This window comes from Lutra lutra, chromosome 6 (assembly GCF_902655055.1).
Source record: "Lutra lutra chromosome 6, mLutLut1.2, whole genome shotgun sequence".
Lineage (NCBI taxonomy): Eukaryota > Metazoa > Chordata > Mammalia > Carnivora > Mustelidae > Lutra > Lutra lutra.
The window spans coordinates 111,603,436-112,177,176 of record NC_062283.1 but is presented as its reverse complement, the minus strand read 5'-3'; the positions used below and the strand labels follow the sequence as shown (position 1 = coordinate 112,177,176).

The 573,741-nt window shown below is 38.4% G+C and overlaps 4 protein-coding genes, 1 long non-coding RNA gene and 1 other non-coding gene across 12 annotated transcripts; 3 read left to right on the top strand and 3 right to left on the bottom strand.

Annotated features, from left to right (window-relative positions):
* Nucleotides 1-15,214: 15,214 nt before the first annotated feature.
* PM20D2 (peptidase M20 domain containing 2) lies at nt 15,215-27,616 on the bottom strand. 2 transcript variants are annotated; one of them, XM_047733764.1, is made up of 8 exons: nt 27,012-27,616; nt 24,720-24,868; nt 22,116-22,258; nt 20,697-20,851; nt 18,168-18,303; nt 16,942-17,049; nt 16,317-16,508; nt 15,215-15,970 (listed from the first exon to the last, which is right to left on the bottom strand). In XM_047733764.1, the coding sequence occupies exons 1-7, from the start codon at nt 27,465-27,467 to the stop codon at nt 16,354-16,356; spliced, it is 1,302 nt and encodes a 433-aa protein (XP_047589720.1). In that variant the 5' UTR covers nt 27,468-27,616; the 3' UTR covers nt 15,215-15,970; nt 16,317-16,353. The 2 variants fall into 2 exon arrangements, with proteins under 2 accessions (XP_047589720.1, XP_047589719.1); XM_047733763.1 differs by lacking the exon at nt 15,215-15,970 and having other exon boundaries at nt 15,997-16,508.
* A 9,002-nt stretch (nt 27,617-36,618) lies between these two features.
* Nucleotides 36,619-40,542, bottom strand: LOC125101872 (uncharacterized). The gene is made up of 2 exons (XR_007127962.1): nt 39,012-40,542; nt 36,619-38,002 (listed from the first exon to the last, which is right to left on the bottom strand). It is a non-coding gene; the product is annotated as an uncharacterized LOC125101872 (long non-coding RNA).
* An 11,961-nt stretch (nt 40,543-52,503) lies between these two features.
* On the top strand, nt 52,504-72,039 carry SRSF12 (serine and arginine rich splicing factor 12). Of its 5 annotated transcripts, none has more exons than XM_047732393.1 (5): nt 52,504-52,771; nt 62,014-62,118; nt 63,467-63,570; nt 63,721-63,862; nt 69,381-72,039. In XM_047732393.1, the coding sequence occupies exons 1-5, from the start codon at nt 52,707-52,709 to the stop codon at nt 69,748-69,750; spliced, it is 786 nt and encodes a 261-aa protein (XP_047588349.1). In that variant the 5' UTR covers nt 52,504-52,706; the 3' UTR covers nt 69,751-72,039. The 5 variants fall into 5 exon arrangements, with proteins under 5 accessions (XP_047588349.1, XP_047588351.1, XP_047588353.1 ...); XM_047732395.1 differs by lacking the exon at nt 62,014-62,118 and adding an exon at nt 62,247-62,593 and having other exon boundaries at nt 52,507-52,771; nt 63,447-63,570; XM_047732397.1 differs by lacking the exon at nt 52,504-52,771 and adding an exon at nt 52,938-53,145.
* On the top strand, nt 67,554-67,667 carry LOC125103356 (U5 spliceosomal RNA). Its single transcript, XR_007128362.1, has one exon. It is a non-coding gene; the product is annotated as a U5 spliceosomal RNA (small nuclear RNA).
* Nucleotides 72,040-85,618: 13,579 nt separating the features above from the next.
* Nucleotides 85,619-89,848, bottom strand: PNRC1 (proline rich nuclear receptor coactivator 1). Its single transcript, XM_047732392.1, has 2 exons — nt 89,168-89,848; nt 85,619-86,710 (listed from the first exon to the last, which is right to left on the bottom strand). Exons 1-2 carry the CDS (start codon nt 89,705-89,707, stop codon nt 86,267-86,269), a joined length of 984 nt encoding a protein of 327 aa, XP_047588348.1. The 5' UTR covers nt 89,708-89,848; the 3' UTR covers nt 85,619-86,266.
* A 66,292-nt stretch (nt 89,849-156,140) lies between these two features.
* RNGTT (RNA guanylyltransferase and 5'-phosphatase) lies at nt 156,141-506,964 on the top strand. Of its 2 annotated transcripts, XM_047733713.1 has the most exons (16): nt 156,142-156,413; nt 166,598-166,707; nt 170,161-170,264; nt 170,358-170,446; nt 183,566-183,641; nt 184,929-185,169; nt 195,928-196,037; nt 197,279-197,380; nt 246,805-246,940; nt 266,562-266,633; nt 271,390-271,554; nt 320,467-320,535; nt 353,926-354,026; nt 441,476-441,542; nt 502,633-502,756; nt 504,301-506,964. In XM_047733713.1, exons 1-16 carry the CDS (start codon nt 156,350-156,352, stop codon nt 504,462-504,464), a joined length of 1,794 nt encoding a protein of 597 aa, XP_047589669.1. In that variant the 5' UTR covers nt 156,142-156,349; the 3' UTR covers nt 504,465-506,964. The 2 variants fall into 2 exon arrangements, with proteins under 2 accessions (XP_047589670.1, XP_047589669.1); XM_047733714.1 differs by lacking the exons at nt 502,633-502,756; nt 504,301-506,964 and adding an exon at nt 458,751-459,288 and having other exon boundaries at nt 156,141-156,413.
* The last annotated feature ends 66,777 nt before the right edge of the window (nt 506,965-573,741 follow it).

Below are 573,741 nucleotides of genomic sequence, written 5' to 3'. Positions count from 1 at the left end.
CTGCTCATCTTTTTTTTTTTTTTTTGGTACTTTTTTTTTTAAAAGATTTTATTTATTTATTTGACAAACAGAGATCACAAGTAGGCAGAGAGACAGGCAGCGGGGGGGAGGGGGGGGGAAGCAGGTTCCCTGCTGAGCAGAGAGCCCGATATGGGGCTCGATCCCAGGATGCTGGGATCGTGATCTGAGCAGAAGGCTGTCACTTAAACCCACTGAGCCACCCAGCCACCCCTTTTTGGTACATTTTTATATAGTTGCCATCATATTTTATATACAAATTGATTTTGGTTCTTTCCCGTAACATAGCATGACCATTTTCCTACTAAGAGCTCTTTATATTCTGCAGTCATTAAAATCATTCCCTATTTTAAACATACAAAGCAATCTTCCCCCTTAATATTGGAAAAAAAATAATACTGGGATGAATATTCTTATTAGATACATATTCTTGTCACACTCTATTTCACTACGCTAACAATGAATGTCTGAAATGGATGTTGATTTGAGATCAGTATTTTTTATTATGTTATAGGAGTGTGATTCTAGGCTCCTAGCTTTCTAGGACTTTAAAAATCACAAATGGGATTAAGCTATACCTTAGTAGCATCTGACAATATGGAAAAGCAACCCACTCATACTAGCTTAAGAAAGAAAGAAAAGAATATGGGGGAGTTTCACCTACAAAAAGTAAACAGAAGTCCAGCTGGGCCTGATGAACACTGAAAAGTTTTCAGACAGCTTTTATTTTTAGGCAGTATAGTACTTTCTTATTTTTCTGGGTGGTTGCTGTATTGGCTATTAAGTTTGGGGTGCCTGGGTGGCTCAGTTGGTTAAGAGACCACCTTCGGCTCAGGTCGTGATCCTGGAGGCTCAGGACCAAGACCTGCATCAGGCTCCCTGCTCAGCGCGGAGTCTGCTTCTCCCTCCGGCCCTCCACTTCTCATGCTCTCTCTCTCTCAAATAAATAAATACTTTAAAAAAAAAAATTGTCCTCTGCGCATACATGACATTCAACTCCAGACTTGTCATTAAAATTCTAGGGCTCGTCACCTAAATGACACCCCTACCCTAGTCTCAATTCCCAGGAGAGCTAATCCAAATGCCTCCTCACCGATACCAGAATTCCACATCAGTCTGTATAGGCCTTCCAGAGCACTGAAAGAGGGTAAACTAGCTCTTTAGGAGACAGGAAAGGAGTTAGCAACCAGAATCAGATTCAGATTTTTCCTCCTTAGTCTACCCTGAGCTCGGTGATGGCTGTCTGCAAATGAGCCCAAAGTGAGAGGGATCCTTCAGACTATTAAAAACAAGAAACAAAACAAAAATGCAAAAAAAAAAAAAAAAATTCAGCATCTGGTTCAAAATGGAGGACATGCTTTTGAGTATGCAGAAAGTAGGTTTCCCTGGCAATGGAATGCACGGATCAAGCCATACATTGAAAGATAATAAATATGGTTGTGACAAATCAAGGTGAGGACAAAAAACAAGTCTTGATAGTGAAATTATGTTCTTGTCATCTTAGAGTAAGAAATTTGTGGGCACCTGGGTGCCTCAGTTAAGCATCTGCCTTTGGCTCATGTCATAATCTCAGGGTCCTGGGATCGAGTCCCACATTGGGACTCCCTACTCCATGGGGAGTCCGCTTCTCCCTCTGCCTCCCCCCACCCCATCTCTCATGAATAAATACACGTCTTAAAAAAAAAAAAAAAAGAAATTTGTGCTATGTGAATTCACTTCTAAACTTCTGCTATTTTTTTCCCTTTGATTTCCTAAATTCATTTTTGTCCAGTCTTGGATCTACAGAGTAAAGAAATCGCATTTAGGCCAGGAGAACTTAGTTAAGTGGCAGAAGGCGGAAGGGTGTAGAGAAAAAGATGGAGTCATTCAGGTCAAGGAGGAGCCTGTTTCAGATAGGGACCTGTGTCAAGCAAAGATGAACGCAGTTCAGGGTACTGCAGAGAGAGGCCCCTGGGTGGCTCAGTCGGTTAAGTGTCCGGCTCTTGATCTCAGCTCAGGCCTTGATCTTGAGGTCCCGAGTTCAAGCTCCACATTGAGCTCTATGCTGGGTGTGGAGCCTACTTAAAAAAAAAAGGGGGGGGGCGCCTGGGTGACTCAGTGGGTTAAGCCGCTGCCTTCGGCTCAGGTCATGATCCCAGGTCCTGGGTTCAAGCCCCACATCGGGCTTTCCGCTCGGCGTGGAGCCTGCTTCCTCCTCTCTCTCTGCTTGCCTCTCTGTCTACTTGTGATCTCTCTCTGTCAAATAAATAAATAAAATCTTTAAAAAAAAAAAAAAGGTGTTCTAGCCACGAGATATCGCTGGGACCAGCATCAGCTGATAGCCCAGAACTCGTAACAAGCAGAAGCAGGGGCCCAAGACTGATTAAAACCCCTTTGAAATGGAGAGTTTTGCAGCAAAGTGTCACCCCTCAGGCATGACCCCTCTGTGTCTGGCCACTCAAAAAAGGCAGCAGCCAGACTGATCTCTGAACAGAACTCAGATCCTTTATGGCTGGAGCGTGATAAGCAGCATGTGTCGACCGAAGGAAACCTTATCTCAACCGCACCCACAGATTGCCTTGTCTCCTGTACCCTTCTGCTATTTTGTTTGTTGTGTGGCTTCTCTTATGTTCTGCTCTGTGGGCTGGGTAGGAAGTCAAAGTTAATCATATGGTGAAATGTCATTGAGTTTGGAATCCTGAACATGCTTTTTAGACATGATTAACTTTGCTTTATGATAAGGGAAAGATGACATTGCCACAAGACACAACTCGTGTGTGTACCTTTGTAGCATGCTCACAACAAAGGGGTCATGGCAACATCAGAGGCTGGAACATGGACTGACAATGGACTGGAGAAACCTAGAAACACAAACCCAAGAGAACCATGATGGCAATCTCTTTCTGCCTGGGGTTTTCTTTCACAAGCTCTTCATATATATATATATATATATATATATATATATATATATATACACACACACACACACACACACACACACACACACACATATGTGTCTGTATATATATGTATGTATATGTGTGTATATGTATATATACACATATATGTATATATGTATGTATATGTGTGTGTGTGTGTGTATATATATATATATATATATATACTTTAACATAGGACCTTCTCTTAAAGAACATGCAACCTGCCTAAGTGGGTTCTGTGACATGGGATGTATGGTTCTCTTACCACAACACATGATCTTCCTGTGAGGAATGGCTCAGGTGGGATGACAAGGCACGCATGAGGTGACTGATCACTAATCCTGAATCTGTATCATTTGCAGGCAGTTAACAATGCTTGGATTTAGAAGGTTCGGTATTCCCTGAATCAATGAAGCTCAAACGGTAGAACATGAAATTTCTCAACTGTTTTCCATGCTCCTGAGCTAACAGAATATTGCATCAGATGGTGACACAACAGATCGACAGAAGTTCAAACTCTAACGTAATTTATCGTTCACTCAGTGGGGCAAGGTCTAACTTAGTCTTTGACCTAAACAACATTCTTGTCTATTTAAGACCCTGACCTTGTATTTCTATTTTATATTTCTGAGGTTTATTTTTTAAGGTGATTGGATACTTTGGTCCACTGAACTAACAAAAGCGAATCTCACATTTCCATCACGAGACAGAAGGACTGGACTCTATTTTGAGAGCCAGTCTAAATTTTTCTCATATGAAGACACTTGTAATTTTTTTCATTATGAGGCACTTATTCTTCAACCACTAATAAGATGTAAAAACCTATCCTATTGCAATTTAGTTATCAGATGGACTTCCTTTGTATTAAAGTTGAAAATTCTTTTTAGGGAAAATTCAATACTATAATTATGTATCTCTTACCATGTACAATTTACACTGGCATTTTTAAGCTTCTGAAACTAGTAAAATATTCATTTTTAAACAACACAACTTAAAAAATTCTCCATTATATGAATAATATGACTTTTTTGTTCTTTACTTTTTTTATTTTAAGCAAACTCCACGCCACACATGGGGCTTCAACTCACATGCTCTACTGAGGGAGCCAGCCAAGTGCCCCGACATTTAGAGTTTGAAAGCAAATCATCACCTGTAAAACTGATGAATTAATCAGAGAATAAGGTATCACAATGTATTCGAGGAATTGTACTTTAGCTTCATGTATTTTCTTATCTCTGTGTATGTTGAAAACAACCACAAGACAACTGCTATTAAATGTATTTATTACCATTTTAGATATTTATACACAATTTAATATATATGTATTAAAATATTACAGAAACTACTATCACCTGACAGTGGTAGAAACTGCTTACTTGAAAATATTAACTTCCTACATATCAAAATGCAACATCCTCTAATGAACTGCAAAATGCCTGCAGTACGTTAAAGAGATAAAACAGAGTTTATCATACCTTACAGCCTTATAAAGAGTTGCTAGCCAGCACAAAGATACTGGATTTATTTTACAATGAAAATGTGATGTGCTTTGATAGTTTGAAGGCTTGGACACAATGTAGGGCACTTTCCAGAAGACTCAAGAGATGCTTGGGGTAAAAAGTTAGAAATGTATAAAACACGACAACTATCAAAAAGATTTTTTTAAAAAGAGTATTAGATAGTCATCCTTTAAAAAAACATTTAATATCAATTTCTTCTATCCAAACAAACAGACATGATTCAGGTATTTTCAAATATTTTAGAAACACTTCCTGAAAAATTTCCAAGACAGTAGCTTTCAGATGTTCCCTCAACACCAAGGTGCTCAGATGAAGTAAATCTTAGGAGAACTCACCACCAACCACAAGCATTTTTAAGCATATGCTTACTCTTCTTACTACCTTAAGCTGAGAAGTGTGCAATCTTCCACAAATATTCACTGAGTTCAGTGAACAAATGTTCACAAATGTTCAGCTGAATAACAACAACTAAAATATCAAAGTATCCTTTGGAAGACTGTGGAAAATCAAGTGTCAGTTTATTATACAAGTATTCGTAAACACATGAAAATGTTCTAGTGTATCCTAAATATCTCCACCCTTTTGAGTGCTATACAAAGAAGTAATTAAAAGGATAAATTTCCTGAGTAGTTCCATAAAATATGCATAATATTTAAAAATGAGAAGCAGTCTGAAAAACTAAACATTAACTATACTGTCTTATTAAAGGGCATAGAGGAGGGCGCCTGGGTGGCTCAGTGGGTTAAGCCGCTGCCTTCGGCTCAGGTCATGATCTCAGGGTCCTGGGATCGAGTCCCACATCGGGCTCTCTGCTCAGCAGGGAGACTGCTTCCCTCTCTCTCTCTGCCTGCCTCTCTGTCTACTTGTGATCTCTCTCTGTCAAATAAATAAATAAAATCTTTAAAAAAAAAAAAGGGCATAGAGGAATTTAGTAATTAACAGTACCACATAATTGTTTTATTCAGGTTCTGTTGTCAGGACTGCTTTTTAAAATTAAGTCACTATGGAAAAAATCTTTTCCGTCTGTAATTATATTTAAATCATCAATTTGACTCTACCTTTTAAAGTCTATTAATTTAACAAAGATAGCCAAAAGTTGATATTTGAGGAAAAGACTTTCAGTGCAGGGTATGAACAACGAAAGATCATTAAAAAGACGGTAATGAAAGCATTCTCCATAAAAATAAAGACACCTCAGGCAGGTCCACCTATACTTCTCGTTTAGGGGAAAAATGAGGTCAATCTTTTAAAAAATTATATAATTTTAAACTTTGCACTAAGTCAGGGCCTTTTTTCCCCCCAAGAGTCAGGTTTTAGTGTACTTGAAGTAAATTAAGTATATTGAAAAGGTACTGGCTTCTAACAATATACTAATATTCTAACAATATTGCTGTATGGTATCAATATATTGATATATAATCTAGTAGAAGAGTAACAACAACACTGATCCTAAGTGGTAATTAAGTGTCATCTTTCAAACTATTTCTGGGAGAAAAACTTGGTTGCCCCTTTCCTCAAATGAGGATACAATTTTCCTCGAAAACAAGATACAAAATTAGAAATTCTTTTTTTTTTTTTTTTAATTTTTTTCAGCATAACAGTATTCATTATTTTTGCACCACACCCAGTGCTCCATGCAATCCGTGCCCTCTAAAATACCCACCACCTGGTGCCCCCAACCTCCCACCCCCCCACCCCTTCAAAATTCTCAGATCGTTTTCAGAGTCCATAGTCTCTCATGGTTCACCTCCCCTTCCAATTTCCCTCAACTCCCTTCTCCTCTCCATCTCCCCTTGTCCTCCATGCTATTTGTTATGCTCCACAAATAAGTGAAACCATATGATAATTGACTCTCTCTGCTTGACTTATTTCACTCAGCATAATCTCTTCCAGTCCCGTCCATGTTGCTACAAAACTTGGGTATTCATCCTTTCTTTCTTTTTTTTTTTTTTTTTTTTTTACAGCTTTATAAACATATATTTTTATCCCCTGGGGTACAGGTCTGCGAATCGCCAGGTATACACACTTCACAACACTCACCATAGCACATACCCTCCCCAATATCCATAACGCCACCCCCTCTCCCAACCCCCTCCCCCCATCAACCCTCAGTTTGTTTTGTGAGATTAAGAGTCACTTATGGTTTGTCTCCCTCCCACTCCCATCTTGTTTCATTTACTCTTCTCCTACCCCCTCAACCCCCCATGTTGCATCTCCTCTCCCTCATATCAGGGAGATCATATGATAGTTGTCTTTCTCCGATTGACTTATTTTGCTAAGCATGATACCCTCTAGTTCCATCCACGTCGTCGCAAATGGCAAGATTTCATTTCTTTTGATGGCTGCATAGTATTCCATTGTGTATATATACCACATCTTCTTTATCCATTCGTCTGTAGATGGACATCTAGGTTCTTTCCATAGTTTGGCTATTGTAGAAATTGCTGCTATAAACATTCGGGTGCACGTGCCCCTTCGGATCACTACGTTTGTATCTTTAGGGTAAATACCCAGCAGTGCAATTGCAGGGTCATAGGGTAGTTCTATTTTCAACATTTTGAGGAACCTCCATGCTGTTTTCCAGAGTGGTTGCACCAGCTTGCATTCCCACCAACAGTGTAGGAGGGTTCCCCTTTCTCCGCATCCTCGCCAGCATCTGTCATTTCCTGACTTGTTAATTTTAGCCATTCTGACTGGTGTGAGGTGATATCTCATGGTGGTTTTGATTTGTATTTCCCTGATGCTGAGTGATATGGAGCACTTTTTCATGTGTCTGTTGGCCATCTGGATGTCTTCTTTGCAGAAATGTCTGTTCATGTCCTCTGCCCATTCTTGATTGGATTATTTGTTCTTTGGGTGTTGAGTTTGCTAAGTTCTTTATAGATTTTGGACACTAGCCCTTTATCTGATATGTCATTTGCAAATATCTTCTCCCATTCTGTCAGTTGTCTTTTGTTTTTTTAACTGTTTCCTTTGCTGTGCAAAAGCTTTTGATCTTGATAAAATCCCAAAGTTCATTTTTGCCCTTGCTTCCCTTGCCTTTGGTGATGTTCCTAGGAAGATGTTGCTGCAGCTGAGGCGAAGAGGTTGCTGCCTGTGTTCTCCTCGAGGATTTTGATGGATTCCTTTCTCACATTGAGATCCTTCATCCATTTTGAGTCTATTTTCGTGTGTGGTGTAAGGAAATGATCCAATTTCATTTTTCTGCATGTGGCTGTCCAATTTTCCCAACACCATTTATTGAAGAGGCTGTCTTTGTTCCATTGGACATTCTTTCCTGCTTTGGCGAAGATGAGTTGACCATAGAGTTGAGGGTCCATTTCTGGGCTCTCTAGTCTGTTCCATTGATCTATGTGTCTGTTTTTGTGCCAGTACCATGCTGGCTTGATTATGACAGCTTTGTAATAGAGCTTGAAGTCCGGAATTGTGATGCCACCAACTTTGGCTTTCTTTTCAATATTCCTTGGCTATTCGAGGTCTTTTTCTGGTTCCATATAAATTTTAGGATGATTTGTTCCATTTCTTTGAAAAAAATGGATGGTACTTTGATAGGAATTGCATTAAATGTGTAGATTGCTTTAGGTAGCATAGACATTTTCACAATATTTATTCTTCCAATCCAGGAGCATGGAACATTTTTCCATTTCTTTGTGTCTTCCTCAATTTCTTTCATGAGTACTTTATAGTTTTCTGAGTATAGATTCTTAGTCTCTTTGGTTAGGTTTATTCCTAGGTATCTTATAGTTTTTGGGTGCAATTGTAAATGGGATGGACTCCTTAATTTCTCTTTCTTCTGTCTTGTTGTTGGTGTAGAGAATGCAACTGATTTCTGTGCATTGATTTTATATCCTGACACTTTACTGAATTCCTGTACAAGTTCTAGCAGTTTTGGAGTGGAGTCTTTTGGGTTTTCCACATAGAGTATCATATCATCTGCGAAGAGTGATAGTTTGACTTCTTCTTTGCCGATTTGGATGCCTTTAATTCCTTTTGTGTCTGATTGCTGAGGCTAGGACTTCTAGTACTATGTTGAATAGCAGTGGTGATAACGGACATCCCTGCCGTGTTCCTGACCTTAGCGGAAAAAGCTTTCAGTTTTCTCCATTGAGAATGATATTTGCGGTGGGTTTTTCATAGATGGCTTTGATAATATTGAGGTATGTGCCGTCTATCCCTACACTTTGAAGAGTTGTGATCAGGAAGGGATGCTGTACTTTGTCAAATGCTTTTTCAGCATCCATGGAGAGTATCATATGGTTCTTGTTCTTTCTTTTATAATGTGTTGTATCACATTGATTGATTTGCGGATGTTGAACCAGCCTTGCAGCCCTGGAATAAATCCCACTTGGTCGTGGTGAATAATCCTTTTAACGTACTGTTGAATCTATTGGCTAGTATTTTGGCGAGAATTTTTGCATCTGTGTTCATCAAGGATATTGGTCTGTAGTTCTCTTTTTGTTGGGATCCTTGTCTGGTTTTGGATCAAGGTGATGCTGGCCTCATAAAATGAGTTGGAAGTTTTCCTTCTATTTCTATTTTTTGGAACAGTTTCAGGAGAATAGGAATTAGTTCTTCTTTAAATGTTTGGTAGAATTCCCCCGGGAAGCCGTCTGGCCCTGGGCTTTTGTTTGTTTGGAGATTTTTTGATGACTGTTTCAATCTCCTTACTGTTTATGGGTCTGTTCAGGCTTTCTATTTCTTCCTGGTCAGTTGTGGTAGTTTATATGTCTCTAGGAATGCATCCATTTCTTCCAGATTGTCAAATTTGTTGGCGTAGAGTTGCTCATAGTATGTTCTTATAATTGTCTGTATTTCTTTGGTGTTCGTTGTGATCTCTCCTCTTTCATTCATGATTTTATTTATTTGGGTCCTCTCTCTTTTCTTTTGATAAGTCTGGCCAGGGGTTTATCAATCTTATTAATTCTTTCAAAGAACCAGCTCTAGTTTCGTTGATTTGTTCTATTGTTTTTTTGGTTTCTATTTCATTGATTTCCGCTCTGATCTTTATGATTTCTCTTCTCCTGCTGGGTTTAGGGTTTCTTTCTTGTTCTTTCTCCAGCTCCTTTAGGTGTAGGGTTAGGTTGTGTACCTGAGAACCTTTCTGTTTCTTGAGAAAGGCTTGTACCGCTATATATTTCCTCTCAGGACTGCCTTTGTTGTGTCCCACAGATTCTGAACTGTTGTGTTTTCATTATCATTTGTTTCCATAAATTTTTTCAATTCTTCTTTGATTTCCTGGTTGACCCATTCATTCTTTAGAAGGATGCTGTTTAGTCTCCATGTATTTGGGTTCTTTCCAAATTTCCTCTTGTGATTGAGTTCTAGCTTTAGAGCATTGTGGTCTGAAAATATGCAGGGAATGATCCCAATCTTTTGATACCGGTTGAGACTTGATTTAGGACCAAGAATGTGATCTATTCTGGAGAATGTTCCATGTGCACTAGAGAAGAATGTGTATTCTGTTGCTTTGGGATGAAATGTTCTGAATATATCTGTGATGTCCATCTGGTCCAGTGTGTCATTTAAGGCCTTGATTTCCTTGTTGATCTTTTGCTTGGATGATCTGTCCATTTCAGTGAGGGGAGTGTTAAAATCCCCTACTATTATTGTATTCTTGTCGATGTGTTTCTTTGATTTTGTTATTAATTGGTTTATATAGTTGGCTGCTCCCACGTTAGGGGCATAGATATTTAAAATTGTTAGATCTTCTTGTTGGACAGTTCCTTTGAGTATGATATAGTGTCCCTCCTCATCTCTTATTATAATCTTTGGCTTAAAATCTAATTGATCTGATATAAGGATTGCCACTCCTGCTTTCTTCTGATGTCCATTAGCATGGTAAATTCTTTTCCACCCCCTCACTTTAAACCTGGAGGTGTCTTCGGGTGTAAGATGAGTTTCTTGTAGGCAACATATTGATGGTTTTTGTTTTTTTATCCATTCTGATACCCTGTGTCTTTTGATTGGGGCATTTAGCCCATTAACATTCAGGGTAAGTATTGAGAGATATGAATTTAGTGCCATTGTATTGCCTGTAAGGTGACTGTTATTGTATATTGTCTCTGTTTCTTTCTGATCTACTACTTTGAGGGTCTCTCTTTGCTTAGAGGACCCCTTTCAATATTTCCTGTAGAGCTGGTTTGGTATTTGCAAATTCTTTCAGTTTTTGTTTGTCCTGGAAGCTTTTAATCTCTCTGTCTATTTTCAATGATAGCCTAGCTGGATATAGTATTCTTGGCTGCATGTTTTTTCTCATTTAGTACTCTGAATATATCATGCCAGCTCTTTCTGGCCTGCCAGGTCTCTGTGGATAAGTCTGCTGCCAATCTAATATTTTTACCATTGTACGTACAGACTTCTTTTCCCGGGCTGCTTTCAGGATCTTTTCTTTGTCACTAAGACTTGTCAATTTTACTATTAGGTGACGGGGTGTAGACCTATTCTTATTGATTTTGAGGGGGGTTCTCTGAACCTCCTGGATTTTGATGCTTGTTCCCTTTGCCATATGGGGAAATTCTCTCCAATAATTCTCTCCAATATACCTTCTGCTCCCCTCTCTGTTTCCTCTTCTTCTGGAATCCCAATTATTCTAATGTTGTTTCGTCTTATGGTGTCACTATCTCTCGAATTCTCCCTCTTGGTCCAGTAGCTGTTTGTCCCTCTTTTGCTCAGCTTCTTTATTCTGTGTCATTTGGTCTTCTATATCGGCTAATTCTTTCTTCTGCCTCATTTATCCTAGCAGTGAGAGCCTCCATTTTTGATTGCACCTCATTAATAGCTTTTTTGATTCAACTTGGTTAGATTTTAGTTCTTTTATTTCTCCAGAAAGGGCTTTTATATCTCCCGAGAGGGTTTGCTTTAATATCTTCCATGCCTTGTTTCAAGCCCGGCTAGAACCTTGAGAATCATCATTCTGAACTCTATATCTGACATATTACCAATGTCTATATTGATTAGGTCCCTAGCCTTTGGTATTGCCTCTTGTTCTTTTTTTTGTTGTGAATTTTTCCGCCTTGTCATTTTGTCCAGATAAGAGTTTATGAAGGAGCAAGTAAAATACTAAAAGGGTGGCAACAACCCCAGGAAAATATGCTTTAGCCAAATCAGAAGAGATCCTGATTGTGAGGGGGGAGAAGAAGGGGATAAAAAGGGGTTCAGAAAGAAAGAAAAAAAAAAAACTATTAAAAAAAGAAAGCCGATAAAGAAAAAATATAAAAAGAGGAAAAAATATATATATATTAGATAAACTATTTAAAAAAACCGTTAAAAAAAAGAAAACGTAAAAGTAAAAAAAATTTAGCAGAAGAAGAGAAAAAGAAAAAAAAATTGAAAAAGAAAAAAAAATTAATTAAATTGCAAGGCTAAAAAATCATGGGGAGAAGCCATGAGTTCCGTGCTTTGCTTTCTTCTCCTTGGAATTCCGCCGTTCCCTTGGTCGGTGAACTTGGTCCTGGCTGGGTTTCCGTTGATCTTCTGGGGGAGGGGCCTGTTGTAGTGATTCTCAAGCGTCTTTGCCCAGGCGGAGTTGCACCGCCCTTACCCGGGGCCGCGCTGAGGTCATCCGCTCGGGTTCGCTTTCGGAGCTTTTTGTTCCTGAGCGCTTTCCCGTAAGAGTCCGGAGGGGGACGGGAAATGAAGATGGCGGCCTCCCGGTCTCCGGCCCGGAGGAGCCGAGAGCCCGGGGCCCCACTCCTCAGTGCGCCCTCAGAGAACAGCGCCAAATGACTCCCGTCACCCTGGCCTCCGGCCGCGCTCCGAGCTGACCGAGCCTGCGACCGGTTCAAGGCAACCCTGAGCTGAGAGTCACTCCTCGGCTCTGTCTTCTGCAGCCGGCTTCCCCGTTCTAATACCAGTAAGCTCTGCGACACTGAGACACCCCCCGATCCTTCTGCGACCCTGCGGGACCTGAGGCCGCGCTTAACCGGCCTGGGTCTTCACCCCAGTTAAGCCTCTGGAGCGATGTCCCTTAGCGGAACAGACTTTTAAAAGTCCTGATTTTGCTCCGTTGCTCTGCCGCTCGCCGGGAGCCGGTCCCCTCCCCCCGCGGTCTATCTTCCGTCGCTTGGATTCACTTCTCCGCCAGTCCTACCTTGCAGAAAGTGGTTGATTTTCTGTTTCTGGAATTGCTGTTCTTCTTCTCTTCAATCTCCCGTTGGATTTGTAGGTGTTTGCAATCTTTAGATAAGCTATTTAGCTGATCTCCCGCTACCCGAAGTAGTCTCAGCCTGCTACTTCTCCGCCATCTTCCAAAATTAGAATTCTTAAAGGTTTCTGTTTGTTAACCTCCGAAAAATATGCAATCACCTTTTAAGTATAAAGAGCTAAATACAGGGGCACCTGGGTGACTCGGTTGGTTAAGCATTTGCCTTCAGCTTGGGTCATGATCCCAGGGTCCTGGGTTCCAGCCCTGCATCTGGCTCCCTGCTCTGCAGGGAGTCTGCTTCTCTCTCTCCCACTCCCCCTGCTTGGTCTCTCTGTCAAATAAAAAAATAAAAAGAGCTAAATATAATCGTTTCTTGTCTAAAAGTGACACTGTTCATCAGAAATCTAGTGCTTCCTTTCTCTTCCCAAATCTTTGGAGATTTAATATATCTTGAGAGGACCAACCAACAAGGGAAATTTAAGCCAACTAGAAATGCTTATGGATTCAGCACCGTTACTGAGGAGACATGACTCTAAAAAGAGCTTCATTCCAAAAGGAAAATCTATCATTACAAAGGAAGGAGTCAGTCTCTTACATTCAAATCATGAGGATTAGTGATCATTGGTTCCTCTGGAATGAGACTTTTGACTCCAGCATTTATATATATGTTTATTTATGCTTTATAGTATGGCTATATGTGGCTCAAATAACTCACTGGTATATAAAAAATAAAAAGGGATTAACAAATCCAGATTCTATTAAAGACTAGTAAAGTAATACGAAATGTCAAGTTTCAATCTAGTACTAAAAAAAAAAAGTACCTCTACGTAGACTGTAGAGCATCAGTTCTCAACCTTTTTTCTGACACAATGAATCCACGACATATTCCAACGAATAAACCCGTATTCTGACCAAGTTTTTCAAAAATGGGAAGGAAAATAAAATATTATGGAAACCGAGATGGGACGCAAATCTTCATGGCAGATCAGTGCCAGTCTCGCGCTCCAGGTTATGGCGGAGAGCGCTGGTGCAGATGACCCTGGGCCTCCAGCCTCAGCCCTCACCTCATTCTCTCACGCAAGAGTATTTTCTAGAGCCGGAGTGAGTCAGTAACGATGGAATGCTAACCTGAAATTTTCTCTAATTCATCTTTAAAAAGTAAATCAATCACAAAACACAAATGCTTTGTATGAATAACAATGAACTTGTGACACTTCCCCAAAAAACAGGAGAATATTATTAGTGTGTTGGTTACCTGCTAACAATCCCTGTTCTAGGATGTTATTGAGGCTTTAGAAAATACAACCGTGTTCCTCAGAGTGCGGGACTTACGTTAAGGAATTTAAAACCTGTAGTTGGGAAATTTATTAAGTTGATAATGAGGAAACGAATTCCGTCTACAGAAACCGGCCATCTTGGACATACCCAGTTCTCAGCCGGAAGCCTCTGCGGATCCTTCTCCTGTTTGTAAAATCTATACTGACCAAGGCTCTTTGAGATTACAAATAATCAGAAGGGGTGTGGCACCCAAGACCCGTCTCAAAGCTGATGTGAAGAGCAGAAGATTGGCTTGCAGAGAGGACCCTCTTAAGGCATCAGGGAGGCTGTAGGTCAGAATGAGGTAAATGCTACAAGAAACAAACGTCTGAACTCCAGACCAGGACAAACCGCCAGTGCATTAAACCAGGGCACTGCCATCTAAACCCCTTTCTCTGAGTTTTCAATTGGCTTGAAGTTCTATCCTAGGAGAAGATCTGATTATATGACAGAAGTCAAAGAGAAATCGGTTTTATTTTACTGTTATGTAAGACAGAAACTGGCAATTTTTTTTTTTAACACAAAATCCCAGATAGTAAACATTTTCAGTGTTACTGGTCACGTGATCTGGTCTTGGTCTCTGGTATTTTTTCCCCCTAGGACTCTTTAAAAATGTAAAGATTATTTTTAGCATGCTAGTCATATAAAAGCGGGTGCTTGCCAAATGAGGCCTTAGCTTGTAGTCCCTTGATACAGAAGAAAAGCAAGTCTCAACTACTAACTCTCCTTCTCTTTTTTTCAACTTTAAATAATGTCAGAATAGGAATTACAGGTTCAAAGGACTGTAAGGATGAGTGATGTAACTTTCCAAATGGGGAGCTCAAGGCTCAGGGGTCCTGAGTGACTTGCTTGTAACAGAGTGGTCAAACACTTGTCTCTCTTTTATCTTCCATTTTTGGAATAAACTCAAATTTGAAGACTCCCTTTAAAATAAAGAGTACTAGAGCTTTACTATATTCACAGATTAAAGTATTTGCTGTACCAGATACTTTTTTTTCACATTCTTTTATCATGTTCAAGAAATTTACCCTAAGAACCAAGAAAAACTTGTCATACTTTTAAACTAGTATTGAGGGGCGCCTGGGTGGCTCAGTGGGTTAAGCCGCTGCCTTCGGCTCAGGTCATGATCTCAGGGTCCTGGGATCGAGTCCCGCATCAGGCTCTCTGCTCAGCAGGGAGCGTGCTTCCCTCTCTCTCTCTCTCTCTCTCTCTGCCTGCCTCTCTCTCTACTTGTGATCTCTCTCTGTCAAATAAATAAATAAAATCTTTAAAATAAATAAATAAATAAACTAGTATTGAGATACCATGGGGCTTAAGGAGGCTTAGAATTCTGTCCTCTATACTTAGTAAACTGGACAGGCTGGCTTCTGAGTAGAAGCCTGAATAGGGGTACTGGGTAGAGGTGCCCCCTTATATGACATTAATATTCAAAGCAAATAGACTTTGCTCCTTTCTCGTTAAGCCCCTCTAGAACACACTGAACTACTAAGCAAACACTTCACAGAAAGAGTCTAACCCTATCCATCTACATTTTTTCCTATTACAGAAATATGGAATTAGGAATAGCACTTTAATGTCACTTCTCAGAGTTAATTAAACAAAAATTTTTCATTTTCCTTCAACTGGTAAAACTGAAGCTTATTCTTTGTACCTGAGTTATTAGTTGTTTCCTACAGCATTTCTGATTAAAACCTGCTTTTATATCAACGAAAAGATTCTCTAAACTAAAGCAGATATAGTCAGATATTGAAAATGAACCTTCCCTAAGTTTAGTACTTGAATTTTAAACTATTTCACAACCCTAGACCAAAAGAAAAAAATCTTTCATGGGTCAGTTCTGAATATAGTTTGAAATCCCTTGAATCTTTTAAAATACACTTATACAACAACTGAATTTATAAAATACTATTACTGATAAACCATGTATCATCCAGGTTGTTTAAGAAATGCCATCACAGGGGTGCATGGCTGGCTCGGTCGGTGGAGTATGTGACTCTTGATCTCACAGGGCTATGAGTTCGAGCCCCACGTTGAGTGTAGAGATTACTTAAAATCTTGGAAGAAAGAAATGCCATCACATATCAACTCCTAAAAGATCACAACTGCATCAAACATAGATTTGTGAAAATCTTCATTTTATTTATTTAAATTAATTTCTTAAAAGTAAACTCTACGCCCAGTGTGGGGCTCAAACTCATGACCCTGAGATCAGGAGTCACATGCTCTATTGATTGAGCCAGCCAGGCGCCCCTGAAAACTTTCATTTTAGGTATGAGGTCATGTGATTTCTCTACATCATGTCCTCACGTTTCAGGTAAGAGGAATTTGAATCCCTTAACACTAAAAATTAAGGATGCCCTCCTCCATCATTAAAAAATATTAAAGAAAAAAAATCATTACTTCTCAATTATCCATAAGTGCCTCTTAAATCTTCCTTTTATTCTACTGTATTTGAAAACCCTTCTTCTTGAAGTTTCAACTTGAAGTCCTCTTTGATTCTCTCTAGCAACTCTGGTTTAAAAATAACATCCAATGCAGTCATTGCCAGAGCCTTGGCGGTACGTAAAGTGTAGGACTGAGCTTCTTGTGAACCTAAAAGGTAGAGAAAATAAATGGAAAAACCTCCATATTTATTATAAGTGACTGGTTTTCAGGTTAGCCCTTGATATCAAAACTGCCTCTCCAAATGCCCACCCCAATACAGGATTCTCTGAGATCACATTAGATAATGAAGTAACAATAGGCTAAACCAAACAGGCAACTACTACCACAGAGCATACACCAACACGGTCACTTCTTTTTTTTTTTAAGGTTTTATTTATTTATTTATTTGACAGAGAGAAATCACAAGCAGGTAGAGAGGCAGGCAGAGAGAGAGAGAGGAGGAAGCAGGTTCCCTGCCAAGCAGAGAACCCGATGCAGGACTCGATCCCAGGACCCTGAGATCATGACCTGAGCCAAAGGCAGAAGCCCAACCCACTGAGCCACCCAGGCGCCCAACATGGTCACTTCTAAGAACACTTACCTGCAGCTTCAGTGTATTGTTCTGTATGATTCAAGGCATCAGTTCCAATGTAAAAATATGGATGAATCCCAGGAACCACAAAAGTGACATTTCCAAAATCAGTAGATCCTTGAAAAGGTAAGACAAGCCATGAATTTCTAATTGTTAGTCCAATGAACACCAGACTATACTTACCCAATTTCTACAGCACCTGACATGATTTGCCACTCCTTTCCTGCTAGAAATTCTCTACTCCTTTGGCCTCCACGACTTGACTCTCTCCTGATTGTCTGGCTTTCTGTCTCCTCTAAATTGCTTCCTCTGCCTGTCTCCTAAGTGCTGGTCATCCCTAGGGAGTTATCTTTGCGTTCCTTCTCTGTGTACTTGGGGGACCCCAAAAACTTCCATGTTTTCAATCACCTTTCAGATACAACTTCTCTATCTCCAATCTAGACATCTTTGGGAGGCTCTGGATTCAACAGGCTACTGAACAGCTCCCCTTAGAAGTCCCATAAGCACCTCAAACTTTACATACTAATAATATGTACCAACTTACCATACCCCAACCTGCTTTCTCTTGAACTCATCTCAATAAATGACATCAACCCCCATTTCTATGGCCAAGTCCTTTTAAGTCCACTTCATCAACATCTATTACTGTATTTTAGGAGAACAGCTCTAACATGCAAACATATTAGTAATGATGCTTTTAAAAGGAACAAAATCTAAAATAACCCCCAATACACTTATAACTACTTAAATCCTAATAGTTACTTACTGAACAACTATTAGTAAACAACTGTAATAGTCACACCTCAAAAACTGGAATGCCCCCTTATAACTTGCTAGCCTGCCTACTGATGACTGACAGTGAATCAAAATTCTAGTTCTCCTTTAAGTAGCTTACTGAAAATTAGAACTCAGCAAATTAAACACTAGAAGTATTTAGAATACAAAGGAAAAAGTATGCTGGCTATTTCTAAAAACAAATCTGCTCATTTAACACTTTATATTCACTGAAGAGTTCATTAGTTTCTTTCCCGTAACCATTAACTTTGTGAAAAATATTAAATATTAAAAAATTATATATTAAGTATATTTTTAAAATGTATTTTAAAAATGTTAAATATTAAAAACAAGAGCAATAACCCCCTATCTCCAAAGCTGCAAACAAAACCATTTAGCCAAAAATGGTATTTTCCTTCCTCAAACAGCACAATATAGTATATATGAAGGAACTTAATTACCTGAAGAGCCATTCAGCATTGCGTCTTCTGAAATAAATTCTATTCCCAGTTTTTTTCCATTTTCAATATAAGCTTTCCACAGGCTCTTATTGGGAAGAACATTGTAATAATCGTGGGCTCCACCTTTTATTTCTACCTAAAAAAAAATTATAAAATAAATTTTGAAATAAAAAACTCATTCACTATCTAATTTTCAAACCAGCAGGAGTTCTAAGGGCACACTTCCCCTTCCAGATATAAACTCTCTCAAATATTTTACCTTTAAAAAATATGTATTTTCTTCAATGAGACTTCCCTAGGACCCTATTTCCTTTATGTGATCTATGCACCAAACCACACAATGTCACCTCGCTCTACTGGCCAGTGAGTCTCAACTTCTGTAACTTCAGTAGGGTGCGGGGGGAGCCCAAGAATCTCCATTTTAACCAGCACCTCCTAGTAATTCTGTTGCAGGTGGTCCAAAAACCAGGCACTGAGAAACACTGCTCTAGGCTGTAGCCTCTACAAGAAAAAAATTAAGCTTTACTTATATCCAAAATACAAGCTGACACTGCCACCACTGCCTGAAAGGTTTACAGGTACCCTGAGAGAAGGACAGAAGGTTCACAATGAAGAAGGGCTGACTATGGTCTTCACTTATTATTTATTCATTTTTTAAAGTAATCTCTACACCCAATGTGGAGCTTGAACTCACAATCGCAAGATCAAGAGCTGCATGCTCTTCCGACTGAGCCAGCCAGGCGCCCCCAGGCCTCACTTATTAATTTCAGTATTTCGGTGTATGAAGATTTACAAGCAGTTTATCGGTGGCCAGTTAAGAGGATTTACAGATTTTGTTTTGATTAAATCCAAATGGGTAACAGTTCCTCAAACTAAAGGTAATACCAGTAACACTAGTAAAAGCCAATTATAAAATGGCAGGGTGGACATTTCTTCTATTCTTAGCAATATCTACGTTGGAAATAATGACAACCTGGGGGTGCCTGGGTGGCTCAGTGGGTTAGAGCCTCTGCCTTCAGCTCAGGTCATGATCCCAGGGTCCTGGGATCGAGCCCCGTATCGGGATCTCTGCTCGCTGGGGAGCCTGCTTCCCTTCCTCTCTCTCTGCCTCTCTGCCTACTTGTGATCTCTGTCAAATAAATAAAAATCTTTAAAAACAAACAAACAAAACAGTTCTTAAAAAAAGAAAGAGAAAAAGAAAAAAAGCATGACAACCTGGTCATATATTACAAGTCAGCCAATATATAAAAAATTATTAAGAGACTCTCTAAAATATAGATTAAAATCTAATAACAATGAACCTCATCCTAAAGGAATATTCCTCTTGTGATACTAGCTAATGATAACAGCTCATGCATTTATTCTATAAATATTTTTATTATAATTATAAATAATAAGGGATGAATGATTTTTTTCCTCTCTGGACATTTATGCTGCCTGAGAATCACTGCTTCTGTGAGACACCATTCACTAGCTGAATAAATCACACATCTCCAGTCTAAGGAGAGCAGAACAAATAAATTAGTAAGGATGAGAGTTAGGCCTTAACTCTTAACAAACACCTATTTAATTCTCACAAGAACCTGAAGATAGATTATATTATCTCCATTTTTTAAGAGAAAATGGAGGCCTAAACAGATGAAATAATAAGACAGTAATAATGTTTCCAAAAGTTACAAAATCAGTAGGCTAAGAGGCACCTATTCCAGATCTTGGCTCTGTGACGGGACCCCAAGACCCTCCCAGGGCAAGATGACGTAATTCTCAAGCTTCCCATTCTACTGTATGCCCTGTATGATTAGTACATAAATGTCACTGATTTCATGGTTCAAATGAACAAACTTTCCTCACTAACTTCTGCATCTATTTTAACTTTCCAGGAAGCCATAAGTATTTATATCATTGCTACAAATACCTGTAATTTCGCCAAAAATAGCTTTTGCTGATTTTGCCCCAAAGTTCCCTTTATAGGCCTATTTGAGTAATTCTAAAACATAACTGCCAAAAAGGAAGGCTATAACTTGCAAAAAAACAGGGAGTCGAGTTCAGCCCTATGAAGAGTTATTCCAAGAACAGTGTAATAAGAGGACTGTGGTCCTTCCTATGTGGGCACTGAGTAAAATGAGTAAGAATTAAAGACCTTCACATCAGCTACTCAGTCAACTGATTTTACATACTCAAAACATTGCCAAATGAAAAAGGGGCAAGGTAGATTCTAATATAGCTTTTAAAAAAAAAGATTTATTTATTCATTTTAGAGAGCGACCTCATGTGCATGTATACCTGTGAGGTGGGGGAGGGGCAGAGAGCATATCAAGCAGACACTGAGCTGAGTGCAGAGCCCCACGGGGCTCGATCTCATGACCCTGAGATCATGACCTGAGCTGAAATCAAGAGTCTGATGCGTAACCAACTGAGCCACTCAGGCGCCCCCGGTTCTAATCTAACTTGGTAATATTCTAACTAAACAACCCCAGCCCACATATATACCTCTGATTATAACTTAGATTAACTCTTAAAAGTTCTTACTGTACACCCAGTAGCCAAAGCTGCAGCTCTGAAGCAATCTTCTGCCTTTTTGGTCAAAACTGGAAGTTCTTTCATTGAGGGTGCACGGAAGTAATAGATTAATTCGGAATAAGAGGGAATGATATTGGGTTTTACACCACCATTTTTTATTATGCCTATAAAAAGAACCAAATTACTGAAATTGAGCTTGGAGACCATTTCTTTAGGTTAAAATATACCTATTAAGTTTTCAGCCAGTATGTACATGAAGAAAACAATTTAAATTCACTAGCTTCACAGATTTACCAATCAAAGATTTTGACGTGCTGCACAAAAGTTTCTATACACACAGTGAAGTAAGTAATACTTTCTAGCTAATAGGGAAAAAATTGTCTCTGTGTACTTTATTCTAAGGAATTTATATAATGTTAAGAAATTATGTTGCATGATTATAAAGCTATTAAAAACTTTTATAACTGTCCAGCCTTCTGAAAGAGAACTTTATTTCAGTAGGCTTCTTTACAGTTGTATATTTTGAGAAACTTTTGACCTAAGGGGAAAAAAAAAGTGGTATAAGATTCTGTAATTACCCTTGTACTTCCAGAATCCAGTGAATATTTTAAATGGCATATAAATTATGGGAACATAGTTTTTACACCAGCAAGAAAACAAAGCAGGTCAAAGATCATTAAGCACTATTAACTGTCAAAACAAATGCATTTATTTGGAACTACAACGAGAAGGAAGATTTATCCATTCAAAGTGAAACTAGAATATAAGTACAAAGTCTAAATTTATATGACCCGCTTTCAAAAATATTATTTCTACATATTTCTCTTAAAAAAACTAAGAAAATTGGCAAAAGTGCAATTATAAACTAACTTCAGCCTACAACAAAATCAGGTAAAGAACAGATATTAAAGTATAACAATATCCCAAATCATAAGAAAATAAACTAAAAAATAAACTCGTACCTTCAAAACAGTATTTTACTACTGTTGTTACATTAAGGTAATACACATAATTTTATAAGATGTTACTGAGGATTAACAGCACTTGACAAAATAAAACCAGTACCCCTAACTTTTTTTAAATTGAGGAAATGATCTGTTACCATTAAAAGACAGTGAGGTTAACTGGAAAATCAAGATTCAACTTTCAAATACCCAGAGAAAGCATGTATGTCCTCACATAAAACCAATTATTTCTATCTCAAAATGACCATTCAATTTATGCATAAATACTCTTAACTGTCATCTTACCCAATATACACAAACATCCTAGGATTCTGTCACATGAATTTCTGAAAATGTTTAAGAAGTTTGGAGTATTCATATGAAGTACATAAAATGTTTCCAATTTTTAAAACTCACATACTAATTACACTGCACTGAACTATATTAAGCACTATTTATCACATGCAACATTTGACATCTGTACCATGGACTCTCCAGGTTGGTTTCATCTGCTGTCTCAACACAGACAGATTGTTGTAGGCGAGAACGGCAGCATCCAATGCGTTTAATCCTTCCCAGGGATACGCAGCGGCATGGGAGGCTTTTCCATAGTACTTTACAGTCATGCTAGGAAATAAAATGTCATTTGGAATTACTCTTTTCAAAATTGCTAAAGAAAATCCAGGTACTATAATTAGAATTACCTAACAAGTATTCAGAATTCAATCAGACTGCTGGAATTTTTTTTTTTAAGATTTTATTTATTTATTTGACAGAGAGAAATCACAAGTAGGCAGAGAGGCAGGCAGAGAGAGAGGAGGAAGCAGGCTCCCTGCTGAGCAGAAAGCCCGATGCGGGGCTCGAACCCAGGACCTGGGATCATGACCTGAGCCGAAGGCAGGGGCTTAACCCACTGAGCCACCCAGGTGCCCCAGACTGCTGGAATTTTTATTTGCAAATCATTTGTAGGAACAACATAACAATTTATGCACCTTAGTTATAGCTTACTGTTACGTAACACAGTGACTGACACGAAGATGGCATTCCTCCCAAAAGAGAGAAAAAGACATCTTTGCTCAGTCGACCTCCCGTACAAATTAAATCTGTATACAATTCAAGTCAAACAAACATGCAATTCTGGATTAGATGCTGCAGTTACAAAAAAGGGGGCTGTCTCCTTTTACACTGCATTGTGGTAACTCTGTATCAAAGGTCTGCAAAGCTCAGCTAATTCTGTCTTAAGGGTGGGAGAAGGTAAAAGAAAACAGAAATAGGTGAGAGGCAGAGGCATTGGCAGAGATCTCTAACCTCTAAGGTTCTCCAGACATATCCTCCTATCCACTACCCCTAAAACCAAAGTGGAAAGATTCTCCCTACTGCCACAGCACCAGCTCCTGGGGATAAGAATGAAGATACCAGAACCATTAAAATGTTCATCCTCTGAAAACAAGGCCTGATAAGATGCTGAGATGTGAGATCACTGAGTACAAGCGAGAAACTCCGCTGGAAGGGTTCAGTTATTAATCCCTAGCTACCACAGGGGAGAATATGTGGTTTTCCAGAAACCGCTGAGCAGTGGCTCCTTGAGACTGGCCCACAAAGTGGACGATTAACTACTGTGATTCTAAGTTCTGGTGTACAAAATTCAAACCACTTCAACGATCCATGCTCCCAAGTACCAAAGAAGGGAGCTCTTCCACGTAGAGAGAAATAAATAAAACGTCACACCAGACAAATCAGCAAAATATCTACTGGCAAATTCCACTAAAATCCACAGCTGGTTAGTTTCTATATCCTCTCTCAGAAACATAATTCACCCTCTTTGCAAAGAACTCAAATTACAATCAATAAACTAGAGAAGTGTGCTTTCTTCCCAACTCTAATAAAGCTGCCTCTTACATACCTAGTCAGTTGCAAGGATAACCCCATATTAAAGGATAGATATTTTCCAGAAAACAGATTGCTCAGTTTAAAGTAGAATATGTGTTAGGACGCCTGGGAGGCTCCATCTGTTAAGCATCCAACTCCTGGTTTAGGTTCTGGTCATGATCTCACTCATGGGATCCAGCTCCACTTTGTGCTTCGCCCTGTGCCCCTTCCCACTTGTATGCGCGCGCGCGCTCTCTCTCTCTCTCAAATAAATAAAGCTTAAAAAAAAAAGGATATGTTGGGACGCCTGGGTGGCTCAGTGGGTTAAGCCGCTGCCTTCAGCTCAGGTCATGATCTCAGGATCCTGGGATCGAGTCCCGCATCGGGCTCTCTGCTCAGCAGGGAGCCTGCATCCCCGTCTCTCTCTCTGCCTGCCTCTGTCTGCTGTGATCTCTCTCTGTCAAATAAATAAATTAAAAAAAAAAAATCTAAAAAAAAAAAAAGGATATGTTCAACACATTGTTTGCTATTTCGATACTTTTCAGGTTCTACTTAAATAGTCCCATTATGAATACCATATTCAATCTCAACTAGAAGAGGATTACCAAATGTTATTCAAAGGAAATCAAGTAAGGCATCACATCATCATTTTTCAATTCACTTTTATTTTTTTATTTTTATTTTTATTTTTTTTTAAGATTTTATTTATTTATTTATTTGACAGACAGAGATCACAAGCAGGCAGAGAGGCAGGCAGAGAGAGAGGAGGAAGCAGGCTCCCTGCCAAGCAGAGAGCCCGATGCGGGGCTTGATCCCAGGACCCTGAGATCATGACCTGAGCCGAAGGCAGCGGCTTAACCCACTGAGCCACCCAGGCGCCCCTCAATTCACTTTTTAAATGTATAAATATGAAGGGGGTTTTTTAAAAATTTTTTTAAAGATTTTATTTATCCATTTGTCAGAAAGAGAGAGAGAGAAAGCGCACAAGGGAGAGCACAAGCAGGGGGAGGGCAGAGGGAGAAGCAGGCTCCCAGCCAAGCAAGGAGCCTGACGTGGGACTCGATCCCAGGACCGTGGAATCATGACCTGAGCAGAAGGCAGACGCTTAACCAACGGAGCCACCCAGGTGCCCCTAAATATGGAGTTTTAGTCTCCAGCTAGGACATGCAAACATCTTAACAGTCTGTTTTCCACAAGTTGTTTCAACTTGATCACTCACTCATGTTCTGCCACATCGGGTAGGTAAGCAGCATTCTCTTGGAATGGGTGGGCCATGAAAACAACATCAAGATTTTTAAAAGCCCCTGCTTCAATTAAATCAATTTTGCCACCACCATCTTCTTCTGCAGGGGTTCCCAGGACAATAACCTAGAAGGAAATACCTGTGTCAGAGCAAAAAAACAACAAAAAATCCTCGGAGGAAAATATCAAATTGATTCCCTTGCATATGTATTCACAACCTACACTCCAACTATGTGGAGGGAGGTTTTGTTCTCTGATACTTCAATAATGCAGGGGGCATAAATCTATGATGTTAAATTAACCACAAATTCTAACTTACATTATTATACTAATTACGTGCCAAGTATGCACTAAAGCTACAAAAGGAAACTTTTCCTAATTTTATAACTGAATTTTATACAACTAATGGCAAAGATGAAAAAAAGATAAATACTATATACTGAGCGCCTCCAAATTCTTTAGGACTTGTCTCTTAAAGCTTCTTCTTGACTAAGTCTTTTAGTAATATATGTAATTATTCATATACCTTTTTATTATTATATTTTTATTTTATTTTATTATTATAATTATTCATAAACTGGTAAAGAACTTTCTGATTACTTACTAGGTATCCTCACAACAACCCTGTGAGGTAGGTGAGTGATGTGTGTCATCATTTCAGGGATGATGGTTTTGAGGCAAGGAGTGAAGTGTTTTGCCCCAGAACACAGAACAAGTCTCCAGGCAGAGCAGGGATTAGATGTCCTGATATCAGGCCTGAACTTTGGTTCCTTACTGAGATACCTCATTAAAATGTCTTAACTCATTAAACTTTTATGAAGAGCATTAAATAAACCTTAATGCCATAGTTAGAAACAGCCAACTATTACACAAACTTACTAATTCGATTCCACCAGTTCAACAGGCAGACTTATTGGTCACCAAACACCTAATTAAACAAAAGAGAACTTTACAGAATAAACATTTTACTTTGATATTTAAGCTTAACTTCGTCAAACAATTTTTAAAAACAAAGAAAAATTATCTGTAAACAACTAATATACTTTCAAGGTCATGTACAGGAATACAATGAAATGGGCTGGAAAAAGTCTTGGCTTTTTAAGGGACTCAACATAAACCATTTTCACAGAGGAAAGATAACCTTGCTAAAACTACGCATTACCCTTCAAAAGTGTACTTTTCCCAAAGCTGAACCTTCTTTGTTAGTCTATAAAGCACTCCAACTTTTAAATTAACCTACTTTTTACTCCGAACCCTTGACTCCTTAAATCTGATGACTTCTCAAGTTACATTTGGTGACTTCCCTGAATCTTGCATAAACCTCCTTAAAGTTAAATCTCTTCAGTGTTTCAAGCAATGCCAAAGGACACGCCCACCCACCCCCACCCAACAAAACAAAAACCTAGCCAGCTGCAAAACCAAGCCCCCAGAAGCAGAAAAGAGAAGGCAGCTAAAGAAAATAAGCCACAAAAGATCAAACAGTTAAGATAAAAGAAAAGTTACGGACACTGGAAAAAAATGGGCTACAGAATATGAAAAGAAAACCTCGGTCTTGCCCTTAAGCAGAATGGAGACGACTGTATCTTAGCTCACAGAATGAAGGATATACCATCTGAAAAAACACAGTAACACAAGATTAAACTCGCCCTATAATAGACATAAACAGCATCTCCCCCACTTAAAGGAGAAATATCTTAAAATCATGAAATATTAAAATTTAAGGATGAACTCACCCGGGCAGTAAATGTTCATTCACTTCCCCACTCTTTGTGGGGAGGTTTGGTAGTTCTAATGACTGAAAACTTCCTATCCAAATACCAATGATTCGAATCACAACAGCTCCTATGACTGCCACGAACAAAAGATGTTTTGGAGCCTAAGAAAGAGAGACTATAGGTTTCCCTACAGTAAGTACTTCCTTCAGAGATTGCACAACCTTGTCAGCAAATTGCGGTTACCTCTGTTACCAAAAATAAATCACAGCGACAACCAGGCTCGGTTCTAAGTTCTCTCCTTAGGGGGAGTCTACTCAATCGTTTACAACTACATAAGAGAAAACAAAACAAAACACAAGTCTGAAAAATGTCGCTGGGCCGACAACTTGAGAACGATTGACTTTTATCCAAGGGTTCGTTCTGCCTTTTGGCAAAGGCGAGGCCGGGACACCGAGGGGACGGATGCGCACGGGAAACGCCGGGGCCTGCGATCCCCGGGTCCCGCCCGGCCCGGGCAGAGGCGCTGAAAGTCCCGAGCCAGGGCCCCACCTCACCTTCACCGGCGGAGGCGGTCCGGGGAGGCTCTCCAGGGCCCCCTTCACGCCCAGTGCGGCCGCCGCCCCGACCTCGGCGATCAGGTTGTGGCCGCAGGCGTGCCCGATACCGGGCAGCGCGTCGTACTCGCAGAGGAAGCCCAGCTGCAGCGGCCGCGGCGTCGCGCCGGCCTCCGGCGGCCCCCACTCGGCGCGGAAGGCTGTGGCCAGGTGGTAGTGCGGGTGCACCGTCCACGAGGCGGCCGGAGGCTCGCACTCGAAGAAGCGGGTCAGCACGCCGTGGGCCCGGTGCTCCTCGTAGGCCAGCTCGGGCTCGCTCCAGATCGCGCGGCTCAGGGCCCCCAGGCGCTCTGCCGCCTCGTCAATGCGCTCCGCGGCGCGCAGCTTCAGCAGCTCCAGCTCGGAGACGCCCGCGTGGGCGCCCCCGTCCACGGGCCGCTCCTCTCCGGGTCTCATCTTGCCCACCGCCGGTGACCTGAGAGCACGCCGCTAGACTGTCCGCTCGCTTGCTCCCTCCTAGCTGCCCACCGCTGGCCTGCACGCTCAGGCGTCCGGCAGTATCCGACCTGGGCGCACCAGTCCGCCCAGCAGCTCCCGGGAGCACCGCCCCGGAACCCCGGGGCCCCGCCTCCAGAGCCTCGCCGGGTACAAGATCCGCCCAGTCTGCGCCCCTTCTGCGAGTGCTCCTGCCCGCGGGAGGGGGTGGGGAATGAGGAGTGCTCCCAGCGGAGGGCACTGGAAAGTGGCGGTGTGGAGGGACTCGTCTCCCTTCCGTCTCCTTGACTGTGCTTACAACTGAACTATGCTTTAAGGTCATTATCCCTTTTCTGCTGCTGCTTATTTCTCACAGCAGCAGAATGAGGACGGTTTTATTGGTTAATTGGCGTCAGGCACAGGACCAAGTGGAACATGGTCCTTGAAAAACGCCACTTTCCTTTCTAGAACAGTAATGAAAAATTATACAAGGTTTTTAGTTCATAAAATTAGATGTCAGTATAAAAGTGCTATACGGAGAACACTGGTCTATAGACTCCATGTGCTTAAAGTGTACTGTGCTGCCCTCACTTTCTTCTTCTTGAGGTTGCTGTATTCTCTTAAAAGGTGCAACTAACTACTCGGGGTGCCTGGGTGGCTCAGTGGGTTAAGCCAATGCCTTCAGCTCAGGTCATGCTCCCAGGGTCCTGGGATCGAGCCCTACATGGAGCCCACAGCGGGCTCTCTGCTCAACGGTGAGCCTCCTTCCTCCTCTCTCTCTGCCTGCCTCTGCCTGCTTGTGATCTCTGTCTGTCAAATCAATCAATCAATCAATCAATCTAAAAAAAAAGAAAAAGAAAAAAGCTGCAACTACTCTGTGTACTCTTCTCATAAGAGTGACACTCGTGTCTAGAACAGCACCTGGAGTACAGTAAGGACTGGATATGTATTTGCCACTATAGTCTATTTGAGTAGAGTAGAACTAAGAATTTAAAATGACGGTATTAAAAAATAATAAAATAAAATAAAACAAAATGACGGTATTTTTTTTAAAGCCCATACTGAAGAGTCGTAAATATTCATACCGTTTTGTTGACTTAGGTGTTTGATTTGAACAGTAACAGCTATGAAAGACAACATACGGCCGGTTTCATTTGTAACTGTAACTGATGGCGAACTCAAGTAACAGGATGTGTGCAGCTGCAGCCGCTGTGCACAATGTAACTGGGTTGTAAATTACCCCAACGAAGAAATTCAAGATGCTGTGCTCTTGTTTTTTTTCCAGAATGAAGCACAAAGTCTGAGGGAAAAAAACAAACTGTGTTGATGCTATTCTAAGTTTTTTTGCATATTGAAAGCTTCCATCAAGCTTTTCATACTCCACCATCCTTTCCCTTAATTTGTCACAGTTAGGTTAAATGGGACACAATATATTCAGGTAATTAGAGAAATGCATTTTTTAAAGATTTAATCTATTCTAGAGAAGTGTGGTTTTTGAAAATAAGTCTAATGGAGGCTGGGTACATGAAGACTTTGTGTTACTGTTGTAACTGTTTCATGTGCTAACAATCCCAGAGCAAATGTCATATTTGAACTCAGAAAAATACTGTCATTCTCCTTAACACCCTAACTAAATCTCAGCCTGAAGGTGACAAATGTGGTAGTAAATTCCTGGGCCCCCTTATCTATACTAAGTAAATCATACCCTTGTATATTTCTGATAAAAATTCCACCTTTATTTATAAAATACAATGTTATTGCTTTATGTGAGCAAAACCAATATGGGATGTTTGTAGAGCACTTATCCCATGGCAAGGACTTAACATGTACTGAGTGTTTTCCATGTACTAACTTATTTAATCCTCATAACAACTTAGGAGGTTGCTAATGTCATTTTTTATCTTTACAATGGAGTGTCCAAGATGACACAACTGGTAAATAGTGGACCCAGGATGGAACAGAAGCCAGTCTGGTTCCCTGTAGCTTGATTTCAGCCACCATGCTTTGTTGCTTATGTAGCAGACATCCAAATTCATAAATGCATCGGTAGCTTGTCTATTTCCATCAGAACCCATTAACAATCACTTATTTTGAATAAATACCCTGCAGCAACTCTGCCTGTTGACATAAGTAGAACCCATGTTTGCTGGTTCTTACCAGACAGCTATAAACGGCAACAGAGAAGGCATACATATAAATTTTATATTTAAGCTGTTCATACGGCTTGTCATGAATTAACAAAGCTGTCACTTAAGGTAGAGGAAAGATAGATTCAAGTTGTTCTGTTTGCCTGCACATACATGCTGTTTATCTCGGGTTTCCTGTGTGGGTGTCCTATATTTCTCACGCATGGTGCTTGTACCCTTTTATTTAATAAATGATGATAATTTGTTGAATGTGTATCTTCCCCAGTAGCGCTGGGGGGAAAAGGAATAAAAGGTGCTAAAATGATTTCATCCATAGGGAGAGTGCAGATATTTCACCAAAAACTAAATACAACTTAGAGTAAAAACTTAAAAATTAATTAAAAAAAGAATTATTTGCAAAAGTGCATAGGATTCTTGCTGACTCTCTTTTCATTTTAACAATATTTGGAATCTGAACATTCTTCTCTGGAACCAAACCGTGGCCCTGGCTGATTGGGGCTACTACTGGCAGCGTGCGGAGTAGGCAAACTACAGTGCTGCTCTAAGAATGTTCGTTGCTGGGGCACCTGGGTGGCTCAGTGGGTTAAAGCCTCTGCCTTTGGCTCAGGTCACGATCCCAGAGTCCTGGGATTGAGCCCCACATCGGGCTCTCTGCTCCGCGGAGAGCCTGCTTCCTCCTCTCTCTTCCGCCTGCCTCTTGCCTACTTGTGATCTGTCAAATAAATAAATAAAATCTTAAAAAAAAAAAAAGAATATTCGTTGCTCACAACATCGCCCCAACCACCTCCCTCTGTTCCCTCACTTCAAATAATTATAAGCATCTCCAGAGAACTCTCTAGTTGATATAAACCTACAACTTGAACTAGACTGTGTATTAAGAAATAATTTCTGGGCTAAGATGTTGGAAAAACTGGCTGCCGTTTGGCAGAAAGCGGTGAGATAAGAATTCAGGAGAAAGGTGAATTTTGATTGAAGGTGAAGGAACACGGGGGAACCGTGTACACATTGTTAAAGAAATAAACCTTTATCCAGACACTGGGCAACTACTGGATGTTAGGCAGCAGGGGAGAGGTCAAACTGGATTTTTGCTCTGGAAGAACAATTGAGGAGCACGTGGAAGGTAAATTGGAAACCGACTTCGGTCTGACACAAGCTAACCTGTTCCTGCCACGTCCGGGGATTCCGGAAACATTCCACAGGCAGAAGGCTTATGGATGGTGAAGTCATTAAACAAAATAGGGGTAACATGAGCATGAGGGACAAGCTGATAGGTGTGGGTTAGACGTGTCAAGAGAAGGTGGAAGCGTTCCCCCCCCCCCCCCCCCCCCCCCCCCCCCCCCCCCCACCCCGCCCAGAGACTAGCAACAGCAGTAAGGAAAGTGCATTTCTACGCATAATGGTTATAACCAGAGGAGAATCAGACTATCCAGGGAGTGAATGACTAGGGAGCGAAAAAATGAAGCGGAGGAAGAAATTCTGGAAAACAAAAGCAAAGGGAAGAAGCACAAATGTCTGGCAGAATCTTGCTTCTGTTGGGTAAGGCTCTATTACAACTTATTTTTAAGTTACGTGTACATTTCTTCAAATGGCCCACGAGGTCAAGGCAGCTATTTCAGAACCCAGAACGTCCTGGTACATACAGTTATTTGAGGCTCCCTTTGGCTTCCATCTCTCCTGGCAGTGAGATTAGCTGCTCTGCTGACCATGACTGTTCCTGGAAATGAGGACAGTGAGGTTCCCAGAGGAGGCTTCTCCTTTGCCCCAATTCCCTAGGGCATGTGTATTCACACTGGGAGACGTGGCCTGGCTTGTGCTGGATTATGGTGCAGAAAAATGGAGAGAATTTTTATTGCTCCCCTACCCTCATTGGTAAAACATTTAGTAGAGCTTGGACCCAACCCAGGGCTTGAGGGTCCTTCTCAAAATTCCTCTCTCCAGCCCTGTGTGTAAGCTGGCCATGTGCATACCATGGTTAGTAATTACCTAGTTTAAAGATTCACTTCTCAAACATCTTGGTCATCTTGGTGTTCATTATTTTAAAGTCACTAGCAGGAATGGATGGTGAAAATGGTCATAGAGCACTTAAAATATTCAAGATGTTTTATAAAAGATGTGGTAATGAAGAGTCATTAATAAATAAAAACTGTGTGGTCTAAGTATTAATAAATAATATCTAGCAATTAGAAGCATGCTGGTAGATGAAGCAGGGAGCAAACTAAACATTTCCAATAAAACAGATTAAGAAAAAACAATTACAATGTTCCCAAAGGTATTCTGCATAAAACCCCTTTGCCTTTCTGTTTTGCTACAAGGTATGAGACCAAAATAAGGAAAGAAGAGACCCTGGGGGAAATCTTTGGCTGATCAGAAAAAAATAGGAAAGCCAAGTTAAGTCTTTCTTACTAGTTAGTATTTCAGAGTATTGACTGTTTGTTAACAGGGCACCAAATAAGCCTCTGACAATCGGTCAAGTTAAAACCAGAGCAAAACTAGAAGATTCAATGGCTGGACAGAGGTGGTCAGAGGTACAAAGTTAGGCAAAGGGTAGTTTCAATTATGCAAGATGACTAAATCATAGTTAGATTTAGATTTAGTAGACTAAATCAGGATGACTATACATCATCGTGCCAACAGCTGATAATATTAAAACTTTGCTAAGGGATGCCTGGGTGGCTCAGTTGGTTAAGCAGCTGCCTTGGGCTCAGGTCATGATCCCAGCGTCCTGGGATTGAGTCCCACATCGGGCTCCTTGCTTGGCAGCGAGCCTGCTTCTCCCTCTGCCTCTGCCTGCCACTCTGTCTGCCTGTGCTCACTCTCGCTTCTCTCTCTATGACAAATAAATAAATAAAATCTTAAAAAAAAAAAAAGTTAAAAAAAAAAAACTTTGCTAAGAAAATAGACCTCATGTTAAGTATTCTTATCACACATACACACAAATAAAAGGGCAGGAGGAAACTTTTGGAGGTGATGGATATGTTTATGCAATAGAGTGTGTGGTTTCATGGGTATATACTTATATCCAAAATCATCAAGTTGGGGCGCCTGGATGGCTACGTGGGTTAAAGCCTCTGCTTTTGGCTCAGGTCATGATCCCAGGTTTCTGGGATCACCTGCATGGGGCTTTCCGCCCAGCGGGGAGCCTGCTTCCTCCTCTTTCTCTGCCTGCTTCTCTGCCTACTTGTGATCTCTGTCTGTCAAATAAATAATTAAAATCTTTTAAAAAAATCATCAAGTTATATATATTAAATATGTACAGCATTTTGTCTGTCAACCATACTTTAATAAAATGGTTTATTAAAAAGGAAAAAAAAAAAGGAAGTGCTTGCAAGAATCTGAAAACCTTCAAAAAGTTGCACAGATTTCTCCCATAGTCTGGTGCTTTCCAAGCTAAAAGGTTTTGTGGGACTCTAATCAACTCTAGGAATAGTTCCTAGCTTAGCTTAAGTGATGGACTAATTTAGATATTAGTGGCTATGGCAACAAATTGTGGTTAATTTTACATTTTTAGAACATGCCCCTAAATTGGGTATCTTGTGCTAATGCAGCAATAAGGGACAGGGATCTCGTCCCGGCTCTGACACTCTGTCTCCTAGGGCAGCCCAGGTTCTCACCTATGAAATGAAATTGGACTCAGTTATATGTAAGACCCACTCTAGAATAAAGATAGCTCAAGGATCCCAACTTCTAATCATCCTGCTTATCTGCTTCAATAAAATAATTTATTTTTAAAGCACAGTTTGGTAGTAAGACATGCTTTCCACTTTGCTTTAGTTGATCACAGAGCGAGAGAAGAAAGGATGTAGTACACTCTAGATTCTGGTTGTTTCTTCCCAGCCCCATTTTCCTTTTGCTCTTCTATTTTCTTTTTAACATCCCATTCCTTATCTCTGATTTTTTAAAAAGATTTTGTTTATTTATTTGACAGATAAAACACAAGTAGGCAGGGAGGCAGACAGAGGGAGAAGGAGAAACAGGCTCCCTGCTGAGTAGGGAGCCCAACGCTGGGCTCGATCCCAGGACCCTGGGATCATGACCTGAGCAGAAGGCAGATGCTTAACCGACTGAGCCACCCAGGCGCCCCTTTATTTCTGATTTTTAAATGTAAATACATCATAAAAGTTTACTCATCCATGAAATGGGAACAATGGTACCTCTATAGGTAGACTATGTGCGAATTAAATGAACTCAGTAGTAGATCTGTTTAGTGAGTAGATCTCACAGGTAGGCTGTGTGGGAATTAAATGAACTCAGTGTAATGTAAACACTGGACCAATGGCTGGCATGTGTCCTGTAGGTACTCAAAAACATTGGCAGATATCATTGGGATTATTAGAATTACAGTTTTTACACGTTCACCCTAAAAATCAGAAAAGTCAGCAAGACACAAAAATAATAAAAATTATTTGTAATTTATGACCCCATCACTGTGATTATTACTACGGAGTAGTAACATTTAATACAGCGAAGCACGTGCTTCCAGACTCCTCTCTGGCTCTCTCCCTACAGATGCAGGTATGTTCACATATCATCTGTTTGCGGCTGGGTCCCCTGTGTGGCTCCCATGTGTGTTCTTTTTTCATCTTTAGGCCAGACCAATATATTAAATTCCAGTGCAAATCACTGATGATGATGACAGTTTTTCCTGAACACTTTGAAAGGAGAGAAAGACCGCATTGCATCATACCCTCCAGGGGAACAGTTATTCAGAATGTTTCAGCATTTCTCTTTCCCTCCAAGTCCCTCTCTGGCTGGTGGCACCTCACATCTCCCCTCCTGCACACCACTTCCTCCACAGCCACCCCAGCTGCCTCTGGTGCCCCTGCTCACAATGCTCCCCAAAGCACACAGGGTTCTACTGAGAACCCTCCAATCAGGGAGCTTTTGGACAAATGTCAACTACCTGATGACTGTTTAGGGGTAAGTCAGGTTCTCTGTGTACAATGTACTTTGACACTCACCAGTGGGAGAGGATGACCTTAAGTTTAATCATTATCTTTCAAGTCAGGTGAAGAAAAGAAAAAGAACTTGGCAAATCCAAGCGGTTGGGCATCCATGCACTGATTCTCTGACCCTTTCAAGTGGTCTGCTTGGTCACCAATGGCTCAGCAACGAATACCTAAGAGTTCTGGGATGAAGGTCCGTCCCAGTCCTAAGATGACCTTGATGGCACTTGGGTCCCTTCAACATGTCCTTTAGATCTCTCAGCCCAAGGAAAGCCTTCTTGCCTCTCTCCATTTCTAAAAAGTCTGAGTCTATGGTATGCTTTAAATGAAAATAATAGACATTGCAAGACCCCAGTCTCTTCTGGGATTCTTGAAATGCTGTGAGCATCTGTAATTTTGTGATGAGCTAACCCCCATCAAATTACTTGGGCTGTGTTGTTTCAACTGGAAATATTGCCTCTGTTCCAAAGTGATACTGTGATGCTCTCCAAGGTGAACCTGATGCTCTCACATCAGCCCTTGACAATCTGCTGACCCAGAATTTTATATAATGTGCTGTCTTTTTATACCGATGTTGTGCAGATATCTTACTATTTTAGTCTGATCGGGCTGCCGTAACAAAATACTGGAGACTAGGTAGCTTGAACAATAGAAATTTATTGTCACACAGTTCTGGAGACTAGGAGTCCAAGATCAAATTGCCATCAAGATTGCTATAGTGAGGCCTCTCTTCCTGGCTTGCAGACAGCCATTTTCTCACTGTGTCCTCAAATGGCCTTTCCCCTGCGATTGCACAGGGGTAGAGAGATGGTAGGGGAAGAGAGAGGCACAGGGGTGGAGGGGTGGGGGAGACTTCTGGTGTCTCTTCTTATAAGCACACCAATCCTATTAGATTAAAGCCTCACTCTTATGACCTTATTTAAACTTAATTATTCTCTAAAGGCCCCATCTCCAAATACAGTCACATTGGGGTTTAGGGTTTCAACCTATTAATTTTTTTTGGAGGGGAAGCTCAATTCAGTTCATAACACTACAAAACACCAGCAGTCCAAGATAACAATATAACAGCAAAGCAGAGGATTGGTTTTGAATCAAGATCTCATTATAAGTTATAGTGTTAAATATTTCTAAAGAGAGACATCTAGAGTAAACAAATACACAGAATTAGACAAATTCTTCATATAGGCTTTCCAAGTATTTTCCTTGAAAAATTGAAAATTCTTAATACACTTATGATAACATTAGAATTTAAAGTATTTATTTCCTTTCAAGAGAGCATTCCTTGAAATTTCATGTTTTTTCTTAGTGATTAACGTGAATCAGATTAAAGCGTTCCTCAAAAGCTGCATTGTACTTGCTCTAATAAGTTTTTTATGCCAATTAGCTAAAATTTAATTATTGTTATTATAAGCTGCTTGACTTCATTAAAACGAGCTTCCTTTGTTATAAATGAATTTGGCTTATCAGAAAAGTTCATTCAAACTGAATTATGGGAGAAGAGATATTTAATTAGTATTTTAATTTTTTTCAGGCAAATAGGATAGCTGGCCAATCTTTAAAAATCTAAAATGTCACTTATATTGTCATTTTAGAAAAGCAAACACTTTATCCATTGCTTAATTTATACCAAAGGGCAACAAGTGATGCTTTCATGTTTTTTCTTATCAAATATCAGTTTATAATTTTACTGAAGTGCTGTTGTTACCCAGATGTTAGTTTCTTTCTCTGGTACTACTTGACCGTTCAGAGATCTGCAATTATGAGGACATGTAATCGGGATCCCCATGTTGCTTCGAAAACTTTAAAACCCAGATTTGACTATACTATTCAACATCAGAATTTAGCGCAGAACCGGGGTGCCTGGGTGGCTCAGTTGGTTGAGCGACCCACTCTTGCATTTCAGCTCAGGTCATGATCTCAGGGTCATGGGATCAAGCTTTGTATTAGGCTCCACACTGTGCATTGAGCCTACTGGGCATTCTCTCTTTCTCTCTCTCTCTCCCCTTCTGCCCACCCCCTCTGTAGCATGCACTCTATCTCTCAAAAAAATTAAAAATTAAAAAAAATTAAAAAAAAGAATTTAGCACATAACCAAATTAATTGTATAACAGTGTATACCACTACATTTGAGATGGGAATAAAAGCCTAAAGTTATTATGTCCAGTGATTTACAGTCATCGTTAAAAGAGACAGACCCTATGCCACATAATTTTAGAATACTAGAGAAACTATGAGAAAAAAAAAACAATGAATAATGCAGTGTGTTTGAAGGAAAGAGAGAGAGAGAGAGAAAAGAAGGGCAATAAGCAAACTATACAGCCATAAAATTTTTACATCGTTGTAGTCTTCTTTAGATATTTTAAAAAATTAAGTCTGTGATAAATAAAATATACACAAAAAACCCTGCATTTTTAGTCCATGGATCACACACTGAAGGGGAAGTTAAAGAAAGCAAACTCAGCTAAATAACCAAAGTTGCCAAGTCATGACCTAATCAGTCTATTCGTCTGCTTTCAATTAATGGCTAAATAAGTTTCATGCAAGATCATATTAAACCTGAGTTTCTACACTGCATAACAGGAACACCTGACGTAGCTGCTAATCTAAGGGAATTTGATCTTCAAGTACCCAAGGCTGTGAAATAAACAAACTCTCCACACTTTAACCTAGATTCCAGTTTCAAACTCCAAATTCTATGAAGTGCTTCCGATGTCCCCTTTTGACTTTTGAGTACTAATATTCCCATTAGCTTCACTGTATATTTTTAAATCAATAGAGAAACTCAGCAAGTGCTTGTTAGTCACCTTTGGTCAACTTGGTATCTGAAAGAGTAATAATTAGTAAAGCTTCAGTAGTTCTGAAATTGGTGCACGCAAGGAAATTAAATCACGCGACAGATAATCAGCTTCAGCAGTCCACCATTCTGACCACAGAGCAAGCCTAAGGAAGTGGAAAAGCCTTAAAAGCTGACAGAACCACCTTATGAAAAGTATCAGCTGGTCTGCAAAGTAAAAATATTGTAGCAATGGATCCCACTTTCAGCCTCTGCTGCTCATACCAGAGATATTGGCCACCATCCCCTGCTATACTGCCACATTTTTTTAAACTTATGATGAAATATAGAATTGATCAAAAGAGAAATCTGTTCTGAGGAAGTTTACAAGATTTATAAGTACGTAAGACACCAAGTTTTTCCAAGTATAAATGTATATATAGTATATCTGGTTAGAAATGATACAAATGATTAAAGCATCATGCAGATATATATGTTTGAAAAAATACTTTGTATTAATTTGTCAGAAATAAATTGCGCTGGATTAGCAGAGTTGGGTGAACACGACTCATTTGGTAAGCATGTGTCTTGATCAGCAAGATTCTTGGAAACGCAGGTCTAATAACAAGGATGAGACTTCACCATTTGAAATTCCTGTAACCACAAAAAAGAGGAAGAAAGAGAAGTGAAATTTGGAAGAAATTTATGCAAAAACCAGAGATTACGATCAAGGAGAAGAGTTGGATTTGTGGATAAAAGGATGTTCCTGAATCTCAAGGACATTTGGGACATAGTGGCTGTTGTATTTCCCGGTGCCATGGTGACAACTGCATAAATAAACTGTTCCTGGGTTGAGTGTTATTCTACCTGTCCTACCCACAGGCAGAGATACTGCACAACTTAACCAAGCTTAAGCTTCAAGGTCCAAAACGGGCTTAGAAATGCTTTCACATCGTCATATACTTGAGTAAAATTCAAAGAAGGTATTTTAATCATAGTCAGTTAAGACCACCATCTCTTTCCATTCTGACTTTCCCTCGGTCATGTCACATTGGAATGGCCATAAGCATGTTGGGATCCATTTAATGGAAAGTTGAACTAAGCATACGTTTGGTTTGGGTTTACCAAAATATAATTATGTGTTTTGCAGTCCTTTTGTGTAAAGGAAAGTATTGGTAGCTGTCCAGGTGCAGAAACGGCTTCCAGGAGTATTCCTACTGTCTGCTATGCCCACTCTCCTGGCATCCTGTCACACGAAAGTGAAGGGACAGAGGTCATATTGCAATGTGACCTTATCCACCAATGCACAGTGTGTGGGTAGAGGGGAAGAAACAAGATTTGAAATGAATGGAGTTTATTGGAAGTCAACTTATTGGAAATTCTTCCAAATGCTAGAGAAGCAAAATTATTAAGACGGCAAGAGTCTGTTTTCATCTTCCTTGTCGAAAAGGAAGTTCTATCCTGTCAGTGATATTCTCAACAATATGATGAATACAATTACAAATGTATCATGGTTTCTCCCCACTCTTTTGTGCATAATAGAATTTATCAGAATTACTGTCTGTAGTGTACACACTTAACAGGACTCTACACAATGAGTACATCTGTCTTGAAGTAATACGTTATATATGCATTGCAAAGTACTGATTGTGTCTTAGCATACCTGATGCATCTTGTCTTCACAAAGGCTGATGACATGTCACTCATTGGGAGAAGATTAATTGACTCTTGATTTAATGCAAAATACTGGCATCAATAAGGATAACATAAAACTCACTCTATTCCACTGAGACAGGACGTGGCAGACAAACTGGTTGATGTCTGTGGCCTAATCAAAAAGATTTTTTGTAAAAGATCTTATTTATTTATTTGACAGAGAGAGAGAGACAGTGAGAGAGGGAATACAAGCAGGGGGAGTGGGAGAGGGAGAAGCAGGCTTCCCGCCAAGCGGGGTGCCCGATGCAGGGCTCAATCCCAGGACTCCCGGATCTTTACCTGAGCCGAAGGCAGATGCTCAATGACTGAGCCACCCAGGTACCCCCTACTCAAAAAGATTTAAGGGTTATCACTGCCCAAGAAAACTTGAAATATCTTTAAATCTTACAGTTCGTATGTGACAGAGGCTTTACTATATTTGACAATAATTCTAAAAATATAGATGACATTACTAGTCATGAATTCTGAAGCTCAAAAATCTTTTCCAGGGGTGTCTGGGTGGCTCAGTGGGTTAAGCCTCTGCCTTTGGCTCAGGTTGTGATCCCGGGGTCCTGGGATCGAGCCCCAAATCCGGCTCTCTGCTCAGCGGGGAGCCTGCTTCCTCCTCTCTCTCTGTCTGCCTCTCCTTCTACTTGTGATCTCTCTTTGTCAAATAAATAAATAAAATCTTAAAAAAAAAATCTTTTCCAAATTATCAGTAATAAAAAAACAAGTTTAAACAATCATGCTAAACTAAATCATCCTTATATAATCATCCAATATTGCAAACCACTGTCATATGAGGAAGAGATCAAGGGTGCCTGGCTGGCTTAGTCAGTAGAACATGTGACTCTTGATCTCAGGGTTGTGAGTTCGAGCCCCATGTTGGGCACAGAGATTACTTAAAAAAAAGAGAAAGAGGTGTGTGCCTGGGTGGTTCAGTGGGTTAAGTATCTGACTCATCAGCTTAGGTTTTGATCTTAAGGTTGTAAGTTCAAGCCCCACCTCATGTTGGGCTCCATGCTGGGCATGAAGCCTACTAAAAAAAAGAGAAAGAGAGATCAAAGTCTATGCAGAAAAGCAAAAAAGGAGAAATAGTGTTATAGAGAGATTTTGGGTACCTGTAATACATAAATTTTTTCCTGGATTTTCAGATATTTACAACTTTTATCATTTTTAAAAATTTAAATTTTTCTTTTATTAAATAATCTCTATGCCCAACATGGGGCTCAAACTCACAACCTTGAGATCAACAGTCCCATGCTCTATTGATTGAGCTAGCCAGCACCCCAATTTTTAAAAATCTTATTTTTTAAATTTATTTTTAAAGAAGAGTTTATTCATTTATTTGAGAGGGCAAGAGTGCATGACAGCACAGAGTAGAGTGAGAGAGAAGCAGATTCCACACTGAGCAGGGAGCCCCAATGCGGGAGGACTCGATCCCACGACACTGGGATTATGACCTGAGCTGAAGGCAGATGACTAAGCCATCCAGGCCCCTCCCCAACTTTTTTTTTTTTAAAGATTTTATTTATTTGACAGAGAGAGATCACAAGTAGACAGAGAGGCAGGCAGAGAGAGAGAGAGAGAGGGAAGCAGGCTCCCTGCTGAGCAGAGAGCCCGATGCGGGACTCGATCCCAGGACCCTGAGATCATGACCTGAGCCGAAGGCAGCAGCTTAACCCACTGAGCCACCCAGGCGCCCCTCTCCCCAACTTTTTTAAAGATTTTATTTATTTATTGGAGAGGAAGAGAGAGAGAGAGCACAAGAGCAAGGGGAGGGACTTTAAAAATTTTTAAATGACTATTTCCATTCTTTCCTTTTTTTGTTTTTTTTTTAAAGATTTTATTTATTTTATTTGACAGACGGAGATCACAAGTAGGCAGAGAGGCAGGTAGAGAGAGAGGAAGGGAAGCAGGCTCCCTGCTGAGCAGAGAGCCCGATGCGGGGCTCAATCCCAGGACCCCGGGATCATGACCTGAGCCGAAGGCAGAGGCTTAACCCACTGAGCCACCCAGGCGCCCCTCCATTCTTTCCTTTGTACCTGGGACAAATTCCTGACTTAATTCCCTCCAGCAAGACAGTACACTCATCCCATCTGCTGCAAGTGCTGATTACTAAGGACTCACATCTGCACCCTGCTGCAGCTGACCACCGGTAGCTTCAGAGAGCCACTTCCCTAGAGATGACTGGGATGCTGGACTACCTCCATGACTGACTGATGCTGGGGTCTAAAACCCTTGTCTTATAGCAGGGTAACATACATTCCAGAGCTCCCCAGGAGGTCAGGCCAAGGCTAGATATCTTCTGAAACCACACCTTTGCCTAGCTTCTCTGGCCCTCTCCTGCATCCCTCACTCCCCAACAATTTCCTGAGAGCCCGCCCTTGATAAATTACTTGCTCAGGAATCCCCATCTCAGGCTCTGCTTCTAGGGAACCCCACCTAAATGAGTATCTAATTTTGTCTTCTTTTTCTTAGATGAGTGCCCTAAACTGTAGAAACATCAAGTCCCCCAAATTGTAGATAAATTTCTGGTCCTACTTAGTGGTATCACTGCACAGAGGACACTCTGATTTGGAAGGTGGGGATCTCATTTAGGTGGTTTGAGGAGCAAGGTTGGGTTGCTCACTATTTTAGCAACTTTGATGATTGTTCGTCCTGCCTCTTGCCACCATCAAAGATTTGGTTAAAGGGGTAGGATAAAAGATGAATGAGCTAAGATTAGACGCAGCAGCATTTAACCCTACAACCCAACTTACAGCATTTTATTTCTGGTGTTACTCCAGGGCAAATCTGCAGCTACCAGAAACCAAGGCTCCTGTATCTCTATTTTACTACACAGCTTTCTTCCTCAAGGTTTCCTTGTGAGTTCAAGATAATTCCTGGCATTCCAGCCCTTGTGCCCACATTCCAGGCAGTAAGAAGAAGGGAGAATAGTAAAAGGAGTATCCGTCACTGGGATCAGACCCCTTTAAGGGGGCACTCCGGGGGTCTCTCATAGCATTTCCCTCTATGTGTCTTTGGCCAGAAATTGGTCCTGTTTCCCCAACTAGATGCAAGGGAAGCTGAGAAATGTTCTTTCCGAGAGGTGATTTGCTGCTAGAATACAACATGGAAAATGGCAAGCAGGAGGAGGTATGGAGACTTCACAAAGCAGAGAAAGCTGAAATTTCAGCACTGGCAGTCAGAAAAGTCAAAAGGCAAGACAAAACAACTGTGACATTGGAGGCACCTGTCACTTTGAGGTGACAAGACGAGTTGTAAGCCCATATAAGGAACAGCTAGTGCTCCAGATGCCGGCTCTATGGTGGTGCATACAGGCAGCTAAATCCTTCCCATTCTGACAGAAGAAGACAGGCATTCTCGCTGGAAAAGTTAAAACAGAGCTCCAGCCTCAGGGGTATTTCAGGGAAGTAAGGCAAATGGTAAAATCGGGAGGTTAAGTTAAATTCTGTGTATTGAGTTGTGAGAACCTTTAGTGCCATGTCCTTACTCAGCTCCTAGAATGACAGCAGCCAGGTCTGAACCTTCCGCAGGAGGATAGAAGGGCTCTCTCTCCTGAAAAATAGAACAACAACAACAAAACAAACTTAAAAAACTAGCCCAGGAGAAAAAAAGCCAAAGATGCTAATATCGGGGTATCTACAAAGTAAGACCTAAGGATAAGTACAGTACAGTGAAGCCACAAGTTAGCACACTCAGCCAAGCTTCCAATCGTTTTTCTTTTTTGATGTTTTTTTCTCTTAAATAAAAACAGAGAGCCAAGAATCAGTAGACTTTTGAAGAATGTCTCTGCCACATCCACCCTATTCCCAGTCTAAAGCCCTGTGAGCATGATTCCTTGAGATACCAGTACCGGACACCTGTTCTAATCCCAAAGCTCTCAGTTCAAGGGCATATCTTGGCCTCAGAGGCTGCAGGTGACTTAAAAAAAAAAAAAAAAAAGACTGCTCGTATTCAGTGTCCTGTGTTGGAACAATGTTCTACCTTGTTGTTTATCATACACCCCAAGATTGATGGGGCACACCTAGTTCTCATGAGATGGTCTCTGACACATACCAGGATTGGCTGAAGTGCAGAATTACTCCAGTCTCTCAGCTCCTAAAATTATCCAATGCACCCACTTACCACTATCCTACTGAAAACGAATTACTAGCTTGGTGCCAAACACTGGTTGACACCCACCACTATGGGGGGACAACTATAACCAAGGATTGCAGTACTTTTCTGGGTGATACAGAGAAACAATGGAGTAAGCAAGGCACAACTCAGTCAATCTCATTGAATTTAACATGACTGATACACTCAGGAACATGTGAGAAGGCACAGACCACACAGAAGGGCTCTAGAGAATTCATGGGCCAGAGGCACCCGCCATCTGGGGATGACATTGTCCCCATGGCACACTTTCTCTGTGACAAGAACTGAGGTTCAGAGAGACGTGACTAAGCTTCATTTACTGATGGCAATGTCCACATTAACTACAACCCTAGAAGTAGAAGGCAAGAGGGTCTAGTTTTACCTGGTATGGTTGGATGTACATTCAATGCCTTTGTTTCGTTTCCCCTGGAAGCAGCGGCAGGGACTCATAAGGGCAGGTGACTTCTTTGGAAGATAATGCCAGAAAACAGGGGAGTGACACGGGCAAAAAGAGAAAGCCAATAAAATGTGTATTACTGAATTACTAGACACAGCTAGGGGTCAGTCCTGCCTGGGACCCTCTGAAGAACTCTGTAGAATCCACTTGGAATTGTACACCATTGATAAACTGCACATGTAATCAAATAAAGCACAGTATCTATACAATATTTAAAGAAAAATAAAAACTTTATAAGATTATATAAAATAATAAAATTATTTTAAAATGTATAATTATAAAAATATAAAATTATAAAAATATATAAATATGTCCAATAATGTATATATTATTATAGTCATATTCTGAAGGAGCACCTAAGTGGCTCAGTCAGTTAGGCATCTGACTCTTGATCTTGGCTCAGATCATGATCTCAAGGTCCTGGGTTTAAGCCCCACTTGGGCTCTGCACTCAGCGGGGAGTCTGCTTGAGGTTCTCCCTCCCTTTTCTCCCTCTCCCTCTGCCCCTCCCCTCTCCAAATAAGTGAATAAATCTTAAAAACAAAAAACAAAAAACAAAAACTATTATTCTGAGAACTTAAGTTCTATTGGATGTTACTTTGATCAAAAGGAATGGTCCTTTAAATAACATTTAAAATGCCGATGAATGAGATTAAAATTCCTTTTGAAGAGACATCATTTTAAAAGTCTGGAGTTTCTTTTTTTTTTTTTTTAAAGATTTTATCTATTTACTTGACAGAGAGATCACAAGCAGGCAGAGAGGCAGGCAGAGAGAGAGGAGGAAGCAGGCTCCCCGCTGAGCAGAGAGCCCGATGCGGGGCTCAATCCCAGGACTCCGAGATCATGACCCGAGCCGAAGGCAGCGGCTTAACCCACTGAGCCACCCAGGCGCCCCAGGTCTGGAGTTTCTGATGTTGGCTCCAATAGGTGGTTCATTTGAAAATTGGATTAACCTCAAAAGAGCACCCATTTTTTAGGATTTTGGAGGTGGAGGAGAGATTCCAGCCCAAAAAGAAGGGAGGGAACTGCTTCCCAGGAAATGAGAAGGAAAAGGAGGTCTCCACAGACTATTTCCTTGGATCAGGGTAGTAATGAACCTCATATTGGAGCGTAGGTAGGTGGCTGCCTCCTGGCAGCACAGGAGGCCTGAATAGAAGGAAAAAGCAGCTCTGCTTTTAGACCACGCCCACCCTTGGGAGGGATAATGAGGGAGCTGTTGGCTGGAAATGCTTATTGAGATGTGGTGACTCTTAGCTCAGTGACCAGGTCATTCTTAGAACTTCAGCCATCATCTCTTCTTGCCTTGTGTGTCTGGATCTTTCTTCCTTAAGTTATTAGGGAAATGATTTCCTCCATCATGTTCAGGTGTATTCTCTTCTGCTTCCCGTAGGTGTCCACCAGGCTCTGAATTGTTGATGACTCTTTCTTGTATCCTCCAAAGGATACAAAGAGGATAGTATCCAAAGGATATTTTGGACACTAGTATCCTCCAAAGATGACTCAATCCCTGCATTCCCCTTTTGAACAAAGCCAGGCTTGTCAAGGAGTTGATACTATCTTGAATTACTGCAGCTGGTATTTTTGACATGTTGAGCCAGTGTTTGTGAAAGCAGCATTCTCCATTTCATGTAAAGCCAGCTTCTAGCCAACTGGACAAGTCTAAACAAATATGAGACCCACCAAAGGCAGATGACAGATGCACACACCACTGACGCCAGCTGGAGACCACGGAGGACAGGGTCCAGATTCCCATCATCCAGCCAGTTTGTGGCTGTACCACCACCACTTGTGGTTTCCCAAGGACACCTGAAGCCAAGCTCTACAGTGGTCTGATGCCCTTCATTAGCACCGAAAGCCTAGAACAGAATTCTGCTGAGTTGTCATGCCTCCACCAGCCCTCACGCCAGCTCCATAACAAACTCCCCCTAGTAATACCTGGAAATATTTCATCCTGCCAACCTGAGCAGCCTACCAGGGGAGCTAATCCAGGGTAAGGAGAGAGTCAATTAAAAAAAGGCCTCCTGTTGGGGCACCTACATGGCTCACTCGGTTAAGGGATCTTGATTTCTGCTCAGGTCATGATCTTAAGGTTGGGAGATCAAGCCCAGCGTTTGGCTCTGTGCTGGGCATGGAGCCTGTTTAAGGTTCTATCTCTCCCTCTGCCTGTGCTCCTTCCACACACCCCTCCCCACTTCCTCTCTAAATAAAAACCAAAAGGTGATCAATTAGGCTTGTTTTTTAGTATAATTATGAACTTATATACTTAAAAATATTTGATATGTTTTAATTCATTGCAGTTACTATTCTGATTGATATTTAAATTGTCCCCTCTTTAGCCAGTGTTGTCTTTCGAATCCTTTTCCCATGACCCCAGAAGACTTTGACGACTTCTTTCTCTCTGATATGACAAGATACCCAAGGCTTATCTTGTTCATTTCCTGCCCTAGACCTGGCATTAGATACGCTTCCAAAGTCATGGTTCCTTTAAGGAAAAATAATAGAGATTAGAGTGTGGGCTCTAGGGATGCTGAATGCCACTGAGCTGGTCATTGTCTCTAAGTCTTTTCCATGGACAAAGCTAAGATATATCTTTTTAAAAAATTGAGATATAATTGACATACAACACTGTGTTAGATTTAGGTATATAACATAATGATTTGATATGTGTATATATGAAAAAATGATCACCACAATAAGTATAGTTAATATCCATCACCACACAGTTACAAATTTTTGTTCTCTTGTGATGAGAACTTTTAAGGTCTTCTCTATTGGGAACTTTCAACATACAATAGAGTATAGTTAACTATAGCCACCATGCTGTACAGTACATCCCCAGGACTTACTTTCTTATAACTGAAAGTTTGTACCTTTTGACCTTCTGCACCCATTTTGCCCAATCACCATTCCCTGTCTCTGGAAGCCACCAGTGTGTTCTCCATATCTATAAGATACAGTTTTTTTTTAAGATTCCATATATAAGTGAGATCACAAAGTATTTGTCTTTCTCTGATTTAAGAAAATTTTTTTTAATTTAAGAAATATTTTTTAAGGAGAAAATATATTTCAGGGACGCATGGGTGGTCCAGTTGGTTAAGCATATGCCTGCAGCTCAGGTCATGATCTCAGGGTCCTGGAATCAAGCCCATTATCAGGCTCCCTGCTGAGTGGGGAGTCTGCTTCTCCCTCTCCCCCCCTCATACACACTTTTGTGCATGCTAGCTCTCTCTCAAATAAATAAAATCTTTATAATATATAAATATATATATGTATATGTATACATATATACATATACATATATACATATATACATATATATGTATACATATATACATATATACATGTATACATGTATACATATATGTATACATGTATACATATATACATATACATATATATACATATGTATACATGTATACATATATACATATACATATATATACATATGTATACATGTATACATATACATATATATTTATACATATGTATATATATATGTATACATACATATACATATATATACATTTACATGTAAATGCAAGAGACTTTTAACTGATCTGCTTGTCCCAGGCTCTACTTCACTACTCTCTGTAATTCATCCTGTGCATCTGTCAGAACCATCCTTATAAAATGTAGATATGATTTTATTAATCCCCTGTGTAAAAACTTTTGATGGAACCCCATTACTGAAGGAATTAAGACAAAGCTCCTTGGTGCACACACACACACACACACACACACACACACACACACACATCCTCTTGACATTTAGCTCCTAATCTCCATTCCAATCTCTTTAGCATTCCTTCTTCCTTCCCCTCTTACTAGTTCAGGACAGCACACTATTCCTACCACACTGTGCCTTCGCTCAGCTAGGTTCACTTTCTCTGAAGTGCCCTGTTTTTACTATTCCTCAGTGAATTTATACTCATCCTTCAATAAATGGCTCAAACATCGAGTTACAATAACTTGCAGCCTCCCTTCCCCCCAAAGAGCTAATCTGTTTCCGTCATTTTCTACAAAGTACTCTGAAATCTTTATGTACCATTAATGAAACTGTACTGTAATGATGTGTTTACACGTGCATCTCTCCCTAGTTAGAATGTCTCCCAAAATGCAGGACACTCACTGTTGGTGGTACTACAGATGGTTTTATGCAGCATTAAGTATCATTAAATGTTGAATTGCATAGGGTGAGAGCTGGCCCCCTTTTAATAATCTACATTTGGAAAAACATTTTAGTTTGGTGCTAGGGTGGCTTTAGCATCTCTCTATCGTGTGATTAATTTCCCTTTTTAAGAGATAGCAGGCCTCAGTCTTGGAAGCCTTGTAGATAAAGGTAATAGGCTAGAATTTACATTTTTTTAAAATAAAATGATATTTTGTAATGATTATCCTCTGTGAAACTTCTAAAATTAATATTGGTGATAGAATGTTCTTTTAAAATAAAAGTAAGCTAGGGGCGCCTCGGTGGCTCTGGCTCAGTGGCTTAAAGCCTCTGCCTTGAGCTCTCTGGGTCCTGGGATTGAGCCCTGCATTGGGCTCTCTGCTTAGCAGGGAGCCTGCTTCCCTTCCTCTCTCTCTGCCTGCCTCTCTGCCTACTTGTGATCTCTGTCTGTCAAATAAATAAATAATCTTATTTTTTAAAAGTAAGCTAATTTAAAGAAAAATAATAAGCCTATTCCAGTTAAAAAGTACATCATGGCAAAAATCTCGTAGGATATATGAAAATATTTGATTTACGTCTGGGAAACACTGGGCTGGGTCTCTCAGAATTACAAAGCATTACTTCTATTTTTGTCCCGAGTTCCTAGCACTATGGTTAACATAGAGTAGATCACCACTAAACAATTGCCAAATTAATTAGGTGAGGAAGAAGCACACACCTCTAACATTTTCAAGACCGAGTGTCATTTTGAGGGAATATGCAGGTAAGTGGCAGGCCTTCTGTAAGCCAATGTTTCTGAAAGAGTTAAACACCATCCATTGTTATCATATAAATGACCTTTTAAATTATTTCCTTCAGCTACTGTGGAAGAAATCAACTTCCTAAGAGGATACAATCATAGATGTTTCAACTGGATTGTTGGAATAATGTTTTATAAGCTGAAGTTTGGGGCAACAGAAGAAAGTTTACAATACATTCTAACCAAATCACCACATCACCCTTCACCTTCAAGGTCATGCATGGTACATTTTAAGAAAGGGTAGACCAGAGCAGCTCTAACTAGAGGAGAGCTAGCACCATGTGTTGGGGAGTGAGCTCCCAGCATTAAGAGAGATTTCATGGTCAGGTGACTTCATTAATTCTGAATTTGTTTCTTCAAAGTATTTTCATTGCATAGATTTTAAGATACTCACACATACCCAAGTACAATTTAATTTTCAATCAGTTATTTCTTTTTTGTGGTGAGGATAGACTGTAATTTTAAAAAATGTATTAAATGGAAAGGAAACAGTTTCTGCAAAGGACAATGTATTAAACTCTGCTGTAAATTATTGTCAGATTTTGCCAGTGGTAAAACTCCTTGGGAGTTTCCTGGTGATTCTGAAAGAACATTAACTTTCCCAAGCCTGTAAGATACCATTTGGTGTCTCAAAGCAATGACTGATTTACTAAATGTCACCTCGCTAAATTCTAGGACCTAGGATAAATGTGTATATATTTGTGAGTCTGGTGACAGGCAGGGTATTCAGTCTTGACCTAAGCCTCTTCCCTACTTCTTTAAAGTACTTCAAAACGTCAAGGAAAGGAAAAAATATGGTTTCATTAGTTACTCATCTCAGCTGGTTTGAGGACCTACACTGGCATTGTATAACCTTCTTTCATTGTCCATGCCTGACCATGTTCCTCCTCAGGCCTTCCAACTAGAAAGCAGCTCACTTACCCTTCTTTACACTTCATATTCAGAAACAAGAAGAGCATATACTTTTCTGTAATGTAAATAATTACGGCTCTACAACTAAACTCTTAAATAAAAAATACACACATTTAAGGTGTATGATGATTTGATAAACATACACATATATACGCAGTAAAATGACCACTATAGTCAAAATAATTAACATGTCCATCTCCTCACAGTCACCATTTCCACAACTTACTTTAAATCAATTCTAGCGGGGCGCCTGGGTGGCTCAGTGGGTTAAGCCGCTGCCTTCGGCTCGGGTCATGATCTCAGGGTCCTGGGATCGAGTCCCACATCGGGCTCTCTGCTCAGCGGGAGGCCTGCTTCCCTCTCTCTCTCTCTCTGCCTTCCTCTCCGTCTACTTGTGATCTCTCTCTGTCAAATAAATAAATAAAATCTTTAAAAAAATTTATTTTTCTGACAGAAAGAGAGAGAGAGAGCAAGCACACAAGCAGGGGGAGCAACAGGCAGAGGGACAGGGAGAAGCAGGCTCCCACTGAACACGGAGCCCTGTGTTATCCTAGGGCCCTGGGATCATTACCTGAGCTGAAGGCAGATGCTTAACCAACTGAGCCACCCAGGTGCCCCAAATTCATAGTTTACATGGAGTTCTTACCCTACTTAATAGGTCAAGGAATAGGTTTATTAATAACTAATTTCCCACCAAGTCAAGTCTTTTCTCCACAACGTCAGTATAGTGGGTTCAATGGTGGCCCCAGAAAAGTTATGTCCAACCCCTAACCCCCAAATATGACCTCATTTGGAAAAAGGGTCATTGCAGCTACAATTAAGACTCTTTTTTTGTTTTGTTTTGTAATATTTTATTTCTTTATTTGAGAGAGAGAGAGAGAGAGAACCATAGCAAGGGAAGCAACAGGCAGAAGGAGAGGGAGCAGCAGGCTCCCCACTAAGCAGAGAACCGACATGGGGCTCCATCCCAGGACCCTGGGATCAAGACCTTAACCCAGGTAGCTGTTTAACCAACTGAGCTACCCAGGCACCCCTACTTACAATTAAGAACCTTGACATGAGATCAGCCTAGACTATCTGGATGGGCCCTAAATCCAATGACAAGTAATCTTATAAGACAGAAGAGGAGAGGGTCCTATGAAGATGGAAGCAGAGACAGGAGATACGCACCCTGAAGCCAAGGAATGTCTGGAGGCAGCAGGGACTAAAAGAAGCAAGGAAGGATTCTCCCCTAGAACCTTCAGAGACAGTGTGGTCCTACCAACACCTGATTTCAGACTTCTGACCTCCAGAACTGTGAGAGAATAATTTTCTTTTTTTTAAGATTTAAAGTAATCTCTATACCCAATGTGGGGCTCAAACTCAAAATGATCAAGAGTCTCATGCTCCACTGATCCAGCCAGCCAGGCACCCCGTAAGTTTCTCTTGTTTTAAACCACTGAATTAGAGGTAATTTGTTATGCCAGCCCTAGCAAACCAGTACACTCAGCATTCCAAATTTCCCTACTCGAAACCCAGCCTGCTCTCCAGCCTCATTTCCCTGTTCTTCAGCTTTTTTTACTCCTGCTTGCCTCCTTTCAGTCCCTCTTGCCTCAGAGTCTTTGCACATGCTGTTCCAGGGCATGGATTGCTCTTCTTCATTCTTCAAACACCTTCCCAAGACTTCAGGGAGACGTTCAGTGACCCTCTAGCCCTGCTTGCCAACCACTGTAAGGTTCCCTTTCAGCAGCATACCATAGTTTATGCATTTATTAGTGTTATTATTAGATTCTGCCCCACTACCAAACTGTAAGCTCCATGAGATTAGGGACCCTGCTCACTCCCTACCGTTATATATTCCCTGTCTAGCCCTGTGCCTGCTGTGCCAAAGCAATTCCTTTTTGAACAAATGGCCACTGTTCTAGAAGTGTTTCTAGAACTTGGGAAACTCTCACACCTTAAAGATAACTGTGAGCGGTGTAGGATGACCCTCCAACTTATCCACTCATATCAACCACTTCTGAGACTAAAAAGGGGGTGCTATCAATAATTACAAGTTACCTGGTTACATTTCTGGGTAAGAGGCTGTGCCAACTCTAAGAGCAAACCTGAAGAAGAAGGGTAACCAGAAAGGGCTGGGCTACATTTTGGAACAAGGAAAAGAGGCTACTTTAAATTTGCTCAATTGCTGCTGCATTTTCATTGCTTTCTTTTACATCATATAATCAATCGCTCATTCGTTTATTGTTGGACCCTCTCTCTACAGTGTAAGCTCATTGCCGTATCCCACACCTAGCCCAGTTCCCGGTGCAGAGTAGGCACTCAATAAACATCTAAATGAATGTACCCACGGCTGAATACTACGCCTTAAGGGAATAACGGATGAAGAATCAAAGCACAAACAAAACCCGAATCCTCACAATTCGAAAACCTAGGCTCAAATCTAAAGGGACAGGAGTAGGAACAATTGCCAAGGCCTTGGGCTGAGGGTGCAGGAATGAAGGCCCCGGTGGCTGTGCAGCAGTTGAACTGTCTTCATCCCCACCCACTCCGAAGACTCTCAACACCCTCTCTCCGGATCCTCTAACTCCCAGCTCAGCTTCAGCTCCTAGGACCCCTCTATCCTTCACGATGCTGCACACTCGGACCCCAGCCGCCCCCTCCCTCGATCCCTCAGACTCTAGCCTCCAAGTCCGCCGCCTCCCCGGATCCCCGCGCACCCGGCACCGCCCCATCCCTAGACCTCCTCGGAACACTGGACCCTCCGCACCGCCCGTCCCCGATCCTCTTTTGCGCCGCCCCCTTCTTCTCAGATCCCCTTGGTCTGCGGGACGCCGCTCCTTCCTCTCCCCGGATCTCTTCGGACCCCGGGACTCCCGCACAGCCCCCTTCCCTTATCCCTGCGGGCCCCCGCACCGCCCCCTCCCCGGATCCCCTTGATCTTCCGGACCCCGCGCCGCCCCCTCCCCGGATCCCCTCTGCTGGGGCCCCGCCCCCACGCGGTCCGCACGGACGGGCTCGCGCCGCGCAGCGCCCCTCCACCCCCGCCCCCGCCCCCGCTCCCGCCTCTGCGGCTGCGCGCTCGCGGGGCCGAGGCCGAGGGGAGGGGGTCGCGCCGGGGGCCGGCTGAACTGCTGTGGCGGCAGCGAGAAACGGAGCGAGCCCGGCGGCCGCGGGCAGGCCCGGAGGCAACGGAGGAAGCCGTCATGTCGCGCTACACGAGGCCCCCCAACACCTCCCTGTTCGTCAGGAACGTCGCGGACGCCACCAGGTGAGCGGCGGCGGCCGCCGCAGGTTGGCACGCGGGGGAGGGGCGGGGGTAACGGCAGCGTCCCGGAGCCGGGTCGCGGCCCGGCGCCTCCCCGCCGCCCCGGCCGGTGCCTTCAGCGGAGGCGCCCTTCCCGGGGGCGGTGTGAGCCCTCGGGCTACTCGGAGCGGGGGCGGGACTGGCTCCTCCGCCCTCCGGGCCCGCGTTCCGCACGGGCGCAGCGCACTCCCGCGGCAGGGCCCGGCGCCTGGGGGATCGGTGCCCATCCCCTGCTCGAGCACCGGCGGCGCGCAGGCTGCTGCTCTCCCGGTAGCCAAGGTCCCTCCCTGCCCCTGGCCGATAGTGTTTTCGCTTGGTCCCTTTGTCGTCGTGCCCCGATAAAGCTGCGCGTCCTGCGTCCTAGATGAAGAATTGGGGATGGTCGGAAGGTATAAAATAATGCGTACCTTGGGCCTTACAATTTCGGTTTCCTCAGTCTGGTCTAATTACAGGGGATGCCAGTGAAATTTTGTTACACAATACAAAGGATGGCTTCAGTGAATGAGATTTAAATGTTTTCCTGTAAAGTTCAGAGTGCAGTATAAACATCCATGATACCGGGTTGGATAGACTTCCCTGGTCCAGTGTGATGCTCTCAGTCCACACATTCTCCTCCCCGCCTTGAGAATTTTTATCTACATAGTGCTTAAACAAATATTAAGGAATGACTGCTTTATAAAGCACTTTCTCCCTTAATAGACGCCAGAGGGAATGACGGAGAGTGGGATAGGGGCATTAAGAGACGTTTCCATTTCACTGGGTTTACTTAATTTACTCCCCGCTCAACCTTTTTAGGTGTGCAGTATTATCTTTATTGTACATAAGGAAAAGCTGAAGCTCAGACTTTTAATGATTTACCTGGGGCTTCATGGCTCCAAATATATTGGAGCCCTTGACTCCAGAGCTGTATGGAGTAATCATAATTTACCTGAGAGGAGTAAATGTTAAATATTTTTTTTATTTGATCCCTACTATTATGTACATCACAGCTATGGATTAGGAGTTAATATACCTTAATTAACATCTAAAAGATGCCTGTGTTTATATTTCTCTTCTCAACCTGTTCATCAATATATTACATAGAAAACAAGCGAAATTTTTAATTTGGGCAGGGTAAAAAAAAATTCCCACAGTTGAACAGACCACTTGAATGCTAAATAAGCATCATGCCTCTCCAGTGTGTCTACCAAAAAAAAAAAAAAAAAAAAAAAAAGAGGTTTCCAATTCTAATGGCCAGCCAGCCAGGGTAATATGAATGAGTGAAGTTGTCAGCTTATAAGGTAAAATAGAATGGTGTGGACCGTAGCAAATAGAAACAGGTGCCATCTAAAGGGGACAGCAGCTGGTACTACTAGCTCCAGCTAATAACTACTCTGTAGAGTAGTTGGACTTATTGCCATATCATCCTAATTTTCTGGAGAAGTCAGAAAACTGTGTGTGTAAACTCTGTTTCAAAATGGTGGCATTAAGTTGAATCATGAAATTCCCATTTTTGTAGATTTAAAATCTGTAAAATATTAGAGTTTTGTGTTTCATCAGCACACCTTAAAATTTTTTTAAAGGTTGTGCTGGCCAAATAAAACACATCAGCAGGTGACACATGATCTCTGATCTAGATAATCCACCATGAGTAATCAAGACTGAAAACTGAAATCTGTTGATTTCCTTTTACAATTTTTTCACCACTTTTTAGCACTGCCACTGGGGGCAATCATCTAGGAGGTTTGTATTAATGGAATAGTAATTGCTAACATTTGTTGAGTATTCACCATGTGCTAAGGACTGTACTAAACACTTTGCATATATTATCTTATTAAATTTTCACAATAACCCTATAATGTATATTCTTTATTAATCCCATTTAACAGATTAGAAACAGGCTTAGAGAAATTTTTTTTTTAAGATTTTATTCTTTTTTTTTTTTTTTTTTTTTTTTTTGAGAGATAGCAACAGAGATAGAGCATGAGCTGGGAGGTAAGGGAGAAGCACTCTCTGTGCTGAGCAGGGGGCCCAATTCAGGACTCCATCTCACGTCCCTGGGATCATGACCTGAACTGAAGGCAGCCGCTTAACTGAATTGAGCCACCCAGGTGCCCCTAGAAATTAAGTATCTTACCTAAAATTGCACAGCTACTGAGTACTTTTGTGAAGGTAGAATCATTACATGTAACCTATATTAAAAGCTTTTGAGGGGGCACCTGGGTGGCTTAGTTGGTTAAATGTCTGCCTTCGGCTCAGGTCATGATCTGGGTTCCTGGGATCAAGTCCCAAAGTTGGGCTCCCTGCTCAGCGGGGAGCCTCTTTGTCCCTCTGCTTTCAGCTACCCCTGCTTGTGCTCTCTTCTGCCTACACATGCGTGTGCTCTCTTTGTCAAATAAATAAATAAAATCTTTAAAAATAAAAGCTTTTTTGTGTGAGGTGGCATGCAGTATAAGTTAACTAGCAATATGGCAACTAGACACATTTTAAAATAGCTTTAATATTTAGTATGCTTATAAAGAAACCATTGGGGTAAATGTTAAAACAAATGGCATAAAATTACCTATATGATGTGATTTCAATTATATTAATAAATGAAAAAAGGAAAAAGTATAGAAAATGAGCCTGGAAAGAAATCCATTTGAGTGGTTTTCTTTTTCCTCTTTTCAAATTCTATTAGTTTTATAACAAAGCCAAATTTTATTTAAAATGTGTCTTTGTAGTAGGCATCATAATATATGCCATAAAGCACAAGACATTAAAAGTTACTATGGCTTTAGCATAAAATTTGTTAGGAATGAAATTGAGTGCAAGAACCAAAGAAGGATTTAAAATTTTGGGGGGCGCCTGGGTGGCTCAGTGGGTTAAGCCGCTGCCTTCAGCTCAGGTCATGATCCCAGGTCCTGGGTTCGATCCCCACATCGGGCTTTCTGCTCAGCAGGGAGCCTGCTTCCTCCTCTCTCTCTGCCTGCCTCTCTGCCTATTTGTGATTTCTCTCTGTCAAATAAATAAATAAAATCTTAAAAAAAAAAAAATTTTTTAAAGGGACACCTGACTGGTTCAGTCAGTGGAGTGTGCAACTCTTGATCTCGGGTTGTAGGTTTGAGCCCAATGTTGGTTGTAGAGATTACGTTAAAAAATAAATACAATCTTTAAAAAAATGTATTTTTATGATGTTATAATTTGTATTATTTTTCTTCTCACTGGTGAAGCAAGATCTGGATCAGGAAGAAAACTTAATATCTTTGTTCTTTTACCATGTAGAAGAGCAATTCTTAAAAATTTTTGGATATAGTTTTCGAATGGAACAAAGTAATGTCCAAATCCCAAATAAAACATTCCCATTTTGATGCATAATATCATGTCAGGTTGGGGAGCCACTATCAGGTATCCTCTTTTGGACATAGTAGCATTTTTTGCTTACAGTGTATATAAGGCTATATTGATTTTGATGGTGGTATAGAAAAAGCTTTAAACAGAATTCAGCAAGATTCATGAGAAGAAGTGTTAGCAAATTACAAATAGAAGGGAACTTCCCCTGCCCAATAAATGACATGTATGAAAAGCCTGTAGTTAACAAGATACTTAATGGTATGAACGGAATGCTTTCTCCCTAAGATCAGAACAAGACAGGGGTGCCTAGGTGGCTTAGTCGGTTAAGCGTCCAACTCTTAACATCCAACTCTTGATATCAGCTCAATCATGAGATTGAGCCCCAGGTTGGGCTCTGAGCTCCATGTGGAGTTGATTGAGATTCTCTCCCTCTGCCGCCACCCCCATTCACTCTCTTTTTCTCTCTAAAATAAATCTTAAAATGAGCCAGGGTGCCTGGGTGGCTCAGTGGGTTAAGCCTCTGCCTTCAGCTCAGGTCATGATCTCAGGGTCCTGGGATCGAGCCCCACATTGGGCTCTCTGCTCGGCGGGGAGCCTGCTTCCCCCACTTTCTCTGCCTGCCTCTCTGCCTGTTTGTGATCTCTCTCTCTGTCAAGCAAATAAATTTAAAAAAATAGTAATAAGCCAATGACGCCCACTCATACAACCTCAATTCATCATTTTGTTGCAGGTCCTAACCAGTGTAACAAGGCAAGAAAAACAAATAAAAGACATAAAAGTTATAAAGCTAGAAACAAAATTTGCCCTATCCTTAGGCAACGTGTTTTCATAAAACTATAGTAAATAATGAGTTTTAGTAAGTTTAAGATACAAGATGAACTTACGAAAAATCTATTCTATATATTAGCAGCAAACAATTGAAAATAAAAATTTTAAAACAGTTTAATTTGCCTTAGTATCAAAAAAAACAGACTTGGGACTGAGTTTAAGAACAACAACAAAAAATACATAATAAAAACCTTTGCGTTAAAAACCACAATACAGGGGCGCCTGGGTGGCTTAGTGGATTAAGCCGCTGCCTTCGGCTCAGGTCATGATCTCAGGGTCCTGGGATCGAGCTCCGCATCTGCCTCAGCATCCCTGCTGAGCAGAGAGCCTGCTTCCCTCTCTCTCTCTGCCTAACTCTCTGCCTACTTGTGATCTCTCTCTCTGTCAAATACATAGATAAAATCTTTTTTTTTTTTTTTAAGATTTCATTTATTTGACAGAAAGAGATCACAAGTAGGCAGAGAGGCAGGCGGGGGCGGGGGGGGGGGGGGGAGCAGGCTACCCGCTGAGCAGAGAGCCCGATGTGGAACTCGATCCCAGGACCCTGAGATCATGACCTGAGCTGAAGGCAGAGGCTTAACCCACTGAGCCACCCTGGTGCCCCCTAAATAAATAAAATCTTAAAAAAACAAAAACAAAAACACAATGCAGTGCCAAGAGAAATTAAAGAAAATATAAATTGATAGATATACCATGTTTGTAGAATGGAAGACAAAATAGTAAGTTACCAGTTTCCTCCCAAATTGATTATATTGTAGATTCAAGGCATTCCTGATTAAAGGCTGTTTAAGAAATAGAAACTGGGGTTGCCTGGCTGGCTCAGAAGAGTGTGCAACTCTTGATCTTGGGGCCCCAAGTTCGAGTCACACATTGGGTATATAGATTACTATAAAAAAAAATAAACTTTGAAAGAACAAAACAAATAAAAAAATAGAAATTGACAAGTTAATTCTAAAATATATTAATATACAGAGGAATCTAGAAAAAGATCACTTCTCTCTTTCTCTCTGCTGCTCCCCTTTCTTATGCTCCCTGCCCCATGAAATAAATAAATAAAATCTTTAAAAAAAAAAATGGGCAAAAAACTCCCAACAGACACTTCACAAGGAAAAGTAGCACATGAAAAAGTGCTCAACATCATTTGTACTTTGGGAAGTGCAAATTAAAACCACAGTGAGATTCCACTTAATACCCACCTGAATGGCTAAAATTAAAAAAAAAAACAAAAAACAAAAAACAAACCTGACAAACCAAGTGCTTACAAAGATTGGTACAACTGAAACCCATATATTGTTGGTGGGAGTATAAAGTGGTACAACCACTTTGCAGAACTGTTTGGCAGTTTCAAAAAATTACATATATACACTTTAACCCAGAAATTCTGCTGGTAGGTATTAACAGGAAATTATTGTTCCATACGCATGAAAAGATGTTATATCTAACTGGTTGTTAGGTAAATTAAAATTAAAACATCAACAGTCCATTAGGATGACAAGAATTTAAAATGTTAATGAAGTGGAGCAGTAGAAATTCTTAGGCAAGTGTTGAGTATAAATTGATCTGGTCACTTTGGAGAATGTGTAGTGAAGCTGAAGATAGCGTATTCTCCAACTCACCAACCGCAGAGTGATACATCCCAGGGATCTCATAGAGCTCCCCGGAACTCATGTATGATAATGTATGCTGCAACACAGTTTGCAATTTTTAAAAAAGGCAGCATCTTCAATGTTTATCCACAGAAAGACAGATTAGTAAATTGTGATTTATTGATAATACCAATACAAAGTTAAGTGAAGCAGAACTACATAGAGAAATCTCAAGGGAGGAGAAGGTAAGGAGCAAAATTATTCAAATTGTCTGGTACTATTTATATAAAATTTGATATATATAAGAACACTTAATTATGCATATATTCATTTGCAGTAATAACAGTTACGGAGGGGTGCCTGGCTTGTTCAGTCAGTAGAGCCTGTGACTCTTGATCTTAGCGTTGTGAGTTCAAGCTCCATGTTGTGTATAGACATTACTTAAAAAGTAAAATCTTAAAAAAAATACAAAGTTATGCAGAGGAATGATGAATACTGATGATTGTTTCTCAGGTAGAAGAATGTAATGTAAACATCTCATTTCCAAAAAAACAATTCCTGAAAATGATGACAAGTGTTGAGATATAGTAAATGCTGTTGGTGGATACATAGGTGTTTGTTTTATGCTCTATTTTCTGAATGTCAAAATTGATGACACCGAAAATATAAAAATTAGAACAAAACAATAGCTAACAGGTGTAGAAGTGGGGACAGTGAATGGGAGCTAGCTCTTCTGAGAAGTTTGACTTCTTCAGACTCCTATCACCCTTGGCTTCTGGGATTCCAAGCCTCCACGACACACATTACTCCAATCTCCTTTTATACTATCTAGGATCCTTTTCCTATCAGCCACTCACATTTGGTTGATGGGATTGATTGTCTCAGAAAATACTCATTTGTATTCTAGCTTTGCTGTTGGCTCTGTGTATCAATGTGCAAAGTAATTTCTTTCATTCTCAGTCTCCTTGACTACTAAATAGGTAGCAGTAATATCAAATGGTGACTCAGTATTTTGAGTGCCTACTTTGTGCCAAACAACTAGTACGCTGGTGAAGACACCCATTTTTTTTTTCTTTTTTAAAGATTTTATTTATTTATTTGACAGAGAGAGGAAGAGATCACAAGTAGGCAGAGGGGAAGGGGGAAGCAGGCTCCCCGCCAAGCAGAGAGCCCGATGCGGGGCTCGATCCCAGGACCCTGAGACCATGACCCGAGCTGAAGGCAGAGGCTTAACCCACTGAGTCACCCAGGTGCCTCGAAGACACCCATTTTAAAAGTGATCCTAAACACCGATTCTCAGAATTGCCTATGAAACCCTTAAAAAAATTAAACCTAACCGGGGCCCACTTTGGAAAGCACTGATTGGGTCCGGGGTTGTTAATGCATCAGGCTGGAATACCTGTTTCTGTAACATTTCCTTTACAGATGATTCCAATATTCAGGAATGGTTGAGAATCATTACTCTCTAGTCCATGTTCACGGGTAGCAGGAATCGTTTTCCTTGTTTTCCATCACATCCCTAGAGTTTGCCCATTGTAGGTGCTCAAAAAGTACTTGTTGGATGATTAAATGAAAGAAAAAGACATTGTCACTACCCTTGAAAGACAATAGTTTCAGAGAATGCAGACAATTAAATGTTTTATAGTAAGTATTAAATGAATAAAAATACTAAATAATAAAAATAAAGTATGTTTTGTCAATTGCACTGCCGGTATATAGTGGACATTTAATCATAGTTGAATTCACATCTCTAGCTTTATTTTTTTAAAAGATTATTTGTCAGAGAGTATACAAGCAGGGGGGCAGCAGGCAGATGAGGAAAAAGGCTCCCTGCCGAGCAAGAAGCCTGATGTGGGACTTGATCCCAGGACCCTGTGATCATGACCTGAGCTGAAGGCAAATGCTTAACCGATTGAGCCATCCAGGCATCTCTCTCACATCTCTAGCTTTAATCACTGACTTCTAGTCTGGAGAAGAAAATAAAATTAATTTGTATAATCATAATTTTTGGTTGTTTCCAGGACACTTTTTTTTTTTAAGATTTTATTTTATTTTATTATTTAAGTAATCTCTATACCCAACATAGGGTTTGAACTTTGAACCCAAAGATGGAGTCACATGCTCTGCCTGCCAAGCCAGCCAGGTGCCCCGTCTATAGAACTGTTATGAATGTTCTACCATCACCTCAAATCCAGCAGTTCTTTTGCCTCCCTCCTCCCTCTTCAACTCTCTTTACCAGTTGTCTAATTTTTGTCACTGACACCATCTTTCTTCCATTTGTCCAGGTTAGCAGTTTTGCAGTCATCTTTGAGTCTTCTTTCTGTACAATATGTTTTGAAGTACTCTTACTTTTCTAAGCCATGTTTTGTGCTCATAACTTGGTGTTGAACCTCTAAGATCTTCATGAGGCAGTAGGTAGTGGTTAACACAGACTAGTGTCAGGTTGTGGAAGTTTGATTCTAGTTCTGTCATTTGCTGGCTTGGTAACCTGAGGTGAATTCATCTGTCTGTGCCCTCATCTGTAAACAACCATAGGGTGGTTGTAAAAATTAACAAGTCTTGAGGTGAACAGTGGCTCCATTATAAATGCACTACCATTCTCAGCTATAGTAGCTAAGTATTTTGTCTCTTGAGTTAGATTGTTGCTCCATGAAGACAAATATGCTAAATAATCCTTTGGTGTCCCCTCTTTACTACCTATGATATATAGCAGGTTTAAAAACATTTGTCAAATTTAAGAATACTGGGGCACCTGGGTGGCTCAGTGGGTTAAAGCTTCTGCCTTCAGCTCGGGTCGTGATCCCAGGGTCCTGGGATCGAGCCCCGCATCGGGCTCTCTGCTCAGCGGGGAGCCTGCTTCCTCCTCTCTCTCTCTGCCTGCCTCTCTGCCTACTTGTGATCTCTGTCTGTCAAATAAACAAAATTAAAAAAAAAAAATTTAAGAATATCGTAGTTATTTTGCTTTATGTTTAAAAGTAAAACATCCATTTTTCTTTAAAGCCTGAAAAATAATTTTAGAACTTCTTTAGAATCTAATTCTTGTGATCTGAAAACAAAATTAACATAAACATAGAATTATAGTGAGGTAAATGAATGTGTCCTTAATGAAATAGGGTCAATAGACCTCTTTGTATTGACAATTGAAGTATGTTATAATAGAAGTAATTTTCAAAGATGGATAATAACTTTCCTGGGTCATTGTTTCCCCAATCTGATTAAACATAACAGCCACCTGGAGTGCTTATAAAAATACAGATTTCCAGCCCCTAACCTAGATCTTTTAAATCAGAACCTCCAAAAATGAGGCCTGAGGATTTATTTTCTTTTTTCTTCCTTTCTAACCCTGGGTGATTCCTATGACAATTTTAAAAAATACTAGTTTAGATAATATACTTTTGAAGGTTTCAACTGGATTTCCATAGGCACAATATTTTAATCCAGATATTCATATTTCTTTGCCTTATTTCTAAAACACTTCAGGCCTGAGGACTTGCGCCGTGAGTTTGGTCGATATGGCCCTATAGTAGACGTTTACATTCCACTTGACTTCTACACCCGCCGCCCAAGAGGATTTGCTTATGTTCAATATCCTTTGTTTTACTGTATGCATGTGAATATACTGTATACATGTGCAGATGCGCATGTGTATTCAGGAGCATATGTTGTATGAGATTAATATTGCCTAATTAAATGTGTTTATTTCTTTATCTCAGAAAATCTAAAGCAGTCCACAGTAGCTGGCAAGCGCCCCCCAGTTTGAACCAACCTGTTAGCTAGAATCCAAGCATAAACCGAGCAGGCGAGAAAAAAGGCACCTAAAGTCCAAGCATCAAGGAGTAAAGAGGGAGGGTGGACACAGATATAAAGACCTGGAAGAGGGGAAGTCTTTATCAAGCAAAAGACAAAGCCAACACCAGGTTGAGACTTCGGCTTTCCTACATTTATTCAGAGTTCCAGAGTCAAAGCCAAGTCTGATTTTGTTGGTTCTTCGTCTCTTAAAAAGTCCATCTTGCAAGCCTTAAAGAGTAAAGGTCAAGGTTCAAGATCAAGTGACATTGAGGTAATTGCCAAAGTCTCATTTTGTATTGCATTTCTTGAGCTTTTTCTGTTTTCTATTTAAAAAAAAAAAACAGTGAACAACCTCCTGAAAGACAGCTATTTAGTCATTTTATACAGTTTATTTCCATTTTAGTTAGGTTTAATATATAATTTATGTAGATAAGGAAGTTTAGTGGGATATTACAAACCAGTATATGTAATTCCGGATGTTCACAGATTGCTTTTGTGTTTCTTTTATAATTATATCCCAAGTAATAAGAACATAAAAGTATTTTAAAGTAGTAGGTTCAAAAGTAAATATCATTTTTAAAGGTATAATGTTTTAGGGTACATGTGTTTGTGTAGTTTTGTTTGTAATAAGTAATTTCTCCTAAGCATCATAATTAAAATACCTTTTAGTGAAAAAGTAATTGTAATTTCAGGATAAAGGCTTTTGTGTGCTGACTTTTTCAGTGAAAAACCTGAAAGAAGGGAGTGAGTCCTATACAGTTTATTTTTTAATACTAGCCAGGGTTGGACTTACTTTTTTTTATAACCTGTTTGACATTATACACGCATACTACATTATAAAGTGTACATTAAAAGTATAGTTAAGTGTTTGTTTCTGTTCTTACTTTTAGATAGGTTCTTCTAAATCATAAGGGGGCATTTGTTTTCATAATAAAGGTGAAATTCTTTCTGCCTATATATATATATATATATACATATATATATATATACATACACATATATATACATATATATATTGGAGATGTAAGTTTAATAACTTGGAGTTGTTTTTCCTATTAATTTCATGTCACATGTAAATTATTCTTTAAAAATAACATTTTTTACTTGATATCTGATGTTCAAAGTATCCTTAACAGCTAGTCATATTTGAAGATGTTCGCGATGCTGAAGATGCTCTTTATAACCTCAATAGAAAATGGGTATGTGGCCGTCAAATTGAAATACAGTTTGCACAAGGTGATCGAAAAAGTAAGTTCAACTAAACATTAGATCTTATTTATTCAGCAGAATGAGTTTTAGTTATGACAGATTTTTCCTATTTCAAATTCTTTCGGAAAATAATACTGTTAAAGTAGCTGTTACTGAGGTTTTCAGGTAATAAATTATTTCATATTCTAGCACCAGGCCAGATGAAATCAAAAGAACGTCACCCTTGTTCTCCAAGTGATCATAGGAGATCAAGAAGCCCCAGCCAAAGGAGAACTCGAAGTAGAAGTTCTTCATGGGGAAGAAATAGGAGACGGTCTGATAGCCTTAAAGAGTAAGTACAAATATAAGAGGATTGAAAAACTTAATTTTCTACTTTCCCTGGAAAACATTTTTTTTTTAAAGATTTTATTTATTTATTTGACAGAGAGAGATCACAAGTAGATGGAGAGGCAGGCAGAGAGAGAGAGAGAGGGAAGCAGGCACCCTGCTGAGCAGAGAGCCCGATGCGGGACTCGATCCCAGGACCCTGAGATCATGACCTGAGCTGAAGGCAGCGGCTTAATCCACTGAGCTACCCAGGCGCCCCCTTAGAAAACATTTTAAAGAGTTTTCAGAAACAGGCCACAAGAATAATTTTATTTAATATACATAAAAATCAACTTTTTTTAGAAAAATATGCTCTTAGGGTGCCTCGGGTGACTTGGTTAAGTGTCTGTCTTTTGATTTTGGCTCAGGTCATGATCTCAGGGTTGTGAGATCGAGCCCTGCATCCAGCTCCATGCATCCAGCTCCATGCTTAGTGTGGAGCTCAAGATTCTCTCTCTCCCTCTTCCTGCCCCGTCCTCCCTCCCTCTCTCTCTCTCTCTCTCTCTCTCTTTAGGAAAAAAAAAAAAGATGTGCTATTCTCTATTTAGAATGTATTGTTACTTAACTTGGGTTTATTGGATAACTTCCAGTGTTTTTATTTCATGGAATATTTAACTTAGACCTTTTTAATAGAAAAATAATATGTACTGAAGAAGAAAACCAAATCTTAAAATGTGTACTTGACAAATAAAATGAGGAATTTTATTTTAATTTGAAAGATTTTATTTATTTATTTGACACAGATAGTGAGAGAGAGGGCACAAGCGGGGGGAGCAGCAGACCAAAGGAGAGGGAGAAGCAGGCTCCCTCCTGAGCAAGGAGTCCCACTCAGGTCTTGATCCCAGGACCCTATGATCAATTTCAGTTATTGTTTAAATAATAACTGAGCTGAAGGCATATGTTTAATGGACTGAGCCACCCAGGTGCCCCAAGGAATTTTAAATAAATAAAATTTTCCTAACTGAACTCAGTAATTAAAAATCTTAAGTTCTGGTGAATAAAAACTCATAAGAAATAGAACGAATCACTTGTGAAAGGTTGAAACTAAAATTAATGTAAATCAATATACTTGTAAGAGATAAGTTATTTTCAAAAATAAATTCAAAATATGGTATTATTATAAGAAGACATGAAAATAATAGGTTTTTTGAAAAAGATATTTGCATGTTGTCTATTTTGTTAGCCAAGAGTTTGTTTCTGTTAGAATAATAGTAAATCACAATGGAAATTAATTTGGTAAAGCTATTTAAATAACTGAAATTGTATTAGCATGCCTAAAGCCTTAAATAAGTTAGTATTTATCTGGAGTTTTAATGTAGAATTTTAAGGTAAATTCTGTCCTTGTGGCACCTGGGTGGCTCAGTTGGTTAAGTGTCTGCCTTCAGCTCAGGTCATGATACCAGGGTCCTGGGATTGAGCCCTGCATCGGGCTCCCTGCTCAGTGGGGAGTCTGCTTCTTTCCTCCTCCTCCTTGTGCTCTCTCTTACTCTCTCTCTAATAAATAAATAAAATCTTTTTTTTTTTTTAGATTTTATTTGACAGAGATCACAAATAGGCAGAGAGGCAGGCAGAGAGAGAGAGAGAGGAAAGTAGGCTCCCTGCTGAGCAGAAAGCCCGATGCGGGACTCGATCCCAGGACACTGAGATCATGACCTGACCCGAAGGCAGAGGCTTAACCTGCTGAGCCACCCAGGCGCCCCAATAAATAATATCTTAAAAAAAAAAAAAGTAAATTCTATTCCTAAAGGTTAGCACTGGGGTTCCTGGCTGGCTCAGTTGGTGGAACCTGCCATTCTTGATCTTGGGGTCATGAGTTCTAGCCCCATGTCAGATGTAGAGTTTACTTTAAAAAAAAAAAAAAAAAAAAAAAAAAAAAGAATGATCAGCATTTACACTAATATTCTCTTTCTGTGAGTAGTATGCTTACCTGGGGAAAAAGAAAAAATGTCTATTGTCCCAAGTCTTCATGGAACATCAGGAATAGAATGAAACCCCATCTTGTAAGACAATACTCTTTTGCTTTAGACTCATTATAACATCATTGCTTAACCTCCCTGACCTGTTTTTTCATTTTTAAAATTGTATCATAAAGAATGCAGATCTTGGGGCGCCTGGGTGGTTCAGTGGGTTGGGCCGCTGCCTTCGGCTCAGGTCGTGGTCTCGGAGTCCTGGGATCGAGCCCCGCATCGGGCTCTCTGCTCAGCGGGGAGCCTGCTTCCTCCTTTCTCTCTGCCTGCCTCTCTCCTGCTTGTGATCTCTCTGTCAAATAAATAAATAAAATCTTTAAAAAAAAAAAAAAAAAAAAAAGAATGCAGATCTTACCTGGCTCTCCTTATATTCGTAAGGATCAGATTTTGTGTCTGCATGTGTGTGTGTGTGTGTATATGTAAATGAAGCAGAATTCGTATAAGCCTAACAAAATGATAAGCAAATACAGTATATGTGGTATTATCTTAGACTAAAAAGAGGCCTCTTATTTTGTTTTTAGTGGATATGGATTAAAAAAACAAACTAGGGCGCCTGGGTGGCTCAGTGGGTTAAAGCCTCTGCCTTCGGCTCAGGTCATGATCCCAGGGACCTGGGATCGAGCCCCGCATCGGGCTCTCTGCTTGGCGGGGAGCCTGCTTCCTCCTCTCTCTCTGCCTGCCTCTCTGCCTACTTGTGATCTCTGTCTGTCAAATAAAATCTTTAAAAAAAAAAAAACAAACTAGTTTGTTGCTGTCCACTGGATTATGATGAACTCTTTGAGGGCAAGGAGTTTTGTTTTATTCATGCTTATATCCTCAGCACTTAGCAGTAGTCCCTCGCTCATGTTAGCCATTCCATACATTTTGTTGAATTCATACTTCAGTGCATATATATATATTCCTGAAAAATTACCCCTCAGCCTTCTTTAGTAACATCCCCCTTTTTTTTCCCCCTATGTTGGATTTTTTTCTGAAAGACAATTTTCCCATTTGGCTTTCTATGACAGGAATGAAATTTAATAATTTCTTTCTTTTTTTCATTAAGAGAGGGAGAGAAAAGGTTGGGGAGAAGCAAAGGGAGAGACAGAACCTTAAACAGGCACCACACTCATTGTGGTGCCTGACATGGGGCTTGATCTTACCACCCTGAGATCATGATCTGAGCTGAAATCAAGAGTCAGATGCTTAAACGACTGATCCACCCAGTTGCCCCGAAATTTAATAATTTCTAAAAGCTTCTGCTTTTATTCCAGAGTATATTCTCGATCAGTATATTTATACTGTCCGGTGCTCTTTATTCCTTCATATAATTCCATGCTTCTATCTGAGATTATTTTCTTTCATCCTAAAGAAGTTTTAGTATTTCTTACAGTATAAGTCTGCTGGCAGTGAATTCTTTCAGCTTTTGTTTATCTGAAAAATCTTCACTTTATATTCACTTTTGAAGGATTTTTTTTGCTGGAGATAGAATTCTGAGTTGGCAGGGACTTTCTATGTATGTATGTAAATAATCTCTACACCCAGTATGGGGCCTGAACTCAGGATACTGAGATCAAGAGTCGCATGCTCTACTAACTGAGCAAAGCAGGCACCCCTTTCCCCTGCTTTTAAAAATATTATTCTATTGTTTCTTGATATTTATAGTCAGCTGTCAGTCTTAATGTTGCTCCTTTGAAGGTATTGTGTCTTAAATTCTGGTTTCTCTTCAAATCATATAAATCTTTCACCTTTTGCTAAAAAATTTCCATGGAGAGGAAAACTGGCTCTTAAACCACTTTTTCGAGGCCTTGTTTTAACAGGACTATAAAAAAGTAAATAGTTAATTAAATAAAGGTAATGTGTCTTATTCTCCAGGGTTTACTGAGCATCTTGAAATTGTGAGTTGATACCTTTCACTAATTTGGGAAAATTCTAGGTCATTATCTCTTTAAATATTGCTTCTGCCTCATTCAGTTTTTCTTTTTGACTGTGTGACTATGTTCTGTATTCTCTCTTACACTCTGTTATGGATTTCTTAAAATTCCTTTTCTTGTGTTTCAGTATTTATGTTGTTTTACAGTTCAGTTCATTTTTTCTTCTGCTGTATCTAGATTGCTGTTATATTGATCTAATGACTTAAATTTCAGAAATATATTTTCAGTTCTAAAATGTCCATTTGTTTCTTTCTATAGATTCCAGTATTCTCTCTTTTTAAATCTGTTTGCCTGTCTTTTCTTCTTACTTCCTTGAGTATCTAGTCATAGTAATTTTTTTAAATTCCTGTCTGAATAATGCCAGTATCTATATTACTTTGCATCTGGGTTTTGGGTTTTATTTTGGTCTTTCATTTCCTTAGCTTTTAGTAATTTTTATCTATTTTTCACATACCTCATAATGTCTTTATTGAATGTTGGACATTGTTGATGAAAACTTAAAACACTTTGGGTGATACCCTCCAAAGAAAGTTGTTTTCTTCTAGCAGGTGGAGTATTGGCAGATCACCTTGATCCTCTCGAGGCTTGGTTTGAGGCATTGTTAAGGCTGATTTATTTTAGCTTTATACTTACTCTCAGGGTGTGGTCATTACCTGTAGGATATGGTCCTCATGGGTTCTTAACTGAAAGCCTGAATTGTTACTCTCAGTTCCTTGACCTTTGGTGGCTTAAACTCCAGTCTCTCCCCCCAGCACTGTGTGTCTGATAGAATTTCAGCTTAATTCCTGAATCTTCCAACTGCTATTTTTGCTGACTTCTTGGAGTCTGATCCTGTACTTGCACAGCTTAAAAGATGGCCAATGACTTGAAGAGAATTTATAGGAAAATTTTAGGAGGTTTTTCTGTCTGCCGTTCCCTCCTTGAGATTTTGCCTCTTTAGTCCCAACCATTTTGGTAAATCTGAATCCTAACTTGTCTCTCCAGCTTAGTCAGATAGCCATTTTCTGGTTGGGTTCAGTTTCCCCATCAGCACTTGGAAAATGGTCTTAGATAAAAGAGCCATGGCTTGTAACCCCTAAGGTTCTCCTAGGGTTGGTTATTCTCCAGTGCCTTTAAATATAATGTTATTTAGCTTCTTTATATAGTTGTTTTCCACGGAAAGTTTAGACTCATACGCATTGTTCTATCATGGCAGGATTCAGAAGTCCTGCATCTAGATTTTGTGTTTGTCTTTATAAGCATTATTTGACAAACTTTAATTACTTTCTCTTTTTTTCTTTCCTTCAGATTTTCATACCTCTTGGGAGTTGTAGAACCCAGATTAAACATGCAGGGCATTTTTCAGAACTGACCCATATCATAAGATAAATCTAGCAAGGCAGATTTGGTCACAGATTCTAGTATAACAGATATTACAAACTTGTTACTTATGTTTGAACTAAAAGCATGCAAAATAAAATTAGAATTGTTTCTTTTAGTTTATCCAGGAAAAACATAACTAACATTATGTAAAGTGTATAAATTCCTGAAATTGCTGTTTCCTAACTTTTCATTAAATGTTTTTGTGTGAAATATATACTCTTAACATTCATAATGTTTGCAGGTCTCGACACAGGCGATTTTCTTATAGCCAATCTAAATCTCGCTCCAAATCACTACCAAGGCGGTCTACCTCAGCAAGGCAGTCAAGAACTCCAAGAAGGAATTCTGGTTCTAGAGGACGGTCACGGTCCAAGTCCTTACCAAAAAGGTCCAAGTCAATTGGAAAATCACAATCAAGTTCACCTCAAAAGCAGACTAGCTCAGGAACAAAATCAAGATCACATGGAAGACATTCTGACTCCATAGCAAGATCCCCTTGTAAATCTCCCAAGGGGTATACCAATTCTGAAGTTAAAGCACAAACAGCAAAACACTCTCATTTTCGATCACATTCCAGATCTCGGAGTTATCGTCATAAAAACAGCTGGTGAACAGCCGCAGAAGAGCGCTACATAGTCTTGAATGTGTTATCAAACCTCTCATTATGTTAAATAAAAATTCTTCAAGGCTTATAGAAAATGTGAGTTACTTTGGGCATGTGCAACAAATAAAATCTCTAGTTTTGGGGTAATAAAGACTTGGTCTCAATTGAAAGGGCCCATACCACAAATTATGATGTGTCTGATATGTCACCATTTTATGGACCCTTTTTTTGTTTACATTGTGGCAGAAGGATACTTTTCAAGGGAAATGGGTAAAATGGAACTAATGTGGAAAATCCTACTTGGATATGAAGTATTAGTAATATTAATGATACCATTTACAAAAATATTTTTTCCTTTAAAGCACTTTTACTTTCATGTAAAAAGTAATTATAACTGTATAATTACATAGGGCAGACTTAAACTACTTGATACCTTGATGACTCTCTTGTATCTTCTGTTTAAACTTGGGCCAGTTCCTAGTGGATATTAGTTCATATTACAAAATTCTGACATTCCTAAAAGTAGAATTTATCTAGAGATCAAGTGTTCAAAAAATACATTCTCTCCTGAGCTTAAAAAAGCTTTTATTTTTACTGTGTGGAACAGTATAGATAAATTGACATTAAGTTGCATCCTGTACCGTGTTCATTCACTTTCAGAAATAGGAAAATGTTTTAAAAAATACTGAGTTTTGAATGGTTGGAGACTACTTCTCTAAAAATTCTGTGCAGGACTCATTATCCAAAAATACTCATATTAAGCCTTATACATTTGAAGAGTGGTACATTTTGTATAAAAATAGTTTTTTTAACATTATTTCTACATATCTACTTTTCATCCACTATTTAATTTTTTCTTTTTGGAGTTCCAGCTCAAGACTTTAAATTGCATAGAATAAGTCCTGTTATTTTTGCAAGTGTTTAGTATCTTGTATTAAAGAATTCAAGACTGCATCCTCAATAAGCTTTGTGGTATTCAGATTTACTTTACATGCTCTTCATTTTTATAAACCAAATAACTTTATTGATATTGCTTTTGTAGTTGTTAAAACTGAGAATTTCTTTAAAAATGTGTTGTAGTTTACGTTTTTCAAAGGGTTTTGGTAGTATTTGTGGTAAAATGGTTTTGCATATGATTACTATAGGGGATATATTTATAGAGTTCTACTTGTGTACTTTGTTGAAGTATATTGAAAATTAAAAGGTCTCAGCCCATATAGTTAATATTTGTGACTAGAGTGCTTAAGAAAAAAAAATCTGTCTTATATTTTTGGCATATAGGAGCCAGTGTTGCTTCTATTTTTTTTTTTTTAATACTAATTCCACTTTTCATTGCATTTTAGACCCTATGTAAGAACAACTTTACAAAATAATTTATATGCTGGTAATATTTGGACAAGTACCATAAATTCATGTAACTGTACAGTACCTTCTGAATACACTTTCTTTAATCATTAATAGAATTAACTTCAAAACTACAACTCTTGAAGTGTTCAGCTGTAATAAAATTTAGTCATAAAATTATGTGGCACTGTTGAAAATCTAAAGGATAGTCCAAAGAAAGAACAGACAAATAGTAATGTTTTATATTTTCTAAATAAATGTTTGGGTTTATCCACACAGTTACCTGAAATACTGTTCTTTGAAATACTAAGTAGGAATTGATTATAGTGTCTATACTTTGCATTTGATTATATCTTAGTAAAAATTTAATACAGCAGTATTTCTGAAGATTCTTACCCTTTAATTTACCTCTGATTTGGTTTTCCATTGTAATCTTCAGGCTGCTTAGGAGGATACTATTTGATTTGATGGAAAAACTGGAATAATAGTTGAGACTCTTTTGAACATTTACTTGGCACTGCTCTGTAAGTTTTACATTATTTACTCATCATCACAACAGCTGTATGAGATAAATACCACTGCAGATAAGGAAAGGGGATGCAGAGAGGCTCAGTGATACCCACTAGGTCACATACCACATACTATTAGACTTGGGAGTGGGCAGTGGCTGGGCTCCCGACTTGCCCCTCCCTGACTGTGATGCTTTGACAGATATATGCTAAACTGAGATAATGTTTAGAGGGAAAGGAGAGAATAGAATTAGAAAAATGATTATAAGCTTTCAGTGTAAATGGGTTCTGTGACTAAGTGGAAATTGACAGTTGTGCTGGTTCCTTGAGAAACTGTCTTCTGGTATATCTCTTCTAGGATTCACTTTGTTATAGAATTGTTTCTTGGACCATTTAGGAGAGGATACTTAGGATAAGACTGTTAATAAATAAAGCAAATGTTTCACACATCTGTGATCATTTCCTTTAAAGATAATATATTACTCAGGTACTTCCCAAGTTTAGTATAGGAGAACTAGCTGTCTACATTTGTTCAGGGTCAGAGGATAAGTTAATATAAAAAAAAAATTAAAATGGCCACTACAACTGTTTGTTTCTTCTTCTCCCCATAAATAATACACAAATAATTTCTGGGGGCACCTGGGTGGCTTAGTCAGTTAAGTGTCTGCCTTCAGCTCAGGTCATGATCCAGGAGTCTTGGGATTGTACCCCATGTCAGGATCCCTCCTCAGTGAGGAATCTGCTTCTCCCTCTCACTCTACCCACCCACCCCCCTGCTTGTGTTCTCTCTTGTTCATTCTTTCTCAAATAAATATATTCTCAAATAAATATAATCTTTAAAATAATTTCCATATAACAGCTGATACTTGGAGCTGCAAACAGTGGAATACACCAATTTTTTTATTTGAAGCCTAGGATTTCATCTTGCGCTGGGCTAACTTATTTTTAAATGAACAGAACTAATTTCGGGACACCTGGGTGGCTCAGTCAGTTAAACATCTGACTTCAGCTGAGGTCCTGATCTCAGGGTCCTGGGACCGAGCCCCAGTTTGGGCTTCCTGCTCAGTAGGGAGTCTGTTTCTCCCTCTCCCACTAATCCTCCTCCCCACTTGTGCTTGTGAGTTTTCTCTCTCTTGGTCTCAAGTAAATCTTAAAACTAGTTTCGGGACTTTATATATTATTTGTAGTGTTTACTTGAAATGCAACTGTTGTATTACACATAAGAATGTCTGCCTTTATTCTCATCCCATTGCAAGAGGCAAAATTAGTAAAAATCTGAAGTATTTAGAAATATTTCTACACTTCCTCTAAACTCTATTAAAATTTTAATTTCTTAGAATTAAATATTAATATTTGTTTTCCATACAGGTGGTAGAGTATTTGGAGTATTTGTATGTAGATAAATATATGCTACTTAGGAGCACTTGACTAGCTCAGTTGGTAGAGGATGACTCTTGATCTTGGTGTGGTGAGTTTGAGTCCCACACAAAGGGTAGAGGACACAGTTTACTTAGGGAAAAGAAAAAAAATGCGCGCGCGCGCACACACACGATATTTAGTATGGTGTGGTGCAGAGATGTTAATTTGGCATCATGGAACCAAAACTTGAGGTCTAGGGCCTGTAGATTTTCAGACAAGTCCATGACTTGCAATAGTTTAAGGACCAGTGGTTTAGTGAGACCTGGCTTTTGGAGTCAGAACTGAACCTATATGTGGCTAGAAAACATTTTCAAGGATTAAATGATGATTATGCACCTTAGCATCTAAATCCCTCCCTTGATGAATAGGACATTTAGGATCATATCATGAACTCTGGCATTGGTTTATAAGGTCAATTTAGGCCTTCTGGAAAATTTGTATACGTTCAAAAAGATGTTTATAAAATTAAGAAATTAAATATGAAGATAATTCAGTCAAGAAACTTTTTTGGAAATACACTCTCTGATAGAGTCAGACATAACAGGTTGATTCAACTTCTCTCAATATAATGACATACCATTTTTTTACTTAAATCGTGAAAAATTGAAATAAAAAATACAGACTATTAGGGCGCCTGGGTGGCTCAGTCGTTAAGTGTCTGTCTTTGGCTCAGGTCGCGATCCCGGGGTCCTGGGATCAAGGCCCACATGGGGCTCCCTGCTCAGTGGGAAGCCTGCTTCTCCTCCTCCCCCTGCTTGTGTTCCTTCTCTCGGTCTCTGTCAAATAAATAAATAAAATATTTAAAAAATATATAAACTATTATAATCCATCATTAGTATTTTCTCCCCCAAACTGTAATGTTTTTATTCTGTTTGGGGGAAATGGCTATATGAATCTTATATTCTAGGAATATACTGCAACTCTGAACCTCTGGAAATAAATAGTATCAACCTGTGGAGGTAGGTGGGTGCAAAGTAGATGGACGGTTACGGTCTTTTAAAAGTAAGTGATTATGGGATGCCTGGGTGGCTCAGTCAGTTAAATGTATGCCTTTGGCTCAGGTCATGATCCCAGCATCCTGGGATGGAGTCCTGCATAAGGATCCTTGATCAGTGGGGAGCCTGCTTCTCCCTCTGCCTGCTGCACCCCTGCTTGTGCATGCCCTCTCCTTCTCTGACAAAATCTTAAAAATAAAGGTGATTTTGGTGACTTGGGGGTACCTGGGTGGCTCAGTGAGTTAAGCATCTGCCTTTGGCTCAGGTGATAATCCCAGGATCCTGGGATGGAGCCCCAGTTCATCTGAGGATCCCTCCTCAGTGGAGAGCCTACTTCTCCCTTGCCCCTGGCCCCTACTACTCCCCTGCCATGCTCTTTATCTCAAACAAAATCAATTTTTTTAAGGTGATTTTAAGTATATGGTTCATAAATTCAAAAACCATATTCAACTTCCACGTTTATAGTAAAAAGATTACAAATTAAAATCAAGAATATCTTACTATATTGTCAGGTTTCAGGTTCTTTCAGAACACTGGCCAAAAACTTAAAGGGTCAAGGTTGATTGCATGTTCATTACTGTTTGATCTTATGTGTACAATGAGTAGTTTCTCAGAAAAAGTGTAATTGAAACACGGAGCAAAATAACTATTCTAGTTTGTAATTGTATGAACTAAAGGGCTTCATAAAGGTAGATTGAGGAAAACCGGGAATTCTCTGCTAAGACCACCTGTTTTCTAAAGAAACAACTACATTCTAGTTTTCTTAGCTTATGCTGATGATACAGACTTAAAAGGCTGTTAAGTTGACTCTAGTTTCAAGAAAAATCTCAGTATAAAACAGTCTTCCAAGGGCGCCTGGGTGGCTCAGTTGGTTAAGTGTCCAAATCTTGATTTCAGTTCAGGTCATGATATATCAGGGGCCTGGGTCAAGCCTGGCTTGGCCTGCCTCTCTCCCTCTGCCTGCGTCTCCACCCACCCCCGATCCTGGTGGGGGCTCACATGGGCTCTCCCTCAATTAATCAATCAATCAATTCTTTAAAAAAAGTAGTCTTCCAAGAACCAAGTGATAGCCTATTTCTTTTAATAGTGGATTAAGTAAATAAATTGTAATAGCTTTTTGGGAGCAGGATTAGAGTCATTCCTGTTACATTGGTGAGGCACTATCTACTTTGTGAAAATAGTATTTCACAACTTGAGAAAAGTATTCTGTTGAAGACGTTTTCAAAATTGACATAAGCTATGCAACTGGTCAGACTCTCCTGAGAGATCTTCTATTTTAAAAATGAGAAGACATATTATTTAAGTTTAACACATTGCGAAATACTTATACGATTTCATAAGAACCTTACAGAAAAACGTTGATATTCAGCATTGTCAGTAAACCTTCAAATTTTGGCCTTAAAATATTACATGTAGCTGAATTAAAAATACCAATGTTCTAGTTTTGTTAAGATATTCCTTAAAATTTTTAATGGATATCTAAAGTCGAACCATTTTTGGTATTGTAATTCCCTTCTCTTACCATATAATCGACTAAATGAGGGTTTTTTTTTTAATACCACTTAAAAACATGATGGATGAAAATTTTTATTCTAAAATATCTCATATAAAAGCACTTTATACAAACGTCTGACCTGCCTGTTAGTAGTCAAATATAACTCATTAAGAGGTTTTGTCAACCATACTTTTTCCACCCTCTATTTTGACTAAAAGGTTATGGCTTTTATATGAATATTTTCCATCACAGAAAGTGGAACTACATCTTTTAAGGAGTAATTTTAAACACTTTTAGCTCTCCACTAGCACCACTGGTATTAATTCAGCATTAAAGGCTTTAAAGTATAGGAAACAACCAAGAGTTAAAAGAGTTTTACACCTTTGTGCCCGCCTACTCCCTAAGCACTTCAATGCTAACCACCCCTTCAGCCATCCCCTTTCTTCTCTTACATACACATTTCTTTTCACTGCTTGAAGTTCAAGTTGTTCCACTTTAGACAATTTCTTTAACTTTTCTCTCAAACCATGGGCAGTTATTATAAATCACTTTCAGAATATGTTTCCATCCACCTCTTTATCCTCCCTAATTAAAGCATCTTCAAGCGTTAACATTTTGTCAACATTAACATTAAATGTTGACTGTCACATTTCCCAAATAAGCCAATGCTTAAATACATCAAATACATTTTCCTCTTTCAGTTCTTATTTACAGTGGCTTTGGTTTTTCAGTCATTAATTAGAGTTGTTCTATTAGAAATGTGATTACCAACTAACCAGACTACCTGAAAATGCAAAGGAAAACATTCAGGAGATTTACAGTTTACAACCTCAGAAGATAATTTGTGTTGTATGCTACATGTAAGCTTTTAGAATTATTGGCATGGTCTCAACTGACATGTAATGTTGGAGTGAACTAGTAAAGCATCTTTAATCTTCCCAAATTCTATTAACATTTTGTTACAAAACTCTAGTAAAAAATAATTTTTTTTAAAGATTTTATTTATTTATTTGTCAGAGAGAGAGAGGGAGAGAGAGCGAGCACAGGCAGACAGAATGGCAGGCAGAGGCAGAGGGAGAAGCAGGCTCCCTGATGAGCAAGGAGCCCGATGTGGGACTCGATCCCAGGACGCTGGGATCATGACCTGAGCCGAAGGCAGCTGCTTAACCAACTGAGCCACCCAGGCGTCCCAAGTAAAAAATAATTTTACAGTGAACTCCCATATACCCACTACCTAAATTCTACAATTAACAGTAAATTATACCTGCTTTTTCACGTATATATCCCTGTATTTTCCAATTATTTTAAATTTAATAGTAAAATTCTGAAAACTGGAGTGCTCATAAGTAGGGCATTCCAATTAGCTAAAGAGTGATCCAGAAAACCTTAGTTGAATAACTCTCATGAAACTAATTTTTTCTTTTGAAATTTAGGTTCTGGTCTCAAGCATCAGATTAAAGGAATTTAACAGACACAGATGGTTAAGGAGTATACAGTGAGTAGGACCATTGGAAAAGCTAATGGAGAAGGGCAATCTCATCTTTGACATCAACACTTTCATTCTAAAATTTGAGAACAATAAATGCCTGATCACTTAAAGAGTAAGGGTAATTTTAACCATCGACAGCCTTTATTTCACAGCAGGATGATCCCCAAAATTGTAGATCTCCAAGGGTTTGTTTTTTTTTTTCTTTTTTTTTTTTTTCTTTTTTAAGACTTTATTTGTCAGAGAGAAAAGAGAGCGCGCGAGCACAAGCAGGGGGAGGGGCAGGCAGAGTGAGAAGCAGGCACCTTGCTGAGCAAGGAGCCTGACTGGGGACTCAATTCCATGACTTGAGTTGAAGGCAGACACTTAACTGAGACACCCAGTTCGAGGCATCCCTCGAAGGTTTTGAGAGGAAGAACCAAAGCTCTCTATGATACGATGTTGCTAAGTACAGTACAATAATAATCTTTCTATTTAAAGTTCTTCCTGTTAAAAGGCAATTTTGAGTTCAATTTAAATCAAACACTGGCATGTTGGAAATAATCAAAAGTCGTCAAACTGCCTTCTACCTGCCATCCCCTCCTCAAAATTCTAGACTGCCAGGAACACATTTGTAATTTGATTTTGACAACTAATAAGGTTACTCTCTAATTTTAGAAAAAAAGGAATTATCTGTAGTAATTTAGGAATAGCTATGTATATATGACCAGCTTTGGAGGAATTTGATAAGTATCTATTATCTTTACAACCAGATACAAAATACCACAAATTTTCTGCCACTTTATGTATTAGGTTAGGAAAAATTACTTCCCTGAATCCTTTCTTATACACAAAAGTTTTAACTATGTGAATTACTAGAGAAATGAAGTATTTTCATCATTATTATTTATCAGTATCTTTTAAGCTATTACATGTTCACAACACATGATCTAATTAAATGGAGCTTAAGTAGAACACGTAGTCTTCTTTGACAAATATGCACATGCTTTTCTATGTAGGTTACTTCTGCCAGTTCTCCCATTTTTTCTTTCTACCATTACTTAATTCACAGACTGTAATTAATGCCATATAATCTATGATAAACTACTCTAACAAAGAACTTTAATTTGTGTCACCAATTCTACACTAAGGGAACATTACTATAAACTCTGCTTTAGAAAATGAATTCTAAGATTTCAACAATGAGCCTCATAAATGCAGCACCTTTTATAAATCTTTTTTTTTTTAAACTACCTTTCTCTTAGCATACCTCAATTAGGATTTTGTGTTTTTCTTAAAGATTTTTTTTTTTTTTTTTTATTTGACAGAGAGAGATCACAAGCAGACGGAGAGGCAGGCAGAGAGAGAGAGAGAGGGAAGCAGGCTTCTTGCTGAGCAGAGAGCCCGATGTGGGACTCGATCCCAGGACCCTGAGATCATGACCTGAGCCGAAGGCAGCGGCTTAACCCACTGAGCCACCCAGGCGCCCTATAAATCTTAAATTGTAATTCTGTTTGGGGTTATAACACAAGTTTAAGTTTGACAAATACAATTCCTGGGTGTTAGGAACATTACTTATATGTTTCAGCATATTTAATTTAGAATTCCAAGATAATTGCAAAGGAAATGAAAAGTAACTTAATCTGAAAACTTCAGATTTTAATCTGAAAACTTCAGAGATTAATTCAAGACAATCTAATCCAAGAAATTTAAAAAGGGGTTTAGTTGAAGCACAAAATAGATGATCTCTAACCCTAAAAAAAAAAACAAAAAACCAAAAACCTCTATCTACCCCGTACCTTCAGAGAATCCTATCTAAAACTTTCAAGAGGGCGCCTGGGTGGCTCAGTGGGTTAAGCCGCTGCCTTCGGCTCAGGTCATGATCTCAGGGTCCTGGGATCGAGTCCCACATCGGGTTCTCTGCTCAGCGGAGATCCTGCTTCCCTCTCTCTCTCTCTGCCTGCCTCTCCATCTACTTGTGATCTCTCTCTGTCAAATAAATAAAATCTTTAAAAAAAATAAATAAAACTTTCAAGAAAGTTTCTTTCAAAGGTTAAATTTTTATGTGTTGATAAATAGCATTCTATAAAATGTACTCTCAAATTTCCTTTCTAATTTAAAAACAAGTAGTTTCTGAATTACACATGACTTGTGTTTATACACTTCTGCCATCTCATCTCACAACAGAGACGTCCTCTTTTCACTTGAAAACTGTTATATTTTGGGTTTTTGAAAAATTTATGGATCTAGAGAAAAGGAAGTACAAAAAAACAACTTTGAGGAGTTAACTCAGAGATCAGATGCTCAGCAAGGCAGGCCTGTGATTTTATTTTTTTTTTTTTTTAAAGATTTTATTTACTTATTTGACAGAAATCATGAGTAGGCAGAGAGACAGAGGTGGGGGTGGGGGTGGGAAGCAGACTCCCTGCTGAGCAGAGACCCTGATGCAGGACTCGATCCCAGGACCCTGGGATCAGGACCTAAGCTGAAGGCAGAGGCTTAACCCACTGAGCCACCCAGGTGCCCCAGGCCTGTGATTTTAAAATGCATTTAGTTCAGCAATGTCTTTCAAAAACTTAAAATATATGGGAGGAGGATGAGACCATTAGCCTTTCCACACACAAGTGTAAGTAAATATGTTTGATTCCCTTTGATACCTGAAGCGGGTATCAGTTGCATAAAGGGCATGGGAACTGGGGAGACTTCCAACCTCTAAATAAAGGATAATGTGTATTCAGCAACATAATGGAGGGTCATTAGGAGATGGGAGATGCACTAAAACAGAAGTATAAATGGTTGGGGGCACCTACCTGGCTCGGTCAGTAGTGCAGCATGCAAATCCTGATCTTGAGGTCATGAGTTTGAGTCCCACAATGTGTGTGGAGATTACTTTTAAAAAAAAGTTATAAAAGGTCAGTTTTACCTAGTCTGAAATCTTGGACTAACAAAGAGTAAATAAGCTTTATTACTTCCTTCACCACATGGGCCCCCCTGCTATCAGAATTCAGAACTTGAATTGAAACTCTCTCCTAACATAGGCTTTTATAGGTAGGTAGAGAACCAAGTACCGTTTACCAGTTTCAGAGGAAATACATTTTTTTTTTAAGATTTATTTATTTATTTGAGAGAGCATGCACGAGAGGAAGGAAGGGGCAGAGGGAGAGGGAGAGAATCTCAAGCCGGCTCCAAACTGAGCACTGAGCCCAGACGTGGGCTGGAGGTGGAGCGAGATCTTAACGACCCTGAGACCACGACCTAAGCCGAAACCAAGAGTCAACGCTTAACTGACTCTGCCACCCAGGAGCCTCCAGAGGAAATACTTTTGAACTCAACAACTAATTTACTGTCATAGGTGAAATTCAGAGTCCACAGGAAGCAGAAGGGATGAGGTCAAGAGTACTGGTAAAGGTTTTAATTAAGCCTTTTGAGAGAAGAGAGGCTACCTAAAGACAAACTACTTTGGTTCCATTTTCATGCTGTAATTACTGCTTCTGTGCACTATTACTAAAACCGTACTTCTAGGTCTGACCTGTCTTCTACTTGCTGTGTATTTCCATGTGGATAGCTCACACACCCCTCAACGTTCAACATGCAAATCAAAAGTGCCTTCCTCTATAATTTGGATCCCCCTCCAGAGTTCCCTAATTGCCAGTTTTATCTTCCTAATTGCCCAATTTAAAAACTCTTTTCTTACCCTCCATGCAATTGCTCAATGCTTAATTCTACCTTCAAAACATCTCCCAAGTAAGTCCACGCCTGGGTGTTCCCTCCAATAATGTCCTTAGGCTCATTTCTCTAATTTTAAACTACCACCAAATCCTTTTTCCTCAAGCTTTCCCTTCCCAAACTGTTCTCTGTATTTTCACCAGTTTTCTTTTTGAAGCAGGAATCTCTTTCCCTTGCTCATAAACCTTTGACAGCTCTGCCATTCTTGCAGAATAAAGTTGCATCTCTTACTACATTCACGACCCTCAGGTTGTTACCACAGTACACCTTTCTTTGCGCTTGTCTTGAGCTACTGGATACTCCCCGTCAATTTTACACCACTGTCTATACAGACTTTTACCTCTGACCATTAGTTTCCTTTTCTTTACACGTCAGATACTATATCAAATATCTTAAGGCCCAACTCAATGCTACTTCTGAGGCGTCAGATTCCCAACTAGACAATCCCTACTCACCAGAACTCCTCACTACCTTCTGGAAGAAAACAATGACTTCACTTTTGTTTTCACCTCTTCAGGCATTTGTTGTTGCAGGGAAGGGGAATGCGGTCTGGGTTTTGGTTAGTTGTCATTTCTTCCCCAGCCACCCATACACTTTCAGCGCTGCCATTTATCCTTGTTTTTCCTGAACATACCTCACATGTTAGGCCCCCCCCCCACATTAAACTGTAGGCATGCTGCTCAGAAATGTCACAAAGGAGCTGGGAAATGTCAAACAAGGGTGGGGAGGGGTGGCTGAGACAATTTTATTTTCCATAAGACAGGGACTCTGTATTAGTTTGTTAGGAATTTTTATAATCTTATAAAGAAATTTGTTATCAAGGGGCACCTGGGTGGCTCAGTGGGTTAAGCCGCTGCCTTCGGCTCAGGTCATGATCTCAGGGTCCTGGGATCGACCCCTGCGTCGGGTTCTCTGCTCAGCAGGGAGCCTGCTTCCCTCTCTCTCTCTCTTCTCTGCCTGCCTCTCTACTTGTGATCTCTCTCTGTCAAATAAATAAATAAAATCTTTAAAAAAAAAAAAAGAAAAAAGAAATTTGTTATCAAACCTGTGCAAGAATGAACCATTTTCTGGAATCAGACTGGGAGAGAGGTCAGATCTAAAGCAACCCATTAGTTTTAATATTTACACATTACTAGAAAAAATTAAAATTGGTGACCAGTATTGAGGGAATTTTCAAACTATGGTCTGAACTTCTAAAATGAGTTTTCCTAATTATTTTTGAAGAAGGTATTTGCATGTATGTGAGCAGGAATGGAGCCACATACAGAATGTGAACATCAAATAGAAGTTCCTTTGCATCTCTAAACCTTTTCCCTTCTTTTCTAGAACTGATGTCCCCACTCAAAAAACTTGCCTTTATACAACCTCTTGAAGCCCTCAAATTTCAAAAGCAGTCCCCCTTTTTTGTAACCTCAAGCCACTTAGTATCTTTTTTCCCTCCAACATTTCTGGAAGAACCAGTAATAAGGCAGAAGAAGGTAGCTTTGAGTGAGGACAACCCAAACCCTCCCCCAGACATCTAAATGCTTTTGGTAACATGCAGGGGGTTAAGGGACAGGGCATCCAGAGTCTAGCCTACCACAGCCACAGCTCCTCACAATCTTAATTTCACCGTTTTGGGTGGGTTGCCAGCTGTCCCGGGTCCATTCTGGGACCTGATGCTGAGAGGCAGAAGCACTGGGATAAAGTCTAGGTTTTGTTCCTTCTCAAAACCGAAGTTGAGTTAGGGCTTTTAACGAGGGCAGGTAAAGACAAAGTAAGTAATGTGGGGTTTTTTTACACAGTCTGGAATCATATGTAAGAGAAATACAAATGGTTTTCCCCGAGTGTAGCACGACTGGATCCCATGGTTGTATAGCACTAGCTTTATACTAAATATTGTGAAAGTTAAGGGGTGATTATAGTCCAGTTGACCCTCAAGTAACAGGGGGGCTTAGGGGTACCAACTCCTGTGCATTCAAAAAATCCCCATGTAACTTTTGATTCCCCCAAATCTTAACTATTAATAGTCTGTTGACCAGAAGCCTGGTAAGTTGCCGTATTTTCTATCATATCCTGTATTCTTACAATGAAGTGAGCTAGAGAAAAAAAAAAAATCATGGTATTTACAGTATTGTGCTGTCTATATAAAAATCCATGTCTAAGTGGACCAACAAGTTTGAACCCATGTTATTCAAAGGTCAACTATATGCCTAACAACCTGAATGCCAAGGCACCAGGTGGCTCAGTTGGTTAACTGCCTGCCTTCAGCTTAGGTCATGATCCCACCGTCTGGGATCAACTCTTTGTTCAGACGGAAGCCAGCTTCTCCCTTTCCCTCTGCCACTCCCCCTGCTTGTGTTCTCTCCAATAAAATCTTTAAAAAAGCAAACAAAAAAAGTACCCTAAAACCTGAATGCTGGTCCTGATAAAATGTATACTATTTGCTTAAGACTTTCTAGTGTTAATTTATAAACCACATAAACCACCTTAAAATTTATATTTTAACTTGCAAACCCCCTTTAAGTCTGGAAAGAATTGTTCCTGTCAATCTTTTAATAGTGCAATTTGATGTTTTATTGCCTTTTTTCCTTTATCTGCCCACAAGGACACTAAAATACTTAGCACTAAGATTAATGCAAATAAAAGCTCTACGGTGTTACCGTATCAGCAGTGTCACTTTACCAGTGTTAGTTGAGGTATCAGACTATACACTTGTCTAAAAGCAACTGCAGTATAAATACTCTACATACGGATATATGCAATGGCACTTCGCTATGGAACAAATTTCCACATATAAATCTTTCACCCCCTTACAATTTTAAGTCCTCTTTAGTTACTAGACTACTAGTTAAAATTTATACCTGAAGTTGGTGAATGCAAAGTGTTTCCTTTATAATCCCATAAAACCAGTTATAGGAACACTAGAGGAAAAATGTTTTAAGACTTCAGTAGAACAGCAGAGGTGGTTAAATAGATTGGCCTGCACTTCAGTGTGAATTAGGAAACCTAACCCACAATTAATGGTATTACAAAGTGAAGACCTTGGGAAGGGAGTAGGTTAGAAGGGTAGAACCCTCCAGAATGGATTAATAGCCTTACAAAAAGGGCCCAAGAAAGCTTTCTCAACCTTCCTGCCATGTGACTTAATGGAAACTTCCTATCTATGAACCATGAACTGGATTCTCAGACACCAGATCTGGTGGTTATCATGATCTTGGACTTCCTGGGCAACAAGACAGTGAGAAATTTTAAGCTACCCAGTCTTTGGTACGGTTACAGCAGTCTCAAGGGACTAGGACCACTAGCAGACTAGTATCTTACTAGAATACTGAAAAGTATTCAACTTCTGAGTTTGCTAATACCTTTCACTGTATCATCCATAGTGTAATTCAGCCAATTTTGTTTACTCTTCAAACCATAAAATTATTTTATCATCTATTTCCTTTACTTAGAAAATCTTACAAAATTTTGCAAGGCCAAAAGCTTCCTGTATTTCGTTAAAGTTTCTCTAAATGCATTTTTTAAAAGCCAGCCGTATGTAACTTTTGTCATAAGCACAGCTTTCTCGGGGCGTCTGGGTGGCTCAGTAGGTTAAAGCCTCTGCCTTCAGCTCAAGGTCATGATCCCAGGATCCTAGGATCAAGCCCCACATCAGGTGCTCTGCTCAGCAGGGAGGCTGCTTCCGTCCTCTGTGCCTGCCTCTCTGCCTGTGATGTGTCTGGTCAAATAAATAAGTAAAATCTTAAAAAAAAAAAAAAAAAATTATAGCTTTCTCTATATACATAGAAGAATTAAGCATTTTCTAGCCAGAGCCAAAGAATGGTTGGCTGGTATGTGCCATGTAAACAAGACTGCAGGCACTTACATTGACGAGTTTAGATTTTGCGGTGGCTATATTGTTTTCATACCTTCCCGGCACAGCTAGCTCATCAATACCAATTCTAAGGTTGTGCCCACACCACCTACCTTTGCACATCCAGGAAGTCTCTCCTACTGTATGAATCGAATGAGTATTTGAGTCTAGGACCTTAAGACTATTCCGTTTATCTTTTTTTGGAAGGATGGTAATACCTTTCTCAACTATTCCACCTTAAGAGAATTATATGTACCCTTTTATTACCCTTTTTGTATGTCTGAGAATCATATATAACCTCTTAATACCCTTTTCATATGTTAAGTATTGCCTGACTACTCAAAAAAACTTTCCTTTTGTTTCAAGATAAACCTTAGCTGGGCGCCTGGGTGGCTCAGTGGGTTAATCTTCTGCCTTTGGTTCAGAGGTCATGATCTCAGGGTCCTGGGATCGAGTCCCCCATTGGGCTCTCTGCTCAGCAGGGAGCCTGCTTCCCTCTCTCTCTCTCTGGCTGCCTCTCTACTTGTGATCTCTGTCAAATAAATAAATAAAATCTTAAAAAAAAAAAGATAAAACCTTAGCTTTGTAGAACTAAAAAACATACAGGGAAAACTAGTGCTTCAGAACAAAATTTGAATTTTAAAGTAAAAATACATAATCTACCATACTTATCTTTTAGCAAACATCAAGAGGTTCAAAATTGCCACCTCTACTTTAACATAAATTATGCTTGCTTTGGTTCAAGAACCACCATTCAGAATCATCGTAAATTTAGTGAACCAAGTGTCATTTTCTTTCACTGATATTATAGGGGAAGTTAAACAGTGCTTATGAACAGTTCATATATAAAAATATATTGTAAATTATAAACGAATCAGTTGTACTTATTACCACAACCATTCCAACTACAAAATGGGGAATTCCTCCCCTGGGAGGTAGTAGCATTAAATTATTGGACTCTAAATTTCAGAGGGAGGAAGGACAATTAGTGCAATACTAAGACAATTAGTAAAATCGGAAAGTTAAAACCCATCTCCTAGTCACACGCTCAAACATGAAAGTCACACACAAAGAGTCAAGACTAGTGTAAAAGGGGGGGCCAAATTATTATTATATTTAAAAATTTGATCATAACCAATTTTGTTGGCATTAAAATTAGAGGTATTTTCAATTTGAGTGGATAAACCAAAAACCAGAAATTAAGTTTGGTAAAAATGGGAACAGGAGTTTTCCAGTTAATTACAGATTAGAAGGCAGAAATCAATTTAGAGAAACACAGACAAACCCCATGTTTACAATGATTGTTCCACGGATTTAAACTTCAGTAGTGCATTAGTAAACTGTTCACATTTAGATCTTCACCTTGAGATTAGATAGCTGTTTCTTTAAAAAAAAATCTCATTACCTTGTGCAAATAACTCGGTCTTCCATGTGCCTTAGCACACTTAAAATTTCTCCATTGTATATATACAAAACACCTACCAACTGGTAGGGCAAAATACATACTTTCATAACAAAACTATAATGTACCTCTCAAGTATGAACAATATACACATAATACATGGTATACAGTATTTACAAAATATAAAATATAATACAAGTTGTTTGTAATTTTTTAAACTCATCTTTTGCACTTGTATGTTACAAGGCAAATTTCCATTTCTGTACCAATTTTCTTTTCAAGAGTCCAGGGATTTTGAAAAAACTGTTTTACAGACATACTGCAATCTGAGATCTAAGTTTGAACTTTTAGGAGCGTTTTTAAGTGTACTGCCATCAACTCCCTATTTTGGTTGGAATTTGCAATAGTGCTTCCCATCCAGTGACTAGGAGGCTTTGGAAGAACACTAGGAGAAGGTGGATCACTAAACTTTGCCCCAGCATAATTTTCCTTTTGGTTCACTTCAGTTAGAAATGCTGATTTCTTCAAATGCATATTTTTAATGTTCTCAGTATTTTTAAAAGGCTTTTTTCCTTGCTTCTGGAGTAAATCAGATGAAACAGAATCCTGCCAAAAGTTATTTTCATTTCTTTTTGCAGAGGTGATCTTGGTTAGTGGTAAGTTATATTTGCTTTTCTGTCTGTTTATCTTTGGTTGTTCACACAAGTGTATACCATGAACAAGCTGGCCGTGGGGAATGGCAATTTTCTCCGATTTTCCCATCTTTGATTTTAAAACCTACAAAGACAAGGAACATAAAAGTGAATACAGTCTCATGACAGACATTAGTCACAAACCTCACACCATGTATTTAATGTTTTCTTCTCCTGGACTTTAGTTATGGTCTTGATTAAACATGTATGTGCTCGCTGCACTTATCAAATAAGCAAACTCCAAGTTTACTACTAAAAATCATTACTATTACCAAGTGTCAAAGGGAAAATCCCAAAGTAACCCAAGTTCATCATTCTGTATCAACTGTAAGGAAGAGTAATGAGCAACCTTCCAAAAATACACAAGCTAATAAATGTGTCAGGGGTTTTACACTAGGATGTGTCTAAGAGAAATTTTTGCACGTTTTCATTGATTGGCTGAATCTGGTTAAAAATAAAATCTATGTTCATAGATTACTATTTGTCTTTTAGTCAAAACTTTTTAATATTATTCCAGATAAAAACTTAATTAGCAGGAACTAGATTTTAAGTGACCAAGTGTTTGGTAATGGTTACTAACTACACAGAAAAATTATCTCCCAGTTTCTGAAAACAAAATTTCAGAAATTCAAATATTAAAAATTTAAATACTAATCACTTTATGTCTTTCCCTATTATAGCTACTTACAGCAAATACATGACCAGAAAATTGTTTCCACCTGCCCCTACTTCCTGGTTTAACAACTGCTTCAAAAACTTTGCTACACCAATTCTAATCACTTTTCCTAACTCAAAGTGATCTTTATAGGAAGCCACGACCGGATGGGAAAGTATACAGTACTTAATTAGATCATTGCCCTTCCAATACTTGGTAGTATGGTAGGGAAGCGGGACCCAAAAGACAAACGCTGGGGCACAAGGTAACATTCCATGTAACTGCCAGAGTTCCCTGTTTGAACTGTTCTAGACAATAATAATTACTTGTTAACTAGGAAACAAGTAGTACGAAAGTAGACTATTAACTTATATCACAGAGCCGTGGAATTTTAAAATTTGAATCTAATATAAGTAATCACGGAGGTCAAATCTCCTTCCCCCTCCCCCAAGGGCACAGCGAGAGAGAACCTGCAAATCTCTCCAATATTCTTCCAGCAAGAAATGGTTGTAACTTATTTTCATTTTAAAAATATCTAATGTTTTATTTAATTTTTTACATTTTATTTATTTACTTTTCTGAGAGTGAGCAAGCAAACAAGGCGGGGGGTGGGGGGTTAGCAGAGGGAGAAGCAGACTCCTCTAGGAGCAGGGAGCCCGATGCGGGGACTGGACCCCAGGATTCCGGGATCATGACAAACCGAGGGCCTACACTCAACCAACTTGAGCCACCCAGGCGCGCGCTTTTCTTTTCCAAGATTTTGTCAGACACAGAAGGAGCACAAGCAGGGGGAGCAGCGGACTCCCCGCTGAGCCGCGAGCCATACGCAGGGACTCGATCCCAGGACTCCAGGATTATAACTTGAGCCGGAGGCAGACGCTGAAACCACTGGCCACCAAAGCGTCCCAACTTATTTTCATTTCTTGTTAGGACAGTGTAAGTCTTTGAAACCGGAAAATTTTATTTTGCTATAGAGATCAATTTCAAATCATTTTAGCGATTTAATCTCGTTTGAGTTTTCATTTTATCCTAACCCAACAGCATGGCAATTGGGTGGCTTAACGTCAACTCAACTTTTCTAAAAAGTTCACTCGTTCTGGACACAATAAAACCACCTTCCACTAATAAGGCCTACTACAGCACGGACTGTAAATAAACCATCCCATTCATCTATAGACTAACACGCAAAACATCGTTTCAAAGAGGCAAGAACTGCCGCCGCTCCTGCCAACTTCTCAAGTTAGAAGTAGAGCTAAGCAGGCTGGCCGGCGAGGGGCAGAGCCCCAATCGGGCCAGCGCCGCACACGCAGCACCTCTCATCTCAGCAAAAAGCCAAAGGGAATGGAGCCGCTCCTAGCATACTCCAAATCCCACAACAGGGCGGTGAGAAAAGTGCACGCGCGCCGCCGACTAGTCTTGCAGCTACCAACGGTCAGGTAGCTGACGACGGTCGCCCACCCCTTCCCCTACCACGGCCACACGGCCTAACCTTCATGAGCGCCGGAGCGCTGCGCACGTAGCGCGCGCTGACGTCAGCCTCCCGCGGGCCCCTTCCATCCCCCACCCCACCGCGCGCCCGAACACCGAAACCCCCTGGAACGGCGCCAGCCTTCTAAATTGGGGCTGTTGCTGGGGCGCAGCCGCTCCTCTCATTGGCTGGCTCCCGGGAGCCAATCAGCAGCGCCAGCGCATGCCTCCCCCTCCCCCTTCTTTCCCCAGCTAGAACGGAGCGGGCGTCACGGAAACTTCCCTCCCGAGTAAACAGCCGCCCCTCACCCCGGCCCCCCCTTCCCGACCCCTCAGAGCAGGGCCCCAAATTCCAGGGCCGGCCGTGCCCGTCTAAGGGCCAGAACTCAACAGCCTCCATGTCCCCCTCGCGGTCCTTACCTCTCTTCTGAACAAGGGCTGGCCGGGCGCCGCGGGCGGCAGCTGGCCGGGGAAAGGGCTCGCTTCCTCAGTTTGGGTTGCGGCCGCAGAACCTGGGGCCAAACTGGCCGCCTGGTCCGGGACTTCCTGCGCCCCGCTCGGGCCCGTCGCGGGGCTCCGCCCGCCCTCGAGGCTCGGCCGGTGCTGCTGGTACTGATGGAAGCGGCTGGGCAGCTGCCCCGCCGGGCTGGCCCGCACCCTCTTCTTTCGCCGCTTCTTTGGCGCTGCCCGAGGGGTGCCTCCCGCCGTAGCTAGACTACAGTTGGACAGAGGTGCAGGGGCGCGAGGCTGTGGGGTCAGACAGGGACCGTCTCCCCCGAGGAAGTGAGGGAGAAAAAGGGTGGGGGGCAGTGCCCGGGGGTCCGGGATCCGGGGTAAAGGCGGCGGGGCCGTGGTCACCATCGGGAGGGCCCCGAAGTAACCACGGGTGGAAAAGCCCAGAGACGCAAAGCGGCCGCCCAGGACAAGTGGCTCCCGCTGGGGGACGGAGACGACGGTCATAGCTCTAGGAGGAAAGTGGCTCAGCAAGAAGAAAAGGAGGAAGTGAAGCCAGCGATCACAGGGCGGCGGCGGCGGCTGCTGCTGCTAAGAGAGCCCGAGTGGAGCTCGGACCATGGTTCGGGCGGTGGCGGCGCAGCAACAAACAGCTTCAGCCTCAGCGCGGAGTGTTGTTATCAGAAGCTCCGCCCTGTGCCCGCCCACCTCCCTCCAGGAGCCCAATCAGAATGCGACAGAACTGGCCACGCCCCTTCTGCTCTCCCTCCACCGCCTCCGAGAGACGCACACAAACAACCAGCTTGCTGCAGCCCCGCACAAAGAGCGCGCACTGCGCAGGCGCTGCCAACGGGCTCTTTCGGGAAGAGCCGGTCCCGCGAACAATGAAGTTCCGTTTCAGCCCCACCTCCCCCACCCTTCTCCTTACTCGCCCCCGCACCTTGCCCCGAAGGCAGTGGTGGAAGTGCGGTATCTAGGCTGAATTTGGAAAAGGGGATGGGGGCGGGAGAAAGAAACATCAAGGCCCGTGATGCTTCCTCAGCTACTGACCTTGGGGATGTATCTGTTTTATTTCAAGCCTAATGTAACAGTATTAATTATTTTTTTAAGATTTCAAAGTACGTTATAGGGGTTTCATTCTTAGCAATTGTAAGGAAATTAGTCCACATTTAAATTATATTTGGCGAAGTGCGACTTACGTTTTTGTTTTTTGTTTTCATTTACTCGGGTCACCAACGCTGTTCGTTAGCCACGGTAAAGAGTGAGAAGGGAGTAACTTGAAATTGGCCCCTTAGTATATAAAGAGTTCCCCATAAATCCGTAACTGAGCAGTGGAAATGTTATTGTCCTTATACTTGAAGAACTGTGAGACTTTGAGATCACGAAACGGTGCCTGATAGAGGAGAAAGCAAAGGAAGAGGCTTGCGTCTCAGGGAGAAAGTGAAACGGCTCTGCAACATACAGTCTTGTTTTGCTAGCTGTGTGTTATGGAAATCTCACGCGCATCATCCCTCCGCACTGCGCTCACACACACAAAATATCGTGGCTATTTTATCAAGTACTTTTGTGGTAGAAACTGTTCTTTACATAAACTGTCATTTGAACCTCACAACATCCCTAAGAAACTGGTACTATATTTTAGCCCTATTTCATTGGGGGGGGGGGGGGCGGGGGAGGACAGCTTTAGAAAGGCAAAAAATCTTTGTCAAACATCGTGCGGTAAATTAATAGGATTTGGACTCCGGTCTAGGAATTGCAAGATCAAAGTGCGATAGGTCTTTAGACCACCATAATAATCTTACACTTCTCTATATCCTTGGAGCTTCTAGCGAATATTTTTCAGCTTTGTGGTGCTTGATAAATGTTTTATGATTGGTAACAAAGTTGGACAGAGGGAATATCTAGATTAATGCTTCCAAAACTTTATGCAAATGGTATAAACCCCTTGTAAATTGAGGAAGATCTGTATAAACTTTTCAAATGATAGTCCATCATTAATGGTTGCTGGGTTTTATCATTTTTGCTAGATTTTACTCATTCTTGGGTTTCCAACAGGTTACATAGTAAGCGCTCCTATTCACTGGATGAATGGGAATCCTATACTTCCAGAGCTGTGACAGATCTTAGAGGGCCTTTAATTCAGATCCTCTGGTCTGCAGATTGAAGTTGGGTTCAAGAATGGCCTGGCAAGAGTTGGTGGAGAAGAACAGGCAAAGATTATGGAGACTCTGGAATGATGTGGTTCTTTCTTTTTTTTTGTAAGAATTTTTAAAAATAAATAAAAATATTTAAAAAATTGTTTTAGTAAGAGTTTATACTTTCTCAAGGCACTTTTTTATCTAACTCATTTTATTCGTACCCTAATCCTTTAAAGTAGATAGAGATAAATTCTATTTTACCTTTAATGTAAATAAAGCCTCTAAAGATAAATAACATACCAAAGAGTCACAGAATGAGTCAAGGACTAAATCCCTTGAACTCCTAATGCCTAGTCCTCTTTTCAATTTGCCGCAAGGCTTAAAGTTTGGTTTTTATCTGGGGCGATATCGCACTGTCCTGGAGAATAATTTACCCTCCAGGGAGCTGCTCACTGGTAGTTCCAAGGGGCCCTTGATGGAAGACACTTATTATTGTCTGTGTGTATCTCTTGGGTGAACCTTAGAGTTATTACGTGGTATGTAGTTTATATTTTTGAGGCCAAAAGGATAGGCCTCATGTAAGACTCTGGATTCTGTGCATTAAGGAAGGTAGCCTTGCAGCTGTGGCTGGACAATGAGTGCTAAGCTGGCGCCTCCCACAAAGAGGGAGCTGGTGACAGAAGAGAATAATCCAGGTTTTTAAAAACCACATTAGTGGATTTCATGTTATTCTTTATATATATAGTTTGTACAGATCCTTTAGCTTTAGGAAAGCCTAATTTTAATACTCAAACCTGGTTTCATCTGTGCTAGATGATATAAAGGAAGAGGTCAGATGCTCTTTCTGGGCCCAAACTGTGAATCGTGGATGTACCAAGACATTCCAAGGGTAAAATAAGTTTTGGGAGGACTCTCAGGGGTCTTGAAGACTTTTGTTCCAGTGCATGTCTTGGTTTTATTTTGAAGGCAGCAGTTTCTTTAGAGAAGGTGGTTTTTTTTTTTTAAATAAACAATTGAAAAGTAAACCAGGTAGTAAAGAGCAGGTAAAAGAGGTACAAAACCACGTATGAAATAAGCAGCTTATGAGCCTTAACATTTCAGAGCCTTCTGAATTCCTCTGCTCTCTCTCCAGCTGACCTTTGTCTCTTATTTTACTTCTGTCCTTCTCTCGCTTTCTCTGCCTTGAATACCATCTTTCTGTTCTCCTTTTTTTTTTTTGTTCTCCTTCTCTTAATATTTTTCTTTTCCCCTCATTGTGGCTTTAATTCTATTTCCTCTACCTATTACTGCTTAAATCGTAAATGTCTAAGCTCTAAGGGACGTGTGAAAAGAGGAACACTCCTAGTTTACACTTTCCTTACTGCTCAAATTATTCATCTTTCATATCTATTAAATAAAATTCCTCTAAACACTGAACACAACCAGGAAATCAAAATGTTTAAACTTAACAACCGAAAATTTCCCTGACGTTTAAGCATTGACCACAAGCCTTATTTTATCAGCATAGTCTGAAAAATTTAATTGAAATTATTAGGTTTATATTTAGAAGCAAACAATATGCACAAAATTTCACAATAATGACAAAATTGGTACTTAAATTGCTACTAAAGTATCACTCGCAGGTTGAAATTAATGTCTTTGTTGTCCCTATACTTATACCTTTCTGGAGTGGCAGTAATTTCATCACATTTATTTCTTAAACTTTCCTAAGAGGGGCAAGTGGACCTGTGCAGGTTGTACTTTGCACAAGGGTGCCTGGCCAAAGGTGGAAGGGAGGCCTGAAATACAGCTCTCTCTGCCATCTTTCTAGGCTGTACCTGGAAGAAATCTTTTTCTTATTGGTACGAAGGTGTCAAAGGACCAGTGGCAGCCCTGGGGTACAGTAATACTATAGAGATTTGATTCTCCTTCATCCTAGAAATAAAACCAAAAGAAAGAGCATGTTATTTTGACCAGATGGGGTTTCAACCAATTTAATCTTAGTTGGGTCATAGGCTTGGTTGTGTCTACTTTCATACATTGATAAAAACTTTTTATTTTTAATTTTTTTATTTTTTTATGTTAGTCACCATACAGTACATCATTAGTTTTTGCTTTACTGTTCCATGATTGATCGTTTGCATGTAACACCCAGTGCTCCATGCAGTACATGCCCTCCTTAATATCTATCGCTGGGCTAACCTGTCCCCCACCCTGATAAAACTTTTTAAATCCTTGCCATTCATAGGATGCAGTGCTTCCCTTGAAATGATGTATTTTTTAAGTTTCATTTGGCCATTTTACAGAATCCAAGTTCTTTTTTTTTTTTTAAGATTTTATTTATTTATTTGAAAGAGATAGCACAGGTAGGCAGAGCAGCAGGCAGAGGGAGAGGGAGAAGCAGGCTCTCCCCTGAGCAGGTATTCAATGTGGGGCTTGATCCCAGGACCCTGGGATCATGACCTGAGCTGAAGACAGAGGCTTCAACGACTGAGCCACCCAGGTGCCCCAGAATCCAGGTTCTTATCATTACATAATGAGCTAGATTGTTCATTTTTTGCAAACTGATTCTGTCTCATTAATTCCTTAAAATTAATAGGATCATTGAAAGTTTTCACCTTTCATGAGTCAGGGAGGGAGCCTACGCAATTAGCTATCTTCAGGAATTTGGCAAATTATCATCGTGAAAACCACTATGGAATTCACCTTTTACTTGGTCATTTTGCTACCCAGTTCTGATTAAATGTTGGGTCGCCTTTCTACCTAGTTGTTACAAGTGACAAATGATGTGGAGCAGTTCTTTCTGTTCTTGATATAGTTTATATTTTTTTTCCAGGACTGCTTGGCTGATCTCCAGTTTCTTCTATTCATTCTTCCCTATTGTTGCAATTAGAAAGAAGGTATGCCTATGCTTTATAAACTAATATATGCTTTAGATTTTTTAAAAAACCCATACAGGGGTGCCTGGATGGCTCAGTGGGTTGGAGCCTCTGCCTTCGGCTCAGGTCATGATCCCAGGGTCCTGGGATAGAGCCCCGCATCACATCAGGCTCTCTGCTTGGCAGGGAGCCTGCTTCCCTTCCTCTCTGTCTGCCTGCCTCTCTGCCTACTTGTGATCTCTGTCTGTCAAATAAATAAATAAAATCTTAAAAAAAAAAACCTTTCTAGGCTGTACCTGGAAGAAATCTTTATATATAACTCTGTATTTATTCAACTTCTAAAAAAATAACATATCTATATTATCACAGGTACTATCTATTTTTTTAAGGTTTTTTTTTTTGTTTTTTTTGTTTTTTTTTTTTTTTTAGAAATCTCTGCATCCAGTCTGGGGCTCAAACTCACAACCTTGAGATCAAGACTCACACCCTCCACCAACTGAGCCAGTCAGATTACACTATCTTTTATAGCCAAACTACCTATGACTAAATTTTAAAACTGTTTCCTTTGGAGAAGCATTATGGACTTCCACAGATTAACACAGTCTCAATCATCTATAATCATTTTCCTTTTTAAATTAAATCTTTAAATCTTGGTCAGTAAAAGTTCTTTAAAGATGGTTCTATTGTCTCTTCAGGACTTCTCCAAAACATTTTTAAAAACATCCTTGCTTTATATACACAAAATGTTCAGATTATCTTCCTCTTTCTCTAACCCTTTTATAAAGAACCCTAGTTCCCTTGGAACACTACATCAAAAATTAGTGATGTATTGTATGGTGACTAACATCACACAATTAAAAAAAAAACTAAAAACATACAAAAAACCCCAAAAACTTGAAATTCCTTTCAGTGAAGAAAAATATTAGTGGAAAATTCTGGGCATCTGGGATGAATATGAGATTGTTTTTGTGTGAGTATAGATTGGGATTAGAATAATATGCTTCCTAGGCCATTTTATGGACAAAATTGGAAGACATTTCAAAGTCATGAGTCTACACTGATTTTTTTTAAAACTCTAATTCTAACACTATGAAATCACTGAAAACATCTATTCCATTGTAAAATATATATATATATATATATATATATATAGTTTTTTCCCCAACATAATCTTAAAATTTTAACCCCTCAGCCAAACTGCAGTTGTGCCCTTGTGTATAATCCTTATGTGTTCTCAGGTATCAATTGTATAATCACTTCATTAACCTTGATATCTTACATCCTACTACTTTGTCTCTTATGTCTTTCTTCCCTTTTTATCTTTTAATTTTTTTCCTACTGTTCTCATTATCACTCTGATTTTATCTCCCCTGCCTTAAATATTCAAAGAATGGAACTGAAGCATAATTCCTGCTCCAGAGTGTTTTGTAACTCTGGAGAGTTATTGTCTTTCTCACCATTTAAGCTCCTTGCAAAACTTGGGCCATCCAGACTCATCCCTACTTGCAACTACTCTTGATCAAGTCATCAAAAACTTAATGCCAGTTTTGTGTGTGTGACAGAATGCATTCTGTGGAGTATTGGCACATTTTTATTGACTTATTGATGTATTTTTAGTTAAGTAGTGTTCTTATAAGTATTCCAGAATGATTTCTACATCACAAAAATTGGAGAAGGGCAGAGGACCACAGAAAAGAAACAATTAGGACAAGCATTTTATAATTTACCAAGGTTTGAGTAAAGTAACCCCCCCCCTTAAAGAAAGCGTTATATACATTGTTAGGTTTTTTTCATTACAAGAATTCACTCAGATTCCTAAAGTAATGGCGTATTTGTTTTAAGGGTGTGCACACATAGACAGACATAAGGAAATCAAGACACATACCAGGCCTCATAGGATCCAGTGGAAACCTTCATACCCAGAACTCATGGGAGACAGAGAAATAACAGTATAGTGCCTAACTGACTTGGAATAAAGTCTGGAAACTCAAAATTTATTCAGGATCCTTTGCAACCTTAGTTACTAGGTTATTTTGTCAGTCCTTAGCAGATGTCAATCCTTATTCTAAATGTTCTGGCATTCCCATGACTCAACTAGTCTTTCTGTTTGCGCTTTTTGTGTATTTCCACTTCCACTATCACTACCAATTAACTGACTTTTCATCTAGAGTTCAAATTCCAAAGAGAGAGAAACCGATTGGTCCAGTTTGGATGATTCATTACCATCATCTGGGTTCAACAGAACTTTCTTAACTCTCTTACTAGACCTTCTCTTGGTGGCTGTTGGCTAGGATGATGAAGCAGGATGATGAGGCATCTATGAATAAGGAACCACTTAGGGCCACGTGAGGGACTGTTGACATGACAGGCATTGAGTAGTTTAGCCAGCCCAGTACATTTCATAATCTACCTTCCAGGTCCAAAATACCTCTCTTCTTGGACCTCCAATTCCCAGGAATCCAAGAGAAGTGAGAGAACCTATGGAAACTCTGGGGATCTCTGACTGTTCTTAGAAAACTGGATTTCTAGGAATACTGTCCCATCATCCCCAGGGAAGCAACAATTAACTGGAGCTGAATGAAAGCTGTCCTTTCAAATAAGGCCTGTGCTCAGTCAGCTCATTTCACTCCTTTACTTCTCTGACTCTTTAGGCAAATACGCTGAAAACTCCTCTAAAAATAGATGGGAGGCAGTGAGACAAATGGCAATGACAGCTGTGAGGCACCTGAGGCCTCTGGCTAACATAGTCTGAGGAAATGGAAAGGTGGACATGGAGAGAAAGGCCTGAGACTTGGTAACTGACAATTTGGGTCCAGCAGAGAGACCAGGCTGTGTGTGGGCTGCTTCCAACTTCAAACCTGACTGATTTGAAGAGAAATCATAACCTTGACAGGAACATGAAAATCCGGAGGGAGCAATTTCGGGAGAAATTACAATTGCTGTGACTTAATAAGGTGTTCTTTTTTCTTTTCTTTCCTTTTTTTTTTTTTTTTTTTTTTAGTAAGGTTTTATTTTTTATGTTCTTCACTTTAAAGCCAAGGGAATTAAAATTTTGTTTTGTCTCTCAAAAACAAAAGAACCCCAAAGTAATTAAGTTGTTTTTTATTTGCCTATGAAGCCCTGATAGGAAAAGTGTTCTTACTCTGGTTCTGTGCAAAAACATGAAAATCCATTTGTTTAATCAGTGTGGTTATCTTTGACTATTTCATTTGATATTTCCAGAAGATAGGAAAACTACTTCCAAGAAATTTAAGATAAATAGAAGAGAATGAATTAAATCATATTCTATTAAATCTTTATTTTTTCAGGTCCCAGAGTGATCCATTCAATCTAGTCCTTCTAAGCAGCTAAAAGTCCATGAGGAAAATAGCATATTTCATTTTTACAAAATGCTCCAGTGCCTCAATTTTTATAATACTTGAACTTAGGGTGATGTGATAGAGTAGAATTTCAGACGCTAGGGCTCTTTCAACTATGTGATGTTAAAGGTTACAAAATGAGTATTTGTTTTAGAGAAATGTTTGTGATTTTCAAGCCTAAGGGAGACTATAAAGGGTTTTGTTTTGTTTTGTTTTTTTTCTTTCTGTAGTTTGTAACCTCTGAACATAAAAAGAAAAATGAGCTTTGGCCAATGATGTCCTGTTAATTCTTCCTGAGAAAGAACATTTCCATATCCTTATAACATCCAGAAGGATTTAAGATTTGTACAAAACAGGGGCACCCGGGTGGCTCAGTTGGTTAAGCGGCTGCCTTTGGCTCGGGTCATGATTCCTGGGTCCTGGGATCGAGCCCCGCATTGGGCTCCCTGCTCAGCAGACAGCCTGCTTCTCTCTTTCCCCCTCTCCCTGCCGCTCTGCTTACTTGTGCTCTCTCTCAAGCTCTCTGTCAAATAAACAAATAAAATATAAAAAAAAAAAGATTTGTACAAAACAATACAATCAACATTGCCTAAATTATCTTAACCGTGTCTTTATTTTATCCTTGAAAATTTAAAATTTGTACACTAAGATAAAACTAACATTCCTTGAGTCATAGCATTTTTTGAAATTCCTGGATGTACAGAGAGAGACCAAAACAATGTTTGGATTGCAGAGCTGAAGACCAAGTACAACCAACTTCACCGAGCTGCTCAGAATGAGGCTGTGATACTGATATTTTGCCAAGTTTTCTCCGAGATATTATGACTTACAGCCAGAAAATGACTCATTCCTATCAATGCTATATCTAAAATGATGTCACCAGCTTTTTGAGTTTCAGAGTAGAGGGTCATTTTGTGACCTAATTAGTAAGTTAGCAAATTTGAGTTATTCTGCCTATGTGTAACAAATGTGTATACATGTGATTAGGTTAAATGCTAACATCAGAGGATCTTTTCTTTTCTTTTTTTTTTAAGATTTTATTTATTTATTTGACAGACAGAGATTACAAATAGGCAGAGAGGCAGGCAGAGAGAGAGAGGGGGAAGCAGGCTCCCGGCTGAGCAGGGAGCCCAGGATCATGACCTCTGAGCCAAAGGCAGACGCTTAAAACCAACTGACCTACCCAGGCGCCCCATCAGAGGATCTTTAAGATCTAGCCCAGCCAGATCATGCCATAGGGATGGCCAATTGCCAATAATGTATGCCATAAACACAGAGCTTACAATCAACCTCTTATCACAATACCCTAAAATGTAAGCAGTCAGGCAAGGATCACCAGATTTTTAAGGACCCAAAGAAAACAAACAAATAGGAATAAAAGGAAAACAAACAGGACTAAAAAGCTCCCCTAACTAGTAGCACCAGAGTGTTAGGAGTATAGTACATCTACGAAACACAAACAAGATAGTATAAAAAGGAGACAGTTGAAGAAAAAGAGCTCTTTTTTTTTTTTTAAAGATTTTTTATTTACTTATTTGACAGAGAGAGATCACAAGCAGGCAGAGAGGCAGGCAGAGAGAGAGGAGGAAGCAGGCTCCCTGCTGAGCAGAAAGCCCGATGCGGGGCTCGATCCCAGGACTCTGAGATCATGACCCGAGCCGAAGGCAGCGGCCCAACCCACTGAGCCACCCAGGCGCCCCAAAAGAGCTCTTGAAAATGAAAAATATCATGGCAGAAATACAAATTCCAGTTGAAAAAAATAAAAGGAAACTTTAAGTCAATCTCTCAAAAAGTAAAATTTAAAGATGAAGAGTTTGAAAAATAGGAAAGAAAAGAGAATTAGAGGATCTGTCCAGGAGATGCACATTCTCAAGAATTTGAGAAAGGAAAACAGAGTGTGGAGGGGAGGAAGTTTAAAAAGAAAGAAACCATACAAGTTTCCTAGAACTGAAGAACAGGAGTCTGCAGATTGAAACGGCCCACTGAGCGCTCAACAGAATGGATGCAAATTGGCCTACGCCAAGAAAGGTAATAAGGTAATAATAATAATTTTTTTAAAGGCTTGATTATTAAAATCTTTTTATGGGAGAAATAGGTCATATACAAAGCATCAGAATTGGAATAGTATCTGAAATACCAGCCTGAAGTTAGAAGAGAATAGAACAATAACTTTCAAAATCAAGGATAAATGAATGCCAACTTAGAATCTGCCTTCTCCTGTTACGCACGGAATGTGTATGTCCCTCCAAAATGCATGTGTTGAACCCCAGCCTCCTAAGGAGACAGTATCAGGAGATGGGGGCTTTGGGAGGCAGTTAGGCCATGAGAATAGAGCCCTCATAAATGGGATAAGTGCCCTTTGAATAGTTAATGAGAGAGTTTGCATCCTCTCTCCGCTCTTTGCCATGTGAAGATACAATGAGAAGTCTGAAATCTGCAGCTCCGAAGAGAGTTCTCGTCAGAACCCAAGCAGGCTGGCACCCTGGTGTTGGAGTTCACCCTCCAGGAAGAAATAAATAGTAACAAATAACTGTTAGAAATAGATTTCTGTTGTTAATAAGCCATCCAGTCTGTGGTGCTTCGTTCTAGCAGCCTGAACTATCAATCAAATATAAGGGTAGAATAAATATCTTTCAAATATGGTAATGGGTCAAGAAATTTACTGCATGCGCAGTTTTCCCAGGAAGCTACTAGAAGAGTCATTTCATTAAAGAGAGTAAATCAAGAAAGGATAAGACATGGGATCCAGGAAACTCCTGCGCAAGAGAGGAGCTAAGGGAATTTCCAGGATTAGGGCGAGAAGTGAGCTCAGGGTGGCAACTGCACAGGTAGCCTAAGGAGAAGGCAGCCCAGACTGCTGTAGGACAGAGGACTCTGGGGAGGAGGGGAGGATTTTCAAGAAAGAAAACAAAAATCTAGGGGCTCCTGGGTGGCTCAGTGGGTTAAAGCCTCTGCCTTCGGCTCAGGTCATGATCTCAGGGTCCTGGGATCGAGCCCTGCATCGGACTCTCTGCTCCGCAGGGAGCCTGCTTCCTCCTCTCTCTCTGCTTGCCTCTGCCTACTTGTGATCTCTGTCTGTCAAATAAATAAATAAAATCTTAAAAAAAAAAGAAAACAAAAATCTAGAATCATCAATATGTTTGAAAGAATTGAGACGAGAGGTGCTTCTGGCAGAGAGCTCGGGGATGAATAAATGCTGGGTAAATGGAAAATGAAGCAAAGAAAATGAAGTCAAGGAAAGAGCAAGGCAATTATTAATGCCAATGAAGAACAAAAGTACAAGAAAGAATATATTCATAGTAACAACTGCTCACATGCAAACCACCAAATATCAACAGAATCTAAACTTATAACTAATTTAGGAGGATGGGGAAGGAGAGTATATGTATATAATATATAATATAATATAATATATGTATGTGTATATATAGGTGGGATCTGGGTAATAAACAGCTGAAATCTCATCTTCATAGTAGAAAGTCATCGGTTTATATCTTTCTTTTCTTTTTTTTTTTTTTTAGAGATTTTATTTATTCGACAGAGAGAGAGAGATCACAAGTAGAGAGAGAGAGAGGAAGCCTAGCAGAGAGCCCGATGCGGGACTTGATCCCAGGACCCTGAGATCATGACCTGAGCCAAAGGCAGAGGCTTTAACCCACTGAGCCACCCAGGCAGCCCCATCGGTTTATATCTTAAGCCAAAAACTAAATATAACACTATTAGCATTTTATTTTATATGAAGGTTAATACTAAATACCAGGTAAGAGGGTTGAAAGAGGTTTCCTGGGGACAGAGGGAACTGGTAAGATTTTAAAGTTAAAGCGAAGGCATAAAGGCATGTGTGTGCAAGGAAGGCGTGGGTAGGAAACAGAAAATAATCCAGAGAAGTAATAAAATTAGACTGAGGTCATACTAAGAGGGGCACTAGGACCCTGCTGAACAACTTAGAATTCCCAATCTGTACTGTGGGAACCCCAGATGCTCAGTGAGTAGGGACAGCACCTATAGGTGAGTGTACTTTGGAGTACTTTGGAGTAGATAGAAACAGAGGGGCGAGACACTGAAAGCTGAAAGGCTGGGACGCCTGAGTGGCTCAGTTGGTTAAGCCTCTGCCTTCAGCTCAGGTCATGTTTTCAGGGTCCTGGGATTGAGCCCCACATCCAGTATGAGACACACGCAGAAGAGGAGGCAGCAATATGACCACAGAGGCAGAGATTATGAGCCAGCCACAAGACAAGGAAGACCTGGAAACACCAGAAGTTGGAAGAGACAGAAACTGATATTCTGAGAGCTTTCCAAGGGAGTCATGACCCTGCTGTTTGAACTTCTGGCCCCCCAGAACTGTGAGAAAATAAATTTTTGTTGTAGTAAGCCACTAAATTCATGGTAATTTGTTATAGCAGCAATAGGACCCTAATACCATTGGTAATATTACATTGCCTAAATGTCCTAAAACACCTAAAAACCTAAATATTTTATGTATGGGGATTAGGTGTTTGGTTTCAAAGAATAGAAACCATACAAAGTAACTCAAGCAAAATGGATTTATCTATCTACCTATCCATCCATCTATTTATTTATTTTTTAAAAAGGGACTTATTGTAAGAATGCCGAGCTCAAGGAATCCATGGGAAACTAACCAAGCATGAGTGGAGACATGAGCTGTGGGACACCAACACAAACTAGGAACACTTAAGGTGCAGCTTCTCTCCTGTCCCATGACCAAGTCAACTATGGGAGTCTCTCTTCTAAATTCCCAAGAAAAGGCTCTGAGTGACCCGGCTTGTATTTGGTATCCACTCTTGCCCCAGTCAGTTGTGAGGGGAGCTTCAAGCAATTTGTAACTTGCTTGTTTGTGCTTTCGATTAAATAGCTCTCTGCTATGGATTTTCTGTTAAGTTTCAAGAAATTAGTTTGCATTGAAAAAGTTTGCATTGGAAGTTTGTACTATTTATTATTTTTATTTATGTATTCCCTTACTTGCCCCTAAATTATATTTTCAAAGTGTGGTAAAATATACACAACATAAAACTGGCCATGTTAACCAAGTTGAAGCACACAATTCGGTAACAGTAATTTCACAATCTTGTGCAACCATTATCATTACCTAGTTCCAGAACATTTTTATTATTCTGAAAGAAAAGCCCCTTATCCATTAAGTAGTTGCTCTCCATCTCCCCCTTCCATAACTCCTGGTAACCACTGAACTGCTTTCTGTCTCTATGAACTCTCCTTTTCCGGACATTGTATTTAAAGGTAAGTGTATGATATGTGGCGTTTAGTGGCTGGTTTCTTTTACTGAGCATGTTTTTAAAGTTCAATCATGTCATAGTGTGTATCAGTACTTCATTCCTTTTTATGGACAAATACTATTCCATTGTATGGATATACCACTCTTGTTGGTCCATCCATTAATCAGTGGGCATTTGGATCATTTCCACCTTTTGGTTATTGTGAATTGTGCTGCTATGGACATTTGTGCACAAGTTTCTGTTCTTCTGGGTATATACCTTGGAGTGGGATTGCTGAGTCATAGGGTGATCAGACGTTTGCTGGAAAACCACCAAACTTTTTCAGAGTGAGTGCATTATTCTACATTCCCACCAGTAATGGTGAGTCTTCCAATTTCTCTTCAACCTCAACAACACATCATCCTCACCAACACTTGCTTTCTGGTTGTTTTTTGTTTGTTTGTTTTTGTGATTATAGCCATCCTAGTGGGTATGAAGTGGTATCTCATGGTTTGTTTTTAGGATTATTTACTTATTTTTAGTAATCTCTGCACCCAACGTGGGGGCAAACGCATGACCCTGAGATCAAGAGTCACATGTTCTACGGACTGAGCCAGCCAGGCACCCCAATATCTCATGGTTTTGATTTACATTTCCCCAATGACTGTCAATGTTGAGTGTCTTTACATATGCTTACTAGTCACATGTATATCTTCTTTGGATAAATGTCTGTTTAAGGCCTTTGTCCAGTTTTTGGTTAGGCTGTTTATCTTTGTTGTTGAGTTGTAAGTGTTCTTTATATATTTATATATATGCTAGGACCATATTAGACATATGTTATTATTTTTTGGCGTTTTTGTTTTGTTTTGTTTAGTGAGCTCTATGCCAGTGTGGGGCTCGAGTTCACAACCCAAAGATCAATAGTTGTGTGCTCTACCCACCGAGCCAGTCAGACACCCTATCATTAGTGGTTTTTTTTTTTTTTTTTTTGCAAATCTTTTATTCTCTAGCCACTGTTCAAAAGTAATTTTGGTTAGTTCTCTATTTCTCACATGGCATGCTTATATTATTTATTTAAAATACAGTTTGGATCACCTATTTCTGTATTAATTTTATAGTTTTCCTCATATTTGTTGATTTAATTTTATTTTTTGAATATATGGAACAATAACATCCTTTCAAAAGAATCCAAAAAGATATACCTAGGTATCCTCAGTCCCTCATCTATCCCTTTCTTTTTTTTTTTTTTTTCTTTTCTTTTTTTTTTACAGCTTTATAAACATATATTTTTATCACCAGGGATACAGGTCTGCGAATCGCCAGGTTTACACACTTCACAGCACTCACCACAGCACATACCCTCCCCAATATCCATAACCCCACTCCCCTCTCCCAACCCCCTCCCCCCAGTGGTTTTTAAATATGGCTACAGAAGCTAAATCTCCTCCCATTTTTTGGTCGAGGTATTCTCAAACAGAAAAACACAAGGTTATAGTTTGTGCACATTCACTACAGACTAGAACTCATATTTTATTTTATTTTTTAAAAGATCCTTTTTTTTTTAAAGATTTTTATTTACTTATTTGACAGAGAGAGACAGAGCACAAGCTGAGGGAGCAGCAGGCAGAGGGAGAGGGAGAAGCAGGATCCCCACGAGCAGGGAGCTAGACCAGGACTCGATCCCAGGAACCTGGGATCATGACCTGAGCTAAAGGCAGCCGCTTAATCGACTGAGCCACTAAGGCGTCCCTAGAGCCCATATTTTAAATAAGCAGCTAAGACTATCCTGTGCTCCTTCCCAATGGTTTAGTGGTTATAGCTGTAGAGTGCTATTTGCTATCTTCTGTCCTCTCAAATTCATCTTGGGGTGCCCCAGAGACAATCAATGACATGTCTGTTTCAACTTTCCGTGATTTCAGGTTATTCTCTTTTTCCCTTATTATTTTGCTTTTTTTTTTAAAGTGTTTTGAGATTATATATATATTTTTAAAGATTTTTTATTTATTTATTTGACAGAGAGAGATCACAAGTAGATGGAGAGGCAGGCAGAGAGAGAGAGAGAGAGAGGGAAGCAGGCTCCCTGCTGAGCAAAGAGCCCGATGTGGGACTCGATCCCAGGACCCTGAGATCATGACCTGAGCCGAAGGCAGCGGCTTAACCCACTGAGCCACCCAGGCGCCCTTGAGATTATATTTTAAAGTACCTGTTTTTGGACACCTATCCATGTTTGGTGTGGGAAGTGTAGTTTTTCAGAATTATTACACTCTAAACAGGTAAATAAAAAAATGACTAACCAAGAAAATAAAGAATCTTTGATATTTTATATTTTTAGGAAACTGACTATGGTGGGAAGTAGCACTAAACATAGCCTAGTAGGGATGCCTGGGTGGCTCAGTCTGCCTTTGGCTCAAGTCATGATCCCCGGGTCCCTGGGTAGAGTCCTATATTGGGCTCCTTGCTCAGTGGGGAACCTACTTCTCCCTCTGCCTGCTGCTCCCCCTGCTTGTTCTCTCTCTCTCTCTCTCTCTCTGACAAGTAAATAAATAAAAACAACCTAGTAAATGAAATATAAATAAAAGTAAAGAAAATAAAATAATGGCAGCAGGAAAATGAGCTGATTTGTGTGAGTTAATGATCTTTAAGTGATCAAAAGTTAAAAGCCAAAAAATAAGCTTGTTTTTCCAAAAAGATAGCTCTGAAAGCATGCTGTGAAGTCACATGCTCTGCTCATTGCTTGCAATGGTCAGGCATAATTTATCTAAAGTCCACTCACCCTGATTACTTTGACACAACTGTAATACTGTTGCCACCAGGTTCCCAAAAGTGTCAAAATTTCCATTTACTCAGGAATACGGTTTTTTCTTTCTTCCGGACTTTTAAGATTCTGCTTGCCCCAAAGTTTTGAATAATGCTGGCATTTCAGAAGAATCCCTTGGTGTCTTATACTTCTGGGGCACCAGCTCCTGCTCCCAGTGAAATGCATCTTAATTCAAAAGTGAATCCTGGGATGCCTGGATGGCTCAGTGGGTTAAGCCTCTGCCTTCAGCTCAGGTCATGATCTCAGGGTCCTGTGATAGAGCCCCGCTCTATCTGCTCAGCAGGGAGACTGCTTCCCACCCACTCTCTGCCTGCCTCTGCCTACTGGTGATGTGTCTCTCTCTGTCAAATAAATAAATAAAATCTTAAAAAAAAAAAAAAAGTGAATCTTTTGGAGCACCTGAGTGGCTCAGTCAGTTGGGCTTCTGCTTTGTGCTCAGGTCATGATCCCAGTGTCCTGGGATTGAGCCCCATATCTGGCTCTCTGCTCAGCGGGGAGCCTGCTTCTCCCTCTCCCTCTGCCTGCCACTCTGCCTACTTGTGCTTTCTTTCTCTATCAAATGAATAAATAAAAATTTTAGAAATTAAAAAAAAAAGTGAGTCTTTTGAATCCACTTACTTTCCAAACGAGGAAAGTGAAGTAATTTGCTCAAAGTTTAGAGTTAAGGATGAAACCTAATGCACAGAATGGGAGAAATTATTTGCTAATCATATACCTGATAAGATACTTGTATCCAGAATATATGAAGAACTATTACAACTCAATAATAAATAACAAATAACCCAACTTAAAAATGGGCAAATTATCCTAATGGACATTTCTCCAAAGAAGATATATAACTGGCCACGTGTTCATGAAAAGATGCTCCACATCATTAATTATTAGTAAAATGCAAATAAAAAACCGCAATGAGAACCACTTTACATCCACTAGGCTTGCTACAATAAAAAAAAAAAAATGACAGATGTTGGTGTGGATATGGAGAAATTAGAGTTCTCATATATTGTTGGTAGGAATGTCAAATGGTGCAGCCGCTTTGGAAAACAAGCTTGTCAATTCCTCAAAATGTTAACATGGTTATTTATAAACCAGCAATTTCACTCTTAAGTATATAGCCAAGAGAATTGAAACAAAATATTATTTGCACACACACACACACACACACACCACAAACTTGTACCTCAAATAGCAGCATTATTTATAATAGCCCCAAAGTGAAAACAATCCAAATGTCTGTAAATTAAGAATGGACTACCAGGGTCGCCTGGGTGGCTCAGTTGGTTAAGCAGCTGCCTTCGGCTCAGGTCATGATCCCAGCGTCCTGGGATCGAGTCCCACCTCAGGCTCCTTGCTCATCAGGGAACCTGCTTCTCCCTCTGCCTCTGCCTGCCATTCTGTCTGCCTGTGCTCGCTCTCTCTCCCTCTCTCTCTCTGACAAATAAATAAATAAAATCTTTAAAAAAAAAAAAAAGAATGGACTACCAAGTAGTGATATATCCATACAATGGAATAGTATTCAGCCATAAAAAGGAATGAAGTACTGTGGCGCCTGGGGAGCTCAGATTGTAGCATCTGTCTTTGGCTCCGGTCATGATCCCAGGGTCCTGGGATGGAGCCCTGCATCAGGCTCCCTGCTTGGTGGTGAGTCCCCTTTGCTTCTACTGCTCTCCCTGTTGGTGCTCTCTCACTCTCTCGCTCTCTCTGCCAAATAGATAAATAAAATCTTAAAGAAAAAAAAAGAATGAAGCACTGATACATACTACAACATGGACAGACTTTGAAAACATGCTCAGTGAAAGAAGCCAGCCACAAAAGACCACATAGTATAATATTCCTTTTATATGAAATGTCCAGAAACGGCAAATCCAGAGACAGTAGATTAGTAGCGGCTCAGGGCTGAGGAAGAAGGAACAGGGAGGGACTGCTAATGGCTAGGGGGGTTCTTTTGGAAACAAAACAAAATGCTTCTTTTAATTAAATATTATTTTATTTTATTTATTTTTTAAAAAAGATTTTATTTATTTCAGAGAGAGCACATGAGTGAGCGCAAGCATGAGTGGGGTGAGGGGCAGAGGGAGAAGCAGGCTCCCCACTGAGCAGGGAGCTCGAGGTGGGACTCCATTCCAGGACCCTGGGATCATGACTCAAACTGAAGGCAGCCACTTAACCTGAGAAGGGAAGTCTGTGTTCTAAGGCAGTTGACCAATCCAGCTGGGAAATCCCAGTCCCCGCCCCAGGGCCATTTTGGTTTTCCCCTCCTGCCCCGCCCCCAGAGGCCGCAAGCTTGGCACAAATAGGGAAGTAAAAGAGTATAAACTATCCTCTTTGTTTGTGCTCAGGGCTCAGACTTTCGGAGATTCCTCTGAGCCTGCAGTCAGTAAATAAACCTCCAATCTTCCAACGTCTCCGAGTGCCACTTGGTTCTTTAGCTAGGATCCAGTCCAGGTTCCATAACAAACCAACTGCGCCACACAGGTGCCCTAAAAATATTAGTTTGAAATTAGGGTGTCTGGGGTGCCTGGGTTGCTCAGTGGGTTAAGCCACTGCCTTCTGCTCAGGTCATGATCTCAGGGTCCTGGGATCGAGTCCTGTATCGGGCTCTCTGCTCAGCAGGGAGCCTGTTTCCCTCTCTCTCTCTGCCTGCCTCTCTGTCTACTTGTGATCTCTCTCTGTCAAATAATAAATAAATAAAATCTTAAAATAAAATAAAATAAAATAAAGATTTGAAATTAGAGTGTCTGGGTGGCTCAGTTGGTTAAGTGGCCACCTCTTGGTTTAGGCCTAGGTCATGATCTTAGAGTCCTGGGATGGAGACCTATGTTGGGCTCTGCACTCAGCAAGGAACCTGCTTGAGGTTCTCTCTCTTCCTCTCCATCTGTCCCTCCTCCTGCTCATGCTCTCTCTCTTTCTAAAGTGAATACATAAATCTTTAAAAAAATGTTTTATAAAATTAGATAGTGGTGATGGTTGCACAATTTTATAAATATGCTAAAATCCACTGAATTGTAAACTTTGAAAATGTGAATTTTATGGTATAGGAATTTTTCTTAACAAAACTGTTACATTAAAAAACAACACAAGAACAAAACCCCCAATCTTTGTTTATACTTATTCACTGAGCTAACAGGTAAAGTGAATTTCTAGAGAGACATAGAAATCTTCCCTTTCTGTTTGGGAAAATTCTCTTGTCTGGCTCTATTAATTTACTCGTCCTGTTATTCTGATGTCTGTCAAGTTTTCCACTGAAATGCTGTATATTCCTTCTCAGGCATTGCCGTCCTGATATAGGTTAAAAAAAAAAAAAATCTGTGGAAGCTTTTCCACTTTAAACAGATAAAAGCAAAGCTGCTTTGGTTGGAAATGTGGGAGACCTGGTATGTTAAACATACACTTTTACGTATAGTCTGATTTCTGTTACACAATGGGTAGTAAAGCAAGCCCTTTAGCTGGGACTTTTTCCTAAATAAGGAGAAATCTTATTAGACCATAAACTAGTAACTTTCTCTATCTAAAACCATTAGTGGACTTAAAAGAAAATAAATAAGCAGGTCCTGCTCTGTAGCAAAATGATAAATAAATATAAATATAATATAAATAAATATAAATAAAGAAAACATCTTTTTAAAAAAGATTTTTATTTATTTGACAGAGAGAGACACAGTGAGATAGAGAACACAGGTAGGAGTAGGAGGAAGGGAGCTTCCCGCTGAGCAGGGAGCCCAATAAGGGGCTTGATCCCAGGACCTTGGGATCATGACCTGAGCTGAAGGCAGCTGCTTAACGACTGAGCTACCCAGTAGTCCCTAAAGAAAACATTTTTTTAGAATGATCTGGGGAGCACTCCCGTAAGATAGGTAGATATAGGTTGCTGTGGAGAACGTCTAAAAAACTCAAATATACATTTCCTGTTTTCAAAGAGCTTATACCTTCTTGGGAAGAGCTTATACCTTCTTGGGAAGAGCTTATACATTTCTTCTGTAAAGCAGATAAGCCAGATACACAGGGAAGGTCGCAGTGGTATTAGCCGATGAGGAAGGGTTTAGAAACAGAACGTGTGAACTGAAGCCTTCCCACCATGGGAGCAAGGCCACACTACAGGGTTGAGGTCTTTTAGTGCTGCACGTGGTAGTCTGCGATCTTTCCCTCAGATGCTCAGCTGAGACAGACAAAGCCGGGCCTCCAGCAAGGCCCCAGAAGATACAGAGGTGGAATGTAATTACGTACACCAGCTCTTTCCACACAAGCCCAGCAGGCTGAACTTCATTGTTTCCTTTCTTCAGCCCAGGCGCTGCTCACAAATGCGCCTGAACTTTATAACCTCTTTTCTCTCCTGACTGAAAAAGGCATGAGTTCTTTCCTTCATCCCCTTCCTGAGGTGCCTATTACACTCCCTTCTACCCAAGACCAGCATACTCCCCGAAGAATTTACATCTTACCTAACTTTCCTGCTCCAGGCTGTGAGCTGTTTTATACGTTGTTAAAGAATTGTGCAATCCTAAGCAAAGAGGTGGGAGGCAGGGAGGGTGAGAAACAGGGATTCTGTTCTCTTCTCAGGGTCTGGCCTCCCTGGAGGGCTGGGGGCTCTGTAACAGAGCAGATCATCAGTATTGCTGCAGCAACTTTCACTTTAGGACAACAGTTTCCAGAATGTGGTCAGAGAACCCCCTGGGGGCCCCAAGATCTTCCCTTTTCCCCACTATATGTCTGTATGAGACCGAATTTCAACTAAAACATATCACGACAGATTGAATGCAGAGACAGGAGAATCCAGCTGCCTCCTATTAAGCCAGACAGGCAATTTGCCAAAAAAGTAGATGCCCTTCCTCTCAGTGATTTTTGTTTTGGTAAAGATAGCTGTTTTTTTAATTTAAAAAAATTTTTTTAAAGATTTTATTTATTTATTTGAAAGAGAGAGATCACAAGTAGGCAGGCACAGAGAGAGGGGGAAGCAGGCTCCCTACTGAGCAGAGAGCCCGACGTGGGGACTGAGCCGAAGGCAGAGGCTTAACCCATTGAGCCACCCAGGTGCCTCTATTTTAATTTTTAAAAATTTTTTATTATTTATTTTAAAAGATTTTATTTATTTTATTTGAGAGAGAGCATGTGGGGGGGGCTGACGGGGGAGGAGAGAGAGACTCTCAAGCAGACTCCCTGCTTAGCACAGAGCCCAACACAGAGCTTAGTCCTGTATCCCTGAAATCCTGACTTGAGCTGAAATCAAGAGTCAGTGGCTCAACTGAGCCACTGAGGTGCCCCCCACCCCGCCCTTTCTTTTCATTTTTAAGTAATCTCTACATCCAAGATCGGGCTTGAACTTACAACCTGGAGATCAAGAGTTGCATGCCCCACTGACTGGGCCAGCCAGAGGCCCCAAAGATAGCTATGTTTTTTTTTTTTTTTAAAATATTTAATTAATTAAAATTTGACGCAGAGAGGGAGAGGGGGAGCACATGCATAAGCAGGGGAGTGTCAGGCAGAGGGAGAGGGAGAGGCATCTTTACCCTGAACAAGAGGCCCCACATGGGGCTCCATCCAAGGACCCGGAGATCATGACCAGAGCCAAAGGTAGATGCCTAACTGACTGAGCCATCTGGGTGCCCCGATAGCTATGTTTTATTTTTATTTTTATTTTTTTATTATTTACTTGACAGAGAGAGCGAGAGAGAGAGCACAAGTAGTCAGAGTGGCAGGCAGAGGGAGAGGGAGAAGTAGGTTCTCCATTGAGCCGAGAGCCTGATGTGGGGCTTGATCCCAGGACCTTGAGATCATGACCTGAGCCAAAGACAGATGCTCAACCGATTGAGACACCCAGGTGCCCTGATAGCTATGTTTTAAATGAAAATGCTATTTATGCTAACATGTAATGTATTTTTGTGGTTAATGGTTTTTTTTTTTTTTAAGATTTTATTTATTTATTCGATAGAGAGAGCAAGAGACAGAAGCAGGCAGAGCAGCAGAGGGAGAGGAAGAAGCAGACTCCCCCCTGAGCAGGGAGCCTGATGCGGGGCTCCATCCCAGGACCCTGGGATCATAACCCAAGCTGAAGGCAGTCGCTTAGCCAACTGAGCCACCCAGGCGCCCCTTTGTGGTTTATGTTAAACAAATTAATATTTTAAAAGTTTTATTTCAATTTTCATATAATGAATATTGATAAAACCCACGTAAAGAGAGCTTCTGGGAGACCTTAACAATTTTTTAAATTGTAAAGGGGTTGAGATTTAAAAGTTTGAGAACTGCTTCTTTAGGGCTACTCTTGGCCCCCATTTCTTCTCAGTCTTGTTCTTCCTGAGAGACCTCCCCCAGCCCCACTGCTTCATCTACCACCTCTGAGCTGATACGTGTTCTGGGCACCATGTGAGCTCCTATGGGCAAGGGTGCCAGGGAAGCAAGGTCGCCTTCGACAGCTGACACAACAGATGTGATCAATCCTTTACTCATTCCACAAATACTTATTGAAGTATTTCGATAAATATTTATCAAATATATATTATATATATATATATATAATATATATATATATTATATATATATATGGCATGTGCCACATAGTATTTAGACGATGGGGTTACAACAGTAAGCAAAGCAGAAAATTCCCGAACATTTTACTGGGTTATATAAGGAGAGTGTAAAAGAGTATAATGAGAAAGAAAACCGTATGTAGAAGTAACACTAGAAATTACCTGTAAGAGCTTGACTTTATAAAGTATTTGGGGTAATCCCAAATTTCAGGTTCTTTTCCCACAGGGTTACCAAAGGCGATATTCAGACAACAGACCATGATAAAGGGAAATAATGTGATAAAGGGTGTGAGTGTGGGTGTATGTGTGTGTTTTCCTCTATCCTGTAAATTATGTTTCCAAGTAGCCATTCTGCCAATAGGCCTCTGGGAAGTAGGTGTTGACACATTCCATCTTGGTAAGAAGGTAGATATGATGCAAGAAAAGTTCGTGCCCACTGTGGGAGTTGGGGAAGGAGAAGAACCGGGAAAGCAGACCTTATGATTGGCAGCTCAGATACAAGACAAAACTAGCAACCTTGCAGTACAAGCTGGTGATAATCCAGAGAAGAACATGGGCTCTGAGAAATCATGAGGTCATCTAAGTACCGCCTTCCACACACCTTCTGGAGGAAGAAAAGAAAAAGGAGAGAAACAGCTCTAATAGGGATCCCATTACCTGGGATGGGACCATGTTAAGTTAGAAGAATGAAAGACTTTGTTTTATTTATTGAGTATGAAACCCTGAGGCAGGGAACTCTGATAAGAACGACTCATTCAGACCCTTCCTTCTCCTTAACCCTAAACCAGGTATTACTACAAATTGGTCACATGGAAGACAGTAAGTTGAAGAGAAGAGATACCAGGGGGAAAAGAGAACAGGATAGACAGGTCTCTTCTCCAGAACGAATTGGTTCCCACCTTCTTTGCCACATAGGTCATCCAGAAGGGAAAAGCACAGAGATCTCTTCTTACACACTTACGACATTAATACAAGAAAGGGAGGGCTGAGGTGCCTGGCAGGCTCAGTCAGTGGAGCTTGGGCATCTTGATTTTGGGTTGGGAGTTCAGACCCCGCATTGGGTGAACAGATTACTTAAAATTAAAAAATCTTTTAAAAGAGAAAAGAGAGGGGTGCCTGGGTGGCTTAGTCATTGTGCCTTCAACTCAGGTCATGATCTCAGGGCCCGGGATGGAGCCCAGTGTGTTGGGCTCCCTGCTCAGTGGGGAATCTGCTTCTTTCTCTCCCCTGCCTCTCCACCTCACTCGTGCTATTTCTCTCAAATAAATAAGGTCTTAGAAAAAAGAGACAGAGAGAGAGAGAGAGAGATCTAGAGAGGAAAACAATGGTGAGGGGAGCAGGGGCAGTTTCTTCCATCCTGGAAAAGTTCCAGCATTCTGACAAGATAAGGAAGAAAAAGAGCCCCAATCTCATGTGGCCCAATGCCAGTCCGGAAATGACCCATCAGTATATTGCAAACCAGTTTCTAATGAACCATGTTGTTCCTCTTGTAGCCAGAACACAGGCGTGCAGGATCACCTGGTTCTGGGGGTTCCGCACAGACCAGGTTCTGCCACTTGTTGCTGACAAAATCCAAAGACAGAGAAATGAGTGGTAATGAAACAAAAAAGGAATTAATTTCAGCGAGGCTGACAGTGGAAAGAGAGCCACGTGGTGTCTGAGACCATCTCCGAAGTGCTGAAAACACTTCCAGGTTTACATGAGGAAAATGGGGACAAAGGTGGGTGGGTGCACGAGGGGAAGCTGGGAAGGTGAGTGCAACCATTGCCAAGGGCACGATCTTGCGGCCTCAGGGCAGTTCTTATTGCTTGAGGGGATAGTTTCAGTTCCCATCAGAGCCTGCTTTGCCCCCGAGGTCTTTCACCTGAGTTAAGAGAGGAGCTGGAAAGAACTTAATCTCTTAGAAAGTACAGAGGTCAAAATGGAGGCATAGTTGAAGTCCTTTTTCACTCTGCTAAACTCCCCTACCTTTCCTAGTCGGATTTGGTTAACGTAGGTAATCGTTCTTACATCCTGCAGTTCTGTGTCCTTTCCTGCCCGGAGATTTTACGTGAAATTACTTGTCCCGAAGGATTATGCATATAGAAATGATTCATTCATCCAGCTAATATTTATTGAGCTTAAGGGTTTTGCTCAGTTATGAGTCCTGAAATCGCTTCTGTGATCCAGTCTCCTGAGATGTGATATGCAATGAAATGGATCCAGCTAAGGAGGAGGGCTGATTGAAAAGTCAGGAGGTAGATGATGAACAGGAGAAATAAGACCAACGTTCCAAAGTCCTAAATAAGCTAAAGTTCCTGGTTGACAGAAAGGGACCGTCTTGTGCACACAAAATAGGTTTAGTGTTGACCATTTCCTTCTCTGGATGTGATTTCTCCTTGACTTTGCGGTGCTGATGCAATCTTGTTCCACGGGTAGTTTATGCCTTTTTAAAAAATGTATTCTAAAAAAATTGATTGACAGTTCCAATGTTCCCATACTCTTTCTAGCAATTTGAATCACCTTCCTTCAACTTACTTTGAGGTGCCTACACAAAATGACCCAAATGTCAGGGCTGTTAAAAGACAAACTGAGGCATATGAAAAAATTTTAAGAGTTTATTCGAGCAAAAATCAGTGGGAATCAGGCAGTGCCAAAGCAGAAGTGTTTATCCTAACCGCTTGGCCAGCAGAAGCTAGGGGAAAGACTAAAAAAAAAAAAAATAAAATAAAGAGAGAGAGAGAGAGAGAGAGAGAGAAAAGAAAAGGCAGACACAAAGCAAAGAAATGATGAGATTGGCTGTAGCTTAAGCCTTTGCCTCATTCAGAAAAATCTTATTGGCTGTTTGTGATTGGCTGTCCTCAGGCCTGATTTCTCAGCATTCAGGAATTCACAGCGTTTGGTTTGCTTGAGCTCTAAGACATCAGAACCACCCAGGTCTACAGGCCTCCTTGTTTAACTTAACACAGCACAGAACAATGGCTGGCTGTTCAGTTGACTCTAGCACAGAGTTAGCTTATCCATGGCAAAATTTAAATCACAGATCTACCATAGATTCAATGCACTTTCCTCCAGCGTTTTGTTAATGTGTTTTCGGGGAATATTAACCTAAATGAAATGTAATTAGTATGAAAAACCTGTTCTCTGAAAACATACCAGGTTATGCCTAATTTTTAGATCATTTACGAGACAGGTGATAAATGGTAAAGGCCCTGATATTAGACCATCTAGGTGAAGTCCCAGCAACTGAATTTACTAGCTCTGTGACTTTAAAAGGGTTATTTGATGCCTGTCTGCTTCATTTTTCTTATATGTAAAATGGAAGTTATAATAAATAGCTTCTTATCCAGAGTTTGAGAGAGTAAATGAGCCAGTTACTGTCCAGTAGATGATAAATGATGTGCAATAAATATCAGTTTCATCATTATTAGTTTTAAAGTTTCTTTCCTGTTCTCTTCCATTTGTATAGTTAAGGCCATTTTCTTCTTCTTCTTCTTCTTTTTTTCTTTTTAAAAGGCACCCCTTCTGGGGCACCTGGGTGGCTCAGTGGGTTAAGTCTCTGCCTTCAGCTCAGGTCATGATCCCAGGATCCTGGGATCGAGCCCCGCATCAGGCTCCCTGCTCAGCGGGGAGCCTGCTTCCCCCCCCCCCCCCCCCCCCCCCCCCCCCCCCCCCGCCTACCTCTCTGCCTACTTGTGATCTCTCTGTTAAATAAATAAATAAAATCTTAAAAAAAAAAAAGGTACCCCTTCTGATTACAGAACTAATATGTATTAGTAAAAGATTCAGAGAACACATAAAAAGATAAAAAGAAAATAGAAATTACCCATTAATCCCAGGCCCAAGAGATGTAATAACTTTGAAAATGACTCTCAAGAAATCTATTTACTAGCATTTCTAAGAAGTGTCTGAAATTCCCATTACAGATCTTCCTCAACTTACAATGGTTTGTGTCCCAATAAACCCCTCAAAAATTGGCAATATCATAAGTGGGAAAAGCACTGAATACACCTAACCTACGGAACATCATAGCTTCATCCAGCCTTCCTTAAATTTGCCCAGAACACTCACTAGCCTACAATTGGGCAAAATCATCTAACACAAAGCGTGTTTTATCAAAAATGTTGAAGACCTGTGTAATTCATTGAATCCTGTATGAATGTATAGTGGAATGGTTGTGGGATGGCTGAGTGACTCAGTCATTTAAGCGTCTGCCTTCAGCTCAGTTCATGATTTCAGGGTCCTGGGATCGAGTCCCACATCCAGCTCCTTGCTCAGCGGGGAGCCTGCTTCTCCCTCTGCCCCTCCCTCTGCTTGTTGCTTTCTCTGTCTCTCTCTCTCTCTGACAAATAAATAAATGAAATCTTAAAAAACAAAAACAAATACAAAAACCAAAAAACAAAACCCTGGAATGGTTGGATGGATACAGAAGGGTTTAAGCATGTGGGTTGTTCACTCTGTGATCCCGTGGCTGGTTGGGAGCTGTAGTTGCCCCTGTTCACCATCTCAACAGAGGCTTGTACTACATTCACATCGCTGGTCCGGGAGAAGATCCAAATTCAAAATTCAAAATACAGTTTCTACTAAATATGTATCACTTTTGTACCATCGTGAAGTTCAAAAATTTAAGTCGAACTATCACAAATCTGGAATCATAAGTATTCAGTGTTATGAGAAGAAAAACTTCATTTGTACCAAGGTGCTGTTTGTCTACCCTATGCTGCTTCCGTATGAATTTGAACATGAGGAGACACATTTTTAGTCACCATGTGTTACTTTCTTTGCCAAGAGAAATCAAACAATGAATTAATCCTCAGTGTTCACTCTTTTCTCCTGAAACCTCAGAAGAATCTATCACGATACTCTCCCCATCTCCATGCCTTAGTGTCCTCATTTGGGGAGCAGGGGTAGCCAGAACCTGACACAGTCCTGGTCCATGTTCTCCACAGACGGGGCCGCGAAAGCCCGGACAAACATGTGACTTGCTGCAGGTCCCCCAGTGGGGCTGGAACAAGAACCTGGATCACTTGGTGTCCAGGCCAGTGCACTTCCCTGCACTTGGCACTGCCGTGCAAGGCTGTTCTCCGTCTGCCCTCAGCTTGCTGATTCCCCATCACTAAATCCGCCCTATCTGGGAAGGTGGCTCCAAGGAGGGCCAGGACACGTGGTGAAAGGATTTTGGACAAGGAAGACAGAGGTTCTGAAGCAGCAGGAGGAAGAGGTTTAGTATTTTTGCTCATAAGTATACATTCTGGAACAAAAGTATGCACTTGTACTCAAAAGTACGCAGAATTAAAACAATGTTTTTTAGGGGTGCCTGGCTGGCTCAGTCTGCAGAGCCTGCGACTCTTGATCTCTGGGTTGTAAATTCAAGGGCCACGTTGGGTATAGAGCTTACCTAAAAACCTTAAAAATAAAATCTTTAAGCAGTGCTGTTTCGCTCTCTCTTTTTGATGAAAACCCTCTTCCCAATTTGGAACAGTTTCCCTCCTGGCTCTGTGTAGGAAAAGCCTTTTTTTTTTTTTTTTTTTAAGATTTTATTTATTTATTTGAGAGAGAGAGAGAGAACGAACAAGCAGGGGAGTGGCAGAGGGAGACGGAGAAGCAGCCTCCCCAGAAGCCCAAAGCGGGGCTGGATCCCAAGACCCCGGATCATGACCTGGGCTGAAGGCAGAAGCTTCACTGACTGAGCCACCTAGTACGTGGCTGGTCTTTAAAAATAAAGCATAGTTTCTAAACCCTGAGAAAGGAAAGGGGTGATTTTAGAAGGTAGAGGTTGGGGCTGATGGGCTACTCCTTCTCAGAAAAGGCAGGGGAAAGAGCCCAGAAGCTGAGGAAGGAGCCAACACTCAAGGACTTTTACTAGAAAACACATGGTTACAAAGTAACAGGGCAAAATGCGAGAGAACCACAGAAACGGGTATACAAGTTGTCCAGATTTAATACCAGGGTGGTGTGTGTACTTAGCTGGCTTCTTTTAGATGTCTTAAAAGAAGCCCTACCTTGTTTGGTTTTGTTTTGAGGGAAAAACTTCTACAAGGTCATCTTATCGGAAAATGTTACGAAATGTGTGTTTAGTTTCTCTAAAATGAATATCAAAAACCTAGATTGCAGACGTATGCCATTTTAGAAAGGTTTTAGGCATTTCAATAATAATAATGATAAAAGTGAAATGTTCTGGATCACATAAAGAAAAATGAGGGGTGCCTGGTTGGCTCAGATGGGTGAGCATTGCTTTCCGCTGGGGTAGTGGTCTCCGGGTCCTGGGATCCAGCCCAGTGTTGGATTCCCAGTTCGGTGGGGTGGAGGAGGGGCTGGTGGTGTCTGCTTCTCCCTCTTCCCCTGCTTGTGCTTTCTCTTTCTCTCTCAAATGAATAAATAAAATCTTAAGGGAAAAAAAAAAAGAAAATTAAATGAGACATTTACTTTGTTACTTCTATTTGGTTTATTATTTATTTATTATCATTATTTCTGGGGCAAAAAGCTGTTTTTATTAAAGCCTGGGGACAGGATGGGACCCATGGGTAGGAATATCTGCACTATTTGGTCTTTTTATATTGAGGCCTATTTTTTTTTTAAGGTTTTATTTATTTATTTGAGAGAGTGAGAATGAGAAGGGGGAGGGTCAGAGGGAGAAGCAGAATACCACTGAGCAGGGAGTCCAACATGGAACCCATCCTGCCACTCCAGGATCATGACCTGAGCTGAAGGTAGCCGCTTAACCAGCTGAGCCACCTGGTGCCCGAGGCCTATCTTTTTATTTTTTTATTTTATTTTACCTTTTCAAAAAAAATATTTTATTTATTTATTTGACAGACAGAGATCACAAATAGGCAGAGAGGCAGGCAGAGAGGGAGAGGAGGAAGCAGGCTCCTCACTAAGCAGAGAGCCTGATGCAGGGCTTGATCTCAGGACCCGGACTTGATCCCAGGACCCTGGGATCATGACCTGAGCCGAAGGCAGAGGCCCCAACCCACTGAGCCACCCAGGCGCCCTGAAGCCTATCTTTCTAAAGAAAAGGTGACAATACTTTAGCATGCTTGTATTTGGGTTAATCAAAATCAAGTAAATGTCGGGGTACCTGGGTGGTTCAGTCAGTTAAGCATCTGTCTTCAGCTCAGGTCGAACATGCAGAGTTCAGGGTGCCTGGCTACCTGTGGATCTTGGTTTTGGGGTCATGAGTTCAAGCCCTACCTTGGGCCCGGAGCTTACTTAAAAAAAAAAAAAATAGGGACGCCTGGGTGGCTCAGTTGGTTGAGCGGCTGCCTTCAGCTCAGGTCATGATCCCAGCGTCCTGGGATCGAGTCCCACATCGGGCTCCTTGCTCGGCGGGGAGCCTGCTTCTCCCTCTGCCTCTGCCTGCCACTCTGTCTGCCTGTGCTCATGCTCTCTCTCTCTCTCTCTAACAAATAAATAAATAAAATCTTAAAAAAAATAAATAAATAAATTAAAAACCAAAACAAAACAATAACCCTGCAAAGTGCTTGTCTTATAGTAGGGCTTTAATACATATTTGTTTCTTTCCCACTTTAAAAAACATGTATCATTAAACATGATAACATATTAAAACATTTAAGTTGATTTTGTATGTAGTTCTGAATTATTAATCTATACCACATTTTATGAGGAAGGAGTTAATGATTCTCTTTAGGCAGATGAGAAAGCTGACAGGCAAGAGAGGCTAACTGTTTGCCCAAGGCCTCTCATTAGTGGATTCTGAGTCTGTCAGATCCATTTTGACCCACCATCATCAGGCTTTCTGCCCACCCACCACTACTTCTTTAATGACCTCCCCATTGCCAAGACCAATGATCAGCTTTCAGTCCTCAGCCACATTTGACACGATTGGTCAGTTCCTCTTACTTTTTTTTTTCTTTAAAGATTTTATTTTGGGGACACCTGAGTAGTTCAGTCAGTTAAGCAACTGCCTTTGGCTCAGGTCACGATCCCAGGATCCTGGGATAGAGCCCCATGTTGGGCTCCCTGCTCAGCTGGCCTGCTTCTCCCTCTCCCTCAGTCTTTCCTCCCACCCATGCTCTTTTTTTTTTCTCTCTCTCTCTCAAGTAAATAAAAATCTTTAAAAAAAATGTTAAAAAAATTTTTTTTAAATGTTTTATTTTTAAGTAATTTCTACACCTAATGTGGGGCTCAAACTCACAAGCCCAAGATCAAGAGCCACATGCTCTATGGACTGAGTCTGCCAGGTTCCCTTCACTTCCTCTCACTAGAAACACTCCTTCCCTCCCTCATTTGGTTCGAGCACCCCACTCTGTCCTACTGCTCTTGCATCCCTCTCTGTCTCTTTTGTCTAACTCTCCTCATTTTCCTTAGCATGTCAGGGTCCAGTCATTGGGTTTCTCTGTCTATATCCCATTCCCTGGCTGGTCTTGATTTAAACACCATCTTCCCCAAAACTGTTCCTCCAAATGTCCCCCATCTTGGTCAATGACATGGTCCAGGACCTCAGGGCCAAACCTTGGATAATCATTTGATCTTTTCCCCTCTTATTTTGCATCTATTTCATCAGCAACTCCGATCTATGTTACATATATATTCAAATCTAATTGTTTTTTCCACCTTCATTGCTAGCCTCCCAAGTGGTCTCCTTTTGCCGGGGTCTCACCCTTCCTCAGTCCATTCTCCACACAGCACTGAAGTGGTCCTTCACAATGTGAATCAGAGGACCTTGGCTGGCTCAGTCCGTATAGCCTGTGACTCTTTATCTCAGGGTTGTGAATTTGAGCCCCACGTCGGCTGTAGAGATGATCTAAAAATAAAATCTTTAAAAAAAAATGTGAATCTGATCCTGTTACTGCCCTCCAATGGCTTCCCATTATGTCACAGAAACATCCAGAGTCGTTACTGTGGCCTCTGGCTGCCTGTCTCACCACTTGTACCGTCTTCTGTTCTCTCCCCGCACATGGGCTCTGCTTTTCCTTGGTCATGCCAAGCTGGCCTGGCCTCAGGAGCTCTGTACTTGCTGGATTCTCTGCCTGAAATTCTTTCCCGCAGACCTCTGCAGGCCTTTCTCTTGACGTTATTCAAGGCTTTTGTCAAGTGCTGCTCAGTAATAATTTTCCTCACGTGGCATCTAAACTGACACTCTTGATGAAGTTCTAGAACATAGGTGAGATTTGGTCGGGTGGAGTCAGGCGCCCACGACCAAGAAAGAATTCTTGAGACATCTTTGGGTGCGCAATGGTGGTTTCTTAAAGCACCGGGACACGACCCGTGGGCAGAAAGAGCTGCTGCCCTGGAGATTGTGAGGAGTGGCAGGTTATGTACCACGGGGTTGGTGAGGTTAGGAAAAGGGAGGTTTCACTAGAACTTTCATAGGCTAAGGAGGACCTACAAGAAACTGGATGCCTTGAGGCCCTGCCATTGTCAGGGTCATTTTTCCCTCTAGCAAGATATTAACATTAAGATAGGTGGAAGATTCCTAAAGAATGTCACATATGTCCCACCCAGGAGTGGGGGTGGGGGAAGGTTGCAGGGGGTCAGCTTTTGTCCTCAGCCAGCCTTCTGTTCCCTCATCACTCTCACTACTCTGTATTCCTTTAACTGATGTATTTCCTTTTTATTTTTTTATTTTTCTTTTTTTAAAAGAAATTTTATTTATTTATTTGACAGAAAGAGAGTGAGAACAAGAGTACAAGCAGGGAAGCTGCAGGCAGAGGGGAAGCCCCATGTGGGACTCGATCCCAGGACCCTGGGATCATGACCTGAGCTGAAGGCAGCAGCTTAACCGTCTGAGCCACCCAGGCACCCTAAGTGATGTATTTTCTTCCCCACCCTTATCACTACTGACCATTATATATTATATTCATTTGTATGTTGTTTTTCTCGGACACTAAAATGCCCGCTGCATGAGGGCAGGGAATATGTCATTTTTTTGTTCACTGTTAGGTCATCAGTGTCTAAAATAGGAACAGAGTAGCTGTTCAATAAATACTTACTCAGTTCAATAATTCATTCAATAAATATTGCTCTGATGGGACTTATGTTTCAGTGAAGAAAGAGGTACCATGAAAAATAAGCAAATAAATAAGTGTGCCAGATGGAGATCCATGGAGATGAGGAGTAGAAAGTACAAAGGGGCAGAGTTTTGGGGTTTGGCTTTTGCTCCTTTGAATAGGGTGGTCAAAAAAAAAGCCTTACTGAAAGGCAACATTTGAGTTGAGAACTCAAGGAAGCAAGGGAGCAACTCATTTGGATATCTGGGAGAAGAAAGGTCCAAATGAAAGAAACAGAAAATGCAAAGGCCTTGAAACAGTGGTGACTACAGTTTCTTTGAAAAACAGCAAGGAAGCCCGAGCAGCTTGAATAAAGTGTAAGGAGGAGAGCAGTAGAAGATAAGGTCAGAGAGATAAGGGGGATGAGATTGTACAGTCTTGAAGTTCGTGTCAAGACTTTGAGATAGGAAACCAGTGCAGGGTTGGAATGTTTTAAGCTGAAGAGGGATATTATACGACTTACATTTAAAGACGACTTACATTTAAAAAGAATCTCTCAGCCGCTCTGTTAAGACAAGACTATAGAGAGGCTTGGGTGCTAGCCAGATCAGTTCGGAGGCGGTGGCCGGTGGCTGGAGTGCTAACAAGAGGTGATGGGATTCTGTCTTACGGTGATAATGATAATGGTGGTGAGAAGTGGTGGACCTCTGGTGTATTTTGAGGGCAAAGCTAGCAGAATTGGGGGCACCTGGGTGGCCCAGTCAGTTGAGTGTCGGACTCTTGATTTTTGGCTCAGGTCGTGATCTCAGGGTTGTGAGATCAAGCCCCACGTTGGGCTCTGCACTAGGCATGAAACCTCCTTAAGATTCTCTCCCTCCCTCTCTGTCCCTTCCCCTGCTCCCTCCTTTCTCTCTCCTTCTCTCTCTCTCTAAAAAAAAAAAAAAATAGCAGAATGTCAATAACTTAAATATAGAAGCTGAGCGATAGAGGAGAATCAAGGTGAGACCAAAGGCTTTGGCTGAGCAGCTGATAAACCATTTGCTGAGATGGTGAAGACTGTAGGAGGCATAGCTTAAGGGGATGGAGAATTAGGTACATGAATTCTCTTTTGTGCATACACACTTAATATGCTTAAGAATATACATTGGAGATTCAAACAGGCAATTGAGTATATAAATCTGGCATTCAAGGGAGGGATCTTACAGAGATGTACGTTTAGGAATCATTGGCTTAGTGATAGTATTTAAAGGCACAGGCTGCCTAAGATCGTCAGGGTCGGGGGAACATACAGAAGAGAAAATATGCTAAGAACTAGGCCTTGAGGCACTCTCCTCCATGGAGGTCAAGCAGATAAGGAGGAACTAGCCAAGGGGACAGAGAAGGAGCAGAGCCAGTGAGACAGAAGTCAGAGAGTACTCTCTTGGAAGCCAAGGGAAGAAAGGGTTCCAAGGAGGAGGGAAAAATCAGCTGTGCAAATGCTGCTCAGGGGTCAGGTAAAATGAGGACTCAGAATGACCATTGGATTTAACAACATCGACCTTGCAGGTGACCTTGACAAAAGTAGTGGTAGCGGTGAAAACATGATTGGAATAGATTCAAAAGAGAAAGGGAGAGAGGTATTGAAGACAGTATACATAGACGTTTTTAAGTTTTGTTTTCTTTTTAAGATTTTATTTAATTGTCAGAGAGAGAGAGAGAGTGTGAGAGCACAAGCAGGGGGCGTGGCAGGCAGAGGGAGAGGCAAGATCCCTGCTGAGCAAGGAGCCTGATGGGGGGCTCCATCCCCGGACTCTGGGATCATGACCTGAGCTGAAGGCAGATGCTTAACCCACTGAGCCACCCAGGCACCCCCTGAGTTTTATTTAAAGGGAAGCAGAGAGATAGGGGAGCAGCCAGGAGGGAGATGTGGAGTTGAGAGGTAACTGCTGTCATGTGTTAAGATGAGGATCTTTTAGGGGCACCAGGGTGGCTCAGTGGGTTAAGCCGCTGCCTTCGGCTCAGGTCATGATCCCAGGGTGCTGGGATGGAGTCCCGCATCAGGCTCTCTGTTCTGTGGGGGACCTGCTTCCTCCTCTCTCTCTGCCTGCCTCTCTGCCTACTTGTGATCTCTGTCAAATAAAGAAATAGAATCTTTAAAAAAAAAAAGATGAGGATCTCTTAGAATATATTGATGGGCTTATGGGAACGATCTAGTTGAGAGGAAAATTTGACTATTCAGGAGAGAGGGATGATTTCTGCAGCAACGTCTTGGATTGGATGAGAGCATACTGGATCTAGTATCTAAGAAGATGATGACCTTGGACAGGGGCTTGGACAGCTTATCTTACAACACATGGGAAGGCAGAGGATACGGTAGATATGGTTGGTGATCAGAGCATATGGAAGACTTTCTTTCTGGTTGCTTCCCTTGGGAGAATGGGAGATAAGGTAATCAGCTGTGTGAGGTTTGAGCAGAGAAGGGAAGGTGTGAAACAGATGTCTTGGTGAGTGGAAAAGTAAACTATTTAGGGAAATGTGATAGGATTGTTAGGCAACACTAAAGTCACCCTCCAGGCTAGCAGTCATAACTGGATGCGAGCCACTCCACATGGGAGGTTGTTTTCCTTTATCCATGTTCAAGCACACACATGAGTTGCAAGGGCTAAAATCAAGGTCTTGACAGTGCGGGTTCTTTTTGGTGCAATGGTGGACAATTATTTTTGCCATGGGTTTAGGTTTTACCAGACAAGTGTGACGAAGGGCCAGGTGTAGGTAGTAATGAATTATGGATAGAAGCTGGTTGAGGACAGACATGAGGATGTTCTGGACAGTGAAATGGTTCTAGGGTCAATGGATTGTAGAGGGAGAATTATTGAAGTCAGAGCTCAGAAGGCAGGAGGTGATGGTTGGAGTAGAAAGCTTAAGATGGAGATTTTGAATGCAGCTCCTGAAAGAGCTCACTAATTACAGAACCACAGAGTTCAGAAACTCCTCACACCAAGTTTTAAATTTCTGAATATGAGCAAAAGTTTTGGTATATGCTGTCAGAATAGATTGTGAAGAAAGGGGAAGAGGCAGCAACGAAGATGACTTTTGACAGAGAAAGTGGGTAAATGATCATTTCAAGCATGAAGGGAAAGCAAACCAAATACAGCCAAAATCAAGGTCATAGAGATCCATGTGGAAAAGGGAAAAACCGGAAAGAGATTTGTTCTCCACCTCAAGGTCACAGTAACAGGTGGGGGGAGTGAGGGGAATTAGAATCAGGGTTGAAAACAAAATAGAAATACCTGACATTATTGACCCACGAAGGGACTTCCCATGAGTACTATGAAGAATCATTAAAAGTAGCTGATTTTCTGGGTCCCCAAGTACTAATTAGTAACTTTGGGAGTCCCTTGGTCACTGGCTACCAATGTGATGGTGTCCAGTGTAAGGAGAGGGCATAGTCCCCTTTCAGGGACATCAGGTCGTAGTCAGACCATAGGATGAGGGATGCCTGGGTGGCTCAGTCAGTTAAGTCTCTGCCTTAGGCTCAGATCATGATCCCAGGGTCCTGGGATTGAGTCCCACATTGGGCTCCCTGCTCAGCAGGGAGCCTGCTTCTCCCTCTCCCTGCCGCTCCCCCTGCTTGTGCTCTTTCTGAGAAATAAATAAATAAGATCTTTAAAAACAACAACAACAACAACAACAACAACAACAACAACAACAAAACCCTAAAGGATAAGCCAGAACAATAAAACACATTATCTGGATATACTGTTTCTTCAAACAGGTTTCTTTCTTTCTTTTTTTAAAGATTTTATTTATTTATTTGACAGAGAGAGAGAGATCACAAGTAGGCAGAGAGGCAGGCAGAGAGAGAGGGGGAAGCAGGCTCCCCGCAGAGCAGAGAGCCCGAAGCGGGACTCGATCCCAGCAACCTGGGATCATCACCTGAGCCGAAGGCAGAGGCTTTAACCCACTCAGCCACCCAGGCGCCTCCAAACAGGTTTCTGAAAGAGCAGTGTGGGAGATCTCTGGCCATTCAAGTAAAACTGGATAAAAGTTTAGTTAATAACTTAGAATACAGACTTTTTTGTGACATATCATTTACTCGTAAAAATTATCTTTTTTTTTAAAGTTATCTGTACACTCAGCATAGGGATTGAACTCACAACCCTGAGATCAAACTGCACACTTTATCTACTGAGCCACCTAGTTGCCCCTATTACACACTCTTGAAAATTATCTATTGAAAAGTTTGGTAAAAAAAAAAAAAAAAAAAAAAAAGCTCAAAAATGAATTCTTACTGTGGTGATGTTTGCACAACTCTGTCAATATACTAAAAGTTATTAAATCATACACTTAAAATGGGTGAATTTCATAGACTATAAGATTACACCTCAAATTTAAAAAGGAATTCATATTTATTAAATATTGTAATGACACACTTGAAGATTCAAGTCAGGGTTGAGCTCAGAAGAGTAATCAATGTTGATTTTTTTTTTTAAAGATTTTATTTATTTGACAGAGAGAAATCACAAGTAGGCAGAGAGGCAGGCAGAGAGAGAGGAGGAAGCAGGCTCCCTGCTGAGCAGAAAGCCCGATGTGGGGCTTGAACCCAGGACCTGGGATCATGACCTGAGCCGAAGGCAGCGGCTTAACCCACTGAGCCACCCAGGCGCCCCTCAATGTTGATTTTTTAAAATTAGTAAGTTAAGTAGCCTGCCAGGGTACAGCTCTGATAAAAGGAAAACCCACAGGAAAAGAATTAGGTCATTCCTTATATGTTTCTAGTACTAGTTAATATAAACCAGAAGTGAAATTGCAACATTGCCCAGGATAATAACTGGGGTTTGCATCAGGCTCTAGAAAATTCCTTCCTTGCAACACTTCTTGGCCGGTATGTGCTCTTCTTCTTCCTGTCCAAGTCCAGCCCATACTGTCTGTATACTTCTCCTTAACAGTTCTTTGCTTGTCACTTGGCTGGATGTACTTTATTGCTGGGAGTGTAACAATTGTTAATACTCAAGTAAGAAGAGAGAAGATAGTAGTAAATTTTGCTGACAGGAAAAAGGCGAAGTAGGAACTGGCATATAAATCAGCCTCCTGGGCTCCTGGGTGGCTCAGTGGGTTGGGCCGCTGCCTTCGGCTCGGGTCATGATCTCTGGGTGCTGGGATCGAGTCCCGCGTCGGGCTCTCTGCTCAGCAGGGAGCCTGCTTCCCTCTCTCTCTCTGCCTGCCTCTCTGTGTACTTGTGATCTCTGTCTGTCAAATAAATAAATAAAATCTTTAAAAAAAAAATAAATCAGCCTCCTAGTCAGTCATCATTCTCATCAATAAAACACATACCTGGAGTGTGATGGGAGTGGCGACCTGAACACTTAGCTGGCCTGGTTTCCAAGAACTCTGGAAAGCCCTCAGGTGGGACCCAAGTGTTCTGAGGTGGGGCCGGCTGCCTCAGTATCAGATCAGCTGTTGTTTTGTCACAATCATCCAAGGCAGTGAGCAGTCACTGAGTATTCCAGGATTACGCCTCTGTAACTAAACTTTTCATGTTTACTGCCAAACTGAAATGCTTAAAACATGCAGCAGTTGTGGGCGAACTGAAAGTCTCCAATCAGAATGTCTCCTCTGTGAAATAATGAACAACCTGTGCCAAGTCCTGCCCGCCTGCTTTTCCTCACGTGACTCTCCCTGGTCTCTGCCTCACCCATGGGCCTGTCCAAACCAGACCCCATGGGCCTGACAGCCTTAGCTTCTGCAGTGCCTTGTGGGAATGCCTGCTCTGAGATAGTCTCTCTTGAGTTCACGCCCTGGCTCTGCTCCATCAGCAACTGAGGAGCTTCCTTTACCTTCTCTGGAAAATGGGACAATACTTCTTAGGGTGGTGGTTTGGCAGTAGATGCTCAATAAAAAATTAATATCTTTCCCAGCTATTCTAGGAGAGTAAAAATCACATCACTCTCCTCTGAATAGAATGTACTTCATAATTTGGCACTTAATTATAAACTCTCTTGTACTTCTGTTCATGATTTCATGTAGTGTTTGTCTTCTATCTTCAGTTAGCCCAAATCTACCCTGGGGAGAGAGAATAAAAGGTTTATTTTTTTCTGAAGTCCTCTTAGAATGTGTGCTCAGGGACGAGTGAGATTATGCAGGTTTTAAATACGTTGTGGTTGGCGGGCTGTTTGGTTTGTTGACACCACCATTTTCGGTTCCATTAGGATCAGACCAGGTGGCTAGGATGTAGGGATACTGTGATTGGGCTATCGGACCCGAGTACCTTCCATCGTTAATGTTCAGTTTCTCAGACAGTGGAAAGCCCTCAATTATTTCATTCATCTAAGCAGAGGGTTTTCTCTTCAGTCTTAATATGTGCAAGTTCTATTACTCACCCCAATTATTGACACCCAGTTTCTCATGACAGAAATGAGACATCCTTACCTCTGCCCTCTTTACCTCCCTCACAATCATACTGATCCAGTCAGCAAGACCCAGCAGATTCTGCTGCTTCTGTGACTCTTCAGGCTGGCCCTGCTTTCCAATCCCACTCCCCAGGCTCTAGCTCTGGCTTCCACCATCTCTTCTCTGGATCTTTATAAAAACCTTACAGCAGGTGTCCTTGTTGCAAGATCCACACCTCCATAATTTACTTCCAAAATGTGGCCATGGGGCGCCTGGGTGGCTCAGTGGGTTAAGGCCTCTGACTTCAGCTCGGGTCATGATCCCGGGGTCTTGGAATCGAGCCCCGCATCGGGATCTCTGCTTGGCGGGGAGCCTGCTTCCCTCTCTCTCTCTGCCTGCCTCTCTGCCTACTTGTGATCTCTGTCTGTCAAATAAATAAATAAAATCTTAAAAAAAAAAAAAAACAACCAAAATGTGGCCACAGTTCCCTTTCTCTATCAACCATCTGATCAGGGTATTCTCCTTTCAAAAATCCCCTAGAGGGGTTTGGGGGAAAAAAAATCCTTCAATGGTTGACAGTGACAGGGCCCTGCTCCCCACGATGGAGTCCGTAATCCTCAAACCCCTGTTCCCTTTCCATCTTTCTTCCAACATTCCCCCCTTTATGTCCTCATTCCCATTATAATGTGGAGGTTCTGGGCTCTCCCAAGCTTCTGAACCTTTTAATATACTGTTTTCTTGTCCTGGAATGCCCTTCTCCTTCATTTCTCTTTTTATCAGTGCTTTGGAGCAAGGTTGTAGGTCAGACCCCTACACTTGAGTGCTGACTGCTCTGCTTGCTAGTGGGGATGCTGGGCAAGTTACTTAATCTCTCAAGCTTCACTTCCCTATCTGTAAAATGGGGGAAAAAAACAGGCACTGCCTCCAAGGGCTGGTGTGAGGACTGAAGAGAAAGTACATGTATAGTTCTTAGGAAAGTTCTGGCACAGAGCAAAGGCCAAATAAAAGTGAGCTATTACTACCACTCAATATTGTGTCATTGTAGGTCATTGCTCTCTTGCCTTAAGCGGTCGGTTGAACAGTGGGTCCCCAAAGATGTCCGCATCCCAATCTCTGGAACCTGTGAGTATGTGATTTCACATGGTAAAGGACTTCTCAGATGTGATGACATGACATGAGATGGGAGAGTATCCTGGATTAGCCAGGTGAGTCCAGGGCAATCACAAGATTCCTTATACAGGGAAGGTAGGGCAGTCAGAGAAAGGAAGAACGGGTAATGTGGTAATGGAAGCAGAAATTGGGGCAATGCAGCCATGAGCCAAAGAATGCTGGCAGCCTCTAAAAGCTAGAAGAATTAAGGAATTTACCTCCAGAGTCTCCTGGAAGAACCAGCCTGTTGACTCCTTGGTTTTATTATTTTTCAGTTTTTTATTTAAATTCTAGTTAGTTAACATAGAGTGTAATATTGATTTCAGGACTAGAATTTAGTGATTCATCACTCACATACAATACCCAGTGATCATCACACCAAGTGCCCTCCTTGATACCCATCACCCATCTAGCCCATCCCCCACCCACCTTCATCTATCGATCAACCCTCAGTCTGTTCTCTATCCTTAAGAGTCTTTTATGGTTTGTTTCTCTCTCTCTCTCTTTTTTTTCCTCTCCCTTCTTCCCATATGTTCCTCTGTTTTGTTTCTTAAATAACACCTTGATTTTTACTCTAAGGACTCATTTCTAACTTCTGACCTTGAGAAATGTAAGAGAATACATTCGTGTTGAATTAAGCCACTAAATGTGTGGTAATTTGTTTCAGCAATAATAGGAAAGGACCACAACTTCCTAGAGGTGGCTTGAACCCCATATCATTTACATATAGACATGTAATTAAAAAAAAAAAAACAAACCTCTAGGTCCAACGTAGGGCCTGAGCTGGGTGACCCCGAGATCAGGAGTCACATGGTCTACCAACTGAGCCAGCCAGGTGCTCCTAGATATATAATTTTTTAAAAAACATTTTATTTATTTATTTGACAGAGAGAGACACAGAGAGAGAAGGAACACAAGCATAGTGAGTGGGAAAGGAAGAAGCAGGCCTCCCCCTGAGCAGGGAGCCCCATGAGGTGCTCAATCCCAGGACTCTGGGATCATGACCTGAGCCAAAGGCAGAGGCTTGTTGACTGTGTCACCCAGGCCTCCTGAAATATATAATTTTTAATTCAGATGCCTCCTCTAGTAGACTGCATGTTTCTTAAGGGCTGCTGCTTCTTACTAGTATTTGAAACCACCTCCTATCACATTTCTACATACTTAGCACAATACCTGGCACATTCTCGATCTCCAATAAATATTTGATGAAGGAAAGTTTATGGTCTCAAGGGTGGTTTTTGTTTTGGTTGCATTTAGTTCATGTCGCAATGGAGGGACCAGGCATGGATTCTCGAGGAAGGTTCAGTCTCTGGCAAGCACAGGTCTGGGAGATGTGTCAGGGGAAATGATTGAAAATAGGTCTGGGGATTGTTGCAGAGAAGAGAGGTGACTGTAATTGAAGGTGCGCCGGGCCCTGGAAGACTTTATATGATGAATATTTCATGGGGTTCTGGTCTCTGCTTTTCAAAAATATAATAGCGCTAGAAAAGATCCAGCAGAGGACATTAAAAATGATCAAGGGCAGAGAGAATTATGTATGGCGCTAAAAAGGAAAAAAGATCCCATTTTCTTAAAAAAAAAAAAAAAGTGAAAGTCTGAAACTCACGAGGAATGATCATGGATTATTTTCTCAAATCCTGAAAAAAATAGAACTAGGTAACATTCCTGAAGCCTACCAGTCTTCCAAACAAAAATAAAAGAAAATAGCTCTTTATATAGCACGCATTAAGATACAGAATACATTACTTCAAGAGGCTGTGCCAACCGAGAATGTAAATCCTGCCGCCAGAGCCGGATTAGGGGTCAAGCCCGCCAGGCAGCTGCCGGAGGGGCCTCGAAGAGGCACAAATTATTGCTGACTACTTTAAAACGTGGTGTCTGTTAACTCAGGTTTTCTACATAAAGCTCCTTACAATTTTACATTTGCAAAATGTTCCTGGCCTTATTAAAACACACAGTGCCCTTGAGTGGAATTTAAAGAGAAGAAAACCAAAAACCTCCTTACGATTCAGATTAACTAACCTCCTTTGGAACGCTTATGAATTGTACTTACAAGCGGCCTTATCAACCAAACTCCTGGACTGGGAGAGGTGGATGGCCTCAGTGCTGCTTACTGGAAGCAAGTGATTTATTTTCTTATCTGCATTTTAATCTCTTTAATATATCTTAGTAGAGTTACTGGTTCTAAAAGAAAAATCACAAAAAGAAACTACAGAGGAAATAAGAAACAAAGAAGAGTAGAAATTACTGTGCAGATATATTTTTCCAGGACATTTAAGTTTACCTTGGCCAGTGGAACTATAAGAGCAGATTAGTCTTCAGTAAATAGTTTTTATTGATAAAATATAGTTCAAGACATTTTACACTTGGAAATTTCCAACAATTATTTAAGGAATATTATTGTGAGGGGCCCCCATTCTGGGGAGCTGACTTTCTCAGTTACATCTTAACTGTAGGTTCGGGAAAGAGTTGTAAAAACTTCTAAGTTATAAATGGCAATTTAGAAATGTGTCGAGATATTTTGGGATAATTACAGTCCTTGGGCAAGCCAGCCCACGAGGTTGGGAACACATGAGCTAGAGTGTGTGGAAGTTCTTTGGAACTTGTCACTGCTGTGCTCTGTACTATCAGCCTCCGCCTGCTGCAGCCCTCCTACCCCCGGTGGGCTAATTATGATATCGCCATATTGTCCAGGTCCCAGGAAAACTGTGGCCTGGTCTGTTAAAGTCGCCCTCCCCACCAGGGAGTCAGGAAGTGGTTTCTAGTGCTAGCATGCCTGGTATCTGAGAGCCACCCAGCTCCCATCATGCCTGACTCGCCATAAGGACACATCTCCTATGCCCAGTACTTGTATCTCAGAATGCAGGGTTTACAGCCTACCCTTGACCCCGGGCTGAGAGCCTGTCAAAACTGCTCCACCAACGCTTGCACCTGGTTCGAATCCTCAGCAGGCCCTTTCCCCTGAAAATGGAGCCAACTGGTAATAATCTTCCTTATACTTCAGGCTCTCTTGATTTAATACCCTGTAGAGTGCCAAACAAATCAGAGAAACAGGATTCTTGGCTCCAACTCTTCTCCTCCCTTCTGCAGGCAGAGAGCCTTGCAGACTTGTGTTAGGTTTCATTATCTGGAGTTACCCCCTGGCCCTTTCAGACTGTTCTAGCCAATGACTCTGCGAGGTTCTAGCTGTTACTCTCTCTTCCCACCCTTAGCCCAGGGAGCTTCCCAGCCTGATACTCAACTGAGATTTTGCTATTCATTCATTCATTCATTCATTCACTCATTCATTCATTTTTGCTCTTTGCGCGCGCGCACACACACACACACACACACTTTTGTTGAGGTAGTTTAAATAAAGGGAAACAACCATTGCCTCTCATAACTTACCCTACAGTACAATTTTCAAAAGACGAATCACGTGGTAGAAATGTAAAATGATGTAGTTGTTTTGAAAAACAGTATGTCGGTTTCTCACAATGTTAAACACAGGGTTATCATATACCCAGCAATTTCATTCCTAGGTATATACCCAAGGGAAACAAAAACATATACTCACCTAAAGACTTGTACACAAATGCTCACAGCAGCCAAAAGGTAGAAATAATCTAAAGGTCTATTAACTGATGAATGAATAAAAAAATGTGGTATATCCGTATGATAAAACATTATATAAAAAGGAACGTTACCATATATATGTATGTTCTATATATGTGATAATGTACATGTATGTTCTATATATGTGATAACATACATGAACCTTAAAAACATTCTGCTAAGTGAATGAAGCCAGTCACACACACTAAAAAATAAATTGTTTGGCACTACTTGTAGGAAATATCCAGGAAAAGGAAATCTATAGAGATAGAAAGCAGACATGTGATTGCTTAGTGTTGGGGTGATACATATTTCTTTTGGGGTGATGAAAATGTTCTAAAATTACCTAGTGGTGATGGTTGCACATGGTTGCACACTTCCATGAATATATTTAAAAAACTGAATTGCACAGTTTATTTATTTATTTTTATTATTCTTTTAAGTAAGCTCAATGCCCAACATGGAGCTTGAACTCATGACCCTGAAATCAAGTGTCCCATGCTCTACCAACTGAGCTAGTCAGGCACCCCAAGATATACACATTTTAATTTTAAAAGTACTGTCAAATTGTTGCTGAGATGGCCATAACAGTTTTTACTCCGTCTGACAGTGAATGAGACTATCCATTTTCCTATGCCATGACATATATATGTGTGTGTATATTTGATAGGACACTTGATAAAACAAATATTTAAGTTTGCCAAGTGAATCGTGTAAAGTGGATTCTTATTTCCATAATTATTAATGAAACTGAACATCTTGTCTTAGGATTGCCTTTTCATATTCTTCCCTGCTTTTTTTCTATTGGACTGTTTGCCTTTTTATTTATTTGTTTAATTTTCATTTCAGTAGGTTCCATATCCAGTGCGGGGCTTGAACTCATGGTCCTGACCGACTGAGCCAATCAGGCTCCCTAGCTTTTCAATTTTTGATCTTTAGCAGTTCTTTATATGTAGGTATTTAACATATCTGTATGATAAATGCCTGTATAAGTATCTATATACATATCTATCTATATATGCAAGTATTTCCTACCTAGTCATTACTTCATGGTTTTTGCTTTTTATATTTTACTTGAAGGCTTTCTATCCTGCCAAGATGGTAACTACATGGCCTTGGTATGAGATAAGGAACTAATTTTATTCTATTTTCCAAATGACTAGACAATTGTTCCGATGCTATTTATTGCACACTCTATCTTTTCTTGTTTTGAAACACCACTTTTTTCATACATGAAATTCCCATTTCAATAGCAGTTCTTATGCTTGTATGTAGAAGTGAATCTGAAACCAGTGGACCGTGGAAGTCCATATGAGGAGAACGAGACCGGCTTTCAGAACTGTCTGGCAGTGGGAGTTTCCAGCAAGGAAGGCATGGGGACTTTCCAAAGCTAGCTCTGGACTTTTTTAGCATTGGGCAAATAAATTGGAAGCTGAATACTCTACATTCTAATAATATTAATTAACAATTGATTACGTCATTTTGGCTCTTTCTTTCCAGAATCTATAAAACCATGTCAACCACTTTTGTGCAGAAAGTGGTTGGGATGTTTAACTTCCAGCTCCTTCCCTATAATATCCTTCAGACTGTTTATGTTCCTTCACGAAAGGTTACTGCTCCTCTCTCCTTCTGGATTCTGGTAATCTCTTTCCACTTGTCCTTTGGACCTCTGCTGCTATTAGCCCCGGGTCCTTGCAGGGTCTTTATACATCTCCTACACCTTTGTAAATAGTTCAGTGGTGTGCTGGCAAATGGCTGGGGGACGAGGGAAAGAGCCTTAATTTGTAGCTTTGCCAATTGCTTAATGTAAATAGTCCCATCATGGCCAATTTTATTTTTTTTTTAAATTTTTAAAGATTTAGTTATTTGTTTGAGAGCAAGTGAGAGAGCCAGAGTACACAAGTGGGAGAGACAGAGGGGAGGGAGAGAGATCTCAAGTGGACTCTATGCTCGGCCCAGAGCTCCAGGCAGGGCTCGATCTCATGACCCTGAGATCATGACCTGAGTCTTGGCCCATTTTAAGCTATTGATATGAACACGGAGTTGGGACGATGCTAAGAATCACCTTTTGCAAATAAAACATGTAAATAAATAATAATTATTATTATTATTTAAAAAATATCGTATTTATTTATTTTGAGAGAAAGAGTACGAGCATAAGCAGGGGTGGGGTGAGGGAGAGGGGGAGAAGCAGACTCCCTGCTGAGCAGGGAGCCCCATGTGGGGCTCAATCCCAGGATTCTAGGACCCTAGGACCCTGGGATCATGACCTGAGCAGAAGGTAGACGCTTAACTGACTGAGCCACCCAGGCACCCCAATAAGTTATTTTTTGAATTATCCTAATTTGATTCCTACTAGGCCCCAGACTGATGCTGACACCTTCCTGGAACACTGGCTGTCTCTTCACTCAGAGAGAGAAAGGAACTCTCTTTTCTCTTTTCTCTAAGACTTGAATCTGGGAAGATGTAAGCCTAGAGCTCCAGAAGCTGTCTGAAAGCAAAGCCAAGCAAGAGGAAGGCAGAGTTAAGACATGGAGGTGGGGGCGCCTGGGTGGCTCAGTTGGTTGGGCGACTGCTTTCGGCTCAGGTCATGATCCTGGAGTCCCGGGATCGAGTCCCGCATCGGGCTCCCAGCTCCATGGGGAGTCTGCTTCTCTCTCTGACCTTCTCCTTGCTCATACTCTCTCTCACTGTCTCTCTCTCAAATAAATAAATAAAATATTAAAAAAAAAAACTTAAAAAAAAAAAAAAAAGACATGGAGGTGGATGAATTCCTGGTGGTATCATTTGAAGCTCTGGGTACGGCCATATTTAAAGTCAACTGTGCCCTGGCCTTTTCAGGATCGTGAACTAATACATTCTCTTTCCCTTTCTTTTTTTGTTCCTTCGTTTTTGCACAGAAGTTTAGCACAGGAAAGCCTCACATTCTTCCCAATTTATGATTGTGTTCTCAGGCATTAGGCATCATTAATAGGAAAAGCAGATTTGAAAAGATTCATGGTTTACAGGTTTCCAGTGTTCAGATTTACACAGCAGGTTCTTTCAAATTACACTTAGGGGAATAAATCAGTGACAATTTGGCAATCTTGCAAAGTACAGAGCCTTCCAATTCTAAAGGATTTTGCTGGTGAGTCATTAAGTTAAAAAAAGAAATCCATATCAGTAATAAATCTTTGTAGAAGTACTCTATGTTCTTTTCAAAATTGATTGTTTCTTGGTGGCTGCTTCAACTAACATTATCAAAAGAATAGATTTCTGTTGTAATATAAAATGATGCTTTCTGAGAAATTGTTCCCAGTCTTATTAAAAAAAAAAAATTGACATAGGAGATTTATTGCAGAGGGTATGTCCAGAAAACCAGAACTTTTAATAAATGTATTCTATGTTATTTTCATTGCTTAATATTATAGAACACAAACTTTGCCAGGTTCGGAATTTCTGGTTGGGGAGCTTTGGGGAGAGGGCATGTGGAGACCTAAATGTTACGTAGCTCAGGACTTTTACTGACATCCCAAAGCTGTGGTGACTGAGGACAAATGAGGAGTCCCCAAATCCATCCTCTCTCTTAAGAGCTCCTCATACACCCTCCACGTATCTCGTGGCAAGACCAGAATTCTTCCTCTCCAACCCTTCACCTTCTCCCTTTTTCCATTTTTCATTGCTCTAATTCAGGCCTTTGGACTTTGGCAGCGAACTCCTAAGAGGTTTTCCTGTGAAGCTTCAGTTTGACCCCACCTTGCTCTGACGCTGTTGCCTGCTTCCTTAGGGCAGAAGCTGTGGGTTCATGGCTAATACCCAATCACAGCTCTCTTACCTCATTTAGGGCACTGAGGGGGGCGCACTGCTCCTATTATGTGACACAAAAAAGCAAGCCAGCGTTATTTCTAAACCCAAACAGGTTTTTAGTCAGGGAGTTTTACATGTTAAACTAAACGCATACTCCTCCTTCTTTCTGAGAAGGGGAGTGCCTTACTTAGGGACAATTTACAAATGCCCCTCACTGGCTGTTAATGACATCTGCTTTCTTTGAGAAGGAAATTCCACGGTCCAGTGCTGGGTTCTGAGCAGTTCAGGCCCTGTGAGGTGCTTTCCATGGTTCCTCCAGCATAGGAACCTGACCTACTTTGGGAGATGAGGGACTGTTTCACTGAGGAAATGTTATTTCTGTTGAAACCTAAATGATGAGTATGACTTTTGAGGGGGAAAAAAAAAAAGGAGAGAGTGTCAGAAGGCAGTATGCCAGGCAAGGAAACACTTCCTGGGGAGGCCTTGGAGGTCTTACACAAGCACAACAAGCCCAGGGCATTAAGGGAACTGAAAGTCTCATATGTTTGGTGTGCAGAGAGCAAGGGTAAGAAGGCTGCTCCCTGAGACTAGAAATGCGTTCAAGCGTGAGATCTTAGGCAGCCTTGCAGATGGTGTTGTGAATTTAGGATTCAGGCCAGTTCTGGAGTTCAGAACGTCAAGGAGTTACTGAGTTCAAGCTTTAAGGTCAATCACCATGGCAAAATTTATGTGCATAATTTTTTTTCTGTCCTTAGGGTTTCATTATACAATTAATTGACACTACAGAATAAATTAAATTTTAATTTTCATGTCAAATTAGAAGAGTGGTTTTCTTACCCAACATTTTATTAGGAACGTTTTCAAAGAAAGAGAAAAATTGAAAGAATCACCTATATTCTACAGTTAATGTTTTATTACATTTGCTTTGTCACATATTTATTCATCTGGCCATTCTTCTTGGCATTCATCAACTCATTTTTTTTAAAGATTTCATTTATTTATTTGTCAGAGAGAGAAAGAGAGAGAGCATAAGGAGAGGGAGGGGCAGATGGAGAAGCAGGCTCTACACCGAGCAAAGAGCCCGATGTGGGACTCAGTGCCAGGACCCCAGGATCATGACCTGAGCTGAAGGCAGATGCTTAACCGACTGAGCCACCCAGGTGCCCTTGTCAATTCATCTTATCTTTTGATTTGTATCATAGTAAGTTGCGAATATCAGTAAACTTTATCCCTGAAGACATCATTATGCATATCATTAACAGGAGCTTAAGGTTTAAGTTTTCTTTTTTGCGTGGGTAGTAAAAGTCACATACAGTGAAATGCAAACATCCTAAGTATTCTAACTGATGTTTTATATATATATATATATATGTATAAAATTTGGTTTATCTTCTTATATATATAAATTTGATTTATTATATAAAAATTGATTTATTAATTTATATATATAAATTTGAAGTTTCAAAAAAGATGTAACTTTTATTAAAAATTACCATCATGCACTTTGTAAGGCTCTTACATTATACATGAAATGGTATAGTATCAACTCAAGGTAGACTGTGATGAATTAAGGATACATTTTGTAATCTTTAGCAAGCCCTTAAAAATATTAGAAAAAAGCCAGTAGAGGAGATAGGCTGGAATACAAAAATTATTCTATCCAAAAGAAGACCAAAAAGGAGGAACAAAGAAGAGAGGGGACAAATAAAAAACAAATAGCAGGGGGTAGACTTAAACCCACCTATCACACAATTATACCAAATACAAGCAGAATGAACAGTCCAATTAAAAGACAACAGTTGCCAGGATGGATAAGAAGCAAGACCCAACTCTATACTGTAACAAGAGATGCATTTAAATATAAAAACACAGTTTGAAAATTAAAGAGTAAAAAATCTATACCAAACTTAAGGATCAGAAAGCTAGTATTTCCACATATCAGAGAAAGCAGATTTGAGGAAAAAGAGTGTTTCCAGGGATAAAGAATGATATTGTGATGATTAAAAAAAGGGCAATTGATCAAGAAGATACAAAATTCCTAAGTGTGGGTATACCTAGTAACAGAACTTTAAAGTACATAAAAACTAAAGTTGGCAAGAAAGAAATAGGTCAACAACCATATTTGGAGATTTTAGTACTCCTTTATCACTATGTGATAAAATAAATGACAAAATATCAATAAGGATATAGAAGATTTAAGTGACCTTCTCACTAACTTGACCTGACATATTTAGATGATCCAATAACTGTGGAGTATGCATTCTTTATTAGTGCACATTGAACATTCACCAAGATACGTCTTATGTTACTGGGCCATACATAAAACTAAGAAATAATGCCATTTACAGGAAAATAAAAATGTAAAATACTAAGGAACAAATAAATCTAACAAAAAATGTGCAACACCTGTACAATGAAAAACTACAAAATATTATGGAAGAAATTAAATAAATAAATGGAGTGGTAAATTGATCGTGGTTGGGAAACCTCCATATTATTTTTATGTCTACCCTCTAGAAATTGATCTCTAGAGTTACAGTCATCCGGTCAAAATTCTAGGAGGATTATCTTAATAGAATTTATAAGCTGGTTGTAAACTTTATGTGAAATTGCAAAGGACGTAGAATAGCCAAAATGATCTTGAAAAAGGACAATGTTGGAGGACTTCAGTGCTTGATTTCAAGAATTACTAAGAAGCTCCACAGTCATCAAGACAGTGTAATATTGGTGTAAATAGATCAAGGGAACACAATAGAATCCAGAAATAGACTCACACATATACAATTAGTTGATTTTCAACGAAGGTGCCAGGGAAATTCAACAGGGAAAATGACATTCATGTCAACAAATGTGACTTGAACGACGAGGTGTCTATATGAAAAAATTGTCACTGTATGTTATATTTGCAGTATATATTCATGACAAATTACAATTTCGAGTTTATGTTATCCATGTCCTGGGAAATAAATTATGCATGCAACTGCTCTATGAGCACTCTCAAACCTCAGGAGTCATATTTATTAAGTAAAGCTTATTAAAGGGCTGCAATTGCTTTGAGGACATGAGGGCATCATTTAGAAAATAGTTTGAATCATTAAATAATACTTTATTTTCTGGAGGATATAAGAATGACCTTCTATTTTTAGAGTGGCTTTACACCCTCCTTCTACGTCCATAGCAGGAGAAATTTCTAATTTTATTTATTTATATTTTACTTTTATTTACAAAAAATTTTTAAAGATTTTATTTATTTATTTGACTGAGAGAGAGAGAGAGCACAAGCAGGGGGAAAGGGAGAAGGAGAAGCAGACTCCCCACTGAGCAGGGAGCTCCATGTGGGGCTCAATCCCTGGATCCTGTGATCAGGACCTGAGCAGAAGGTGGAGGCTTAGCTGACTGAGCCACCCAGGCGCCCTCTATTTTCATTTACGACCCGTGAGAATGTATTGGTGAGACTCCCAGCTGGTGATGGAGGGGCAGGTGCTACAACCTTGCAAAAGTGAAATCCTGTGACCAGAAATCTATACAGCTTGAAAGAGTTGATAGATCTATTATTGATTTGTTTCTAAGGCTTCTTTCATTTTTACTTACTTATTTTTTTAGAGAGAGGAGGGGAAGAGGGAGCAGGAGAGAGATAATCTTAAACAGAGAGAATCTTAAACATTAGCCTCCATGCCCAGCGCCAAGCAGGACACAGCCTCGATCTCATGACCCAGAGATCATGACCCAAGCAGAGCTCAAGAGTGGGACGCTTCACTGCTTAATCGACTGAACCACCTAGGCACCCCTCTAAGGCATCTTTAAGATACTGGAAGAATCAAGTTCACTGTGTGTCCTTCCTGCAGATGGAGACTAGCAGAGGTTAATCAAAAAGAGAAGTTCCTGCCCTGACAAACTAAAATGTAAATGTAATTAGATTTTGAAAAATTTTTCCTACTACATGCTGGGTTTTGAGAGGGGTTTCTCTTGGACTAAAGATCAGGCTGCTACTTTCTGTGTAATTCTAACTCCCAGATCCAAGAGGCTTTGTAATTGGGTAAGGCTTGATACTCTCCAAGGAGTTCCTATATCCAAAAGGCCTATTGATTCTAGAAGGTCAAGCTGCAGCTGGAGTAGTAGTACAGTTTCTTTCTTACCATATAATCAATAATCCAGGAAAGTCTCCCAAAATCTGGAGCAAAAATGCTCCCGCTACAGAAGAGAGCTTCTCTCTTCCATACAGGGCTGGAGACACACCCTTAACTCTCTCTACTTCTTTTTTTATTAAATTTAATTTATTTTTCTGTCTATCTCCATAGTGTTTTCTTTTTTTTTAACTGACTGTGCAGGTGATGACACTTCCATTACTATAATGTTACTTGAAATGTTCAAGTTATAGGAGGGTTGATTAGATTACATTCCTATTGAGTTAAATAACAGGCCTGGGGATACACTTTTGAACACTGTCACTGCAGGTCACTTTCTAAGCCCCTGCTAATGTTACAAATCATCTCTTAGGAAGGATTCCTTTTGCAAGTGGGTCATCTCAGTCATTTTGTGTTTATTCTTAGTTGGCTTTTTAGGGAGCTCATAGTGAGGGCCCGGCTCAGTGCGTTACTTATACTATCTAATGTGATCTTCATGACATCCTCTCAAACAGAGCCCTCTATTACCCCATTTTTACAATTAACTGACTTTAGGACAGAGAGTTAGACAGTGATAGAGACGGACCTCAGAGACCTGAGCCCACAGTAGCAACCTCTTACAGCAACTCCACATTGCCTTACTGACCTCAGAGGATGACATACTCCTGATCTCACTCCAGATTCTAGGCACCTTGCTGAAACTCCCCGTGTGTTTACTATCAACGGATTGCCTGGTCTAGGCAGAAAAACTGTCTAGGCAGGACAGGAAGAGATCATGCAAAATGAAAGAAGTTGCCGTGCCTCTGCCAATTCCTAAGATATAGTTAGGCAGCTGTCGTCAGCTTAAGATGTACAGGTGGGGCCAAGGGCAGGCTGCCCCAAGATGGGCTGTTATGGTGTGAAGATTAATTTTGAGATAAAAAGCAATAAAAATCCAACAGAGTTGGGAAAAGCTCTTTACCTCCCCCCTTAACTACCTAAAAAGCATTTAGATAGAGGAACTGCTCCAAGAAGCAAGCTGTCACTGAACTAGGTGTGGTGGGCAGGAGGAACCAAGTCCTCTGCCTCCCATTGTCTTTGAGGGGCCCAGCAAATATTTGTTTACCGAACATTTACTCCTTTTCATTTTCCTGTGAATGGCATTTTTTTCCTTTTGAAGTCCTAGACCTCTACTCCCTTCTCCTTAATTCAGAATGACGTACATAACCTCATTTTTGCCTGTCTTTGGAATTTCCATGTCTGAGTGGATTTCCCCCTATGGATGCTACTAAATTCGATTTTCTCCGGTTAGTCTGTCTCATGTCAATTTGGTTCTTAGTCCAGCTAGAAAGACCTTGAAGGGGACAGGATGTTCTTGCTCCCTGACACGCACTAGAATAATCTGTGGAACTATAATAAACACTGATGATAGAAATTGTGATTTAATCGGTCCAGGCTGAGGCCTGGGCATCAGGATGTTTTTTTCAAACTCCTCAGGGCATTTGAATGTGCAGCCAAGGTTGAAAACCTCCTAGTTTGAATGGGGGGGGATATATATATATATATGACATCAAAGCCACTACAATGTACAAAATGATATATTCTGAAATGTATTTATTCCTTACCTCTTTCCACAAAGGATGTGACATGGCTAAAAAATTATTCGATACAGAATGAATTCCACTGAGGGGCATGGAGCTCCGAGCACTTGTCAGACAGGCCACCGATGGGCTGGGACATATGAGGTCAGTGTAGAAATAATTCAGGTATGTTTTCTTTCTCTGGTTTTGGTTTGTAAGGCGGCAGTGGCAGATTTTAGGAGAAACAGTTCTTAGAAGACAGCGATTGGTGCAGGTACTGTTTCTAGGTGGGTGATTGGGCCAAAGACTGTTTCCAGGCAGCCTATTGGTCTGGAAGCTGTTTCCAGGCTGTCTAGCCAGTAGATTGCCTTGTCTTCAAGGGTTATTCAATCTGCAAAGTGATAACAGGTCTCAGAAGCTTGTGTGGAATGATAATTTTTTTCCTCATTACGGAAGCTTATTGAAGAAAATACCAGTATTTTAAGGATGACTCATAGGCATGTAGTACATTTTTTTTGATCCAACTTTGCTAAGGGTTATGAATTGCTCATAAGGCAGAAGCTTCCTTGAAGGATTTCTTTTTTGCAAGTTGAGGAGTTGCTGGAGCCATTCCATGAGAAATTTCCAGCTGTTAAAAGGACAGCATTAAACTACTCAGTGCAGTTCAACTGTTGGACTATTTCCTGTCTTTTCTTTGTCTTTCTCAAGAGCAGATGAAGCTGTTCTCAGTTTACAATCAGTAGGAAAAACAGAGGGTAAGAAATGGTGGAGCCATAAAAGTGAGAGAAATCTGAAGAAAGGGGTAAAATCACTATAATGCCACAATCCTAATAGTTAACTATTTTCATTTTTGTATATTTTAATTCTAACCTGAAGTCAATATTATTTGGCTGATAGTGATATATATATATATATGTAAATATACATATATATATATATATATATAAAACTTAAGGTTTAATTGTCTAACCATATATTTTGTAAGTTTTTATTTAAATTCCAGTTAAGTAACATACAGTGTTACCTAATATTAGTTTCAGGTGTACAATATAGTGATTCAACACTTCTGCACAAACACGATGCTCATCGCAACAGTGCACTCCTTTTTTTTAAAAAAAGATTATATTTATTTGATAGAGAGAGACACAGCAAGAGAGGGAACACAAGTAAGGGGAGAGGGAGAAGCAGGCCTCCTGCCAAGCAGGGAGCCCGATGCATGGCAGGATCCCAGGACCCTGAGATCATGATCTGAGCCTAAGGCAGCCGCTTACCTGACTGAGCCACCCAGGTGCCCACCCCCCCATCACCTATTTAACCCATTCCTCTGCCCACCTCCCCTCTGGTCACCATCAGTTTGTTCTCTACAGTTATGTCTCACCATATTTTAATACAGTGCTCTCAGTTCCTTATTTTATACTGGTTTACTATGTTCCTTTGAAAGTATGATGACGTAACATGATTTATGAGCAAGTGTTACATTTTTAGCTTCAGAATCAATGAATATTTTTTTAATAGATTTTATTTATTTATTTGACAGAGAGAGAGATCATAAGTAGGCAGAGAGTCAGGCAGAGAGTGGGGGGAGAAGCAGGCTCCCTGCTGAGCAGAGAGCCCGATGCGGGGCTTGATCCCAGACCCGGAGATCATGACCTGAGCCGGAGGCAGCGGCTTAATCCACTGAGCCACCCAGGTGCCCTCAAGAATAATTTTAAGTGGCACACACACACTATATTCGTTTCATATACTTAACTCACTTCAAAAATAACAACAATAATCAGCACTTACGGAGAGGCCACGTTGTGGTGAGCTCTGTTCTAGGACTTGAGATATGTTTGGGAAGAAAACAGAAAACATCCTCTTTTTCTCGTAGGCAAAGATATGTGATAACAAGGCTGGATGACACAGAATGCTTCTGGGCTCTATGTGTTTCATGCGTATTAACTCGGTTCACTCTCTTAACAATCCTGTGAAGCAGATACCGTCGTCATCTCTGTTTCCTAGGAGAGGAGAGCAGTGAACCAAGAGGCTCAATGACTTGCTGAAGGTCATCACTTGGTGACCTTAGGGCCAGGATTTGTGACTCCGTGGGCTGCATGCTTCACGGTGATGCTATTCTGCCTCAGCTCCATAATTAGCTCATTTCTACTTATTCTGCTGATGCAAGTAATCAAAAGTCTCTCTTTCTTTCTTTCTTTCTTTTTTTTTTTAAGATTTTACTTTTTCATTTGAGAGAAAGAGAGGGAAAGAGATAAGCAGATAAGCTCCCCGCTGAGCAGAGAGCCCGATGCAGGGCTCGATCCCAGGACCCTGAGATCGTGACCTGAGTCGAAGGCAGAGGCTTAACTAACTGAGCCACCCAGGCCCCCCGTCAAAAGCCTTTCTTTTCTCAAATATTTAAAATTTTTTACCTCAAATATTTAATATTTCTCTACAAGGTATTGGATAAGTATTGTTGCCAATGCTTTCCAATTACAAAATGCTCACTGTGTGCCCGGTACTTCAGTTAGCTGAGGAAAATAAGATGGAATCTTTGGTTTGGTGTACTTGCAAAGATTTTGCTTCAGAATAAAAGGGCAATTAGATAATATTTATAACTTCAAATTAGAAAGGGATACAGTGAAGTAGTTCCCAATCCCCTTTGCACTTTAGAATCACCTAGAGGGGTTTTAAGATATGACACCTGGCTCCCTCTTCCAAGGATTCTGACTCAGTTGGTCTGGAGTGGGTCAAGGTATAAGTATTTAGCTAGTATGATCATCTGGCAAAGTTATAGAATATTTAAAATCCAGACACTTTAAATCATAGTCATTGTTAAAAGCATAGTTTGAATCAGATCGACCTGGATTAAATCCCATGCCTGCCACTCTCTAGCTATCTGGTTAAGGGTTATGGTTTAAGTTTATGTGTGGGAGGAAAAATTCTCCTTTGGTCTCTTAGGATCTGCAGTTGCGTCTGACAACTAAACTGACATGGGACTGGCTCACAGGAGAAGAGCAGACAGATTTTATTAAATTTTTGCAAGTGCATGAGAGCCTTCACAGAAAAACGCAGATGTAAGATGTGACCAGAACAGGAAGCTTTTAGACTTCTTGGACAAAGATACCATAAATTTATGAAAAATAACTTGACAAGGGGGTTTGGTGAGGGGCAGGAAGTTGTGGGGAAGTGGTTAGGAGATAAGAGCAAGGAAACCAGGGGAATATAAGGGTATTTAGTAAGTTTGTTTGTACAGACCTGTTTCTGTGCTGACTCCCAGTCTTCTGGTGATAAGGATGTTCTTCTCTTCCTGGTACAGGGAGGGTACTTTTCTCATGGGAAATTTTGTGGTTTTGTTTTTAGGTAGAATAGGGTAGATCAGAAAGTCCTTCCTGTATCTGCTGTTTCTCAAATGCTTTCAGCTCAAAATAATCAATAGCCCCAAGCAGCATAATTTGGATGGTATGTCCTGAACGCCTTCATTTCTAAATCTGAGCTTCTCTTTTCTCATCCGTAAAATGGAAATAATTATTTACCTCTTAGAATTGTTTTTGTAAGAATTGAAGAGAATATGCGTGAAAATAATTTTCACAGTCCTGGCATCAAGTGTGCCTAATTAATGGTTACTTTTTTTTCTTTAAGATATTATTAATTTATTTGAGAAGGAGTGACAGAGATAGCGACAGAGATAGCTAGAGAGAGTACGAGCGAGGAGAATAGGGATCCTGATGTGGGGCTCAATTCCAGGACCCTGGGATCATGACCTGAGCCAAGGGCAGATGCTTAACGGACTGAGCCGCCCAGGCACCCCTAGTGGTTACTTTTATCCATTCATGAATTAATTCACTCAGCAAATACTTGGTGAGCAAGTACCGTGTTCTAGGCATTATTCTAGATGCTGAGGATACAGCATTGAGTAGAACTGATAAGGGTCTTGCCCTCAAAGCGCTATTTGGATCTTTTATTTTAGCATGAAAAAAATGTGTTCAATCTCATGGTACTTCTATTCTACCTTATAATAGGTCATCTGAACTTGGGATGCCATCCTTCCCTGTCCTCAGAGGTCACACTCCATTGGTTGTCCTCTCCACAGGCTCTTTGTCATATTCATGGGAACGTGATCATTTTCTTTTTCATATTAAAAAAAAATCCTTGAATCAAACCCTTTGGCTTCAAGTTATCCAATTATTACTGCCTTAGCACCATGCTCCTTTTGCTTTACAAGCAAGTACAGGTATTTCTGGCCCTCACTGTCTCCACTCTGTCCACTTGATCCCTTCTAATTCCTACTGCACATTGGGCTTCTGTCTCCATTAAAGTTACACTGTTGCATTTAGGCCTTTGCACATATGGTCTGCACTTCCCCACCATTGCCCCCAATTTGGCTCAGCTTAAATGTGCCTTCTTCTTGGAAGCTTTCCCCCTGACTTTTCAAGACTGGGATAGATACCCTTCTCTGTGATTCTGTAGAAGGGTGGGCATCCGCCTCCCCCGCAATGTGGTGCTTACACTGATTTTTTCTGAATCCTATACTGGGCAAGTAAAGTCATTGAGGTCAGGACCTTGTCACATTCATTGCCACCGTTCTCCTCCTTGGATGGTATTTGATACATAGCAAGGTGCTAAATCATATTTTTAAATGAATGGGGGGGGGGCCTGGGTGGCGGAGTTAGTTAAGTATCCAACTCTTGATCTCAGCTCAGGTCTTATCTCAGGGTTTTAAGTTCAAGCCTTGCACTGGGCTCCATGGTTGGTGTGGGGCCTACTTAAAAAAAAAAGAATCAATACATGAGTAATTGAAATAATACTAAATATTATAATAATATCCCTATTAAATAATAACCTTTTTAGGGTTCAACAATGTGTCTTCATCTTTATAATTGGCATTTCCTCACATAGTCAGCATTTAGTAGAAATTTGAATAGAATGGAGTAGACTCAAAGTATACTTTTTCTGAATGTAAAACTAGGGCCCAATTTAAGATAAGAATTCTAGAAGTGAGTCAATGACCTTTGAAGTTAACATTCTCTAGAATCCAAACCTGGAATTTTAAAATATGTCACCGAGAACTTCAGATGTTTCCTAGCCATCAACCTGACTCAATGTACTACTCTTCTGCTCATCTCTCCTAATAAAGCTTATTATCCCAAGCTTATCCCACCACCTTCTTTCCTCTTCCTTTATCTTTTTTTTTTTTAATTTTTTAGATTATTTATTTATTTATTTGACAGAGAGAGAGAGAGAGAGAAATCACAAGTAGGCAGAGGGGGGGGGGGAAGGCTCCCTGCTGAGCAGAGAGCCCGATGCGGGGCTCGATCCCAGGACCCTGAGATCATGACCTGAGCCGAAGGCAGAGGCTTAACCCACTGAGCCACCCAGGCGCCCCTCCTCTTCCTTTATCTTTAGCATAGATGTGCTTTTTGCTTACAGATCCATAAGCACGTTAAACCACGAGGTAGGGTAAAAAAGCAAGCAGTGTGATGTTGTGAAAAGTGCTTGCCAGTTAGAGTTAGGAGACACTGGCTGTGTTCCTGTCCGTTATAACCTTACTGGAGACTTTGTCTCTTTAGCTGTGATGGGGAAAAAACTTCCCTATCTAATTCACCAAGGTTTTTTTTTTTTTAATTTTTATTTTTTATTTATTTATTTGACAGAGAGAGATCACAAGCAGGCAGAGAGGCATGCAGAGAGAGAGGAGGAAGCAGGCTCCCTGCCGAGCAGAGAGCCCGATGCGGGGCTGGATCCCAGGACCTTGAGATCATGACCTGAGCCGAAGGCAGCGGCTTAACCCACTGAGCCACCCAGGCGCCCCGCTAATTCACCAAGTTTTTGTAGGATCAAATGAGTAAACATAGGTGAAAAGGCTTTTGTGACTTGTATGCACTGCACAGAGTAAAAGTAAAATCTCTCAATGGATCTTAAATACATGCAATAGTTTGATAGCTCCCTAGCAAGTGGAATCTGCGAAGAGATAAGAGAGTGCTCCAGTATAGAGAAGTACAGAAATCTAAGGGTTATTTATTTGGGAAATGGGATGCTGGACCTGTTTCCCAGCATGGAATTAGATAAAGGTTTTGGTTTTACATTGCATCAGCTTCACATCAGACTTGTTATGCTGAAAGTCTGGGGTGATTCCATTCTAAAAGCCCGGTGTGCTATCAATCAAGAATAAAAAAACGAGGAGCGCCTGGGTGGCTCAGTGGGTTAAGCCTCTGCCTTCGGCTCAGGTCATGATATCAGGGTCCTGGGATAGAGCCCCAAATCAGGCTCTCTGCTCAGCAGGGAGCCTGCTTGCCCCCATCCCCCCACCGCCTGCCTTTCTGACTACTTGTGATCTCTGTCAAATAAATAAATAAAATCTTAAAAAAAAAAGAATAAAAAAACAATTGATCTAAGAAGGAAATGACACGATATATTAGTGTCTGATAACTGGAAATAACAAAGTTTTATTCCTCCATGAAATCTGATTGGCTCCAATTAATCTAGAAGCATAAGATATAGATGAATACCAAGCAACTGAGTTCCTTTCAAATAGACAGCTACCAGTGAATGCCTCAAACTGCAGGCACCGTGGCAGATCTATGGTTTGCCCACTTCTTAGTTTGGGGATGTATTTTCCCTTGCAGATGTTAGTTATTTGCTTTCCACAATAGAAAGGCTCTACAGTGTCATCCTCCAATTGGCAGCTTGAGCATCACGGGGAGCAAGGGGAATGGTAGAAATGCAGACTCTCAGCCCCACCCCAGACCTATTGAACCAGAGTCTGCATTTTAACAAGATCCCCGGGATTGAGTGCATTTAAGTTTAAAGCACCCCGCTTTAAGGGCCACTTAATCATTTTTCAAATGGAAAAAAAAACAACAACAACAATCTGTTCTTTAAGGGTGATTCCCTCTCCTGGAGGCAGTGCTCAGATGAGAAACAAAGGCTTCTGGACAGCTGGCAGGTTCCCGTATCACTCTCCACCTCACAGCCTGATTTCTTGGGCTTTTTGGCTGTGAGGCTTTGGGCAAGTTACTGAACTTCTCTGAGTCTGTTCCCTTATCTGTAAAATGGAGATGATAGCAATGTCTACCTCGAACCGTGAGGATTAATTCAAATCGGAAAATCTCTGAGCGCTCCGTGCAAGGTAAAGCACAATTCACAGGTAAAATTTTATTATTCGTAAGTTGGAAGGCAGGCAGGGTTCTGCATAATTTAAAGTAGCAGTAAGTTTTTTATGGCACAAAGAAGCAGATTGCTATTTGTATCTCTGAAAACCATCAAGACTTGACAGTAATGTTTAGAAAGCAATTTCTTATTTTTCCTTCTAATCTTTCATATTTTCCACTGAAAGAAATTATATAAATTGCACAGCAGAGGCACTCCTCTAGTCACTGCTATTTAATCATCTTGTAGGTTAGACTGACCTGTTATTATGAATTTGGTGAACCAGGGCCAACTTCAACCTTTGGAACAGGCACACAAATATGTAACTCAAGAACCTGACTCACTGACCTACTTTCTCCATCAACAAAACAGTAGAATACCCGATTACTTAGTTTTTTGCTCCATCTAGTGGCCATACACGGTTCAATTTTGGGTTGCAGAGAAAATATTGGGAATTCTAGTTCCATATTTTAACTCAAATACATTCAACTTCTCATCAATCAAAAGAGATGATCCAATGCACACATTTTTCATGCTCTTTGTTATATTTGAAACAATAGGCTCAGGAGTCTTGGACCTGGTCAGAAAGTTGGAGACCTTCCTAATCAGAACAGGAAGATTAGAGTCATCTTTGATGCTTCCCTCATGAGATACATCCATTCTGTCATCAAACCCTAAAGATTTATTTAATTCCTGGGGCACCTGGGTGGCTCAGTGGGTTAAGGCCTCTGCCTTCGGCTCAGGTCATGATTCCAGGGTCCTGGGATCGAGCCCCACATCGGGCTCTCTGCTCGGCGGGGAGCCTGCTTCCTCCTCTCTCTCTCTCTCTGCCTGCCTCTCTGCCTACTTGTGATCTCTGTCTGTCAAATAAATAAATAAAATATTTAAAAAAAAAGATTTATTTAATTCCTTCCAACATAATTCAGCAACACGTACTTTTTAAAACCTTCTCTGTGGGACAGTTTGCTTTAGTGGAGGACGGTACTGGACATTCCTCCAGACTCTAGATTTTGGGTACCGGGGCCCTGCTCCCTTGTTGTGCCTGGGAGAGGATTGGCTAGAGGTGCCCCCAGAGAGAAGAGGCCTGAGCAATAGGGTTTCCATCCTCACAAAAGGGATGTCTTCTCCCACAGTGCGACCAATGATCAGTAGAGAGCTGAAGGAGCCGTGTCAAGGAACAGTAAATCCCTAGAGTGAGGACTACAGAGATGCTGGCATATACTTTGTCTCAGTTTCTGACACTCTAAAATTGTTAATTTTGGAATTAATTAATCCTTGCCCCCTGAAGAAATACCTAAAGCTGCCTTTGAAGATCTCAGTGCTCTTAAACAGTGATTTCGTACCAATGACTGCATGTCTGAGTTCTTTAGAACAGACTTTTAGGGGGTGCCTGGGTGGCTCAGTGGGTTAAGCCTCTGCCTTTGGCTCAGGTCGTGATCTCAGGGTCCTGGGATCGGGCCGCATCAGGCTCCCTGCTGAGCAGGGAGCCTGCTTCCCTTCCTCTCTCTCCCTCTGCCTGCCTCTCTGCCTACTTGTGATCTCTGTCAAATAAATAAATAAAATCTTTAAAAAAAAAAAAAAAAGAACAGACTTTTAGGCACTAAAGCCTGAAGAGTGTACCAGGTAAATTTCCCTTTAAAGGGCTTTGGGAACTGTATTGCGCTAAGCAAAATAAGTCAGTCAGAGAAAGACAAGTCCCATATCATCTCACTCATAAGTGGAATATAAGAAACAAACAGATGAACACATGGGAAAGGGGCGGGGAGAAGGAAAAAAACCATAAGAGAATCTTAACCATAGAGAATGAACTGAGGGTTGAGAGAGAGGTGGGTGGGGGATGGACTAGATGAGTGACGGGTATTAAGGAGGGCACTTGTTATGATGAGCACTGAGTAAGTGAGTGATGAAACACTGAATTCTACTCCTGAAACCAGTATTATACTGTACGTTAACTAACTATAATTTGAATAAAAATTTGAAAAAAAAAAACAGAAGGGCTTGGGAAAAGTTGTCTGCATTTTTACTAAGGTGAGGGACTTTGGTTCAGAGGACACTGGCTCCAAGAGCTTTAGATCCAGAAAGTATGGGTTGGAACAAGGGGAGATCCAGGTTTTGGGGGGTCTTTATGTTAGTTTCCTAGGGCTGTTATAAAAAAGTATCTCAAACCGAGTGGCTTAAAACAACAAATGTACTGTCTTACAATTGGAGGCTAGAAGTCCAAAATCAAGTTGTAGGCAGGGTCATGCCCTCTCTGACAGCCCCAGAGGAGAATTTTCCTTGCTTCTTCTAGCTTCTGGTATCTGCTGGCAATCCTTGGTATTCCTTTGCTTATAGACACGTCCCTCTAGTCACGTGCCTGTCTTCACCCTGTGTCTCCACATCCACTTCCTTCTGTGTAAACCTGTCTCTATGTCCAAATTTCCCCTTATCACAAGACACCAGTCCTACTGAATTAGGGCCCACCCTAATGACCGAATTTTAACTTGATTACCTTTATAAAGATCCTATTTCCAATTAAGGTCGAATTCTGAAGTACTAAGTGTTTGGACTTCAACATTTCTCTTTGTTTGCCCACAATTAAACTAATAACAAGCCTGAATTTATACAACTTAAATGGTCCTCTTAACTATTAAAAATATAGGGGCACCTGCCTGGCTCAGTTGGAAGAGCAGACAACTCTTGATCTTGGGGTTGTGAGTTCAAGCCCACGTTAGGTGTGGAGATTACTTAAAAATAAAAGTCTTTAAAAAAAAAAGATTAAAAATACAGAACGACAAATACCTAATTAGGCCTTGGAAGGAGCTTGTATGAATAAGAAGTTTCACGGTACAACCTCTTCCGGTTTACAACATTAGAGTAGCTGTTGGTGGGTATGAATTTGACTGCAAACAAGTTACATTGTACCCACATTTAACTCATAGGAACTTACCTGTACCTGTGTAGGCCCACAGGAAAGAGAGGGAGAGGCTACTCATTGTTCTTCTTCCTGAACCTATGCCCTGGAGGAAGATGTGAAGCTCAGAGAGGAGGCTCTGGCTGTGAAAAGTGTAAGTCTATTGTTCGAAGATTGCTGTCGTGTACAGGACCCTGAACGCCAGTCAGTGACTTCATTTGGTGCTCAAATGAAGAAAGAGCAGTGGAGGATAGTCCGGAGTTTGGCTTCTTTTGCCTCATATACTGATTTTAGAACCCAAACCTCTATTTGAGATGTGGCCCATGTTCCTCTTTGGCTCAAGCTTAACTCAACATGGTCTCTTTCTGAATTTCTCCTATGTACTATAGCTGGTAAAGTACAAGCAGGAGGTGGAGGCGGTGGGTCACCAGAATGAAAAAGGGAGCCAGGCCCAGGGCATCAACTTAGTCCCTTCCAGCTAGAGAAGATGGGAATTGATCAAAAAAGGGAGTATTGCTCACTGACATTTTGCTAGCTTCTGGATAGGAGCATCCTGATGTGCCGGCTGTCGGAATGAACGGAACTGGCCCTTTATCAGCCATTGATAGAGATGGGTGCAGCAGGAGACTGGACTCTGATGCAAGGCTTGAGGGGGCACTGCTCTGACTCAGAGGAGTGTTTCTGTAATAGTCTTTAATAGTCCAGTGAGGCATATACACTTGTTGGGGAAAAAATGAGGAATAAAATCTGCCAACCCAGAAAATCCTCTCTGCAAGTGTAGAAAAGACAGAACACAGTTTTATCATTGGATACACATTAAACCAGACTGCAATTAGGACACAGGCATTCCTTTAATGAGACTGCAAAAAGAGAAAAAAATCTCACTCTTTTCTATAGACAAACACATATACTACGTAGATTACATATTCCCAAGATAAATGGTAACCAGTGGTTATGTAAGGAGGACTTGGCAGTACCATTTGTTATACATTCTTTCTTAGTTCTTTCTAAATTCATTTGGTAATGGGTATGGCCAACTTGTGTCAGTTATTTGCCATTGTTTGAAAGAAAAACAAACTTTTTAAAAAAAGATTTAATGTATTCGTTAGAGAGAGAGACAGAGCATGTGCACGCACAAGCAGGGGGAGCCGGAAGCAAAAGGAGAGGGAGAAGCAGGCTCCCCGCTGAGTAGGGAGCCCCAGGGAAGGTGCTCAATCCCAGGGACCTGGAGATCATGATCACGATGGACCCTGGGATCATGACCAGAGCAGAAGGCAGATGCTTAACCAATTGAACCACCTGGGATGACTGAGCCACCTAGGCATCCCCTAAACAAACCTTTCTTTAACTCTTTGACTTGCAGGTAGTTACAGCTTAGAACAGATCACCTTAGGCTAAATTCCCCTGGTGACAGGAAGATAAGAGTGCTATCTTCCTTTTTGCTTACTGAGATGGCTCCTAGGCCCTAAGAAAAACATTCCTGCTTGGTTAGACAGTCAAGAGGCCCATTTAGCTGTTAAAAAGATTTATACACCCATCAAAGTGATGAGGGAGAATTTACAAATGGAAGCTTTCCCAAGAGAATGCTCTAGGAAAAGGCAAGGGGGAAAAGTTCTCTGCTTTTTGTCAACAGGGAAAATTCAATCTTATTTTTAGTTACTGTTACACATTTCCTTATGGGGAAAATGGATGTTTGAGGGAAGAATTCACCCATGAAGAAGCGGTAAAGAGGAGGCCAAGACCTATTCATGAGGGTAGGTTGGGAGTTCTAGAAAACCAGGGAGGTGTCATGTTGGTCCTTCTGTGGGCATCTATTTTTCCTCTTGTGGAAAAGCAGAGATGTGGAATTAGGAGTGATATAGACAGAAATACAAGAGAAAAACATCAAGAGAAAGATTCCTGTTAGTGAGAAACTGCCCAGTCACTTGGATGCCACTTTCCTACTCTACTGTCTTTTGTGGGCAGAAGGGAGCCATGAGGTCCTTTTGCTCTATGGGCACTAAGGATCGAGAGGGCATAAACGATAATGACGTAAAACTTAAGCACACACTGATGGCTTACAACCAATTACAGCTGCTCATGGGTGGCATGAAGCCTCTGGGAAGCTCTCCCTGTGCCTAGGACTGAGCTCCCTGGGTAGACACAGTGTGTGTGAGGAGGACACTTTCCAAGGGGAGTCATCCCCAGAAAGGGAAAATGAGATATTATCACAGGATTAGGCTCACCTTTTCCATCCCTAGAGATTTGGGGGATCGAACACTTCACCCCTCTGGGCATGGTATGCATTTTACTTTGTCAGCAGGGAAGAGAATTACTTAGATATACTGTGGGTCACTAAGGAAAATCTTATCTTGTTCTTTCAGGAGAGGTGTGACACATTTACAAAAAGGTCTCAGTGGTTTTAACAGCAGGGCAGACCAGGAGTGAGACCTAACTCAGGACCTCTCTGTTTATGGGAGAATTCTGAGTCTTACTGAGAGGGTCCAGGCATTCAGGGGCTGAGCTGTTCCTTAAGTTTCCCACCTACCCACTTTAAATTATACGCCACCCACCCACTAAACTCACAATCGTACAATTCAAATATAGTATTGGTCTTTAAAACCAAATTGTTACATTACAATTACATTTTTCCATTTTCCAGTTTTATGTTTAAAACTTTAGTCTGGTAATTACAGAAAGTCTTATTACAGGACGGAGTTTATAAAATGCTCCAATCACTCCTGTTTAACTCGAAGGGTAAGACCATTTGTTTGGTAAGGCAAAGAACACCGTCAGGTAGTGGTACTCCAGAGGCAATTCCCGCCTTTGCCAATTATACACGTTAGTAACTTTGAGACATGGAGCCCCTGATACTTCCCAGTACTCGGAAACTTTGCTCCAGAAATGTACAAACAAAACTCTTGAAAACCGTTTTGGGATTAATTTCAGATACTTCATGGATCCTTACAAGTATCCCCCCGCCCCCAAAGAGAAAGTCATTTCTGGCATTCCAACCTCTCGCCCTTAGAATATCTCTAAAGCTTGTTTCCCTGATCCATGTCAGGGAGAACTTCCCAAATTTCAGATCAAACTCAGATCCTGCCGGGACGCCAAGCTGGGCAGAAAAAAGGGCGATCAGGATCCTGACCTTTAACAGTGGTGGAAAGGACACTTTCATCAGTAAAACAGATGCTTTTGTGGAAGCTGCGGATCAGTCTACTCCTGGAAAGAGGGCTGGATTCTCTACATTTTCAGGGGTGTCTATCTGCTGACTAGGTAAGAATACAAAATACCTGTCATTTGCGGGAACCCGTACGAGGCCACCCGCGCATGCGCGAAGCAGTCCTAAGGCCGAGCGGGAGTTCTCGGTGGGGCGGGGCAATGGAAGACGCGCCCCTCCGGTTCGCCGTGGCTTTAACTCCTTCCCATCCCTCTTAACGAGCTTCTCCGTCTTTCCCTTTGACCTCGGAAAGAAGGGGGCGGGGCCCTTAGGGGCGGAAGTAGCGGTGCATTGTGGGCTCTCTTAGAGTGGTGGAGTTGATCCTGAATGAAAGTGGCGCGCCGCCTCTGACGTTTCCCGGGTAGGAGCTGCTGGGATTCCGACCCCTGCCGGGATTCGGGTGCCTCGGACCCTCAATACCGAGCCGACCGCGAGGAGGCGGCGGCGTTGGCGCGGCGAGCGTTGGTGGAGGGGGCGCCTCTGCGCGGCCCCGAGACATGGCTCATAACAAGATCCCACCACGGTGGCTGAACTGTCCGCGGCGCGGCCAGCCGGTGGCAGGTAACCCGGACGGGGGTGGTGTTCGAGTCCCTGCATATCCGCGGGCCCGTGGGTGGGCCGTGTGAGGGGCGTAGCTTTCGGGGGTTCCGTGCTTGTTAGTGGTATGTCAGGACCGAGATGTGCTCGGTCGGACGAAGCTTCGTGGTTGAGTGTTTGGGAAAGTGATTGGAGGGGATGGGCCGGTGGGTGGGGGCACGTGTCACTCTCCAGGACGACTAAGTATTGCGAACGCGAAAGTAGACAGGAGGTTTAGGTGACAGGAGCTGGGGACCCAAGAACACAGCGGGCATTACTTTGAAGCTTAGAAGTTTATGAACCTTCCATGGTTCTCGGATGGGGAAGGGACAAGTGTCAGTCTTGAGATGGAGGGTTCAAGAGGAGAGGGAAGTTTCCCATGGAGTGTTCAAGAGGAGAGGGAAGTTTCCCAGTGCTGAAATGGATCGACGCTAACTGGAGTTTGGTTTTTAAAAACGATTTTGTTGTGAATTTTTGCGTCATTGAGTTTGACACACAACAAACTTTAAAGTGCTGTTTGATAAATACCGCATACACAGACACACTTCCAGTGAAACACCCATGAAACCATCACTACAATCAAAACAGTGAACATAACCATCACCTCTCAAAGTTTCGACTGCCCCTTGTAATCCCTTCCTTCTCAGGCAATCTCTTACATGCTTTCTGTCATAGATTAGTTTACATTTTCTATACTTTAAAAAAAATAAATGGAATCATATAGTGCATACACTTGTTTGGGGGGGGGAGGTCTCTGTATTCTTTTGCTCAGCATTGTTATTTTGAGATTTATCCAAGTTCTTGTATGTTTGTATGTGCATCCCTTTTTATTGCCGAATAGTAGTCCATTGTTAATGGATGCAGCACATTTGTTTATCCATACACTCGTTGATAGTCATTTGGGTTGTTTGAAGTTTTTGGCTATTACAAATTACACCTGCTATGAACATTCCCGTACAGTAATTTGTATGGACATATGCTTTCATTTCTCTTGTGTCAGTTTCTAGGAGAGGAAAGGATCATATGGTAGGTGTATGTTTAGCCTTTAAAAAAAAATGCCACTCTTTTAAAAAGCCATAGCATTTTACATTCCCACCATTAATGTCTGAGAGTTCTGTTTAGTTCATATCCTCTCCAAGGCTTGGTATGGTCAGTCTTTTTAATTTTACCCACCATAATAGGTATTTAGTCATATTGTGGTTTGTGGTGTATGTGAGCTTCTTGGGCAATTCACATATCTTCTGTGAGATGTCCAGATCTTGTACTGATTTTTTAATTGGGTTTTTATCTTATTGTTGAATTGTTAGACTTCTTTATATATTGTAAATACAAATCCTATGTTGGATATATGCTTAAATTTTTTTTTTCCTCCCATCTGTGGTTTGCTTTTTCATTTTCTTAACACTGTGTTTTTGAGGAGTGAATGATTTAAATTTGAACTATGACTTGCTGCTTATTCTAGAAGGTATTTTGCAACAAAAATTAAAGGATTTTGTAGTGAACTGTGATTACATGTTATGTATATATCTATAGTATGTCTTACTAGTTATTTGAAATTGTTGAAAGAGTGCTTTTTAATTTTTTTTAAAGATTTTTTTTTTAATTTTTAAAAAAATTTTATTTTTAAAATTTTTTATAAACATATAATGTATTATTAGCCCCAGGGGTACAGGTCTGTGAATTGCCAGGTTTACACACTTCACAGCACTCACCATAGCACATACTGTCCTGAATGTCCATAACCCCACCACTCTCTCCTTACTCCCCTCCCCCCGGCCACCCTCAGTTTGTTTTGTGACATTAAGAGTCTCTTATGGTTTGTCAAGATTTTTTTTTTTTTTTAAAGATTTTATTTATTTATTTGACAGAGAGAAATCACAAGTAAGCAGAGAGGCAGGCAGAGAGAGAGGAGGAAGCAGGCTCCCCGCTGAGCAGAAAGCCCGATGTGGGGCTCGAACCCAGGATCTGGGATCATGACCTGAGCTGAAGGCAGCGGCTTAACCCACTGAGCCACCCAGGTGCCCCAAGATTTTTTTTTTTTTTTTATTCATTTAAGAGAGAGGGAGAGACAGAGACAGAGCACAAGCAGGGGGAGAGGCAGAAGCAGACTCCCTGATGAGCTGGGAGCCGGATGTGGGACTTGATCCCAGAACCTGGAGATCATGACCTGAGTTGAAGGCAGACGCTTAACTGAGCCACCCAGGTGCCCCAGGAGCCCTTTTTAAATTCAGGTTTCCTGGGGTGCCCGGGTGGCTCAGTTGGTTAAGCAACTGCCTTCGGCTCAGGTCATGATCCTGGAGTCCCAGGATCGAGTTCCCACATCAGGCTCCCTGCTCAGCAGGGAGTCTGCTTCTCCCACTAACCTCTCTCCTCTCATGCTCTCTCTCTCATTCTCTCTCTCTCTCAAATAAATAAATAAAATCTTAAAAAAAAATAAATTCAGGTTTCCTGATTCTCCTACTTTGTCAGGTTTTTTTTTTTTTCCACATTTTGAATAAAATCCTTAGTAAGTAGAGCCGTATCAATGATGGCTAAAAATAATACTGAAAGATAACCTAAGCAAGTCTTAGGGTGAGGAAATGTCTTTAATGAAAAATGAAAAAAATTTCTTCACGCTCTAACCATTTTTTAAAAAAGATTTATTAGAGAGAGAGAGAGAGCATACAAGCAAGGGGAGGGGCAGAGAATCTCAAGCAGCCTCTGACTCCCTCCTGAATGCAGAGCTTGGTGCAGGATTCAATCTCACCATCCTGAGGTCATGACCTGAGCTGAAATCAAGAGGTGGTTGCTTAAGTGACTCTGCCATCTAGACACTCCCTTTTTTTTTTTTTTTTTTAAAGAGTTTATTTATTTGACAGAGAGAGAGAAATCACAACTAGGCAGAGAGGCAGGCAGAGAGAGGGGGAAACAGGCTCTCTGCTGAGCAGGGAGCCTGATGCGGCACTGGATCCCAGGACCCTGAGATCATGACCTGAGCCAAAGGCAGAGGCTTAACCCTAAGAGCCACCCAGGTGCCCCAGCTCTGACCGTTTTTATATGCATTTTCACTTGTAATAAAAGCAGTTTTTCTTGGTAATCATTGTACTTATTCAAATTAATTGATCACAGACAGTTCTTTACATTTTTCTTTGTAGGCCGTTTTGACTTTCCCCCTTACCATCTCTAACTTTGTAGTGAATCCTTTATTACATGTGGGTTTTTTTTTTTTTTTTTACTAGCTATCTTTTCCTTTTAATATATTTTTCTACCCAATTACTTTCATGTACATCAGTTTGGCCAAAACAATACATGTCCAATCCTGGCTATAAAGCAATCTGAGAAATCTAGCTCTCTCTTTTTTTTTTTTTTTTTAATTTTATTTTTTATACATGTGGTTTTTTTCTATGGAGTTATGGAAAAGCCTCTAGATTTAGATCAGTGGCTTCTTCTTTTTTTTTTAAAGATTGTATTTATTATTTATTTGTCAGAGAGAGCGAGTGAGCGAGAGCGAGCGTGCCGGCTCACAAGCAGGGAGAGCAGCAGGCTTCCGGCTGGACAAGAAGTCCGATGTGGGACTCAGTCCCAGGACACTGGGATGATGACCTGAGCTGAAGGCAGACGCTAAACCCAACTGAGCTACTCAGGCATCCCAGATATATGGTTTCTTTTCTAGCTTGGAGCATGTTTCCTGGATTCCTTCATTAGAATTATCTGCTATGCTGATTTGTGAGAAAAACAAGATCATAAAGTTCTTGCCAAAGTGATTATTTTTTTATTTGGAGTTAGAAAAATTGTTTAAATATCAGAGTTCTCATGTAATGTGCAGGCTGGCAGTGACAAAGATCAGAACAGTGACTTACTGTTAAATAGAACAAGTGTGGCGCTGACTTGGGGTAGATAGCAGCAGGTAAGGTGCTGACTTCCAGGCAGCTTTATGCCTCTCTCAGAAATAGAGTTGTGTGCCATTTTTTCTCCCTCTGCTGGGAATTAAGGGCCAGGAATTAAGCTTTTCCTTATTATTGTATTGGAATATTTTGGCTTCCCAAAATTAGACTCTTTTCTTTTTCTTTTTCTTTTTTTATTTTTTTATTTTTAAATATTTTATTTATTTATTTGAGAGAGAGACAGTGAGAGAGAGCATGAGCTAGGAGAAGGTCAGAGAGAGAAGCAGACTCCCCGTGGAGCTGGGAGCCCGATGTGGAACTCGATCCCGGGACTCCAGGATCATCACCTGAGCCGAAGGCAGTCGTCCAACCAACTGAGCCACCCAGGCGTCCCTCTTTTTATTTTTTTTTAATTTTAATTTTTATTTATTTGACACAGAGAGAGAAATCACAAGTAGGCAGAGAGACAGGCAGAGAGAGAGGGGGAAGCAGGCTCCCCGCTGAGCAGAAAGCCCCATGTGGGGCTCGATCCCAGGACCCTGAGATCATGACCCGAGTTGAAGGCAGAGGCTTAACCCACTGAGCCACCCAGGCGCCCCCCCCCAAATTAGACTCTTTAATTATTGTGGTTCAGTGAGATACTAAGCTCATCTGTCAGATTAACTGTGATCCCTGGACAGAACCCTAGGCCTCCTGACAGTTGAGCTGGATTTTTACTAGTAATCAATATTGCTTTCGTTGTGATGCTTATTAGAAAGTATAGTGAACACAATGTATGATTCCTTTTTTTTTTTTAAAGATTTTATTTATTTGACAGACAGAGATTACAAGTAGGCGGAGAGGCGGGCAGAGTAAGAGAGGAGGAAGCAGGCTCCCTACTGAGTAGAGACGCCGATGTGGGGCTCAATCCCAGGACCTTGCTATCACGACCTGAGCTGAAGGCAGAGGCTTTAAAACCCACTGAGCCACCCAGGCGCCCCACAATGTATGACTCTTGATATGTTTCTGTAAATTTCCCTTAAAGTTCTGTCTCTGCCTCTCCTAGGAGTGTTCATGCCACATTGTGTATTTTGGAAATGCATGTTAGCAATGTTTTACAGTAGGTGGAGCAAAAAATACTGGTTATATTCTTGCAAGCTTTAGTGAAAAATAAGGAATAATTCACATTCCACTTTCTACCTCTTATTTTCTTTCTTTTTTTTTTTTTTAAGATTTTTGAAATTTATTTGACAGAGAGAGATCACAAGTAGGCAGAGAGGCAGGCAGAGAGAGAGGGGGAAGCAGGCTCCCTGCTGGGCAGAGAACCCGATGTGGGGATCAATCCCAGGACCCTGAGATCATGACCTGAGCTGAAGGCAGAGGCTTAAACTCACTAAAGTAATCCATGCTTATTGTATAATTTCCTTAGTATTTGGCATATTTAGGAAAATGTGTTATGGCTGTTTACATTTTCTCAATGTGAACCTTAGGATACATCTCAGTAGTATTAGATGTTCATAATTTTCTTGAATCAGAAAGAAGATGGTACTAATGAGATATATAATCTGTTGCACTATGAAGTTACTTCCTCTGATTAAATCAGACTTCCAATGAGGGAGAGCTCTTGGAGATAGGGCCAAGCTTTATTTTTGAAAAAAATTTTTTCACCTTATGAGTGATAGATTTTAGGGGAACACTTTGAAAAAACCAAAATTCTCATTCCTTAAAGGGAGATTATTCAACATAAAATTATCTTGTGCTTACTATGTGTGAAGAACTTACTTGAAACTAACGGTAGGAATGTAATATGAAATACTATTGTGAAAGGGATAGTGACTTTGGAGTCATTTACCTAGCAAATACTTGAGAGTCTACTTTGTGTTAGTCCTTAGGGTTAGGGAGATGATTTAGACATAGTTTATGGTGTCAGCCATCTGCTATGTGGTGAAAATTTTCTTTGGGAGCTCTGAGCTGTATAGGTTTAGGCCCAAAGAAGTCAGGTGGTTGAGTTTATTGAGGTCTGGTTTTTTCTAGGTTAAGTGTGGCTGAGTGATATGGAGGATCAGGGAGGTTAAGGGTATTTAGTGGGACTGACCGTGGTGATCAGCTGTGGACTCTAACATTGGATAAGGAAAGTGAAGCCTGGAGGAGCTGATGGAAACAGGATTGGGCCTCTGAGACAACAGTGAGAAGGAGAGAGGGTCTAGTGGGAGAATCTTCTAACATGTATTACTTACTTAATTATTATGTTTCTTGTTTATGGTTTATCTTTCCCCAATAGAGTGTAAGCTCTTTGAGGGCAGGGATTTTTTAAAAAGATTTTATTTATTTTTATTTGAGAGAGAGAGAGCGAGAGATAGCACATAAGCAGAGAGGGAGAGGGAGAAGCAGGCTCCCTGCTAAGCAGAGAGCCTGATGCAGGGCTCAATCCCAGGATCCTGGGATCATGACCAGAGCCGAAGGCAGGCCCTTAACTGACTGAGCCATCCAGGTGCCCCTGAGGGCAGGGATTTTTATCTGTTTTTTTTTTTTTTTTTCCTTTTCACTAATGCATTCCATGTACCTAGAACAGTGCTTAGTACATAATAAGTACTCTTTAAATATTTATTAAATAAGCCAAATCTAGTATAATAATTAATGTGAGTTGATGGTAGAGGTGGTGAGAAGTGGTTAGATTCTAGATATGTTTTGAAGATAGATCTGAGAGGATTTGCTGATTGAAAATGGGGTGTGAGATGCAGAAGAATGAAACTGAACCATTTCCTTACACCACACACAAAAATAGACTCAAAATGGATGAAAGACCTTCATGTGAGATAGGAATCCATCAAAATCCTTGAGGAGAACACAGGCAGCAACCTCTTCGACCTCAGCCGAAGCAACTTCTTCCTAGAAACATCGCCAAAGGCAAGGGAAGCAGGGGGAAAAATGGACTATTGGGACTTCATCAAGATCAAAAGCTTTTGCACAGCAAAGGAAACAGTCAACAAAACCAAAAGACAACTGACAGAATGGGAGAAGATATTCGCAAATGACATATCAGTTAAAGGGCTAGTATCCAAAATATATAAAGAACTTATCAAACTCAACAGGCAAAGAATAATCCAATCAAGAAATGGGCAGAGAATGTGAATAGACATTTCTGATGGCCAGCAGACACATGAAAAAATGCTCAACATCACTTAGCATCAGGGAAATATGAATCAAAACCACAATGAAATACTGCCTCACACCAGTCAGAGTGGCTAAAATTAACAAGTCAGGAAAAGACAGATGTTGGAGAGGATGCAGAGAAAGGGGAACCCTCCTACACTGTTGGTGGGAATGCAAGCTGGTGCAGCCACTCTGAAAAACAGCATGGAGCTTCCTCAAAAAGCTGAAAATAGAGCTATCTTAAGACCCAGCAATCGCACTACTGGGTATTTACCCTAAAGATACAAATGTAGTGATCCAAAGGGAAACACACACCCAAATGTTTATAGCAGCAATGTCCACAATAGCCAAACTATGGAAAGAACCTAGATGTCCATCAACAAATGAATGGATAAAGAAGAAGTGGTATAAATATACAATGGAATACTATGCAGCCATCAAAAGAAATGAAATCTTGCCATTTGCAATGATGTGGATGGAACTAGAGGGTATTATGCTGAGCGAAATAAGTCAATCAGAGAAAGACAGTTATCATATGATCTCCCTAATATGAGGAATTTGAGAGGCAGAGTGGAGGGTTTGGGGGGTGGGGAAGGAAAAAATGAAACCAGATGGAATTGGGAGGGAGACAAACCATAAGAGACTCTTAATCTCACAAAACAGAGGGTTGCTGGGGGGAGGGGAGGTGTGGAGAGGGTGGTTGGGATGTGGACATTGGGGAGGGTATGTGCTATGGTGAGTGCTGTGAAATGTGTAAGCCTGATGATTCACAGACCTGTACCCCTGGGGCAAATAATACATTATATTTAATAAAAGTAATAAAAAAAAGAATTTCAGAAGTAAAAAAAAAAAAGAAAATGGGGTATGAGAAAAAGACAGGGGTCAAGGATAATGCCAAAGGGCTTGGCCTGAGCTCCTGAAAAAATAGTGTTATAATTTGCTGAGATGAGGAAGACCATGAGAGGAGCACCTTTTAAGTGCTTGAATGTTGAGAGTTCAGGTTCGGAGATCAGGTCTGAGACATCGGTTAGACATCAACTACAGACTAAGTCATGTAGGCAGCTTGATATCTGAGCTTAGAGTTCAGGGAGAGGTTTGGACTGGAAATGCACATTATGAGTCAGCAGCACATTCATGGCTTTTAAAGCTCTGTGATGAGATGAGACACCAGGCGAGTGAGTGAATGTTGATAGGAGGTCCAAGGACAGAGCCCTGGGACAAAACATTGAAGGGTCAGGGAGGTAAGGAGGAGCCCATAAAGGAGGTTGAGAGGTAGAGGTCAGAGAAATGGGGTGAAAACCAAGGGGTTGTAGTAGCCAAAAAGCCAAGTAAAAAAGTGATTTAAGAATTAAAAATTAAATTGAATTAAAAAGTAAACTTGAACTAAAAAGTGGGCAGTTCTTTGAGAACTGAGATTGTCTATCAGATTTAGCAATGTGGGGGTTATTGGTGATCTTGGGTGGTTTGGTACATAAAATGTAAAACTTTATTTTTTAAATGATTTTATTTATCTGAGAGAGAGAGAGGGATGGAGAGGGAGAGGGGGAGAGAGAGAAAGATCATGAGCAGGGGGAGCAATAGAGGGAGAAGCAGACTCCCTGCTGAGTAGGGAGCCCAATGTGGGACTCGATCCCAAGTCCCTGGGATCATGACCTGAGCTGAAGGGAGATGCTTAACCGACTGAGCCAAAACATAAAACTTAAAAAAATTATTTTTTATGAAATTTAGGTTAAAGTCTCTGGACAGATGTTAAGGTTTCACTCATGTTGTTTTAGGTAACTATTTATTCCTACTGATAATTATTGTGTTTTAAGATATAAGTCAGTTAAAATAGTTGATTTTAAAATTGATTATGTAAGGTAACTCCTCCTTAGATATGATTCAGGAAAAAAAAGGGTCAAAAGGGTCAGTTAGTCTTGTTGAAATTATGATCACCGGTAGTGGTTTTAAGAGTGATTTTGATTAGCATGCTTCTCAGCATTGTCCCTATCCTGGAGTGCAGGATAAAGTGCATAAGTTGGAGAAGGTTCCAACCTCATAGTAGGGTAGTATAATTAGGAATTTTAAGGACTGATTTAATGCACTCCATTATCAGTTTTCTAGTATTATATCTTTAAAAGCTTTAAGGCAATAACTTTTTAAAGTAGTAGTTTAAAACCTTAGTCCTTTTTTAAACAGCAAATTTTTAAAAATTTTAAAATTACTTTTACTTAAAATTTTTTTTTTTAAAGATTTAATTTATTTATTTGACAGAGAGAGAGAGAGAGATCACAAGCAGGCAGAGAGGCAGGCAGAGAGAGGGCGGGGGAAGCAGGCTCCCTGCCAAGCAGAGAGCCCGATGTGGGGCTCCATCCCAAGACTCTGGGATCATGACCTGAGCCGAAGGCAGAGGCCCAACCCACTGAGCCACCCAGGCGCCCCTAAAATTTTTTATTAAGGAAGTATAGTTGATATACAATGTTTTCGTAGTTTCAGGTATACAGTGTAGTGATTTGACTGTTTTGTAAATTAGTGCTCACTAGAGTAAATGTAGTTACCATCTGTCACCATACAATGTTATTACAATATTATTGACTCTATCCTATGCTGTACTTTTCATCTCTGTGACATACTTATTTCGTAACTGGAAGTTTGTACCTCTTAATCCACTTTACCTATTTTGTTCATACCTGCTCCCCAACTTAAGGAGGTTTTTTTGGAAGTTCCATTCACTGGTAGTTTTTCTTTTGCTATTCTTTTTTTTTTCTTTAATACTTATTTTTCTATTTTAGAGAGAGGGAGAGAGAGTGCACGCGTGCTCTGGGGAGGAGCAGAAGGGGAGAGAGAAGGAGGGGGAAAGAATCTCAAGCAGACTCCCTGCTGAGCTTGGAGCCCCATGTGGGTTTCGATTCTTTGACTCCTGAGCTGAAACCAAGAGTTGGATGCTCACCTGACTGAGCCACCCAGGAGCTCCTTTCTTTTGCTATTCTATTTGATTGTCAATTTCTGGAATTTATGTTGTCCTTAAAAAATTCTAAGGTGGTACCTTTGAAAAGTGTAGTTTAGATTAAGAATACTTCATGAACAGTTCCATTTAAAATGTTTTAAGAAAGTGATTTTGAGAATAGCTAGTTATAGTTTCAACATGGAACATTTTCTTTAATGAAAATTGTTACCCATCTTAATGTTGTTTAGGAAGATTCTTACCTCTGAAGACAATGTTAGGACCAAGATATGATAGTCAAGTTGCTGAAGAAAATCGGTTCCATCCCAGTATGCTCTCAAATTATCTAAAGAGTCTGAAGGTAAGAAACAAAACATTTTTTATATTGTTTTAGTATGTTTTATCCCTCTCTTGTTCTTCAGGTGGCTTTAAAAAAAACTTCTTATTTTGAAATAATTTATTGACCAAAAGGAAGTTGCAGAAATTTTGCATAGAATTCTGTGAACCTGCCTCCCAGCTTTTCCTAATGGTGTTCCCAATGGTGACATCATATATAATTGTAGTACAATATCAAAGCAGGAAATTGACATTTGTACAGTACTTTTGAATTGATTACAGACCTTGTTTAGTTTTTACCAGTTTTTATATTCATTTGTGTGTATGTGTGTATAGTTCTCTGCAGTTTGATCCAATGTATAGATTTGTGGTATTAGTTACAGAACTTTTTCATCTCCACAAAGGAACTCTCTCTCATGCTACCCCCTTATAGTCAGATTCTACCCACCCCCCATTCCTGTACACTGGCACCTACTAATCTCTTTTCCATCTCTGTAGCTTTGTCATTTTGAGAATGTTATATAAATGGATTAAAACAGTATGTGGCCTTTTGGGATTGGCTTTTTTCACTAAGCATAATGCCCTTGAGGTCCATCCAAGTTGTATGTTTCAACAAAAAGTTTGTTCTTTTTATTTGTCGAATATTATTCACTTGTTTAGATGTATCAGAGTTTATTAAACTCTTCTCCCACTGAATGCTTAAATAACCATTTTAACCAGTTTGAGTTATTTGCAGTTGTGGGGTATTGCGCACATAGTTATGTGAACATTTCATGTATAGTTTCCAGTTTCTGGGATAAATATTTAGAGTATGATGGCTGTGTGCATACCTAATTTTACAAGAAAGGGCCAAACTATTTTCCTAAATGAAACTTCATTATTTTTTATATTATTCTGACATAATACTGATTAAATTAGCTTCCTAGGGCTCTTGTAACAAATTACCACAAACTGGGTGACTTAAAACAGACATTTATTCTCTCACAGTTCTGGACACTGGAAGTTCTAAATCAAGGTGCAGGAAAGTTTGATTCCTTTTGGAGGCTTGGAGGGAGAATCTTTTCCATTTACTCTTTTCTGCTAGCTTCTGGTTAATGCCAGTGATCCTTGGCATTCCTTGGCTTGTAGCTCTGTGGGTCATCGCTCTTGTTGACATCTCCCTGTGTGTGTCTGTCCAAATTTCTGTTTTTTAAGGGCTCCCTAATCCAGTGTGATCTCATCTTAACTTGATTATATTTATAAAGACCCTATAGCCCTATTTCCCAATAATATCACTTTCACAGGTACTAGGAGTTAGGACTAGAACATATTTTTTTAGGGGACATAATTCAACTTGTTACTGTTTGTACTCTTCTGTTTTAGTACATTCATCCAATATTGCTACTCATTACGTGCAAGGGTTTCTATTGTGGGATAGAAAAATTGTCACTTAGATTTTGAAAACCATATTTTGATATTTGAGATTTACTTTACCTTGAAAACCATATTTTGATATATGAGATTTGAAATATGAGATATTTGAGATTTACTCATCCCTTTTCTTGGTATAGTTTTTTGAGTCTTTGTTTATATTTTTTGTAAACTTTTAACTTTTATTTTCATTATCAATAATGACTTTGAAAGTCTTAGTTAACATTTATAGAGCATTAAATATTTCCTGGTTGGTATGGTAAGAGTTTGGGCTTAGAAGCCACATCCTGGTTTTGATTTCGTTTGCCACTTACAGCTCTGTGGGCAAGTTACATAATCTCTTCCTGATTCAGTTTCCTCATCTGTAAATAAAATTAGTGCATATAAAGCTTATAGTATAGTGCTTGGCACAGAGCAGTGCCTTTATTGAATCGCACAATAACTCCATGAAGTAGATACTCTTATTATCCTTACTTCATGGGTTGGACTATTATGAAAAATAAATATGTATATGTAGTATATGTATGTGTATATGTGTATGCAGATACATACACACACAAACACATTATCCATACAGGCACACAACACACAAGCACATACATACATACTTATATATAGGGCTCCAGGCAGTTAAGTCATACAGTACAGTTTCTCCATTTCCTTGGCTAAAGTGTTTCTATGTATTTAGAAAACTCGTATTTTCTTGTCCATCTCCACTTTTGATCCATATCTTATTTTGGATCCAGATAAAACAAACAACATGGGTTCTAATTCTAACTCTCTGAGAAGCTGTATTAATGAGATCTAACTCTGTGTTTGACAATACATGTCCTCTGAAGGAATTAAGATCACTGCAGAAGCTGTGTGGGAAGAGAAGTAGGCCCAGGGGTGGCAGATTGTAGAAAATGCATTAAGAAATACATTTCCTGTAAGAGCTCACGTGATGCGTAGACCTAGCTCTCATCCGCACTTAAACTAAGGAATCTGGAGAAATTAGTGGAACACATGTGGTAGCTAGTTAATATTTTGGAAGCAAACAATTTTGTTAGTTTTGTCAGTTTTGTTGTGCGTGAAATATAAATATCTTTGCCATTTCCCCCCCACCAACAGTGGAGTCAAATCATTATATAACCCAGTCTCCTTCAGTTACATCCAACACTAGGTACTCAGTAAAAGTGATAATAAAAGAGAGACAAATAACAATTTTAAAAGTGCTGATTGTTTCCCTTGTCATTCTTCCCAGAGAATATGTGCTTCAGACTGGGGCAGAGGATGTGTGAGTTAACTGTTCTTTTACGTGGCTCAGTTCCAGTGTGCGTATCTTAGTGAGACTCTCTTATTAGTCTGAATGTGATTCTAGTTGTTAAGGATTTTTTAAGCCACTCAGTCCCTGATCACAAGCCAACTACATTAGTTAATGCTCAACAGAAGAAATAATGATTTTTGTTCCAATGCAGGAAGAAAAACTGGCTGGCAGATGGGATTAAATCTTCAATGAGATGCACAGTTATGGCCTTGTGTACTGTTTTTTACTGATGATTTAAGGGATTTATAAGAAAATTTGACTGTACATACTTTTTGCCTTATATAATACACGTTAGAATTTTACTGCCTAGCATGTGGTATAGTGATAGTTGCTTGGAATGCTGGGTTGATGTGTGCTTGGGGGTTGGGGTGTATTTCACATACATGCTATCCTTGCTGTATCCTCTTGTCTAATGAATTATAGGTTGGGGGGGAAGACTTAGAAAACTGCATCCATGTCTGCATTTTTAAGTAGACTTCTGTGATGTTGAAGTGGACTGCATTTTGCTTATGTTCTAGTTCTCTAACCGGTTTGAGGTTTAATTTATTGCATTTAGTGCCTTCTAAGTTCTAGTACCTTGAATAAGACTTGAGTAAGTGATGATTTTGTTATCAGTAGTTCATTAGTAGAGTGAACATAAAATCTCCCTCAATGTAGATGGATGAACTGGAGTATTGCCATTTAATCAGTTTGTTTTGGAACAAATTCAGTTACTAGTAAATCTGCTTTTTTCTCTTTTTCTTCTCTCTCTTTTTTTTTAAGGTTAAAATGGGCTTGTTAGTGGATTTGACAAATACTTCGAGGTTCTATGACAGAAATGACATAGAAAAAGAAGGAATCAAATATATAAAACTTCAATGTAAAGGGTAAGTCATGTATTAAGATTCTTTAATATTGAAACCTTTTGCTGAAATTTGCAATTTCTTCTTAAAAAAAAAAAAATGTTTCCATATTACTAGACACGGCGAGTGCCCTACAACTGAGAATACTGAGACATTCATTCGTCTCTGTGAGCGGTTTAATGAAAGAAACCCACCTGAACTTATAGGTATGTCTGGCTTTACTTTACCACTGTTTAAATATTTCATTTTGTGTTTGGGTTTCCATTTTCTTTTTAGCAAGTGAGGTGATACGAAGTTTGTTTTTTTTTTTTTCCTTTTTAAAGTAATCACTAAGAAAAGTGATTAAAGTAATTAGAGTAATAGACATAACTTTTGTGAACAATGAAATGTATTTTTGTAATTTTTATATTTTTCAAGATAAAGCCCTAATTGCCCCTCTTCACGTATACCACTGGGAAGCTTTATCTTAAACACTTCATATATATATATTTTTTTATAATTTTGCATTTTATATCATACGTATTGTAAAACTATTTTCACTCAGTATTATATTTCTGAGAGTGACCCATGATGATGTATGTAACTGTGGTTCATTTTTTGCTATATATAAATATATATATATTTTTGCTATTCCATCACGAATACCCTCTAGTTTATCCATTCTCCTGTTGATGGACAACTGTTTCAGGAGATATTTATTAATTGCTACTCCTTGCAAGGTGCAGGCTCTTGGAACACATCGTGGAGAAAACAGAAAAAAAATCTCTACTCTCCTGGAGCTTATATTTTAGTGTGGACTAGAAGTAGGGGGAAGGGGATGTGGGAGGAAGGCAGGCAATAAACAATAAATTATACTAAATAGGTAAAATAAAAAAACCTGACAGTTACTTAAGATGACATTTCGCTTGTTTTCCATTTGTTTTTTCTATTATAAACAGTGCTACTAGGACTGGTCTAGAATTTTTAAGGTTTGAATTTTAGCTTTGATTCTTTGTTCTTTCTGATATTTATATTGCCATATGGTTTGAATTGAGGACCTAATTCAAATGTTTTCTGTATAACCAACCATTTGTTTTAGCATAGCTTATTGAATAGTTTTTTCTTTTGTGATTTCTTCTTTAAGTTTTAATCAGTTAATATTTTCCATATTCAGAGAATTAACTGGAAAACTATAAGGTATAGTAAGAAAATTCAGGGGATATATTTGAACAAAGATAAAAAAGAAAACATCAGCACCTTTCTTGTAAATAAACAGTAAATAGGAAGTAAGAGGATGGTCTTATTAATCTATTTTTTTAAAGATTTTTTATTTATTTATTTGACAGACAGAGATCACAAGTAGGCAGAAAGGCAGGCAGAGAGAGAGGAGGGGAAGCAGGCTCCCTGCTGAGGAGAGAGCCCAACGTGGGGCTCGATCCCAGGACCCCGAGATCATGACCTGAGCCGAAGGCAGGGGCTTAACCCACTGAGCCACCCAGGCGCCCTGGTCTTATTAATCTTAATGATGATACTGGTTAACATTTATGGAGCATTTCCTCTGTACTAGTCACTCTGTAAACCATTTTACATTCATTATCTCATTTCTTTCTTTTTTTTAAAAATTTTTTTATCTCATTTCATTCTTAAAACAATCCTCTTACGTAGACTTTATTGCTGCCCCCGTTTTATGATGAGAAACTGAAGCTTGGAAAGATTAAGTGACTTGCTCAACGTCATTCACACAGCTTGTAATGGTTAGAGTTTAGATCCTATCCTAAGCAATCTTATTTGTAAGTTCACACTCTAAGCCACTTTTCTTTTCTGTAACAGAAGTACAAGATACCAAGGAATAAAGTTTATTAAGAAGTATAGGAGGTCTTTTTGAAGAAAATGTATTTGGATATTGAAAGATTTGAAGAAAGGGGAGATATTTATTCCCAAATTAATTTCAATTTTTAGTGTAATTCTAAGCAAAATCCCAGTGAGACTTTGGAAGAGTTATTATGAAGTTAATTTATTTTATTTGTAAAATTTACTGCCTCCACATACTTCAACATATATTGAACACAGAAAAAAATTGGCAAATGAAACAGGTGATATTATCAGTAAGAAAGTTTTGAAAACCAGAAATAATGAGGGGATTGTCCTTACCAGTTATTAAAGCATAGAGTATAGTAATGGAAACAACAGTAGTTTTCTGGTGATAGAGGAGATTTTTTCCAAATCATAGCAGAAAGGTCTGATTATTTAATAAACATTAGCCCCCTCTTTAATAACATGTATTTTAGATGGATTAAATATTTTTAAAAGGACCCATAAGCATATAGGAGAAAATATAGGTATTTATTTAATTCTGTATTTATTTATTTATTCAGTATTTATTTAATTCTGGAGTGAGCTAGGATATTTCAGTTACATTACCAAAGGCGGAATCCATAAATATTTCTTTAAGAGTATCCTGGACTGCTTGCATCAGAATGACCTGAGGATGCTTATTAGAAATGTTTGTTTTAGGGCCTCATCCTGGACCTATATAATCAAAAACTCTGGGGTTGAAGCCTAGAAATCCAGTATTTTTTTTTTCTTTTTTAAACAAGGATCTTAGTTGACTTTTTACGCACACTTAAATTTGAGAGCTGCTATCAAAAATTAAAATGTGTTCTCTATCAGTGATAATTGTTCCTGCTGCTATTAATGAGTGCTTTTTCTTTGCCTGGGAGACATGATGGGAAACGATGAATGAAGAAATGAATGAATATAATCCTCATAACAACTGTATAGTATGGGGTGTTATCCCCCTTCTACAGATAAGAAAACTAAGTCTCAGAGAAATTAGTTTGCCCATGGTCACACATCTAATAACTATTTAAGCTAGGTTTTCAATCCAGTTTCTGACTTCAAAGTTCAGATCTCTAAGTTGTTGCTTCCTTGGTGTCTAGATTAACTCATGAAAATGTAAAAGAATTTCTGTACTATAAAACATAACAAACAGAGCAAAAGGATTATTTGATATTTGGACAAATATTTGAAGCATATGACAGATTAAATATATATACAAAGAGGGGCACCTGGGTGGCTCAGTTGGTTAGCGTCTCTTAATTTCGGCTCAGGTCATAATCTTGGGGCTGTGAGATCGAGCCCTGCGTCTGGTTCAGCACTCAGCAAGGAGTCTACTTGTCTCTCTCCCTCCCCCTGCTTGCTCCCTTTTTCTCTCTCTTAAATCTATCAATAAATAAAATCATAAAAAATATATGTACAAAGAGATTTTATAATCCAACTGGCAAAATATGAAATACAATGAAAATGCGACTTTTAAAAAATATATAAGAAATGTATAAAAAGTAAAATATAAATAACCAAGAAACGTGAAAACAATTTTTCATTTGTTAATTAGAGATGCAGTTAAAATATAGTTGTTATTTCCCCCTTCAAATTGGAAAGATTTAAAGAATTATAATTTCAAGGATTGGATACATTGGGTGCACTCATACATTGTTAATTAGAGTGTTAATTGGTACTACTTCTCTGGAGGGACAATATGGTGATATTTTTCAAGGTCTTCATAAGTGTTTATATACTTTGACTTATGAAGACTACATCTAAGAATTCATTTTAAGGAAGTAGAGATGGACATAAAGATTTATGTGGAAGGAATTTCAGCACAGCTTCACTTGTAATAAAAACCGGGAACAGTTTACATATCTGATAAAGCAGGTCATTTATAGAGTATGCAACTATATTTAACAGAAGAACAATAACAAAGGAATATATGCCATACAGTATTGTGATGTGTCTGTGTGTATGTATTTATACATTCACAACAATATATGTAACAATATATGTAACAAGTACACGCATATATGCATATATTTAGGTGTGCAGCCAAAATATATGCAGCCTAAACTAGCATTGTGGCCTTTATTTGAGTGACAGCTGTTTTCTCATTTGAGAGAAATCATTGTAGGGGTAGATGCTAAATGTATTTGAAGAATTCAGAGGAGGGCAATAAGTCTTAACATTCAGGAACAGATGTCATGATTTTAGAAAGATTAACATTGTGCTCGCTTCGGCAGCACATATACTAGAAAGATTAACATTCCCAGGTTTAGGAAAAGAAGTTGACCCTTGTTATAAATTGTCCAGTTGTATTGTTGGAGTTATTTTTATATAGTTGATGTATTTAAGTCAGTTGCAGTCAACATTTATTCTTAATATCCAAATTGCTCCAATTTGGAGCAGTGGGAGCAATGGGAGTCCCTTCAAGTTGGTTTGATATCTCCCATTAGTCTTTGATGGTTTCCTTGTTTTCTGGCAGATGATGTTTTCCAGACCTGGGAATCAGTTATTTCTCTAAGGACATTGGTTCCTTTTAGTGGTTTCTATTTAGAAAATAATATTTAGAGATAACCTAGGTGTTAGAGACCATTCCATAATTAAACACATTAGCATTTCTGCAGTTAAAAATATGAATATTCATTTATACTAAGTGGGAAAAATAGACTATAAATAAATGCCACATTAGTTCAGGTCAGGTTTTGTCCTCAAATTATTTACCAAGAACCTTAATCTTTTTAGAGCATTAAAAAATTATAATTACAAGTAAGAGATTATGGAACTATCGTGCATTTGTTTTCATGTGCCAAAGTAACTGTCTTGAGAATAAGTATTTTGTGGGGGCGGCTGGGTGGCTGAGTGGGTTAACACTCTGCCTTCGGCTCAGGTCATGGTCTCAGGGTCCTGGGATCAAGCCCCGCATTGGGCTCTCTGCTCAGCGGGGAGCCTGCTTCCCCCTCTCTCTCTGCCTACTTGTGATTTCTGTCAAATAAATAAATAAAATAAAAGTAAATAAATAAACAAATAAACATAATAATAATAAATAAATAAATATAAAATAATAAATATAAATATAAATAAATGTAAAAATAATAAAAATAAATAAATAAAATCTTTAAAAACAGAATTTTCTGGACTGGAGAAGTTAAAAAAAAATCTATGTTAAAAGAGAAACAGCTGATTTCTTGGTAAATGATAGACTATATAATAGATATATAACTGATGCCTCTAGTTAATTTGTGTGTTTCCAATTATAAATATTGTAACTGATTTGTGACTATGTATTTTCATGAGTAGCATATGTTATTTTGGTAAAATTTTTTTTGGTTTAATAAAAATATTTAAGATAACTTGGCATATAATAAGTTCTTAATAATAGTTAGTTTCCTTTTTCTGTTCTTATTTTTGTTCCTTTAGTCCAGGGTGTTTCAACCTCAGTACTATTGACTTGCTTCAACTAAGCTTTTATAAATCACCTCTTCCTAGTTTCTATTTATATATCCAGGATGTATGTTTCTATTGTTATAGCTCATCTTTCTCTCCTTTGCTGGGAGATTGTTTCTTCTCTTTCTCTTTTTTTTTTTTTGGAAAGATTTTATTTTTAAGTAGTCTCTACAGCCAATATGGGGCTTGAACTTACAACCCCAAGATCAAGAGTTGCCTGCCCTACATACTAAGCCAACCAGGTGCCCACCCCTGTTGCTTCATTTGATTTGATTTTTAAAGAACTGTGGTTTTCCTTTAATATATATATATATATTGGTGTTAATATGTATATTAGTGTTAATACTTTTTGACATGTTGAGGGCAGCTGAGTGGCTTAGTTGTTGAGTGTCTGCCTTTGGCTCAGGTCATGATCTCAGGGTCCTGGGATTGAGCCCCGCATGGGCCTCCCTGCTTAGTGGGGAGCTGGCTTTTCCCTCTCTCACCCCCATTTCTTGTGTTCCCTCTCTCGCTGTCTCTCTCTCTCTCTCTCTCTCTCAAATAAATAAATAAAATCTTTAAAAAATATTTTTTGACATGCTATATAAATTTATTGTATTAGCTTACCTAGAAAATGAATTTTTCTAGATAAATTTTCAAATTTGAATAAGAAGTTGACTTAAAATAGTTAATAGTGAGAAAAAAAATAGTTAATAGTGAGCTAATCTTTAGATATAAACTCTGCTTTACTTGCCACTAGGTGGACCCATTCTCATAATGAACTGAGGAAAACTGAAAAATGTTCTTTTTTTTTTTTTTTTAAAATATTGAAGACCTGTTATACTAAACTTGTAGTTCATGGATTTTTTTTTTAACAACAAATACATGATCTTCCAAATTTTTCTGCAGAGATTTGCTATATCTTACTTTAAAACTCTAGTCATCTATTAGTGGTTTAAAGTATAATAAGACTAAAACTTTATGTATTTGTATAACAAGGAATATTAAAAGAGCTGTGGTACTTTCTTAATTTATATTTCATCACATGACTTCATCACTTAATTAGCAATTATTCTTACATTTTTCTATTCATAAAAATATCTTGCTAGAGTAAAAGTTAGAATGAAAAACAGTAGTGGTTTAGGTGAGAAACATTTTTACCTTAGAATATTTGTTGCTTAAATTGGTCTGAAATATAAAGCAGAAGGAAAATTTACATGTTTGGTTTAGATTCATGTTGTGAAAAAATGCCTGTTTGTAGGTAACTTTGTAATTTTTGAGGCCCCTTTCCTTAAGAAGCAATGGGGATAATGGAATTTATAGTTTCATGATGACAGTCGTTTATTTCTAAGGGGTATTTTTCCTGTTCAAGGTTGAGCTGTTTTTATCTCTTTAGAAACTTATTTCAGTTGTATCCTTGTTATCAATTATTGTCAACCTCTGTGACTTAACCAGCTTCTTCTCAGACTGTAAACATAGGAAACATATCTAAGCCTCTTATATTAAATGATAACCCCCCCCAAATCCCACACCTTTCTTCTTGTTTTATATTTCCCCTTCCGCTTCCCAGCTGATTTTTTGAAAGATGGATACTTGAATTCACTTATTCCCATTCACTACATTGCAATCTGGCGTCCTCCCTGTGCACTCTTATACAAATAGTGACTTTCACTTCAATTGTGACATTTAAACAGTTGAACAGTCATGTCTTGAAACTTTTTTTTTGTTGTTGTTGTATGTGACTCCATGTTCTCTTTGTTTTCTTGACCCCATGGCTTTTATTCTTAGTCTTTTTTATAAATAAGTTTTTCTCCCTTACTTACTCTTGAAAGGTTGGTTTTCTTCAGATTTCATTATTAATTTTCACATACCCATTCTTAGTGATCTTATCTGTACCACAGCCCTCTTTCCTAGTTCAGTATATGTTGATTATTCTTTAATTTGCAGCTCTAGCCAGCTCTCCACCTCTCTGTGAAGCTCTTTGCTATTTTTCCCCCAAATACTTTGAAGTCCCAGAAGAACCTTAAACTCATCATCACCAACTGTACTCATTACCACGCCTATAAGACTGATGTAACTCCTGTACTTCCTGAGCTAGTAAATGTTGCCACTGCCCACTTAACCACATCAGAAACCAGAGACTTCTTGTACGTCTTTTCTCTCTATGTTGCTGGTCATTCACCCCTCATTTTGGAGATTCTGCCTTAAATGTCTCTTTAGTCTGCCTCCCCTCATTATCGCTAACATTATGACCCTTGACACTCAGACCCTTATCTCACATCTAAATTACTGGAATGGCTTCCTTACTGTTTTTCTTGCCTTCGTTGTTGCTTCTTCTCTGTCTTCAGTTGAACAGCCATTGGAGTGGGTTATTTATTTATTTATTCTTTAAACATTTGTTTAGTATGTATGTATGTATGTAAGTAATCTCTACACCCAGCGTGGGGCTCGAACCCACAACCTTGAGATCAAGAGTTGCATGCTCTTTTGACTGAGCCAGCCACGTGCCCCTGGAATGTTTTTTAAAAAAACATAATTTTATTGCCATGCTTAAAAAATTTTAATATCTCTCCATTGCCCGTATACTGTCTTTAGTATGGTACACAGTTTTCTTCAGGATATTGTCCTTCTCACTGCCTCCCAACTGCATTTGGTATTACTTTTTTATTATACTCCATGTTATAGCCATTCTGATTCATTTATAGTTTTGCCATATGTGGTGTTTTGATTCATGCATATTTTTGTTTGCACAGATTGCTCCTGTCTGTAGTTCCTTTATGTCCTTGTTAATTGGGTGTTGTTCATTGACTAAGGTTTTTATTCTAAATATTAATGATTATTTAGTATGAATGTAGAAAATAGGTGATTTGGTGTAGTTGATGATAACTCTATGATACTGGTTTTCAAATTTTTTTTTTTAAGTAGCAAAAACCTTTTTTGGAAAGAAATCTTACCGTGTTACAGAAATGACATGAAAATGATACTTTTATTTGTATACCTTTAAAAATGTATCAAAAAATAAAAATGTATCAAAGTTACATCTTTGATAAAGTCAGTTGTTAAAAACAAGTGTTTTGGAATATGTTTTTAATGCCTATTGCAGACTTACATCAGCATCTCACTTTAACTTCTAGGTTTTTTTTTTTTTTTTAAGAATTTATTTTATTTATTTATATGAGAGAGAGCATGAGCAGGGAGAGAGGCAAAGGGAGAGGTAGAAGCAGACTTCCCACTGAGCAGAGAGCCTGACATGGGGCTCCATCCCAGGACCCCAAGTTTATGACCTGAGCCGAAGGCAGATGCTTAACTGACTGAACCACCCAGGTGCCCCTCACTTTATTAACTGGATTTAAAAACAGTCATCATTATTGAGCTGCATTCATTTATAATGTACAATTTAATGATGTAGATACCCATGAAACTACAACCAAGGTTCAGAGCATTTGCATCTTATGCCCCTTTGTGTTCAGCCTCTCTTCAACCCTTAGTTACAGATTAGGCAATCACTTCCTACCTTCTGTCACTATAGATTAATTTGGATTTTTTAGAAATTGTTTTAATTGAAATATATTTGACATATGACATTGTGGAAATTTAAGGTATACAACATGTTAATTTGATATATTTATACATTGTAATACGGTTGCCATTGTAGCAATAATTAGCACCTCTATCATGTTACATAATTTTTTTTTTAGTGGTGGGAATAATTAAGATGTTTCTTCTCAGGTTTGATGAGCATAATTCAATATTGTTGTTTATATTCACTATGCTGTGCATTAAATCTCTAGCTCTTACTACTCATTGCAAATTTGTTTTAGTTAATTAATTTAAATTTGTTTACATTTAAATAACTCTGTCCTATACCTCCTTCCCGCCCCCATTTCCTGGTAACTGCTGTTTTACTCTTCTGACTTTATGAGTCTGGCTTTTTTTATTTTCACATATAAGTAATATCATACTGTACTTGTCTTTCGCTGTCTGACTTATCTCCCTTATTTAGCATAATATGTCAAGGTTCATCTGTGTTGTTGTAAATGGCAGAATGTTCTTTCTCCTGACTAACGTTCTATTACATGCACCCCCCCCCCTTACATATTCCTTCATCCATTGATGGGTGCTTAGGTTGTTTCCATATCTTGGCTATTGTCAGCAATGCTGCAATAAACATGGAAATGCATATATCTCAATATTCTATTTTCATTTCCTTTGGGTGCATATAGTGGAATTTCTAGATCATATGGTAGATGTATTTTTAATTTTTTGAGGAATTTTTTGTTTTCCATAGTGGTTGAACCAATTTACATTCCCACCAGCAGTGTAGGAGAGTTCCCCTTTCATCACATCCATGCCAGTACTTACCTCTTGTTGCCTTGGTGATAACCATTTTAACAGGTGTGATGTGATATCTCATTGTGGTTTGGATTTATATTTCCCTGATGATTAGTGATGTTAAGTATCTTTTAATATACCCATTGGCCATTTTGATGTCTTTAGAAAAATGTCTTTTGAGATCCTATGGCCATTTTTAAATTGGCTTTTTTTTTTTGTTAACATTGAGTTGTATGAGTTCCTTATATACTTTGGATATTAGTCTCTGATATAATGTACGGTTTGCACAATTTCTTTCCCATTCTGTAGATTGCCATTTCATTTCATTTTATTTATTTATTTATTTGGGCAGAAGCTTTTTTTTTTTTTTTTTAAAGATTTTATTTATTTATTTGACAGAGAGAGATCACAAGTAGACGGAGAGGCAGGCAGAGAGAGAGAGGGAAGCAGGCTCCCTGCTGAGCAGAGAGCCCGATGCGGGACTCGATCCCAGGACCCTGAGATCATGACCTGAGCCGAAGGCAGTGGCTTAACCCACTGAGCCACCCAGGCGCCCTGGGCAGAAGCTTTTAAGTTTGATGTAGTTTCATTTGTTGATGTTTGCTTTGGTTGTTTGTTCTTTTGGTGTCATATCCAAAAAATCATTGGCAAGATCAGTGTTGAGTAGTTTTTCCCCTATATTTTTTTCTGGAGTTTTATGGCATTGGGTCTTATGTTTAAGTCTTTGATTTGTTTTGAGTTAATTTTTGTGAATAGTGTAAGATGGGGTCCAGGTTTATTGTTCTGCATGAACATCATTTGTTGAAGAGACTGACCTTCCCCATTCAGTGTTCTGGGTTCCCTTATTGAATATTAGTTGACTGTATATGCAGGAGTTTAATTCTAGGTTACTTGTTCTATTCCATCAGTCTTTATACCAGTACCATACTGTTTTTAATCACTACAGTTTTGTGGTATAATTTGAAGTCAGGAAGAATGATGCCTCCAGTTCTGTTATTTTTCCTAAGACTGCTTTGGCTATTCAGGGTCTTTCATGTTTCCATACACATTTTTGCGTATTATAGACATTATGTAAAAGAAATTTGTATATATGGACTTTCTGTTTTTTTGTTTTCTGCTTTCACACAGGTTTTGAAATCATCCTCATTGTATTTATTAGTAATTCATTCATTTTTAATGGCTGAATAGTAGTTATGGAATGGATATACTACATATTTATCTCTTCACCTGATGGTTGACATTTGGGGTATCTGCACTTTTTGGCCATTATAAATAAAGTTGCTGTGGACATTAATCTTTATGTATGTCTTTGCACATATATTTTTATTTTTCTTCAGTAAATAACTAGGATTAGAATGTCTGGGTCATTTGATGTAGATGTATGTTTAACTTTTTAAGAAATTGCCAAAGTGTTTTCTAAAGTGATTGTATTTTTTATATTTCTATCAGCAGTGCATGAGGGTTTCAATTCCTCTATATCCTCACTTACATATGACATTGTTAGTCTTTTTGATTTTATCTATTTTAATTGGTGTGTAGGGGATTGCATTGTGATTTTCATTTTCATCTTAATGATAATGATATTGACTGTCTTTTCATGTACTTCTTGATCATTTACACACATTCTTTTTTTTTTTTTTTAAAGATTTTATTTATTTATTTGACAGACAGAGATCACAAGTAGGCAGAGAGGCAGGCAGAGAGAGAGAGGTGGAGGCAGGCTCCCTGTGGAGCAGAGAGCCCGATGCGGGGCTCGATCCCAGGACACTGGGATCATGACCTGAGCCGAAGGCAGAGGCTTAACCCACTGAGCCACCCAGGCGCCCCAACACACATTCTTTTGTAAAGTGTCTTGAAATCTTTTGCCCAGTTTTAAAAAAATATTAGGTGTTTGTTTTATTACTGAGTTGTAAGATTTACTTATATATTCTGGATAGAAGTTCTGTATTAGATATATGTAATGAAAATATATTTTGTGGCAATTTTTTTTCTTCCTTTTTTTTTTCTTTTTAGAGGAAGAGAGAGCTAGGGGAGGAGAAGAGGGAGAGAGAGACTCTTAACCAGGCTCCACACCTAGCATGCAATCCGATGTGGGGCTCGATTTCAGGACCCTGAGATCATGCTCTGAGCCAAAATTAAGAGTCAGGACACTTAGCGACTGAGCCACCCAGGTGTCCCCTGGTGTTTTTATTTTCTCAATGACATCTTTCAAAGAGTAGACATTTACCTATTTGAAGTAGCATTATTTATCAATATTTCCTTTTATTTCATGTTTTATCTGAGAAGTCTTTTCCTACACTAAAGTTGCAAAGATTTTCTTCCATATTGTCTTCTAGAAGTTTTGTAATTCTTTTAGTTTATTTATATATTTGATTTTTGGTTGCCCTTTATTAGGATGCTTTATATACAAAGAGTAGAGTAGTTTGTTAAGATATGGTCTTAAATGTCGAGATATCTTTTCATTAAACAGAGATAATAGGAAAAGCTTCATTTTCGATGTTTGTAGGAGAGTGACTTAAGTAATGTCATGTTAATAATGTCAACCAAACTATTTTAATTACTTCTTCAAAGTAGTTAAAATGATTTAAAAATGCAGTCATTTTTGGAATTTATGAAGCTCATTTGCAGCTTTTCAGAATATAGAGGTAGGACAGCATTTGAATATGTACTGAAAAAAGGTTTAAGAAAAAATTATTTTTCTCAGGTTTTTCTTCTGCAAGTTTATTTTACCTTTTTAAAGAGTTATTTAAGGGAGAGAGAGTGGCAAGGAGGGGCTGAGGGAGAGGGAAAGAAAGTCTTAGGCAACCTCCACACATAGCACAAGGCTGGATGTGGAGCTTGATCTCAGGACCATGAGATCATGACCTGAGCCGAAACCAACAGTCCAACTGACTGAGCCATCCAGCTGCTCCCTGAAGGTTTGTTTTAAATATTATAAAATAACGTAAAGACATTGTCCGTTTCTAAGAGAACGTCAAAGTAGTTTTATTTTTATGGTGCTATATATCCATCAATTATTTTAGACCCAGTCAAGTGTTGTGTGTATGTGTGTTTGATAAAAACACTTTTTTAAAAAAATATTTTATTTATTTATTTGACAGACAGATATCACAAATAGGCAGAGAGGCAGGCAGAGAGAGAAGAAGGGAAGCAGGCTCCCTGGTGAGCAGAGAGCCCGATGCGGGGCTCGATCCCAGGACCCCGGGATCACAACCTGAGCCGAAGGCAGAGGCTTTAACCCACTGAGCCACCCAGGCGCCCCAAAACACTTTCTTATTTAAAGTGCTTGGATTCTTTTTTTTTTTCTTTGAAGATTTATTTTTCATTTGAGAGAGAGAGAGCGAGAGAGTGGGCACAAAGGGAGAGGGAGAAGCAGATTCCCCGCAAGCAGGGAGCCCGATATGGGGCTCTATCCCAGGACCTTGGGATCATAGCCTGAGCTGAGGGCAAACGCTTAACTGACTCAGCCATCCAGGCGTCCTTAAAGTGCTTGGAATCCTTTAGTTTTTAAAAGAAATCTTTAGACTTTAGAGGTGATTTGTAACCAGTATATACTAAACTTCTTGCTAATGAGATAAATTAGATTCTAAGAACTTGAACTGATGAGTTACTAAGCTGTAAGAGAGGGCCAAGTTTTTAAAAATGTAGTTATTTTATAAAGTCATTAAAATGTTTTGCTTACAGGTTGGAATTTTAAAGTCAAATGTGGCTTTTGAAGTGATATTTTAGTTTTAAACCAAAGCTACTTTATTTTCTAGGTGTTCATTGTACCCATGGTTTCAATCGCACTGGTTTCCTCATATGTGCCTTTTTGGTGGAGAAAATGGATTGGAGGTATTGTTTCTTGTTATAATGGAAGATTAGTAATTGATAAAGAATTTTACCGATTTTTTTTTTAGTTTTAGCATTTTATATTGTCAAATTTTTGGTGAAGTCCTGATTAATAATATTTAAAGTGGTTTTCATTTTAGACTTGATTAGTCTTAGAATATCATTTATTACCTGGTATTTTGTCCTAAGTAGCATTTTAGTTGAATGTTTGTGGATATTTATATACTATATATTTTCTTTTCCAGATTTTTTCCACATCTTCCAGAATTATCAGAAACAAGTTTACTCAAAATCTTTTTTTTTTATATTCACCTTTGGAAGTTACTATTGTTATTATTATTCTTTTTTCTTTTCTTTTTTAAAGAACCTAGCTCATGCCCAACGTGGGGCTTAAATTTACGACCCTGAGGTCAAGTTGCATGCTCTAATTACTAAATCGGCCAGATGCCCCTTGTTCTTTTCATTTTTAATAATACTTTTATTTTTTATAGCTGCTGAATATTAGGAAAAACCTGTAATGTTATATGGAGAAGGTGTTTTGGGGACAGTTACTCTGTATGAACCAATCAAGTAAACATGGCTTTATTGAAGTACCTTTTTAGATCCTGAGAGATTAGAACCTTTGTTACCTCAAATTCCTTGGGCAAATGGGATATTACTACCTGAATTTTCTTGTTTACTGATTGAGGGTCATTATTTTTGTTTATAAAGCCTCAACACAGTAGGTCCTTCTCTGAATGTAATCAGTTGAAGTACACATATTGTATATTTCCCTGTTCACACATCCTCTGGTTCTCTACTGCGTGCTCTTCTAGCTCTGCCTTTCTGGCCTTTGAGGTGCTTTTGACAATAACCCCAGACTCCTTGTCAGTGTGTGCTTTAGCCTCTCTCTGATGACCTTTGTTCTTTTATCAGGTCTGTTGAAAGTTCTTAAAAGCTAGCATGCTTTTACTTTATTCATATTGGCGTTCACATTTCTTTGATTTCCCTTAGAGTTCGATCTCAACCTTCAAGCCTTTATATACATTTTTCACAGACTTTACCAAGCTCTCTTCCGTACAGTCATTGTAGCTTACCTCTCCAAGGTTTAGGGATTATCCATGTACCTTGTATTAAAGCTGTTTCAGATTTGTCCTTTAGTAGATTGAATGCCTTGGGCCTGGGGAATATGATTTGTCCATTTTGTAAACCTGTACCGTACTTCCTTTGGTGACTGAAATAGAATGAGTTTTGATAAATCTGCATAAATGAAGAAAAGTGAGGAAATTCCATGGTGTTTATTTTCCATAGTATTGAAGCAGCAGTTGCTACTTTTGCTCAAGCCAGACCACCAGGAATTTATAAAGGTGATTATTTGAAAGAACTTTTTCGTCGCTATGGTGATATAGAGGAAGCACCACCCCCACCTCTATTGCCAGATTGGTGTTTTGAGGATGATGAAGATGAAGATGAGGATGAGGATGGAAAAAAGGAATCAGAACCTGGGTCAAGTGCCTCCTTCGGCAAAAGGAGAAAAGAGCGGTTAAAACTGGTAATGTTTAAAAATATTATAGTCTTTATTTCTTCTGAAAGCTTATTGAGATTTATGTATTTGTTTAGCTAGATTTTAAAGTTATTTCATTCTGGCTGTTTCTAAAGATTCTTGATAGCCATGAGTCTGCCTTTTCTATGGGAAAAGCTTGTTAAGAAGTTCACTTAGTTTTTGATTCTTAGGTAAACCAAAGAACTCTTACATATTAGATTGAGAACTTACTATTTTTTGCAAAGTATTGGAAGATTCCAGCTACATAGTGAAATTTTTTTTACTGATGCTTTACAAAATTGTCACATAGTTAAAATAACTTTCCATATAAATTCTGTTCTTCCCATGGTTGGTATTTTCATATTTTCTCTAACATTGAACTGAGAAGACTCTTCTATGGACAACTCCCATTAAAAGGGCTAACAAAAACCATTAGGAATTGTTTTCTTGGGAGGATAGGAGAGATACTGAGAAGAAAAGTACTGATTGTACTTGTACACACACAAGTATATGGTACAGGCTGAAGGGAAAAGTTAGGGAAAGTGTGGAGATAAGTAAATGTTAATGAAGTAATAAATTAGGAGTGTGGGATATTATAGTTGAGCAGTAAAGACTATACAACTCATTTATTAGTAGGCAGTGATTCACAGGCAAGGAAGAAAATGCCTTATTTTTATGTAAATCGAATGATGTAGTTATTTGGGCTTTTTTTTTTTTTAAGATTTTATTTATTTATTTGACAGAGAGAGAGAGAGAGAGCACCACTGAGCAGAGAGCCCGATGTGGGGCTCTATCCCAGGACCCTGAGATCATGACCTGAGCCGAAGGCAGAGGCTTAATCCACTAAGCCACCCAGGCGCCCCTATTTGGGCTTTTTAAAAAAAGTTCCTCGCTTGAAAAACATTATTTTAATATATATTTACACATTTTAAACTTCAAGACTTTGAGGCCACTGAAAAGTGTTAATTGCTTTGAAACATAGAAATAATTTAAAAAGTAATGTATTTTCTTAGTCTAACTCATTGATTATTGAATCACATATCTAGAAAAATAAGAATCACATTCTAAGGAAACGCTAATAGCATAACATAACATAGCATAGATGATTACCTTCTTATAGTATCATTTTTGTAAGGAAATTCATCTTTATTTTTTAAAAATAGTGTTAACCATGAGCATATGCTACTGTGTTTTTGCATTACAATATAATATTTGAATGTGTGAAAGAGCTTAAAGCAAAGAGTTACTGTTTCACAGAATGTACTAAAGTTTGCAGGGTTTTTCCCCCCCCAGCAGAAGGGGTCTTAAAAATGACATTTATTTTATAATATCAAGTACCATTAAATCTCTGTAGTGGCAGAAGAGCTTCAGCAGCATTAAGAGAAACATAGCCAAGATGGGCATGTTTCTTTAGGGAATATAAAGGATATTTAAAATAAAATCCCTGGGTGCCTGGGTGGCTCAGTCGTTAAGTGTCTGCCTTCTGCTCAAGTCATGATCCCAGGACTCATGATCCCAGAGTCCTGGGATCGAGCCCTGCATTGGGCTCCCTGCTCGGCGGGAAGCCCATTTCTCCCTCTCCCACTCCCCCTGCTTGTGTTCCCTCTCTCGCTGTGTCTCTCTGTCAAATAAATAAATAAAATCTTAAAAAAAAATATCCCCATTCTAGTTTTTCCTGTTTTGTTTTGTCAGTTACTAAGAGCAGTGTTTAAAAATTTCCCACTACGGGGAAGCCTGGGAGACACAGTTGGTTAAATGTTCATCTCTTGATTTTGGCTCAGGTCATGATTTCCAGGTTATGAGATAGAGCCCCTTGTTGGGCTCCATGCTGGGCATGGGGCCTACTTGGAATTCTTTCTTTCCTGCTCCTCCTGCCCTCTTCCCCCGCAAACACCCCACTATGATTGTGGATTTATCTCTTTCTCCTAGTTCTGTCAAGTTTTGCTTTATTATTTTGAGGTGATATTATTTAGTTTATACAAATGTGTGTAAAGGATTATTAACTCTTAACTGTGTCTTCACTTTTAGCATTAAAAATATCTAATGTTAGTATGATTGACTGCCCAAGCATCCTTTTGGATAATGTTAATATGTATTATCTTTTTTCTATTCTTTTGCTTTCAGACTTTATCTTTTATTTAAGGTATGTCTGCATTACATTGTTGGGTTTTGTTTATCCAGTGAATAGTTTTTGCTTTATTGGAGTATTTGGTCCATGCGCATTTATTTTAACTGATATAGTTAGATTTAAAACTTACAGTTTTAACTCCCCCACCATGGTATGCTCCTTTTTATCTTCTTTCTTACCTTCTTTATGCTTAATTGTTTTTATATCACCCCAAGCCATTGCTTGTTAGTTATACATTCTTTTACTGTTCTTTTACTGGTTAGTCAAGATTTCAGTATGTATCTTTGACTTGTTAAAGTCTGGTATATTTTAGTACTTTTGCCACTTTTTAAAAAATGCAAGAATCCTAGAACCTTTGGTTGCATTTACCTCTTCCTGCCTTTTTATTATTGTGTATCTTAATTCTACAAGTGTTTTAAACCTCATAAGGTGACATCATCATCATTATCATCATCATTTATACAGCAAATATTCATTAGATAAACCCACAAACTTATCCTTTCTGGTGCTCGTCTTTCATCTATTTTTGTGGTTCCAATGGGATAGTTTTTCTTCTAAACGAAGAGTTCCCTTTAGTATTTTCTTTCTTGTGAGTCTGCTGCAACACATTCTCTCAGTATCTGTGTAAAAATGTCTATTTCTTGACATCATTTGAAGAATGTTTGTTTTGGGCATAGAATTTTGGCTTGGCACTTTGAAGATATCATTCTATAATCCATTTCTATTAAGAAGTTGCTTCTCTGAAGCTAATTTTTGTTTTTGGTTCTCAACAATTTTACTATTATATGTCTACCCAGAGTTTTTTTGTGTTTATTCTGCTTTCTATTTATAGTGATTCTTGAATCTATGGTTGGATTTGTTGTTTTAGACAATTCTCAGCCATTATCTCTTCGAATATTGGTTCACATCCATTCTTTTTCTCTTCTGGGACTCACCCAGAAGATGTGTTTCCCGCCCCCCCTCCCCGAATGTCTCTTATGTTCTTTCTATATTTTCTATTCATTTTTTCCCCCCATTTTTCAATTTGGATATTTTCTTCTGACCTCTTTCTTCCAGTTTACTAATCCCAGTTTAGCTTTGTCTGAGTTGATGTTCAATTTATCCATTAAGTACGTAATTTCAGTTATTTCACTTTTGGAATTTTCATTTGAGTTTTAAAATAGTTTTAGTTCTTTGCTGGAATTCTTCATCTTGTCATTTAGGTTTTTGAATTTATTAATCCCAGTCATTTTAAAGCCTGTGTCAGATACCTAATTGATGTGGATCTCTTCTGGATCTTTAGTTTTTCTTCTTTTGATTTCTAGTCGATTGTTTATTTTTTGTCATGCCTGTATATTTCTGCTTCTTAGTCATTATGTATGAAAAATTGTGGGAAAAATTTGAGACTTTTGCATCATGTTTTCTTCCTTCAGAGAACATTTACTTTTGTTTCTACACAGGGTTAAGAGTAGGACATCTTAACTCAGTCAAGGATGGAATTTTCAGAAACTAGTCTTCAATTTTGGGGAACTGGTCTCTTTTTGGTTCAGCTTAATTCCCAGAGTGTAGCCATTTGGGGATCCTAACCGAAAGCCTAAATAGGATGCTTCCTCCTTAGTGGCCTGAAACTCCAGTTTTTGTTTCCCTGTTCCTGTGATATTGCTGAAAGCATGTTCAGCCTTTTAGCCTCTTACCTACCATTTTGGAAACATTGCCCATAGAGGAAGACCAGTACCAGATGTGTAGCTCCCCTCTCTGGATTCCTTTCCTTCTGAGTTCTTGGCTTTTCAAGCCTTTACTGCCTTTCTACTTCTCCAGTGTCTTCAAACAAGCGCTTTTAACATTTTGTCTAGCTTTTTCTCGTGGCTGCAGAATTGATTTCAGTAACTAGGCGCCATTGCCAAAAGCAGAAATCCTTCTTTCTCCTGTTTTGGAGAAAGCAGGTAGGTTTGATTTCAAAGTGGTTAAGTAGTTTTTCCCTCTTTTCAAGTCATAACTGATAAATTATAAAATTACTAAATATATTTTTTACTTATAAAAGTGGTATACTTACATTAAAGAAAATTTGAAAACAAAAGAAACAACTTACAATTCTTTTACTTTTGTCTTACTACTGGCATTTTGTCATCTTAGAAGAATTTCTTCCCATTTACTTATCTAATTTAAGAGTGTACATAAATGACATAAAGATCAGGTTTCTTTATAAAAGTACAAACATCTAGAAGTATATAGAGTAAAAAGTGAAGGTCTTTTTGTTCCCTCCCCAACTGCTCTCTTCTTTTTGGTAATTTTTCTAGATATTTACTTGTCTATGCATTTACATACATATGTTCAGTTTTGACCTTACCTTCTCCATTCATTCTTAATGTAAATGTATTTTTCTGCAACTTTTTTTTTTTCTAACTTGGGTATCTTCTTTTAGTACATTTTTAACTACTTCATTCTTTTTAGGTAATACCAGAGGAAACAGTTTATATAAAGCAAACAGTATTTCTTTACAAGATGAGAGAAGATATCAGTCCATACAATAATTACAGACTATATTATGAAAAAGAACCAATTAGAGATCTTGGAAATTATAATTAAAAAATCCAACAACTCAGTTAGATGGGTTGGATAACAGGTTGAAGGTAGCTGTAGAGGAAATTACCAAGCTGGAGGATTTAGCCAGGAAATTCTTCCTGGATGCAGCATAAAAAGACAAAGAAATGTGAAAAAGTTTAGAGTTCGTTAGTGATTTATATGAATGACTTAACACTATGAAATGTCACAGAGGGGACACATCTGAGGATTATTTTCTGTAATGCAGTAGGGCCAGGTCAGATTAGTGATTTTTAAGAAGCTAATGGGAGGTGAGAAGATGGGGACAGAATTGGGGGTCCTCACTAGGACTCAGCATATGGTTGTACTCACAGCCAAGTTTATTACAGCAATGTACTAAAGATATACAGTTGGGTGATAAGGGAAGAAGATAAGTACAGTCTGGTGGATTCTGTATGCAGGCTTTCTTGTGCTCTCTTCTTCCCATGAGGGGTTGTGTAGAGCTCACTGTCTGAGCAGCGATGAAGATGTAGCAACACGTGTGATGTTACTGCCTAGGAAAGCTCATTTGAGTCTTAGTGGCCAAGGTTTTACTGAAGCCTGGTCACATAGGCAGCCTCTGCATAGTGTGTACTGAAATTTCCAGAATCCCAGAAGGAATGCATTTGTTCAGTGTAAGTGGTATTGTTTGTACGAATAGTCTAGGCATGGTGAATCACCTTTATCAGTTGACTAAGGGCACTCAGAATCTTGTTCCCAGATGCCAGTCAGGGGCCAAGCTTGTAAGTATTCCTGCTGTGTTAACTTTTTTCTGCATGCTTGTACTGACTAGTCATTCAAGTAGTTTAGTTATGATCAAAAAGGGAGAGTAAGGGTGATTGCTTGATGCAGCTATAGTCAGAAAAGGCTTTTTAGTATGGAATGAACTCTAAAATATTTATTACTTGTGGATAAGTGGCTGGTAGAATCAGTGATCTTGAAAATAAAGGTTGGGGAATAAATGATAGAGTGACGTCTGAGGAAGTGAAAGGGAATGGAGTTCAAAAGCAGATGGAGAAGTGTGTCTTCAATAAGTGGAGGGAAAATCTCATCCATAGCACTGAGATTGAGGTTTTTTCCTCAGTGAATTTCAGCTGCTATGTGTGGGAGTACAGAAGACTAATGGTAGGTTGATATAAGGTTGGGTATACTTGGTGTGGGTCTGATGGAAGGATGAACGATTGAGGAGTACTGGGGATATTAGGCAAAAATAATTGAAGTAATCAGCTGTAGAGTCTTTGAATAGGAAGTAAGGTCAGGATGGGGGCTGTTAGCCTGTGAAAAGAGAGAAGTGATAGGATTGTTAGTCTTGGTAAAATTGATAAGTGAGCATAGTTAGGGTAAAAGTTAAGCTGTTTAATGAAAGAAGTCAGAGAGTGATGTGTTGGGAGTTAGAGTGTACTCAGTCAGTGTGAGTTGAATTGATGAATCAAAAGGTGGAGCAGCATGGAATAATGATGACAGCCATGGAGCAGGTTGTTGAAGTTAAGCAAAGGTGATGGTCATTGAAAATAAAATTACTGAACTATGAAGCCTAAATTGTTTGATGTGTCCAATTACCTCTTGGATGTTGATGTTACCAGTGTAACAATAGAAGTTAGCACAGTGAGAAATAATATTTTTAATCAACGTGGGGAAATGAGCGGAGGTGAGTACATAAAGAATAGTGTTTTACTACTTTAGATTCTCTACTTGCAAGTAACAGAAATTAGCTCAAACCAGCTTAACTAATAAGAGGAAATTGTTGTGAGCATATGAGTAGGACTCAAACCCAGTAATATAGCCAGCTATCAGGAAGGGACTGGAGCCTGGACCTGGAAAACTATTTAGAACCTAGTTTCTGCTCTTTGTTCTTATTTTTTCATCTTTGCTTTACTCTCCTATTTCTGTGTCATTTATCTCACTGGCTTTGTCTTTTAAGAATGGCTCTTTGTTATTCCTTGTTTATCTGGGAGCTTATAATTATCCTATATCTTTTGAACTTACATGTTGTAATTTTAGCCACATGCAGAGACTCTCTGAATCCTAATTCCAGGTTACCAGAAGAGAGAATCCGGTTGGTTCAGATTGAGTTAGTGGTTTGCTTATGCTCCCATCAACTTTGGCTGGAGTGGGATGCTATCTTGTAATGTTTTATAACATCGCTGTTAGGGTCCTGTTTTCATAGCTCTTCAAGAGAGCTGTTGTGCCACCAGCCGCAGTGGATGTCTCCTGTACCACAGTCGAGTGGTATAGCTGAATGGAGTTAGTGTAAATGGAAATGAAAGAAGAACTTTTGAGAGTCCAGGAGAGCAAGTGAAGATACAGGAGAATGGTTTATACTGCCCCCCCATGGGACTTGGGCAGTGGGCCAATGAGTAGCTTTTCCTTATGAGAGAAGTGGTCTCCTTGGTGAAGAGTTAGTTCTTAGTTAAGACATAAGGGGATAGGTATTCATGAAAAAGGTTGAGGTAATAGGGTAGGTTATTTATGAAAAAGAGATCCCAGGGTTTATATTGAAACTGTTTGGGAAGGTGATTGGTGATAAGATGAACCAGAGAGAGAGGGCTCCACAGCAGTGAGGATAGGACCATCAAAGAGGAAAGATGAGGGGCACCTGGATGGCTCAGTGGGTTAAAGCCTCTGCCTTCAGCTCAGGTCATGATCCCAGGGTCCTGGTATCGAGCCCCACATCGGGCTCTCTGCTCAGCAGGGAGCCTGCTTCCCCCTCCCTCTCTCTCTACCTGCCTCTCTGCCTACTTGTGATCTGTCAAAAAAAAAAAAAAAAGGAAAGATGACTGGAGACTTGATTTTGGATGATGTCAGCAGTATAGTTGACAGGCATGAGAAGTATAGATAAAAGTAATTGGCAAATTAATGGTTGGAAAACTTTCATTTTCCTGTTATTTCCATCTGAGTTGAAGGTAGTTAATAGAGACAGTCCAAGCGTGACTAATTTTTGTAGCTCCATCTCAAAGCAGTGAACTTATTTTGGCTTGAGACTTTATTTTTGTTAGCATTCCCCTTTCTTGACTATGGTTTGAAGTGATGGAGTCTTGTAGTGAATTCTGATAGTTCCATTTGGGTTTTTAACAGTTGCACTGTACTTGGCCCTCACTTTCCTGACACCTTTGTTCATCTTTTGAGCACATGCTATTATTGATTTGGAGGAGTATGACTAACAGTTATGTTGCTTGCTCCTTTGAATCAATGTCTGGGATCATGTCTTGGAAAAAACCTATTAGTGCATTTTCTTCATTACTAAAATATCCTTGTTACACATAACATACATACTTGCTTACTCATTCTCTACCACACACACCTTTTATGTGTAATTTGCACACCCGCCCCATCTTCTCTAATGGTTTTTTCAGTTTTCCTCTAACTGATCACTGATTCCTTTTGTCCTTTTTTGTGGTAGCCGTATGAATTTCCATTTTAAGCCTGGCAGACTCTGTTAATGAAATATACCTGTTTCATCTTAAGCATATGTTATCTTCTTTTCACTTTTGAAATTTCTTTATTCCCACAAACTGAAATGGTAGTTTGTTAAAAAGTGAAAGTAAATGTCAAAGACTTTGAGTCTCAGTTATAGTACGTTTGAAAATAGTTCCAGACTTAAGACATTGCTGTTTAGATTTAGTGATACTTTTAGAAATTACTGTGTAATTTTGAATAATATAAAATGCTTTTGTCAGAAGAAACTTGTAATGACAGTGAACAGCAAATTAAGTTGAAAAATTACTAAGCAGATGGGATCCCTGGGTGGCTCAGTGGGTTAAGCATCTGCCTTCGGCTCAGGTCATGATCCCAGGGTCCTGGAATCGAATCCCACATCGGGCTCTCTGCTCAGTGGGGAACCTGCTTCTCCCTCTGCTTGCTGCTCCCCCTGTGTGTGCATGTGCTCTTTCTCTCTCTGAGATAGATGAATAAAATCTTAAAAAAAAAAAGTTACTAAATAGTATTTGTGTAAAAAGTGCATAATTCTTAGTGTTTTTTTTTTTTTTTAAAGATTTTATTTATTGATTTGACAGAGAGAGATCACAAGTAGACAGAGAGGCAGGCAGAGAGAGAGAGAGGGAAGCAGGCTCCCTGCCGAGCAGAGAGCCCGATGCGGGACTCGATCCCAGGACCCTGAGATCATGACCTGAGCCGAAGGCAGCGGCTTAACCCACTGAGCCACCCAGGCGCCCATAATTCTTAGTGTTTTTTAAGGACTTATTCCTACCGTTTTTTGCTTAGTAATAATTATTGCAGAAGAAAGTAGGGGAAGATGAAGTAAACAAGAAATGGATGCACTATAGGAAAGATCAAGGAAGAAGAAATATAAATGGATGAGAGGCATTTGCTAAATGATTAGGGTTTGAACACGCTTAATAGCTAAATATGTACTTAGGCTGATATTTATTCTGTTAAATTAAAAAAAATTTGTTTGTTCAGTTGCATAGAATTATTAAAATATTTCTAGTAATACTGTGGAAGAGTGCTTGGTGAATGTTGATCATATTCCAGTGTTTTAGTCCTTTTCATTACTTGTTACAAAAAGAAGTAGTGTTTATGTTTTAGGAATAATTTATGCTAGTTGCCCTTGCTTTTCAGAAATTATCATTGATTTCTTAACCTCCCTCAGGAATTACATGCTCATGAGTAAACCTTCTTCCTGTAAAACTTAAAAAATCTTATGCTATTAGTACCTTCAGAATAAAGATGTTGAAAATTGAACTCTCTGAATGCTTTTTCTTTTTAATTAGAATATACAGGATATAACTTTTTAAGGATATTGCCGTTATCTGAGTACCTCAGGTACTAAATATACAAAAATATTTTGTGAACCCGGTTCTTTTTCTCTTTCTGTAGTTATTATATTTAATGGTTGCATGGTTCTAAAGCAGAAATTTTAGTGGTTGGTAAAAAGAGGTGATGGTGTAATGCAAATGGTACTCCTTAATCTTTTGGCTCATAAAGTCTTTAAAGTATGCTTATTTAAGGAGAGTTGATGACATATAATTATAAAAAGTGATTCAGAATTAGGGGCAAAAAGTAGAACTAGTGTCTGGTGGATTGACTCAGGACTCTTCTAGATGTGACAGGGATGCATGTGGACGAAATACCATGTTCTTTTTTTTCATTCCTAAGTGGCTCGAGTTGCCAAATCTGTGCCAGAAGGTTGATCATTGCAGCTTGTAGACCATATTTTTTATTCCTTAATTACGTTAACAGCTAGAGTTGTTTTATGGATTTTTGAGTCTGATGCCAGGCCTTTTATGGGTCTGAAAGTAATTGTAGCATGAATCTAGACTGTATTTTTAGTCTTTAAAATTTCCAGGAGTGTTCTGTATTTATTTGATATATAAATTCTCCATCTGCTTCACTTCTCTGTGATATTTTAAAAATATGCTTGCTATGAAATACAATAAAACACTTTATGTAGTTCTGAGTTAAAAAATTTAGATTAAAAATTCAGTGATGAGTAATAGTGTTTGTTACATCCAATGACTGTAGTTTAGCCATTTTGTCTACTGTTACACTCTTATTCTAGTTTACACAGGTATGTATTGTGGGTGTTTATCCCTTTAAAATCCATACTCCATCCGTGGTACAGCTTCTCTCTCTGTCCCCAGTTAGAATCATTAGTGAATGGTATACTGTAGACCTGGGTTCAGATTCTATTTTTACCTCCTGAATAAATTGCATATAGTCTCATTTACTTATTTGTAAAATACATAAAATCTGCTTTTCAGAGCTGTTATAAGGATTTGAGAAAATGTTTGTAGAATGTAGAATGTCAGAGCCTCTGCCTAGCTCTGAGTAAATGGTAGGTAAGTTATTATTGCTGTTATTAATAAGTAGTAACCATGGAGTGCTTTGGCAATATGATATAGACATTAGGCTGTATATGTACATTGTAAAACCTGTGATGGATTAAGGAAAGCAAATGTGCAGTCAATCCCAGAGGGATTTTATAAAACTTTCTGGAGCAGACCATTTCTGTTTCATATATTTGCAGACTTGTGAAAATAAGCAAATCTATTTCTCAGTCTGGTCTTTGTGAATAGATTCTGAACACTAACAGAATATTTTTCTCTTCCTTTTATCTTAAGGGTGCTATTTTCCTGGAAGGTGTAACTGTTAAAGGTGTGACTCAAGTAACAACTCAACCAAAGTTAGGAGAGGTACAGCAGAAGTGTCATCAATTCTGTGGCTGGGAAGGGTAATAAACATTTTCAAGTTTTAAATAAAACTTGTATTGTGCAACATTTAACATTAATGCAGATGTTGACTTAGCTTCTTTGTTCTTTGAAGTTTGAATATTTACCTAGAGTGCTTAAAAAGATATCAAGCAAGAGTTTATCAGATTTTTCTCATGATCAACAATTGAATTAAAATTAGACTACTAGAAAAAACAAAAACAAAAAACAAAAAAAATTAGATAACTAGACAGTTGAGTCGAGATTAAATGACTCAAACATGTCTTCCTAACTGAACACAAAATTATTTTTGTCACTATCTAGTATTTGTTTTGTGTGTTTAATTCTGTTGCTGATTAATGATTGGGTTGCCCATATCATTTTACTAAGGGAGAAGAAGTGAGTCTTGAAGACTTGAATGTACCTCATTTTCTAGTTTTTCTGTGATCCAGTTTTCTGAGACCTAGGGGAATCAGCTTTAATTATGTTTTACCCCCTACCATGACTTGAAAATATTTATCAGACATTTCATGGGAGGGGATTCTGGAGAGTTCACGGCTCCGCTCTCAAGTCTTGGTCTTTGGTCGTTTCTGTTGGTCATAGCCATCTGTGGCAGAAAATTGTAGCACAGCTAGAACATGATAAAACAGGATTGATAATTCTTAAAAATTCCTAATATAAAGAACTTTTTCACTGGTATATACAGATCAGTTAGCTAGAAATAATTTTAACTAAAAGATTAAAATGATGATGAAGTAATATTGATTTTAATGTTGTGCTAAGCCCTTGCCAGTGTACTTTAATCTTGACCTATATTTCTCCTGTTTTGTCACTTCTGGGCATCTTTTAAGCAGAATTTTGCCAACCTTTTGGAGTTTTGCCAAGTTGGTGGAGTCATGATAGAGGAATATGGGGTCTAGAATAATGTAAGATAATTAAGGCAAGCAAGATTTAAACTTCTTCTTGCAGTAGAAGATTTGTAAACATACCTACTTTACTATTAGATCATTAATTTAATATTTAAAAAGCCCACTGGTTATGGTATTTAGTGGCTATTAGAATCTTGTTAACTTGAGTCTGAAATGTCTAGAAGATAATAGATAATATTTTGTTAGCATTCTTGGGAATGTTGATGTTCCAGTTGACATTAATCTCATGATAGGGAGAATGTTGTGATAAATGTATGACTCATGTGAGATTGGTTTGAGATGTATTGCTTTGTATGGATGCCAGCTGTAATCGTAATAAAATGTTCTTCTTTAAGGTCTGGATTCCCTGGAGCACAGCCTGTTTCCATGGACAAGCAAAATATTAAACTTTTGGAGCAGAAGCCATATAAAGTAAGCTGGAAAGCAGATGGCACTCGGTAAGTTAGACTTCTAAATAAAGTTATACAAATAACTCTAATGCTTGAAGAATACCGCTTTGTTGTTAGACAAGGTTTGTACTCTTGGGAGTGTGAATTTCTGACTTGAACAGCAAAATAATCATGTTTCAAATATCATCATTTTTATTTTACAAGTATTCTTAGTTATGTAATTCAGTTTCTCTCATTCTGCTAAATTTCTGGTTTCAGAGTTTTTTTTTCTCTTTTGTTTTTTAGAAGATTTTATTTTTCAATAATCTCTGCAGCCAGTGTGGGCTCCAGCTTACAATCTGAGATCGAAAGTTGCATGCTCCACCCACTGAGCAGCCGGGCGCCCACCAGAGTTCTGTTAGTTTGACTTAGTCTATACCAAATTGAAGTTTGAAAGTGTTTTCTCTTGATAATATTGTGCTTTTTGGTATGTCTGGTGCCCATCACCTTATGTTTAGTGGTTGTTGAGCACTTCTGAAACTAACAGATGTGTTGTCAGTTTATAATCTAAAAATTGCCAAGTCTCCTTGATATCTTATTCCTTAGAATATTTTGTTTTGTATTTTGCTCCTTTAAATAGTTTTTCTCTTAATCTTTGCTAATACTTTTTGTAATTTTATGACCTCTTAAGGGTGTTTTATTCTTACAACAAAGCTTAGCTTCAGGTTTCATATTCCTATACTTTTAAATTTTATTAGTATAAATTTTATGCTTCCTCAACATTTAACTTTTCTTTCTCTTTTGTAAACATATTTTTATAGTTTTGCCATATGTATTTTTTTATTTGGCAAATGTTCTAATAGTTGAAGTAATTATTTTAACAGATGTTAATATTAGCTTTTTCCTATTAATTTTTTCATAATGAAAATGTTTCAGAGAATTAAGATAGCATTTATATAGTTAGCTTTTTCCCCAGCTTTATTGAGATACAATTATAAAATTATGAGATTCCATCATAACATTATTGAGAATTTATTGAAGATAAATTTATTGAGATTTCATTATAACATTATGGAAGTTTAAGGTGTATAATGTGTTGATTTGAACACTTAAACATATTGTAAGATGATTACTGTTAGCTAACACCACCATCACTTCACATAATGACCATTTCTTTTTTGTGGTGAGAATATTTAAGGTATGTTATCTTAGCAACTTTCAGGTATACAGTACAGTATTATTTATTATAATCACTATGATGTACACTAGGTCCCTGGAACTTATTGTCTTGTAATTGGAAGTTTATATCCTTTGACCAGTTTCTCCCCATTTCTTCTACCTTCTCCGCCCCTGGTGATTATCAGTCTAGTCTCTGTTTCTATCAGTTTTTTTTATTTTTTTAAGATTCCATATGTAAGTGATACATAGTATTTGTTTTCCTCTGACTGACTTATTTCTCTTAGCATAATGTCCTCAAGGTCCATCTGTGTTGTAAATGGCAGAATTCCTTCTTTCTCATGCTAGAGTACGATTCCATTGTTTATTTATATAGTACATCTTCTTTCTTCATCTGTTGATGATCATTTAGGTTGTTTCTGTATCTTGGCTATTATGAATAATGCTGCAATAAAAATGAGGATGCAGATATTTTTTGAGATGCAGTTTTCACATTTGGTTTTTAAATGTTATTTTGAAGATAATATAGGTTGCACTTAATTTTTGTGAGGAGTTTTTGATGTCAAAATGGCAATTACACCTTTCATATCATGTTATCTTCTGCATTTTGCTTGGGGTGACCTTAAAAGATACATATGAAGATATGGAGTGGGGCAGATAGAACTTGATTTTAATATTAGGTGAATATAATGATACTATTTCAACATGATACGCTTTTTAGTAGTTACATTTTTTTTAAAATAGGGAATATATCGAAATATTTTCTTTCATTTGTCAGTCTTTGTTGGAAATCATCTTTCCTTTTTTTTTTTTTTTTTAAGATTTTATTTATTTATTTGACAGACAGAGATCACAAGTAGGCAGAGAAGCAGGCAGAGAGAGAGAGAGGGAAGCAGGCTTCCTGCTGAGCAGAGAGCCCGATGCGGGACTCGATCCCAGGACCCTGAGATCATGACCCGAGCCAAAGGCAGCGGCCTAACCCACTGAGCCACCCAGGTGCCCCTCATCTTTCCTTTCAACTCAGCATTTTCTAGCTTTTTTGGGGGGGGATTTGTAGATAACACAGGTTCGTGAAACAAAGTTCAGAAAATAACATAAACAAAAAGAAGAAAATAAAATTAAAGAGTGATTTTATCACCTAGAAGTAACCATTACCATCATTGTGGTCTTGATTTTATTCTTTTGGTTAGAAAGCAGTTTTATTGGGGTGCCTGAGCTCCAACATATTGGCTCAATCAGTAGAGAGCATCTGAGTCTTGATTTCAGCTCAGTCTTGACCTTAGGGTCGTGAGTTCAAGTCCTGCATTGTGTTCCACAGTAGGTGTGGAACCTACTTTAAAAAAAAAAAGCAGGGGTGCCTGGGTGGCTCAGTGGGTTAGGCCGCTGCCTTCGGCTCAGGTCATGATCTCAGGGTCCTGGGATCGAGTCCCGCATCGGGCTCTCTGCTCAGCAGGGAGCCTGCTTCCCTCTCTCTCTCTCTCTGCCTGCCTCTCCGTCTACTTGTGTTCTCTCTCTGTCAAATAAAAAAAAAAAAAAAAAAAATAAAATAAAAAAGCAGTTATATTAATGCTTCATATAGCGAATGCAAATAAACGATAAGTATGTTTTATATATGCTTATTTTTTCATACTATTTTGAATTTAAAAATGAACTGATCTAAAAAAATTAATATTAATACTTGATAAAATTTTAAGCCGTATAGAGACATAAAATAATAAAGTTTGCCTTGTGTGTTCTAGGAATATTCATTATACAAGGATGAATCTCTAAGGATGAATACAGTTAAAGATTCAGATAGAGAGAGTTTGGATAATGTGTCCCTTCTGTGCCCTCCTCCCTATGAATGTATATTTTTGAAGGATAAATAAAAATTAACTTGTTGCTTATTTTCAGAATGTTAAAATTATATTTAATTTTTTAGATTAGAATAAGTTTATAATCTATTAAATTGGTAGTAAGGATTAGCAGAAGTTAAGTTGTTGATGTGTGTGTGTGTTTATGTGTTTGTGTATTTTTTTTTTTTTTTTTTAAGTAGGCTTCGTGCCCAGTGTGGAGTCCAGTGCAGGGCTTAAACTCATGACCCTAAGATCAAGACCTGAACTGAGGTTGAGATTCGAATACTTAACTGACTGAGCCACCTAGGCACCTTGATATATAGTAGCTGTGTAACAATGTCTTAAGGTTTATTAATAGATATTTAATATTGTAACAGTGTCTAAGGTTTATTACCTACCTCTGAGTGGAGAAGCAGTGAAAAAGGTGAGGAGCAAAGATGCCCATCTCCAGACTTGATACTATAAATGGCCTGGGGATTTGGGAGTGAGACATAGTTTTAATCTGATGAATTTCATATTCTGGATATTTTTTAACTTCTACCTCGTTTTCTCCATGATATTCAGCCTGTGATCATGGCAAACCTTGGGCAAAATAACAGTCTATAAAATTTGTCATTTGTAGTCCCCCATCCTATCTTTGTTTATTTTCCCTTTTCTGAGCATTTGTATACCCCTTGCCCCATGTCTTCTCAATACTCTCAGACCTCTAAATGATTAGCTACAGTGATTTGAGCTAAAATCTTTCGACTAATAATTGAAATACCTCTTTTCTCATGGAACTGTGCTCCACCAAAACAAAAGGAGACCCTTTTAGTATTTATTTGATACCTACTCTGTCTTAGGATACTTTATTCTGTGAGGAAAAACATTTATGTGAAATATTTTTCTGGACCAGTGCCAGATCTTTCTTTTGCACAGTAGGATTGAAGGCCAATAGCACGGGAGAGGGACTAACTGTGATCTATAGGGTGAAAAGAGCCCCAGGGAGCTGTAGAATGATCTAGGAGCGCATGGAGTTAAGAGTAACAGATTAAAAGCCATGAACACTTGATGCTAATTTATTGATTTATTGATTTATTTATGTTTTATTTTTTAAAAAATTGTTTTATTTTTAATTAACATATAATGGATTACTGGTTTCAGAGGTACAGTCTGTGATTCATCAGTCTTATATAATATCCAGTGCTCATTATGTCACATGCCTTCCTTAATCTATTTAATTTATTTTTAAAAGATTATATTTATCTATTAGAGTGAGAACATGTGCCGGGGATGAGAGTGGTGGAGAGAAGGGACAGAGGGAGAAGCATACTCCCTACTGAGCCGTTACCTTGGTGGGGCTTGATCCCAGGATGCTGGGATCATGACCTGAGATGAAGGCAGACCCTTAACCTACTGAGCCACCCAGGCACCCCTATTATTTTTATCTTTTTAGTAGTCTGCACACCCAGCTTGGGGCTTGAACTCAGGACCATGAGATTAAGAGTCATATGCCCAGGGCGCTTAGGTGGTACAGTTGGTTGTGTCCTACTCTTGGTTTTGGCTGAGGTTGTTATCTCAGTGTCCTGAGATCAAGCCCCTCTTCTGGCTCTACGCTTGGGATTCTCTCTCTCTCTCCATTTACTCCTCCTACTCATGCTCTCTGTCTCTCTCTGAAATTAATAAATATGTCTTAAAAAAGAAAAAGTCTAATGCTTACCAACTGAGCCCCCCAGGTGCCCTACTTCTTATTTAAAGCCATGTTGTGATGGATGTGGGACTCTTTTTATTATCCTTATTCCATAGTTTATTGGCCCTTTATTTACTGTATTTAGGAACAGTATTTAGATAAAAGGATTTCTGAAATTGAATGTAATATGAGACCTGGATAGAGTTAGCAATAAAAGATATTGCCTAGGAATTTTGATTAGCCTGGCCAAGGCCTGGGGGCAACAGTGACAGTTTTGCAGATTCTAAAACGCTGTAGAAGCGGGTCTATTTCCTAGTTGTAAAGCCAAATTATATAGATAGAAATACAGAGTTTCTTAGAAATAAAACAGTAAGAGATTTATATTAGTTATATAGGTGAATTGATTAAACACTAAGCCACTATAGTCTCAGATACAGGTGAAATCATTTTGTTTAATTGAAGATTTAATAGTTGTATATCTTACATTTCAGTAAAATTAGCTTTTAGAAATGAGATATCTCTTATCACAGCACACTATTTCTATCATACCACTTTCCATTATCAGAAGTAACTTTTTCCTTTCTAATTATTTTGCTTTTGTATCTCCTGCTATATTGTAAGCTTCACAAGATCAGGGAGCAAGTCTGTCTTTTGTACCTTTATTATCAGTGGTAATCAGCAAGTCCTTATACTGGTAGATATTGAATGATTTGAGTGAATGAATAGTATTGACAGTGTTTTATGCTCTTGAGAGATCTGTAGCTTCGGTTGATTGAAATTTTCATTTTTTTGTACTTTTTCTCTAAAAATATTTCATGATTTTTTGGTTCATTGAATGGATTGAGAAGGGAAGAAAGTTGTATTAGAAAAACTGTACTGAGAAGTAGAAAGAGCACAGAGATAGACGTTGAAGACTTAGTTTTATCCTTCACTGGCTTGAATAAGGTGCAAGTTGGTAGTAATATATGCCACCTTTTTTTTTTGAAGAGATTTTTTTTTTTTTAAAGATTATTTATTTATTCATTTGACGGAGATAGAGAGAGTGCACAGCTAGGCAGAGCATCAGGCAGAGGGAGAGGGAGAAGAAGCAGGCTCCCCGCTGAGCAGGAAGCTCCATGCGGGCTTGGTCCCAGGACCCTGAGATCATGACCTGAGCCGAAGGTAGAGGCTTAACCGACTGAGCCACTCAGGCGCCCCTTTTTTTTACTTACTGAGGGAGAAAGAGAGAGAGAGACAATGTGCGAGCAGGGGGAAGAGAGAATCTCAAGCATGCTCCCTGCTGATCATGGACCCTGATGTGGGGCTCAGTCCCAGGACCATGAGATCATGACCCGAGCCAAAACTGAGTCGGATTCTTAGCTGAGCCACCTAGGTGCCCCATGCCATCTTTTATTAAGTAACTCTATATGTTTTCTACTTCAAAGGGTTTATTTGAAGCCTGGAATGAGAAAATATGTATAGAAATGGTTTTTAAATTGTGGAATACTCTAAATGAAATGTACTGTTAGTTATCTAATATTGAACATCTTAGTGGCCCATGTAGGTAGAGGAGCAAATAAATATATGGGTTCCCCTTCCTTCCTTCCTTCCTTCCTTCCTTCCTTCCTTCCTTCCTTCCTTTCTTCCTTTCTCTTTTTTTTACGATTTTATTTATCTATTTGTCAGGGAGAGAGAGAGAAAGTAAGCACAAGCAGGGGGAATGGCAGACAGAAGGAGAAGAAGGCTCCCCGCCAAGCGAGGAGCCCGATGAGGACTCCCAGGAGTCCAGGATCATGACCTGAGCTGAAGGCAGATGCTTAACTGACTGCCTGGGTTCCTCTTATTTCATGTTTACAAACAATATGTATGATAGTCTTTTCTAGCATGGGGTACTTGCTTGTGTGTCTCTTTAATTTCAAAATCTATTTATAGTGTATATTAGGTATTTTTCCTGTTTTCATTGTATTTTGTATTTTGTTTATAATCCTTAAAAAGACTAAGTTTAATTCTGGATTATTTGCACAAATAATATCACATGAAATATATGCGTGTGCGCACGCAGAAAAATATATGCCTTAGCACACGCGAGTTATCTACTTTCTTTCTTGTTAGGTAGTTCTGTTAGATTTGTCTAGAGCAGGGGCTGGATTCTCCTTGTAGTCCAGATCTGGCCCATGGCTTGTTTTTGTAGGAGTCATGAGCTAAGAATGGCATTTATATATGTAAAATTTTTTACTGTGGTCTAATGTATATAATGTAAAATTCACCTATTCTTTTTTTGTCTTCCAGTGGAAATGCCTTTGGATTTTTATTATCTATTTATTTATTAAATTATAATTGACATACAATATTATATTTCAGGTTTATAACAGGGTATTTGATATTTTAAAAAGTCAGTATTTTAACATTTTTAAATGTATAGTTAAGTAGCATTTAAGTATGATCACTTTGCTGTGTAATCTGTTTTTATACTTTTAAGGAATGGTTAAAAAAGAACATATGACAGATTGTATGTGGTTTGTAAAGCTTAAAATATTTATTATCAGGCTCTTTACTGAAGAAGTTTGCTGACTCTTGGTCTAGGCCTCTGCTTTCCATTATGCATGTGGCTACTGAGCAGCAGAGACATGGCTCGTCCGAACGGAGATGTTCTGTGAGTGTAAAATACATACCAGAATTCACAGAATTCACAAATAGTAGAATGTATAATATATCAATAATTTCTAATATTGATTCCATGTTAATGTTTTGAAGTAAATAGCACATCTTAAAAATTAATTTTACCTATTTCTTTTTTACTGTGGCTACTCAAAAATTTGCAACTACCCACAGGATTCATGTTATGGTTCTGTTCTGCTGGATAGTGGACTAGCCAGAGAAGGACATTATTTTCTTGTCAAGTTTAGATGAGATTAGACCAAGGAGGGGCAAGAGGCATGCTAGCTTGATCTGTCATGTCATATAAAAGCCAACTCTGGATGGGGAAATGGGCACTAGAATAGTAGAGGAAATTTTAACTGATGAATCTGTAAATGAAGGGAGCATCTCAAGCCTCTTGTAAGTCAGACAAAGGCATACTTAAGTTTTTTATGTGCTGCTTTGGGTTGCTACAAATCTACATGGTATTCTGAAGAGCTTTGAAAATCATAGGCCTCTGCCCCATGTAGTCTAAAATATACATTTATTTTTAAAACTAAAATTTATAATTACAATGAAATTGTAAGAAAGAGATTTAACTGAAAAGAAAAAAAAAGACTTTTTTTTGGTGAAAGAGCAAAGAAAGGTACTTTTTATTATTAAAGAGGTAGTAGGGTACCTGCGTGGCTCAGTGGGTTAATGTCTGCCTTCGGCTCAGGTCATGATCTCAGAGCTCCGCATTGGGCTCTCTGCTCAGCAGGGAGTCTACTTTTCCCTCTCCCTCTGCCCCTTCCCTGCTTGTGCTCTTTCTGTCATTCTCTCTGTCTCTCAAATAAATAAATAAAATCTTAAAAAAAAAAAGAAGTAGTGATTTTTTTTTTTTTAAAGATTTTATTTATTTATTTGAGGGAGAATGAATGAGAGAGAGCATGAGAGAGGAGAAGGTCAGAGGGAGAAGCAGACTCCCCAAGGAATTGGGAGCCCGATGCGGGACTCGATCCTGGAAGTCCGGGATCATGACCTGAGCCAAAGGCAGTTGCTCAACCAACTGAGCCACCCAGGCGTACAGAAGTAGTGATTTTAATGTTCAATTTAGGGATTTCTTTGAGGCAGCTTGGGATCAGAAAGATCACAAAAATGTGTTCACTTTGCCCTTATCGTTTCCTTGGTTTGAAATGTTGGACAGAATTTCTTAACCTTTTTAAATATTTTTATTTTTGTTTTTTTTTCTAACCCTTTTTGAAATCTTGTTTCCCCACCTAAATGATGAAATTAATAATAATTATCCCATAGGCTTATTTTGAGTATTAAGTGAAATAATGTATGTAAAGTATCTACTGTGGTGCTGGCATATGGTGTTTAGTAATAGTTAATTCATTTTTAGTTGACTAAACAAACCTCTCATTTTCAAACCTGCGTGCATTTGCAAAGGGTCTATATGGCATTAGCAAAATCACAGGGCAAGTTTAACTGGCTATAAAATTGCTCATGGTGTGTTTGCTTTATAGTTGATGCAAGAAAAAAATCAGGGTCTTGCTTATGTACGTGTGTAAATAATTAAGAGAAAGAGAGAGGGAATGTGTTAGGTTGGAATCCAGGAGTTATAATGACAATAAGTAACCTTGTTCTAGAATTAGGATTTTTTTGTTTTGTTTTAATATTACTAAGCCTCGGTCTCCTTACCCGTAACATGCGAATAATGACCTAAAATTTAGGGAACCATTTAAAAACCTATGCTTTGCCATCCTATTAGTAACTTAGAAAAATCAAACTCTAAAAAGTAGAGTTGTTGATGTGTAAGGACACTGAATTGTTTTTTTTCAAGGTGAACATACCAGATATTGTCGACCGGGTGTGCTTAAGTCTTAATGCATTGAAGTTTATAGTAAATAGTGAATTTCAAGGCAAAAAGCAGCAGCAATATTTCAGTGTTTAAATTTTTTTTAAAAGATTTTATTTATTTATTTGACACAGAGAGAGAGACAGCCAGAGAGGGAACATAAGCAGGGGGAGTGGGACGCTTAATGACAGCCACCCAGGTGCCTTTCACTGTTTCAATTTTTAGATTCCTTTTCTCCATTTGTTTCTTTTTCTTGTGGTAAATAATAAAGGAAATAATTTCTTGCTGCATCTTGTTTGAGAGGAGTGCATTATTTTTCCCTGAGGAGGTATGACTAAACTTCCTTTAGTTTCTTATGCTACCTTCTTCCCTTCAGCCTCCTTCATATATATTCTCTGTGGTTTGGAAGAAAGTGGAGACCTGTGCCAGGAGCACACTGCTGAGATACTGCCTTTCTGCTCTTCTAAAATGTTTCTCTTATTTTAACCTTGATCCTTTTATTCTAGTAGTTTTGTCAGAATTACAAATAGGGTCTTTTTTTATTGAATGAGTTAAATGCATTAGGATTTAAAGTTTATGCTTCCAATACGTTGTGTGGATTTTTTTTTTTTTTAAGATTTATTTATTTATTTGAGAGGGAGAACTTGCACACCTACAAGTCTGGGGGAGGGGCCGAGGGAGAGGGAGAAGCAGGTTCCCCGCTGAGCAGGGAGCACATCCTTGGGCTCAGTCCCAGGATCCTGAGATCATGACCTGAGCTGAAGTCAGACACTTAATTAACTGAGGCAACCCAGGCACCCACGTTGTGTGAGTTTTAAGAGAAGTGGGAATACAAAGGCAGTTAGACACCTGTCAGACCTTCCTAAGAATCATTTTGAGGAAAATACTGAAATTTCATGATGGACATGTGATTAGTGGAAATAAGAACATGAGTAATTTGTGATTAATAGAAAACCATGACATTAAAATTGATAGAATATGATAGATATATGACTAGTAAAATATGAATGTACATGTATTTTGGAGCTATTTAAGGTTTAATGATATGTGTGTTCTTCTGATTTTAAAAATTTATTTATTTACATTCAGTGAACATACAGTGATTCATCAGTTGCATATAACACCCAGGGCTCATTATATCACACACCCTCCATAATGCCCATCATCCAGTTATCCCATTCCCTCACCCATCTCTCCTCCAGCAACTGTCAGTTTGTTTCTTATAATTAAGAGGCTTTTGTGGTTTGTCTCCCTCTCTGATTTTGTCTTCTTTTATCTTTCCCTCCCTTCTCCTATGATCTTCTGTTTTGTTTCTTAAATTCCACATATGATTGAAATCATATGATAATTGTCTTTTCTCTGGTTGACTTCTTTAGCTTAGGATAATACCCTCTAGTTCCATCCAAGTCATTGCAAATGGTAAAATTTCATTTTTTGAGTCTGAGTAATATACTATTGTGTATTTATGCCACATCTTCTTTATCTATTCATTTGTCTATGGATAACTGATATTTTTTGATGAATGTATTATATAAATTTAAATAATAATACAGAATAGCAGCTCTGAGTCTTCTATATCTAAAAAGTAATATTTAAGTCTTAGAGGTTCAGTGACATATTTGGAAATTAGAACCAACATTAATACTTAAAGTTAGGTGAAAAATGAGGCAAAATGAGAGTTTTGGAAGTTATGGTGAAACTGAGCTTAGCTCTAAATAACAAGATACAACATCATGTGGTTAAGAGTATATTGCTTTTGAGGAAGACAGGTGATATTTATAGTTTGGTCCTCAAAATTTGTAACTCCATGCCTTCCGTAAATTAAGCAAATGTTGAGCCTTAGTTTTCTCATGTTAAATGAAAATAATATTCTTGTGGTTTTAAGTATGTAGTGAAATGTTGATATACAGTGCCTTATAGAATAACCCTGATGTACAGTAGATGCTAATATGTATTTTAAAGTAATTATTAATATGTCATTTTGTTCATTGTTTTGTGGTTGTTTTGTAGTTCTCTTTTTTCCTTTTTTTCCCTCATATTCTCCTTATGATTGATGACTTTCTATCTTTTTATTTTTTGTTATCTATTAAAGGTTTTGGGTTTGTGGTTACCGTGCAATTCATATATGGCATCCTAAGTATATAGCAGTCCATATTAAGTTCATGGTCACTTAAATTTGAACACATTCTAAGAGAACTTCTTTTTCTTGTAAGGTCTGTTTAGTGGTGGATGATTTAATTCTTGTTTGTCTGGGAAAGTCTCTCTCCTCCATTCTGAAGGATAACCTTGCTGTGTAGAGTATTCTTGGTTGTAGGTTTTTTTCCTTTAGGTCTTTAAATCATGCCACTGTTCTGACCTGGAAAGTGTCTGCTGAAAACTCAGCTGATAGCATTATGGTGTTTCCCTTGTACATAACTTTTTGCTTCCCTATTGCTGCTTTTAAAATGATTTCTTTAACCTTTGACATTTTAATTATTGTATGTCCTCATGTGGACCTCCTTGGGTTCATCTTGTTTGGAACTCTTTGTGCTTCCTCAACCTAGATGCATGTTTCCTTCCCCAGGTTAGGGAAGTTTTTACCCATTATTTATTCAAATAAGTTTTCTGCCCCTTTTTCTCTCTCTCCTACTTCTGCACCCCTATAATGTGAGCTAATATATTTTTTTAATGACACCTGTGTTAACAAGTAATTCTTTTTTTTTTTTTTTAAAGATTTTATCTATTTATTTGACAGAGATCACAAGTAGGCAGAGAGAGGAAGGGAAGCAAGCTCCCTTCTGAGCAGAGAGCCCAATGGTGGGCTTGATCCCAGGGTCCTGGGATCGTGATCTGAGCCGAACTCAGAGGCTTTAACCCATTGCACCACCCAGGCTCCCCAAGTAATTCTTGATATACTTGGGCATAACCTACTTTTTTGGGGAGGGGTGTGTGTGTGTGCATGCACATGTATGTTGTCAAGAAATCATAACATTGGAAGGAAAGAAAGCTTTTACTTTGTAAAAGGCCGTATTCTATAGTAGCTGAGATAAAAGAGTGTGGAGCCACACTGCCCAGGTTCAAATTCTGGCCCATCATGTTACTACCTTTGTGACCTCAGTTTTCATATTTATAAAATGGTGGTAATACTAGAAGCATTTCCTGGGCTTTGTGATAATTAATTGAGTTAATTAATACATGCAAGGTAGTTCCTTTTTTTTTTTTTTTAAGATCTTATTTATTTATTTGACAGAGATCACAAGTAGGCAGAGAGGCAGGCAGAGAGAGACGGGGGAAGCAGGCTCCCCGCTGAGCAGAGAGCCCGATGCGGGGCTCAATCCCAGGACCCAGAGATCATGACCTGAGCCGAAGGCAGAGGCTTAACCCACCGAGCCACCCAGGTGCCCCTATGCAAGGTAGTTTCTAATTGCGCCTGGCATTTGCCTTTTTTTTTTTTTCTTATTATTTTTTTTTCTTATAGAAAGGAAGCTATTTAGCCCAAAGTTTTAAATATGTAGAAGTTTTCTACTATGTTTCTGAGCTATGTCTATAACCTAGTATGGTGTTCGTATCTTTCTTGGAGGTTTGTGTTGAGATTCTTTCATTTATTTTCCACTTTAAAAAAAAAATATTTTATTTATTTATTTGAGACAGAAATACAGAGAGAGTGAGAGCAGGCGCATGAGAGAGACATGGATAGGAGTACAGGTAGTATGGGTGGGCAGAGGGAGAGGGAGAAGCAGATTCCCCACTGAGCAGGGAGCTTGATACCAGACTTGATTCCAGGACCCTGAGACTGTGACCTGAACCAAAGGCAGATGTTTAACCCACTGAGCCACCCAGGCTTCCTTCTAAATTTTTTTTTTTTTTTTAAAGATTTTGTTTATTTGACAGATGGAGATCACAAATAGGCAGAGAAGCAGGCAGAGAGAGAGGAGGAAGCAGGTTCCCTGCCGAGCAGAGAGCCCGATGCGGGGCTCAATCTCAGGACCCTGGGATCATGACCTGAGCCGAAGGCAGAGGCTTTTTAACCCACTGAGCCATCCAGGCACCCCTCCAAATTGTTTTTTAAACTTCGATATGTAACATTCAAATGAAAGCTTATTAAAACATTTAGCTTTTTTCAAATTTATGTAGGATCTTTAATACTTTAATACTTGTTAAGTATTAGTGTCCAACTAATACTTAAATTGTAAAAACACTTTAGATATTTAAAATTGAAAGTTTTTTTTTTTTTAAAGATTTTATTTAATTATTTGACAGAGAGAGAGAGATCACAAGTAGGCAGACACAGGCAGAGAGAGAGGGAGAAGCAGGCTCTCTGCCGAGCAGAGAGCCCGATGTGGGGCTCGATCCCCGGACCCTGAGATCATGACCTGAGCCAAAGGCAGAGGCTTTAACCCACTGAACCACTCAGGTGCCCCGCAGGATTTTTTCTTAATTTTTTTTTTTTCTAGAAGTTTTATACATTGGGTTGTGATACATTTTGAGTTAATTTTTGTGTATGTGTTAGGTAGGGGTCATGTTAATTTTTTTCCCAATGAAAATCAATTGTTCCAGTATCATTTATTAGAAACGGCTATCATTTATCATTTTTCCATTTAATTGTCTTGACACATGTGTTGGAAATCAATTAACCAGATATCTGTTGTATTTCTTGTTTTATTGACATGTGTGTCTATCCTTACCATTAATGTCTTGACTTCTTTAGGACATAAGCTTGGAAATCAGGTAGTATAAGCCTTCCAGCTTTGTTGTTTTTTTAAAGTTGTTTTGGCTGTTCTAGATTGTCTGTATGTCTCTAAATGTGAGAATCCACTTTTTAGTTTCTCTGAAAAAGTCTGCTAGCATTTTGATTTGATTCCCATCTAATCTACATGTAATAGTACTGAGTATTCCAGCCCATTAATCTGGTATATCCCTTCATTTATTTAAGTTCTCTTTAATTTCTCTCAGCAGTGTTGTGTAGTTTTCACTGTAGAGATCTGGCATGTCTTTTTAAAAATTTTAAAAAAGAACCTATGTTTTGGTATTGTAGTTAACTGCTTATTTGCATGTGGCCCTGAAAGGAGGCCATGTAATAAACTTGGAAATTGTTGCTTTGAAATTAAAATGGAAACACCGAATACCTACCGAAGTCAAAAGGAGGTTCCTTGCTTTGAATTCAGATGTACCATCTCCTGGCAAATAGCTTCACGCACTGTTGTGAGGACACTAATCATTTGTGTATGTTGATACTGTACTAGCAATCTTGATGAACCCTCTTGTTAACTAACTCACTACATTTTCTAATAGCGTGACTATAGATTTCTTGAATTTACTGTGTAAGTAATATTTGAAAATATTTTTCTATTTCCATTCAGTCTTATAATTAGTACTTTGCGTGTGTGTGTGTGTGTGTGTGTGTGTTATGGTATTAGACTTATAGACAGTGTAGAATTATATGGTATTGGGTAAATCTTGTCATGTTTCTATGAAGTTATGAACTGTGGGGACAGTTCTCAGATTTAGTGTTAAGTATGATGTTTGCCGTAGGTTTTACCATATAGCTTTATTTAGTTAAGAAAATCACTAGGCCTGGTTTGCTAAGAATTTTTATCATCAAATTTTATTGTATGCATTTTTAGGGTTTATTGAGATAAGTCATATGAGTTTTTACCTTTAACCTGTTAATTTACTTAGTATAATTGGATTCAATTTGACGGTTTTTTGCATATATGTTTGTGAGATTGGTCTGTATTTTTTTGGACTTGCTCTGTGTGGTTTTGATAGGAAGATCGTACTAATCTTTTAAGATGAATTGGAGATCTTTTTGTTATAGATCTAAAAATCTATGTAAATCAGGGAAAATGTGTTATAAAGTTGTAAAAGGATTAAATGAGGTAATTAATTTTAAGCAATTAGTAGTATACTGTTTAGCATAAGTGATTAGATGAAAGAAAACAGTACTTAATGAGATAGCATAAACAAAGTGTAATATATCCAGGGAATTTAGAACTTGACCCATGGGAGAATTCCAGAGGTGGAATCTAGAAAAATAATCTTATAGTAGAGTTGCAGAAGAGGGGCAAGTTGAGTGTAAATTCATTATTTGCAGAAGTGTTGTCAGGGTATTACAGATGCAGTTGGAATTGAACTGTTGTGAAATTGTGAAACATTGCCTTTTCATAGATTCTGAAGAATATTCTGGGAAAAGATAATTAGAACTTTAATAATAGAATTTCTCTATGTATTTAATTAGCAGAATTTGTAACACAGTAAAAAGAAATGATCTGTCTTCAAAATTCATTCATTCAAAACTAATTCCAACATCCATTTGAAAATGAAGATTTAGAACTATGTAAAAATTGTAGAATTGATCTCAGATTGTCTTTTATTCCCCCCCCCACAATTTTACTTTAATTCCTTCTTTTTAATCTGGAGATTAAATAGTGTAAATTTAATTTCAGCTGTTTCTAAATCATTATCAAGGTAAAACCAAATTATCTTTTGTAACTACTATTGTCAAGAAGGTAGCAAAGTAAAAGATAGTAACTTAGGCTGCATTGACAATAGGAAAAATGTAAGGTTATGAGAATAATTTGTAACAGAAAAGCAAAAGCCTTTATTATTATTTTTTTTCTTTATTTTTTATATTATTTTTTATAAACCCTTGTGTTGAGGGCTGACTTTCAATAGATCGCAGTAAAGTTGCTGCTCTGGGGCTACCTATGAAACCCTGACCCAGAAGCAGGTCCTTTATGAATGGTTTAGCACCAGATTCCCCAGGAAGGTGCTTTGTGTGACTAGTGAAGGGGCCACCCCCTTTCAGGCCTTGCCCGGTTTCCTGGGACAAGGGGCTCTCCACACACAACTCCAGGTATGCATGTTGGGGCACACCACACCATGCAGGACACTTGGGGCCCCCCGGCTGGGACGGTGGGGGACCGGGTATCCAAGGCCAACCACGGCTTCAAGGTGCTGCCATTTAGCTCCGCCTTGGTGAGATTCTGATTTAGAGATGTTCAGTCATAATCCCACAGATGGTAGCTTCACCCCATAAAAGCAAAAGCCTTATTCTGAATTGATAATCATGATGAAAGCAAGCTCCATGAGGGCTGGGGTTTTGTCTTTTTTTAAAAAAATACGAATGACTTATTTTCTCTGTCATTTAAAGAGATTCCATTCCTTTCCTTTTCCTTCCTTCCTTCCTTCCTTCCTTCCTTCCTTCCTTCCTTCCTTCCTCCGCCCCTTCCTCCCTTCCCCGAATGTGGAACTTGAACTCATGACCCTGAGATCAAAGGTCACATGCCCTCCTGACTGACTGAGCCAACCAGGCGCCCCAGGATTTTTGTCTTTTGAACCATTGTGTCTGCAGTGCCTAGAATAGTGTGTAAGCACGTGATAGGCACTCAGTAAATATTTATTGAATGAAGTGGTCAATGAAAAGCTGCTGATGTCTTCATATGAAAGATACAGGGACACGGTGGTTATGAAATTTTTAACATTTAAAAAATGCAACTACATGTCACATTCAATTTCCAAACAAAAATACAAACCATTTAGCAAAAGAAAAAAGTGTTTTTCGAGGAAAATGATACACTAGGACAGAATTTAAAGCTAGATAGATTTAAGAAAGAAATAACTACTTTTGTTTGGTTTTATGTAATATAGGGATGATTTGTCCCCATAGAGTTGTTATAGAAGGATTAAATGAAGTGATTTAAAGCACTTTGCATTCAATAGACAGTGGGTAGAGAAAAGATAGCAATATATGTGTATACTTACCTCCTGACTTACATGTGGTACACATACAAATATACAAGCATACCCTGCTTTAAGAAAAATTGAATTTATAAGGTAAATATGGGACTTGGATTTCAAGGGGAGTTATTACAGGAATTAAAAAAAAGCCACTTAGGCATTTATGGAAATGTAATTTATAGTCAGTTTTTTATAACACATCTATTTAAGTAAGCGAGATGCATTTACATAATGCTTCTTGGAGGAAATTGCAGACAGATTCATTCTTTCTGAACCCTGGTCTGGGAATCCCCGTTTTTCATCCATCCAGAAATTACACTGAAAACTTGTACCTCCAGGGCTCTGTCAAGTGCCAAATGGATCAGGAGAGCTTAAGATAGAATTACCAGCTTTAGGTTTAATCTAATCCAAGGTTCAGCAAATGTTTTTTAAGGGCCAGATAGTAAATATTTTTAGTTTCGTGGACCATGTTGTCTCTGTCTCAACTGTTTCTGCTTTGCCATTATAGCACAAAAGCACTATATTCTGGTGTTCTTACATAAGCAAATGAATATAGCTGTGTTCCAATAAAACATTATTTACAAAAGCAGGTAGCAGGCCATGGTGGGCCTTTGGATCAAAGTTTCACAATCCACGATCGAATACATTCTCCTTAAAAGACTATCTTACATCTTAAGTGTGCCTTCCTTTCTTCTTAATAAAGTATAAAGGTGAGGAAAACACAAGTTTAATATAAAACTATTTTTGTTTTAAAATTTGCTTCAGTAAATTATAAGAGTTGAAATAAGTTTTTCTTCTGTTTATAGTAAGTCATTGGTAAGCCCCTGGTACTTTGGCAAGATGTTTTATGTAAGTAATTAATGAAATATATAAATTTGAAAGGAAAATTAAGCCTTTTTTTCCCCCATAAAAATCACATCCCATGCCTTTGTTATAATAGAGAACTCCATGTATGGTCATGCTACATATGTCCTGATAATGTACTTAGTGACTTATAGAAATGGCTTTTGTATGGATAAACTAATTATAATGATATGTTCAGGTAGCTTCTGTATTTGCTGCTATAATGATTCTTATTCAGAACAGTGTAATTACCCCAGGTAGTTGGTAGCTTGCTTGGATCCCTTGATATGTATCTCATTAATGATGTTTGTAGCAGATGTTTATTCTAATGACTGGGGCTGAATGTTCAGACAGGAACAGGAGGATAAGGTAATGAGACTCTAGACCAGAAAAGTCGTACATGCTGAGAAGAATATTAAAGAGGTTTCAGATGTCTCTGGAATAATTTTCAGTGAACTACAAACAAAACCAAAATACGTTTTATGCTATTTAGGAACAGAATGAGTAAGTCAAATTATGATCAATTAAGTTATGTGTATACTACTTTAATTTGGATTTGTTCACTTAGCTGTTTTTCAGTTCCACTTGAGGGAAGAGATTAGAGCAAATATAAATTTCTCTTTTTAGTTCTGTTTTTCTTTTGACTGCCAAGCAAATTGTTCTTTATATAGCATAAGAACTTTGAATATTGGAATTAATAAGAATTTATCATTTATTTACTAATAAGTATTAATTGTAGCCATACATCATATTTAATATTTAGAGACTTACTAATATATAAAGTTATACCTGGAAAGGATTTAAAATTTTAGAACTGTTTGAGAGAAACTTAGAGTTTTATGTAAGTGTCTAAGGGGCCAGAATCCAGAAAAATAAGGTATTTGCTTCAATTGTACAAGTAGATAGTGGCAAAATCAGCAATACAACTCTGGTCTTCTGTTCTGTAGCTTTTCTCTTTATTCTATGTTCTAGTATTTGGGCTTTTAAAATTTGGTTTATGGTTGCCTTTTCTTATTATACAGATGACTAATCTTGGGGCTTGCTAAATGTTTAGCATCATACTTCTGGTGGTAAGCAGAAACCCTTAGGATGTACAGCAGATTACATCACTTAGAGACTCCAGCCCTGTTTTTTACAGTAGTTTCATTGGAACCTACTGGGAGGAAGCCAGGCCAGTTTTTTTGTAGCTTGGGGGTGCTGGGGAGCGGACACAATAATGCTGACTCCTGTGTTTCTCTCTGATCATGGAGAAGGGAAACTAACGAAGAGTGATTGAGGTCAGTCAGAAACACTGTTTAATGATCTGAAGCTATAGTTTATATCTGATGGTAAATTGGTTAAAAAGAAAGTGGAGCTCATTTTACTCCTTCTTTAAGCCCAACTCTTTCTTGGAGCCCCACTATATAAAATAAGTCAAAGTGGTACCACTTTTGTTGTTGCACATTTCTGGAGAGGTGTGGGGTTGCACGTGGTGGTCTCTCATGTCATGGTGGGACTTCTTAGGGCAACAAGCCCCAAACACCACTAGGTGTTTGGTTCACATTACCATCACGATTATATTACCATATAGGTTACTTTTATTAAAAAGAATTCAGAGGTACAAATTCAGTAGGCCTTGCTTGGCTTGGTGAATGTGAATCTGCTTTGAAAAGCATCTGAGTTGGTTCTGATTTCTCGCCAGGTTTGGAAGCTACTGCTCTTAGTACCCTGTGGAATACAGTATAGAAATCAGTGCTCTGAATCAGAGTAATGTTTAGCCAGCCATTGAGTTGAGGATACGGCTGATAATTTGATCATTAATTGATGAAAGGGCATACATATAAAATGCTTAGTACGGTATTCAGTGGACATTAGTTATTGTTGTCATAGCTAAAGACTTCTTGGAAAACTATTTTTACATGGGAAGCAACATTTTGTTTCCTAGAGTCCATTCACAATTCTCTTAGGGTCTGGTATAGTTACTGTACAAGAAGAAAAGTAGGTATTGGTCAATAAAACTAGTATCTCAAAACCCAACTTTTGAAATAGATACCAGCTAGTCATATCCTTAGGATTTACTAATGGATAAAAAAATCCTTTAAGTATTAGCTTCTTTGATTAAATGCTAAATATACGAGTTATTCCTAATTAATAGAGATATTGTGTCTGAAGTGGTACTTAAAAATAAAAATCAAGCAAATTCAATACCTGTTACCAAATCTGGCTAGAGAACTCTTACAGCTTAACAGATGCAGGTAAAACCTGTTGCAAATATAGGTGCAGCCCCAAGGTAGAATTTGCAGTTGTCCATATTCTAGGGGTAGCAAACATCTGGAACTTTGAAATATTAAAAAAAATCATTTTTTTGGTTAACATTTCTAAGTATATATATTTTAAAATAGAGCTAGGCTATAGGGCCCAAATACATGAAAGGAAATAATATAGGATAAAGAGACGACTTTGTTTCTTAGTTTATTCGTATGGTCAATAGGTATTTGTTGAACATTTACTATATGCCAAAATTAGAACTAAGCTGTATGATTATTTTTATATAATTTTTATCTTAACATGAACATTTTCCATTTTTAAAGTATACTTTTAAAATTATTGCTCAATTGCTGTCAAGATAAAATTATTTGCTTTCTATTGAGACATTTAGACCTTTTTTTTGTGTGTGTTAGAAACAACTGTAATGATCTTCTTATATCCATCTTTGTGCCGGTTATGATAAATATAGTACTTCGATACTTAAAGTACTTAGATAAAGAGTATGGAAACTTCTGAAGTCCTCGATATATTTTGTAAAGGCTGTGTGGTACTCCCCAAATATCATCATTGCCTAAAAGAGCCCATTTCACTGCATCCTTGGCAATTTTGGGTAGTTTCTTTCTTTTTTTGGGGGGGGGGACTTTCATAAAAGTCAAGTTGACAATCAAATTGTTATTGTTTTATTTTTTTTATTTTTTTTTTTTTAAAGATTTTATTTATTTATTTGTCAGAGAGAGAGAGAGAGCGAGCACAGGCAGACAGAGTGGCAGGCAGAGGCAGAGGGAGAAGCAGGCTCCCCATAGAACAAGGAGCCCGATGTGGGACTTGATCCCAGGACGCTGGGATCATGACCTGAGCCGAAGGCAGCGGCTTAACCAACTGAGCCACCCAGGCATCCCAAATTGTTATTGTTTTAATTAGTGCTTTTTTTCTTTCTTATGTTAATGTGGTTTCTGGAGTTTATTGTGTATTTTGGCCTATAGTAACATTTTTTTAGCAATAGTTTTTTTTTAACAGGTAACACTTGTTGAGCACTTACATATACTAGACATTGTTCTGAGCACTTTTCATAGAGTATCTATCTCATTTAATGCACATACTCTATGCAGTGTAGATACTGTTAGTATCCTGGTTTTATGAATTAGGAAAATGAAGCACATGAAGGTAAGTAAGTACTCCAAACCCATAAGGTTATTTAAGTAACAGGACTGGCAGTTTAATGCACACCTAGGATATTTACCACTGTACTGTATTTCTATATTGCCAGGTGATGTCTTCATTACTCTTTTTTTTTCAATATCTCTTTGGTTATTTTTACTGTTTTATTCTTATAGATGCATTTTTGCCTTAGTTTATACTTACTCTGATGTTGTCTGCCTTATAAAACATTATATAGGGAGATTAAAAGTTCTTCTTATGAGAACTTTTATCCTACTCCTTGGGATAATTAGTGTTAAGAGTTGGATGTTTGGTTCCTATGGACATTGTCTGCGTTCATCTACCTATCTGCTACCTTCTTCCCTCTCTGCCTGATCCTTCATAAATGGGATATGATACGTACTATTCTATTACAAGCAACCTATAGAAAAACTTTATCATTTTTCCTCATATTGCTTTGTGATGGTAATTGGAATGGCATTGCTGCGTTCACTTAATGGGAGAATAAATATGTTTGCAGAAATAATATTTTTTTGCTTTATTGGTAACTATTAAGTGAGTATAGGCCCTAGAAGGTGTTAGAGACAATACAATACACTGTAGGAAAACAAAATAGAATTCCTACCCTGAAGCAGCTTTAAGATACAAGAGTTATCATAAAACTGTGAACAGTACAAAACAGAATAAATTCAAGAGAGGTACCAAAGAGCTACTAAGGAGCATTACTTGGTATTCCATATGAAATATGAGTGCTCATTGTGATTTTAGGAGTGTAATGTCCTAGATGGTTTTGAAATTTTTTTTTCAAAGATTTTATTTGTTCATTTGACAGAGAGAGATCACAAGTTGGCAGAGAGGCAGGCAGAGAGAGAGAGGGAAGCAGGCTCCCTGCTGAGCAGAGAGCCTGATGTGGGGCTCGATCCCAGGACCCTGAGATCATGACCTGAGCCGAAGGCAGAGGCTTAACCCACTGAGCCACCCAGGCAACCTGGTTTTGAAATTTTGAAAGTGGTTTAAACAAGAGATCCTAACACATTTATTATTTAGTATTGAAGAGTGCTACTGACCAGACTGAAGAACATTTGCCCTCTACCCCTATTTTAGCTCTAGAGCTGTCTGTTAGGTGAACTGTTAAATGGATTTCATACTTGTTTTTTCACAATTCCATCATATTTTTCAGGACTGGTTATTTGCTCAAGTGCTCTAGTCTATTATGTATGATTATAGAAATGGCAAATACTAGCTTGGATATAAAAGGGAAAAAAATCTGTTCCTCTTTGTGAAGCTGTGAAAAATTGTTGAAGGAATTATAATCTATTTTTAAAGAATGCACATTATACACAAATGAAAATTGGAAGTAATCAGCCATGTCAGGAATAAATGCAAAATAAAACAAACCTTTGGAATATGTCTTTTGATCTTCTCTTTTTATGAAGACTCATTGCTTTATAAAAATCAAAATGATTTGTGTCTTTTTGTGTGTTTGTGTCTTTTTGATACATGGTATTGCCCAAACCATTGTAAGTGGCTTTTAAATTTTATCCCAGATCAAAGCAAATCTGAGCAAGTGGATGTGGTATTACTCTCTGATGGAGGACTGCTTAAAAGGATATAGTATTTTACATATTTAATTTGTGTGGCTATGAAGTTCTAAAAAGCATAACCTGTTACGTTCATGATAATTAGTGCAAATGAATATATCATTTGATTTTATGCTTTGAAGTCTGGTAAAGATACATTCTATATTCTCACTATGAACAGAGCTACTTAATCTGAGAGTAACTAATTAAAATAACCAAGAGAGGCTTCTTATCTATAGAACTGGTAGATTCATGAGATTTGTTTACAAGGATTGGAACTAATTACCTGATTTGTGCAATGAATAACAATTTTTCAGTATTCCATTATGCTGAAAGCTTTCAAATCCTCTTAATTAGGTCAAGATCAATGAATATGTCTCTACCTTACGAAACCTTTTCCATAATTAGTAGTTGTGACTTTTTCTAATTTGGACTTAATATTTCAGTAAAAATATCTTTTTGTCTTGTGATTCTGATTTTGTAATAACGAAAACACAGTAGTGTTTTTAATATATGTGCTGCCGAAGCGAGCACCAGTAGGGTTTTTAAAAGTGTTTTTCCCCACTATAAAAGTAATTTGTATTAATTATAGAAAATTTAGAAAATGAAGATAAGGAAAAGGACAAAAATGAAAAGCATCTGTAATCTTCACCAGTTAAGAGATGGTTGCTGCTTTGATTTTGGTGTGTATGCTTTTAGACCTTCCTCTCTTACATATATTATTTTGTTTAGTTAAATGAAAATATTCCCCAGTATTTTTCAGTGTGTTTATGTGCCAAGTACCATTCTAGGTTCTGGAAATTTATTACAGTGATTCCTGCTATAATGGAGCTTTTATTAGGTGAACTATGTTTTCAACATAAACTGTTTAGTATCTGTGATTTATAGGTTAGTAATCTGCTGTTTTTACTTAATCCATCCAAAATATTTTTCCATTTCATTAAACATTTTTCTTGTAGGTGACTAAAAATGAAACTATTTCTTTATTAAGGTCATACTTGCTCATGGTTAAAAAAAATAGTACTGGAAAACTTATAATGTAGAGGACTAGAACCTTTCCCCATTCCTTCCTTCTCTCTGTCAGTCCTACTCACTAAAGGCAAGCACTTTTAACCCTTTCTATTTTTTACTTATTCTGTGCTTATCCCTAGATCTCTGAATAATATGATTATATCTCTGTTTATTAATCAACTTTAGGTGAGTTCTTAGAGTGGTCATGGAAGATGTAGCTCAACCAAAATCTTTGTGCTTACCTTTCCTTCTGGTTTCTCATCCTGGTTATACTATTCTTGTTAGTTCTTTAGTGATCAAGCCTTTGTTTTTATTTTTTTAAAATTTTTATTTATTTACAAAAAAAGGATTTTATTTATTTATTTTGACAGAGAGAGAGATCACAAGTAGGCAGAGAGGCAGGCAGAGAGAGAAGGGGAAGCAGGCTCCCCGCTGAGCAGAGAGCCCGATGCAGGGCCTATCCCAGGACCCTGAGACCGTGATCTGAGATGAAGGCAGAGGCTCTAACCCACTGAGCCACCCAGGAGCCCCAAGCCTTTTTTTTTTTTTTTTTTTAAGATTTTTTTATTCATTTATTTGACAGAGAGAGATGACAAGCAGGCAGAGAGGCAGGCAGAGAGAGAGGAGGAAGCAGGCTTCACGCTGAGCAGAGAGCCCGATGCGGGGCTCGATCCCAGGACCCTGAGATCATGACCCGAGCAGAAGGCAGCGGCTTAACCCACTGAGCCACCCAGGCGCCCCCAAGCCTTTGTTTTTAATCCTACCTTCACTCTTCTGATAACCCCTGTATAGTGTTTGTTGACTTTTCATATTGTAAGGTGAGGACTTTAGAGTTCCCTTGTCTTCACCTACCTATTATGTCAACTCTAACTTTAATATTGTCAACTTCATTTACATTTATATGCTGTTTGATAAACATAGTTAAAAATTTTTTTGGGAAGATTTTATTTACTTGACACAGAGTGCATGTGTGAGAGAGAGAGAGCACAAGCAGGGGGAGTGGGAGAGGGAGAAGTAGGCTGAGCTGAGCAGGGAGCAGGACTTGGGGCTGGATCCCAGGACCCTGGGATCATGACCTGAGCCGAAGACAGACGCTTAATTTTTTTTTTTTTTTTCTGTTTTAGACGCTTAATTTTGATTGACTGAGCCATCCAGGTGTCCCTTTAAAAATTTTTTTCTTAAGTCTGTGGTTGAATTGAAATAGTGAAAACACTTAAAATGTTTTCACTGGAACTATTTAGACTATTGGGAAGGATTAACCTCTGTGCAGTGGTTCTTGGGACTTCTCAGTCTATTGCTTCACTTGATCTTAGCCGAAAGGCCAAGAAGTGATTCTCTCAATCTATTTCTTGTTGACCAGAAATTTATTGAAATAGTTCATCTACTGATTCTCTTCCCTTCTTCCCTTATCTTCATTGTCGTGTGTTACATTAGTTATCTATTGCTACCTAACAAATTACCTCAAAGTTACTCTCAAAATTAGCAGTTTAAAACAAGAAACACTTTTTATCTCATAGATTTTGGAAGCAGTTTAGTTGGGTGGTTCTAGCTCTTATGAGGTTGCCTTCAAACTTTTACAACCTGCTGTTACCTCAAAGCTCCACTTCTGAGCTCACTCCTGTGGTTGATGGCAGGTCTCAGTTCTTCACTGGCTCTTGGCCTAAAGCCTCCATTCCTTGCCCTTTGGGTCTGTCTATAGGCTGTGGAGGGGGGGGACCTTTTTTTTTCTATCCTCTGGAGTCATTGTTTGGGGGCCTGTGAATTAAACTGACAAAAGACCTGAAAGAAAAACAGAATTTATTCATATGCATATGCGAGTTCATGAAAGAAGTAGCTTGCTAAGAGATTAAAATTGGGGGTTTATATACCTAACTTAATAGAGGAAAGGAGTGGGAAAGGAAAGAGTGCTACAGGAAGAACAAAAGGGTTTCTTTGAGAAAGGCAAATGGGTTTTTAGGGGAAAAATGGGGAATAAGAAAGTTTATAATAATGTTTATTTATGCTGGCATGAGTGGTCTTTTTTGTCTTCCTCATGGCTGTAAATCTGCCCCCTATTCCCATCCAGAGGATTTAAGACCGGTTCACTTATTCTCCTTGGGAATGAAGCTTCTCTGAAGAGGGAGTTTATGGCAGCTTCACTCCCAGAAGTTTCTGCTTTTAGTCGGATAAGGGAAGCTCAGAGGAGGCTTCATTCTGCATCTGTTGAATCTCAAATGTCTTCAGCTTAAAAATAATCATACTAACTCTGGGATTCCAAGTGGGTCCCTATAGCTGCCTATCTTCACCACATGGCAGCCAGCTTCGCCACAGAGCAAGTGATCAGAGAGAGAGTAGTTACTCCCAAGATATCCAAGATGGAAGCAGTAGTTTTTTTATAATCTAATCTCAAAAATGACATACAATCACATTTGCCATATTCTGTTTGTTGGAAGTGAGATACAAATCTAGCCTTCACTGAAGGGGGGAGGGAAATTAAGTTCCACTTCTTTTTTTTTTTTTTTAAAGATTTTTTATTTATTTGACACAGAGAGAGAGATCACAAGTAGGCAGAGAGGCAGGCAGAGAGAGAGAGGGAAGCAGGCTCCCCGTTGAGCAGAGAGCCTGATGTGGGGCTTGATCCCAGGACCCTGAGATCATGACCTGAGCCGAAGGCAGAGGCTTTAACCCATTGAGCCACCCAGGTGCCCCTAAGTTCCACTTCTTGAAGGGGGTGGGGGAGAGTGTCAGAGAATTTGTGGACTTGTCATATTTTTAAAATCACCAGATGGCTATGTATGTATGTAAAAAAAAAATTTTTTTTTTTTTTTTGGTTATTTTGATAGTGTCTTGGGAGGAAAAGGACTCATATTGGATCTCTATATTTCATTGTATAAGTGTACCATAATTTATTTGACAAATTCTGTGTGGTTAGAAATTTAGATTATTCTGAAAATTTTGCCTTTATAACAGTACTGTGATAGTGTTATTCTAGATAACTTTTTCATATGTGTAATTATTCATCTGATAGTTCATTATAATTATTGTTATATTCTGTATGCTGTAGACTATGTTTATGGGACTATACATAAATCTTTTTTAAAGTAAAAAACTTTCAGTGTATTACATGTTTTTGTAGCACTTTTTGCAGAGATATTTTAAGGATTGTGTTCTGAGCTAAGTATATTTTAATGATTTATTGAACAGATTCATACCTGAAAGTATTTTTTCCTGTCCCATTTGGTTTAGTTTTGGTATTTTTATGACTTCACTAGATGGCAGCAGAGGACCATTTAATTCAGCTTGCTTTTGTAAAGCAGTAGAAGAACTTAAAATATTAGTTTGGGATTACTAAGAATTTAGTAAGGATTAGGGGGTTCACGTATACAAGGATATTGAGAACATAGTAGTTTCGATAATGTTGACATATTCTTTTCTGCACTGCATCTAAATTATATTTGTAGTTGACTATAGAGTGTCATTTTGGAAGTATTTTTGTAAATAAGATTAAAATCCCTGAAACTATTTTGTCTGCTTCAGAAGACTACAATGTTTGTATTTAGGAATCCCAGAGTGATGTGAAGATTTTCTTTTATTCCATGTGGGCTTTTTGCTCTTAGTTGTTTGTGTTGGGAGCAAAGGAGTCTAATAGAAAAACTTAGGCTGGAAGATAGCTCCTTTATTTATTTTAGATGGTGAAATTTATGGTCCGAGGATAGAAAAGTCATTTGACTTGTATGTGGTATGTGAAGAATAGTGATTTTGACATATGTGCTCTAATTATATTTTAGGAAGAAATTTCTATGATCATATTTTTTTTTCCTTTAAAAATTGTATATAGTATTTTTACTTTCTTGGGGAACTATATTCAGTTTTTGCATGTTTCTGGTAATTTGGTTTCCAAAAGTTTGCATTAGTATCTGTGAACTAGTTAAAGAAATTGAAAGTAAGTAATTCTGACAGCTCTTTTTAAAATTGTGAAGTCTGATTTGAAGATTTTATAGGCAACCCATCCTAGTACACAGCGTCTCTGGCTCTTAGCCCAGCTCTAATGTTATTGGTATTGCTAATATTTTTGCTGGCAGGTGAGCTTTCTTGGACAAATTTTATTTCAGTAACACTTTGGAATTTAGAAAATTTAATTTTTCAAATACTTCTGCATGGGCAGAGAACCAAATTTTATCTCCATGAATTATTTGGAATGGCATTTAAGCCCTTTATGTCTTGTATTAGCCTGATGATATAACTTGTGGCTGGAGGTACAGAATACAGTATGTAACTATAACAAATAAAATTGCTACTCAAATTATAACTTCAGGCAACTGCATAGTGAATCTCCTCTGTGATCTGGCCTTGGTAGTTGCCTTAATATTATGGGTCTATATTATATTTATTTTTGTTGCCTCAGTAGTATTTAGCTTCTTATATTTAGTATTTAGCTGTTCAGATTGGTGCATCTAGAATATCTCCTGATACTTTTATGTGAACATGAACAGAGACTAGTGGAAACCAGTTAATTTCTAATAGTGTGATCCATTAAGCATTATTTACTAATAAATGGAGAAATTAAAAATAATTTAGAACTGGTGCACTTAGATATAATTTTACTTACTACATTTTCTCTATGTGCATGTCTTTCCTAAAAATACTTAGTTGTGCTGTTAGCCCATTTGTAAATTTAAAATTAATACTTGAGGATCTTTATGGTAAAGTATAATATGTGTGTTAAAAATAAATCATTATAGATTAGGTCTTTCTGTTTTGCTAAAATAAATAACAAATATTCATTGTTCTAGTAGAAATAATATGAAAATAAAAAGAAGATGTTGCTTGCTTTAAAGACAATTTCTAATTTTTGACATATTTTAAATGATAGCTGTTCCGACTATATACTTGAAACTACCAAATAAAATATTTAAATGTGTGGCCACTTTCAGTCGCAAAGTTTTGAGAGGAAAATTAGTTTGTACATATTTAAAAAAAAGAAAATTTAAGACCTGGTCATGGGGTGCCTGGCTGGCTCAGTCAGTAGAGCTTGTGACTCTTGAGCTTGGGCTTGTGAGTTTGAGCCTCATGTTGGTTGCAGAGATGACTTAAAAATAACATCTTAAAAAAAACCCCCCAAAACCTGGTTCATGTCCTTAAATGGGTCAAACTCTAATTGCTCTGTTAACATGGGAATACATGGGAATACATTGCACAATATGAAATGCAATTGCATGTAAATGGCATGGCATGGGAACATAGGGTTCTTAGAAGGAGGATGACTACTGAAGGTTGAGTAATATGGGCAAGAGAAGGGAAACAGCCTGAGCTGGTCAGTGCTGACTAATAATTGGTGATAAATCCAGAATTTATTTAACTTCTGGTCACTGGGGAGGTAGGTGCTTAGACCAAAGGAAGAGAATTGTTAGTCGTGGTGCCTGGGTTAAATCTTTCGTTTATATTTTTAAATATGTCAGAGTTTTAATGTTTGCTAAGCCTTGAATCTCTGATTTAAATTTTGCATTAATGTCAACTCCTACTTCTTGAATTATTCTTAGGAATTTGTAAGGTAGGGGATCCTTTATCTCCTTTATCTCAGTCTTCTTGAAGTTTAAGGCCATTTGAAATTGCTGAGTCAGTTGGTTAGCCCGGTGGCTTTTGAGGGACTTAAAAGAGCTGTGTTTGAAATACAGTGGTAAGAGTATTTTCTTTCCCTCTCTCTCTCTCTCTTTTTTTTTTTAAGAGAATATTTTCCAAGGTGATTTAGAAGGCAGGGAAATGAACATTTGCTGTGGAAGGGGAAGCAGACTAAACTTTGGTGAGTGAAAGAGTATAAGAAAATGAGTGGTGTCACAGCTGACATCACCAAGATATCCCCAAGGGGTTACCCTGCAGAGGGTCCTGGAAGACCCTATAGTAATTAGCCCCTCCTCAGTCATTCCCTCAACATTTTATTTCCTATTTTTAGTTATCATTCAAGGGCTATTAGGTAAACCTTTTTCGGGACTCAGTGAAAGCTTTTACTAAAAGTAGATTATATTAGCGTTAATTCAGTTAGTCTAGATAATATAGTGAGTTTCAAAAGTTGCATAATATAAAATGTGAAAACTAGAAAACTAGAGTGTTTGGGATTAACTTGTCATTTGCATAGTCTTTTTCTTTTTCTTTCATAGTCCTCTTTGTTCCTTTTACTTGAGTTAGTATTAAGAATATTTCTATAACTGGGACGCCTGGGTGGCTCAGTGGGTTAAGCCGCTGCCTTTGGCTCAGGTCATGATCCCAGGGTCCTGGGATCGAGTTCCGAATCGGGCTCCTTGCTCTGCAGGGAACCTGCTTCTGCCTCTGCCTGCCTCTCTGCCTGCTTGTGTGTACTCGCTTGCGCTCTCTCTCTCTCTCTGGCAAATAAATAAAATCTTTAAAAAAAAAAAAAGAATATTTCTATAACTAATAAGAGAGGAAAAAATCTACTCGAATGTAACTTTTGGACAAGCAGTTTTGTGAAAGTTCCTTTTTTCCATGTTTTAAAAAATTTTCAATTTTTTTGTTTGATTTTATCTGCTTGGCTCTTTTTTTAAATTCAGTTAGTCAACATATAGTACATTGTTAGTTTTTGATATAACGTTCAGTGATTCATTAGATTCATAGTTAGTGCTTATTACATCATGTGCCTGCCTTAATGTCCATCACCCAGTTATCCCATCCCTGACCCACTTCCCTTTCCTCAATCCTCAGGTTTTTTTCCTGGAGTCTCTCATGGTTTGTCTCCCTCTCTGGTTTCTTCCCATTCAGTTTTCCTTCCCTGTTCCTATGATCCTTTGTACTATTCCTTATATTCCACATATGAGTGAAACCATATGATAATTGTCTTTCTCTACTTGACTTATTTCACTTAGCATAATACCCTTTAGTTCCATCTATGGCAATGCAAATGGTAGGTATTCATCCTTTCTGATGGCTGAGTAATATTCCATTATATACATGAACCACATCTTCTTTATTCATTCATGTGTTGAAGGACATTTTGGCTCCTTCTACAGTTTGGTTGTTTTGTACACTGCTGCTATGAACATTGGGTACATGTGCCCCTTCTTTTCACTACATCTGTATCTTTGGGGTAAACATCCATATAGTGCGATTGCTGGGTCATTGGGTAGCTCTATTTTTAACTTCTTGAGGAACCTCCATACTGTTTTCCAGAGTGTCTATACCAGCTTGCATTCCCATCAACAGTGTAAGAGGGTTCCCTGTTCTCCACATCTTTGCCAACATTTGCTGTTTCCGCTCTTATTAATTTTAGCCATTCTAACTGTTGTAAGGTGGTATCTCATTATGGGTTTTTTTGGTTTTGTTTTGTTTAGTTTTTTTTTTTGATTGACAAGAACTTTAATTATAGGACATAGGATACAGGGTGTTGGAAGGGACAGGAACTGGAGGGGAGGACTGGCTCCCCCACCTCAGTTCTGTGGCCAAACCTCTGTATGACTGTGCCTCGGTTTCAGACACCTCTGCCATGTCAGTTTTCTTAAAGGCCACCCCTCCTGCCCACCTAGGGCCAGCCCAGGCAGCACTGAGGGCCAGGGGGCTCACAGATGTCTGGTGTGTCCTCCATCTGCTGGGCCTTCACCTTGCAGGGCTGGCTCTCTGGCCCAGAAATTCCAGGGGCACTAAGAATGGGTTCAGGGGCCGACCCCAGCTGCTTGCCAAGCAGACCTTGGTTCACTGGGATGGGCATTCTCCGGAGCATGGTGTGGCCTGGCTGGCCTCTTCTTGCCCCTGGGAGCTTGTCCTGGCATCCTCAGCTCCGGGTGCCAGGACCTCTGTGGCTGCTGGGTCTGGCTGAGGGACTGTCAGGTGCTTGTACATATCTGACATGTGTTTAACCGGGGCATCACAGGGCAGGCAGAGCAGCTCCTCGGGAAGTGCCATGAGCAGCTCAAGAACCTCAACTGTAGTCTTGTGGTTTTGATTTGAGGTTCCCTGATGGCAAGTGATGTGGAAGATTATTACATGTGTCTGTTAGCCATTTGTATGTCTTCTTTGGAAAAGTGTCTGTTCATGTCTTCTACCCATTTCACAACAAAGGAAAGAACCAGAGACAGTGTTCTCTGCTGTAGAGCTAATTGATACGGATATAAGTAAGATATCAGAGATGGAAATTCAGGATAACAATTATAAAGTTAATAGCTAGACTTGAAAAAAGCATAAATGACAATATAGAATCTCTAAGGGGGGAAGTGAGATCTAGTAAGGCCAAACTTAAAAATGCTATGAGTGAGATGCAGTCTAAATTGGATGCCCTAATAGCAAGGGTCAGTGAGGTAGAAGAGAGAATAAGTCATCTAGAGGACAGGCTGATGGCAAGAAAGGAAGTTGAGGAAAAGAGAGAAGGATAACTAATAGCCCATGAAGAAAGGCTTTGAGAATTTAATTACTCCTTGAAGTGAACAATGTCAGATTTATCAGGATCCTAGAGAGGGTGGGGAGAGAGAGAGGGCTAGAAGGTATATTTGAGCAAATCGTGGCTGAGAATTCCTTAATTTTGTGAAGGAAGCAAGCATTCATGTCCAGGAGGCAGAGAAATCCCAAAAATCAACAAAAAGTCTCCCCAAATCAATAAAGATGGCTAGGGAGGGGAGGTTTCTTACATATGGAGGGAGGAACATCAGAATAACATCAGAACTATCCACAGAGACCTGGCAAGCCAAAAAGGGCTGGCAAGACATTTTCAGGGTACTAAATGAGAAGAACATGCAGCCAAGAATACTTTATCCAGGAAGGCTACCACTCAGAATGGAAGGAGAGATAAAGAGCTTCCAGGACAGACAGAAACTGAAAGAATATGTGACTGCCAACCCAGCCCTGCAAGATCTATTAAGGGGATTCTGTAAGTGAAGAGAGACCCTAAGACCCTAAGAGCGAAATAGACCAGAAAGTAACAGAGACAATCTACAGAGGTGCAGGGACTTTACAGGCAATATAGTGGCACTAAATTCATATCTTTCAATAGTTACTCTGAATGTAATTGGGCTGAATGCTCCAACCAAAAGACAGGGTATTAGATTGGATAAAAAAGCAAGAACCATCCATATGCTCCACACTGAAAGTGAGGGGGTGGAGACCCATTTACCACACTCAAGGAACTCAAAAGAGAGCTAGGGTAGCAATTATTATAATTAGACAAATTAGATTTTAAAACAAGGACTATAGTAAGAGATGTAGAGGGACACTGTATCATACTTAAAGGGTCTATCCAACAAGAAGATCTAACAATTGTAAATATCTATGTCCCCAGCGTGGGAGCGGGCAATAATATAAACCAATTAATAAACAATAGTAGGGGACTTTAACACCCCACTCACAGCAGTGAACTGGTCATCCAAGGAGAAGATCAACAAAGAAACAAGGGCTTTGAATGACACACTGTTTGGCTTTTCTATTTTTGTTTGCAATTTGAGTGTTAAGGGTGGTTAGAAGTTGTTTAACCCAGCTTTTTACATCATTTATTGTGCACATGAATCACCTGGGGATCTTGTTAAAATGTAAATTCTGATTAGGTAAGTCTGGGGTGAGGCCCAAGATTCTGCCTCTCGAAGAAGTTCCCAGGCAATGCCTGTGCTACTAGTCTAAGGACATGTTAAGTAGCAGGACTCTAATCCTTTTTTTCAGGATGTTCAACAACCTATACCTAATTATCAGTTGGTGAGCTTTTATTTTTTAATATGACAAAAAAAATCATATTTGTTAGTGTAGGAAATATTTTAAAAACTTCTAATTAAATGGCAGCTCATTTTTAATAAGTAGCTAACTTTCTTCATATTAAATCTTTAAGATGTGTCATAAGATTTTGTCTTCTAACTGTATTGCTTTTGAGGATTTGAAGAAATTGATTTTTTTCAGCTGTGTTTGTGTCCACTTATTGTTTTGGAGTGCTTACATTTTGTACTTTAGGTGACCATTGAGAAACAAAATTAAGTGAACTTAGTAAGTATTAAAAATACCTATATTAAATTCTAATCTAGTTTTTGAGGTAGAAGCTTCTTGCTATAGAAGTGTAAATCACGTTACTGTTTATGTAAAGTGACTGTTATTGTGTACTTTATTTTTAGACATATATGAACTGGAGGAGGTAATACAAGATAAGATGGATGTGTCTGTATAAATACTTTTTGTTTTTACTTGCATTTACTTGCATTTGAATCCAACCTGGTTTTTCTTATGCCTTAAGTGCTATAAGGATTGTTGCAGGGCTGGAGGTGGGGTAAATGTGTATGTGTGCTATCATATGTGCACCTGCTACTTGGGGGAAGTGGGATGATGTAAGAACCCTTCCACCCTTTTAAGATTCCATAATTTTCTACTTCTTTATAGTTTGGTGGAAAGGAGGAGGGAACATACTTTAGTCCACTGAAGTGGCAGTTAGCAAGATGCATATTGCTGGTCCTGATTTGATAGTTTTTTCACTAGTTGAAAGTTATGCTTTGATATTCTACCTGTTGGATTTACCTAAACTCTGTTAATTAGTTGATTTTGTAAACTTGTACATAGCAGGGGACTTTGTCAGTCAGCTCTTATTTTATAATAATTATGTTTTTTGGTGAGGGGCATTGGTAAGGGACATATGAACCTCAGTAGGTTTAATTATAATTTAATTTATGCTGTTACTAACTTTTGTTTTAATGAGCTAGATTATAGAATCAAACATGATTTTTCTATTTTATACAATAGCTTTTGGAGTTATTGTATATTTATATGTACCATTATTGTCAGTAAATCTTATGAGACTGTTAAAATACAGTGGGGTATTTTAGGCTCTGGTTTGTTTTTATCATTCTAGTGTTTTTGAAAACAAGTTCCTAGACAGATTGAGAGATCCACCTGATTCAGGATTTTAATTTGAGTTCTTGCTCACTCAAGTAGTATACCTTCTGATTTTTTAAAACTGGGTGACACCTATTCATGAAAAAATGAATTAAGTAACTATTGTAGTTGCTGTCAGCCTTTTGTAAATATGCTGATAAGCTTGAGTTTGTGGGCTGTGGGTAACCTATATTTATTTATTTTACATTTCAGAGTTTGTGCATTTATTCATTTCTCACTTCTTTCCTTAGAAGGGTTGTCTTTCTTCCTGTCTACAAAGTTTTTAAACTAATCTTTTCTGTCCTATCCAAGGTTTGTTTTGTCAATAACCTCAGTTCTTTTTTGAATTCTATAAAATACTAGTTGTAGCATTAATAATAATGATACCCAGCTTTAGGTACTATATTTCCTTAGATGTAATAACAATAGCTGACATTTAAAAAAAGATTTTATTTATTTATTTTAGAGAGAGAGCATGCAAGCTGGGAAAGGGACAGAGGGAAATGGAAAGAATCTTAAGCAGACTTCACACTGAGGGCAGAGCCCAACGTGGGACTGATTTCACAACCCTGAAATTATGACCTGAGCTGAAACCAAGAGTTGGACGCTTAACTGACTGGGTCATCTAGGTGCCCCAGTAGCTGACATTTTATTACCATGTGCCAAGCACTATTCTTAACCCTTTATGTGGTAACTTGCTTAATTCTCTTCCTCTTTCTTTCTTTCTTTCTTCTTCTTTTTTTTTTTTTTAAAGGATTTTATTTATTTATTTGAGAGAAAAAGAAAGAGTGTATGCATGAGTGGGATGGGGAGGGGCAGAGTGAGAGGGACAAGAAGACTCCTTGTTGAGCAGACTCTGATGTGGGGCTCAGTCCCAGGACCCAGGGATCATGACCTGAGCTAAAGGCAGATGCTTAATCAACTAAGCCACCCAGGCACCCTAGTTCTTTCTTTTTTTTTTTTTTAATGATTTTTATTGGGGCGCCTGGGTGGCTCAGTGGGTTAAAGCCTCTGCCTTCGGCTCAGGTCATGATCTCAGAGTCCTGGGATCGAGCCCCGCATCAGGCTCTCTGCTCAGCGGGGAGCCTGCTTCCCTCTCTCTCTCTCTGCCTGCCTCTCTGCCTACTTGTGATCTCTCTCTGTTAAAAAAAAAAAAAAAGTAAAATGATTTTTATTGTGGCAAAATATATATAACATAAAATTTACCATCTTAACCATTTTCAAAATCAGTGGTATTAAATACATTCATAATGTGCAAACATCACTACCTTTCCTCTCTAGAACTCTTTCCATTATGCAAAACTAAAATTCTATGATAGTTTTCCACTCCCCTCTTCCCCCAGCTCCTAGCAACCACCATTCTACTTTCTGTTTCTCTGACTTTTGTCCCTCTAGGTGGATTCCACTCTAAGTGGAGTCATGCATTATTTTGTCTCTTTGTGATTGACATATATCCTTAGCATAATGTCCTTGAAGTTTATTTATATCGTACCATATATCAGAATTTCCTTTATAAAGGCTAAATAATATTCCAGTGTATACCACATTTTCGTATCCATTCATCTGTAAATGGACACTTGGGTTGCTTACACAATTAAGCATTTGTGAATAATCCTGCCATGAAATGAACATAGGTGTACTACCTCATTTAATTCTTTCAAGTACCTTGAGAGGTAGACACTTTTTTTTTTTTTAAGATTTTTATTTATTTATTTGACAGAGATCACAAGTAGGCAGAGAGGTTGGCAGAGAGAGGAGGAAGCAGGCTCCCAAGGAGCAGAGAGCCCTATGCGGGGCTTGATCCCAGGACTCTGGGATCATGACCTAAGCTGAAGGCAGAGGCTTTAACCCACTGAGCCACCCAGGTGCCCTGAGAGGTAGACACTTTTGATGAGGAAATTGAGAGTCTTAGAGCAGTCAAGTGATTTATGCAAAATCACAGAGCTAAGAAGTCTGTCTTGGATGAATGTTCTTTTTTTTTTTTTTTTTTAAAGATTTTATTTATTTATTTGACAGACAGAGATCACAAGTAGACAGAGAGGCAGGCAGAGAGAGAGAGGGAAGCAGGCTCCCTGCTGAGCAGAGAGCCTGATGTGGGACTCGATCCCAGGACCCTGAGATCATGACCCGAGCCGAAGGCAGCAGCTTAACCCACTGAGCCACCCAGGCGCCCTGGATGAATGTTCTTAACTACCATAGTAAACTTCCATGTATTTTAGGATAAGGTGGTGTAGTAGTTCAATACATAGGCTTAGAAACAGGCATGCGCAAATTTCTGAGCAGTACAAGATGGCAAAACCAGAAACGGATAAAGAAGTTGCAAATCTGAAGTTTAAGCATATGCTTAGGAGTTGGACAGTTAGAATCATTACTTGACGAGATTTTTGTTTCTAATCTGCCTATTCTTTTTTCTTTTTTTTTCGCCTTTATTTTTTTTAAATTTTTTATTTATTTTCAGCGTAACAGTATTCATTGTTTTTGCACCACACCCAGTGCTCCATGCAATCCGTGCCCTCTCTAATACCCACCACCTGGTTCCCCCAACCTCCCATCCCCTGCCCCTTCAAAATTGCCCCTCAGATTGTTTTTCTATTTTTTTTAGGGATCTAGATAGCAAAGCACTGTTCAGTCTGGTAAAACAGGCTTCCCAAAGCCCATGATGATAGCATTTGTACCATTGACATATTAAACAAAGTAAGCAGTTTAAATTATATTTTTAATTGTTGGGTGCAATAAATTTGCTCTATATCTTATTATACACTTGGTTATTTGTATTACATATCATTAATCCTGTGGAATGGGAGGGAGGAATTTAGAAACTGACACTGGGCCTTAGATCTTGCCCAGCTTTTATAGTGTTGATTTTTAAGCTTTACATAATACTCTGAATCTTTCTGGTTGAAGGGGGTGTCTTGAAACAGAAATATCTGTATTTGAAAATTATTAATATCTGTTAATAGAAATAAACACACATATTTTAATGAGAAATTTTGGAGAATCTGTGATTTTTTTTTTTTAATGGTAGGTACTATCAGGTCTTCACGATTTATTTGAGATGAATTACCTTAATTAAAAAAAAGTTAGGGACGCCTGGGTGGCTCAGTTGGTTGGACGGCTGCCTTCGGCTCAGGTCATGATCCCAGAGTCCAGAGTCCTGGGATCGAGTCCCGCATCGGGCTCCTTGCTCAGCGGGAAGCCTGCTTCTCCCTCTGCCTCTGCCTGCCACTCTATCTGCCTGTGCTCACTCTCTCTCTCTCTCTCTCTCTGACAAATTAATAATAAAAAAAAAAAAATCTTAAAAAAAAAAGTTAGAGTCATTTGAGGATTTTTCCATAGACTAAGTTTTACCAAGTACCATGCTTAAACAAAAGAAGATAGTAGAAAATTTGCTGTATAAGCAACGTATAAAACAAAGATGGCTATGGTTAGGTAGAAGACATTTAAATGTTGGGAAGTTGCCTAAATGTTCAGTGGCATGCTTCTGGCTTGCCATTTAATGTACAATTAACATTCTAAGGTCAAATTCTGGTTAGGCAATTTGACAATTAAATTGGTGGGGAAGTGAATGGGCTTTGCAATTTAAAATTAAATAATACATGTCTGTTTAATTACTGTTGTGTGTATGTAAGTGATCACTTAATAGAATGAAGCTGTAGACTTAAAGTGAATTTTTTTTTTTTTAAGATTTTATTTATTTATTTGACAGAGAGAGATCACAAGCAGGCAGAGAGGCAGGCAGAGAGAGAGGAAGGGAAGCAGGCTCCCCCCAGGACCCTGAGATCATGACCCGAGCCGAAGGCAGCGGCTTAACCCACTGAGCCACCCAGGCGCCCCTTAAAGTGAATTTAAGACCACAAAACCTTAATCATATCTGTTTCGTGACCTTAAATTGATGTGATAGGATTTTAAAAAGAACTAATTCTTTTAAAGAAGACTGCTGTGCTTGTCACATCAATAAATCAAAATAAAATTACTTGTTGGGTTAGAATCTTTTATAATGCTAAATGAAAATTTTGATAGGTTCTGGGGTGCCTGGATGGCTCAGTCGTTTAGCATCTTTCTTCAGCTCCAGTCATGATCCTGGGGTCCTGGGATTGAGCATTGCATTGGTTCCCTGCTCAGCAGGAAGTCTGCTTCTACCTCACCCTCTGCCCCTGTTCGTGTTCCCTCTCTCTCTGTGTCTCTCTCCATCAAATAAACAAATAAAATCTTAAAAAATTTTTTTGATAGTTTTTGATGAAGAGAATATGTTAGCACTGTATCTTCATTTCAGTGACTGTTAACAGTAATCAGGAATTTTAAAAAGTTAGGTGGTGGTGGTGGTATTACTGTATGTATGTGTGTTATCTTTAATTTGTTAGTGTGAAAATAAGAATGATCTTAATGTGAATTTTTTGAATTTCTGGAAGATGAAATAAAGGAAAGCTGTACTTGTCTTTCAAATAGTTTTTCTTTTCAAGGGTTGAAATGTTATTTTGTCGCATAAACAGGTAAATAGCCATTAGTTTGAATGTAAAGTTCCTGTGTAGGATTACATTGTTTTATGATCACATATTGTTCCTTTTGTGAAGGTGATGCAAGCAGTGATTCTGAAACTCATCAGAAGTCTTTCTCTGAGATTCCTGAACTAACTTTGGCAGACTTTAGGCTGTGTTTCTGTAGAATTCTAGTCTAAATGGTGGTTGGGTTGCCAAACAAGGCTATAAAGTTTGCTTAATTCCTAAGGTACCTTCATTACTGTATTTCAGCTGTGAAAAATGATAAAAGGTACTGTTCCAACACTGGTAACTAACCAGACTATAATTGGAACAAATGCAAGAAGCTTGTAAAAAACACTATTTTGACTAGTTTAAAAGTTCTGTTGGGGAAAACTGATTTGCTTTCTACAGGATGAGGAGTACAGTGAGAGTATAATGGAGATTGTGAAGGGGACTCTGTGACACTGATTATTTTGTGTAGGTGGATTAAAACCTTAACAACTTTTAAATTTTGCCTGATACAGATGTGTCACTAGCCTTGATCAGAGTTTTCTTAGGTTCATTAATGGAACCATAAGTACATGAGGTGAGAAAGAGGAAAATGTCTTTTAAAATTTTTTTGTAAAATAGATGTAATATAATTTTTTTAGGAGTTGAAAGAAAGAAAAAATTGGGCTAAAGGAGACATGGATATACTTTGCAAAAGAGATTACCATAGATAAAATTTACTGAGTGGTGAGCTAGTGATCGAAAAAGGCAAAATGTGCATTAGCCCCCATGAGGGAAGGAAGAAAGCTTGTGTTTGGCAAGTCAGGTGTTCTTGTGTTGTTTTTAGAATAAGGTGTGACAGGTGTTGGTTGGTCGGGGGCAGAGGCTGACCACCGGCTGTCATGTCAGGCAGGTTTATAATTGTATCTGGGGAAGTGGCTCTACACTGAATTTTCTATGTAAGAAATTTTAGTATAACTGAATTTTTCCTGTATAGTTTTATAACCTTGAGAGTTAGGTTTTAGGTACTTGTGTGGCAAATCTTTTCGTAATAGAGATGAGAAGGAATATAGTTGGTATAGAGGTTTGGCCATGAGTTCTTTTTTTTTTTTTTTAATTTTTTTTTTTAACATTTTATTTATTTATTTGAGAGAGAGAGAGAGAGACAGTGAGAGAGAGCATGAGCGAGGAGAAGGTCAGAGGGAGAAGCAGACTCCCCGTGGAGCTGGGAGCCTGATGCGGGACTCGATCCTGGGACTCCAGGATCATGACCTGAGCCGAAGGCAGTTGCTTAACCAACTGAGCCACCCAGGCGCCCTGGCCATGAGTTTTTATGAGAGAAAAGATACAAAGAGAAAGTAAACTCTGGACTTAATGTTATATACTTATCTCTGTTAAAGGACAGGAAATAGACAGCATATCCCTTGGCATGAAATTATTATATAAAGAGCTAGCTAGTATCATGTAAACCTTGATATTAAGAGTATGTTGGGGAACATAATAATGAGGTTACATCATAGACACGTTTAAATTGCTTGAAGTTATGTGTTATATAGTGGGCAAAAAGGAAAAAAAAAGCACCAGCATATCTATTAGCATTACATTGACTCTAGGCAGTAGAAATGGACTTTGGCTAATTTAAGGAAAGAATACTTAGAAGCAGGGGTGCCTGGATGGCTCAGTGGGTTAAGCCTCTGCCTTTGGCTCAGGTCATGATCTCAGGGTCCTGGGATTGAGCCCTACATCGGGCTCTCTGCTCAGCAGGGAGCCTGCTCCCCCCGCCCCCTGCCTGTTGCTCTGCCTACTTGTGATCTCTTTCTCTCTGTCAAATAAACAAATAAAATCTTAAAAAAAAAAAAAAAAGAATACTTAGAACCAGTCTGGGAAAATGGATAGGAATCAGGGCAGCCAGGTATGAAGGACCAGAGCCAAGACCAGGCACAGGAACACTTTGAGTAGGAAGCCACTGCTGACACTTGCTGACAGTGCTGTTGCTCTGAATAATTTTTCAGCTATTCCAGGAGAGACCTTCTGACTTTCAATATGGAAATAAAAATTTCCGTATCCATATTTAAAATGATATCTGTCTTTTTGGCCAATCCAAATCGTTACTCCTTCCTCCTTAAATACTTCATGGCTCAGTAAATAAGATACACCCAGTTACTTATGCCAGATGGGAAGTCATCCTTGACTTCTAGTCTTTCAGCCCCATATCTAATCAATAGCATATTGTTCTCTCAATCTGCCTCTTTTTTTTTTGTATTACTTATTTTTTTTGAATGTATTGTTTGCTTCAGGGGACAGGTCTGTGAATCATCAGTCTTACACAATTCACAGCACTCACCGTAGCACATACCCTCCCCAGTGTCCATAACCCAGCCACCCTATCTCTGGTACCCCCCAACAACCCTCAGTTTGTTTCCTGGGATTAAGAGTCTTTTATGGTTTATCTCCCTCCCTGGTCCCATCTTTCATTTTTTCCCCTCCCTTACCCCCCCAGCCCCCCACCCTGCCTCTCAAATTCCTCCTATCAGAGATACCATATGATAATTGTCTTTTTCTGATTGGCTTATTTTGCTTAGCATAATACCCTCTAGTTCTATCCACATTGCCGCAAATGGCAAGATTTCATTTTTTGATGGCTGTGTAGTATTCCATCTGTGTATAGATACTGCATCTTCTTATTCATTCATCTGTTGGTGGACATCTGTTGGAGGTTTTTTCCATAGTTTGGCTATTGTGGACATTACTGCTATAAACATTGGGTTGCAGGTGCCCCTTTGGATTACTACATTTGTATCTTTGGGTTAAATACCTAGTAGTGCAGTTGCTGGGTCAGGGTAGATTTATTTTCAACTTTTTGAGGGACCTCCATTCTGTTTTCCAGAATGGCTGCACCAGCTTGCATTCCCACCAACAATCTAAGAGGGTTCCCCTTTCTCCACATCCTCGCCCACACTTGTCACTTCCTGACTTGTTAATTTTAGACATTCTGACTGATGTGAGGTGGTATCTCACTGTGGTTTTGATTTGTATTTCCCTGCTGGCGAGTTGTCAATCTTGCCTCTTAAATACCTTGAGTTTATCCAGTTATTTCTAAGTCATCTTTGCAGCTTGCAGTCCCATTGGTATAGGACAGAAGCTTCATAATATCTCTGGTCTACACATTGGTTCCTGCCCTGTAGGACTCTACATTATGTGGCAGTGAACTTTAAAGAATATGGGTCAGATTATGCTTCAGTGGTCTGCCTTTTATTTACCTGTCATTTCTCAGCTCTGGTTGACCGTTTTAAACCATGATGGCAGACTGGGGCTCTGCAAACTGCATTTCTCTGTTGCCAGCTTGCTTCCTATTGGGTTTTACCACTGCGACCCTTGGGGGGCATTTGGGAGGTAAGAGAAAGGACTTCTGTTTCTAGTTTCTTCATACCTCCAGCAGCCAACGATAACCATCGCTTCATTCTCCAGCTTCTTTTGGCACTCCCAGCGCCAGCCTTGCTGCTTTCTCTCCCAGGTACCAGTTTCTGGGCCCTGCATTCTAGGTAGATGGAGTGCCACTGCATTTCTTCCTCACCTACCCCCACTGGGCTGTGTCCGCTTAGCAGTTCGAGCACCCTCTTGCCTGTGCCTCGTCCATAGGGATTCAGACTTGAGTTGCAGGGCTCCTCTCCTTAGAGGCCAAGGTGTCAACCATGTGGTTCCAACTCCTTAGAGGTTTGAACACCAAACTCCATGGACTTCCTCCTCTCTTCCAGGCATAGCCCCATAATACCCTTCCTTCAGGCATCTAGTTTCTCATAACACACCTCTTCCATTTTGTTCCCCCAGCCCTTTGGTGGTGGTAGTAATTCCTGCAGTTATTAATCTCTTGATTCCCTTAGCCTTCCCTTTTTACCTTTTCAGCTTTTCAGTATCTGTGTAACCAGGTTCCTGTATTAAATCAGTCTTTGAATTACCCATATGGTTTCTGTTTGTCTCATTCAAGAGGTTTTCCATTTTCTAGTAATAAAGTTGAAAAAAAGATTTTCATTAATTCCTAAGTTTGGAACTACTTCTCTAGTCTCAAGCCAAGCCACGCCACCCCCCACCCGCCCCGTTCTTAGGGGTGGGTAGGGGCAGAGGAAAGAGAGAGAATCTTTTTTTTTTTTTTTAAAGATTTTATTTATTTATTTGAGGGAGAATGAGTGAGAGAGAGCATGAGAGAGGAGAAGGTCAGAGGGAGAAGCACACTCCCTAAGGAACTGGGAGCCTGATGCTGGACTTGATCCTGGAAGTCCAGGATCATGACCTGAGCCGAAGGCAGCTGCTCAACCAACTGATCCACCCACGTGCCCAAGAGAGAGAATCTTAAGCAGGCTCTACACCCAGCGTGGAGCCCCACAACCTGATCTGAAATCAGGAGTTCGTTGCTTAACCAACTGAGCCACCCAGGCACCCTCCCTCTTTTTCTCTTTATGCTTCAGTATTCTGAAATTTTTTTTTTAGTTGTCAGAACACGCACATTCAGTTTTGTCTCAAAAGATAGTGCACCTGGTAGACTGTACCACGCTCTGATTATCAGCAGCCCCACCTACCTTTCCTTCACCCTCCCACCGCATAGCAGTTGGTTGGTTAACTCTCACATATGGCAGGCCGGAGGCAGTACGCTGTAGAGGTTGTAGAGATATGCTGTTGCCTAGATTTTAATATCAACTCTGTTATTTTGCTGGCTTTATGATCTTAGGCAAGTTACTTAATACATGTTTCAGTTTCCTCACCTGGAAAATGGGAATGATTTACCTACATGATTGGGTTACTGTAAGGCTTAAATATGTTACTGTAAAGTACTCTGAACACTGCTCTCCGTATAGTCATTGCTCAGTAAGTGATAATAACCTGCTGTTATTATCAGCTGCATGAGAATCCTTCTGGGATACTTTTCTCGATCTCCACACTCTGACAGGTTCCACCTTTTGTATGCTCCTGTAGTGTCATGTCCTTCACCTTTTCCATATTTAACTATGCAACTATGCTTGAGGTTACTTGTTTAGTGTCTTGCCAGCATATAATGGTATATGGGATATATACCATTTTTTTTTTTTTAAAGCATCTTGTTGCTTTCAGAGACTTTGGAATGATGTGGAATATTTTTACCTTCCTTATCTTCTCTCCCTAACACAAAAAACTCCTTATTTTTCATAAGTATCATATAATAAAAGAACACATGATTTGGAATAACTGGAGTTGAAACCAAAAAAATCATATCCCACAAACTTTTGTTCCAAAACCTGAAAATTTAAATGTGCAGAAGAACCCCTGAATACCAACTGCTAAATAATTTTTCTAGTATCTCTGCAGATGGAAGCTGTGTTTCCCACGAGCAGTCTTTTATATTGAATTCTATCTTCTAAAGCCTTTTTTTCCCTTGATTTTTTAAAATCTTTTTACAGTAGGGGCACCTGGGTTGCTCAGTTGGTTAAGAGTCTGTCTTTGGCTCAGGTCATGATACCGGGGTCCTAGAATCCAGCCCAATATCATGCTTCCTGCTCAGTGGGGGTCTGCTTCTCTCATTCCCTCTACCCTCCCTGCTGTTTGTGCTCACACTCTGTCTCTCAAATAAATAAAACCTTAAAAAAATGTTCACAGTAAGTGTACATAGTATTTTCTTTAATATTCTACTTGAAGTAAAAAGCAAGGTTTGATAGTAAGATATATATATGTGTGTGTGTATATATATATGTGTGTGTGTATATATATGTGTATGTGTATATGTGTGTGTGTATATATATTTATGTGTGTGTATATATATATATACACATATATATATCATACTATCAAACCTTGCTTTTTACTTACATACTTTCTTTTTACATATATATATGAATGATATATGTCCTATATATAATGTGTTAAAGTATGAATATGAAATAAACAGTTATGGTAGGAAAAACAACTATGCCACACCTTGGGATTGAATATTTATTCAGTTTCAGCATTATATTTAATTCTGAGCTTCTGAGCAGCCAGTGAAAAGGGAAATATAATTTTTGTTATCATATGAGCAGAAGAGCATTTCTTTTTTTGAATTTTAAAATGTATTAGCCTAATTCAGCTGTCCTAAAACTGTGAATGTGGAGCACTAATTCTGCTGAATACTAACAGGTATCAGGATTAAGTTTGAAGATAATGGGCTAAATAAGATAAACAGACTTCTCTTTTTCTTTTTTCTTTTGTTAAAAGTTTTTTTATTTCAATTCCAGTGTAGTTAACATACAGTGTTATATTAGTCTCAGGTGTACAGTATAGTGATTCAACAATTCTATACATTACTCAGTGTTCATCATGATTAAGTGTACTCTTTATTTATTTTTTAAAAAGATTTTATTTATTTATTTGAGAGAGAGAGAGATCACAAGTAGGCAGAGAGGCAGAAAGCGAGAGAGAGAGAGAGAGAGAGAGAGACAGACAGACAGACAGCGGGAAGCAGGCTCCCTGCCGAGCAGAGAGCCCGATGCAGGGCATGACCCCAGGACCCTGGGGTCATGACCTGAGCCGAAAGCAGAGGCTTTAACTCACTAAGCCACCCAGGCGCCCCAAGTGTATTCTTTTATCCCCATCCCCTATTTCACCCATCCCTTCATCCACTTTCCCTCTGGCAACCATCCTTTTGTTCTCTATAGTTAAGAGTCTGTTTTTTTTTTTTTTTTTAAAGATTTTATTTATTTATTTGACAGACAGAGATCACAAGTAGGCAGAGAGGCAGGCAGAGAGAGAGGAGGAAGCAGGCTCCCTGCTGAGCAGAGAGCCTGATGCAGGGCTTGATCCCAAGACCCTGATGCAGGGCTTGATCCCAAGACCCTGAGATCATGACCTGAGCCGAAGGTAGAGGCTTAACCCTCTGAGCCACCCAGGCGCCCCAAGAGTCTGTTTTTTTGATTTATCTCTCTCTCACCCCCCTTTTTTTGTTTTGCTTTTTAAATTCCACATATGAATGAAATCATGATATATATCTTTCTCTGACAGACTTATTTCACTTAGCATTATATACTGTCTTGCTCCATCCAAGATGTTGCAAATGGCAAGATTTCATTCTTTTTTTATGGCTGCATATTTTTCCCGTGTGTATATATATATACACACACCACATCTTCTTTATCCATTCATGTTTCAGTGGACTCTTGGTCTGCTTCCATAATTTGGCTATTGTAAGTAATGCTTCAGTAAACATTGGGGTGCATGCATCCTTTAGGCTTAGGGTTTTGTATTCTTTGGGTAAATACCCAGTAGTGCCATTACTGGATTATAGAGTAGTTTTTATTTTTTATTATTTTTATATTTATTTTTTTATTATTTATTTTTATTTTATATTTATTTATATATATTTTTATTTTTATATTATAGAGTATTTTTTAATTTTTTTGTGAAACATCCATACTATTTTCTGGAGCAGTTGCACAGTTTGCATTCCCATCACCAGTGCAAGAGGATTCTTCTTTCTCCATATCCTTACCAATGTTGTTTCTTGTGTTGTTTTAGCCACTCTGATTAAGTGTGAGGTGATATTTTATTGTAGTTTTGATTTGCATTTCCCTCATGATGAGTGATCTTGAGCACCTTTTTGTATGTCTATTAGCCATTGTATATCTTGTTTGAAGAAATGTCTGTTCAAGTCTTCTGCCCATTTTTAAGTTGGATTATTTATTTTTTGGGTGTTGAATTGTGTAAGTTCTTTATATATCTTGGATATTAACCCTTTATCAGTTATGTCATTTGCAAATATCTTCTCCCATTCAGTAGGTTGTCTTTTAGTTTTGTTGGTTGTTTCCTTCACTGTGAAGAAGCTTTTTATTTTGATGCAAATAGTTTATTTTTGCTTTTTTCCCTTTGCCTCAGGAGGCTTATCTAGAAAAATGTTGCTATGGCCAATGTCAGAGAAATTGCTGCCTATGCTCTCTTTTAAGGTTTTGATGATTTCCTGTCTCACATTTAGGTCTCTTATTGATTTCGAATTTATTTTTGTGTATGGTGTAAGGAAGTGGTCCAGTTTCATTCTTTTGCATGTAGCTGTCCAGTTTTCCCAACACCTTTGTTGAAGAGACTGTCTATCACTCGTTGCATATTCTTGTCTCTTTTGTTATAAATTAATTGACCATATAATTGTGGGTTTGTTTCTGGGTTTTCTGTTCTGTTCCATTGATCTATGTGTCTGTTTTTGTGCCAGTACCATACTGTTTTGATTAGTACAGCTTTGTACTATGACTGGAGGTCTGGAATTGTGATACCTCAAGGTTTGTTTTTCTTTTTCAAGATTGTTTTGGCTATTTGGGGTCCCCATACAAGTTTTAGGATTATTTGTTGTAGTTCTGTGAAAAATGACATTGGTATTTTGCTATAGGTGTAGTATTAAATCTGTAGCTTGCTTCTTTCATCAGTGTTTTAGAGTATACTTACCAGTTCCAGTAGTTTTTTGGTGGAGTCTCTTGGGTTTTCTACAGAGTATCATGCCATCTGCAGATAATGAACGTTTTACTTCTTTACTAATTTGGATGTCTTTTTGTTGTCATAAAGAAACTTCTTACATGTTTTCTCATAACCTTAAGTATTCTTAACATGTATCTTGACTTTCTAAGAGAAAGATAGTTTCCTTAATTCATTTTGCCATTAAATGCTTTTAAAGTAAATATTAAGCTTTGCAAAGTGCTGGCTTAAGTCTGTGAACAACTTGATGGATTATGTCTTCAGTAACATTTTTGCAGAAGATATCACAATTGCTTTTTATTTGACCTTTCCTTATGTTGATTTAACTTTTCTTTGAAACACAATCCAGGGGAAGGCTAACTTCTTCCAAGAAATCTAGATTCTCCCTATCCATCTGGAGTTGCTGCTTTTGAAAAGCACATGCAGGAATGCTTTAGGGGCTAAGTATTTCTGTTGTCTGCCTGCCTGCTGACCTGGCAGTAGGTCGAGGAGTCTCTCAGAGGCACAGTCATTCTAGACAGGCTGATTATATTTTTCCTAGTGTAACCTGACTCTCCAGGACCCACACCTACTAAGGCTACCACTGTTTGAATATGTAGCAAGGGCCTGAGCCCTCCACCTTCTCCCCAGGTACCTGCTGGGACTAATTATTTTGAAAACACTAGTAACAGCATGCTTCCAATTTAAACCCCAGATGTAAGCTCTTTTGGTCTTCTTTGCTGCTCTTCAGACTGTTTGTCACATACTTCTTATACCTTAATCAGCTCTCCCATTTCTCCTCTCCTGTTCTAAACATGTCTATTTGCTCTTTAGAACACTTGTTTATGCCAAATAAATTATCCTCTGTTACATTAGCCCCTGCTTGTTAACTTCCATCTCTTCATTTAATGTTTCATTTAATATTTCTTCTACCCCCTGGCCTTAACTTGTCTGAGGTACATCTTTCAGTTGTTACTTCTTTTTTTCTGAAATACCTTGTGGGCCCAAGGTTGGGCAAGACTGGTCAGCCTTCTCTATTTTCAGTGGTATATCCAGACTTTTATTCCTCCATTCTTTCAATTATCAGCAAGTAAGAACAACTTAAAATAAAATTCCATTCTTTTGGGTCTCACGCCTTTTAACTTTCTTACTCATTCCTGTCAATTTTCTCTCATTTGAAAATTTTGGTACCTGGTATCATCTTTTCACCCCCATTCTTGCCATTATTCATTTGGTAGCATAGCCTATTCATCTGTAATTTCCTCAGCTTGAATCATTTGGACTTTATTTTTATATGTACTCCGTGAAGTACAGCTCCATTCTTGGTGATCCACTGATGGGGAAGCAGTGACAGTAACTTGACCATTTGAGGGAATGATGCATTTTAAAGTATATAACCCTCCCCATAAATTGATGGGGTCTAAGAAGATAAGGGCTGATAAAAATTCTCAGGAATGTTTAAAATGTTTTGTGTTTAATATGTTTTAAAAATTTTAACTTTATAGGAATGAATGAGAGTTGTACTTGAAATGGTGCTATCTGGCTATATTATAATCTTGATTCAAAGAGAGGGGTTAGCTCTTTTGCTAACTGTAGTGTGGTAGAAAGAGCATTGGATAATTTGAAGTCCAGCCATTTGCCAGCTGGTTACTTTCTCTTTTTTCCTACTGCAAAGTGGAGAATAATAACTAATTCATGAAGTTGTTGGGCTAATAAAATGCAGTAATTCCATATAAGTGTATGTGTGTTTTGTAAACATTGATGTTTAAGATCTAATAAAAATTAGAGAACTATTCTCTCCTAAGGTAGGTCATAAGATTGGACTTCAACATCACATTGTCTGCATAAAAAACTGTATCGATACCCTGTATGTTTTTATAGGAAAATAAATTCTTTTAAAAAAGTATTTGTTATTTGTGGTACTTTAATCTGAATGATAATTGTTGGGGTTAGGGAGACTAACTCCAGTGAACATTATTCTGTGTAGTTATTGTAAGTCTAAGGAAAAGTAATTTATTTCTTAGGATCCTTCACTTGAATTATACTATTAATATTATCTTTTTAATGTTTAATCTACAGGTATATGATGTTGATTGATGGCACAAATGAAGTTTTTATGATTGATAGAGATAATTCAGTGTTTCATGTTTCAAATCTGGAATTTCCATTTCGTAAAGATCTCCGTATACATTTATCAAATACTCTCTTGGATGGGGTAAGTCATATATATATATATACATATGTATATTTTAAGTTAGACACTGCTATTTTTCTTTTTCCTGAAAGTAAAAGAAATTTTTTTTTTTTTCAGAGTAGGGAGGGTCAGAGGGGAAGGGAGACAAAGAATCTTAAGCAGGATCCAGTCAAGCGTGGGCTCGAAGTGGGGCCCAATTGCAAGCCTGAGATCATGACCTGAGCCGAAATCAGGAGTTGGACACTAAACCGACTAAAGGCTCCCCTAAATGTATATTTAAATAAAAAACGTATTTTTATTAAGTCAATGGGAAACTTATAATCTAGTTTTTTAAAGAATTTTCTGAGGTATAATTGATATATAAAGAAAATAATCCAGTTTCTTATTAGGATGTTAAATTTTATTTATCTCTTACCTTCACTTACTCTCACTTGATTATTGTCTTGGCTATGGGAATAAGTGAACAAAATTAAATCTTAATATTTTTTTCTCCTTGTGGTTGAAAAAAATAGTTCTTGTTGAAAAAGACTACTTTTATTTTATTCTTTTACTTGTCAATTGAATTTTAATTATATGATACAACATATCACATTTTCCCTTGGCTTTTCAGCTATATGAACTAATATAGTTCTTGTTTAAAGAGAATTATGTCTTTGACATCAACCACTATACTTTTACATTTGAATTTTAAAAGCTGGTAAGAATTTTCCATTTTTTTTTCTTTAAAGATTTTATTTATTTATTTGACATAGAGAGAGATAGCCAGAGAGGGAACATAAGTAGGGGGAATGGGAGAGGGAGAAGCAGGCTTCCTGCTGAGCAGGGAGCCCAATATAGGGCTTGATCCCAGGACTCTGGGATCATGACCTGAGTTGAAGGCAGATGCTTAATGACTTAGCCACCAGCCATCCCTGGATTTTCCCATTTCAGAAAATATATTTAATAATCATAAAATTACTTGATTAAAAACATTTTAACTTTCTCCCATATAAGCAGCTTTCTTCTTCCCAATTCTGAGAATATCTGTTCATTGTAAATAAAAATTAAAATAATATAGAATATTAGGAAAAAGCTGGTGAAAATCACCAGAACTACTATTGGAGTAACTTATATTATCATTTTGATGAACATTATTCCAGACTTTTCTGGACACAGAAATACTGTGACACAGTATTCAATCTTACGTCTATTCCTGTGGAAAGTAATATTCATATTAATAATAGAAACTTAGAACGTAGATTCTTTAGTGTAGTTGGGATCCTTTATAATCCAATAAGATTCTAAATAATCGTGGAACCTCTGCCTCTTTGAAAGCGAGTCCTCTGGTGAAATATGTATACACGTGTGTAGTTAAATATTTTGTATGAAAAGAACCAAATGGTACATGTGTTTTGTAACTTGTCTTTTTCTCCTCATGTAGCAATTTGATTTGGATGTCTTTCTCACATAAATGTCTGAATGGTATAACATTGCATATGTAAACACCATAATTACTGGGGTATCCAAACTATCTTGACTGCGAAAATTGTGGCAGATGCTCTTTAAAAATATGACCCATCTCAATAACCCAACCTCAACCTAGTGAATGAGACTCTCCCAGGGACCAGAGTCATCTGTACTTTTAATAAGTGCCCAAATAATCAGCCAAGTTTAAGAAATAGTTCTGTAATTTATTTAAACAGTCCTCTTTTGGTGAACATTTTTTTTTAGGTTTTTATTTTTATTTTTTATAATTGGAAGACACTTAAATGCATATCCTTATACATTTTTCCTTTTACAATTGGCAGGTTTTTTTAAACATTAAAAATTTTTTTAAAAATTTAGTTAATGTATAATGTATCATTGGTTTCAGAGGTACAGGTCTGTGATTCATCAGTCTTATATGATACCCAGTGGTCATTACATCACATGCCCTCCTTAGTGTCCATCACCCAGTTACTGCATCCCTCCTCTGCTCCCCCTTACAGGGATCCACAGTTTGTTTCCTGTTGCTAAGAGTCTCTTATGGTTTGCCTCCCTGTCTGGTTTTGTCTTGTTTTTTTGCACTCTTCCCCTATGATCCTCTGTTTTGTTTCTTAAATTCCACCTATCAGTGAGATGATATAATAATTGTCTTTCTCTGATTGACTTATTTTGCTTAGCGTAATACCCTCTAGTTCCACCCACATCATTGCAAATGGCAAGATTTCATTTTTTTTGATAGCTGAGTAGTATTCCATTGTATATATATATACCACATCTTCTTTATCCATTCATCTATTGATGGACATTTAGGCCCTTTCCATAGTTTGGCTATTGTGGACATTGCTGCTGTAAACACTGGGGTGCATGGTGTCCCTTCGGGTCACTACATTTTTATCTTCGGGGTAAATACCCCCAGTAGTGCAGTTGCTAGGATGTATGGTGGATCTATTTTCAATTTTTGGAGGAACCTCCATACCGTTTTCCAGAGCGGCTGCACCAGCTTGCATTCCCACCATCAGTGTAAGAGGGTTCCCCGTGCTTTGTGTCCTCACCAACATCTGTCATTTTCTGACTTGTTAATTTTAGCCATTCTGGCTGGTGTGAGGTGTTTTCTCATTGTGCTTTTGATTTGTATTTCCCTGGTGCTGAGGGATGTTTAGCACCTTTTCGTGTGTCTGTTGGCCGTTTGGATGTTTGCTTTGAAGAAGTGTCTGTTCATGCCTTATGCCCATTTCTTGATTGGATTATTTGTTCTTTGGGTGTTGAGTTTGATAAGTTATTTATAGGTATTGGGTACTAACCCTTTATCTGATATATCATTTGCAAATATCTTCTCCCTTTCTGTTGGTTGTCTTTTGATTTTATCGACTGTTTCCTTTTATTTTGGGGCACCTGGGTGGTCCAGTGGGTTAAGCCTCTGCCTTCGGCTCAGGTCATGATCTCAGGGGCCTGAGATCGAGCCCCGCGTTGGGCTCTCTGCTCAGCAGGGAGCCTGCTTCCTCCCCTTCTCTCTGCCTGCCTCTCTGCCTACTGGTGATCTCTGTCTATCAAATAAATAAATAAAATCTTTAAAAAAAAAGCTTTTTATTTTGATGAAGTCCCAATAGTTCATTTTTGCCTTTGTTTCCCTTGTCTTTGGAGATGTGTCTAACAAGAAGTTGCTGTGGCCGAGGTTACAGAGGTTGCTGCCTATGTTCTTCTCTAGGATTTTGATGGATTCCTGTCTCACATTTAGGTCTTTTATCCATTGTGAATCTATTTTTGTGTATGGTGTAGGGAAATAGTACAGTTTCATTCTTTTGCTTGTGGCTGCCCAATTTTCCCAGCACCAGTTATTGAAGAGACTGTCTTTTCCATTGGCTATTCTTTCCTGCTTTGTTGAAGATTAGTTGCCCACAGAGTTGAGGGTCCATTTCTGGGTTCTCTGTTCTGTTCTATTGATCTATGTGTCTTTTTTTGGTGCCAGTACCATGATGTCTTGATGATTGCAGCTTTGTAATAGAGCTTGAAGTCAGGCATTGTGATGCCCCCAGTTTTGGTTTTCTTTTTTAACATTCCTCTGGCTATTCAAGGTCTTTTCTGGTTCCATACAAATTTTAGGATTATTTGTTCCAGTTCTGTGAAAAATAATGACAATATTTTGATATGGATTGCATTGAATGTATAGATTGCTCTAGGTAGCATAGCCATTTTAACAATATTTGTTCTTCCAATGCATGAGCATGGAATGTTTTTCCATTTCTTTGTGTCTTCCTCCATATCTTTCATGAGTGTTCTATAGTTCTCTGAGTACATGTCCTTTGCTTCTTGGGTTAGGTTTATTCCTAGGTATCTTATGGTTTTGGATGCAATTGTAAGTGGGATTGATTCCTTAATTCCTCGTTCTTGTGTCTCATTGTTAGTGTATAGAAACGCAAGTGATTTCTATGCATTGATTTTATATTCTGTCACTTTGCTGAGTTCCTATATGAGTTATAGCCATTTTGGTTGTGGAGGCTTTGGGTTTTCCACATAGAGTATCATGTCATCTGCAAAGAGTGAGAATTTGACTTCTTCTTTGCTGATTTGGATGCCTTTTATTTTTTATTTTTTTGTCTGATTGGTGAGACTAGGACTTCTAGTACTATGTTGAACAGCAGTGGTGATAGTAGACATCCCTGCTGTGTTCTTGACTTTAGGGGAAAAGCTCTCCATTTTTTTGCATTGAGAATGATATTCACTGTGGGATTTTCATAGATGGCTTTTATGATATTGAGGTATGTTACCTCTATCCCTACACTCAGAAGAGTTTTAATCAAGAAAGGATGCTGTACTTTGTCAAATGCTTTTTCTGCATCTATTGAGTGGATCATATGGTTCTTGTCCTTTCTTTTATTTATGTGGTGTATCACATTGATTGATTTACGGATGTTGAACCTTTGTAGCCCAGGAATAAATCCCACTTGGTCACAGTGAATAATCCTTTTAATGCACCATTGATCCTATTGTGTAGTATGTTGGTGAGAATTTTTCCATCCATGTTCATCAGGGGTATTGGTCTGTAATTCTTTTTGGTGAGGTCGTTATCTGGTTTTGGAATCAAGGTAATACTGGCCTTACAGAAAGAATTTGGGAGTCTTCTTTCCATTTTGATTTTTTGACACTGCTTCAGAAGAGTTTTTAATTCTTCTTTAAATGTTTGGTAGAATTCCCCTGGGAAGCTCTCTGTCCCTGGGTTCTTGTTTGTTGGGAGATTTTTGATGACTGCTTCAATTTCCTTGCTGATTATGGGTCTGTTCAGGTTTTCTATTTCTTTCTTTTTCAGTTTTGGTAGTTTATACATCTCTAGGAATGCATCCATTTCTTCCAGATTGCCTAATTTGTCGACGTATTGTTGCTGATAATATGGTCTTATTATTGTTTGTATTTCTTTGGTGTTAGTTGTGATCTCTCTTTCATTCATGATTTTATTTGGGTCTTTTCTCTTTTCTTTTTGATAAGTCTGGCCAGGGGTTAATCAGTCTTACTAATTCTTTCAAAGAACTAGATCCCAGTTTCATTGGTCTTTTCTACTGGTCTTTTTGTTTGTATTTCATTGATTTCTGTTCTAATCTATTATTTTTCTTCTCCTGCTGGGTCTAGGCTTTATTTGCTGTTCTTTCTCTAGGTCCTTCAGGTGGAAGGTTAGGTTGTGTAGTTGAGATCTTTCTTGTTTCTTGAGAAAGACTTGTAGTGCTATATATTTCCCTCTTAGGGCCGCCGTTGATGCATCCCAAAGATTTTGAACAGTTGTGTTTCATTTTCATTTGTTTCCATGAATTTTTAAAATTCTTGTTTAATTTCCTGGTTGACGCATTCATTCTTTAGTAGGATTCTCTTTATCCTCCGTGTATTTGAGTTCTTTCCAAGTTTCCTGTTGAGTTCCAGTTTCAAAGCATTGTGGTCTGAAAATATACAGGAAATGATCCCAATTTTGGTACCGGTTGAGACCTGATTTGTGACCCAGGATGTGATGTATTCTGGAGAATGTTCCATTTGTGCTCAAGAAGAATGTGTATTCTGTTCCTTTGGGGTGGAATGTTCTGAATATATCTGTAACATCCATGTGGTCCTTAGTGTGCCCTCAGAGAAAAGCAGTTCAGTGATCTCTTTTGTAGTGAGTGAGTGTTACAGTCCCCTACTATTATTGTATTATTATTGATGTGTCTCTGGTTTTGTTATTAATTAGTTTATATAATTGGCAGCTTCCATGTTAGGGACATCAGTATTTACAATTGTTAGATCTTCTTGTTCGATAGACCCTTTAAGTATGATATAGTGTCCTTCCTCATCTCTTAGTCCAGTCTTTGGTTTTTAAAATCATATTTGTGTGATATAAGGATTGCCACCTGAGCTTTCTTTTGATGTTCATTAGCATGATAAATGGTTTTTCACCCCCTGACTTTCAATCTGGAGGTGTCTTTGGGTCTAAAGGGAGCCTTTTGCAGATAGCATATTGATGGGTCATTTTTTTTTTTTTTTTTTAAATCCAGTCTGATGCCCTGTGTCTTTTGATTGGGGCATTTAACCCATTCTGTGTAACTATTGAAAGATATGAATTTAGTGCCATTGTATTGCCTGTGAGGTGACTGTTACTGTATATTGTTTCTGTTCCTTTTTGGTCTATGTTACTTTTGGGCTCTCTGTTTAGAGGACCCCTTTCAATATTTCTTGAATGGCTGGTTTAGTGATCACAAATTCTTTTAGTTTCTGTTTGTCCTGGAAGCTTTTTATCACTCTTTCTATTTTGAATGATATCCTAGCTGGATTAAGTATTCCTGGCTGCATATTTTTCTCATTTAGCATCCTGAATGTATCGTACCAGTCGTTTCTGGCCTGCCAGGTCTCTGCGGAAACGATTGGTCTGCTGCCAATCTAATGTTTCTACCCTTGTAGGTTACAGACCTTTTGTCCCGAGCTGCTTTCAGGATTTTCTCTTTGTCTCTGAGATTTGTAAGTTTCACTATTATATGTTGAGGTGTTAACCCATTTTTATTGATTTTGGGGGGGTTGGATCTCTGTGCCTCCTGGATTTTGATGCCTGTTTCCTTTCCCAGATTAGGGAAGTTCTCTGTTATGATTTGATCCAATATGTTTTCCTCTCCTTTCTCTCTTTTCCCTTTTTCCTGGGATCTCAGTTATTTCAATATTGTTTCAGTTTATGGTATCACCTATCTCTCGAATTCTCTCATGATCCAGTAGTTGTACATCTCTCTTTTTCTCAGCTTCTTTATTCTCCAGTTGTTTGGTCTTCTATATCACTAATTCTGTCTTTTGCCTCATTTATCCTAGCAATTAGAACTTCCTTTTATAATTGCATCTCATTAATAGCCCTTTTGATGAGACTTGGTTAGATTTTAGGTGTTTTATTTCTCTAGAAAGGGATTCTCTAGTGTCTTCTCTGCCTTTTTAATCCCAGCTTGTATCTTTATAATTGTTATTTTGAACTCCTGTTCTGACATCTTATTAATGTCATACTGATTAGATCCTTGGCAGTTGGTACTGTGTCTTGTTCTCTTTTTTGAGGTGAGTTTTTCCATCTTAGCATTCTGTCTTTTGAAGAATACCCGAACAAGAGAATAAAATACCAAAATGGCAACAATGACCCCAGAGAAATATACACTAAAGAAAGCAGAAGAAATGTGGAACTTGGAGAAAAAAAAAAAAAAAAGGAAAAATAAAAGAGAATATAATCAGGTGAGCAGAATAGAGCAATACACTGAATTCCATGTGTATCTTGGTTTGTTTTTTTAAAAACTGGATCCCAAAATTGTAAAGAAAGAAAAACTGATGTATTTATGAAAATAACATTAAATACAATGAAAGGATGGAAAGTAATTATCAACATGGAAATTTAAAGATAGGAAAAAACAAAAGAGGAGCAAAAAATGTAACCACAACAGAATGGAAGGGATAGAAACAGACAAATGAAGAGAACAAAGCAACACACTATTTCCTGTGTGTATTTTGGTTAGTTAGAAGAAACAACAATTCAAAATTATGAAGAAAGAAAAACATGCATACAAAAATAAAATTAAATACATTGAATGAATAGCATGTAATTGTAGAGATGAAGATAAAAAAAGACTTTAAGTAAACAAGAGAAAAACAAAAAAAAGGAAGAAGAAAATAAAAAACAACAAAATGGAGAATATGATCAGGCAGGTGAACAAAACAGAGCCATACACTAGATTTTGGGTGTATTTTGTTCTGTTAGAATCCCAAAATTGTAGAGAAAGAAAAACAAACATATGTGTACAAAAATAAGATTAAGTACAATGAAGGGATAGAATGTAAATACTAAAATAAAAATTAAAAAAGGTTTAAAAAAGAATTGATATAATAAGAGATTGGTTAAAAAGAAATAAGAAAAATTTATAGTTGAGAGACTAAAGAATCATAGGAGAAAAACCATGAGTTCTATGTGCTGTATTCCCCTAGCACTGGAGTTTTGCAGTTCTCATTGATCGGTAAAGTAGGTCTTGGCTGGATGTTCTTGCTGATCTTCTTGGGGAGGGGCTTGTTGCTTTGATTCTCAAGTGCGTTTACCCTAGGCGAAATTGTATCACTCTTGCCAAGGGGCCTGGCTAAGCAGTGTTCAGGTTTGCTGTCTTTGGCTTTTGTTCCCTGAAGGCTTTCCATCCGGCTTTAGAGGATGAGAATGGAAATAGCATCCTCCCAATCTCTGCCCTCGAGTGGAAAGCCCAGGGCCCCAGTCCTTAGTGTGCTCTCAGAGAAAAGCAGTCAATCGACTTCTGTCTCCCTGGTCTCCTTCTGCACTCCGTGCTCACCTGGCCTATGACCCAGTGTTTCTGTCTCAGGCACATGACCCTGTTTTCTGGTCTCCAAATCCTGTAGACAACTGCAGTGTGCTCCCATGCCACTCTGCCCAGTGGTGGTGGGGTCTTGCTGGTTTTCCCTCCTGGTGAGCCCCCGCTAGGAGAGTAGTCACCTGACTCTGCCACAGTTTGTGGCTTATGGCAACCCAGAGCTGAGAGTCCACTCCTGGGCTCAGTCTTTGCAGCCGGCTTCACCGCTCTGATGCGTGGGAGCTCAGCCACACTCAGGCACCCCCTGGACTTCCTGTGACCCGGTGGGATCTTGAGGCCACATTGTCCCAGCTAGAGTTCTGCCTCTGCTTAGCCACCTGAGTGACGTCTCTCACTGGAACAGACTTCTAGAAGTTCCAGTTTTGTGCTCTGCTGCTTTATCACTTGCTGGTAGCCAGCTGATGGAGGCTCCCTCCCCCCGCAGTCTTTCTTACATTTTGCCTCAGATTCACTTCTCTGCTTGTCCTACCTTGAAAAAAGTGGTTGCTTTTCTCTTTATAGAGTTGCAGCTATTCTTTTCTTCCATCTCTGGTTGAGTTTTCAGCTGTTCAGAATGATTTGATATCTATCTAGCTGAATTCATGGGACCAGTCGAAATTAAGTTCTCCTAGTCCTCTGGTATCTCAGACTCCTCCACAGTTGTGCAATTTTTATAATTAAGAAGATTCTTAGAGGTGAGATTATAATATGTATTAAGAATCCTTTGATTGCAAGTAACTGAAATCCAACTTAATGTAACTGAGGAAAAACTTGATTGGAACAAATAATTGTTTCAGCTTGGCCTGATTCAGGCTGGATCTGGGGCCTCAAAGGATACTGGCCAGGCTCTGTCATTCTCTTTCTTTGCTTTATTTGTCTGTTTGGTCTCATTCTTCATGAAGTCTCTTTCACATGAGAGGCAAGTTGCGTTGTATTGCAAGCAGAAAGAGAGCTTTTTCTTCCAACATCCATATGTCAATCCCAGGGAAGACTCCAAAGGGCCTTGCGAGAGTTACATATCAATGGAAGAATGACATGGAAGGCCAGGCGTTCATTGGTAGTACTACAGTTTGGAGTGCAAGAGGAGTAGTGCTACTAAGGAGGGGGTGATAATAGGCTCTACCTTGTTAAGTATGCTACGTTTGAGGGTGTGCTCATTGTAAATATTGACAGGTATAATTGGTATCCTTTTTTGCAGAAAGTTTGAACCTATGCACAAGTCTACCAATCATATTTAAAGGATTTGTATACTGTCTTAAATGCTGTGTTTTGAAAATTGAATATTTTCTAATTTGATGAAGGAAGAAATTCCTTTCTATTTTATGGGACAGTGTAGCATAGTAGTTAAGAGCTCTGACTGTAACTGTTGGTGCCTTTCTGGCTTCATCAGTTAGTATGTGAGGGATTTAAAAATTTATTCAGTTTTTCATCTGTAGTGAAGGGAGGCTATGGACAGTACTTAGATTTTGGTGCTGTTGTGAAGGTAAAGTTGGATAGTTTAATAAGTGCTGGTAATAGTGTCTGACACATAGTAAAGAAATGTTTATTCTTTTTGCATTTAGGTGAATTGTTAATGAGATTTAACATTTTATCACTTCTGTATGAGTTACTGTATTCTGTGAATTGCTGGTTCATATACTTTATATGTTTTTCTATATTTGGTGTTCATTTTTTTTTTACTGATTTATAAGAAATTTTTGTCTATTAGGGTATTACTTCATGACACATATATTGAAAAAATGTATTTTTTTGTGGCACAAGTTTAAATTTATATAGATAAATTTATGTAGGTTAGATTATGAGCATAGATTTTAATATCTGGCTTTAGTGCCATTTTAAGAAATTTTTATTTTTGTTCCTATTGTTTATATTTTTATTTTAGAATTATTATAGTACTCACCTATATTTCCTTCTAGTACTTCTACAGTTTTATTTGTATATTTAAGTATTTGATCTATCTGAAATACATTTTGATTTTTTTTCAAAGATTTTATTTATTTATTTGACAGACCGAGATCACAAATAGGCAGAGAGACAGGCAGAGAGGGAGAAGGAAGCAGGCTACCTGTCGAGCAGAGAGCCTGATATGGGGCCTGATCCCAGGACCCTGGGATCATGACCCGAGCCAAAGGCAGAGACTTTAACCCACTGAGCCACCCAGGTACCCCAGAAATACATTTTGATAAAAGGAGTAGATAAGGGTATGAGTTTATTTATTTTCAACTGTCTAAAGTGTTTTCTCACACCATTTAGCTAATCTAGTTTTCTTTTTTAAAAGATTTTATTTATTTATTTGACAGAGATCACAAGTAGACAGAGAGGCAGGCAGAGAGAGAGAGAGAGAGGGAAGCAGGCTCCCTGCTGAGCAGAGAGCCCGATGTGGGACTCGATTCCAGGACCCTGAGATCATGACCTGAGCTGAAGGCAGAGGCTTAACCCACTGAGCCACCCAGGTGCCCCTCTAGTTTTCTTTTTTAATTGGATATATAATTTATATTATACAGTGGATTCCCTTATCTTTTTTTTTTCTTGATTTGTTTTCTCATTCCATTAGTATTTTGGTCTTTCAGTGGTAGTTTTAGATTGATTTTAATACTTTGACTTAAGCATACAGTTTAATGTTTGGCAGTCCAAGTATACCCAATTTCCTGGCTATTCTGAGGTTTGCCACTTAGATTTTTCTCTCTTTAGCTTTTGGGTGAATAGGCTGTTTGATTAAGAAGTTAGGCTCCACTTCATGTGCAGATCTATACAATAATAAGCTTATACATTTCTCTGCAGAGTAATCTCTGGTAGCCTTGCCTTCAGACCATTCATCCTTCTCTTTGCTGTTTTTGGTTGTATGGTTTATCTCTTTGCCACACATTCCCTGCTTTTCTTTGGAGGAAAAAGGGACTCTACATCTTTGTTATAACTTCTCACAAATGCAGGTTTCCTTTCTACAGAGATACTAATTACATTTTTAAAATTTCTAACTTTTTAAAAAATTTCTAAACTTCCAACGTTAAATCTTTTTTTTTTTTTTTAAGATTTTATTTATTTATTTATTTGTCAGAAAGAGAGAGAGAGAAAGCACACAAGCAGGCAGAGGTGGAGAGAGAGGCAGGCTCTCTGCTGAGCAAGGAGCCCGATGTGGGACTCAATCCCAGGACCCTGGGATCATGACCTGAGCCAAAGGCAGCAGCTCAACCCACTGAGCCACCCAGGCATCCCAACGTTAAATCTTTTTCATGAGCCAGATTGAATTACAAGTGGCTAATAATTCTCTGGAATTTTTATGAGAATGCTTTCTTGCCTTAAGATGAAATTTGCTCATCTATTTCTGGTTTTTATCCACTGTTGGATAGGAAATGAGTTGTGAATATTTACTTAAATTCTCAATGATAGGATGATCCTAATGAAAATCGCATGCATAAAATATATCTTTTTTTAACAGAGGGAATATCACTTTCCAGGTGAATTTTTTTTTTCCAAGTGAATGCTTATGGTCCCATCCCATGACCTTTGTTTTTTATTTATCAGCTAGATTTTGGAGTATGCAAACCAGAAAATGGAAAACTGATGGGAGAATAGGATGTTTGAACTAGTCATTTCTGAGGTATAGTTTGTGGTGATGAGAAAGTTCAGGATGTGATCTAGGGAGGGTGGGAGGTTGAAGTCATGTGCAGAAGGGCAGTGGAAGGAAGATCAAATATTAGGTGGTTCCTAGTGATTGATGGTAGGCATCCAGATTGAAAGGATGATTATGAACCAGGTAGTAAAGATTAGAAAGGAACAAAGAAAGTAGTGTAGTTGGATATAGTGGCAGAGACTGAGCAGAGTAAATGTAGTCACAAAACAGAGTGCTGTGTGTTCTGGGGCTGTAGTAAAATGTAATTTTGTAATGAAATGATATGTACATATACATAAACATTTGGAACATATATTGTATGTATGTGTGTGTGTGTGTGTGTGTGTGTTTGTGCAGCACACACCCCCTTGTGGTTGACAGAGTTCACTGTGTAAGGTTAGAAGCGTTTTGCATTGCACATCTCCAGGGTGCGCCATTCTCATAGTTGGTGTGACTGTCACCCCTGGAGTTGCACTGTTTATAAACTGTGCAGCCTGTGTGGCAGCTGTGGCACTGAGTTCACAGGATCAGCAAGAACATTTTTGTTGTTGTTACCCTCATTTAAGATAGAGTTTTTTAGTTTATAATCAGTAAAATAAAAGGAAGAAAAAGACTCCTAAGTTAAAGCATTTGCCACAGCTTAGCATAGTTTATCCTTGAACTAATAAGTTTTGAATGCCTTTCATGTTCAAGTTGCTGTGCCAGGAGTGCAGAGTGTTGAAAAAAGGCCTCACCCTTGAGACTTTTTACTTAATTTGGTGGTGGTGGAGAAAAATTGATAGTGATGGAGCAGACCTTGAAATAAAACAATAACTTGGCGATTGGTATTTTAAAAGTCCAGTGGTGGCTTAGAGGAGAAATACATTAAATCTATTTAGTTTGGAATGAAAGATGTTTTATAGAGGAATTGGCATTAGATATGGAAAGATTTCTTTAGAAAGAGATTTTTGTTGGGCACGGCCTGAGGGCATTCCAGGTAGGAAATAATGCTTAAAAATTAGATGTTTAACCATCTGCAGATTTAACTGAGCAATACTATTTATTTTCACCCCGAACTTGGACAAATGAAAGCTGCATAATAGACTCTTGTGAAGTTTTAAAATAGCAATATGATTCATGATGTCAGTTTACTTGGACCAGAATTATAGTTGCCATATCTCTTTTTCCAGTTAGTTAATTAAAACAGTCCTCTGTAGTTTCCTGTTTCTTCTGCATTTTCATTTGCAAATTGTTTTTGTAAAATTCCAAATCCAAGAATAACTCAAACTACCTAATTGTCTGGCTGTCACATGTGAGCATTGAAGCTTTTGTTTTGCTCTCTAAATTATGTTCTTTGACCCACAAAATGTGGAAAATAGGAGTTGAGAAATATGGCATTAATTTATTTGAAACAATCAGTGAAATTCAATTGATTTTATATTGAGGCCAAGAGGAGAATATAGCAGTTAATCACCAAAGGTAATAACAAGAATCTTGGAAAAATGGCATGCCTTTTCAATGTTAATGTTTTTTTGTAAAGGAATATGCATACTCGTTAAAATTTTAGAAAGTCTGTATGTCATAAAGTAGAAAAATTCAACTGTCAAGAAGAGGTTACATTTTAACATTTTGTTGTATTTTCTTTCAGTCATTCTGTTGTGCCTATGGGTATAGAATGTGTATAATCAATATGTATATTGCTGACATTTTATATATGCTGTGTATCTAGGTTCCATCATTTCCCTTCATTCTGAAGAACTGATTTTAGGATTAAAAAAAAATTAATTTAATTTTTAAAAATTGAAATATAATTTAGGTACTCTAAAATTCATCATTTTAAGCTGTATAATTTGGTAGTCTTTAGTATATTCACAAGATTGTACAACTATTACCACTCTAATTCTAGAACATTTCATCACCTGCGTGAACTATAATTAGAATCAAGCGGGCCTTAGTTGAAAGGATTTCAAGGAATGGGTTACCTTTGAGATGAGCTTTGAAGGTCTACAGGTTTCCAGAGAAGAGTTAATTACTTCCTCTCATTAAAACCCTTCAGTGGTTCCCCATTGCCCATAGCATGAAACCCAAAGAACTAAACATGGTATTCTTTATATCTGGGCCATGCCCATGTTTTTAGCATTGTCTTTCATTGTGACCCTTGAACTATAAGCTCCATCTATAATGAGCTTTGGACAGTTTACTCAAAACCACCATTTTTTATGCCTTTGTAATACTATTTGACTCATTTATAATCCTGCTAGGAAATATCCACTTGTATCTTTCAGGATCTGACTAAGGGGTCACAACACCTTATTATCAAACCTTTCTCTTATTCTTCAGTTAGAAATAACTACTCTTTGTTAAGCTTATATCATATGTTCTTATTTGGCTGAAATAGTGTAGGTTTATATCTGTTGTTTTGGTGTATTTATTAATAGGAATCTGTTTCATTCTCAGAAGTATTCTTATATAGACCGTAAGCTGCATGGTTACTCTATCTATATAGCCATCTATCGTTAAAACTAGAACTCTTCTTTGGACCCAGCTACTTATGTATTTTCTTCTTCCTGGGACTCTCCTTTGAAGGTAGGGACTGTATGCCTAAATTTCTCCAGCAGTTAGAGCTATATCTAATACATAGTTTGGGCTCAGGAAATATTGGATGGATAGGTAGAAAGGTAGGTACCTGGGTACTTTGAAAAAAAAAAAAAAAAGAAAATGGAATATAAAAGTACAGAGGATGCAAGCTGGTTCAGCTACTCTGGAAAACAGTATAGAGGTTCCTCCAAAAGTTGAAAATAGAGCTACCCTATGACCCAGCAATAGCGCTACTGTGTATTATTAACCCTAAAGATACAAATGTAGTGATCCGAAGGGGCATGTGCACCCAAATGTTTATAGCAGCAATGTCAACAATAGCCAAGCTATGGAAAGAACCTAGATGTCCATCAACAGATGAATGTATAAAGAAGAAGTGGTATAAATATACAATGGAATACTATGCAGCCATCAAAAGAAATGAACTCTTGGCATTTGCGATGATATGGGTAGAACTAGAGGGTATTATGCTGACTGAACTAAGTCAATCAGAGAAAGACAATTATCATATGATCTCTCTGCTATGAGGAATTTGAGAGGCAGGGCAGGGGGTTGTGGGGGGTAGGAAAGGAAAAAGTGAAACGAGATGGGATTGGGAGGGACACAGACCATAAGAGACTCTTAATTCCAGGAAACAAACTGAAGGTTGCCGGGGAGTGGGGGGCGGGTAGGGATAGGGTGGCTGGAGTTATGGACATTGAGGAGGTTATGTGCTATGGTGAGTGCTGTGAATTGTGTAAGACTGATGATTCACAGACCTCTACCCCTGGGACAAATAATACATTATATGTTAATTAAAAAAAAAAAAGTACAGAGGATAGGAAGGTCAAACATGCAGGATTCTGTGTGTGTGTGTGTGTGTGTGTGTGTGTACCCACCAAGGAAGGATTTAAGCTGCAGTCGACAATGCAGCAATTTCTAACAAATTCTTGAACAATATAAAATTGATGTATCTTGTAGTTTTCTTCAGGTTTTTTTTTTTATGTTTAGGGTTTGTTGAGCATCTTTTATCTGTGGGTTTACAAATTTACTTAAAAGTAGATTTTTTTTTTTTTGCCGTTATTTCCATCTTTTACATGTTTGAAGATTTGATTATTAATGCTCTTTTTAAAAAAAGGTGCCTCAGTGGCTCAGTCAGTTAAGCATCTGCCTTCTGCTCAGGTCATGATCCCAGGGTCCTGGGATTGAGCCCCACATTGGGCTCCCTACTCTGTGGGGGTTGGGAGGCTGCTTCTCCCTCTCCTTCTGCCTGCTGCTCCCCCTGCTTGTGCTCATTCTCTGTCAAATAAATAAAATCTTAAACAAAGAAGTAAACCCAACTCTTTTTCTGTTTGATTTTTGGATAGTTTCTGTTGCTATGTCTGCAATTTCACTGATCTTTTCTTTTGCAGTGTCTAAATTGCTATTCATCCCATCCATACTATTTTTCACTTCAGGCACTGTAGTTTTCACCTCTGAAAATTCATTTTGAATCCTCTTAATGTCTTCTATATCTCTACTTAGCTTTTTGGAATATATGGAATACTTATAATCATCTGCTTTAATTTTCTTGCCTGCTAATAATTCTAACATCTTTCTCAGTTTTGAGCCTATTTTAGATTAATTTTTCTCCTCTTTATGGGTTGTATTTTTTTTTTTTTCTTTGCATCTCTGCATACTTGTTAATTTTTGACTAGATGCCAGACATTTTGAAGTTTACCTTGTTAGGGGCTTGTTATTTTTGTGTTCCTATTTCTTTGAGGTTTGTTCTAGGAGCAGGTAATTTACTTGGAACTGCTTTATACCTTTTGAGTTCTGCTTTTAAGATTTTTTAGGTGGTCTAGAGCAGGGTTTAGTCTAGGCATAATTATTCTCTGCTGAGACAAGATCCTTCTGAGTACTCAGTGTCCTGAGTCTGACTTGTAGGAACAGGCGTTACTCCCAACCTTGTGTCAGTGCCCGCTGCGTTGTCCTCTAAGACTTTTGAATGGTTTTTTTCACGTGCATACTCTGCTGAACATTCATGGAAGTCTGACTGAGGATATTTGTAGTTCTTTATCTGGGCATCTCTCTGTTTCTCTCTCTCACTCTGCCCCGAGAATTCTAGTCCTGTTGTTCTCCCCAGACAACCTGTTCTTTTTTTTTTTTTTTTTTTTGTAAACTGAGGGAGACTGCTGAGCTTTACCTGGGATTCTCCTGCTTGCTGGGACCCCTGCTGAAGCCTGGAAACCCTTTGGGCTATAAGTTGGGAAAATTCTAGGACTCATATATTTTACTTACTATTTCTAGAGATTACTGTCCTTTGTTGTTGGATGTCTAGTGCCTTGAAAATTATTGCTTCCTCTGTTTTGTCCACATCTTTTGTTGTTTCAGGCTAGATGGTAAATCTAATTCTTCACTTTTCCGTTTGGTTAGAAGAGGAAATCTGTTTTTCCTTCTTTAACTGGGTTTTATTAAAATTTTTTTTTTATTTATAGTTGTGGTAAGACCACATTACGTAAAATTTACTGTCTTAACTATTTTTAAGGATACAGTCCAGTAGTGTTAACCATATATACATTTTTGTGCAACAGTTCCCTGTAACATTGTCTTGTAAAACTGCAACTCTGTACCCACTAAATAGCTCCTCATTACCTGTACACCTGTGCGAACCATCATTCTATTTCTGTGATTTTAACTACTTTAGATACCTCATATAAGTGAAGTCATATGGGATTTGTCTTTTTGTGACTGGCTTATTTTACTTAGCCTAGTGTCTTCAAGATTTATTCATGTTGTAGCATGTGATAGATTTCCTTTTGTTTCAAGGCTGAATAATATTCTGCTACAACTGTATATCAAATTTATTTATTCATTTGTCTGTTGATAGATATTTGCACTGCTCCCACCTGTTAGCTGTTGGAATAATGATGTTATAAGCATGGATGTGCTTTCAGTTCTTTGGGATATATACCCAGATATGAGATTGCTGGATCATATAGCACTGGTATATGAGGGAACCTCTTCATAGTGGTTGTACCATTTTACAGTCCCAGCAACAGTACCCAAGGGTTCCAATTTTCTTAACTAAGTTTTAAGCTTAGATATTTTATGTTTATCTACTTTTCTGTAGCCTAGGGTAATGATGGAAGCTATGCATATGGGGTCATTGTGGTGGGGATGTTGTTTGGGAAGAACTCAGCCTTCAGCCTACTTACTGGGGGTCTTTTGTTAGAATCCCTGGGTTCTGTTCCTTTTAAAAAGCTTTTAGTGAATGTTTTCTTCAGCTAATTGAGAGCCATATATTATTCCAGTGATGCTTAGGTTATTTCTTCAATTCATTTTGGAGTCTAGGAGTCTTTCTTCAGGCACAAAGATTATTGTGCTATTTTTATTATTCCAGTCAGAAGAGAGGAAAAAAAGAAGACAAGAATAACTACTGAGTTTGTTTCTATCTATATTTGAGTGTAATAATGACAGTTATCAAGAATTTGTCATTTGACAAGTAGGGCTTCTGGAGGTTTAGTGGGCTTGGAGCTGAACCATGCTGTGCCTTTTTGTTTTACCATAGTCTTGGTAGTTTTCAGTTTTTAATGGTTACTTGTAAATTTCTTTTTACTTGTTTTAGTTGTTTACTTGTAATAAATTTTCCTTTTGACTATTTTTAATGTTCAAAGGAATATATGTTTTTGTTCATATCATCAGGTAATTTAGGAGAGAAATTCTGTGATGTCTGTTATCTGAACCTGGAAGTTCATGTAATTTCCATCCACACATTTTTGACAATAACAATGAATTGAAACCTGTTTTGGGTGCCACATTGATGGTTCATAAAATTACCAGATACAAGTAGTTACGTAAAAATATTTAGTAAATAGTTTAAGATAATGAAATGACTTAATTTGTGCCATGTGTTAGGTTCAAGATGATAACCATAAATAAATGTCTGCAGGTTAACAAATACGTATTTGGGAAAGTAATTAATTAATAATAGTTTCTTAACAAAGTATATCTGTCCTAAATCAATATGTTCTTAGTCATTTTAGGTGGTTGTTTGTGGATTTTCTGTCATGAAATTAGATAACAAAAACCCTGCTTAGTTTCCTAGAAAGAATATGAGGAAAGAAAAATAGTTTTAGGTCAAAATATATTAAGAATTAAAATTTTGTGAAATACTACATTATGTACCTATAATCTTTTTTTTTTTTAAAGATTTTATTTATTTATTTGACAGACAGAGATCACAAGCAGGCAGAGAGGCAGGCAGAGAGAGAGGAAGGGAAGCAGGCTCCCCGCTGAGCAGAGAGCCCGATGCAGGACTCGATCCCAGGACCCTGAGATCATGACCTGAGCCGAAGGCAGCGGCTTAACCCACTGAGCCACCCAGGCGCCCTGTACCTATAATCTTTTTGAAAAAATATTTGTTTTAGAGGGTGGGAGAGAGAGAGAGAAGTGGAGAGAGGGACAAAGGGAGAAAATCTCCAAGCAGACTCTCCACTGAGCATGGAACTGTATGTGGGGCTTGAGCCCACGACCCATGAGATCATGTCCTGGGCCAAAACCAAGAGTCAGGCACTCAATTGACTGAGCTATCCAGGCATGCCTATCTTTCAATGTCCTTTATCTCTTTTCTGTCAAGGTGCAGGATTTAAGTTTTTTTTTCACTTACTGGCTATGATATGTAATACATTCTCTTGTCCTGTTCCCTTTGATCATAGTAGAGGGACGTGGAACCAAGAAAGACTGGATGGATTGCATGGGGAATATATGTTATAAAAAGGGCACCATTTATACCTGCAGATTTTTTGATATAGTTAGCCTGTAACAAAATTGAAAGCAATAATGATTTAACAAAATTATTTTAAAAATATTCCTTGTATTTGGAATTTAAAATTTGTAGTTTCTTTATTTTAATAGTTGCTTAGTAACTCAAACATAAAAAAAATGTAGCATAGTAATTCAAATAGAAAAAGCATAATGAGATATTTTCATATCATTTTACTTCAGTAGAGTAAATTCATGACAGGGAGTTTTGGGATGTTGACAGTCTATTGATTTGATCCGGGTATAAGTGTGTTCATATTAGTGTTCCATCAGGTTGTATATATAAGGTTTATGTGCTTTCTGTGTCTATGTTTTATTTTAATCAAATTAAAGAACTTGCTATTAAAGTATGAAGAAACTTAACCTTCTTTTCTCTTTCAAGGAAATGATTATTGACAGAGTAAACGGACAGGCCGTTCCTAGATATTTGATATATGACATAATTAAATTCAATGTAAGTACCTTTAATATAATTTATAAAATAAAAATTGTCCCTGAGATAACAGATATGTTTTTACAAATAAAAAGTGTTACTGTCTTAGAGATGGTAGGAAAGAAAAATTGTGACTCTAGTTACCCATTTGATACCTTATTAATAATTTTGCACATTGCTTTGTCTTTAGATTTTATAAGATACTTGAAATGAGTAAATAAAAATAGTTGAATTGATAAAATAAGACAGAATTTTTTAAGGTGGAAACTCTTAGTTTTAGTTATTCTGTACACGATTAAAAATAAAAAAGTCCACAGATTTTGTTGCTGTCACTTAAAAATAAAAAGAGAAGCTGATTATGGGTATTGAATGTATAACTTAGGGGCACAAATATGTTATTCATGAGTACAGGCAGGAAACTAAAAACAAAATATAAAATTCTGTTATAAATAGATATAAAAAATAGGAGTTATATTTTCTACCCATTTCCTATAGTTTTAGGCAAGCCAAGAATCTGCCTGTTCATGTTTAATTATAGTATCAGTATTTAATTATTTAGTCAGTATAACATCACTTCTGTAAATGTGAGAAACTGTTTCAATAGTGTACATCTATGAAAAGGTATAATCATTCCTCTAGACATATATTATTCAAATTGCATAGTCATTTAGTATTCAGACAAGACTGAAAGCAATTAAGAATTCTGGAATTAAGAGTGTTTAAGTTTTAGAATTTTGAAGATTTATAACAAAATTTTTTAAAAGTTCCTTTTGGGGATATATATTTTAAATGACAGTATTGAGATTCAGGATTGCATTAATCCACTTTAAAGGCATCTTTTTCCTAGAAATTTTCAATGTACATATTTCATTTTCTGTTGAATTTATAGATTTCAAACAGTTTCCTAGGTCAGAAACCATCAAGTTTTAATTTTGTCTGTTTGTGATTACTATATGCCTCAGTAATGCTTCCTAGAATTGGCTTACTCTTATCATAGATTTTGGAATAATATTCATTGGCCCATAATGAGACATGAAGGGTGGGAGTGGCATTGTTTTGTTGTGAAGAGGGGAGTTTTGTCTCCTCTGCCTTTTGACATTGAGCTCTGCTTTAATATGTATTCCGTGCAGGTTCACTTCTTAGCCTGGGAGCTTTGTCTTTGACAATAGCCTTCTAATTCTTTAAAAAAAATATGAAAATTTTCAGTGTATACAAAAGTATAGAGCATAATATGAGGTATACACATGTACTAACCACCAGATTTGTTAAAGCTTAATATTTTGTCATTTTTACTCCACTTTCTTTTTAATAAGAAATAAGTCACTACAGATCCAGTAGAAGTTTCTCATGCACACCTTACTATTCTCTTTTTGACCCTCTTACCCGAAAGTGACTTCCACCCTGTATTTGATGTTTATTATTTCCATGAATGTTTTTAATAACCTTACTACCCATGTGTGTGTCCATAAAATATATGTGGTATTGTTGTGCAAGGTTTCTAGTGTTATATATATATTATACTGTACTATGGTACTGAGCATTTACTCCACGTTATTTTGAGGTTTATCTTTATTAATACACATAGGTTTAGTTCATTCAGTTTAATTACTCTTGAGTATTGTTTTGTATAAATATACAGAATTTGTCTGTTTTCCTTTTGATGAACATTTGAGTTGCCGTATTTTGCTGTTACACTGCTATTAAACAGTTTATATATTCTTGTGTGCATACATCAGAGTTTCTCTAGGACAATTCTTATTCTTGGGATGTAAGCACCAGCGGTGTTTTTTAAAAAGTACAGTTCCTCTCACCCCTACCTACATCATAGAGATTCTGACTGAATTGGCAACTTCAGGTGTATGTGCTGCGTTGCTGAATTCCTCTCAGAAGTAGGTCTAACAGCTTACTGCAGTTGGTATTATCAGAGTTTAAAATTTTTGCTAATTGGATGTGTGTGAAATGGCATCTGATCTTATTTTACTTTGCTCTTTCATTATTACTAATGAAGTTAAGCCTGATTCGTTTGTTCATTTTTACTTGTTTGGATTTTTCTTTTGAGATTTAATTTAAATTCGAATAATTTTCTAATTTTTCTGTTTGGTTGTCAGTCTTCTTAATGTGTAGGAATTAATGATCTTTCCTGCATTCTAATCCCTTTTTGGTTATGTATGTGATAATATTTTTTGCAAATTAGTATCTATTGATGCACAGGAATTTTTCGTTTTCATGAAATCAGACTTAACTAGATCTTCTCAAAGTTTGTGCTTTTTTTTGGTCTTGTTTAGGAAATACATCCATATTTTGCTGTAAAAATGATTAAGTTATGCTTTTAGTAGGTCTGATTATTTACTCAGTATGTATTGAGTGCCTATTGCCATATTTCATTGATTTTAAAGTCACATTTTCTCTCAAGTTTCTGATATTAAGATGTATTTATAATTGGAAGCATCATATATTTAATTCTTTAATTTACTGTGGAGCCTTGATGATTAACCAGCTTATTTTGAGTCATAAAATCAAGGTCACTGTTAGAAAAAAATGAAGTTTTTGAAAAAACATAGTTAAAATCTTTTAAGTTCCCTTAGTTTATTTTGTCCACCAAGAATTTCATTGATCATCTTTTATATGTCAAGTGTTGTTCTAGGGATTGGATATACACAGATGAATAAGACATAATTTCTTGCCTTCAGGGAATTTGTAGTTCAGTGCACTGGCTTCCAAAGAAGGCCATTTCAATGGTGGGATTTGGGAAGAAAGTGGAACTTATTTTTTATCTGTTTATTCAGTTTTTGTCTGTTTTATAACATATACGGTTGTACATATATGCAACTTATTAAAATTTAACATGCATATATTGTAAACATTTGTTAGGATATGTATTTAGATTGGGTGCAAAATCAAAAGAAATTTGTAAACCATCGATTTTATGGATGAGAAATAAATGTAAAGAAATAATTATAATAGTATAACAACAATAAAGGTATGTTAGAGATACTGGAATATATAAAAAATACTAGAGAGGTGAAACTGTTTCAGTTTAACCAGAGTTAACATGGATTAATGTTGAAGGATAGAATCATGGAGGTCAGGAGTATTAGACATAGGGACATAGCAAGAAATGAAAATAGATTGTTGAATAGGGGGCCAGGTGACCTGAATAAGGCAGTTTAGCTTAGTCCTGGCTGTAATAGGGCACTCACTATTGAAGGGTGTTAGTTAGGGTAATGATAGGATCACACGTTCATTGTTTTGAAAGACAACTCCAGTGACCGCATGGGTAGTATTTTGAAGTGAGAAAGAATTCAAAACTAGGAAGCCAGTTAGTGAGTAGTTATTGAGTTCTTTCTGTTGTCTGTTTTCAATGATTTAACACCTACCTAACACTTCCCTTCCTATATAGGCAGCATAGATTTGAAGGTGAACTCGCTTTCAGTTTTTTTCTTATTGTTTTGGTTTTTGTGTATAGTGAAAAATATTTAGGAGAAAATTTAGAATACCTAAGTATTTTTAGACAGTGGTTAGATTATTATTATTTTTTAAAAAATGGACGACTTACTTCTTCTACATTAACTTTTTAGGGGTCTGAATTCATTTAATAGGTCTAATAAATAAGCCTAACATTTTAGGTTTTTCAACCTTGATGTAGGTGACGTGGAAAAAATTATACATGGACTTTGTGATTGTTTACTGATCTTTCCTCAGTACTACCTTTTACAAACAGTTGTATGCCTTTGTGTAAAGGGAATGTATATTTCTTCATACCTAGGGCTTACTCTCTTTGTCTTGTTCCTTATTCTTTGCTAAGTATCAAAATTGTCATCCTTCCAATAGAAAAAGTCATCCTTAAGACATATTTAATGTCCGCAGCTTAAGCAAATATTGTCACCTATTTGTAAGCATTAGGTTGTTTAAATGTAGGTTGAGTAATATAGATTAGAGAAGAGGAAGAAAATGAAGAGGTGAGAAGAATTCATGGAAGACTGTCCAGTTGCAAAGTAGAGAAGAGCGGTACTTGATATGAGGTGACGATACTAATCTGGACAGTTATTGTCACCCAGATGAAATGTTAGAAGCTGTATTATTTTATATCATTAAGATAGGGTAAGCCCCTACCTTCAATTTACAGAAAAATTCTATTCACTTTTTACTTTATGATTCAAATCATGTATACCACATATATATACACCATATTGTATATATACTGTATATGGAGAACTTTCTTTATATAACTGAGTATATTATGGAGACTTTGTTTGATATTATTAGTTTTTAGAGTTGAGGATATATTTGTCTAATAATTATCTTTTACTTATTGATGATGGCTGTAAAGCATTAGTGGGTTAAGCAACAAAGACATTATAAGTGACTGTGTTTCTTATTTTGATATATTATTTGCTTATATTTTCCTGAATTATGTGGATTGTAGTTTTATACAGATTCTACTAATTGATATAATTTTACTAATTCAAATAAAATGATTAGTGAGTATATTAATACTTTAATTCAGATGTGATAACTTCAGTATATATTAGAGAAGATTTATACCACCTTCCCATATTATGTTATGCATTTATAATTTTAAAATAACCGTGTATGTGTTTAGGTGTCTTTAATTAATGAAATCAGGACTGGCATGTGTGGTTGTGCAGGCTATGCATTGGACAACTCCAAAGGATGCTGTTTACATAGACGCTATGTATACTGTGACAGCCTTAATAATTATACTGATAAGATAGTTTCAGTGTTGAAATTTAAATAATTGTCTCATTTAATTCAGGCACAGCCAGTTGGAGATTGTGATTTTAATATTCGTCTGCAGTGTATAGAAAGAGAAATAATAAGTCCTCGACATGAAAAAATGAAGACTGGGCTCATTGACAAAACACAGGAACCATTTAGTGTCAGAAATAAGCCATTTTTTGACATCTATACTTCAAGAAAGGTAAAATTTTCTAATTAGTACTTACAGTGTGTCATAATTCAGCTTGTGAGAGGACTATGAATGACATTTTACTGCCCAGTTGTCTTGATTTTTTTCAGAAATTATTTTATTGAATATATCACTATTCTGGACAAACATGTGAAATTCCCAAATCTTGTCCAGAGTAAGATTCTCAGTGGTAGAAACTTAAACTGGGTTACTTTCTTGTTTTTCATAATAGTTTTTGATTCATGGTCAGTGTTATGTTTTTTAAAAAGCTGTAAACAATGATCTCAGAAAAAAAAAAGCTATAAACAGTGAAGAATGGTATAGTGTGAAAATCACCTGTTATGTCTTCTGAAGATCACCAGTGGTTGGTACATACTCTTATTTAAAAAATTCATTTGCATACACACATATATTGAGAGTTTTATTTCTGTTGTTTTGATGCTTAAAATGCATCATACTGAAATTCTTGGATTGTTGTTTTTTCATTTAACAGTGTGGCTTGGAAATATTTTAGGGCCAGGGCTTAGATATTAATTTTTAACTGCTACATAGTATTTGACAGTAAAGATGAACCATTCTTGGAGAAGAATGGCTGTGATAGAATAATATAGGAAGTATAACAACATACGTAATTGCGTGTTTTAAACTCCTTTGTCGTATAATCCCACTTGCCTGATGATATAAATTTTTGTTGTATCTTACCTGCTTCTGCTCATATCCACTTAATTTGATGTTAACCCTTGGATATAATAGTAGCAGTAGTCCCAGCACTGCCCAGTGCCCATCTTTTTAACTGTCAAGATATACAAAGCTATCATTCTATTTTTATTGATATGTTGCATAACACCTGCTTGTCATGGTTGACATAATTGATCTCTGCTGCTATGATCTTCCCACAGTTCACTGCTTACCTTTTGTGTCTGTTGTGGTAGCAGGGATGTTATTGGGGTATTTACTTTGGGGCCCTGCTCAATCTGTAGGGTAAGAACAAAGTTGACTGACAATTAACGTGGGCCATGGCAGTGGTGAAAATTGGCTAACTGGAGCAATGTACTCTTGCAGAAATACTTTTGAAATTATAAATCAGTGTAAAAGTTGGGTAGAAGCCACATGGTTTCAGTTTGCATTCAGTTTAAAAAAAAAAAAACTAACTTGACAGCTTGTGCTGTTGTAATTCAAGTTCAGTATTTAAGAAAATGTGTCTTAGATCATAGATCTCTTGAGTCAGAATCAGTGCTGCTTCGAAATATTTGCGGTGGATAACTATTAGAACTGTTCTTTAAGGATATGCAGCAGTTGGGTTGAACAATTTTTCATGAGTTTTTCACTAGAAAAACTTCTTTTTTTCTTTATTCTTAGCTTATATAACCCCTTTAAAAAAATCCTAGGATATTCTCATTTTAAAGGAATACTAGTTGGAATTTTAACTGTAACTCTCTCCCCCCATTTTCCAGTTATTATTCTTTTGTTCCCAGTTATACAAAAGGAAAGTGCATTTTGTAGCAGACTTGTTCTAAAGGGTAAAACTGTAGTAACACCAGGTACAGGATAGTAGCTACAGTTAACAGATTATTGCTGTAGAGATTCTTATTATTTTTATCACTGCTAATGGGAATGGGTGAACTAGTGATATTATGAATGATAAAGTGTTTGTGAGAGATGTATATATCATTTTTATGAAGAATACTAGTTTTTATTTGGTTTTAAACAAAGTTTACAACTCCGAAGAGTGCATATGTTTTTGCAGAAAATAATAGAATTTCATTTCTGTATATCTATAAAATTGTGGTGATAACTTTGATTTTAGGACTTTATGTAGCTATATTAAGAATTTACTCAACTTGTCATTTGAGCCCAGTGAAGAGATAGTGAGTTGTTCAGTTTTTTTTAATATACATAGTTAGAATATAATATCCAGTATGGTAAAAATAAGTAGCAACTTCTCAAATTATAACTTATTTGTATTTACAGCTAGAAAGCCAGTTAAAAAAGAATTATAAATTTTCAAAGTCATGTAGGAAAGTTTCTCTGAAAGCTTCCTATTCATTTATCACCTCAGAAGAACAACCATTGCCATTAGCACTAACTATATCCGTCAGAATTTTCCTCTGCATATATAAGCAAATACATTTATTAATATTCTTACCAACCTAATCCAAGAGGTGATTATTAACACACTGTTCTGTGCTTTGAACTTTTTTTACTTAACAATACATTTTGAGTCCCCTTGCCCTATTGGTATGTAGAGATCATCCGCTTTTTTTTTTTTTTTAAACAAATGTGCAGATTTCCATCTTATCAGTGTACCATAATTTAACTTTTAGCTTAGACATTTGAGTTGTTTTTTGTTGTTTGGTAGATTTTTGTTTATTTGTTTTGCATATGAATATCCAATTGTTTCTGCACCAGTTCTTGAAGAGACTCCTTTTCTCATTGATGTGATTTTACATCTTTATGAAAACTGAGTTGTCATGTATGTTTGGGTCTTTTTCTAGTCTCTCTGTTCTATTCCCTTGATTGTGTTTGTCTTTTTACACTAGTACCATACCATCTTGATTACTTTTCAGATTAAATCTTCAATGGGATAGGATTATTTTCCAACTCTGTACTACTTTCTTGAAGTTGTTTTGGCTATTCTTGGCCTCTGCATTTTCATATGAATTTTAGAATAAGCTTGTCAGTGTCTACAGAATCCATGCTGGAATTTGGATTGGAATTGGATTGACTATATTTAGGGGGAAGAATTGGTACCCTAACAATGATGAATTTTCGAATTCATCAACCTGGTATTTTTCTCCTTTTAATTTAAAGGTCTTTAATTTCTCTCAGACATTTTTGTAGTTTTAAGGATCAGGTTTTACTCATCTGACTCTTTTCAGTTTATTTCATACTGTTTGATATAAATACTATTTAAAAATTTTCCATTTCTAATTGTTGATAATGTATAGCAATACATTGATTTTTGTATATTGATTTTTTTCTTGTAGTCTTGCTAAACTCACTTATTCTTCTACTAGCTTTTTGTAGATTTCATCAGCTCTTTTTACATAGACAAGCATGTAATCTATAAAAAAGGGGTACTTTTACTTTTCCTTTGCAATCTGGATACCTTTTATTTTTTTCTGTTGCCTTTTGCACTGGCTAGAGCCTCTTATTTAATGTTGAATGGAAGTAGTGAGAGTGAACAGCCTTATTTGTTCCTTTTCTTTGAAGCAGGAAAAGTTTGTTTTTAACTATTTTTTTTTAAAGATTTTATTTATTTATTTGAGAGAGAATGAGTGAGAGAGAGCATGAGAGAGGAGAAGGTCAGAGGGAGAAGCAGACTCCCCAAAGAGCTGGGAGCCTGATGCGGGACTCGATCCTGGAAGTCCGGGATCATGACCTGAGCCGAAGGCAAGTCGCCCAACCAACTGAGACACCCAGGCGCCCCTGTTTTTAACTATTAAGGGTGGTGTTACCTTTAGGACTTTAGCAGATGCCTTTTATACAAGATATGTTTTTAAATTTGAAAGCTTTTGATTTTAGTATGCTAATTTTATATAGTTCTCACTGTATTTTGATACTCTTTGTAATAACAATTGATTCTCTTGGGTTTTCTAGGTATTAATCTTATTAAGTACAAATAGACATAGTTTTCCTCTTTAGATTTTTCATACATTAATTTTTCTCTTATCTGATTCAATTATGCATGAGTATAATTTTAAATTGTAGTGATAGTTATAGGGATCCTTGTCTTGTTCTTGATTTGAGTGGGAATGCTTCTGGTGATTCTTAAAAGTATATTGCCTTTGAGTCTGGAATCTCTTTTATCAGGTTAAACAAGTGTCTGGTTCTATTTTTACTAAGTTGTTTTGCTTTTAATAAAGAATAGGTATTCGGTGTTGTCAAATGGCTTTTTATCTTCTATCGGTATAATTGTTTTCTTTTTCTGTTAGATTTGTTTATCTTATGAATTATATGGAAATATGTCCTGATGTGAAAAGCCCTACTTAATCTTAATGTATTGTTGTTATTGTTTTTAAAGACTTTATTATAATTTCTTTAGAGCAGTTTTAGGTTCACAACTTTTTTTTTTTTTTTTTTTTAGTTTCAGGTTTTTGTTTAAATCCCAGTTAGTTAACATACAGTACAGTGTAATTTTAGTTTCAGATATAGAATTTAGTGATTCATCATACATATGACACCTGTGCTCATCACATGAAGTGTCCTCCTTAGTACCCATCACCTATTTAACCCATCCCTCTGCCCACCTCCCCTCCAGTAAGCCTCATTTTGTTCTCCATAGTTAAGAGGCTGTTTTCTAGTTTACCTCCCCTCCCCCATTCATTTGTTTTCTTTCTCAAATTCCATATACGAGTGAAATCATATGGTATTGTTTTTCTCTGAATTTTGCTTAGCATGATACTCACTAGCTCCATCCATGTCGTTGTGAATGGCAAGATTTCATTCTTTTTTTTTTTTAAGATTTTATTTATTTATTTGACAGACAGAGATCATAAGTAGGCAGAGAAGCAGAGAGAGAGAGAGGAGGAAGCAGGCACCCTGCGGAGCAGAGAGCCCGATGTGGGGCTTGATCCCAGGACCCTGGGATCATGACCTGAGCCGAAGGCAGAGGCTTTAACCCACGGAGCCACCCAGGCACCCCAAGATTTCATTCTTTTTAATGGCTGAATAATACTCCATTGCGTGTGTGTTTGTGTGTATGTGTGTGTATCCATTCATCAGTTGTTGGACAGCTGGACTATTTCCATAATTTGGTTATTATTGATATTGCTGCTATAAACATCGGTGTTCATGTATCCTTTTTAAATTTTTTAATTTATTTATTTTTAAAAGGATTTTATTTATTTGTTTGACAGAGATCGCAGGCAGGCAGAGAGAGAGGGGGAAGCAGGCTTCCTGCTGAGTAGAGAGCCCGATACAGGGCTTGATCCCAGGACCCTGAGATCATGACCTGAGCTGAAGGCAGAGGCTTAACCCACTGAGCCACCCAGGTGCCCCAACATCCTTTTAAACCAGTATTTTGTATCCTTTGTGTAAATACCTAGTATGTAATAGTTGGATCCTAGTGTAGTTCTATTTTTAACTTTTAGGAACCCCCACACTATTTTCTAGAGTGGCTGTACCGGTTTCCATTCCCACCAACAGTGCAAGAGGGTTTCCCCTTTATCCGCATCCTTGCCAACATTTGTTGTTTTCTGTGTTGTTAATTTTAGCCATTCTGACATGTGTGAGGTGGTCTCATTGTAGTTTTGATTTGTATTTCCGTGATGATGAGTTATGTTGAACATCTTTTCATGTGTCTGTTAGCCATCTGTGTGTCTTTGGAAAAATGTCTGATCATGTCTTCTGCCCATTTATTTTTTTATTTATTTTTATTTTTTATTTTTTAAAAAGATTTTATCCATCTATTTGACAGACAGAGATCACAAGTAGGCAGAGAAGCAGGCAGAGAGAGAGAGGAGGAAGCAGGCTCCTTGCTGAGCAGAGAGCCCGATGCGGGGCTCGATCCCAGGACACTGAGATCAGGACCCGAGCTGAAGGCAAAGGCTTTAACGCACTGGGCCACCCAGGCACCCCATTCTGCCCATTTTTTTAAACTGGATTATTTGTTTTTGAGTTTGATTTGAGTCTGTTAACTTCTTTATGTATTTTGGATACTAACCTTTTATCAGATATGTCATTTAAAAATATCTTCTTCCATTCTGAAGGCTGCCTTTAGTTTTGTTGATTGTTTCCTTCACTGTACACAAGCTTTTTATCTTGATGAAGTCCTAATAATTCATTTTTGCTTTTGTTTCCCTTGCCTCCAGAGATGTATCTAGTAAGAAGTTGGTATAGCCAATGTCAAAGAGGTTACTGCCTGTGTTTTCCTCCAGGATTTTGATGGTTTACTGTTTCACATTTATGTCTTTTATCCATTTTGAATTTATTTTAGTATATGATTTAAGAAAGTGGTCCAGTTTCATTCTTCTTCATGTTGCCATCCAAGTTCCCAACACCATTTGTTGAAGTGACTGTCTTTTTTCCATTGGATATTCTTTACTGCATTGTCAAAGATTAGTTGACCGTGCAGTTATGGGTCCATTTCGGGGTTTTCTGTTCAGTTCCATTGGTCTTTGTGTCTGTTTTTGTGCCATTACCATACTGTCTTTATCACTACAACTTTGTAATATAACTTGAAGTCCAGAGTTGTGATGCCTCCAGTTTTGCTTTTCTTTTTCAAGATTCCTTTGGCTTTGGGGTCTTTTGTGGTTCCATACAAATTTTAGGATTGTTTGTTCTAGCTCTGTGGAAAACGCTGGTGGTATTTTGTTAGGCCTTGCATTAAATGTGTGGATTGCATTGGGTAGTATAGACATTTTAACAATATTTGTTCTTCCAATCCATGAGCATGAAATGCTTTCCCATTTCTTTGTGTCATCTTCAGTTTCTTTCATAAGTGTTCTTCTCAGTTTTCAGAGTACAGGTCTTTAACCTTTTTGGTTAAGTTTATTCCTACATATCTTATGGTTTTTGGTGCAGTAGTAAATGGGGTAGATTCCTTGAGTTCTCTTTCTACTGCTTCATTACTGGTATATAGAAATGCAGTAGATTTCTGTATGTTGATTTGTGTCATGCAACTTTACTGAATTTGTTTATCAGTTCTAACAGTTTTTTGGTATAGTTGTTTGGGTTTTCTACATAGACTACTGTGTCATCTGCAAATAGTGAAAGTTTGACTTCTTCCTTGCTGATGTGGATGCCTTTGATTTCTTTTTGTTGTCTGATTGCTGAAGCTAGGATGTCCAGTACTGTGTTAAATAACATTGGGGAGAGTGGACATCCCTGTCTTGTTCCTGACTTTAGAGGGTTTTTCCTCATTGAGGCTGATTATTAGCTTTGGGCCTTTTATATCTGGCCTTTATGATGTTGAGGTATGTTCCCTCTTTCCCTACCTTGTTGAGGTTTTCATCAAAAAAGCTTCCCAGACAAAAACTAAAAGAGTTTGTGAAGAAATACTAAAGGGCACTCTTTGAGTAGGAAAGAAAGACCAAAAGCAACATAGAAAGAAACAGAGAAATCTCCAGAAACAATGACAAAACAAGTAATGAAATGGCATTAAATTCAGATCAGTAATTACTGTGAATGTAAATGGACTAAATGCTTCAATCAGAAGACATAGGGTGTCAGAATGGATAAAATAGACCCATTTATATGTTGCCTCTAAGAGACTCATTTTAGACCTAAAGACACCTGTAGATTGAAAATGAAGGGATGGAGAAATATTTACCATGCAAATGGATATTAAAGGAAAGCCCAAGTAGCAATACTTATATCAGACAAACCACATTTTAAACCAAACACTATAACAAGAGATGAAGAAGGGTACTACATCATAATAAAGGGGTCTATCCAACAAGAAAATCTAACAATTGTAAATATTTTGCCCCCAATTTAGGAGCACCTAAATAATAACAAACATAAAGGAACTCATTGATAAAAATGCAATAATAGTAGGGGACTTGAATACCCCACTTATAGGAATGGACAGATCTAAGCGGAAAATCAACAAGGAAACAATGGCTTTGAAGGACACATTGGACCATATGGACTTACAGATTCAGAACATTTCATCCTGAAGCAGCAGAATACACATTCAGAATACACATTCAACAGCAGAACACACATTTGAGTGCACATGGGATACTCTCCAAAGAGATCACATACTACACTGGGTCACAAATCAGGCCTCAACAAGCACAAAAAGATTGAGATCATACCATGCATATTTTCCAACAACAATGCTATGAAACTTGAAGTCAACCACAAAAAAATTTGAAAGACCACAAATTCATGCAGGCTAAAGAACATCTTACTAAAGAGAAAGTATCCCAGTAAATGAAACCACGAATGAGAAAGGAGAGATCACAATCAATACCACAGAGATACAACTGATTATAAGAGAATATTATGAACAGTTACATGTCAACAAACTGAACAATCTGGAAGAAATGGTTAAATTCCTAGAACCTTATAAACTACAAAAACTGAAGCAGGAAGAAATAGAAAACTTGAACAGACAAAGAAATTGAATCCATAATAAAAAATCTCCCAAAAACAAAAGTCCAGGGCCAGATGGCTTCCCAGGGGAATTCTACCAAACATTTAAAGAAAGGTTAATACCTATTTTTCCTCAAACCGTTCCAAACAATAGAAATGGAAAGAAAAGTTCCAAACTCTTTCTTTGAGACCAGCATTTTCTGGATTCCATAACCAGACAAAGACCCCACTGAAAAGGAGAATTACAAGCCAATGTCTCTGATGAACATGGATGCAAAAATTCTCATCAAGACACTCACCAAGAATGGATCCAACAGTTCATTAAAAAGATTATTCACCACGACCAAGTAGGATTGATTCCTGGGCTACAGGAGTGGTTCAGCATCTGCAAATCAATCAGTGTGATATACCACATTAATAAAAGAAAGGATAAGAACCATATGATTCTCTCACTAGATGCAGAAAAAGCATTTGACAAAGTATAGCATCCATTCTTTTTTTTTTTTTCTTTTTTTAAAGATTTTATTTATTTACTTGAGAGAGAGGGAGAACACACGGGGGAGTGGAAGAGGGAGAAGCAGGCTCTCCGGTGAGCAGAGAGCCCAATGTGGAGCTCCATCCCAGGACCCTGAGATCATGCCCTGAGCTGAAGGCAGAAGCTTAACCGACTGAGCCACCCAGGCACCTCTGTCTGGGAAACTCTGTCTCTCTTTCTATTCTGAATGACAGCCTTGCTGGATAGGGTATTCTTGGCTGCATATTTTTCCTATTCAGCTTGTTGAATATATCCTGTTACACTCTGTGGCTTGCCAAGTTTCTCTGGAGAGATCTGTGGTTAAGCAGATCTTCCCTTATTTGTTTTTCCCTGTAAGTTAGGGACTTTGTCTTTCTGCTTTTAGGACCTTTTTTCTTTATATATGCATTTTGCAGTTTATCTACAATGTATCTTGGTGTTGGCCTGCTTTTGTTGATTTTGATGGGAGTTCCCTATACCTCCTGTTTCCTTCTCTAGATTAGGGAAGTTTTCACCTATAATTTCCTCGAGTAAATCTTTTGCCCCCTTTTCCCTCCCTTCTTCTTATAATATGAATGTTACTATGTTCTATGGAGTCACTGAGTTTCCTGTCTACATTGATCCAATATTTTTCTTTCCCCCTTTTCAGCTTCATTATTTTCCATAATTTTATACACTGTATCACTTATTTGTTCCTCTGATTCTTCCATCTTTTGGTCATTACATCCAGTGGATTTCAGATCTTGTTTTATTGCATTTTTCATTCTGGCCTAACTTTTAGGTCTTTTATTTCTGTGGTGAAGGACCCTGGTATCTTTTATGCTTTTCTCAAGCCCAGCTAGTACCCTTATGATTGTTCCTTCAAATTCTGGATCAGGCATATTACTTACACCTGTTTCAATTAGATCCCAGGCTCTGACCTTTTCTTGTTCTTTCTTTTGAGATGAATTCCTCAGTCTTAGCATCTTGTCTAGGTCTGTGTCTTCTTCATTGTGTTAGGAAAGCCTATTATGCTACCTGCCCCTGAGAGTAATGGGTTTGTGAAGAAGAGGTCATATACTTTCCAGGGCCTCCTGCCTCAGGAAGGGTCTGTGGTGTGTGCTGTATCCACTCTGCTGCTGTGTTTTTTGGTGCTCTTTCTCAGGCCAGTCCTGGCAGAGTTCTCCTTGCTTGCATTGTGAAGTGTTTGGACCCCAGCCAGAATGTGGCAGGGTACTAGGTAAACCCTCGTCTATTCGTTAAAAGGGACCTGATGCTGTTTCCACTAGAGCTGAAGCTTTGCAGAACTCTATGGTCAGAAAACGTGGTGCCTGCTGGGGTTTGTGCTGGTCTTCTGGGGGAGGGGCCTGCTGCCCTGGTTTTCAGGCACACTTGCCTAAGAAAAGCAACATCCAGCTGACTGCAGGAGGGCAGGGCTTGGTATAAGCCAATTAGGCCACCAGTGTTGGCTCTATGCTGCTCACTGAAGTTAGTTTATGCTGAGGGATCTGGGGAGGTTATGTTGATGCTCACTACATCCTTCTCAGCATTTGGTGTTGTCAGTATTTTAGATTTTGGCCATTCTAATAGGTGTATGGTGGTATCTTATTGTTTTTTTTTTTTTTTTAATTTGCAATTCCCTGACATATGATGTAGAGTATCTTTTCATATGCTTATTTTTCATCTCTATATCTTCTTTGATGAAATGTCTGTAAGGTCTGTGACCTATTTTTTAATTGAGTTGTTCATTTTATTATTAAGAGTCTTTGGATATTTTGGATAAGAGTCCTCATTTGATTGTGTTTTTTCAAATATTTTTTTCCAGTATGTGGTTTATCTTCTCATTCTCTTGATATTGTCTTTTGCAGAGCAGAAGTTTATAATTTTAACAGAGTCCTGTTTATCAGTTATTTCTTTCATAGATCATGTCTTTGGTATTATATCTAAAAAGGCATCACCATACTGAAGATTATTTAGGTTTTTCCCTAAGTTATTTTCTAGGAGTTTAATAGTTTTGCTTTTTACATTTAGGTCTATGATTTATTTTGAGTTAATTTTGTGTAGGATGTAAGCTCTGTGTCTAGATTGATTTTTTGGTGTATGATAATCAGTTGTTCTAGTGCTACCAGCTGTCTTTGCTCCATTGTATTGCCTTTGCTTCTTTGTCATATATCAGTTCACTGTATTTATGGGGGTCTGTTTCTAGGCTCTGTATTTTGTTCTACTGATCTGTTTGTCCATTCATTTGCTAATACTACACTATCTTGATTACTGTAGCTTTGTAGTAAATCTTAGGTAGTATCTGGTCTCTGACTTTGTTTCATTCTTTTTAATATTATGTTGGTTATTCTGGATCTTTTGCCTCTCTATATAAACTTTAGAGTCAGTTTGCCAGTATCCACAAAATAATTTGCTGGCATTTTGATTGGGATTGCCTTAAATCTATAGGTCAAGTTGGGAAGAACTGACAATTTTGGCATTATTGTGTCTTCCTCTCCACGAATATGGATTATCTCTCCACAATATATTATTTTTAAAAGAGGTACTGCACAGTTTTTTCCCAACATTTTATTTAGGATTTTTGTGTTGATGTTCATAAATGATCCTGTTCTGTAAATCTTTGGTAACTTTTACTTCAATGTTATACTTGCTTCATAAAAAGAATGTAGGGCTTGCTTTCTTGCCTTTTTTTTTCCTTGCTATGTTCTGGAGTAGTTTTAATACCATTGGAATTGCTTAGTTTTGATGGGTTTTATGGGATTCTCCTATGAAATTATTTGGGTCCTAGTGTTTTGGGGTTGTTAACAGATATATTGGACTTCCTCTGCTTCTCCTATGAAAATTGGTTTGTTTAGATTTTCTTTCTCTTCTGGAGTCTGTTTGGTGAATTATCATTCTTTGTAAAATACCAATTTAATTAATATTTTAGAATGATTTGTACAGAGTTGAGGAAAGTAATTAATTATAAGACTTTACATTTCTTTTGCTTTTGTGGTTATTTCCTCTCAGGATTTATTACTTGAATATTTGTTTCTTTGCTTTTTTCCTTAATAATGGTAGATATTTAAGTTTTTGCCCCTTACAATAAATCAGCTTTCACTTACTGATTTCTGCTTTTTTCCTAAGAAAAATCTACTTTTATTTTATTATCTTGGTTTGTACCTCTCTCTATTTTACTGTACTTAACCGTTTTTTGTTTTTTTTTTTTTTAAGATTTATTTACTCATTTTAGAGAGAGAGAGTGTATGTGTGTGGGAGTGGGAGAAGGGGCAGAAGGAGAGGGAGAATCTTAAGCAGAGAGAGAATCTTAAGCAGGTTCCACACCCAGCACAGAGCCCGACATTGTGCTCGATCTCATGACTCATGAAACCGGAGCTGAACCCAAAAGTTAGTTGCTTAACTGATTGAGCCATCCAGGTACCCCGTACTTTATTAACTTTTTGAGTTGGGCCCTGAATTCATTGAATCTCATTCTTTTCTTCAGATACTAGTGCTTAAAATTTCCTCTGGGCCTGCCATAGTCTGATAACTAGAGTATGAATTCGGGTAACTTTTGTCACATTTTTTTTTTTTAAAGATTTTATTTATTTATTTGACAGAGAGAAATCACAAGTAGGCAGAGAGGCAGGCAGAGAGAGAGGAGGAAGCAGGCTCCCTGCTGAGCAGAAAGCCCGATGTGGGGCTCGAACCCAGGACCTGGGATCATGACCTGAGCCGAAGGCAGCGGCTTAACCCACTGAGCCACCCAGGCGCCCCTTTTTGTCACATTTTTAAGAATTCTGAAAATTTTTTTATTTTTTATTTTTTCATGCTTGTTAAAGAGTTTTGAAATTTGAAGGTGAAACTCTTTTTGTTTTCTGAATTTGTTATTTTAAATTTTGTTGTGTTAAGATAAAAGAATATTATCTGTATTTTCTGCCTTTTGGAACTTATAAGGTGTTATTAATTCTTTGGACTGTTTCTTAGACCCTTCAAAAGATGTTATTTTTATAATTTCAGGGTAAAGATTTTGATATGTGTCAATCAGATTTACCTTACTAATTATGTTTTTTATTTTAGTCTTTATATTCATATTTGTTTTTGGTTCAGTTGATCTTTATGGACTAATCTCTGTTATAAGGTGAATGAAAGCCTCCTACTACTAGTGTCTGTTTGTTTAAGTATAATGTCTTCTAAAGTTTCTTCATGCATATTCATATATGAATACAGTGCTTTTTGGTGATGATAAATTCACAGATAATTATTTACTCATTTGGATTTATCTTCCTTAGACTTAACAAACTTTTTTTTACTTGTTTAATGTTTTATTTTTGGTCTTGACTTTTAGGATTGTGACTAATATGTGAGCCTTATTTCTTTTCTTGTATTTGCCTTTGTCCATCTTACCATTTAAAAGGGTTTTCAGTTATACTATTTTAGGTATGTGCTTTGTATACAGTGAAGTTTTTTTGTCCTTTGTGATCTACACTGTAGCACTTCTATTACTTAGAATTTTAAGTAGCTTTATCGACATGTAATTTCATATCATATAATTTACTCATTCAAAATGTACAACTTCAATGAATTCAATTTATTGCACAGTTCAGAGTTGTGTGATCACCACCACAATGAACTTGAGAACATTTTCCATCACCTCCAGAAGAAACTCTGTAGTTGTTAGCGCCCATTCCCTAATTCTTCCAAACTTGTAGCCTTTGGCTGGCATGCTCTACTTTCTGTCTCCAAAGATTTGCCTATTTTGGACGTTTCATAGAAACAGAATCATTCAATATGTGGTGTTTTGTGACTGGCATCTTTTACATAGCCTCATATTTTTAAGGTTCATCCATGTTGTAGCATGAATCAGTATTCCATTCCTTATTATGGCTGAATAATATTTCATTATATGGTAATATTAACATTTTGTTTATTTATTCTTCAGTTGATGGATATTTTTAGTTGTTTTTCCTTTTTGGTTATTGTAAAGAATGCGGCAATAAACATTTCTGCCCAAGTTCTTATGTGGACTTGTATTTAACTCTTTTATTTTTTTAAAGTGATGATTTATTCCATTTACATTTATCCATGTGATAGATATGTTAGGTAGCATTATTTGTTATGTTTTCTATTTTCATAGTTTACCACAACTCTTTCATTCTGCTGTTAAAATGTGTGTGGGTGGATGTATTTCTACTTTCTGGTATTTGGATGGTCTGTATTTTGTTCTAGTGGTTAATTTCATAATTATATCTTTCAATGCTATCTTCAGTTTTGTATTTATTTAAATATCTGTTAAACCCTGTCTATGCATAAAATGTTTTTGCTTTTACTCCCATTTTTCTAGTATTAGTTTTTAATGAATAATAATATTTTCCTACTGTAAAATATACTTTTGTGACTTGATTTGTTAACATTAAATTGCAGACTTGGAGTCCCAACCCATCATTCCTCCCTTTTTTCCTGTCAACTTTTATTTATATTATTTTCATATTATTGAGGTAGTTGATATTTATCTCTTCTTTCCTTCTAATCCCACATTTATTTTATTTTACAGTTAATTATGTTGTACTGCTTTGGTAACAGTACTCCTTCTCCCATTCTTTTTTTTTTTTTTTTTAAGATTCTATTTATTTATTTGACAGACAGAGATCACAAGTAGGCAGAGAGGCAGGTAGAGAGAGAGAGAGAGGAGGAAGCAGGCTCCCCACTGAGCAGAGAGCCCGATGTGGGGCTCAATCCCAGGACCCTGGGACCATGACCCGAGCTGAAAGCAGAGGCTTTAACCCACTGAGCCACGCAAGTGCCCTTCCTTCTCCCATTCTTGCTTGGGTGAAATTTATCTCTTAGTGGTTTTCTCAAGAATATTTCACGAGAACAGTGGTCCTTAGTCCTTGCATGTTTGTTTAGAAGGGTTTGCTTGTTGTAACCTTTATTTTTGAAGGGTCGTTTGGAGGAATATAAAATCCTGGCTTACACTTAACCTTTGAGTGTTCCACTGTCTTGTAATATTTAATGTTGTTGTGAAGCAATAAGATGCCATCTGATTTTTTGTGGGTTTTCCCCTCCACTTTAATTAGCTTAATCTTTTTGTTCCTTTGCTTAAAAGATTATTTCTTCATCTTTAAAGTTCACTAATTTCCTAGATATGTCTTGGAGTTGACTGTCCTAGATCCGTTTTCTCTGGCAGTTATGCCTTTCTTAATACGGAGATACAAGTTTTAAGTTTTCTCCAAGTTTAAGTTTTCTTAACTCTTATCTTTAAATATTTGTGATGTTGTATTGATTGGTTTTCCTTAGTGGACGGAAATTTTGGCTGTGTTCATATTGTGTCTCCTTTTCCGTCTTACAAGACAGCAGTTCTCAGACCTTTAGTGAGCATCTGAATTATCTGGAGGGCTAGTTAAACAAGCTGTTGTGTTCCATTCCCAGATTTTCTGAGTCTGGTAAGTCTCCAGTGGCATGAGAATTTGCACTGTCTCCCAAATTCTCAAGTGAAGCTGCAGCTGCAGCTCCTTGTCTAGGGACCCTACTTTGAGAACCATTGCTCTAAATCTAAAATTGATGTCCTGACCCTTTTAAATTCTTTTCCCTTTGTTCAGTTTCATTTTATTGTGTCCTTTAAATCTATATTCTCTTGCTCCTGGTTCTGTATTATTAGATATTCTCTCTATTCCTTCATTTCTGTATGTTTTTTTTCCCTTGACCTATTTTGAACTATTTGAACTATTTCCTGTGTTTTGTCATTTTATACTCCCTTTTCAGTTGTTTTGCCATCTTTTTCCTTGAATCTTTATATTTCTGCTTTGTTGGTTTTCTTTATAGCAATGAGAGTTTTATTAATTTTTAAGAAATTATGATAAAGTGGTAAAATTTGTCACCTGTGTATGACAGTTTTTTTTTTTTTTTTTGGTCAAGTTTGCACTGTTAGTATTACATTTCTGCCTCTTTCATTCAGTACTTTTGTACTGATGCGGTGTCAGTTCCCTTAATATTACCCATCTTTAAGGAAATTAGATATGCCTTGATCAGTTATTTGCAGAAGGTTGCGTGGGATGAGAGTACAGATTATATTACCCAAAGTTTTACTTTGGCCATACTTGTTCACAGAGTCAAGCTTGTTCTAGGCGGTATGCCTTTTCTGTGTGATTCTTTTAAGTAGACCCACCAAATCTGTTGTTCTGAACTCTTCTGGGACACTTTTTATACTGGTTTCTATTATTTCAAACATTGAAATACGCTTTTGCACTTAAGGGCAAACTGTGTACTTTCAAGGAGTGTATTTTGTGTACAGTTTCTGGAATCTGCTGCTAGTTCTTCTAGCCACACTCTGAACTTTCCTTTATACCCCCTTTCTCTTGGATTCTAGCTACTTTTTGTAATCTACATTTGTATTTTAGAGTCTTTGGATTAATATTTGCCTCTGAGTTTTGCCAAAACTTGAGTTCTTTAAAAAAAGTTTCTTGATAAAATCACACGTAAAAATCTTGTTACTGAGATGATTTACAGGAGGAGAAGGAGAGAACTGCATCAGTGTTCATGCTGCAACCTCAGGGCGATAATTTGAAAGCCTTTCATTTGATTAAAGCACTGGGCAGATTTATGGGTTTTGTTAGTGATGACATTAAGTTCTCTTACAAGATTTATTTTTGGCTAAAGAAATGTGAACAGAATCACAGTTCAGGTTTCTTTGTGGAGATATGCCTATGTATCATTGGAATTTGCTACTGTTAAATGAAGGGAATTATAAGCACAAGCCAGTTTTTTAAAAAGTTGAAATATCCTGAACTGTTCATTAGAACATAGTTATTTGTATTCTGAAATACAAATGGCAGAATCTACAAATACAGTAGCTAAGTGATGCGTGATCCTCGTTCTTGTTTGATGGCCTAGCAGTTTTCAGAGTTCCCCTCAGCTGTCACTTTATTGATGATGAGCTCTTCTATCTCCTTCAGTGAAGTTCCCACCATGGTTTTGGGTGTGTTCTAGTTTATATGTCAACAGGCTTCTGTCCTCTTTATATTTCAAAAATTTTTTGAAATCTTCCTCATCATCTAATAGTTATCCTCCACTTGCTTTTTATTGTTCTGAGTTAATTCCATTTTTGTCAATTTTATTGGTGTCTCTGACTGGAGGGGGTGAAGTACAGTTAACTGTTAACTGCATTGCTCACTAAAGTACCTTTTCAAGAAAGACCTGTGAATATTCAACACATCATTTCCTTGCATCAGTTTCCTTGCATCACTTCTAAGTGTTCTGCTTCCTTTGGACATACTTAACATTGTCACTTTGGGTATGGATTATCTTTACATAATATATCGATTCCATTCCTCTGCCCCCCCATTTCCCTCTCCTGCATTCTGGAAAATGTTGAGATTGGTCTCAAATGAAAATTTAATTTTCCCTATGTTGGTTTATTTTTCTTAATATGGACTTTTCTTTTACCTTTTTGCAATATTTACTTTTTGCTTTACCTGTCTTCCTTTTAATCTCATCCTGTTATTTTTTTCTCCTCATCTCCTTCTTTTCTCGTATTTTTATTTCTGTTTTCTTTTTCTTGAGAGATTTTGTCCTCTAGGATCCTATTGAGGATACAAAATTTTTCTAAAAATTTACTTCTTTTAATGGAATTATTCAATTGAATTTATGTTTAAAGCTTTAGTTTTCCTGTGATTTTTTATGACGATATTTCTTTCTTTAAATGATGAAAGATTCATTTAGTCCTTGTGTTTGTTAGATGACAAAGGTTGTAGATTGTTCTTGTGTGCACTCTTTAAATTTCAGTTGGCATGCTAATTTACATTTGTGTCACTTGTCTAGCTGGGACTATGCTAGAGTAAAATGGAATATTCCTTTGTCTTCTATTGCATGATCCTCTGAACAGATGGAGTATATAATATTAGTCTCCAATATGCTCTGCTCTCTGGGAGGCTCCTGTCTTTTTTTTCAACTACCGCACTTTTCTTAATGAGTGAACATGAAACCAATATACATATTCTTCCTTCCCAATTATTTTCTTGGACTTAGTGTTTGTATCAGCAAAGGAAGTGAAGTTCTTTAAGACATTTAGATTGTTTAGAGTAGCAGTTTTCAGACTTTTTGTCCAGGACTCCTTTATACTCATTTTAATTATTGAGGACTTTGGGGACTTTTTAAAAATTATGTGAATTATATCTAGTGATATTTATCATATTAGAAATTACAACTGAAGATACTTTTTAAAATAAACAGTAAACCTACTATATTAATAGAAATAACATTTTTGTGAAAAATTACTACTTATTCTAAAGCAAAAAAAACAATATATTATGAAGAGTGGCATTGTTTTGCCTTTTTGCAAATTAATGTCTGGTTTCTTTGAAGACAGTTGGATTCAGTTTGTTTTAATGTCATCTGTCATACAGTCTGAAAAACTACAGGGTGTACTCTTAAAGAGTGATAGGGAAAAGGGTAAATTATTACTTAACTTTATTATGAAAATAGTTTTGACCTCATGGAACATCTGAAAGAGTCCAAGGGACCCCCTATAGACAGCCTTTGAAACCATCTAGAAAAGTTCGGGAAGAAAGAGTTATAGGAGCAGTTTGCTCTATGATGCTGTAGACACACATGGAAGAGCAGCTATAGTTGCCTGGTTTCTGTTTGGTTGGTATAAACCTTGTGTTTATGATCTATAGTAGAATTTATCATCTATTTATCTATTTATCATCTATTTTATCTAATTTATCATCTATTATCAATTTGTAGTAGAATTTGAGTGGATCATTTTTGTCGGTCAGGCTTGCTGTCTGCAAGATGTACAAGGTCCATTGATCAACCTTTTCTTTTCTTTTTTTTTTTAAAGTTTTATTTATTTATTTGACAGAGAGAGAGAGAGATCCACAAGTAGGCAAAGAGGCAGGCAGAGAGAGAGGAAAACAGGCTCTCTGCTCGGCAGGGAGCTAGATGTGGGGCTTGATCCCAGGACCCTGAGACCATGACCTGAGCTGAGGCAGAGGCCTAACCCTATGAGCCACCCAGGCGCCCCTTGATCAACCTTTCAATAGAGATCTGTTAGCCTTGAAATTCTGGTGGCATATGAGCTTTTTTCGTCCTGATATGAGGTTTAAATTTTTTCATCCTGCATTTTTTCTTAGGTGTTCAGTAGAGGTTTGGAAAGTTTGTATCAGAGTTGCTGGACAGACAATATGTTAAACTTCAAAGCTCTTTTGGTATTTGCTTAGTCTGAGAAGCTGCTTCGTTTACATTTTATTATTATTTTCCTCTTAATTTCAGGGCATAGTGGTTATCTATTACGTAAACAGGTAGAAAGATCACTCTAAATTTTTAGGCATTTATGAAAAGCAGTAAGATTGACTAATGAATTTTTTTGCCTAATTGCTTATTTATTTTTTTACTAATTGGCAAAAATAATTCATTTTCTTTCTTGTAAACTCCCCATTTTTATTTTAATATGATCAGGCCTGATCTTGGATTATTTCACACCTGTGATGTCTTTTCCTCCTGAAATAGTAAGTTGTCTTTCTTCATTTCCTGCTTGTTTGCCTCTTCTAACTCCCTATTGTTGTCTTTAGTGGTAGTTATATTCCCTGTGGGGTTGTATGTGGTTAAAACGCAGGCAAAGAACATGCAAGAAACTGATCTTGAATGATTTTTGGAAATTGTACTTGATTAAAAACTCAAGCAAGATGCCATCTTTCTCTCTCATCTTATACATTCAAATAAAAAAGAAAAAGACCTAATAATCTCTTGAAAGTTCCTAGCAAAAAATTTATTGCTTTTCTCTGTTTTGAAGTCATTTTACTTTCTCATGTCCAGTTGACTGTGTTACTAAGATTCTGTGGAAACATTTTCACAATGATTGTTTACTGCTGTTTTGAAAGTAAAATACATGCTGTGTAGGGTGAAAAAGTAATAAATGTGAAGATTTTTCTGATGACACTTGCAAGGATTCAACAGAGATTTATAATTAAAAGTTACTCTTCTACTACATTTAACTTCTCAAGGGATGTACTCATCTAGTTTAATTAGAATTTATCATTTATTATTTTTTGTACACTTTGCTAGATAGGAAATTGAGATTTTTATTTATACTTGTGTATTTCATTTGACATTCAGATTTACTTTTTAGGTATGACCTGCTTTTATTTTCTTATTCTTTTTTTTTTTTTTAAAGATTTTATTTATTTATTTGACAGAGAGAGATCACAAGTAGACAGAGAGGCAGGCAGAGAGAGAGAGAGAGAGAGAGGGAAGCAGGCTCTCTGCTGAGCAGAGAGCCCGACGCGGGACTCGATCCCAGGACCCTGAGATCATGACCTGAGCCGAAGGCAGCGGCTTAACCCACTGAGCCACCCAGGCGCCTGTATTTTCTTATTCTATCTTTAAATATAAAGTTCTTAATTGTTTGTCTAAGACTAGTAGTTCATAAAGAAAATCTAGCCATATGGTATGTTATTTATATATACAAATGTCTGTGACTTTATTTGTGTTGTATTGTTTGTATTATAGTAAAAGAAAAGAATCTTTGAGAGTTTGTTATTGCAACTGTGGTTGATGAAAGAGTCTTTGCTTTAAAACGTGAAGGTCTGTTATTCACACATTGAGGTTTTTTCACTGACTGTCCTTAGTTTTTTATGTAGTTATAGATAAAACAGTGAAACCTTTTTGGCTTAAAGGCAGATGCAAGATAAAATGAGGATAACTTTATGTATTCTCATGATTCTGGTGTTTAGTTTGCATTATTTGGCCTATTAATATGTTGTTTATTATTGAAATTAATATGGCCTGATGGATCCCTTCAGTTTCATTCATTTACTATTATAGAGGAGGATTTAAGAAATCGCAGTAAGATATAATAAAGAGAATTGCTTTTGTATGGTGAGCTTTGATATTCATTGTCCCAGGAAACATTTTTTGGGGTAGTAAATCTGAAACATGGATGGTTAATTCTCTAAAACATGAAAAATCATTATTTCTGGTGCCAAATATATTTTAAACATTTTTATGAAAGTTCACCATTCTAAGATGGGGAAATTCCTTTGTATTTCCTCAGTGTAATAGCTTAAAATTTGTCTTACAGTTAACATTCAGGAGATATGTATTAGTAGATTCAGAAGGAAAAAATAATTATTGGCCTCGAAAATGATTAGGGGGCAGTTCTTTCCTGAAAATTCTTAGGGATTAATTGTCCCAACCCACTGTGGCTGTGAATCTGCCACAGATTAACAAAAGCATAGGATTGACATATGCACAAATGTCTTCAAATTCAACTGAACACTTTTTTTTTTTAAAGAGTGTAACACTCATCAGTGTGAGCCATAACTTGATATTAATGTCTGACCTAGGAGATTTATTAGAATTTAAAATGAGAGACTGAATTTCAATAATAGCTTTGTCCTTTCCTGAGTTGCATAGAAAACTAAGTGAACGTTCTATTAGTCATTGTTGAAATGATAGAGGGTCCTTGGTTCTAGCACATGAGTCTGAAAGAAACTTTTATAGTCCATCTTAATGTTTTTAATTAAAAAAGCTCACTACTTGTCACATTGGTGGAAGAGTGGATATTTAATAACTTGGGACTTTCTTGAAATCTACAGTATGTATTTCAGTTCTCCCCCAAGAACTGAAAAGATAATGTATATAAATGGGAATGGACTTTGAGACATGATTGAGAAAATGTAAACTTTCAGAGTGGATAAGGAAAATCAGGGACATATATTTTTTAGTCGGATTGCATTTCTTGGTCATTGAGCACATACCTGTCTAGTCATTTTTATGCTCCAGACAGAGCCAAAGTAAAATATAGAAAACTGATGAATTACCATTGAATGATTGGAATAAAATTTTAAAAGAATTTCAAAATTTCTAGGAAAATTGATTTGTGGGTTTTTATTTTATGTGCTTTTGCAGTATTATTTCGATGTATAGTTTTACTTGGTGAATATGATCTGTGATGATGACTTCACAGAGTTCAGGTGAAGCACTGAAGAACTTGGTTTAATTGTGGAGTCACAGATTAACCACTAATATGTGGTAAAATTCTGTTGTCTAACTAATTGGTTGTAGTTTTGTATTTATTCATAAAAATGCTTTTGGCAGTTGCTTCAGAGAAGCATTAAATTATTGGCTTACGTAGTCTCGCTAATGCTTACGATTCTGAAGGACAAATGCATGAGAAAAATTTTGTAAATCACAGGTATGTTCTCTAGTACATATTTGGTTTTGCAGGTTTTAAGTTGTTCAACCAAAACTATTTTTCTTGTACCTTGTTTTACCGACAGAAGCGGATTCTAGTTATATGACCCATGTCCTTATTTTAGGTACCCTGGATAAGAGAGACCTCTGCCAATTAAACTATGATATGTCATCAATTGATTGTAAGCTATGTCCTGTTGTTCAGAGGCTGTGAAACACATGGGCGCTGAAATAGGGACGAATGTATTTTCCTGATAGAGACAGGGCTCTATATTTTCTCCATTCCAGCTTATAAATTTGGATCAAATAAAATAGTATTTAAATAGATTAGGCTGAGATCAGAGCATCTGTGGTTTTTTTTTTGTTTTGCTTTGTCTTGTTTTTTTTTTTTTTTTTTTTTTCATTTTGTTTTCCACCAGTGTACTCTTAGTCTTGCTTCAGTTGAACATGTCTGCTGGGTTCTGAGTGGAATTGAGGTTAGGGGGAAACTTAAAGTTTAAATGAACACATGGAATATGGCAACCATAAGTTTGATATGCAGAGAAAATGTTTAAAAACAGTGCTCATAATCAGAGGCAATGTCGTCCACCCATTGTTTTCTGGAAGCAGCAGTGAACTATTACAGGAGGAGACCAGTAGAGAATACTGGGCTTCACCATAGAAGAAACCAATACCACTGCATGACAAACTGTGGTTTCAGCCACCAAACAAGGGTAAGATTTGCATGTATTCAAATAAAGAACATGAAAAAAGCCCCACTAAAATATGTCAAACATATGTATACATACATACATACATAACACACATACACGCGCGCACACACACACACACACACAAATACACTGCATTTAAAAAAAAACTTTATTTTTTTCAGTGTTCCAAGATTCATTATTTATGTATCACACCCAGTGCTCCATGCAATATATCCCCTCCTTAATACCTATGACCAGCCTCACCCAACCCCCCATTCCCCTCCAACACCCTCAGTTTGCTTCTCAGATCCCACAGTCTCTCATGGTTCATCTCCCCCTCTGATTTTCCCCAACTCCCTTCTCCTCTCCTTCTCCCAGTGTTCTCCCTGTTATTCCTTATGCTCCACAAGTAAGTGAAGCCATATGGTAATTGACTTGACTTATTTCTCTCTCTGCTTGACTTATTTCCACTCAGCATAATCTCTTCAGTCCTGTCCACGTTGATACAAAAGTTGGGTATTTATCCTTTCTGATGGAGGCATAATACTCCATTGTATATATGGACCATGTCTTCTTTATCCATTCATCTGCTGAAGGGCATATTGGTTCTTTCCACAGTTTGGTGACTGTGGCCATTGCTACTATGAACATTGGGGTACAGAAGGCCCTTCTTTTCACTACATCTGTGTCTTTGGGATAATACCAATAGTGCAATTGCAGGTCATAGGGAAGCTGTATTTTTAATTTCTTCAGGAATCTCCACACTGTTTTCCAAAGTGGCTGCACCAACTTGCATTCCTGCCAACAGTGTAAGAGGGTTCCCCTTTCTCCATATCCTCTTCAGCACATGTTGTTTACCTGTCTTGTTAATTTTGGCCATTCTGACTGGTGGTAAGGTGGTATCTCAGTATGGTTTGATTTGAATCTCCCTGATGGCTAGTGATGAACATTTTTCATGTGTCTGTTAGCCATTTGTATGTCTTCCTTGGAGAAGTGTCTGTTCTTCTGCCCATTTTTTGACGTGATTATCTGTTTTGTGTGTTTTGAGTTTGAGGAGTTCTTTATAGATCTTGGATATCAGTCCTTTGTCTGTAGTGTCATTTGCGAATATCTTCTCCCATTCTGTGGGTTGCCTCTTTGTTTTGTTGACTATTCCCTTTGCTGTGCAGACTTGATGAAGTCCCAAAAGTCATTTTCATTTTTGTTTCCTTTGCCTTTGGAGACATATCTTGAAAGAACATATCTTGGAACATTCTTCAACTTCGTAAATCTGTCTATGAAAAACCCACAGCAATATCATCCTCAATGGGGAAAAGCTGACAGCCTTCCCTTTGAAATCAGGAACACGACAAGGATGCCCACTCTTGCACTCTTGTTCAACATACTGTTAGAAGTCCTAGTAACAGCAATCAGACAACAAAGAGAAATAAAAGTATTCAAATTGGCAATAAAGAAGTCAAACTCTCTCTCTTTGCAGATGAACATGGTACTTTATATGGGAAAACCCAAAAGACCTCCACCTCCAAACTACTAGAACTCATATAGTAATTCAGTAATGTGGCAGGATACAAAATCAGTGTACAGAAATCATTTGCTTTCTTATACACTAACAATGAAAATACAGAAAGGGAATTAGAGAAACGATTCCATTTATTATAGCACCAAGAACCTAAGATACCTGGGAATAAACCTAACCAAGAGGTAAGGATCTGTACTTAAGGAACTATAGAACACTCATGACAGAAATTGAAGAAGACATAAAAAGATGGAATATCATTCCATGCTCATGGATCGGAAGAATAAACATTCTTTTTTTTTTTTTTAAAGATTTATTTATTTATTTATTTGACAGACAGATCACAAGTAGGCAGAGAGGCAGGCAGAGAGAGAGAGGAGGAAGCAGGCTCCCGGCTGAGCAGAAAGCCCGATGCGGGGCTCGATCCCAGGACCCTGGGATCATGACCTGAGCCGAAGACAGAGGCTTTAACCCACTGAGCCACTGAGGCGCCCCAAGAATAAACATTCTTAAAATGTGTATACTACCTAGAGCAATCTATACTTTCAATGCTATTCCACTGGCATTTTTCAAAGAGCTGGAGTGAACAATCCTAAAAATTTTTTGGAACCAGAAGAGACCCTGAATTGCTAAGGAAATGTTGAAAAAGAAAAAACTGGGGGCATCACCTTTCCTGATTTCAAGCTGTATTACAAAGCTGGGAACACCAAGACAGCATGATACTGGCACAAAAACAGACACAGAGAGCAGTGGAACAGAGTAGAGAGCCCAGATATGGACCCACAACTCTATGGTCAAATAATCTCCGACAAAGCAGGAAAAAAATATACAGTGGAAAAAAGTCTTTTCAATAAATGGTGTTGGGGAAAATTGGACAGCTATGTATAGAAGAATGAAACTTGGACCATTCTCTTACACCATATACACAGATAAACTTGAAATGGATAAAGACCTCAATGTGAGGCAGGAATCTATCAGAATCCTAGAGGAGAACATAGGCAGTGACCTCTTTGATATCGGCCACAGCAGCTTCTTTAAAGACATGTCTCTAAAGGCAGAGGAAACAAAATCCGAAAATGAACTTTTGGGACTTCATCAGGATCAAAAGCTTCTGCACAGCAAAGGGAACAGTCAGCAATACAAAGAGGCAACCCATGGAATGGGAGAAGATATTCACAAGTGACACTACAGACAAATACGCTGCATTTAAAAAAAAATAATGTTTTTGTTTTGGATGTCAAGACATTTTATTGTATACACGTCTCATCAGTCAGTTGCTATTCTCTTCAAACACATAGAAGAGAAAGAGATCACAAAACATACCTATTCATTTTTATCCTTTTGTAAGCTTTAGAGTTAATTCATTTTTTTAAAAATTATTTTAATTCAATTAACACATATGTATTATTGGTTTCAGAGGTGAAGGTCAGTGATTCATCAGTATCACACAACACACAGTGCTTACCACAACCCAACCCTCCCCATGTCCATCATCTATCTAGCCCCCTATCCTCTCAGTCCCCTCCCCTCCAGCAACCCTTAGTTTATTTCCTAAGATTAAAAGTCTCTTATGGTGTGTCTCCCTCTCTGATTGAGTCTTGTTTAATTTTTTTCCCATTCTTCCCCTATGATCCTCTGCCTTGTTTCTTAAATTCCACGGATCAGTGAGATTGTGTAATAATTGTCTTTATCTGACTGAATTATTTGTCTTAGCATAATACCCTCTAGTTCTATCCAAGTTGTTGTAAATGGTAAGATTCCTTTCTTTTTCTTTTCTATATATATACCACATCTTATTTATCCATTCATCCACTGATGGACATCTGGACTCTTTTCCATAGTTTGTCTATTGTGGACATTGCTGCTATAAGCATTGGATGCATGTGCCCCTTTGGATCATATCCCTGTGTTATTCCTGAATTTAGGGGATAAGCTCTCCATTTTTCCCCACTGAGAAACATATTCACTGTGGGCTTTTCATAGATGGCTTTTATGATATTGAATTATGTTCCCTCTATCCCTACACTCTGAAGAGTTTTAATCAAAAAGGATGTACTTTGTCAAATGCTTTTTCTGCATCAATTGAGAGTGTCTTGTCCTTTCTTTTATTTATGTAGTGTATCAGATTGATTGATTTACAGATATTGAACCACCTTCGCAGCCCAGGATTTGATGTATTCTGGAGAATGTTCCATGTGCGCTCAAGAAGAATGTGTATTCTGTTCCTTTGGGATGGAATGTTCTGAATATATCTGTAACATCAGTCTGGTCCAGTGTGTCATTCAAATCCTTATTTCTTTGTTGAATTTATGGTCCGATGATCTGTGTATTGTGAGCAGAGTGTTAAAGTCCCTTACTATTATTGTATTATTATTGATATGTTTCTTTGGTTTTGTTATTAATTGGTTTATATAATTGGCTGCTCCCACATTAGGGACATCAGTATTTATAATTGTTCGATCTTCTTGTTGGATAGACCCTTTAAGTTTTATATAGTGTCCTTCCTCATCTCTTACTCCAGTCTTTGGTTTTTAAAATCATGTTTGTGTGATATAAGGATTGCCACCTGAGCTTTCTTTTGATGTTCATTAGCAGATAAATGGTTTTCCACCCCCTGACTTTCAATCTGGAGGTGTCTTTGGGTCTAAAGGGAGCCTTTTGCAGACAGCATATTGATGGGTCATTTTTTTTTTTTTTTTTAAATCCAGTCTGATGCCCTGTGTCTTTTGATTGGGGCATTTAACACATTCTGTGTAACTGTTGAAAGATATGAATTTAGTGCCATTGTATTGCCTGTGAGGTGACTGTAACTATATTGTCTGTCCTTTTTGGTCTATGTTACTTTTGGGCTCTCTCTTTGTTTAGAGGACCCCTTTCAATATTTCTTGTATGGCTGGTTTAGTGATCACAAATTCTTTTAGTTTCTGTTTGTCCTGGAAGCTTTTTATCACTCCTTCTATTTTGAATGATATCCTAGCTGGATTAAGTATTCCTGGCTGCATATTTTTCTCATTTAGCATCCTGAATGTATCGTGCCAGTCGTTTCTGGCCTGCCAGGTCTCTGTGGAAACGATTGGTCTGCTGCCAATCTAATGTTTCTACCCTTGTAGGTTACAGACCTTTTGTCCCAAGCTGCTTTCAGGATTTTCTCTTTGTCTCTGAGATTTGTAAGTTTCACTATTATATGTTGGGTGTTGACCTATTTTATTGATTGGGGGGGGTTGGATCTCCATGCCTCCTGGATTTTGATGCCTGTTTCCTTTCCCAGATTAGGGAAGTTCTCTGTTATGATTGGATCCAATATGTTTTTCCTCTCCTTTCTCTCTTTTCCCTTTTTCCTGGGATTTCAGTTATTCCAATATTGTTTATGGTATCACCTGTCTTTCAAATTCTCCTCTTGTGATCCAGTGTTGTATATCTCTCTTTTTCTTAGCTTCTTTATTCTCCATCGTTTGGTCTTCTCTATCACTAATTCTGTCTTCTGCCTCATTTATGCTAGCAATTAGAACCTCCTTTTTGATTGCATCTCATTAATAGCCTTTTTGATTTGACTTGGTCAGATTTTAGGTGTTTTATTTCTCTAGAAAGGGATTCTCTAGTGTCTTCTCTGCCTTTTTAATCCCAGCTTGTATCTTTATAATTGTTATTTTGAACTCCTGTTCTGACATCTTACTAATGTCCGTACTGATTAGGTCCCTGGCAGTTGGTACTGAGTCTTGTTCTCTTTTTTGAGGTGAGTTTTTCCATCTTGTCATTTTGTCCAGAGAAGAATAGATGACTGAAAGAACAAAATAATAAAGTGGCAACAAGAATCCCAGAGAAATAAACACTAATGAAATCAGAAGAGACCTGAAATGGGGGGGGGGGGGCAAAGAGAGATAATATAATTAAGATAGGTGAGCAGAATAGAGTAATACACTCAATTCTGTATGTATTTTGGTCTGTTTTTTTTTTTTGAAAACTGGATCCCAGAATTGTAAAGAAAGAAAAACTGATGTATTTACAAAAGTAAAATTAAATACAGTGGAAGGATAGAATGTAACTCTTAAAATGTAAATTAAAAGGAAAAAACAGAATAGGAAAAATAACAACAATAACAAAAGGAAGGTATATAAACTGAGAAGTGAAGAGAAAAGAGGAGTACATTATGTCTTGAGGGCATTTTGGTCATTGTCTTAGAGGAAACTACTTCTCAAAAATGTAAAGGAGGAAAAACATATATGTATATATATGCATATATACATATATATAATTAAATACATTGAAAGGATAGAATATCCTTATATTATAAAGATGATAATTAAAAAATACTTTAACAAAAGAACACCCCCTGCAAAAAAAAAAAAAAAAACAAAAAAAAAAACAAGAAAAAGTAAGGCAGAAAGAAAAAAAGGAATATGGTCAGACCGGGGGGATAGAACAGAGCCCATACAGTCAATTTTAGGTGTATTTTGTTGTCCTTAGAAGAAACTGCAAAATGTAGAGAAGGAAAGACTTATATATACACAAAATAAGATTAAATACAATGAAGGGATAAATGGCTGTAAAAAAGAAAATTAAAAATGGCTTGAAAAAGGAGTTTTTCAGGAGAAAACAGTTAATCATTTCTGTCTCCCTGGTCTCCAACTGCACTCTCTGCTTACCCAGCCTGTGGCTGAGCATTTCTTTGTCAGGCACACGACCCTTTTTTGAGGCTCCAAACCCAGCAGAGTCCTGCGGTGCTCTCCTGTACTGCTCTTCCCAGCAGAGGAAGGTGGGTCTCACTGATTCTGCCACTTGTTGGGTCTCTGCTTGAAGAGCAGTGGCCCAACTGTGTCCCGGATCACAGTTTATGACAACCCCAAGCTGAGAGCCCACTCTTGGGCTCACTCTTTGCAACTGGCTTGTCTGCTCCAATACATGGGAGCTCTGCCACACTCAGGTTCCCCTGGTCTTCCTGTGACCCTGGGGATCCTGATATCACACTGTCCCAGTGAGGGTTCACTCTCCCAGTTAGCATTCTGAGTGATATCCCTCACAGAGTCAGACTTCTAAAAGTTCCAACTTTGTGCTCTGCTGCTCTCTCCCATATATCATCTTGGATTCACTTCTCTGCACTTGTACCTTGCAGACCGTGGTCGCTTTTCTATTCATAGAGTTGCAGCTATTCTTTTCTTCAGTCTCTGGTCGAGTTTGCAGGTGTTCAGAATGTTTTGATAGCTATCTCGCTGAATTCCTGGGACCAGACGAAGTTAAGGTCTCTTACTCCTCCACCATCTTGGACCCCACAGCTCTCATTGTGGTTTTGATTTGTATTTCCCTAATGACAAGTGATGTTGAGCATTTTTTCATGTGTTTGTTGGCCATTTGGATGTCTTCTTTGGAAAAATATCTGTTCATGTTTTCTACTCATTTCTTGGTTGGATTATTCTATGGGTGTTGGGTTTGATAAGTTCTTTATAGATTTTGGGTGCATGCCCTTTAAAAAGATGAAGCTTGAATAGTTTGAATCCTCACATATCTGGGTCTCCTTTTCTAAAAATGTTGGTGTATTATAAATTGTGGTTATATGAGGATATAATTAGATTTTATTATTGATTCTGGGAGGATTCTAAAGATATATTTTAAAAAATTTTTTTAAAATTTAATTTTTTCAGTGTTCCAAGATTCATTGTTTATGGACCACACCCAGTGCGCCATGTAATATATGCCCTCTTAATACCCACCACCATGCTCCCCAAAGATTTTTTTAAATGTTATTTTCAAGTAGAATCTTAAATGACTCAGTTTTATATACTTAAGAACAAAAGAGTAATAAATCCAGAATGGGGTTGTTACTAGTTTAAGTGCATTGCTTTCTAGTACCTAAAATATACTTTGCTTAGTCTTATCTCTGAAACCTATTATTTTGTGTCAAAAACCCCAGAGCTGTGGTTTTTTTCCTACTAGTTCCATCCATTCCTTTTCCTCATTCACAAGGATTTTCATTTATTTCCCTATTTTTATCCTTTGTCTTTCTTTTTGCACATCCTTAGAATTTCTAGTTTTAGTCTAGGGACTATGAATGCACATATGTGTCCACCTATACTGTTTATAGAAGTGTTTACCCCATGAGAAGTAGAGAACGTCTCACCAGGCTGAAGTAGGTTGAGGCCTTTCTGTGAAAGAATCTGTAAGTGGATGCATGAAAGAAAACTAGTTAGAATTTTAACGTGGACATAGGAGGCTAATGACAACACAATTAATGAGAGCAGGTATCCTTTAAAGGTGTTATGTACAGGAACGACTGGGTGGCTCAGTCGTTTAAGTGTCTGTCTTCGACTCATTTCATGATCCCAGGGTCCTGGGATCAAGTCCTACATGGCTCCTTGCTCTACGGGGAACCTACTTCTCTCTCTGCCTGCCACTCCCCCTGCTTGTGGGCTCTCTCTCTGACAAATAAATAAATAAAAATTTTAAAATAAAAGTGTTAAGTAAAATTTTAAATGAACCGTGTAATTGTTCTGGTCATTAAATTGTTGATAAATGCCTAAATTTAAATATAGGAAGAAACTGTAACAGAGATATAATATATTTTGCTATTTTGTTTGGGAAGTATTTTATACAGTAGTTTAGCTATAAGTCTTGGTCCTATTTTTATATGATTTCTATTATTATTTCTGTGCTAGCTTAAAACTGATAAAAAGAACAAGGGAAATGTTATATGTGTTTTTATATTGTGGAAAACAAAGTTTATTTCTTAAGGTCTCACTACCATTTTCCTTACTTTATTAGGCTGTAGAAAATGTTTAGTTTATAGATAAATGCCATTTGGTATCCCAGTATGGTTTACCCTCATCCAGAGATAATCAGTGTCTCTCCCTCTCTCTCTCTCTGTCTTTTTTTTCCCCCCAAAGATTTTATTTATTTGTGAGAGAAAGAGAGAGGGAGAACATGCACACAAGTAGGGGGAGTGGCAGGCGGAGGGAGAAGCAGACTCCCCGCTGAGCAAGGATCCAGATGAGGGACTTGATCCCAGGACCCTAGGATCACAACCCGAGCTGAAGGCAGATGCTCAACCGACCCAGGCATCCCTAGTCAGTGTCTCATAAAGGTTTTATGTGTGGTAGCTAACTGGGTTACTTTACCCATTAACCAGGAGAGGAACTATGGCATCATTCTGTAGTCTGCAACTTCTTGAACAGCCTCTTGGCAGTAATGCCCAACAAGGGAAGTCATGTTTTCTTGCTAACCAGTATGACTTTGAGGACAGTCCAAATTGTATCATCTAGAGAAATTCAGTTACAAAAACTTAACTGCAGTGAGCTCAGGCCAACTGTATAGTCCCTATAAGACTGCCCTCAGTTCAGATAGCAGCTACAAGTTTTGGGCCCCTTTGCCTCAGACCTGCTGGCGACAAATTCTGGGGTTCCCAGGGATTCCCTCAGGTTTGGTAATTCAGTAGAATGACTCAGAGACTCAGAAAAGCACTGTACTTATCATTTCAGTTTTATAATAACAAGAACCACATGGGACAAAATTTGGGAGGGGCCAAATTTGAAGCTTCTGGTGGTCCCTTCCTGGGGAGACATGGACGGCATTACCTACTTCTGGCTAAGATGCATTGATAGTACCCAAAGAGTATTGCCAACCATGGAGCCTTTGGTGTCCAAATTTTATGTTGTAATTCAGTCACATATTGCCTGCATGGCTGACCTTTAGTCTTCAGCCCTTCTGAGATGTTTGGACTAATATACGTAGTCTGCAGTTCTTTTGGAGGACAGAACTGATACGCTATGTTCCAGAGTCTCTATTGTAAATCACATTGTTTGAGTCTCTGGTGGCCAAACACCGTAGGCAAACAAAGATATGCTTGTCAGGCAGAACATTCCAGGGGCTTAGAGGTCAGCTCCTGGTAATGGAGGGCAAACGCCAGACCACTCTTTTGGTAAAGTTAATTCTTCAGTACACACCTGTTCAAAGGTTGTGTTTTTGAATGAGATGTAGTATTTTTTTAAAGTTTACCATGTAGCTCTTTGTTTGCAAGTCTTAAATTTTATTTTAAAAATAAATAAATATGATTCCCCCTTATGCTCAAATTAGAAATATTTAACTTCTTTGTTTCTTTAATTTTTGTCCCTTTTCTTGTGACATTCAGACCAGCCACTTATGTAGTTTAATTTTATTTTTATTGCATTACATACGTGTTTATGGTTAAGTGCCCCTTCTGTTCTTGTATTCTTTCCTGAAGTGCTTATTTTTCTTCCAAACTAGTAGGTTATGCTCTTTTACCCACAAAGGAAATATTTACCTATACTTTTTACCAGCTGCAATCTGTGTAAACATTCTGGAAGACATTTAGGAGAGAAAAGTTACTTTAATAACCATGCTAATGAAGCTTGGACTACATAGGCAGTTAGGAGCACTCAAAGCTTTTTAGTTGTGATCATGATGCCTAACAGATTGTTTTAGAAATTCTAGTGGAGGGGTGTCTGGGTGGCTCAGTGGGTTAAGCCTCTGCCTTTGGCTCAGGTCATGAACTCAGGGTCCTGGGATCAAACCCCACGTCGGACTCTCTGCTTTGCAGGGAGTTTGTTCCCCCCACCCCCGACCCCGCCTGCCTCTCTGTCTACATGTGCTCTCTCTCTCTGTTATTTGACAGAATAAATAAATAAATAAATAAATAAAGTAAATAAAATCTTTCAAAAAAAAAAAAAAAAAAAGAAAGTTCTAGTGGAGGTGAGTAGAAATAGTTTGGAAAGAGGAAGTTAATGTGTAAGCGAGAAGACCAGTTAGGACCCTATTAGTGTTATCCCTGCTGAAAATAATGAAAGTAATAAGGAATGATATATGAGAAAGTTACTAACTATGATAGATGATTTTATTTTTAAAAAAAATCTTAACCCCTTGGGGCGCCTGGGTGCCTCAGTGGGTTAAAGCTTCTGTCTCCAGCTCGGGTCGTGATCTCAGGGTCCTGGGATCGAGCCCCGCATGGGGCTCTCTGCTTAGCAGGGAGCCTACTTCCTCCTCTCTCTCTGCCTGCCTCTCTGCCTACTTGTGATCTCTCTCTGTGTCAAATAAGTAAATAAAATCTTTAAAAAAAAAAAATCTTGGGACGCCTGGGTGGCTCAGTTGGTTGGACGACTGCCTTCAGCTCGGGTCATGGTCCCGGAGTCCCGGGATCGAGTCCCACGTCGGGCTCCCAGCTCCATGGGGAGTCTGCTTCTCCCTCTGACCTTCTCCTAGCTCATGCTCTCTCTCACTGTCTCTCTCTCAAATAAATAAATAAAATCTTTAAAAAAAAAAATCTTACCCCTTAAATAATCTGTACATAAATTAATAGCTTTTAAACTTCTCTTAATAATTTTATGTTTTCATTTTACACAGTTTCTTGGGATAATGCCATGTGTTTTCTATCTAACTATATCTATTGGCTTGTTTTTATTTATTTATTTATTTTATTTTTATCAAAAAAATTTTTTTGAGAGAGTGAGCATGCTTGTGATTCTCTCTCCCTCTCCCTTTGCCCCTCCCCTGCTTGTGTGTGTGCCCCTGAGTGTGGGCACGTGTGCTCTCTCTCTAGCTCTAAATAAATAAATAAATAAGTAAAATCTTTAAAAAAAATATAAAATGGGGATAATAAGGTCCCTATTTGTAATATTGAAGGCTAAAATGAGTTAATATATGTAAAGTGCTTAGAGGAGTGCTGGCATATAGTGTTTAGATGTTTTACCTCTTCTCATCTGTTTTGTTTTGTTTTCATGAATACATGATTAGTACTCAGTAAACATTTGGATACAACTGGATGAGAGACGAAATTATAATTACTTTTCTATTTTCTCAGAAGTCTTTAAACAGCTCTACTAAATGTACTTTACTGTAAAATGATTCTTTTATGTATATTTAGATCCATATTAACCACAAGTCATAAACTGGTAGGCTCCAGAAATTTTAAGTTCCTGTAATACTTACAAAACATTGAGTTTGCTTGTAGATGAAGATGTGCTCTCCAGTTCATCATAGTTCTTACTACTACTGTCTTATACCCAGACCTGTTCAGGTTCATGACCTAGCATCTGCAGGTGTTTGAGTTTGGGACCTCCACAGTAGACCCTGACGCTAGCTCTTCCAGGATAAAAACTGATAGATCTCTTTTAAATCTCAAACGTTTGATAGAATGACTGAGCTATGGCAGCACATGAATGTTCGTTGAAAAAGTGAATGGTCCTTCAGTTATGAGATGAAAAAGAAGTCTGTAACAAAGAACTATGCTTGTTCTATGAGGGTGACTTGACTTATTTTGTAGAATTATGAGGGAATTTTGGGTAAAAGTAGACTAACAGCTACCAAAAATAATAAAGAACCTAAATTTCCTAGAGAAATTTTGTTCTTTGATTTCTGACTTGTCATGTGGGATTCACCAGAATTCTTGTTGGTTTTTTTTTTTTTTAAAGATTTTATTTATTTATTTGAAAGACAGAGATCACAAGTAGGCAGAGAGTCAGGCAGAGAGAGAGGGGGAAGCAGGCTCCCCTCTGAGCAGAGAGCCCGATGCGGGGCTCGATCCCAGGACCCTGAGATCATGACCTGAGCCGAAGGCAGAGGCTTTAACCCACTGAGCCACCCAGGCACCCCAAGATTCACCAGAATTCTTAAGGTTAACTTTAATTGTAGTAATATGGGTGGAAAGAGCAGTGAAGCTACTTATATTTTGATAGCTAACTTTATTATTTTTTTAAGATTTTATTTATTTATTTGATAGCAATCACAAGTATACAGAGAGGCAAGCGGAGAGAGAGAGAGGAAGGGAAGCAGGCTCCCCACTGAGCAGAGAGCCTGATTCGGGGCTGGATCCCAGGACCCTGGGATCATGACCTGAGCTGAAGGCAGAGGCTTTAACCCACTGAGCCACCCAGGCGCCCCTTGGTTAGCTAACTTTAATGATATAGTTGTTGAATCATCATTGGTAAATAATGAAAATCAAATCATTGTTTTTTTTCATATGCATAAAGTATTTTATATTTATCTTTTTAATTTTTTTTAAAATTTAATTTTTTTTTCAGTGTTCCAAAGTCAAAAAGCAGATAATGGGCTTGGCTTTTTGGTGAGCAAAAAGGATGAGTTTTGTAGACTGATTTTATACTGATTAGAAGAATATTTAGGGTACAGAAGCATTGAATAATCTTAGCTTAAATCAGAAGTTAAGACTTTTGGAATGAAAAAGTATGAAGAGTAATATCCAGTTGAGTGGAAATTTCCATTTTGGGGTGATTGGTGAAATAAAGCCATGAATTTTAGGGGAGTTACGAAAGTACAATAAGCAGATACAGGCTACTATATTGAGTATTCTCAGGCAGTAGTTGGGGCTATGTGGGGATATCTGCCCAAAAAATGAGAATAATCCAGAACAGAAAGATGGAGATAGTTTATTCATTTCTTGTTTAAATATTCCCATAGTGTATTTTTTCTTACTTTAATGAATTGATGTTGCAAATTTGGTTTCCCAATTACACTGTGGATTCATTTCTTCTTTGTGGTGGTCTTAAGCTATCATTTTGCTTATGTCTAAAAGGCTCCTTTCTATGCTTTGTAACTTTGCATGTTCTGTTTTGGTTCTTATGTTTCTAATTTCAAGCCCTTTTGCATTATCTTTCCTTTGCTTATGCATTTGTAATGATTTGGTTTCCAATTACTTTCTGATTCATGGACACATAAAATACCAATTCAGAGTCTATCACCTGGTATATAACCTTTTTGTCATTCCACCCAAGTTTTTGGTCAATAGAAAGTTATGTGCCTTTGTCTAGGATGTTTTCAGATGGTATTCCAGTGATGGGATTATGTTCATAGGTAAGCAGGTTAAATTTTTATAAGTAAAACTTTATAACACACTATCATGCTTCATTAATAATTATTTGGTTATTATGTCGCTATTTTCCTTTATCTAATTTTCTTCTAACTTAATCTGGGGAAGATAAGATTATAAATCTACAAAGGAATGTATCTAAATTAGGTAATTCCCCACAAATTCCACTTTAAAGCTTCTCAACGGTTTGCAGTTATAGTTTTTTTTTTTTTTAAATTTTTTTATTTTTTCAGCATAACAGTATTCATTATTTTTGCACCACACCCAGTGCTCCATGCAATCTGTGCCCTCTACAATACCCACCACCTGGTGCCCCCAACCTCCCACCCCCACCCCTTCAAAATTCTCAGATCGTTTTTCAGAGTCCATAGTCTCTCATGGTTCACCTCCCCTTCCAATTTCCCTCAACTCCCTTCTCCTCTCCATCTCCCCTTGTCCTCCATGCTATTTGTTATGCTCCACAAATAAGTGAAACCATATGATAATTGACTCTCTCTGCTTGACTTATTTCACTCAGCATAATCTCTTCCAGTCCCGTCCATGTTGCTACAAAACTTGGGTATTTATCCTTTCTTTCTTTCTTTTTTTTTTAGTTTTTTATTTTAAAAGTAAGATAGGTTCTAAGAAATTTGTTAGAAGTGTTTTAAAAACAACTTGGGTAATTTAAGTCTTTTTGTAGAAAGGTTGACAGGAAATGGCTAATTATATCATTACATTTAATGTTTTTACTAATGAATCAAAATTAAGGTATTATTTAGGCATATTGGCCTAGGTTTATATTATCATTGGGTCCCCAATATCCTTAGTTCTAACTGGATTTCTAGCATTAGTAGGCAGTCAGGAAATATCTATCTAATGAACACTGGTTGAAATTTTATTTTTTTGGAGGTGTTATCATCCAGTAAATTATCTAAGAAAAACTTAGGTTAGCACTTCTTATGTAAGAATACCAGTGCAACTTATAAATAAGTTTTATTTAAAGTATAGAAGAGGAAAAAACCACAGTAGCTAAAAAGTATAGGATATTCTATTTTGGAATGTAATGTCAGAGACAAAAAGAATACCAAAATAAATTTTTAAATTACCTGCTATTTAAGTCATTAAAATAAAAGCTGACTTTTCAAGCCATGCTATTTTAACTGTAGATAGTGAAACTTTTCTTGGCTCCTTGGTTAACGGTTCTTTCTTTGGAGACTGTGTCTGACTTCTCTCAGACTGCCCATCACCCTTGTTGAATACAACTTCCATATGTTTGGTTTGATCTGATACCCAGGCTTTTCCATTTCTTCACAATTTATATCTCAGTGATTTTCTTCTGATTTAGTCACTTTGACTTGGGCAACTTATTTCTGGCTACTATTCCTACTTTAAAGTTTTAAATGCAGACACATTGCTTTCTAACCATGACTGCCATCTCTTAAGAACTTGTAAGACATTTCATCCACTTCTCTGCCATCCAGTGAACTGAGACTCTGCTGTTTTCAACCATATCTGGGTCTTAATAGTTCTAGGGGCATGTGGTTCTCTTCACTGGGCTTATGATTTCAGCCTAGGGGGCTCTTTTTTTTTTCCTGAACTTTCTAAGTTCTCTAGTTCTTAGTTTCTTTTTTTTATATTTATATTTTTATTTTTTAAAAGATTTTATTTATTTATTTGACAGACAGAGATCACAAGTAGGCAGAGAGGCAGGCAGATCGAGAGGGGAGGGGGAAGCAGGCTCCCCGCCGAGCAGAGAGCCCAATGCAGGGCTCGATCCCAGGACCTTGGGATCATGACCTGAGCCGAAGGCAGAAGCTTTAACCCACTGAGCCACCCTGGCGCCCCTAGAGTTCTTAGTTTCTTAAGGTAAAAGTTGATATCATTGATTTGTGACTTCTTTTCTGATTAGTAATCTAGTACAATAAATTTTTCTTAAGTGCACTTTAGCCACATCCCTCAAATCTTAGTTATTGTGTTTTCATCTTCATTCTGTTTGAAATACTTAAGTTTTCCCTTTTGATTTTTTGTTATTCATGGGTTATTTACTACTATGTTACTAAGTTTCCAAATATTGGAGGATTTTCCCAGATATCTTTTCCTTAATATTTAATTTAATTCATTGTGATCAGAGAATATACTTTGTATGACTTTGATTTATAAATGTGCTGTATGCACTCGGGAAAAAGTGTTTTTTCCTGTTTGGGGTAGAGTGTTATATAAATGTCAGCTAGGTCAGGTTGTTTAGTGTTGCTGTAGTGTTCCATATTCTTACTGATTTTCTGTCTGCTGGTGTTCTTTTTTTTTTTTTTTTTTTGTCTGCTGGTGTTCTGTAAGTGTTGCTGGTTGAACTGGGGAGACCCTGGACCCTGGGGCCTCAACCCAGCCAGACAAAGGAGTTACTGAAGGTTCTTGGCCTTGTAATAAGAATGAATTCAAGGATAGACATGCAGCACAGTGGATGAACAACACAAGCAGGAAAGTTTACTAGGTGAAAAATAGAGATGAGAGCCCCTGAGTTCGAATGAGAGAGCAGGAGAGAGAGTCCGAGAGAGGCAGAGACAGAGTTGCATGTCCAGGGGTTTGGGTTTCTATCTTGTATTGATAGCTGTTGACTAGGGGGTAGAATACTTATTACTTGGAGTGGGGATTTCTTGGGAGCAGGATTTCATGCTTTTTCTTCCTTATTTGGTCAGGGATTTTTGGCCTCCTTTGTCAGCCACCTTGGGCTCTCTGGTTTGCTATAACTTCATGTGGCTTTGTTTTGGATTGCTGCCAGCACAGGCCTCTGACTTGCACAGTAGCTGGCCATGACTTCTTCTTTGCCCACCTCCAGATATCCTGTTAGAACCTAACTAACTGCCTACTCTGGCATTAGTGTTTTCAAGATATCTTTACCTCTACTGAATGTTTTTTTCTACTTGTTGAATTATTTACTCAGAGCAGAGTCCTAAATTTTCCATGTATAATTGCAGATTTTTGCCTTATTTTTATTATCTACTCTTGTCAGTTTTTAAAAATGCACTTTGGACTCTTTTTTTTTTGAGGTGCATATACATTTAAGATTGTTATAGATTCTTTTTAATCTCTAGTAATATTTCTTGTTGTTAAGTCTTCTTTGTCTCATATTAATATAGGCTAGCCACTTCAGCTTTCTTTTCAGTAGCATTAGGATTTTTTTTAAAAGATTTTATTTATTTATTTGACAGACAGAGATCACAAGTAGGCAGAGAGGCAGGCAGAGAGAGAGGGAGAAGCAGGCTCCCTGCCCAGCAGAGATTCCCAATGTGGAGCCCGATCCCAGGACCCTGAGATCATGACTTGAGCCAAAGACAGAGGCTTAACCCACTGAGCCATCCAGGCGCCCCTGTTAGGATTTTTTTTTTTTAAAGATTTTTTTATTTGACGAGAGAAAGGAACAGAGGGAGAGGGATCACAAGGAGTGGGAATGGGAGAGGAAGAAGCAGACTTTCCCTGAGCATGGAGCCCAATGTGGGGCTCTATCCTAGCACCCCGAGATCATAACCTGAGCCAAAGGCAGACACTTAACAACTGAGCCACACAGGCACCCCTAGGATTTTTTTTTTAATATTTTGTTTATTTATTTGACAGAGAGTACAAGCAGGGGGAGTGGCAGGCAGAGAGAGAGGGAAACTGGGAGCCCGATGTGGGACTCAATCCCAGCATTTTGGCATCATAATCTGAGCCAAAGGCAAATGCTTAACCGACTGAGCCACCCAGGTGCCCCAGGGTTAGGATTTAATACCTTTTCTGTCCTTGTACATTTAACTTCCTATCTTCCATCCAGCTTTATTGAGGTATAATTAACCTATAACATTGTGTAAATTTAATTTGTCCTACTTTTAATTTAATCTTTATGTACAAAGTGGATTTATTTTGGGCAGGATAGAGTTAGTTGGTTCTTGAATTTTTTTTTTTTTCCAGTCTGACAATTACTGCCTGTTAAGTGGGGTGCTTACACCATTTGAATTTAATGTAATTATTACTATGGTTTGATATGGATTTACCATCTTACTACTTTTTTTCTATTTGCCTATGTGTTCTCATTTCCTCTTTTTCGTCTGTCATTTGGATTACTTGAGAATATTTGGATTTCATTATAGCTCCACTTCAGGCTTATTAGGTATACATCTTTGTTTTATATTTTAGGATTTAGCCTAAATCCTAAATCTAACCTTTCACTGTTTACCTTTAGATAATATATCACTTTTTAGTTGGGGTAAGAACCATACAACAATATCACTCCATTTTCTATCATTTATTTGCTTCTAAACATGTTAAAACCACACAGTTCATTTTGATATTTTTACTTTTAATTATCTTTTAAAGAAATGAAGAACATATATTTTATGTTCTAGTTTTCATCCGTTTCTTTCTTTCTTTCTTTCTTTTTTTTTTTTTTTTACCAATCATCTTTTATTAGATGTTAATTCTCAACTAGGATATGAAAGGATTCAGGGTGCTAGGCAAAAGTGATGTCAAGAATGCAGAATGTGCCTCCACACTGGGCCCTCTTCAGTGGTTCACCATATTCTGATGACGCCCTCTTTTTTTCACATTGATATCCTATTCTAGGACCAGTAGTAACCTCTTTGAAACACTCCAGCAGTGCCATTAGGAGTGGAATTCTGCATCAGTATCTAACATGGCAGCTCTCCTCGTTTGATATCCATAAGCTTCTTCTCCTTTATTGGTACAGATGATGCCATCTGAAATCCTGGGTGTCTATTACATCTTGTTTTCAGACAAATCTGATGTTCTTTATATTTTTTGTTTAGATAAAGGTTTTTGTTGTTTGTATCATATTTCTTCTACTAGAAAACTTTCTTTTAAAATCTTTGTTACAGCCTGGTGGAAATTCATTTTATCAGATTTGTCTGTTGGAAAAATTTTTTTATTGTGTCCCCGTTTTTAAAAAAGATATTTTCATTTGCTTAAGATTTTTGGGTTTATAGTTTTTCTATTAGTACTTTGAAGCTGGTATTCTATTATCTCCTGGCTTACATAATTCATGACAAAGAATCTGCTGTCATTCTTATTTTTGTACCTCTGCATTTAAGTTTTTTTCCTTCTTACTGTGGTTTGACTGTACTTTTTTCCCTTAAATCCTTCTTGTTATCTAGGCTACTATTGGGATGTGTGCTTGTGCAAATGTGTGTTTAATTTTGTAGTAATCTGAGATATTGTTCCTTCCAGTTGTTTGTTTCCTTATCACTTTCTTTTTTAAAATCATTTCAGTTGTACAGATGTTATATCTTTTTAATCTCTCAGCTCTCTGATTCTCAGTTTCTTCTCCCCCACCTTTCTTTTTTGTATTTCAGTAGGAAGAAGTGATACACTTTTCTTCTTCAAGATTCTTTCTTCTTCAGTGATTCTTTCCTTTGTTGTGTTCAGTCTGACGATAATCTCATTGATTATTATTCCCTTTGATTAGCATTCTTTTTCTCTGATACTGTTTTTTTATATCTTACATTTCTACTTGTCTCATGTTTATAGCTTTCATCTCTTTGTGCTGAAATTCCAGGTTTGTTCATATATGTTTTTTACCTTTTCCTTTAAAATGTTAAGGTTATTTTAAAGTCTTTGATAATTGTAAAACACGAGCTGTTTCTGAATCTTGTTCTTTTGACTGTCTTATCTGCGGAATGTAGTTTCTTTTCTTGCTTTGTATATATGTGGTAATTTTTTATTGTGTGCTAGATATTTTTTTTTCCTGTTTGAACAACAGAGGCTGAGGTAAATATATATGTGCTTAGTAATGGGTATACCTCTTTCAGTTTGTTAATAGGTCTCATTTGAATCAATGGGTTAGTGTTGGGTTTGTGTTGCTATATAGTTATCTTTGGTGCTCTAAGGACTTCACATTCCTTCAGCACAGACTGCTGTTAATGGACTTATTGAGAGTGTGGAGCAAAGAACGGTTTCTACTAAAAGGTGAATCAATACAAAAGATGAATTCTCCCAAAGGTGGATAAGTTTATATGCCTCCTCTTCCTTTGGAAGGGTTTGGGATTCAGTCCATCCTGTTTCCTAGAAACCTCAGCTCTCTCATAGCCTTGATGAAAGTCACACTTTTATAGATTAGTGGCTTTTTAATAATTTTCAGATTAGAAGCAACATTCTCTTACCACTTTTTATGTAAGTGAAACTGGAACTTTCCCTTAAACCAGATATACATACATGCATTTATTTATTTATTTATTTATTCATTTCTTTTTTTTTTTTTTTTTTTTTTTTTTTTTTTTGTCAGAGACAGAGGGAGAGAGAGCAAGCACAGGCAGACAGAATGGCAGGCAGAGGCAGAGGGAGAAGCAGGCTCCCCGCCAAGCAAGGAGCCTGATGTGGGACTCGATCCCAGGACGCTGGGATCATGACCTGAGCCGAAGGCAGCTGCTTAACCAACTGAGCCACCCAGGCGTCCCTATTTATTCATTTCAAACCAGACTTTTAAAGATAACTTTAAAAGAGGGGCGTGTGTGTGGCTTAGTCTGTTAAACATCTGCCTTTGGCTCAGGTCATTATCCCAGGGTTTTGGGGTCAAACCCCATATCGGGCTCCCTCGTCAAAGGGGAGTGTCCCCCCACTCCCCACCCTCTTCCACCTTCTTGTGCTCTCTCTCTGTCTCAAATAAATAAATAAATAAAATCTTTTTTTTTCTCTTTTGTTGTCGCTGTTTTATTTTTTATTTATTTTTTAATTTCTTTTCAGCGTAACAGTATTCATTGTTTTTGCACCACACCCAGTGCTCCATGCAATCCGTGCCTTCTCTAATACCCACCATCTGGTTCCCCCAACCTCCCACCCCCCGCACCTTCAAAACCCTCAGATTGTTTTTCACAGTCCATAGTCTCTCATGGTTCACCTCCCCTTCCAATTTCCCTCAACTCCCTTCTCCTCTCCATCTCCTCTTGTCCTCCATGCTATTTGTTATGCTCCACAAATAAGTGAAACCATATGATAATTAACTCTCTCTGCTTGACTTATTTCACTCAGCATAATCTCTTCCAGTCCCGTCCATGTTGCTACAAAAGTTGGAGGCATCCTTTCTGATGGAGGCATAATACTCCATAGTGTATATGGACCACATCTTCCTTATCTATTTGTCCATTGAAGGGCATCTTGGTTCTTTCCACAGTTTGGCGACCGTGGCCATTGCTGCTATAAACATTGGAGTACAGATGGCCCTTCTTTTCACTCCATCTGTATCTTTGGGGTAAATACCCAGTAGTGCAATTGCAGGGTCATAGGGAAGCTCTATTTTTAATTTCTTGAGGAATCTCCACACTGTTTTCCAAAGTGGCTGCACCAACTTGTATTCCCACCAACAGTGTAAGAGGGTTCCCCTTTCTCCACATCCTCTCCAACACATGTTGTTTCCTGTCTTGCTAATTTTGGCCATTCTAACTGGTGTAAGGTGGTATCTCAATGTGGTTTTAATTTGAATCTCCCTGATGGCTAGTGATGATGAACCTTTTTTCATGTGTCTGATAGCCATTTGTATGTCTTCATTGGAGAAGGGTCTGTTCATATCTTCTGCCCATTTTTAAATATGATTGTCTGTTTTGTGTGTGTTGATAAGAGAGAAGAACCACATGGTCCTCTCAATTGATGCAGAAAAGGCATTTGACAAAATCCAGCATCCGTTCCTGATTAAAATGCTTCAAAGTATAGGGATAGAGGGAACATTCCTGAACTTCATAAAATCTATCTATGAAAGACCCACAGCAAATATCATCCTCAATGGGAAAGAGCTTACAGCCTTTCGGTTGAGATCAGGAACATGACAAGGATGCCCACTCTCACTACTCTTGTTCAACATAGTATTAGAAGTCCTAGGAACAGCAATCAGACAACAAAGAGAAATAAAAGGTATCCAAATTGGCAATGAAGAAGTCAAACCTGTCTCTCTTTGCAGATGACATGATTCTTTATATGGAAAACCCAAAGACTCCACCCCCAAACTACTAGAACTCATACAACAATTCAGCAACGTGGCAGGATACAAAGTCAATGTACAGAAATCAGTGGCTTTCTTATACACTAACAATGAAAATACAGAAAGGGAAATTAGAGAATCGATTCCATTTACTATAGCACCAAGAACCATAAGATACATGGGAATAAACTTAACCAAAGAAGTAAAGGAACTGTACTCGAGGAACTACAGAACACTCATGAAAGAAATTGAAGAAGACACAAAAAGATGGAAGACCATTCCATGCTCTTGGATTGGAAGAATAAACATTGTTAAAATGTCTATACTGCCTAGAGCAATCTATACTTTTAATGCCATTCCGATCAAAATTCCACCAGTATTTTTCAACGAGCTGGAGCAAATAATCCAAAAATTTGTATGGAATCAGAAGAGACCCCAAATCGCAAAGGAAATGTTGAAAAACAAAAATAAAACTGGGGGCATCATGTTACCTGATTTCCAGCTTTACTACAAAGCTGTGATCACCAAGACAGCATGGTAGTGGCGTAAAAACAGACGCATAGACCAGTGGAACAGAGTAGAGAGCTCAGATATGGACCCTCAACTCTATGGTCAAATAATCTTCGACAAAACAGGAAAAAATATACAGTAGAAAAAAGATAGTCTCTTCAATAAATGGTGCTGGGAAAACTGGACACCTATATGCAGAAGAATGAAACTCCACCATTCTCTTACACCGTACACAAAGATAAACTCAAAATGGATAAAAGACCTCAACGTGAGACAGGAATCCATCAGAATCCTAGAGGAGAACATAGGCAGTAACCTCTTCGATATCAGCCACAGCAACTTCTTTCAAGATATGTCTCCAAAGGCAAAGGAAACAAAAGCAAAGATGAACTTTTGGAACTTCATCAAGATCAAAAGCTTCTGCACAGCAAAGGAAACCATCAAGAAAACAAAGAAGCAACCCACAGAATGGGAGAAGATATTTGCAAATGACAGTACAGACAAAAGGTTGATATCCAGGATCTATAAATAAAATCTTTTAAAAAAAGATAACTTTAAAGGAGCTAAACACTTTCAAGATTATGGACATAGACATAGAGAGTGAATGAAGGGGAAAGAACTTTTCTAATGTTATTCAATTTCTGCTTTTAACTTGGCATAACATCTATTGTGAAAGTTGCATGTGCAATTTGAAGTATGTTGTAACTCAGGAGACAAGAGTGAAAATAATGGAAATAAGTTAAATGACTTAAATTTTGGCTCTAACTATGAAGATACTGATATATAGAAGATGCCCATAACAAGTTTGGATAAATTTTCTCTCAAGAGTTGTGAATGGGAAAAAGTAGTATTTTTAACTTAATGTACTTTACATATATGAATTGAAATATGAAGAAGTAAGTCCATTAATGATAAATTATATAATATTAATACAATATTTAGATTTTATCTCTATTCCTAAACGATTTTTTCCCCTTCAGATATTTTACCTACCTTCATATGACACTTTTTCGAACAGTACATGGTACAGTACATTTAAAGTCTGTAAATGTTGGGGTGCCTGGGTGATTCAGTTGTTCAAGTGCCTTACTCTTGGTTTTGGCTCTGATCATGATCTCAGGGTGTGAGAGCAAGCCCTGCATTGGGCTCTGTGCTCAGTGCAGAGTCTGCTTGTCCATCTCCTTCCCTTTCTGTCCCTCCTCTCTGCTCATGCCTTTGCACATGTGTATGCTGTCTCAAAAAAATAAAATCTTTAATTAAAAAAAGAAAATCTATAAACCTTAAATGATGATTAGAGGACTGATATACATAAGATGTTGCAAAAATCTTCGGGCATTTATTTCAGAGTGGAAGCAGACTTTCTTTGGTTATTTTCTTATTTTTAATTGAAATCAGTTCTTTTTTTTTAAGATTTTATTTACTTTGACAGAGAGCACAGCAGGGGGAGTGGCAGGCAGAGGGAGAGGTAGAAGCAGGCTCCCCACAGAGCATGGGGAGCCCAATATGGGATTCAGTTCCAGGATCCCAGGATCATAACCTGAGCCAAAGACAGTCGCTTAACCACTAAGCTACCCAGGTGCCTGATATCTGTTCTGTTTTTTAGCTATCCGACTTAAAGCTAATTACCTAATCTCTCATAGCTTCTGTTTCCTTTTCTGACAAGTTAAATAATAATGCAAAACTCAAAAATACGTATCTTGTGAGGAATTACGTATTTTGAATGGTATATGTTAAGAACCAAATACAACAGCACTTTATTATAGGTCCTTAGTACGATAGGTGCCACTCTAAGTAAGTCAAGAAAGACTTTTTTGCTATCTCTGTCTCTCTCTCTGTAAATAAAATCTTAAGAAAAGGAGGGGGTGCTTATTGGGTTAAGCATCTGCCTTCAACTCAGGTTATGATCTCAGGGTCATGGGGTTGAGCCCCACATTGGGCTTCCTGCTCAGCAGGGAGTCTGCTTGTCCCTCTCCTCTCTACTTGTGCTCTCTCCTGCTGTCTCCCTTGATATCTCTCAAATAAATAAATAAATAAAAATTTAAAAAAATATATTGTCTGGAGTAATCAACAAAGAGTAAAACAAGCGTAAAAGCAAGGACTCTATCATTTTGACCCAAGAGGTTTCTGATTCATAAACAGTTACAATAAAATAAAAAATGAAGTTGTTTTCATTTCTGCAATGGGTAACATCATATTATTTAGAGTCTTGCCAACTCTGTACTGTTACTGTGTATGTATTTTGTATACAGGAATTATCTATTATATAAATTTGAGACTTTTAATCTAAGAATGGATAAGCTCTGTTTATTTGCCATAGATGGTGTACCTTCAATTAAGAAGGACAAATTCTTTTAACCTTTGAAAAGTTTTTTAGGGGCACCTGACTGCCTCAGCTGGTAGAACATGCAACTCTTGATCTTGGGATCATGAGTTCAAACCTTAGGTTGGGTGTGAAGCCTCCTTAAAAACAATTTTTTTTTTTTTTAAAGACGATGTGGCATTTGGTTTTCATGGCATTATTTCTTAGCAGATTTTGTGCTATGAATTTAGCAGGTTACCTTTTCTTGCAAGAAAGGGTATAAGAAGTATTAAGGTTATACTTTCTATCTTGCTTGAACCTTTACCCTTCATTAGTTCATGGATAGCTGAAAAAAGTTGAAATAGAACACGAAGGTCTTAATATATATGCTTCTCAATATGAATACAAGTTTCAAATGTTTTTTCTGTAGGATAGATATATCACATACATGAAACAAAGGCTTTAATCTAACATTGCCTTCCACATTTCCAGCAAGAATGTAAGCTGATATTTTGACTCTTTCATGCTTAGGGTTTATTTACCCTCTCTTAAAAGGAATTTATAATAAATCAGTGTTTTTAATTCATATAGAATTTTTTATTCTGGCAGATTGCCTTCTCAGTTGGTTAGGTCATTTAAACCTCTGAGCGCATTGGAGACAAATCTATGAATCTCAGTACTGTCCTGAAATTTCTGCCCATTTGGCCAGACTCTGGATAATATGGTTGTAAGATTCCCAATTTGCTGGTTCCCCACTTCCCCACTTAATTCCCCACTCAAGAATTCTTAGTGTTTTAGTAAAAGGAAAAAAAAACAGAACAAAAAAGAAAAGTTTATGAGCACTATAGTTCTTTAAAAAAATTGTTAAAATATACATGAAATTTACCTTTTTAGTTGTTGTTAAGCATACAGTTCAGTGGCATTAAGGATGTTCAAATTGTTGTGTAACCATCACCATTATCCATGTCCAGATTTTTTCCATCTTTCCAGATGAAACTCTGTACCTGTTAAACACTAACTCCTTATTCTCCCCTTGCCCCACCTGCTCCCTAATTTCTGTCCCTATGAATTTGACTAAGGAGACTTATAGTTTTGAGGTAATTTAGATATTCAAACCCACAGTGGTTTTAAAGTTGTTAGAAAGTAGAATTTGCTCTTGTTTTCCTTTGCTGAACTGTCCCCAGTTTAGAGAAATTACGGATTTTGAAGAACGAAGTAGCAGAGAAGATGAAGCCATAGTTTGGGAGGAGACTCACAGATTTTGTTGCATGTGAAATAAACTTAAAATTTTGGTTGTTGCTTTTGGAATACAAATCTCCCTGTAGATGTAGTGGTTTAAGAGGATGTGATAGTGATAAAAAGAGATGTATTACACACAGCATATCCAAAATTTTGGATACAACGTATTTGAATCCCAGACCTATCCTGACTGTGCTATAAGTTGGTCAGACTCTGGCTCTCCAAAATTTAGAAATGAATGTTTAGAGGTTCCATCAGTATATGCATGTTCAGTACTTCAAAACAATAAAAATCTGAAAGAAGCATTTAAAACTACTTGCCCAGAGCTAATGAGAGAGCTTCGGGGCTATACCTGCTCTTTAGTAGATAATGACATTGAAAAAAAACTGGATTTATATTTTATACTGTGTATCCCTTATAATACATTTCTGTGCTTGAAAAAAATATAAGAAAGACAACAAAACGAAAAGTAGGACCAAAATTTTTTTTTTTTAAATCCTCTACTGGTGGGTTTGGGAAAGACACAGATAATATATTTTTGGTCTGTGATCCCGTGTCTAAGCTTGCTTAAGGTTACAGATTCTCAGGGGAGACATCCTGCCCCCACCCTCCATCTATCCCTTGCAAGTTTCTCTGTGGTTTCTTTTTTTGTGTATGTTTTATATTTTATTCCCTATATTTATTGCTTCTCAGATCTTGTATTTTCACTTTGCTTTTGGCCTCTGTCTTCCTTTTATGCTGGCTCAGAATGCATTTAAAAATGGTTTTTCAGGGGCATCTAGGCTCGTCTCAGGTCATGATCTCAGGGTACTGGGATTGAGCCCCACATGGGGCTCCCTGCTGGCAGGGAGCCTGCTTCCTCCCTTTCTCTCTGCCTGCCTCTCTGCCTACTTTGATCTTTGTCAAATAAATGAAAAATCTTTAAAAAAATATGTTTTTCATATTTCATCCATCATTTTGGTTGTTTTTAGTTATGACTGTTGTTCTAGATATCTAGCCTGCTGTGGGGTGACAGTCTTTATACATTAAAAAAAAAAAATCTTGCAATATATTAACCTAGATCTCTCTGTATACCTACCTTCCCCATTTTGTATCTCAGTTCTTAACGCTTCTATATTAAGAAATTTTTATAAAATTTGCAAAAAATTAAAATGCTCTTTAAGTGATTATTATATTTCTAAAATATGTGTATTATTTTATAGTTACTTGAAGGAAATTTTGCCAAAGAAGTCAGCCATGAAATGGATGGACTTATTTTTCAGCCTATTGGAGTAAGTTGTGTGCCACGTGCGTGTTTTTGAGTGTGTTGTATATATATAAATTTGTGTCTACACATATTTACAAAGTATAAAAATATATATATATAAAGTACGTTTCTTGAGATATATTTACTTAGGATTGATTACTGCTACAATCACTGCCTATCCTTAAATAAATTGTTTATTATAAGATATTTCATTTATACTAAATACACATAATGGTACAATGAACAGTTGTTTGCTTTTCACTTAGCTTAAGAAATAAACATTGGTCATTATTTTTCAAGGAAGTCGGTCTTTTGGTATAATTAGTTTTTTAATAATTCTTACAAAACAAATGTTAATTTAATTTCTTACTAGAAATCTATCAGTAACATTACATAAATGCTTATTTCTGTAGCCCATTATACCTTTAAATATTAATATTTCTAAAATTTGTTATTGATGCGTGAAATTAAAAGAATTTTTAATATTTGAAGAAATATAATTATTTGACTATTACAGATCAAAGTTCTGAAACTCACTGAAGAACTTGCACTAACTGACTGGTTAAGTCATATACTTGGAGTAAGTTACATTTTACTCTGATAGATGGTTTCTCAACATTAGCACCAGTTACGTTTTTTGCCAGATAATTCTTTGTTATGAGCAGCTTTCCTGTGTATTATAGGGTGTTTAGCAGCATCCTTGGTCTGGACTTACTAGGTACCAATATTACCTCTTCCCCCGATCCCATCTCTCCAGGTTGTGACAACCAAAAATATATACATTTACTGCCTGCTTTCTGGTGGAGAGCAAAATTGCCCTCATTTGACAACCTGTGCTGTATTGCATTGTTTCTCAAAATACGGCCTGTGGACAAGGAACTTTACCACCACCCAGAAAGTTATTAGAAAAGCAGCTCCTCTGGGGCAGCTGGGTGGCTCAGTTGGTTAAGTGCTTGCGTTCAGCTTAGGTCATGATACCCAGTGTCTTGGGATTGAGCCCTGCCTCTGGCTCTCTGCTCAATGCGGAGTCTTTCTCCCTCTGCCCCTCTCCCTGCTTGTGCTTTCTCTCTCTCGTTGTGTGCTCTCTCTCAAACAAATAAATAAAATCTTTTTTTTTTTTTTTTTAAAAAGCAGCTCTCCCTAGACTTACTGTCAGAAACCCTAGGAATGGAGTCCAGCCACTTTGAACTTTAACAGCCTCTCCACTGTGATTCAAATGCATGTTCATGTATAAAAACTACTCTGTAGGAAAGAGTTGTATTTCATGTACTACACCTCATCATGTGCTGTAGTTTGCCTCATATGCTGCATTTTTCCTTCAGTAACTATCCTTAGAAATTAGGGTATGGTCTAGCTATGAAGTTGTAAAGAGAGACATCAAACTGGGTACCTGGAGAAAAGGGAGGGAAACTAGTATTTTTGAAGACTGTGTATAGTAGAACTTTACTATGCAAGTTTAGGTATAATGTGTTATGTGATTGGCTTCTGCTCTCTTCCAGACCCCTTACCAAACAGGTAGAAGCTCTTCTGTAGTCAGGCAAGAGGTGATGGAGGAGAGTTAAGAGGCTGGGGACAGAAAATTGTAGAAAAATATCTTCGGAAGGTAGAAGTTAGATCTTTGGTTCCAGTACTTTCTAAGCTGACCTTCCTAAAACGAAATCAAGTCTAAAAATACAGTAATCACATAAATTTTACTTTGTTAAACTCATCGTTCATATCCATGTGTATATGAGGTTTGGTATTTGTAAAGAGAAATGGCCTGACACAGGAGTCCAGGGAAGTCAGCTGGTGTGCTAGTCTGTTCTGATTCGAATGACCACACTTGTTTATTACACTGGGTTGAACTGATAACTAATACGGCAGGTCTCTCTGTCTTTTCTAAATATGTGTGGATTTTTTGGTCCAACATAGAAATTTCAGAAATAGTTAGGCTGCTGAAAAATTCTTGTTACAAGTTCATAGAATTGCTTGAATTTAATTTGAAGAAAATTCATGTTTTAACAGTATTAAATCATCTCAGTGAATAGGTTTGCTCTTTCAGGTCTTTTTCTGTTCCTAATGGACTGTAAGTTTTATTGTTATTGTCTAATTTCTAGATATTAGTATTTTCCATTTTTACAGTAAGTGGTGTCTTTATTTGGTACTTCTAATGTACTGCCACATTGTGATTGATTTGTTTGTTGATTCAAGAATCTAATAATTGCCTAACTTTACATATTGGCCAACACCTCTAGCACTGGTTTAAATATTGACTTTATTGGGTAGAGGAGAGGGAGACATTCTTACTTTATTCTCAACTTCAAAGGGAATGTGGCTAATTTTTCTCCATTAAGTATGTTTTTGGTGTATTTCTCTTAGAGAGCTTTTATCATGCTAAGAAAGTTTTGTTTCTATTCATACAAAGGTGGTTTTTTTTTTTTAAATTTTGTTTTTTATTTATTTGACAGACAGAGATCACAAGTAGGCAGAGAGGCAGGCAGAGAGAGAGGAGGAAGCAGGCCCCCGCTGAGCAGGGAGCCCAATGCGGGGCTCGATCCCAGGACCCTGGGATCATGACCTGAGCCGAAGGCAGAGGCTTTAATCCACTGAGCCACCCAGGTGCCCCCAAAGGTGGTTTTTTTCATAAAAACATCCTTACATTCTGACATAAATGCTACTTAATCATGATATATGTAGTTTTTAATATCCCTTTGGATCTATGCTACCTTATTTCTTATGTTTTTTTTTTTTCCTTTTTATATATATTCAAAATAAAGAAAGTAATATTATGGAAAAAATATTAAGTTCTAAGTAATATGTAATAATACATGCCCATGGTTTTAAAAGTCAAACTATCATGACTTCTGTTGAAAAATAGAACAATCTCTTTTTCTACTTTTCCCCATACTTGGAGTACCACTCCTAGGAGGTAATTATATTCTGTTGTTTTAGCTGTGTGTTTTTTTTTCTTTTCCCTCCCTACAAAATCTGTTTATGGTGCTCTTCCTTGGTTTTCTGTTTTATACATGATCTGCCTACTCTCTGCTGTTGAAGAACAGGATTGAGCTCTTTCACTCCTCCAACATCATCCCTTCTCCTTCTGTCATCCCATTATAATTATATCCCATTTTTGGTCAAATGAATATTCAGTATTTGTATTTCTGTGTTAACATAAATATTGTTCACATCAGAGTCAAGTTGTATAATATTTTATTTTCATAGAAAACTTTTTTCCCCTGAAGTTAGGAATTGCCTTTTATGTTTTGATTTGTTATGATAATCACTACTTCTTCCCTTAAACTTTTTAAAAGAACTGTTAAATTTTTTTTTCAATACAGTAAAATTTATCAAGTAACATATCCAGTTTGATTTCTATTTGAAGGCCTTCCCTCTAAAGCCTTTCATTGTGTAGTCCCGCTGCATAGTTTTCTCTCCTTGGGATTTTTCTTCAGTGTCCTTATCCTGGAAATTTTCAGCTTGTGGAACAAAATAAGGATTATATTTCTTTGTTATTTAAATGAGATAGCTTGGCCCCTTCTCACCTCTGAAGAAACTAATCACAGTGCAATGTAATACTGCAAGGATGACTTTTTCCTTCCTAGGTTTTTCCTTTTTATAATTGTGCCCTGAGATTTTAAACTTATCCCATATTTGGCATCCTGATTCTAGCCATCAGATTCTAGAAAGGTGAAATTCTGATGAGTTCTTAGACTGACCATATTCTTTTATGCATTTGCTGCCATCATTTCTACATTGATGTTGTTGAAGATGGGATTTTCTAAGTTACTCTGTTAGTCTGATGGTAGTCTTTGAGAGTATAGAGGAGAGGGAAAAGTAGTTTCTGGATTTTGTCTTTGTCACCTTAGGCATGAGCACTTAATCTCTTTTAGTTCTTTGGGCCACACACACATATACATGCGCATCACAAAACTGTTCCTCTGTCATTACTGTTAAATTGGCTTGGTCAAAGTGACTTCTAGCCTTATATACAACTTTGTCTACAAGCAAATCTTTTTCATGACAGTCTAGGTCCTGGTCATGAATCTGTACGTTCGCCTTCCCTGACATGAAGTTTCTCAGATTCTTCGAGGCCAACTGATCTCATTCTGAGGCCACCAGACCAAGAGAGATGTAATGTGACTGAAAAGAAGCAGCAGTTAGGGCCTTGATGAGATTTGGGTTCCTGTCCATTCTCCGTCTTTCCCCTGCTCTCCATTTCATAGGCATTATGGGGGGTGTTTTGCTTTTTTGTGAAGCCAAAAGAAATTTTTCCCTCTTTTCTCTTGAATACTTCTTACTTGATCGCTAAATATTTTTATAACTAAAACAGATCATTTAAGTGATTATTCTCAAAGCAAAAAATATCTCCCAAGATAACCTTGCTGTTCTTATACTAGATAGTAGCTACCACCTCAAAAGGTAAATATTGATTATGATTTTGTCTCATAAATACTGTGAGTTTCTCCAAAGTTATTAGTACTTTCCTTTCTTATTTATCTTTATATGTCCAGTGTCTAGGATAGTGTTTGGCCCAATATGTCTTACAAAATGTTCATCAAAGAAATGAAAATATTTCATTAGATTTTACCTCTAGCCTTTCAGATTTGACTGGTTTTATATTTTACCAATATAGGCAAACGTTTTTTTTTCTTCAAGTTTTTATTTAAATTGTAGCTAATTAGCATACAGTATAAAATTAGTTTCAGATATAGAATTTAGTACCTACAACAGGCAGTGCTCATCACATCTTAATCCCCATCAGCTATTTATACTGTTCCCTGCCCACCTCCCTTCCAGTAACCCTCAGTTTGTTCTCTATAGTTTAGAGTCTGTTTTCTGGTTTCCCTTTCTCTCTCCCATTCTCTCCCCCCCCACATTCATTCATTTTGTTTCTTAAATTCCACATATGAGTGGAATCATACAGTATTTGTCTTTCTCTGACTTACTTTGCTTAGCATAATACTTTCTAGCTCCATCCAGGTCATTGCAAATGGCAAGATTTCATTCTTTTTTTTTTTTTTTTTTATGACTGAGCAATATTCCATAGTATATATGTACCACATCTTCTTTATCCATTCATCAGTCATGGACGCTGGACTGTTTCCATAATTTGGCTACTGTGGATAATGCTGCTATAAATATCGGGGTGCATGTATCCCTTCAAATCAGTATTTTTGTATCCTTTGGGTAGATAACTAGTAGTGCAATTGCTGGATCATAGAGTAATTTTCAACTTTTTGAGGGACCTCCATACTGTTTTCCAGAATGGCTGCACCAGTTTATATTCTCACCAATAGTGTAGGAGGGTTCCCGTTTCTCTGCATCCTCACCAACACCTGTTGTTTCCTGTGTTTTTAATTTTAGCCATTCTGACAGGTGTGAGGTGACACCTCACTGTAGTTTTGATTGTATTTCCCTAATGAGTAGTGATGCTGAGCATCTTTCCTTGTGTCGGTTAGCCATCTTTTTTTTTTTTTAATCTTTTTTTTTTTTTCAGCATAACAGTATTCATTGTTTTTGTACCACTCCATGCAATCCGTGCCCTCTCTAATACCCACCACCTCGTTCCCCCAACCTCCCACCCCCCCACCTTTTCAAACCCTTCAGATTGTTTTCAGAGTCCATAGTCTCTCATTGTTCCATCTTTGGAAAAATGTGTAGTCATGTTTTCTGTCCAGTTTTTAACTGGACTGTTTATTTTTTGGGTATTGAGTTTGATAAATTCTTTATAGATTTTGTATAATAACCATTTATCAGATATGTCATTTGCAAATATCTTCTTCCATTCTGAAGGTTGCCTTTAGTTTTGTTGATTGTTTCCTTTGTTGTGCAGGAGATTTTATCTTGTTGAAATCTCAGTAGTTCATTTTTGCTTTTGTTTCCCTTGCCTCAGGAGACATATCTAGTAAGAAGTTGCTATGGCCAATGTCAAAGATGTTACTGCCTGTGTTCTCCTCTAGGATTTTGATAGTTTCCTGTCCCACATGTCTTTAATCCATTCTTTAAAAAGGTACATATATTTGAGATCTCACACCCTAAGATCATGACCTGAGCTGAAATCAGGAGTTGTATGCCCAACTGACTGAGCTACCCAGGCACCCCGTCTTTAATCTATTTGAATTTATTTTTGCATAGTTTAAGAAGTGATCCAGTTTTCATTCTTCTGCATATTGTCCCAGTTTCCTAACACCATTTGTTGAAGTGACTGTCTTTTTTCCATTGGATATTCTTTTCTGCTTTGTCAAAGATTAGTTGAACATGTAGTTGTGGGTCCATTTCTGGGTTTTCTGTTCAGTTTCCATTGGTTTATGTATCTGTTTTTTGTGCCATTACCATACTTTCTTGATCACTACAACTTTGTAATATAACTTGATGCCTCCAGCTTTGCTTTTCTTTTTCAAGATTCCTTTGGTTCTTTAGGGTCTTTTGTGGTTCCATACAAATTTTAGAATTGTTTGTTCTAGCTCTGTGGAAGATGCTGGTGGTATTTTGGTAGGGCTTGCATTAAGTGTATAGATTGCTTTGGGAAATATAGATATTTTAACAATATTTTTTCTTCTAATCCATGAGCATGGAGCTTTCCCATTTCTTTGTGTCATCTTCAGTTACTTTCATAAGTGTTCTTCTCTAGTTTTCTGAGTATAGGTCTTTAACCTCTTTGGTTAGGTTTATTCCTATGTACCTTATGGTTTTTGGTGCAGTTGTAAATGAGTTGCTGTGAAACACCACATTACTGAGAAAAAGGATAAGAATCATATGATCCTCTCAATAGATGAAATGCATTTGACAGAATACAACATCTATGCACCATATAAACCCTCAACAAAGTAGGAATGGGGGAACATACCTCAACATAACAAAGACCATATATGAAAAACCCATGGTTCTATATCCTCGATGAGGAAAAACAGAGCTTTTCCTTTAAGGTCAGGAGCAAGACAAGGATGTCCACTCTCACCAATGTTACTTAACATAGTACTTAGAAGTCTTAGCCTCAGGAATCAGACAACAGAAAGAAATATAGGCAGACTTTTTAAACATCTATAGCTATTTTATTTTTCTTGTTGTACATGCATATGTATAATCTATGCTCAATCTTTTTTTTTTTTAAGAAAAATTTCATTGACTTTCTTTAAATTCTCACTTGTTTCCTTGCAGAATCCCAAATGCAAACACTTACTCTTCATGAAACGAAAATATGAGCTTTGCTACTTGCATATTCTTCTCAGAGACTTTCTAGTGGGTTAGAATTGGTCTCTTTGGTTCTCCAGTTCTTCATCTATAAAATATACAAGCTGTAATAGTTTAGTTCTAAAGTTCTATAATGATCATATGAGGATCAATGTATGTGAATATAAATTAACACTTAAGAATTCCTTCTTCCTGCCAGTATTAGGGAAAATGTATTGGGTAAATAATTCTTAATAAGAGAGAATAAACTCTTATATTACTTTCCTGAAAACAACATATCTCTTAAAAGGAAATTTATACTGTTGCATTAAATAAAATAGAATTGTTATGAAGTTTATTACTAACATTATATGACTGTATTTCTATTATTTCCTCTTGCCATGATATTTCAATAGAATTTTCACTTTTGCATGCTAAATTATTAAGATTACATAGTATTTGGAATGGCTTTGAAGGGGTCACATTTTGTTCATCAGTGGAAATTGTCAGTTTCTTATTAGCCTTTCTGATCTTTAGGTTAGCATATATCTACAAAGACTCATTTTGTTATTAAAAAGTATTTCACAGGGGTTCCTGGGTGGCTCAGTGGGTTAAGCCTCTGCCTTCGGCTCAGGTCATGATCCCATGGTACTGGGATCGAGGCCCGCATCGGGCTATCTGCTCAGCAGGGAGCCTGCTTCCCCCTCTCCCTCTGCCTTCCTTTCTGCCTACTTGTGATCTCTGTCTGTCTGTCAAATTTAAAAAAAAATATTTAAAAAAATAAAAAAATTTCACTACTTATTTTTATAAAAGTTTAATTGATGACACAGCACTATACTGTACTTGTTATTAATCTTTGGTTAATTCTTTTCATTTTCCATGAAATTTTAATGATTATAGTGTTTCATTTCTAATTGTAATTTCTTATGAACATTTTCTATCTAGTTTTTTATTTCTTAAAAGTACACTTAGTCAACTCTGTCTTAATTTTTACCACAGATGCATACCTTTCACAGTGTTTGTAGTGTACCCTTTAGTGGGACTTCACTATTAATAGATAGATTGGCATCTGACTGTAAGAAGGTTGTGGTACTTAGTCACATGTCTACCCATTCTGTTTAATTCTTTGGTGGGTTTTTTTGTTTGTTTTTGGTATTTCTATTGTGTTTGTGTTAAATCTTCTGAAGGGTATTCTGAATGTAAAATATATTAACTCTGCCATCCAGAATGGGCTCCATTTAGCATGAATCCATTCAGGAGAGCACTTTCCTTGCTCACATGCAAAATTTCATTATAGGCAACTTTGTAGTATTTTTTTTTTTTACAATTTTTAATTTGCAATTTCAGTCTGATTTTTCTATTCTTATTTACTGTGTCCTGAGTTTGGGCTACCACCACAGCAAGGGTCCTTTGTATTTCATTTTCAAATTTTTGATTTACCAAAGCCACAAGTGAGACTATGCTTGGTTTCTACACAGAGATTTGTGGCTTTTCTACCTCTTTTAAAAAATGAAAATATAAGTTTCTGTTAGGTAGGTGAACTTGAATGACATCATCAATCATTGTATTCATGATATTTCTGCTAAAGAAAGCAGAGTTTAACATCTATTTTTCTAATAATTCATAACTCTTATGATTTCTCTTTATTGCTTTCAAAGAAGGAATACTTAAGTTTTTTCTTTCACCTATTTCTTTGGGATTGAAACCACTGTGCTCACCTATTTTCATCAAGTTCCTTTTCTTCAACAAATAAAATGGCCTTTTTCTGATTGCTGTCGCATATCCAAAGGAAAGACGTTAATTTTCCTTTGCAGCAGCTCTTAAGTTTTCAGTATAAAGAGGTAAGATCAGAGTTGATTACAGACAGGTGTAGCTTCTAGTGGTGGGACATGTGATTTTAGATGGTCCAGAGACAGAGCATTAAATGACATTGCATCACACAATAAGAAATTTAGTTCCATTCCAGTTTTTATTTATTCTCTCAGTTTATAAAGAGAAAGTCTGTTTATTACAACCAACTAAGTGTGGGCCGGTTTTACACTATTTAAAGGCAGTATATTTACTCTAATTTAGTATCCCTGATTCATTTTCATCGTATCTAATTTTAGGGCTACTTATTAGGGCAAGCAATACCATTTTCTATTCATGGTATTAATGCTATACTATTTGGATGAATTTTCCTGATTATCTTTGGGGGCCATTTTGCAATCTGCCACAGGTACCTAGCTTGGTGTGGTATTTCCGACTCATAGCTGTAGAGCCTAATACCCAATGTAATTTCTGATTCTGTCCTTGCGTGATTTGTGAATTACCTTCCTTTGTTAGGCTTTCTATTGAAAGCAAGTTCTGAATGAGAATTTAGGAACCTTAATCAGACCAAGAACCAATTTTTGATGTAAAATTTGCCAACATTTCTAAATTTTTCTTTTGGGGAAATCTAAAGCCTTTCATGAACTCAGCTTTAATAATTAAGTGCAGGCAGGGTAAGTGATGGACACTTACGGCAAATTTATGTACTGTAGTATAGTAACCTTATATACCTTATGGTATTTTTTTTATCATGTTAAAATATGTGTAAATTTTTCACCCTTTATTTTTAAATTGGGAGTTATCCAAATGTTAGAATTAGTTCTTTTCTCTGGAATTCTTAGCCTCTTCAAAGACCAAGGCTCCAGGCTCTTCCTTGGTTGCATTTGCTTGGGCTATTAGCATTCTTGGATTAGAAAAGATAATGGGGTGAGGGTCCACTATTCAGTAAGTAAGCTTTACTGAACTTTCCAGTTGTTTCCCTCTTCTATTACACTTGAATCTTCTGGACTAGAGCTTTGGTCCTTCGGTTTTTCCACAGTGTAAGGCTATCTCCTGCCTTTTGCCTGGGGTGGAGAGGGAACCTAGAGGTTTTAAAATGTTCCTTATAAAGATTTTCAACCATTCTCCTTGTTTTCAGTACCATGCCTCAGCTTTCCCCCACTTGGCAACCTTCTCCATTATCTGTTCCCTACATTATCTGATCTGGTCCATTCTGGAGAACTGTGGCTGCAGCATCAATTGTTTTCATTGATATCCTCCTCTGCAAACACTGGGTATTCAGTGCTCTGTGCTCTACTAACTTCTCCATCTCCTTTCTGTCTTTCAGAAATGTATTGACATGTTGTTTTCGGCTGTTGTCTTCTCTCCCGTTTCCTTTTCTGTTGATACCTCTTTTCTGTAACTCCTGCTTTAGTGAGCTTTCATATCAAAGTGGATATAAATGCACCTGTTTAATTCACCGTGTTTATCAGAAAATCTCCCAAACTTCTCACAATGTGGTATTGCATCCCTTGGCTCCCTTGATGGGAAAATTCAAATAAGTGAAGAAAGGAACTGATCTAGTGACCGTTCTAGCAATCTGAGTGACTGTTCTAGCAATCTGAGGAGTCTGCGTCAAGTAGAGAGGCAGTCCTGGTTGGGGTAGACAAAGTTTGGTTTTTAACCTCTAATCCATTCTCTGATACCACAGAGATAGTCCAAAGGTAAATAAACGGTGAAGGATGAAGAGGATTCCTGGTGCATCTACTTGTGAGAAAACCCTTTGGCCTATATTTGTTTGGTGCTAATTACTTAAAACTTAGCAAGAAGTTAATTCTGCTCCATTACATTAATTATAGTGGGTGAATTGGAGTTGAATAAAAGGTAGAACATATTACTCCTGCTAAAAAAGAAGAAAAAAGAGAAAATACTTGAATCTTGGCAAAAAACTGAATAGTGATAAAGATACTATATAAAGGTGGTGATTCTAATGAGGACAAAACCAAACACTGGCTTAGAAGAAAGTTTGCTTACCATCTTATTTAATGTCCTGTGTTTCATTATCTATAAGAAAAGGAAAGCAAAGTTAATTAATAGTATGTTCAGGAAAATAAATTTAGAGCTTTTTTTTTGTGATTAAAAGGAATGCAACAGTATCTGAATTACTAAAGCACAGAGCAATCATTATCATGAAAGCCTCAATTTAAACAAAGTAAGTTGCATTTACAGAAATTATAGAAAATCAGAGCAGAAAAGATACTTCCCAGATTAGCCCAGTGGTTTCAAAACACTAATTTCCAAAGTTCTGGGTTTCTGTGAACTACCTCAGGATCACCTGGGAGGGATAGGTTACGAGGTAAGCATTGTGTTTACATCATGACAGCTCTGATTTCTTTCTTTTTCATATTATTGTAGTTTTAGATAAGATTGTATTTTTAAAAGGGCTTTATCTAAGTAAATATTGTTTGAATCAGTTGCTTTTTTTGAAAAGTCGCCAATGATCTTTCTTCACTGCAAAATCAAGATCATTTTTCAGACTATTTTTTTACTCAGTCATTTATTGTAGTCTGTACTTCTGTCCACTGTTTTTTTTTTTTTTTTAAAAGATTATTTATTTATTTATTTGACAGACAGAGATCACAAGCAGGCAGAGAGGCAGGCAGAGAGAGAGGAAGGGAAGCAGGCTCCCCGCTGAGCAGAGAGCCCGATGTGGGCCTCGATCCCAGTACCATGGGATCATGACCTGAGCTGAAGGCAGAGGCTTTAACCCACTGAGCCACCCAGGCACCCTGTCCACTGTTTTTTAAAATACTCTCTTTCTTGGTGTCTGACACCACATGCTCCTAATTTCTTCTAGTCTTATACCATTTCTTCTCCATCTCATTCAAGCTCTTTGTCTTCTACTACTCATGAAGTTTGGACTTTCTCAAGGCTTAAAGTTCTGGACCTCCATTCTTTCTCATGCTCTACTCTCTCCCTAGAAATCTCATCCACATCCATGACTTTAGTTATGTCTTATAAGTCAGACTTTTGATTTCTGTTTAAGCTCCATATTTGTTTATCTAATCTCCTACCTTGATATACTGCTTTTTAAAATTTCTCAGAAACACTAAAGACTCAATACATTTTAAAGCCAAACTCCATTTCTACCCCCCAGACAAACAAGCAAACACACAAACTGTAAAAACCTTTCCTTTCCCAGCATTTCCTACTCCACTTATTTAAATTAGAAATCCAGATGTCATTTTTGATCCATGTCCAAGTCTTGCTCTATCTTCCTGCTTTATCACTGAAATATCTCTTGAGTTACTCCCTTTTCTCTCAGTGACCTCTACCATAGCTCTAAAATGACTTAACCATTCATTTCCCTTTGCATAATCTGCTGCAGTGGCATCCTAAGTGGTCCTGCAACGTTCACTTTGTCTCCCTTCAATCTTTCCTTCATGCTGCTTCCAAAATACTCTTCTTCCTTTACCTCTAGTGATTTGCCCTTACTTCCAAGTTGAAGACCAAAATTAGATTTGAAGGCAGTTTACTCTCTTCTTTATCATGTGCTGCCTTTTGGTTTGCCCACATGCTCTGCTGTTGATGCAAAAATAACTAATTTTTATTTAAAGATGACATATTACTTTGTTCACAGTGTTTTTAAAATTTTCAAATGAAAGCTCTATTTGACAAAATATTTAAATATTTTGAGAAAAATGGGTATTTTCTTCAAAGAAAAAATTAGCTGTTTATTTTAATGTAAGCCTATGTATATTTAAGGTTCAAGGTTCAAACTTAGATCATCTGGTTGTTAGTCTATACGATAAGCCAGTTAGATTTTATTAGATTAGATTAGATTAGATTTTATTATTTATTGGTTTTATGGTTTTACTGATAGTTTGAATTGCTAATCTTTTGTGTTTTGTCATCTAAAAGTGAATATTTTAAAATGACCATTGGCATTTGAATATAGGTAGTAGATCTTTTACTTGACAGCTATTAGATCTTTTAATTTACAAAGTTGATAATACTTGTTTACTAGCTTTTATAAGAGGATTTTAATGATGTATATAGCATAGTAAAATTTTATTTGTGGTAATAACTGATTAATTTCTAACCTTTTAAAGAATCATGTTCAATTTTACTTTTGTCTTCTGGAGACCCGTATTTCTAAGTAAGAATTTTTGTGCCATTAATAATCCATCACTGAAATAAAACAGAATTATATATGATGAATTACAATGTAGAAGTAATAATAAAAATCTTGAAATTATATTCTTTGTTTTATTTTTTAAAAAGGCTTTTCTTGCTTTGTCTACCAGCTATCCTGTGAATATCATTCAATTGTTTCTATATTGAGTTGAGAGTATTTACACTTAAACAGTTGTGATGTCATTGTTTTTTGTGTCTTTATCACTATCTTGATTTCTGTAGGTGGGTCTGCTTGATTTTATATCCCTGGCATTAATCAGTTTGCATTTAAATTGAGTCAGCTTTGATTTTAATATTGCTTTCTTGTGAAATATTAATGTTTTTATTAAATCTTTACTACTGCCAGGTATATTGAATGTTATGGATAGATTGTAAAATGAAAATTGGAATTAGTCTAATGCCTTGTCTTGAAGTACATGATGAATTAGAGTGGTTTTCCTCTGAAGCTGGGATGATGTTACCATGGTGAGAGCTTCTGTTGCCATGACATTTGCTTGCATATTTTGATAGGTCTTCATTTGAAGAAGGGCTCTGTTTCCTGGCAGACTGGAAAAGTGTCATTCTATCTTTTCCCCAAATGTGTTATTTTTTTACTGAAAAATATAATAATTTCCAAAGAATTGCAATAGTGAAGTGCCAAGAAAGAAAATACACCTTATTTTAAATTTTTTTTCCTTGTTCAACTTTTGGAACATAGCTAAATAGTCTTAGCTTGCTTTGTATGAGGAGGAAGAACATCATTTTTTAGTTTTCTTAATAAAATACTGTATTTCCATTGGATTGTGTTGACTAAATAAGCAGCTAAAGATGAATAATTTGTAATCAGTCTCAGTCGGATATAGATATATAATGTTATTGTACAACCAAAGACATGGCTAATGATGATATATTGGTAGCAGAGCAAGGGGAAATAAATATAAATAAGGATTTCACAAAAAATGAATGAATCAGTGAATTCCAGTAGGGTAAATATATAAAGTGTAAAATCAGTTTTTATATAAATGATAAATATTAAACACAATGAATTAAGGATAGTTCTTTCTTACTGATAACGTATGTTTAGTGTTGAAACATTAATGGTAATTTTTAAAAAAAATTGTATTTGGCAGTGGTATGTTTTTAGTTTTTGACCAGATAATACAGAAATTCCAATATGTAATAAAAACACACAGAAGAAGCTCTTGCTCTCACATATCATCTCTCCCTCAGTTACTGACTATTGCTAGTTTTTAACTTTTTGTAGTTTCTTTATGCATTTATGAACAATTACAGATATGTTAATACATTCTTATTCCCACTCTACTTTTCAAGAAAGGTAGCATATTATTTTGCACTTTGCTTTTCAGAATTTGTCTATCCATGTTTTTAAATGTGTATTTTGTTAGTGCTCTAATTTTAGCATCTGGGGACATGTTGGGATCAGCACAAAGATAGAGGTTATTTTAGACATCTCCCATCCCTTGTGCTTGAGACAATTCAGAGTTTTAGAAGGAAATATTTAAAAGTACACATTCTGTCAATTAAGAATGAAAAAAATTGATTTTCATTTTGTTGTTGAAGTTTAGTGTTGACTTCAGTGGCTTTTTCTACTGGTAGACCAATTCGTTTTGTAAAAGCTATAAATTGAAATACTCTATAATGAGTACATATTTATACAAGCTATTTTTTTCTGCTTCAAATTGTTTTCTTCTTTCCGCTATTACTCCCATTCATCCTTTGAATGTCAAATTAGGTGTTGCTTGGGGAAGTCAGGTCTGGCTAGGTGAGTGTGACTCTGCCCTGCTACTCTTGTTGGCTCCAAATCATTTAACACCATATTGTGATTTTTTAGTTATTTTAAGAATTCGTATTTCCGGGCGCCTGGGTGGCTCAGTGGGTTAAGCCGCTGCCTTCGGCTCAGGTCATGATCTCAGGGTCCTAGGATCGAGTCCCACATCGGGCTCTCTGCTCAGCAGGGAGCCTGCTTCCCTCTCTCTCTCTGCCTGCCTCTCTGTCTACTTGTGATCTCTGTCAAATAAATAAATAAAATCTTTAAAAAAAAAAAGAATTCGTATTTCCCTAATTAGACTATAAATACCATGAAAGCAGAGACCATGTTTGTCTCATTCACAGTGATATTTTTAGTACCTATAACATAGTAGGTTCTCAGAGGATGACTATTAGGTGCTGTGTTTTGTTATGTATACATTCTAAATGTCTCAGTTCCTGAGATTCACTGGACTTTCTCTTATTTCTGTTTATATTCATTCTTCTTCCCTATAACTCTCTGTTTAAATTTTACTTCCTTTGAGAAGCTTCTCTTGATCTTTTTGATTATATGCTGTATTCTATATTACATGCCATCATAGTTCTGAACTGCACATTTGGTATAGTTCACAATCTATTGTAATTGCTTATTTGTCTGTAATCCTCCCATTACCTTCATCTCTCTGGCCTCTAGTGTAGAGGTTGACACAGACCTACTAGTTGATCGGTAGATATTTGTTGGAGAAAAAAAGAATGAATGCATACTCTAGACAGTGGTTCTCAACTGGGGCCATTTTATTTGCCAGATGACATTCGACAATGTCCGGAGACATTTTTGATCATCACAGCTGGGAGGGGGTAAATGTTGGTGCTGGTGTCAGTGAGCACTGGCTAGGGTGCTGCTAAATCTTCTACAATGCACAGGACAGACCTCCCCCAGCCCTGTTCCGTTCCCCAAGCAAACACTTATCTGGACAACACATGAAGATTTGGAAGTAGTTTTTATCTTAGGTGTATTTGGAGCTCTAGAGGAGTGGGTCATATGCAGTGAGTAACAGTGAAAAAAGGCAGAGAATGGATACTTGAAGAATGTATATTCAAAATTGATTCCAATGTTGAAATTTACCCCAAATGACACAATTTTTAAAATCTCTGATAAATATTTAATGTCAATGTTTCTCTGATGGTTTTTAATGAAGCAGAATAAGCCTGTAGTATTATATATTGACTTTTTTTCACACTCCCCGTCTGCCATGCTCTGTTGTGTGATACTTGTATGTGTTTTCTTTCTGTTCCTTGCTTTCTGTCATTCAAGGGTTCTGTGTGTGTGTGTGTGTGTGTGTGTGTGTGTGTGTGTTTCATGTTGAGTAATGTAACATGAAATTATAAAATTATTTTTGTTTTGAAGTTTTTGAGAACTTTGCTTCCTGAGATAATTAGAACTCTTGGAGTTATTTTAAAGCCGGATTTATTAAATAACTGATTTACAAAGAAATTGAGTTGTTTTCTTAAACAGAAATATTGACAAGAGGGCAAAATTTCTTCCATTGCCTTCTTCAACTAAATTATCTGCCTTCCAACTGAGAGCACTATCTATCTATTCTTCTTACCGATGTTAAGAGCACAGAAGATTGTTCTAGTGGTATATATAGTACAAAATAGTAAGAAGGAGGTTAACGTGGTTAATGTATAGAGTAATTAGGTTGCAGGTGTTATTTGTATCTAGAGTTTGATCAACTGTCAGTAGACTGCTTTGATTTAGACTTGTGTCTACCAGAGAAGAGGAGAAACTCTGTGAGAGTCTATTAGCTCTAAAAGTTAATGGATTTTTTTAATCATATGACAGTAATCTTAGATATTAAGTGGGAATTAATCTGGAGTTGTGGAATGTATTAGCTCATTCCTTCATCTAATAAGTTGGGTGCTTACTATATGTCATATACATTGCTGAGTTTTGGAAATAATAAAAATGGATAAAGTCGTGGTGTCTGCCCACAAAGCACTTGCATTCTGTGGAGAAACTTGACATAGCAGCCTGTTACATTACAGTGTATAAGGTGAAAGAGTGCAGACTGATGGAGTAGGGGAGGTTCTCTGGTGGGCCCAGGGAGTAGAGTCAGGGTACATTGGGAGATTAGGCCTATGTTAAAGTTAGGTCTAGATAGTTGGCTTAGTAGGCTTTCACCATTAGTAGAGATGAACTAAGTGGTTTGGCTTCTAAAGAAGTTTAGGTGCTGAGCTCTTTTCCTGCTATCCAGGCCACTTGCCAGTTGCTTTCTCCTCCCACTCATCCCTCCCCACAAAACTAGAGTAATTAGAAAACCACTGACTTAAAATTGGTTTCCTTTGGACCAGTTTTATAATCTTATCTCATCTCTTGACATCATTTATTCCAACCTTTCCAACCTTTAATCATTTGCTTTTGGACAAATGATACATTTTATTATGTTAATGGCATGAAGATTTTTGTACTACTGTGATTTGGGAATTTTTTTGGACAAGTTGTAACCATTCTGGTTATCAATTTGTTTATCTGTAAAAAGGGGAGTTTATTGCCTGTTGTCAGGGCCTCTCATTTTTCTAGTATTCTTATACAGGTCTATTAACTGGTCTTGATACTGAGTATTTTTATTTAACCTTTTTTTTTTAAAGATTTTATTTATTTATTAGAGAGATGAGAGAGAGCACACAAACAGGGGGAGCAGCAGAGGGAATGGGAGAAGTAGGTTCTCTGTTGAGCAGGGAGCCTAATGTGGGGCTTGATCCCAGGACCCTGGGATCATGACCGGAGCCGAAGGCAAATGATTAACCAACTGAACCACCCAGGCACCCCTAACCTGTCATTATCCCAGTTTCCTTATTGACTAAATTTTAAAATCACTGTAGTTCTGTGGAACTGCCTAGATACAGAAACTAAAGCTGAAGTTTCAGAAGTCTTTGTATAATTATAGTTTTTTCAGAAGTTGTTTCATTAGGAATGTAAGCCATAGGTTATTTTATATTAAAACAACAGCAAGAAGAAATTAATTAGACTTGTGAATAAGATGGTAGAAATAGTAATCTGAATGTTTTTGAGTAACCTGAATAAACCAAGAAACTAAATCAGTTCTCTTATAATTTTACTCTCAAATTACAACTTCAGTTTCCAGAAGTAGCAGTAAAACTTTGTAAGTAAAGGAGAAATGTCAGCAAGCTTTTGGGAACTGGGAAGTCTCCATTTTCTTCCTCTGAGTCTTTCTATGATACCTCCCCTTACTGTCTCTACCGAGTTTGTCACCTTTCAGAAATGGAATACCAAATGATTGCCTTGACATAGTTTTATTGGGAGAATGGTTCTTCCCCCCGTTTTACATCAACAAGAACAGCATAGAATAGTGAGCCAATTTAGTCTCAGAAAACTTGAACTAACTTCCCCTCAATTCAGATTATGTTCTTGATCCCATTACTTAGAATCTTGTAACCTGATCGTTTTTAAAAATTCATTTTATGCATTTTTCTTATTCAGGAAAACTTCCTTTCCCCCATCCCTCTGATTTTGATGTCTTTGTTGTACTTCCATAGCAACTCTTCTTTAGTTTTTTTTTTTTTTTTTTTTTTAAACACCTTTATTATCTCTTGCAGATTAGATTAAAAGCCTCACTGTGGTTGAGGTCACTGTCTTGGTACTTTGTGTCTTCTCCTGCTAGTGTGGTACTAGACACATACTAGGTACTTAGTATTGAATGAATGACTTATCTTCCATACAGGGTATTTATATTTGTCGATTTTGCACCAGAGATACTTGCTATTTGCTTTTCCATGAAATATGGACAAAGGATCTAACGAAGCCACTAAGTCTGGAGTTGTTTTACTCTTCTGTCCTGTAGCATTATACTAATTATACCAATTAGGATTTCTTCTGTTTTCCTTAAAACTAAATGCTAGGGCAATAAAAATAAAACTAATATTATGGTAAGACCAGGGATCTTTCTTAGCTTCAAGGTGTGATCCTTGTAAAGAAGGCATTCTGTCTCAGGTTTCAGTGTAGGGCCTAGATGGAATATGATAACATAATTGCTGACATTTTACTAGTGGGAATCATAGAGGAGCATAGGGTTACAAAGTATGAGATAGCTCTGCTTTAGATATCATGTTTAAGCAAAATACTATTAACTGCATTTTTACAAGGGAAATAGGTAAGGCTCCACTTTGAACTTGCTTAAAATCATGTAGTTGAGGCAAAAAGAACTAAATATCTTGCCGCTTTTGCTATTGTTACTATAGCTTCCTTTACATCAGAGTTTCTCAGCTTTGGTACCATCGACATTTTGGGCTGGATAATTCTTTTCTGTGAGCAGCTGCCATGTAGGTTTTAAGTTTAGCAACACCTCTGGTCTCTACCCACTAGATGGCAGCATTACTCCCTCCCCCTCCCTAGTTGACAACCAAAAATGTTGGCATGGCCAAATACAGGGGGTCGGGGTGGGGGTTGGGGAGTGGGTAAAATCGCCCCTATTGAGAACCACAACTTTTTCAAATATATCACTTATGCCTCCATTTCATTTCCTCTCTAAGTTTTAGAGACTTCCTTATGGCATATGGCCATCTTTTATCTCTAAGCCAAATTCTGTTCCCATTTGGTAAATACTTTCTCAAATACCTTACTCTGTTGTCTGAATTTGCATTAATTACATTTTTTCCTTAAGAGGATCGTGGATAACTCAGGTTATATTGGTAATTGCTTTCAGACATAACCTATCCCCAGTGTTTACTTAGAACAGTTTACCTGGTAAAGCCCGATTTATTTCTGTAGCACTAAGTATTATATGTATTAAATATAGCTTTGATAATTATTTTTATCTAGATACATGCTAGTGAATTTAATGAAATTAAAATGTATTTCTCCTTAATTAACCCTGATAATTGTAGCTTGAAAGGATGTTTTTGTTTCCATGTTTATAGTTCAGCAAGATTCTGTATTTTAAGTTTGATAACTCATAAATATTTGATTTTATAAATTTTTTCAAACAATTTTATTTTTGTAAAGTGGGAGAGAGAGAGTGAGAGGACGAGTAAGGGGGAAGGGCAGAGGGAGAAGTAGACTCCCTGCTGAGCAGGGATCCCAATGGGGGACTTGATCCCAGGACCCTGAGATTATGACCTGAGTTGAAGGCAGAGGCTTAACTGACTGAGTCACCCAGGCACCCATAAATACCTAATTTTAAAAGCTAAGTCCCTGTATTATATAATATCTTTGCCTTTATTATTTTGGGGATCATGAAAAAAGGATTTTTTTGGGTAGTGATTGATATGTGTAGTCTTTCATAAATATTGCTTATTTAAATCATTTCATAATCTAAATTATTCTATTTAAAAAATATATTCAAACGTACCAGAGATTAATACTCCATAATACATTTAAAAATTTTTCACTTCATTATTTTTGTTTATCAAGTATTTATTGAGGATTTTACTAGGTGTTTTGTAGGCACATAATTAGACATGTTTTTTGCAGGAATAGAATTTACATTCTAATAAGTATTTTAATACATTTTACTCATAGAATCTATGTCATGTAGAATTTACATTCAGTAATTGAGAACTATGGTATTTTAAAGTATAATTTTCTAAAATCTATTATGAATTTCTTTAATTTTCATAAAGGTGCTTTGAAATTCCCAATAATATCAAGTCTAGTATTTCAAATTAATAAATGGTTTGGTGTGCACTGAAATGAGGAATGACTTAAATTTCTGAATTATTGCTGTGAAAAAATAAGTACATGTGAAAGAATAAGTACATGCTGTTTTCTCATTAGATTGAAGATTGAAGGGCGCCTGGGTGGCTCAGTGGGTTAAAGCCTCTGCCTTCAGCTCAGGTCATGATCCCGGGGTCCTGGGATCGAGCCCCGCATCGGGCTCTCTGTTCAGTGGAGAGCCTGCTTCCCTTCCTCTCTCTCTGCCTGCCTCTCTGCCTACTTGTGATCTCTGTCTGTCAAATAAATAAATAAAATCTTTAAAAAAAAAAAAGATTGAAATTGAGTCTTAATTTCCAGAGAGAAGAATTGAAGGATAATTAATGTTTATTATACAAATAATATTATAGATTTAAAATTCTTTACAGAATTTGTCATTAGCTACCTGTTATGAAATATTTTCAAACTGAACACCATTAAACTTTCCTATATTTAATAACTTAGATGGTATTGGTTTTTAAGGTCCCATACTCATAGTTGTAAATAAACAGGGAGTGGAAGCAAATTGATGGTTTGTCTCTAAGGATGACATTCCCCTGGAAGAGGTTGTAAATGGTGTTAAGGTGGGGTGCTGACTTTACTTTCTTCCCTTACTTTTTTTTACCCCTCAATAGCAATACTGAACCACTCTCGCCAAAAGGTCTATGATATTTCTGTCAGGTGTGCTTTATTAGAAAAAAGATTAAATTTTATCAGATTGTTTTCATTAGTGGGTTGACAACTGGAAAATTTTACAGTTTTAGCATTTAAAAAACTTTTTATATTCAGTAAGTTTAAAGGGATTTATGTGTTATTATCCCGAAGGAAATATGGTACCTAAATGAATCTTTCAGGGCAAAGAAATGGATGAAATTTCCACTGAAATACTATATATTTGATTTTATATTCATTCATGTTTAAACATAAGACTTGGAGGAAATAGCATGTATTCTTAAATTTGCTACAGATAAAATATCTTTCCTTTCAAGGCCAGTGGTTTGTCTTTGTAGTAAAACAAGTCATACTAAATTTGTCATTATGTGGATTTCTGTTTGAAATAAGTAATCCTGTGACTAGGGTTTTTGTGGTTTTGCTCAGATTTATAAAAATGTATTAGAATGCAATATGACTTTTATATTTAAGAAAAATAATAATAGTAGAGAATTCTTAGTAATTTTTCCTTCCTGATGAGTATCTTTCTCATAATACGGCTCCATTCTTAATGCCCTTGCTGAATATATATACTTGCCTCTTCTTCAGTAGATCCTATATTTTTCTACTCCTATGTTTTACCATGTTTACTTAATGCTCAGGTCTACATAAGTGAATATTATCCATCTGTCAAGGCTTACAATGATCATTCCTCTATAATCAGTTACTAATTCACTCAAGTAAAGTATTTCCTCTTTTTACTATGTTCCCAGAATACATTTAAAACATTTTTTTTCCCTATAGTTTCTTTAATTGCATGGATAGCAATAACTTACATCCCCCCCCCCCCCCCCCAGCTCCTCATACCTCTTATCACTATGAATTTGCCTATTCTGGATATTTCATGTAGGTGTAGTCATACAGTTTTTGTGTTTCTGTGTCCTGCTTATTCCACTTAGCATAGTGTTTTTGAGATTCATTCCTTTTGTAACATGTATTAGAACTTCATTTCTTTTTATGGCTGAATATTCCGTTGTATGTACATAGCATATTTTGTTTATCCATTCATATGGTGATGGAACTTAGGTTTCCACCTTTTGACTATGGTGAATAATTCTGCGCCAAACATTTGCGTATATAAGTATCTATATGAGTCCCTGTTTTCAATTTTTGGGGCTGTGTACCTAAGTTAGGGTTGCTGAATCATAGGATAATTCCGTGTTTAATTTTTTGAGGAACTATCAAACTGTTATCTGTAGTGGCTGCATCATTTTTTATTCTGTATAGTAATATATGTGGCTTCTAATTTCTCTGTATTCTGTCTAACACTTGTCCCCCTCTTTTAAGACAAATGAAAACCACCCTAGTAGGTATGAAGTGGTATCCCATTGTGATTTTGATTTACATTATTTTCATGGCTTAGCTTTATGTGCTTATTGGACTTTTTATATCTTCTATGTGGAAATGTCTATTTGATTCAAATGTGGGGCTTATACTCAGGATCCTGATAGCAAGACCTGAGCTGAGTTAAAGAGTTGGATGCTCAACCGACTGAGCACCCCAGGCACCCCTGACAATTTTTAAATTGTATTGTTTGTCTTTTGTTACTGAGTTGTAGGAGTTCTTTATATGTTTTGGGTATTAAATCCTTATTAGATATATGATTTGCATTTTCTCTCCCATTCTGTAGATTGTCTTTTCATTTTCTTGATAATGTCTTATGATGTACAACTTTTTAATTTATTTTTTTAATCTTTATTTTTTTCCATTTTATTTATCTTATTTTATTTCTTTTCAGTGTTCCAGAATTCATTGTTTATGCACCACACCCAGTGCTCCATGCAGTACATGCCCTCCCTAATACCCACTACCAGGCTCACCCAACCCCCCACCTTCCTCCCCTCCAGAAACCTCAGTTTGTTTCTCAGAGTCCATAGTCTCTTATGGTTTGTCTCCCCCTCTGATTTCCCCCATCTCACTTCTCTTCTCCATCTCCCAATGTCCTCCATGTTATTCGTATGCTCCGCAAGTAAGTGAAACCATGTAACTTGACTCTCTCTGCTTGACTTATTTCACTCAGCATAATCTCTTCCAGTCCCATCCATGTTGATACAAAAGTTGGGTATTCATCCTTTCTGATGGAGGCATAATACTCCATTGTATATATGGACCATATCTTCTTTTTTAAAATAATTTTTAAATTTTTAAAATAAACATATAATGTATTATTAGCCCCAAGTGTACAGGTCTGTGAATCACCAGGTTTACACACTTCACAGCACTCACCATAGCACATACCCTCCCCAGTGTCCATAACCCCACCACCCACTCCCTAACCCCCCCCCCCCCCCCCACCCGGCAACCCTCAGTTTGTTTTGTGAGATTAAGAGTCTCTTATGGTTTTGGACCATGTCTTCTTTATCCATTCATCTGTTGAAGGGCATCTTAGTTCTTTCCACAGTTTGGCGACTGTGGCCATTGCAGCTATGAACATTGGGGTACATATGGCCCTTCTTTTCACTACATCTGTATCTTTGGTGTAAATACCCAGCAGTGCAATTGCAGGGTCATAGGGTAGCTCTATTTTTAATTTTTTGAGGAATCTCCACACTCTTTTCCAAAGTGGCTGTACCAACTTGCATTCCCACCAACAGTGTAAGAGGGTTCCCCTTTCTCTGCATCCTCTCTAACACTTCTTATTTACTGACTTGTTAATTTTGGCCGTTCTCTCTGGTGTAAGGTGGTATCTCAGTGTGGTTTTGATTTGAATCTCCCTGATGGCTAGTGATGATGAACATTTTTTCATGTGTCTGTTAGCCATTTGTATGTCTTCTTTGGAGAAGTGTATGTTCATGTCTTCTGCCCATTTTTTGACGCGATTATCTGTTTTGTGTGTGTTGAGTTTGAGGAATTCTTTATAGATCTTGGATATCAGACCTTTGTCTGTAGTGTCATTTGCAAATATCTTCTCCCATTCCGTGGGTTGCCTCTTTGTTTTGTTGACTGTTTCCTTTGCTGCACAATAGTTTTTTAATTTGATGTTCAGTTTACCTTTATTTTTTTATTTCTTGTGCTTTTGTCTCATATCTGAGAATCCAAGATTATAAAAATGTACCCATGTTCTCTTCTAAGAGTTGTATGGTTTTAGTTGTTATATTTAGGTCATTGGTCCATTTAAAAATATATATTTATTTATTTTAGAGAAAGAAAATGTATTATAATTAATTATAAAATTATTTTATTATAATTATAAAATTATTTATTTTATAAATAATTAATTTATTTTAGAGAAAGCAGGGGGAGGGGCAGATGGAAAGGGAGAGACTTCAAGCAGACTCCCCACTGGGCATGGAGCTTAATGGAGGACTTGATCCCACAACTCCAAGATCGTGACCCAGAACAAAATCAAGAGTCAGATGCTCAATTGACTGAGCCACCCAAGCCCCCAACATTGGTCCATTTTTAATTAGTTTTTTATATAGTGGGAGATAGCAGTCCAACTTCATTATATTTTGCATGTGGAAATCTAGCTATCCCAGCATCATTTGTTGAAGAGAATATTCTCTCCCCATTGAATGGACTTTGCATCCTTGTTAAAAAAAAAAAAAAATTCCATTGGCTATTGACATATAAGTTTATTTCTGTACTCTCAGTTCTTTTCCATTGGTCTGTGTCTACCTTTATGCCATTATCTCTGTTTTGACTGATGATAGCCTTGTACTAAGGTTTGAAATTAGGCTGTCTGAATCCTCCAACTTTGTCATTCCCTTTTCAATATTGTTTTGGTTTTCTTGGGTCTCTTGTAATTCTATACGAATATGGGGATCAGCTTTTTTATATCTACGCAAAAGGCTATTGGAATTTTGATAGGGATTATGTTGAATCTACAATACTATTTGGATAGTATTGACATCCTAGCAATATTCAGTCGTCCTAAATTAATACCTAAATTGCGACCATTTCCACTGTGTGATGTGTGTGGGGATTCCCCACATCAACAAGTAATTCTGTGACACCAGCTGGGTGTCCTATAATTCAACTCAATTATGACACTTTGAGGTAGTATCAGATTCCACAGGTTGAAGACTCAGTCCTCCAAGATTTCTGCCTTCCCCCTTCCCTTTGGATGCCAGTGGCAAGCCCAGTTGTTACCTGTACTTCTGACCAACTGACTATAAATCTGAGGTTTCCATGACCCTCTCCTCAGGTTTGATTAATTTGCTAGATGGAATCTGTCCATAGACAAAGGAATGGGGAAGGGGCACAGAGTTTTCATGCCCTTTCTAGCCTTGCCACCTTTCCCAAATCTTCACATGGTCACCAACCTAGAAGCTCTTGGAACCCTCTCCTTTTGTTGTTGTTGTTGTTGTTGTTGTGTGTGTGTGTGTGTGTATGTGTGTGTGTGTGTGTGTGTTTTCCCATGGAGTCTTCATTACATAGGCATGATTGATTAGATCAGTGGCCGTTGGTGATTGATCTAATGTCCAGCCCTTCTCTCTTCCCTAGAAGTAAGAGGGGGAGGGACTGAAAATTCCTACCCTCTAATCACATGGTTGGCTGCTCTGGCCACTAGTCCTCAACATTAATTAAGTGCTTTCCAAAATCCACCTCACTTGACAGAACAAAAGACCTTTATTGTACTCATCACTTAGAGAATTCCAAGGGTTTTAGGAGCTCTATACCAGAAGCAGGATGAAGACCAAATATATATTTCTTACTATAAATCACAATATCATACTATGTATGAACACTGGATGTTTTCCAACTTTAGGTCTTTAACTTTTTCAGTAAGGTTTGGCAGTTTTCAGTATATAGCTCATTTACTTCCTTGGTTGAATTTATTCCTAGGAATTTTGTTCTTTTAGATGTTATTATAAATGGAATTGCTTTCCTTTTTGGATTGTTTTCATTGCTGTTGTATAGAAACACAATTGATTTTTATATTGATAATTCGACCACAATATTAAATTGTGAGGAATGAATTTAAGAAAAGTTGTCTTAAGATTTGTATATTGAAAACCAGACAAAGTTGCTGAGAAAATTTTGGAAGACCTAAATAAATATATTTGCTGTGTTCATGAATTGGAAGATTCAGTGTTAAGATGCCATGTCTCCCCAAATCGACCTTTTGATTCAGTGCAATCTTAAATAAAATTCCAGTAGATTTATTTTTTATAGAAATTGATCAGCCAATTTTAAAATTTGTGTGGAAATATAAATGCAACCTTAGCTAAGAGGGTTTGGGAAAAGAACAAAGTTTAAGGACTGACACAATGAGATTTCAAAACTTACGATAAAGCCACAGTAATTGAGACTTCCCATGTTTACTGCAGCATTATTCATAGTAGCCAAGATATGGAAACCACCCAAGTGTCTATCAACAGATGAATAGATAAAATATAGTGTGTGTGTGAGTGTGTGTGTATAACACACACATACACACACATATATATATAGAATATTATTCAGTCTTAAGGAAAGAAGGAAATCCTGCCATTTGTGACAACATGGATGAAGGTGAAGTGCTTTATGCTAAATGAAATAAGCTAGACAAATATCACATGATCTCACATATAAATGGAATCTTTTAACAGAAAAAAAGAAAAGTTGAACACATCATAATAGAGAGAGGACATGGTTACTAGAGACTGGGGATAGGTGAGAAGAGAAGATACTGATCAAAGGGTAAAAACTTTCTATCACAAGCTGAATAAATTCTAGAGACCTAATATGAACATGGTGACTATGGCTAATAATATGTATACTTGAAATTTCCTAAGAGAGTAGATCTTAAATGCTCTTGCAACATGCCCACAAAAATGAAATTATGTGAGTTGATGGATATATTAGCTTGATTGTGTTAATCATTTCACAGTTTATACATATATCAAAACATCATGTTATACAGAACTTAAGTTTTTTCTCAGTCATAGCTCAGTAAAGCTGGAAAAATTGATTTTGGGCTTCATTAAAATAAGAAGAATTACTCATCAAAAGAAATTAAGAAAATGAAAAGGCAAAACAAAGACTGGTAGACAATATTTGCAGTATATACATTCCACCAAGGTTATTTATTCAGAATATATAAACAACTCTTATAAGCCAGTAAAAGGAGATAACCCTTTAAGAACAAGGGTAAAGTTTTGAATAGACACTTTACCAAAGAAGATACACAGATAGCAAATAAGCACATTAAAAGATCTTTATGATCTTCTGTCATAGACCAGAAAGAAACAGAGACAATCTACAGAAACAGAGACTTTACAGGCAATACAGTGGCACTAAGTTCATATGTTTTAATAGTTACTCTGAATGTAAATGGGCAAAATGTTCCAACCAAAAGACTCTGGGTATCAGACTGGATAAGAAATCAAGAACCATCCATATGCTGTCTACAAGAGACTCGTTTTAGACCTAAAGACACCTCCGGACTGAAAGTGAGGAGGTGGAGAACCGTTTACCACACTATGGACCACAGAAGAGAGCTGGGGCAGCAATCCTCATATCAGATGAACTAGATTTTAAACCAAAGACTGTAATAAGAGTGGTAGAGGGATACCGTATCAAAATTAAAGGGTCTATCCGTCAAGAATATCTAGCATTTGTAAATATCTATGCCCCCAGTGTGGGAGCAGCCAGTTATATAAACCAATTAATAACCAAAGTAAAGAAACACATTGATAATACATTAATAGTCAGGGACTTTAACACCCCACTCATAGCAATGGACAGATATCTAAGCAGAAGATCAACACAGAAACAAGGGCTTTGAATGACACCCCTGGACCAGATGGACTTCAGAGTTACATACAGAACAGTTCATCCCAAAGCAAAAGAATACCCATTCTTCTCAAGTACACATGGAAGTTTTTCCAGAATAGGTCACATCCAGGGTCACAAATCAGGTCTCAACTGATGCCAAAAGATTGAGATTATTTCTTGCATATTTTCAGACCACAGTGCTCTGAAACAAACTCAGTCACAAGAAGAAGTTTGGAAGGAACTCGAACACTTGGAGGTTAAAGAGCATCCTACTAAAGAATGAATGGGTCAACTAGAAAGTTAAAGAAGAATTTAAAAAATTCACAGAAACTAATGAGAATGAAAGCACTTTGGTTCAAAACCTTTGGGATATAGCAAAGGTGGCCCTAAGAGGGAAGTACATAGCAATACAAGCCTCTCTCAAAAAATTAGGAAACTCCCAAATATACAAGCTATTGTACACTTGGAGAAAGAAAAGCAAATAAAGCCTAAACCAAGCAAGAGAAATAATAAAGATTAGAGCAGAAATCAGTGAAATAGAAACCAAAAGACCAGTAGAACAGATCATGAAGTAGGAGCTGGTTCTTTGAAAGAATTAATAAGATTGATAAACCTCTGACCAACTTATCCAAAAGAAAAGAGAAAGGACCCAAATTGATAAAATCACAAATGAAAGGAGAGATCACAACCAACACTGAAGAAATACAATTATAAGAACATATTATAAGAAACTATATACTAACAAATTCAGCAATCTGAAGAAATGGATGCTTTCTTGGAAACTTAGAAACTACAAAGACTGAAACAGGAAGAGGTAGAAAATCTGAACAGACCCATGACCAGCAAGGAAATTAAAGCAGTATTCAAAAACCTCCCCAAAAAACAAGAGCCAGGGCCAGGGGGATTCTACCAAACATTTAAAGTCAGGGGAATTCTACCAAACATTTATTTATTTATTTATTTATTTATTTAAAGATTTTTATTTATTTATTTGACAGAGAGAGATCACAAGTAGACAGAGAGGCAGGCAGAGAGAGAGAGAGGGAAGCAGGCTCCCCGCTGAGCAGAGAGCCCGATGCGGGACTCGATCCCAGGACCCTGAGATCATGACCTGAGCCGAAGGCAGCGGCTTAACCCACTGAGCCACCCAGGCGCCCTCTACCAAACATTTAAAGAAGAAATAATACCTATTCTCCTGAAGCTGTTTCAAAATATCGAAATGGAGGGAAAACTTCCAAACTCCTTCTGTGCGGCCAGCATTACCTTGATCCCCAAACTAGACAAAGACCCCATCTAAAAGGAAAATTAAAGACCCATATCCCTGATGAACATGGATGCAAAAATTCTCACCAAGATACTAGCCAGGAGGATCCAACAGTACATTAAAAGGATTATTCACCATGATCAAGTAGGATTTATTCCTGGGCTGCAAGGATTCAGCATCTGTAAACCAATCAATGTGATACACTACATAAATAAAAGAAAGAACAAAAACCATATGATCCTCTCAATAGATGAAGAAAAGTATTTGACAAATTATAGCTTCCTTTCTTGATTAAAATGCTTCACAGTGTAGGGACAGAGGGAACATACCTCAATATCATAAAAGCCATCTATGAAAAGCCCACAGTGAATATCATTCTCAGTGGGAAAAAATGGAGAGCTTTTCCCCTAAGGTCAGAGATGTCCACTATCACCACTGCTATTCAACATTGTATTAGAAGTCCTAGACTCAGCAGTCAGACAACAAAAAGTAAAAGGCATCCGAATCAGCAAAGAAGAAATCAAACCCTCACTCTTTGTCGATGACACAATACTCTGTGGAAAACCCAAAGGACTCCACCCCAACACGGATAGAACTCATATAGGAATTCAGCAACGTGGCAGGACATAAAATCAATGCACTGAAATCACTTGCATTTCTATACACTAACAATGAGGCACAAGAAAGAGGAATTAAGGAATCGATCCTATTTATAAGTGCATGGAAAACCATAAGATACCCAGGAATAAACCTAACCAAAGAGGCAAAGAATCTGGACTCAGAAAACTATAGAACACTTATGAAAGATATCGAGGAAGACACAAAGAAATGGAAAAATGTTCCATGATTATGGATTGGAAGAACAAATATTATTAAAATGGCTATGCTACCTAGAGCAGTCTATTCAATGCAGTCCCTACCAAAATACCATTGACATTTTTCACAGAGCTGGGCTAACAATCCTAAAATTTGTATGGATCCAGAAAAGGCTCCAAATAGCCAGGGGAATGTTGAAAAAGAAAACCAAAGCTGAGGGCATCAGAATGCCTGACTTCAAGCTCTAGGGCAAAGCTGTGATCATCAAAACAGCACAATACTGGCACAAACAGACATTTAGATCAGTGGAACAGAATAGAGAACCCAGAAATGGACCCTCAACTCTATGGTCAACTAATCTTCAACAAAGCAGGAAAGAATATCCAATGGAAAAAAGTCAGTCTCATCAATAAATGGTACTGGGAAAATTGGACAGCCACCTGCAGAGGAATGAAATGGGACCATTCTCTTATACTGTACACAAAGAAACTCAAAATGGATGAAAGACCTAAATGTGAGACAGGACTCTATCAAAATCCTAGAGGAGACCACAGGTACTAACCTCGTTGACCTTGGCCACAGCAACCTCTTCCAAGATACATCTCTAAGGCAAGGAAAACAAAAACAAAAATGAACTATTGGGACTTCCATCAGGATAAAAAGTTTTGCACAGCAAAGGAAGCAGTCAGCAGAACTAAAAGGCAACCTATGGAATGGGAAAAGATATTTGCAAATGAGATCAGATAAAGGGCTGGTATCCAAGATCTATAAAGAACTTAACAAACTCAGCACCCAGAGAACACATAATCCAGCCAAGAAATGGGCATAAGACATGGAAAGACACTTCTCCAAAGAAGACTTACAGATGTTCAGCAGACACATGAAAAAATGCTCCACATCATTTGCCATCAGAGAAATACAAATCAAAACCACAGTGAGATATCACCTTACGCCAGTTAGAATGGCTAAAATTAACAGTGCAGGGAACAACAAATATTGGCAAGGATGTGGAGAAAGGGGAACCCTCTTATAGTTTTGATGGGAATGCAAGCTGGTACAGCCATTTGGAAAACAGTATGGAGGTTCCTCAAGGAGTTAAAAATAGAGCTACCCTATAACACAGCAATTGCACTACTGGTATTTACCCCAAGGATACAATTGTAGTGGAAAGAAGGGCACATGCACCCCAATGTTCATAGCAACAATGTGCACTATAGCCAAACTGTGGAACAAGCTGAGATGTCCTTCAATAAGTGAATGGATAAAGAAGATGTGGTTCATATATACAATAGAATATTATTCAGCCATCAGAAAGGATGAATACCTACCATTTACATCAATGTGGTTGGAACTGGAGGGAATTATGCTAAGTGAAATAAGTCAAGCGGAGAAAGACAATTACCACATGGTTTCACTCACGTGTGAAATGTAAGGAATAACGCAGAAGATCATAGGGACGGGGAGGGAAAACTGAATGGAAAGAAATCAGGGGGAAACAAATCATGAGAGACTCTTGACTCTGGGAAACAAACTGAGGGTTGGGGAATGGGAGGTGGGTAGGAGGATGGGGTAAATAGGTATTGGGCATTAAGGATGGCACATGATGTGATGAGCAGTGGGTCTTATATGCATCTAATGACTCATTGAACATCATATCAGAAAATAATGTATTATATGTTAGGTAATTGAATTTAAGTAAAAAATGAAAAAAAATGAAGAAAAGATCTCTCATTGGAGAAACACAAATTAGAATTATGAGATACACTTCTGAATTAAAATGACCAACAGTACCTAGTCCTGGAGTTGATACAGAGCAAATTGACCTCTCATATATTACTGGTGGGAATGGGAAATGTTACGGCCACTTTTTAAAACAATTTGACGGTTTCTTATATTGTTAAATATATATTTACCATGTGACCCAGCCATTCTGCTCCTAGATATTTACCCAAGTTAGGAAAACATGTCGACAGAAATGTTCACAGCAACATCATTCATAATTTCCTAAACCTGGAAACAACCCAAATAGGCATTAGTCTGTAAATGCGTAAGCAGTTTGTGGTATATACATAAAATGGAATCCCATTTAGTAGTAAAAGGGAACAAACTGCTTATATATGCACCAGCACTGATAGATCGCAAAACCTTAGGTTAAGAATTTCTAATGAATTCTAGAACAGGCACAGGTATAGTGTAAGAAGAAGGTCTCTGTTGCCAGAGAGTTGGAAGGAATTGAATGCAGAATTGAGTGTCAGGAGGGAACTTTGGGGTGATTGAGTGCTATATATCATTATTTTGATAGTGGTTATAGACTTGTATCCATGTGTTAAAAGTCACTTGTTAGGGGTATCTGGGTGGCTCAATCTGGTAAGAGTCTACCTTTGGCTCAGGTCAAATGGATGGAGCCCCATGTTGGGCTCCCTGCCCAGCCAGGAATCTGCTTCTCCCTCTTCCTCTGCCCCTCTCCATGTCCTTTCTCTCTCTCAAATAAATAAAAATCTTTTTTTAAAAATTTTATTTATTTGACCGAGAGAGATCACAAGTAGGCAGAGAGGCAAGCAGAGAGAGAGAGAGAGGGGAGGAAGCAGGCTCCCTGCAGACGGGAAAGCCCGATGCGGGACTCGATCCCAGGACCCTGAGATCATGACCTGAGCCAAAGGCAGAGGCTCAACCACTGAGCCACCCAGGTGCCCCTCAAATAAATAAAAATCTTAAAAAAAAAAATCACTCATTAATTTTATTCTTTGTGAATTATCTCACAAGAAAGCTGAATAAGAAAAAGCAACTTTTAAATAAATGATCAAACTCCCTTTAAGTCATAGAATGATTGGAGAGAATAACAGGTTTCATTTTTTTTCTGGACTTTCACAAATAAGGGTCTGCATGCTTTGGCAGAAAACGGAGAAAGGCTATCACCAAGCAGGTAGGTATCTAGCTTTGCTCATCAGTTGGAGATAAAACTTAAATTCAGAAAAGAAGTAGTAATTTTGCTTAAAATAAAATAAAAATAAAATTTCACTTAAGAGTCTCAAATTTCCAGTTATAAAATAAGTAAGTCACAATGAGGAAAAAAGTACAGCCTAGGGACTATAGTCAGTAATACTGTAATAACTGTGTGGTGACAGATGGTAACTGCACTTTTTGTGGTGAGCAGTGTGTTTGTAGAATATGTAAAACTGTCAAACTGCTATGTTGCATACCTGAAATGTACATAACATTGTATATCAACTATACTTCAGTTTAAAAAAGTACAAAGCATACTATAAAAACTAGTTGATATATTTAACTTTTTAGCTTCTTATTAACCATTGTCATTTTAATTCATTTAGAAATATAAACCTGGTCGATGTGATGATATTTTGAAATGGAAGCCTCCCAGTCTAAATTCCGTGGATTTCCGCCTAAAGATAACAAGAATGGGAGGAGAAGGGTAAGTATGCACTTTTGCCACCATTTTTACATGAAATAATGCTGTTTGTATAAGGCTTCACTGTTTACTGGATACTTGACATATACTTTACCCCCTCAAAAGTAAAATATTTTTACCATATACATACATACCTGTACATCTGATTTTCAGCTGTTAGAACTAACATTTTGTATCCTAACATCTGATTTTTAGCTGTAAGAGCTACTAACATTTTGGTCTTCAAAAGTACAGGTATTTCTAATACAAAAAAATGAACTTTGTTAAATTGTAAAAGTGAAGATAGATTTTGCTTGACAATTCCTGCCAACTGAATTACAAATTAAGATATGATCATGGTTGTTACATCTAAGTGTTTTGAAGTAGGTCTTTTTTACTTCAAAAGAAACTACTTCAGGGGCACCTGGGTGGCTCAGTGGGTTAAAGCCTCTGCCTTCGGCTCAGGTCATGGTCTCAGGGTCCTGGGATCGAGCCCCGCATCGGGTTCTCTCTGCTCAGCAGGGAGCCTGCTTCCCCCTCTCTCTCTGCCTGCCTCTCTACTTGTGATCTCTCTCTGTCAAATAAATAACTAAAATCTTAAAAAAAAAAAAAAAAAAAAAGAAACTACTTCAGGCTGGCATTTGGATAGGAAAAACATTTCTTCATGGTTTAATTGTTGACTTTCATTAAGATTTTTCATAATTAGGGGCACCTGGGTAGCTCAGATGGTTAAGCATCTGCTTTTGCCTCAGGCCCTGATCTCAAGGTCCTGGGATCAGGCCCCACAACGGGGGCACATAGAATGTATTACTAGTTTTAGAGGTAGGCTTCAGTGATTTATCAGTCTTAGGTAATATCCAGTACTCATTACATCACATGCCCCACTTAATGTCCATCACTGCATCCTCCCACCTCCTTCCCCTCCAGCAACCCTCAGTTTGTTTCCTATGATTAAGAGTCTTTTATGATTTGTCTTCCTCTCTGATTTCATCTTTTTATTTTTTCCTCCCTTTCTCTATACTCTTCTGTTCTGTTTCTCAAATTCCATTTACAGTGAGATTGTATGATAATTGTCTTTCTCTGATTGACGATTTCACTCAGCATAGTACCCTCTGGTTCCATCCAGGTCATTGCAGATTGCAAGATTTCATTTTTTTTTTTTGACGGCTACATAGTATTCCACGGTATATATACATACCACATCTTCTTTAGCCATTCATCTGTTGATGGACATCTGGGCTCTTTCCATAGTTTGGCTATTGTGAACATTGCTGCTATAAATATTGGGGTGCAGGTGCCCCTTTGGATCACTATATTTGTATCTTGGAGGTAAATACCTAGTAGTGCCGTTGCTGGGTTGTAGGGCCTTGTGTGTGTGTTATTGATGTTTTGTTGAGTATTGAAAAATTATTTTGTTTTGCTTTTTACAGATTATAATTCTTAGCATTGAAAAGCTACATGAGGCTGTATATAGAATGTGCATTTTCTAGGTAGCAAAAATGTTAATACTAATTTTTTTCTTGCAGTTACCCACTGCAGTTAAATACAGCAAAATGTTTAGTAGTTTGTCATCCCAGTTTTGCTTTGTTCTTAGTATATTTTAAACTATATTTTGTTCTTTTAAAATTTCACCTATTTTTAAATGACTTCTTACAAAAAAAGAGGAATTACTTTTAATTCTGGTACATCTTTAAAACACACCACAATATCAATACTTAAGGTGATTTTATGATAGGAATGTGTAAGTTATATTTGTGTAGGTACATAATTTATTTATGTAACATGGGTGTCAGTTTTCAAAAATAGGGCATTTAATATGAAATACAGTGTAATAACTATTACATAAAGCATGTATTATTCAGTTAGCCAGAGTAGTATGCTTTTTTAATATAAAGAATGTTATGTATTATAGCAGTTTTCACTAAATAAATGAGCTTACATCTAATGCCTATGTTAGATGCTGTATGTTAGAGGGCATTTTCAGAAATACGCCTTTAATAGTTGGAAAGGAGAGTAGCCATTTATCTAAATTGTAAGAATCTGAGCATGTGACCAGTGTAAGTGGTTTAAGATATTAAAATACCACAAGACAAGCTCATTTCTTTTCTTGATTGCACTTCTAAATATTTCTAAATCTAAAAGCTAATCTAATCTAAAGCTTAGAACGGAGTGGAGTGTCTTAAAAAGTTCAATATAGGGCGCCTGGGTGGCTCAGTGGGTTAAGCTGCTGCCTTCGGCTCAGGTCATGATCTCAGGGTCCTGGGATCGAGTCCCGCATCGGGCTCTCTGCTCAGCAGGGAACCTGCTTCCTTCTCTCTCTCTCTCTCTCTCTCTGCCTGCCTCTCTGCCTACTTGTGATCTCTGTCTGTCAAATAAATAAATAAAATCTTTAAAAAAAAAAAAAGTTCAATATAAGTACCAATCCTTGAAAATGTCTCTGGTTGCTTTTTTTTTTTTTTAAATGAAGTCTTAGATTTTCAAAGTATGTTTTTAAGTTTTATCTAGCTGCATTACAGCAATAAAGTGGGTATAGTAGAGGTTCTTGTTAGTTTAAAATTTAATACAAATAGAAAAATGTATTGTTAAATGCCTTGTCAATGGCAATTAAAATCTAAACTTTACCTTTTTTTTTTAAACTCCTTTTAGTATCATTTCTAAAGTATATTAACTTTGATTTATCATGGCCTAAAATAACTCTTATATATCTTAGCTATTCACATTGTATTGAACTTTATAGACATACAATAGAGATTTTTATTTGAGAGCTGTATGGTGTTTTAAAAAATATTACGGGTTTATATTAACTTCTCTATAACCAGAAACTGTGATCGTTGTTTCAAAAGCTAGAATTACAAAGGTCTGTTCTGAAAAGTGCAAACTCTTGAGTACAATGTCAGTGGCTTATAGTGAGTAGTATACCTTTATCATTTTTGCAGCCTAGTAGTTTAGAGCAAGATTCTAGAGTCAGACTGCCTGGGTTTAAATATCCTTATTAGCTGTGTGACTTTGAGCACATTCCTTTTTTCTGTGCCTTATATTCCTCGTTCATAAAATAGAAGTTGACCTCATAAGACTTAAGAAATAAAAGGATTAAATAAGCTAATATATGTATAACAGATGGCACATGGTGAGCATTTAAATGTTTGCTGTCGTTTTTAATTAAAATAGAAATTTAAGTCCATATTTCCTTTTTGTTGCTCCTGCAATTCTTTTGTTTGCTGAACTGTGTAAGTTCAATTTTCTATGTGAATTATTTCCCATTTGATTGCAATCCTTATTAATTTTTCCCTTTTAAAATGAATATATCTTCATCTTATTTGTGTAATTAATCATAAATTGTTAAACACCTGGAGAGCGAGAACATAAAGTCACAAAACTTATTTGTAGATTTTTTTGGTAACAAACATCTTAAAATAACCTTGGCAATATGTGTAGTGGTTAAGAACACAGGTCTAATGGTTAAGAATGTGGGTTCATGGCCCAGCCTGCACAGAATCAAATCCTAGCTCCAGTCCTTTCTTGCTGCTGTTACTTTCTTACTAATCTTTCTAAGCTTCCTCATCTGTAAAGTGCCCACAGTAATAGTTTTTATCTCTTGTTGTGAAGATTTGCTTATATTCTATAAAATTTGCAGGAGTTAACAAAGTAAATATGGGTTCTGCCGTTATAGACTTGGTATTTACGAGCTATTGAGTTAAAATGCAAAAATACTGCTTTTTGAGATTTGGTAGGGATTAAATAAAATGATACATGTGAAGAATACACAATAGAATCTAATGTTTATTTTTGTCATTTTTGATGGTTATAGTTATTAATTGAACCTCAGCAGACTGTGTAGTTATATCATGGATTAAAAGTATGCCCTGCATAATCATGTAGCGGGGGGGAGTGCTCTGAAGGAAGAAGCTGCACTTTTCTGTGAAAAGACAAAGATGTTTGCTTTTTCTAATAGAAAATTCTAAAATCACAGTGAAGTTTAAGTTTTCATCCATCACGTTGGCAAATATTAACAATGTTTCTTTTGATTGGGTTGACTGGGGTGTGAGCAAACAGACACTCTGCTATTCTGTCTGATAGGAATGCAGATTGGTACAACTCTTCTAGTGGGCGATAAGGTAGCATATGTCCTGAGGAAGTATGCTTCAAGTTTTGTGAAAGGAGAATCCTTATTTGTCTTCTGCATGTTTGTATTTCTAGTACCTGGTGTGGTAACTTGTACATAATAGATACTCAAGAAATATTAAAAGGTGAAATATATATGTGTGTGTGTGTGTGTGTGTGTGTGTATACACACACACATTTTATTATATATATGTACGTAAACAAAACTACCAAAAGGTGTGTGTATAAGAATTCCATTGAAGTATCACTTATAATAGGGAAATTGGAAATATTCAGTGTCCTTTTTTATTACTGTATAAATCTTTTGAGATATCTATATATTCATGTGTGTTTCTAGGAAAGTTGCTAAGAATGTTATAAATAGTGTCTTTTACAAATAGGTCCAGTCTGTTGAGATATAAGATTTTCTTAGAGGTTTGAAACGGAACTCAGACCTACTGTCCAGCTTTGTTGTTTGATTTTATATTCACACATAGTTATGTGATATTAATAGATACATCATTTTGGTCATAGGAAAAAAACAAAAACCACAACAATTACTTTAACAGAATTAATTTAATATGAAGAACTATAATCAGTTACTGAAGAACTGAAAAGGCAAAGAAGTGTTGAAGAGATAGTAACTTCAGGAAGGACCTACCATGCAAGGAACAAAGGAATGAAGGTGAATTACTAAAATATAAAAGTTTGGAGGGGGCCCTATAGAGCTCATTAGAAGTTTACTGCCAGCTGGTGGTGGTGTTGCCTCAAGATCTTGGAGGATTATGTCTCTGAATTTTGACATCTGAGGAAGGGTACAGTACTGGCTAGGAGGTGCTGATTTTTCAGAGGGGGCCAAGTGAAGCTGGTTCTAGGACTGTGGGAAAAACTAGTGGAGCCAACTGGTACTACTGGAATCAGTTGTCACTCCAGGGTAGAAAACTTGTGCAAACAGGAGAGAGTACATTCTTTCTTTCTTCTTTAGTCTTTTAGTACCCTTGCTCACCCACCAGGAGTTCTAGAATAACAAATTGGAGCATAGAGAGTGAGTTTGAAGCCAGGTGACAATAGCTTAATATTAGCACAGTGCATTTCTTTAGTTACTTATCCATTCAATTCTACACATACTTGAATTTCCATAGAACAGCAAAAAAATTCTTTCACTTGAGAGGCATATATTCTCTTGCTATTCAAAGTGTACAGACAGGGGTCTCAATTAACCATTTACCCATTTCTGGGAGATAGTCGTGATATCTGTCTCTGGGCAATGTTAACCACTCCTCAAATTCAGTCACAGTTTTGTACAGACGGGATTGGGAGCATTCAGGATGTTATGGCCGTAGACAGTCACAGTTCTATACAAATACCTATTACTTAATGACTTTGAATCGTTAAGTTAGTCAACATCAGCAGTCCTGACAGTGGTCATGAGACCATGGCTGAAGCTCTCTTTCTGTCCATTTCATTTTTCCTTTGTTCTGAGATGATCCAGGCTTTTTACTTGGTGGGGTGACTCAAAACCTTTTTTCTGGTTAGATTTGATCCGCAGTGGTTTTACAGTTTTTTTGTTTATATAGTTTTCCATTAACTTTTACTGTTGGACATGGAAATACTAAGAGACAGAGGTACCTCAGAGAATACTCTAGGTTCCAGAAGTATTCCTTCCTAATGCTTTCTGTAGCAGCAATCTAACTCTTCTTTGGGAACAGAATTGGTCACTTTAGACAGTAATCAGTCAGTCAATTAATCAATCTCTATCTCTTTCGCTTGTTGGTTCAGTTACTTGAGAAGCACAATTTCGTCCACTAGCAGTTTCGGTTTCCAATTCAGTAGGACATTCTTGTGTTCCTTGATACAGAAGCATTCTTACCTGCAAACCAAAATTTCTACTCCAGAGTTTCTGGGATCGGAAACAATTCTGTGAGTGGATAGTTAGAAATCATATTGAGATGAGGATGGTTCTTTGACTCATGTATTTTGGCTAAGGGAGAAATTACACCATATATTTGGATACAGATTTAAAACCATGTCCCACATCCGATGAGAACACAGCCTTTTAAAGTGTGGTCTTCTAACTGGTGTTGCAACTGAATTTTCAGTTGACCATCCTACTGTTCTGTTAAGTCAGCTGCTTCTAGGTGGGAGGTAAGACCAGTGAATTTCAAGGCTATGAGCCTGTTTCCTCACTTATTTTTGCTGTGAAGGAAGTTTTATGGCAACCTTTGTTAATGGATAAGATATCCCATAAGTCTGTGGGAGGTGATGTTAGTAGAACTGTTAAAGAGAAGAAAAAAATTTTTTGAAATCTAGGATGCTTATGTGATCTAGTAAGGATAAATTGCTTATCCTCTCTATTGTAGAAGAAGTCACAATGACCTAAAATACGCTATCAGCCTAGCATAGTGATCCTTACTCTATGGGTCAGTGTCTTGTCTAATTCTCCTGGGGAACGATGCTGTGTCAAGGGCCTCATTGTAGTTGAGACTGAGTAGTTGAGTTGAGTCGGCAAATTGAGCACTTAGTGGTAGCTGTTGCCCGATGAGCTGTGGTGAGGAAAGAGCCCCTGCATAGCCTCTATCCCTTCCACTTTTGCCATTTTTCATAAGGGCTCATTGAATAAACCCTGGGCTGGCTGGAAGAAATGAAAGAATGGACATTTAGAATGGGTCATTTTGGCCACCTGATTATTGAGAGCCTCCTTTGAGCTGGATCCCATTTCATCATAATCTGTGCCTCTTTTTTTTTTTTTTTAAAGATTTTATTTATTTATTTGACAGAGATCACAAGAAGGCAGAGAGGCAGGCAGAGAGAGAGGGGGAAGCAGGCTCCCTGCTGAGCAGAGAGCCCGATGTGGGGCTCGATCCCAGGACCCTGAGATCATGACCTGAGCCGAAGGCAGAGGCTTTAACCCACTGAGCCACCCAGGCGCCCCATAATCTGTGCCTCTTCTGAGAGGTCTTGACATATCTTCCCTACACTGCCACTAATCTTCTAATCCTGTTCTTTCCATATCGTTGACCAGTTTTCTAAACTATCTGCAGTGAATGTAAATTTGTGCTTCTGGCCACATCTCAGTCCAGACTGTACTTTTCAAAGCTTGGCCCAGAGACTTGTGTGAATGTGAACCAAGGCATCACTGCCACTCCCCACAGTAAAGTGTCTGCACTTCACTCAGTGCCACCCAAGCCCTCTCTTCCTCCCTCTATCCATCCTGGGCAGGAGGATACAGAGCCACAGTTCCTGGGTGTTTATAGAGAGAATAGGTTGATTTTATTTTACATGCTTTTGAATTAATGTTGGAAAACTAATTGCAAGCAGTTTTTAAACCCAAAATGTCATGTTGTAAAAGGACAATAAACATTGGGTCAAAATGAAGCAACAACAAAAAGAGCTCAGCCCATTGGTAGAACTTGCCATTGCTCATGTCTTTGGGCTGTTATCATGCAGCAGTATGTTTCTTTTTTTTTTTTTTTTTCCCTAGGCCATCTTGGAACTTTAAATTTTAAACTGTATCTCAGGTTTTGTTTTGTTTTGTTTTTCCTCCTTCATCTGGTATTAAGAAATTCCCCCTTGATGTTAGGTATGGATTGAAGAAAAGAAGGCAGTGCCTCAGTAAAGAAAGCCATAGCTCTATCTGTATTTCTATACCTGCTCAAGCTCAATATCTTATGTAGCATTGTCCTCCCTTCCTTCCTCTCTTTTTAGAGAGGGAGAGAGGGAGAATCTTAAGCATGCTTCATGCCTAGCACGGAACCTGATGTGGGGCTCCATCCCACAACCCTGTGATCATGACCTGAGCCAAAAACAAGAGTCAGAGGCTTAACTGAACCACCCAGGTGCTCCTCTTATGTAGCATTTCTCTTATCTGTCTGTCTATCTATCTATCTATCTATCTGTCTATGAGAGAGAACAAGCAGGGAGGAGAGGCAGAGGAGGGTAAGGAGAGAGAGAGAGAGAGAGAGAGAGAAGCAGGAGAGAGAGAGAGAGAGGAGAGAGAGAGAAAGAAGTCTCAGCAGAGACTTCCCCGCTGAGCAGGGAGCCCAACGTGGGACTTGATCCTAGGACCCAGAGATTGTGACCTGAGCCAAAGGCAGATGCTTAACCAACTGAGCCATCTAGGCACTCTTCTTACGTAGCATTTGTACTTACTGGATAGTTTGTTCCAACTGTCCCTGTACTTCATGGTTTAATGGGTTAAATAGTACCCCTTTCATCATGGGCAATTTAAGTCATCATATGGTTATTGTTTCCCATGATTAGACCTTCAGTCTTTCAAGGTCCAATAGCAAGCTAAGATCTGTTTCTCAAAAGAATAATGATCTTTAGGAAATGGCGTGGTTTTACTCTAAAACCCTGAGGACTTGTATGATTCTCTTGTTGGGGCTTGCCCAAAGCTCTGGATAGTGGATGGGGCTCCTGGGTGGCTCAGTGGGTTAAAGCCTCTGCTTTCGGCTCAGGTCATGATCCCAGGGTTCTGGGATCGAGCCCTGCATCCGGCTCTCTGCTCAGCGGGGAGCCTGCTTCCTCCTGTCTCTCTCTGCCTGTGTCTCTGCCTACTTGTGATCTCTGTCAAATAAATAAATAAATAAATGAATGAATGAATGAATGAATGAATAACATCTTTAAAAACATCTTTAAAAAAAATAAGGTTCAAGTAATAGAAGAGCTTATACTATAGCCTGGATTTGTTACAGAGCTTTCTTTTGCTCTGATCCCGACTTAAAAATGCTTGTCAAGCATTGTGCCTCCCCACTCTCCCCTTTCTTAGTAGTAAATGGTATACATGTAGTAACTTCTCTTTCACCTTGGAGACAAGTCTTAGGCATTGGATTCCTGGAAATGTTACTTTAGTAATGGTTTTTTTGGTGTATTGCCTCTCATATATATTTTTTAAATTTACTTGAGAGGGAGAGAGAGAATGAGAAAACGAGTGGTGGGGAGGGGCAGAGGGAGAGGAAGAAGCAGACTCCCCACTGAATAGGAAGCCCCATGTGGGACTTGATCCCGGATCATGACCTGAGCTAAAGGCAGACGCTCAACTGACAGAACCGTCTTACTAAGGCATCTAAAGAACTTTGTAATTCCTCCTTCCCATTGTTAATAAGCATAAGTCCAAAGTCATCAGTGTTGTGGATCAGTGTTTTGTTCTGTGTAATGTCAGAATAATCACTGTCTCTGGAAAAAAAAAAAAAGATCAAAATTGGTGGTGTTAAGGATACAGAGAAATTGGAGCCTTCAGACAATGAGATTGTAAATTGGTGCAGCCACTCTCGCAGTTCCTCAGAATGTTAAAGATAGACTTACCACATGATTGAGCAGTTCTACTCCCAGGTATATATCCGAGAGAAATAAAAGCCGGTATCCACATAAAAATCTGCACATGAATCGTCTTAGCAATATTATTCATAATATCCCAAAAGTACAAATAATCCAAATATTAGTCAACTAAAAAAGGGATAAATGTACAAACAAAAAAGCTCTTTTATTCAACAGATTTAGTATAGTGGATCCTCTTAAGCAAAGGGGCTCTGGATTTTACCACTTAGGTTTCAGTTTCGGCTCTGCCACTCTTAGGTTGTTTAATCTTTGTGTTGCTTGCATTTCTACAGCTGTATAATGTAGATAATAGAAGTGCCTATCTCTTGTGGAAATTTAATGAGAAAATACATATAAACATTTAGTCCACTGCATGTCACATAATAAATACTAAATTATTAAGAAAACACAACCACTGTCTCTGCGAATTATGCAATGGCAAGAGCAGGGGAGTTAATGGCTGTGAATTATGTTGTTGGTCATGCCTGAAAAAAGGCAAATATCTTCTGATAGTAAATCAGTTAATATAGAGACAAAATATTTGCTGTCTTGTAGTTCTGTGTAAGATTTCAGATTGTGTTGATTTGCTTCATTAAAGATAGCACATCGGGAACAGCCACAGCATTTGGTGTCACAGCCTGATTGAATTTATGGTAATTTGTAATCACTCTTCACAATCACCCACCTTCTGTATAGGCTAAGCAGGTGAATTCAATGGATATATGATTGATATTTATTACTCTAACATCTTTTTATGTCTTGGATGGTGACACTAACCTCTGTACCTATCTTGGGGATATGGATGCATTATTGCTTTTGCTTTACATCTGTGGCAGGAAGAACAAATTCTAGGGACTTTCATTTGTTTTTTCCTAGTATACTGATGCTTACGCCTTGGGTCAGAGAGCCAAGATGGAAATTCTTCCAGTTGCCAAATATTTCTCTTCCAATTATACTTGCAGGAACTGGAAAATAACCACAGGTTACATCTGTGGACATACTGTTCCATTTAGATTTAAACTTGAGCTGGAAACCCATTTATCACCAGATTACCCTAAGCTCTCTAACTAACAGACCATGATGGCATTTTATGTCCCTGGTAATTAATGTCTGTTTAAAGTAGGTGTCTGAGTCCCTGACTGGTCTAGGGATTTCTTTTTTCCAGTGCATAATCACCCTAGCAAGCACTGCCAGTGTTTTGAAGAATAATTCAATGAAGATTTACAGCAAGGGTCAGCACATTTCTTTTTAATAAAAGGCCAGATAGTAAATACGTTTGGGTTTGCCGACCATACAGTCTTTGTCTCAAACTTTGCCATTGTAGTGCAAAAGCAGCCAGACAATATGTAAATGAATGAGTACGGCTGTTTCCAATAAAACTTTATTTACAAAACAGTTGCTAGGATGGATTTGGTCTGCGAGTTGTTGTTTGCCAATGGTAGCTTTATGCTATAAATACTGGAGGTAGTATTGCTAAGTCTTTATTCAAGGGGACTTAGTCTCTCCCTTCTATTAAGGAACTCAGGTCTTAAACCTGTTTAGGTTTGTGCATTTGAAGTTGAGAAATGCCAGCTTAATAGCAAGCACAATGAAATCCGTAGAATTGACTATATGATTTCACTTTACCTCCTATTGAAAATATATGAAAATGTCCTCTACTCTGCCGACTGGAGTGGGTTTTTTTTTTTTTCCCTTTGCTCAGGTTTATTTAAAAAATAGAATGATTAATTCTCTTTTTCATGCTTATTTGAACTAGTGTTGAAGGAAATAAGAGTGGTAAGATATTCAAAGTGTTGAAAAAAATGTTCTTGTGTAAGAAAGGATGAAGTCAGCAAGAATATAGGTAATAAACTATATGGGGAGAAAGTTGTTTCTTTGCTGAGCAGAGTCTTTTTTGTTTTTTTCTTTTCTGCCTCTGTTTTGGAATGAAATGCTTAACTTTTATTTTCATGTTATTAAAATTACTTTACATAAGTGAAATTAAAGATAAAAACACTAACATAGCCAATATTATTACATACTTAATGACTAAGCAATTTGGCATATAGTTGGTCATATTTTTTCGTAGGTAATAATGACTTCATCATCTAACAAATGGCCCATAGTAACTGCTTTAGTTACCTTATTTGAAATATTCTCATCACCTGAACTCTTTTTCTTTTCTTTCTTTTTTTTTTTTTAAAGACAAATGCTTCCTTGGATTTTAGTCCTTTAGGGGGTTTCTGTATTAAATTCTTGGTTGTGTTTTATTTTTAGTGTGGGCTGGGAGAGGAAAGGAGGAGCCACAGCTGACTTTTCAGTTCCTCTGCTTGGCTTGCTATAGTAGGTATTACTAATTCCTGTTAAATCTTTCATTTCATCTTCCCTACTTTACAGAAAATCTTTCCCAGTCCATCTACCCTAAATAAATATCCTAGTCAAAGTGCCTGTGAGTAACTAGTAGTAGAAAGGGAGCATGTGGTTTTAAAACATCTGCATATGACTTTTCTGGAGACAATTTACTTCCTTTCACTTACTAATTTAAAAGAGAAATTGTTATCATCTTTGTTTCATCATTTAGTTCTTTGGAGTTTAACTCTTATATTTATTCATTTTAATTATTCTCTACAATGAGAACCTTTTGCTTGTGTCTTTAATGTATGTTTTCCTTAATTGCAGTTTTTCTCTAACTTAGCTTTTATATTATGAGAAGCTTGTCACTTGGTAGATACCTCTGGGGAATATTGTATAGATTAAATACTAGTTAAATTCCTACTTTGAATCAGTCGCATTCAAGGTGTGGGGGAGAATTTAGGTAACTTAATGAACATACTATTCGACTGTAGACCTTCTGGAGGTTGAGATGGAGAGGACTGTAAACAAAATTTGAACTCCTTTTTTTTAGTAGTTTTTTTTTTTTTTTTCCCACAGTGTAATGGATGTAGAAATGCTGTTTTGGAAGTGTTAGGGATTGAACAAATGAGTACTCATCTTAGAAGCCATAGTTCTCATTGAGGAAAGACGAAGACAAAAATATGAAATAGAAGAAGACAGTGAAGAATCCTGTGGAATGGATTAGAATGTTTAAAATAATCAAATATGTATATATGTGCACACACATATACAAATATATAAGCATATATAATCACATATATGTGTGTATATATGTATGTATATGGGTGGTGCACACAAGTAAAAACTTTCCTAGCTCTGTCTGCTGACAGAACCTAGAAGCAGGTGCCTCTTATAATGAATTTATCTAGCATCAAGATGCTGCTTTCTTATACTATTTCCCACTAAAGAGAACAAGCTGTCCTCTAAGAAATGGCTTATTCTAGGGCTAGGCAGAGAAGTTGAAGGATGGCCCTAGAACATCTTCTTATGCCAATAAGAAAGATGAAAAGAAATGGAAGGTTGGGGGCATGTTGAAAGGATACAGGAGCTAACTAAAAGTGACTCCCACTGGCCAAATCTAGGACAGTGTGAGTACCAAAACCATGAAGGATGGTAATGAATTATACACCTTGATAAAATAGGAATCCATGAGCCCATACTGATAATAAATGCGGAGAAAAGGTAGTCAGTCTTGCTTAGGGTAGAATGTTCTTTGGCAAATGTGGAAGGAATCTTGGAGGTGGAAAACATTTTGCTATCATCATAGTGAAGATTGACTCAGGCAAGTATAGTCAGTGGATGCTAAGTCCAGAAGAGAAATTTTTATGAGAAGCAGAATATATTTATGGTTGTGAAATGTCTTTCTATGGATTGCTTCTAATTTACAAGGGGAAGAATAGTAATTATTCAATTGAGAAATTGGATAACCCCATGACTGACTTATCAAAATTAACGTTAACAGTGAGGGGAAAATGGGCATCATAGTGTTTCATTTACCTGGTATTCTGACTGTGGATATATAACTTGAATCTAACCATGAGGAAACATGAAACAGATTCCAAATGTAGAACATTCTATGTTTTTAAAAAAGGGTTTGTATTATTTAAATATGTCAGTGTTATAAAGGTAAAGTCTGAGGAATATATGAATAAAGTGTTGCTTACGATTTCAGGAGTCAAGTACTGCCTGGAGCAGTATACACCTTGCAACAAAGTCTAGTATCTTTGCGAAGCTTGCCTCCTGTGTATCTTTGCTAACCCTTTCTTTGTGGAACATTCATTCATTTGTTCTTTCCTACTTGCCAGGCACTGGAGTATATTCATTGAGTCTTTTCTAAATTGAATTTCTGAATTGGAGTTATCACAGCACTGTTATAAAATTAATTTTGGTAATTTTCTATCAAACAGGCTTTTCCTTACTATGGAACAGTTCACAAACACTTCCACCAAGCATGAATCACTTAAGAGCTTTTTATTTTCCTCTTCCTTATGAGGAGGGAACATCTTCACTTTTTTTAAAAGCTGCCATATAGTGGAGAAACTATCAAGTGAGGAAGAATATTCTGGGATAACTGAATTTGAAGTATAATAAGGAAAAATAGATTCAAAATCCATTTAAAAATAGTTGTGTGTGGTTTTTTTTTTTAAGATTTTATTTGTTTATTTGATGGAGAGATAGAGGAGCAGAAGTAGACAGAGCAGCAGGCAGAGGGAGAAGGGGAAGCAGGCTCTCTGCTGAGCAGAGAGCCTGATGCAGGGCTCCATCCCAAGACCCTGGGATCATGACCTGAGCCGAAGGCAGCCACTTAACCAACTGAGCAACCTAGGATCCCCTAAAAAATAGTTTTAAAATCTTTTAAATCATGTAAATAATCATGTCTGATGTATGGCATACTGGAACTTAACAAAACACAAATATGACAGATGGAGGTGCCTAGGGTTGTTGCTTAAACTGGTAAAGATAAGTAAAAGTTGCTCTTTGGAGCCTGAGATTGGAAAATTTCAGACTTTAGGATTAATTTGTGAAAGGTGTAACTTTGTGATTGGCTTGTCAAAGTTTAAGTGTTGTCAAAATCCCATGGTATAATTTCAAAAAGAAAAAAACTTTAATCTTTTTAACTAGGCACGTTTTATTGTCTTGTTTTTATTCTGTTTTCTGAATTTTTAATTCGGAAATCTAGCTTATAAAATCTTGACGTAAAGAATTTTTATTCCTGGCTTTTAGTATCATGTGTTGATTTTTCTAGATATTCCTTGGATATACTGACAACGATATTTCATTATTTGAGGAATATAACATTTTCTGTTTATTAAATTGAGTTTTAAAAAGCTGTTTATCAGTGAATTCCTTTACTCCTTTTACTAGTTCTGCCCTGTATAAGAGATGTTTTGAAGCCTTACATTATAACCAAGTTCTCTTTGCATATCTGTTACCTTTATGTTAGATCCCATGCCATTTGAAACGTGCAGATTTTAAAATTGATATTTCTGCTTCCCAAATCATGTCTTCTGTCATTATATTATGTACCTCTTTATCCTTTTTATTGCCTTTAACCCTAAATTCCTTCTAGTCTGATACTAATATTACTTCTTACGCTTTCTTTTTTCTTGAACTTGTTGGTTTTTTTTTTTTAAAGATTTTATCTATTTATTTGACAGACAGAGATCACAAATAGGCAGAGAAGCAGGCAGAGAGAGAGGAGGAAGCAGGTTCCCTGCTGAGCAGAGAGTCCGATGCGGGGCTCGATCCCAGGACTCTGGGATCATGACCTGAGCTGAGGGCAGAGGCTTTAACCCACTGAGCCAGCCAGGCACCCGAACTTGTTGGGTGTTTTTGATTTCACTGTGGTAGTTCACGACTGCAACTATCATGCTGAGATCTTCTGGCTTTGGGACATAGGAAATACATGATCACACGTATGTAGGGACCAGTCATTGTTACACATTGACAGTGCAGCTGTGCATATTTGATGACTAGTCCTTTTATGAAATCATTGGATAATGTAGCAGTGTGGTGTGGTAGATGTCAGGTATTGAACTAACATCTAGTTAAAGACCTTTTTTTTTTACAATCAAATTAGGAAACTTTTCTAGAGTTTCAGTCTGAGGATACAAGAATTCTAGAAAGCTAGTGACCCCCCTCCCTTACTTTTCCATCTCACATTTTCCACAACTTTCACTCTGGACAATTTCCCTCATATCGCTAGCACTTAGCTCCGAATGAGCAAACTAGAAGAAACTTCCAAAGCCACATACTCCGAGTTTTGCTACCATCTTTCTGAATTTTGTAGATATATTTTAAGAATGTAGTGATAAAGCGTGATTTATATATGGTCAATATATTCATTCTTTTAAAACGTCAAACCAAATTCTTTGTTGAGGAAATTCTGTTACTCTGCTTTAAGTTTGTTCTTGAAAATATATTTGGTTTTATTTAACTTACTCTTTAGCCTTAAGCCACCTTTAACAAGAGAATTTAGTTCATTCAAAATTAGTGTGCTAAGGTATTTGGTTTTATTCTTTCTACCCTAATTTATGTTTATTATTTATTTTACCTACCTTATTTTTCCCTTAAAAAAAAAAACTTTCTATTTGATCACTTTAGTATTCATCGCATTTTCCTTTTTGTTAACTAAGGAATTACATGGTACTTTTTCGTTACATTAGTGGTTACCTTTCCTTTCCCTACGTTCATAATTAGGTATGTATTTCTCTGTTGTTTGAAAACAAGGTACCAACTGTTTCCCCTACCAAGATGGTCCCTTCAGTCTCCCCTCATTACGTCAGAAACTTGGAATACTTTCTAATGCTTTACCTTTTTTCTGTTTCTCCAGATGAAATCCTTGCAGTGTTTTTATTCTCACTACTCCCCCCCACCGCCTCCGCTAAGTTTTATTGGATATTTACCAGAAATTCTCCCCAACCCAACCCTATTGGTATTAACTAACATCTTAATAGTAACAGCTTCAAGGCTGCCCTGTTTTTTTTTTTTTAAGAATTTGTCTTTTTTTAAAAAAATATTTTTATTTATTTATTTGAGAGAGAGAGAGACAGTGAGAGAGAGCATGAGCGAGGAGAAGGTCAGAGGGAGAAGCAGACTCCCCGTGGAGCTGGGAGCCTGATGCGGGACTCGATCCCGGGACTCCAGGATCATGACCTGAGCTGAAGGCAGTTGCTTAACCAACTGAGCCACCCAGGCGCTCAAGAATTTGTCTTAAAACCATGCATATTCCTTTTATTTCAAGAATATATTTTTTGGCTCTTGCATATCCAGTTTGTTATTATCTAATTTAAATTTAATAACATATATTGCAAGATTCATCGCCTAACAATTTTCTCTTTCCTTCATTTTCTGTTTCTTTTTCAGATTAAAATGTGTTCTCTGGATAATCATTTCTTGAGTATTTTTCTCTCAAGAGTATTTTTCTTGAGTATGTTCCTCAATAATAGCATAGGTTATATATTACTCTTACTTTGTGCATATCTGCACATACCTTTCTTTTTCCTGACAGGTTAGTTGTGTTTTGAGTATAGAATTCCCGAGGTGCAGCTGTTTTCTCTCTCTTTTTTTTAAAAATTTTTTAAAAGACTTTATTTATTTGACAGATAGAGATCACAGTAGGCAGAGAGGCAGGCAGAGAGAAGAGAGGAGGAAGCAGGCTCCCTGCCGAGCAGAGAGCCCGATGCGATGCGGGGCTCAATCCCAGAATCCTGAGATCATGACCTAGAGCCGAAGGCAGAGGCTTTAACCCACTGAGCCACCCAGGTGCCCCTGTTTTCTCTTTTTTTTATTGTCCTTTGGCTCCATTGTTAAAGATGTGAAGTCTAAAGTCACTTGGATTCTTTTTCCTTCCTTTGTGGGCTATCTTGTTTTTATTTTTTCTTTATTTGCTCATTGGGACTCAGGTCTAGGTGCTGTAAATGGTGGCAGCCCACACAAGAAGGAAAAATAGGTGTTCTTTATCCCACCGCATCAAACTATATAGAGGTTTCTATTCTTAACACTAAACAGGGAAAGCCTCCCGGCTTCCTTATTCTGCACATTCTCCCAGCGTAGGCCTCCACATTTTCAGCCTTAGCTTCTAATGGACCAGGAAGGCCAGGCACATCATCTGGGGCCAATGTTTCCTTTGTCTCTAGGATTTTCACAGATTTCTGTGGTGTGTACTTTTCCCATGATTTGGTAATTTTCAGTCTTCATCTTGTGGCTCTTTTTGCCCATGCAGGAGAAAGCCATAAATCCCTTCCCTTACCAGGGAGCCCTCAAATTCCATACTCAAAAGGTAGTTGGCTTAAAAAGTTGATAATTTGGACAAAAGTTGGACATGAGGAGTCAGACATTTTAAAAATTATCATCCTGTATGATCCTTAATCTTTTATTTTTAATAAGTAGTCTTTCTGCTTTTTTGACTTTAAAAAATATATTTATGTATTATTATTTTATTCCTTGTTTCATAAATTATATTCACAAAAATATTCCTCCATAACCCTCTTCTCTACTCCCCCCACCCAGAAATCAGCCCAAAGTGCTGTAACAATATGCCATAGACTGAATGGCTTAAACAACAGACATTTATTTCTCATGGTCTGGAGGCTGGAAGTCTGAGATCAGGCTGGCAGTATAGCTTGGTTCTGGTAAAGGGCCCTCTTCCAGGCTGCAGATACATTGTATCTTCACGTGGTGGAAAAAGAGGGAGCTAGCTCTCTGGCATCTTCTCCTCCTCTTCTTTTCTTTCCTTTTTTTTTTTTTTTTTAAAGAAGGCTCCATGCTTAGTGTGGGGTCAAACTTGTAACCCCAAGGTCAAGACCTGAGCTGATTTTTTTTTCTTAAGTAGGCTCCACGCTCAACATGGGCTCAAACTTAAAACCCTAACATCAAGACCTGAGCTGAGATCAAGAGTTAGATGCCTAACTGATTAAGCTACCCAGGTGTCCCTGCCTTCTTCTTGTAACAGCATTAAACCTGTTCATAAGGGCTCTAACCTCAGGACCTCCCAAAGGCCCCACTTCCAGATATCATCACATTGGGGATTACATTTCAACAAAAGAAATCTGAGAGAATATGAACATTCAGTCCGTCACAGAAGGAATAGAGATTTTCATTACTAATATTGTGTATTCTATTTTAACTTCTATTTATAGTCACTCTTAAGTTTGTCAAAGGCCTTTTAAACTCTAAATATCTCACTCTAGAGTGAAACTGTCTCTTGAGACTCCGTGTGTAAGACAAGAAGCTTGATAGGCTGTTTAGCTACTCCCTTGCTTCTCTTGCTCTTTGTCAGTACAGTCTACCCTTTTAGATATAAATCGCCTGCATTTGTTTTTATTTATTTTTTGTTTATGTATCTTTCAAAAAGTTTGTTGGGATTTATATTTTAATTTCGTTACCAGATTTTTAACAATTATTTAAACTCATTCCTATTTCACCTGGCTCTGGTGCTTATTAGTGGTGATTTCATACCTTGACTTTACCCTTTTTTCAGAGTCTTTCTCTAAGTTCAAGTATATTTGCACATAATATTTTTAAGAAGAGCGCTTATTTAGTATTTTCTCATAACCATAAATCTTTCTATTATGCTTTAATTTGCAAAAAAATAAATGATCACCTTAATGGTGGGGGAAATAAAAGGTTACATTATAACAGCTCTCATTGATTTTTATATTTTATATTTACTAAAATCCTAAAAGTTAATTTGAAGTACTAATTTTATTTTTTCTGTTTATTATTTCTAAGAAACTTTTTTTTCCATACCATATACAAAGACTTTTTCTTTTCTTCTTTTAAATCTTTGTAATATCTTTAGGTCATCAGAAATTTTTAGACTGTCCTTGAAAAGTAGAGACTTTTATCTACTCCTAAAAATAGACTTTTCTGTTTATATTTTGTATATATAAAGGGGAGTTATTTTCCATGGCATTTCATTAGTCTACTGCAGAACCAGTTGTGTTTATAGTAAAAATATCACTAAGCCCAGTGGGTCATATTTGATATAATTATGGATGGAATTTTTAAAATTAGCTGTTGATTATATTTTTTGTATTAGGATTTGGCCTGAAGTATTTGTAAGGTTACAAAATATTGCTAAATACCTCAAATTCAAATTCTTGTAGCTTTTTAGCCACATTTCTCAGTTAAAGTCAATTATGGAATAAAAAAGCTCTGATTATTAAATAATTGTAAAATAATTAGTAATAGAATTATATTCTTTTAACTTTCACAGTCTGTGTTGAGCCAAGCCATTTAATTTGGTTTAAAGAGTTAATTATGACAAGAGGATATTTAATATCCTCTAGCATATGACAGCATCAAAATATAAATATGGTAATTTATTATAAAAAGAAGAAAGCTAGGGCACATCATTGTTAATGCAGTCCTTTTATCTCTGGAAAATGGAACTCATATTAAGCTTTGAATCTCAGGGGACAGAATATGGGGGGAGGGTATGGAAGAAGCTCATTTTGTTCTTTGTGTACATCAGAAAACTATCTTAGGAAACTGGACTTCCAAGTACTGAATAATGGAATAGTAGGAACAATTATGGTCCAGGATTTTTGCAAATCTACGTGTGGTGGTTGTGCTAATGGTTATTTTTAATATATTAATTTTATTATATTGGCACCTGTTATTTACGACTTTTGTTTAAAAATTATACTTAATTGTAGGAAATGCATTTCACTGTGTGCAGTTGAAGCTTTAGATTTTCTGAATGTCCATAAAGTATACCAGCATTGTCCAATGTAACACTACAAATGTAATTGTATTTATACTAAATTACTACCTTATATTCTTTTAGTTAGAAAACCCTATCAACTGGAAGTTTTGTATATCTACAGCTTAAAGATCCTTTATGTTCATATTGATAAACAGAAGCCATTGCAGGTTTCAGACACATTTTCAGCAATCAAAGGAAGTCTAGCTTTTGTAGCTTTTCAAAAAGTATGTTTTATTTTCGTTTAATTCTTTGGAAATTGACTATCTAAGTTACATATAAGTTAACATGTTAGTATCAAAGATATTTTTACTGACCATTATACAATTACATGAATTCTTTAAATATCATCAAATTTATCTCTTTTGGGTAATGTTTTAATTTTTATAAGTAGAGCTGCCATATGTATTATATAGATTTAAAAATTACTTGGGCATTTAAATATAGGTTTATTATAGAAAGTATAGACCATATTACATGGTCTCAAGGGAGTTTAGAATAAATTAGCTATAAATTGCATGAATTCATTACTAAGAAACAAAGACCTTTTATTCATCTTTTTCAGAATCTAATTTATAAAAAAGAAAAAAATTCACAATCCTACTTTTCAGACTTTCATCATAGTAAGTAGCAGTGCTAGTTATAACTGATTAATTGCTGTTCAGTAAGCATTTATTGAAAACTATGTGCAAACCACATTGTTAGGTGCTGGGAATAAAAAGGATGGATGAGCCCTGCTCTGAAGTTGTGAGTAGCTTGACTGGAGGGGCAGCTATAGATAAATATCAGTGTGACAAATATGGTCCAGTCAGTGTGAATAAAGTACTACAGGGGCACAGACAATCTTACATTACTTACAAAATTATTCTAATTGTCAGTCATAGCAGAAAGAAGGTCGCAAAGAAGACAGTTCCTTTGAGTAGACTTAGTGAATACATAGGCATGGCATTAGAGATAAAGTATAGTCTGAAAGAAGTCATGAAATCACATGGACTATTTATTGAATAACTTCTATAAACTGGAGTTTATAGAAGTGGAGATCAGAATAAAGTAGGCCAGGCCCAGATTGTGATAGACAAAGCCAGACTAAAGACTTAGGACTGACCTTGGAGAGTTAGTGAAGACCATAAAAATAATATTATATATGTTTTAGAAAGTTACTCTGGCTAGAAGACAGAGATCGGTAACATATTTCAACCAGTTTCACAAGCCAGAAACCTATAAGTCATCTTCATCTGATTATTATATGAAGTACTATTGCTTAAATATGTTGACTTGCCTCTGTGCTATAGACATGATCTTAATTCAGACTAGCATTCTGTATCACTGGGACTACTGCAATAGCCCCTCACTGGTCTTACTGCTTGTTCTCATGTTGTACGTTATCTGACATTAGTAGATATTACTGGAACTCTGCCAGCTTTTCTTCTTCTTCTCTTCCTCTCCCCATCCTCCTCCCTCTCTTTTTGGTTTCTGTTTGCCTGGTGTAAGAGGTATGTTGAATACACTGATACCTGTGAGTGTGACCCTGTTTGGAAAGAAGGTCTTTTTAGGTATAATTAAGGTATAAATTAAGATGAGGTTATATTAGAGTAGGGTGGGCCCTTAATCCAATGTGACTGGTGTCTTCAGAGGAGATAGACCAAAAGAAGAGATACAGAGATAGGAGAGAATGCCCTAGGATGATGGAGGCAAAGATTGAAGTGCTGCTGCTATAAACCATGCCAAGAAATGCCAAGGGTGGTCAGCAAGCCACCAGGAGCTAGGAATAGATAAGAAAAGATTCTCTCTTACAGGTTCTGAGGCAGCATGGCCCTGCCAATGTCTTGATTTCAGATTTCTTTTTTTTATTTTTTAATTTTTTTATTTTTTCAGCATAACAGTATTCATTATTTTTGCACCACACCCAGTGCTCCATGCAGTCTGTGCCCTCTACAATACCCACCACCTGGTGCCCCGAACCTCCCACCCCCCACCCCTTCAAAATTCTCAGATCGTTTTTCAGAGTCCATAGTCTCTCATGGTTCACCTCCCCTTCCAATTTCCCTCAACTCCCTTCTCCGCTCCATCTCCCCTTGTCCTCCATGCTATTTGTTATGCTCCACAAATAAGTGAAACCATATGATAATTGACTCTCTCTGCTTGACTTATTTCACTCAGCATAATCTCTTCCAGTCCCGTCCATGTTGCTACAAAACTTGGGTATTCATCCTTTTTTTTTTTTTTTTTTTTTTTTTTACAGCTTTATAAACATATATATTTTTATCCCCAGGGGTACAGGTCTGCGAATCGCCAGGTTTACACACTTCACAGCACTCACCATAGCACATACCCTCCCCAATTTCCATAACCCCACCCCCCTCTCCCAACCCCCTCCCCCCATCAACCCTCAGTTTGTTTTGTGAGATTAAGAGTCACTTATGGTTTGTCTCCCTCCCAATCCCATCTTGTTTCATTTACTCTTCTCCTACCCCCTCAACCCCCCATGTTGCATCTCCTCTCCCTCATATCAGGGAGATCATATGATAGTTGTCTTTCTCCGATTGACTTATTTCGCTAAGCATGATACCCTCTAGTTCCATCCACGTCGTCGCAAATGGCAAGATTTCATTTCTTTTGATGGCTGCATAGTATTCCATTGTGTATATATACCACATCTTCTTTATCCATTCGTCTGTAGATGGACATCTAGGTTCTTTCCATAGTTTGGCTATTGTAGACATTGCTGCTATAAACATTCGGGTGCACGTGCCCCTTCGGATCACTACGTTTGTATCTTTAGGGTAAATACCCAGCAGTGCAATTGCAGGGTCATAGGGTAGTTCTATTTTCAACATTTTGAGGAACCTCCATGCTGTTTTCCAGAGTGGTTGCACCAGCTTGCATTCCCACCAACAGTGGAGGAGGGTTCCCCTTTCTCCGCATCCTCGCCAGCATCTGTCATTTCCTGACTTGTTAATTTTAGCCATTCTGACTGGTGTGAGGTGATATCTCATGGTGGTTTTGATTTGTATTTCCCTGATGCCGAGTGATATGGAGCACTTTTTCATGTGTCTGTTGGCCATCTGGATGTCTTCTTTGCAGAAATGTCTGTTCATGTCCTCTGCCCATTTCTTGATTAGATTATTTGTTCTTTGGGTGTTGAGTTTGCTAAGTTCTTTATAGATTTTGGACACTAGCCCTTTATCTGATATGTCATTTGCAAATATCTTCTCCTATTCTGTCAGTTGTCTTTTGGTTTTGTTAAGTGTTTCCTTTGCAGTGCAAAAGCTTTTGATCTTGATAAAATCCCAGAAGTTCATTTTTGCCCTTGCTTCCCTTGCCTTTGGTGATGTTCCTAGGAAGATGTTGCTGCGGCTGAGGTCGAAGAGGTTGCTGCCTGGTTGTCCTCGAGGATTTTGATGGATTCCTTTCTCACATTGAGGTCCTTCATCCATTTTGAGTCTATTTTCGTGTGTGGTGTAAGGAAATGATCCAATTTCATTTTTCTGCATGTGGCTGTCCAATTTTCCAACACCATTTATTGAAGAGGCTGTCTTTTTTGCATTGGACATTCTTTCCTGCTTTGTCGAAGATTAGTTGACCATAGAGTTGAGGGTCCATTTCTGGGCTCTCTATTCTGTTCCATTGATCTATGTGTCTGTTTTTGTGCCAGTACCATGCTGTCTTGATGATGACAGCTTTGTAATAGAGCTTGAAGTCCGGAATTGTGATGCCACCAACTTTGGCTTTCTTTTTTAATATTCCTTTAGCTATTCGAGGTCTTTTCTGGTTCCATATAAATTTTAGGATTATTTGTTCCATTTCTTTGAAAAAAAATGGATGGTACTTTGATAGGAATTGCATTAAATGTGTAGATTGCTCTAGGTAGCATAGACATTTTCACAATATTTATTCTTCCAATCCAGGAGCATGGAATATTTTTCCATTTCTTTGTGTCTTCCTCAATTTCTTTCATGAGTACTTTATAGTTTTCTGAGTATAGATTCTTAGTCTCTTTGGTTAGGTTTATTCCTAGGTATCTTATAGTTTTGGGTGCAATTGTAAATGGGATGGACTCCTTAATTTCTCTTTCTTCTGTCTTGTTGTTGGTGTAGAGAAATGCAACTGATTTCTGTGCATTGATTTTATATCCTGACACTTTACTGAATTCCTGTACAAGTTCTAGCAGTTTTGGAGTGGAGTCTTTTGGGTTTTCCACATAGAGTATCATATCATCTGCAAAGAGTGATAGTTTGACTTCTTCTTTGCCGATTTGGATACCTTTAATTTCCTTTTGTTGTCTGATTGCTGAGGCTAGGACTTCTAGTACTATGTTGAATAGCAGTGGTGATAACGGACATCCCTGCCGTGTTCCTGACCTTAGCGGAAAAGCTTTCAGTTTTTCTCCATTGAGAATGATATTTGCGGTGGGTTTTTCATATATGGCTTTGATAATATTGAGGTATGTGCCGTCTATCCCTACACTTTGAAGAGTTTTGATCAGGAAGGGATGCTGTACTTTGTCAAATGCTTTTTCAGCATCTATTGAGAGTATCATATGGTTCTTGTTCTTTCTTTTATTAATGTGTTGTATCACATTGATTGATTTGCGGATGTTGAACCAGCCTTGCAGCCCTGGAATAAATCCCACTTGGTCGTGGTGAATAATCCTTTTAATGTACTGTTGAATCCTATTGGCTAGTATTTTGGTGAGAATTTTTGCATCTGTGTTCATCAAGGATATTGGTCTGTAGTTCTCTTTTTTGTTGGGATCATTGTCTGGTTTTGGGATCAAGGTGATGCTGGCCTCATAAAATGAGTTTGGAAGTTTTCCTTCCATTTCTATTTTTTGGAACAGTTTCAGGAGAATAGGAATTAGTTCTTCTTTAAATGATTGGTAGAATTCCCCCGGGAAGCCGTCTGGCCCTGGGCTTTTGTTTGTTTGGAGATTTTTGATGACTGTTTCAATCTCCTTACTGGTTATGGGTCTGTTCAGGCTTTCCATTTCGTCCTGGTTCAGTTGTGGTAGTTTATATATCTCTAGGAATGCATCCATTTCTTCCAGATTGTCAAATTTGTTGGCGTAGAGTTGCTCATAGTATGTTCTTATAATTGTCTGTATTTCTTTGGTGTTAGTTGTGATCTCTCCTCTTTCGTTCATGATTTTATGTATTTGGGTCCTTTCTCTTTTCTTTTTGATAAGTCTGGCCAGGGGTTTGTCAATGTTATTAATTCTTTCAAAGAACCAGCTCCTAGTTTCGTTGATTTGTTCTATTGTTTTTTTGGTTTCTATTTCATTAATTTCTGCTCTAATCTTTATGATTTCTCTTCTCCTGCTAGGTTTAGGGTTTCTTTCTTGTTCTTTCTCCAGCTCCTTTAGGTGTAGGGCTAGGTTGTGTACCTGAGACCTTTCTAGTTTCTTGAGAAAGGCTTGTACCGCTATATATTTTCCTCTCAGGACTGCCTTTGTTGTGTCCCACAGATTCTGAACCGTTGTGTTTTCATTATCATTTGTTTCCATAAATTTTTTCAATTCTTCTTTAATTTCCTGGTTGACCCATTCATTCTTTAGAAGGATGCTGTTTAGTCTCCATGTATTTGGGTTCTTTCCAAATTTCCTCTTGTGATTGAGTTCTAGCTTTAGAGCATTGTGGTCTGAAAATATGCAGGGAATGATCCCAATCTTTTGATACCGGTGAGACTTGATTTAGGACCAAGAATGTGATCTATTCTGGAGAATGTTCCATGTGCACTAGAGAAGAATGTGTATTCTGTTGCTTTGGGATGAAATGTTCTGAATATATCTGTGATGTCCATCTGGTCCAGTGTGTCATTTAAGGCCTTGATTTCCTTGTTGATCTTTTGCTTGGATGATCTGTCCATTTCAGTGAGGGGAGTGTTAAAATCTACTATTATTATTGTATTCTTGTCGATGTGTTTCTTTGATTTTGTTATTAATTGGTTTATATAGTTGGCTGCTCCCACATTAGGGGCATAGATATTTAAAATTGTTAGATCTTCTTGTTGGACAGTTCCTTTGAGTATGATATAGTGTCCTTCCCCATCTCTTATTATAGTCTTTGGCTTAAAATCTAATTGATCTGATATAAGGATTGCCACTCCTGCTTTCTTCTGGTGTCCATTAGCATGGTAAATTCTTTTCCACCCCCTCACTTTAAACCTGGAGGTGTCTTCGGGTTTAAGATGAGTTTCTTGTAGGCAACATATAGATGGGTTTTGTTTTTTTATCCATTCTGATACCCTGTGTCTTTTGATTGGGGCATTTAGCCCATTAACATTCAGGGTAAGTATTGAGAGATATGAATTTAGTGCCATTGTATTTCCTGTAAGGTGACTGTTATTGTATATTTTCTCTGTTTCTTTCTGATCTACTACTTTTAGGGTCTCTCTTTGCTTAGAGGACCCCTTTCAATATTTCCTGTAGAGCTGGTTTGGCATTTGCAAATTCTTTCAGTTTTTGTTTGTCCTGGAAGCTTTTAATCTCTCCTTCTATTTTCAATGATAGCCTAGCTGGATATAGTATTCTTGGCTGCATGTTTTTCTCATTTAGTACTCTGAATATATCATGCCAGCTCTTTCTGGCCTGCCAGGTCTCTGTGGATAAGTCGGCTGCCAATCTAATATTTTTACCATTGTATGTTACAGACTTCTTTTCCCAGGCTGCTTTCAGGATCTTTTCTTTGTCACTAAGACTTGTAAATTTTACTATTAGGTGACGGGGTGTGGACCTATTCTTACTGATTTTGAGGGGGGTTCTCTGAACCTTTTGAATTTTGATGCTTGTTCCCTTTGCCATATTGGGGAAATTCTCTCCAATAATTCTCTCCAATATACCTTCTGCTCCCCTCTCTGTTTCCTCTTCTTCTGGAATCCCAATTATTCTAATGTTGTTTCGTCTTATGGTGTCACTTATCTCTCGAATTCTCCCCTCGTGGTCCAGTAGCTGTTTGTCCCTCTTTTGCTCAGCTTCTTTATTCTCTGTCATTTGGTCTTCTATATCGCTAATTCTTTCTTCTGCCTCATTTATCCTAGCAGTGAGAGCCTCCATTTTTGATTGCACCTCATTAATAGCTTTTTTGATTTCAACTTGGTTAGATTTTAGTTCTTTTATTTCTCCAGAAAGGGCTTTTATATCTCCCGAGAGGGTTGCTTTAATATCTTCCATGCCTTTTTCAAGCCCGGCTAGAACCTTGAGAATCGTCATTTTGAACTCTATATCTGACATATTACCAATGTCTGTATTGATTAGGTCCCTAGCCTTTGGTACTGCTTCTTGTTCTTTTTTTTGTTGTGAATTTTTCCGCCTTGTCATTTTGTCCAGGTAAGAGTTTATGAAGGAGCAAGTAAAATACTAAAAGGGTGGCAACAACCCCAGGAAAATATGCTTTAGCCAAATCAGAAGAGATCCCGAATTGTGAGGGTGGAGAAAGGGGATAAAAAGGGGTTCAAAAAGAAAAAAAAAAAAAGGAAACTATTTAAAAAAAGAAAGCCGATAAAGAAAAAATATAAAAAGAGGAAAAAATATATATATATTAGATAAACTATTTAAAAAACGTTAAAAAAGAAAACGGTAAAAGTTAAAAAAATTTAACAGAAGAAGAGAAAAAGAAAAAAAAATTGAAAAAGAAAAAAAAATTAAATTAACTGCAAGGCTAAAAAATCATGGGGAGAAAGCCATGAGTTCCGTGCTTTGCTTTCTTCTCCTCTGGAATTCCGCCGCTCTCCTTGGTATTGAAACTGCACTCCTCGGTAGGTGCACTTGGTCCTGGCTAGGTTTCCCGTTGATCTTCTGGGGGAGGGCCCTGTTGTAGTGATTCTCAAGCGTCTTTGCCCCAGGCGGAGTTGCACCGCCCTTACCCGGGGCCGCGCTGAGTAATCCGCTCGGGTTTGCTTTTGGGAGCTTTTGTTCCCTGAGCGCTTTCTGTAGAGTTCCGGAGGACGGGAATGAAGATGGCGGCCTCCCGGTCTCTGGCCCGGAGGAGCCGAGAGCCCGGGGCCCCACTCCTCAGTGCGCCCTCAGAGAACAGCGCCCAATGACTCCCGTCACCCTGGCCCCCGGCCGCGCTCCGAGCTGACCGAGCCTGCGACCGGTTCAAGGCAACCTCGAGCTGAGAGTCACTCCTCGGCTCTGTCTCTGTAGCCGGCTTCCCCGTTCTAATACCGGTAAGCTCTGCGACACTCAGACACCCCCGATCCTTCTGCGACCCTGCGGGACCTGAGGCCGCGCTGACCCCGCCTGGGCTTCACCCCAGTTAAGCCTCTGGAGCGATGTCCTTCAGCGGAACAGACTTTTAAAAGTCTTGATTTTGCTCCGTTGCTCCGCCGCTCACCGGGAGCTGGCCCCCCCCCACCCCGCGGTCTATCTTCCCGTCGCTTTGGATTCACTTCTCTGCCAGTCCTACCTTTCAGATAGTGGTTGATTTTCTGTTTCTAGAATTGCTGTTCTTCTTCTCTTCAATCTCCCGTTGGATTTGTAGGTGTTTGCAATCTTTAGATAAGCTATTTAGCTGATCTCCCGCTACCCGAAGTAGTCTCAGCCTGCTACTTCTCTGCCATCTTGACTCCTCTTGATTTCAGATTTCTAGCCTCCAGAACTATGAGACAATAAATCTCTGTTGTTTTAAGCCATCAACTTTGGAATACTTTGTTACAGAAGCCCTAGGAAATAAATTTATTTATTTATAATACAATATATATACCTGGTATATATTATTTATCTTTTAAGTGTAATCTTCCTTTATCTTTATATCTTTAGAGTTATTTCTTATAAATAGCATTTAGCTGATTTTATTTTACTTTTTTGGGTTATACTTTAACATTCTTTATCTTTTAAATGAAGCATTTTGCTTATTTACTTAAATTTATCTGAATTAGTCATATATGTGAAAAATTTTGGCATCTTGTGTTATGTGTTTTACCTTTTCTGTATTTCTTTTCCTATTCTTTTTTACCTTCTTTTATTTTGATAGATTTTTTTTCCTGTTCAATTTGAAATGTTATTATTATGATAGTTACTCTAGAAATTTTAGCTTGCATATTTAACTCAGTAGTCTAAAGTTGACATCTTTACCTTTCCAAGTAGTGTATTTTGATCACCCTTTTCCAATTTGTGTTTTTGACTTTTTTTTATCTTTTTTAATAGTAAAGTCGGAAGACATTATTATTTTTATTATGTACGATCATATTTGCTTGCTTTTCCTATTTATAATTTCTTTGTTATGCATTGCTTTTTATACTTTCTGCTCTGTGGAATTACTAAACTTCTGCCGATAGATCCTCTAACATTTCTTTTAGGCTCTTCTAGTAGCCAATTCAGTTGTTTTTATGACAGTCTTTATTTTATCCTTATTCATTTGACATTGAATTTGAAGTAAACGAATTTTTTCTTTAGCATATAGCTGATTTTCTTCCAGTGTCTTCTGACTTTCATTTTTACTGTTGAGGAATCAGCTGTTAGTGTAATTATCTCCTTGGAAGATGACCTTTATTTCCTTTCTGTTTAAGAAACAATCTTTGTCCTTATGAGTGTAGGGGTGATTTTTTTTTTTCCTAACTGGAATATATTGGCTTCTGGAAAATATTATATGTATTCTTTATCTGTTCTGAACATTTCCTGCCATTATTTATTCAAAGATTTTTTTTTATTTATTCAAATATTACAGCTACCTCATTTCTTTTCTCCTCTTAGAACTCCAATTGATTCATTTGTAAATCAAATAAATATTGAGTACCCTCTTACTTGTTACTGTTACTGTTTTAATACTTTCTTACTATTCCCCCACTCCCTCAAAATATAGATACAGGTTGCCAGAAAGATGCAGAGTTTTTAATCTGATACTGACTACAACAAGTTATAAGGGGAACTAAGAAAGTCCTGTATTTCCCTGTTGGATTAGAGCGACAGCAGTCTGTTTCTAGTATGTAAAGAAAGGTGAAGGGGAGTGGTAGCAGTGAAGTGTAGCATGGCCATGATAATTTACTAAGGTTTTAGTTTGCTGCAAAGAGTCAGTTAAGCTATCCTGATATTCTTTGTTCTCTGTGAAGTGCCATATGTTTTTGGTTGGGAGACCTTCATTAATTAGATTCTGACCTTGCCTATATCATGCAGCACCACATACTTTTCTCATCTGAAAAATGAAAACATTGGAAAGAGAAAGTTACCTCTAAAGTAACTTTCTGCTCTCAGTATTTATGATAGTATACAGTTGATCCTTACTCTTTGCAGATTCTGCAGTTGCGAATTTGCCTACTTGCTGAAATTTATTTGTAACCTCAAAATTAATACTTGCAGAGCCTTTGTAGTCATTCATGGACGTGCACAGGGTGACAAAAAGTTGGACACGTTCCCAGCTGAGGTTGAACAAAGTAATGCGTGGTTTCTTATTTCAACTCTCATATTGTAAACAAGTGTCCTTTTTGTGGTGCCATGTTTTTCACAATTTTATGCTTTTTATTGGTGATTTCGCTGTTTAAGTGACTTCCAGGTATAATGCTAAAGTGCTCTCTAGTGTTTCTCAGTGTAAGAAGGCAGTGACATGCATTTTGAAGACACTATGTGTGTTAGATAAGTTTCATTCATGCATGAGTTGCAGTGTTAGTGGCTGTGAGGTCAGTGTCAATCAGCAATATATATTAAATAATGTATCTTTAAACATAAACATACAGGTAACAAAGTTATGTATTATTTGGTTGACAAAAATATCATCAGAGGGTTGTAGGAACCTGATACTGTATTTCCCCTAAGAGCAGTAGTTCAGTATTCACTAATTTAGTGTTCATGGTGACTTTATAGAACATAACTACTGTGAATAACAAGAATGAACTGAATGTTTTTTCTTTTATCCTATCCTTATGCTCCTTGGAATAATAAGCTCTTCTTTTCTCCCCAGGATACACAGTTCTGCACATTGGCTACATTTAATAAATACCCGTTCAATGAATAAATGAATCTTCCTATCTCTCACATAATAGATGACCAGTACATTTTTGTTGGACAAATTAACATTGAATAATTTATATTTGAGTACAAAAGATATTACACTTGAATATTACTAATTTTCATCCTAGAATTTTTCTTTGTCATATTTGAGAAATGAGATTAGATTAGACTTCTTTAGTGTTTTGGAGATGTATACAGATGCAAATGTTACTGATGAAAGGCTTTTTTTCTCTAACGCCCCGGAACATTGTCATGATTCAGTGAAACTAAAAGTATTATTTTGAAGGGACCTTAGATTTGGAATTCTTATGCTTACAAAAAGTCCTGGAAGTATTTTTGAAAAATTGCATTAGACATGTTCTGGCAAAATTTCCTGTAATTATGTCTGCCAAAATTTCACTGGGCTAATTTGTACTTACATAAGTTGCTCTTCAGAACTTTTTCAAAGTATGTAATTTTTTTAAGAAAGTTTATTTTTTATGTATATCCTATGTCATACATAACAGAAGGTGTTTGTACATTATTTATTTCTGCTCATTGGAAGCTCTGACAATGAAATTTTACAAACCTCACTGTCCAGTGCAGCATAGGCATAGATATTAACCCTATTAGCAACTAACGGTGTTTCAGTTAGGTAAGTCAGTGGCTTGTTTGCCATTCTGAAAATAGAAATCTGAGAGTTCTTTATAAACAGTGACATTCTATAATTTTTGTTTATAGCTCAGTCTCCTTTCATTTAATGTATACATTTTGGTATGGAAATTACTTGGGCAGCACGAATTAACTTTCAACTAATAAGATTTCCTGTATTAGTATTTCTTATACATGAACATGGACTCTCTTTTATTCTACTTGTTGAATAAACTCATGTTAGTATTATTTTATATTTTATTGTTGTATAAGGAGAAATTGAACTTGGGAGTAACTGAGAGGATCCATTAGTTTACTCAGTGATTTAGATAAGATTTGACCTAGTATTCTCCAGGTCTTTGGTTTATTTATTTGGGTTTTTTTTTTTGTGAGGGGGGGGCATTATTAGGTCTTTAAGTATTTTTTTTTTTTTAAAACATGAGAGCCAGAGGGTCTCTCTTCTCCCTTTTTTAAGATGTTATTTATTTTAAAGAGAGAGAAAGTGTGCACAGGGGTGGGGGTTGGGGGGTTGGGGAAGCAGAGGGAGAAGGACAAGCAGACTCCATGCTGAGCATGGAGCTTGATGTGGTGCTCTATCTCATGACCCTGAGATCATGACTTGAGCTGAAATCAAGAGTCAGACGTTTAACCAACAACCAGCTAGGTGCCCCTCTTTAGGTATTTTTGTTGTTGTTGTTGTAATTTAGGTGTCAGCAAGGACTTCTTGACTTTTGAGTTTTAGATGAAATTGGTTTGACTCTCACCTCCTGCCACTCTTCCCCACCCTAAGTCCCCCACTCAATTATGTGCCTTGTTGAAGTGCAGAGTCCAGATAACAGCAGATCTTAGGACAGTTCACCTTCTCATGGTGATCTGTTTCTGGGCTTTTGCTTTCTAGTATGACGTCTTTACTCTATGTTGACCCAGATGATAAAGTCAACCCTTTCCTCACATAGGGTAGTAAGCAAGCAGTTTGCATTTATTATTTCAGTTCATCACAATAAACCTAGGTATTGCTGTCTTCATTGGAAGTAAGTAAACTAAAGTGGTTCGGTAACTTGCCTAAAATTGCGTGGCTTTAAATTAAGGAGTCAGCATTCAAGTTCTTGTCCTACTGCAAAAGTTACACTCTGTATTATAGTTGAGATTTCCAAACTGTTCCACAAATGTTTTGTTTGAATAGGATTCTACACTGTCCTCTTGTGCACTTTTTACATAAAAGATGATTAATGTAAACTACTTATGTTACTATTTCAGATTAAAACTATTGGCACATCTTTGTGAGTTAGCATTTATTTATGTATTTGGAAATGGAAGGGTTAGCCTATAATGCCTGATTATTTCCTTTTAGCCAATGCTTCTGTGATCTATGTATTTTTCTCCAAATGAAGGTAATGCTTCTGCATTTACCTCGAATGTTAATGGAAGACTAGGGATAACAATCCATTTTTCGCTAGAGCTGTAACTCTAGAAAATTAATCTCTCATCGCTATTCAATACGCACTCTTTAAAAAGTTTGAAAAATTGACGCATAAATTTTAAGTGTATGCTACGAAACTTCAGTTGTTCGCTGTTGGCAGTCTTATCTTGGGGTTCTTGGAGAAGTTTTGATGGTAAATTTTCTCTTAGTCTTGTTAATCGATCTGGGCCACTTAACTACAGTTAAGGTTTAAAAAAAATTTTTTTTTTTGAGTATACTTGACACACAATGTGACATTAGTTGCAGGTGTACGAGACTGTGATTCAGTTTCTCTCTATGTTATGCCATGCGCACCACAAGTGTTGATACCATCTGTCACCACACAGTGCTATCGCAGTGTCATTGTTTGGACTGTGTGTGCTGTGCTTTTTATTCCTGTGACTTAGTATTTCCCAGTCATCTTCACCTATTTTGCCCGTTCGCCTAATCGCATTTTCCTCTGGCAACCACCAGTTTGTTCTCTGTATTTATAGGCCTGATTCTGCATTTGTTTATTAGCTCATTTGTTTTGTTTTTAGAATTTCACGTGTGGGGGTGCCTGGGTGGCTCAGTGGGTTAAAGCCTCTGCTTTTGGCTCAGGTCATGATCTCAGGGTCCTGGGATCGAGCCCCGGATCGGGCTCTCTGCTCAGTGAGGACCCTGCTTCCTCCTCTCTCTGTGCCTGCCTCTCTGCCTACTTGTGATCTCTGTCTGTCAATTAAATTAAAAAAAAAAAAAAAAAGAATTTCACATGTGAGTGGAATCATATGGTATTTTTCTTTCTCAGTCTGACTTATTTCACTTAGCATTATACCCTATATGTTCATCCATGTTGTTGCAAATGGCAAGAACACTTTTTTTCCTGTGTGTGTATACATACATGTATGTATATGTACATGCACGTACATCTTCTTATGTTTTTGTCTACTGACAGATACTTAGATTGTCTGTTGACAGATACTTAGATTGCTTCCAATATTCCAATATTGCTTCCATACTTTCCATACCTTCCATACGCTATTGTCAGTAACGCTGCAGTAAACATAGGGTTGCATAAATCTTTTCGAATTCATGTTTTCATTCTCTTTGGGTAACTATCTAGTAATGGAATTATTGGATCATATGGTGTTTCTATTTTCAATATTTTGAGGAACCCCTATACTGTTTTCCATAATGACTATACCAATTGACATTCCCACCAACCGTGCACAAGGGTTTCTTTTTCTTAAAGATTTTATTTATTTATTTGAGAGAGAGAGACAGTGAGAGAGAGCATGAGCGAGGAGAAGGTCAGAGAGAGAAGCAGACTCCCCGTGGAGCTGGAAGCCCGATGCGGGACTTGATCTCGGGACTCCAGGATCATGACCTGAGCCGAAGGCAGTCGTCCAACCAACTGAGCCACCCAGGCGTCCCAAGGGTTTCTTTTTCTATATACCCTTGCCAATACTCATTATTTCTTTTGTTTTTGATTTTAGCCATTCTGACAGGTATGAAGTGGTATCTCATTATAGTTTTGATTTGTATTTTCCTTATGATGAGTGGTGTTGAGCATCTTTCATGTATCTATTGGCCATTTGTATGACTTTTGGAAAAATATCTATTCAGGTTCTCTGCTCATTTTTAAATTAGTTTTGTTTGTTTGTTTGTTTTGGTGTTGAGTTGTAGAAGTTCTCTATATGTTTTGCATATTAGCCTCTTGTTGGATATATCATTTGTAAATATCTTCTCTTATTCAGTAGGCTGCCTTTTTGTTTTGCTGATAGTGTTCTTTACTGTGAAAACACTTTTATTTTGATACAGTCCAAATAGTTATTTTTGCTTTTGTTTCCTTTGCCTTAGGAGACATATCTAGAAAAATATTACTACAGTCAGTGTCAGAGAAATTACTGCCCATGTTATCTTCTAGTATTTTTATGGCTTCAGGTTTCACCTTTACGTCTTTAATCCAAATTGAGTTTATTTTTGAGTATGGTGTTAGAATGTGGTCCACTTTCATTCTTTGGCATGTAGCTGTACAGTTTTCCTAGAACCATGTATTGAAGGGACTGTCTTTCCTCCATTGTATATTCTTACCTCCTTTTCATAGATAAGTTAACCATATAAGTGTGGATTTGTTTTTGGGCTTTCTTTTCTTTTCCATTGATCTCTATCTTTATGATACTACCATACTGTTTTGATTACTACAACTTTGTACTGTATCTTGAAATCTGGGATTGTGTTACCTCCAGCTTTGTTCCTTCTTTGTTAAGATTTCTTTGGCTATTCGGAGTCTTGTAGTTACACACAATTTCAGTATTATTTGTTAAAGTTCTAGTTCTATGAAAAGTGCTCTTGGTATTTCAGTAGGGTACAGATTCATTGCATTGACTCTGTAGGTTGCTTTGGGTAGTAAGGAGATTTTTAACAGCATTCTTCTAATCCATGAGCATGGAATATTTTTCCAATGTTTTTCGTTTGTTTGTGTCATCTTCAGTTTCTCTCATGAGGGTTTTGTAGTTTTCAGAGTATACGCTTTCATTTCCTTAGTTAAGTTTATTCCTAGGTATTTCATTTTTATTTGGTACAACTATAAATGGGAATTAAAAATTTTTTTCCTGCTACTTTGTTACTAGTGTATAGAAATGCTGTTGAGTTTTGAGTATGAATTTTGTATTCTACAACTTTATGGAATTCACCTATTTTAAGTTTTTTAATGAAGTCTTTAGGATTTTCTCTTTATAGTTATGTAATCTCTAGATAGTGGCAGTTTAACTTCTTTATCAATATGGATATCATTTTTTTTTCTTGTTTGATTGGTGTGTCTAGGACTTCCAGTCCTATGTTGAATAGAAGTGGTGAGAGTAGACATCCTTGTTTAATTATAATATTTTTTAATACAATCAGAGAATCCTGTGCCCTCCCTCATGTCCCTACTAATAACTTGGATATATGCTACTGAAGTGAGCACTCTACTAATAACTTGTGATGTCTTTCTTTCCCCATTGTATTTAAAACATTTCCCTCCAGATCACAAATAGGAAAGATGAAGGAAGCATATATTTTTGATGGTGATGAATGCTGTAGGAAGGTATTCTGATAGGTTAACTAATCTTGTACCTATATTTAATATTAAAACTTCAACTAATTTTTTAAAACAGATATGATATAAAAGCCAGCAATTTTAGGTCTTTTTAAAGCATTCTTAAAAGAAATGTTTTTCCATTGCAAATTTAAAATATGTTTGAACGGAGTTGATGAATTTTTAAACAGGCAGTTATTTCCACTCAGTTGTATGTGATTTCTGAGTTGACTCTTCCTCTCTTTTGAAAAGTAAACTCCCAACTTTCTGCCTTAACCTAATACATGTTGTTAAAAGCACTGTTTCATTTTGGCTTTGGCTTTGTATCCATCTTACTTGTCTTGAGTCAGCATTTTCTGTTTAAACTATATTTTCATAGAATGAAGGGCCTCTTGTTTTTATGTTGCATTGTTGTTGTGCCATAAATGAAAGGGCAATTAGTAAATGCTTTTTATCATTTGTTGATGAAGTAGATATGATTTTTGTAGCTCCTTTCTTGTAGTATTTTAGATTGTAAGATTATTTTTATGATCTACATTCCTATAAAGAGAAGACATGATTTTGCTTGTAAGTTGGAAGGCTAAGATGTTATATGTTAATTGATAATTATTTGGGTTTATTTTCAATTATAAAGCTAATAGATGCTTGTGAGGGGGAAAAATAAAACTTTGGAGCCATGAAAAGTAAAAGTTCTTCCTCTCCATTATTCACATACAACCACTATTAATAGTTTCTTGTATGTAATTACTCTTCACTAGATTTTAAGAAAATATGCTTTTGACCATATAACTGCAGAGGACCCATATAATGTTTGTTGGACCATGATATCTCATCTTTTGGCTTCAGTATGTGGAAGGCGGGAGGGGGGGCTGACAAGGTAAAGCAGTATTCTGTTTCTTTGATTGCCCTTGATTGTGCTCTTCTATTTCTGAGCAATAGAAATTTTGAATTTTTTTAAATTCTTTTGAATTCTAGAATGACTCTCTTGATTTTCTCTTAAGCATCTTTTCCTACTTGTTGTCAGAATTCCTTTATTTCTTTTGTGGTATCTTTCTGATTCTGGAAAAGGAACATTGGGACTTCAGCATAAATTTGATTTTCTGGAAGGAGACTAGGATGATATCTGGCTACTGGCAGATTGGGAGGGTAATTGACAAATTCATTTTGATTCCTTTAAGATGGTGTTAATGTGTTAATGTATGTTCTAAATCTCATTTAATGGTTTTGTTCATAAAAACTAAATATGATCAACTTAAAAGATTGAGAGAAGTGATTTACTTGGATATGGGAGGTTCTTGAATGTTTTTCTTATATTTTGTTGATATTCTTTTAAAAATAAATTTCTTCTATTTCACGTTCTAGCTGAAGAGTACATTTTAATAGGCACTTTATATAGCAATTCAAATTTTGTACTTACTTGGGGTTTATAATAAAATTAAGCAATGTTAGCTTAGATACATGGAACATGTGTTAGGTAGGACATCATTTAAAAAAATTTTTTTTACACAGCAGTTGCAGGGGGGGAAATATATCCTAATTCTAAAGTGTGAAATTTGAACTGGTAGAATTGTAAACATTTTTAACATTTTAAAGTCTTTTCAATCTGTTCTATATGAAATGCAATTTTTTAAAAATATCTATCATTACATGATAGAAAATAGTTTTTAAAAGCAAAAATTCTCTTTTATTTGATTACTTTCTATTTTTACACACAAACACAAACCTTGTCCTTAGATTTTCAAATTGTCATTAAGGACCATTGATTTATTGTTTTCAAATCAATGAGACTTCTTATTTTTGAATACATGAAACTCATACTTTCCCTTTTCCTGTGACTCTTACTCTTTCATGTTTCACTGCTCATGGATTTCAGCTTCATCCTTGGCCCTTAATAGATTTGCACTGTCATTTTTGCCAGCTACTTTATTGATCCTACATCTGTACTTTATTTATTCCATAATTTAATGAGCAAATGTTATATCTTATGGATAGGAAAATGTTAAAATATCTATCCAACAAAGACAGGGATATCAACCTATGAAGCTGTAATCAGAGTTTCATATTTTCTGACTATTTTTGAAGTTCATACAGATAGATAATAGAAGGTTATTATGGTTTAGAATTTATAAAAATATCTTTTTTTCTATTTTATTGTTCAAAGGTGTTTTTCTCTGTTTAAATATTTATTAATGATATTATTGAATGTCTTTTTTGTTATGGAAGCTGCTGTTTCTTGGTTTTGCTTCCTCATTTTTCTCTATTTTTCATCTTGCTCACCTCAAATCTAGTTAGAAGTATTTCAGTTGTGAATTGGTATTTATTGATTCAATATGAGGAATCCGCTACCTTTAAAAAGCTCTTTACAAAAGCTCTCAGTTCCATAATTTTGCTTTACTTTTTGTCTTATCTGCTTGTTACTAATAATGGTACCATTTATTGACTGAATGTGTTTAATGTGCTCAATTTCCCTTGTATGTCATGCATATACCTACATTATCCCATTTGATCAAGTATGGTATAATTTCTGTTGGCAACAGTGAAAATCAGGTAGTTTTTTAATTGGCTTTTGATATTTATGTCATAATGCTTTTGTGTGTGTTTTATTTATAGACTTTAGGTTTTATTTTATTTTTTTTAAGATTTTTTTCCACAATAAATTATTTTATTTATTATAAACATATATTTTTATCCCCAGAGGTACAGGTCTGTGAATCACCAGGTTTACACACTTAACAGCACTCACCATCGCACATACCCTCCCCAATGTCCACAACCCCACCCCCCTTCTCCCAGCCCCCCTCCCCCCAGCAACCCTCACTTTGTTCTGTGTGATTAAGAGTCACTTATGGTTTGTCTCCCTCCCAATCCTATCTTGTTTCATTTATTTTTCTCCTACTCCCCTAACCCTCCATGTTGCATCTCCACTTCTTCATATCAGGGAGATCATATGATAGTTGTCTTTCTCCGATTGACTTATTTCGCTAAGCATGATACCCTCTAGTTCCATCCACGTTGTCGCAAATGGCAAGATTTCATTTCTTTTGATGGCTGCATAGTATTCCATTGTGTATATATACCACATCTTCTTTATCCATTCATCTGTTGATGGACATCTAGGTTCTTTCCATAGTTTGGCTACTGTAGACATTGTTGCTATAAACATTCGGGTGCCGTGCCTCTTCGGACCACTACATTTGTATCTTTAGGGTAAATACCCAGTAGTGCAAATCCTGGGTCGTAGGGTAGTTCTATTTTCAACATTTTGAGGAACCTCCATGCTGTTTTCCAGAGTGGTTGCACCAGCTTGCATTCCCACCAACAGTGTAGGAGGGTTCCCCTTTCTCCACATCCTCGCCAGCATCTGTCATTTCCTGACTTGTTAATTTTAGCCATTCTGACTGGTGTGAGGTGATATCTCATGGTGGTTTTGATTTGTATTTCCCTGATGCCGAGTGATATGGAGCACTTTTTCATGTGTCTGTTGGCCATCTGGATGTCTTCTTTGCAGAAATGTCTGTTCATGTCCTCTGCCCATTTCTTGATTGGATTATTTGTTCTTTGGGTGTTGAGTTTGCTAAGTTCTTTATAGATTTTGGACACTAGCCCTTTATCTGATATGTCGTTTGCAAATATCTTCTCCCATTCTGTCAGTGGTCTTTTGGTTTTGTTAAGTGTTTCCTTTGCTGTGCAAAAGCTTTTGATCTTGATGAAATCCCAATAGTTCATTTTTGCCCTTGCTTCCCTTGCCTTTGGCGATGTTCCTAGGAAGACGTTGCTGCGGCTGAGGTCGAAGAGGTTGCTGCCTGTGTTCTCCTCGAGGATTTTGATGGATTCCTTTCTCACATTGAGGTCCTTCATCCATTTAGAGTCTATTTTCGTGTGTGGTGTAAGGAAATGGTCCAATTTCATTTTTCTGCATGTGGCTGTCCAATTATCCCAACACCATTTATTGAAGAGGCTGTCTTTTTTGCATTGGACATTCTTTCCTGCTTTGTCGAAGATTAGTTGACCATAGAGTTGAGGGTCTATTTCTGGGCTCTGTATTCTGTTCCATTGATCGATGTGTCTGCTTTTGTGCCAGTACCAAGCTGTCTTGATGATGACAGCTTTGTAATAGAGCTTGAAGTCTGGAATTGTGATGCCACCAACTTTGGCTTTCTTTTTCAATATTGCTTTGCTATTCGAGGTCTTTTCTGGTTCCATATAAATTTTAGGATTATTTGTTCCATTTCTTTGAAAAAAATGGGTGATACTTTGATAGGAATTGCATTAAATGTGTAGATTGCTTTAGGTAGCATAGACATTTTCACAATATTTGTTCTTCCAGTCCAGGAGCATGGAACATTTTCCCATTTCTTTGTATCTTCCTCAGTTTCTTTCATGAGTTCTTTATAGTTTTCTGTGTATAGACTCTTAGCCTCTTTGGTTAGGTTTATTCCTAGGTATCTTATGGTTTTGGGTGCAACTGTAAATGGGATGGACTCCTTAATTTCTCTTTCTTCTGTCTTGTTGTTGGTGTAGAGAAATGCCACTGGTTTCTGTGCGTTGATTTTATATCCTGACACTTTACTGAATTCCTGTACAAGTTCTAGCAGTTTTGGAGTGGAGTCTTTTGGGTTTTCCACATAGAGTATCATATCATCTGCGAAGAATGATAGTTTGACTTCTTCTTTGCCGATTTGGATGCCTTTAATTTCCTTTTGTTGTCTGATTGCGGAGGCTAGGACTTCTAGTACTGTGTTGAATAGCAGTGGTGATAATGGACATCCCTGCCGTGTTCCTGACCTTAGCGGAAACGCTTTCAGTTTTTCTCCATTGAGAATGATATTTGTGGTGGGTTTTTCATATATGGCTTTGATAATATTGAGGTATGTGCCCTCTATCCCTGCACTTTGAAGTGTTTTGATCAGGAAGGGATGCTGTACTTTGTCAAATGCTTTTTCAGCATCTATTGAGAGTATCATATGGTTCTTGTTCTTTCTTTTATTGATGTGTTGTATCACATTGATTGATTTGCGGATGTTGAACCAACCTTGCAGCCCTGGAATAAATCCCACTTGGTCGTGGTGAATAATCCTTTTAATGTACTGTTGAATCCTATTGGCTAGTATTTTGGTGAGAATTTTTGCATCTGTGTTCATCAAGGATGTTGGTCTGTAGTTCTCTGTTTTGATGGGATCCTTGTCTGGTTTTGGGATCAAGGTGATGCTGGCCTCATAAAATGAGTTTGGAAGTTTTCCTTCCATTTCTATTTTTTGGAACAGTTTCAGGAGAATAGGAATTAGTTCTTCTTTAAATGATTGGTAGAATTCCCCCGGGAAGCCGTCTGGCCCTGGGCTTTTGTTTGTTTGGAGATTTTTGATGACTGTTTCAATCTCCTTACTGGTTATGGGTCTGTTCAGGCTTTCCATTTCGTCCTGGTTCAGTTGTGGTAGTTTATATATCTCTAGGAATGCATCCATTTCTTCCAGATTGTCAAATTTGTTGGCGTAGAGTTGCTCATAGTATGTTCTTATAATTGTCTGTATTTCTTTGGTGTTAGTTGTGATCTCTCCTCTTTCGTTCATGATTTTATGTATTTGGGTCCTTTCTCTTTTCTTTTTGATAAGTCTGGCCAGGGGTTTGTCAATGTTATTAATTCTTTCAAAGAACCAGCTCCTAGTTTCGTTGATTTGTTCTGTTGGTTTTTTGGTTTAATTCATTAAATTTGGTTTAATTCATTGATTTCTGCTCTGATCCTTATGATTTCTCCTCTCCTGCTGGGTTTAGGGTTTCTTTCTTGTTCTTTCTCCAGCTCCTTTAGGTGTAGGGCTAGGTTGTGTACCTGAGACCTTTCTAGTTTCTTGAGAAAGGCTTGTACCGCTATATATTTTCCTCTCAGGACTGCCTTTGTTGTGTCCCACAGATTTTGAACCATTGTGTTTTCATTATCATTTGTTTCCATGAATTTTTTCAATACTTCTTTAATTTCCTGGTTGACCCATTCATTCTTCAGAAGGATGCTGTTTAGTCTCCATGTATTTGTGTTCTTTCCAAATTTCCTCTTGTGATTGAGTTCTAGCTTCAGAGCATTGTGGTCTGAAAATATGCAGGGAATGATCCCAATCTTTTGATACCGGTTGAGACCTGATTTAGGACCGAGGATGTGATCTATTCTGGAGAATGTTCCATGTGCACTAGAGAAGAATGTGTATTCTGTTGCTTTGGGATGAAATGTTCTGAATGTATCTGTGATGTCCATCTGGTCCAGTGTGTCATTTAAGGCCTTTATTTCCTTGTTGATCTTTTGCTTGGATGATCTGTCCATTTCAGTGAGGGGAGTGTTAAAGTCCCTACTATTACTGTATTATTGTCGATGTGTTTCTTTGATTTTGCTATTAATTGGTTTATATAGTTGGCTGCCTCCACGTTAGGGGCATAGATATTTAAAATTGTTAGATCTTCTTGTTGGACAGACCCTTTGAGTATGATGTAGTGTCCTTCCCCATCTCTTATTATAGTCTTTGGCTTAAAATCTAATTGATCTGTTATAGGATTGCCACCCCAGCTTTCTTCTTATGTCCATTAGCATGGTAAATTATTTTCCACCCCCTCACTTTAAATCTGGAGATTTCTTCGGGTCTAAAGTGAGTTTCTTGTAGGCAACATATGGATGGGTTTTGTTTTTTTATCCATTCTGATACCCTGTGTCTTTTGATTGGGGCATTTAGCCCATTATCATTCAGGGTAACTATTGAGAGATATGAATTTAGTGCCATTGTATTGCCTGTAAGGTGACTGTTCCTGTATATTGTCTCTTTTCCTTTCTGATCTACTACTTTTGGCTCTCTCTTTGCTTAGAGGACCCCTTTCAATATTTCCTATAGAGCTGGTTTGGTGTTTGCAAATTCTTTCAGTTTTTGTTTGTCCTGGAAGCTTTTTATCTCTCCTTCTATTTTCAATGATAGCTTAGCTGGATATAGTATTTTTGGCTGCATGTTTTTTTTTCTCATTTAGTGCTCTGAATATATCGTGCCAGTTCTTTCTGGCCTGCCAGGTCTCTGTGGAAAAGTCCGCTGCCAATATGATATATTTACCATTGTATGTTACAGACTTCTTTTCCCGGGCTGCTTTCAGGATTTTCTCTTTGTCTCTAAGACTTGTAAATTTTACTATTAGATGACGGGGTGTGGACCTATTCTTGTTGATTTTGAGGGGCGTTCTCTGCACCTCCTGGATTTTGATGCTTGTTCCCTTTGCCATATTGGGGAAATTCTCTCCAATAATTTTGTCCAATGTACCTTCTGCTCCCCTCTCTCTTTCTTCTTCTTCTGGAATCCCAATTATTCTATTGTTGTTTCGTCTTATGGTGTCACTTATCTCTTGAATTCTCCCCTCGTGGTCCAGTAGCTGTCTCTCCTTTGCTCAGCTTCTTTCTTCTCTGTCATTTGGTCTTCTATATCACTAATTCTTTCTTCTGCCTCATTTATCCTCGCAATGAGAGCCTCCATTTTTTATTGCACCTCATTAATAGCTTTTTTGATTTCAACTTGGTTAGATTTTAGTTCTTTTATTTCTCCAGAAATTGCTTTTATCTCTCCAGAGAGTGTTTCTCTAATATCTTCCATGCCTTTTTCGAGCCCGGTTAGAACCTTGAGAATCGTCATTCTGAACTCTAGATCTGACATATTACTAATGTCTGTATTGATTAGGTCTCTATCATTCCATACTGCCTCTTGTTCTTTTTTTTGTGGGGAATTTTTCCGCCTTGTCATTTTGTCCAGATAAGAGTATATGAAGGAGCCAATAAAATACTAAAGGGTGTCAAAGACCCCAGGGAAATATGCTGTAACCAAATCAGAAGAGATCCCCAATTGTGAGGGGGGAGAAACGGGATAAAAAGAGGTTCAGAAAGAAAGAAAGAAAATAAAAAAACAATTAAAAAGAGAAAACGAATAAAGAAAAAATTTAAAAAGAAAAAAAAATATATATATATTAGATAAACTAGTTAAAAAACATTAAAAAAAAAGAAAAGGGTAAAAGTTAAAAAAAATTTAGCAGAAGAAGAGAGAAAAAAAAATTGAAAAAGAAAATTAAATTAAATTAACTGCAAGAGTAAAGAATCATGGGGAGAAAGCCATGAGTTCCGTGCTTTGCTTTCTCCTCCTCTGGAATTCTGCTGCTCTCATTGGTATTGAAACGGCACTCCTTGGTAGGTGAATTTGGTCCTGGCTGGATTTGTTGTTGATCTTCTGGGGGAGGGGCCTGTTTTAGTGATTCTCAAGTGTCTTTGCCCCAGGCGGAATTGCACCACCCTTACCAGGGGCCGGGCTGAGTAATCCGCTCGGGTTTGCTTTTGGGAGCTTTTGTTCCCTTCGCGCTTTCCGTAGAGTTCCGGAGGACGGGAATGTAAATGGCGGCCTCCCGGTCTCCGGCCTGGAGGAGCCGAGAGCTCGGGGCCCACTCCTCAGTGTGCTCTCAGAGAACAGAGCCCACCTACCTCCATCTCCCTGGCCTCTGGCCGAGCTCCGAACTCACCGAGCCTGAGACCGGTTCAAGGTAACCCCAAGCTGTGAACTCACTCCTTGTCTCTGTCTCTCTAGGTTGCTTCCTCGTTCTAATAATACCTGCAAGCTCTCCGACCTCAGACACCCCCGATCCTTCTGTGACCCTGCAGGACATGAGGCCACGCTGACCCCGCGTGGGCTTCACCCCGGTTTAGCCTCTGGAGCGATGTCCCTCAGTGGAAGAGACTTTTAAAAGTCCTGCTTTTGTGCTCTGTTGCTCCGCTGCTTGCCGGGAGCCGGCCCCTCCCCCTGCCGTCTGTCTTCCCGTTGCTTTGGATTCACTTCTCCACCGGTCCTACCTTTCAGAAAAGTTGTTGATTTTCTGTTTCTAGAATTGCTGTTCTTCTTCTCTTCGATCTCCCGTTGGATTTGTAGGTGTTTGCAATCTTTAGATAAGCTATCTAGCTGATCTGCTGCTACCTGAAGTAGTCTCAGCCTGCTACTTCTCCACCATCTTGACCAACCCTTCTTTTTTTAAGATTTTATTTATTTATTTGACAGACACAGATCACAAGTAGGCAGAGAGGCAGGCACAGAGAGAGGAGGAAGCAGGCTCCCCGCTGAGCAGAGAGCCGGATGCGGGGCTCAATCCCAGGACCCTGGGATCATGACGTGAGCCGAAGGCTGAGGCTTTAACCCACTGAACCACCCAGGCGCCCCAGTATAGACTTTGGTTTTTAAAACTGTTTTAAGTTTACAGAAAAATTGAGCAAATAGTACAAAATATTCCCCTGTACATCCCACAGCCCCCCTCCAGAGTATTCCCAGTTCCTTTCTTCCATCCGTTACAGCACTACTGTTATTCATTTTATTTACTTAATTTTTTTTAAATTTCTTAAATTTATTTTCAGTGTAACAGTATTCATTGTTTTTGCACTACACCCAGTGCTCCTTGAAATCTGTGCCCTCTCCAATACCCATCACCTGTTTCCCCCAACCTCCCATCCCCCGCCCCTTCAAAACCCTCAGATTGTTTTTCAGAGTCCATAGTCTCTCATGTTTCACCTCCCCTTCCAATTTCCCTCAACTCCCTTCTCCTAACTCCCCTTGTCCTCCATGCTATTTGTTATGCTCCACAAATAAGTGAATCCATTTATTTGATTTCTATAATCACTCAGTACATTTCTACTGTTACTACTTTGAACTAGCAGTTAATTAGTTCAATTAATAAAAAAACTTTTATTTTACCTTTATTTATTCCTTCTCTGACAATCTTCCTTTTTTAATGTAGAGTTGAGTTTCTGACCTATGTAATTTTTTTCTCTCTCAAGAACTTCTTTTTAACCCTTCTTGCAGGGCAGGTCTTCTGGCAACAAATTCCTTCAGTTTTTGTCTGAGAAAATCTTTGTCTTTGGCTTTTGAAGGATAATTTTGCTGGATAAAGAATTCTAGGTTGGTGGATTTTTTTTTTTCTTTTCACACTTTATAGTTCACTCCACTTTCATCTTGCTTGCATGATTTCTGAGAAGAAGTCTGTTGTAATTCTCCTTGTTTCTTTATAGGTAAGGTGAGTGTCCATCCCCGCCCCCCACCCCCGGCTTCCTTCAAGATTATCTCTTTGTCTTTGGTTTTCTTTTGTTTAAATATAATGTACCTAGGTATAAATTTCTTGTATTTATGCTGTTTTATGTTCTCATAGCTTCCTGGATCTGTGGTTTTGTGTCTGTCATTAATTTTAGAAAATTCTTTCAGTTAAAAATCATTAAAATATGATTAAAGGTTATTTATAAATTAAGTAAAATAAGAGTATATAATTTCTTGAGATTTTCTTGATTCTTACTATAACCATTTTTTTACTGAAACCTGGACATGTTGGACATTAGGTTGTCAGACTCTGGGTCTTGTCTTATTTAAGCTTCTTGTTTTAGCAGGCTTCCCCTGACAAGTCTCTAGCAGGGTTAAAGGAAGTGCTGCTTTGTTAGTGCCAGATTGGATTAGAACTCCAGGTGCCCACTTTGGGGCGCCTGGGTGGCTCAGTGGGTTAAGCCGCTGCCTTCGGCTCAGGTCATGATCCCAGGTCCTGGGTTCGAGCCCCACATCGGGCTTTCTGCTCAGCGGGGAGCCTGCTTCCTCCTCTCTCTCTGCCTGCCTCTCTGCCTACTTGTGATTTCTCTCTGTCAAATAAATAAATAAAAATCTAAAAAAAAAAAAAAAAAAGAACTCCAGGTGCCCACTTTGGGTCTGTAGATGAGGGATTGGAGGGAGAATAGAGGTTGCCCCTTGTTTCCATTGAACAGGAATATAAACTTAAGAGTACCCGTTTGGTCTCCACTGATACTGTCTTGGAGGAGAGAGAGCCTTTTTATCACTGGGAGGTGGTGAAATCTTGATTCTGCTAGACTACCCCAGTGAGAGACAGAGGTGTGCCTCATTAGAGCTGGGTGGGCATGGAAGTCTAGGTTCTCCCCTTGGTCTTCACTGACCTTAGGGGAGAGGGTATCTCATCCTCCTTGGCTCTCCACTCAGCTTTCTCTGGCCAATACTGTCAGAGGGTCAGGGTTCCTTGGTATAGTTTTGTGAGGCTGGAAGTCTAGACTCCTACTTGGCATTTGTTTTTAGGGCTGGGAATGGGCAGTTTTTCCTGTAGTGTTTTGCTGAAGTGAAGTGATAATTATCTAAAAGCTTTCTGTCTTGCTGGGTTTTCTCTTTCCTGGGTAAAGAGCAGGCTTTTCTTGATGGTTTTTGTGTGTGTGTGTGTGTGTGTGTGTGTGTGTGTGTGTGTGTCTTCTCTGATTGATGTTTTTGGCTTTCTGGCTTCTCTGGTGGTCATTTTTTAACATGAAACAAAAAGAAAACCCATGATATTCATTATCTTTTTGTTCTTTGGATCCCGATTTTCTTAGTTGGACCTCCATCTTCTCTCTACCTTTTAGAATCTTATTCCTTTTGTGTTAGATATCAAGTCCCTAGGTTTTAGTTCTATTTAGTGAGAGAAATAGGGAAAGGTTTGTCTTTTCCACCATACCTATGGTTTGTAAGCTGAAGTCCTAGAAATATATCATTTAATTTACAGAAATATAATTATGCATAATCTTTTAAGAACAGTTGATACTGTTGTTACTCACTATTTATTGTATTGAGTCAAAAGTTCTGGAAATTTCTTCAGGAAAGTTGTTTGTCTCCATCTAAGATGTTTGTGATTTGAGAAGAGGAAAATATAGCTAAAACAAACACATGCAGCATTTATACTAAGTTCATTTTCAAATGTATCAATTTGTATACTTTTTAGTAAACAATTTATGATTTAGGGGAGGAAAGATAGGAACTATTGTGTTGAACAGTAACTTCAGTCTTCTCCTCTCATTTCCATTGTTAACTGGAAACTGGTTCTATTATGTGAAATTCATTTTGGATGATCATTTGTCTTTTAATTTTGTGCTGCAGATTGTAAATGAGCCCCATCTTTTATTATAATACCACAGATAACCTCTGGAGCTGGTGAGCCATTCTAAGCATCTATTCTTAATTATAAGTTCTCATTTATTTTGAGGCTACTTCACACCATTCGAAAGATAAAGGTTCATATGAGTTGGGTGTTTGAGTGTTCAGTTCAGATTTTAAAAAGCATTTTTTTTTACAATTTCAGTTTGAATAATGACTTGTAGGATAGTTATCTCCATTTTACAGATGAGGAAATTGAAAAAATGTGATTTAGTTTATGACTTATCCAAGAGCATTCAGTGAATTGAGATTAGAACTGGAACAATAGGCCAAGATTGGAACTCTAATTTTTTTTTAAACACTGTCTGTGCTCAGTCCAATAGACCATGCCAGTAACCAAATTAAATTTATACATCTTTGAAAATGAGAGCAAGGGGGAAAAAAAGAGTTATCCAATTAGAACCGTATCTTCAGACATGGTCCATAAATATCTAATTTTTCAGTCTGATGCATCAAGAATGTTTCATCATTATCATATCCCTTCTTTCCTATGCAGTATAATAAAAAATCTATACACACAAGACAATAGTGTAAAAAAATATTTTCTCCTTAATAAGAAATATGATAGTTATTTGAATTTTTACAACTTAAAGAAAAACTGAAAAAAAATGGTATGTATAACAAATAATACAAAAAGCACATATACTTGCTGTTAATTAGATTATGGCTATACCATATATATTGCACATATGTGATATAAAATGTATTGAAAATTTATGATAGGTTTATAACCTATCAATACTATCATGTTAAAGAATACTGTTATATCAAGTAAGTTGGAATTTGGGAACTGGTGTATTTTACTTACTTGTATTCCATATCTGTCTTCTCATCTTGAAATATTTATATAAAATATATATATGCTTTCTTTTTAGAGTAGTTTGTTATAATATGTGTGAAGAATTTATCACTAAAAATTAAGGGTCTTTGTTTTACATTTAGTTCTTATTTTGCTAAATATATTAACCATAGAGGCATATTTGCAGTATATTGGCTGGAAAGTAGAATCCTGATGTAGCAGTTAATTAATGTTGTAGCACCACAGAAATTTCTTCTCTCCTATTTTTTTTTAACTTTTTCTCCTATTCCTAAGTTTCTCCTTTTGCACTCCGTTGTTAAAATTCTGTCCATTGTGAGGTAAAGCTAGGTAATAATATATTGCTTTTCCATTTACTGCTTCTGCTTCTCATAGTGGGTATTTGCTTTAAAATGACTCAGTTTGAGATGATGTTACAAAAAGTTTAAAGCCCATATCTCAGTTGCCCAAGATTAGGAATGTGTATAGTGAAACTAAGTTATTATAAATTTTATTCCCTAAGTCCAAACTATTTTTTCCTATTTTTGAAGTTTCAGTTTTTTTGTTATTAATATTTATTGTATTTTGCCTTGTATTATTGTGAACCATTAACTTGACCCTCATAGTACCTGTGAAAGTGTATGCACTTTGTCTATTTCCAAGTACATGTTCTAAATTGAATTTAGTTCCCTGAAGATAAGGTAAGCAAGTGATCCCTTCAAAATATCTGATTTTTTTTTTAATATGGATATGGTGATTTTGTTTGTTTCAGCTTGCTTTTCATTGGGCTGTCAAGTTATGTATTCATTTTTAATTTTATTATCTATTCATGGTTTTCTTCACATGGTTAGATTATTCACATGGTTAGATTATGGTTAGATTATTAAAATTTTGTTTCCCTAGTACTCTTTTAATTTGCATGGTGAAAAATCAGATTTGTATTTCCCTGATGATCAGTGACATTGAGCATCTTTTCTTGTGTCTGTTGGCCATCTGTATATCTTTCTTGGAAAAACGTCCTATTCATGTCTTCTGCCCATTTTTAATTGGATTATCCATTTTTTGGATGTTGAGTTTTAGAAGTCATTTATGAAACTTTGGATACTAACCTTTTATCAGATATATCGTTTGCAATACTCATATACTTATAAATATCTTTTCCCATTCCATTGATTGTCTTTTAGTTTTGTTGATTGTTTTCTTAACTGTGTAGAAGCTTTTTATTTTGTCATAGCCCCAATAGTTTATTTTTGCTTTTGTTTACCTTGCTTCAGGAGACAATATCTAAAAAAGAAATTGAAACAGATAATGTCAAAGAGGTTCCTGCCTGTGTTTTCCTCTAGGATTTTTATGTTTCAGGTCTCCCATTTAGGTTTTTCATCCATTTTGAATTTATTTTCGTTTTTGTTTATGGTATAGAAAGTGGTCCAGTTTCATTCTTTTGCATATTGCTGTCCACTTTTCCCTACACCATTTATTGAAGAAACTGTCTTTTTCCCATCAGATATTCTTTTCTGCTTTGTTGGAGATTAACTGACCATATTGTTGTAGGTTCATTTCTGGGTTTTCTATTCTGTTTCATTGATCTAGATGTCTATTTTTGTGCTAGTCAGAATGGCTAAAATCAATAGCACAAGAAACAGCAGATGTTGGCAAGGATGTGGATGGAGGAGAATCTTCTTGCACTGTTGGTGGGAATGCATACTGGTGCAGCCACTGTGGAAAACAGTATGGAGGGTCCTCAAAAAGTTAAAAATAGAACTACTCTATGACCCAGCAATTGCACTACGAGGTATTTACCCAAAGAATACAAAAGTACTAATTCAAAGTGATACATGTACCTTGATGTTTACAGCATTATCTATAATATGAAAAATTATGAAATTATGAAAGCAGCCCTTGTCCATTGACTGATGAAAGGATAAAGAAGAGGTGGTATACACACACACACACTAAAATATTACTCAGCCATAAGAAAGAGTGAAATCTTGCCATTTGCAATGACATGGATAGAACTAAAGAGTATATGATAAGTAAAATAAGTCAGAGAAAGACAAATACCATATGATTTTACTCAGATGTGGTATTTAAGAAACAAAACAAATGAGCAAATGAGGAAAAAAAAAGAGGCAAACCAAGAAACAGACTCTTCACTGTAGAGAACAAAATGATGGTTATCAGAGGGGAGGTGAGTGAGGGGATGGGTTAAATAAGTGATGGGGATTAAGGAGTACACTTGCTGTGATGAGTACCAGGTATTATATGGAAGTGTTGAACTGCTATATTGTACTCCTAAAACTAATATTATACTGTATATTAACTAACTTGAATTTAAATAAAAACTTTTAATGAAAAGAAAAATTAGGGGATCATTGCTCAAGTATTTTATTTTATTTTATTTTATAGAGAAAGAAATCATGAATCAGAGTGGGGCAGAGGAAGAAAGAGAGAGACTCTTAATAGGCTCCGTGCCCTTTACAGAGTCCACTACAGGGCTCCATTACACAGCCCTGAGATCCGAATCTGAGCTGAAATCAAGAGTCAGGTGCTTAACTGACTGAGCCACCCAGAACTCCTGCTCAATTATTTTAAAATATAAATTGTATTCTCATAAGTGCCATTTAGATGCCAGTAAAGAACAGAACAGTGTCTGTCACTAAGTAGGTACTCAAAAAATTGAATAAATGGATGAATGAGAGAACTAACAAACGATTCTTATACCCCATCTGTTTAATAATTTGTCTACTTAGGTATTTATAGGGGAGGTTGCTATAATCAAGCATTTGAAAATTACTAATTTAAATTTAAACTTCTTAGTGCTGAAGGCTGATTCTCTGTATGAACATGCTACGTTAAACCTGTTAACTGAATTAAGATGTATCAAGTTAATAGTTATCCAAACTAAGTTGATAGGTTAGGGCCCATTAAGCAGAATTCCATAAAATTGTTACATACATTAAATGAGACTTAATGAGTGGGAAGGGAGTCTGTAGACTGTAAGCTACTTTACAAAGATTAGTCTGTTCCTTAAATAAAGTTGTTTATTATTAAAATGAAACCAGTAATACATGTTCAACAATAGTTTTATATGGTAACTACATTGTATGTAGTGTTGGGTATATGCAATGTGTGTTTGGGTATTATGCTGGATTTATAGATTATCAAGATATAGACTAAAGCTTATTCTTGGTAAGGAATCTTTAAGTGTTCCTAAATACTTAGAAAGATGCAATTATAAGAAAAATTACAAAGAATTAGTAACTAAATGTATAGAATATAATTTTGATAGATCATTATTAGAAAGCAAATTTCTATTTTATTTTATTATTTTATTAGTTTAGTTTAGTTTTTCAGTGTTCCAAGATTCATTGTTTATGTACCACACCCATTGCTCCATGCAATACGTGCCCTCCTTAATACTCACCCATCCCCCTACTCCCTCCATTCCAAAACCCTCAGTTTGTTTCTCAGAGTCCATAGTCTCTCATGCTTCGTTTCCCCTTCTGATTTACCTTAATTCACCTTTCCTTTCCTTCTCCTAATGTCCTCCATGTTTTTTCTATGCTCCACAAGTAAGTGAAACTGTGTGATAATTGACTTTGTCTGCTTGACTTATTTCACTCAGCATAATCTCCTCCAGGCCCGTCCATGTTGATGCAAAAGTTGGGTATTCATTCTTTCTGATAGAGAACTAATATTCCATTGCATATTTGGACCATATCTTCTTTATCCATTCGTCTGTTGAAGGGCATCTTGGCTCTTTCCACAGTTTGGCGATTGTGGCCATAGAAAACAAATTTCTAAATGTCAATGCTGTAATTCAGATGTGACACTTTGGGAGGAATCCTTTTGGATAAAATACTAGTAATTTGGATTTATTTGTAAGAAATATTGAAAGGCTGAAGTTTGAAAGATTAAAGCTTGTCTTTGGAGATTATTCAAGAACAGGGTAGATTTTCTGTTTATTTAAAGTTAGAAATGAGAAGGAAACAAGTAAAATGGTTCATTCGTAAATGAAATGTCTTGGAAAAAGATTCCCATTTTCACATAAGAAAGCATTTGAGTACATTAGTAATATTTGGCTTTTTCAATTTTCAGCCAAAAACAATTTACTAAGAAAAACCCAACTTTAAAAAAATCACTATGAAATATGTTTCATATTTCTGGAATCTCTGGAAACCTACATACTTTTTTTTTTCAACTCCTACAAAGAGAGAGAATATGCTTTTTTCTATAAAATTTTCCTTTTTTACTGATGTCATTTTATTGTCCTGTAAATTTGTATATGGTAGGATAATACGAAGTGCTGTGGACTTAGTATTTAATGGAAATATGTCTCTTCAGAGATCATTTGCTGTCCATACCTCTATATACCAGTCATGAACAGATTATACTTCACTGTTAAGGTTACTGTGGTTGTAAGGCAGCATTTTAAGAAGGAAGAGTTTTAAATATTATGCTTGGAGATGGTATGAAGGACAATTAAAATCTGCTATATAATGACATTTTTAATCAAAATACCATTTGTAATATTTTGTTCCTTTTTTTTAAATCAATAAATCTATTGCTCATTTATTTTTTTTAAGAACCTACTTAGAGGGGCGCCTGGGTGGCTCAGTGGGTTAAGCCGCTGCCTTCAGCTCAGGTCATGATCATAGGGTCCTGGGATCGAGTCCCACATCAGGCTGCCTGCTCAGTAGGGAGCCTGCTTCTCCTCCTTCTCCTGCCTGTTGCTCTGCCTGCTCATTCTCTCTCTCAAATAAATAAATAAAATCTTTTAAAAAAGAGAGAGAGAGAGAACCTACTTAGAATTTTTGATAGGTAAAGGCAGGAATCTTAACCTTTAGACAAAATGTTGTGCATTTAAATGCATACATAAAATAACACCTTGTTATTTTAGATTAGACTCTTTTGAGAGCCTGGACATAGTTTGCACACTGATTGAGCAGAAGTGTACTTTTGCTTAATAAATTCATGCTCTACATTTTTGGAAGTATATTTAGTCTTACTGAGGATGTTTTAGTTAAGGTTGCTATAACAAATACAGACTGGATGGTTTAAACAACATTTATTTCTCACAGTTCTTGAGGCTGAAAGTCGGAGATCAGACTCTATGAGCATTGTTGGGTTCTCAGTAAGGGCCCTTTTCCTGGTTATGTCTTCATATGGCCTTCCTTGGTATGTGCAAGCAGAGAGAAAGAGAGACCTCAAGTCTCTTCTTTTTATAAGGGCATTAAATCCCATGATGAGGGACCTACCCTCATGACCTAATTTAACCCTAATCATCTCCCATGGGTCCCACACTCAAATACCTTCATACTGAGGATTAGGGTTTCCATATAGGAATTTGTAGGGGGCACAACTATTCAGTTCATAGCAGAAAGAGAAGCAAAACCTTTCAAAGAATCACTAAGCAATTTTAATTGCATTCATTTGTATACAAACAACATGCTATTACATTGTCTAACGTAATTACTGCTTTGCATTTTTTTAACAGTACAAGGGCTGAAAGAGAGAAACATATAATGGGGGAGTATCAAGCTAGCTTGAAAAATAATTAGAACTCTTGATTTTAAAGAGTAAGCTAATCTAGGGGCCCTTGGGTGGTTCAGCTGTTAAGCGTCTGCCTTTTGCTCAGGTCATGATCCCACAGTCCTGGGATTGAGCCTCATGTAAGTTGGGCTCCCTGCTCAGCAGGGGAGTCTGCTTCTCCCTCTGCCTTTCCTCCTCCACCTGCTTGTGTTCTCCCTCATGCTCATTCTCTCAAATAAATAAATACAATCTTTTAAAAAACAAAGTAAGCTAATTTTAAGTATGATGTATATGTGTTATATATATTCATGTATCTTACTGAATATAAAAATTTAAGATTCCTAAATGACAAGATTACCTGTTTGATTTAAACCAAATAGATGAGATTTGGATAGAATCTTTTTCTTTTTCTTTTTTTTTTTCTAAAAATTTATTTATTTGTCAGAGAGAGAGCACAAACAGGCAGAGTAGCAGGCAGAGGCAGAGAGAGAAGCAGGCTTCCTGCTGGACAAGGAACCCGATGTGGGACTCTATCCCAGGACTCTGGGATCATGACCTGAGCCACAGGCAGTGGCTTAACCAACTGAGCCACCCAAGTGTCCCTAGAATCTTTTTCTACAAAAAGATTATGACCTCTTGATTCAAGATGATTACTTTCTGCCTATTATCTCCATTTTCTTCTAGCATTCCAGAATATTTTCTGAGAACAGGTTCTAGGGGCATGGCCCAGGCCTACCCCAATTTGTTAGATAGTCTTCACAGAGGGAGGAAATAGACGGCTATAGTGGGTACAATAGATTCCACCTTGAGATGGAATTCCACCTTGTTGAGTAGAGTTCCTTGCGAGTTTTTGTTCAGGACATGCCTGAATGAACGGATAGTTTGCTTACTCTTTATTTGCACTCTCCAGTATGGTAGCCACTGGCCACATGTGGCTATTGAGCACTTGAAATGTGGCTGGTCTGAGATGAGTGTGTAAGTATAAAGTATACACCAGGTTTTGAAGACTTGGTACAAAAAAAGAGAGTAGAATAGCTCACTAATAACCTTGGAATTTATTACCATGTTGAAATGATAGTATTTTGTAAGTATCATTAAAATTAATCTCATCTTGTCGATGTTTTTATCATTTTTAATGTGCCTGTAAGAAAATTTAAAATCACATATGTGGCTTGCATTTGTGGGCAGCAACTGAGCCATGTGATCATAAATAGTACAGTACATATAGGTGTTAAGTGACCACAGCAGTGTCCCAAAATTTGTGTTCCAAAAGCAGTTCAGTTATGGAGTCCCTCTTGACCGTATTTTCTTTCTATATATTTTTCTCCCATTCAGCCTCAATCTAGTTTGAAAGAGTTAGTGTCCCAGCATAGGATCTTTTCTTTTTTTTTTTAATTTAAAAAAAATTTTTTTATAAACGTATAAAGTATTTTTTTAAAGATTTTATTTATTTATTTGACAGGCAGAGTGACAAGTAGGCAGAGAGGCAGAGAGAGAAGAGGAAGCAGGCTCCCCGCTGAGCAGAGAGCCCGATGCGGGGCTCGATCTCAGAACCCTGGGATCATGACCCAAGCCGAAGGCAGAGGCTTAACCCACTGAGCCACCCAGGCGCCCGCATATAATGTATTTTTATCCCCAGGGGTACAGGTCTGTGAATTGCCAGGTTTACACACTTCACAGCACTCACCATAGCACATACCCTCCCCAATGTCCACAACCCCACCCCCCCCACCCCCCTCCCCTCAGCAACCCACAAAACCCTGTTTTGTGAGATTAAGAGTCACTTATGGTTTGTCTCCCTCCCGATCCCATCTCCTATCATTTATTCTTCTCCTACTCCCCTAACCCTCCATGTTGCATCTCCACTTCCTCATATCAGGGAGATCATATGATAGTTGTCTTTCTCCGATTGACTTATTTCGCTAAGCATGATACCCTCTAGTTCCATCCACGTTGTCGCAAATGGCAAGATTTCATTTCTTTTGATGGCTGCATAGTATTCCATTGTGTATATATACCACATCTTCTTTATCCATTCATCTGTTGATGGACATCTAGGTTCTTTCCATAGTTTGGCTACTGTAGACATTGCTGCTATAAACATTCAGGTGCACGTGCCTCTTCGGACTACTACATTTGTATCTTTAGGGTAAATACCCAGTAGTGCAAATCCTGGGTCGTAGGGTAGTTCTATTTTCAACATTTTGAGGAACCTCCATGCTGTTTTCCAGAGTGGTTGCACCAGCTTGCATTCCCACCAACAGTGTAGGAGGGTTCCCCTTTCTCCACATCCTCGCCAGCATCTGTCATTTCCTGACTTGTTAATTTTAGCCATTCTGACTGGTGTGAGGTGATATCTCATGGTGGTTTTGATTTGTATTTCCCTGATGCCGAGTGATATGGAGCACTTTTTCATGTGTCTGTTGGCCATCTGGATGTCTTCTTTGCAGAAATGTCTGTTCATGTCCTCTGCCCATTTCTTGATTGGATTATTTGTTCTTTGGGTGTTGAGTTTGCTAAGTTCTTTATAGATTTTGGACACTAGCCCTTTATCTGATATGTCGTTTGCAAATATCTTCTCCCATTCTGTCAGTGGTCTTTTGGTTTTGTTAAGTGTTTCCTTTGCTGTGCAAAAGCTTTTGATCTTGATGAAATCCCAATAGTTCATTTTTGCCCTTGCTTCCCTTGCCTTTGGCGATGTTCCTAGGAAGACGTTGCTGCGGCTGAGGTCGAAGAGGTTGCTGCCTGTGTTCTCCTCGAGGATTTTGATGGATTCCTTTCTCACATTGAGGTCCTTCATCCATTTAGAGTCTATTTTCGTGTGTGGTGTAAGGAAATGGTCCAATTTCATTTTTCTGCATGTGGCTGTCCAATTATCCCAACACCATTTATTGAAGAGGCTGTCTTTTTTGCATTGGACATTCTTTCCTGCTTTGTCGAAGATTAGTTGACCATAGAGTTGAGGGTCTATTTCTGGGCTCTGTATTCTGTTCCATTGATCGATGTGTCTGCTTTTGTGCCAGTACCAAGCTGTCTTGATGATGACAGCTTTGTAATAGAGCTTGAAGTCTGGAATTGTGATGCCACCAACTTTGGCTTTCTTTTTCAATATTGCTTTGCTATTCGAGGTCTTTTCTGGTTCCATATAAATTTTAGGATTATTTGTTCCATTTCTTTGAAAAAAATGGGTGATACTTTGATAGGAATTGCATTAAATGTGTAGATTGCTTTAGGTAGCATAGACATTTTCACAATATTTGTTCTTCCAGTCCAGGAGCATGGAACATTTTCCCATTTCTTTGTATCTTCCTCAGTTTCTTTCATGAGTTCTTTATAGTTTTCTGTGTATAGACTCTTAGCCTCTTTGGTTAGGTTTATTCCTAGGTATCTTATGGTTTTGGGTGCAACTGTAAATGGGATGGACTCCTTAATTTCTCTTTCTTCTGTCTTGTTGTTGGTGTAGAGAAATGCCACTGGTTTCTGTGCGTTGATTTTATATCCTGACACTTTACTGAATTCCTGTACAAGTTCTAGCAGTTTTGGAGTGGAGTCTTTTGGGTTTTCCACATAGAGTATCATATCATCTGCGAAGAATGATAGTTTGACTTCTTCTTTGCCGATTTGGATGCCTTTAATTTCCTTTTGTTGTCTGATTGCGGAGGCTAGGACTTCTAGTACTGTGTTGAATAGCAGTGGTGATAATGGACATCCCTGCCGTGTTCCTGACCTTAGCGGAAACGCTTTCAGTTTTTCTCCATTGAGAATGATATTTGTGGTGGGTTTTTCATATATGGCTTTGATAATATTGAGGTATGTGCCCTCTATCCCTGCACTTTGAAGTGTTTTGATCAGGAAGGGATGCTGTACTTTGTCAAATGCTTTTTCAGCATCTATTGAGAGTATCATATGGTTCTTGTTCTTTCTTTTATTGATGTGTTGTATCACATTGATTGATTTGCGGATGTTGAACCAACCTTGCAGCCCTGGAATAAATCCCACTTGGTCGTGGTGAATAATCCTTTTAATGTACTGTTGAATCCTATTGGCTAGTATTTTGGTGAGAATTTTTGCATCTGTGTTCATCAAGGATGTTGGTCTGTAGTTCTCTGTTTTGATGGGATCCTTGTCTGGTTTGGGATCAAGGTGATGCTGGCCTCATAAAATGAGTTTGGAAGTTTTCCTTCCATTTCTATTTTTTGGAACAGTTTCAGGAGAATAGGAATTAGTTCTTCTTTAAATGATTGGTAGAATTCCCCCGGGAAGCCGTCTGGCCCTGGGCTTTTGTTTGTTTGGAGATTTTTGATGACTGTTTCAATCTCCTTACTGGTTATGGGTCTGTTCAGGCTTTCCATTTCGTCCTGGTTCAGTTGTGGTAGTTTATATATCTCTAGGAATGCATCCATTTCTTCCAGATTGTCAAATTTGTTGGCGTAGAGTTGCTCATAGTATGTTCTTATAATTGTCTGTATTTCTTTGGTGTTAGTTGTGATCTCTCCTCTTTCGTTCATGATTTTATGTATTTGGGTCCTTTCTCTTTTCTTTTGATAAGTCTGGCCAGGGGTTTGTCAATGTTATTAATTCTTTCAAAGAACCAGCTCCTAGTTTCGTTGATTTGTTCTGTTGGTTTTTTGGTTTAATTCATTAATTTGGTTTAATTCATTGATTTCTGCTCTGATCCTTATGATTTCTCCTCTCCTGCTGGGTTTAGGGTTTCTTTCTTGTTCTTTCTCCAGCTCCTTTAGGTGTAGGGCTAGGTTGTGTACCTGAGACCTTTCTAGTTTCTTGAGAAAGGCTTGTACCGCTATATATTTTCCTCTCAGGACTGCCTTTGTTGTGTCCCACAGATTTTGAACCATTGTGTTTTCATTATCATTTGTTTCCATGAATTTTTTCAATACTTCTTTAATTTCCTGGTTGACCCATTCATTCTTCAGAAGGATGCTGTTTAGTCTCCATGTATTTGTGTTCTTTCCAAATTTCCTCTTGTGATTGAGTTCTAGCTTCAGAGCATTGTGGTCTGAAAATATGCAGGGAATGATCCCAATCTTTTGATACCGGTTGAGACCTGATTTAGGACCGAGGATGTGATCTATTCTGGAGAATGTTCCATGTGCACTAGAGAAGAATGTGTATTCTGTTGCTTTGGGATGAAATGTTCTGAATGTATCTGTGATGTCCATCTGGTCCAGTGTGTCATTTAAGGCCTTTATTTCCTTGTTGATCTTTTGCTTGGATGATCTGTCCATTTCAGTGAGGGGAGTGTTAAAGTCCCTACTATTACTGTATTATTGTCGATGTGTTTCTTTGATTTTGCTATTAATTGGTTTATATAGTTGGCTGCCTCCACGTTAGGGGCATAGATATTTAAAATTGTTAGATCTTCTTGTTGGACAGACCCTTTGAGTATGATGTAGTGTCCTTCCCCATCTCTTATTATAGTCTTTGGCTTAAAATCTAATTGATCTGTTATAGGATTGCCACCCCAGCTTTCTTCTTATGTCCATTAGCATGGTAAATTATTTTCCACCCCCTCACTTTAAATCTGGAGATTTCTTCGGGTCTAAAGTGAGTTTCTTGTAGGCAACATATGGATGGGTTTTGTTTTTTTATCCATTCTGATACCCTGTGTCTTTTGATTGGGGCATTTAGCCCATTATCATTCAGGGTAACTATTGAGAGATATGAATTTAGTGCCATTGTATTGCCTGTAAGGTGACTGTTCCTGTATATTGTCTCTTTTCCTTTCTGATCTACTACTTTTGGCTCTCTCTTTGCTTAGAGGACCCCTTTCAATATTTCCTATAGAGCTGGTTTGGTGTTTGCAAATTCTTTCAGTTTTTGTTTGTCCTGGAAGCTTTTTATCTCTCCTTCTATTTTCAATGATAGCTTAGCTGGATATAGTATTTTTGGCTGCATGTTTTTTTTTCTCATTTAGTGCTCTGAATATATCGTGCCAGTTCTTTCTGGCCTGCCAGGTCTCTGTGGAAAAGTCCGCTGCCAATATGATATATTTACCATTGTATGTTACAGACTTCTTTTCCCGGGCTGCTTTCAGGATTTTCTCTTTGTCTCTAAGACTTGTAAATTTTACTATTAGATGACGGGGTGTGGACCTATTCTTGTTGATTTTGAGGGGCGTTCTCTGCACCTCCTGGATTTTGATGCTTGTTCCCTTTGCCATATTGGGGAAATTCTCTCCAATAATTTTGTCCAATGTACCTTCTGCTCCCCTCTCTCTTTCTTCTTCTTCTGGAATCCCAATTATTCTATTGTTGTTTCGTCTTATGGTGTCACTTATCTCTTGAATTCTCCCCTCGTGGTCCAGTAGCTGTCTCTCCTTTGCTCAGCTTCTTTCTTCTCTGTCATTTGGTCTTCTATATCACTAATTCTTTCTTCTGCCTCATTTATCCTCGCAATGAGAGCCTCCATTTTTTATTGCACCTCATTAATAGCTTTTTTGATTTCAACTTGGTTAGATTTTAGTTCTTTTATTTCTCCAGAAATTGCTTTTATCTCTCCAGAGAGTGTTTCTCTAATATCTTCCATGCCTTTTTCGAGCCCGGTTAGAACCTTGAGAATCGTCATTCTGAACTCTAGATCTGACATATTACTAATGTCTGTATTGATTAGGTCTCTATCCTTCCATACTGCCTCTTGTTCTTTTTTTTGTGGGGAATTTTTCTGCCTTGTCATTTTGTCCAGATAAGAGTATATTAAGGAGCCAATAAAATACTAAAATGGTGGCAAAGACCCCAAGAAAATGCACTGCAACCAAATCAGAAGAGACCCCAATTCGGGGGGGGGGGGCGAGAAAGGGGATAAAAAGAAGTTCAGAAAAAAAAAACGAAAACAAAGAAAAAATATAAAAAAGATATATATATATATATATGTATATATATATATATGTATATTAGATAAACTACTTAAAAAACATTAAAAAAGGAAAGGGTAAAAGTTTAAGAAAAATTAGCAGAAAAAAAAAATCAAATTAAAAAAAATTAAATTAACCGCAAGCCTATAGAATCATTGGGAGAAAGCCATGAGTTCCGTGTTTTGCTTTCTCCTCTTCTGGAATTCTGCTGCTCTCCTTTTTAGGTGAACTTGCTCTTGGCTGGATTTTTTGTTTATCTTCTGGTAGTGGGGCCTGTTGTAGTGATTCTCAAGTGTCTTTGCTCCAGGTGGAATTGCACCGCCCTTACCAGGGGCCGGGCTAAGTAATCCGCTCAGGTTCGCTTTGGGAGCTTTTGTCCCCTGAATGCTTTCCATAGAGTTCCAGAGGACAGGAATGAAAATGGCTGCCTCCTAGTCTCTGGCCCAGAGGATCCGAGAGCTCTGGGCCTCCCTCTTCAGTGCACCCTCAAAGAAAAACGAGCTCAATCACTCCCGTCTCCCTGGCCTCTGGCTGCGCTCCGAGCTCACCGAGCCTCTGACCGGTTCAAGGTAACCCCGAGCTGAGAGCTCACTCCTCGGCTCTGTCTCTGTAGCCAGCTTCCCTGGTCTAATACCTGCGAGCTCTGCGACACTCAGATACCCCCCATCCTTCTGTGACCCTGTGGGACCTGGGGCCATGCTGACCCTGTGTGTCCTTCACCCCGGTTTAGCCTCTGGAGCGATGTCCCTCAGTGGAGCAGACTCTTAAAAGTCCTGATTTTGTGCTCCGTTGCTCTGCTGCTTGCCGGGAGCCGGCCCCTTCCCCCACAGTCTGTCTTTCCGTTGCTTTGGATTCACTTCTCCACCGGTCCTACTTTTCAGAAAAGTTGTTGATTTTCTGTTTCTAGAATTGCTGTTCTTCTTCTCTTCGATCTCCCGTTGGATTTGTAGGTGTTTGCAATGGTTTGATAAGCTATCTAGCTGATCTCCTTCTGCCTGATGTAGTCTCAGCCTGCTACTTCTCCACCATCTTTCTCTTCTCCTCCCATAGGATCTTTTCTTTCCCTAATCTTCATATTATTTTAAGATAAATATTTATAAATTAAGATTTCATCGTTCTTCCTCCAGAAGTCACAGACATTGGCAATTCATTCACTAAGTGAATATGAATAATTTAATACTCTGTGTTTTGAAGAAGTGAAATCTATGGCCTTGGCCACTTTTCAGGTCCCTCTTTTCTCAGAGGAAGGCTTATGCCTACTTGGTATTATTGCCAGAATCTGAAGCTTATAGTTTAGCATAAAATACCATCCCTTTTCTTCCTGGAAAACACATACAACAACCGGGAAAATAAATGAAACTGCATAAATTCCATTTTTACTCAAATAAGAAGATAGATTCTTCTGTCTTCAGAAATCTTCAAAATCTGTCTTGGGAAATCTTCAAATTCTCAAATGTTGCCAGAAGTGGCTGCAATCCAGTAGAGCCATGGATGGAGCAGCACTCAGGGGTCGTGAAGCTGCTGTAGAACAGCGAAAGGGCCAGAATGGTAATACTTCAGTTAGTGCCAGCATCAGGGAACTACGTAAAGTTCAGCCCCCAGCCCTACAGTCTAGAAGCGTGAGCTGGAGCCTCTATGCCCAAAGCTGAGATCTGATATTGGGCATTAGCTGCCAGCACAAGGAGGAGCGAGGAAAATGTCTAACAGCAGCGGATGTCAGCATGCAAACAAATCACACATTCTTAACTTCAGGGGTTGTCACCTTAGAAAGCAGAGCTGTTGTTATCCTTGGGACAGTGGTCAGTGAGGTAGCCAGGTATAACTAGGAGCACCTGTGCTAGTGGCAGAAGTCCTCCAGGACCCAGCGAGGCAAAAAAGGAATTTGAAAGAAATAGTTTGTCACTGTGGCCTGAAAGAGAGAGTCCTTGGACTCCAAGTATTAAAGGCTGGGTTTTCCCCCAACACTGCATTCACTGGAACCTCCTACCTGGTCTGGGAAAACCTGAGCTCTTCAACCTAAATTACAAAATGTACTGATATGGCATCAAATAAAATAACTTCTGGGAAAAGAAAAGAAAAGAAAAAACATGAAAACCAGAAACAAAAACACATTGGAAGATAAAATCTTACCTGGTGCTCCCCTTTGCACTGAGTCCATTGGTCCTTCTGTGTACTTAGCTTATTACATTGATGGATGGAGTATGATTTTTCTGTGTCTTTCACTAGAAAATGTTCTTGAGGGTAGAGTCTATTGTTCTACCATAAAACATAGTACCTGTGGCTTTGAAGACCTTTTGTACTTTGAAGAGGGTAAAAGCTGTAGGTAATAGCGTTTGTCATGATTTGGAAAACCATTGCCATCATGGTCTCTCTAAATTATAAAAAAGTGCTATCAGCTAGGAATTGACCTAGTTTGTATTCCTATATTTCAGAGAACTGTATTCTGAGAAATAGTTCTTACCAGAAGAATAAAAACCCTAAGACTTCTGCTCTAAGAAGTCATAAAGAGCTCACTGCAATGATTTTCTTAATTCTTTGATGGAATCACTCTATATAGATCTAGCTCTGCTTAAACCAAATAGCCAAATGATAGTTGTTCCCTGAAATGTGATTTATTCTTTTCTAGCAAAGCCAATCAACACCTTAGTGAAGTACAAAGATAGCAGATACAAGATGGATCTGTTGTAACTTATATATCCTGTATGTCAGGTGTAATTCCTTTTTCTTTTACCCCATAACTATGGCTACTTGGTGTTTTAAAAATATTTTCATTGGTCATAAATTTGACAGAATGAGAAAAAGATACAATTCAAACTTTTAGTTTGAATCTAGTTAATATCTAGTTAATATGACCCCCGGCTTTTCCTTTTCTTTTTTTTTCTTTTTTTGAGATTTTATTTATTCATTTGACACAGTGATATCACAAGTAGGCAGACAGCAGGCAGAGAGATAGGGGGAAGCAGGCTCCCTGCTGGGCAGAGAGCCCCATGCAGGGCTCAATCCCAGGACTCTGCGATCATGACCTGAGCTGAAGGCAGAGGCTTTAACCCACTGAGCCACCTAGGCACCCCGGTTCTTCTTTTTCTAAATGGATTTCTTCCCAGCAAATTTTGTGAGGAAGAGGAATAGCAGAGATAATACCTATACTGTTTGTGGAGAACATTCTCTTTCTTTCTCTTGCTGATTATAATTGTATCATTTGTGAGAGCAAACATAAGAAAGAAAGTCTCATGTGGACTTTGGCTGGTGTATTAGTAGCAAGATGGTTTGGAAACAGTTGTCATCTGATTCCTCATATAGTATTTATCTCTTCAAGTCAGGAGTTAAGAAGTCTTTAAGGATTGCGTTCTTATCCTGGTATTTTTTCTCTTTGGCGAAGGCCTACTGTGCTACTGGAACTTTTTATATATTCAGTTTTCACAGATTTTAATGGAGCATCAGTTTCTAGATATATTAAAAAATTTGTGGAAAGTTTATTTCCATGGAATAATAGCCACTAAAAAACTAAATCCCTCTGCTTATTCGTTAAGATAAATTGTAAATGAAGAAATGAAAAATTGAGTCTTAGAGAGTAGAAGATTTGTTCTCTTGGGTCCAACAGTTTGCAAATGCAAAACAAAGTTTTATGAGGAAAAAAGTGTTTGTTGTAAAATGTGTTTCTTGATCACATGAGATGCTGGGAAATCAACTATAACTTCTCAGTCCCCTATGATTTTTTCCATTCTCAAAACAACCATTATGAAATGATTCGTAAAAATACAACCTTGATGTATGGGATCAACCATAGTCTTTCTGCCTTGTTTGAGGATCTTTAGACAACATTTCCATCCTAATTACTTTTGAGGCAGATTTTTTTTTTTAGTTCATTTAATCATAATTTGGAATTGTTTCCTGTGTAACATCCCATTTCTTGATACAGCAAGTGTTTTATTATAGGGTAATTCATCCACATATGAACTTAAATCTGTTAGTTTTAGAGGATTCAGGGAGAGAAAAATAAATTTAGAATCACATTTCCTTAAAAATGATCCCTTAAATACCTAAGCTAGTATACATGACTACTTTATTTTACAGATGCATTGTATGTGTATGTATATAATTTATATTTATTATATGTCACGTTATATGCACCACAACTTTATTTCCGTTATTGAAGTAATTATGCACCATCTCCTCAAAGGAATCTTGAAATTATCACACTTGACCGTTTATCCCCCTTTATCCTGGTAATTGAACCAGGAATTGTCCCATTTAACTAAAATTTAGCTGAATTTCTTAATTTTGGAATCTTTGTTTGATAATATTAAGATCAAGTTCTGAATTTTGCTGGCGGGCTATGAGCTTAACTGCAAGGAACAGTTAGTACTTTTTCAATAAAGCCATTGTCATTTTCTTCTTCACTAATGAGTATTTTACCCTAATAAAATGAAGACAAGAATGATGGATTCCCTATCATTTACTTACATTCTTTTAATGTGAGGGAAGCTCTTATAAAGCATATTTATTTTAATATGAAATTAACTTGTTCAAAGTTACTTTGTGCCTCATGTGTGGCACTTCCTATGAGTTCCAGGTAGAGATAGAGGCACCAACTTTAAGGACCCCAAGCAATTTGGCTGAGTTTGAAGCATTGAGTAGTTAGCCTTTCCATTTTCCTACCCTTCTACCTCTGTTCATAGATTGAAAGCACAAGTATAATAGTTTTCATTATCTTTATGGAGAACATATTACTTTGAGATGAAAGCTCAGAATGATGATCCTGGTTGCTACCAAACTAAGCTTTCATTTTCTCATAAGTAAAATGAAGTTAATACTAATTATAAGCTACCTCATAGAGTTACTGTGAAGATTAAATTAATGCAAGTTAATTAACACTGTGTCTGATATATATACTAAACCTTGGGTATTAGTATAATAATTAGTATGATTGATTTTACGAATGTCTATTGAATAACTTACTGGATACCTAGAACTGTGGTAAACCCTGTGAGGGCTATAGAAGAAATATTACATACCATTTTCCCATAGGGAATTACAACATAGTTGTGATAAAACAGACATGTGAGGATGTAAGAGCAGTCCGGTTGTGACATCTGTGACCCTAGTGTTGGCTGGGGTTGATTAAGCTATGTGACTGGCTAGGCAGGTAGTTCCCTTTATCCCTCACTGCTCCGTGAGCATTTTTCCCTAAGCTGCATGCTTGGTCAGGCTTGGTCAGAGAGAACCTTTCTTCGGTCAGTGGTCTATGAGTTCCCTCAAGTCCATTTGTAGGAGAAGATAGTGTAGTCAGGCTTCCAAGACTCCTGACACATCCAAATGAGGCGCTGCATGCTTCAGTCTGCCTTTCTTGAAAAACAAGAAAAACAAAATGAAAAAACACAAAACAATGGTGAACTATGTATGACAAGATATAAATAAAGATCAGCCTGTGTAGCCCAGGTTGTTGATGCTGCACAAGAATTGAGAACAGTAGAAAATCAGTGAGGTTGGGACAATGAAAGCAAGCCTCACAGAGGAGATGGCACTGGAGCTCTGTCTGGGAAGATGGCTACTGCTAGAGAAAAAGAATATTCCAGGTCAATATGACAAGGGCCCATTCACAAGACAGTGAAGAAGCAGAATTGATGAAAACAGAGACCTAGATCTTTAGTAAGATCTAAATTCTTGTCTTAGATTTTAAGTATCTTAAGAGCAGTTTTATATTGAAACTTTCAGCGCTTCCCTTTTACACATCTAACTCTATAGACCTGTTCCTACCACGTTCTCATATGAATGCTGACATGTCACTTTCTCTGAGGCAAGACATTATAAGTTTCAAGTTGTTTCTGCACTTTTATTACTGCAAGAGGACTTCTTGTCAGTGTAATTCATTGTGTTTTCCTGATGATGCAGTCAACATTGATTTTCTTTCTTTATTCCTACCTCTGTTGTTTTTTGTTGTTGTTGTTATTGTTGTTATGATGGCTCAGTTTCCACAATTTATTTCTGCTGAGCACCCTTTTGGGGAATAGCAGTGGAAGAAGAGCTATGAAATATTAACAAAATGGGAAGAAAAGCTAAGCTAAAATGTTAAATATTCCTCTAAAGAAATTATAAATTAGTATAGTAAGTCTTACAAATTGTCCCTGTATAAAGGGATTCTTTCCTTTCCTTGTGTTCTTAATACCTGTCAACTCTGCCCTCCCTTCCCTGAAAGATATATGAAGAATCAGTAGCTTAAACTGAGCCATCATATTTGTGTTCAGTTATTTGTAGCAACGTACACTAATCCATGAAATTTCTATCTCATTTCAAACTGTTATTACACATAGGAAATTGTTTCTGTCATCGTGTTTTTCATAGCCCATAATGGTTATAATTGGAAATACTGTGCTCTTCGTATTTTATAAGTAGCTACCTACTTTGAGTTTCACTTCCATGTCAGACTTCTTTTAAGGTTTAAAACTTTCAGTATATACAAATTTGGTAAGTACTTTATAAGCAACATTGGTAGGTAGTTTATAAACAACATTATGTGTACTGTAAGAAAAAAATGAAGCAAAATATTTTGGATTATTTTAGTTAGGGCAATAGCAGATAAATAGAATCTAATCTGCCATATCTCTTCAGGATGTCTTCACTACTGTGCTCATAATCTTTTGAGTACCTCTCTAATGAATGACAGACTGTTGAAATTTAACTTAAGTGCTTCTGAAGTAGTTAAATTCCCTCAGTGTGCATATTTAGATTTTAATTTTGTTGTGCTTTGTATACACATGGAATTGTTTTGCCTTATTTTATTTGCCATACAAAATTATATTTTACCTTTTAAAATAGTTGAAATGTGCTTGCCATTTTCAAGTATGAGAGTAGAATTCCATTTAAAAACAGTACTAGTTGAGGGGCGCTTGGGTGGCTCAGTGGGTTAAGCCTCTGCCTTTGGCTCAGGTCATGGTCTCAGGGTCCTGGGATCAAGCCCCACATCGGGCTCTCTGCTCAGTAGGGAGCCTGCTTCTCCCTCTCTCTCTGCCTGCCTCTCTGCCTACTTGTGATCTCTCTCTCTCTCTGTCAGATAAATAAATAAAATCTTAAAAAAAAAAAAACAACACCAGTACTAGTCAAAAGCTTCCAACTTGCTGCTTGGAACCAATTAAATTATAGAACCATTTAAATTACAGAGCCCTTTTTCTTATATGATATTTGACAGGAAATCTGTCAATGCTGCTTCTCATTTATTGTAACAAATTTCTTTGTATCCATCTCTAGATTATTTATATATAATAAATCTACAGTGTCTTTTTGTTTTTATTAGCTATGTGTTTTATTTGATGGTAAAGATTGTTATTGTTATAAGCATTATACTTGGTAAAATACAATGTAGAGATAGCTCCACTTCCTTGTAAAATTAATCTGATCTCAGAAGCAAAACATTGCTTTACTTCATTTATCCATCCAGAACAGGTTTACTCCCAAAAAGGGCATTTCAGTACATTGATGACACACTCAGTGTTCATATTGATTCTAATGCCTCTTGGCTGCTGCTGCTGCCTTGCTCCTCTTAATTTTTTCTTTTCTTGGGGCGCCTGGGTGGCTCAGTGGGTTAAGCCGCTGCCTTTGGCTCAGGTCATGATCTCGGGGTCCTGGGATCGAGTCCCACATCGGGCTCTCTGCTCGGCAAGAAGCCTGCTTCCCTCTCTCTCTCTCTCTGCCTGCCTCTCCGTCTACTTGTGATCTCTCTCTGTCAAATAAATAAAATCTTTAAAAAAAAAAAATTTTTTTTTTTCTTTTCTTTTCTTTTCTTTTTTTTTGGAGTCAAGGAATATTAATAGATTAAAAAACTTCTTGGCTGGTATTCTTTTATTTTTGGTGTCCCTTAGGTTTTACTGACTTCATTTTCCTTCTCTACTCTCGTTCTTCCCATTCCCATCCCAGTATTTCACATATAATCAGTTCAGACTCCTGAAACAGTTCTAGTCTTAGAAAGAAGCTTTTTTAATACCTGTTTTTGGGTATCACCTGCCAGAAAGTGAAAGGAGGCTCAGAACTTGCGAGTTTATAATAATAACCAAACTTTAGGAAATGAAGTATATAATATTTAATTTTGACCTTAGAAATAAATTAACTTGGGTCCCACTAGCCATTATCAGAACATTTACAAAATAATTTATGCTGAATATTATGCCACAGATAGTTCCAGATGTTTTAGTTCCAGCTAAGGCTGTAATACAGCAAGCAACATTTTTAAATTTTGCATGAATACCTCAGGTTTATTTTTCTAAAATTAAATTGAAGATTTTTAGGAAACTGTTAAGCTTCTTCATTATTTCTATTATGCTTTATCTGTCATCTCATTTGTAGGAATCCTACTTTAAAATTCCCTAAGTCTAGATAGTCTTTATCTTGTTTAGATCATTTTAGAACTTCAGCTGTCGGTTTTGGTTTTGCATATCAAAATATTTTATAGCAAAGTGATATATATAAATTAGCTTTATATCCATCCATTTACAAATCTGCGTTACATTTTTCAAGTATTTTTTAGAGTACCTTACTATTAATGATTAGTTCTTCCCCAAGGAGATGTGTGTTGTTTTCTGTTTGTTTTGTTTTTTTCTTCCCCTTTTTTACTTTTGATTTTTACTTACTGAGCAACTCTTGATCACGTCTACCTTGTGTCAGGCACTGTACTAGAAGCTTGAGATTGTAATATAAAATTGTATATGATGACATTTCATGGTGTTTGGTAGGAGAGTCTTAAAATATGAAAATTCCCTATTAGTGGTTCCACTGTTGAGTCATAGTGCATCCAAAAGAAATTCCCTAAAAACCAGCATATGGGTTTCCACTTAACATTCAAGCTTCTACTTTCAGCGTTTAAATCTTTAGTATTCAGATTACCACAATATCTACCTCATATGGGTCTGTAGTAGGATTTACCAATTTATCTTCGTTTCTTATAGTTTAATTTCTTCAAACCTGCTGCCTCTTTAGGCTATGAGCTCCTGGGGGTAGGGATTATCTTTATATCTTTGGTACCTGGCCCAAAGTCTGGCATATATAATAAATGAGTCAGTTTTCATAAAGAGGGAGAAAGAAGATGGGGGAGAGCCAAGATGAATATAAGTTTGATTTAATCTTCCTCCCTTGTTGTTACCTTTCCTCCCCCACTTCTTTTTTTAAGTAGGTCATGTTGATTTGAAGAGATGCTGTGCACATCTGAGGAGGTGGGATAGAGTTTTGTGAGGCCCACATTGATTCTGTTACGTGGAATTGATCAAGTTGTGGGGAATTCATTATCTTTAACCAAACTTCTTAATTATTAAAACAATGCCCATACAGCATGAAAATTAAGAACAAAGAACCAGAGAAGGAGAATTTTGATTCCTAGATTCCTAGTTTTTTCTCTTACAAGCTGTGTGCCCTTAAGCAAATTAGTCATTTCTCTTAGCTTCCATATCTATTAAGTGGGGATAATAATGGTACCTAACCCTTGAGGTTCTTTAACAAGATTAAATGAGAATCCTAAATTAAAATTAATACTAGGGTGAAGACCAGTGTAATGTAAAATTAAGCTTAGTCCATGACCTTGCATTTTGACGTTATTAGTGAATAACTATTATGACCATTGCTTTTTTAATTATTAGTACCAGTTTATAATGATAAATCATTACATGTGTATGTGTGTAAACACACGTGCAAATATACACATATGCAGTTGACCTTCGAACGTCGCAGTTTGGGGCACCAATTCCTCATGCAGTTAGAATTCTGGTATGACTTTTGACCCCCCACCAAAACTGCTAGTTAGCTTACTGTTGCCTGGAAGCCTTACTGATAACATAAACAGCTGACTGATACATATTTCGTATGTACTGGGTTATTACAATAAAGTAAGCCAGAGAAAAGAAAATGTTACTCATAAAATCGTAAGAAAGAGAAAATTCATTACTGTATTTATCAGAAGAAATTGGCATGTCGGTGGATCCATGCAGTTCACACCCATGTTGTTCAGGGGTCAGCTGTGCATACATACTTAGGCCTGCCATTTATGGCATCTCATTTCCGATCTAACTACTTGGGAAATTTAATTAGTCATCAGAAGATCGCTTTGTGACTATGTGATCAAAGAAAGAGGGTTAGGTGATCCTAAACTATATCATTCAGGCTGTAATAGAGCTTGGAAAGTCAGGTTTTCTGTGTTAGTATATACTTTTCTAGCATCCACATAACTCATTTTTGGTAATTATGGCAGTCTCTTTCTTCCCTTCTGACCATCTGCCTCTCTTTTTGTCCCTCTTTCATACATGCAGACATGCGTGTAGCATATAAATTTTGGCAGATTTCTATTTTCAACTCTCTTACTTGTCATTAACCACCAAGTTCCATATTTCACATAAGGCAATTAGTTTTTTCTTCTTTTTAACCTGTCATGTGTTTTGAGACTATATCTTGGTCATTTAATGTATTCAACTGATTTTGATTTAATAAATATTGAGAACGTATGTTATTTAATCCTCAAAAGATCTCTGTGAAGTGAGCTAAACCCATTTGTCCAACAAAATCCTAAAGCTGAAGAGGAGTTAAATGAGTTGCCTAAAGTAATGTAGTTAATACCCACTACAATCACAAGTAGGCAGAGAGGCAGGCAGGGGGGGCAGGAGAGGCAGGCTCCCCGCTGAACAGGGAGCCCAATGCGGGGCTCAATCCCAGGACCCTGGGATCATGACCTGAGCCGAAGGCAGAGGCTTTAGCCCACTGAGCCACCCAGGTGCCCCTTCATTTCTTTTTGAAGGCCAGATAATAATTCCATGGTATGTATGCACCACATTTTGTTTATCAATTTTTGATGGGCATATGGATTCTTCCTACCTTTTTTGGCTATTGTGAATAATGCTGCCATGAACATCGATGTACAAAGAAATGGGTTTTTAAAAAATGCATCTACCATACCATTTAAGTCATTCTGAAAGCCTGGTTAGTTTGAGAAGAAGATAACATGATATGACTGTCTATCATGTTTTTGCTGAGCATATTCTAAAGTTGTAATGACCATAACCTGCTTCCAAGAATTCACAGCAATCACTTAATAGAATGGGAAAAATGAATGGAAAAATATTGTGATTATTAGATAACTGCCATCTCATTTTTCAGGAATAGTCAAATTAGCCTAGCCATAAGGATATGAAGGTCTATAAGTCATTTACAAAATGTGGTCCTAGTCAGGTAGGTAGCATTTAATTTATATTAATGTGTTTTTTTTCTTATTTGTTTTTTAAGTAGGCTCCACCCCCAGCATGGAGCCCAATGTGGGGCTTGAATTCATGACCCTGAGATCAAGACGTGAGCTGAGATCAAGAGTCAGACGTTTAACTGACTGAGCCACTCAGGTGGCCCTATATTAATGTTTTACGAAATGTTAGAATTACCATGCTTTATAACATTGATGGCAGTACCCAGTGAAAATGTCTTTCTTAGGGACATTTCATGATTTTCTGTTATCGGCGCATGAGATTCTGGAACTTTGTCTTGAATACTTGATTATAGTTGTTACATTATTGAGGTTGAACTATCTCACACATTATGTTAGCTTTCAATTGTTAGTTGATCAAAGATATTTCCAAAAAAAAAACCAAAAAAAAAACAACAAAAAAAAGATATTTCAAGAATAAATATTGTCACTTGTAAGCAAAATAATTGACATAATTAATTGACATAATAATTGACATGCAATTCAGGAAGTAATTTTTGAAGACTTTTAGTATTATATCATTATATCTGTTTGGAACAGATATCAAAATAAAAGATAAAATGAACTGTGATTGTTCAGATTCTTTTACATGAGCTATTCAACTGTTAATAAATTCCTTCAAGGGGTCTACAAACTACTACCAGTCAGTAGTTACTCTGTATGAACCAAAAACATACTGATGAATTAAGGAGGAACTATCTATTGAGCTAACTTAAAATAGGCTGATTCATTTTTATAGTCATGAAAAAGATAAAATTAATTACTTTAATAATAATAATAATAAAGATTGCTAATACATGGCTAGCAATGAAAAAATAATTGTGTACCTATTATAATCCATGTTTTAATATATAAAATATATCATATTTACTAGGGGAATATTCAGATTAAACTTAATAGCAGAGAGAAGACCAATTTAATATGTATTCTATCAATGAAATACTTAATCTGTTCTCTGTATTTTTCGTTATAGTTCATGTGTCAGTCAGCATTTTGTAACGAGCTCAATGAAGCTGAAATTCGGATTTGCAGTAATTCTTTTCAATGTGGAATATAAAAATCTCAGTCATTTTGGGGTCTGTGATTTAAAAAAACAACAACAACATTTTTCTCTTTGATTGATCATAGCTATTATTGAAATAGCTGTTAACATGTGACATGATGCTATAATTTAGACTGAAAAAATTGAATTGTGAATTATATCCACTCAGCTTAAATTTCTCTGTTTCTACTCTCCAGAGCATCTTTTGTACTTCTTTTCCTGCAGAAATGTCTTCTTAACATAATGTTCCTACATTTTCCCAGGGGAAAATGAGGACTTCACGGTCAAATTCTTGTCCAAAGTGTACAGGGGAAGCTAATACAACAAAAACAGAAGGAAAAAATATATAATTTAGAATTTGCCAGTACAGGAAATGAAGATTTTATTCCATTTAACCTTTTAAAAAATATGCTTTACACATAATATCCGTCATAGTGTCATTATCAAGGAGATGAACATATATGGATACAATGACAATTCAGATGATTTCAGATGTTTAATTTGAGGTTAATTCCTGCATACATCATTCTCCCATCTCTTATTTTGTAGGTAGAAGTAAGCCACAGAATAATGTTTAGGATCATTAGATAACAAATTAGGCAGGAAGCTATATGTTTGTAATGATTTCCCTGTTAAAATCCACTTTCAAACTATTCTGCTTCATGTTCACACAAGCAGTTCTTCAGGTAACAAATCTATTCATTTAGAATGATCAGGTGGATCAATTAGGTATTATTTGTAGGCTCAGTTTGATATATGGACTGCAAACTGTTGTAGACTTTTATTTTTTAAATATATTTAACAAAATTTGGAAGGTGAAGTTTGTACATTTTTTATAGCTTTATCAAGAAGTAATTGATACAATAAACTGCACACAGTTAAAGTGTGCAATTTGATTGGTTTTATGTGTGAAATCATCACTCCCAGGATAAGATGATGAACATTTCCAACACCCTCCAGAATTCCCTCCTATACTTTCTAATCCCTCCTTCCTCTCAAACCCTTCTTTGGCAACCATTGATCTGCTTGCTGTTGAGAATTTATATTCTAGAATATTATAAAACATGTGCTCTCCACACTTCTTTCAATATTAAAGAATTCATCTGTGTTGTTAATATATATCAATAGACCATTTCTTTTTATTGCTGGTAGTGTTTTAGTGATAGATACATCACAATTTATCCATCTATGATGGGCATTTGAAACGATTCTAGTTTTTGGCTATTAGGAACAAAGCGGCTATGAAAGTTGAATACAAGTCTTTCTGTGGACATGTCCTTTCATTTTCTTTAGGAGTTGACAGGTTTTTTGTCTAAAGGACCACATAGTAAATACTTGGGTTTTATAGGCCTGGATTTTCCCTTTTTTGCCCTGCAGTAATGAAAACTCCAGGTAGTAAGCTGGGGCAGAGGTGGGAAAGATTTGGTTTGTTTTCCTTCTTTCAGGTACCACTGACCTGTGCTGTTTCTTGTCCAACTTCTGAAAAACGTTGTGTAACATTGTGTATTTAGTTGTTTAGCGGGAGTAGCACCTAGTCCAGTTCTCCTGACTCTGTCTTGGCTGGGAGTGGAAAATTTGTCTAAATATTTTTTATCAGTTGTATTTCTTTTCTTCAGTTTTAAAATACCATTATGCCCAGGTATGTAAGTTCTCTTTTCAAATTATATTTATGCCATAGAATATATAGCTCCAGTTCGAAGGAAGAGATGAGTGACTTTTGGATTCTCTAGGAGCTCATCTCTCTCTCTCTCTTTTTAAAAAGATTATTTATTTATTTGACAGACAAAGATCTCAAGTAGGCAGACAGGCAGGCAGAGAGAGAGAGAGGAAGAAGCAGGCTCCCCGCGGAGCAGAAAGCCTGAAGTGGGGCTCGATCCCAGGACCCTGGGATCATGACTTGAGCCGAAGGCAGAGGCTTTAACCCACTGAGCCACCCAGGCGCCCCTAGGAGCTCATCTCTTAAAATACTCATCTATTTATACAGGAATATTAAAATATGTTAATTTGTGAATTAATACTGTACCCCTCATTTAGGAGTCACTCTCTTACTGATTGTTTTTTTTTTCTTTTGCTTTTTCTATTAAGACCTTATATTATACAGAAAAGTACATAAAACAAGTAAATGTACAGTTTTATGAAATTTTATGTAACCAATACATGCTAACCACTACCCAGGACAAGAAAGAAAATATTTTCTGGCAAACTAGATGCCTCCAGCATGCTCTTTCTAATTTACAAACTTTTCCCTCCCACCAAAGATAACCACTTTCCCAATTTACTCCCTTGCTCTTCTGTATACTTTTACTACTTAAGTATGAATCTCTAACCACACGGCTTGGTTTTGCCTGTTTTGAGCCTTACATAAATGCAACCTTATGTTCTTTAGGTTTGGCTTCTTTTGCTCAGTGTCATGATTTTGAAATTTATCTGTGATGTGGGCAAATTCATTCTTTTTCATTGCTCTCTCTCCCTATAAAACATCATATTATATAAAGGCATTTGCATAGATGGCAGTTTGGGGTCATTACCTATAATAGTCAAACATACTTGTATGTGTATTTAGGTACACATGCACATATACATGTCTGATGTGTATATACTTAAATTGGAATTGCTGTGTCCTAGAGTGTTTGTTCAACTTACGATATGGATGTTAGAAATTTCTTCTTTTCAGTGGCTTCTTTCAGTCTCTTAATAATGTCTCTTTTTTTTAAAAGTTAGCATTTCTCCTCTTCCTAGTTTTGAGATATTCTTGACATATAACATTGTATTAGTTTAAGGTGTACAGCATAATGATTTGATATGTGTATATTTTGTGAGGTGATCACTACAGTTAAATTCAGTTAACAGCCATCACCTCACATAGTTACAAAATTTTCTTTCTTGTGATAAGGACTTGTAGATCTACTATTTTAGCAAATTTCAAATATACATAATACAGTATTATTAACTATAGTCCCCATGCTGTACATCACATCTGCAGAACTTATTTATCTTATAACTAGAAGTTTGTAACTTTAGCTGCCCTCATCCATTTCCCCCAACTCCCATCTCTGGTAGTGACTCTGTCAGTTCTCCGTTTCTGTGAGTTTGGGTTTTTTTTGTAGATTCTACATATAAGTGAGATCATATAGTATTTGTCTTCTCTGGATGACTTACTTCGTTTAGCATAATGTCCTTGAGGTTTGTGTTGTTGCATTGATGGGATTTCCTTCTTTTTTTTTTTTTTTAAGATTTTTATTTATTTATTTATTTGACAGAGAGAGATCACAAGTAGACAGAGAGGCAGGCAGAGAGAGAGAGAGAGGGAAGCAGGCTCCCTGCTGAGCAGAGAGCCCGATGCGGGACTCGATCCCAGGACCCTGAGATCATGACCTGAGCCGAAGGCAGTGGCCCAACCCACTGAGCCACCCAGGCTCCCAGATGGGATTTCCTTCTTTTTGTAATGGTTGACTAATACTCCATTTTGTATGTATGACACATTTTCTTTATCCATTCATCCACTGATGGGCACTTAGATTGTTGTCTTGACTATTGTAAATAAAGAGATTTCATTTCTTTCAGATATATACCCAGAAGTAGAATTGCTGGATCTTATGGTAGTTCTATTTTTAATATTTGAGGAACCGCCCATGCTGTTTTCCATAATGGCTGTACTAATTACATTCCCACCAATAGTAAACAAGGGTTCTCTTTTCTTTGCATTCTCCACATCATTTGTTATCTCTTGTTTTAGGGTTTGGTTTTTGTTTTTGTTCTTAATAATAGCCATTCTAACAGATGTAAGGTAATATCTCATTGTGGTTTGATTTTCATTTTCCTGATGGTGATGTTGAGTACCTTTCCTTGTACCTGTTGGCTGTCCGTATGTCTTTTAGTTCCTCTGCTCCTATTTTAATTGGATTTGTGTGGCTGTTGAATTGTTATGAGTTCTTTATTTATATTTTGGTTATTAACCACTTATCAGACATTTAATTGCAAATTATTTTCTCCTGTCTGTAGGTCTCTTTTCATTTTGTTTATGTTCCCTTTGCTGTGCAAAAGCTTTTCAATTTGATGTAGTTCCACTTATTTATTTTTGCTTTTGTTGTCTTTGCTTTTGGTGTCAAAAAATCATTGCTAAGACTGATGCCAAGGGGCCTTTTATATTTTCTTCTGGGAGTTTAATTGTTCCAGGTCTACATTCAGTTCTTCAGTCTATTTTGAGTTAACTTTTGGGGGTGGTGTGGGGGGCAGTCTCACTCTTTCTTTCTTTCTTCTTTCCTTCAACTATAGTGGACAATGTTATCTTAATTTCGGGTATACAACATACTGATTCAACAATTCTACATATACTCAGTGCTCACCACAGTAAGTATAATCACCATACAACATTATTACAGTATTAATGACTATATTCCCTATGCTGTACTTTTCATCTCTATGACTTATTTGTAACTGGAAGTTTGTACCTCTAAATCTCCTTCATTTATTTTGTCCCATTCCCCTACCTGACTCCCCTGTGGCAATGATCAGTTTGCTTTCTGTATTTAAGAATCTGTTTGTTTTTAAATTTTATTTTAATTAAATTTGTGTTTCAAGTTTTTATTTAAATTCCAGTTAGTTGGGGTACCTGGGGGCTCAGTGGGTTAAAGCCTCTTCCTTCGGCTCAGGTCATGATCTCAGCGTCCTGGGATCGAGCCCTGCATCTGGCTCTCTGCTCAGCAGGGAGCCTGTTTCCCTGCCTCTCTGTCTACTTGTATCTCTGTCAAATAAATAAATAAAATCTTTAAAAAAGAAAATTCCAGTTAGTTAACATATTGTAGTATCAGCTTCAGAAGTAGAGGTTAGAGGACTCATCCTTTACATATAACACTGGTGCTCACTAGAATAACAAGTACCCTCCTTAATACCCCATCACCCATTTAGATTCCACATATAAGTGAAATCATATGAATCAAATCATTCTCTCTCTAACTCATTTAGTGTAGTACCCTCCAGGTCCATCCATGTTGTCTCATGGCATGTTTTTAAAATTTTTTTATTTTAAAATGATTTTAGACATATAGGAAAGTTCCAAAATAGTGCAGGAGTATTCCTGTATATCTCTCACATTGTTTTCCCCTATTGTCAACATCAGGAAATAAATGTTAGTACAACACAATGAACTTAACTACATTCCTTAATATAATTTTGTCAGTTTCCTCACTAATATTCTTTTTCTCATCCAGGATTCCACATTGCATTTAGTTTTCATGTCTAATCAAATCTGTGACAATATCTCATTTTTGTTTTTCATGATCTTGACACTTTTTGGAAATATTGGTCAAGTGTTGTCCCTTAGTTTGATCTTTTTCTGTACTTTTGGCAGGAACACCATGAAAGTGATATTTTGTCTTTCTCAGTGTGTTTTATGGTGTTGGGGAAGGGGAGGGCATGTTGATAAATCTTACTACTGTGATGTCAGATTTGATTACTTGGTTGGGTTTCACTAAAGTTGCTATATTTTCTTTGTAATTAATAAGTGTTTTCTGGAGAGGAAGCTTTGAGACTATTCAAATATCAGGTTTCTCATCAAATTTTCATCTTCTAGTTCTAACATCTTTCATTGACTTTTGCCTACAACAATCCTCACTGTGGTGTTTTTCAGTTTGATTTGGTGAATATTCCAAATAATGGTGAATTTCAATTTCCCTCATTCTTTTTTAGTCTTTCAGTGGGAATTTTACTCTAAAGAACTGTCCCCCCTTCCTCATATGTTTGTTTATATCAGTAAGGATTTAAGAGTATTTTACTCTATGGATTATAATCCAGGACTCATTTTATGTCGCTGTTTTGGCTTTGGTCATTAAGAACTTCTTCAGTTTAGCTTCTGTGTCCTTTTGACAGTGTCTCATTATTTTTCAGCATTTCTTTACTTTCTAGTTCCATAGCTGTTCCAGGTTCTTCTTATATTTTCCCTCCTGCAGTCCAGGAATCAGCCATTTCTCCAAGGACCCCACTGTGTGTGTAGTGTGTAGTGTGTGTGTGTGTGTGTGTGTGTGTGTGTGTGTGTGTGTGGTGAATGGTAGAAAAAACCTAGATCCTCAGTCTAATTGCTGCTTAGTATCATTATAGGCCCTCTCAGTTGTCAGAACTAGGAATGTATCATATACTAACATGCACCTACACACACATTTATATTTATTTCTTTATCCATCTGTGAATATATTAAAAGCTATGAATTCCTGCTAATACTTCTGACTCTAATCCAGCATCATAATGTCAATTCTAGCTTTCTCCCTTTGCTTATGTATAACTCTTTGTACAGTGAGAAACCTGTATCTCCTTATCCATGATGTATTTACTTGTTTGTTAAATCCTAGTATACATATAACATATTTAGAATTACTAACCCATATCCCTATGAGAAACAAGTTTACTAGCTCAAGGGCTATATTTGTGTCAGTGGAATATAGTCAAAATACTGTTTCTAAACTTACTTTAAGATCTTTTTCATTCCCATCCCCCTTAACATGGGATGTTATTTATTTGTAATACAGTTATTTTTTTTTCTATTTTGGTTTCCCTCAACATTCTGGTTGATTTTGATTGTTTACGTATTTGTTTACTTATTTGGTATATGAAACATTATCATGGTTATAATAGTCATGACTTGGGGCACCTGGGTGGCTCAGTCTGTTAAGCATCTGCCTTCAGCTCGGGTCATGATCCCAGAATCCTGGAATTGAGCCTGTGCATCGGGCTCCCTGCTCAGCAGGAAGTCTGTTTCTCCCTCTACCCTTCCCCTGCTCATGCTCTCTCCCTCTCTCTCTCTCTCAAATAAATAAATAAATCTTAAAAAAAATATATTAGTCATGACTTTACAAAAAGGTATTCTCATAAAATTGTCCTTCTTCATTCACTATAATACCTACCCCCAAATGAAGACAACCTTAAAAGTTTCTGTTTTAGGGGCGCCTGGGTGGCTCAGTGGGTTAAGGCCTCTGCCTTCAGCTCAGGTCATGATCCCAGGTCCTGGGATTGAGCCCCGCATCGGGCTCTCTGCTCAGCAGGGAGCCTGCTTCCTCCCCTCTCTCTCTCTGCCTGCCTCTCTGCCTACTTGTGATCTCTCTCTCTCTCTCTCTGTCAAATAAATAAAATCTTAAAAAAAAAAAAAAAAAGTTTCTGTTTTAGCTTTCCGGAAATCTTTTTGCACAAATGAACAGTTAACATGAATATTTTCTAATACTTTTTCTTTTTTACATTAAGAATAACATACTATAGCCACACCTGGGTTGCTCAGTCAGTTAAGTGTCCAATTCTTGATTTCAACTCAGGTCTTGATCTCAGAAACCTGAGATCCAGCCCCATATCAGGCTCTGTGCTCTGTGCAGTCTGCTTCTTTCCCTTTATCTCTCCCTTTGCCCCTCTCCCCACTTGCACACTTTCTCTCTCAAAGTCTTAAAACAAAAAGAGTAACATACTGTATATCCTTTTTTACTTAACAGTAAGCATATCTTAGAAATTGCTTCCTATCAGTAGAGATCTTCCTCATTATTTTTTACAGTACATGTTACTCCATTGTATGGATTTACTGTAACTTATTTACCTACTCTGCTGTGTACTTAGGTTGTTCCAATATTTTGCATACCAATAGTGTGCAGTGAATAGCCTTGTACATGTGTATTTCTGCGTTTTTGGAGGTGTATTTTCAAGGCATATTGTTAGAAGAGAGATTATTAGGTCAAAAGCTAAGTGCATATGTGGTTTTGTTAGATATTGTCAAGTTTCCCTCCATGACCACTGTCCTAGTTTGCTTTTTCTTTTTTTTTTTTTTTTTTCTAGTTTGCTTTTTTAACAACAGTATATGAGAACTTTTGTTTCCCCCAGGCTAGCCAGCAGAATACATTCTCCATATGTTTCAATTTTTGCCAGTCTGATAGGTCGGAAATGGTATCTCAGTGCTATTTTAATATGTATTTCTCTAATTACAAGTAAGTTGGAATATTTTTGTATATTCTTAATGTCCTTTTTTTTTTTTTTTTTTTTTTTTTTTTGGCGTGTGTGTGTGTTGCCTTTTTATGTCTTGTTCTCATTGTTCCAACATGTTTTTGGCCCTTTTCGCTTTCAGTTTTTGAGTTTTTTAATAATAGAACTATTGGTTTCTTCTCTGTAGTGTATACTGCAAATGTAAATATTTTCTCACAGTTTGTTAGGTATCTTTTGACTTTATTTATACTATTTTTGCCCTGATGGTTTGTTGAAAATTTTATATAATATGATTTACCAATTGTTTTTTGTGACATTAAAATTAAAGAGGAATTTACTCAGGTTTGTTTCCCTTCTAACACATGGAAGGTTTTTTCCCACCATCTTGCAGTAAATTGTTTGTTTATGTGTAGGTCTGTTTCTAGATTCTCTGTTATATTCCACTGGTGTTTTTGCCTGTCCTGTGCTAATACCACATTTTCTTTAATGCTGTAGCTTTGTAAGAATAGGAAGAAGTTGTGGTAGCTAATGGACTCAGTCTCCTCACTATGTTATTCTTTAGGAGAGAATCTTTGATATTTTTGTTCTTCTGCTTTCCCATGTATATTTTATAATGAGCTTATTAAGTTTCTCAGATTCTGTCAGGATTATTAACATTGCATTAAGTATATTCAACATTGAGATTTCCTATCCATGAACATGATACATTCTCTCATTTCATTTATTTAGGGCTTTCCTTCCTCACTTTCTCTTTGCATTTTTGTTCATGAGAGAAGTTGACCTATACAGGTCCTTTTTTGTACTATCAACATTGCATTTTTTAAAGAAAATAAACTTTTTTTTTTAGAACTGTTTTAGGTTTCCAGATATTTGGGCAGAAAATAGAGAGTTCCCATATATCCCCTCTCTTTCAGCACATAGTTTCTTCTGTTATTATTACCTAGCTCTTAGGTTTTTAGGTAGACATAAGTTTTTCACTCATTTGGATAAATACCAAGGAGTGTGATGCTGGATCATATGGTAAGAATATGTTTAATTTTATAAGAAACTGCCAAACTGTTCTACATTTTATATTTCTACCAGTAATGAATGACAGTTCTTGTTGCTCCACATTCTCAATAACATTCTTTGGTATCAGTGTTTTGGATTTGGTCATTCTGATAGGTGTATAGTGGTATTTCATTTGAATATTCATTTCACTAGTGACTTGTGATGTTGAACATCTTTTTTTATGCTTACTTGACATATATATCCTTAGTGAGATGTCTGTTTAGGTCTTTGGCCATTTTTTAATTAGGTTGCTTGTTTTCTTACTGTTGAGATTTTAAAAGTTCTTTAATATTTTGGGTAAATGTCCTCTTGCAAACATTTTTCCCTGGTCTCTTGCTTGTCTTTTCATTCTTTTGATCAACATTGCTTTTTCATATCTGAGTGTCAGAGTTATGCTGACTTATTAAAATACAAATATTCCTTCTATTTTCTGGAAAAATTTGTATATGATTACAATTAATTTTCTCTTAAATGTTTGGTAGAATTTGCTGAAGAATCCATCTAGACCTTTTGCTTTCTTTGGGGAGATCGTTAAAAATTTTTACAGTGGGACAAGTAAGATACTCTGTTTTTTCTTAGGTCAGTTTTATTTCACTGTATTTTTCTGGAAGTTTTTCTAGTCTCAGTTTTCGAACTTGTTGGTGTAAGAGGGTTTATGATATCCTCTTATTTTTTAGTATATGTAGGCCGTGTTCTCCGTGTTATTCCTGACTGTTTGTGCTGTATCTTTTATTTGTCAGTCTCATTAGGGATTTATCAATTTAATTATTCTTTTAGAAGAAACCATTTTTAATCTTTCAGTCCAATCTAATGTATATTTTCTATTCATGAATTTCAACTTATTTTGTTCTATTTTCTTTGGGTTTAATTTAGTGGTATTTTTCTAATTTCTTGAGGTAGTTGCTAACTCACTGATTTTCAGCATTTCTTTTTTGACATACACAGTTTAGGTTATAAGTTTTTATCTAAGTTGGATTTAGCTATATCTTACAAGTTTTGATATATTGTTATTTTGTTATCTAGTTAAAAATATTTGATACTTTCCTTTGGGATGTCCTTTCTGTCCTATAAGTTATTTATTGATGTATTTCTATCATTTTAAACATGGAGATTTTCTGGTAATTTTTATGTTCTTGACTTCTAACTGAATTCTTGTGTTTGCATTCTCATTTTCCCTAGTAGTTGGTATATCAGATGCAGTTTCTCTGAGAAGTAGGATTTTATGTAAATCAGCTTTAAAGATACTGTAAATTTTGGGGCACCTGGTTAGCAAAGTCTATTAAGCAACTGACTCTTGACTTCGACTCAGGTCATGATCTGTACTGGGCTTGAAGCCTGCTTAAGATCCTTTCTCTCCCTCTCCCTCTGCCCACCGCCCCCAACCACTGCTCTGCTTGGATGTTCATGCTCTCTGCCTTAAAAACAAATAAACAAACAAACAAGCTATGCTTTTTTTTTTTTTCCAGGATATTTTATTGCAGTTGAAAGACATATCTATTAGCAAGTGTTTTAATTATGGGCTATAGACTGAGTAGTTAATTTTGAGTTATTTAACTTATTTTTATTTTAAAAAGATTCCCTTTCCTTTTTAAAATTTTTGATTTGAAGCAATTATAGACTCAGTTTCCTTTTAAAACTTTTAAAAATATCTGTTATATCATTAGATTATGGTGAATGAGGTCCTCTTAAATAATGTTCATTTTATTACTGGACAAGTTTTATTTTTCCTTTATGTGAGAAACTTTTCTGGAAATAACTTTATGGTATTCTTTCCAGGATAGGTATTTGTTAATATTGTATTTGGGAATTTGAAGCAAAATGAACATTAGTCTTACCTGTGTTCACCTTTTCAAAAACTCTTAATAGGTCCATCCCTGATTCTCCTGCCCACATGCCTTATTGCTCTCTTACTGCTGATTGCTGTCTTATTGCTACTTTCCTCTTTTTTTTTTTTTTCTTTTTCTGTTAAGTAGGCTCTGTCCTCAGCCTGGAGCCTAACTGGGGATTGAATTCATGACCCTGAGATCAAGAGTCAGATGTTTGACCAGCTGAGCCACCCAGAGCCCTGCTATTTCCCTCTTTGATAGCCATGCCACAGAAGTATTTAGTTACAAGCAAATATTTCAGGAGTTGCTAGCATTTGTATAAAGGTTATGTTAATGTTCATGTAACTTAATGGCAAAGCAGTTATCTAGTACTAAATGAGTCAGGTTTTCTATTTTAATGTATACATATGAATGCACTTATCAGTGCTGAATTAACGCCCTACTCTGGGGATTTAAAATGTGTGATTGCTTTATTATATGCAAGTACCCTGTCACCATAAATGGTCTATTATTTGACAACAATTATGTATACAATTTGGTAAAATAATTTTTTGAAATGTAAAAATGGTTGAAGAAATGTCCCATCTTAAAAATGTTTTCAGAGTGTTAATTATTTTGTGCAAGGCATGGCATTTAGATTATGGTACATATTAAAACCCACTCAGTTGATGGTGGTAATATAATCTGTGGTAAGTAATAATAGGTATATGAATGAGAGAGAACAGTATTTAAAAAGTGAAACATGTATATGATACATAATTGAACAGTATTTAAAAAGTGAAACATGTATATGATACATAATTGATATATTAAAGAAATTTCTTATTTAAGGAAAGGTAGCTGTTAGATAGGCAAGTTGGAGGAAATGGGGCATACTAAATGGTATATTGGCGAGCTTCCTGAAATGCATATGAATAGTAATTAGAAGCATATTGATTTTTAAATGTCAGCCAGCTTTTATTCTCTTCTTTCTCTACCATCTTTATTTGTATGAACAGTGACTATTCTTACTTCTGAAGTGGGTTTATTAAGGTTTTTGTGAACATTTGTTATATAGGAAATAAATTACTACTGCTATATATAACTAACATTAAATTGTGGTACTGGCAATGATTTGTGAGATTTAATTTCTTATATGTTAATTGATGACTAAGAAATTCTCCATTTCACAGTTGAGGTTTAGAGATATTGCCTATGCTTTCTACTTACATTCAGTGAACAAATGCCTTAGTCCTGTTTATGACCTTCAACAACATGCTAAAATGAATTACTGCAAGTATCACTTATATTTCAAAATTAAGTAGCTTTTTGCTAACTTGGTTTGATCAAGATTGCGTTCATCAGCTATTAACATTCTTTCAGTAGCTTTTAATGCTTTATGAGCCTTTAAAGAATGTTGAGGAGCAGAGAATGTTCCTGGGAGATTGAATGTCTATCTACCTTACTTCATAAAATCTAAGGTGCTTTGAGAGTGTGCTTTCTTAGTCTTCCTAGACTGAGTCAATGGAAACAGTGATTATAAGATACCATAGAATATCAGAGGCATCCAGTTTTCAGAGAAGTTAAAATATGAAGAAATTCATATCCTGGAATTACTGAAGTAGAATTTTTGAAGTCACTAACTATAAATTTAAACGGATGGTTGTGATAATCTTGTGTTCTGATTTTTTATGATTAGACCAATATGGTATCCTGAGAAATTTCCATAAGATTGTTTTGAGTTTGTAGTCTTTTGTTCACTTTAAATACTACTCAGTGTTTCATTTTCAGATTCATGTAATAGAATTATACAGTCATCCTTGAGATCATTTTTTTACCTGCTGTAAAATGCTATTAATTTTCATTACCTAGACTCTGAGGAGATGTGTTTTGGCCTGGTTCCTGTAGGCAAGGAGTATAGGCAAAGTGTTTTCATATTCTTTATGTACACTAAGGTTAAGAAGGGAGTTAGTGCCCATTGAGAAAGGATCTATGATAAAAGAAAAATGAGATAATCATAAGAATGTTTATGTTCTTCTCATACCCTGTACCACTATACGCTCCACAAGCACAGTTCAAATGATGGTGTTTCTTCATTCACATTGTTTAATGCAGTCAGGAATGATAGCTCTCTTTTAAGTGGAAATAGGAAGGGAAGGATGATTCCTAGAAGGTAACTTACTTTTTTTTTTTAACGCTCTGTATGGTTTGCTTTTTATTTTCATGTGTATTTTTTTTATAAGAACTAAGTACATCTTACAGAAATATGACTTCATATTGCTTATAAAGTAAAGATATGGCATTTGACATTCTTTGTAGTTTATTCCAAACTTCCTTTGGGTTTTCATCTTCAACTAAATTATCCCTCACTCTAGCCATACTTGTCTACCTATTGTCTCAGATCTTCTACATTTTCACGACTTGTTTAAATTTCTCCCTTTGCCTTACCCACCATTTAAGACTGAATCAAATCTCACCTATTTGAACTTTTCCAGCTCCCTTGATAGCAAGTACCTTTTACTCCACTATTTTGCAGTGGCAAGTACATATATATTGCCCTTATCAGAGACCGCCTTTTGGTAGCATTATTATGTGTCTGGTTTTCCTTTATATTTTGGGGACTGAGTTATTTAGGTTTGTATTATCTCCTACAGTATATAGTATAGGTGTACAATGAGTGTTTCTTGAATTTAATCCTTACAGATTTTTAAATACATGCATTACTTCTTTTAGTTTTTTCCCAGAGATACTATGTAGTAATTTTGCCAGAATTACTAATATGTTAGACTATTCTACATCTAAGTTTCTATTCTCAACATTTACTACTATTTTCTGAAGTATAAGAATTTTTCTTGAATCATTACATCGTATACTGGAAACTAATGTAACACTGTATATTAATTATACTTGAGTAAAAAAACAAACAAAAAAGAGAAGTACCCTCCTGTGACAACCTATTTCCAAATTAGTTAAAAAAAGGATTATTCCTCAGCTATCTCATAGAGCAAAAGACAAGAATAACTGCAAAGGTAGCTTTTTCACAGTATCTACAAATTATGATGATTATACGAGCTTCTTATATAAGGAAGAGTGTTTTCAAAATAATAAGTTTTTGTTTTATTTTGTAGGTTACTTCCTCAGAATGTTGGTCTGCTCTATGTTGGAGGTTATGAAAGACCCTTTGCACAAATCAAGGTATGATTGTTCATTTTCCAGTATATTTTTCTTAGATGTAGTTCACTTGTCCAGAACCCATCAAAAATCTACAAATAACCATCAATATATCAAAAATATTATGAACGTGAATTACTGATTTCATTTGCCTTTGCATATCCCTCTTGAACAAGTAATTCAGTTTTTCAGAGGATTATTTAATTTATTTATTTAGTATTTTAAGATTTTATTTATTTGAGAGAGAGCAAGAACAAGCAAGAGAGAGAACACGAGCAGGTGGGAGAGGCACAGGGAGAAGGAGAAGCAAGCTCCCCCCTGAGCAGGGGGCCTGATGCAGGACTCCATCCCAGGACTCTGGGATCATGACCTGAGCTGATGGCAGACACTTAAACAACTGACCCACCCAGGTGCCCAAGAATTGATTATTTTAATATTCTTGCCCATAGTAATGAGTTGAATTTGACCAAAGCACTATTTAACGTATATAGTTTGATAAATTTTGATATGCTTCGACTTGTGAAACTATCACTACAATCAGCGTGGTAAACATATTCATTACCTCTGGAAGTTTTCTTGTGCCTCTTTGAAATTCCTCACTCCTGCCCTTTTTATCCTTCCAGTCCCCAGGGGACCACTAATCTGATTTGTGTCATCATAGATTAATTTGCATTTTCTAGAATTTTATATAAATGGAATTATACACTATTTGCCCTCTCTCTCTCCCTCTCCCTCTCTCAGCCTCTTTAATACAGCATAATTATTTTGAGATTCATCCATGTTGTTGCACTTACCAATAATTCATTGTTTTTAATGCTGAGTAGTACTCTATTGTGTTAGAGCATAGCTGCTTCTTTTGTTTTGTTTTGTTTTTTAAGATTTTATTTATTTACTTGACATACAGAGATCACAAGTAAGCAGAGAGGCAGGCAGAGAGAGAGGAGGAAGCAGGCTCTCCACTGAGCAGAGCGCCCCACGTGGGGCTCGATCCCAGGACCCTGGGATCATGACCCGAGCCAAAGGCAGAGGCTTTAACCCACTGAGCCCCCCCGGGCGCCCCCAAGAGCATAGCTTCTTTATCTTTTCACCTGTTGATGGACATTTCAGTTGTTTCTGCTTTCTGGCTACTACGAACACTTGTATACAAGTCTCTGCAGGGATATATCCTTTAGTTTCTCTTGGGTAAATACCTAAATTGGCAATGGCTCGGTTAAATTGCAGTTGTATGTTTAACTTTTTAAGAAACAACCTAACTATTTTCCCACCAGTAGGGTGTGACAGTGCTAGTTCCTCCATATCCTGGTATGGCCCATCTTTTTTTTAAGTTTAGTCATTCTTATGGGTACATAGTGGTATTTCACTGCAGTTTTAGTTTGCATTTCTGTTATGCCTAATAATGTTGAGCATCGTCTCATGTGCTTATTTTTCATTTGTACATCTCTAGTGGTGTGTATTCAAATTCTGCCTTTTTTTAAATTAAGTTTTCGTGTTTTTACTCGAGTTGTGAGCATTCTTATATCTTCTGGATGTTAAGTCCTTTATCAGATATGTGGTTTGCACCTTTTTTCCCCCCCCAGCAATGGCTTCTCTTTTCCTTGTCTTAACAGGGTTCTCAAAGAGCAGAACTTGTTAATGTTGATGTTTAGTTTATTAGTTTTTTCCCATGCCTCATGCTTTTGGTATTGATCTAAGAAATGTTTGCCAAAAAAAAAAAAAAAAAAAAAAAAGAAATGTTTGCCTAACCAAAGCCACAGAGATTTTTCTCCTTCATATTGTAGAATCTTTCTAGTTTTAGGTTTAACATTTTGGTTCAATATTTATGAGTTAATTTTTTAATATGATTCAAAATTCAAGATATAGAGGAATGCTGAGCCCCCTGCTTTTTTGGCACATGGATATCTACTTGTTGTAAAACCATTTTTATTGTTATTTAATTTATTTTTTTAAATGCACATTGTCCTTGTTAGTATATGTGTTGCTGAAGCAAGCACTAATACCATTTTTTAAAAGCTATCCGTTTGGGGTGCCTGGGTGGCTCAGTGGGTTAAAGCCTCTGCCTTCGGCTCAGGTCATGATTCCAGGGTCCTGGGATCGAGCCCCACATCAGGCTCTCTGCTCAACAGGGAGCCTGCTTCCTCCTCTCTCTCTGTCTGCTGCTCTGCCTACTTGTGATCTTTGTCTGTCAAATAAATAAACAAATAAAATCTTAAAAAAAAAATTTTTTTAAAAATTAAATTAAAAAAAAAAAAAAAGCTATCCTTTCCACCCTTGAATTGCCTTTGCATCTTTGTTGAGTGACTATATGTATGTGAATCTATTTCTGGACTCTTTATTCTTTTCCGTTTATCTGTGTCTATCCCTCCACCAGTAGTACCACAATATCTTGATTATTGTGTCTTAATAATAAGTCATGGAGACAGTTAAGATAAATCCTCAAACTTTGTTCTTTTTCGAAGTTGTTTTGGCTAATTAGATTCCTTTAATTTTCATACACATTTTAGAAACATCTTGTCAATTTCTCTAAAAATGCCATTGGAATTTTGACTTGGACTATATTAAATCTATAGATCAATTTGAAGAGAAGTGACATCTTAACAATATTGAATATTTTAATTCATGAAGACCACATTTTTTCAATTTGTTTAGATTTTTAATAGCTCTCAATAATATTTTGACTCAGTGTATTGGCCTTGTACATTTTTAATAGATTTATCCATAAGTATTTTATATTTGTGATGTCATAAAATATTTTTTTAATATTTTTATAAAGACTTTTTTGTGTAATTTCTGTATTAATAAATATAGGGAAAAGTTTGAAGTGAAGTACAATTAACATACAATAGTATATTACTTTCAGGTGTACAATATAATGATTCACCTTTGCTATACATAACTCAGTGCTTATCAAGATAAGTATACTCTTAGTCCCCTTTATCTGTTACACTAATTCTTTTGCTAGCCCACTTCCCCTCTGGCAACCACCAGTTCTCTGGATTTAAGAGTCTGGGTTTTTTGTTTGTTTGTTTCTTTTTTTTTAAGATTTTATTTATTTGACAGACAGAAATTACAACTAGGCAGAGAGACAGGCAGAGAGAAAGGGGGAGGCAGGCTTCCTGCCAAGCAGAGAGCCCAATGTGGGGCTCGATTCCAGGACCCTGAGATCATGACCTAAGCTGAAGGCAGAGGCTTAACCCACTGAACCACCCAGGCGCCCCAGTTTCTTTTTTTATTCATTTATTTCTTAAATTCCAGATATGAATGAAATCATATGGTATTTGTCTTTCGCTGACTTGTTTCACTTAGCATAATGCCCTCTAGGTGCACCCATGTTGTTGCAGATGGCAAGATCTTATTCTTTTTATGGCTGAGTAATATTCCAGTTTGTATATGTGGGTGTGTGTGTATCACATTTTCTTTATCCATTCATGTGTTGATGGGCACTTAGGTTCCTTTCATATCTTGGCTATTGTAAATAATGCTGCAATAAACATAGGAGTGCATATATCCTTTTGAGTGAGTATTTTTGTTTTCTTTGGGTAGATACCCAGTAGTGGAATTATTGGATCATATGGCAATAATATCTTTAAATTTTTGAGGAACTTCCACACTGTTTTCCATTGTGGCTACATCAATTCACATTTTCACCAGCAGTGCAAAAGTGTTCCCTTTTTTCTACATCCTCATGAACACTTGTTATTTCTTATCTTTTTGAGTCTAGTCATTCTGACGGGTAAGGTGATAGATAGCTCATTGTAGTTTTGATTTGCCTTTCCCTGATAATGAGTGATGTTGAGCATCTTTTCATGTGTCTTTTAGCCATTGGTATGTCTTCTTTGGAAAAATGTCTGTTCAGGGTGTCTGCCCATTTTTTAATTGGATTTTTTTTTGTATTGTAGAAGTTCTTTATATATTTTGGGTATTAACCCCTTATCTTATATATTATTTTCTAATATCTTCTCCCATATAGTAGGTTGCCTTTTTGTTTTATTGATGGTTTCCTTTGCTGTGCATAAGCTTGTTATTTTGGTGTAGTCCCTATCAAAATACTGACAGTGTTTTTCATAGAACTAGAACAAAATACTATGTATGGAATGTATGGATCACAGAAGACCCCAAATAGCCAAAGCAATCTAGAAGAAGAAGAAGAAAGCTGGAGGTATCGCAATCTCAGATTTTAAGATATACTACAAATCTGTAGTAATCAAAACAGGATAGTACTAGCACAAAAGTGGACACATAGATCAGTGCAGCAGAATAGAGAGCCCAGAAATAAACCCATGCTTATATGATCAGTTAATCTATGACAGAGGAAGCAAGAATATACAGTAGGGAAAAGAGAGTCTCTTCAACAGATGGTACTAGACAGCTACATTGCAGAGTAATGAAACTGGACCACTTTCTTACTCAAGACACACAGAAAAACTCAAAGTGGATTAAAGACTTAAATATGACACCTGAAGGCATAAAAGTCTTAGGAGAAACATAGGCAGTAATTTCTTTGACACTGACTATAGAAACATTTTCCTAGATATAAAAGTATTTTTATTTCAATTTCTGATTGTTCATTGCTAGTATATAAAGATTCAGTTTTTATGTGTTTACTTTAAATCCTGCAATTTTACTATACTCAATTATTAGTGCTAGTATATATATATATATATATATATATATATATATATATATATATATTTTAGATTTCGTAGGATTTTCTATAGAAATGATTACATCATCAGCTAATAAAGATAGTTTTCCCCTCTTCCTTTCTGATCTGGATGCCTTTTATTGCTTTCTCTTGCTTCCCTACATTGACTAAAATCTGCAGTACAGAGTTAAATAAAAATGGTGAGAACAGACCATCCATGCCTTGTTCATGATCTTAGAGGGAAAACATTCAATCTTTTATCAAAAATTGTTTTTATAGTAATAGTACCTAAGGATTGAATCCTAGATTCCATTTCTCAAATGGAATGATATTATGAACCTTCAAAGTAGTTAATAAAAAGGGCAGTTTGAGTTCATCCTTTTTTGTTATAACTTTTTGTTAAGTTTTGTGACAGGCCTGTGTAATTTGTATTATGTTTTTTGTTTAGTTTTATGATTTTTCTTCACATTTATTTCTTGGCTATAAAAGTTTTCTCTTGTTCCACTTGAAGGGTGTGAGTTTAAATTCCTTTCTGCCTGCATACATGACATGTATTTTTTATGCTTTGAAAAACAAGGATTTTTCAGAATAGACTGAGCCTGAATAAGACATATAAGATATTTATTATTGAGGTTTAGTAACATTACTGACATTTTTTAATAAAAAAAAATCTTATTTTAGTTACTGTAGCTTTAGCACCTCTTTAAATACCTCCACTAATTTAATTTAAATCAAAATGCTCTCAGAAGTTCACCATCAGGATCTTAACTTGTGGACCCTCTTAAACTTTTCTAATTTCGTAAGTAGTGACAAGCATTCAGATACATTTGCTTTCTTCTATTTTTAATATCCCTGGAACACAAGTTGGCAAGGATTTCTTCATAGACCTCACTCTCTATCTTGTTCACCTAATTCAGCAGTATAGCCAGGAATCCTAATAAATTTCTGCAGGAACATTTTGAAAGCCTAATTTTTTTCTGTCCGTTGGTTTGGAAAATCCTGTTTTTCCTTATTAGAACTGAAATAACTAAAAAGTGAGAGGCTTATATTATATATTTAGGGACAGGAACAATGTGTGTGTGTGTGTGTGTATGATATGTTTCAAAAACATAATCTAAGTATACATATGAAGTTAATTACTCCTTCACTCACCTGATTTATTGACATAACATTTTCTTTATCCAGGACTTTCCCAACAAGCTCAGTGACATAGGTCAATTCTTTGTCAACCTATTATCTTTATTTATTTATTTATTAAAAAATTGTCTTTAAATTTAAATTCTGTTAGCCTATATATAGTACATCATAAGTTTTTGTTGTAGTGTACAACAGTTCATTAGTTGTGTATAACACCCAGTGCTTATCACATCACGTGTCTTCCTTAATTAATGCCCATCACCCAGCCCTTTATGCCTAGATAATAAACTTAATGGAAGAAGGTGCATTAAGGGCACCTGGGTGGTTCAGGTGGTTAAGCATCTGCCTTTGGCTCAGGTCATGATCCCAGGGTCCTGGAATCAAGCCTCACATTGGGTTCCCAGCTCAGTGGGAAGCCTGCTTCTCCCTCTCCCACTCCCCCTGCTTGTGTTTCCTCTCTCATTATGTCTCTCTCTCTCAAATAAATAAATAAAATCTTAAAAAAAAGAAAAGAAAAAGGCGCCTTATTTTAGGGCACCTTTTCCTTTTGATGTTACTGTGAGAAAGTATGAAAAAGGTTTCTCTCATAAACTGTGAAAGGATTTCTTATCTTTATTAATTATTGAAGTTCCTTCATAATTCTTATGATTCTTGTGAAAATGCTATATTGATCCTTACCTAAGTAGAATACTTATAAGTTAATTGGAAAACAATAAAAAAATCATAGTTTAAATGCTCGAGATTAGTAAGGTTCGCTTCCTCCCTTGCTTTGTACCTGACTTGTTTTGGACATGAAATAACAGTACTTGTTATGTTCTTCTTTCTCCCACTAAACTAATGATACTATGTTGTATAGCATAGATAGCAGATATAACCTTTAATAAATGGAAACTGCTTTGATTTCCCTAAGAGCATACTGGTTGAATTTTTTTTGTTATATGAGATAGGAAACTGTTCACTTGAATATTTAGGAAAGAGAATTCTTACTCATTAACATAACAGGACTAAGTTTGAGTGAGTTGGTGGTTAGAGGTTCTTTTTGTTAGAGACTTGTTACAGCTATGTTTCAAAAAAGCAGCTTCATTTTATAAAGATGCAAAAAAGAAGGATAAGAACACAAAATGGGTATAGATATTTAGACAAATGTTAAATGAATTCAGAAATTTGCTATAGCATGACAAGAGATAATCTATACTATAAATGAATAACATGACTCCATTATAACCATTCTTTTTTAAAAACTTTTTTATTATTTTTTTAATTAACGTATAACATATCATTTGTTTCAGGGGTACAGGTCTGTGATTCATCAGTCTTACACAATTCACAGCACTCACCATAGCACATACCCTCCCCAGTGTCCATCACCCAGCCACCCCATCCCTCCACCCCTCTCCACTCCAGCAACCCTCAGTTTGTTTCCTGAGATTAAGAGTCTCTTATGGTTTGTCTCTCTCCTTGGTCCCATCTTGTTTCATTTTCCCCTTCCTTCCTCTATGATCCTCTGTCTTGTTTCTCAAATTCCTCATATCAGTGAGATCATATGATAATTGTCTTTCCCTGATTGACTTATTTCACTTAGTGTAATACCTTCTAGTTCCATCCATGTTGTTGCAAATGGCAAGATTTCACTTTTTGATGGCTGCATAGTATTTCATTGTATACACATACCACATCTTCTTTATCCGTTCATTTGCTGATAGACATCTGGGCTCTTTCCATAGTTTGGCTATTCCGGACACTACTGCTATAAACATTGGGGTGCATGTGCCCCTTCGGATCACTACATTTGTATCTTTAGTGTAAATATCCAGTAGAGTGATTGCTGGTTCATAGGGTAGCTCTATTTCAACTTTTTGTGGCCTTCCATACTGTTTCCAGAGGGGCTACAGCAGCTTGCATTCCTACCAACAGTGTAGGAGGGTTACCCTTTCCTGCATCCTCACCAACATCTGTCATTCCCTGACTTGTTAATTTTAGCCATTCTGACTAGTGTGAGGTGGTATCTCACTGTGCTTTTGATTTATATTTCCCTGATGCCAAGTGATGTTGAGTACTTTTTCATGTGTGTGTTGGCCATTTGGATGTCGACTTTTTAGAAATGTCTGTTCATGTCTTTTGCCCCTTTCTTGATTGGATTGTTTATTCTTTGGGTTTTTAGTTTGATAAGTTCCTTATGGATTTTGGATACTAGCCCTCTGTCTGAAAAGCCGATTGCAAATATCTTCTCCTATTCCATCAGTTGTCTTTTGGTTATGTTGACTGTGTCCTTTGCTGTGCAAAAGCTTTTTATCTTGATGAAGTCCTAAAAGTTCCTTTTTGCCCTTGCTTCCCTTGCCTTTGGCAATGTTTCTAGGAACCCCCTGTGTTCTCCTCAAGGATTTTGATGGATTCCTGTCTCACATTGAGATCTTTCATCCATTTTGAGTCTATTTTTGTGTGTGGCTTAAGGAAACTGTCCAGTTTCATTCTTCTGCATGTGACTATCCGATTTTCCCAACACCATTTGTTGAAGAGACTGTCTTTTTTCCATTGGACATTCTTTCCTGCTTTGGCAAAGATTAGTTGACCATAGAGTTGAGGGTCCATTTCTGGGCTCTCCATTCTGTTCCATTGATTATGTGTCTGTTTTTGTGCCAGTACCTTATTGTCTTGATGATGATAGTTGTAATAGAGCTTAAAGTCTGGAATTGTGATGCCACCAGCTTTGGATTTCTTTTTCAACATTCCTCTGGCTATTTGGGGTCTTTTCTGGTTCCATACAACTTTTAGGATTGTTTGTTCCATTTCCATGAAAAAAGTTGATGGTGTTCTGAAAGAAATTGCATTAAATGTATAGATTGCTCTAGGTAGTGTAGACATTTTCACAATATTTGTTCTTCCAATCCATGAGCATGGAATGTTTTTCCATTTCTTTGTGTCTTCCATTTCCATTTCTTTGTGTCTTCCTCAATTTCTGTAGTTTTCTGAGTACAGATTCTTTGCCTCTTCGGTTAGATTTATTCCTAAGTATTTTATGGTTTTGGGTGTAATTGTAAATGGGATTGATTATTTAATTTCTCTTTCTTCTGTCTAGTCGTTGGTATATAGAAACACAGGTGATTTCTCTGCATTCACTTTATATCATGCCAACTTTATTGAATCCCTCTATGAGTTCACCAGTGTTGAGGTGGAGTCTTTTGGGTTTTCCATATAAGGTATCATGTCATCTGCAAAGAGTGAGAGTTTGACTTCTTCTTCACTAATTCAGATGTCTTTTATTTCTTTTTATTGTCTTACTGCTAAGGCTAGGACTTCTAGTACTACATTGAACAGCAGTGGTGAGAGTGGACATCCCTGTCATGTTCCTGACCTCAGGAGAAAAACTGTCTGTTTCTCCCCATTGAGAATGATATTTGCTGTGGGTATTTCAGGGATGACTTTTACGATATTGAAGTATGTACACTCTATCCCTACGCTGTGAAGAGTTTTGATCAAGAAAGGATACTTTACTGTGTCAGATGCTTTTTCTGTATCTATTGAGAATATCATATGGTTCTTGTTCTTTCTTTTATTAATGTATTGTATCACATTGATTGATTTGCAAATGTTGAACCAACCTGGCAGCCCAGGAATAAATCCTACTTGTTGTGGTGAATAATCCTTTTAATGTACTGTTGGATCCTCTTTGCTGGTATTTTGGTGAGAATTTTTGCATCCGTGTTCATCAGGGATATTGATCTGTAATTCTCCTTTCGGATGGGGTTTTTGGTTTTGGGATCAGGTTAATGCTGGCCTCATAAAATGAGTTTGGAAGTTTTCCTTCCATTTCTATTTTTTGGAACAGTTTCAGGAGAATAGGTATAAATACTTCTTTAAATGTTTGGTAGAATTCCCCTGGGAAGCCATCTGGCCCTGGGCTCTTGTTTGTTCGGAGATTTTTGATGATTGCTTCAATTTCCTTACTGGTTATGAGTCTGTTCAGGTTTTCTATTTTTTCCTGGTTCAGTTTTGGTAGTTTATACCTCTATAAGAATGTAACCATTTCCTCCAGATTGTCAAATTTGCTGGTATATAGTTGCTTAAAATATGTTCCTATAATTGTTTGTATTTATTTGATGTTGGTTGTGATCTCTCCTCTTTCATTCATGATTTTATTAATTTAGGTCCTTTTTCTTTTCTTTTCGGTAAGCCTGGCCAGCGGTTTATCAATCTTATTAAGTCTTTCAAAGAACCAGCTCCCAGTGTCATTGATCTGTTCCGCTGTTCTTTTGGTTTCTAGTTCATTGATTTTTGCTCTGATCTTTATTATTTCTCTTCTTCTTCTGGGTTTAGGCTTTATTTGCTGTTCTTTCTCCAGGCTCCTTTAGGTGTAGGGTTAGGTTGTGTATTTGAGACTTTCTTGTTTCTTGAGAAAGGCTTATATTGCTATATATTATTCTCTCAGTTTTTGCTGTATCCTAAGATTTTGAACAGTTGTGTTTTCATTTTCATTTGTTTCCATGAATTTTATAAATTCTTCTTTAATTTCCTGGTTAACCCATTCATTCTTTGGTAGGATGCTCTTTAGTCCCCATGTATTTGGGTTCTTTCCAACTTTCCTCTTGTGATTGAGTTCTATTTCAAAGCATTGTGGTCTGAAAATATGCAGGGAATGATTCCCATCTTGTCGTTCCGGTTTAGACCTGATTTGTAACCCAGGATGTGATCTATTCTGGAGACTGTTCCATGTGCACTAGAGAGGAATGTGTATTCTGTTGCTTTGGGGTGGAATGTTCTGGAAATATCTGTGAAGTCCTTCTAGTCCAGTGTGTCATTTAAAGCCTTTTTTTCCTTTTTGATCTTTTACTTAGATAATCTGTCCATTTTGGAGGGGGCAGGTTAAAGTCCCCTACTATTATTGTATTATTGTCAATGTGTTTCTTTGATTTTGTTACTAATTGGTTTATATAATTGGCTGTTCCCACATTAGGGGCATAGATATTTTAAGTTGGTAGATCTTCTTGTTGGAAAGACCTTTTAAGTAAGTGTCCTTCCTCATCTCTTATTATACTCTTATTATTGTCTTTGGTTTAAAATCTATTTTTTCTGGTATAAGGATTGCCTCCCCAGCTTTCTTTTGATGTCCATTAGCATGATAAATAGTTTTCCATTCTCTCACTTTAAATCTGGAGGTGTCTTTGGGTCTAAAATGAGTCTCTTGTAGACAGCATTATCAATGCATCTTATTTTTTTATCCAATTTGATAACCTTGTGTCTTTTGATTGGGACATTTAGAGTAACCATTTACATTCAGGGTAACCATTGAAAGATACAAATTTAGTGCCATTATACTTCCTGTAAGGTGACTGTTACTGTATACTATCTCTGTTCCTTTCTGGTCTGTTACTTTTTGGCTCACTCTTTGCTTAGAGGACCTCTTTCAATATTTCCTATAAGGCTGGTTTGGTGTTTGCAAATTCTTTTTGTTTGTTTTTGTTTGTCCTGGAAGTTATTTTTTAATCTCTCCTTCTATTTTCAATAACTGTCTAGCTGGATATAGTATTCTTGGCTGCATATTTTTCTCTTTTAGTGCTCTGAATATATCATTCCAGTCCTTTCTGGCCAGTCAGGTCTCTGTGGATAGGTCTGCTGCCAATCTAATGTTTCTTCTGTTGTAGGTTACAGACCGCCTCTTCTGAGTTACTTTTAGGATTTTCTCTTTGTTGAGACTTGTAAGTTTTACTATTAGATGATGGTGTTGACCTACATTTATTGATTTTGAGAGGGGTTCTCTGTGCCTCCTGGATTTTGGTGCCTGTTTCCTTCCCCAAATTAGGGAAGTTCTCTGCTATATTTGCTCCAATATACCTTCTGTCCCCCTCTCTCTTCTTCTTCTGGGATCCCAATTATTCTAGTATTTTTTCATCTTATGGTATCACTTATCTCTCAGATTCTCCCCTTGTGACCCAGTAGTTGTCTATCTGTGTTTTTCTCAGCTTCTTTTTTCTGCATTATTTGGTCTTCTGTATCACCAATTCTCTCTTCTGCCTCATTTATCCTAGCAGTTAGAGCCTCAGTTTTTTATTGCACCTCGTTAATAGCCTTTTTGATTTTGATTTGGTTAGATTTTAGTTCTTTTATTTCTCCAGAAAGGGATTCTCTAGTATCTTCTGTGCTTTTTTCAAGCCCAGCTACTATCTTTGTAATCATTCTGAACTGTAGTTCCAATATCTTACCAATGTTTGTATTGATTAGGTCCCTTGTAGTCAGTACTGCCTCTTGTTCTACTTTTTGAGGGGAGTTTTTCCATTTTGTGATTTTGTCCAGAGAAGAATAGAGGAATGAGAGAACAAAAAGCTAAAAAGTAACAATGACCCTAGGAAAGTATACACAAAACAAATCAGAAGAGACCTAAAACAGGGGGAAAGGTAAGAGGGGGTGGGATATGATCAGGCTGCTGAATAAATCAGAGCCACACACTAGATTTGGGATGTATTTTGGTCTGTTAGAAGAAACTTCCTTTCAACATCTTAAAGAAGGAAAAACTTATATATATATATACAAAAGTTAGGTAAATATGATGAAGACATGGAATATGACTGTAAAGATGAAAATTAAAAAAGATTTTAAAAAAGGAATTGGTAAGAAGTTGGTTGAAAAAAGAAAGAAGAAAAAAAAAAAAAGAAGAAAAAGGAGAGAATGTGAAGAGGCTGGAGACTAAACAAAGCCATACACTAGATTAAGGTATATTTTGTTCTATTACATGAAACTGTGTCCCAAAATTTTAAAGAAAGAAAAACTTAAATATATTAAAAAAAATAAGGTTAAGAACAATGAAAGGGTAAAATATGAGTGTAAAAATGAAAATTAAAAAAGATTTTAAGAAAGGAATTGATAAAATGTTGGTTGAAAAAGGAAAGAAAAAAAAACAGAAAAAGAAATAGAAAATTTTAAACACTAACTTTGAAAGACTAAAGGATCATGGTGAAAAAGACATGAATTCTATGTGCTGTATTCCGATAGCGCTGGAGGTTTGCAGTTCTCATTGATTGGTAAACTTGTCTTGGCTGGATATTTTTGCTGATCTTATGGGGGAGAGGTCTGTTGCAGTGATTATCAAATGTCTTTGCCCAGATGGAATCGCACTGCCCCTGCCAGAGGCCAGGCTAAGCAATCTGCTTGGGTTTGTTCTTGGTAGCTTTCATTCCCTAAATGCTTTCCCTACAGCTTTAGAGGACGAGAATGAAAGTGGTGGCCTCCCATTCTCCGGCCCCAGAGAACTAGGGGCTCCATTCCTCAGTGAGCCCTGAGAGAAAAGCAGTCAATCCCTCCTAACTCCCTGGTTTGTGGCTGCTCTCTGTGCTCACCTGGCCTGTTACCGAGCATTTCTATCTCTGGCACATGACCCCATTTGGAGTTTCCAGACCCAGCAGATTCCTGTGCTGTGCTCCTGTGCTACTCCTCCTGGGGGAGGAAGAGGAGTCTGTCCTTTATCTGGCACTTGTGGGGTCCCTGCTTAAAGAGTGGTGGCCCAGCTGTGCCCGGGATCACAGTTTATGGCAATCCCAAGCTGAGAGCCTTGGCTCCATCTTTGCAGTTGGCTTCTCCACTCCGATACTTGGGAACTCTGCCAATCTGTGACACCCCTGGTCTTTCTGTGACCCTAAGGGTCCTGAGACCACACTGTCCCAATGAGGGTTCCACCCCCGCTTAGCCACTGGAGCGACGTCCCCCAGTGGAGCAGACTTATAAAAAGTTCTGATTTTGTGCTCCGCTGTTCTCTCACTTGCTGGGAGCCAACTGACTGAGGCTCCCTCCCCTCATAGCTCTCTTCCCAAACATTGCCTTGGATTCACTTCTTCACACATCCTACCTTCTAGAAAGTGGTTGCTTTTCTGTTCATCTAATTGCTGCTATTCTTTTCTATCATCTTCTGTTGAGTTTGTAGGTGTTCAGAATGGCTTGATAACTATCTAGCTGAATTCCTGGGACCCGCCAAAATTTAGGTCTTCTACTTCTCCGCCATCTTGCTCCTCTGCATTACAACCATTCTTACATATACACTCTTCCATTATTACCCACATTCTCTAATTTTCTAATTTCTTATCCAAGCCCTAAAGACACAAATATGACAACATGATTTTATTAAATAGTCTTAGACTCATACATCTTCATTCTTGTTTCAGGTTTCACTGTTTTTAGGGGAAATTATTCCAACTTACCTTTATCTCTTAGCATCTTCCATACGTCATCTGGCTCAGTCCTTTTGTATGCAACTTTCACCCAAGGCAGTGACTCTCTTCTTAGATCATTAATTACTTTCAGAATCCTATGAATGCTATGGACTCTCTCTTTAGAAAAATACATGCACTTCTACTGGTAATATTGGAGGGCTTATGGACCCTCTTTAAGGGCATTTAAGGACCCCAAGTTAAGAACCCTAAAAAGTGAATAAAATATGTTTTTCAAAATTTGGCAATCAATTAGCCAAATAGGTATTGAAAACATAAATTTAAGTTTTTAAGGGAAGTTGGTCACCCGAAGAACTGGATTTTAAACATAAGCGATTATCTCTTGTTTTATCCTAAAATAAAACTAATAAACTAAATAAAACAGTGATCATTTTATAATGAGTTGTCATGCAGGGTCAGAAAGCAATTGCCTCACATATCCATTGCTAATGTTTTGTGCTATAAATGAAGCAGATTTCACCCTCATTCAAGACTAACTTCTTTTAACTTTATTGAGATTAAGGTTCTAAATGTACTAGGCTCTACATGACTTAAGTTTTCTTAAGAGATATAGTTCATTATACCTTTATATGCAGTCTTTGAAATTAAAAAGGGAGCTTTGATTAAAGTAAAATTTTACTTAATTCTTACTTGTATGCTTTCAAGCTGTCAGAAGTTTCTCAGAAGGCCCTGTTTGAGGGCCAGGGATGGTATTTCAATATATCTTCACATAATATCTTTGTATGAATGTGTGTATATAAATTCTGTTATTCCTAGCTTATTTTTATAGACATGTTCAAGTTTAAATGATAATTTACATTGTATGAGTATTATTCTGTTTTGTTTTCTGGAGCATCTCACATCCAATAAAAATCTTAATGCTATTCTTATAGGCTTTTAGTCCTTGAGGCTCCACTTAGCAGCCAGAATCCATAAAACCAAGAAGGACTGAAACCTGTCAACATCACTTTTAATCAACTCGGGGGTTTTTATGGAGAGACTCAGGCCATAGGGCTGTCCCTTCCTGCAGGGGTTGGTATTCGTTTCCTCTTTCAGTTCTGACAGCCCAAGAAGTTTGAGAGGCTGTGAGGCTGAGTCAGAAACAGTTTCTACTTTGACACTGCAGAATGGCTCAGAAATGTCCTCTATATTTTAACTATGAATTCAATGTAGCATCTATATGTAAAAAGTAAGCAATATAATCATTAGTCTGAGGCACTTATTTTATGATCAGTACAGCTAAATTATTCCCTGCCTCAGATCCTGGTCCCATCCTTGCTGAGGACCTGGATGCCATTTATCACAGTCTCATTCTCTAAGCTTTCTGAGCTTGAAGCTTTAAAAATCTCTTTACAGCCAAGGAAATACAATATTGGTGTTTGCATTTGTATGCATATGCAATAGATGTAAAGAAATAGTGATCTCTTCTTCATTTTTGAAATCATATTTGGAACTTCATACCATTCCCTCAGACTTTTTTGTATTAAAAAAAGTAGAATATTTTTTCTTTAAGGTATATTGAGTTCAGATTGTCATTTGTTACTGACACACATTTTTGAGATGGCTAATAGCTTTAATTTTTAGGTTTTAATTTTTAAGGTAGATTAAATTTAAAGGTAGATTAAATTCTATTTTTTAAAATTTTTTTAGTGTTCCAAGATTCATTGTTTATGTACCACACCCAGTGCTCCATGCAATACGTGCCCTCCTTAATACCTACCACCAGGCTCACTCATCCCAACCCCCCTCCCCTCCAAAACTCTCAGTTTGTTTCTCAGAATCTCACAGTCTCTCATGGTTCATCTCCCTCTCTGATTAACCCCAATTCACTTTTCCTTTCCTTCTCCTAATGGCCTCTACATTATTTCTTATGTTCCACAAGTAAATGAAACCATATAATTGACTTTCTCTGCTTGACTTACTTCACTAATCATAATCTCCTCCAGTCCCGTCCATGTTGATACAAAAGTTGAGTATTCATCCTTTCTGATGGAGGCGTAATATTCTATTGTATATGTGAACCATATCTTCTTTATTCATTCGTCCATTGAAGGGCATCTTGGCTCTTTCCACAGTTTGATGATTGTGGCTACTGCTGCTGTGAACATTGTAGTACAAATGGCCCTTCTTTTCAATGCATCTGTATGTTTGGGGTAAATACCCAGTAGTGCAATTGCAGGGTCATAAGGTAGCTCTATTTTTAATTTCTTGAGGAATCTCCACACTGTTTTCCAAAGTGACTGCACCAACTTGCATTCCCACCAACAGTGTAAGAGGGTTCTCTTTTCTCCACATCCTTTCCAACACTTGTTATTTCTTGTCTTGTTAATTTTGGCCATTCTAACTAATGTAAGGTGGTATCTCAGTGTGGTTTTGATTTGAATTTCCCTGATGGCTAATGATAATGAACATTTTTCCATGTCTCTGTTAACCATTTGTATGTCTTCTTTGGAGAAGTGTCTGTACATGTCTTCTGCCCATTTTCTGATATGATTATCTGGTTTTTTTGGTGTTGAGTTTGAGGGGTTCTTTATAGATCTTGGATATCAGCCTTTTGTCTGTAGTGTCATTTGTGAATATCTTCTCCCATTCTGTGGGTTGCCTCTTTGTTTTGTTGACTGTTTCCTTTGCTGTGCAGAAGCTTTTTCTCTTGATGAAGTCCCAAAAGTTCATTTTTGCTTTTGTTTCCTTTGCCTTTGGAGACATACATTAAATTTAAAGGTAAAGTATTTCTTTGGGGATTCTCAGTTATGAAAAGACTGAAAAGCACTAGGAAACTGATTTGACCTCTTTACTGACTGACGATATTTTAGAAAATATTTGAATTTAGAAAATAAATAATATATTCATTAGATCAACACTTTTTACTAAAAATATTTAGCATACATATTTTAAATTTCTAAAATATCTGGAATATTACATCAGATAAAGATACAGTCCTTAGAACTGACTCTTTTAGTTTAGTGGCTTCCAGACTTTTGACCATGACCTGTAGGAAGGTAAGAAATATATTTCCATTGAGATCCTTTACACCTACATGTATTTATACACACACAGGGTAAACCAAAATTTCAAAAGCATGATGCAATAGCTGTTATTTTCCATTCTCTTCTGTTTATTTTTCTGTTGATTTTGTTTTTAAATGCTGGTCTTCACCCACTAAATTAACTTCTCTCTTGGAAGATGGGTCACGACTCAGTTTGGCAAGCATTGCTGCAGAGTAGGACTTGTCCAGCTAATGCTGCTTTGCGCTTCTGCTAGGAGACTGCCACACTGACACAATGCAGATGGTAATGAGTACCCTTACCTGCCTGAGTTGATGACAGCCCTCTGACTGGCTCTGGAGGGTGAAGAAAATGAGAAGATGCCATAATTGCTGGGAAGAGGGAGGAGGAAAGCATAGGAAAAGATAAATGAGAAATGAATTAAGATGTTTTATGGAGCCAAGTAAAGCTATTTTCTGTTTTAAAAAAAAGTTCTAATTCTCAAGAACAGAAGGGAGCCTTCCACGCCTACTCGGTCTTCCAAGTGATTTCATGTGTTTTGAGGATAGAGAAAGAAATAAAGGTAACATCTCCCCTAGAGAAAAGATCAGAAAGAAATGGAGATGGGTGAGAAATTGAGAGAAAGCAGTGGAATCAAATCTAGATTTGTGCAGCATACTCCCTGGATAATGGCTAAATGTTCCATGATACTGTAAACAAAGAGGCAAATTTTCAGTGTCTCGTATGTCATAATAAGGGAAGATATGGTTTTCCTTTTGTTGAAAACGGATTCAAAGAGTGAAAGAAGGTTTGAAAAAAAAAACAAAAACCCATGGAAGCTAAAAGTCTTCGTACTTCTATGCAATAAATAGCTTTCAAGTTGGCTGACAACTTTTTGTCCTGCATGCTCATCCTCAGAGTGCTGCAGGGTTCCTGAGGGGCTTTTAGGTGAGCCCACGTTGTAACTTTCTGGAGAGTCATGCATTGTTTACTAACAAGTCACATAGTGATTGCAGACTAGGGTTCCAGAAAGTTCCCAAAGCATTCCATAGTAGTGGTTCTCATGCCATTTTTACCAAGGTGGTTTTGGCGATGTTATCGCCAAAATTTAGCAACGCTTAAGGTCTGTCTGTAGTCACACATGTTTTAGGCTTAGTGTTCTTACATTTCTGTCCTTAGAAAACCCGTCCACAAGACTATAAGCCTTGTGGAGTTGGGTGGTATCTTGTGTGCTTTCAGAGCCTCAGCATTTGGCCCAGTGCCTAAGACATAAAAGCAGTAAATAGGTGTCTGTTAGCATTTGTTCTTGTTGTTGTTTACTGAGGTATAACTGACATGAAATTATATTTGTTTTAATTGTACAACAGTGATTCGGTATTTGTATACATTGTGAAATAATCATCACCAGTGTCTAATTAACCTCCATCACTATACATAGTTACAAAATCTCTTTTTTTCTTAATTTTAAGATCTATTCTTTTAGCACCTTTCAAATGTGCAATGCAGTATTCTTAACTCTAGTCACCATGCTGTGCATTACATCCCCATAACTTATTTATTTTATAACTGGAAGTTTGTACCTTTGGCCTCCTCCACTCCTTCACCCATTTCACCCACCCCCACCCCACCTCTGGCAACCACCAGTCTCTTCTCTGAGAGCTTGGTTTTGTGTGTTTTTTTTTTTTCTCTTTTTTGTTTGTTTGTTTGTTTTTAGCCATTAAGTATTTGCTATGAAGTTCATCCAAGTATTTAAAACTCTGGCTGTAATTACATACATATTTACTGCCTTAAAACTTTATTTTCTAATATATATTACATCTTGAGTTGGGATATCTTTGAGGCAGTATAAATTAATTTTATTTTCTAATTTAAGGTTGTGGTTGTAAATTATTAACATCAGTAGCTTTATTTGAAATGTAGATTTTATGAATACATTACTCTGAGAACACTTTAAATATAGTTCTCAAATTATTTTCCAATTAAGAAATTTAGCATTTTTCTTAGCTGGAAATTTCAGTGACTTTCAGTCTCTCTTGAGCCAGACACTTTATAGAAGAATGTTGAAAATTATTTTAGCATCTTCTAGTTTTTGTTAAAAAACAGACATATCAAAGCTTAGTTCTTATTAAACATGGTTTGGAGAAAAAAAATAGTTCTTTTTAGTAATTTTGAAGTGTTCTCAAGGAAGTAAACATGGCTGCTTAGGTATTTATAATGCAGTGGACCTCCTATTTTGGCGAAAGGAAATAACATAGAACTTCTTATCCCCTTGTGTTTTTTCCTACCAATATTTTCTTCCAAAAAGAAGTAGTTCTCTGGCTTGAATTTCAAAAGCACTGATAACCATTTCAACACAGAAGATTACATCTGAAATTACTATTGCTAAAGTCATATTTCAGGCAAATAATTCCAGCTTCTGATTTAGATTTTTGTGAGACATCTAGAAATTATATATTTTACTTTATTCCCACAAAAGGAGAAAAATAATTTCTCCAGTAGTCAGTTATGAAGGAATATTCACATGTCTTCTTCCCTAATAAAGTTTGAATAAACAACCTCCCCTCCTCAATTGCAGAGAATACAGTAAAGACCCATTTCAGGTATCCATGACCATGAATCAGGCAGTTTGGAAAGATCCAGGTTGATGTTGTCTTTGTTCGCTCTTCAAGAACTGTAACAACCTCTGAGACCAGATAATACAAGTCAATAAATGTTGCCAAAAAAAAAATTTTTTTTTAAGATTTTATTTATTTATTTGTCAGAGAGAGAGAGGGAGAGAGAGCGAGCACAGGCAGACAGAATGGCAGGCAGAGGCAGAGGAAGAAGCAGGCTCCCCGACGAGCAAGGAGCCTGATGCGGGACTCGATCCCAGGATGCTGGGATCATGACCTGAGCCGAAGGCAGCTGCTTAACCAACTGAGCCACCCAGGCGTCCCATGTTGCCAAAATTTTAATCAGCAGTATTAAAGTTGCTACCTTGAGTATCTTCAGAAGTTTGAGACTACTGCATTAAGTGACATCCTGTCATAAATAAATACTGTGGGGCATGGATAAGGAGGAATCTTCTAATCTTCTAAAACAGGAATACACAATATAGTCAAGTAAATCTAATAATCTCTTCAAATAGTTTTTCTAAATAGTGAGCTAAGTATTCATTTTGCTCATATCCCAAAATTTTATTATCTGTAGAATTATTTGCCTGTAAGTAAAAATGACAAGTTTATAGTTTAAGAAATTCACAAATTATGCTAAATGTAATGGAAGATAAGGTTTGGAGAAACTATTAGAAATGTAAGTTTAACATTACAAATACAGGTCAGCATTGAGGTATCATTTGAATATTTATAGTTTTTCTAAAATATTTTAAGTATTAGTATTTAAATTCTTTCTGTGGTATCACCAGATCAGAGCATTTCTGCTACCCAAGAAGTAGTTTCACAGGTTATCATTCATCTGTTAAAATAATGATGTTGCTACTGAGATTAAAATACTTTTCATTAAGTTTTCTTCTAAGACTTAAATCTTAGTCAAAATATCAGTGAACATACATTATATAGACATTCTTTTAAAAAACAAATCTATTCAGAATCTGTGGGTAGATACATAAAATTACAAAATTTTGGGTTATTTAACTATATAATTTTTTCTCAATAGATGGTAATATTTTAGGATCAGATTCAACTTTCTAAGTCTTAGTTAATAAAATAAGTTATCTAGTAGAAAATTCATTTAATGTAAAACTTTTTTTGTTTTAAAAACAAATAATGTAAAAGAATATTTAAATGTAACGTATCCCTAATGTGTAATAATTTTTCTCATTTTATCACCAAATGTTAGCACCATATGTATCTCTTTGGATATTTCATCTTTTTTTCTTCTTTGTCAGTATTTGAAAACTTTGTCATGAAAAAAAAATAGGATAGTATTATAGCCAACATCTGTTGAGCCATGTATGCCAGGCACTGTTCTAAATCATTCTCAAGCAAAAGTATAGGTACTTCCAGCATTTCCAGTTTTACAGATTAGGAAGACCTAGAAGGCTGAGTGACAAACCCAAGATTATACTGCCAACAGGTAGTACAGTTATGTTTTGCAACCTTCTCTGGAACGCTATTTTAGTGTCTAGTATTTAGTGTATACTCTTTAATTACTATTTATGTTACATTATTATTGTATACAATATTGTAGTCCTTGAAGTCCTTCTGAGTTTTACTTGTACAGTAGGCCAAGTTCTTTCTGTAATTAATACAATACTAGTTAAGACACTGGCTGGACTCAGTGACTTGCCCAAAAGAAATTATGGATTCACCGTAAGGATCAAAACAGAGAGTCATTATGGTTTATTTACATAAAAAGAGAAAGGAGTATAAAGAACTCAAAGTTATAATCTCACCTCTGCTACTGAGTCAATGTTGAGTGTTTATGTTCATTAGTTGTTAATAGCAAGTGCTGCGAGTTCTTGTATTGGGAACATTTGTGAATCTGAGATATTAAAAGGCTTCTAATTATAATATCTTCTGATTTCATTATGAAGTATTTTTCTTTCTGTTCCCAAAGCATCTAGTTTGAAGTTTATTTTGTCATATATTTCTCCTCAGCCATCATTTTTAGAAGGGCCTATCCTACTTATTATTTTTCTTTGATATGAAATGCTTTTTATTTTACCTTTATTACTTCTCAGTATTCAAGAGATTTGGGTAAAAGTATTGTATGGTTATTAATTTAAAACAGTCTCTGGAAATCTAATTTATTTCTTTAAGGAAGAACCAGCTGGTAGAAAATCAAGTATATAAACAAATCAACTGAGATTTCGAGTGCTCTGAATAGCTTAGAAAGAAAAAGTTAATATCTCATTTGCAAGATTTTTTTTTCAACCAGGTGTGGCAGTTTTGCTAGATATAGTGAAAAATGGTTCCTCATTGTCTGGCTCAAAGTTGAGTTTGCTTTGTGAGAATAGCTAGAATTAAAACATTTAAATGTTTTTCAAGATCAGTGTATCTTGGAGGCATTTTGATGACTCAGGGCTGATTTTAGCTGCAAAAAGAATTATAGCAGAATTGCAAGGAGAAGGAACAGATGTTTTTTAAATTTCAGGATGAGTAGGTTGGTTGCATAGCACAGGATAATTGGATGATGTAAAAAGACAGTGACTGTGAGAATAAGCAAGGAGATACTCTCAGGGTGGTTTTGATTTAGCAAAAGGATGAATGAAATAAGGGAACATGTATGTGGTACAGGTCATTAGATGTCATAAAGTGGAGATTTCTGGAGTGAAATGGAGCTATTCAGGGAAAAGGTAGAAATATATATCGGTGAGGGTAAGTTACTCCTGGTGATGAACTATTCCATTCTATTGTATCCTTTTAAAAGATAGAGACCCCAGGCTCTTACAGGAGTGATTCTTACGTATAACAAGTAAAATCTTAAGTCTGATATTGATTTTCAAATGCTTTTACTGGCCCGAATAATTTATTAAATAAGTGAAATCAGAGAAATTATGATTTGGGAGAAAAAAAAATAAGGAAAAGTCTTTTCTTTGGAATTCCACTCTTGGGATTCTGACTTGGTGGTAGTCCTTAGCAGATCTACCTTCCTCGAGGCTGCAGTTTGTTCTTTTAGCCAGAGCAGTTAACATCCGTCTCTCCTATGTGACTTGCAGTTGTCTTCCTCACTTTCCTCCTTAAAACCTTACACTCCTTGGGGCACCTGGGTGGCTCATTCAGTTAAGTGTCTGACCCTTGATTCTGGTTTAGGTCATGATCTCATGGGTCTCATGATCTCAGGGTGGTGAGATCAAGCCCCATGGCAGCCTCTGTATTGGGCGTGGAGCCTGCTTAAGATTCCCTCTCTCCTTCTCCCTCTGCCCACCCCCATTTAAAAAACAACAAGGGGCACCTGGGTGGCTCAGTGGGTTAAAGCCTCTGCCTTCGGCTCAGGTCATAGTCTCAGGGTCCTGGGATCAAGCCCTGCATTGGGCTCTCTGCTTGGCAGGGAGCCTGCTTCCCCCTCTCTCTGCCTGCCTCTCTGCCTACTTGTGATCTCTGTATGTCAAATAAATAAAATAAAATCTTTAAAAAACAACAACAACAACCTTACACTCCTTGATAGTCTCTATTTTAGTCATTTTGACACTCTCTAAATTTGGTCTTCTGTTTATGGCCTTCAGAACCTTTAATATGTTTACCTTGCATTCGTTTTTTTCATTTTTACCACCAACATGGCTTCCTGCTGCCCACTGTAACAAATGTAAGTTCCTCTCAGCAGCCTTTCCCATCCCATTGTACCTTTATTTTCCCTAACTTCCACTTCTTTGATGTTTGCAATTCCCTGTTCCCTTGACTATACAGACTATTCTCTTGTCTGTTCTATATCTCAAAACTTACCTGCTAGTCAAAAGGAACATTAGTTAAGCGCGTGTGCGCGCGCACGCGCACACACACACACACACACAGTATTTTGGTGGAGACCTGGGGATATAAAGATTAATAAGACACTTTATCTGCCCACAACTTATTTATAGTCTGGCCAGTGAAATGGAAGAAATCACTTTGAAAAAAGATAATGAAGAACTCAAGTGTAGGATATGATATGTCAAATGCTTGAAATTAGCTATAAATGTCAAAAGTCGAAGAACTGTGGACTGAGGCAGTTGAGTTAGGATTTACAAAAGAAGTAAAAATTGTGATGTCTTACCCATTATGTGAATAGCAGGATATGTGTGTGTCAGAGAGTGTTTGCCTTTGTCTTTTTTCTCTTTAGCCCCTGTATGGATAGAAGGATGACATGTGATTCAGGAAAATAGAAAATGCAAAGTTGTAGAACCATAAAGACTTGCCTTATATATAAGAGCAAAGGCTTATGTAAGAAACTAACAGGAAATATGATTGAAGAGGTAAATTGTACTAGAGAATTTTTTAAAAATCCAACCATACTAACAGCAAGACTGTACAGACCATTTTAAGAATTTCTAAGTTGGAACAAGACGGGGACCCTAATACCTTTTTAGAGAAACATTAAAATTTTGAGGAGCAGGTTCAGCATAAAGAACTGACATGTTCCTGACAATTCATGTCAGTATTCCAGATGGCTTCTTTAGCCCCAGCTCAAGAAACTAATAATAAAAGTCACTGACGTGGGCAGTGACGAAAGCGTCCTGGATTCCTAAAGTCATAACTATCAGGTAGTAAAATATTTTTATATCCACTTTCCATTATTTGAAGTGTTCATTTCTAAGAGAAACAAATGGAGCCAATATAAAAACAGTTCAGATTAATGTTTCTCTTAGTTGTTTCTGACATTGTGTTGCTGCTCAGGTTGAACAATTATTTGTGACAAGAGGTGGATGCACTGGAGAACTTTTCTTAATATGGCTAGTTCGGTCTTTGAATCTGACAGTTCAAGTCACGGAAGAGCCTGCCTTGGTATGGTTGTTTTAATTATTTTCATCTCTTTTTTGTGTCTTGAGAAATTAAGACTAAGCCTAAGTCTCTTAGACATATTTTTCAGAGGAGAATTGTATTCTGGAAAAAGACAACAAAGTGATTGGTTCAAGTTTGTTCACTGCAGATTTTTATTGTGAAAAGAAATTAGTTCATTATACCCTTTCTAGCATGGAAGGTGATAATTATCCCTTATTGTTGCATTCACAGCTTCTTCAAGGAGTTACCTTCAAAATTGTAACTTTTAAAATATAGTATCAAGAACCTATGATTGAGTTAAAATAAATAATAATTTTGAAAGACTTTTTTTTTTTTTTGAGAGAAAGAGAGAGTGCGAGTGAGAGAGCACAAGCAGGGGGAGCAGTGGAGGGAGAGGGAGGAATAGACGCCCTGCTGAACAGTGAGCCCAATGTGGGGCCAGATCTCAGGATGCTGAGATCATGACCTGAGCCAGGGCAGCCGCTTAACTGACTGAGCCACCCAGTCACGCATAAATAATAATTACTTGTGAATAACACATAATTCCAAATACCAGCTTCCTATAGTGTACTATTTTCATTAAACATTTTTTTCATTATTTCTACATGTTAGTCTGGAAGCAGAAACCTATACTGTAGTGATATATACTGTCTGGTAGTAGAATTTGCATGTTTCTGGTTTGATATATATTCTTTTTTAGAAATGGTAACTTTTGACATTATTTTCAAAGTTAAATGTTTATGTTATTATGATCAATGATAATTTTTAAAAACTTAGCTCTGTCATTAATGGAATTGTAACATGATTTTAATTGTTCTGGGTATGAATAGAAATAAAGTATTTTATAAATAGCAAAAAGAAATAATTTTTACTGAGCACATATTATATACTCAGGATATATTATACCTTCTAATATTTATAGCAACTTAATAAAGTAGCTATTCGTATTTACAGATGAGGAAATTGAGACATGGAGAGGTTAAATAACTTACCCTTGGTCATGCAACCAGTAAATAATAAAATTGGCATTGGAAACTAGGTTTTTCTGACTTCCTAAGCCCACTTTCTATGTCCTTACAACACTGTTTTTGTGTAAATACTGTTGGCTTAAATTTTTCATTCAAGAAAATTGATCAAGTATTTCAAGGGAATCGGCCCATACAACAATGCATTGAAAAGAATGAGCTCTATAGATGTACAAGAGGTGGCTCAGTCAGTTAAGCATCTGCCTTCTGATCAGGTCATGATCCTGGGGTCCTGGGATTGAGTCCTGCATCGGGCTCCCTGCTCAGCTGAGAGTCTGCTGCTTCCACTTCCTCTGCCCTCCCCTCTGCTCATGCTCTCTCTCTCTCTCTCTCCATTTTTCTCTCTCAAATAAATAAATAAAACAGTTAAAAATAAAAAAAAGAAGCGCAAGACAGTAAAGTCTTCACTTACCCAATGTCGTCACCATTTAGTGAAATATTTCCCATATAGTTTTTTAAAGCATGCATTTAAGTTAATTTCTTCTTTTGATATATTTGAAGTATCCCTACCTTCTTAACGTGCTTTGCAATTTACATAACTTTTATTTTGAATGTCATCTCAGGCTGTTAGCTTGTACTTTAATAAAGTGATGGCCTCAGGAATTGTTAATGTCTCTTAAGCCAGCTACTGCCTCAGAAAAGTGGTCCAGATTACTTTGCTTTTGTAGTTGGTGATTTGCTGTCAGCTGTCATTTCTCAGTCAGATTCTGACAGTTCCTTCTTACTGCTTCTATTTTTTTTACTTGCCAATAACTTAAGTGCCAAGATTATAGGGAAAATTAGGTAACTAAGCTTGTTAAGGCAGTGATGTTAATTTGCAACTAATTATATATATCAGTAAGCTTTGACTAGCGGGGCCTAAAGGTGTCTCTACATCCTCCTGGAAAAGTACAGTACTTTCACTCACGGACATTGTGTTCCTATTTTTTCTTTTTTTAATGAGGGGGAGTGCTAATTCTTCTATGTTTTTCTTAAGGCAGAATACACTAATGGTAGTGTTTGTATATTTAAAGGACCTACAGACTTACCCTTTATCTATTTTAATTTCATACATTGCTCTGTGATCCTAAACATTTGAATATGATTCTACTTACTTATTTGAATACAGCCAAGAAGGCAAAAGCATCAACTGTTATGCTCCGAATTTTCCGTTTGCAGTGGGTTTTTTTTCTTCAGTGAGCCTGCTGCCTTTACTCAAAGCCTCCCTTTTGTCACTGTGGCAGGAGCTGATGTCTCTGTCACTGGTACTCACGACCATACCAAGTGATGTAAACCAGTTTGAAGCTTAAATATTTTCCCAGCGTAACTTGCACACGTGTGTCTTCCAGTTTTTCCAGCAAAATGACTGAACCCCCTCCGCTTTCAGTTGCCTTGTCAGGCGGTGCCTCACAGCTTTCCCTTTTGTGTAGCAGCAGCCGTGCTGTGTGCTTTATAATCTCTACTCCTCTTTAAGTCACACGCAGATTTAGATACTTTGCTTGTTTCTACAGCACGGAGCTCACCTTGGTCCAAGTGCTTATGGCTTATCATCAAGGTAGCAGTATAGTTCCAACTTAACATGGTCATCTTTTTTTTTTTTTTTTTTAAGATTTTACTTATTTGACAGAGAGAGAAACAGTGAGAGCAGGAACACAAGCAGGGGGAGTGGGGAGAGAGAGAAGCAGTCTTCCTGTCAAGCAGGGAGCCCGATGCGGGGCTCAATCCCAGGATGCTGGATCATGACCCGAGCTGAAGGCTGAGCTGCCCTGGTGCCCCCTGCATGGTCATCTTAAAGAAAACACACAGGAACTTCAACAAAAGCTGGGAGCTTTGCTACCCAACTATAAATACACTAATGTCAGATTCTAAGCACTCTCATAGAAACAATATATTATTAGGAGGAACCTCTTTTTTTTTTCTTTTTAAAGATTTTATTTATTTGACAGACAGAGATCACAAGTAGGCAGAGAGGCAGGCAGGGGATGGGGAGCAGGCTCCCCGCTGAGCAGAGAGCCTGATGTGGGGCTCAATCCCAGGACCCTGGGATCATGACCTGAGCCAAAGGCAGAGGCTTTAACCCACTGAGCCACCCAGGCACCCCTAGGAGGGACCTCTTAAAGAATGGTTTTATCTATTGTATGGTTTATAATGATCCTTTCCGAATTTTTATTTTGGAGGCTTACAACTTAAACATAGGATGTTGAGTTGTCTTGCATACATAAATAATATGTATTCAGAAATAGTTCAGCCAGAATGCCACAATTAGCACCATTTTTCCAACAGCATTTACTCACTCGGTGCCTGTGTGTCACATTTTGTTAATTCTCATGATATTTCCAACTTTCCATTACTATTAGATTTGTTATGATGATCTGTGATCAGTGATCTTTGATGTTACTATTACAGTTGTTTTGGGGACGCCACAAACCATACCCATGTGAGATGGCAAAGTTAATTGATAGACATCGTGTGTCTTGGGACTGCTCCACCAACTGGCCGTTCTCTCTCTCTCTCTCTCTCCTCGCTATTCCCTGGGACACAATACTGACATTAGGGCTGGTAATAATCCAACAGTGGCCTCCAAGTATTCAAGTGAAGAAAGAGTCATGCTGTCATTTTAATTCAAAAGGCAGAAATGATGAAGGTTAGTGAGGAAGGCATGTCAGCAGCCAGTATAGGCTAGAAGGTAGGCCTCTTGTACCAAACAGCCAAGTTGTGATTGCAGAGAAAAAATTCTTGAAGGAAATTAGAAGTGCTAATCCAGTGAACACACAAATGGTAGGAAAGTGAAACAGCCTTATTGCCAATACAGAGAAAGTTTTAGTGGTCTGGATAGATGGTCACACCAGCCACAACATTCTCTGAAGCCGAAGCCAAATCCAGAGCAAGGCCCTAATTCTGTCTTCAGTTCTTCTCAGTGAAGGCGAGAGAGTTGAGGAAGCTGCAGAAGTAAATTTTGAAACTAGCAGAGGTTGGCTCATGAAGTGAAGGAAAGAGACTGTCTTCATAACATCAAAGCACAAGGTGGAGCAGCAAGTGCTGATGGGGAGGTTGTAGCAAGTTATCTGGGAAATCTGGGTAAGATAATTAATGAAGATGGCTACACTACACAGATTTTTTAATGTAAATGAAACTGGCTTCTATTGGAAGATGCCATCTAGGACTTTCTTAGGAAGAGAGAAGAAATCAATGCCTGGCTTCAAAGCTTCAGAGGACAGACTGACTCTCATGTTAGGGGCTAATACAGCCTGTATCCTTAAGTTAAGTCATTGCTCATTTGCCATTCTGAAAAGCCTAGGGCACTTAAGAGTTTTGCTAAATCTACTCTTCCTGTGTATTATAAATGGAACAAAGCTTGGATGACAGCACATATGTTTCCAGCATGGTTTACTGAATATTTTAAACCCACTGTTGAGACCTACTGCTCAGAAAAAAGATTCCTTTCCAAACATTACTGCTCATTCATGAACAGATATTTCTCCAAAGAAGACATACAGATGGCCAACAGACATGAAAAGATATCTGCTCGACATCACTCATCATCAGGGAAATGCAAATCAAAACTACAATGAGGTATTACTTCGTACCTGTCAGAGTGGCTAAAATCAAAACCACAAGAAACAACAGATGCTGGTGAGGATGTGGAGAAAAAGGGACCCTTGTGCACTGTTGGTGGCAATGTAAACTGGTGCAGCCATTCTGGAAAACAGTATGGAGTTTCCTCAAAAGGTTAAAAATAGAACTACCCTATGATCCAGTAATCTCACCACTGGATATTTATCTGAAAAACCCCCAAACACTAATTCACAGGGATACATGCACCCCTGTGTTTATTGTAGCATCATTTACAATAGCCAGATTATGGAAGCAGCCTGAGTATCCATCGATAGATGAATGGATAAAGAAGAGGTGGTGTGTGTACACACACAACACACACACACACACACACAGGAATATTATTCAGCCATAAAAAAGAGTGAAGTCTTGCAACAATGTGGATAGAGATAGAGAGTATAATGCTAAGTAAAATTAGTCAGTTAGGGAAAGACAAATACAATATGATCTTACTCATGTATGAAATTTAAGAAACAAATGAGCAAAGAAAAAAGAGAGCCAAACCAAGAAACAGATTTTTAACTATAGTTAAAAATAGTGAACAAACTGATGCTTCCCAGAGAGGAAGTGCGTGGGTAGGGGGAGTGCGGGGGGAGAGGGCATGAAATAGGCAATCACTTATCATGATGAAAAAAATAATAATAAAATAAAATAATTCTTAAAACCGCACAAATATTACTGCTCATTGACAGTGTATCTGGTCACCTAAGAGCCTTGATAGAGATATGTAATGTTGTTTTCATTCCTTTTAGCACAACATCCATTTTGTAGCCCATGGATTAAGAAATAATTTCAACTTTTGAGTCTTCTTACTTAAGAAATACATTTTGTGGGGCACCTGGGTGACTCAGTCAGTTAAAGTATCTGACTGTTGATATCAATCAGCTCAAGTCTCAGTCTCATGGTTAAGTTCAAGACCCATGTTGGGCTCCATGCTGGGCGTGGTGCCTACTTTTTAAAAAAGGAAGAAATGTAATGGTAATGGTGATTTGACTGATGGATCTGGACAAAGTAAAGGATTCACCATTCTGAATGCTATTAAGGACATTTGTGATTCATGGAAGAGATCAAAATATCAGTATAACAGAATTTGGAAGAAGTTTATTCCAACCCTCATGGATGACTGGGGAATTGTAAGACATCAGTGGGAAGGTAACTGCTGATATGGTAGAAGGAGCAGGAGAAGTAGAATTGTAAGTGGAACCTGAAGATGTGATTGAATTACTGCAGTCTCGTGATCAAACTTGAAGGGCTGAGGAGCTGCTTCTCATGGATGAGTAAAGAAAGCAGTTTCTTGAGATGGAAGATGCTGTGAAGACTGTTGGAGAGACAACAAAGGATTCAGAATATCACACAAACTTAGTTGATAAAGCAGCAGCAAGGTTAGAGAGAATTGACTCCAAATTTGAAAGAAGTTCTACTGTGGGTAAAGTGCTATCAAACAGCATCACTTACTACAGAGATATTGGTGAAAGGAAGTCAAGCAGTGCAGCAAACTTCATTGTCCTATTATTTTAAGAAATGGTCACAGTTATTATTCTTAAAGAATTGTCACCCCCAGCCTTCAACAACTACCTCCTGGTCAGTCAGCAGACATCAACTTGAGGCAAAGACCCTTCACCAGCAAAAAAGATTACAACTAACTGAAAGCTCAGATGATGGTTAACATTTTTTTTTTTAGCAATAAAGTGCTTTTAAATTAAGATACATATATTTTAATGCACAATGCTATTGCATATTTAATAGGCTACAGTATAGTGTGAAAATCTTTTATATACAGAAATCATTTTACTTTATTGTGGCAGTCTGGAACTGAACCTGCAATATCTCTGAGGTACGCCTGTATTTTCCTGTATTATCTACCTCTAAAGATATTACCTTTGTATGTCTTTACTTGCCACTGACGTGAGAAAGTATGTATCTCACACACTACGGTATATGAACAGTAGGTGCTCTATATATGAATGAGTAGTCTTGGAAACCTATTAAACTTTTTAGGAGTGCTTGTACAAAAGTATAATAACTGCTGGAGACCTCTAGTATAATAGTATCGCGTGCTTTAGCGAGACTCTGTGTAGATTAAGAAATAGATGTTGCCGCCTCTAAAATAGAAAGTGTTCTTCATAATCTTCAGGGACACACCATATGTTGATTCCATATTTGCAGTAGTCAAGTGGCATCTTTGACATCATGTTTGAAATGTATTACCATATTCAAAAATTCGAGTAAGAGTCAAAATTGGTAATCGTTTTAAGTGTTTTTTGTATGACAGTAGCGAAAGTAGCATAAGTCACTTTTGCTGGTACAAAATAAGAAACTCAGCAGACGGTTCTATATTGCAACAAATTGAAGTTTTCAAATGTTGCTTATATTTCTCTTTTGAGAGAAAACAGTTATTGTGTAGTAAATAGCTTATTGTAGTGTTTGAGAAAAGGGTGTATTAAAAACAGCTGTAGAGATAGGAAAAGTGCCTTTCCATAAATGGTAGAGAGCAGTGTGACTATCTCACATTATATTCAACTAATAATGCCTATATGTCTCATTTACTTTTAAAAGAAAAGAAAATTAGTGAGCATTTTATTTGCAGGAATCTTGTTTTTGTGTCAGTGAAGTACATTCACAATTAAGATGTAAACTTTTTTTTATGTCTAAACTTAAAACTTATTCTTTCTAATAAACAGCTATTTTCTTCACAATTAGATGGAACATTGAATTTATCATAGCAAACAAATTATCTGGTAGGTTTTATCATCCAAAGAAAACTAGATTAATTAATTTTTTAGTCAAGGGTAGTCTTCAGAAATTCCCTGGCAATAGATCTTTGTAGTAGCTTTTAATCTCTTAAAACATAGGGCCTGCATGGGATGAGGCATGAATTAATTTTCCAGCTTTTGACAAAATTGAATCCTAAAACCATCCACATGCATGTGACAGTCACTTCTAGAGAGTAATTAGCTTGCTATAAATATAAGAGATTTCCTGTGTGAAAATTGCTCATGCTATTTAACCAATATGGAAATTTGGCACATTAGAGAAAGAATATACCTTATCCAAAAGAATATTGAACACTTTGGTTTTTAGTTTGTTTTGGCTCTTGTGCTTTTTTGTGTAGATTTAATTGTGAGAAATGTGGCGGGCTGGTGTGTGAGACATGTTTATGTCCTTTTTGGGATGTGGGATTAACTTTCATAATTAGTTTTTAGAAATCTTTATGGAAATTTTTTCATGAATCTATTAAAATGCACAAGGATGATTTGCCATTCAGTAGAAAATCAAATTAATCCTGGAACCCTAGGATAGACTTTAGAACTTCGACAAACCTGGTGAGATTCTTATCCAATTAATGTACTTTGGTGGATATACCTTTGTATTTCATCTATAAAATGGAATAACAATATCTATGTCTTAGAATTATTCTGTGCGTTGTACAGAATAGTGTGGACAAAGCACCTACCACAATACTGGTTTATAAAAGTCATTTTAAAAAATGGTGTTTCCTTCTACCCCCATCACCCCTCCTCCAAGGCATTTAATAAGCCATTACAAATAGAGAACTTATTCTTTTATTACCTCAGGATTCAGATCATTAGGATCTTCAGATATGCTTTCTTTTTACAGTTTTTTTTTTCATATGAGAAATTATGACATGAGAAACTGAGTGAGTAAATAACACCACAGGTATGTGTTTTGCATATTTATTATAGAAGACTTGGGGTGCTCAAAACTTGATACTTGTCTGCTGAGAAAATAGGACACATGGGGTACTGTGCTCAAGAGCTATGTCCTTGACACAGAATTTCAGCTTAAAGAGATATTTTGAGCTCAAGGTATGTGGTCTCAAAGCCAGGTTTTACTTTGGCTTTTTTTTTTTTTAAAGATTGTTTATTTATTTATTTGTCAGAGAGAGCAAGGGAGAGAGAGCGAGCACAGGCAGACAGAATGGCAGGCAGAGGCAGAGGGAGAAGCAGGTTCCCTGATGAGCAAGGAGCCCAATGCAGGACTCGATCCCAGGACGCTGGGATCATGACCTGAGCCGAAGGCAGCTGCTTAACCAACTGAGCCACCCAGGCGTCCCCTTACTTTGGCTTTAATTCATAAATAATTTCTTGGAATAGCCAACTTTTTTCCAATCCAGGTTGGCAAAAAAAAAAAATGCAAATAAACCAAATAGTCCATTATTTGCCTTCATTTACTACCATTAATAGTTTTATGCTAAAGCATCTAAGAGTGAACCACATGGGGTTTCATTTCTTCAATTTATTTAGTTTTATTTTCTTATTGTTCACAATGAAGTTAAAGGAAATGAAATGGAAGAAAATTTCTTCTGTTTATGTAATATATTATCATGTTTTCCTACATAAATCGAGTGCTGAATAACCCCAGGAAATAACAGGAAAGCAGACTAACAGAGTTGGGTCCCCTGATGTCTACCAAATGGTTTACATAAGTTAACTCATTCAGTCCCAAGAGCAGCCATCTGGCAGATTGCAAGCATCGTGCTCCAGGTTACATGGCTTAAAAATTGAATAGCTTAGAGCCTAAGGATTGTGTAGCATGAAGTACAATGCACATGGATCAAAAGCACCTGAGTCAGGATTTTAATCTAGTTCTGCCTACTCCAGAGTTCTTACTGTTCTCTTGTAATACTCTTGTAGTGCTCTTTCCTAAATTATCTCAGTAATCTGGCAAGGTTAGGAAAATGCCATATCAAATTGTCCTTAAATTGCATGTTATTTAGTTATCTGTGAAGAAGTAAAAAGGAAGCAGTGTGGTATGTCGGAAGGAGCTCAGAATTGGGTGTGAGACTTGGGGTTCTTGTCTTTGTCTTAAAGCAATTTTTTTAAGCAAAAATACAGTTTTTCATTAAATCATGCCAAGGATCTTTTCTAGTTTTTTTTTTTTAACCCAAACTAAAAATACACTTGTGATTATTTAAAATAACTTCAAGGGTTTAAAAAAGTGAAAATACTCAAAGTCAAAATAAATGCTTTGAAAACTTTATTGAGACAATACGGATAAGAGCTTTGGAGTCAGGGGAAAGTAAGCTTGCAACCTTCCATGACTGAATGACCTCATAGTAAACATATGTGTGCTCCTCCTTATAAATTTGATCTAGCTTACCAAAGGGTGAGCTGTCAATAAGCAATGGTAAATTGGAATTACTCTTATAAAGCAGAATTTAAAATGTTAGGTCTATAGAAGGCGACCGTTCTGGCATTCTTAAAAGAACTAGATCTACTCCAAGGTCCTTGGAGTAGACAGTGTCTATATCAGAGACAGCAGTCAAATGAGGCCTTCCTCCTCATCCTGGAGACAGGGGCTAGAGATAGCTCTGACCCTAGAAGCATTATGGTTGGTTTCTTTGTGATACAAATGTACGCCCACCTACTTCCCCTCAGATGGTGGTAGGGGAAATTCTTTTGATTCACAGGAATTTGATTGTGCAGTGATACCAGTGATACTATTTGTTGTATAAATTACCTGTATCTCTAAAAAAAGGAGAATGTGTTCCTATTCTTGGATCAAAGAGTGGGGGTTGAATCTGATACATTTCCAGATAGGGTGAATACTAGAAACTCTAAGTCCTATATCTGCAGATTTGCAGGCTATAAATAAAAATAAGCACATACATCCAAATGATGAAATTAAAGACTGCAAGACTGATCACCAATGATGTAGGATTCTATTCCTGTATATGCCATTTTCTGACTATACAGGCAGTTATGTATATATGTACATCGAGGACTGGGATTTGTTTATCACTCTAGGACTTAGGAAGGTTCAAAAATGAAAGCGAAGGGGGCGCCTGGGTGGCTCAGTGGGTTAAGCCTCTGCCTTCAGCTCAGGTCATGATCTCAGGGTTCTGGGATCGAGTCCCGCATCAGGCTCTCTGCTCACAGGGAGCCTGCTTCCCCCTCTCTCTCTGCCTGCCTCTCTGCCTACTTGTGATCTCTCTCTGTCAAATAAATAAATAAAATCTAAAAAAAAAAAAAAAATGAAAGCGAAGGTTTGTCGAAGATGAGTTGACCATAGAGTTGAGGGTCCATTTCTGGGCTCTCTATTCTGTTCCATTGATCTATGTGTCTGTTTTTGTGCCAGTACCATGCTGTCTTGATGATGACAGCTTTGTAATAGAGCTTGAAGTCCGGAATTGTGATGCCACCAACTTTGGCTTTCTTTTTCAATATTCCTTTGGCTATTCGAGGTCTTTTCTGGTTCCATGGGGAGATGGAGAGGAGAAGGGAGTTGAGGGAAATTGGAAGGGGAGGTGAACCATGAGAGACTGTGGACTCTGAAAAACGATCTGAGAATTTTGAAGGGGTGGGGGGTGGGAGGTTGGGGGCACCAGGTGGTGGGTATTGTAGAGGGCACGGATTGCATGGAGCACTGGGTGTGGTGCAAAAATAATGAATACTGTTATGCTGAAAAAATAAAAAATTAAAATTAAAAAAATATATATAGTAAAGCTACTATAAAATTCAAAAAAAAAAAAATGAAAGCGAAGGTTTCTGTTCTTATCCTGTCTTCATTTGTAAGGTTTAATTTATTCTTGTCTAAATTTTAGAAAAAAAATTTTTTTAATATCCAGCACCAGCTGCATGCTTTCTAAAATCCCTGGATTTGATATGTAAGATCTGAAAAAAAAATTTATATATATCACATGCATACACATGTACTTGCAAAGCATGTGCACGTGCACACACACACAGCCAACACAGAAAACAAGTATAAAAGAATGATTGCGTCTGTGTTTATATCTTCCTTGTTACCTTTTTTAAAAGCATTTTATAGTTTTCTGGGTAAATGTAGAGAAAAAGATGGAAAAAAGAGTGAGCCTTAGCAAAATGCTTGAACTTCACCCTAATTCTCCATCCTGCAGTAGGATATTGTTTCTCCCTTCAAGAGTCTTTCCTCCAAAAGTATCTCCTGTTAAAAGGAGTGAGAACTATTAATAACAATAATATATAAATATAATGGCATGAATGTCTCATTTTAAATCTCATTCAGTCTGTCTACCGTTGTATCTTTCTCTGCAGTGATTACAGCTTTTCCATTTTCCCTTACATATTAAATATTTACCAGGACTTCATCTTTTATGTTTTTTCCAAGTTATATCTTATTTTCTTTTGCAAAAATATCTCCTCTAGAATTCTTTCATTATATTAGTTTTCCTAATGGATATTCTAAAGAACTTTCATATTCAAATTTAGATCTTATTAATAGGCTATTCATTAAATCATCTATCGGATCATTAATAAGTGATAAATTATTAGAGACTTGAAACCAGCCCTTTGTACTCTCAGGGCAGACTTTTAGTGGCTTGTCATATGTCTTTTCTCAGTCTTTGTGTAGTCTGAATATTGTTACCAAGGCTGTTTTGAACCAGTTTGGAAGTCTTATTTCTTGAGAAATAAGGATCTTGCTGATCATTATAGCTGTAGATTTGGTAGAAAATATCGATGGAGATATTTTTTAAGATTTTTACTGTGGAAAATATATGTGAAATTATTTTAAGAAGAAAATAAAGGCTCATTTTAGAGAAGCAGCAGAAAGGTAGAAACCTATTTCGAATTCATCCTTGTTTACATGGATCTTAAGTCACTGTTTGAAATTAGACTCTTGTTGGGGTGCCCGGGTGGCTCAGTGGGTTAAGCCTCTGCCTTCAGCTCAGGTCATCATCTCAGGATTTTGGGATCGAGTCCCCGCATCGGGCTCTCAACTCAGCGGGGAGCCTCCTTCCCCCTCTCTCTCTGCCTGTCTTTCTGTCTACTTGTGATCTCTGTCTGTCAAATAAATAAAAATCTTAAAGAATAAAATTAGACTTGCAAAACTAGTTCATAAGAAGATAAAGGGTTGGGGCGCCTGGGTGGCTCAGTGGGTTAAAGCCTCTGCCTTCGGCCCAGATCGAGGTCTCAGGGTCCTGGGATCGAGCTCCGTATCGGGCTCTCTGCTTGGCAGGGAGCCTGCTTCCCTTCCTCTCTCTCTGGCTGCCTCTCTGCCTACCTGTGATCTCTGTCTGTCAAATAAATAAATAAAATCTTTAAAAAAAAAAAAGAAGATAAACGGTTAATGTTTATGAAGACATATTCAATCTGAAAAGTTTATGTTTATAAAGTTTGAGTTCTTATCAGTAAAGCTGTATAAATGAATTACTTAAAATTATGTGTTATCTTGTGCTTCTCCCCTTGGCCTCTCGATGACTTTATCTTTTTTCCTACTTCTGTGAACAGTGTTGATAAATACAGGGTGGATGTGTCATCATCTTTCCTATTTTAGGAAGCAGAAAATTCTTGGTTTATAATGAATAGAATGTTTAACTATTTTGTATGTTTGTTTCCCATCTGACATAAAAATGCATGGTTGATGGTTTGTTTGCTTACTTTCTCCTCCCTCTTTCCCCATTCAGATCTCCCCAGTAGCTACCATCGTGTTTCCTCTTTGACTAGGAACCATACCCACATCCACAAAGTAGAAGACAAATTTCATGTGACAGCATGGTTTAAAAGGATTTCTACTTAGAAAGCTATGGTTGATCCATCTAATTACCTATATGACTTGGTCACTATGGCAGGTTTATTCTCTTTTGCTTTGGTTTTGTTTTCAGGTCAGAATGCATGTATGCATTCATAAATTTTAATTGAGCACATACTGTGTCCTAGGCACTGTATTAAAGCTCCATCCTGATTGAACTTATTGTCAAGTTGGAGATATAGAGAATTCATATCTTTCTAAGGCTGTCTTTCTAAGTAAAATAAGAATATTATAATATTTTAAGAATGACTATATCAGTGAAGCACAAAAATCTGTTGAATCAGAGGATTTCCCAAAGAAAGTGATCCTGGTAAAAGAGAAGTGGCTAGCCAGGGGGAAAGAGAGGATGATGTACCAGACAGTGGGAAGAATAAGTGCAAACGCCTGGCTCAAGAACAGAACCGGGTCGGTCCAGAGGATGAAAGTCATTTAATAGTCACTGGAATGTTGTAACTTCTGATATCATTTCTATAATTTCTTTGTGTAATATTCATCAAGTTTTGGGTTGTGTTGTTTTTTTTTAAACACATACTTAACTGAGCACCCATTATATGTTCAGCAGGATCTGGCAGTGAGCAAAACAAGGGCTCTTGTTTCGTTTGCTCAAGGAACTTACCATCTAAGGGCGGGGGGGTTCTGTAACAGAAGGAAGAAGTTATTGTAAAGTCATATATCACATGGTATTTAAGGACCTAACAAAATAGGCTTAATTCTGTAGAGAAAATGTCATCTTTAAGCATCAGCTCTTTTTTGCCAGCATGTCATGCCAATAGGACTCCGGAAGAGATGGGTGAGAGTCTATGCCTGGCCCAGACAGTCACTCTGGAGGAGGAGATGACATGTGGAAGGTGGAAAGGAGCCATGGGGTAGGATCTAGCTTAGCATCCTGAGTAGGAAGATTCCTGTCCTGAGAGTTGTCCCCCTCCATTTTTCATGTAATTCAAGAAAAGGTGAAATGCACCCCCTGGTTTTCCTTGATAGTTGCTTGAAATTGATTATTCTCTATTATTCTCAGTATTCTCTATACTCTGTGAGGCTTTTTCTCTACTTGGGAGGTTGGTCTTGAAAGCAGTTTAGTGGATCTCAACCAATTTTGTTTTTGTTTTAATGAATAAAATAGAAGGGAAAATAGCAGAGACACACTAAGTAAGAATATAAAGGTTTATGAAGTGTGTGTCTGTGTGTGTCATAGTAGGTTGGAATATAAACTTTTCTTACATTAGATGAAGTAGGTCAAACATTTCTCCTCTTTGGTGAAGGTTATATGACTGCATGTAAAAAATTTGGCCTGCACAATTATCCCTTTTGCTTATGAAGAACTGTCTTGTACAACACAAGATCAGTGCACTGGACTAAGATGCCAGAAGCCTGGACCCACATTCTAGCCCTGCTCCTAAAGTGACATATCCTTTGACAAAGCGTAGGCTTTCTGTGAAACTCAGGATTTTCAATCTGAAAGAGACTTGGCCTCCGTGAGCTCTCATGCTCCCTTCCAACCAAGATTCTGTTAGACTTACTACTCTTTGTAAGGCAGTTGGGTGTAAAAAGTGAATTGTCTTAAAATTGAGCATTTGCACAGCATTATCAATTTAGAGAGGTCGTCTTAAGAGTAAACACAAAAACGTGAAGCAGAAAGCTGTATATGGCTTACCACCACATGATCCTGGTTCCTGATGGGACATGCTTGTCCCTTCCTCTATAAAGCAGATGGCCCACTGTAGGCAAACAGATCCTGTGAATGAAATAATGAGCTTGTAAAAGCACTTGGCCTGGCACCTGAGTAATAGAGTCTTAAGAAATGCTCAATCAAGGGGCACCTGGGTGGCTCAGTGAGTTAAAACCTCTGCCTTCCACTCAGGTCATGATCCCAGGGTCCTGGGATCGAGGCCCGCATTGGGCTCTCTTCTCAGCAGAGAACCTGCTTCCCCCTCTCTCTCTGCCTGCCTCTCTGCCGACTTGTGATCTCTCTATCTCTGTCAAATAAATAAGTAAAAATCTTTTTAAAAAATTATAAAAAAAAAAAAAAAGAAATGCTGAATCAGGAAAAAGTTGCTTGAGATCTCAGTCCCTGCCTTAGACAGTAATGTGGGCTACTTATCACCAACGTGAGGAAGGTCAGAGTGCTGCAGAGAAACCAGTGCTTGAGAGGGACGGACACCTCTAGACCCACCATCCATGTCCAGTTATTGGATCTGCATATATTATAAGTGTTCCCTTAACTCCTTTCTGAGATGCCAGAGTGACAGACTATATCTCTCAGGTACCTTCTTACTTCTGCATGCAATAGGCAACCTCAAGTTCAGGGGAATTCTCCAGTCTTACCACCTTTGCTAGGTGGAGGCTGCCTGAAAGGGAAACCCAAGGGATAAAATAAAGTAACAGAACCAGTTTAGCCCATTCACATGTTTGGGTATTTGGGCAACCTCAAGTTCAGGGGAATTCTCCAGTCTTATCCCTCTGCTAGGTGGAGGCTGCCCTGAAAGGGAAACCCAAGGGATAAGATAAAGTAACAGAACCAGTTTAGCCCATTCATATGTTTGGGTATTTGGGTCAGTGTTCTTTCAGGAGCTTGCCTGTATTTTGAGATAGTAGCAGTTAAGCGGAGCTAAGCATAACAAAATAGTAATGTTCCAAGCGAAGTTAAAATTCTCAAAGAGCTGTCTGCTTGGAGCAGTTTCTTAATGCTATGGAGCTCAGAACTGTGTGGCCATCCGAAGAGCAGCTAACAACCCCATTTGGGGCATTGTTAGACAGTTCTGTTGACACATGAATACATTTCATACGATTATCATAAAATTGTGGCCTGGAAATTGAGCAGCCATGGTGCTGCATTTCAGACTCACATTTATAATAAGCTGTAATAAAGTAAACATTTTAAATGGATATAAGAATAGGCATTACTTGTGATCACAAGTGTATGTTCAACTGAAGTGCTTTTGAAGCTCAATTGAACAAAGCAAACAAATTTCCTGGCATTATTAACATAATTGTTCTCTCTGTTGGGTTTTGATTTCTAAAAAGTTATTTAAGAAAAAAAATTGCTAAAAAACAAAACCAGCAAAAAGAAATATAACTAAAAAGGAGTTACTTTTCCTTTTATCATGTCAGATTTTTTTTTTAAGTCCCAAATGTTCACTCTGCTGCTTCCCCTAACTTGCCAAACCATTGCCGACCTTTTAAACTCAGAGTTCATGTTTCATGGTTAGTTTTGGGTTATTCTTCCGTCTGCTCTGCCATCAGCAGGCCCTGGAGTGGGGCTACACAACATTTATCTGCTAGTAAAAGTCCAGGCTGTGCAGTAGTTAAAGCAGGGACTTATCCCCTTTCCCTGTCCTAAGGACAGAAAAGGACTAGAATATCCATTTAACATCAAAGTGGGGGATGCATAACTATATGTAAATTTAGCAGCAATTAGATGGTAGGATTTGAAGGACTACTGTTCCTGGAATATTCCAAAAGCAAAACTGGAAATGATAGTGGTAACATCTGAGGTGCGGTGGCAAGACAGTTAAAGCGGGGATAATTTGGAGCCTTTGGGCACAGCACAGTTCTAGGAGGTTGCCGCTGTGTCTTCTGTGACAGCTGGCAGCTGGCAAACAAAGCAGATGATGTGTTCTCAGCTTGTTACTTTTCCATAGTGTTCTCCAATTTTGGATAAACCCCCCAAACACACATCCTTCCTGTATTGTCATTCGGCTAGAGCAGACCGTCACCTAGCAAGTATGCTGGCACAACGGGCACCACAGTGGAAGCGAAGCCGTGGGAGCTCAGGGTGCAGGTATACTGACCTAGAAGTGGCAGAGGGGTACAGCATGGCATTTGTAGGAAGGAGCACTCTTCGGAGACTCAGATGGTGATTTCTGATAGTCATGGCGTTGAGCTGACTTAGTCACTGTGAGAGGGAGGCACGCTAGTGTGAGAATATCCTATAAAAGTCCTGGTGATTTAAAAGCATTCCTGCCAAGTATATATGACTTGATACATTATTTTGACTCAGCATCAAGATTGTGCTACCTTTTAGAGGGAAGGTGAAAAGCCACTGACCTTATTTTTTCAGACTTAATTCCAAGTAGTTTAGTGCTATTGCCCAGAAAATAATAGATAACCACAGCTACCTTATTCAGAATGGACTCTCTGAAGGCTTGAGAAGAGCAGTTGAGTGGTGAACGTCCAAAGATGTAGGGTTTTCTCTGCCTATGTAGTTTGATTCCTGTTCTTTATTCCCACTAGGAGACATTCCCATTATCCTCACCAGAACAGGATTAGAACAAAAACCTAAGGGGATGGAGGGGTTGGGGAGGTGGGGGAACTAAATGAGAAATCTAATCTTGTTCCACATGTAATCTTCAGGAGTTGTGAATTGTGACAATTCTGTTCTCTGAAAGATTGCAATCCATTACTTCTAAATCTTTAGATAATAGCCAGTACTTTTGTGCATTTCATGTACATGCATAATTCTTTGCAACTGATGTCTCCCCAACCCCCCACCCGTTTGAAAATAAAAGCAGATAAACCAGTTGCCAGGACAGAAAAGGCTGTTTTAAATCACTGAAACCTACTAGAAATTTAATAGCTCTAATCATCACTAAAATCTTTCTTTGTTGTGTATTACTCAGCTGAAAAGCACTTTATCTTCATTTCACAGACCTGGCTTAGGACACTTAGAAGTTCCTTTGTCTCGTTCCATATCTTTTCCCTCCTTACTTCTGAGATTTCTGTTCCTCCTGACTTCTTTCCAGACCTCTTTTCTCCAGACTGGTATTAGCCAACCCATGGCACTTGAGGTTGGTGGGGTTTTTTTTCTGTTATGTTTGTAAACATAACACAGCCTGAGTTTCTTATTTCTGTTTAGAACATTGTTCCATTAAACTTAACATGACCTCCTACTAGAGCTCATGTGTCTCCTTTGGTTTGTGGTGGCTGCAAAGGATACTCCACTAGCTATTTAGGAATTTCTTTTTTTGTTATTTTTTTGTTTGTTTTTTAGTTTTTTTTTATTGAGTTCAATTAGCCAACATTTAGTACATCATTAGTTTTTGATGTAGTGTTCAGTGATTCATTAGTTGCATGTAACACCCAGTGGTCATGACATCACCTGCCCTCCTTAATGCCCGTCACCTGGTTACTCCATATCCCCACTCCCCCCCCTTCTGTAACCCTCAGTTTGTTTCCCAGAGTCCAGAGTCTCTCATGGTTTGTCTCCCTCTCTGATTTCTTCCCATTCAGTTTTCCCTCCCTTCTCCTATGATCCTCTGCACTATTCCTTATATTCCAGATCTGAGTAAAACCATATGATAATCGTCTGTCTCTACTTGACTTATTTCACTTAGCGTAATACCCTCCAATTCGATCCATGTCAATGCAAATGGTAGGTATTCATCCTTTCTGATGGCTGAGTAATATTCCATTGCATATATGAACCACATCTTCTTTATCCATTCATCTGTTGAAGGGCATCTCAGCTCCTTCCACAGTTTGGCTATTGTGGACATTGCTGATATGAACATTGGTGTATATATGACCCTTCTTTTCACTACAACTGTATCTTTGAAGTAAATACCCAGTAGTGCAATTGCTGGGTCATAGGGTAGCTCTATTTTTAACTTTTTTTTTTTTTAAGATTTTATTTATTTATTTGACAGAGAGAGAGATTGCAAGCAAGCAGAGAGGCAGGCAGAGACAGAGAGGGAAGCAGGCTCCCTGCTGAGCAGAGAGCCTGACACAGGGCTGGATCCCAGGACCCTGAGACCATGATCTGAGCCGAAGGAAGAGGCTCAACCCACTGAGCCACCCAGGCGCCCTAATTTTAACTTCTTGACGAAACCCCATACTGTTTTCCAGAGTTTGCATTGTTTTCCAGCTTGCACTCCTACCAACAGTACAAGGTTCCCCTTTCTCCACATCCGCACCAACATTTGTTGTTCCCTGTCTTGTTAATTTTGGCCATTCTAACTATTTAGTAATTTCTTGATTAGGAGTGAACAGTAATAAAATTTTCCTTTCCTCTTGTATGTTGAATTTCCTTGATACTACTAAGAGACACTATGATAGAAAGCACTAGATCCAAACATAGCCTTGAAAGAATGAAATACTCTGATCCTTTATGTCCTCATTACTATAAAAGGATAATAATGTATATAAGGAGCCTTGCACAGTGCTGGCTACATAGAAGTTGTTTAATAAATGTTAGTTTCCTCTCTTTCCCTTCCCTCTAAAGGAAAAATCTTAGTCGATAATTTTAAAAGTAAATAGTTCTGAAGAAAATAAGTATCTTAGATGAAAACATTAAGTAAGTTTTGTGTACCGCTTATGAAAATAATGAATTTTCGCTTTCCTCCTGGTTTTATACCTCCTCAGTGCATGAATGTTCACACACATTAAAAGTACATTAATTAACAGAGATAATGGGGGATGCATTTTAATATTTGAATATTTTAGAATAAAAATATTTGATATGATGATCTTACATTCCTATCAGCCCCAAAGTATTGGATTTTATGGCAGGGGATTGTGGTATGTTTTGGGCAAAAAAAAAAAAAAATTTTTTTTTGAGGAAGGTTTTTAGGGAGTGTAACACTTGATGCAGATAATTTATTGTAATCGTTTTCAAACTTCCAACATCTTCTGAGTAGTTTTTGATTGCCCAATACATGGAGCTGATGAGGCAGATTAAAATAAATCCTTTGTGAATATCCTTCAAAGGATGCATAGAGACAAAAAAATAGAACCCTTGGAATCTAAGCAGTGTCACTATTACTCTGTACTTGTGTAATACCTTTGTCAGTACCTTCAGATTTCTTTCTCGAAGAAGAAACATAGCTGCTGAGAAAGCATATGTAAAAATAGAATGTAGTGTGCATGGCAGGGAGTAAAAAATGACTGTAAATGGATGATTGGACATAGCAAAGACAGGTCACAGGTACTGTGGTCAGAATATCTCAGTGCGAGTCTGCATTGACCTGAGGTAGAGTCTTTTAAGAAAGGAGTCCTGGGGCGCCTCGGTGGCTCAGTGGGTTAAAGCCTCTGCCTTCGGCCCAGGTCATGATCCCAGGGTTCTGGGATCAAGTCCCGCATCGGGCTGTCTGCTCCGCAGGGAGCCTGCTTCATCTTCTCTCTCTCTCTCTCTCTCTCTCTGCCTGCCTCTCTGCCTACTTGTGATCTCTGTCTGTCAAATAAATAAATAAAATCTTAAAAAAAAAAAAGGAGTCCTGATTTAGGATTTTTTTTTGCATATAATGTTTTTCCATTAATTTGCAATTAAAAACAATACTGCAATGAATAACTTTGTGCATATATGTTTGTATACTTTTGGAGATTTTTTAGGGTAAATTTCTAGAAGTGAAAGTTGCTAAGTCAGAAGGTAAATACCCTATAAGTTTTATTAGCTGTTGTAAATTTTTCTCCATTAGCGTTGTACCAATTTACCTTATCGCCAGCAGTTTATGAGAATACCTGTTTTCCTGTGGTTTTGGCAGCAGAATATTATATTTAAAACTTGGGGGGATAGGTAAAAAGTGGCATGTCATCATAATGAGTGAGGTTAAAAATTTCTGTATGTTTAAAGGCAATAATGTATTATTTGTGAATTATCTATTGTCAATTTCTCTACCCAGTTTTTAAGAATGTTTTCTTTACTAAGGATATTGGATTTTTTTTATAAATTTTTTAAAATATTTTATTTATTTATTTGACAGACAGAGATCACAAGTAGGCAGAGAGGCAGGCAGAGAGAGAGAGGAGGAGGAAGCAGGCTCCCCGCTGAGCAGAGAGCCCGATATGGAGCTCGATCCCAGAACCCTGAGATCACGACCCGAGCCGAAAGTAGAGGCTTTAACCCACTGAGCCACCCAGGCACCCGGGATATTAGATTTTTATCTGTAATGTATGTTGTATATATTTTCTGTCAGTTTTTCACCTGTCTTTTGATTTTGCTTATAGCATCTTTTAAAAAATATATTTAATTTTTTTAGAGAACTTTTAAGTTTACAGAAAAATTTATTAGAAAGTACAGAGTCTCATACCACCACTCCCCAGTTTCCTCTGTGTTATCTACATCTTATATTAGAATGACACATTTATTATAATTGATGTACCAATATTATTGCATTATTACTAAATAAAGTCCATAGTTTACATTAGAGTTCAAAAAAAAAAAAAAAAGAAAAGAAAAGAAGGGAATCTTGAAAAGCTTTGTTTGTTCAGAGGGGTCCTGGTCATCACAAGAGCATTATCATTAAACTAAGGCCTTGTGTGTATCTAAGCTAATGATTCAAAGGTGTGTGGGTCTGTGGGCTTCCGTTCCCATTAGTGCTGCTAGAGCAAATTGAGTCCTTTTAAAGGAAAGCATTTAGTCTAAAAGATGATCAAAAGGGAAGAACTTCAGCATTTTTGTTGGCATTCTAAGTGGTAGGCAGAACAGAGAGGAAATTTTCATTTTTCATAGCATTTTGGCTTTGAGCCCTATGCCACGTCGATTCATGTGGATCTCTTGAGGCCACTATACTAGAAAAAGAGCATTGTGAATAGTTGGGTTTAAAATGGATGGGAGGGGCGCCTGGGTGGCTCAGTGGGTTAAAGCCTCTGCCTTTGGCTCAGGTCATGATCCCAGGATTCTGGGATCGAGCCCCTCATCAGGCTCTCTGCTGGCAGGGAGCCTGCTTCCCTTTCTCTCTGTCTGCCTCTCTGCCTACTTGTGATCTCTGTCAAATAAATAAATAAAATCTTAAAAATAAAATAAAATAAAATGGATTGGGAATAGGAGCATCTTGGTGGCTTAGTCACTTAAGCATTAGACTCTTGATTTCAGCTCAGGTCTATGATCTCACGGTCTTGAGACCAAGCCCCATGCACTGGGCATGGAGCTGCTTAAAATTTTCTCTCTTCCTCACCCTCTGCCCCTGCCCATTTATCTGATTCAATCTGACAAATATATTTTATGGATTATTTGCATTGGCTACAGGACAGACATCTTAAAAAATAAGCAAATCATTTAAGTCTTTCATCGTACTTATAACTGTTTAGGAAGAAAAAAAAAGTGTTAGACATGCATTTTGCTTTTAGTCTTCTCCTTAAAATGGCAGATTTTGAAGTGTTCCTTGGTTGTGTATTGTTTTTATTATCCCAAGCATGCACTGAATTCATGATCTGCTTCTAATTCTTGTTGTGCTTGGTACTAAACAGGCAGGGAGCGATGTCATGTCACCAGGTTTTGCCCTCTACCCTGTAAGTCATTACCTCACCTTACCTGGCAGAACTGCCTGTTTGTCCACGTGACCTTTTCTTTTTGCTAGATGTGCCCACAGAAAGGTCTTCAATGCACTAATGGCTTCTCTTTTGGTCTAGGAATCAGACAAAAGCTTTGCAGCTGTGAAATGCAGTCCATTTTAAAATTAACCTATTGTAAATCCTTAATGATTGAGAAATTCTGCAATTTGCTATGATTTGTGGTTTGTGCTGCAACTAGAATAGCAAACAGCAGAAATGATGCAGGTCAGAATGGTGTGCATTGGAGAAAGGAAAGGAAAGAAACTTGTTAGACATTGTGCTTGGTTCAAGCTGATATGTTATGCCCTTTGTCCATCTCCCATCCCCAGACTCTCAAGTGGAATGTAATCCTAGTTGCTCAAATTACAGTTTATTACACAAGAAGTAAAATTCCACAAGTGAAATCTATCTTTGCCTCCTTTAATACATTTTCAACCTAGAGCCTAGATTCTTAAGGATAAGGAGGGCCCATAATTTTGACCCACAAAGACCTAGAATTTGAATTTTGATACCAAAATACATGAACTTTGTATCCTTATGCAAATTACTTAAATTCTCTGGGCTTCAGTTTCTACATCTATAAGTCATGTTAGATATCTACACAGATTAAATTCGATATTATATTAGAAGACTTAGTTGGGATACATTTCTCTCTCACTTACTAGCTATGAGACCCTCATCAAATTACTTAACTCCTCTGTGCCTCTGTTTTTCTACCTAGAAAAATAGTGATACTCCCTAAGGTTGTTACGAGGATTAAATAAATTAATCCATGTAAAGCACTTAGAACAGTACTCCACGCTTAGTAAGTATTCAGTAATTCTTAACCATTCTCGTTGACAGATATTAAGTAGATAATCAACAAAAAGTTATATTTATAAGTAATGATAAATATTCTAATGGAAAGTATAGGGTTCTCTGAGACAATTCATAGGAGCTGGGAAGACAAGCAAGGACTTTATCACTTAGTACTTTGTAACAGGAAACCATCAACAAAGGATGATGTGATTGGATTTACTTCCTTAAAAAATTGATGTTCTTTTTGTTTGTTTGTTTGTTTTAATTCCCCTTTTAAAATTAATGCACACTAAGTTCACTCCTTTGGTGTATAATTCTGTGAGTTGAGACAAATGCACACAGGTGTATACCCACAACTGGAATCAAGATACAGTAGTTCCCCCTTATCTGCAGTTTTGTTTTTTGTGGTTTCAAGTTACCTGCACAATCAACAATGATCAGGAAGCCTTCTGGCCTATGGTATCATCAGAAGGTCAATATTAGTCTAACACTAAGTCACAATGCCTACGTCACTCACCTTACTTCATCTCGTGTAAGTTTTTTATCACCTTTCTTCGTCACAAGAAGGAGGTGAGTACAAAACAACATATTTTGAGAGAGAGAGACTGCATTCATATAACTTTTATTACAATATATTGCTGTAATTGTTCTTTTTTATTATTAGTTACTGTTGTTGATCTCTTACTCTGCCTAATTTTAAAATTAAACTTTGATAGATATTCATATATAGGAAAAAGCATAGGATATGTAGGATTCAGTACTATCCACATTTTCAGGGGTCAGCTGGGGGTCCACAACTAAGGAAGGAGAACTGATCACACAGTTCCGTCACCTCCCCCAAGAATCCTGCAGGACATCCCTATGTAATCATTCCTCCCACTCTCAAACTCCATGACCACTGATCTGTTTTCTGTTCCTATAATCTTGCCCTTTCCAGGATGTCATGTACATGGAGTCACATACTCTACAGCTTTTTAAGTCTAGCTTCTTTAATGTAGCTTAACCGCATTTGAAATTCATCACTGTTACTTGTTTTATCAGTAGTCCTTACTGCTGCACAGTATTCATTTTTATGGTTATACTAAAATTTGTTTATCTCTTCAGTGGTTGAAGGACATGTGAGTTGTTTCCAGTTTGGGATAATTATATATAAAACTGCTATAAACATTTGTATTCAGGTTTTTCTGTGAACGAATGTTCTCATTTTTCTTGAGTAATACCTGAGAGTGGGGTTGCTGGTTCTTGTGGTAAGTGTATGCTTTACTTGATAAAAGAAACTGCCAAACTGTCTTCTAAGTAGTTATACCATTTTGGCCAGCAAAATGATACAAGATTTCAGTTGCTGTACTTTTTGTATCTTGCTGATACAAGATTTCAGTTGCTGTAAAGTTATATTGTTTTGATATAATTTTGATAATGTTCATATTTGTAAATTTTATTTATTTTAGACATTCTAATAGGTCTATAGTGGTATCTCCTTATGATTTTAACTTATGTTTTCCTGATGACTAATGATGTGTTGAGCATATTTTCATGTCCTTATCTGCGAACACTTATCTTCCTTGGTGAAGTATCTGTTCATGTTGTTTGCCCATTTTTATTGGTGGATTGATTTTTTTTTCCTTTTTTTTTTTTTTTTAATAGAGTGCATGGAGTGGTGGGGGTGGCAGAGGGAGAGGTAGAGAGAAAATCTTGGGTTCTATGCTCAGCATGGACTCTGATGCAGGGCTCAGCCTCAGGACCCTGAAATGATGACCTGAGCTGAAATCAAGAGTTGGATGCCTAGGGGCGCCTGGGTAGCTCAGTTGGTTAAGCATCTGCCTTTGACTTAGGTCATGAGCCCAGGGTCCTGGAATTGAGCCCCATATCAGGCTCCTTGCTCAGTGGGAAGCCTGCTTCTCCCTCTCCCTCTGCCCTTTCCCACTGCTCATGCTCTCTCTCTCACTCAAATAAATAAAAAATAAATTTTAAAAAGAGTTGGTTGCCTAATCAACTGAGCCACCGAGGTGCCCTGTGTTTGCCCATTTTTAAATTGTGTTTTATTATCGAGTTTTAAGATTTCTTTATGTATTCTGGATACAAATCCTTTGTCAGATATGTGATTTGCAAATATTTTATCCTAATCTCTCTGTCTTGCCTTTTCATTCACTTAGCAATATCTTTAAGAGAGCATAAATTTTTTTTTCAAAGATTTTTTAATTATTTATTTATTTGACAGAGAGAGATCACAAGCAGGCAGAGAGGCAGTCAGAGAGAGAGGAGGAAGCAGGCTCCCTGCTGAGCAAAGAGCCCAATGCTGGGCTCGATCCCAGGACCCTGAGATCATGACCTGAGCCGAAGGCAGCGGCTTAACCCACTGAGCCACCCAGGCGCCCCAACAGAGCATAAATTTTAAAATTTACCAACTTGCGTTTTATGAATCATGTTTTGGGTGTTCTTTCTAAGAAATTTTGCCTAACCCTGTGTCACAAAGATTTTCTTCTGTGTTTTCTTTAACAATTTTATAGTTTCAGGTTTTATGTTCAGCTATATTTCCCATTTTGAGTTTAATTTTTATGTAAGTGAAATATTGTGTCGAGGTACATTATTTTGCATGGTGGTGTATAATTTGCTCCAACACCATTTGTTAAAAGGACTATCCCTTCTTCATTGTATTGTCTTTGCACCTTTGTCAAATATCAATTGACCTTGTAATTATGGATCTACTTCTGGCCTCTCTTCTGTTCCACTTACCTTTGTGTCTCTCTACATACCAATACCACATTGTCTTGATTACTGTAACTTATACTTGGTCTTGAAATCAGTATCAGTTCTCCAACATTGTTCTTTTTGTTTGGGCTATTCTAATTTCCTTGGCTTTAGATTTTAGATCAAATTGTTGATATCTATAAAAAATTCTGTTGCTATTTTGCTTGTGATTATGCTGAATCTGTGGATCATTTGGGAAGAACTGACCTCTTAACAATACTGAATCTTCCAATTCATGAGCATTGGTGTATCTTTCTATTTGTCTAGATCCTCCTTGATTTTTTCTTTTATTGGTGTTTTGTAATTGTCAGCATACAGATCCAGCATATGTTTTTCTTATTCATACTTAAGTATTTCATGTTTTTGAAAGTTATTATAAATGATACCATTTAAATTTTAAAATTCTAACCGTTCTTTGCTAACATACAGAAATATAATTGGTTTTAGAATATTAACCTTGTATTATGCAACCTTGTGAAAGTTACTTATTAGTCCTAGGAGCATCTTTATAGATTTCTTCTATGTAAATAATCATGTCTTCTGTGAATAGAGGCCATCTTAGTTCTCCCTTCCCAACCTGTATGTCTTATTTGTGTTTTAAGCAAGGGAATGACTTGATTGGATTTGCATTTTTCAAAGACCAATCTGGCTGTGTTGTAAAGAATTGATGGGCTGGGGGAAAATGTAAAAGAGCCCGTTGTAGGAATCTGAGAGACAGAGAGGGGACAAATAGACACGTGCAGAATATATTTTGGAGATAGAATTGGTAGACCCTGGTAATGAATTAAATATGGGGGAGATAAAAGGGGAAAGGAAATCAGGAGGGCACCAAGGTTTCTGTCATGAGGAACTGAGTGAATGGAGTTCCCATATATTGAGATAGAGAAGTACATTTGAAGGAAGATAGAATTGAGTTTGAATATATCAGGTTTGAGAAGTCTATTGCAATTTCAAATAAAGATGTCAAGTAGGCAGCTGGACCCTCTCTCTATATATATGATATAGAAGGGTATATATAGGGTATACCATATGAGAGGAAGAGTTTGGGAATGAGTCAGACTTATGTGGAACCCTCTTTAAAGGCTTGTAGAGAACATTATTTTCAGTTCCTTCAGCACACCAAGATCTTAAGATTTGTTTTCACCTCAGACCTTCAGACATACTGTTAATCACCACCTGAAGTGTGTAACTCCCTTCTTTCCCCACATCCTCTCATTTGTTTCCCTCTCTCTCTTTCTCCTTCGTTCCCTTTCCTTCCTTCTTTCCATAAACTGGCTTCCCATCATATTGTAGATCTCAACTTAAATATCATCTCAAACTACCCACCTAAAACCAGATCTTTCTCCCAGCATTAGTTTCTGTTGCATATCTGTTTTCTTCATAGCTCTTATCATAATTTATAATTTGTTACTTGACTGTTTACTAGACTGTACTCCAAAGGACAGGGATTGTGTCTGTCTCACCAGTCTACAACTCTGTGCCTGACACGTGGCTGCTCAGTATTATTTGTCAGATGGTGGGAAGGCTGGATCCACAGGGCATTGCTGTGGCCACATTAGGTCCAATGTCTTTGTGCTTTCGTATGACTGACTTCTTAAACTTACATATGAAGAGGTTTTCTTTTTTACCCCAATTCCAGCCACATTATGAGCAGGAAAATAACCTAATTTGTTTCACTCTGCATTTATTGTCCACGGAGTACCAGACTTTGTAATAGCTGGTGGGATATGAAATAGCATTGTGGCATTGGACAAGGAGACCTGTATTTAAGACTTGGCTGTTCCATTTTCTCGGTCTGTGATTTTGGGTGGGATATTTACTCTAAGCTTTAGGCTCCATACCTGTTGAAGGGCAAGAATATAATTCCTACCTCATAAGATTGCAGTGCAAATTAAATGAGATTATGTATATGGGTCACAGATTTATAATGCTTGATGCATACTAAGTGCTCAATGAATAAACTGTTAATATTTGTTTATATAAAATGAGTCATGTAGTTCTAGAAATGGTTGATATTGCTTGACCAATGGGTGGGGCAGGGAGAGACAAATCTTTCACTTTCTCTACTTGTTTTTACTGCCAAAAGCAAAGGTACTGCTTTTATTTATTTACTTTTAATTTATTTAGCTTCAGTTAATAACATATAATGTATTAATGTGCTTCAGGGGTACAGGTCTGTGATTCATCAGTCTTATATATAGAAGTTCTGCTTTTAATACTGTGATGGCAAAGACTGGTAGTAGCGTCACCTCCATGGTAGGCACCCAGAGACAGAGAGTACAAATGCATTGTTTATTCAGATGACAAACAGGATATTAAAGCCCTAAAGCCTTTTGTTTTGTTTTGGGGGGAAAGAAAGAAAAGTAGAAAGGAGGAAAGAGACAGAGAAAAGCTAGAGATAGTATTAGCTGGTTAGAGATAGTACAAGCTGGTTTGATAAGCTGAAGCTCACAGTTCTCTTGAATTCCATGAACATCCTCTCTGAGGATCTCTCGGGACTGGGTACTGTGCTCACAATGGGAGATCAATGGGGAATGCATATTTTAGTGATCTAGATCAAAACCAATGAGATTAACTTGATAGAAATTCTCACTCTCTATCATGATCTATATTCTACACTTCAGGCAAAGTTGTTCACTACTCTGGTTGGTTTTCACTAAGTGCTAGATGCAAGCCTACATGTGGGTTTAGAGACTAGGATCTGGGGAAGGATGAATGAATGAAATGAATGAAAAGGACTTAGGGCAGAAGTCCTGGAACTTTCTTGGTTCATTTTGCCTAATACACAGGATCTCTAAGTCAAAAGAAATACCTAACACCTCCATTGATTGAGGGGATGGAACCAAATAGTTTAATAGGTATCTAGATTTTAACAGCTTAGCATATGTTAAGGATTGCATAACTTCTCAAACCTTGGAGTCAGATTATACACCACCAGCTTCATCTATTGCTCCGCACTGATTTTTGTGGTACTTGGTTTTTATCACAGTAATTACCCAAAACTCAGCTTTGCAAAGGTATAATGTCATCTCAAGGAACCTCATATTGAAACTGTGAACTTCTTCCAACTAATAGTTTGCATGGTGTCCAGCACATGCCACTGTTTCCCCAAAAGTTTAAAATATCCCACAGTACCTCTGTGAGTTTCTTGCAGCACATGAGGATACCTCATTACACAGTTTCGGAACTGTGGTCTTGGGGCCTGACTTCAAAACTTTGTTTTCTTTAAATTTTATCTCTTCTTATTTTTCTGTGCCACTGCATTAAAAAGCAACCTAGTGTTTATTTTTTTTTATGAAATAGTTTCTTTTTTTATTAATTTTTTAATTTTTTTGTAAACATATAATGTATTTTTATCCCCAGGGATACAGGTCTGTGAATCGCCAGGTTTACACACTTCACAGCACTCACCATAGCACATACCCTCCCCAATGTCCATAACCCCACCACCCTCTCCCAACCCCCATAGCCCCAGCAACCCTCAGCCTGTTTTGTGAGATTGAGTCTTTTATGGTTTGTCTCCCTCCCGATCCCATCTTCTTCCATTTTTTCTTTTCCTAGCCCCCTAACCCCCCACGTTGCATCTCCACTTCCTCATATCAGGGAGATCATATGACAGTTGTCTTTCTCCGATTGACTTATTTCGCTAAGCATAATACCCTCTAGTTCCATCAACGTCATCGCAAATGGCAAGATTTCATTTCTTTGATGGCTGCGTAGTATTCCATTGTAGATATATACCACATCTTCTTTATCCGTTCATCTGTCGATGGACATCTAGGTTCTTTCCATAGTTTGGCTATTGTGGACATCGCTGCTATAAACATTCGGGTGCACGTGCCCCTTCGGATCACTACGTTTGTATCTTTAGGGTATATACCCAGTAGTGCAATCGCTGGGTCATAGGGTAGCTCTATTTTCAACATTTTGAGGAACCTCCACGCTGTTTTCCAGAGTGGTTGCACCAGCTTGCATTCCCACCAACAGTGTAGGAGGGTTCCCCTTTCTCCGCATCCTCGCCAGCATCTGTCATTTCCTGACTTGTTAATTTTAGCCATTCTGACTGGTGTGAGGTGATATCTCATGGTGGTTTTGATTTGTATTTCCCTGATGCCGAGTGATATGGAGCACTTTTTCATGTGTCTGTTGGCCATCTGGATGTCTTCTTTGCAGAAATGTCTGTTCATGTCCTCTGCCCATTCTGATTGGATTATTTGTTCTTTGGGTGTTGAGTTTGCTAAGTTCTTTATAGATTTTGGACACTAGCCCTTTATCTGATATGTCGTTTGCAAATATCTTCTCCCATTCTGTCAGTTGTCTTTTGGTTTTGTTAAGTGTTTCCTTTGCTGTGCAAAAGTTTTTGATCTTGATGAAATCCCAATAGTTCATTTTTGCCTGCTTCCCTTGCCTTTGGCGATGTTCCTAGGAAGACGTTGCTGCGGCTGAGGTCGAAGAGGTTGCTGCCTGTGTTCTCCTCAAGGATTTTGATGGATTCCTTTCTCACATTGAGGTCCCTCATCCATTTAGAGTCTATTTTCGTGTGTGGTGTAAGGAAATGGTCCAATTTCATTTTTTCTGCATGTGGCTGTCCAATTTTCCCAACACCATTTATTGAAGAGGCTGTCTTTTTTGCATTGGACATTCTTTCCTGCTTTGTCGAAGATTAGTAGACCATAGAGTTGAGGGTCTATTTCTGGGCTCTCTGTTCTGTTCCATTGATCTATGAGTCTGTTTTTATGCCAGTACCATGCTGTCTTGATGATGACAACTTTGTAATAGAGCTTGTAGTCCGGAATTGTGATGCCACCAACTTTGGCTTTCTTTTTCAATATTCCTTTGGCTATTCGAGGTCTTTTCTGGTTCCATATAAATTTTAGGATTATTTGTTCCATTTCTTAGAAAAAAATGGGTGGGATTTTGATAGGGATTGCATTAAATGTGTAGATAGCTTTAGGTAGCATAGACATTTTCACAATATTTGTTCTTCCAATCCATGAGCATGGAACATTTTTCTATTTCTTTGTGTCTTCCTCAATTTCTTTCATGAGTACTTTATAGTTTTCTGAGTATAGATTCTTACATTCTTTGGTTAGGTTTATTCCTAGGTATCTTATGGTTTTGGGTGCAACTGTAAATGGGATTGACTCTTTAATTTCTCTTTCTTCTGTCTTGTTGTTGGTGTAAAGAAATGCAACTGATTTCTGTGCATTGATTTTATATCCTGACACTGTACTGAATTCCTGTACAAGTTCTAGCAGTTTTGGAGTGGAGTCTTTGGGTTTTCCACATATAGTATCATATCATCTGCAAAGATATGAAATAGTTTCTTAAGAAGTTTTTCATTATTAAGAATTAGGAAAGTTAAGCATTATAGAAAGTTTGGAAAATACAGCATACACAGGTAAAAGTCATAACTAATTCCTCCATCCACCAATAACCATTGCCAGCATATCACTGTTTTATCTGTCCGTTGTTCTATACAGAAATATTTTATATTTTGAGTAAGAACTCTGACTAACTCTGACTTTACTGGAAGGTAATAATCTGTAGTGTAGTGGGAATTTCATACCCTGAAGTTGTGACTTGTCTGTGATGACCTTTAGGATAAATAAAGCAGAGTTCTAGCTGCTCTTTTTATTGGCTACTTTGATTAATTGAATGTCTGATTGAAGGGCTTGAAGATCCCACCATTCCTGAGGGAGAGACTTCCTTGCACTCTGTTTCCAACCTAGCAAATGCAAAGTATGCTATCTATACATAATAGTAGCTATAGGTGTAACATTTTTTTTTTTTTTTTTGAAGAGAGTAACTTGTCAAGTGTTTTACTTTCTCCAGTAGTGGATGTGCTTTCTAAAAGTGATATATCAAGGCCCTACTATAATGTAGTATTTCCAAAAGATTATTTATCTAATAATTCAGATTTAAACTATTTGTGTTGTTCTGACACCACAAAGAAAACTTTTAAAATTCCATTTCATTTCTGACTTGTTATTTTATTCTCTATGCCTTTATAAGCACTAGAAATTGAAGTTATTTACATGAAAATAAGATTTTTCTTTTATCTACTAAAGATATGTTTTTAAAATTTATTTTCTGTCACTCTGTAGAGGTAGAACTTGAATTATCAAAGAGTAGAACTATAACTTCAAAAAGAAAAAATGGCCAATTTAGTTTAGCTCCAGAGAGCAGTTCACAAAAGATGGAGCAGAAGCTTCTAAGTAAAATTTGTATTCATCTTTAGAATATCATTGTCATTCTCTCTCTCTCTCTCTTTCCCTCAATAATACTTTTAAATTCTAACCTGAACAGGTGGTGACAGTACTTTCTTAGCATAGCCTGGACTGTTGAGGAGTGATGTTGTTCTTAAAAATCCTGGTAGAGGACCTCATGGCTGACTCTAGGGCTGGGGCAGAGAAAATACAAAGATGAGCCTGGAGAGTGGTATCTTGAATTGCCAGAAAGTAAATGCCGAAAATAAGTATGTAAGTAAGTTAAAAAATGGAAACAAATTAAAAGGACACTGGAGCCAACCTAAGAGAATTCCCAGTGCCGAAACTGGAACATTTTGACCAACAAAAGAATTGACAGAAGGAGTTTATTATAAGCCAAAGAATAAAATAAATATCCATGAGTTCATACCGGTACAAATAAGCAAATAAATAAATGAGGGAAATGGGACAAGTGTTCCTTGCAGAAAAAGTCCAGATAATAAATGCAGAAGAGATGGAGAAAAGAGAAAACCCCCATTAGAACACCACAGGAATAATTGCTGTGGGCAGAATTCACAGATGAATGCTGAAATTAATGAGCAAAACTTTAAGGAGAAACAGAGTACTTGCATAGTCTCAAAATATCTCTCTCAAGAAACTTAGTAATGTCTGTGGTGGTTTTAATAAATGTCCACAACTTTTTGGATACTCTTCCTTCCAGGAAGTGGGGCTCTTTGTTCATAGTGACTTGAAACTAACCCACAGAGTATGGAGAAGAGAACAGTAGGAGTAACTTTCCAGTAGTGAAACGTGGTATATACCATCTTAATGAAATGCTCAGGGATAGCATCACCAGTAGTAAATCATGTTGCTAATATACCCTCCCCCCAGATATTACACAACGAGAAAGGCACTTCACCTCTTGGCGTTTGTCCCCCAGATCTACAACCTCAGTCTAATCATAAGAAAACATCAGAAAATTCCAACTTGAGGAGCATTCTACAAATATCTGACTAGTACTCTTCAGAAGTGTCAAGGATGGTCTGAGGAACTGTCACAGATCAGAGGAAGCTAAGGAGACATGATGACTAAGTGCAGTGTGGTTTCCTGGATGGGACCCTGGAACAGATAAAGACATTAGTGGAAAAACTGAAGTCTGAATAGTCTGCAGTTCAGTTAATTGGTGTACCAACATGAATTTCTTTGAATTGATAAATGCACCGTGATACATAAAATGTGAACACTAGGGGAAGCTAGGTGATGGGAATACTAGAACGCTCTATACTATCTATACACAGCTTTTCTGTAAAGCTAAAATTATTTCAAAGTTAAAAGTTAAAAATAGAATCACTACAACTCACTGATGGACTTCTCAGTCTAAGGATATTTGTTATTTTAAAGTGTCTCCAGAGCAAATTAATTCAGAGAAATGCCCCACCCCTCAAGCCTTTGTGCAGTCTCTCTATAAAAGAAAGATGAGCTTTAAAAAAAAAAAGATTTTATTTACTTATTTATTTAAGAGAGAGCACAAGTGGAGGGAGAAGCGGAGAGAGACAGACAAGTAGGTTCCCTGCTGAATGCAGAGTCCAACACAGGATTCACTCTCACGATCCTGAGATCATGACCTGAGTCAAAAGCAAGAGTTGGATACTTAACTGACTTAACTGACTAACAGGCGCCCCAGCATGAGCTCTTTATAGGAAAACAGCTCTCCCGAAACAGGAACAGTAAGTTACAGAGTTTCATCCCACCACTAGAAATAGAAATGTAACTTAGCCTGCTCAGGAGAGGTCAGTTCAACCAACACTGATGGTTTGCCTTTTGTAGGTATATGCCTAGCACTTAAGTTACAAAAAGTAGTCTCTTAAGAATAGTGCAGAGCAGAGCACCTGTAATTGTACCTGACTCTACTGTGGGCTCTTTATTACAGGTATTATTATTGAGCTGCTAATTTAAAAATCTCCAGAGATATTAGGGGTCACCTGGGTGGCTCAGTGGATTTCAGATCAGGGCATGATCTCAGGGTTGTGAGATCAAGCCCTCTGTCAGGATCTGTGCTGTGTGCGGAGTCTGCTTAAGATTCTCTCTCTCCCTCTGCCCTTCTCCACCCCCTCTTCTCTTTGTCTCTCTCTCTCCCTCTCTTTAAAAAAAAAAAGCAAACAAACAAAAAACAAAAACAAAAATAACCCTCCAGAGATACTAGATCCAGTTTCATTGGATTGTCTCTTCACCTCGTTTTATTGTAGATTAAAATAGTATAAAAAGTATGGTGCTCAACAAGATGGATACATGAACAAAATATTTTTCAATATAAAATACATTGTATATTGCTCTTTAAAAAAACAGTAACATTCATTAATTCAGTATAATAATACAGGTATGAAATCCTGATTTATAAATATTTTATTCTTATTACTTTCAAACTCTTATTAGTTGATTATAGAAGGCCTAACAGGGTCTTGTTTTAGTAAATAATCATATGTACTTGGCTGAGGGTGGTTACTGTCATAGAATTAGAGTTTGGATACTAAAATTAAAGTCCTCCCCTGTATGGCACTCATTCTCTTGATCTGACCATTAGTGACAACTGTCTTTAGTTTGTACACATATGAGAAGTATTATTTTTGTCAGTTAAATATATCTTACTACCCAACCAAATGAGTACCTTGTAATGTTTCTACCTTGGGAATATAACTGATGTGATCAGAAGAACAACGAATTGTTCTTGAACATGGATATACATTTAGGTTACAGCAGTGGCAGAAGCATGCATTTTTCAGAACGCTGTTTCCCGGTTGTTGTTAATGCATGCCCAAACAGATATGCAGATAGTTAATAATGCTGCTTAGTTGTTGTAGTCAGATTGAGCAGCACATAATTTATAGCAAATCTGAAACCAGGAACACAAGAATGATGAGCTATATGATAAAGACTTGCTAGGATTGCTAGTCAAGTGAAAGTACCGACTGCACGTTGTTGATACAGGCCTGTCTTGTGTAGTACCTATGATGCAATTTTCTTGACACCTGTTTTCAAAGCATACCTTTCCATGTCATCCTGGTTTCTTTGGTGAATTTACTTATAAAGTGTTTTTTGTTTTTGAAAGCAGTATGCAGTATATTCTTTCCTAATTTTAATTTAATTAAGAATTTTACTGGTTGGCCACTATGTGCCAGAGACTCATTTATTATTCATCCAGGGTTCCAGTAAATTAGGAACTCCTTTGCCCACTTTAGAAATTATAAAATGGAGGCTCTGAAAGGTTTAGAAACTCACCTTTGTTAGATCCTACATGTGATAAATGTGGTTACCTAGCTGAATGAGTTGCCTAATACTTGACTATAGATAACGTATCAAAAGTAAAAGGAGGGGGGAATTGAGATTAGAATAATGAGTATTTGAGAATAATTTTAGCAAGTTTGCTAAGTGGAACATCAGTCTTTTGGGCATGTCGTTCCACAGCCACTGAATGTATTGGTCCTGTTGGATTTGTTGAAAATGCAAATAATCCAATCCAATGTAATACTCATTAAGGGAAAAGGAATACAATTTGATAGTATTTATGAAGACATGCACAGCCTAATCTGTGAATTAATTGAAAGCATCTTTTAAAAATTTGCTTCCCTTCATATTCCTAGGTGGTATTGAATCTGTGGGTAGAAAAATGAGAGCATTTCAAATAATGCTAATGAAGTTTAAATGATTGCAATCTACCATATTGTGAAGAAAAGTTGTTAGCTGTGAAAGATGAGGACAGAATTAAAATATTACCATGACTGGCATTTGATTTGAAAACTGCAAAGATAAGCTGAGGTTCCTATTTATGAAAACTATCCTCACAGCCTGATGAAATATCTTTTAAAAGGTTTTATAGTTACCATGGATACTTGTTAGCTTTGGTAGAGTAAGTTGTAATTCATATTCCATCATCTGAGGTGAAGGAGCCAAAAAAGCCACCCAACTAAAATCTAAGGTAGCTTCATCTGTATATTCACAGTAGTTTGAAGAGATGGAAAGGGTAACTAACCCAAAGATTAGAGTTTGGGTTAGTTGTTACTTCTTGAAAAGCAAAATATTTAGCATGCACATTACCTGGATCTCATCCTAATGTTTACTCTCTCTGTATAACTTTTTCTTTCAACTGGTGAAGGGAACGTCTTAGATTGTGACGTAGGAATCTAGATGGTGAGAGCCTTCTGAATGCTGACGAACCGAAGCAGCTTCCTCAATTTCTGAAAGCCATAGGGACGCAGAAATATTGAAGGCATTGGTCCCTATGGAAACATATTTGCATTTGGCCCAGAAGTGGCTGGTTTCTGCTTAGCCTCTTGTAATTGCTATATATTGACAGCCGTTTTCACGACTATTTTTAAAATGTCGGATTAATGAGCATGTGTACAAGGAAGTGCACACCATATCCTTCGGCTTGATTAGACACTTCGCATGACAAAAAGCTCTGCGTGAAGAGTTACTGAGGTGTTTTTGGCATTCCCTAATGTGTCTGTCACACAGTGGAAGCAAAAAGCCTTTCAAATGATTTAAATATTTTCCTCAATTCTCTTTTAAAACAGGTGACAAAAGAGCTAAAACAGTATGACAACAAAATTATAGAATGCAAATTTGAGAATAACAGCTGGGTCTTCATGAGACAGAGAACAGACAAAAGTTTTCCTAATGCCTACAACACTGCCATGGGTGAGTATGACAACCTACCGATGTTTGTTACATTAAGAGAGAGAGAGAGAGAGAGAGAGAGCGCGAGAGAGCGTGCACACATGTTAAGGTTTATAATCAAAATGTGTTGTCTTTGGTGTTCTGCTTGATGGGGCACAGGGTCACTCAGACCCCTGTCGTTGCTGGCTGTGAAAGGGGCTGTGACTGTCAGCTCCGGCTGGCTTGTAGGTTCCTGTCTCTAGGCCTGTGGGCTTGTGCCCATGCACCCAAAAGAGAAGTGTAAAGGGCAGGATAATGGGCTGTATACAAGTTGAATTTGTTGAACAACAACAACAACAACAAAAGCCATGATAATTTCAGATCTATTCAGAACTATAAAAACCATTGTTTGCCAGATGGTAAAAGACAAAATTAGCAGGGGGAAAATGTAATTTCCAGCTCCTAAAATAGCTTTACAAACAATGGTGAACAAAGTAAATGAAAACCATTAAAAAAAAAACAAAACAAAACAAAAAAAACCTCCTAAAACCTGCTGTGCTGTCTTTCGGAGAGTTCTTTGGGTACAATATAAATGCTTTGGGAATTCAGAATAGTAAGTTTATTTCATGGAGAATAACAGAAATTAATTAATTTTATAAGGTAAACCTTATAGTAGCAGTAGCAGTTGTTGCTCTGGATTGCATTTTTAGTGAAGCTGGGGAAGAAAAAAAACCCAAAATGGATAAAAACCAAGATTAAAGGTTAATAGAATTGTGTGCCTTTAGACTGCTCAGTCAGTGATGATGCTGCTTATATGATAAGCTTATGAGAAAATACAGAAATTGCCAGTTTCAGTTTTGCAGTTTATGAAAGTTACTATTGTACATTTAAAGGTTCTGTTGGAACTAGCATCTGTGTTCAGACAAGATGAGTTAATTTTGAAAATGGGAAAAATTAAGCCACTGTCCTCCCCCCACCCCCAAACTAGATATGTAAATACAATTCACAGGACTGGTGGTCAATTTTGATCACATAAGAAAAGATGGCATATTTATTCATAATTTTATTAGAATACCTTACTTATCTCAAACAAGTTATTAAAATAAAATAGTACAATCTGTCTGCTCCAGTGGAACCTCCCTGTTCAGTAGAAACGGTGGCGGGTGCCTTCATGACAGGGTGGAGTTCCTTCTGACAGATGAGACTGGAGGATGGTAGCACATGGTTTCTGTAGACATTTTGGTTGAGTATAGACTGTAGCATGATGCTCTGTGGTCTGTTAAAATCCTATGAAAGCAGTTTCGAAGAGGGGGAAAACAATAGTGATGGAGTGGTTGTAATTCAAATACTTAAAGTTTTGGTTTAAAATTAATGGTACAGGAAAGAGTATCCACCAGAAGAGCACTCGTTTCGGGGGCAGGGGAGGGCAGAGAGTCGTTTCATGTGTGAAGCCTGTCACCCCAGTCGGTGAAATGAAAGTGTTCAGCCTGTCGGGACGAAAACCTTTCCCCTTTCGCATCTCCCTGTGGTGAGTCAGCTGCCTTAATTAACCCTCACGTGAGACACGTGTCTCCCTTTGTCCACAGCTGTGTGCAACAGCATCTCCAACCCTGTCACCAAGGAGATGCTGTTTGAGTTCATCGACAGATGTGCGGCAGCTTCGCAAGGGCAGAAGCGGAAACATCATCTGGACCCTGACACAGAGCTCATGCCTCCACCACCTCCCAAAAGACCTCGCCCTTTGACCTAAGACCCGCCCCTGACTCAAGGATTGAGAGGAAAAATGAGTGGGAAAAGATGCTGTTGCCCCATTTTTGCAGCCAGAGAAATTGGAAAAAGAAGTGTGGCTTGATGTTGATACACATTTTGCATTAAAAAAAAAAAAAAAAAAAAAAGAGTATTGTAGCCAGCCTGTAAATATTTGATGCATTTGTTTCCTCAGTGCTGCAATACCTCGTGGACTTTAAACGTTTTATTTATATCTGATAAACTCAGCCTTACCTTGTGAATCTGAAGATTGAAATATCCAAAGGTTGAATTGAGATTGAAATCAATGAAAAAGAGGCCTTGTTTGTATATGGATAACTTTCACCTTTAATTTATAAAGTTAGGAATCTGGAACTGTGAGTGCAGAAAACACTGTATTTTTTAGAAGTTGTATTTCAACTATGATAAATTTTCCTTTTCAAAAAAATCTAGGCAATGGCATTAAACATTCTTGCTATCATTTATCATGGATTTCCTACATTTCTGAGATTCTTGTATTCAAAATCAAATGACAAGGTTGTTAAGTATTGTACTATATAGAACAACTTGGTCTGGCTTATATCATTTTAAGTTTTTTTTTGAAATGTTAAAGTAAAAAAAGTAAAGCCCTGTTTTGTGAGTTGCATCCTTTTTAAAGGAAGTATATTGAGTATTTTCATGTTTCTATTCTTGGAACTAAAATATCAGCGATCCAGTGTGTCATTCTGGCAGTGGTTTTGAGTTACTTCCTAGAACTTAGATATCCACCACCGGGTCCCTTTTATGTAGTGTTCTCCTGGGAGACTCCTTTTTTTTTTTTTTCCTTTTTAAAAGAGCCAGGGCTACTTCTGCTTTACCTCCGTGGTATCGGCACATTGTAAATTACATTAAAACACACAACTCACTGTGATTATGGGAGTGATATCAAATACAAATGATGTTGTGTTAGTTCCCTTGAACAAAATGGCAAAGGACATGCTAGCTGACTCCTTTGATTAGAAGGTAATGCCCATGGAATAGAATGCTGTCACTAGAAACTGCTCTCCCACTGCTAGATAAATGCAGAGGCAAAGAGTAGACATCTGTAGGAACTAAACATCAAGGAAGCCAAGACATTGATTTTCAAAGCCAGAATTCTATCTCTGTTCTGTGCTGGGGATGCTATTTCTGTTACACACCTGAATTTTACAACATTCACTGATAGATAATGGATTTAAAGAGCAGCTAATTGGTCATCTGCCATTGTTGAGAAGTTGTGTTCTGATTGGCTTGTGAAGGAACTCTGAGAATTAGCCTACTAGAGGCTAAGGTATTTATTTTTAGAGGTACAGGTTTTAAGTATGTATATTTAAAACAAATTTTCATGATCTGAATTTTATATATGTATATGCATATACATGTGTCAGTATATGCATCCGTGGATATTCTTCTATTAATACAATCAGACATGAAAAATGCAAGAGTTACCCAGCAGACTGAATATCTGACAGGATTTCTATATGGTATAGCACAGATTAACCAAAAATGTATTTACATTCACCTGCGTTTTGATGTTTTTAAACAAAGTTTTCTCTTACAGTGCTTTTCTATATGAAATACTAGAGTCACGCTTGGGCTTTTTCTTTTGTTCTTTCCAAGTTATGTAACGCTTAGTGAATGTATCCAGAAGGTCATTTTAGTATTTCATTCCTAGAGTGCTTTTGTGAGTTTGGGCACTAAAGGGATTAAAACACCTGACTGCTGCAATGACTGCTGAAAGGTGGAAATTTGTCAAAGTTCCATAGTGTCTTCTACAAAATGGGTCTGAAAAACACCTATGCAACTCCGGATAGTCTGATGCCTGCTTCACCAGGATTAGTGACTCGTTTCACCTGATAGGTCGCTTTCCTCCAAGCCTGTATAAATGCAGAGCCCTTTTGCAGATATAAGAGCTAGTTTTTGCCAGTGATCTTTAATAGAGTTAAATGTTTATGGTAATTGTAACCTTTTAAATTGAGTTATGTGAAAAGAGCATCTCATTTTTAATACACCCAGATATTTTCCCCCTTGCCTTTGTGCATTTTCCAGGACTTAATTTTCTTAATTTGTTCTTTCCTTTCAATTACAGTGAAGTATAATTGCTGGCCTGATAAGTAGATCCCCTTTGGTCCCTGAACACACTGTCATCTGCAGTATCATAAAAAGTCATCTAGAAAGTCAAGGGGGAAAACCGAGAGGCAGGGATTGGGACAGCAAGAAGGAAGGAACCCCTTCCCTTGTCAGCCCACTTCACTGTAACTATTTCTGACACTGAAGTTTTGTAGAATAAGAAAACTTTGCTTTCCTGAGTTATCAAATATAAAAGCTTTTGCTTTGAATTTGGAGAAGATGTGGATGACTCGACTGCCTGGATGGTTACATTTGCTTTCCGTGAAATGCTCAGAAAATGTCAGGACATTCCTTCTCTAACTGTGTGTCCATGTGGATTGTAATAAAACTACTGATTTAAAATAACAGAAAGTGTATCCACTTTGTTTTGTGTCCCTTTATTTGACTAATGATCTCATGTCCTTTCTGTTGCCGCATTGTCCTGTCAGCCATGCCCCATCGTAATCCATCTGATTTTGTTGTTCTAGAATTAGCATAAAGACTTGGAAAATCCTCTGTTTTCTTCCTGAGAAACCAAGAAGTTGGATTGACCTGGGGGGTGCAGTTTGCACCTTTTCTTTTTGGAGTGTAAAAGAGTGGGGGGAAGCACAAAGCACATCTGTAAATGATACTTATTATATTTCTGTTCATTCACCTCTTCTTAGTGCACTACTATATGAGTAGATATTCTGTTACATTATTTTTAACACATTTAATGCTTTCTGTAGTAAATATTCTGAAATAGTGACATAATGACCGCTATCAGTTTTTTTGTTGTTGTTGATTCTTCATTTTTTTAAAGTATGGAACTTGCCATTTGTAATTTTCAAATGATACCATTTGGAACTAGGTGCATAGTCCTTTCTAGGCAAAAGACCTTGAAAGTCAAGAACCAAATACTTGCAGGTGGGGAAGACTAATGTGGTAGAAAAAACCCTGGACTAACCCCAGAAGCCAAGTCGAGGCTCTGCCTCTCATTGATTCTGTGTTCTCTCTTAATCTCACCCTCTATCCCCCCACCCCATCCCCATCTATAAAATGCTGAGATCGAGCCAGATGATCAAAAAGAGCCTTTTCAGGTCTAACACGATTCTTGTGAAGGCTCATGCTTTGTAAATAGCCCATGTTTACAGTGAAGGCAATATTGCCATTACTGAAGATTTACCAAGCATTACGACTGTCCTAAACACAACAGCCCCATGCAGGTAGGTACTGTTACTACCCTCCTTTTGTAGTTGAGGAATCTGAGACTAAGGTAATTAACCCAAGGTGGTGTAGCTGGTAAGTTGTGAGCTGAGGCCCAAATACAGGTCTTTCTGACTCCCAACGCCTAATTGATTGTTCAATACTCCTTAAGGCTTTGTTGCAGCCCCAGCGTGGGGGCTGCTTCTGTGCCAGGGGCCCCAAACTATGTGTTTGGGGCTAACAGGGTTTCAAGCACCTCTCTCTAAAGCAGGGAGATGAAGTTGGGATCAGCAAAGTGGATATATTTTTAGGGACTTACTTAACCACTTATTTAACAGTATTTAAATGTGAGTGACACAGAGGCCATGAAAAGAAGTTTAATATTCTCATTAAGATGCTAAATTTCAGAGACATAATTAGGAAGAAATAAGTGATTAAATTACACACCGGGCCAACATTTTTCTGATTGTCGCATAGTTAACTGTCAACTCTGATGCTTTGGCAGGTTGGTGTCAGCCTTGGTTAACCCAGAAGCGTCCTTCCTCCTACCAGACTCTGCCATCAGGGGACCAACCGCTGTGTAGGGTAAACAGGATGGTGGTGGAGGGCCCTCAGACCAGGGGCCTGCCAGGCTTCTAAGAAGACTTCACATTTCCACAGATGAGCGCATGCATCCAGGGTGGCCAACTGTTTGGCCATGGAGTGGCTTTACGAAATATCAGGTTGCCATTATTTCATAAAATAGAATTTTTTTAAGGTTTTTTTGTTTTGTTTTTTAATTTGATAGAGAGCACAAGCAGGGAGAGCAGCAGAGGAAGAGGGAGAGGGAGCAGCAGGCTCCCCACTGAGCAGGGAGCCCAATGTGAGACTCGATCCCACGACCCTGGGTTCATGACCGAAGCCAAAGGCAGACGCTTAACCAACTGAGCCTCCCAGGTGCCCCAAAATAAAGAGAATCTTAACAACCAAAAAAGGGGTAGGACATAATTTAGAAGAAAAGGTGTGTCTTTATATAGAACAAATTTTGTTTTATGATTCTCTATGTGGTCCTTTGCTTCTACATTTCACCCCACACTGGTGAAAACTTTTTCATGGCCCAGGCAAAAACTTTTTCATTGCACAGGTAAAATTCCAGGCAGCTCGTAAGCCAGCAGAAGGGCAAGAAAACCCTCCGGGTTCTGTAGCCCAAGGTCATTTGCATAGCGAGAATTTATCATAGTATACCTCACAATTGTTGATTCTAACATGCTTTTGAGATCTAAGGCATACAGGTGAAAAATGAATTGTCTGAATGTCGAAACCTACCTGGAGAGAATGAACCCCTCAGCTGTTTAAGGTACAAAAATAAGCATAGGCAGATAAAACACAGAAAAACAGAATGTGACAACAAATCAGACCCACAGAGTCACCAATGTACACAACTTTGAAGTTGATGCATAGTCTGTTTTTCCTTTAGAACGCTGCCACCAGAATGACCCCTCAAGTCTGCAGACCTGTTCCTGCTGTTGCTCACCAGGAAGAGCTCTCTGCTCCGAGATGTCAGAGGCCTTCCATGATCTGGCTGCAGCCTGTATTCAGATTTGGGTCATGTCTGTGTGCCTCCTTGTCATTCCCAGAACTCCATGCTCTCTAAACCCAGGAATCTTTCCTCATGGTGCTGCTCCTGCTTTTGCCAGAGACCCCAAATTCCCTTCATCTCAGGATCGAGGGGGCCATCCTGTCGTAGGTAGCCTCTATGATCTCACACTGTATCGTGATAGTCTCCCCCGGTCTCCTCTCCAGACAAGGGTTTTGGCCCATAACACAGGGTATATAACAGCAGCGGGCCCTCAGTTGTGTTTAGGGCAAGAGGTGCAAATGCCCTGCTGTACTTGCTGTTGAGACTCAAGACATATTTGCTGTTGTCTCCCTCAGTTTAGCTTATACGAGCGTGGTTTTTTTGGTCACTCTGGCCTTCTCGTCATAATAGCAGCTCTGAAAACATCTCATTTCTTCAGAGGCCATCTACGATGTGTCTTGTATTTAATCCTGACTAGAAGTGTCTTGTCTGTTCTTGCCTTTTGCACTGGAAGTGAGTGCCTCTGAGGAAGCTTCTCAGCAGGAGGAATCTTAAGAAACCGCCCTGGCCTCCTGGCCCTGAGACACTCTGAGGGGAGGTCTGAGGAAAGTCGTGTTCTCAATCACATCTTATTTTTTGGTGCAGTTTCACTGAGCCTGCCACGTCTTCAGCTAGGAGGCTCCTTCTCCCTCCCCACCTACTCCTGCCCAGCTTCTGATGTTTTCAAAGAGAAATCTTCCAGTAACTGCTGAGGCTTTTCAGTTAGTTTTAAAAATAAATACCACTCCGTGATCCCTGAGCATAAATTGGTGCTTCTAGCCACGTCTTTTAGAGTGGGAAAGGCAAGTGAAAGATATTATTCTTGTTGCTACTATCGAATGCTATCTTCCAGGATCTAAAGGAATAAGAAACTTTATAGTTTCTGTAGAAGTTCTGCTTCCCTTCTGAAAGCTGTCAGGGGAACATTGTGTAGTTTTGATCTCCAGTCTAAGCACACTGTGTGCTCTGATACACATCGACGATGAGGGCTCCTAGAGAGAGACTAGCTGAGCCACATGACAACCGAAACTCTCCTGTAAAAAATTTCTTGAAAATTCTGCATGTGGGTAGAGTCTGTATGCCTGGACACATCACATACAATTGGGATGACGCAGGAGGTGTGACGTGTTCCAGACCTTCATGGACGGGCAGGGTGAATGGGCAGGGAGGTGCAGACAAAGAACGTGGGGAGGGCTGCTTTGGAGCAAATTGTCTAAGGCTTGTATGAAAGACAGTTGAAGGATATCCGGCTGTCATCGCTCTGACTTAAGCTAACCAACCAACCAACTGCCCTGGGCGCCCTTGATTTCCTTCCAGCTACCCTTTTCTCTGGTCCTTTTTCCTGCAAGATTCCTAGGAGGTGATTGCACTTGCTCACTCCCTCTGCTTTCCTTGTATTTTCTCTTTTTTCTTTCTTTTTTGAGAGAGAGAGAGAAAGCATGCAAGTTGGGGGCAAGGGAGGGCAGAGGAAAAGAAAGTCTGAAGCAGCCTGCATACTCAGCACAGAGCCCAACTCGGGGCTCGATCTCACAACCCTGAGGTCACGACAAGAGCTGAAATCAAGAGTCGGACCCTCAACCAACTGAACCACCCAGGCGCCCCTCCTTTGTATCCTCTGCCGACAGGCTCTGCCTTTACTGAGAATGCTCCTGTCACCACCAGCAGTGCAAATCCACTCTCCTAAGTGACCTCTCAGCACTATCAGCTTCTCACTCCCTGGTTGTTGTTTTGTTTTGGGTTTTTTTCCCCCTCTCTTTTCCTTATTTATTTATTTATTTATTTATTTATTTATTTATTTTACTCTTTTTAAATGGAAATGTCAATCATATACAAAAGTAAGGAAAATGTACAGTGATGTCCCATCTACCCATATTTAGCAGTGATCAGTTTGTGGTAGTTCCTGTTTGTTGAAGGAAGTCCCCCATCTCCCTTCACACACACACACACACACACACACACACACACACACACAGTTACTTGAAAGCAAATCACAAACTTCCTCTTCTTGTTGAACCCTTGCTGCCTTTGGCTTCCAAGCCACCATAGTGTCTTGATTGTCTTTCCTCCTACCTACAGGGTCTCCCTTGCTGAGCCCTTTTTACCTTCTCTGCCTCCTAGTGTTGTAGTAACCCAGGTTCGGTCCACTGGCCTCTGTGTATGTGTAGCCAGAGTGTAGACTTTCTCTAGGAGATCTCTCCTTGTCCGTAAATGCTAATACCACCTATACACAAACAATTTCTAAATTTATTTTTAGCCTGGATCTTGCTTGTGAATTCTAGAGTCAAATATCCAACTGACAGCTTGACATCTTCACTTAGATGTTTAATAGTCACCTCAAACTTAATACACCCCAAACTGAACTTTCCTTCCCCCATAGACTTGCTTCTCTTCCCACAGTCCTCTTGTAGAGCTTAGTTAATGGCAATTGCACTTTTCCAGTTGCTTCAGAATCATCCTTGATTCTTTTCTTCTCTGACACTCCACGTCCAATCCATCAGCAAATGCTGTCAGCACCACCTTCAAACTGTAACCAGAATTTGACAACTTCTCAACCTCTACAACGTCTCTCATCCCATCTCTTGCCTACGTTATTGCCATAGCCTCCTAACTGGTATCCTGGTTTTCATTCTTCTTCATCCCCTCCTCCGTCTGTTCTCCACACAGCTGTCTGTAATATTATTTAGAACATGTCACTCAACTACTCAGAACCTTCCAGTGCCTTCCACCTCATTCAGAATTAAATTCTAAATGCATACCATAGCCCACAAAGCCTACATAACATAGCCCCCAGCCACGTCTTCGGAGCTCACCTCTCATCCTCCTCCTTGTTCACTCTGCGCATCCCACTGGTGCCCTTGTGCTTTCTTCATCTTGCCAAGCATGTTCCTGCTTCAAGGACTTTGAACTTTTTCTTCCCACAACCTAAATGCCCTTCCCCTAGTTATTCCTAAGGCTCACTGTCCTTTCATTCAATTATCTAGATGAATTCCACCTCATCAAAAAGGTCTGGCTGACCATCCCACCTAAAGTGCTACTCCCCACCTGGGTGGCTCAGCCGGTTAAGTGTCTGCCTTCCCAGGGTCCTGGGATCGCGCCCCAAGTTGGGTTCCTGCTGGGTGGGTAGCCTGCTTCTTCCTCTGTGTGCACTCTCTCATCTCTCTCTCTCTCCCTCAAGTAAATAAATACAAATTAAAAAAATATATAAAGTGCTACTCCCATCACCACCTACCTACCCTCTTATCCTAATTCATTTTTCCACAAGCACTTATCCAACATTTTTACATGTTTTCCTAGTGTCTGACTCTCTTCTCTAGAATGTAAGTTCTAGAATGTGAAATGAGAATTTGATTTCCTTCACTGCTATATTTCCCATGCCTAGGCCAGTCTGGCAAGAAGTATAGAAGTTTAGTAAGTATTTCTAAGTCTGTAAATGAACTAGGGTTGTGCAGATAGGCTGGGAACAGATTAGGAAGGGATTTGAATGTCCGGCTAAGAAGTTAGGCTCAATTTAGTCAACAGTAAAGAGCTATTGAAAGCTTTTATACATGGGAGTTCTTTGTGAGAATTTGTCCAAGGAGGCAGAAGAAAGAAAGCAAGATGATAGGCCAGCTGAGAGGCTATTGTAATAATCCCTTTGAGAGATAAAGAACCTAGAATAAAATAGCATATACAGAAATGGAGGTGAGGGATGGGACAGGCATTCAGGAGAGGGAATCATCAAGATTCAATAATCGGTTGAGAAGCCAAGATTACCTTCAATGGTTTGAATCAAGGTGGGGGAATGGTGGGGCCCTGCCCAGAAACAGGGATGTGAGAAGGAAAAGCTGACTTGGGGCTGGGATGGAGAAGGGGCTTCAGAGCAGGATGAGCTGGGGGTGCTGCCAGGAGTTTCAGAAGGAACTGCCCAAAGACAGAGGCAAAATTTAGAATGCTGTTCAGACTCGAACTGCTGGCAAGATTTGAAATTTGTTCACACAGCATTGATGGTATAAAACAGTGTGAGAAGAAGGTATCGAGTAAAAAAAGGGTCAGCAACCTCCATGTTAGTGGATGGAAGAAAAAAATGACAAAGTACAGCATCAAGACGTAAGTTCAAATAAAGATCAAAAAAGTAAGGAAAAGAAAAGAAAGGAAGGTACAACCTTCAGGAGCTGAGAGAGAGAAGGATGTCTTGATAGAGGAGGCAGAAAATAGTTCCAGTTGCCCTAGGAGCAAGTCATGGAGAGTGAAGGACTGAGAAAAGAGTAGGCAGATAGATAACCTTCAGAAGCATGAATGGGGATGGCTAAAGTCAAGGGAAAAACCAGATAGAATATGAGGACATGGAAGTGGTGGGGTTTGGGGCTTAATTTATCAACAAATGAATGAACATTCCTGAGGGTAGTGGTGATGCCATGTATTCACTCCATGATGACCTGTCTAGACAGTTTCCGATCCCCTGTTTCAAGATGCCCATGTGTGTGACCAGGGGCTTATGGGTCTGCTGTAGAAGTGTTGATCTTCTTAGTTCTCAGGCTGGGGGCGGGTGCTGGATGGTTGCCTCCAGCTGAATGATGTCTCTGGGCTCCCGAAGGGAAGAACCGGGGGATTCCTGCAGGTGAAAGCTCAGGACCAACCTAAGTACCCAGGAGGCTGCTGCTCCACCGTGGAGATGGGGGGGTGCGGGTGAGGCTGGTCCCAGAGTGTGACACTGCCCTGCCCAGACAGAGAGCCCTGAGCACACAGCCTGGGCTATTGGACACCCCCCCACCCCCACCCTACTCCTGGCAAATGACAAGGGCATTAAGGCGTGGCACTGTCCCTGCCTTCCTGTATGTCAGCTATTCCTATCCACTGTGACTGACAAACTACTGTGGTGGCATCCATTTTAGGTACAAGGAGACCTCTTTAACAATGCACATGCATTCTGCACATTAGGGCCTTGTCATTATTTAGAAATAATTTATGTAAAAATAATTGTCTTGGAATGGAAGTCCATTTGCTTTATCATAAGTAATGTCAGCAAGAAATCCCCATGAATTTATATGTAGAACTGAAAAACGGAATGTGACTGGATTCTTTAAATATAATTTCGACAGTTGACATTTTTGAAAGGTTGCCCAAAACAATGGCTTTAATTTTTTTATTCTCCACATGTGCAAGGTTTCTCATTGATAGTGACTACCAAGAAGCTGAAAAGATTATCATTAAAAGTTTTGGTCAGGATATTAGGACAGCATTTAAAGCAGTAAACCTGACATTAAAAAGGTATGTTCATGGGAGCAAGCACAAAGTTCTCATTTAACATTTTGAAATGATTTTACTTCGAAATTTTGTATAAAGCTGTGTCTTCCCTAAGACTTTTTGTTTTATTTTTTTCTTACCACAATTTTTTTAATCTAAAGAAAATTGAATGGACCTTCCCCGTCAAGACCTATATAGACACCTTTAATGCTTTAGCTTACCCCACGGTTCCCTCCAAGATTGTCATGTTCTGTGTTCGCCATGATGCGAAAAGGGCTGGGAACATTGTCTGATGGCCAAGAATTGGAGATTGGCAAAGTGAAAACAGAAGAAAGTTGAAAAGATGAAGGATTTAACCCCACATTGGGCAAGAAATCAAGCAAAATTGGAAGGGTATGATGGCTTGGGTGAATAAGACAGAGTGAGACCAGATTGAAAGATCAGAGTGTAGAGCCATGCTACACTGAAAATGGCAGGGCACTGCATTCCATCTCTCCTACACTTGTATTTTCTTTGCTGCCTCACACCAGTATCAGGACTTTTTTGTTATACAATGACAGGAAAGCAAATTTACCCACTCTAGATAATTAAATAGTCCAGAAGGCAGGAATGAGTTCAGGAATGGCTTGATCTAGGAGTTTTACAGCTCTTCAAGTCTCACTGGGCTTCCTATGGTCCTTCAAGAATCACATCTCAATTCACATCCATCATAAAGAACAACTATCTATCTACTAACAGCCCCAGGGAAAGTTTCATTACATTTCATTTCATCTGACAGGTCATTTGTCCCTTACTGAACCAGTCCCTGTGGCCAGGAAATATAATGCCCTCTCTGAATGGCCAGACTTATGGCTGGTGCCCCCTGTACAGCTGAGAATGGAACCAAGTCTCCCAATATCTCCTTTGTTTGCTTAATTGCTTTTATCCCTTCTTTTTGGCACCCCCCCCAAAGTTTATTCATATTCATTAGTAATAGTCAAAATATTAACCAACTGATAAGCACTGGTGCTGACAAATCAGGACAGCTCTGGAGGAGCATACCGAACATTTCCTGCCAAACCAGGTGTTACTCCTCTCTGGTTGCTAGGTTGTAGGGAGGTCTGGGAATACCACAGAGAGGCAGCATAGCCAGGAGGAGGAATTTGCTGCGGGTGATTAGGGAAGTGGCTGTTTCCCAACTAGTATTCAGCTAGTATTGTCTTTCAATATTTACAAGCTGTGTTGCTATAACAAGAGTAGTGGCACTACTAGTATTCCAGCTATTTTTGTGCATGTTTGATCCTTTCCACCACCATAGATAGACCGTCCTCCTAAAGGCTGGGGAGGGGGTTTGTTTGTTCCTGAATCGCCCATAGCACCAACAAGGTACATTTGTCCATTCGCTTACTCAACAAGCATTTCTTCAGCCCAACAAATATCAGGTAGTGAATAGTTTAATTGAATGAATGCAAAAGCCTCCTTTAAAAGGGTTGCAAAAAAAAAAAGTATTACAGTTAGAGAAAGATCCAGTTTCATTTAGGAGAAGGAGTAAGTATAAAGTTTGAGGAAACTAATATGACTCTAAGGGAATTTATGATAATAGACACAAGTTGCCAAGGAACAGTGACCAAGATTTATCTAGAGCTTGTCCTGGTTACAAATACATTTCCCCAGATTTCTTGCCGATGGGATCCAGTGGAAGGGGTGTTTGTTGGGTGCAAGGCAAGAGGAAGCCCAGATAGGCAAGCAGAAGGGATGGCACTGGCCTGAGACAAGAAGCAGGGGAAGAGTAACAACCAGCAGGAAGCCGGCTGGAGGAAGTTTGCAGCAGTGGTTTGGGGGTGGGGAGCTACCTCCTGGTCCCTGATCACCTCCTGGGATCCTCCCAGAGAGAAGAAAAGCACGAGACGGAGTTTGAGCTGAAAGTCATCTTCTGGGGCATCTGGTCCCATTTTAGAGGTAAGTAAAGTGAGACCCAGAAATACTAGGTGACTTTAGCACAGCTGGTCCCCATCTTTCTGATTCTCTGCTTCCTTGGCATTGTTCCCTATGAAGCTAAAGATGGGGAGGAAAAAAGGATTTCTTCCAGGTAGGCAATCTGACCTTGGACAAAGCCTGTAGGTAGCCCAGATGTGACTGCCCTTTACCCTGTTTTCACCCTGGAGCTTGAGCAACAGGAGGTGCCCAGATGCCCATGAGGGCGCAGGTGCACACACACACCTCCAGGGCTTGGAAGTTTATTCAAGGTGAAGCAAAGACCACAGGCACCGCTGATGGATGCTCAGAGTTGCGTAACCTCCAAGCACATGTCTACTTAGAAAAGTTTGATTTTGATTGCCATAGAAGGCAAAACATCTTAAAATGAAGTTGAGCTATCTTTGGGTAGGATGCAAAACCGCCCATGGGTATATCACATCAGAAACGATGTGTGATTTCTTCCAGTCCCTCAACTCAAAAAAGATGAACAGATTTCACTGATGCATTCTAAAAATAAATAAATAAATAAAATCTGCTTTGAGTTTGAAACCAAGTATAGAAGTTCCAGGGTCTTTTTTTTTTTTTTTTTTTTTTTTTTGGTGGGGGCAGTCAGGACATGACAGGGTAAAGGACAGTGGGATTTTTCCCCCCCCATAGTTATAACTGAACTGTTTTAGCTCTGAGCATTTTGTACTGGGTATAACAAGATGACTAAAGGTCGCAGAAACAAGGTTGGCTTGGAAAAAATTATGAATGGTGGTTATACATTTAAATCCTCACACATACGCCCAAGGCGATGTTTTCTGAGTTGGAAAACTAACACTCCATTTTTAAACCTGTAGTGTCAGTAACAGAACAAGTCTAACCCAGAGCTGACCGGACTCCTAAGACTCAGATGAGGAGACAACAGCGTCTGCCCTCTGGGTATCCAAGAGTGAATGCAGACCTGGGAGCTCTCAGGCTCCCCGCTCATGCCTCTGGGGGGCCTGGGGCTCCGGGGTGGCCTAGGGGTGCCCCGCGGGCGGCCTGGGGGCACCCCACGGGCCATGTCACTCAACCGTCTAAGCTAGCAGCCACGGGTTCCTCCGCTTCCCTCTTCTCTGAGACACAACTGAGCTTGCCCTTCTTACATAACAAGGTTCTCTGGCTGGAAGCAGAATGTCCTTCACAGGTCATCTACTCTAAAAATCGGCAACTTACTAAATTAATTTTGTTGTATAAGGACCCCTTCCCCCGCAAGTTGATTCTTCTCGTTCTCTTTTGTCTTCTTCAGAAAAGAGATTTAATGTGTTACTGTGGTGCAGAAAATCAATGCTTTGGAATCAATGGTAATTTTTCAGGCTGTTTAAAATTATTCACATGGCTGGCTAAGCCTGCTGCTGATAGAAAAACACAGTTTTGTTGCAGAGGAAAACTTCAAGTTGGAAACCTCACTGATGGTGTGTTTCTGTGCGTCTTTTCACGTTGAAACTTGAATATTTATCCCGTAGCCCAGGCAGCAACCCTAATAGGGTGCTGAGGCTCTAGCGTGGGTCCCTCTGAGCTAGCTGTCAGCGTGACCCCACAGGCTGACCAGGGGGTGCTTAGGGGGCCGAGGCCGGGTGTGGGGAGGGCAACCAGCAAGCACGCACTGTGCAGACGCGAGATCAGGGCTACTAGGTGGACGAAGAGTGAGATATCAAGGGGAGGTTTGAAAGATGGGGAGGGTGCCCTTGGTTGGCTCTGGAATGCTGCTGCCTGGAGGAAGGGCCGTCGTCTTGGACAGACACTGTTGAGAACTTTGTAGTGAATGCGCCACATCCAGCCCGTGATCAACGCTCCCAGCAGCCCTGGGAAGAAGTCGTTATTAACTCCACTGGACAGGGGGAGTGGATGGGGGCTCAGAGAGCCCAAGATCATGTGGACAGGAAGAGGTGGAGCTGGGACTTGACCCCTTTTCTTTCTCCACATGGCCTCTCGGTGGCATTTGACATGGGCCTTCAGGGCGGGGAGCGTTCTAGTCATTTCAGATTTTGTGGGGGATGGGAGACAGAAACACATTTCCAGGGGACTCATGACTGCAGGTAGGAAGGGCATGAGCCCAGACACGCAATTCTGCAGGCTCAGGGCCCAACTTGGTGTCAGGGGTGGACCTTAAAAACATAGAAGACCTCGTTCTCTCATAACTCACCCCGAGATCGAGAAGACGAGATGCCTAGTGTGAAAACCCTGGAAAAATTATTTGCAGCAAGTCGTATGCAGAAAGAATATTGATTCACATCTGCCACCAGCTCGAGCATTCCTGGCAGGGAGCAGTGCCTTCGTGGAAGAGGCCTGAATTCTTCCGCTGCTCTAGCAAACTCGGGCCCCAAGTACCAGTACCAAACAGACAGCTGGGCCCTGTTCTGTTTGTTCTTACTGTGGAGCCTCAGGCCCTGACAGCTGTCTGGAACACACTCCTAGGACCCTCCTTCTCTACTCCTGACCTGGATTCCTCCTCACACCCACCACAGGGGGTCATTCTTAGGTCCTCATCCCCCAAACGGTGCCTCTGTGGGATGGGAAAAACTGTCTCCTCCGGGCAAGGTGGCACAAAGATGGCAGAGTTGGCTCTCAGCCCCTTCTATGCCCAAACAGAAACCTTACTGCGCGTCATAAGCGGTGAGCCTGGCTGTCCTCTGTCAGCTCCTCCTGGAGCCAACCAAGGCCCTGCCAAGCAGCTCCCTGTCTTACAGCTGCTGCCTGGGGAATTGTTTCCCCCAAATATGCACTTCTATCGTCCCTGGGAAGAATCTGGATTGGACAGGGATTCTTAAGATGTCTAGCTCCAGTGACCACATGGACAGTGCCTCTGGGGTGCTGGGGAGGAAGAGGTGGCAACCGAACAGATGGAAAGGAGGAGCCAACCCCCCGGAACCTTGTTTCCGGCTGTGAGGTCATGTGTGCTCCAGCCACACCAAATCACAGCCCCCTACATCAGTCGGCTGTAAATCGTGCCAGGGGGAGTGAACCTCCACGAAATTCATTAGGAACATGGTCACCATACACACCGTAGACAAACGCTGCTCAGATAAATTACCAGGAGTGGACAAGATGCCCGAGCAAAGGTCAGTGACACCCCCCGACTCAGACAATCTCTTGAGGGGAATCAGGACTGCAGCTGATGTGCGTTCTGGAGAAAACCAGGTCCTTCCAGCCTTCTCCCTCAGAGGCAGACGTTGTCCGTCATGCCACAAGTGACAGAGACATTCCTGAGGAGCTGTAAATAATTTGAGTTTGGAGAAAAAATAATTTATACTGTGTTCAAAGAGAACTCAATCTTTCGCACACTACTACAGTGAAGGATCTTCCTTTTGGAGGGACTTTTTTTTGTCAACTCCTAAACCATAATTCACCTGGAAGCTGTCACTGAGCACCAAAGGTCTTGTTTCAGAGGGGAATTATAGGTAAAATTTGTGTATATGTGCATTTTTTTTTTCTGGAATGGTCCAGAGTTTGTTTAATGAATACTCACAGGGTTTGGCAATCCAGAAGCAGTTTTTTGGACAAGTTTGCAGTTGGGGTATTTGAGCACTCCATGTGTGAACTGTGTGGAACTGGGACAGTCGGAACTGGGATGGAACTAGATCGGTCGCTTACGTGTTCTTACTGCCATGAAATGCTTTTGGCCAGGTGACTTCCTTATTCTTGGCACCCAGCAAGTAATCAGAGCTTTCTGTGAGCATCTGTAAAGAAGACAGAAAAAGAATCCTCAACATAAAGCTGACCTTGTCTCCTAGATCCAAACGGAGTGACCAACCTACGTTTGTCATGTGGGGTTCTTCTCTACTCAGAGCCCCTCTCAGACATGAAAGTTACGCCTCACATTGTTGCCTCACAACCAGCCTGTAGTCCATCCTGGAAGGGCATGGTCTGGGGACACGCTGTGCTGAAAAGTCTGTTTCAGGTTCTAGCTGTACTGTCCACTTAGGCTCTTCCTCCAAGCTGGAGTTGCAGGCTCTGGCCCCATTTCTCCCTCAGTTTTGATCCTCCACACAAAGAACAGTATACCAGCAACATAAAATTGTCCTTGTGGTCAGCGTGTCTTTGCTGGGAGTTGTCATTACATGCTAGGGGGCTGCTGGATTTCGCATCACGCTGGATCTTAAGGGACAGTGAACTGGGCAGCAAATGTTGAGGCTGGACTGATGGCCACGATGGAATGTCAGGTGGAAAACGGGGGAAGTAGGTGATTTATTTATAGGTGACCAAGCGACTTATGGTAAAAGCTGCTTGCCCCCTCACTGGACTTCGGGATTATGGTTTCCTTACCTTCCAGACCAAATGCTTGTTCATGAACTTTGCTCAGTAAGTCACCACCCACAAGAGGCAGGGGGTGTGAGGGAGCCAAGGGGTCTGTGACCCACCGGGGATTGCTGGGCTCCATTCCTAGTCCTGAATGAAAAGCGGAGGCTCCTTCATTCTCCTAGATTTTTAGTCCAGGACTGGCCTCCAGCACCCAATTGGGTGGGCTGATTTAAGTCAGTGATTGGTGGTTGGATGATGTCCCACACCTCGAATATTTTCCTTGCTGTCCCTGCCCCTTGGTTCCAAGAGGGAAGATGTGAACCTGACATGCTGGCCTTGCCTGCAGTGAATGGTAAGTAAGAATCAAGTACCTGCCACCCCCAACCTTCCACATGGCAAACATGCTGCCCAGGAGACTATACGTAATGTTTCAAAGACCCAAAATCTCTGAGAGCAATCTTGATGAAGCTAACCAGGCTCCATTAGTGTCTTTTAGACAACCCCACAACATAAAGCGTTTCCCGTGCCAACACACATGGCAGAATGTTTTCTTTTTGATGATTTCAGAGATTTAAAAATGTCAAAAAGATTCTGGCTGTAAATGTCCCCACAGTGATTTTGTCATTTTGCAGAGAAAAGAAAGCAAGTTTCACCACCATCCCTTTCAGAATAGACCAAGCTGCCGGGGCCCAGCCCCTCCTTCCACTACTCCTTCCTACCACACCCCCATCTTATTCATATTCTGATCTTCAACACGCTTGAAAAGATGTTATTTCAAATGTTCTTACCAAAGAGAAAAATCTTCCTCGGTTTTCAGAGGAAGTCCTGCCATCAAAGGACTTCATCTGCATTTGGGTGGTTGCAAATGTGGGGGATGGAGGCTGGAATCACACAGCGGGTGGCAGAGCTGGTGGCCCCCTGCCCGCACCTCTGAAGGCCCCCAGGTCCAACAGGGAAGCCCACTGATCCCAGGTGTCACAGCCCAGAGGTGGGGGACCCTAACCCTCCTGGAGTGAGATGTGTGTTTACCTGGGGGCAGCAGTAAGAGCATACACAAGAGCTCACTCAGGCCTGTCTTTAATTTTTTTTTGTATCACTTTTAGATCTTTTTAAAATTAATATATAATGTATTATTTGTTTCAGGGGTATAGATCTGTGAATTGTCAGCCTTATAAAATTCACAGTACTCAACATAGCACATATCCTCCCCAATGTCCATCACCCAGCCACCCCATCCCTTCTACCCTCCTCCCCTCCAACCCTCAGTTTGTTTTCTGAGATTAAGAGTCTCATGGTTTGTTTCTCTCTCTGGTTTCATCTTCTTTCATTTTTCCCACTCTTCCCCTGTGATCCTCTGTCTTATTTCTCAAATTCCTCCTAACAGTGAGATCATATGATAATTGTCTTTCTCTGATTGACTTATTTTGCTTAGCATAATATTCTCTAGTTCTGTCCATGTTGTTGCAAATGGCAAGATTTCATTTCTTTTGATGGCTGCATAGTATTCCATTGTGTATGTATACCACTTCTTCTTTATCCATTCATCTGTTGATGGACATCTGGGCTCTTTCCATAGTTTGGCTATTGTGGACATTGCTGCTATTAACATTGGGGTTCAGGTGCCCCTTCGGATCACTACATTAGTATCTTTAGGATAAATACCCTGTAGTGAGATTTCTGGGTTGTAGGGTAGCTCTATTTTCAACTTTTTGAGGAACCTCCATGCTGTTTTTCAGAGTGGCTGCACAGCTTGCATTCCCACCAACAGTGTAGGAGGGTTCCCCTTTCTCCACATTCTCACCAACACCTGTCATTTCCTGACTGGTTAATTTTAGCCATTCTGACTGGTGTGAGGTGGTATATCACTGTGGTTTTGATTTGTATTTCCCTGATGCTGTCACTCAGGCCTTTCTAATTCAGCATTCACTACCAATCCATAAAGGTTAAGGCAAAGTCAACTTGCAAAGAAATGAATCAAATAGCAAACATTGGTGGAGACCCTTTAAAACCAATCTGACAAGACCAACTCAGTCATTTGACAAGTATCTGTGGATGGTTTGCTGAGTGTCTGTTGATGAGGGCAGTAACACATGCCCCTATTGTAAGGAGTAAAGCAGATAGGTGAGCAGGTGACATCATGGTGGGTGCTTCTCTACTCCCCAACATGCTGGGAGGTGATATGGGAGTGGGTTGAGGGGTGCTTATGTCAGACCCAGGGATTGGGGATCTTGGATATCTTTCCTCCCAGTGGATGCCATGTCAGAACTAAGACCTGAAAGATGTAAAGTGAGGAGGAGGTCTGGAAAAATCATGCTGAATGCCATGTGGGCAGTAAATGGGAGTGCAGAGAAAGGAGGGGGGACTACAGGAAGGGGGGAGAGGGCGGCCTGACCTAGGGAAGTGACAGTGGGTGGAATAAGAAGCAGCGAACTTAGAAATGGATGGGATGCAGAGGGAGAGGGAGAGGAAGGGGTTCAGGATGAAGCCTGTTTTTCCGGCCTGGGTGACTCACTGGGTGGTGGTGTATTCTCTGATGGGAGATCCTGCTGGAGGAGGAGGAGGGAGAGAGGGAGACAGTGGTGCACCAGATCCCTGGTTCTTAGAAGGGGCTGTGGGTGTAGGGAGAGAACAGAACTTGATGAGTTCAGGTTCAGGTAAGTTCAAGGTGCTTCTGGAACAGAGAGGAGGAGTTCAGCAGGCAGCTGAACCCCTGGGAGGGGAGCGCAGGTGTGGGGGGCATCTGGGCTGGAGTGAGATCTGGGAGAGCCTCAGGTAGTTGGAGACTTCAGTGAGGATTATAGACTTCCCTAAGTATTTTAGCAGCATCCTTAGCAATCAAGAATTTGGTGCTAATTACAGATAACAGCAAGCTTCATTTGCATATTAACAACTAAATGTACTAATTACAAATTAGCTTTATCTATTCATTAAAACAAGCCCAGGAGGCCTTTTTACTTAGAAAGGCTTTGATGGCATTTAGTTAAATTACTGTGCATGCACCTGGAAGTAACAACAGCTGCATTTCTTATATGCCATTGTATAAATCAGATGGGCAAAATAGAGGCTTTAGTGGATTTAAAACCAAAGAGGGGATTCGGTTTTGCATCCTCAGAAAACCAAGGCATGCATGTGGGTAAGGAGAGTTTCTAGTGTAAGTACAAGGAAAATAAAAAATTATTCTGTCTTTTTTTTTTTTTTTACGTTTTCTATAGCTTCTTCTTTCTAAAGAAGCAGGGTCCCCAGATGGTTCCCAAAAGGGTCTCTGAAAGCAAATGGATTTTTCCAATCTGAGAGTGAAAAGAAGCTCCCCCCGGCCCCCCCACCCCCACCAACTCCCACCCAGCTGGGCAGCTGTCTTGAAAGCAGCATCTCCTACCTGGAACAGGAGAGGGAGGGTCCAGGAGGAATGTCTCAGGAGAAAAAAAGGGAGGGGGGAAGTCCTATAAGAAGGTTTGCTGTATTCAAAGGTACAAAAGGAGATTTGGGGCTCTGTTGGAGAGTTTTGGAATAAGTCATCGATAGTTTCGTTAAAAAACAAAGCAAACTGACAATTACTAACGCCAGGAAAGACAAAAAGCAAACTGAAAAAAATGTTCTGGTATATCAGGTGGCTCAGCTGTGCTGAAAACATTAAAGCAGTTGCTGATTTAGCTAACAGCAGTGATGTAACTATATTGAGAAAATGGAGAGGAGGCAATGGTATATATATGGGAGAGATGGCATCGTCTTCCACAATAAATCTAAAACTGAAGAAAAGCATTCCATGTATGCTGCCTGCAAATACGGAGGTAAATATCAGAAGACAGTGTCTTTGAAGAATGAGAATTAGGAGGGAGACAAATGGGTCAGTGACAGCTGTTTTCTATTTATGCTTCGTAGTCATCTTTGAGTTTCTAAGCCTATATATATATATATATATATATATATATATATATATACACACTACTCTGGTAAAAAAGAAAAATACATTTTCAAGGGCCTCTAAGGCATAGGAGACTAGTTTGTTTTGCTTCAATTGCTAAGCAAAGGCAGGGACAAATAATTGTTGTCTCAGGTCTCAATTTACCAAAGCAGAAATGGAGCAGCTGGGTGTGTGACCCTCTGAGATCCAAGCCTATGTTGCTGGGACAAAGGCAGTCTTAGTTGGTCAAAAATGCAGTCCTACTGTAGCACTCACCTGTCTCAGTGTCTCCAGGGGTTTCCAGTCACCAACTTGAGAAAATCCCAATTCTGTAACATTGACCTTTATGGCCACAGTGATATGGCCCTTGCCCACCTCTCAACTTCCTAACATTCTTCCCTTCACACTGCACCTTCAGACACGCTAAATAGATCATAGTACTACAGTACACACACGTGCGCACACACACGTGCGCGCGCGCACACACACACACACACACCCATACCAGACTATCCTTCTACCAACCTGTAACCTGGGTAACCCCTAACTCCTGCTCACTTACTTGTGAGCAGGTAAGTGACATCCTTGTCCAATACTTTCCTTCTCCTGAGAGCCCTCATTGACCCCTCCTGTGGCTTGCAGCCTGCCTGGTGCTTATCTCTCACATTACCAGTAATCCCTCTCTCCCATCCCTCATGAGCCCCCCAGGGCAGGAACTGCGCCCTGTAGTGTTACTCAAAGGAATGCTTCCTCTAGGAACTTTCTGATGGGGTGACAGCAAGTCCTTCAATGGGTCTTCCTTTTGCTCCTCTATCCAGTCCCATTTGCCCACAAAAGTCCTGTCCTCACCAAGAGCCTGCTCAAGTTTTGTTTCTTTCTCCCCTGAAGGAAAGAGAAATCCAGGTTCAACTGAAAGAGGGAGAGTCAAAGACAGCTCAAAAAGGATAGAAGGAAAGGCCTGGATGATATTGGGCTTTGTGATATTGGGCAGTGCCATCATTTCCAAGGCCAAAACCAACCTAGAGCTTAGAGGGAAGGTTTTGAAGGCCTGCACATGTGTCCCCCAGCTGGGTAGTCTCTCATTACACAGTCCCTTCAAGATTCCTGAGCCCTTCCAGGAAGTGGCAAGCTTTACGTTCCACCATTAAGATTTCCTAACCAAGGAGCTCAGAGCTTGCTGCCTAGGGGAAGAAGACTAGTGATGAACTCTGACCAACACTTTCCTGACCCTAGCTGGACCCAGCCCTGCTGTACCTGGGAAAAGTCTTGTTCTCACCTCTGTCTGGCTAAGGGGGCCCAAACAGGGACATGTGTGGAGTACCACACTCCTCACAGTGAGAACACCCATCCTGGCCTGGCATCCCAGCATCCCAACAGGGATGGAAACTTCCAGAGGGAAGGCCAGCCAAGAGAAGCAACAGTTAGCAGGCACCAGGAGGAAGTGGCCTAGAAGCATGACAGGCGGTATGATGATGGTCATAAACTCACAAACATAATAGTGATGCCAAACATCGTTTGAACTCTGGCTTTGTGCCAGGCATAGTGCTAATGCCTCCACACACATCAGCTCATTAATCCTGTCAATACCCTGCAAGGTAGATGCCACCACCACTGGCACCTAGCAGATGTGGTCCCCACAGCTCAGAGAGAACTCACCTGTCCAGGTCCTGCTGAATGGTAAGTAAGGTCAGGAGGGGTCCCACTCCGCATCTATGGCCTCAAAGGGTTTAAACTTTTAACATGGATGTTATGCTTCTACGGACCAGGTTGGCAAAGGAAGGAGAGGTAGAAAAGAGAAGAAAGGTGATGGAATTTTTTTTTTTTTTATGGCTTAGGGGAGGCTTAGCACATTTTGAAGAATGAAATCGAAGGTGTCCTGCCCACACCTCCTCCGCCCCAATTGCTCCCCAAACCAAACTAGCAGCCCAGGTACTTCAGAGGTTCTGGGGTCACGGTTTCTTCCTCAGTTCCAAAGTTGAATGAACTCTAAACAAGCAAATGTTCTAAATAATGCTCCCCAAGGTGCAACCTTAATCTGCATCTTGTCTAGACTTTCTAATGCCCCTGCAGGAACACCGGATCTTATCAGTGTCTACATTTTTGACAAGCAATAAGCTCACACTTACCCGGGCTGATGGCTCCGGGTGCCTTCCGCAGCTAGTTAGTAATTTCAGATGCTGTGGGAGGGAGTTCTCTGTGGAAGAATCACACTTTCAATCCAAAATTAAAGCTCAATTTGGTCTAATTGTCCTTGATTTTATCAGTCGCATAAAATGGCTGATCCCATATGCAAAAATAAATAAATAGTTGCGCAGCTTCGAAATCCCTTCTCTTGGGGGCCAGATCCCATCAAGTTCTATGCTGTCTCTCATGCTATTTCCATCCACCAAACAGTGCTGATCTTTCTCTGTCCTCTTCTATTTTCTCTCCTTTCTCTGCGCTTCCCCCAGCCCTTACCAAAAAAAGAAAAGCATAGTGTCTCTCTGTGTGTGTCTATCTCCTCTGTCTGTCTTGTTTAATTTTAGAATGGAAGTTCCTTAAGAGCAAGAATAGTTCCTTCATGAGATGATGACACTCAGAAATCTGGAAATGCCTATTTAAGTGGTAAATTGGTACATTGGAATAAGGAAAATAATAAAAGTAGCCATTTATTTATTCCTCTAGCAACAATTTCTTTGCAAATAGAGACCATATTTTGGGCCTAAGATGTAGAGGTAGAGAGACTGCCCCAGGCCTCTGGAGGGAGAATGTCTTCCAAGAACATCCAAAGATTTACCCTCAAGCAGGGAAGGTGCTGGAAGGTGCCCAGCCCTCATGGGCAGCAAGGCTGAGTTCCAGCTTGCCTCTGCCTCTGGTTAGTTGTGTGATTTTGGACAAAGTCCTTTCCCTCTCCAGTCCTTCCCCCTCTTTACTCAGGAAAGTGAAGGGCCATGGGATGGTCTTCGGTGCATTCCAGTGGTGACACAAATACCTCTGGGAAGGAGGAGGGAGGTCAACAGTGATCCAAAAGACCTGATAGACATGATGGAGGTCCAGCAGCAGTGGCGACAGAGGGATGGAAGGGAGATGAGCATTTGAGAGAAATTTGGGAGGTAGAGTCAATCAGTCAACCAGTGGCCTGGTGCTCAATGGCTCTAGGATGAAAAGAGAAGGGTCTGGAGAGACACTCTCATTTCCGCTTTGGGGACCCAAGAGGGTGTGGAGGACATAGATCAAAGTGGCTATAGGCAGAGAAGGTATAAGATTTGGAATGTAACATCTGTGCTGATTTTAAAAATATGTCCACAAATTCTTTAACACAGTTCCTATCGTGAATATGGACTTGCCTTAGTGACTAGCTTCCAATAAATACAATGCAGTAAAAGTCATGCCATGTGACTTTTAAGACCAGGTCCTAAGACAGTTCAACTTCTACCATGTCTCTTGCCTTCAGAATCCAGCTCCCGTGCTATGTGGAAGCCACAGCCAAGTGGGAAGGCCTTCGGTAGGTATCCCCAGCCAGGGCGCTAACTGATAGCTGGACCATGCAAGTGAGAAAGCCTTTGGAGGTGGCTCCGACCCGGGCCACCATTGACCATAGCCTCATGAGAGACCTGGAATGAGAACCACCTAGCTGGGTTGAGTCTAGAGCCAGAACTGTGAGAAGTAACACAGACTTCTGTTACTATTGTGTTGTGTCACTATGTGATAAGCAGAACCTGCTCCAAATGGAGAAGGGTGATAGATCATTCTGGGAGCTGGCAGAACACAAGGGGTCCAGGAAGAAGAGTTAAAAGGACATAGTTTAAAGAAAAGGTTATTTACATAGGTGTGGGCAAGGCTGAGAGAACCATTAAGGGATGATGAAGTACCCAGACAAAAACAATAGAAGGAGTCATTCTGCCCTCTGAGCCAGATAGGACAAAGGGGAGGGGACAGTGTGACCAGAGCCAGGTGGCCATGACAAATGTGAGGGACTGAGAAAGATGAGGACCTACTAGAATATCAGCAAGACTGCACAGGACGGGAGGAAGGAAAGGGTTACAAACGCCCCTCACTCTTTCTCCTCTGGCCCTCCCACTTCCTGATGACATTTCCGTGAGCTGACTCAGAGGCAGGCCCGAGGAAGAGGGCAGCAGTAATGCGGTGTGTGGAGCCCAGGCCCCCAGACCACGTGGCAATACGGAGAATACACGTGGGCAACAGCCAATGCAAAGTGATCAGCGAAATTGAGTGAACGAAGAGACGGGCTAGGCAGAAAGGCAGGAAACGCAACATTTAAGGACAAAGTGATGCAGATATGCCTAGGAGCGAGAAGATCAAGATAAGATCTCAGGGCAAGAAGCAAAGCAGGTGGGAAAGTTCTGTGGCTCCTAAAGCCGCCAAGGGAAGAATCTGCAAGGGAATTAAGGGCCACATCCACTTGGTAGGTTCCTACATTTGCAGACAGCTGGCCCCTCCTGTTCTCTAAGAAGGGAAGCCATCTGTCCTTTGCCTTGCAGGCTGGTCTTGCCTTACCTTCTGGACACTTGGTGCTGAGAGGGCAGGGAAGAGCAGTGCTTCTTCTGTCACCTGTGCTGTGTGCAAGGGGACTCATGTCTTTGAGAGCTGCTGAGCATGTGGCTGAGTGGTGGGCATGTGCACAGAGCCAAGAGGGCCCCCAACAGTGCAAGTGGAACCAGCCTGGTAGTTGTTTTTCCTGACCAGTTGGGTGGGCTGGCAAGCAGAGGCAGTCTCTGATCCCAGCCTGTATCAACTGGAAGAATTCTCAGAGCATGTGTCTTGCTTGCAATGATTGTCCTAGAAGACGAGACAAGCCGGCTCCCCTTTGTGGTAACACTGCGGTCTGGTTTGTTTCCGCCTGCCCTGAGGCCTTGTGTTCCTGGTGCAGGGCACGCTGGGGATGGGGTCACGGGATGGTCCTGAGGTATGGATAGTGGGGACAGCAGGGAAGCTGACTGCTTCAAATTTCGATATGAGATTCATGTCTGGGGACTTGGGAGGTCTTTGACTCACATTTAGTGCTTAAGTCTTCTCAGAAAGAGCTGTAGAACGAAACTGAGGCATGATGGTTCAGACTGGAATGGTTAGGACTGTGTCTGCCATTTCCATATGCCACAGCATTTCTCAGACTTAGGATCCAAACCCTGTGTTGAGCAGGGCTGACCTGGAGAAAGTTCTATGATGACAGCAATGTTGTTCTGCGTGGTCTCATGTAGTAGCCACTAGTGGCAGGTAGCTACTAAAAAGTGGCTAATGTGACTGCAGTACTGAATTTTAAGTTTTCTATCATTTTAGTAACTGCAAATGTAAATGTACAGAGCCATATGTGGCTAGTGGTTCCTGTAGCGGGGACAGGGCAGGCAAAGGGTGAGGCTGGGCAGATTTTTCTTTCTTTGGTTCTGGGTCCTCCATGGGGGCCCAGAAGGGGTGAGGAGCAGGATCTTTGCTCTGGGGATCAGAGGAAGAAAATGACTGCCTGCTCTTTAAAGGAAGTACCAGGGATGAAAGTTAGGGGGGATCTGGCCCAGGTGCCGCCCACAGGGAAGCAGCTGGATCTCAGCAGGTCTGAGGTCATGCTGGGGTGTGGAGGGGGTGGGCAGAGCAGATGAGTAGGGAAGATTTTCCCACTGCCCACAAGCCAGCAGACTTGCCAAAGCTGAAGAGGGAAGAGTTTAGGACCAGAGAATTAAGACAGAGAATAAAGCTGGAGAACTGTTGAAAAGAGGAAGAAGGAAAAGGAGGCAGATGCGTGGAGTCCCTTCTGAGCAGGCCTCCCCCTGAGACCCATGCCTATGTCACCTGTCAGCACAGAGACAGCAAGGGTGTTCTTCAAGGTGTGGGCCAGCAAAGGAACATTCGCAGGGAAGCATCTGGGGGAGGAGCCAAACTGGCTCCTGTGCAGCTTCTTGGTGAACTAGGAAGGGCAGAGTAGACTCTGCCTTCTGTGTGCTGCTTCCGTCTGGGGTCCTGCTGGCTAACACGCCAGTACCACTGACCTCAGGTGTGGGGCCTGGGAGCAGGACCCAGACCCCAGTCCAGCTCCCACCCATTGGGAACCTGGGGCTCTGTAAGTCAGCAGATGCCTGGGGCTGAGAGGCGAGCAGAGATGCCAGCCGGGAGTTGCGAAGGAGCTCTGCAGGGCACACTGTTTTAACACCAAGGTTCCTGTTTCTGCTAGGATAGAAAGACATGTTGTATGGCCAGTAAACACAGAATTTTTTTTTCCCATTCTGCTAAATCACCTTTTTTTTTCCTTTTCTTCCCCCCCCCCCCCCAATCACTTTTAAAATAATAATAGGGCAGTGGTAGCTGGCTGACATTGACCTGGTAACTGAATAGCTCTATGTCTTGGTTCTCAGCCTAGGGCCTTTTTCTTTTTTTATTTATTTTTTATTTTTTATTTATTTGACAGAGAGAGATCACAAGCAGGCAGAGAGGCAGGCAGAGAGAGAGGAGGAAGCAGGCTCCCTGCTGAGCAGAGAGCCCGATGCGGGGCTCGATCCCAGGACCCTGAGATCATGACCTGAGCCGAAGGCAGCGGCTTAACCCACTGAGCCACCCAGGCGCCCCCTAGGGCCTTTTTCTATTACTGTCTTTCTTTCTGGAAGACACAGTGTTTTTGTATCAGCCAAGGCAGAGACCCAGGTGTAGGTATGGGCGAGAGAACTCCAAGTTCTGCCTGTTACTTATGCATCAATCAGTCAGGCCAGAGCCAGGGCCAAGGAAGAACTGTGTTTTCCTACAGGACACGGAGGACAGGAAGGCTGGTAGGCTTTCCATTCTACTCACTGAACAGGGGCTTGGAGAGGCCATGGATCCCACCATTCTCACTTTTTATCTCATCATCTATCCACCCATCCACCTACCCAACCATCCATCCATCCACCCATCCATCCAATTGGAGTAAAAATCCTCCAATATCCTGAGTTCATGGCTTCACCTTTAAGGGAATGACGACCAAGCCCTACACAAGAAGTTGATTTTGCGGCTCATATACTCCAACTACATATCTTTCACTGATGAGTGTACTTTTAAGCTTAATGCCTAAACCAACCGACTTCCCCGGGGAGAACATTCTGAGGCCACGAAAATTGAAGAAGGGAAGGGGAGAGCCATCAAGAATGTATGCGAGGAGCAGGAACATCTCCTAGAGGGACTAAAATGAGAAGCATAACCACATTTCCCCCCCTTGATTTTGGGTTCCCCTGGGGTTTGGTTCAAGAAACAGCCATTTTCCACCCTTCTGCTCTGAGTAAGTGAGCTTTGCTAGCGGTGGCCAGAGCAGGAAGCCCTTTTGGGGAGCGGTCGATGGGGGGCGGGGTGGAGGAGCACGTGCTGGAGGGACGCCCCGCCCCCAGGGTCTGCGCATGCGCTGAGCCCAATGAGCGCGTGAAGTGGGCGGTGTTCTCTGCCTGGTGCTTACCCCAAACCGCTCCAAGTCAGCGAGAGCTGAGACTGGCGCTCTGGTTCTCGAAGAAGCTCGCCACTTTACTCCTCTTCTGTTCCCGGAGCCGCCAGGCGATGTGTTGTCTTAAATAACAAAACTGTACACATGGCAATTCAGTTTCAAAGGAAATGCCTCGCCTAAGCAATAATCTCACCGTGCCAATTGTGGGATGATCATTTTCCACACCAAAAACACACTTGAAAATGTTGGCTTTTAAGACACATAAACAGTGGAACCGTGAACTCACTTGTTGAAGCAGAGAGAAGAGAAACCGCATCTCCTCAGAATAGCAAGTGAGGACGCGCAGCTGCTGCTACCCCGCGTCTTCCCAGCAGAGCCTGCCGCGCGCTCAACGAGGCCAGGCGGCTGGCGCCCTTTCAGGAGGGGGTCCCCGCCCCGCCTTGGCGGCACGCGCCCGAGGCTCCCCGAGGCCCAGCCGCATTCCGAAGCTCGCCCAGGGTTGGCTGTGCGTGGTGATCAGACCCAGGGGCGACAGGCTGCCGTGGTCGACGCCACTCGGGCTTCCTGGCAGGTGGGCTCTGACCAAGGGGCTTGCTTCCTCCGAGAGGGGGCTCTGCTCTTGCTTATCGCCTTTGGTTCAGCTTATCGCCCGGGCCGAGCGGCCATCTCTCCAAAGGCTGGTCTGGGCGCTGAGGCTGGCTGCCAGTGAGCGTTAATTCTCCCCTCACGCGCTGGGAGAACAAACCAACCAACCCAAACCAACACCCAGTGACCCTCTTCTGTTGGTAGGGAAGCAGGAGGGGATGCAGTCCTATGCTCAAATGCAGACCCTGACAACAGAGATGCCGTCTGTCTGTGATCAGGGAGTCCGCCGGCTGTTGCTCCCTTTGTACCTCAGAGTCTATGGGTCAAGCTCACCTCAGTGAGCATCGGTTTGCAAGGTTCAATTTGCCTGAGCACAGAACTTTCCATTACAACTGGACGGGGGCTTCTGATTCCAGACAAAAATGGGGAAAATGTATACCATCTGTTCCTCATGCTAATTACAACTACAAACCCTGGACAACATGCATACGGACTCGGCAGTGTGGAGGAAAGAAGATAGAGGGCTAGAGAGCTGGTGATTCGGGAGTGACCCAGAGGTGAGCTGTGTGTGTGTGTGTGTGTGTGTGTGTGTGTGCGCGCACACGCGCGCCTCCTGCATATCCTAGCCTGGGCACTAGAGAACCCTGAAATTTGGAAATGCCAATTGACACACCAAAAAACCCATGGAAAAGCATGTCCTCTCTAGTCAAAGGATCTGGAAAAGGATGGACCCGTGTGACGAGTATATGTTCTGGATATTAGTCCCTCTTCAGATATGCAATTTGGAAATACTTTATCTCATTTTGTAGTGTGCCTTTTTACTCTTCTGATAGTATCTTTTGATGTCGAAAAGTCTTTCATTTTTTTATAAAGGCCAATCTATTTTCTTTTTTGTTGCCTGTGTCTTCGGTGTCATATCCAAGAAATCACCGCCAAGTCCAATGTTATGAAGCTTTTGTCTAATGTTTTCTTCTAAGAATTTTATTACTTTAGGTCTCACATTCAAATCCTTGATGTATTTTAAGTTAATTTTTGTGTGTGCTGTTAGGCAAGGGTTCAATTTCATTTCTGTGCATGTAGATATCCAGTTTTCCTACATCATTTATTAAAAAAGACTGTCCTTTACCCATTGAATGGTCATGGCACTCTTGCCAAAAAATAATTTGACATACATGCAAAGATTTTTTTCTGGGCTTTCTATTCTGTTTCATTAATCTATATTTCTATATTTATTCCAATACCACATTGTTTTGATTACTGTATCTTTGTTTTGGTTATATGGGTTCCCTATAATTTCATATGAATTTTAGAATGGGTTTTTCTCTTTCTGTAAAAAAAATCATTGGGATTTTGATAGGGTTTGCTTTGAATCTGTACATTACTTTGGATAGTCTTTTTTTTTTTTTTGTCTCTCACTGTCTCTTTATTTTATTTTATTTTTTAAATTTTATTTTATTTTTTTTTCAGTGTTCCGAGATTCATTATTTATGCACCACACCCAGTGCTCCATGCAATACATGATCTTCTTAATAACCACCACCAGGCTCACCCAACCCCCCACCCTCCTCCTCTCCAAACCCCTCAGTTTGTTTCTCAGAGTCCGCAGTCTCTTATGGTTCGTCTTCCTCTCCGATTTCCCCCAACTCACTTCTCCTCTCCATCCCCCAGTGTCCTCTGTGTTATTCCTTATGCTCCACAAGTAAGTGAAACCATATGATAATTGACTCTCTCTGCTTGATTTATTTCACTCAGTATAATCTCCAGTTCCATTTGTGTTGATACAAAAGTTGGGTATTCAAAAGTTGATACAAAAGATGGGTATTCTGGAGCGCCTGGGTGGCTCAGTGGGTTGGGGCCTCTGCCTTCGGCTCAGGTCATGATCTCAGGGTCCTTTGATTGAGCCCCGCATCAGGCTCTCTGCTCAGCGGGGACCCTGCTTCCTCCTCTCTCTCTCTCTGCCTGTCTATCTGCATACTTGTGATCTCTGTCAAATAAATAAATTTTTTTTAAAAAGTTGGGTATCCTTTTTTTTTTTTTTAAAGATTTTATTTATTTATTTGACAGACAGAGATCACAAGGAGGCAGAGAAGCAGACAGAGAGAGAGGGGGAAGCAGGCTCCCTGCTGAGCAGAGAGCCTGATGTGGGCTCGATCCCAGGACCCTGAGATCATGACCTGAGCTGAAGGCAGAGGCTTTAACCCACTGAGCCACCCAGGCGCCCCTGGGTATCCTTTCTGATGGAGGCATAATATTCCATTGTTTCTTAAATGCTGTATATGAGTGAAATCATTTGGTATTTGTGTATCTCTGACTTATTTTTGCTTAGCATTATATATACTCTCTAGCTCCCTCCATGTCATTGCAAATGGCAGGAGTTCATTCCTTTTTTATGGCTGAATAATGTTCCATTACGCACACACACACGCACACACACACACACACACACACACACACAATCTTCTTTATCCGTTCATCTATTGATGGGTATTTGGGCTGCTTTCATAATTATGCTAGTGTAGATAATGCTGCTATAAACATTGGGGTGCAAGCATCCCTTTGAATGAGTGTTTTTGTATTTTGGGGGTATAACCTAGTAGTATGATTACTGGATTGTAGGGTAGTTCAATTTTTAATTTTTTGAGAAACTTCCATACTGTTTCCAAAGTGACTGCACCAGTTTACATTCCCACCAGCAGTGCACAAGGGTTCCTTTTTCTCCACATCTTCACCAACACTTGTTTCTTGCATTTTCGATTTTAGCCATTTTGACAGGTGTGAGGTAATATCTCAGTGTAGTTCATTGTGTAAGTCTTTTGCCTCCTTTGTTAAGTTAATTCCTATGTATTTCATTCTTTTTGATGTTTGATTTGATGTTATTGTAAATAATATTTTGTAATTTTCTTTTCAGATTGTTCATTGTTTGTGTATAGAAATGGAAATGATTTTTGTATGTTGACTTTGTATCCTGCTATTTTGCTAAATTCGTTTATTAGTTCTAACAGTGTATGTATGTGTGTTTATAATCTTTAGGGTTTTCTGCATAAAAGATTATATTTTCTGCAAACAGAGATGGTTTCACTTTTTCCTTTTCATTTTGGATGCCTTGTATTTATTTATTTTTATTGCCTAACTGGTTTAGCTAGAACTTCCAGTATTATGTTGAATAAAAATGGTGGAAACAGGCATCCTTGTCCTGTTTCTGATCTTAGAGGAAAAGCTTTCAGTCTTTCACCATTGAATATAATGTTTTCTGTGGGTTTTTCATGTATAGTTTTTATTATGTGGAGATAGTTTCCTTCTACTCATAGTTTGTTCAGTGTTTTTATCATAAAAGGGTGTGGATTTTTGTCAAAAGCTTTTTCTGCATCCACTGAAATAATCATGTAGTATTCTCTTTCTTTCTGTTGATGTGGCATATTATATCAATTGATTTTCATATGTTGAACCATCCTTGCATTCCAGGAATAAATTCCACTTGGTCATGATATATAATACTTTTGATATATGACTGAATTCTGTGTGCTAGTATTTTGTTGAGGACATTTACATCAATGTTTGTGAGGAATAATGGTCTGTAGTTTTTTTGTAGTGTTTTTGTCTGGCTTTGATATCATCAGGGTAATGCTGGCCTCATAAAATGAGACTGAAATAATTCTTTCCTCTTCAATTTTTTGGAAAAGATTGAGAAGGATTAGTATTCTTTAAATGGTAGAATTTACCAGTGAATCCATTGAATTGGGGCTTTTCTTTTTTGGGGAGATATTTGATTACTTATTTGATACCTTACTAGTTATACGTTTATTCAGATTTTTAATTTCTTTGTGGTTTAGTCTTGGTAGGTTTTATGTTTCTAGGAATCTGTTCGTTTCATCTAGGTTATTTAATTTGTTGGGGGCACAGTTGTTCTACTCTCTTATAATCCTTTTTATATCTGTATAATTGGCAATAGTGTCCCCATTTTCATTTCTGATTTTAGTAATTTGAGTCTTCTCTATTTTTCCTTAGTTCATGTACCTAAAGGTACTATCACCTTTAGGTGATAGTTTTACCAGGTGAAACTATCAATTTTGTTAATATTTTCAAAGAACCAACTTTTAGTTTCATTGATTTTTTTTTTCTTATTGCTTTTCTATTCTTTATTTCATCTATCTCTGCTCTAATTTTTATTGGACTCTTGATTTTGGCTCAGGTCATGATCTCATAATGAACCCCATCAGGGTTCTGCTCTGGGCATGGTACCTGCTTAAGATTCCCTCTCTTTGTTCCTCTGCCCTTCCACCCCCAGCTCTAAACATGTGCATTCTCTCTAAAAAAATTTACAAAATTATAGTATTGGATCATTGAATGCCAGGGGTTTGAAATTGTAAAGGAGCTATAAAAGAGTAGAAAAGGGTTTTCACTGTGGGAACAGAACACTTTGATATCCTGATTAGGATGGTGTTTACATTAACATATCTATGTGCTAAATTGGTGAAATCTGAATACGGTCTGTAGTTTAATTAATAATACTGTGCCGTTGTCAGTGTATTATGATTGTGATTATGTAAGATGTTATAATTCAGGAGAACCTTGGTAAAGGGTACATGGATCTAGTATTTTTGCAACTTCTTGTGAGTCTAACATTGTTTTAAAATAAAAAGCAAAAACAAAATAAAATGAAAAAACTGAATAGGAACTGTTTCTAAGTGTTCCTCTGCAAACAACTTGTGGCATTTCTGGTTCAGTGTGGCACTCAAGACTGGAGGGAGCCCCTCTCCTGCCTCTCTTTCCTTTGGGCCATCAAGTCTACCTACTTTTATGAAGAACATCTTGCAGGCAATTCAGACAAACAGTCTTGTTCAAAATATTTGTGTTAGAGTAGCTGAGGATCCCTTTTCCAGGTGCCATAGTCTTTAACCCTGCTTCCTCCATCTTTTCCTTTTACTGTTATCACTGAAGTTGATGTTGAAGAACTGGGTCATTAATTCTGATCAGTCAGCCCATGTTTACTAAGCAAAATGTATGTGCAAAAAGGAATATAATTTCTTTGTTATTTTGGTGTCTAAATGCATATAAACACAACAGACATCATGTGCTTAGGAGGGTCTGGCTCTGGCAAACCTCCAGGGTCAGAATCCAGGGAAGATCACTCACTTTGTGTGTCTGCTCACTGTTCTGGATGTGCTCCCCTCTGGGGTCTTGTAGGCACTGTCATATTGTGGTATTTTTGCTAATTTTTGTGTATATGTCCCTCCTCACTGGGGCAAAGATCCTGTCTTCCAGAAAATTTTCATCCAAGTTATTGTTAATATTTGCTATCAGGACTAGGTCCTGTGATGGTCACTATAGACTTCTGTCCTAGCTGGCATAGCCACAACACCCTTTGAGATGCTACTTAAAATCCCCTTGACTGTCTGGTCACCCATGTGCATGTCACCATCTCAATCTTAGAACCTTATGGGAGTTCTTGTCAAATGAAATCTAGATTGCTGCCCATGTGGCAGAGGCTGATAGTGCCAGCCCAAATCTATTTCTCCTCTTCTTCCTTTATAGAAGAATCCCCATTTATTTTGGGAGGTGGCAAGATGCTCAACTAATAGAACACATTTCCCAACTTCCTGGGTTTCTAGATGTGGACATGTGACAAGTTCTGGTGGGACTTCTGGGAAGACTTTTAAAAAGACAGTTGTGAAGTGCCTTTTTTGGTGGTGGGGGTACTCCTCCTTCTTTCTTCTGCCTTCTGCCTGGAATCCAGATGTGATGGTTGGTGTTCCATCACTAGTCTTTGCTCATGAGGTGGTCTTCAGGATGAAAGCCAGAAGCTAAAGATACAGAGTCAAAGAATTGAAGGGGCCTTGGTTCTTGATGTCTGTTGCCATGCCAGGCCAGGACTGCCACCTATAAATTTTCAGGTGAGAGAAAAGTAAACTTCTGTCTTCTCTTTGCTCTTGCTATTAAGTCAAACAGAATTCCTAAGAGATAGTCTCTTGTGTGAGGTGCTGCTCTGGCCTGTCTAGCTTGGAACTTATTACAAAGCCAGATGAGGTCACTGTGGCAGGTTGTGTGTTCTTCATGAACATTGACTGATATCAAGGGAACATGTGCTGATGTGTTTGAAGAGGAGAGTCAGTAACTGAGAGGAGTGTGGAGGTGGGGAGGAGGATGCTTGGCTTGGAAAGGATGGGGGGGCGTGAGGAGTGATTGGGTGTGCATGAACTTTAAGCTGTACTTTTTGTGTCTGCTGGTAGGGGGTCACCGCCTTCTCCACTCCTGAGCTTTCTGAGTCACTCCCTCTGCCAACAGGCCCTGGGAATCGAGATCCTGCTCCACCCTCCAGACCCGCAGGGAAGTTGTCGCTGGTCCCAGTGAAATGAAACATGGGGAAAGGGCATTTGGGGGAGGCCTCCTGAAAGGAGGACTCTTCAGTGATTCACTGCTCAACTTCCTGAGGTAGGAATGAGTTAAGCAACAGTCAGCTTTTTGCCTGATGCTAGTCCAAGCCTCTGATTTAAAAAACACATGGGATGTTCAGGAAGGGAGAGTCAGGTCCATTCTGGACTGGGCATTTACATACAGAAGCTCAAGGCTGTGCACAGCTCACAGGCAGAGGAGGACTTAATGGAAGCCGATGGAGATGCTCTTTGTGGAAGGAAACAATGAGAAAGAAGAAGCTCTTGTTTTCCCTGGTGTCACCATGGTTCTGACTGATGACATTTCCACAGAACAAGTCCTCTTCCCTGCCAGGCTCATTTGTGCTCTTGTGCGTGGGCTCCTGCCTCTGCTGTAATGGGGTAGCCACAGTGGATGTGCTCATGGCCATGATGAGTTTTATGGCCTCTAAATAGATTGAAGCTTGTTTTGTTTCTATGAAAGAAGAAATGATAACTTATCTTTCCCTTCTCCCTCTTGCCTTCAGCAGTTTGGCTTGGTTTTATAGCTCTGTCTTGTTGGGACCCACACCCCCAAGGCCCAGGTCTTGCTGGTACTAATACAATTGGAAGGCACAACCACACTCCTCTCAGCTCGAGATAGGAATTTAAATTAAACCTCATTTAGCTGGGCGCTCCCTTTTGATTTATCGGCAGATGCCTCTTGCTGTTTGAGCCTTGTTAAATTGCTAGCAAACACTTCACTGACCAGCTGTTCCTATTAAGCCAAAAGAGTGCTGCAGAGCAGGGTCAATCCCCTTGCACTTTGGATGGTTCTTATATGTTATCCCTGTGGAGTGGCTACAGGGAGGGTATTATTCCCTGTACCCTGGGAGCCGGCTGGTTAATGGCAGTAAGAGATTCTTCTGCCTATGGGTGGGGATGGGAGGGGGCAAGCTGCATTGGCCAGGGACCCGTTGCTCTGTTCTGCATGCTGGGGTCCTGCCAAGCCTCTGAATGAGGCAAAGTCATGATGCCCAGCCCCTGGTGTAATGTCAGGTAGGTATCTTTCCTATGGATAAGGAGCCTAGCACGCGTATAACCTTCTCCCTCACTTCCAGCTAGGGGTGTGGCTTTGCTGAGCCAGAACCAACCTAACTATGGCTAGACATAGGTGCAGCTCACTCTGTGTAACCCATGTGTTCCCTAGAGGAAGAAAGGCACACACTTCCATCAACTGTCTCACAAACACTTGGCGACACGGACTGAAAAGCCTAGGGCTGTTTGCCTGCATGTGCTTCATCTTTGTGTTGATAAGAAAGAGTCCCTGTCCTTGTGGTGGACACAGCCTTGTGCTAGGGCCGAGGTCTAGGCAAGCAGCCTCCATGAACTGCTCTGCCTCCATGTCTGGCCTCTGTGGAGCACCTTTGTATAGTGTAGGAGCTGCACAACTGCACTGGGAACCCCACTGATCACTCCTAACTCCGAGGGAGCCTAACTGGCTGCCTACATTTTTCTCTCCACTATATACTTTTTCCACTCCTCAGTGTCCTCCTATCCCCTGCATTCACTCCCTTTCTATTCTCAAACTAAGTCCCACCAGAGGCTTCTCTGGGGACAGAGTACAGGTCAGAGTGGCCTTGAGAGTCTTGAGGGAGGCCATCTAAATTTGAACTTAGGGCCTGACCCCTGGCTCAAGGCTTGGTGGTGCTTGTGTGCTAGACCCAGCCAGCAGGGAAGCTCTACTTCTAAGTGCTTGGTTGTAAGGAAATTGGTAGTATTGACTCATAGACCTGGATGGGACCCAGGAAGCCACAATCTCCATCACTGTTTTTACCTGACATTCTTATTCCAAGTGGCAGAGGCATCACTTTCGATTTAGATGTTTCAGCAGAATGTCTCAAAGGCAGGATTCTGAGAATATCCCCCTGAGTTCATCCTAGGACCCCTCTCCCTACAGCTGTGGTCCCCCTGAACCAGGGCCAGGTCTGGTGGAACACTTTGGGGCTGGGGGTTAATATCTCCTGAAAGTCAAGCCATATCCCGGTCCAGGTCTGTCTCAGAGAGAACCTCCACAAAGGATCTTTAAGACCCATTATCAGAGTGTCATTGTCTGCTGTGATCTCCTCGTTTTCCTGTCCCCTCATGACACAAAGACAAGCACATAACAGACCCTGGGCCAGAGGGGGTTCCTGGATGTAACCTGTCCAGGAAAGTGTCGTCTTCTCCAGTTTCCTTGGTCAGACCCTCCAGGAAAGTGCTGGGCTGTGAAAACCCAGGGTTCCTGATCTCATTCTCATGGGTCAGCCTGAGAATCCTGGGCACATGTCCTTTCCTGTAGTCTTGTCACATCCACACTGCTTTCCTGAGACACCGCAGAGTGGGCACATGCATTGGACAGGAATGAATGAGCTAAGAAGGTTCTCAGGTTGCTTACGGAACTTTCTCTGATGCTACTCAGTATTTTACTTACCATTTTGGTGCCCACAGCAGGCAGCCCTGATGTTTTCTAAGAAAAATTATTTCCTCTGTATGCTTCACAGTGGGATCTACTCATTCTCCTAACATAAGCCTTATTTTTCATCTTTGTGAGGGTTTTTATTTTTATTTCTCTTTTGTTTTCTACTTGGTGATCAATAATCTTCCCAAAGATGGCTAGTAGTTTTTGCTCCCCTCCCTGCAGGGGTGCATGGGCCAGCTCTGTGTCCTCTGCACAGCCCACACCTATGCAGGATTTTGCCAGAGCTCCACTACTAGCTCCGAGCAATCCTCCTGTTATCCCAGTTTGGGTGATTTTCTCTGAGTACAGTTCCGGGTATTTTCCTCTCCCAAAACTCATCTACCATTTTCTTGTCCACTCATGGCCTTGAAATACTTCGTGGCACTTTGATCCTTTTCCCTCAGCATTTCTTTACAGACTTTGAGAATTCTTCTTCCCTTTCAGCATTGTTACAAGTAGTTAAGTGTGTTCTGATCTGAACATCAGGCTTCATGTCTGCATCCTTTAGGTTCAATTTTCTGTACTTTTCTTTGTTCTCCATTGGTTCTAAAAAATTATATTTGTCTCTCAGGCATAGGGGAGGCATAGAGTTTCAGGCTCTGGCCTTCCCTCTCATCTGCATACCTTCAGGTCCAGCTTTGATTACACTTTTGGGAGGCAGCATTAGATAGCAGAAATATTTCAGACCATGGAATCAGACCTAGACTGAATCGCAGCCCCTTTCTAGCTGTGTTACCTTGGGAGACTTATTTAACCTCTCTGAGCCTCAATTTCTCAGTATCAAATGGGATAATAGTCTTTGTGTCAGAAGATGCCCAAACAAAGAATACAAAGGATGGACTCATTTAATGGCCAGATGATGGAGGGATCATTTATGACCCAGGTGACTTGGCCTCCCTTTGCCTTTTTAGTCTTTATAATAAAAACAAGAGAGGCTCCTAAAAACACATTTTTAAAAGTTAAGCTCGGGGGAGCCTGGGTGGTTCAGTGAATTAAGCATCTGTCTTCAGCATGAGTCATGATCCTAGGGTCCTGGGATTGAGCCTCATGTTGGGCTTCCTGCTTGGTGGGGTGGGGTGTCTGCTTCTCCCTCTCTCTCTGCCCAACCCCCCATCAAACGAATAAATAAAATCTTAAAAAAAAAAAAAAAGCTGAGCTGGCTGCCCATTCATGTCCATAGCAGCATTATGTACAATAGCCAAAACACAGAAGCAACCCAAGAGTCCACTGATGGATGAATGGATAAACAAAATGTGGTATATACACACAATGGAGTATTATTCAGCCTTAAAAAGGAGTAAAATTCTGACACAGACTACAACATGGATCAATCTTGAAGACATTATGCTGTGTGAAATAAGCCAGTCCCAAAAAGATAAATACTGTATGATACAACTTATATGAGGTACCTAGAGTAGTCACATGCTAGAGACAGAAAGTAGAATGGTGGTTGCAAGGGGCTGAGGAAGCATAAAATGGTGAATTATTGTTTAATGGGTTTCAGTTTTGCAAGATGAAAAAGTTCAGGAGATAGATGGTGTTAATGGTTGCGCAACAATGAGAATGTACTTCATGCCACTGAACTGTACACTTAAACATGGCTAAGTTTTATGTTCTGTTATGTGTCTATTTTATCACAGTTAAAAAAGGAAAAGGTGAGCAGTCCATGCTTCTCAGTTATGTTGTCCTCTAACTGTTTGCCAGTCAAGAGAAAGCTGTTTTACTTATATTTTTATTATAATAATACATGCATATGAGTGAAAAAATTAAACAGTACTGTCATGGAAAATAACCATCTTCCCCTCTCTAGGGGACTTCTCCCCAGGTCTCACCAGTCACTGAGAATATTTTTAGCTGAGTAGTAACACTGCCTCCAAAAGCTGGTGGGACAGCCAGAACAGACTACTTCTAGGGATGCCCCAGGACCATGCCAGGCTCTCAGAGGTAGTGCCAGGCTCTTATCTCTGGGGAGAAGCTGGGTTGCAGAAGACAAGACTAAAGCTGACAGGCAGGTGAGTTTGGGGAGAGGGACCCTGCTTGGCCTATCCAGGTCCTTCTGGGTTCTTCCCAGTTTTGCAAACCCAGAAATCAGTTTTGCCTAATCTAAAGAAACAGGAAAGTAGAGTTGTGCCTAGAGGAAGTAATAAAAATGGCACCAATGACTGAGTTTGGAGGCAACAAGTCCATTTGTACAAAATTGAGTGGATTACAATAACCAGTAGGACTCTCCATGCATTTAGTCTTCATGGTAACCCTGTAAGGCAGACACTACTGTTTATCCCCATTTTTCATAGATGGGAGTTGAGGAAAAGAGATTGGTGAGCCCCACCATGGTCACATGAATCTGGGCCATTCTGCTTGAGTACATACATGGGCTCTGACACTGAGGAGATGAGAAGGAGAGCAACAGCAGAGGTCCAAGGGACCTCACAAGCTTAGCCAGATGTATCCACCTATGTGTCCAGGTCCTGGAAAATGGGCATATGAGAGCCCAGGCAGGTGCTGGAGATGGGCCACGATGGAGGAAAAGAGGGAAGTCAATTCTTCTGGAAGTACCCAGCAGTCTGAGAGCTGGGGCTGAGGAGGCTGCATAAAGGGATTGTAAAGGTACAGTCTTCATGGGTGGGGGAGAGAGTGGTGGGAGAACTGTAGAAGGTGTCTTGAGAAAAGACATCCAGGGAAAGGAGAGGAAGCTGAGGACCATGGGAGGGTGAGATGTGGAGACCAAATGCTGAGTCTTCTATTCTGCACATTGAGTGGGACTGTGACCATGCTAGAGGGGTTAGAATGTTACAGGCAGGGTCAGGAATTTGAAATGACATTGAGTTGGGGGCACAGAGACTGTGGTGGAAGTTATCATCCATCTGCCCATCTACCCTCCTTCCCTCCTTCCTTCATTATTTCATCCATCCAACCATCCATCCATCCATCCATCCACCCATATTAGTCTGTTAGGGCTGCAATAACAAAGTATCAAAGACTGGGTGGCTTAAACAACAGAAACTTATTTTCTCACAGTTGTAGAAGCTGGAATTCTTAGATCAGAGTGTCTGAAGGGTTGTTGTTGTTTACTTTTTTAAAAAGATTTTATTTATTTATTTTAGAAAGAGAGATAGTGTATGAAGGGAGGGGAAGAGGAGGAGGGAGAGGGAGAGAATCTCAAGCAGACTCTGCACTGAGCGTGGAGCCCGAAGTGGGGCTTGATCTCATGACCCTGAGATCACGTCCTGAGCTGAAACTGAGTTGGACACTTGACTGAGCCACCCAGGTGCCTCCACAGGGTTGGTTGGCTTTTATAGATGCCCTTTTCTCTTTGGCTTCTAGATGGCCATACTCTCTTTATGTCTTTACATGGACTTTTGTCTGAGTGTGACTGTCTCCAAATTTCGTTTTCTTACAAATTTACCAGTCCTATTGGATTAGAGCCCACCCTGATGACCCCGTTTTACCTTAATTACCTCTTGAAAGATGCTATCTCCAAATGTAATCATATTCTGAGGTACTAGGGGCTGGGACTTCTAAATACAAATTTTGATAGACATAACTTAGCCCATAACACTTTCATTCCATCCAGTCACCTTTTTATTCATCTATCTACACTTCCTTTCTTCTGTTATTCCATTCATCCATTTATTTATTCAGCAAATATTTATTGACTGTAATAGGTCAGGCACTCAGGGGATATAAAGGCCAAAGATGTCCATGGACAGTGGAGACACAGGCAGTTATAAGCCAGTGGGAAAGTACAAGGAAGAGGTGTTCCCAATGAGAGGGAAAAGATCAAAAAAAAGGAGATGGGGTGGGGTGGCATGATGGGGTGACTACTGGAAGGCATAGTGCTTAAGCTGGGTATTGAGTACAAATTAAAGTGGCCAAGAAAATGGAGGGAAGGGAGAAGGGCACTCTAGGCTGAAGGAACAGCTCATGAAAAGACACACATGTGTAAGAGAAAAAGGCACAATCAGGAACTGCAACAAGTTCATTCTGCCTGGAATGTGCACGTAGGAAGCATTGAGCTGGAGGGGTAGACATGATAGTGCTGTCTGCTCCTGGTTGTAAGGGGCTTGAGTTTTATTCTGGAGATAGTAGGGAACCAAGGACAGGTTTTAAGCAAGCAAGGAACAGGCCTTTTCTCAGCAATATTTAACTATGTGTTTTACTTTATCTAGCTTACTCTCTGCCACTCCCACTAGACTGTAGGCTTTCCTAGGGCAGAGGGTCTGATCTCTTTGGTTCATTGCTGGTTCCCTAGCACCTAGAACATTTCTGGCACAAACATGGAGTAGGAGCTGCATGGGTAGAGTGGATGGTTTAGCTCGTGTTTAGAAAGCTCAGTTGGACAGACATTGGGTAGAGACCTATAAGTGAACTGGGAGAGATCCTTATAAGAAATCATAGTGTGTGAAAAGCTGTTTGAGCTGGCAGGGTGGTAACTGAGGGCTTCTGGAAGTTCAGGCTGGAGAGGGTGCCCAGTGCTCTCCTGCTCTGTTTTGCTGACTGCTCTCTCCACCTCAGCAAACAGGTCAGTGAAGCTCATCTCCCCGACCAGTCCTCTTCTCTTATTCCTCAGCTGGAGCCTGAAAAGCCCATCATTGATTTGATGTGTACTTGTTTGTGCATTCAGCAAATGTTTTTTAAGCACCTACCATGTGCCAGTACCACTCTAGATGCTGGGGATACAGCAGTGAACAAAACAAAAATTTCTGTCCCCATGGCTGATATTCTAGCTGAGGGGAGGCAACAATTATGAAAAAGCGTAATAACTAAGTATATAATATGGTACGTTAATGTAATTAATAAAGAAAACCTCACAGAACAGGGTCAGAGGTGGTAGGATGGAGTGAGATTGCAATACTACGCAGAGTGGCCAGACTGGTCCTTAGCAAAAAGGTGACACCTGAACAAAGATCTAAAGGAAGTAGAGGAGTGAGTCTCATGGTTGTTTTGGGAAAAAAGAGCTCCAAGTAGAGGAACAGCAAGTGTGGTGGCCCTGAGGTAGGAGTTGGTCTGAAGTGGGTGGGTGATAAGACTTGAGCCAAGTGAGTAAGGAGAGGGAAGGAGAGAAGGTTGGAGAGGAAGAGAAGGTGGTAATTTGCGTGTGTGGACATGGGGAGGTGGGTCATGGAGCCAGGCAGATTATGCAGGCCTTGAAGACCATTGTATGGGCTTCTGTTTTTATTGAGAGTGAAATGGAGAACCGTTGCAAAGCTTTGCTCTGTCTGGTCCTGGAATTTCGTGAATTCACGAAGTCTTAAATCTCAAGGTCAGCATCTGAGTATCTGGATAGAATTCCACAGAGGTACATAACGTAGGAGTGCTCTGAGATACTTCCAAATATTTGTGGTGTAGAAGGGAAGAAAGATAGGTCCAGCTCCTGGAGGGCATGGAAAAGGAAAATCTCAAGTAAAAGGTTGTCCACTGCAACCTCGGGCTCACAGGATATAAGTTCCTTTCTGGATAATTAAAAATCAGAAGAAGCCAGTGAAAGAATGTCTAGAAGACCAGAGATCTTTCTTGACCAACCAGGACATGGTCTTACCTGAGCCTTCGATTAGACCAAATGGATTCTTCCAGAAATTGCCAGTTCAGAAATCCTACGTATGCACTTACTTCTTTTTGTTAAAAAAATTTCTGACACTGACTGTGTAACAGTATGAAATTATATTCTGGAGTCATGCAGGGCTTTCCTTCTCCCTCTCCAGGCCTTCTCCTTACTACTTGTGAAATAACAAACACAATGAACATTGCTGTTGTCAAGTCCCTGTCACAGGAATCTCTGTGAAAAGAGATATTACCAGAGTGAGATGAATTATTTATTCTTTGGAGTTAGCAGATTTCACTGTGGGACTTGAAAGCCTGCCCTTGAGAGGCTGGCCTTGCTCCTGGGACTCAGTCCCAGTCAGGTTTAAGAGTGCGGCCAGCACGCACTTTGTGGAGCTGAATTTGTTGCCTGGAATGAAGCAGAGGGGGACAGGTTGCAGAAAATACAGGCCTGAAACAAATGTCCACGTTCTCAGTCTCTTAATGTGTCTTCCATCGTCGGCTGTCAAGATGGGCGAAGCAGCCTTGAGTGATGTTCTTGACAATGTGGAGTGTTTCACATTTGTCTAATTCTCTAAAAGACAATTTTATACCAAGAGATTATTATCAACTTTGTCCCTGTGGAAGTTATCGATGCCCTGACTTTAGGGCTGACAAAGTAATGTGCAGTTTATGGCACCTGTCACCCGGATGGAAGGGAAAGTCATTTCTTACCAGTAAGCAGAATGAAAGGAATTTAGGAGATTAGGACCAGCCATATCATTACTCTGAGGTGAAGAGATGTCAGTCAGGGACTATCAGCTTGTTAGGGAAAGAGAAAAGAGCATTATAGATCTTGACTCTAGAATTGACTGCGTCTGACTTGTAAACACATCTAGTATTATTAAGACTTCCCCAAGCATCTGGGAGGCCCAGGAAAATGGAAAGAACACAGATATTGAGGTCAAAAGTAAGCTTCAATTCTGGTCAAAATCTGTCACCTTTCTGGAATTCCTCCCTGAAGACCAACTCCAACATGTGGCTCTAATGATTCCTTTTGATGGCACCCACATATCAAGGTTTTGAACTTTTAACTGACATCTTAAATAGACACACTTATTATTGGAAACATTACATAAGTTCAACTCAGGTCTCAAATGTCGTCAGTTGACGTTTATGTTCTAATGCAATTTATAATTCTTCACAGAAAGGTTAACATTTAATTAAAGTACTGCTGGAAATTTCCTTTTTGATAAACCTGGCCTTATGCTTTCTTCTGCTTAGAGTGGAGAAAGAATAATCTTCCATGATCTATAGGTCTATGGTGAAACATAGTCATTTCAGGATCCGAGGGAAGCCAAAGGCAGAATGAAAACAGGGCTTGCTGCTCAAAATCCACATCTCTAGGCTCTCAGAGAATGGCAGCACCTGTTGGAAACTCTCTTGGCAAGGGAAGTGGTTGACTGGGCCTTTCGCCAAATGTTGGGTTCTCCTCCTTTTGTTTTTAGCTGGAAACCAGTGAAGGTTAAGCTAAAGGCAGATTGGTGGCTTCTTGAGTTAATTACTCTGAAGAGAAATAGTATTAGTTATGAGAAGAAAACTTGGAAGGCTATAGGCTGGGGAACATGAAAGATATTTTATATATTGCTCACAAGCTTTATATGAGAAGGAAACATTTTGTGGCCTAAAGTGTATGATGAACTAACCCACTATTAAAAAAATAAAAACCACTATTAATTCAATCCAGAGTGATACTGTTCTACACTTAATTAGAGCAGAGGTTTTTCTGAGTCCACCTCTCCTCTAGGTCAGATTTTGTGCTCAGAGTGGGTGAGGTAGGTGGACATCAGCCAGGGCAGTGGGTTTATTGATTTCCAGAGGAGGAAGAGGATTGCAGCCCTGGACATGTTTAACACTCTGTTAAACATGTAGAATAGAAATCTGGATCCCCTTTGCATTTTTTTGGGCTGAAGTTTTATGAATTGAGTGTAGAAAAAAGTTGCTTGTGACTTTTTTTTTTTTTAACACTAGGGAAACATTTTGATTTTATAGTATATAGTTTGGTGCCAACTTTTATTTTTAGCCCCTTGCCTATACAGAACTTGCTGAAGGCATTAAAAATAAGGGCATAAGAGTTTTATCAGGAGAAAACATTTTTTTAAAATTAGCTTTTGTTTAAAGGACAAACAAAACTGCAGCATACAAGTGCCTCTCCAAATTATTAGAGTTAATAGCTTCTGAAAAGTTATTATAAAATAATGACGATATTCATATATAGATCAACAAAAAAGTCGTTATTATACGGTATACGGAGAGGGGCCAAATGACCAGAGATTGAAGTCCAAGGCAGTACAGCTTTTCTGTAAGTGCCCTCTTGTTTGCTAGCATTGTACAGTTCATGGAAGCTTACCAGTGAGCACTGAAGTGGGTGACTATCATTGCCAAATGCCTAATGGTTACTAATCTGATGTGACTGGCTCTTGTGTGTTACTTGTAATTTCTTTAGACATATAATCTGATAATGAGCCCATCTGTCTGATACATGAGCTCCATGGTAAACTTAGCTGGGGACTTCTGAGTGAATCTGGAAGAACCTGTGTTGGACCAGGACCCAAGATCTTTTAGCACTTTTGATCTGGAAGTCAGAAATCTAGCCAAACTATGAATGATCTAAGTGACAGCAGGAGGCATAAGGGCAGCACGGATTTTAAGGAACTGGGGAGAGCCAGTGCTGCCCTTGCTTAAGCCTGTGCTCCTTGATGCCAACTGGAGGGCCACGGGTCAGTCTATAGCATCTTAAAATGTAAAACAGCATTGACACAGAGGTGGGTCATAAAGTGACCAAAAGCAGTGTTTCTAGAGCATCTTTCCTTGCCAGCTGTGTGGTCTTGGGCAAGTTACTAAATGCCTCTGTATCTCAGTTTCCATATAGGTGTAGGGGGAGCCTAACAGAACGTACCACACAGGGTTGTGGGGAGGATTCAGTGCGTTACCCCTGTAAACTGCTAAGCAGTGCCTGGCTGCTGGCTCAGTGCATCTATATTACCATATGCGTTAACTTGGTTTGTGTGTTAGGGGAGGAGAGGCTGGTCTTCAGCTGAATCTCCTAAACAAAAACTGCCAGACCTTGGCTTTTGGCAGGGCAAGTGAGAAAGAGGTTAATTGTTTTAGCCTTTCTAAAAGAGCGCTGATGGGAAATATAAGCCTTGGCAAATGAACTAGGAACAGATAAATATACTTGATGTTTTTGGTCACATCCTCTATTATTAGTAAGAAGCACATTTCCTTTTGGGGTGAACATTAGGGACGAAAATAAGGCTCTTCAGATTACCACCCCTTTTATTAATGCTATTGAAGCACTCGGGCTTGCATTGAGGCCGACTGGCAAATGCATCCTCATAAAAGCAAATGTGGCGCATTTAGGATGCCATTCACTTTGAGCAGAGAGAAGTGGGATTTGGCACCGGAAATGCAATGCATGATCTTGGCAGTAGTTATTAATATTCTTAGATGGGGGAGTTCAGGCTGCAGCTTTTAGGGGTCATAAGGTAGGGAGCAGCTGAGTGTTATTTTGAGGCTGCCAGAAAAATCTGCAAGCAGGGAGGCATACATTTGCTGTCTCTGTACAGGCAGGTTTACCCTTAATAGCAAATGATTTCTCCAGAGCCTATTCTCAACTTCAGCAGGTAGATATTATATCTTTCAGTGAGTTTCACTTATATTTGAAACCAGTGAAAGAACAAGAAAGAAAAAAAAAATCAAAGCCTTGCCTAATGGTATGATTCTCCCCAAATCCTTTAAGACAATTTTGCCTTCCCCAGCATTACCCAGTTTTGTGACTTCTTGTATTATGAGCAGAATTTTCTTCAGTGTTCGGTTTTCATCTGAAGGGAAGCCTGCAGCACCATGGGTGCTGGGGATGCTTGTTTGTCTAGGACATCCAGTCATGCTCCAGGAACAGGGAACAGTGGGATGCCCTTCTGTGCAAGGAGTTCTCAAGCAGCTTTGCAAATTGGAAGGAGGCAAGTCTCCTCTGAAGCTTCCTCTATCACCAAGAAACTTGTCTGACATGTGGTGAAGCTTTGGGGATGTCAGTGAAAGGAATCCGAATGAATTTTGGTGAAATGCCTCAGGAGAAAGATCAGCTGCTTCCAAAAGCATTTTATATAAATAAAACTTCACATGTAAACCTAAAACAGATTAATTGACCGCTTGAGGTGGTGTCTGGCTACAAACGTGGATATAACAAATCTGGTCCTACAATGCCCAAAGAAACGAACAATAAAATTACTGACATCAGTATGATCCCAGAACTCTTCCTTTGAGCATGGGAACACACAAGTTTCAGACATTTTAAAGTTAGGGACATAACACTGAAATGAAGTTCCAAAGAAAGGGTGTGAACTTGAAATCTTTTTTCTTAAAGATTTTGAGGAGAGCTTGGATTATAGGGAGAAAAGATAATGGGAACCTAGGGGAAACTTGTAGTTTTATTCTTTTCTATGATTCTACAAACTTCAGCCAGAAACTTGCCTTTGTAAATATTCAAGTTACATTTAACACAAAACCAACGACTAGAGGGCTGATTCAGTATTTAAATTGTTCTGGACAACTTTTTAAAAGCTGATTTGGCATTGGTATTTTACGGAAGAGAAAAGGACAATCATGGAAAAGCACAACCAACTGTGACCGATAGAAGTGGAAAAAACCTAAGCATAACAATGAGAAGCCTTATGGACAGAATTGCAAGAAGACAGCCCAAGTACTCCTCATCCACATGTGCAATTATCTATGGATGAGAAATTACAGGGACCAATAATTATAGCAGCAATTGTCCACTTGCAGAACAATTAGCCCTTTGCTCCTCATTCTGAGAAAGTGACTAATTGTACCCACGGCAAGCCAACTATTGGCACATTTGTTTTGGAATGAAAGTTTATGCTTGTCAGAAAGTGCCACCTATAGGAACACGAGATCTGGGGTTGCCATGGGGCCCAGTGCTCAGAGACCCAAGGCTTTGAAATACCCACCTGCTAGCCCAGCAAGAACAGGCATGGAGGTATGTGAGCAAATGGATAAGAATGTTAATGCTGGAGCTCTTGTGGACCACATCAAACTATATGGATGGATGGATGGAAAGTAAAAATAGATTCAGGTAATGGTAACAATTATACTTAATGAGTACCTTTCACTGGAGATCATAAATGTCTTCTAGTTAAATTTCACAGCTTCCTGTGAGACATCAGGAGAAATATTTGTAAGCTAAACTATACTTTTCAGTCAAAGAAGCAGAAGCAGTTTAGGGAGTGGTGAATAGCATTATGTTTGAAATGGATAGAGGATAGAGGAATAAAACCCAGATATCTCTGACTTCTTGCTCTAGAAATTACACTCCTGCTTGTTTTGTTTAGGTAACATTTTTCTTTCTTTCTTTCTTTTTTTTTTTTTTTTTTCATTTGACAGAGATGACAAGTAGGCAAAGAGGCAGGCAGAGAGAGAGAGGATGGAAGCAGGCTCCCTGCTGAGCAGAGAGCCCGACTTGGGGCTCGATCTCAGGACCCCGAGATCATGACCTGACCAAAGGCAGAAGCTTCAATCCACTGAACCACCCAGGCACCCCTAGGTAACATTTTTTAAGATAAGGTATGTGATGCATCAAGTGGGTTTAATGCATCAAGTCTGGCAAAAAGAGGTCCTCCTCCCCCACACCACCTCCACCTGCCCTCAACATCCTCACATTACTTAGCAGCGAGGTTACATTAAGTTTCTGGTTTAATCAGCCAAGGATACAGTCTTACGAGATGTGAGGGAGACACTCAGGGCAGGAAGAGATGGCCTATCGCTGAGCAGCTTTCTGTGGCCCCAGATTGCTTTGTGGCAGGCATAGCGGTTGGCAATACTGTCCACACACCCAGGTCCCCATCAGTCCTCACTGTTGCACAGACCTCAGACCTGAGCTCACATTAGCATTCCAGAAGGTATTACTCAAGCAACCATGCATTTCAAGTTGAGGAATAGTCACATATATTCCTGAAGGCCATTGTCTCCTAGCACACAGAGTCAGGGCCCAGGGACCTTGAATGTTCTCTCTGCCTCCAGTTTTTAGGGTCATGGAGCAGGTCAATGTCTAACTCTGGGTATATTCCTTTTTGTCTGGGTATTTTAATAGTTTGGTTTGAGGATTTGATTACCAGTCTGTTTGAAGTGCACCCTCTGACCCTAGATGGCTAGTCAGGTATTTGCTTTTTGTTTTTGTTTGTTTTTTACATTTGCTGTTATCAGACAATATATTTGTGAGTCAATACACAGAGCCCTGTAAAGTATGGGGCCCAAGATGGGGTTCATCTTGGCCAGGTTGAAGGGCAGTACTGCTGAAGAATGTAGCTTTCTCCTCCATGCTCTCTTTTCCTTTGAAAGCTCAGTTCTGTGTCCTCTTCTTTTAGTGAAGTCTCAGTGGACATCCCTGTCTCAGTGCTTGGCTCAGTCATTTTGAATAGGTCCAGGCGGGGTATGAGCTGCCATCTCAAGTTCTCTGGCATGGGGAGGTTGTGTGGATGTGCGGGCCTGGTTCTGCTGAGGGCAGGGAGCAGGGGCTCTCCACCCACTCCCCTCCTGCTTGCCTGTCTGGCTGGCTCTGTCCCTTGTGTTAGTGTTCCCAGTAACAGCACACACTGTCTCCAGTGGGGTCCTGCCTATTTTTTCCTGTCTCAACTTTCTTTAATTATTCTCTCCCTAAGAGACATATTTTCTCATAAAAACCCTGATAGCTTTTCTCTTGCAGGGCTCAGTACTGTCCCCTCAGTTCAACTCTATTTCACATTCCCTCTCCCACCTTCTACAATGTTCATCTTTCACAGCATTTCCCTACATTTTACTGAAGAACAGAGGGAGGTGTAGCTGTCTAATGACCCTCCTTACTACCAAAGAAATTGTGGTCTCAGAACAAGATTCTGAGATGACCCAAGAGAAAGGGAAAACACTTATTTTCCTAAGATTTCTAACTTTGGAGACACTGGACACACTGTCAGCTTCTCCTTATCTCCTTTGGCTCTGATCCAGCAAGTTCATTTATGCTCCAAACAAAATCACGTCTAAAACACAGAAGTTAGATACTTAATGCTTTTGCTGAATTGTCTTGAGAGCATTTAATTCAGTATTCTTGGAAGCCATGAACATCCTGAAATTGATACCTTATCCTCCTTTTTTTCTACATTTAGCCTGGTCACACGAATCCAGTACTGCATCAGGTGACGTATTTATACTTGTACCAAGTAGAAGTTTGAAAGAGCAATTGCTTACCTTTTTACCTAATAAAAACACTATGTTCTTATTTAAGAAAAATGTGAAACTTCAAAACACAAAATTTAACCCAATTAGTTCTGAGGACATTTGTCCAGATCTGTCTCAAGGTCAGATTTGCATGCTGGGGAAACTATTTGCACACACTTTTAGAAACAGAATTATTCACAGTTAAGGTTTTTAAATCAGAACTAGTAGTTTCCTTGACCACATTTTTTTTTTAAGACCAAGAAACATAGCATCTAAAATCTTTTGAATAGACTTAATTCTCCCTTGTTTTGTCATCTCTCCTGTGGTAGCAGTTAAGTGAGCAAGATTTGAAGCAAATCTCAGCTCCATGTTCACCTCACCTCTTCACACTTCCAAAACCTCAGCAGTTTTCCAGTTTCTGCTTGGTGGGAACCTGGAGGCGGGGAAGGGTATGTCCCAGATGATGGAGAAGAGAAACATTTCTGGTTCATTATCTTTTCTTATCTTTGGGGGATCTTCAATCACCCCCAGTGCCATTACTGGCTTATTTAGGAGAAGCCAGAAAACAATGCTCAGGGACATCTTCCCCTGAAAAATGATTTTGAAATTACACCCTTGGGCTGATCTGTTATAGGTAGATAAATAGATGAATTCCACTAATATGTCTCTCCCTCAAAATATACCTAAAAAATTAATAGTCTTATTTTATGGTTTCTTATTAAGGACTATGCTGTTGGTATGCTTTTTTGGTGTGTGTGTGTGTGTGTGTGTGTGTGTGTGTGTGTGTGTGTGATATTCCTTCTTTGACTTCTCAGCATTTCATTCAAAGTCCAGCATAGCAACTGAAGGGATTTTGTGCCAATCCTACTTTAGACAGCAACTGTGATGTTGCTGTTGGGGTATGGGTTGGTAGAAAAACACTCTTATCAGGTAGATATGTATGTCTTCTACTACAGACTCCCCTGCACTACCCTCGAGTGTAAAGTTCTGTTCCTCTCTTAAATACTCAAAGAAATACAATCTTACTGCAATCAGTGAGGCCATGCAGAGGAGGAACATGTAGAATGTATCTCGGTGTAGCTTCTCTTGGCCCCTGAAATCCTCAGTGAGGCTCTGGAGTTGCCAAAAATATTGTCTACTTCTTTCTAGATCATGAAAACACAATTCTTGCTAAGACTTGCTAAGACACCCATTTAGTCTCAAGGATTATATCAGTATTCCAGGAAAATTTACACAAATAGTCTATGTGTTTCCAGTTAAGGGAATGTGTATAAACATGCTTAGGTTCTCTTTGCTTATAGCCAAACTCGGCATCAAAAAAGCTGCAACACTAGGGATTAGGCATTAATGAAAGCAGAGTTAATACCCAGGTATCTCTGAATCATATCTTCACATCCAACTTTCTGGTATACCAGAAAACCCATTTCCTCTTAATTATTCTTCATCTTAGTTCTCCAAGTTCATACAATGACTTTATTACCTACTGAATCTAGTCTAAGCATCCAAGTCTAACTGAGGGCCTTCCATGCTTTAGCTATATCTGGCCTAGTTAATGGTGTCTTCCATTGCTCAATCACTGAATTCTGCTGATGGAATGAATTTTGTTTCCTTATATAGAAAACATGTTTATTTACCTCCACACTGTTGCATCATGCTATTCTACCCACCCAGAATATTTTCAACCTTTCTGTCCTATGTTATAAATTTCGTATCAGGTGTTTTTCCAGCATCCACTTACCCTTCTTCTGGAATTTCCCTCTAGGAACCACCCCTTTCCCTGCTCTCAGCCCAGGTGCGTGGGTGGGACTTCACCTTATTATTCAGAGATACATCATGGGACCTGGGCCTAAGAAATGGCATTCTGCTTTTCCTGGCCTCAGCGATTGGTGTGGAGATCAGCTTGTGAGCTATTCAGAGCCAGAAACTTTTGCTGAGGGTGCTGGAATAGAAGCAGACACTTTCTTCCCTAGACCCGATTTGAGAGGAAGTGAGGTTTGGAGCCATTGGCCATCTTGAAATTATGAGACCCAGGCCACATAGAGAATGAAGCTAATCCAGGGAAAGAGCAGCTTGGGAATTCTGCCAGAGGAGAATGGGCCTTGCCACTGAGCCTGGCATTAAGTTACACCTAAAGCCAGGCTTGCACTTTTTGATATGTGGTCTTTTTGCTTTTTAAAAAAAAATATTTAAATTCAATTAATTAACATATAGTATATTATTAGTTTCAGAAGTAGAGTTCAGTGATTCATCAGTCTTACATAATACCCAGTGCTCATTACATCACATGCCCTCCTTAATGTCCATCACCCAGTTACCCCATCTCTCCACCTCCTCCCCTCCAGCAACCCTCAGTTTGTTTCCTATGATTAAGAGTCTCTTAGGGGTGCCTGGGTGGCTCAGTGGGTTAAAGCCTCTGCCTTCAGCTCAGGGCATGATCCCAGTGTCCTGGGATCGAGCTCTGCATCAGGCGTTCTACTCAGCAGGGAGCCTGCTTCCACCCTCTCTCTGTCTGCCTCTCTGCCTACTTGTGATCTCTATCTGATAAATGAATAAAATCTTAAAAAAAAGAAGAGTCTCTTATTGTTTGTCTCCCTCTCTGATTTTATCTTGTTTCATTTTTTCCACTTTTCCCCTATGATCCTCTGTCTTGTTTCTTAAATTCCACATATGAGTGAGATCATATAATTGTCTTTCTCTAATTGACGTATTTTGCTTAGCATTATACCCTCTAGTTCCATCCACATCATTGCAAATGGTGAGATTTCATTTTTGATGGCCAAATAGTATTCCATTGCGTGCGGCACGCGCACACACACACACACACACACACACACACACACGTCTTCTTTATCCGTTCATCTGTCAATGGACATCTTGGCTTTTTCCATAGTTTGGCTATTGTGGATGTTTTTGCTATAAACATTGGGGTGCAGGTGCCCCTTCAGATCACTACATTTGTATTTATGGGGTAAATACTTGGTAGTGCAATTGCTGGTTTATAAGTTAGCTCTGTTTTTAACTTTTTAAAAAAAATTCTTTTTTATTTTTTATTTAAATTCAGTTAATTAACATATAATGTATTATTTGTTTCAGGGGTACAGGTCTGTGATTCATCAGTCTTATGTAATACCCTGTGTTCATTACAACACATACCCTCCCCAGTGTCTATCACCCAGTTACCTCATCCCTTCATCCTATTTTCAACTTTTTGAGGAACTTCCATACTGATTTCCAGAGTATACACTTTTTTCTTAGATTGGTTTTCATTGAGTTATTTATCCACTACCCAAATACCACTTTATACATGTTATTATGAAGATGATAGGGGAAAATGCATGTGGAGTGCTTAGCGCAATGCCTTTCATGGAGGAATTACTAAATGTTAGCTATTACTAGGGTAATGGTAGAAAAAGATTAAATTGACATAGTATTTAAGTACCTTAAGAGATATTTTTTCCAACAGTCAAGAATAGCTCTATGATGCTTGTTCTGTGTAGTCATGAATGATGAGAACTTGGGAAAGTAGAAGGGAAATATACTACGCATTAGATGCTAGATTTTCTTTGTTATTTTCTGGGGATCAGTAATGGCACCTTGTGTGTAAACATTGTCCTTTCATGCTTAAGAAATACCCTCATCATCTTTGATTTCCCTGGGCATTTTGTTATATCCTCTTAGTAAGCTAGAAAGGTGTTCAAAGGGCTTTCTTTTTGAATTTTGATTTTGGAGTCTCAGATGCAGGATGGCACATGGTTTAACATCACAACTAGATCCTTCAGTCTGACACACTCTGTTGGGTACTAATCTGAGTTTTCTCATATGTCTATAGTCTCTTAGGACCTTAGAAAAGGGCCATTTTCCCAGGGGGATAGTTACCAATTTGGAAGATGTTCCCCCAGAGGGGGAATTAATTTGTTAATTATTTCAGATGCATGATAGTTCATTTGCTTTAGAAATGTTTTTTGTTGCCTAACAGCAAGATCTTTTTTATTTTTTATTTTTTTTATTTTTTATTTTATTTTATTTTTTTGCAAGATCTTTTTTAAATGTTAATATTATTCTCTCCATCAGAGTTCAAATCCTAGCTTGACCATTCCTTGACTTACATAATTTTATCCAGCAACTTGGACTCTCAGCACACCACAGCAGCAATGTTTATCAAATGCAGAAAGTTGCATTTTCCACTGGATGTTGTAATATTGCTTTGTACTCTGATATTAATGTGAGATGCTCTAAAGTAAGTAAGTGGTCATTATCACCCTCACCCATTTTTAGCTGAAGGAGATTTAATAATGCTGACACTAATTTTCTTTTAGTCTGATAATTATAGGATATGTGATTCTAGAACAAATAAAAGTTAGTGTTTCTCTTGATTTATCTCAGTCCTTTTCCCTCAGTGACTCAGATCCAGAGGAGTGACTGCCATCACTTTTATCACAGAAATTTTATTACATGCTGGTTTCTACAACATTCTGCAAGACAGAGGTTTCCCTGGTGCTTACCTTGTGGGAGAGACAATGTTGATGAATAAGTATGAGAAATTTACCAGTCCATCCAAGTGTTTAGGAAGCCTTTCTGTGAGCCTTCCCAAAGGACACAGTTTATAAATGAAACGGAACTATTGTTCTTTATTCCATACTGTGTAGAAATTGTTTCTCCATAGGACAAGTATACTAGAGGTTGTTAAGTATTCTTTAGAGAAACTGCACTACAAAATTGTGTAATTTTCTATAATTGTCACTCTCATTTAATAATTTAGTTCTGGAATTTTGAATGAGATTTTTCTTTCCCATTTCAAGAATGTACACTTTCAGATCATGACAAAGAAGAGCAAACAGTTAAACGAAGTTGAGTATAAATCAAAATGAACTCCCAAGAGAAACAAGAATAACTAATAAGATGAGGGATATAATGTGTGAGGTAAACTCTCAACAAAAATTTACCAGGGTGATTTAGTGATAGTGTAGATCCTAAACCCATCAGAAGTTAAGGTCAGAAAAAAGAGGGATTTAAGAATATAAGCTATGACATCATTTATAGAGAATTGGAAAAACACATAAAACATACTAATTATAGTTTGTGAATAACTGCATATATTATGAAAGTACAAACACAAAGATGCAGATAAAAAGACTAGCATCCTAGTCTTAGGATAGTGTTAAGCTTTTGGGAAATGGATTGGAAAGAGATCAGGGAAGTCTTCAAACAGCCCTCAAATGCATTTTTCTTGTTTTCTTTCTTTCTCCTTCTCAAAGAGAAAAGTTTGAGGAAATACAGCACAATTTTAAGATGTGTTAAATAGTCGTGGATAGCATAGTTGTTATGTTGTTTGTAATTTTGTATATGTCTTAAATGTTTTATTTTTTTAAGATTTTATTTATTTATTTGACAGACAGAGATCATAAGCAGGCAGAGAGGCAGGCAGAGTGGCAGGCAGAGAGAGAGGGGGAAGCAGGCTCCCTGCTGAGCAGAGAGCCCGATGCCGATGCCGGGCTGGATCCCAGGAACCCTGAGATCATGACCTGAGCCAAAGGCAGAAGCTCAACCCACTGAGCACCCCTTAAATGTTTTCTATGAACAATTTTTTAAGAAAGAATTTAAAGAAATGCATTATTTATCTAAATAGAAGAATAAAATCATGGCATTTGCAATCTGGGAGATGAGAGTATGATTCTAGCTTGCGCTCTATGTTTTATGAATGAGGACACCATGCCCAGAGAGGTGAATTGAATTTTTTAAGGTACCAGAACTGGACACCATCAGGATGTAACTCAGGTCTACGAGGGCCCCCAGCCAAGAACTCTGTCCAGCATATCTCATAAGAGTGTCCCATAAGCAAAACCTTCCCGATGACAAAATATCCCCAACTTTCTTTCAGGATGACAGAAGATTCTTCACTGGAAACATTATAAACATGTCCAGATATTTTTAAAAAGGACATTATGGACTTGAGTTAATTAAGTTCAGCAAATATATTGAGTACTCAGTAAGTGCAAGGCATTGTGTGTCCTCCCAAGGCAAGGTTTTTATAATTTTTTTTTCCACCTGTAAGTGTTTTTCTTCTTAATCGGTGTAGTTAAGGCAGACACACATAATAATGAACACAAATGTTCTTGATGCACCAGAGGAGGGGTTAGAAGCCAAAGACCAAGTGGGAAAAAAGGACATAATAGCTTTGAACTCACTAGATTTGAAATCCGTATTTAAAAATAAGTGGCGAAGTGGTGTCTGTGGCTCAGTTAGGTGGAATAGCATGTGGGTGTCCCATGAATGATTATGTTGTTATTATCAGTCCAAGTTCTAGGGTCTAGAAATATCAGATAGGAAAAATCTTCCTTCTAAACCATCTCTGGGATACTGTGAGTAACGAAAATCATTGCGAAACTGCTTGGAACAAGAAGGATGATTAAAAGCCTAGAAAGAAAAGAGCAGAGAAGGTGTTGTCCTACAGGGGGCACTCCATACTGTCAGACTAGAGGAAATAAATCCTAAACTGCGGAGCTATTGATAGATGAGGTGTTTACAGTTGCTCTTGTGTGCGGATATGAGAATAGACTTGTCAAAATAGACTTTGGAAGTCCATCTCTAGGCAGATTCTAACAATAAAATGTATTCTTATGTAACTGAAACCATTTCCTTTAAGGTGAATGGATGGAGCAGCCTTGTTCTCCAGGGTTCTCCCAACTCTATGATTCTAAATCTATTTCTGTCATCAAGGCCAATGTTGCTTAACCAGAAGACTTGTTAAGCATCGTTTGCCTAGTGGAAGTTTGGGTACTTCTAGATTCTGTGATATAAATGGGTTGAAGGAGATGCTGGCAGTGAGGTGGGCCATCATATAATGAAGTAAGTGTTAGCAACTGAGGAATAGACTGACGATGGAGAAGTCCCCCACATACATTTGGGAGCCACATGCATTCCTGCTGGGGCCACTCTTCAGCCATCTCCAAGTGGTCCTATATATTGACAATGGCAGACTTTGAATTAGAGATTGAGGGGAGGTGCTATAGAGATGGCTGTCACCAATATCCCCCTCAACTCCCAGAACCATGGCTATCCACAAAGTCTCTGTGAGGAGGGAGGAGGGAATGTCCAAGGTTTAGGTGTGGGTGACATAGAGATTGATAATATTTCCCAGTTTGCATAGGATAGTTCTGGTTTATGCCATTTTTTTTCATTCTCTCTCTCTCTTTTTCTTTTGAGAGAGAGAGAGAGAGGGAGAGAACACTGGGGGCCGGGGGAGAGACACAGGGAGAGGGAGAAGCAGGTTCCCTGCTGATTAGTTAACTCAAAGCAGAGCTCAACCCTAGGACTTTGGAATCATGACCTGAGCTGAAAGCAGAGACTTAACTGAATGAGTCACCCAGGGGCCCCCATTTTTTCCATTCTTGTAAGTTATTACAAGTATACACACTCTTCCTCTTAGAAGTGTCCCTGTTTGGATGATAAATTATATAGTTACCCCAGAGGAGTTGCAGGGCATTGGACAAGCATATATATATGGCCCATCTAAATCCAGCCTACACATGAAAATCATCCCTTAAAAATTTTGGCACTGTGATAGTTTATGCTCTGACTCACAGCTGAATTAAGGGGCAAAATGTCAGCATCACCACAATTCCTTATATCCAACTGCTACAAAGGCTGTGAATTTAAGTGGTTCCTGTCTTTGAAGCTGCAAATGAGCCCTGTCAAATTCCCAAGGTTGTCAGGGTCCTCACTGAGTGAGTCCAGCAAGGGCACACTGACTCTGCCCACCAAAATTACATCCTCAGCTCTGTAAATGAGAGTTTGAATATCCTCTGCAGAAATTGCTTTTATAAAAATTACCTTCCCATTTAAGTATGGAAAGCTGAACCACACATATTTTGCAGCATGCTTGAGAATATATTCCTAGAAAATTTAACTGGTTATCTTTAAGATCAGCCAACACTGACTATCATCCTTGCACAGAAGAATGAATGATTAAATCTGAAAAGAATGTGGGTATTTTAAGTGAATTGGATTCCTTAGCCATCATAATCATCTTATTCATGTATTTTTCCCCCTCTGGTAACATTTTGATATACAGCCCATGTTTGAGATCACCAACGGAAGCAGGCACAGAAATGAAATGAAATGAACTTCAATAATAGACAGTTTTAGAAATTCTAGGCAGTGCTCCCTGTAGGCTAGGGAGCGCCTAATAAGGAAATAAAGGTCTCAGGGCTTACCAGCAAACCACAAAGGAGCTAATTTGGTATTTCTTGCAGAAAAAGATCTGGAAGCTACACAGGATTTGTTTAGGAAAGAACTTGGCCAAGTTAGATGATTAGGGTGTTTCAGGAAGGACAGATTACACTCCAATCACCATCAGAATACAAAATAGAGATGTGAAGTGAATTCTATCTAGGAACTGCTTTTTCCTGAATCCCATATTGGGGCTGGGTAGAATTGTTCCACAAAGAGGAAAATTGTACCTTCTTCTTCTCAAGACCTCACACAAAAAATTCACATATCTGCTGAAGAGAAGCTCCCTCCCCATATGTGCACAGGAGTGAAAGAATAAAGAATACTGATCTCTTTGTTGTTTGGGCATACCCTGCACATAATTTGAAACCCAGCTGACAAAATCAAAGAAGTTAGAGTGTAAACTTGAAACTGGATTACAACCACAGAGATTAAGTACACGTTATTTGGGAGGTGAAAGATCACAGGGAAAAAGAGGGAGGCTCCTGATGCCTTCTGGTATTTTACATTTGAAGGAGGAGATGGGCCTGCCTCGTCTCCCCCATTCATAGGCCACAACAGGAGAGCAAGAAATTCTGGTGGGGTGGATGCCAAAGAAGAAGAAAGCTCCCTGGGGGAAATGTTTCTTGTGAGCCTTCTGCCTTCTTTAGGTATTGTGAGATTGGAAGTGATAACCCACATTTTGTGACTCTTACATGTTTATGGAGTGTTGATGGACTGCAGCTGCTAGAAATGGGTCACAGGAATGCTGAGATAATGAGCCCCATGGGGCAGGCCTGGAGCATCCAGATCCACTCTAAGTGGGCCTCAGACCACGAGAGGCTGCATCCTTGCTCTGAAACATCATTATTTCTATGATGCTGGTGAGGGAAACAGATTGGGAAGCCCTTCAACTATAATGCCTCAGTCTGGGAATTGCTGGGTCAGGGTAGGAGTAGGCTGTTGAAGATGTGGACATTGTAATTTTCTATATGTCTTAAATGTTTTGGTGGTGGGTTGAGTTGTGTCCCCCCAAAGATATGTGCAAATCCTAACCCCTGGTACTTATGAATGGAAAGAGTCTTTACACGTGAATTAAGTTAAGGATCTTGAGATGGGATCATTCTGAATCTAGGGTGAGCCCTACCTCCAATGACTGGTACCTCTGTAAGAGAAAGGAGAAGGAGATTTGACACAGATGGGGAAGAAGACCATGTGAAGATGGAGGCAGAGATTGCAGCGATATGGCCACAAGCCAGGGAATGCCAGTAACCACCAGAAACTGGAAGAGGCAAGGAGGGATTCTCCTGTAGAGCCCTTGGAGAGAGCATGACCTTGTCATCACCTTGATTCTAGATTTCTCTCTAGATTTGAGAGAGAATGAATTTCTGCTTTTTAAACTACCAGATTTGTGACAATTTTTTGCAGCAGCCCTGGGATACTAATACGATTTCAATCTTGGAATCTGTTCTTTGTGGAAAACTTCAGCATTCTCTTATTGTTCCCATTATACTTTCCTTCCCTCTCCCTTTTCTTATTTACCCTCTTCTCACAGAGGTCTTCACTAACTACTCCAGATACTGGTAGGCCCTAGGACTCCAGAAACAAGTAAATATGGTGTCTTCCCACAGCTCAGTTTGGTGAGACAGACCTAAACAGGTCCTTTCAATGTACAGTAGGAGCTGGAGTGGTCAGTGAAGTACATGGTCATATAGGAATCCAAAAGAGGAAGCGATTTGTTCAGTAGGCATATGGGAAAGTTTTCCCACAGGTGGGAGCTTTTGAGCTGCGTCTCTTGCCTTCACATGAAATGAAGATTGGAGGAAAGTGGAAATAGGCACTCTAAGCAGAGGGAAAATGTCATTTGGGGTGGATCTCTGATGGATGAATCATCAGTGATATATGTGCTTGTGCTTCTTTCTAGTCTTGTGACATGTGATGAAGTGCTGGGCTGTTTGGTACATTCCATTAGCTATATTCCATTTACCTAGAGGCAAAATGTTTGAGTTCAAAGTCTGGGCTGTATTGAGCATGGTAATTGCATATAGCTTAGAGCTGTCCTTGAAGGTGTGGTCCTTTCTTGTCCTGGGAGGTATAGAAGGGCCATATTGAATCTAGGACGAACACACAGCTTACAGCTCAAAGTAGCACAGAGCCCCTGGGTCCACCTAATACAGACCTAAGTCCCCTGGGATCATGGGGTACAGATCAAGGCACTCAAAAGCTGCAGTGAAATGCTGAGAAAGGCACTGTAGGTCTTTCTGTCCTAGAGGTGAACTGGTGCATCAAGGACTCCATAAAATTTTCTCTCTCCTAAGGGGATGGGAAACTAGCAAGACTGCCTCATTTAAAATTAAAAGTACTTTGAAGGCTGAGACTCTAGTATTATCCAGCTTTTATATGTATGCTTTTGACTTCAGTCACATTTGGCATCTGAGTTTAAGAACATGCACTTGATTCTTGGCATTCTAAGAGGCAGGTGAACTTGGTCCTGGGACACTACTTCTGTGGACAGTGTTTCAAATATGCTAATCTAAATCAAAGCAGGTTAATTATGGTTCCCACCTTGAAGGTTATTCATTGTTAAACAGAAAGGAGCCAGTTTAGAGTAAGGCAGGAGAGGATGAAGGAAGCAAATATTCCTGATGTCATGTGAAACCCCGTGGCATACGAGGTGCAAGTCCCAACTCATCTTTTCTGTGTCATTGAGCAAATTTCTTACCCATTTGTACCTCAGTTTTTTTCACCTGTAAAATAGGGATAATAATAGTACTTTCTGTGTTGTTAAAATGAGTCAATACACATGAAGTGTTCGAACCATGCCTGGCACGTGATCAAGCAATCATTAAAAGTCATGATCATGACCATGGTTACCTACCGCTAAGAGTTAAATGAGATGATGATGTGCTAGAACTTGGTAGATGCTCAACAAGAGTTAGTGCCCCCTTTGCTGAAGGTCTGCCCCAGCTGACCTGGGGTCTGAAGTAAGGACTCAAGAGACACAATGCACATGAGTTGAGAGCAGATGGGACACAAGTAGCAGGGGATAACTGCCTGACCGTAGAGAAGGGGATGGCTGTTGCAGTCAAGGTGCAAGGCCTTGCTGGTGACAGAAACCATAACCAACCACCACCGCTCTAGGCTTGCTAATGGGTAGAGCCACCCCTTGTGGAAAACCCATTTCCTTAATGCTGTTTCTAGAGACTATGACGAGTGCCTACCTGGTAAGCAGAAAGGGGGTCATATATTTACTGATGCATGTGGATGGGTGGGTGGCAGCTGTGTGTCAGGGGTGAGGTGAGTGGTCTGGACTGGCTCAAGGCCCATCAAGAGTATGGGGGACATCACTGAGCATAGGTGTGGTGCCACACATGCATGGTTTCATTTGACTGTCACAATAACCTGGAATGGTGGGCATTATGTATATTTTTTTAAGAGAGGAAAATGAGATTTAGAGAGAGCAATGACTTGCCCATGGCCTTATAGATGATAAGGCAGAGCTAAGAGTCAAACTCAGAGTAACTCAAATCTCTGGTTCCCTTCCCTCCACCAAACTGCCTCCTGGTTCTAACATTCCCTTAATAATGAACACATACTTCTATATTTCCAACAAGACAGTTTCCCACCAAATTTCATTTTAAAGGAAAAAGAAATTTTTGGTTTTTGTTCAGTTAAGTAAAAATGCTTTTTAGCCCAGAGGAATACCTAGGAAACTTTAGAGAACAATTGAATTGAACACACTAACTTTTTAATTTAGCGAAAATACCATATTCTGCTGAAGATTTTACCTAGTCTTGCTTTCAAAAGAAGAATAAACCAGAAAATTACAGGAAAAGCCTATTTTCCTTGTGATTCTGGAACAAACTGAAACTAGTTATACATAGGGAAAAATTCTTTGAAGATAACTTTTGAATTGTTTTAGATACTAATTTCTAGTGCCTTAAAAAGCTTGCATTAAAGGAGAGATGGTTAAGAAAAACCTATAGAATTTTGGCTAGATCTGATTTCTCAGCTTTGACACTATTGACATTTTGGGCTGGATAATTGTGGGAGGCTGTCTAGTATACTGTAGGATGTTTAACAGCATCTCTGTCCTTTACCCACTAGTTGCCAGTAGCACCCTCCAAGTTGTGACAACCAAACATGTCTCCAGACATTGGCAAATGTCTCTTGGGACAAAATCATTCACAGTTGAGAACTACTGAGTTAGATGGAAAAAATGTTATCAATTAATATTTGTGCTATCTTCACAGTTTGTGGCAGTGTATCAGGAGCATATCTGCTTCCTGGCAGTTCCCAAGGTCTGAGAGTACTGGCAGAACAGATAGGATCTTACTAGGACTTCATTCTTCTTCCATTTTTTTTTTCTTCTTCCATTTTTAAAATAACAACTTTATTGAGATATAATTTACATACCATAAAATTCATGCTTCTAAAGTGAACAATTCAGTGATTTTTAGTATAGTCACAGAATTGTGCAAGTACTACCATTCTTCAGTTTTGAAACATTTTCGTTACCCTCCCCCCAAATCCCATATCCATAAGCAATCACCCCATTTCCCATTAATTGACTTTCTGTCCTTATGGATTTACAGAGCTTCATTCTTTTTTTTTTTTTTAAAGATTTTATTTATTTATTTGACAGAGAGATCACAAGTAGACAGAGAGGCAGGCAGAGAGAGAGAGAGAGAGAGAGAGAGAGGGAAGCAGGCTCCCTGCCGAGCAGAGAGCCCGATGCGGGACTCGATCCCAGGACCCTGAGATCATGACCTGAGCCGAAGGCAGCGGCTTAACCCACTGAGCCACCCAGGCACCCCACAGAGCTTCATTCTTAAATGTGAAGTATTTGGCTTGCAAACCTAACAGCCTGCGTGGATAGGGTTTCTTCTGGTCCAGCTGTCTAACCATTGCCCTAGGACTTCTTTCCTTTTGGCTGTGGAGTCAGTCACAGCTCACTTCAGCAGAAGAAATTTGCTGGAGCAGCTACCTTCCTATCATGCACTCAGGCCAGTGCTTAGTGGACAGTGCCATGGAGTCAATGTGGCTTGTTGGCTGCTTTGTCCTGGGCATCAAAGCATGCTTTCTGGGGACAAAAACAAACAAAAAACCAAAAAACAATGGAAGATAGGAGTGAGGAGATGGACCAGCTAGGTCTGAATTCAGTTATATTTCTGGAAAGTCACCTCAGTGACTGAGGTTCTTTAAGTTTAGAACACTAGGGTGATGGGGCAGAGATGGAAAAATCAAGATGAAAATCTGCAAATGGCCCCAGCTGCAACATTCATTTACGATGGGAAAAAGCAAACAAGCAGCGTTAGTTCTTAGAAATCTGGTATTATTTGTGGAGAGTCTGAAAAAAGAGCTATCTTTGGTCTTATAGCTACTTCGAGCCCAGCACCCTCCAACATTGGTGAGGTGGAAGTAAGCTCCCACCCAACACTGGGGCCTCTGTGAGAAGGGAATGAAAAGGAAAGGAAACTAATTTTCCCAAGCATTTAGCATCTGTCAGCACTGGACCCAAATGGTAATAGCTAAGAACATAGTGTCCACTGGGTTCCCAGCTCAGCTCTGATGCTCAGTTTAACTCTCAAAATAATCCAATGAATAGGTGCTATTACCAAGTCCATTTTAGAGATAAAGAACCTGAGACCCAAAGGAATTGAGTAAATTGCTCAAAGTGACTGAAAAGTGGTGGAGTGGGGTTCTGGTCTAGAATTCAGTGTGTAATCATTGCACCGACACTTCTCTGAGGAATACTGCCAGGGGATTGACATACATTAACCTCTCTTAGCTCTCATGAAAACTCTGTGAAGTGAATATTATAACCCCATTTTCCTAATGAGGCACCTGATGCTCAGAGAGTTTAACTGCCTTGTAGCTCATAGATAGCAGAGCCAGAATTTAAGCCCAGATTAAATGTGTTCATCCCACAGGAATGCTTCCAAGGACAGTACCAGTGACTGGGTCTTCCCAAAGTTCAGCCTGGAAACCTTAGCTATTACCCTGCTAGGAAGAAGAACCCCTAATTATTGAGGGGAAATTGCTTAGTTGTTTCCTTAGTTTCCTTGTTTCCTTAGTTGTTTTCCTGCAAGTGAAATTGAGAAATATGAAGAATTCCTTTAGAAGGATTTAGAAAGTTATCCTTCACAGAGATAAATATGGAAAAAGAAACATGGTGCTCAACCTTAGGAGCCTGAAAAGTAGTTGGGAGAACTAAGGGTTTGACTGTTTGCATTCCTTGAAAGAATCTTCCAGACTTGACTGGCACGTGTGTGAATAGAGCAAGGAGAGGAGGGCTGGTGGCCAGGATGCTGACATGGCACTTCCTTGGGGAACCTCATCTCCTGCATAGGCATGTCTGTCTGGGAGATAAGCACACCTCAAACCTGATAAATATAGATGACACACTTTGAACCTGAAAGGAAGCTCATCAAATGAGAGAGCTAATTACAGGGCTAGTTATTTACATAATTTAGATGGCAATCTTGAAAACATAGTTATATTTCAGAGATTCATGACTTTAATCATGCTGCAAATAGTGAAGACTACCTCAGAGCAAGCCAGGCTGATTTGCACAACTATTAAAACTATTAAACATATAGGTCAGTACCTATACATAGAGGAAAATGCCAGGGATTGCAAATTATCTTAGAGCCATTCTGGAGAAATGGGATAATGGATCAAAAGGGAAAGTATGAAAAATAAAAATTGATCGGAGCGGTTATTCAAATGTGGAATTAGATGAATCTGTAACTGCTTTAATCAAAGTATATAGCTGTAACATAAAAGAGTATATCTTACTGAAAGCTTAGTGAGTAGGAACATGGTATAAATGAAAGGATTTTATTACCATAGAACTATAAAGTTCAATTTTATGCAAAAATAAAAATGACAGGCAATATAACAATTGGGCTATCTGAGAAATAATATTCCACAGATGTAATCTACTTTGGGGCTGGCTATAGACAGTTTGATTGCTTTAGTAACAGATAACTGACCCCAAGAAGTGACTTGCTCTTTCTCTGAAGGCTTTATCCTGCCTGGAGACTTACAGACATGCTGTTCCTTCTCCCTTCAGCGCCTTGTCTCTTGTTGGCCAGCAAACACACATTCATTCTTTAAGATGGAATTTCAGGAAATCTGGTAGCATAGAAAAGGCATAGGGCTTTGGACTTGGAGTCTCCATGTAACCACTAACTAGTTGTCTGGTCTTGAACAGTTTACTTAACCTCTGTGATCCTCTGTCCCCCACAACCTCCAAATGGCAAGGTTAACCTCCCTCCCCAAAGAGTTTGTTATTTCCTCTTCCCTTATCAGTATCATAGCATTAACAATTCTAATTTCCTTGCTGCTTGTGGAAATGTGGCTTTGTGTTGCAACTGGGGTCTTGGGTTCAAATTCGAAAGCTGCCACTTACTTGCTGGGGCTCATTTTCTCATTTTAAAAATGCGGATAATGCCAAAGACTGACAGCTAATCACCAGATTTGTTCCTCTTCCTCATGGGCATACAACAAGATTGTATTCCCCAGACCCCCCTGTAGTGATTCCTGGTTATATGACTGAGGAAAGCCCATGGAATATAAGCAGGAGATATGAGGATCCCAATCCTAGCTATTAGAAGAGACTCCATGCTTTCCTTCCCTCTGCCAGATTAAGGTAGTAGAGGACTGTGAGCTAGTAAGTGTCTTGAAGGTAGCAGACATACAAGATGGAGGAAACCTTAACCTCTGAATCATTACTTGGAAGAGCGCACCTCTGCACCAATTAGGGATGCTCATTTTGGACTTTGAGTGAGAAACAATGTCTTATAGTAAGCCATTGATAGCTGGTAGCTTATCTGTTACAGCAGCTAGCATTACCTTACCTAAGGCACCAATTTCATAGAAGTACACACTGCTGTGAAGATTATAACAATGGTTGGCAGAGTTCCTGGAACATAATAAGCCCCTAACAAAATCTGATAAATGAAAATGGATCATTAAGTTCTCCAAAAGAGAAAACAGGATTAGTATATATAATGATTTTCCCTTATGTCAAGCCAAATTTGATTTTTTTTTCTGTCAAATTAGATACAAATAATTGGGACTTCTAACAGGTTTACAAGAACTCTACTCTCTTGTGGCTAAATTAGTATTGCTTATAATTAAATTTCTCACAAATTTCCAGAATATTGGTGCTGAATGGGACCTTGGCAAGCAAGTCACACACATAACCTCTCATTTTTTAGGTGAGAAAACCAAGGCTTGGAGAGGTTATTACCTTAATCACAGCCAGAGCAAGGACTTACAATTATTTTCACAATTAAAAGAGATATTTTCTGATTGTAGAAGTTACAAATGACTGGCTCAAAAGCGGGCAGCTAGAAATGTTTTATTTGATGGAGAAAAGAAGAATTGCTCTAATGTAAACATGGGCTATGTTTCTAATCTTTTATCTATGTATATGTTTAACAGACTTTAACTGTGATCATGGTGATTACACAATTTTATTTTATTATTTTTTTGAAAGATTTTATTTATTCGAGAGAGAAAGAGAATATAAGCAGGAGATTTTAGGGGGGGAGGGACAAAGAAACAAGCAGACTCTCTACTGAGTGGGATCCCGATGTGGGGCTCGATCCAAGGATCCTAAGATCATGATCTGAGCTAAAGTCAGACTCTTAACTGACTGAGCCACCCAGGTGCCCTGGTGATTATACAGTTTTAAATACTGTGCACCAAGACTTGAACCTGGACCTCCCTGGGCCACTCTAGGGCTGACATTAATGTAGGTCAGGATTGCTGTGGTTATTTTGACAACCTGACATTCCCTAGAGTGAAAGAGTTCCTCCTTCCTCTTTGAAGAGGCCAGGAAGCTGGGTGTGAGAGTTGGAGCCTGCATGTTCTGGGGCAAGCCCTCCACCTGCCCAACCTGGAATTTCCATGACTCCCTGCCTGGGGGCAACCTCTTTCATCCCAGGGGGCCCAGATGCGGCCCCCAGCATGCAACCTTCAAAGCCAAGAAGTGGGCTATGGAGGTAAGGCCAGGGAACATCCCTGCTTACCTTCTCAGCAACTGTCAAAACAGTTCTTCCCCCAAATATTCTGAATGGTGATTTTTGGGAACTGATCACGTCTTCTTGCTATAAAGTGACTTCTCACCTATGATAATTTGTTAATAATTTCAATAAGCCCTAAGGAGTGGGGTTGTTCTCTCATAGATTCTGTTTAGCCTCCAAGATGGTGGACACATCTGGATAAACAGTTAAGAGAGAGCAAAGAGGAGGCCCCTAATCCTATGTGAAGTGTGGCTAATAACCTGTCCAGCAGGAGTCCTGCCCTCATTGCCATGGTGTCTCCCATTAGCCTGTGATTGGGAAGGAGAGTGGGGTCAACATTGCTGTTTTGGCCACAGAGGAATCCACAGACTAACATTAAATAAGAAGTAGGTCTTACCTAGAGGAGATCTGGGGCCCTGGGCCTCTTTCACAATTGTCGTTGTTCCATAAGTGACTGTTTAGTATTCAAGGACAGTCTGATGAAAAATTGAGACTGATTTTTTCATACTATTATGAGAATCTTATTTCCCTCACTTTTTTTTTCCCCCTTGAACATCCTCTCTAACCAATACCACTTTCCTTGGCACCTCTTAATCAAACTTAATTTCTACAGAAATATGTTAGTTGTATCTGTAACTGTATAAAGACAAGCTGCCACGTGACCCTTCCTCAATGTGGAGTCACTTTCAAAATGAAATTACCCCCAAATGCTTTAAAGTAACTTGAATCTTCATCCTAGTTTATTAAGAAAATGCTGATGACAGATTATTGTCATAATGCACAGAAAAGATCTAAAAATTCTCTTTTTCTCCTTGCTCCAATCCTTAGCTTCACACTAGTTTCTCTCCTTCCGTTGGTGTGTTTCTAACCAGTAGTTGCTCCTTTACACATCGATTCTCTGCTCTTTCTAAAGCAAACCTAGCCAGGCTTTGAGGTCCCCCCCCCCACAGCCTCTGTTACACATAGAGAAAAAGCCCAGAACTCTTGCAGGCACGGTAGAGGTAGGCTCTGAATATTTATATGTTAATATTTTCCCATCTCATAGTTTAAATTCGTCCCTTTTCAGTGTTAGTTGTGTTTTTTTGTAACATGGTTTCATTTCCATGATGGATGCCTTTGCAGTCAGTATGTTTAGACCTGTATCAGGCAATTTTAAAGCTGAATCAGGCCCAGAGAACTGAATAAATAAAGTGGTGACTGAATTCAAGACTTTGAAAACAAAAGCCGACTGCAGACAACAGGAGGCCGTGAATTGTTTCCAAAAGTGTTTTGACAACTCCCTTTTGCCTCAAGATTCCTTTCTCCTACTGGCCTCTTCTTTATTTCTCTTCTTCCCCTTTTCTTTCTGTTCTTCTCTTCCAAGCTGTCAGCAACAGTCCCCCACGGACACCGACCAGCACAGAATTTTGCTGAGTTCTGTTTTAAAGGAAATAAGAAACTGAAAAGGAAAACCTGTAGGGCAGGGAAAGCGAAGACACTGAATATCAGAGATGTGCAAAGGAAAACCCACCCCGAAGTCCTGAAATGGGGAGTTAACACTTCCAGCCAAAGAGAAATGTGAAAATGAAGCCTTCACAGCATTGCAGACAGAGAAGTCTGGATATCATACTTCTAATTGGCAATGCAATACTGTCCTCCTTGGGGATTGGAATGGGTTGGGAGTGGTGGGGAGAGGAAGATGGCTCACCATAAAAAGTCTCAGAGAAAGATTTCATGTGAAAAGTGTAACTGTAGCTGACGCGATCAATTTCCTGGTGCAGGAGGGACCAAACTATTTAGAAAGTGTCTGTAAGGAGAGGTGGGAATGGCGCATCTGGTCAGACGCTGCCTGGGACACATTTGAGGTTAGGCATGCCCTGATCTGGGTCACCCCCCAGTTTGCATGCTGGTGGCTTCTTCTCTGGTAGGAATATAGCAGCTGTCTAATAATCACTGGCTATTGATTGACTGATTAATTAACCATATTCAGTGTGTCATTTCAGGGAACTCAGGAAAGAAAAGGGGTATTGCAGGAGATCTGAAAGCAAAGAATGGCAATTCTGAAAAGAGCCATAGAAGCTGTTTCAGTGTGCTCTTGGAGATTACTGTTCGGCGTCTGCAGCTCTTGCCACCATCATGCACTGTGTTCGAAAAAAGTTCTCTGTTGTTGAGCTGAGTGGCATATCCCCC

What these genes read in the sequence shown, in the direction of transcription:
- SRSF12 (XM_047732393.1), top strand. Translation starts at nt 52,707, where the DNA reads ATGTCGCGCTACACGAGGCCCCCCAACACCTCCCTGTTCGTCAGGAAC. An exon ending in AACGTCGCGGACGCCACCAG is followed by an intron (nt 52,772 to 62,013) that starts GTGAGCGGCGGC and finishes AAAACACTTCAG; the next exon opens with GCCTGAGGACTTGCGCCGTG. An exon ending in TGCACAAGGTGATCGAAAAA is followed by an intron (nt 63,571 to 63,720) that starts GTAAGTTCAACT and finishes TTCATATTCTAG; the next exon opens with CACCAGGCCAGATGAAATCA.
- PM20D2 (XM_047733764.1), bottom strand. Translation starts at nt 27,467, where the DNA reads ATGAGACCCGGAGAGGAGCGGCCCGTGGACGGGGGCGCCCACGCGGGC. An exon ending in CTTTGGCTACTGGGTGTACA is followed by an intron (nt 18,304 to 20,696) that starts GTAAGAACTTTT and finishes ATTTTTTTTTAG; the next exon opens with GTAGAAATAAAAGGTGGAGC. An exon ending in AATGCTGAATGGCTCTTCAG is followed by an intron (nt 17,050 to 18,167) that starts GTAATTAAGTTC and finishes TACCTTTTCAAG; the next exon opens with GATCTACTGATTTTGGAAAT.
- PNRC1 (XM_047732392.1), bottom strand. Translation starts at nt 89,707, where the DNA reads ATGACCGTCGTCTCCGTCCCCCAGCGGGAGCCACTTGTCCTGGGCGGC. An exon ending in AGCCCTTGTTCAGAAGAGAG is followed by an intron (nt 86,711 to 89,167) that starts GTAAGGACCGCG and finishes TTGTCTTTGTAG; the next exon opens with GTTTTAAAATCAAAGATGGG.
- RNGTT (XM_047733713.1), top strand. Translation starts at nt 156,350, where the DNA reads ATGGCTCATAACAAGATCCCACCACGGTGGCTGAACTGTCCGCGGCGC. An exon ending in ACATCTATACTTCAAGAAAG is followed by an intron (nt 271,555 to 320,466) that starts GTAAAATTTTCT and finishes ATTATTTTATAG; the next exon opens with TTACTTGAAGGAAATTTTGC. An exon ending in TTATTTTTCAGCCTATTGGA is followed by an intron (nt 320,536 to 353,925) that starts GTAAGTTGTGTG and finishes TAATTCATTTAG; the next exon opens with AAATATAAACCTGGTCGATG.